The 546,585-nt window shown below is 53.8% G+C and overlaps 29 protein-coding genes and 1 non-coding gene across 71 annotated transcripts in view; 15 read left to right on the forward strand and 15 right to left on the reverse strand.

Annotated features, from left to right (window-relative positions):
• The window catches only part of AP1B1 (adaptor related protein complex 1 subunit beta 1), a 23,730-nt gene extending 21,995 nt beyond the window's left edge, over positions 1-1,735 (reverse strand). For 5 of the 7 annotated variants that reach the window (XR_008841714.1, XM_056504729.1, XM_056504731.1 and 2 more), the window contains exon 1: positions 1,690-1,734. The gene's annotated coding sequence lies outside the window, so the exon portion shown is untranslated. Of the gene's footprint in view, positions 1-1,689 lie in introns of all 7 variants that reach the window. The other 2 variants (XM_056504732.1, XM_056504728.1) reach the window with 1 other exon arrangement.
• A 3,077-nt stretch (positions 1,736-4,812) lies between these two features.
• Positions 4,813-10,245, forward strand: NEFH (neurofilament heavy chain). The gene is made up of 4 exons (XM_056504733.1): positions 4,813-5,605; positions 6,774-6,973; positions 7,654-7,778; positions 8,073-10,245. The coding sequence occupies exons 1-4, from the start codon at positions 4,813-4,815 to the stop codon at positions 9,748-9,750; spliced, it is 2,796 nt and encodes a 931-aa protein (XP_056360708.1). The 3' UTR covers positions 9,751-10,245.
• Positions 10,246-11,091: 846 nt separating this feature from the next.
• On the reverse strand, positions 11,092-24,303 carry THOC5 (THO complex subunit 5). 2 transcript variants are annotated; one of them, XM_056504734.1, is made up of 21 exons: positions 24,161-24,303; positions 23,339-23,446; positions 22,973-23,053; positions 22,455-22,598; positions 21,552-21,665; positions 20,911-21,008; positions 20,187-20,333; positions 17,823-17,937; positions 17,273-17,405; positions 16,338-16,415; positions 16,128-16,168; positions 14,845-14,944; positions 14,628-14,736; positions 13,508-13,609; positions 13,315-13,411; positions 12,945-13,059; positions 12,168-12,271; positions 12,001-12,088; positions 11,767-11,882; positions 11,429-11,619; positions 11,092-11,293 (listed from the first exon to the last, which is right to left on the reverse strand). In XM_056504734.1, exons 2-21 carry the CDS (start codon positions 23,432-23,434, stop codon positions 11,230-11,232), a joined length of 2,133 nt encoding a protein of 710 aa, XP_056360709.1. In that variant the 5' UTR covers positions 23,435-23,446; positions 24,161-24,303; the 3' UTR covers positions 11,092-11,229. The 2 variants fall into 2 exon arrangements, with proteins under 2 accessions (XP_056360709.1, XP_056360710.1); XM_056504735.1 differs by lacking the exon at positions 22,973-23,053 and having other exon boundaries at positions 24,161-24,302.
• Positions 24,304-24,573: 270 nt separating this feature from the next.
• NIPSNAP1 (nipsnap homolog 1) lies at positions 24,574-31,993 on the reverse strand. 4 transcript variants are annotated; one of them, XM_056504736.1, is made up of 18 exons: positions 31,875-31,993; positions 31,205-31,272; positions 30,792-30,896; positions 30,283-30,355; positions 29,776-29,878; positions 29,595-29,698; positions 29,278-29,410; positions 28,863-28,959; positions 28,362-28,780; positions 27,024-27,151; positions 26,854-26,899; positions 26,505-26,599; positions 26,340-26,410; positions 26,112-26,252; positions 25,940-25,971; positions 25,739-25,833; positions 25,584-25,667; positions 24,574-25,497 (listed from the first exon to the last, which is right to left on the reverse strand). In XM_056504736.1, exons 2-18 carry the CDS (start codon positions 31,262-31,264, stop codon positions 25,433-25,435), a joined length of 1,851 nt encoding a protein of 616 aa, XP_056360711.1. In that variant the 5' UTR covers positions 31,265-31,272; positions 31,875-31,993; the 3' UTR covers positions 24,574-25,432. The 4 variants fall into 4 exon arrangements, with proteins under 4 accessions (XP_056360711.1, XP_056360714.1, XP_056360712.1 ...); XM_056504739.1 differs by having other exon boundaries at positions 29,278-29,385; positions 29,776-29,882; XM_056504737.1 differs by having other exon boundaries at positions 29,278-29,388; positions 29,776-29,882.
• Positions 31,994-33,243: 1,250 nt separating this feature from the next.
• On the forward strand, positions 33,244-78,797 carry NF2 (NF2, moesin-ezrin-radixin like (MERLIN) tumor suppressor). Of its 5 annotated transcripts, none has more exons than XM_056504387.1 (17): positions 33,255-33,423; positions 44,772-44,897; positions 45,909-46,031; positions 48,143-48,226; positions 52,528-52,596; positions 52,725-52,807; positions 53,424-53,499; positions 53,724-53,858; positions 56,341-56,415; positions 57,888-58,001; positions 60,789-60,911; positions 61,247-61,464; positions 62,475-62,580; positions 67,552-67,682; positions 69,833-69,992; positions 71,603-71,662; positions 78,634-78,797. In XM_056504387.1, exons 1-16 carry the CDS (start codon positions 33,310-33,312, stop codon positions 71,636-71,638), a joined length of 1,773 nt encoding a protein of 590 aa, XP_056360362.1. In that variant the 5' UTR covers positions 33,255-33,309; the 3' UTR covers positions 71,639-71,662; positions 78,634-78,797. The 5 variants fall into 5 exon arrangements, with proteins under 5 accessions (XP_056360360.1, XP_056360362.1, XP_056360361.1 ...); XM_056504386.1 differs by having other exon boundaries at positions 71,603-71,647; positions 78,634-78,796; XM_056504388.1 differs by having other exon boundaries at positions 67,555-67,682; positions 71,603-71,647; positions 78,634-78,796.
• Positions 78,798-86,833: 8,036 nt separating this feature from the next.
• On the forward strand, positions 86,834-95,578 carry CABP7 (calcium binding protein 7). The gene is made up of 5 exons (XM_056504419.1): positions 86,834-87,020; positions 91,554-91,697; positions 92,968-93,080; positions 93,780-93,933; positions 94,067-95,578. The coding sequence occupies exons 1-5, from the start codon at positions 86,912-86,914 to the stop codon at positions 94,192-94,194; spliced, it is 648 nt and encodes a 215-aa protein (XP_056360394.1). The 5' UTR covers positions 86,834-86,911; the 3' UTR covers positions 94,195-95,578.
• A 3,708-nt stretch (positions 95,579-99,286) lies between these two features.
• Positions 99,287-113,797, reverse strand: ZMAT5 (zinc finger matrin-type 5). Of its 2 annotated transcripts, none has more exons than XM_056504324.1 (6): positions 113,724-113,797; positions 108,783-109,005; positions 108,356-108,418; positions 107,841-107,921; positions 101,905-102,016; positions 99,287-99,495 (listed from the first exon to the last, which is right to left on the reverse strand). In XM_056504324.1, exons 2-6 carry the CDS (start codon positions 108,907-108,909, stop codon positions 99,366-99,368), a joined length of 513 nt encoding a protein of 170 aa, XP_056360299.1. In that variant the 5' UTR covers positions 108,910-109,005; positions 113,724-113,797; the 3' UTR covers positions 99,287-99,365. The 2 variants fall into 2 exon arrangements, with proteins under 2 accessions (XP_056360299.1, XP_056360298.1); XM_056504323.1 differs by having other exon boundaries at positions 108,783-109,008; positions 113,724-113,768.
• On the forward strand, positions 113,731-115,309 carry LOC130259713 (cytochrome b-c1 complex subunit 9). Its single transcript, XM_056504326.1, has 2 exons — positions 113,731-114,048; positions 115,059-115,309. Exons 1-2 carry the CDS (start codon positions 113,764-113,766, stop codon positions 115,095-115,097), a joined length of 324 nt encoding a protein of 107 aa, XP_056360301.1. The 5' UTR covers positions 113,731-113,763; the 3' UTR covers positions 115,098-115,309.
• A 1,741-nt stretch (positions 115,310-117,050) lies between these two features.
• Positions 117,051-141,737, reverse strand: ASCC2 (activating signal cointegrator 1 complex subunit 2). Of its 2 annotated transcripts, none has more exons than XM_056504321.1 (19): positions 141,662-141,737; positions 139,252-139,347; positions 137,611-137,769; positions 137,039-137,209; positions 135,109-135,238; positions 133,278-133,345; positions 132,747-132,857; positions 131,775-131,887; positions 130,793-130,867; positions 130,151-130,258; positions 129,045-129,113; positions 128,358-128,432; positions 127,772-127,949; positions 127,008-127,222; positions 125,398-125,517; positions 120,928-121,131; positions 119,206-119,314; positions 118,644-118,720; positions 117,051-117,935 (listed from the first exon to the last, which is right to left on the reverse strand). In XM_056504321.1, exons 2-19 carry the CDS (start codon positions 139,330-139,332, stop codon positions 117,767-117,769), a joined length of 2,232 nt encoding a protein of 743 aa, XP_056360296.1. In that variant the 5' UTR covers positions 139,333-139,347; positions 141,662-141,737; the 3' UTR covers positions 117,051-117,766. The 2 variants fall into 2 exon arrangements, with proteins under 2 accessions (XP_056360296.1, XP_056360297.1); XM_056504322.1 differs by lacking the exon at positions 141,662-141,737 and adding an exon at positions 141,454-141,484.
• A 10,659-nt stretch (positions 141,738-152,396) lies between these two features.
• On the forward strand, positions 152,397-224,646 carry MTMR3 (myotubularin related protein 3). 7 transcript variants are annotated; one of them, XM_056504743.1, is made up of 22 exons: positions 152,397-152,530; positions 153,128-153,171; positions 182,944-183,021; positions 186,483-186,556; positions 186,931-187,020; positions 188,512-188,628; positions 194,112-194,194; positions 196,623-196,789; positions 199,585-199,681; positions 200,444-200,557; positions 206,196-206,401; positions 206,596-206,727; positions 208,538-208,649; positions 209,396-209,591; positions 211,101-211,286; positions 212,650-212,820; positions 215,023-215,168; positions 215,791-217,186; positions 218,807-218,917; positions 219,160-219,248; positions 220,428-220,454; positions 222,561-224,646. In XM_056504743.1, exons 4-22 carry the CDS (start codon positions 186,554-186,556, stop codon positions 222,730-222,732), a joined length of 3,615 nt encoding a protein of 1,204 aa, XP_056360718.1. In that variant the 5' UTR covers positions 152,397-152,530; positions 153,128-153,171; positions 182,944-183,021; positions 186,483-186,553; the 3' UTR covers positions 222,733-224,646. The 7 variants fall into 7 exon arrangements, with proteins under 7 accessions (XP_056360718.1, XP_056360717.1, XP_056360722.1 ...); XM_056504742.1 differs by lacking the exon at positions 153,128-153,171; XM_056504747.1 differs by lacking the exons at positions 220,428-220,454; positions 222,561-224,646 and adding an exon at positions 219,650-220,421.
• Positions 224,647-226,980: 2,334 nt separating this feature from the next.
• On the reverse strand, positions 226,981-245,212 carry LOC130259927 (acyl-CoA dehydrogenase family member 11-like). 2 transcript variants are annotated; one of them, XM_056504750.1, is made up of 15 exons: positions 244,754-245,212; positions 241,226-241,458; positions 240,521-240,620; positions 239,439-239,556; positions 238,918-239,051; positions 238,660-238,818; positions 237,981-238,075; positions 237,617-237,716; positions 236,539-236,679; positions 236,131-236,223; positions 235,640-235,747; positions 230,180-230,351; positions 229,447-229,513; positions 229,073-229,206; positions 226,981-228,698 (listed from the first exon to the last, which is right to left on the reverse strand). In XM_056504750.1, exons 1-14 carry the CDS (start codon positions 245,045-245,047, stop codon positions 229,095-229,097), a joined length of 1,926 nt encoding a protein of 641 aa, XP_056360725.1. In that variant the 5' UTR covers positions 245,048-245,212; the 3' UTR covers positions 226,981-228,698; positions 229,073-229,094. The 2 variants fall into 2 exon arrangements, with proteins under 2 accessions (XP_056360725.1, XP_056360724.1); XM_056504749.1 differs by having other exon boundaries at positions 226,981-228,656; positions 244,754-245,155.
• A 738-nt stretch (positions 245,213-245,950) lies between these two features.
• Positions 245,951-270,196, forward strand: HORMAD2 (HORMA domain containing 2). Of its 3 annotated transcripts, XM_056504751.1 has the most exons (14): positions 246,012-246,079; positions 247,233-247,291; positions 248,663-248,747; positions 249,521-249,665; positions 251,183-251,246; positions 252,196-252,232; positions 253,493-253,513; positions 254,195-254,212; positions 255,496-255,563; positions 258,472-258,623; positions 259,175-259,431; positions 259,571-259,679; positions 260,884-260,951; positions 269,868-270,196. In XM_056504751.1, exons 3-14 carry the CDS (start codon positions 248,703-248,705, stop codon positions 269,982-269,984), a joined length of 1,101 nt encoding a protein of 366 aa, XP_056360726.1. In that variant the 5' UTR covers positions 246,012-246,079; positions 247,233-247,291; positions 248,663-248,702; the 3' UTR covers positions 269,985-270,196. The 3 variants fall into 3 exon arrangements, with proteins under 3 accessions (XP_056360727.1, XP_056360728.1, XP_056360726.1); XM_056504752.1 differs by lacking the exon at positions 247,233-247,291 and having other exon boundaries at positions 245,951-246,079; XM_056504753.1 differs by lacking the exon at positions 253,493-253,513 and having other exon boundaries at positions 246,011-246,079.
• Positions 270,197-289,300: 19,104 nt separating this feature from the next.
• Positions 289,301-290,322, reverse strand: LIF (LIF interleukin 6 family cytokine; the record flags this gene model as incomplete). Its single annotated transcript, XM_056504653.1, has 2 exons — positions 289,301-289,983; positions 290,125-290,322. Coding segments are annotated over 2 exons (636 nt in total), but the record flags the coding sequence as incomplete, so codon positions are not given.
• A 5,828-nt stretch (positions 290,323-296,150) lies between these two features.
• On the reverse strand, positions 296,151-298,296 carry LOC130259769 (uncharacterized). Of its 2 annotated transcripts, XM_056504427.1 has the most exons (4): positions 298,136-298,296; positions 297,336-297,472; positions 297,008-297,223; positions 296,151-296,899 (listed from the first exon to the last, which is right to left on the reverse strand). In XM_056504427.1, exons 1-4 carry the CDS (start codon positions 298,167-298,169, stop codon positions 296,759-296,761), a joined length of 528 nt encoding a protein of 175 aa, XP_056360402.1. In that variant the 5' UTR covers positions 298,170-298,296; the 3' UTR covers positions 296,151-296,758. The 2 variants fall into 2 exon arrangements, with proteins under 2 accessions (XP_056360402.1, XP_056360401.1); XM_056504426.1 differs by having other exon boundaries at positions 296,151-297,223.
• Positions 298,297-300,488: 2,192 nt separating this feature from the next.
• On the reverse strand, positions 300,489-305,821 carry CASTOR1 (cytosolic arginine sensor for mTORC1 subunit 1). 2 transcript variants are annotated; one of them, XM_056504448.1, is made up of 9 exons: positions 305,576-305,821; positions 305,399-305,469; positions 302,993-303,186; positions 302,768-302,900; positions 302,145-302,268; positions 301,556-301,672; positions 301,375-301,457; positions 301,185-301,279; positions 300,489-301,114 (listed from the first exon to the last, which is right to left on the reverse strand). In XM_056504448.1, exons 1-9 carry the CDS (start codon positions 305,797-305,799, stop codon positions 301,049-301,051), a joined length of 1,107 nt encoding a protein of 368 aa, XP_056360423.1. In that variant the 5' UTR covers positions 305,800-305,821; the 3' UTR covers positions 300,489-301,048. The 2 variants fall into 2 exon arrangements, with proteins under 2 accessions (XP_056360423.1, XP_056360424.1); XM_056504449.1 differs by having other exon boundaries at positions 301,556-301,669; positions 305,576-305,765.
• A 1,356-nt stretch (positions 305,822-307,177) lies between these two features.
• On the reverse strand, positions 307,178-317,959 carry TBC1D10A (TBC1 domain family member 10A). Its single transcript, XM_056504476.1, has 9 exons — positions 317,700-317,959; positions 314,474-314,573; positions 311,289-311,396; positions 311,038-311,144; positions 310,434-310,548; positions 310,170-310,235; positions 309,040-309,229; positions 308,628-308,782; positions 307,178-308,471 (listed from the first exon to the last, which is right to left on the reverse strand). The coding sequence occupies exons 1-9, from the start codon at positions 317,897-317,899 to the stop codon at positions 308,079-308,081; spliced, it is 1,434 nt and encodes a 477-aa protein (XP_056360451.1). The 5' UTR covers positions 317,900-317,959; the 3' UTR covers positions 307,178-308,078.
• A 2,407-nt stretch (positions 317,960-320,366) lies between these two features.
• SF3A1 (splicing factor 3a subunit 1) lies at positions 320,367-333,114 on the reverse strand. Its single transcript, XM_056504245.1, has 16 exons — positions 332,884-333,114; positions 330,722-330,834; positions 329,454-329,658; positions 328,502-328,759; positions 328,042-328,116; positions 327,393-327,543; positions 326,767-326,960; positions 326,052-326,169; positions 325,771-325,956; positions 325,348-325,469; positions 324,925-325,167; positions 324,122-324,332; positions 323,319-323,473; positions 322,276-322,377; positions 322,049-322,120; positions 320,367-321,047 (listed from the first exon to the last, which is right to left on the reverse strand). Exons 1-16 carry the CDS (start codon positions 332,947-332,949, stop codon positions 320,946-320,948), a joined length of 2,373 nt encoding a protein of 790 aa, XP_056360220.1. The 5' UTR covers positions 332,950-333,114; the 3' UTR covers positions 320,367-320,945.
• Positions 333,115-333,166: 52 nt separating this feature from the next.
• On the forward strand, positions 333,167-339,898 carry CCDC157 (coiled-coil domain containing 157). 3 transcript variants are annotated; one of them, XM_056504246.1, is made up of 10 exons: positions 333,167-333,690; positions 334,778-334,949; positions 335,550-336,264; positions 336,565-336,642; positions 337,367-337,557; positions 337,638-337,805; positions 338,248-338,416; positions 338,784-338,923; positions 339,186-339,250; positions 339,320-339,898. In XM_056504246.1, the coding sequence occupies exons 1-10, from the start codon at positions 333,443-333,445 to the stop codon at positions 339,519-339,521; spliced, it is 2,148 nt and encodes a 715-aa protein (XP_056360221.1). In that variant the 5' UTR covers positions 333,167-333,442; the 3' UTR covers positions 339,522-339,898. The 3 variants fall into 3 exon arrangements, with proteins under 3 accessions (XP_056360221.1, XP_056360224.1, XP_056360223.1); XM_056504249.1 differs by having other exon boundaries at positions 339,186-339,412; XM_056504248.1 differs by lacking the exon at positions 339,320-339,898 and having other exon boundaries at positions 338,784-339,263.
• Positions 339,899-339,998: 100 nt separating this feature from the next.
• On the reverse strand, positions 339,999-344,276 carry RNF215 (ring finger protein 215). Its single transcript, XM_056504250.1, has 10 exons — positions 343,986-344,276; positions 343,248-343,379; positions 342,934-343,005; positions 342,778-342,863; positions 342,075-342,129; positions 341,618-341,722; positions 341,437-341,553; positions 340,958-341,095; positions 340,738-340,840; positions 339,999-340,647 (listed from the first exon to the last, which is right to left on the reverse strand). The coding sequence occupies exons 1-10, from the start codon at positions 344,259-344,261 to the stop codon at positions 340,625-340,627; spliced, it is 1,107 nt and encodes a 368-aa protein (XP_056360225.1). The 5' UTR covers positions 344,262-344,276; the 3' UTR covers positions 339,999-340,624.
• Positions 344,277-347,347: 3,071 nt separating this feature from the next.
• SEC14L2 (SEC14 like lipid binding 2) lies at positions 347,348-351,977 on the forward strand. Its single transcript, XM_056504477.1, has 12 exons — positions 347,348-347,473; positions 349,072-349,147; positions 349,231-349,274; positions 349,418-349,477; positions 349,558-349,746; positions 350,458-350,553; positions 350,691-350,751; positions 350,825-350,908; positions 351,014-351,123; positions 351,198-351,337; positions 351,419-351,588; positions 351,666-351,977. Exons 1-12 carry the CDS (start codon positions 347,420-347,422, stop codon positions 351,794-351,796), a joined length of 1,215 nt encoding a protein of 404 aa, XP_056360452.1. The 5' UTR covers positions 347,348-347,419; the 3' UTR covers positions 351,797-351,977.
• Positions 351,978-352,670: 693 nt separating this feature from the next.
• MTFP1 (mitochondrial fission process 1) lies at positions 352,671-355,337 on the forward strand. Of its 2 annotated transcripts, XM_056504479.1 has the most exons (4): positions 352,671-352,819; positions 354,345-354,472; positions 354,545-354,768; positions 355,134-355,337. In XM_056504479.1, the coding sequence occupies exons 1-4, from the start codon at positions 352,768-352,770 to the stop codon at positions 355,207-355,209; spliced, it is 480 nt and encodes a 159-aa protein (XP_056360454.1). In that variant the 5' UTR covers positions 352,671-352,767; the 3' UTR covers positions 355,210-355,337. The 2 variants fall into 2 exon arrangements, with proteins under 2 accessions (XP_056360454.1, XP_056360453.1); XM_056504478.1 differs by having other exon boundaries at positions 352,715-354,472.
• A 431-nt stretch (positions 355,338-355,768) lies between these two features.
• On the reverse strand, positions 355,769-358,220 carry LOC130259877 (uncharacterized). Its single transcript, XM_056504654.1, has 7 exons — positions 357,760-358,220; positions 357,145-357,328; positions 356,896-357,010; positions 356,655-356,734; positions 356,295-356,389; positions 356,119-356,199; positions 355,769-356,022 (listed from the first exon to the last, which is right to left on the reverse strand). Exons 1-7 carry the CDS (start codon positions 357,890-357,892, stop codon positions 355,769-355,771), a joined length of 942 nt encoding a protein of 313 aa, XP_056360629.1. The 5' UTR covers positions 357,893-358,220.
• A 1,177-nt stretch (positions 358,221-359,397) lies between these two features.
• GAL3ST1 (galactose-3-O-sulfotransferase 1) lies at positions 359,398-366,149 on the reverse strand. Of its 2 annotated transcripts, none has more exons than XM_056503973.1 (4): positions 366,078-366,149; positions 365,503-365,712; positions 362,741-362,874; positions 359,398-361,596 (listed from the first exon to the last, which is right to left on the reverse strand). In XM_056503973.1, the coding sequence occupies exons 3-4, from the start codon at positions 362,863-362,865 to the stop codon at positions 360,447-360,449; spliced, it is 1,275 nt and encodes a 424-aa protein (XP_056359948.1). In that variant the 5' UTR covers positions 362,866-362,874; positions 365,503-365,712; positions 366,078-366,149; the 3' UTR covers positions 359,398-360,446. The 2 variants fall into 2 exon arrangements, with proteins under 2 accessions (XP_056359948.1, XP_056359947.1); XM_056503972.1 differs by having other exon boundaries at positions 366,037-366,137.
• Positions 366,150-368,559: 2,410 nt separating this feature from the next.
• Positions 368,560-375,866, reverse strand: PES1 (pescadillo ribosomal biogenesis factor 1). Its single transcript, XM_056503970.1, has 15 exons — positions 375,560-375,866; positions 375,102-375,181; positions 374,393-374,546; positions 374,207-374,316; positions 373,102-373,273; positions 372,781-372,870; positions 371,499-371,615; positions 371,308-371,385; positions 370,883-370,972; positions 370,599-370,729; positions 370,336-370,461; positions 370,066-370,250; positions 369,820-369,980; positions 369,311-369,478; positions 368,560-369,025 (listed from the first exon to the last, which is right to left on the reverse strand). The coding sequence occupies exons 1-15, from the start codon at positions 375,581-375,583 to the stop codon at positions 368,939-368,941; spliced, it is 1,773 nt and encodes a 590-aa protein (XP_056359945.1). The 5' UTR covers positions 375,584-375,866; the 3' UTR covers positions 368,560-368,938.
• An 853-nt stretch (positions 375,867-376,719) lies between these two features.
• TCN2 (transcobalamin 2) lies at positions 376,720-379,499 on the forward strand. The gene is made up of 10 exons (XM_056503971.1): positions 376,720-376,984; positions 377,386-377,575; positions 377,650-377,697; positions 377,778-377,911; positions 377,996-378,154; positions 378,231-378,406; positions 378,587-378,758; positions 378,844-379,036; positions 379,185-379,306; positions 379,393-379,499. The coding sequence occupies exons 1-10, from the start codon at positions 376,924-376,926 to the stop codon at positions 379,452-379,454; spliced, it is 1,317 nt and encodes a 438-aa protein (XP_056359946.1). The 5' UTR covers positions 376,720-376,923; the 3' UTR covers positions 379,455-379,499.
• Positions 379,500-379,860: 361 nt separating this feature from the next.
• On the forward strand, positions 379,861-385,055 carry SLC35E4 (solute carrier family 35 member E4). 6 transcript variants are annotated; one of them, XM_056503977.1, is made up of 5 exons: positions 379,861-380,918; positions 382,102-383,325; positions 383,385-383,579; positions 383,686-383,741; positions 383,793-385,055. In XM_056503977.1, exons 1-2 carry the CDS (start codon positions 380,315-380,317, stop codon positions 382,518-382,520), a joined length of 1,023 nt encoding a protein of 340 aa, XP_056359952.1. In that variant the 5' UTR covers positions 379,861-380,314; the 3' UTR covers positions 382,521-383,325; positions 383,385-383,579; positions 383,686-383,741; positions 383,793-385,055. The 6 variants fall into 6 exon arrangements, with proteins under 6 accessions (XP_056359952.1, XP_056359951.1, XP_056359950.1 ...); XM_056503976.1 differs by having other exon boundaries at positions 382,102-382,786; positions 382,836-383,325; positions 383,686-385,055; XM_056503975.1 differs by having other exon boundaries at positions 383,686-385,055.
• A 4,351-nt stretch (positions 385,056-389,406) lies between these two features.
• On the forward strand, positions 389,407-392,025 carry LOC130259751 (uncharacterized). 2 transcript variants are annotated; one of them, XM_056504396.1, is made up of 3 exons: positions 389,407-389,725; positions 390,687-390,782; positions 391,662-392,023. In XM_056504396.1, the coding sequence occupies exons 1-3, from the start codon at positions 389,486-389,488 to the stop codon at positions 391,959-391,961; spliced, it is 636 nt and encodes a 211-aa protein (XP_056360371.1). In that variant the 5' UTR covers positions 389,407-389,485; the 3' UTR covers positions 391,962-392,023. The 2 variants fall into 2 exon arrangements, with proteins under 2 accessions (XP_056360371.1, XP_056360372.1); XM_056504397.1 differs by having other exon boundaries at positions 389,601-389,725; positions 390,692-390,782; positions 391,662-392,025.
• A 4,837-nt stretch (positions 392,026-396,862) lies between these two features.
• On the forward strand, positions 396,863-403,226 carry IQCD (IQ motif containing D). Of its 2 annotated transcripts, none has more exons than XM_056504379.1 (6): positions 396,863-396,938; positions 397,574-397,650; positions 397,726-398,370; positions 399,581-399,814; positions 401,960-402,031; positions 402,921-403,226. In XM_056504379.1, exons 3-6 carry the CDS (start codon positions 397,783-397,785, stop codon positions 403,197-403,199), a joined length of 1,173 nt encoding a protein of 390 aa, XP_056360354.1. In that variant the 5' UTR covers positions 396,863-396,938; positions 397,574-397,650; positions 397,726-397,782; the 3' UTR covers positions 403,200-403,226. The 2 variants fall into 2 exon arrangements, with proteins under 2 accessions (XP_056360354.1, XP_056360353.1); XM_056504378.1 differs by having other exon boundaries at positions 396,883-396,927.
• A 1,603-nt stretch (positions 403,227-404,829) lies between these two features.
• On the forward strand, positions 404,830-491,893 carry OSBP2 (oxysterol binding protein 2). 4 transcript variants are annotated; one of them, XM_056504373.1, is made up of 16 exons: positions 404,830-405,165; positions 412,144-412,221; positions 414,561-414,590; positions 428,271-428,479; positions 458,964-459,214; positions 473,878-474,073; positions 476,945-477,065; positions 477,555-477,621; positions 477,892-478,059; positions 480,992-481,237; positions 483,461-483,581; positions 484,339-484,442; positions 484,675-484,770; positions 485,019-485,203; positions 487,765-487,985; positions 489,121-491,893. In XM_056504373.1, exons 1-16 carry the CDS (start codon positions 404,900-404,902, stop codon positions 489,261-489,263), a joined length of 2,502 nt encoding a protein of 833 aa, XP_056360348.1. In that variant the 5' UTR covers positions 404,830-404,899; the 3' UTR covers positions 489,264-491,893. The 4 variants fall into 4 exon arrangements, with proteins under 4 accessions (XP_056360348.1, XP_056360350.1, XP_056360351.1 ...); XM_056504375.1 differs by having other exon boundaries at positions 476,948-477,065; XM_056504376.1 differs by lacking the exon at positions 414,561-414,590.
• A 27,271-nt stretch (positions 491,894-519,164) lies between these two features.
• TRNAK-CUU (transfer RNA lysine (anticodon CUU)) lies at positions 519,165-519,237 on the forward strand. The gene has a single exon. It is a non-coding gene; the product is annotated as a tRNA-Lys (tRNA).
• The last annotated feature ends 27,348 nt before the right edge of the window (positions 519,238-546,585 follow it).

Raw genomic sequence — 546,585 nt, forward strand, 5'->3', positions numbered from 1 at the left:
AGCACATCCCTGCCCTAGGGACAAACCCCAGGAGCTGCCACGAGCACCAGCAAAGGGACAGGAACAGCCAGGGTGGGAGAAGAGAACCAGAGGCTGAGGATACACAACCCAAGACCTGAAGAACCTCTGCTGGCCCCAGCTCTGTCCCTCCTTACTCACAGCCATGGGCACAGCTCCCATCCTTGTGCTCACCCCACCTCTGCCAGGCCAAACAAACCCCCAGGGGCTCACACCAGCCCCACACACGTTCCCAGTAAGATATTCTTCCTCCATCTGGCCTAACTGGAGCCAGTCCTTGCTCCAACTCGGCCCTGCAGCAGCCCAGGGCTGTGATTCCACTGCATCCCAACAAGCACCATCCACATCCTCTCAAAAATCTGTTACTGACCAATCCATGGGCATCCCAAAAGGCTCCATCTCCATCAAACAAAGGGATAACTCAGGAGACACACTTACAACAGCAAGGTGCTCAAAATCATGGCAGATCCAAAGCACTGGCACCAGCAAATGAGCTGCAACCAATACATCCCATCAAACAAGAACTGGGGAATAAACTCAAGGAAAAAGGACAATCCTGAGGTATTTCCTGCAGCACACACTGCCAGGATCCCACTGCCACAGAGTCACTGAGAGCTGGGGGGGTTTAATCACCCTAAACAGGGATGGAACCCACAGGGGCTCCCCCCAAACTCCAGCTGAGCATCCTCAGGGACACCAAGGACCTTGTTCTGGACACAGCTCCACATTCCCATGGCAGAAGGGATGTTCTCCTGGCAGAGCCAGGTTCTACACGGTGGTCACCTCCTGCCATGGAATTCCCAGCCTGGCTGATCCAAGCAAGGCCCAACACCTCTGGAAAGCCCCTTGGAGTCCCAAAGCCTGTTCAGCCTGGCAGTCTGACCCCACAGACGGGCGTGGGAGGCACAAACCACACAATTCCAACTGCTCAGCCAAGGCTTATCTCATTTTCTGTCACCCCAGGAGAGAGCAGACACAAAACCCCACTGAACCCCACTGCTGCTGGGGATGGGACCCCAAGAGGTGTCAAATTCTGGGAAACTCCAACAAAACACCTGCAAGAACAACAGCAACACCTCCAACACGGCTCCTTCGGCCTGGAGCTGTCTCACAGCTCCTTTTTATCCACTTTGGGGCTAAAATCTCCAAGGAGGAGGCAGCGAGCACAGGACCTCACCCCAGCTGCCTTCCTGCCAGCTCCATGCCCAGTTCCCAGCTTATTCCATGCAGAGCCAGCACCTTTCCCCAGGGGTGTGCCATGGCCTGGGGGGGGCGAAGGGGCCACCCCGTGTCCCCCTGCCCCCCAGAGGACACGGGACACGGTGCTGGGGAGGGGAGGGATGGATCCGGGAGGGGACACGGGGGAGGCTGCGGGGATCCCCGTGAGCCCCGGGCGGGCGTGGGAAGGGGACACAGCCCCGAGCACGGGGTCAGAACGGGGACACAGCCCGGGGACACAGCCCCGCCCGGTCACGGTGGGGACACAGCCGGGCCCAGAGGGGCACAGAGGAGACCCAGCTCCGGGAGGGGCCCCGGCCCAGAAGGACGCGGCGCGGCCCGAGCCCCGGAGGCGGAGCTCGGGGAAGGCGCCCGGGGCAGGAGCAGCTGCGGGTCCCGGCTCAGCCCCCGGTCTGGCCCGGTCTGGTTATCCCGGCCCGGCCCGGTCCGTACCTGCCGCCGCCGCCGCCGCCACCGGAACTGAGGAGCGGGGAGCGCTTCCGGGGCGGGGCGGGGCCAGCGCGGGGCGGGGCAAGGGGCGGGGCCACGGCGGGAGGGGCGGGGCTGGAACGGGAGCGGGGCGGGAGAGGGACGGGGACAGGGAATGGGGACACGGGATGGGGACAGGGAATGGGGACAGGGAATGGGGACAAGGAATGGGGACACGGGATGGGGACACGGGATGGGGACACGGGATGGGGACACGGGATGGGGACAGGGAATGGGGACAGGGAATGGGGACACGGGATGGGGACACGGGATGGGGACAGGGAATGGGGACAGGGAATGGGGATAGGGAATGGGGACACGGGATGGGGACGGGGAATGGGGACAGGGAATGGGGACAGGGAATGGGGACACGGGATGGGGATAGGGAATGGGGACACGGGATGGGGACAGGGAATGGGGACACGGGATGGGGACACGGGATGGGGACACGGGATGGGGACAGGGAATGGGGACACGGGATGGGGACAGGGAATGGGGACACGGGATGGGGACAGGGAATGGGGACACGGGATGGGGATAGGGAATGGGGATAGGGAATGGGGACAGGGAATGGGGACACGGGATGGGGACAGGGAATGAGGACACGGGATGGGGACAGGGAATGAGGACACGGGATGGGGATAGGGACAGGGAATGGGGAGGGGGGCAGGGAATGGGGACACGGGATGGGGATAGGGACAGGGAATGGGGATAGGGACAGGGAATGGAGACTGGGATGAGAATAAAGACAAAGAGAAATACGGGATCGGGACATGGGATAGGGATAGGGATGGGGATGGGGATGGGGATGGGGATGGGGATGGGGATAGGGATAGGGATAGGGATAGGGATAGGGATAGGGATAGGGATAGGGATAGGGATGGGGATAGGGATAGGGATGGGGATAGGGATAAGGATAGGGATGGGGATAGGGATAGGGATAAGGACAAAGGACAGAGACAGGGGATGGAGACATGGGATGGAGCAGAGAGATACGAGGATGGGACACTCCAGAGATTGGGATGGAAACAGGGGGAAAAGGGCTTGGAGCCATGGGAGAGGACAGGATTTGGAACAGGGGTCACGCAGGATGTGAGGGACAGGGCCAACACCTTCCATAGGCTGTGTCCCCTTCCTCAGCTGGGTGTCCCCACTCGTGTAGGATGGGAAGGACCCTCTGGAGCATCATCTGTCCCCACCCACGGGCCCCCCATGGCCCCGGGCTGGTGACAAATGGCCAGGAGAGGGTGACCGGCGGTGGCCAGCGGGAGCAGGGGGGGCACAGCGCTGCTCAGGAGTGGCCAGTGCTGTCCCCATGTCCCCAGCCCTTCCCGGGAATGGGTCAGCAGCGGCCGGGCCGAGGCTGGGGGTGCTCAGCCTCCTTCCATGGCTTCTGTGGGATGAGGGATGGGTGGGACCTGTTCCCACACGGGAGAGCTGTGGGGGACAGCAGGGACACCAGGGCTGCTCGGGGATCTACGGACCTGTGTGCTGATTGGCTGGGATCTGTGCTCCTGCCTTCTGATTGGCTGGGATCTACGGACCTGTGTGCTGATTGGCTGGGATCTGTGATCCTGCCTTCTGATTGGCTGGGATCTACGGACCTGTGTGCTGATTGGCTGGGATCTGTGCTCCTGCCTTCTGATTATCTGGGATTTAGGGATCTGGATGATGATTGGTTGGGATCTGTGTTCCTGCCTTCTGATTGGCTGGGATTTAGGGATCTGGGTGTTGATTGGTTAGGATCTCCGGGCCTGGCTGGTGATTGGATGAGCTGTCAGTACCTGCCCACATGTTGAGCTCTGTGAGTGCTGATTGGCTGGGCGGTCTGTGACTGCTGATTGGCCACTGGTCCCTATGGGCTGACTGGCCGGGCTGTGAGTGCTGATTGGTCGGATGGATTGGCTGGCTGGTACCCGAGTGCTGGTTGGTCGGATGGATTGGCTGGATGGTACCTGAGTGCTGATTGGTCGGATGGATTGGCTGGCTGGTACCCGAGTGCTGGTTGGTCGGATGGAGTGGCTGGATGGTACCTGAGTGCTGGTTGGCTGGGTGCCTATGCATACCCATGTCCCAAGGTCAGGTTTGGGGGGTTACATCCCCCCACCCCACCCCTGTCTCCATCCACATCCCCATCCCAGCTGGGATGGCAGACCCGGCCCTCCCATCCCCTCCCTGCCTGCAGTCCCCCGGCAGGGGTGTCCCCTGTCCCGCAGGGGTGTCCCCTGTCCTCCAGGAGACCTTCCTGGCACCCACCCCCCCAGCTCCAGCCAGTGCCTGGCTCCGGGGGGACATGAAGTGAGGGCCCCACCCCGGGGTCGCTGTCCTGGCACCCTTGGAGGGGTGTCTGTGCACCCCAGGGTCTCCCCTTTCTCCTTCACACCGGGCTGGGGACCTGCTCTGTACCGGGTGGTCCCAGCTCCCTTCCCAGGGTCCCGCTCTCTATTCCCGGGGTTCTACTCTATTCCCGGGTGTTCCTCGCTCTGCCCAGGGGATCCATGGTCACATCAGGGGGCTCCCCACTCCCTTTCCTCGCCCTGTCCTCGGGGGTCCCACCTCGCTTTCTGAAGGTCCCACCCTCTGTTCCTGTCGTCCCCCTCGCTGCCCGGAGGGTCCACACTGGCTTCAGGGGCTCTGCACATCCCACGGGTCCTCCCTCTGTCCTGGGGTGTCCCTGCTCCCTTCCCGGGGCTCCCATTCTCTATTCCCGGAGATCCTGCTCCCTGCCCGGGGGATGTGTTCTCCCTTGAGGACCACTCTTACTCTCTTCACTCTATTCCCGGGGGTCCCGCTATCTGTCCGTGCTCCCCTCGGGAGCTCTCCTCTCCCTTCCCGGTGGTCCTGTTGTCTCCTCCCGGGATCCCGCTGTGCCCCGGAGCCCCCGTTCTCCTGCCGGGGGGGATCCGCTCCTTTCTGGTGCGGCTCCCGCTCCCCGCCCGGGCGTGGCACCGGGGCTGCGGCGGCGCGGGGCGGTGCCGGTGCCGGTGCCGGTGCCCAGCCCCGCTGCCGGTGGCGGGGCGGAGCGGCCGCCCCGAGCGCTATAAAGCGAGCGGCCGCGCCGGTGCCGCAGCGAGGGCGGGGGTCGCCATGAGCCTGATGCTGGAGACGCTGCTGGGCCCCCCGGGGGGGCTCCGCAAGGAGCCGGGCCGCGCTCCCCCGCGCTCCGCCGCCTCCAGCGGCTTCTACTCGTGGCCAGCCCCGGTGGTCGGGCGGGCGCGGGGCGCGGGGGGCGGCGGCGGCAGCGCGGCCGCGTCCTCCACCGAGAGCCTGGACTCGGTGAACGGCGAACCGCGGGCGCGCAACGAGAAGGAGCTGCTGCAGGTGCTGAACGACCGCTTCGCCGGCTACATCGAGCGGGTGCGGGCGCTGGAGCAGCAGAACCGGGCGCTGGCGGCCGAGGCGGCGGCGCTGCGGCAGCAGCAGGCGGGGCGCTCGGCCATGGGCGAGCTGTACGCGCGGGAGCTGCGGGACATGCGGGGCACCGTGCTGCGCCTGGGCAACGAGAAGGGGCAGCTGCGGCTGGAGCGGGCGCGCCTGGCCGAGGACGTGGCGGCGCTGCGGGGGAGGCTGGAGGACGAGGCTCGGCAGCGCTCGGAGCTGGAGGCGGCGGCCCGCGGGCTGGCGCAGCGCTCGGCGCAGGAGGAGCGGGCGCGGGCGCCGCTGGAGGAGCGAGCCCGGGCGCTGCGGGAGGAGGCGGAGCAGCTGCGGAGGCAGCACCGCGCCGAGGTGGGAGCGCTGCTGCGCGGGGCGCGCCCCGAGCTGCCCGCGGAGCCGCCCGCGTCCCTGCGCCCCGGCGTCACCGCCGCGCTCCGCGACCTGCGCGCACAGCTGGAGGGCACGGCGGCCCGCAGCACCCTGCAGGCCGAGGAGTGGTTCCGCGGTGAGTGGCAGGGTGTGGCCGCCAAACCAGCCGGCAGCATCCCCGGGATGCAGGATCCCCCGGAGCTCGCCGGGGACGCCCTGGGCTGCCGCGCTCCGGGAGGCGCTGGAGCAGAGGGAGCGAGGGAGTCCCGAGGGACGCGGGGACCCCCCGCTCTCTGTGTCGTGTTAGGGTGACCCCACCCCGGGAGGTGCAGAGACCCCTCTAGTGTACTTCTGGAGGGTGTTGGGATACTGTCGCCCTAGGAGTGTGCAGGGACCTCCCCATATATATAGAAATATATATATAGGTGTCACCCCACCCTAGCAGCCTGCAGGGACCTCCCGTAGATCCAGCGCCCTGGGAAGGCTGCAGGGTGACCCCATCCCTGCCACCAGACCTCCAGGGCCTGCGGGTGCGCTGCCCGACCCCCTCTCTGCCCCGCAGGGAGTTTCGAGGAGGGTTCCAGGATAACTGTCGTGTCACCCCGCAAGTTTTTGGGGTACCGGACTCCCCTTTTTGCTGCAGGGCGTTGAGCTGGTCCCTCTCAGCCGGGGCGAAGCCAGGGGTGTTTGCAGTGCTGGGGGGAGGGGGCGGGACCGCATCCCTGACACGGAGGGGAGGACAGGGAGTGTCCCTTCTTGGGGATGAGGGGGGACATTACGGTCCGGGAGGGGCTCCCCAGCCTGAGCCGGGCGGGTCCAGCACCGCGGACAGCGGCGGGTCAGCACCGCGGGCAGCGGCAGCGCCGGCCCGGGGGCGCCCGTCCCGCGGCCCCGGAGCCGCAGCATCGCTGTTCTCCATCCTTGTCCCCTCATTCTGTGCCCCCCCTCGTCCCCTGGGGTGTCCGCAGGGCGCTGCGGCAAAGCTCCCCCGCCTTGGGACAGGGGTGGCGTGTCTGGGATGCGGCGGGAGGGGCAGCGCCACAGCTGGAGGGGAGGCGGGGGCTGCAGCGGGGATCGGCACCGGGCGAAGTCCAGAACGGCAGAAACACCCCTGAGCTCGTCTTGCCCGTCCTCCTTCACTTCCCGGCAGAGATGGAGCCCATGGGGAAGGCGGAGTGCCCAGGGAGGCTGGGATGGCTCTGCAGAGGACAGGGATGAGTGGCACGGACAGGTTTGAGCTTCCCCAAGGAGGGGAGGCTGCAGCCTCCTTCCCCCCGCCCTGCAGCTTCCCCGTTCCGTTGCAGTGAGGCTGGACAAGCTCTCGGAGGTGGCCAAGGTGAACACGGACGCCATGCGCCTGGCCCAGGAGGAGATCTCCGAGTACCGCCGGCAGCTCCAGGCCAAGACCACCGAGCTGGAAGCCCTGAAAGGGACCCAGGAGTCGCTGGAGAGGCAGAGGCAGGACTCAGAGGAGCGCCATCATGCAGATGTGCTGTCCTACCAGGTGCAGTGGTGCAGTGGGCAGCGGCCCAGGCTGGGGAGGGACCATCCAGCTGCTGGGGAGGAGCAGCGCTGGCATTTTGGCTTCAGGGATGTGAAGGGATGTGGCAAATGCTCAGGGCTGTGTCAGGACTGGCCTTCCCCAGCCCGCAGGGATCAGGAGCCCAGAGCCTGAGGTGGTGTCTGGGCTGTTGTGTCCCTCAGCACCCCTGGAGCTGCCCCACGGCTCTGCTTGCCACTGAGCTGCCTGTGAGGATGGTCACAAACACCATGGACATGTGTCCCCCAGATCTGGGAAGTGAGGGCTGCCTTGGTGGCCTTGGAAAGAAGTGCTGTCCCCAGGGTGGTGCCTCATCAGCCTCTAGCTGCAGCTCAGTCGCCACTGGACTCACCCAAGTCCTAGAAGCACTCCCACAGCTTATCCCTGTGCTGGGAGCTGGCCAGGGGCTCAGCTGGAGCAGCTCCTTGCTCAGGGCATGCAGGGCTCCTGCCAGGGCCCCCAAGGCAACTGGACACCCTGGGACCAGCCCTGGCCATGTCCCCTTCCCTGTGTGGCTGCAGACTCCTCTGTGAGGACACCCTGGTGCTGGAGAACAGGGGACAGTTTAGGGGTGCTTTTGTGTCCCCCTGCTCCTGAGGACTGTGCCATGTGTCCCTCCCCATTATTGCTCTGTCTGCCAACAGGAAACCATCCAGCAGCTTGACAACGAGCTGAGGAACACCAAGTGGGAGATGGCAGCTCAGCTCCGGGAGTACCAGGATCTGCTCAATGTCAAAATGGCCCTGGACATCGAAATTGCTGCCTACAGGTACAGGGGGAGCAGGGGAAGGTGTGGGAGGGTCTCAGCCAGGTCTGCTCAAGGTCCCTTGTTAACACCTGGGCTCTTTTGGGTGAGAAATCATCCATCCTCCAAAGCCATGGTGGGCAATGTCTAACTGGTGATCTGGTGGTGTATGGAGGCAAGGGCAAGGAAACCTGCTCATCCCAGGCCACAGGATGGGGCAGGGAGAGAGATGGAGCTGCAGGACATTGCTGGCAGCTCCTGGTCGTGGGATGAGATGAGAAACCATCACTGAGTGATGCTCTGGTCTCTCCCTGGCAGAAAGCTCCTGGAAGGGGAGGAATATCGACTCGAGACTGGCATTGGGATGCTCTCCTACCCCGAGGTGGTCCCCAAGCCTCCCAGCATCCCCACCAGCATCAAGGTGAAGAGTGAGGAGAAGATCAAGGTGGTGGAAAAATCAGAAAAGGAGACAGTGATTGTGGAGGAGCAGACAGAGGAAATCCAGGTGACCGAGGAGGTCACAGAGGAGGAGGAGGCTGAGAAAGAGACTGAAGAGGAAAAGGCTGAAGAGAAGGAGGAGGAGGGGGAGGAAGAAGAAGAGGAGAAAGCTGAAGAAGAGGGTGAAGAAAAGGCCAAGTCTCCTGCAAAGGAGGAGGCCAAGTCTCCAGAGAAACCTGAGTCCCCCTCCAAGGAGGAGGCCAAGTCTCCAGAGAAACCTGAGTCCCCCTCCAAGGAGGAGGCCAAGACCCCAGCAGTCAAGTCCCCTGAAAAGCCCCCGACCCCCTCAAAGGAGGGGGCCAAGACCCCAGTTGTGAAATCCCCAGAAAAACCTGCAACCCCCTCGAAGGAGGAGGCCAAGAGCCCGGCTGTGAAGTCCCCAGAGAAAGCCCCGACGCCCTCAAAGGAGGAAGCCAAGACTCCAGCTGCCAAATCCCCTGAAAAGCCACCAACACCCTCAAAAGAGGAGGCCAAGACCCCGACAGTGAAATCCCCAGAGAAAACCACACCTCCCTCAAAGGATGAGGCCAAGACCCCAACAGTGAAATCCCCAGAGAAACCCACACCTCCCCCAAAAGAGGAGGCCAAGAGCCCAACAGTGAAATCCCCAGAGAAACCCACACCCCCCCCAAAAGAGGAGGCCAAGAGCCCAACAGTGAAATCCCCAGAGAAACCCCCAGCCCCCTCCAAAGAGGCCAAGAGCCCAGCTGTGAAGTCCCCAGAGCCACCTGCAACTCCCTCAAAAGAGGAAGCCAAACCCCCAACAGTCAAATCCCCAGAGAAGCCCCCAAGCCCCTCAAAGGAGGAGGCCAAGCCCCTGGCTGTGAAGTCCCCAGAGAAAGTGAAATCTCCTGTGAAGGAGGAGGCCAAGTCTCCACAGAAGGAAGTGGCCCCAGCCAAGGAGCCAAGCCCTGCTCCCAAGGAGCCAAAGGCCAAGGAGGTGAAGGCTCCCTCCAAGCCTGAGGAGGGTAAGAAGGAGGAAGCTCCCAAGAAGGACATCCCGGCCAAGACAGAGGAGAAACCCAAAGAGAAGGTGGCTGCTGTGCCAGAGCCTCCAGCTCCACAGGCCAAAGAGACCAAGCCCAGCCCCAAACCTGCCAAAGAGGGAAAAGCTGAGGAAGCTCCAGCAAAACCTCAGGAGGTCAGCAAAGTGACCACCAAAGAGGCTGAGAAGCCAAAGGCTGAGGAGAAGGTGGAGGAGCCCAGGAAGGAGAAGGTGGAGGAGCCCAAGAAGGAGAAGGTGGAGGAGCCCAAGAAGGAGAAGGTGGAGGAGCCCAAGAAGGAGAAGGTGGAGGAGCCCAAGAAGGAAAAGGTGGAGGAGCCCAAGAAGGAAAAGGCGGAGGAACCCAAGAAGGAGAAGGCAGAGGAGCCCAAGAAAGTGGAGGAACCCAAAGCTAAAGCAGAACCCAAAGATGAGCCCAAAGCCAGTAAGGAGCCCCCCAAAGCTGAGGCTCCCTCCAGCAAGGAGGGCACAGCCCCAGAGGCAGGGAAGAAGTGATGGAAGAGTCCCGGGCGCCGAAGGCACCTCCGGGCACGGGGGCTGCTCTGCTCCCCCGATGGCTGGGCCTGGGGTGGGACCCCAGGGACCCCCTGGGCCCCCCAGGCCAGGCTTTCCCTTAGCAATAGGCTGTGAGAGCCCCTCGGGTGGGCAACTGCTTCCCTCGCAGAACGTGATATTCGCCGAGCGCCACATTTAAACACTTGAATAACCCAGGAGAAGAGGGGGGACCCCCAGGGAACCCCCCCACCCTTCTCCTCTAAGTGCATTTATTTAATGTATGTGCAATGGATGGATGAGTGCAATGCAGAGCTGTAGCTGCTTGGGGGGGCTGGCGGGGTCCTGCCCTGCCCTGGGGGTGACAGTCCCTCTGGGCAGAGCTGGGAGAGGCTGGGAGCTGCTGGAATGCTCACAGACACACACGGTGCACCAGGAACCTCAGCCCACTGATCTTTGCTTTCTGTGCAATAACCAAATAAAAGTGCTTACAGAGACACCCTGCCTCTGCTGGCTTGTCTGGGGAGAAGACAGGGAAGGAAGGTGGGAATGTGGGGCTGTGATCTGTCAGCCAGGGCTGGGGTGGGTGACATGGGGCTCTCCAGAGGGAAACACACTCCACAGCAGGCATGGAGGACCCTGTGTCCTGAGGATGGAAACAGGGCCTGCCCTGCTATGCTTTCCAAAGGTCTCCAGTGTTTTTTCCCTTCTTTTTTTTAAGTGTGGCTCCCAAGGGACTAGGAGAGCCTGGTTTAACCCAAGGGCTGCGGCACAGCCGGGCACTGCAGCACTGCACCGAGGGCAGGGGCTGGGGGAGCAGGACAGGGGCTCTCAGCCCTCCTGGGGGAGAAATCACTGCCAGGGGAGACAGAGAGCCTGGGATGGAGGAGGGACAGTGACCTTGGGAGGGGGGATGGAGCCCCAGCTCTGCCAGTCGAGGACCCCCACACAGAGCGCTGCCAGGGACACATCCCAACTCTCTGATGCCAAGCTGGGATGCTGAGATGTCCCAACCTTCATCCTGCCTCTCCCAGGACCCTGCTCTGCTTCCCTCCAAGCCCAGGGAGCAGAGCAGCCCCCCAGGATGCAGGGATTGTGCCAAGTGGGATGGCAGCCAGCCGGCAAGGACGGGCTGGGGCTGCAGTGCGGGCTCTGGAAAGGGCTATTTTTAGCCACCTCAGTTTTTAGCCATCTCAGCTCCCCAGACCCTGCGGTGGGGAGGGAAGTCAGCAGCAGGGAGCATCCCTGGAAGAGCTGTCAGAGCCCAGGGATGAGACACAGAGCTTGCTGCAGCCCTCACTGATCCCTAATCCCAGCCCTCTGCACAGACAAAGCATCCACATATTTTTTTTTTTTTAGCTCAGTTTAATCCCTTGGACTACAAAACCCAAAATATTGTAAAAAGGAGCAGAAACGTCAGGATGGGGACACTCCTTCCCCCACAGTGAACGAGCCCCATCCCAGAATGATGCCCAGGGCTGCTCAGCGATGGCTGAAGAACCCCTGGGGGTAGTTGAACTTGAAGGGTTTCAGGCGCAGGGGACCCCTGGAAGAGGAGAAGAGGGAGAGGCTGTGACCCACAGGGATCAGGAACACCCAGAGACAAGGCCCAACTCCTGGCTACTGCCCAGCTGTGGCTCCATGGAACAGCAATGCCACCCAGCCCCCAGCCAGCTCCCACCTGACCAGGCGCAGACACATCTTCTCCTGGGGGAACTCCTTGGGCCCCTCCACGCTGGGGTCATGGGGCTCTGTCTCCAGGTACACGTCCAGCACCATGCACAGGCGCTGCAGCTGGTTGGTGAGCAGCTGGTAGCCAGGTTTGGGGCCCCACAGCTCCTTGTAGTGCACATTGACCTCGCTCTCCATGGCCTGGAAAACAGGGATGAGGCTGGAACAGGCTTGGATCTCTACTCTGCATTCCAGCCACCAGCTCGCCCCAACATTCCCTTGTTATGGACAAAGAACTGCTGGGGACAGCCCCACAAATCCAGTTCCCTCTGCCCCACCCCACAGTACCCGAATGTTGTCGTCGTTGCTGCTGTTCCTCTCTCCCTTCCAGTTCAGGCACAGGCTGAAGACAGGAGGCAGTGTGGAATAACCAGGGTTCAGCACCACAGCTGCCTGCAGCTTGGCTGAGCAGGGAAAAGGTGTCACTCACAGGGCATCCAGCCAGGTGGATTATCCATGAAGACTCCCAGAAGTTGCCCTGGGATGGGGATTGGGAATTCCCAAGGGAAAAAAGGTGCCTACCTGTTCCCCTCTCTATCAGGGCCATGTAGTAGAGGTGAGTGTCTTCAGCCAAGCCAGCCTCTATCACATCCTTAGTGTAGGGCAGCTCCTGAGAGGAGAAGGAATGATGGCTCCAGTGCCATGTGGGAGCTGGAAGGGAGGGATCCAGCCTCGTGCTCAGCACTCACAGCATAATCCTCAAAGGGGATGGCAGTCCACTTCACCAGGCGTGAGACGATTTTGGTGGGGAAGAGCTGCTGGCACTCGCTGGACACGGGCACAACACCGTGCTCTGAAAGCAAGGGCAGGGCCTGAGCAGGGCAGGGCAGGGCTGGGGCACAGCTCTGTCACCCTCCTGCTCCCAAAGGGGCACCTGGGGATGATGAGCTCCCTCCAGCAGCTCCATCAGGTGCCCAGCAGAGGCCTGGGGTGTGTCCCATGGGATCCCTGGGCTGTGATCCCACAGGATCCTTGGCCTGCAGCCCACTGGATCCCTGGGCTGCTTGACAGGCACTCAACATGCATGGGGTGTAGTTCACCTCCCACCACGTCCCAAATTACTTCCCAGCCATTCCCAAAGAGGTGCTGGGCACTGGAAGGGACAGAGCCTTTCTGTGCCACCCAAAATAGGGTAGTCCCTTCCTACAACTCCCAAGGGCAGAGAGAACAACTGAGAGTGCTGAGGGTGGCACTGCCAGCCATCAAAGGTGACATCAGCCAGCTGACATGTCCTCTCCTGTGATTGCTGCTGTTCCCCAGTTCAGGAACTGGCTGAAGATGGGCAGCAGCTTGGAATAACCAGGATTCAGGACCACAGCCCCCTGGAACTTGGCTGAGCAGGGAGATGCTTCCCTGCATGAGGACCCTGGCAGTGCCCCTCTGTCCCCAGGGAAGGGTGGGGAGATTGGCAGGACCCTGGCAGTGCCCCCCTGTCCCCAGGGAAGGGTGGGGAGCCCAGCACTCACCGAGGGAAGCAAACTGCTTGTGCAGGGCCAGGCGGGACTGCAGGCGGCTCCGGAGCAGCTTCACCGTCAGCTCCATGTGGCTGGCACTCAGGGAATTGTCAGCAGCCACCGTGTGCTGTGGGCAGGAGGGATGTCAGGCCAGCAGCCACATGCCCACAGGACAGGCACCCATCATTCAGTGTCACTAAAAGGGCCCAGACTATCATGGGTGTGACATGAAATATGTCAGCGTGACCCCACACACAGATCCAGCCCAGCTCAGACTGTCCCAGCCATGGTTTGGGAACAGCTGGTGCCAGCAGGGGAACAGGACAGGACCTCAAACCTCAGCCCAATGTTGTGGGGGACAGGGGAGGGGGTTGTGCCATGCCTGAGGCTGATCCTTGGGGAAATGCAGGCCACCCAGCTTCTGCACCCACACGTAGGGGTGACCCAGATCTGTCACGTAGTCACTCAGGGTCAGGATGCTGTGGGGACAATGAGGAAGGGTCACAACAAGCCAGGGAGGATTTGCTGTGCCTTTGGAGAAAGGAACTAATGGCAATGGACTGGGTGACACTCACCCCACTTTATCAAACTGGAACTGGTTGGCTGGGTTGGGCGTTTTCCTGCCGTGGTCCCCTGGATAGAGGCAGTTGAGGAGGGAGTCTGGGGAGAGCAGGTCCCTGGCAGAAAGAGGGGAGAGGTCAGTCAGCAGCAGTCTGGGCTCTTCATTCCTCCATGAACAGGCTTCAAACCCAGAGAAGGGGATTATGAGCTTCATGAGTTCAAGACCAGAATTACTTTCCCCTAATTGCACTCCAAAAGGAGAGCTGTCTCCTCCCTGCCTGGAAGAAGATGGAAATCACAGGGCACAGCTCCTGCTCTTCCAGGAAGCTGCTCCCTCCAGTGCCAGAAAATTCCTCATGTCTGACTGCACTCACAGGACTGACCAAGCACAATGGGCTGTAGGATTTGGGGCCTGGCACAAGGCACAGCCTCCCTGGTTTGGGGTGACACAGCCAAGGGCACCAGGAGGGAGGGAACACCCTGCACAGGATCTCCAGCTCCTGTCACAGAGGGTTTGGGGTGTCTGCAGCAAGAAGAGAACCCCAACAGGATGAGGAGGCTGAAGATAAGACAGCACTTGCTCCCAGGCAAGCCCAGAGCAGCCTCTCCCATCTCCCTCTTCCTCAGGCACCTCCTGTCTCCAGGGAGAGCCACCAGAGAGCTGGCAGCTGCTGGGAGCTCCCTGGGCAGGCTCCCAAAGCTGCCACTTCAGCTTTTCCTCACACCAATCAGGCTCCAGCAGGCTCTGGGGAGCACAGGGAGAGGCAGCTGCATCTCTGGAGCTCAGAACAAGGTGACCCCAGGAGCAGTCAGGTGAGGGAGCTGCCAGGCTCTGCCTGTGGGAGACAGGCTGAATGTGTCAGCAGGAGAGGCTTTCCCCCAGCTCCTGAGAGCTCTGGCACTGCTGAGAGGTTCCCAAACTCCCTGACTCTGGTTTGTCATGGCAGAGGAGAGGGGGAGGAAGCTGTTTGGGCTGTGGAGGGCTCCCACACCCACAGGAGCAAAGAGCCTGATGAGCTCTGGGCTGTATAGAGCTCCTGGATCTGATGAGCTCCAGGCTCTGCAGGGCTCCCAAACCCCAGGGAGTCACTGCCCTGTGATCTCCAGGCTTGCTGCCCACGGGGCTCTCCTTACCCAGCACTGATGGCCGTGGTCATCTCCACAGCAGTGGTCACCTTGGCTTTCACTGTCATGACGTTGAGGTTCATCAGGTAGTGGAAGGTCAGGTGAAGCATGTTCTCATCTGCCCACACAGAAGGGGTGACATTGGTGCCTGCTCCAGCTCAGAGATATGCTTCCACACCCCCAGCTCCCCCAGGGTGCTGCTGTCACAGCCCAGAGCCCCCCTCACCTTTGCACTTGAGGTCCAGGGTGACAGACAGGGGGTGTCGCTTCAGCATCTCCTTGCGTTTGTCGTCCAGCTGCACGCCCAGGGTGGGTCTGCGCCGCTTCTGGGGGGTAAAAACACCTCTCAGAGCCTTCTCCTGCTCCTCACCAGCCCATGCACCTCCCCAGCACACTGCTCTCCCCCTCCAGTCCTGTTCCACAATTCCCCAGCACCACAGCTGTCCTGGGGAGGGAGAGGAACGGGAAACCCTCACTCAGCTCCAGCTCCTGTCATTCCTTCAGCTCCAAGGAATGTTTCCACTCCTGGGAAACAAAGCCAAGGACCTGCTGGCCCAAAAGCTTTCCCACTGCAAGAGGCAGAACCTAGAATCACTGAATCCTTCAGGCTGGAAAAGCCCTCTGAGAGCATCAAGTGCAGTGCTGCCAAGGCCACTATTGACCCATGTCCCCATGTGCAACAACCACACAGTTGTTAAATTCCTTCAGGGATGGGGACTCCCCCAATGCCATGGGTAGCTGTACCAGGCTGGACAGCCCTTTCTGTGAAAGAATTTTCCCAATATCCTCCTCTGGCCAACTCTTATTTTTTCTCCTCCTGTCCCTGTTCCCTGTTCCCACAGCCCGACCCCCCCGGCTGTCCCCTCCTGGCAGGGAGTTGTGCAGAGCCACAAGGGCCCCTGAGCCTCCTTTTCTCCAGGCTGAGCCCCTTCCCAGCTCCCTCAGACTCTCCTGGGGCTGCAGCCCCTTCCCCAGCTCTGTTCCCTTCTCTGGACACCTGAGGTTATTCCCTTTACCCCTCCCCAGAGAACAGCCCCATACACCTGGCTCTGCTGCTGGGTGGTGGGAGTGGAGACCCAGAGCCCCTTTGCTCTGGGAGCAACCAGCCCCTCCAGCCTTTCCCCAGCATCCAGCAGGAATTATCTGTAGGACAAACACTTCCTCCAAGGAGTGCTGAACCAGCCCTGGTGCAGAGAATGCTTTTGGCACAGGATGGACACAGTCCCTGTTGGACACCAGTTCCCTGCCCTCAGGCTATTTATACAAAGTGGAGCAGCTCCAGCTGGAGAGCTGCAGGGCAGGACGGGACACCAGAGGAGCAGCTTTGTACCCTGCCTGCTCCTGCATTTGGGACACCAACTGGAAATGGCAGCTCCCTCCTCCCAAGAAAGGCTGGGATTTGACATCACTGCACTTCCACACATACTCACAGCATGCACAGGCAGTTCCCAGCTCTCCCAGTACCTCCCCCAGGGCAGTGCTGGGAGAGGACCCAGTGCTGTTCCTTACCGTGGTTTGCTCCTCCTCTGCGTCAGAATCGCTCTCATCATCTGTGCAGAGAGAGGGGTGTCAGCAGGGACCACCCAGGGCTCAGCTCTGCCACCACCAGGGCTTTTTCCAGCCCCATGGCTCCCCCTGACACCCCTCTCCCAACAAAAGGAGGGTCCCAGGAGCTGCAGACACACAGGAGCGAGTCCCCAGGGCAGCATCACAACTCACCCTGCGAGTCCTCAGGTGGCTTATAAAGGGCCTTGGCTTCCTCCACACTCCCTTCAATGGCCACCACCAGCTTTTTATCTGCAGAGGAGACAGGAAAACTGAGTTAGGAATCCCACTCCTGCTGCAAAGGCAGTAGGCAGAGCAGCCTTGCCCCAAAAGCTCCTGGTTCATGGTGAAGGAAGCTCCAGCAAAGGCCAGTGGGAAAAGCAGCTGTCTGGAAGGTTCTGGGAGGCCACCACTGGGCTGGATCTCCTGGGCAGGATGGGGTCAGAGGATAGAAAACACTGGGTTTTGAGGGATTCTCCCTGGAAACCATAAGGGCCAAATCTTTATTAAGAGCCAAGAGAAGTTGGGGTCTGGCTGGGACAAGCAGGGACCGAGGAGTGGCTGCAGATGCAGCTGGGACCTGGTGTGGCCAAGCACCAGTGTGTCCTTCCACAGGTGATACCACAGCCCTCACCACACAGGAGGTGTGCACAGGCCAGTGGGACTCCTGACCTATTCCAGGAAATCCCTCCCAACTCAGGGAGGCTCCAGAAATCCCCTCAAAATACAAAGCTTCCAGAGGGGATGAAGGTTTCTGGGTGAGCTGTGGGAATGGCCTCTACAAGGCCAGGGGTCTGCACCACAAGGCAGGGGGTGACAGCTCTGGGGAAGCTGTGGCAGCACTGAGCCAGCTCACAGGCTGCAAGGACATCCCTGCTGACCTTGGGAAGGGGGGAAGGGGTGGGAAGGGAGCTTCCCAAGCACTTCTTCCAGCGAGGCAGCTGAGCAAACAAGGTTTCAAATGCTGCTGCCTCACTGTGCCCTGGGGCTGCCCTGCTGCTCTGTGCTCAGCAGAACCTGACAGCAGAGCAGGCAGCAGGGAGAGACCCCCAAAGAGGGGTGATTCCTGCAGGCAGGAGTGCAATCTGGCCCTGCCCCTCAGTGCTCACCACAGGCCTGCCCATAGGCACTGGCTTGGACGAAGAGGACGTAGAGAGGCGGCGGGAGGTGCCGGGCGGTCTCGTACTGCTTGTGAGCCTGGTCAAAGGGCATGAACAGGTACTCCTGGACAGGCAGGGAGGCCTGGGGATGACAGAGAGCCTTCATCACTGGGGAGGGAACAGCCCGTCCTCCTCACGCACAGAGAGCAGCAGATGAAGCTGGCACAGCAGGGTTAAACATGGAGAGCCCCAGGGAAGGGCTGGCAGCTGCCTCTGCTGGGAAAGTTTTGGATCTGGAAATAACCCAGTTCCTTCTCCTGTTCTTCCCTCCCAAGGCAGTCACAGGGGGCTGGAACTGTGTGGGGCTCTCCAGGGAAAGGCCCATTTAGCAGCTCCTGCAGCTGCAGTTCTGCAGGAACTGCGGCATAAATAAAAAAGGAGACTCTGGAGGGGTCTCGGATCTGCCCCTCACCCTCCCTGAGTGGGAATGAAAATCTCCAAAGCCAAACCAGCCCAGGAGCTGCCCCTGGGAGTGGGACCTCCTGCAGGGCTCAGGTACCTGCATGATGCTGTTGAGTCGAGGCTGGAGGCTGCTCAGATATTCCTTCTTCACCTCAATCTCCTTCAGGATCTTCTCCTTGCTGGTCAGACACTCCTTGTACTTCTCTGCCAGCCTAGGGGTGGGAATTCTGTCACTGCCACACACCACAGCTCTCAGCCTGCTGGGGTCCACCTGGATGATGAGCCCCAGCATTCCTGCCCTGACAGAAGGAACCAGGAGAGCTCAGACATGGGGCAAACACAGAGCTCCTAACACCAAGGGCAAGTGGAGGCAGGAAGGAACTGATTGGAGATGGAAAACAAACAAGGAAAAGGGGAAGCTCAGCCTTGTGCTGTGCTCCATGGAGGGGCAGCAACTCCTCAGGAGATCTGCTCCCACACCAGGCTCTGCTGCCAGCAGGCCCCTCCAAGCTCCCTAAGAGGATTGGAACTTCATACCCCCAGAGTCACTTCATGTCACACTGCCAAGGGTTAATAGAGAAAGCCCAGGAAAATGCAAGCCCACCACGATGCTCTGAGTCCTGCATCCACTTGTGTTTAGGCAGAACACACCAAATCTCCTTATGCTGCAAGCCCTTTCCCAGTAGGAGCAGGGAAGATGGGGACAGAAGTGACTTGCCCAGGACAAGGGTTCTCCAAGGGGCAAGAGATATGACATTGCAGAATTTGGATTGTTGCCAAGCAAAACTGCATTTGTGGGGGTCAATGCACTTCCCAACAGGCTCCTACACAAGTTTTGGCCTCCACTGTTTACACACCTTCCCAAAACAGAGCTACTGAAATCCCTGCACACCACTCCAGAGGCATCTCACACAAGGTGGAGAAGAATCCAAAGCCAATCCAATGGGGCTGCACAGCTAAAAACACCAACATAAATTATGGATGGCTGTCGACAACCCCAACAGCATCAGAAAATGCCCAAAGCACCACTGGCATCTGCTTTTGAGCAGCTGAACAGGCCATATCCCACCTCAGCAGTGCTGGGAGATGGACAGGAACATTTCTTAGACACCACAGAATGAAGACTGGGAATTCCAAGGCTTCTCAGCAATTTAATGTGCAGCTGAGGGTCTCCCTGAGGTTTGCAATCATCATTTTTAAGCACAACCCTCAGAGTTCTGCTGAACACTGCTCTTCTTGTGCCACAGGCAGAACCAGTTGGAGGATGCTGGCTGTGCCTTCCAGCAGGTAAAAGCAGCCAGGTTTTAGAGGAAGGATCTGGGAAAAGGGAAGAATGAAGGGCTGGAGACACCCAGCACCTCTCACTGTCTGCTCTGCTGAGCTGCCCTCAGGCAGCACCAACCAGCATGTTCCAGCTGATCTTTCCAGAAGTTGTTCTTGGACACTGCCTGCCTGTTATCCAAACACAGGAATGCTGTGCCATGTTTGTTTTTTCCAGGGGGCAAGAGTCAGGGAGCAGCTGACCCCTGGGACAGTGGTGACATCAGCAGCAGGACAGGGGGCTGTCCCAGCTCCACACCACAGCTCCTGCCAGGATGAGCTCCCTTTGCTCCTTGGATCATCAGGCAGGGACACACAACTCCCTGACCTATGGAACAAGGATCCCAACTCTGCACAGAGGGACTCTCCCAACCACACAATAAATGCCTGCTCCACACTGATCCAAGAGGGTGTGAAAAACTTCACCCCTACATCTGCTCTCCAAGCAGCTGTGGGTGTCAGCCCAGATTCCTGGAGCTGGAAGATGGAGTGGGGACAGCCAGAACTGCAGGTGTCAGCCCAGATTCCTGGAGCTGGAAGATGGAGGGGGAACACCCAGAACTGCAGGTGTCTGCCCAGATTCCTGGAGCTGGAAGATGGAGTGGGGACAGCCAGAACTGCAGGTGTCAGCCCAGATTCCTGGAGCTGGAAGATGGAGTGAGGACACCCAGAACTGCAGGTGTCAGCCCAGATTCCTGGAGGTGGAAGATGAAATGAGGACACCCAGAACTGCAGGTGTCTGCCCAGATTCCTGGAGGTGGAAGATGAAATGGGGACACCCAGAACTGCAGGTGTCTGCCTAGATTCCAATGGAGTGGGGGACACCCAGAACTGCAGGTGTCTGCCCAGATTCCTGGAGCTGGAAGATGGAGTGGGGACAGCCAGAGCTGCAGGTGTCAGCCCAGATTCCAATGGAGAGGGGGACACCCAGAACTGCAGGTTTCTGCCCAGATTCCTGGAGCTGGAAGATGGAATGGGGACAGCCAGAGCTGCAGGTGTCTGCCCAGATTCCTGGAGCTGGAAGATGGAATGGGGACAGCCAGAGCTGCAGGTGTCTGCCCAGATTCCTGGAGCTGGAAGATGGAATGGGGACAGCCAGAGCTGCAGGTGTCAGCCCAGGGGATGGAACACCAGGACCCACCTCTTGCGCTGCTCCAGCTCCCAGTCCAGGCGGGCCAGGGTCTGCTGGTGGGGCTCTGTCAGGGTGATGGCAGGGCGGCTGATTTCAGGGGGAGCCTCTTTGTAGAACTCCTCCAGGCTCACCAGCTCAATCTCCTCGTGTTTGGATCTGCCAGGACACATGGATCAGACAAGGGAAAAGTGTGAAGTGCTCATTGTGTCCCACTGGTGCTTCCTGCTTCTGCTACTGAGCCACCACAATCAGTCAGTTGAACTTGTTTGTTCCTCCACTGTCTGTGTCTAAAGGGGCTCCAGGAGAGCTGGAAAGGAACTTTGGACAAAAACCTGGAGTGACAGGACAAGAAGAAGTGGCTTCCAATGGACAGATGGCAGGATTAGATGGGATATTGGGATGGAATTGTTCCCTGGGAGGGTGGGGAGGCCCTGGCACAGGGTGCCCAGAGAAGCTGTGGCTGCCCCTGGATCCCTGAATGTATCCCAGGTCAGGCTGGACAGGGCTTGGAGCAGCCTGGGACAGTGGAAGGTGTCCCTGCCCATGGCAGGGAGTGGCACAGGATGATGTTTAAGGTTCTTTCTCACCTGAACCATTCTATGATTACACAGCACCTGGAGCACCCACTCCACTCCCCTAGTGGACTCAGGGAATGTGGGAAGAGCTCCCAAACACAGGAATCATCACCCATCCCAGACACACCACTGACCCTCTGCTCCCTGGCCACACTCACTTGAACTCCAGGCACTTGGTGATCTCTTTCTGCAGGTGCATCACCTCGTAGAGCAGGTTCTGGAGCTGCAGGTGATAAGCATCGACCTTCTGCTTTGCCTGAAACATGGCCAGAGCAGGGATGGAGCAGGAAAGACACCCTGAGCCACCAACACCCTGTCACTGCAGCAGTCTGGGACAGCAGGTTTTAGGGTATGCAACAATCTTTTGGGGCAAGAATGACATTTTTAAGGACTGGAAAAGCAAAAGATTGTGACATGAGACTGATCCTGCACATTTCAAAGCCAAGACTCAGGACAGGGCTCATTTGTTGGGGCACACAGAATTCCCTCTCTGAGAACTCTGGATATGGAGCTTCCAGGCCAAGTGTCCATCCATTTATACACCTGCACAACACTATACCCTTGAAACAGAGTTTCTGACCTCCCATTAGACTTGAGACAAAAGCAGAGACTGCTCCTCCTCCTTCACACCCAGCAGGTGTTTATCAGAATCAGAGCTCCCCAACAAACCCCCAGCTCTAACCCCACAGCCTGGCTGAGGTGAAACCCCTCACACACTCACAGACCAGGCAGGACCTGCCCCATCTCTGAGCCCCCTAAACCCCAAGCTGCATTCCTCACTCCCAGCCCCTCCTGGCACCTCGTGGGTCTGGTCCCTGCCCTTCTTCAGCCGGATGTGAGCCAGGCGGTTCAGCTTCTTCAGGGTCATGAAGTGCACACAGCTCTGCACGCGCCGCTCGTCGATCTCCGAGGCCTGAGGGGCACAAGGCAGGGCTTGCAAGCAGGAGGGGTGGCTGCCACCACCTCTGCAGGGAATTCCTGCCACAAAAGGGGCTCCACACTTTGCTCCAGAGCCATATTTATGTCACTGGGGCTTCTGAGGGAGCCTCCCACTGCCAGGTCACAGGGCACTGCTGGGAATAACTAACTGGGAGAGGGTCCAGGCTCCTCAAAGAAGCACTCCAGTCATTTTCCTCAGCAGCAGGAACAGAGATGGCTCAGCCTGAGGCACCTGATGGGTCTCAGCAGCCTGGGACAAAGGAAGGCTATTCTATTTCCAGAGCTAAATCCCTGCCCCAGGAGGCCAAGACAAGGAAAGCTGCTCCATTTCCAGGGAGTCAATTCCTGCCCCAGCAGCCTGCGACAAGGAAAGCTGCTCCATTTCCAGGGAGTCAATTCCTGCCCCAGCAGCCTGCGACAAGGAAAGCCGTTTGATTTCCAGAGCTCAATTCCTTGCCTCAGCAGCCCAGGACAAGGAAAGCTGTTCCATTTCCAAGGGCTCAATTCCTGCCCCAACAGCCCAGGACAAGGATAGCTGTTCAATTTCCAATGGCTCAATTCCTGCCCCAGCAGCCCAGGACAAGGAAAGCTGTTCAATTTCCAAGGGCGAAATTCCTGCCCCAACAGCCTGGCAAAAGGAGGCTGCTCCATTTCCCTGGCTGTGCCCAGGAGACATCACAGCTCCTGCTGCCTTTCCTCTGGGATTAATAGGGAAACACCAAATAACAGACACATTACAGCACTCATGGAGACCCCTCCTCACATTTTCCTTGATGCCCCGGCTCTTCAGCTCCTGGATCTCTGCCATGAGCCTCTGCAGCTCCTGGCAGGTCTCCCTGTAGAGCTCGTAGTCCTTGATGGGGTCGCGCAGATCCACCTCGCTCTCCTCGCTGTAGTACCTGGCATCCTGCCAAGGCAAAAACACCTCCCGTGGCTCATCCCTCCCCCTGGAAAGGGCTCTGGGGGACAAGCTGCCATTTCTGCCCCTGCCCATGAATCCCTTTACACAGGGAGAAGACTCAGCTCCAACGATCCCAAACCCACCTAAACACCTGGCAAATTCAGGCTGTCTTTAATTATTATAAATTTGAATTGACACCGTTGGGGTGTCCTGTGCAGGGCCAGGAGTTGGATTGGAGGATCCTTGTGGATCTCTTCCAACTCAGGATATTCCATGATCTACATGATCACAGAGGATAAACCAGAAAGGTGATTGTGATTCCTCCACCTCCTCCACCCCACTCCCCACTCTGGCTGATCCTACACTATCCTGCTGCTCACGGGAGGGTTTGAAGGCACCATGCAAATCCCTGAGGGATCTTCCAGCTTTGTGCTCACTCTCCAGAGGAGCGTTTGTGTCTCCTGAAAGAGATGGAAGCAGGTTTAGGAATCCACAGCAGGAGTTTAAGAGGCATTGGAAGCTGGGGGAACTGAGTCTCACAATTCATGGAATTCCAGAATGGTTTGGGTGGGAAGGGACTTTAAAGCCCATCCAGTCCCATGGGCAGGGACATCTTCCCCTATCCCAGTTTTCTCCAAGCCTCATCCAACCTGGCCTTGGACACTGCCAGGATGGGGCAGCCACAGCTCCTCTGGGCATTGTTTTCCAGCACAGAGGGTGTGGAGGGTCCGTGGGCAGGGCTGTACCTGGTCCGTGTCGCCCTTGCCCCGCTTGCCCTCGGCTGGGCCCCCGTCCGTGCGGATCACCTTGGGCTTCCTCTTCTTGCTGGACTCGGAGGACATGGCTCTGCAGGGCTGGGGAGGGAGCACAGGGGGAGTCCTGTGGGGGCCAAGCCTGCCTGCACTGGGGCTCTCCCAGGCAGTGCCCCCTGTGCCTCCCTCCATCCCGCACCTCCCATCCCTTCCAGCCCCACCAGCCCGGGATCTCTGCTCCACCAGAGCCTCCCCGGACCCCCCACTGCCACTGAGCTCCCTTGGGACCCGACCCCGAGCGCTCAATCCCTCGGGGGCTCCACTGCCCCTGAGCCCCCAGAGTCCAGCACACCGGATTGTGGCTTCTGCCTCACCAGAGCCCCCCAGACCCACAGATCCGGGATTCTCTCTCCTCCAGAGCCCCCCAGATCCCCGCACATCGATCCCGGAGCGCCCGCAGACCCGGGACCCCCCATCCCTCCAGAGCCCTCAGAACCCAGCACATCGGGCCCAGAACCCTGCATTCCTTCAGAACCCTGCGCTCCTCCGAGACCCCCAGACCCGGGACCCTCCACCTCTCCAGAGCCCTCAGAACCCAGCACATCGGGCCCAGAACCCTGCACTCCTTCAGAGCCCTCGGACCCCAGCACGGGGCCTTCGCCCCTCCAGACCAGCACCCTCCACTTCCACTGAGCCCCTAGCACACCGGGCCACGGACCTCCCGCCCCTCCGGAACGCTCCCAGCCCAGGGGGCCCAGAGCCGCCCCCTCCATCCCCCTCCCGGGGGTCCCGGTTCGCCCCCCGCTCTCACTGTACCCTCGCCTCCGCGCCTCCCGGAAGTGACGTCACGGAACGTAGAGCGCGGCGCGGAGCGACCGCAAGAGGCTGAGAGTGCTACAGGCGCCCCCTAGCGGATCAGGCAGCCTGGAGGACCCGCAATGCGGGGGGCGTGGCCTCTGTGAGTGGGCGTGGCTTAACCAAGGGGCGTGGCCACAGCCCCATTCACAAACCCGGGGGCGAGGGGGCAGCCCTGAGGCTGAGACCCCCACATTGGGGCACTGGGGGGATTCTTGGTGCAGAAGGGCACCTACAGGAAAAGGGGGAACTTGGATAGGGGTCCCAGAAGCACTGATGGGTGCCATGGGCTTGGGGAGGGGTCCCCAGAGGCACGGGGGGTATCCACTGGTTGGGGGAGCCATGAGATGGGGTCCCTGAACCCATGGGCTGAGAATGGGATCCACAATGGGGTGGGGGGCACACAGGGGCTTGGGAAGGGCACAGGATGGAGTCCATGGGCTTGGGGAGGCCTTGGGATGGGGTCCCCAATAGCACTGGGATCTGTGGGCTCAAAAAGGCACGGGAAGAGATCCCCAGTGGCACTGGGAGCATCCATAGCCTTGGAGGGTCATGGGATGGTGTCTACTTTAGCACTGGGGGGTTTCAGGGGCTTGGGATGAGGTCCCCCAATGGCCCTGGGGGGTATCCATGGGCTGGGTTGGGCCTTGGCTTGGGGTGCCCAGGGGTACTGGGTGTATTTGTGAGCTTGAGGGGGGCATGGGATGGGGTTCCTGATGGCACTTGGGGGTATCCATGGGTTTGGGAAGGGGTTCCCAGTGGCACTGGGAGTACACTGGGGTTTTTTGGGACTTCCTCAGTATATCATAGCACCCATGGGTGGGGGTCTTTTGGTGCAGGAAGCACCCACGACGTGGGGCAGGGCAGCCCCTTGGATGACACCAGCTCAGGGGGTCACACCAGCACCCTCCCCACCCTGAGAGGGGCCCAGGTTTTAGCACATTAAATATTTAATTGGCAGCAAAGGCACCTGCTGGGCTCATCAGGAGCAATTAAGCCCCCCCCACCTCCACAGCCTGCTCAGCCACCCCAGCAGCACCATCCTGGGGACCCACCACAGGATGGGGGGCTCCCACCTTCCCCTCCCTGCTCTCAGCCCCCCCAAAATGGGGTGGGGGAGAGAGCTGGGAGCCGGGGAGAGCAGAATCCCCCCTCCAGCCTTTCCCCAGCAGGGCCAGGGCACAGGCAGGGAGCCCCTGGGGGTGCAGGGAGACCCCCTGGCACGGCCCCCCATCACTGCAGGGGGGAGATCTTCAGGGGAATCATTATCCGAGATTCCATGGTCCGGATCAGCGGGACTGGGGAAGGAAAGCAGAGACAGGTGAGGGCAGGGGGCTCCCAGCACGGGCAGGGGGTTGCTAAAGCAGGTGGGGGGTCCCCTCACCAGTGTAATAAACATTCTCATCCCAGCCCCTCTTCCTCCAGGCTGCATTCCTCGTCTCCTCCCGGGACTGCAGATCCCTGTAGGCTGTGGGAGAGGATGGGGCTGGCACCCTGAGCCCCCCAGGCCTGGGGGACGCCGGGGGTGACACCCCTTACCCCAGAGGTGATGCACCACGTAGAGCTCCCCGATCTGGGAGAAGAACCCCCCGACTGCCTCCTGGTTCTCCTGGCGGTACTTGATGGCCCGAGCCCTGCAGGCAGCAGGGGACAGTGGGGGGCCTGCCTCGGGGTCTCCCCTTCTCCAGAGGCAGCTTTTCCCACCTTGGATCCCTCCACGCTGGGAAACCAGTGGCTTACCAGTTGTTGCCCCACTCAATCATGGTCCCTGGCTGGAAACAGGGGAGGGAAAATCACTCAGAACCCCCTGCTCACTCAGCTTGGAGTCTCCTCATCCAGGAAGGAGGAATTTGGGGGCTGCCCCCCAAAACCTGGCCTGAAGACCTTCCCTGAGGCACAGGCTGATCCCCACCTTCAGCTTGTAGGTCCTCAGCTCGTAGATGTTTGGTCCCTGGCGGGGCTGGGGCTCGTTCCAGAAGCTGAATTCCAGGAGCAGCTGGTTCCTGCGGGACAGCAGCATCCGGCTCCTCTCCTTGCGGAAATCCAGGTACTCCTGGGGACAGCCCAGCGGGGGGTTCGAGGTGGGGGCCACGGGGACCAGGGTGTGGGGTACAGGGGTCTCACCCCCACCCTGGTGTACCTTGTTCTGCCTGAGCTTGCTCATGCAGTCCATGAGCGCCGGGTACCCGCCCGAGAAGCGCCACAGGTGCACTGCAAAGAGAGTTTTGGGGTGGGAAGAGGAGCAGCACCCCAAAATCCCACCAAAATCTCCACCTTTGGCAGCGCAGCCACTGCCTGCTCTCACCTGCCTGGTCCTGCTCGCCGTACCACGTGTTCCAGTTGCCCACCAGGTCACAGGGGTAGTCAGGGTCCGAGTGGAGCTTGGGCAGCACCTCCTCTCTGTGGAGGCACACAGGGGGGCAGTGGGGTGGGGGGCAGCACCCCAAAACCCTCCCAGTGCCCCTCTTTGCCCTCCCAGGGTTTGCACAAACAGCATCTGGTGCAGTCTGGGAGATGCAGGGAGGGAAACTGAGGCACAGAACAGGGACACAGACCCACCCAGGAGCTCTGCACGAGCCCTCCCACCCCTCTCGCTCCAGACCAGCACCCCAACATCCCGCTGGGACGCTGGGAAGCCTCCTCAGTGTGCTCACGTCAGCTTGTTGTAGGCTTCCAGGCATTCCGGCTTCACATTGTGAACTGCAGGGACAGGAGAGAGGGGCTGGGAAGGGGGAAGGAAGGGGAAGGATCCGAGAGTGGGGGTCCCAGTGAGTGAGGGGTGCACCCCATCCGTGCCTGCCTTCTTCCCGGCAGGAGCACTCACACTGGATCTTGTAGAGGTTGCTGGTCTCCTTCTTGGAGAGGAGGTTGGAATGTGCATCCTTGCGTGGATCCACCTTGTGCACGAAGAGGGAGCGGAACCAGCTGCCCTCGGCATCCCTGGAGTACCCCCTGCAGGACAGCAGGGCAGGGACACACCGGGAATGACCGGCTGGAGGGCGGATCGGGATCCAGAGGCCTCATGGTCCGGCTTCCAGGGAGCCCCAGGGCTTCCCTGGCTTCTGCTCAGTTCACACTGGGAGCCCTGTCCCGGTTCTGGGGTGGGTCTGTGCCCAGTTCCAGTCTGTCCCCCTGAACCAGAGGGGTTTTGGCCATGCTGCCCAACAGAGCAGGGACACTGGTGCAAGGGTGTGGGACAAGGGGGACAACCCCATGAGAGCCCACTCAGCCCCAATGGTCACTCCAGCCACAGTGACCCCTCCACGGGAGGGGAAAGGGACATGGAGCAATGGGGGCATCCCCCCATAGGATCCCTTTACCCAGGGGCTGCTGCAGTGCTGGTGACCCTTCCACGGGCAAGGGGACATGGGGACATGGGTGTAGCCCCACATCTGTCCGCCGGGTTCCCCATCACCCCCGGGGTGGCTCCGGTGCCCCGCAGAAGGTCGGATTGTCCCCAGGGCAGTGGCGGGGGCGGAACGGGGCCGCTCGGCCGCGGGTCCGAGCTGCGGCCAGACCTTTGTCCCCAGCGAGGCAACGACCGTGGGGCCACCGCGGGGGCCGCCCCCGGGTCCGGGGGAGGCTCGGGGGCGAGGGGTGCGGGGTCCCCGCCCGGGGGGATGTGGGGTCCGGGAGGGATGAGGGGTCCCAGGGGAGAATTAGGATAGCGGGGTGCGGGTGTCCTGACACGGAGAGGTGCAGGGTCCGGAGTCCGGGGAGGATGCGGGGTCCAGGAGGGAGCGGGGAGCGGGGGTGCCCTCCCGGGGCGATGCGGGGAGCGGGGGATGCGGGGTCAAGGGTGCGGATCAGGGGTCTCAGAAGAGGGGGGGATACGAGTGTCTCGACCCGGGGGGATGTGGGGTCCGGGGGGAATGGAAGGGCTCAGCGGAGCGGGGTGCGGGTGATGGGAAGAGCGGGGAATCTGGGCTTCAAGGGTTCAGAGGCGGCGTCTCCACCCGGGGGATGCGGGAGCAGGAGGGATGCGGGGCCCAGGGGAGCTGCAGGGTGCAGGGGGGAGGATGCGGGGTGTACCCGCGGGGGAGATGCAGGGAGGACGCAGAGCCCGGGGGAGGATGAGGGGTGCGGGGATGCCGCGGGGGCTCTCAGGAGGGGATGAGACCCCCCCTCGTCCAGGGGTCCCCGCCCGCGCGTCCCCACTCACCGCGCGCCCCGCGGGGCCGCGCCCGCGCCCCCGCCCCGCAGCCGCCGCAGCGCCGCGCTCCCGCCGCGCGCTCCCGCCGCCATCTTCCGCACCGGGGCGGGGCCGCGCGCGGCGCGTGCCCACCGGGCCCCGCCCCCCCGGCGCGGCCCCGCCCCCTCAGAAGCTGGCTTGCAGCAGCGTGATTCTGATTGGCCGCCCGGCCGCGCCTTCGCGCGCCCAGCCACGCCCACCCTCCCCCGCCCGCCGCCGCGACGCCTCATTGGATGGCGGCTCGGGGGCGGTGCCCGCGGGTCCGGCGGCGCTCGGCAGCCAATCAGAAGAGGCGGATGGAGAGGCCGGTGGCTGATTGGTCCCGATGTCTCGCTCCGGCGGGGGCTGCGGCGCAGCGCCAGGGAGGCGGGGCTTCCTCGGGCTCCGCCCTGTAGGGGCGGGGTCAGAACGGGCGTGTCCGCTCAGCCCGGGGCGTGGCCGGGGCGTGGCCGGGGCGTGGCCGGGTCTCACCTGCAGGCGGGGGCTCGGGGGATCCCCGCGGTCCCCCCGGCGTGTCCCCGGCCCTGGGGGAACATCCGGCCGGGGGCTCCTCCTGCGCTTCGGGAACCTGAGGGAGGGCACAGGCAGCGCTGCTCCGGCCGGACCCGCGATGTCCCCAGACCCCCCCTCTGCCCATAGCCCCTTCTGCCCACAGCCCCTCTCTGCCCCATTGCCCCTTCTCTCTGCATCAGAGCCCCCACACTAGGCCGATAGCCCCCCTCTGTCCCACAGCTCCTCCTGCCCCATAGCCCCCCCGCTCTGCCCCATAACCCTCCTCACCGCACAGATCTGCACCACAATCACCCCAGCACTTGCCCCCCCCAGATTTCCCCCATCCAGCAGGGTTCCAGTTCCTCCCCCCGCGCCCCCTCCCAGCAGATCTCACCTCGCTGTGGGGCAGTGGAGGGACTGGGGGGCCCCCGAGCCCCTCATCTGGGGAGTGGGTGGGCAATGGGAGAGTGGGAAGATCCGCATCCCGGGGTTCCCGGAGTGTCTGCTGGGAGAGGGAACGGGGGGAGCTGAGAAGCGGGAAGAAAACAGGAGTTAAAGGGTTAACTGCCCTCAGCACCCCGCCAAACGCTCTACGACTCCCTCCCCAAAATCTCCAACCCCCTCCTGCCGCCTGGGATCCCCCAAACCCCTCGAAAGCCAGGCCTTCTCCGCGCCCCCCACGGACCCCCGGTGCCCCCGTACCGCACTCACCCGGGAAGGGGCGATGCCCCCCGGCGCAGGGCACAGACCCAGGCGTGCAGCTCCTCGGGGGTCTCAGCTCCCAGGCAGTACGTCCGCATCCCGGGATGTTCAGCCTGGGAACGGGAGATCCGTGGTAGGCAGGGCTCAGCTGTCCGGGTCCCGTTCCCCCCACCCCGGAGCCAGGGCTGACCGTGAAGAGGAACTGGGGGGCTCGGGGGGCGCGGGGGGCGGCGGGCAGGATGCGGATCTCGTAGCCGGGCAGGGGGAGGCCGCCCCGCACTTGCTGCTCGCTGCTGTCTGGGGGGCAGAGGAAGGTCACAATGGGGCACCCCGACATCTCCAGTGCCATCAGAGGGATGCCAGACACCTCCCCCGAGTCCCATCGATGCCCCCAAACCTCCCGGGCGCCCCACACCTTAGAACTTCACCAAGGAACTCTTCAAGCCCCCAGGGAGCTTCAGTGCCCCACAGACCCCCCCAATCCTGCCGGAACCCCTGATCCATCCAGATACCCCAGGAACCCCCAGTTCTCCAGAAATCCCCGATCCCGGGGGATCCCTGAATACCCCAGACACACCCAAATTCCTCAAGGATCCTTGATCCCACTTGGACCCCTGTCCGCCCCAGGGACCTCCAAAACCCCAGAGACCCCCCAATCCACCAGGACTCTTGGTCTCCAGACCCCTGCCCCCCTCACCCCGGTAGTAGTAGAGGCAGAGATCCACCAGCACAAACCAGCGGCGCTTCCAGAGCCGCAGCCCCGAGCTGTCCTGAGAGACAGAGTGGGGGGAAGGGGGCTGAGCCCCTCTGCCCATCCCCATACGGGACCTTCTGCTGCCCCAGACCCCTCAATCCCTCCCGATCCCCCAAACTCCTCACCCGCAAGGACTCCCTGCCATGCCGGACCCCAAACCCCATAACGCCCCGGCACTCTCTTCCATCCCAGACCCCATAACCACCCCACACTGCCCGGTCCGACCAAGCGTCTCTGATCTCCCCAAACCCCATAACCCTCCCTCACCCAATTCCCTCTGATTTCCTCCCCACCCCAGCACCGTATCCACACCCATTACACCCCCTGACACTCCAGACCCTCCCCACTGCCCTAGGTCCCCCCAAACCCCACAAACCCCCAGAATCCCGCACCTCAAACCCCATACAGCCCCCGAACCCCCTCTGCAGCCCTCCCCGCGCCCCCCGCCTCACCTGCTTGTGCAACCAGCCCTGCATGGCGGGGGGGGTGCGGGTGTCCCTCCGCAGCGCCTGCTTCCCCTTCCCAAAGGCGTGGACCCTCGGCACGGGCCGGCAGGGCTGGCCAGGGGGGTCACCCATGGCGAGGGGCCAAGGAAGAGCCCCCCCAGCACCCCTACAGCCCCCCAGGGTGTCTATCAGCCCTCCTACCCCAATTTATCTTTGTACTCCACAACGCCCCCACAGCTGCCCAGAGCTTCCCTCTTGTGCCCCATAAATCCCTGTGGAGTCTTGGGGTCCCAGTGCTCCATACGTCCCGCTCGAGCTCCCTCGGGTGCACCGGGGTCCCCAAAACCCCCACAACCCCCCATACCTCCCCGCCGTGGTTCCCCAGGTTCCCCCTCATGTCCCCCACCCCCTTCGCCCACCTGGGTGCCGGGGCCAGCGGGGGCGGGGTCCCGGCGGGCGGGGTCGTCGCTTTCTGCCATGGGGGGTCCTGCGGGGGCAGCGGGGGGCCGGGGGGACCCCGTCAATGTCCCCATTGTCCCCGCCAGGACAGAGGCCCCGTTCTTCCCGCTGCGGGGGCGGGGGCCGCTCCCGGACGCCTGGGTCCCCCCGGGGGTGTCGGGGGGGTTTCTCGGCTCCCGCTGGTCCCTTCCCCCTCCTGCTCCTGCCGGACTAAGGTCTGCCCCGTCGCCTTGTGCTGGTCCCAGTTTCTGTCCCAGTAACCCCGGACTGGTCCCGGTTCCTGTCCCGTTACTCCGTGCTGATCCCAGTTCTCGTCTCGTTATCCCCATGAAGATCCCAGTTTCCATCCCAGTATCCCTCAACCCCTCCGTCCTAATTCCCACCCCGTAATCCCCGTGCTGGTCCCAGCTCCCGTCGCAGTGACCCTGAACTGGTCCCAGTCCCTCCATTAACCCCGTGCTGGACTCAGTTTCCGTCCCAGTCACTCTGAGCGGTCCCAGTTTCTGTTTCGTTCACCCGCGCTCGTTCCAGTTCCCACACACGTTATCCCACACCGATCGAGGTCGCGGTTCCGTCCCCTTGCCCTGGTGACGGGTCCCATTATCCCAGTGACGATCCCAGTTCCATTACCGCCGCTGGTTCTGCTCCCAGCCCGGTCCCGTGTCCCGGTATCGGTGCCAGTCCCGTCCCGCTGCTCCGCGCTGCTCCCAGCCGCACTCTCAGTCCTGGTCCCAGTCCTGGTCCCAGTCCCGGTCTCGGTCCCAGTCCCAGTCCCAGTCCAAGCCACACTCCCGGTCCCAGCCGCACTCCGTCCCGATCCCGGTCCCAGCCGAACTCCCAGTCCCAGTCCCGGTCCCAGTCTCAGTCCCAGTCCCAGCCGCACTCTCAGTCCTGGTCCCAGCCGCACTCCCGGTCCCAGTCCTGGTCCCAGTCCCGGTCTCGGTCCCAGTCCCAGTCCAAGACACACTCCCGGTCCCAGCCGAACTCTCAGTCCCAGTCCCGGTCCCAGTCTCAGTCCCAGTCCCAGCAGCACTCCCAGTCCCGGTCCCGGTCCCAGTCCCAGTCCCAGTTCCAGCCGCACTCCCGGTCCCAGTCCTGGTCCCAGTCCCAGTCCCAGCCGCACTCCCGGTCCCAGTCCCAGTCCCAGCCGCACTCCCGGTCCCGGTCCCGGTCCCAGTCCCAGTCCCAGTTCCAGCCGCACTCCCAGTCCCAGTCCCGGTCCCAGTCTCAGTCCCAGTCCCGCCGCACTCCCGGTCCCGGTACTGGTCCCAGTCCCAGTCCTGCCCCGTGTCTCCGCCCGCCCCGGGCGCTGGTCCCAGTATCTGCCCCCACCCACGAGCCCGGACACCGGGTTCCCCCGGGCCCGAGTGGGTCCCCTCGCCCCGGCAGCCACCGAGGGGGCAGCGCCCCGTGTCCCGCGTCACCCAGGGAACCGCGTCCTGCGGGGACACCCACGGCACTGGGGCCACGCGTGACACGGGGGCAGCCCACGGCAGCGGGCACACCGCACGGACCTCACGGACTCACAAACGCCGCACATCTCAGGGATCGCTGACACCCCCAGATCCCTGACACCCCACGGACTCTGCACACCCCCAGATCCCTGACACCCCACGGACTCCTGACACTTCATGGACCCCAGACATCCCGGGGAGTCCGGACTCCCCACGGACCGCCCGGAGACGCTGGACACCCCGCGGACCCTGGCGCCTCACGGACCCCGGACACGCCAGGAACCCCACACCCTCCCGTGTCCCCGTGTCCCCGTGTCCCCACACCGGCGCCCGCCCCCTCTCGCCCTCACCCCTGCAGCGCGCTCCGCCCGCCGCCAGGGGGCGACACCACCACGCCCCATCGCTTCCTCACACTTCTCCTAATAGCCCCGCCCCACCCCGCCCCTTCCTATGATTGGCGTCCCGTTTACCCAATCACAGCCCCTTCTCCTCCCGCCTCTCCAGCACGGCCATTTCTATTGGCCGCGGGGCGCGGCGCGGCCAATGGCGCGGCGGGGGGGCGGGGCCAGGCCGCCATGGCGCCGCCGCCGCGCTGACCGCGCCGCGCCGCCATGGCCGGGGCCATCGCGTCCCGCATGAGCTTCAGCTCCCTCAAGCGCAAGCAGCCCAAGACCTTCACCGTGCGCATCGCCACCATGGACGCCGAGATGGAGTTCAGCTGCGAGGTGACGGCCCGCGCGGGCGCGGGGGTCCCGCTGAGGGGGACGGGCCCCCCCAAACACGCCCAGAGCCCCTGAGGGGCCCGGACCCCCCCAGCCCCTTCCCGGGGCTGCCCCGGGCCAGCAGCGGCACAGCCGTGTTTTGGTTATAAATCAGCGTTATCCCGGTGTGATTTTGGTTATAATTCGGCATTTCTTTGGTTGTAATTCACTCTTACTTTGGTTATGAATCGGTGTCATTTGGCTTTACTTTGGTCAGAACTTGGCTTTGCTTTGGTTGTAATTCAGTGTTATTGTGTATGTAATTCAGTTGTATCCTGGTTATAGTTTGGCTTTATTTTGGTTATAGTTAATCTTTATTATGTGTGTAATTCAGCATTGTTTTGGTCATAAATTAGCTTTTTTTCTGGGTATAATTTGGCTTTATCCTGGATACAATTTGGCATTATTCTGGTTTTAATTCAGCTTATACTTTAGTTGTAATTCAGCTTTATTCTGGCAATAGTTCATCTTCGCTCCAGGTGTGATTTAGCTTTATTTGGGTTATAATTTGTCTTCATTCCTGTTATAATTCGGTCTCATTCTGGGTACAATTTGGCATTATTGTGGTTATAATTCATCCTATACTTTGGCTACAATTCAGCTTCATTCTGGGTATAATTCAGTTTTATCCTGGTTATAATTCAGCTTTATTCTCATTCCAATCCAGCTTCATTTGGGCTCTGATCCAGTGCTATCCTGCCATCCCAGCCCAAGCCACCACTGCCCTGTGGCTGTCACAGGGCTTGAGGAATCTCAGTGTCAAGGCTTGAATCCATTAGGAATCCAAGTCCCAAGTGCTCCACAAACATCCAAGGACAGAGTTTTGGCACTTTCCTGAGCTCTTAGCTCACCATGAGGATGAGGGATGCTCCAGGGGGTTGGGCCTGGATTTTCTGTGATAATTTCCCTTTTTGGGGCCCTTGGAACTTGTAAAACATTCTCCCAGGGCGTTGCTGCCAAACCCAGGGATCTGCTCTGCTTGTTCAGCTGAGCCAGAGGGGTTGGCCACACAAACATTAAAATCCCACTCCAAACTCCTCATTTAATAGTTTTTATTTCATTAGCCTGACCCAAACCCTGACAGAATGCCCAGTGCCCATCAGCCAAGTGCTGTTTGCCAGCACCAATTTCCTTGCTCTGGAAATCTCCTCTCAGCTCTGAAAAACTTCCTGCTTTTCCTAGGAATTAAGGATTTGCTCTGGGCAGCCGTGTGAGCTTCCCACTTCCAGCAGAGTGTGAATGTCCTGGCTCTTCTTTTCCTGGTTTCCCTGCAGCAATGGGTGATGATGGAAAGTAAATAATTGTTAATTCCCGTGGTGTGGTCGGGTGTCATTTCCCTCTGGGATCGGGGTGGGGAGGGATGTTTGTGCACTGGTGCTCCTGTGGGATTTGACTGTGGAACTGATACATCTCCAGCTGACTTTTCTGGGAGGTTCCTGCCAAAAAGAACTTGTTGCTGCAGAGAGACTTTTGCAGCTGGAAGGAGCCCAGGAGCTGCGAGTGTGGCCCTGCCGAGGCTCCTGGGTCGTGTTGGAGCTGGTGCTGGGGGATGCAGAGGGAATTCAGGTCTCCTCCTTCAGCATGGATGGATGGATGGATGGATGGATGGATGGATGGATGGATGGATGGATGGATGGGGCTGTTTAACACCTTGCAGTTGAGGAGTGAGTTTTCATGGAGTCATGGAATGGTTTGTGTGGGATTGGACATTAAAGCTCATCCTGTGTCACCTTCTGCCATGGGCAGGGACACCTTCCACCATCCCAGGCTGCTCCAAGCCCTGTCCAGCCTGGCCTTGGGCACTGCCAGGGATCCAGGGGCAGCCACAGCTGCTCTGGGCCTGCCCACCCTCCCAGGGAACAATTCCTTCCCAATATCCCATCCAGCCCTGCCCTCTGGCAGTGGGAGCCATTCCCTGTGTCCTGTCCCACCATCCCTTGTCCCCAGTCCCTCTCCAGCTCTCCTGGAGCCCCTTTAGGCCCTGAGCTCTCCCTGGATCCTTTTCTTTCCCAAATGAGCACCCCCAGCTGTCCCAGCCTGGCTCCAGAGCAGAGGGGCTCCAGCCCTTGGAGCATCTCCGTGACCTCCTGGGCTTGCTCCAAGCCCAGGGCAGCCCAGCTTGGGGTGTGAGTTTTATCCAGGCTCCATCTGAGCAGTCCAGGTCCCTGGCTGGATCTCTGTTTTTGTGCTGTTTTTGTGTTGCACTTGGGAGTCTCTGGGAAAAGCTTGTTTTGCTGACTGTGCAGGAACATCTGTGGACAGAGGGATCAGACACGCCTCGAGTTGCTGGGGTTGGGATGTGGCCCAGGGAAGGGCTTGGCTTACTCTACACCCACAGCAAGACCTGGAGTCAGGATTGGACATTGTGCCCTCCTGAGAGTCGATTTTTGGGAAAGACCATGCTCCTCCCTGGAGGAATCTGGGCCCTATCCCAAGGTTTGCCAGGAGAAGAGCAAGCAGCACTGTTTACCCAGCTGTTTGTGTGCTTTGAGGTGTCTTTGGCCAGCAAGGAGAGCTGGAGGCTGGGAGAGGGAAATCTGCCTCACAAACACTTGAGAGGGTCAGTGGAAGGAGGTGCAGTGGGAATCCTGTGGTTTTTGTGGTTTTGTGGCCTGTGAGTGGCACCTCATGCTGACAGGGTCAGAGAGCTGCTGATCTGTTGGATGTCTGGAGTTGATCTTCCATGATCCCTGGTGGTTCCTCCCAGCTCAGGATATTCCATGATTCCATGACCCAGCCACTTCTTTCTCAGTGCTAATTTTTCAGTCTGCTCCCTAGAAATCCCCAGCTGTGCATTTTAAGGGATTAAACCTGCTTTACATCTGTTTATTCTGCAGTTGATGTCTCTAAATTGAGCCTAAATCTAAAATAATTCCTAGAAATGAAATCTTAATCTTTCTAACACGGTGATGGAAATTAATAACCACAGCTGGGGTTTCACTTTAAAGACTTAATTTTTTTGGGGGGGAAATCTTGGAGGCACGAAGCGAGTGTCTTCCTTTTGTTACTTCCATCTCAGGTTTGAGCTGTACCTAATTAATTGATAACATCTGGAGGAAGGGTAGACATTTGCATAGCTCTTGAATCCCTGTGCTAAAGCAACCCCAGCTGCCTTACCTTCCTGAGAGCCTTGGATAGCCATGTGGGAGCCTCTTCCCTGGGAGGGTGGGGAGGCCCCTGAATCCCTGGAGTATCCAAGGCCAGGCTGGATGGGGCTTGGAGCAGCCTGGGATAGTGGAAGATATCCCTGTCCTTGGCAGGGAGGTGGAACAAGATAGACTTTAAGGTCCCTTCCAACCCAAACCATTCCATGAGTTATTCAGGAATGGAAACCCCAAGGTATTTTTGAGTGCACATCCAAAGCACTGTTTATCCCACTTCTCTGGTGGGATGGCAGAGGTGTGGTGCAGCTGGTGTCAGGTTGGTCTGTCCCTCTCTCTTGTGTGTTCCCTGGCTGATGGGAGAGCCCCTCCATCTGTCCTTTGGCCTCGTGGGTGTCTCTGCCAGTTTCTCCCCCTTGCAGGGATGATCACTCCATCAAGGTGCAGCTCACTGCCCAGCTGCTTCCCAAACTTAGTCCCTTGGCATCTTACAAAGGGATGGGAAAGCTTTACAGGCAGCCTGGAGAAACAGCTCAAGTGTTCAAGCAGCAAGAAGAGGCAGGTTCATTCTGCTGTATTTGCTGCTCTGAACATGCATCCTGTTATTGCTTCAGTGCTTAAGCTGCTCCTCTCTGTCCAGAGGATAATCCTGGTTGGAAGGGATCTTTATTTTAGCCCAGTGCCCCACTCAGTGCAGAGCCAGTTGGATGAGGTTGGATGTAAAGCCCTTGTAAGTGGGAGAGTCCTGATTTTGGCCACGTGCATCCGAGTGCTGTCCCTTTGTCACCAGACACAGGGACTTGTGTAGCTGAGCTGCAAAGCTCATCCTCTGGAACAGGAGCAACTGAGGATTTGGTGGTGGAAATCTGGGTGGAAATGAGTTTTTGAGGAAGAGCTGGTGCAGTAAATCCGAGCTGAGTTTTGAGCTGTGTCCAGTCAGTGCACCAAAATAAAAAGGCAGGAGGAGGAAATCAGGGAGTGGAATGTGCTTGGCTTCTTTCTGCATTGCAGGATACTTGGAATGGGATTTATAAAGATCCACACATTCCCAATTTCAGGCAGCAGGGTGCTGGTAGGGACAGTGACCTCTTGATGCTGCAAAGCTTCTGTGAGTGGACACAAGCTTAACAGGAAAAGACCAGTCTGTGTACAGGAGCAGCTGTTTAAAAAAGCTGAGAGAAATAATCCCCCTCAGTTACAACATGATCCCCAATAAATTGTTGGGATACCAGCTGTCAAGTCAATGTTTGGTTCCTCCCTGTGCCCATGTGTCTTGGTCTTGTGCCAGCACTCAGGAGCTTGTGCTGCTCTCTGAATCTGAGACACAGCAGGTAAGGGCTGTTTCCTCTTTCATGTCTTGGAGGGGTTTATGCCCCAAAAGCTCAGAATTTCTGATTCACACATTGGGACATTTGGGAGTTGGTATTTTAGAGGTGTCTTGCTTGATGCAGTTCATTCCCCTAAGTTGTGCTTGTGACTTATGGACATGGATCCTCTTTGGCCTTGGTGCCTCACCCTGCACCTGGAAAGTTCTCTGGATCCCCTGCTCCCATCCCAGCCTCTTCCAAGCCAGCTGGAAACTCCTGTTACTTCTCTCCAAAGACTGTTCAAAACTGCTGTCAATCCCCAGACTCTGTTAATTAATCCAGAGATGTGTTGATGCAGAGGGGAAGGAGGGAGGGCATTTGGGACAGTAAATCTTTTCTCTTTTGGTGTGTAGACTCCAGTTTTGATGCTCTTTAATACCTCTTTCTTTTTTTCTTTGTACAGGCAGTGTCTTTCAAGTAGGTGGTTTTTGAAATTAAAGGTACTTGAACAGGGAAGCAGCCCTGGGAATAATCTCCTTGAAGCTGGGAGGCAACACTGATAGGGAATTGTTGGAATCCTGAGGCCAGGGAGTTTTAAACTTTCTGTGCTTTCTGACACTGACCCTCAAAAGAACACTGCTTTTGATTTCAGGCCTTCAAGAAGGCTTCCAGATTTGAGTGGAGTTAGAATCACTGGTATGCAATTACAATAGAAGTGTGTAATTTCACATGGTGAAGGGTTTTGAATTTGGAGTTTTAGAATATAGTAGTAGGTATGGGACAAGATGGAGGTTCTTGGGCATTGTCTCTTTCTTCCTTCTTGTTCCTTCTTCATGATTTCAGGCAGCAGTTTTTGGATTGGATAGTTGGTGCTGCACTGTAGGTCACAGGTGTTTGGTTATTGGGTCAAAAGTATAAATAATATAGATGTTAGCTTTTAATTGGATAGTTAGGCTTTAAAATACCTTGTAACTAGCTAAATTCACCTCAGTTTTCTCACTTTTGGCTTGATAGCTAGAAGTGCTGAAGAACTCTCTGTACTTCAGCTAAGTTTTAATAAACAACCTAGTCCCAAACAAGAAATCTGTCTCTTGAGCATTCAATCCTGACTCTGAGTGAAGGCAGAAGGAAAAAGCAAAGCACTAAGAGGGAATCACACAGCCCTGGGATTGGGAAGAGAGGCATTTAAGCTGGCATCACCCCGAGGTGAGCTGCTGCTGCCCCTCCAGCCTGGCTGAGCTGTCTGGAGCAGGTCAGGCCAGCTGAAACACCCCGTGCCCATCAGCAATCAGCTCCTGCAGGGAGGGAGGGCTGGGGCTGTCCCTGCCTGGGGCTGTCCCTGCCTGGGGCTGTCCCTCCTGGGGCTGTCCCTCCTGGGGCTGTCCCTCCTGGGGCAGTGTTGTGCTGCACGTGTGTAAGTGCAGCACAGAGACAACTCTGGTCAATGTTACAGCTCTGTGCATCCTCAGCAGAGTTCCCTGCAGGATCCAAATTCTCCTTTCATCCTCTTGGAGCTTCTTGCTCTGCACTGAGCTGCTGCTTTACCCTGTAACTCTTCTGTTTGAGCCCAGCTTACAGGGTGAGGTGAGGCTTTGGGCCATGGAATCATGGAATGATTTGGGTTGAAAGGGACCTTAAAGTTCATCAGTTCCATCTTCTGCCATGGGCAGGGACAACTTCCACTCTCCCAGGCTGCTGCAAGCCCCTTCCAGCCTGGCCTTGGGCACTGCCAGGAATCCAGGGGCAGCCACAGCTTCAATCTGTGCTTACAGGGAACAATTCCTGCCCAGTATCCCACCCAGCCCTGCCCTCCGGCAGTGGGAGCCATTCCCTGTGTCCTGTCCCTCCATCCCTTGTCCCCAGTCCCTCTCCAGCTCTCCTGGAGCCCCTTCAGGCCCTGGCAGGGGCTCTGAGCTCTCCCTGGAGCCTTCTCTTCTCCAGGTGAGCACCCCCAGCTCTCCCAGCCTGGCTCCAGAGCAGAGGGACTCCAGCCCCTGGAGCATCTCCGTGGCCTCCTCTGGACCCTCTCCAGCAGTTCCAGATCCTCCCTATGCCTGGCCCCAGATCTGGAGGCAGCTCTGCAGGGGTGTCACCTGGGCAGGGCAGAGGGCACATTGTCCCCAGCTGTTGTCCCTGCCTGTCCCCAAGCTGTGTCTGCTCCCAGGCTCCTGTTCTCAGCGTTCCCACTGCAGCCCTGTCTGGGGCAGACACCACGGAACGTGCTTGGCTGCACCATCTGCATCCTCACGCCTGGGCGCCTCCTTGGCCTCCTCGGTGGTTAACAGAAATAGGTTTTAATTAAAAGCTCATTATCGAGTTGTCATGTAGCATTAGTAAATAAAAATAACTTTTACGGCCCTGTCTTGTGACTCAGTAAGTGGCAATTGAAAATATTTGACATCAAGTTATTTAAAACAAAATTGACGAATATTACATTTTTGATTCCCTGTTTGCTCCAAATGGGCTTTAAATCTAAATAAATTGTTGGCTGTGGCACTGTGGTTATCATTCAAGTCCAGAAGGAGAAATAAGTGTGGTCTGCAGTCTCAAAATCATCTCCATTTCAGTTGTAAACTGTTGTGCCTGGGTGATTTGGGCATCTCCTGTGGGACGGGGGTTTGCAATAGCTACAGGCTACATCCAATTTCTCATTCCCAGCTGGTTAGTGGAAGGATGCTCTGCTCAGGCCCCGCTCTCCCTTCTGCCCTCTCCATCCCTGTTTCAGTGGTGTTGTTAAAATTTGATTCTAAACAAGAATAACTTCACTCAGAGCACTTTTTCCTGGTGCTTGTTCCCTTTTTCCCAGCAGTCCTTTGGCTGTTGTGTCACAGTAGGGGCTCTTGCCTCTCTTTGCATCCTTAGCACAGATCTAACACCTAATAAAATTATCTGCAAAGCAAAAAACCATTTTCTGTGTTATTTACGGGTAAATTGGTGCAGTAAAGTACTCTGTAAATGTGAGTCATTTCTGCAAGGTCGTGCGTTAACCTCCTGCCGTGGGTGGGGTGTGCAGGGACTGCTGCTCTGGGTTTCCCTGGGAAGCAGCCGAGCCTTGGTGACTCTGCCCTTATTACCCACCCTGATCCCAGCAAGAGCTGAAGCTCCAGGGGTTTGTGTTTGTGATGAGCAGAAAGTGAGATCTTCATCTGTACCCCCTGAGCAGAGTCAGGCTGTGTCCCCTGGAGTTTGGGCACCTCCCTGTTGTCCCAGCAAGCCTTTTGTGTAAGGAACCTAAATATTAAACTGAACCCATCCCTCTTGCCTCCCTTTTACCACATTTGACATTGTTGGAAGAAAAGCATCAGCCTGACAATGTTTTGGGAATCTTTTTTCTGTGCAGACTCCTCGCTCAACCCTCTCCATGCAGAATTGTTGTATCCCCTTGTCCCTTGCTGCCCATTTTTTATAATTGTGGACTGTCCTGAGTTGGAAGGGACCCACAAAGATCGAGTCCCACTCCTGTCCCTGCACAGACACCCCAACACTCCCAGCCTGTCCATCCCTGGCAGCTCCTGGAGCTCTGGCAGCCTCGGGGCTGTGCCCATTCCCTGGGGAGCCTGGGCAGTGCCAGCACCTCTGGGGGAGGGAAGAACCTTTCCCTGAGCTCCAGCCTGAGCCTGGGCAGTGCCAGCACCTCTGGGGAGGGAAGAACCTTTCCCTGAGCTCCCACCTAAACATCCTGACAGCACCATTCCTTGGCTTGCCCCCCTCCTTGTCATCCCCTGATGAGGGGACCAGACAACCCTTCTGCTCATTTTTGGAGCTGCTTTATCGAGTCGGGAGCTTTGGAGCAGTTGTGAAACCTGACAGAGAGGTTATGCTCCGAAATAAATCGTGCAGTTGACTGCGAGTTGGAAATGACTCCCGGTGCAGGTTAATAAATAATGCAAACCCTGTTAATAGATGCCAAATGTGCCGTCTCAGCCAGAGAAAAAGATGATGCCAATAATCTGGACTGGAAATACTCCGTTCTAGCCACTGGCTGCAGAGTTTTAAGTGTTTAGTGCTGTTAATTTAAAATGCTTTGCTGATAGATTGTAACTGCTCTGTACTTAGTAAAGAACAACAAACAGCTCGGTGGAGTAAAAGCCTGTTTACAAAGCACCTCATTCCCGTGTCCCTTCCACGACTCCTGAACTCCTGCAGCCACTCGTGCTGTGCTCCTGCTAATGGGAAAGGAGCTGCAAATGTCAGAGGTGATGCCTGCAGCACAGGGAGGGTGCTGGAGTGACGCATCCCGCTCGCTCCTGACGGTCACATTGAGGTTATCATGATGGAGCTTTGTTACAGCATCATGCCAGCCACCCCAGCATACGGCTCAGAAGGTATTTTTCTGCTCTGAGCTTCTTAGCTTTGTTTTCAGGAGCTCAGAATGGCTTTTAAAATCATCTTTGTGCTTCAGGTGTCACTTGAGTGCCGTGCAGGGGATGGTGTGATGGACACAGGGTGGATGGGAACAGCCAGCCTGTCCTGGCTCTGCTCCAGGCTCTGTAGACAGCAGCTCTGTCCATCCCCTCATGCCCACGAAGGGCTTTTATTTTAGTAGTTTACAACCACAGAATGTGGCAGTTAATGATACAAGTGAAGTGTAAAGTATGGGTGAGGAGGGCTGAGGTCCTGGATGTCTGTAAAGTGGTTGGAGTTCAGCTGTCAAAAGATGCCACTTGAATGCAGATCGTTATTTTAAGTACCGAGGTGTGGAGGGAAATCATGTCTGTTGGAATAAAGGTGGCTGCTGATCATTGATAAATTTAATGAAGGTAATTCAGCGCAGTTGGGGAGGATCTGTGCTCTGTTATGGCTGGAGCCTTGAGCATTGTGCAGGAATGTTAAATGTCTATTCCTGCCACCACAGAAACTCGTGGTGACAAAGCGCTGGTGTAAAATGCAGCAGCAGAAGCCTCCATTAAAACACAGTCCCTTAAAGGGGGGCTTGTAAAAAAAGGAGAGAGAGTTTTTAATGCAGGAGGAATGGTTTTAAACTAAGAGGGGAGAGATTTAGGTTAGGTGTCAGGGAGAAGCCCAGCTGTGAGGCCCTGGCACAGGCTGCCCCTGGATCCCTGGAAGTGTCCAAGGCCAGGCTGGACAGCTTGAGATAGTGTGATAGCTTGATAGATAGGTGTCCAGGTCCATGGCAGGGGGTGGACCTGGATAATCTTTAAGGTCTCTTACCACCTAAACCATTCCAAATTCCCATCACCAAGTTAAAAATGCAGTGGTAAAAACTGCAGAAAGCTCCTGCTTTAATCCTCAGTGCTGCTCTTCCAAACAAACTGGTGGTTTGTGTTTTGAGAGGAAACCTTTGGGTCCTGTCAGTTGTTGAGCACGGTTTGGGTATAGCTGAGGTGGTTCTGTGAGGAGTCACAGCCGGTGGAAATTCCAGGTTTAACACACTCATCCCATGGGATGTGGAGCAATGTCCCGGCGCTGCCAGAAGCAGGAGCCTGTCCTGGGAGGGTTTGGTGCAGGCACCTTCTCTGTGGTTTTAGGGAAGGAAAAACAGCCCATAATGCTTTATACAAAGCAGTTTAGTGAAGAAATAGCCTTTTGCTGGCAGCCTGCTTTTATGTGCCTGCAAAAACGGTACCAAATAGCTCTTTTAATGGGCCTCACTCTGTTTTGTCTGAGCCCTTGAATTAACCTCCCACTTAAAATCATAGTCAGGAAAAGATCTTCTGCAGTCTGAGCCATCCTGTGCCGAGCTGGAGCCCATCCCGGGGGCTGGAGGATAGTGAAATGTGTGAAATTAGGGGGGGTTATAATTACAGCACTGCCAAACTTGCTGCTCCTGGCGTTTTGACCCCGAGGTGTTGACAGCGCCCGATCCGAATGGCGGCGGGCGCTCCGGGGGTGGTGTTTTTGGGGAAGGTGCTGTCGGCTTTGTCCTATTCCGGGACTGTGAGCGGGTGTGTCTGAGCTCTCTGGGAAGGGGGAGAGCAGAGCCGGAGTCATGGCTGGAAGGCAGAGCCTGGCTGTGCCCACAAGGCGGCAGTGGGGGACAGCGGAGCGCTCATTCCGTGTGTCCAGGTGGCACCAGGGTGGTGACAAGAGAGCGCAAGGGCTTTGGAGTAATGGCCGTATGTCTCGGTCCAGCAATTGTTTTCAGCTTGCAGATGGAAAGCCAAAGTGGCTTTGGCAGATTAGATTCGTGTGGTTTATGTCCCTCTTCACCTCTCTGCCTCCCAACACCTCCCGGTTTTATGAGCAAACTTCAGTAGCATCATGGATGCAGGACACAGTCCTTGAGCAACCAATTTTCTCTGCTCCTTGGCTGCTTTTGCCAACATTTTTAGAAAAAAATGCAGTTTGACTCTATCAAAATGTGCTCCCAGAGAACTGCTGACTTCAGTGGTAATGATGGGGATTTTGGAGCTCTTTTTCCCTTCTCTCCGTGCAGGGTCAATGGCTCTGGATGCACATGCCCCGTGCAGGGGTTGTGTCACTGCTGATTTTGTGGCTCCTGTCTCTGAGCTGTGCTCATGGTGGTGCTTGTGCAGGGCTTCCTGCACCTGTAGGGAGACACATTAAAACCACCAAGGGGCAGTTCAAAGGGATTTTTATTCCCTGCTGGCAACAGACAGGAGCCTAAACCTGAGCTCAACAAGAGCCTAAATGAGCCTTTAGTTTCCCAGGGCAAGAAACAGGAGCTTTACAGTGTCATTTTTTGGAAGAGGGGGGAAATCACATCTCAGTTTCCTACTGAGGGAGGAGCTGGTGATCTGCAGATGAGATCAGATGGAAGGAGATAACGTGTGCCTTCTTGGGGTGTTTTCATGTCTGTGCCAGATGCATTCACAGAATGGTTAAAGCTGACCTTGGGAGGTGAAAACGGTGCATTTGGTTGAACAGAGAGAAGTTCTGAAATCCATCTTTATAACTCTGCCTCCTGTTTGCTGTCTGGCAGGTGAAGTGGAAAGGGAAGGACCTGTTTGATCTGGTGTGCAGGACACTGGGACTGCGGGAAACCTGGTTCTTCGGGCTGCAGTACACCATCAAGGACACCGTGGCTTGGCTCAAAATGGACAAGAAGGTTGGAACCAAAGTTCACCAAATCCCAGAATGGTTTGGGTTGGAAGGGACCCTGAAGCTCACCTTGTCCCAAGCCCTTGCCATGGACAGGGATATTTCCCTTGAGAGGTTGTGTGGGATGACAAAGGAGAATGTCCTTTCTTCTTTCTTTGAATGCCTGAGGTTGTGTGATGGGTGAACTGGGATGGATGAACTTAAATCCCATCTCTGTGGCATCTGGGGGTGTCAGACTGGTAAAAGCTGGCAGAGATGTCCCATCCCAGCATCTGTGCCCACTGAATCCCCTGGAGACATTTTGGGACACGGCCATGCTGGGGTGCTGCACTTCAGGGTGGCTGCAAAGCAAATGAAACCTAAAACTCTCTCCTCTGTGCCCCTGGACACAAAACCATCAGCTGAAAAGTGGAGTTGCCTCTTGTTTTGTTGTTGAGAAATACAGAGAGCTTGGGAGGAAGAAAACCAGAGTGAAAAGGAGATGGCGGTAAGGGAGGAAATGCTTCTCAAATCTGTGAGGAGTGAGTTTTGGAGGTGTCAGATGTGGCTCTGTTCACATCTAAAGGTTGTGACACTGCAGCCAGATGGTCATGGACACTGAGGGAGGTCTCACCTCTCAGGCTGAGGTTTTAAACCAGCATTTAACTGGGCAGTACCAGGGCAAGGTGGTAAGAAACACCACTGAAATAAATTCAGTGCAGGGAAACAAGGAGAAAGTCGGGTGGTGGCGCAGCAGGATCCAACATCACTCCTCAATATCAGGAGAGGCAACGAGCATGTGGCAGATCAGGATCAGCCTTCACTGTCTCATTTCTCATGCTGTTTGTTTCAGCCTTTTTTTGTTCCTTTGCATCATTAGGAGTGTCAGAAATGTTTGTTTTCTTTTTTTAACTACGGTGTCTGAACTATTTAGGTCTGTTCTAGATGTCTAAAAGTGTCTGACAGAAGATGTGCTGATCTGAACAGAAGGGAGCTGGGTCTTATCTTGAAGAAACCAAATGGCTTTTGTATCCCACAGGTCCTGGATCATGATGTCCCCACAGAGGAGCCCAAAACCTTTCACTTCCTGGCCAAATTTTATCCTGAGAATGCAGAGGAGGAATTGGTCCAGGAAATCACCCAGCACTTGTTCTTCCTGCAGGTAAGAGTCAATATTCTGCTATCCAGGGTCAGAGAGCTGGTCAGCAGAGTGTGCTCCACATCCTTATGTTCACACCTCTCCAAAGGGACTTGTCTTCAGCAACAAAAACTTCCTGAAATAGGTGAAGGATGGTTTTTGTGGAGGAAGCAGTCTGCCCAGACTGGCAGACCTCTGAACTGGCAGTCAGGAATGATGAAGTCATCCATAATATCCATGGGTGGTGGCTCAGGGACATGGCTCTGTCAGCCAAGGGCTCATGTCCCTCTGCAGGGTGTGGGATGAGCTGTGCTGAGGGGTGGCAGCTGCCTTTGGACATGATGGCATCATGTGTGGAGCAGAGAGCAGCCAGCCTGTTCCCAGGCTGCACAGCAGAGCTCCCCTCCTCACTAACCAGCCTTCAGGTGACTGGAGCAGAAGAACATCCCAGCAGCTCAGCTCTCTGATGGAAAAACAGGGGAGAAGGGGAAACCTCAGAGTCTCACCTGCCCCAGGAACTCCTGCCCTTCATTGAAGCATTTGGAAACTGTGGTGGACACGTTCTGGTTGGGTTTTCTAATTTAAATTACTCTACAAAACTTTGTGTCCTGAAAAATCAGTTCAGTGATGATGTGGCAATGCTGCATGGCTAGTAACAGGGAGCTGCTATCACAGGAGCTCTCTTTCAGGGGCATGATCAATTTTCTGCCACAGAATCCATTTTCTGACACTTTTTCCTCAGAAGAGTTGTGTCAAGCATGGTTACATGGAATAGAGCCCTCCTAGTGAGACCTCTGGGTACACACTGGGATGTTTCAGCTGCTCTCTGGCTCTTCATTTGAAGGTAAATTACAAAAATTTTAAAAAGTTACTCATTCTACATTACTTACCCCACAGTCAGGACAGCCTGGATTTGGGAATATCTGTAGCCTGCAGGGTGTCCTGCCCTTCCCAAGTGAGCTCACCAGCCTCTTGAGGCTCCTCACTTTTCCAAAGTCCATCTTTTTCCTCCAAAGCCAAAGTGTTCGAAATGCAAAGTATTCCTGTTAATTTCCAAGCTCTGTCTCGTGCACTGGTGTCTCTGTAGGGTTATTTTTGAATGCCTCATTTGCCAGGAGCTTTATCCACCGTGAGGAAAAATGCTGTTGGCATCTTTCAGAAGGAAAATCAGAGAGGAAAAGCCATTCAAGCTGTGTTTTCTAAATGCAGACCATGACTTTGCTGCTGGGATTTCTGTGCTGAGAGGAGCCTGGGCTCCTGAATGCATTTGGGAAACAGGAGCAAGCTTGTAAACTCTCCTGTTTTTTATCTTGATGCAGCAGAATATCTGCTGTGATTATGTTGTACCCAACTTGGAGGACTCAAAGCACGTTATAAATTCAAATTGATGTTCCTGCATCTCTCACAATCCATTTAAGCCTCCCAGGAAATCGTAGGCTTTTAAATTCTTTTTCCCCCCCTATCTTTAATCAGGAAAATTAAGTGTGCCAACCCAAAAAATATCGAACATGACAGGTTTAATTTTTGAATGCACATAAAGCAAGGAAGTAAAGCTGTGCCTTGGGGGAGCTGCACTTGGCTCTCCTGGGAGCACACACGGGGCTCTGCCTGCTGCTGAAAGCTCTGCCACAGGGTGACCCACAGCTCTCCCTGCTGGGATCCAAGGAATTGGCCTCCAGCACAGGTGAGCACTGACTCACAATGAGGCCTGAATGGCCCAGAGCAAAGCTTGCAGTGCTCAGAGACTCAGCTGCAAGCTGCTCTTTTGTTCAGCAGCGTGGCTGGATGTCCTATCAGTCAGTAGCTCCTGCCTTAACAGGTTTTATCACTGTGTTTACATGCAAGGTTTCCTCCCACCTTGCCTTTAGCAACAGGATAGGGGTGCTGTCATTTTCCACATATAAATTTAGCTCTTCTCACCAACCTGTTTGAGAAAGGTGGTCTGTGAAAGCCTGAGCCATTCCAAACTACCAGAGGCTTCCTGGGCCTGGACTGTGATTAGTGTTAAGAAAATTGTTAACTCTGTGTGGTTGACAGCTCCAGTTAAAACAAACTGCAGCCATCTGCTGTGACAGTCATGCTCTGCTGTGCTCCACTAAACCTGTGTTATCTGTCCTTTGCTGCTCTGTGTGCAGGTGAAGAAGCAGATTTTGGATGAGAAGATCTTCTGTCCTCCTGAAGCCTCTGTCCTGCTGGCCTCCTATGCTGTCCAAGCCAAGGTAGGCACCAAAGGCTGCTCCAGGGACCTGCTGGGGTAGTGCTGGTCCAGGTGCTTTGTGGTGGAGCCACTTCCTGGGGCAAGGGAAGGCAGGGAAAGCTGTGAGAGCTTGGCAAGTGAGGGGCCTGCCCCAGCACTGCTGCTTCTCCACATGGCTGGTTCCTGGCTACCTCCAGGCATTGGATGGGTTTCTGCTTTCTCTTTCCAGGACTCTTTAGCAAATGCTCAGCTCATGAGCTGCAGAGCCTGCTTGAGTACTGCTGGAGCAGGTGAATTCCCTGAGCCTGAGGATTTTTGGATCTCTCCTTCCTGCTTTTGCCAGTGTAGCCAGAGGCAAGCCAGCCATGGGACTCCCAGCTCCACTGCTCCCCCAGAATACTTGTCTTGATAATGACTTTTTTTTCACTGCTAGAGCTGCCACATTCATTTTATTGCACTGTGAAAGGGCTTTTTGGCTTTTCCCTTTATCTTGGGTTTGATCTTGGGTGTTTGGCCTCACCAGACAGAGGGAAGAGTCAGTGTTCATTGAGTTCCCCTTGTTCCTCTGCTGCATTCTGCTCTGGGCCCAGAATGGGTGTGTTTTGCTGAGGATTTATTCCAGAGGACACTGTTTTCTAGTTTGGGGTGTGCAGCCTTGGATAGCTTGCCCAGGGCAGAGACTCCTGGGATGGAGGGAGCAGCCCAGGGTTCAGTGGCAGGAACATTCTTGCTGTCAGGGATGTAATTTCTCCCTGTGTATGCACAACATGTGCTGCTGCTCAATTACCAGCTCCTGGAGCTCAGCTCCAGTTTGTGTGTGCAAAGATCCTGCTTTGGGAGGGAGAGGAGCAGCTGCAGTCTGAGCACAGCCCAGTTGTCTCTGCAGCTCCTGTTGGTTCTGATTCTGGGTGTGATTTTGGGAGGGTTTGGCACACAGGACTGCAGGCAGTGCCCTGGCTCTGGCAAGTCCAGCTGTCCTTGAGGAGCATGGCTGTGGAGAGGTTTAGGAGGAGCAGCTCTGTGGCACCATCTTTGCTGTCAGTGCAGGAGAGGAGGTTTGGCCCTGTTGCCAGAGGAGAGGGTCTGATCCAGGTTGTTTTTTTCTCTATGGCCATTTAATTTTCCTCATAACCCTTCAGTCCACACTCTGAGTAAAGCCCTGGGTGCCATGTTCTTTGATGGTTCTTTGAATTTACAAGAAATTGGTGTTTTCTCCTCATAATCAGAGTATTGATGAAACCATGTTTTGTTCTCATCAGAGACTCATCAGCTGAGCAGAGAAAAGTTGCTTTTAGAAATGTTTCTGTTTGTGTGAAACATTCATCACTCTTATTAGAGTGCATGAGTAAACACTTCCTTGGCTTTCTTTCCATTGACCTGAGCTGAGGATACACAGGGAATGACTTTTCTGGCTGCCAGAATGAACAAACGTTGGGTAAATATTGAGCTCTGTTACCTCGTGGCTGGGACAGCTCCTGCTGACGTGCTCAGGAACAGGCTGTGACTTGGTGCAGCTTGGTTGTGCTGTCCCCTTTGTCCCCTTGGCACCTTGAATGTCCTGGGGTGTTGGGAGGAGGAAACATGGAGTCAGAGCAGTGCTGAGATCAGGAGAAGATGGAGCAGGGGTGACTTTTCTGCTCTTCACTTCAGAGCTTTTCTTCAGACATTCCTTTCCTTGCTGCCCCTCCAGCCTGGGATTCCCCTTCTGCTTTCACTCCAAGCAGAGGCACAAGCTGAAAGCACATCTTTGATAGAGAACTGGGAAGAAAGATGTTGCAGGTCATCTCCTTGCAGTTAAATAGGATAATGCTGTCCTTCCTGGACAAGAAAGCAGGCAGAGAGTGCAGTAATTTCACTAATAACGTGCTGATTTGCATGATTAGGGACATAATAGCCTGACACAGCAGTATGTGTGCATCCAGCAGCCACTTACTGACAGCCAGGTGCTGCTGGTCCATCCACACCAACCTGAGACAGCAAAGGAAACAGGGGGATCATAAAAATAACAGCTTATTTATTTCTCTCTCATTGTGTTCATTTGGGGAATTACTATGTGCTTTCCCCTCCAGCCCTGTTCAAACCACCCACAAGGCTTTCAGAGGTTGGAGGTGGTTCAGGTTTTAAATAGCTGGGAAAGACGTGGGATCAACTGAAAAAAAAAAAAAAAATGGGAACATCCAGGTTTTTCTATTTTTTGCCCCTTAAATGCAGGTCAGTGCCGTGCTGCAACTCTCTCAGCACTTCAGATCTTGTAGCACAGCAAACAGCTCTTTAATTATTATTGTTTTTCCCCCAAACTAGCAATACTTGGTGTTAATTTGTAGCTGAGCTTGCCTGTGTTTATCCAACAATCTAATGTGGTAAAGGCAATTCCATGTCCAATCATGAATATTAATCATACAGTTCAATTAACAAGAGCTGAAATTCCATGACAGTTTGAAAGTAATGATTTAATTGAAAAGGCCTTTAGAAAGTATGTTTGCAAAATCATTTGAGCCAACAAATTCTGCAATACTTAAGCCATTTGTTGATTTTTGGCTTGTGAATAATTAATGTTCTCATCCAGACTCCCCTCTCAGTACAAATACTCCTCTGGGACATGACAGTATTTTTTAGCACATGAAAAGTCACATAATCCATACTTAGTCTCAGACCTCCACAGAAGATGACAACAGAAAAAAAATCACGTTAATCCTATTTGCTATTATTTTCATCACCTAAAAATGATTTACTTGCTGCCTTTCCAAAGTTACTGGAAAAGTTGCTTCCTTCACCAGTGCCACATTTTTAGTGCTGCTTCCTTTTGAGGGGAGCCCAGGGGCTGTGTGCCTGCAAAGTGCTGCATCCTGAGGAGCTCCAAGACCTTGGGAGACAGAGAGTTGCCGCCGCTCTTGGATGAAGTCTGGGCCAGTTTTGTTCTATTAATTGCAGTCTGAGTCAGTGTTGGTTGTTGCTACATGCTCCCTTTGCATCTGCATTGGCTCCAAATCAATATTTGTGTCTTTAATCCCCACGTGTTGTCTCCCAAGCACAGAGGTGGGATGTGTGTAGACTTTTGATGCTGAGCTCTGGTTTCGGTGCACGGTGTGACTGTCCTGGTACAAAAAGGAGGCCGAGAGGAAAAGCCTCCTGACTTGTTGTATGACCACCAGGTGCCTCTTGTGTTTAAAAGTTGTCATCATTTTGCACTTCCTGAGCTAAGGTTGCTCAGAAAAGTGGGGAGGGAAGAGCTTGCAGAATGAGTGGCTTGAGCAAGCAGCGTCTCGTGCAGCTGGGGACTGTCACCTCTGTCACTGCAGAAGTCCTGGCTGCTGGGTCAGTGGAGTCACAGCCCTCCTTGTACATGCCTCACATGCTTTGTTCCTCCCCCCTGAGCTTGCTGGGTTGTTGAGGAGCCGTTTTCAGCGTTTTCCTGCCCTCTGAGGCCGGGCAGGAGGTAAATTCATTTTCACATGCACCGCAGGGACACGCGGCTCTTCAATCTGTTAATAAGCAGTTTTCTTTCTCAGTCACTTTATATGCTGCTCAAAGAGATGTAAATCTAAACAAATACCAGTAATTAGTGGATGTGCTTAACAAATCTGAATTGGATTCCATGACCCAGTTGAGCAACAGACCTTCTGACAGAAGAGCCACCACCTGCCTGAGAGGAATCTGTCAAACTCCTCTCATTTTTTTTGATACTTATTCCTTAGGGTGATGAGCAGTAACAGAGGAACTGCCATCTGCCTAACCTGGATCACTCCTATCCATCAATTTTTGGGGACAGGTCTTTCTCCATGTCTTATTTCCTTATTCCACTAGCTAGGGAACTGCAAGGACTTCTCAGCTATAGAGTCTTGCCCTACATTGGGGGAAATGTTAATTAGGGCATGATAATGAGAATAGAATAGACAACCATCATCTAGACCAGCTGGACGGATGGAGGAGATCAGCTGGTGATGGTCATCAAGTGAAGTCATGGGAAGTGGTGGAGTCATCATCCCTGGAAGTGTTCAAAAACTGAGTAGATGTGGCTCTTTGGGACCTTGGGGGTGTTCAGTCACAGGCTGGACTTGATCTTGGAGACTTTTTCCAACCTTAATGATTCTGTGATGGTGGGAAGTTCTGTTCTGCTCCCAGCTCTGCTGCATGGGTAGAAGCAATGAAATGACAAAGAAACACAGGTTATTCACCTTAGAGGGCAGCAGGCTCTCTGCTGATGAGCTGAAGGGGTGAGCAGCCCAGCCTTACTGTCTCTCAGGGCTGGGTGTGAGGGGGTGAAGAGTTTGACTTGCTCTGTTGTTAATGGGGGATGGCTACTGTGTCTGTGCTTCTCCCCAGTACGGTGACTACGATCCCAATGTCCACAAGAGAGGCTTCCTGGCACAGGAGGAATTGCTTCCCAAGCGGGTAAGGAGCTCAGCAGAGTCAGGGAGCTGGTGTCCAAGCTGTCCTGAGGCTGGACCTGCTGCTGGGACCTGTCTTGGTGTTTCTGGCTCTCTTGCTGAGACCTGGTCTCTGTCTGCCACCTATCCCAGGTAATAAACCTGTACCAGATGACTCCAGAGATGTGGGAGGAGAGGATAACAGCCTGGTACGCAGAGCACCGGGGCAGAGCGAGGTGAGCCAGTGCTGCTGGGCTGGGCCAGGGCCAGTCCCCTGCCCTGGAGAGTCACCAGGCTTTGGGGGGCTTGGGCAGGCACTGGATGAGCTCTGCCAGCTGGTTAATCCCAGCACATCTCTGCAGCAGCCTCAGGAAGAGCTCAAAGCTTTTATTGATGGCTCTGCTTGTGCCCTGCTGTCCCCTGGTCACTGTCAGGGCCCTCAAGAGAATTTAGGAATGATGCAAAGGAAGGACTCACCTGCATCAGGGATCTGGGAAAAGGAATAGGGATTCAAACTGTATGGCTGCCTCAGGTGGCAAAACTTTCCTTTTGGGGCTAAACCTAAAGCCTAAAGGATCTGAAACAATGGCATTCCAGCCAGGGATTTCCTACTTGTGCTGAAGGGGTTGGGAGGTGAACAAAGCCAGGCCTGGAGTGCTGCATCTCAGCAGCCACTCAGATGCTGGCAACTGCAGAGTGGGATTTGCTCTTGGACTTTATTGATCTGCCAGCAAAGACAGGATTGACCTGTGTGATAGAGACAGTCCAGGCTTTAAAGCCTGGTGAGTGCTTAGGATCAGCAGGAGCAGCCGTGTCCCTCTCTGATCCTCCAAACACTCTTCTGCCTGACAGAGATGAAGCTGAAATGGAATATCTGAAGATAGCCCAGGACCTGGAGATGTATGGCGTGAACTACTTTGCCATCAGGGTGAGTTGGGTGGGTTGGGGTTTGGAAAACAAACAGGTTGTTTTCCTGCCAGGGTAATCAGCATGTCCTAGAGAGCCAGCAGAGCTGGGAGGTGGCATTTGGGGACCCCACCTGTGCTGAGGGGAGGCAGCAGCTCCTGGTACCCAGTGCTGGGTCACTGCTCGGGAACAGTGGTCCATGTCTGACCCTCCCAGTGATTTCTGCCCTTTCCTTTCCTCCTGCAGAATAAAAAGGGTACAGAGCTGCTCCTTGGAGTTGATGCCTTGGGTCTTCACATTTATGACCCAGACAACAGGTTGACCCCTAAAATCTCCTTCCCATGGAACGAGATCCGGAATATCTCCTACAGTGATAAAGAGGTATGGATGTGTCTCACCTCCTCCCTGAGAGCAGTGAGAACACAACTGGGATTTAAAATGATTTCTCTTGGCTTCTCTGTCTGCTGTGCTTGCTCTCACCAGCTTAGCTGAGGGCAGCTCAACTCCTCCAGTTGAAACCTTAATCCAAGCCTTCCTGAAACTGTGCAGGAGTGGGCGTGCAAGGGTCACTGGGGAGCTGGTTCTCCTCTTTGGTTTCAAACCTTCTATGTAATAATCTTTTCAAAAACCCAAAATTGCTGTTGATGTGCTTAGCCCAAATACCAGAGTTCAGAAGTTAAAATCTCTTCTTTACTGCATATATTATGGTATTTATTACTGCGGATATATCCTGTATTATGGAATAGAGGGTGATGTATTCCTGGGGAGAAGAGCTCTTGCCATCTCATTACATCATCTTGGGTTTCAGGCTGCTGGGCTTGGCATAGCAGCTGGAATCTTTTTAGGAAGTTAAGCAATTTAAGCCCTCTGTCAGATAATTATTTATTAAATCCAGAGTATAAATATGAGTCTTTGGGATTGTTGTCCCCCAAAACCTAGTTGAGAACAGAAGTGCAAGTGGCTGAGGAGGAGGGACTGAGTAGCTCCGTTGTAAGTCTGAGAGAGCTGCTCAAAGAAACCAGCTGCTTTCATGGTAAGGAAGAGAATTAACTTCTTAATTAAAAATGGTTTTCTAATCTAAACATGATATTGATCAGGGGAGCAGCTAAAGGTTTCTCATCAGCTGCGTTTATTGCATGTCTTGTGAAGTTTTATAAGCAGTAAATCTGTGCTGGAATTGTCTCCACTTGCTTTACTCCTTAAAGAGCTTCACAGCTCTGCAGATAAGCCCAGCACAGAGTGACTTGCAAAGCTTCCCTGCCTGTGCCAGTGCAGTGGGAGTCCCCAGAATCCAGGGACTGACCCCTCCATAAGCAGGCCTTGTCACAGAACTGCAGCAGAGCTCTCTGCAGGGGAAAGATGAATCCCTTCCACCAGCTCAATCATCTGTGTAATCAGGTACCCACGAGCAGGCCTGCCCTGATACAAACAGGGCCAGTAGCTGGGAACAGCAGCTCTGCTGACACCACACTGGGGGTTATCCCTCCTAACAAAGATTGACTGTTCACAGGGAGCTGAAACTCCTCTCCCAGCACATTCCTGCTGCTGCTCTCAGAGACTGCTGGGGGCTCTGCTGGAGCCCGAATCCAGGGACGTTCATGCACGTCTGCTTTTGTGAAAGTCTTAAAAGATTGGCTCTTAAACTGCCAGAGCCAGGCAGTGCCAGAGCAGGGCCCTTTGCAGGCAGGGCCATGTATTGACAGATCTCCCACTCTAATGGACACACTCTGTCTGCTCCAGCTCCTCAGCCCGTTATTTCTGTAGCGTGTGGGGGAGTGATGGAATATGTGCATGTCTCCTAAAAAATGCCATCTTGCAGAGCACTCCATCTCTTCAAGTACCCTTTATGACAGTGCACAGGCCTCTCTCCATCCAAGGGCTGCATTACCAAAGCCCTTGAGGGATTTGTGCCACCACTGGCCTGTCAAGAGAGCCGCTGTGGGAGAGCTTTGGAGAGGGTGAAGCCAGGCCATGGGCAGAGCTGGATGGCTGGCACATGGAGTGTAAATACAAGTTAGAGCCAGGGAATAACAGTTTGAATTGTGGGGAAGTCCTAGGACAAGGCTGAATTCTGGAGAAGAAAATGTATGGAAAATTCTTCAGGGGAGCTCTTATGAGTGGAGGTGTCAGTGGGAAGGGCAGCAGCTCCTTGCTGTGGTCCTGATGCAGCTCTCCTGCACTTTTAACTCCCTGACAGGAGAGTGCAGCCAGGTGGGAGTCAGGCTCTTCTCCCAGGTGACAAGTGACAGGATGAGATGAGACAGCCTCAAGTTGTGCCAGGGAAGGTTTGAGTTGGATATTAGGGAAAATTTCTTCATTAAAGGGCTGTCAAACCCTGGCCCAGACTGCCAAGGAAAGTGTTCAAAACACTTGTGGATGTGGCACCTGGGGACATGGTTTGAGGGTGAGCATGGTCGGGTTGATGTTTGAATTTTATGATCTTGGAGGGCTTTTCCAACCTTAATGATTCTGTGGTTGCATCAGGCAGCTGAGCTAGTTCTTCCTCCCTTTGGAATCATCCTGAGTTCCTGCTGTGGTTTCTGTGTTCCCTGCAGCTCCCAGGAGAGCAGCACCTTGCCTGGGGAGGTGCTGATCTGACCCCCACCTGTGCAGGGCTCTGTGCAGAGGACAGCAGCTCCTGTGGCCCCCATGTTTTCCTGACTGGAGGAGCAGTTGTCTCCTTGGCTGCTTTTGATGCTAGTCCTCTTGCTTGGCTCAGAGCCACAGGGACAGCTCTGAGCCGTGTGTCTGACCCTGCTGCCCTGCTCTGAGCCAGAGCTTTCAGGAAGAATTTTATAGCTGCCTTTTTATTAAATGCACCACTCTCTGATAACTCTCTCCCTCTTTATTTTTTCCTTTTCAGTTTACGATTAAGCCATTGGACAAAAAGATTGATGTTTTTAAATTCAATTCATCAAAGCTGCGTGTGAATAAGCTGGTGAGTGCACAGACAGCCTTTTTTTACTGCCTGCAGCAGTGGGTTCTGCAGAGAGTGTGAGACAACGAGCTTTTGGGGCTTTTCCTTTGAGAGGGAGCTGCTGCTGTGTGCTTCTGATGGGGTGTAGCAGTTGCTGCTCACTGGAGGAGGGAAGAGGAGACTCAAGACAAGCTGCTCCACAGAACCTCCCCCCCACCCCTGTTTTTGTGCTCCCTTTTGGAGCTCTTGGCTTTCAGCTGATCTAAAGAATGGAAGCACTTGGTAAATCCAACTCCCAGCTTTGCTCAGTTCCTTTCTTCCCACGTGGATCTTTCCCATTCTGCCCTGTGTTGTAGCTTTCCCTGTTTTGGGAGGCACCTTTACCAGAGTCCAGCTTTTATTCCCCTGAGGACACTCTCCTTGGACAAGGATGGGCTGCACTGATCTGTCCATGTTGGAGACCAGCTTTAGCTGATGTTCTGGGTTTGGATCCTATGTTAGGTCACACAGGGACCTTTGCAGTCCTGGTTGTTGGCTGTGCTTCGTGTTCCATATGAAATGGGGCTTCCTCATTCCCTGCATCATCAGGTTCATAGTGCTGAAATCTTCAGAGAAGTCATTTGTGACCTGGGTTGTGGCTGCCCCATCCCTGGAAGTGTCCCAGGCCGGGTTGGACAGGGTTTGGAGCAACCTGGGGTAGTGGAAGGTGTCCCTGCCCATGGCAGCAGGTGGCACTGGATGATCTTTCAGGTGTCTTCCAACCCAAACCATTCCACAATTCTGTGATTTTATGAAATGGAAGAAGAGCATGTAAATCAGTCCTTTAGAAAAGAATCCAATTTTAGAATCTTGTTTTTATTGCCAAAAAAAAAATTTTTTCACTCCTCTGTGTGCCCACCTTGTGCTAACCCTCCTCTATCACTGCCACCTCCCTGGTCCTTACCAGAGAGAGAACCACAGTGGGCTCAAATCCCTTCAGCAGAGGTATCTGGAGATGCAAGATGGAGATGGAAATTTTTGAAAACCCTTCTGTTTGTCCAAGTGGAAAGTGGTTTTCCTTTTTTTTTTTTTTTAATTTATTTTTTAATCTCAGTGCCTTAAACGTACACTGAGGAGAAGGTGCAAGTTCATCTTGAGCCTAAAGAAGGGGGGTAGTGAGAACTGGGGAACCAGGCAGAAATTTTTATTTCATTATTTGGCCTCTTGCCTTTTTAGAGTGGGTGTAAAACAACACCCATGCTGTGCTGGAGGCACAGAAAACTGGTCTCTGTGAAGAGCTGCTATACCCAGGAGCTGGTGTTTGGTGTGGGACCTGGCTCCCTGCCCCTCCTACAGCTGTGAGAGCTTGCAGGGCTGGAGCTCAGTGGGTGGAAACACTAACAAGCACCAAATCAAAGCAATTCTAGTGGTTTTGTGTGTCAAGAATACAAACCACCTCATTGCCATCGTGTGTACAGCTGTTTCTCTCCACTCTTCACCCCTGACTGGAACAGATCCTTCAGCTGTGCATTGGGAACCACGACCTCTTCATGAGGAGGAGGAAGGCAGACTCGTTGGAGGTGCAGCAGATGAAAGCACAGGCCAGGGAGGAGAAGGCCAGGAAGCAGGTGAGCCACATGTCCCATAAGCAGTGAGCCAAAATCAGAAATGCAGATGGGCTTGGGAAGGACAGGTCTCTGGAATGACATCAGAGCAGCTTTGAGGGAAGGTCCAGCTGAACATTTTTTAGTAGGCTGCTCCCAGCTCTCCAGTCATCTCAGCTTGGCTCTGCAGTTTGGTGGCAGCCTGAGTTCAGCTCCCAGTTTGGGAATTAAACTGAGAGGACAGGAGGGAAGAGCTGCCCTGGGTGTCCACAGGTGCATGGCAAGACCTGTGTGTCGGGACAGTTGATAAATCAGGGGCTGTGAGGGGGAGCTGTGCTCTGCCATAGCTCTTTGCCTCATTTCTAATTGCAGGGTGATGGAATGCACTCTGCCATTCTGGGCTGTGCAGCCTGGAATGCAAATTCCAGCTGATTCCATGCTGGCCTCTCTCTGTGCCACGGATCAGCCCGGGCAGCGTGGAGCCCACGAGCACAGATCAGCAAATTGAATTGTATGAATCATTGTTTTCTGCTTGTAGACCTTTTCTACTCACTGAAACCCACACAGCTAATCTGAGCACTGGTGCTTGGAATATAAATGGCCCTTTGGCAGGGAAGCCACTAGAGAGGAGCAGGAGGAGCCAGAGGAGTTGCTGCACCCAGCAGGGGCTTGTGCTCACAGGTCTGGGTGTTACTGGGTTTGAGAGTGGCCACAGAGGTGCTTGTGTGGGGTGGAGGTGCTCAGCTGGCCTGGAAATGAAGGCTTGTCCTTCAGGGACCTCTCTCAATCCTTGTGTGGTGCTGAGGTGCTCAGCTGGGCTGAAGGTAGGACATGACTTGTTCTTCAGCACTTCTCGGTTGTTGTGTGATGCTGAGGTGTTCAGCTGGCCTGGAAATGGGACAAGGTTTGTCCTTCATGCACCTCCCAAGGTGCTTGTGTGGTGCTGAGGTGTTCAGCTGGGCTGGAGGTGGATGTGACTTGTCCTTCAGGCACCTCCTGAGGCAGTTTTCCCTGGTGTAGCTCATGGAGTGGCAGGAGAGGTCTGGACTTGAGTCACTACAAGCTCCTCTGGGCAAGAGGGACTTTGTGTTTCCCACAAGGATTCCTCTGGTCAGTAAGGAGTTGGCACTAAAGAACCATTGAGGTTGGAAGAGCACTCTGAAGCCTCCAGCCATCAGCCCTCCACCACTGTGTTCACTAAGCCGTGTCCTTAGTGGAGCACAAGGTCCTTGGAAGGAGCAGCTCAGGGTCCTGACAGCCTCAGGGATGGGTGGTCAGGCACTGGAATGAGCTGCCCAGGGAAGTGGTGAAGTCACCATCCCTGGAGGAGTTCAAAAGTGGATGTGGCACTTCAGGGTATGGTTTTGTGGTGTACACAGTGGTGCTGGGATAATGCTTGGGCTTGGGCTTAGAGGACTTTTCCAACTTTAACAATCCCAAGAATCTTGAGGTCTGTGAGTTTTTGATGTGTTTGGATAACACCACACCCAAGATCCTGTGCTTATTTGGGCTGCTGGAAGAGGTGAGGGCTCTGGGAGGGAGCAGCAGCTCACCTGAGCTCCCAAATCCAGAGCACTTGGGCTCCATGGGAGAGGTCAGGCTCCTGTGTGAGCTGGCTGCCCTGTCCTGAGCGAGCCACTGTGCTGCCTGCCCTGCTCCCTGCTCCTCCCAGCATCCACAATCATTAACTGCTTTCAGATAGTCCTATTAGATCAGGAATTCTTGTTAATGGAAGTCCTGAGCGGGATGCAGATCATAATGATAATTAATGAGGGGAACCTTTAATAGAAGGAAGCAGAACGGTTGGAACAGTGGGCGTCCCGCTTTCAGAGCACAGCTGGTGTCCAAGGAGCAGAGAAATGTGCCTTGTCTCACTTCCTTCCCTTATTAAACCCAGCAGGTCTCCTGTCCTGGCTGCAGCATGGATATTTATAATGCCCCATTCCCTGTGGGGCTGGAGGGATTAAACTCAGTGTGTTAATTAGCCCAATGGCTCCCTTAGGCTCTTGGCTAGTGAAGAGGCAGTCCCTGGGCACAACAACCCTCCCAGCATCTTCTGGGAAGAGCTGGCAGATCCTGGTGGCTTGGAACTTCCCCTCCTGGAGAAGCATTGCTGTTCCCTGCCTATGGAGAGGGTTTGTTGTATCCAGGAATTGCCAGAGGTGGTTGCACTCTGTGTGACCTCCCTGTGAACGAATGGAAATGAAAGTTCCAGGGTGCTGGATTGGGTATCTGATCAAAAGGAGCAGCTAAACTTGTCCTTCAGCCTCCTGCCACGTGCTGTGGTTTGGGAGATGCCCTCAGACTGTCCTTAAGCCCAGTCCTACTGTAAGAAACTCCAGAGACCCACTTGTCCTGGTCTGCCCTGTGTCTCAGCCTAGGAGGGCAGTGTCTGGGGACATTGTCACCTGCAGGCAGCTGCTGTGGCCATGCTGTGAGTGACAGCCTGAGCAGAGGATGGGAATTGTCTCAGGACTGGCACTTTTCATGGGATCATCAAACAGGCTGCCCAGGGCAGTGGTGGAATCACCATCCCTGGAAGGGTTAAAAAACAATGTGGATGTGGCACCTTAGGAGATGGGTTAGGGGTGGCCTTGGCTGTGCTAGGGGAACAGTTGGACTTGATGACCTTGAAGCTCTTTTCCAACCTGAGTGATCCCATGATTCTGATCTTTGATCAGGTCACCCCAGTCCTGTCTCTAAGCAGAGGAGGCAGCAGTGCTCTGACCTCACCTGTGGCTCTTTCTCATCCATGGAAAACTTTCCTCAAGTGTGTTTTTCCCCTCGCTTTCCCCAATCCCTTTTTCCCAGATGGAACGACAGTGCCTGGCACGAGAGAAGCAAATGAGAGAAGAGGCTGAGAGGACCAGGGATGAGCTGGAGAGGAGGCTGATGCAGCTGAAGGAGGAGGCAACGATGGCCAATGAGGCTCTGGTAGGTCCCTGGAGGCCGTTTCCCCAGCACTGCAGCTGCTCCTCACTCTTTCCCCTGCAGAAGCGATTTGGAAGTGCTCTCTGACTGCCCAAAGACTGCTCCCAAACTGCTGCCAGTGGCTGCATGGAGCTATTTCATCCTGCTGGGCTGCTGGGGAGGAGCACAGAGGGGATGACTTGGGACAGAGCCTGGGCACATCCCAGCCTTGGCGGCAGACGGAAGGGAGGGATTCTATGGAGCGTGTCGGAGCGAGCGGCTCGGGGCCTGCTCCGGGGCTGCAGCACATTTGGGGAGACATGGGCTGTGCTCAGTGGCCTCGTGTGCTCAATTGGCAGATGAGGTCGGAGGAGACAGCGGATCTGCTGGCGGAGAAGGCGCAGATCACGGAGGAGGAGGCCAAGCTGCTGGCTCAGAAGGCGGCCGAGGCCGAGCAGGAGATGCAGCGCATCAAGGCCACGGCCATCCGCACCGAGGAGGAGAAGAGGCTGATGGAGCAGAAGGTGCTGGAGGCAGAGATGTTGGCACTGAAAATGGCCGAGGAGTCAGAGAGGAGGTCAGAGGGTACAGCCTTGCAGCTGCTTCTGCTTTGCTTCCCACCCCCTTCAAGTTACCCCTTTGAGTTGTCCCCCCTCAGCTTCCCACATGTCCAACAGCAAACGGCCCTTTGGCCCAGCTGGTTTCCTTCTCCAAAAGGCAGCTCTGCTTTTGGGTGCTTTCTGCAGCCCTCCCCTGCATTCCCCAAAGTATTCAACTGTTGCATCTGGGGTTGCTTGTGGGGTGATAGCAAGCAAGAAAGCAGGAAGGGCCTTTGCAGGGGTTTTACAGAGATGTTTATTTCAGCCACACGTGTCCATCGTCCATGGTTTAGAGAACAAAGGCTGGGTGATTTGTAAGGGTCCAGGTTAAATACATGGGATGAGCAGGGCAGGGAGAACACCAGGAACCAATTACCAGAGGACATGGGGGTGTTACAAGGGTAGGGTTAGGGCAGAGGGCCAACAGGGAAACAGGGTGGGAGTGACCAGAGACTGAGGGACAGGGGCTGACCAAGGGAACAGGAGTATCAAGGGAAAGCAGTGAGAGAGGTCTCTCATTTTCCCTAATTGGGAATGCCTGTTGGTCTCCACATTTAACAATGTTAATAATACCACTTGGGGGTTGTTCTTCCTCTGAACAGTAGATCTACATTCCCTATTCTCTCCTTACTCATCTACTTACCTCTCAGTTGTTTAGGTCTCCTTTCCAGCCATGAGTTCTGAGTTCATGAGTTCAAAGCCTTGAACAGAGACTTTGCTTCTTGTTGAAACTGGTGTTTCCACCCTCCTGATAGCCGAGCCCAGGTCCCACGGTGAATGTGGCAGTGAGCAAGTAAAAGATCAGCCTTGTTTCCTTCCAGCTGATTGCTCCTCTCTGTGTGAGAGCCTGCTGGGTGCCAGCCCTTCTGCTCCGGTGAACTCAGCCCTTCTCCATCTCTTCTGCCTATGTGACTGTGATCCTGTTCTCCATCCTCTCGTTCCTGCTGGCTGCAGTCTGATATTTGCTGTTTGCTGTTGGTCCTTGCAGGGCAAAGGAGGCTGATCAGCTCAAGCAGGACCTGCAGGAGGCTCGTGAGTCGGAGCGCAGAGCAAAGCAGAAACTCTTGGAGATCACCAGCAAATCTTCCTACACAGTAAGAGAGATTTGTGCTGTAATTCCCATTCCCTGCCTTCCTGTGTAGCCTGGAGGAGCCTCCTTCTTCATCCCAGCCGTGGAGGGGGCTGAGCTGTCTCATTGCTGCTCAGAAATCCTGAGCAGTGCTTGCCCTTTTCATCCCTGCATCTCATCCAGCAGAACTTTACTATGCTCTTTTTTTTTTTTTCCACCCACCTCTTGCTATGAGAGCAAAGGAGCTAGTGGTAAAATTAAAGCAGCAAATTTTAAACCAATTTAGCAGCTGTGTCAGAGCCACTTTGCCAGCACGTGTAGGGTGCACCAGCTTAGCAATAACCTTTAAAATAGGGTTAAATATGTCCTTATTCTTGTTAGGTGGGATAAACACTGCTCAGAACCTGGAAATTCATTCTTTGGGCATAAACTGGACCTTTATGTGCTGGACAAAATCTTACTTGAAGGAAGATTATTCCATAATTGTCCATTAAGAGGATTTCACACCTTCCTCTGCAGCATCTGGTCCTGGTTCCTGCCAGGCACTGAGAAGCCAGACTAGATGACCATTGATTGCTCTGATTTGTCTGGCAGTTCTTCTGCTCTGCTTCCTAATTGTGCCTGCAAACCCCATCAGGTGCCCCCATCCCTGCAGCTCACACCTGTTCCTTCCTGGCCTGGGGGAAGGGGAAGAGCATCAGGAATAGGCTTGACATGGGAGTTATGGACATGCCAGCACCAAGGTTTGAATTTGTACCTGCAGGCTCCTTCCCCCTTTCACTGGAAACTTTATAGGAGCAGATTGGAGATGGGTTGAGATGAAGCAACTTTTCATCCTAATTCCCTGGAGTTTACAGCAAGAATATTTGGAAGCTGTTAAAAATAACAGTGATGGAAAATAATCAGGTGCTCTCAGCTCTGGGACACTCAGTCAAGTGAGTGCTGGATAAAGCCCAGCTTTGGAGTGCTCCTCCTTTTACAAGTCACTAGAATTCTGGGATGCATCAGCTCCTTAATTCTGGCTTTAACTTGAGCACAGGGAGACACTTGTCCTCAGTGGAACTATGCTGTGTGGCTACACCAGCCAGGGTGAAATTTGGGCAGCTCTTCCACATCCATGTTCCCTCATGCTGCCATGTCCATCCTCAGTGAAACCAGCAGAGCCCCAGCTCGAAACCCTTGTGCCAAAATCCCAGTGCAGGGGAGCAGCTGGGTGGCTGTGCTCTGTGTTCCCGAGGAATTAGAGCCTCATTAGGGGAATGTTGTGGGATTGCATGGAGCTCAGCTCCACCCCTCCAGCTGCATCTGCCTGGAGGCAGAGCTGCCACTTCCAGACACATGGGGCTGTGTCCTCTGCTTTCCCTAAAGAGCCCTTGCCTTCCAGACACGGCTGCCAGTGCCTGGTGGGAAGGAAAATGCTCTTTTTCCTCCCCATTTTGGTGGCTGAGTCCCCTCATGCAGCTGCTGCTCCTCCTGCCCCTCTCCCTGCCCTGGAATGAGGGCTGTGCTGCACACTCCATGGCTGTTGTTTCCTGACCAGCATGTCCATATCCAGGTGAAAACACCTTGCTGGGCTCTTCCACCTTCTGTCACACTTCCCTGGATTGCCAGCACATGGAGGGACCCTGTTTTGAAAGCTGGTTTTGGGAGACTTGAGTTCCTCAGCTCTGATGAATGGTGCAGGATTCCAACTTTTCTCTTCCTGAAGGAGGGTGTAACATTGGGCTTGTTCTGTTCCACAGTCCCAGACTTGTGCTGTGTAGTCCCCTGACACTGAGAGCTCAGCAGGACTTCACAAGAGCAAGAGAGGAAGGAGGGAGTGGATGGATGTAGAATGATTTAGGTTGGAAAAAACCCTTAAGAGATCGAGTCCAATCCCTGACCTAACTCTGTGCTGCAGTAAAGGCAAAGGAAACAGTTAAATATATCTCTTTTTCAACTTTCCAGTCTCCAGTCCTTATTCTTTAAAGCTTGTTTCAGTGTCTTTTTAGTCCTTGAAGCCCAGGCTGCTTTTATAATGTCACTGGTAGGTGATGCATGAGAAGTGAGATGTGCATCTGAGTCTCAGGCCGTCAGGGCTTGGAGAACAGCTCATTCCTTATGGACTTGGCTGCAGCTCTTTGCCTCCCTCAGTGCCCTTCAGGTGCCAGATAAAGGCAATCACCTTCTCTCTGATCCTGTGGGAGCTGTAAGTGGCTAGTTTGGGCTTGCCCAAATTTCCTGAGCAGCAAAATAAAGGCAGTGGCAGCACCAGGAGGAGCTTTCCCTGCAGGGGAAACCTCCTGACCTGCTGTGTGCTCCCTCTAGATCCTCCTCCTTGCTCTGTATTCCAGAGGGATCCAAGGCATGACCACTGCCAGCTTGGTGCTTGCTCTGCTAACAGCAGGAAATTGCTGTAATGCAGGAACAGGGCTGTGCAGTTTGTTCCAGGTGAGGAAACACATATGGAAAAAGTTCCTTGTCCCTTTTATCACCCCATGGCCCCAGATTAGCAATAACAGCACCTGCTGCAAGGGCTGCTCAGGATTACAAATGGCTGGGAATCTGCAACAGGAATTCTGTCCCATTGAGGTGAGACCTCACCTGCAGAGCTGCCTCCAGATCTGGGGTTCCAGCACAGGAGGGACCTGGAGCTGCTGGAGAGAGTCCAGAGGAGGCCACAGAGACACTCCAAGGGCTGGAGCCAGGCTGGGAGAGCTGGGGGTGCTCACCTGGAGAGGAGAAGGATCCAGGGAGAGCTCAGAGCCCCTGCCAGGGCCTGAAGGGGCTCCAGGAGAGCTGGAGAGGGACTGGGGACAAGGGATGGAGGGACAGGACACAGGGAATGGCTCCCACTGCCAGAGGGCAGGGCTGGATGGGATATTGGGAAGGAATTGTTCCCTTGGGAATATCTGGAGGGTGCCCAGAGCAGCTGTGGCTGCCCCTGGATCCCTGGCAGTGCCCAAGGCCAGGCTGGACACTGGGGCTTGGACAGTGGAAGGTGTCCCTGCCATGGCAGGGGTGGAACAAGATGGGCTTTAAGGTCTCTTCACACCCAGACCATTCCCTGATTCTGTTAAATGCTCTGCTCTAGATACCAACCCTGTGCCTTTGAGAGCCCTGAACCACTCTGCTTTTCCCATACTCTTCCTCACTCCTGCTGCTCTCTGGCTTCACCATTTTTTTCCTTGCTCCATGGTAGAGCAGTGCCAAGGGAAGAGAAGGAAGTAGTGGCTGTAGCAGCTCTGATAAATTGGCTCAGGCCTTAATGGCTGCAGCAAGTGAAATTCCTGCTCAACTGTTACTGCTGCTGTTGGGAGTTTTTAAAAACAAAACCCAACAAAGCTTGTACTGAAAAAAAAAAACAAGCTAAAGGTTGTTTGAAGGCCAGTGGGCTGGCTGGGATGCTCCTGACTCCTCCTGACTCCCTGTGCTGCAGGGACAGGAGAAGCTCAGTGGGAAGGGCTTTGGGAACACCCGTGTTCCTTACAGGGAAGGGACTTGAATGTCAATGGGATGCAAGTATTTAAATCAGTTAAGTGCTTTGGCAGACCTGTCCCCTTTCCTTCGAGACTGGAATTTAGGTACTGAGCTGTCCCTTCCAGTGCCTGCTCCAGAATTAATGTGCCTTTGTTCTGTGCTGGCAGCAAAGGGGGAGGAAGGAGTTGGGTTTCCTTGTCATGTGGGTCTTAACTCACCTGGCAGGCTCCAGCCAGACCAGGTGCAGTTGGAGGCACCCCCTTGTTTATGCTTGTAGGAGGTGTTTGTGTTCAGCCTCGCCAGTCAGTGAAATGTTGTCCCTCTCAGATTTGTCCGGGCTGGGAACGAGCCCTGGCTGTTTGTGCATTCCAGGCTGGTGCTGAGGGAAGAGGCAGGTTATTGTGCAGAGTAAATCTGTCACCCCAGGTCTTGCTGAAGAGGAGCTAACTGAAAACAGTGCCTGGAGTATCCCAAACAGGAGAAATGAGGGAAAGAAAGAGCCAATGGAAGTTCAAACTCTCATTTGTTAGAGCAGTGCCATTTCAGGTTTGGGCATGTTGTTTTCCTTGCAGGAATCCCTTAAAGCAAGAAGGAGCATCCAGGAGGGGGGTGGGGGATCTTTGTGATGCTGGGCTGGATTTCTCAAATCCCAGAGCAGGGCTGAACAGGCTGGCAGCAGTTGTGACTCAGCCCCATCTGATGCTGCTGTGCCACCCTTGACGTGTGCCCTGTTTGCCACCTCATCCAGCAGGAGCAGAGCCATGACTCCAGCAGGCTTTTCCTCTCCTCCTAATGAGCCCATTTGTTAGAGGTGTGACAGAATTTTTGACTGAGAGGAAGAAGGGTCATTTTTCAGGAGAAGATAAAATCTGAGGGCCTGGCAGTGTGTGTCACTGGGGGATAGCAAAGCTTTTTGCAGGAGGAAGAAAGTCCCAAATCCTTGCTCAGGTGTTCCAGGAGTAATTTGCTGTGTTATCTCCATTTCCAGCTGAATCTAGAAGTGGTTTCTAAACCTTTGGAGCTGTAAATTACTGAGGAGATAAAAATGGGTTGGTGCCTCTCCATGGACCTTGCTGGAATGGCATCCTTGGGGTCACATTAGTCTTTGCTCAGGCTTTGGGGAGCTGTGGAGTGCAGGACTCTGCTGTCACACGGGGTCTTACATTGTCCCTGCTCACAGCTTGAACTTTAGAAACCTGATTGAATGTTAAATAGCAGACAGATGACTCCCAAGAGACAGCTTCTGTCCAACTTAAAGTGACACAGCAGTGATAAAGCCTGGATTTTACCAAGTATTGTCAATAGATTTTGAAGGCAGGTGGTATTTTGTCTCCTCTTTAGGGCTGCAAAGGGTCCTGGAGGAGCAATGGCTTTGAATTGATGAGCAAATTGGGAATGGGGCAAGGGGATTTCCAGGCTGATCTTGTGCTCAGGACTCTGGGCTCAAGTGTTGCTCTGATTTCACATCAGCGTTGCAGAACATCTCTGCAGTGACACTTGTGTGGCCCAGAGTGATTAACTTGTGCTCTCTCTTCAGCAGTCCATGAACTCGAGTACCACAGCACTGCCCACTGACCTGCCAAGCTTCAACCTCATCAGTGAGAGCCTCTCTTTCGACTTCAAGGATACAGACATGAAGAGGCTGTCCATGGAAATCGAGAAGGAGAAGTACGTGGCATGCATCCAGTCTGGGCTGGGCTGGGATTTGTGCTGGCCATGAGCCAGGTGTGGCCAGGAAGGCCAAGGGCAGCTGGGCTGTGCCAGCCCTGGGGTGGCAGCAGGAGCAGGGCAGGGCCCCTCCCCTGTGCTGGGGCAGCTCTGGAACCCTCCTGACAGCAGAGCCTGGAGGGGCTGCAGCGTGTCCAGGGCAGGGACAGAGCTGGGGAAGGGGCTGAGCCCCAGCAGAGGCTGAGGGAGCTGGGAAGGGGCTCAGCCTGGAGAAAAGGAGGCTCAGGGGCCCTTGTGGCTCTGCACAACTCCCTGCCAGGAGGGGACAGCCGGGGGGGTCGGGCTGTGGGAACAGGGAACAGGGACAGGAGGAGAGGGAACGGCCTCAGGCTGGGACAGGGGAGGCTCAGGGTTGGTTTTAGGGAACATTTCTTCATGGGAAGAGCTGTCCAGCCCTGGCACAGCTGCCCAGGGCAGTGCTGGAGTTCTCATCCCTGAAGGGATGTAAAGGCCATGGGGATGTGGCACTTGAGGACATGGGGCAGTGGTGGCCTTGGCAGTGCTGAGAAATGGTTGGACTTGGTACCTCAGAGAGCTTTTCCAGCCTGAACAATTCTGTGCTTGTCCTGGCTGAGCCTTTCCCTGTGGGGACCTGGTGTCACAGACCTGTCCCTGCCACCTGCTCACAGGTGAGCTCAGGGCCCTGCTCCAGGCACTTCCTCTCTGTGTAGGAACCCTGGCTCCTGCTCAGGCTGGAATTGCCCACGGTGGTGGAAAGGGTTAACAGCAGGCTGAGTGCTGGAGGCCTGAGCTTGAGGCTTTGCAGGTGTCCAGGGAATGTGGAGGTAGCTGGGGTGTGTTAAGGTCCTGCACTAGGGCTTTAACCCCTTTTCCTTGGAATTTGTGTCACGTTCCTGGATAAAAAAGTGTTCGCCAGCAAGTTTGGATGTGATTATGAGCTTTGATCTTGTGTTTTCCTGAGGGTGTAAGTGTAGCCTTCGAAATTACCAATTGAGCAGAAATCAAAGCAGATCAGATTTTAATCTCTGTAGTAATGATGTGCTTTGTTCATCGATTCTGTGGGAGATCAAAGCCACAATGGCTCTGGCATCCTGCTCTGGCCAAAACTTCCTGAGGCTGGAATGCCACGCCCCTGGATCCCACAGGCTGCCTTGCTTTGCCTCTGCTCACTGCCCTCACCATCCTAGAGACAGGAGATTAAGAACTTTTTAAAACTTTTCCCAAAGCCAGAAGGAAAAAGATAGAAGCTGAAAATAACAGGATAATTCCTGGTTCTGTACCCAGGTTGCTATCTAGGTCATGCTGCTCTCCTGAGCAGGGAGAGCTGCCTCTGCCAAATGCTGAAAGCAATAGGATGCTTTTTCTGTCTTCTCTGGGGCTGTTCTCTTTCCTTGGGTGCTGGAATAAACCTCTCTACAAATTTTGGCACTGGAAAGGGTTCCTATTACCCTGCTGGCCCTCTGACCTGGCTCAGGGGGTTAATCACAGGTACAAAACTCATGGGGTGATTTTTCCAGTATATTTTTCATTGTGGAAGGCAGTTCAGGATGAGTCCTGGGAATGGCTGGCTTTGGGGGTGGTTTATTCCCTTTCTTTCTTTTTTTGGAGATTTTCTCTCTGCCAGGGATGCTCTGTTCTACAACATACCTGATATTTTGGGGACAGCACTTGCTCTCACACAGTTTACAAGCTATATCCCTCTAAAACACAACAAGTCAGTACATCAGGATCCTTCCTCATGGAAAGATTTGTGGATTTGGGTTATAGAACAAGTTTGGGGAGGGATACAGGGATGTAGAGCTCCCCTGAGTAGCTGCTTAAAAGTGGTGTAAACCTCTGTCAGCTTCACTTGCAAATTGGGAGACTTAAAATACCACCCAGCTTGGCTTTAATTGTGTATAATAATGTAACTTACACTTTTATTGCTGGGTTGGCTGTCTGAGTCCCCTTTAATAAGGAACAAATAATTGCTCTGTGTAGCTCACTGTGTGCTATAAACTGATATTATCAGTTCCACACACTAAAAATAATGAAGAAAAGCTGTTTCTGTTATAATTCTATTATCAGGTGTCACGTCAGCACGTGCAGTTGGTCAGTGCTAACCCAGGGCTGTTCTGTGTGTGTGTTAGGGTGGAGTACATGGAGAAGAGCAAGCACCTGCAGGAGCAGCTCAACGAGCTGAAGACAGAAATTGAGGCACTGAAGCTCAAGGAGAGAGAGACAGCTCTGGATATTTTGCACAACGAGAACTCCAGCCGGGGCAACAGCAAGCACAACACTATTAAAAAGGTATCAGAGGGCTTGTATCTCCCCTGATGAAACCCTTTCAAAAGAACCCTAAATTCACCCTGCTTTTGATAATAAAATTGTTGGATCTAGGCTTTCTCCCCCAGCTGCTTAGCTTTGATCAGAGAATTCCAGCTTCTGGTGGTCCTGGTGTCCTGACCCAGCCTGGTCTCTCCAGTGCTGTGGGAAGGGATGTGAAGGTCCTGCTGTACCTTACAAGCTGTGCAAGGATGTTGTTGGAAGGGCTCTGCATCCCTAGTGAACAGGAAAAGCCCTCCCTGCCTACTGCAGCCATTCCCTACGAGCACTGAGCTTGTCTGGTGAATAATGAGGGCAGAAATACTCCTGGCTTAGGAGCTCTCCGTGGAAAAAGCCAAAAGCTCTTCTTCTCTTTTAATCTCTCTAGAGAAGCCTCTAGTGCAGCTTCAGTCACTAACAGCAAAGCCTTTGCTGGCAGAGGGTGTGAGACCTCTGCTCCTTGGAGCCACCTGCCTCCCAAAATGGGGCTGCCATGAGGAACTTCAGCCAAAAATTGTGGCTGCCTGGGGGTCACCTGAAAGCTCACAACAAAACCCCTTCTTTATTTCTACATCCCATCTTTTTCCTTTGCCTCGGTGCTGGGCTCTGTAATGAGGGGCTGGGGGCACATCCACAATGGATTTGGATGGTGGTGGTCAGCCCCACTCACCTGCAAAGGCTTTTTTTTCCCTGCAAAGGCTTTTTCCTGGCTGGCTTTCCACTAGCAGCTGTCCTCGGGAAGGAGTCAGAAATCCGTACGGCACGGGATTCAGGCTGTGGCAACAACTGCAGCCTTGAAAAACAAATCCTGCTCTCTTTACTACTCCCAGCCAAGAGTAATGTCTGAAAGGATTTGGAAATATCAGTTCTTGCCAGCTTTCATGGCTGGGAGTTTGTGATCACTGAATTGGGGCAGGACAATGAATCTAGCGGGGCTCACTCGCCACTTTCCCCGTGCTGGCCTGGAGCTATTCAGGTTCCTGTCACACAGACAGGAAAATAAAAATCATCACAACCCCTTTTGTCATTGTAGAATCTGGAGGCGTTTCTGCTCCCAGTAGGTTTTGGTAGGATTTGTCTCTGTGTTCCAAGTCCTTGGTTTAAACAGAAACTGCTAAATTTTCACTTCTGACAGAGAGGAGTTCATAGAGAGCTGATGGTCCCATTTGTCTCCCTTAAAGAGAGTGGCTGGGCCATCATTTCCATGTCTGTCAGGGCTTGTCACTCTTTGAAGATGGAGCCTTGTCCTGTCCCCTCCCTTCTGGAGAGAGCAGGGGATGCCTGGCTGCTGCATCTCAGCAAGGAGCAAAGGTTCCCAAATAACAGACTATTAGTGGAGACATCAGAGGGAAATTACAGCCTGCTCTGCTCAGGGAGGTCAGCAGAGCTTTTGTCTTCACCATGGTGAAGGCAAGGAAACACAGGGCACTGGGAATGGGATATCAGTCCAGCAATACTTCAGTGGCACCAACCCTCTACCTGGAAGCTGCTGATTGCTCCAGGCAAGCCCTAAGATCCCACAGATCACCTGCCCTTGCATCACACACAGGGGATTATTATTATTGTTTGTTGTTAATTTTATTTTGCTGGTTTAGCCTCAAGCCCAGGGCAGAAGACCTATCTGCATTTGAGAATTCCAAGTAGGTTATTCCAAGGTACTCTGTGTGGGGGTGCTGGGATCTGGCTGTGGCACTAACCCGTGCATGAGCTTGCCTGCGCTCCAGCGGGACCCGTGCCCGCAGTCACCCCTCCAGCCTGGCTCTCCCTCCCTCAGGAGCACTCCCAGCCTCTCTGCATTTGTTCCTACACCTGATCCTCCATGCTGGGGAGCTTCTTTCTTGGCAGGAGTTGAGTTGGGAACCTCAGAGGGGGAGTGCAGGTAGAGGCACTTAAATAATTCAGCCTGTTTTTGCACCGGTGGTTGGGAGTCTATGGGAGGTGCAGGGCAGCCTTTGAAGATTCCTTTAATGAAGTAAACCAGCACCTTCCCCCCTTGTTTGTTGCAGAAAGAAATTCAGGATGTAAAAAAAAAATTATCCCAAACAAACAGCCAAACCCCATCAACTCTGCTGCCAGCACTGTCAAAACAGGCTAAAAATGCACATCTCTGTCTTGGAGTGGAGCAGCACAAGGGTGCTCTGCCTGTTTGAAAAGCATCCCAGGGAGGTAAAGCAGAGGACTGAGGACAACTGGTGTCTGTCTGCAGGTGGCTCTTGTGCCAGAGAAAGGTCACCAGCACACCTGGGGACAGGAGTTGTTCCTTCTCCCTGCACTGCCTCTGCCTGTCCCTCAGCTCCTCCCATGTGGGGGTCCTGCTCTGTTAATGCCACATCTCTTATTCCTGGAGCCTGCTTTCCTCCAAGGATTTGCCCTCAATCCACAGGCTGTATGTGCTGAGCATCCACTCCCTCCTTTGGGAGGGTGATGTGTTGAAGCTTAGCTGCTCTGCCCTGGGGTGAGGTTCTTGCACAGCCACAGGGTTTTGGGAGCTTGGAGTTGGTGGCACTCAGGGAAGTGCTGGGATACCACACTCACAGGTGCCAGAGCTGGTGGGAGAATGCTTTTGGAAAAGAGAGATCAATTCCCAGCACCTCTGGAGCTTGGGAGCACAGGCAGGAGGTTGTTTTACCCAGGAGAAGAACTCAGCACAAGGCTGTGCTGTTCTTCACTGCACCAGCCATTCCAGGGGCTGTAAATCCCTGGATTTGGGGTTTGTGGCAGCTCTGGGAAGCTGCAGGTGTTCCCCAAAACAGGCTGCTCTCATTGTTAAGCACTTCCATGGGGAAGAGACTAAAAGGGGTGATCCTGCAGGTCTGGGCTAGCTTGGGGGAGGTGTTGGATATCTCCAGACTGGCTGTGGATAAAACTCATTATCCCATCCCACCTGGAAGAGCCCCATGGCAGGTAAATTTGGGGTGAAATCCACAGCAGAAGGAGGTGAAATGAAGCCCTGGCAGTTGGTGGGAAGACTCTTCCAGCAGCTGGGAGCACTCCAGTGCCCAGGAGGAGCCCCCATAATTAAAGCAGCTGCACAGCAAGTGCTGCAGTGTGACCTCTGGGGTTTGGTGCCTGCCTTTGAAGGCGCCTGCTAAGTTTTTCATGTTTAATTACGTGGTTAACATGCTAATCCCTTTTTATGAGCTCTGTGGGCACAGCACAGACACCTCATCTGGAAGTTGCTCTCCCTTCTCTGTAGCTCCCTGCCGTGGGCTGGTGCTGTGGCTCCAGCTGGCTCCGATTCAGGAGGGTTTGTCACTTCTGCTGTGGCAGAGAGTGAAAAACCCACTTCTTCCTCATCTCCTCCACTGCAGGAAAGCTCCCAGGACAGGCTGCTAAAACACAATCAGGTCTTTGATTCCAGTTGCTTTCTTCTTGCACAGTCATGCTTATTTACTGGGATTTAAGCCCTTTGAAGTATCCAGGCAAGGAGCAAATCTCCACGCCTGTTCCCAGACAAGCAGCTTTGTCGTTGAGCCTCTGGTCCTTACACAGGCAGCCTTGGCCTCTCCTGCCAGGCTCTCACGTGGCTGAGAGCAGCTTCTCCAGGCCTTGAGCTCAATCCCAGGGGATCACTTTTGGGGCCCTTGGAGATCATGCAGATCCTGCTGGCTCCTCTCCTGGCTCTGATCCTGCACGTGGTGCAGTTTTGCCCTTGGCTTGGATAATGATCCTTGTGGAGGTGCTTTGAGGTCTGAGCTGGGGGTGTTCAGGCTGGAGAAGAGAAGGCTCCAGGGAGACCTTAGAGCCCCTCCCAGTGCCTAAAGGAGAGCTGGAGAGGGACTTGGGGCAGAGGATGAAGGGACAGGACACAGGGAATGGCTCCCACTGCCAGAGGGCAGGATAGATGGGATTCTGGGGAGGAATTCCTCCTTGGGAGGATGGTGAGGCCCTGGCACAGGGTGCCCAGAGAAGCTGTGGCTGCCCCTGGATCCCTGAAAGTATCCAAGGCCAGGCTGGACTTTGGGGCTTGGAGCAGCCTGGGACAGTGGCAGGTGTCCCTGACTGTGGCATGGAGTGGGACTGGATGAGTTTTAAGTCCCCTTTGGCTTTAACCAATGTACAGTTCCCAGCTGGAAGCACAGAAGGGTGAGTGGGGCAGAGCCAAGGGGACTTCTGCAGCCTTTGGGATAAGCTGTGGTCTGTCCTTGTGAGGGCACTGGTGCCTGGTGATGGCACTGCTGCCTGAGTGTCTCATAATGCAGACAGGATATGCCACCCCCAGATGTCACAAGGCTCCTTCATCATCTGGACAGGTGGAAGGATTTTGGGAGGTTGCCACTGGGGCAGGCACTTTCTGTTTTCCACCTGCACTGGGCAAGCAGCATGCCAGGGATCACTGGAACATTGAGGATTTCACAATTCTTGTGGGAACACAGTCCAGGGGACTCCCTTCCTCGTCTCTCCCCTTCTGGAACTGCAGATTCCCTGGAATAGGTCTGTGTTGCTCTAGTGGTTTGCTGGGAGAAGGGGCCAGCAAAAGGAATTCTCTGGGAGGGGCAAAAGGAGGGAGCCTGGGTGGGACAGAGCAGGCAGAGCTGCCATCCTTCCCTGTGGATCTTGGACAGGGGTGAGGTGCTCTTCAGTGTCCTGCAGGGCTGTACAACCCAATCCCAGCTGGAAAGGGAAGGCAGAGCAGGCACACCACTAGCAAGGGACTTCCCCAGGAGCAGCAGCACCGGAGTTTCCCGTTTCCTTGGGAGCTCTGAGCTTGGAAAAGATGAGCGAGGCTGCCAGCTTCTCACTCAGCCTGGCACCTGGCTGGGGTGCAGGTGGGAGCCAGGAGATACCCAGTGGGCACAGCAGCTCTGGGAACACATTTCCCAAGTGCAGGAGGAGCGGGAGGCTCATCCCACGTGGATCTTACCCACACCCCCCACGTGTGAGAGACCACATCCCTTCCAGATTCATTTTCTCCCCGTTTCTCAGAGCTGGGAAGTGAAACTCCCAGGCAGTTAAACTGGGACGCAGCAGCCTCTTTTCCTTGTTTACAGGGAACAAGAGGAAAGTAGGAAACGTCAGGCCTATCAGCTATTTCTGTGGCAGCCTTTGAAAAGCGTTTCCTTCACATGGAGCGTCATCTTCTCCTTTCAAATGGGCTCATCAAAGCGTCGGGGGCTGGGGGACAGTTGTGCTCTGGAGAGAATAAACGGCAGCGTGGGAGTGAGAGAGGAGCAGGGAGGGAAATGGGAAGAATCACAGGAAAAGAGGGTTTGGGTTCAGAAGGAACAGTGGGAATTGAAAGGTCCACCTGAGCACTGGGACTGGGGAGTGAGCAGGGATGTAGGATAGCACCAGGGCAGCGAGTGGGGAGTAAAGAGGATTTAGTGTGTGGAGTGATGATTAGCAAGGATTGCAGATCTTCCCAGCAGCAGGAAAACATCTTGGCACGGGGTGAGGGTGGCACAGGTCCCCCTCTCCTCCAGCCCAGCAAGGAAATGAGGCATCCTAAACCTCTCCCTGCAGGGGGAGGCTTGGGGGCAGGTTGGTGTGAGTTGCAGCCCTTCCCCCAGGAGCCTTGGGGGGTTTCCCTGGGCTGAGTTTGCCCAGCCCCAGCCGTGCTGTGCCTGCAGTTATTGGGTTACCTGCTCCAAACCTCCTGTGCCTGCCACGCACTTACTGCCTTGCTTTGGTTTGTTTGTGTTTCCTAAATCAGATCAGCCTGGCAGCCCTGGGTGGCAGCAGGCTCAGAGCAGCCCCGTGCAGGAATGCAGGCACAGGACTCTTCCCTCTCCTCCCTTCCTCAGATCTTGATTCATCTGAGCTCCGGCCGCTTAATTGCGCTGCCTCTCTCTCCCTCTAAATTTTCCTTGATGGCTCTGGTAGAGCATGGGAGCCCACCCTCCCTCCTGCAGGAAGGAGATTATCATAATACTGCTTGTAAATCAATTTTTTTTCCTTTTCTCTGCACTGACGAAGATATAAGTCCCTCTTAATCACCCTGCACAGCGTTACACTACGGCGAGGGATATTTATTTCTCCTTGCCTGGCCAGGAAAAGGGGATGTGGAGACTGCAGAGAGTTTTTGGAGGTGTTGGAGGCTTTCCCTCCAAGAGATGATGGAGAGGCCAGCACAGGGTGGTGCCCTCCTCCTGCTTTCACATCCCAGAGCAGAAAGGAAAGGAGACCCAGTTAAGGGAGTGGGATTTCCCTGCAGAGAGCTCCCTGTGCCCACCAGGGCACCTACTGGGATGAGTCAGGATGGCCCCAGAAAGAAGGAAAAAGAGCAGGGGAGAGTTCCCCCACCTGGCACAGGCAGTGAGTGGAGATCAGGGTGCAGTGAAGAGCAGCCCTGATTTCCTCCTGGGTGATTCCAGCTGCAGTCAGATGTCAGGAGGCAGCTGCCAGGAGCTGCTGGGCAGAAGGGACCTTAAAACTCATCCAGTGCCACCCCCTGCCATGGCCAGGGACACCTTCCACTGTCCCAGGCTGCTCCAAGCCCCATCCAGCCTGGCCTGGGACACTGCCAGGGATCCAGGGGCAGCCACAGCTTCTCTGGGCACCTGTGCCAGGGCCTGCCAGGGAGGAATCCTGGTGGTGTTTGCCTTTCAGGTGGCAAAATGTGGCCACTGCTGGTAGCCAGTGACCCACAGGGCACTGCCTCTTGGGAAGTCTGTGCTCACTCCTCTCCATGGGATCCCATCTCCTCAAGACCTGCCTTTGCTCTTCCTGTGTAAAAAATGTACCTCTGAGCCTCTCTAGGAGCCTTTGGATGTTGTGGATGAAGGCATCCAGGAAAGGACAGGGCTGCATCTCTCCTTTCTGCCTGTGCCTGTGCTGGATGCTCTGTGGCTCTGCCTCTGCCTGCTTCCCAAATCTCTGGCCTGAGGCAGGCACAGCTTTGGGCTCAGGCTGCCCTCGGGGTACCCCAGGACCCCCAAAACACACCAGGGGTTAATGGAGAGCTGTGTGTAGCTACAGGCAGAGAGCCAGGCTTGAAACAGTCGGATTCCTTGATAAGCCTGAGGGGAACATCTTCCCTGTGCTCTGTCAGCAGCTGCAGCCAGCTCTGCTCCTGCCAGCAGAGCGCTGCCTCTGCCAGGGGGATCCTGCAGTGCCTCCCCTCGCTGTGCTGGAAGGAGTGAGCTCCTGAGGGCTGGGGAGGGGGGGCTCTGGTTCCCAGCCACGCTGCAGAAGGGATGGATTTGGAGGCACAGCCTTGGGAAGGAGATCATGGAATCACGGAATGGTTTGCCTTGGGAAGGTCCTGGAAGCTCATCTCATTCCACCCCTGCAATGGGCAGGGACACCTTCCACTATCCCAGCTGCTCCAAGCCCCATCCCACCTGGGATCCAGGGGCAGCCACAGCTTCTCTGGGCACCCTGTGCCAGTGAACAGTTCCATCCCAATATCCCATCCAGCCCTGCCCTCTGGCAGTGGGAGCCATTCCCCCTTACCCTGTGGCTCCAGGCCTTGTCCCAAGTCCTTCTCCAGCTGTTTTGGACCCCTTTAGGCACTGGAACCCTCCCAGGAATGAGGCTTCCTGTCAGATGGCCCCAGCAGTGGGTCTGGCAGCAGCCCAAGCCTCTCTGCCCCTTTCTTTTCTCCCTCACCAACCTTAGAGAGGAAAATCCCTGTCCCACCTCACCCACCTTCAGGCAGCTCTGGAGGGGACACTGGAGCAGCCAGGGGGATACTGAGGAGGAGGAGAGCCAGCCCTGGCCTGGGAGCTGCTGCCAAGAAAGATTATTAAGCCCTTGCAGAAATTTCCTCTGCAATACAGATTTTTTTTCTGACTGGCATTAGGGCTGTGGAGGAATTACTGGGGAGAAGCAGGGAGGGGGGAAAGCGCCTGACAGCTCTGTGGAGGGGTTTAACTCACGGTAAGGTGATCCCAGGATTCCTGTTTCAGCAAAAGCGGCACTCCCGGCGGGAGGCACCAGCTGAAACCTGGCAATTGGCCACTTGCTTTGGCAAACTCCTGGTGATCCAGCAGCTGCTGGAGGGTGGCACTTCTCCCACTGCACTCTTGTCTGTAAATCCTGGCATTTCTTCCTGCCCCTGAGGATTTCTTTTATCTTCTTTGGCCCGTTAGCAGTGGGCCCACGGCTGCTCCGTGGGGTATTATTTTTGGGATGGCTGTGGAAAGCTTTCCAAGGGTTTCTGAGTCCTGCAGAGCCTGCAAGGACAGTCCTGGGAGTGAGGGCTCTCCAGCTCTGTCCTCCGCGGGATGAGATGAGATCCCAGGGTGGCTGCACGGATCACACGTGGTGGGATGGGGTTGGGTGTGAGCATGGGGAGGATGGGCCCCGTCTGGTGACAGATGGGACACGTGTCCAGTGCCTGTTGGAGTTGGGGGCTCTCCCTCAGCTCATTGTTTCTCCTCCAGCTTCCCAAGACCCCCTGTGTCTCCTCCTTGTCAGGGGCCCCAGGACTGGCTCCTGGGATCCAGTCCCCCACGTATTCCACATCCTGGAAGGCTCAGCCATGCCAATGACCTCGCTGGAGTCTCTGCCCCCCTTTCCCCCGGGCTGTGCTTGCTGTGGTGAGGGCTGCATGACCCCGGCTTCTGCACCCCGGGCTCCGACATTCCCTGCTGTTTTCAGAGGGATACAGGCAGCAGCTCCCTCCTGGGGGAGCCCTGGGGGAGCCTGGGGTGCGTCCTGATCCCGCTCTTCTCTCTTCCAGCTCACCCTACAGAGCACCAAGTCCCGTGTGGCTTTCTTCGAGGAGCTCTAGGGAACAACTGCTCCGCGCCGCTGCTGCTTCCCCCGGCTCCGCCCGGCCGGAGCCTGCCCGGAGCCGGGGGATCACCCGGAGGGATCACCCGGACCCGCCGGAGCCTGCCCGGAGCCGGGAGATCACCCGGAGGGATCACCCGGACCCACCGGAGCCTGCCCGGAGCCGGGGGATCGCCCGGAGGGATCACCCGGAGCCGGGGGATCGCCCGGAGGGATCACCCGGACCCACCGGAGCCTGCCCGGAGCCGGGGGATCGCCCGGAGGGATCACCCGGAGCCGGGGGATCGCCCGGAGGGATCACCCGGACCCGCCGGAGCCTGCCCGGAGCCGGGAGCTCCCGAGGGATCACCCGGACCCACCGGAGCCTGCCCGGAGCCGGGGGATCGCCCGGAGGGATCGCCCGGAGCCTGCCCGGAGCCGGGAGCTCCCGAGGGATCGCCCGGACCCCGCTGGCTGCTCCAGCCTCTGCACACCCACAGACTCGGGCCGGCTGCCCACGGACTGTGATGTTCTCTAGCTTAGCAGCCTGTCATCCTCCTCCTGACACTTTTTTTCCCTGGGTTTTCCAGCTTTTTTTTTTTTTTTCCTCCTTATTTTTCTAGCATTGCTTCCAGGCTCGGCCCTCCAGGCTTTTCCCTGGAGCCGGGGTCGGGGCAGTGGCCGTGCAGCCGGCAGAGCAGCGCGCCCGAGGGGTTGTCACCCCTCTGGGGTTTCTCCTGCCGGCTCTGGAGTCCCTTGTGCCGCTCTGGAATTCCACGTGCTGACCCTGGAGCCCTGCTCCGCTCCAGCCCCGGTGCCGGGAGCTCCATTAGGATCCCGAGCATGTTCCAGTGGAGTGCTGTAAATCAGGAACGCCGCGCTGCCTCTCCCTGCGCCCGCCGGGGTGGGAGGGGAGCAGGGAGCGGGAGGACAGGGGCCCGGGCCGGGGGGATCCTGGGCTGCTTCCCTGCGGAGAGGTGGGAGGAAGGGCTCCTCCTCCTCCTCCTCCCTGCTGGGAACAGGGAGCGGGAGAACAGCTAGTGCCAACCAAATGAAACCTTATTGTTCCTGCAAACTGTGACAAACCTGGGCAGCTTCAGGCTGGGGGGTCCGGGGCTCTGGGCTGGGCTTTCCCTGGGAGCCCCGGGAATGCCGCTGTCCCGGGGCTGCCTGCTCCTGCCTGTCCCATCGCGGGTGCCTTTGCTCTGAACCCCCCCGGGGGGAACAGGGATGTCCTGACCTTCCCTTCCTGCCTCCGTCCCAAATCCTGTGCCCCTCTCGGGTGGAATCCTCTTCCAGCTGCGTTTACCCTCCAGCAGAGCCGGTGCTGCCCCGGGATCCCTCACACCGCCTCAGGATCCCCAGTTCCTCCTCCCCACAGCCTGACCCGACCCACAGCCCCACGGAGGCTCAGCCCGGGGCTTGGCTGCGTGGAGTAAATCCCATCCCAATCCTGTTTATTTAAACGCTGGGATCGATTCCCCGCACGTGGCTGCCGTTCGGATGGCTGTGGCCTGGCACAGCCGCTTTCCCATTCCCTGGACTGTTGTACTCCGAAGGAATAACTGTTTTCTCCTGTTTTAATAAAAATTCACAGCACTAGGAGGGGAGCTGAGGCTTTTTTGCTTTTTTTTTTCTTTGGGAAAAGCTGCTCGGAGCGCGGCTGCCGCAGTTAGCGGTGCCGGGATTAATGGGAAGCGCAGCTGCAGTGCCGGGATCCCTCCGGCAGCTCCTGCGGGATCGGGAGCGCTCCAGGCTCCTGCTGTCCCCGCTCCTCGGGGCTCTTTCCATCCCTCCTTGAGGGAACAGGGGTTTGGGGTGCCCAGAGGGGCTGAGCCGCTTGTTTGCCATCCCTGGTGCTTCCTGATCCCATCCTGCGTGGAATAAATAAAGGGTGTGCTGCATTGACCTCAATTTTATAATTAATCACGGATGAAACCGGCCCAGCCCAGCGAGCCCCGACCCCCGGGGCTGCTCCCGGCCCCCGGGCCCCGCCGGGACCGGCGATGGATGCGCTTTTCATCCTCCCTCCGGCAGCAAATCCCGGGAGATTCACCGCAGCTTCTCACCAGAGCTCGTCCCCGCGGGTGGGCTGGGGAATTTTTTCCGTTTTTGTTGTTTTAAGCAGAGCTGAGCGGGGTGGGAGGGGGTTTCTTTTAGCAGGGGAATGCCAGTGGGATGCCCACGGGAATTTTGGGGAGGCTGAAGGCAGCTGGTGAGGGATGTGGAGGGTGACCTGATTTCCCACGTGGCCTCCAGTGACAGGAATTCAACTGGTGTGTTACCTGCACCGCCTGTATCCTGAAATCAATGCAGAAGAGGATTTTTTCAGCACAGGCAGAGGGAGGGGGGATAAACTGGGAATGGACAGAGGATGGATGGGCTGGGATGGAAGTGCTGGGATGGATGTGCAGGGATGGATGTGCAGGGATGGGATGGATGTGCTGGGATGGATGTGCAGGGATGGGATGGATGTGCAGGGATGGGATGGATGTGCAGGGATGGATGTGCTGGGATGGATGTGCAGGGATGGATGTGCAGGGATGGATGTGCTGGGATGGGATGGATGTGCAGGGATGGATGTGCTGGGATGGATGTGCAGGGATGGATGTGCAGGGATGGATGTGCTGGGATGGGATGGATGTGCTGGGATGGATGTGCAGGGATGGGATGGATGTGCTGGGATGGATGTGCTGGGATGGATGTGCAGGGATGGGATGGATGTGCAGGGATGGATGTGCAGGGATGGGATGGATGTGCAGGGATGGATGTGCTGGGATGGATGTGCTGGGATGGATGGGCAGGGATGGAAGTGCTGGGATGGATGGGCAGGGATGGGATGGATGTGCTGGAATGGATGAGCTGGGATGGGATGGATGTGCAGGGATGGGATGGATGTGCAGGGATGGGATGGATGTGCAGGGATGGGATGGATGTGCAGGGATGGGATGGATGTGCAGGGATGGGATGGATGTGCAGGGATGGATGTGCAGGGATGGATGTGCAGGGATGGGATGGATGTGCTGGAATGGATGAGCTGGGATGGATGTGCTGGGATGGATGTGCTGGGATGGGATGGATGTGCAGGGATGGGATGGATGTGCAGGGATGGGATGGATGTGCAGGGATGGGATGGATGTGCAGGGATGGGATGGATGTGCAGGGATGGATGTGCAGGGATGGGATGGATGTGCTGGGATGGATGTGCAGGGATGGGATGGATGTGCTGGGATGGATGTGCTGGGATGGGATGGATGTGCAGGGATGGATGTGCAGGGATGGATGTGCTGGGATGGGATGGATGTGCTGGGATGGATGTGCAGGGCTGCACCAGATGAAGGCAGGGATGGATCCAGCATGGATCCACCTCTGGCACAGAGGTCCCTGTTGCTGCCAGGGCTCTGCACAAAGCCCTGCACACTCCCAGCCTTCCACACTCCCACCCAGCCTTGCTCTCTGAGTTTTGCACACCCCCATTGCTGCCTCTCACAATCCCAGCCCGGTGCCAGCTCCCTGCCCGCCCTTCCTGGCACATCCCAGACTGTTTCTCTCCTGTCAAAAGAAGTTTTGCCCTTATTTTTCCCCCTTTTTATCAAACTGAACTCTACAAGAGCTGCAGGAGGAAAATAAACCATAACAAAGCCTTTGCCAGGTACCTCTCCCATCCCCTTCCCCAGCCATAGGATCCTGAGGAAGGAAATTGGGGATTTGACCAATCCCAGGCAGGAGCTGAGTGCTTTGGCAGCAATTCTTCGCTTTGGGGTTCCCAAAGTCTCCTCAACTCACATTATTTTACTTCCAAACCATTAAATACTCTCAAAAATAGAATAAAATGCTGAGAGCTGGGGATGAAAGGGAGAGAGAGGACACAGGGTGATCTGTGGGTGGCAAGTCTGGGGCAGCAGCCCTGGAGAGGGGTCAGGGTGCTGGTTTAGAGCCAGGGGCTCCTGACCCCTCCCAGGGCTCCTGACCCCTCCCAGGGACTCCTGACCCATCCCAGGGACTCCTGACCCATCCCAGGGGCTCCTGACCCATCCCAGGGACTCCTGACCCATCCCAGGGGCTCCTGACCCATCCCAGGGCTCCTGACCCCTCCCGGGTCTCTCTCCGCTGCCCTTCCCGGTTTCCAGCGGGCACCGGGAGCTGGCAGCCGGCGGCCGGGATAACCTTGTGGCTCGGAACATTGCAGCCATCCCTCTTCTCCCATCAAGCGTTCATTTAGGAAACATTTCACTAAATACCCACCTGACAGCACGGCCCCGGGAGATTGATGCCTCCAGCGCCTCTGAGGGCTCCATGCCAGCGACTTTAAAATGTCACAACGACACCCCCGGGGCGCTCCCGGCCCCTCCCGGTGCCCGGGGGAGCGATGGGAGTGTCCGAGGATGCTGCGGTGCCAATCCCAGCCCCCTCAGGCTGCCAGGAGGTCCCTGCGGCTGTCCTGAGGGATTTGAGAGCACCCAGCACAGGTGTTTGTGCCCTAAGGCTTCCTCAGCTCTGTCAGCTTTCCCATGGCTTTGGGACATCCCCATTCCATCCCCATCCTGTCTCCATCCACATCCCTCCCCATTCCTGTGAAGGATCCCTATCCCATTCTCATCCTCATTTCATCCCATCCCATTTCCAACCCTGTCCCCATCCTCATCCCATCTCTATCCCTGTCCCTGTGTCATCCCCATCCCAATCCTCATCCTCATTCCCATTCTCATCCCCATCTCACTCCATTCCATTCCCATCCCAATACTCATCCTCCTCCCATTCTCATCTTCATCTTCATCCCACCCCCTTCCCCATCCCATCCCATCCCATCCCATCCCATCCCATCCCATCCCATCCCATCCCATCCCATCCCATCCCATCCCATCCCATCCCATCCCATCCCATCCCATCCCTCAGGACAGGAGGGAGCCAGAAGGGCCCCTCAGCTCTGCCATGGGAGGGATAAACAAGAAGCAGATTAATCAAAGCTCAATCAGTCCCATCCCTGTGCCAGAGCCACTTCAGTCCTTTCCTTTTCCATTTCCTCAAATTCCTGAAAGAAATAAGGATGTTGATGTTGGGATGTGAACCCAGAGCGAGGCCCTTGGGACAAAGGGACAGAAGGGAGAGGTGGCACTGACCTGCTGGCAAGGCTGGCCCGAGCCCCGGGCGAGAGAAAGGGGGAATTGGGGAGAGGAACATTCCCAACATCCCAGCGGGATTTCGGCTGAAATCCCTGGGACGCCGCTGCCTCCACCCCATCGTTTTAGGACTGAGCTCTGAGGAAACCCCAGAGCTTCTCCCCAAAAACCAGCAGGGAATTCAGCCCCGGGACGGCGGGGCAGAGCGGAGGGAGCGGCTCGTCCCAGCCCTCATCCCGTGAGGAAGAGCGCGGCGCGGCTGGGCTGGGCTCCGGGAGAGCAGGGGGGCGCTCCAGCGGGTCCCCGATGGGCAAAAACCCACCCAGGGCTTCAAATGGAATTAAACCACTTAATTTCGCTCCCCGCTGCCCTGTGCCGCCTGCCCACCCCATCCCTGGGGCAGGAGCCGGGACCGCCCGCGGCCCCATCCCTGGGGAGGGAGGGTCCAGCCGCTGCACACGGGGGAGGGAAAAAACCCAGAAATTGGCCCTGTTATTCCTGCTGGGATTTGGGTGGTGACAAATTAATGAGTTTCCACGCCAGGGCCTCTGGAGAATTAATTGGGAGGGAACTTCGTTAACATCGAGGAGTAAATTGATCTGTTAAAAAAAATAAATAAATAAAGGGAGGAAATTTTCAATCAGGCTTTGCTTTTTTAGGGGCTGTTTCTCCCAAAAAGCAACTTGTTATTATCAGTCGCAGTATCAGACACTGGAGACTCCCTGTGGGGCGCAGATCCATGTGCCCCAACCCCATGCCCAGCTCCAGAAGAGGAGGGAATTTCAGCAGAGTTGGGAAAATCCATTCCCAAGCCACGACTGCCCGGGAGGAACGACCCTGCCCTGGGAGCTGAGACCCCACAGCACCGGGAATTGCTCATCCCTGAAATCCCCTCTCCGGAGTGCGGTTTTCTGCTGCCGGAGAGGGAATTTTCTCCCAGCTGAAAAATAGCTTACAGGGGACCCCAGCTGGTTACAGCCCAGGGCGCTGCAGCGGCAGCGCTCGGGAGGCAGCGCCGGGCTCGGGGCTCAGCGGGTCCTGATGCTCCGGGGGGAGATGGAGACTCCAGCACGCGGGAGGCTGGAGCAGCCCCAAAATTCCCGGCAGCGGTGAATCGGATGAGGCTGAGCACGTGTGTCCGCGGCGACTGCGGGCGGCGAGGGTGGGCTCGGTGAAGCGGTTGGTTGGAGCAGCAGGAATCCTGCTCCAAGATTTCGGGGGTTCTTGTGACAGTGTCAAGATGAGAGGCACATCTGGAGCCTGTCCAGCTGTGCCTCAGTTCCCCCATCGCTCTGACGCACCCTTGGTGTCCGGTGGGAATACCGAGGTGGTGCCAACCGTTCCCCTTTTCCCACCTTGTTCCAGCTCCGGGAACCGCGTCCCTCCAGCCCCCAGGTCCTTCCCTCTCACCACGGCACCTCCAAATGTGCGGAGCGGGAGCCTTGGCAGCCCCCCTGTGCCGCTGTCCCCAACTCGGGGGACACTGTGATCCCTCATCCCCAGCGGCTCTGCTGGGACAGCCCGGCCCGGGGAAGGCGGACAGAAGAATTTGGGAGGGAAGATGTGCCCGGCTGGCCGTGTGCCTGAGTGCAGGGATGTCACAGGGATGTCGCAGGGACACGGATGCCGTGGGGACATGACACGGTGGGGACCTGCCCTTTTGTGATTTGATCAACGCCCAAGTGAGAAATAAAGTGAAAAATGTGACCAAGGTTGGGGGCAAACAGGAGACGGCTGGAAAAGGTGACAGGGATGGAGGGCTTCGCTCCTGGCCCCGCTTCCTGCCTCTTCCACGGCTCATTTTTTCCCCGGTGTGGGAGCAGGAGGTCTGTCCGTGGGGTCCCTGTCACCCCGCAGCACGCCGGGGACTGTTTTTGGGTGCTGGCAGCCGAGTGTGGGGACACAGGGGTGACAACTGCCCGGTTGGGATGCCGTGTGCAGGGACCTCGGGGCGGTGACAGCCCGGGGTGCCAAGCGCAGGGACCTGGGGGGTGGCGACTGTCTGGGTTTGGGGTGCCACATGCAGGTGGCGGCGCCTTGGGATGGTGCCAGTCCCAGAAACCTGCAGGGACCGTGGGACGGTGGCTGCCCCACGAGCAGGGTGCCATGTGCAGGGACCGGGAGGCGGAGGCAGCCTGGGATGCCGTGTGCAGGAACCCGGGGGCGACACCATGACGGGCGTGGGGTGCTGCCTGTGGGGACCCCGGGGTGCCACAGGGACCCCCAGCCCCGCCTGCCCATCCCCGCTCCCCCCCGAGCATCCCCGCGGCAGCAGCATCGCCCACTCCCCCTCCCTGCGGCCCGGGACGCTCCCCCCTCGCTGCCGCACTGCCCCCCCTCCAGCCCCCCGGGGCAGGCCCCACCTCCCCCCGCCCCCAGCCCCATTTCCCGGGCGGGACCGTTCAAAACCCGCCCGGCGCCGCCGCTGCCCGGATTCCGCCGCCGCTTCCCGGGGCCGGGGCCGAGGATGCTCGGGCTGCCGGCGGCGGCGGGGGGGCGGCGGGAGCGCGGCGGGGGCTGAGCCGCGGCGGCAGCGAGCCCGGCCTGCCCGGGACACTTGGCGGGGAGGGAGAGGAGGAGGAGGAGGAGGGACGAGGAAGAAGGAGAGGCCGCTTTCAGCCTCGGCCCCGCCATGCCGGGCCCCACCTGGGAGCGTGGCCCGGTGGCAGCGGCTCCCCGGGGGCTGTGAGCGGCCGGAGCCGGCGGAAGGGGGGCCCCGAGCGGAGCTGGGGGGGGGCTCCGGGCGGAGGGGGGGCCCCGAGCGGCATGGCCAGCCCCGTCCCCCCCGCCGCCGCCGCTCGCACCGGGATTTAGCCGGGGTTTGCATGCTTTCACCTCCCGTTTCTACTTCGGGAGGGCATGTGCGCGGGGGAAGCGGGCCGCCCCCAGCGGAGCCCCCCCGCGCCCTGACTCCGCGCTGAGGGGCTCGGCCGCCAGCCCCGTCCCGCCGCCGGCCCCGGAGGACGGGGAGCGCCCGGCCCGGCCCCCCCTGGCCGGTGGGTACCGGGCGGGGGGCGGCGGGCACCGGCAACTTGTGTTCAGCGTCCGGCGGCACCGAGCGGGGGGAGCCCCCCGTCTACCCGACGAGATTTGGGTTTAAACTTTGGGTTTTGGGGAGCCCCGAAGATGCCTTTCCACCCGGTGACGGCGGCGTTGATGTACCGGGGGATCTACACCGTCCCCAACATCCTCGCCGAGCAGCGCCCCGTGGAGATCCCCGAGGATGAGCTGGAGGGTGAGCGGGCTCGGGGGGCTGGCCGGGGATCGGGGGGGATGAGGGGACATCCCACGGCACTGTGGGGTGAGGAGGTTTGGGGTCTGGGCAGTCCATCCCGCGGGATGCGGCTGCGGGGGAGCCGGGGTGCGCGTTCCTCCGGCGCCGTGGGGAAGCTGAGGGCGAGCGGGATGCGGATGGATGGAGAAGGAGGAGGAGGAGGAGAAGGAGGAGGGGAAGAAGGAAAGCCGAAGCGGGGAGGCGTGCGGGGGTCCCGGGCCCCCGGTTGTGGCGATATGACACAGCAGGGACCGGCGGTGGTGGCGGGGGGCCGCTTCCCCTCCGCGGCGCGGCGGGGTCACCCCCTCCCCGCTGTCATAATATGACATTGGCTGGCGGCGCGGGGGACCCGGGGGGTGGCTGTCACCCGTGTCACCCCCCGGCTCACGGCAGCTCCACGCAGTCCCGGTGTCACCGGACTCCGGCCGGGAGGAGCGGCCGGCGGGGCTCAGCCCACCCGTGCGATGAGAGGGGCCGAGCTCAGCTCTGCCACCAGAATGGCTTTTTCCACCCCAAAAGTTTGCCGGGGCAGCGGGACGGGCACTGGCGGTGCCGGGCTTTGGGGTGTCCCTGGGGACCCTGGGGGAAAGGGAGGCAGCGGCCCCGGCTCCAGACCCGGCACCGGGGGGGACACTGAGCCACGGCGGGGTGACCCCACACGTGTCCCCACGCTGTCTGGGCCCAGCACCAAACCTGGAGCCCTCGGCATCCCCGTGGGGAAACTGAGGCAGGGAGCCACGGGGCTGGGGGTGAGGGGAGCCCCAAAATCCGTTTGGGAGCCCCGAGCAGGCGCTCACACCAGTGTGCAAGGGCTGTGTGTGTGTGTGTGTGTGTGTGTGCAGCGCTGCAGGGTGTGCGTGTGCGCTGACGTGCCTGTCACAGCCTCACTGCAGGGGCCGTGTGCGTGTGCACAGGCATGGCACACACCCCTTCACACCGTGCTGCAGGTGTGCTCACACATCTGCATGGCCGCACATCTGCATGGCCGCACATCTGTGTGCACACGCACGGCCTTGCTGCAGGGTGGCTCCGTGTGTGTGGCTGTGCCAGTGTCACTGTGTGTGTGTGTGTGGCTGTGCCAGTGTCACTGTCACTGTGTGTGTGTGTGTGCCAGTGCCAGTGTCACTGTGTGTGTGTGTGTGGCTGTGCCAGTGTCACTGTGTGTGTGTGTGTGTGGCTGTGCCAGTGTCACTGTGTGTGTGTGGCTGTGCCAGTGTCACTGTCACTGTGTGTGTGTGTGTGTGTGTGTGTGGCTGTGCCAGTGTCACTGTGTGTGTGTGCCAGTGCCAGTGTCACTGTGTGTGTGTGTGTGGCTGTGCCAGTGTCACTGTCACTGTGTGTGTGGCTGTGCCAGTCCCTGTGGCTGTGCCAGTGTTTGTGTCACTGCAGCACGTGTGTGTGCCCATGCACACAGCCTGGCTGCAGGAGGTGTTTCTGTGTGTGCCCATGCACGGTGTCACAGTACGCACAGCCCCGCTGCAGAGGGTGTTTGTGTGCTGTGCACAAGTGCAGCACCGCTGCAATGGTGGTGTGTGTGTGTGTGTGTGTGTGTGTGTGTGTGTGGCTGTGCCAGTGTCACTGTGTGTGTGTGCCAGTGCCAGTGTCACTGTGTGTGTGTGTGTGGCTGTGCCAGTGTCACTGTCACTGTGTGTGTGGCTGTGCCAGTCCCTGTGGCTGTGCCAGTGTTTGTGTCACTGCAGCACGTGTGTGTGCCCATGCACAGCCTGGCTGCAGGAGGTGTCTGTGTGTGCCCATGCACAGCCTGGCTGCAGGAGGTCTGTGTGTGCCCATGCACGGTGTCACAGTACGCACAGCCCCGCTGCAGAGGGTGTTTGTGTGCTGTGCACAAGTGCAGCACCGCTGCAATGGTGGTGTTTGTGTGTGTGTGTGTGTGTGTGTGTGTGTGCAGACACAAGCAGAGTGCTGCAGTGGGGCTGTCTGTGTGCACAAGTGCAGCTGTGCAGTGTTTGTGTCTGTGAGCATTGCCGTGACGGGGTTGTGCGTGTCCGTGCGTGTGCACACACAAGTGCAGCACTGCTGTGAGTGGGTGTGGGTGTGCAGGCACAGGGGTGTCCCTGCAGGGGGTTGTGTGTGTGTGTGTGTGTGTGTGCATGCACAAATGCAGCTGTGCCAGTTTTGGTGTGCACACACAGGCACAGCATCGCTGAGGTGTTGCTGTGCGCTGCATCCATCACATGCATCACTGCAAGGGGCTGTGGGAGCACCTGTGTGTGTGCAGGACAGGTGGCTCCAGGCTGCTGGGTGTGTTTGCACACTCACACGCACCACTGCCCACACAGGTGCAGCGTCACTGTGCCGTGGTGCTGCCTGTGGCCTGTGTGTGCAGTGTCAGTGCAAGGGGGGTGTGTGTGCTCATGTGTGTGTGTGTGTGTGTGTCTGTGTGTGTATATGTCTGTGTGTCCGTGTGTGTGTGTGTGTGTCTGTGTGTGTATATGTCTGTGTGTCTCTGTGTGTGTGTGTATGTCCGTGTGTTTATGTGTGTGTGTGTGTGTGTGTGTGTGTGTGTGTGTGTATGTCTGTGTGTGTGTGTTTATATGTGAGTGTGTTTATGTGCGTGTTCATGTCTGTGTTTATGTGTGCATCTCTGTGTCTGTGTGTGTTTGTATATTGGTCTGTGTCTCTGTGTGTCTCTGTGTGTGTGTGTTTATGTCTGTGTTTATGTGTGTGTGTATATGTGTGTATCTGTGTGTGTCTGTCTGTGTTTGTATGTGCGTTCGTGTGTCTGTGTGTTTATATGTGAGTGTGTTTTTGTGTGTCTGTGTGTTTATATGTGTGCTCATATGTGTGTGATTATGTCTGTGTTTATATCTGTGTGTATATGTGTGCATCTCTGTGTCTGTGTGTCTCTGTTTATGTGTGTGTTTGCACACCTGGGCACAGCCCCACAAGCTCTGTGTGTGTGCACAGCTCCAGTGTCACTGCCAGGGGTGTCTGTGTGTGTCTGTCTGTCTGTGCATCTGTGCGTGTGTGCATTTGTGTGTCCATGTGTCTGTGTGAGCCTCTCTGTGTGTCTGTGTGTCTGTCCGTGTGTCTGTGTGTGTGTGTGTCTGTATCTGCATGTGTCTGTCTCTACGTGTGTCTGTGACTGTGTCTGTGTGTGTGTCTGTGTGTGTCTGAGTGTGTCAATGTGTGTCCGGGTGTCCATGTGTGTCTGTGTGTGTCTGTGTGTCTGTGTGTGTGTGTCTGTCTGTGTGTCTGTCTGTTTGTGTCTCTATGTGTCTGTGCCTGTCTGTGTGTGCGTGTGTCTGTGTCTGTCCCTGTCTGTGTGTCTGTGTGTCCGTGTGTCTGTCTCAGCGTCTGTGTCTGTCTGTCTGTCTCTGTCTGTTTGTCTGTGTGTCTCAGTGTCTGTGTCTGTGTGTGTCTGTCTCTGTCTGTGTGTCTGTGTGTTCGTGTGTCTGTCTCAGTGTCTCTGTGTCTGTGTGTCTGTCTCTGTCTGTGTGTCTGTCTGTGTGTCCGTGTGTCTGTGTGTGTCTGTGTGTGTTTGTGTGTCCGTGTGTCTGTCTCCGTGTCTGTGTGTCTGTCTCTGTGTCTGTGTGTCTGTCTCAGTGTCTCTGTCTGTCTGTCTGTCTCTGTGTGTGTCTGTCAAAATCCCACAAAGTCCCCCAAAACACCTTGAAGATGCCACTGTGTGACACCATCCAGGCAGGGATGTTCCCAAGTACTCAGGGTCAGTACTGTGACCCAATATGGAATTTTCCCCCCAAACCCAAAGTTCACAGCCCATTTCTCCTGCTGGGATCCTCCAGCACGAATCCCCCTGGCAGCCACACGGAGAAGGAAGAGGCACCAACATCCTGGCCTGGCTTCCCGCTGTCCCTCAGTACAGACTCCCTGCTCCTTCTTTTCCATCAGCCTGGTTCCAGCTTTGCACATCAGGTGGCATCAAAAAGCCAGAAACTGCCCCAAAAAGGAGCAGAGCCCTGAGTGCAGCAGGAGGTGGGATGGAGTCAATGGGCTCAGGCTGTGCCTCAGTTTCCCCACAGCCTCTCCCTGCCACCCTGCAGGGATCTTCCCCCACATCCCAGGGGTTAATTTTGAGCCAGGAACCCCCAGACCTCCCACTTCCATCCTCCTCTGAACCAGACAGGACTGAACACTGCAGCAATTTCATCAAGATTTAGGATTTTTTTTTTTGGGTGAAGTGTGGCACAGCTCCAGCACCCACCCCTAAGACCCTGGGATGGGGTCACAGTCCCCAGCAGCCCGGGGACCTCAGGAGTGGATGCTGGATGCTGCAGCGGGGATGCCCCCAGCTGGTGGCACCCCAAGCTCAGGCACATCCCAGGGATGTGTTTTTGGGGCAGAACGCCGCGTTTTCGGCGCGGTGCGGCAGGGGTGATGGAAATTGGAGAAATATTCGGGGTGTGTTGGGGAGGTCGGAGCCTTCTGGGCAGGCTGGGGGGGAGGTGGGATCCCCACGGGGGTTCGGTGGGGGCTGAAGCTCAGCCGGGCTCATCCCTGCTCCCCCCCCAGAGATCCGGGAAGCCTTCAAGGTGTTCGACCGCGATGGGAACGGCTTCATCTCCAAGCAGGAGCTGGGCACGGCCATGCGCTCCCTGGGGTACATGCCCAACGAGGTGGAGCTGGAGGTCATCATCCAGCGCCTCGACATGGACGGTAGGACCCGGCAGCCCGGGATGAGGGCGGGACGGGACCCCCGGCTGGGAGAAACACACAATTCTCCCGTATTTCACACACCTTCCCGTATTTCCATCCCACGGGATGCGGGATGAGCCTGACCCAGGCTCTGCCTCCCGCTCGTTCATCATCATCATCGTTGCCACTGCAGCTTTGTTTGGGAAGATTTAAGGGTCCTGGATGCTGGTGGGATGGCTAAACCTGCTGGGACCACGCTGGGGAGGCTGGACCCCGCACTCGGGGTGGATCCTGCACCCCGGGTCGTGTCCTCAGCACCCAGCACCCTCCAGCGCTCGCTGCCACCGTGACCCTGCCCCCGCTCCTCCCTCGCCCATCGGGACCTGAAAGAGCTCCTTAATTTATTGCTTTTCCTTTTCTCCCCATTTAAAAGCCTTTCCGGCAGCGCTGCCAAGGCGCTGCTCCCTTCATTACTCATTGTTAGTGCTGCCCTGACAGCCCCACGCCGGCGTCCCCCTCTGCCAGGGGACACGGCCAGAACGGCCACCAAGCACCCCCGGGGCCACAGGCACCACTGGGGCCACAGCCACCTCCAGGGTCACAGCCACCTCCAGGGTCACAGCTGGAATTGGGGTCCCAGCTGGAATTCAGGGTCCAGAATCCTGGACAGTGTTTGGCTTCCCCAACCAGTTCCGGGGGCTCCAGGTGACACTGAGTGTCCCCAAGTCCCATTGGAAAGGGGCTCAAATGGCATTGGGGTTCCCCAGATGTCACTGGGGGTCCCTGCATGGCAGTGAGAGCTGGGGACCCCAGCCAGTGTTGCCATCCCAACTTCGTTGGAGGTTTCCACCCAGTGTTGGTGCCCCTGGTTGGTTTTGTGGGTCCTCAGCCAATATTTGAGGTCCTGAGAGGTCTCCAGTTGGCACTGAGGTCCCAGCTGGAATTTGGGTCAGCTCATGGTCATGTCCTGGATGATGTTTGGTTTCCCCAGCCAGCACTGGGGATCACATTCTGGGGGGACTAGGTGGTGTTAGGGTGTCCCCAGCCCACACTGGGTGCCCCCAGTTGGCACTGGTGTCCTGCCTGGCACTGGGGACCCCATCCAGTGCTGGGCATCCCGGCCAAAGCTGGAAGTTCCCTAAATTCACTGGAGGTTCCCAACTGATCTTAGAGTCCCCAGCTGGTTTTGGGGATTTGTGACCACTCATGGGGTCCCTTCTGGGACACTCCCCCTGTGTCCCATGTGCCCCACGCTCAGGCAGGGGGTGACAGCCACCCCTGTGTCCCACAGGTGACGGGCAGGTGGACTTTGAGGAGTTTGTGACATTGCTGGGGCCCAAGCTCTCCACCTCGGGCATCCCAGAGAAGTTCCATGGCACCGACTTCGACACTGTCTTCTGGAAGGTAGGGACACCCTCAGTTCCCACGGGAATGCAGGGACACCCCCAGCTCCCACGGGAATGTAGGGACACCCCCAGTCCCCCAGAACCTGCACTGAGAGCACCAGGGAAGGCTCAGAGTTGGCCAAGGTTGGAATTGAGATCAGGGATAGGATTAGAGCCAAGGATGGAACTGGGTGAAAGTCAGGCTCTGGGTCAAGCATGAGGTTAGGGTTGGTTTAAGAGTCAGGATTACATTTAAGATTAGGGTGAAGTTTAGGGTAAAGCTCAGGCTCCAGTTTAGTCAGGGTCAGGGTGTGGGATGTCAGGGTGTCACTGGTTCAAGGGTTGGGGTTAGGGCTAGGTTTAGGATCAGGGTTTGGGTTGGAGTCAGGTTTACAGTGAGGGTTGGGATCAGGTTTAATGGTGAGGCCAGGGTCAGGATTGGGGTCAGGAGCAGGTTCAGGGTCAGGGTTGGGGTCAAGGTCAGGATCAGGATGAGATTCAGGATCAGAGTCAGGGTGCACCCCCTGAGCTCCTGTGCCCATGTCACGAACAGGGACTTGGTGCCCCTCACTCTGCTGGGCTCACCAGGCCACCAGGCCTTTCCCAGACAATTCCAGGGTGATCCAAACCCAAACCACCACATCCAAAGGTTCTGGGGGACCCCGGAGCCCCCTGTGCTGCCGGCCATGGGGTCACCCCAAGCCCCCTGTCCCGGCAGTGTGACATGCAGAAGCTGACGGTGGACGAGCTGAAGCGGCTGCTGTACGACACCTTCTGCGAGCACCTGTCCATGAAGGACATCGAGAACATCATCATGACGGAGGAGGAGAGCCACATGGGCACGGCCGAGGAGTGCCCCGTCGACGTGGAGAGTGAGTGCGGGGCACGGGCAGTGCCAAAAGCCGCGGGGCCGCCGAGCCACGGCGCCGGCACTGCTTCCCTCTCTGCTCAGTACCAGGAGGGTGCGTTTGGCATTGGGGTAACGCGGTGTTTGTCCCACCCCAGCCTGCTCCAGCCAGCAGATCCGCCAGACCTGCGTGCGGAAGAGCCTCATCTGCGCCTTCGCCATCGCCTTCATCATCAGCGTGATGCTCATCGCCGCCAACCAGGTGCTGCGCAGCGGGATGAAGTAACGGGGAGCCCCCGCCGCCGGGGGCCCGCAGCGACAGCGAGCAGGAGACACCTATAAATATCTATAAATATCTCGATGTACATCCATCTGTGGCCCAGAGACGTGCCCCCCCCCCGGCTGGGGGGCAGCCGAGGGGACGGAGCCGCGCCGGGGCTCCGCCGCGCCGGAGATTTCGGTACCGACACCGACACACCGACCCCCCCTCGCCAGACCAAAACCGACCCGTGAGTGCATGTGACGTGCATGGAGCCCCGTGAACCCCCGGCGGATCCCGTCGGATTCTCCGATCTAGCGTTAGAGCTCATATTTAGGATAAACCAAATCATCCCCTAAGCAATACACGCGCCTGAGATGGTTCCTAGAGCCGGGAGCGTTTGCATGGACTTGGCTGCCAAGGGCTGGATTTCCACCCCCCGAAGCCCCTCCCTGTCCCCGTGCCGTGCCTCGGTTTCCCCAGCTGCCCGGGGCGGGGACATTCCTGACCTGCTTGATGCACTTTGAGCCGACCCCCCTCGGGAAGAGCCGGAGCGACCCCGAGCCGGGGAGCGCCGCGCCCCCGGAACCCCCAGCCTGTATGTAGCACCCACCTGGGCACGGACTGGTTCGGATTCGGGGCCGTTTCTCATTCTTTGGAGTTTCTGGGGGTTTGGGGGTGGCGTTTTTTGTTTTGTTTTTGGTTGGGTTTTTTTGTTTGTTTGTTTTTGGTTCTTTTGGTTTTTTTTTTTTTTTGTTCTTCCTGGTTGGTTGTTTCCGATCTGAAATAAAACTGGGATTTCTGAAGTGCTCTGGGCTGCAGAGGCTCCTGGAGATGCTGGGGTGGAGGGTGATGGGGTGGGGCCCTGGGAGCACCCGTGGGTGCTGCTGAGTCCTCCTGGCACAGGAGATGGGCACTCATCCGGGGGGGCTGTGACCCCCAGGATTCCGGGGGCTGGAGCATCCCAAAACCTTGGGGCAGCAGGACCTGGCTCCTTCCCAGCAGCTCCCACAGCCCCATCCCACTCCAGCTGTGGGTCCTGCTAGAGGTCCTGCCTTTTCCCATGGATCCCAGTGGTTTTATCCCACTCTCCACATCTCGTGTCCTGGTATTTTATGTTGGGTTTGATGAAGCCTCGATGGGGAGGACGCTCAGCCCAAGTCCCTTCCCAGAATTGCTTTCACCTGGATTAACAATAATTCCATCAGGAAGCAGGATCTGCCTGGGATGCTCAGAGAGGCTCCACAGGGTCACAATTCCTGGCCCAAGCTGGGATCCTGCCCCAAGGCTCGTGGCAGGGAGCACCCTGTTAGCCCTGATTTACACCACTGGGGCCTGGCCCCGGCGTGAGCCCCCCAGGCTGAGGGACATTGAGAATCTCACCCCTCACTCTGTGTGTGCTGTGGGAGCCCATTCCCACCCAATGGATCGCCCTCCCCGAGCCCCCACAGTGCATTTTTAATGGCAAAGACATTAAAAGAATAAATAAAAACAGGGCTGGGACAGAATCAGGCAAAGCTGCTGCTCCCCCATTATGGGGCACTTCCCACCGGGAAGGGGCTGGAGGAGCCCTGGGGACACTGGGGCTGGGACATCCCCACCTTCACCTCCCAGGCTGCTCCCATGGGAAAACACATTTCCTTGCACGGGCATGGGAATTCCCACCCTGCAGCACCACGGAGGGGACACCCCATTTTTGGGATGCCAGGAGGAATTGGTGGTGTTTTATTGATTCAGGGTTTGGGTGGGGCATTTTTCTGATCTTCTCTAATTTATCAAACAAATTGAAGTGAACGTCCAGATGAGAAATGGAAATGGGAAGTGCTCCACGGCAATGAAATAATTCCAGCTGCCTGGCAAAGTGCAGGAGGCTCTGCATCCATAATGAAATTTCATCCATCTCCCTGCAGAAAGTTTGGATTTTTTTATGGACTGGTATTTCCAAAGGAGCCACGTGGCCTCAGAGACATGTGTGTGTGTATATATATATATATATATATATATATATATATATATATGTATATAGATAGATATTTAACCAGGTCTATTATAGGCACTGTGAATAAACGTAAGAGAAGAAAAAAAAAAGAAAGGACAATTTAATTTGCCAGAAAATACAATAACATAAAAGAAAAAAATTAGATAAAAGGAATAACGCCATCCCCCAAGCTCAGCGTTTCAAAGCTGCTCAATTAATTTTAATGGGAATCGGCAGAAGGGATTTCTTGGGGCAGGTTTGGAATGGCAGCTCCCGATCCCGGAGCAGGCGGGATGCAGGAGCGGGGTCCCCGCTCTGCCGCAGCGGCGACGGATCACTGCGGCTGCTGCAACAGAGATGCTCCGGGATAATTCAATTAAGGGACCGCCAGGAAAGGGAAAAACAAAAGGAATGTGCCGGGAGGTGGGGACCGCCGCGGGCGAGGGGAGGTGGGAGGGGGCAGGACCCTGCACGGCTTCCCTGGACATGGGGACAACGGAGCAGAAGTGGCAGCAAACCCAGTGGGGGTTGCAGGGCTGTAATTCCATAGCTGTGGGAAGTGTTTGGGACAGGAAGGGAAGAAGTTGGTAATGGTTGTTTCTCTCTCTTGTGCTGCAGGAAGTGTGGGATGGGCTCAGCTCCATCCCTGGCCTTGTCCCATCCTCAGTGCCATTCCCATCCTTACTTATGTCCATTCCTCTCTCTGTCCCTTTGCCCTCTCCCTTTCCCCACTGCTGTCCCATCCTCATCCCATCATCCCCATCCCATCCCCATCCCCCATGCTTACTTCCAACCCTGCCCCTCTTCCCTCCCTCAATCCCCATTCTTGTCCCTATCCCTACCCCCATTTCAATCCTTGTTTTTATCCCTCTGTCCTGTCCTCACCCCAGTCCACATCCTGTCCCCTTTCCCACTCCTGTTCCCATCCCTCTCTCCCAGCAAGAGCTGCCAGAGGACACGGGCAGAGCCCAGCAGGGCTGTGCTTGGCAGGGGCCCAGCAGCCGCTCATTTCCCTAAAAGCTTCCCGATAAATTACTCTGGTTCTTGCTCCAGCAAAGGCACTTTGGCTCAGGCTTCACTATTGGGCAGCAGCTCCTCACCCCCACCACGGGGATGGTGAGTCCATCCCTGCAGCATCCCTTGGGATCAGGTACAGCCATCCCTGTGGGAAGCAGCCAGAGCCCCATCCTGCTTTGGTGCCCTCCTCCTGCAGCCTTTTCCCACGGCTGTGTCCCACCCCAGTGATCCATGGCACTGTCACACCCCCTGCCACCCACTGTGACACACCCCCCACAATCCCTGCACTTCCCAGCCTCCTCCACCCCCGGGACTTACACAGCTCCACGACATCCTGTGGGGGATGCTGGGCTCGGCCTGTTGGCCACACACCCTGCAGGTTTTGTGGGAAAATCCTAATTTTCATGAACCCCCTTGCCAGCTCCTCTCACTTCCCTCTGAACAGGCTTGAGCTTGAGGGAATGCTCCTGCTCTTGCCTTTCACCCTTTATTGGGAATTTTTTCTTCCAGAGCATCTGAACTCCTTAGGAGCAAGGAAGAGCATGGAAAGGCTGTTTTACACCAGAATTTTCATTTACAGTTGGGTTCCAGAGCTTGCCCAGAGAACTCTATCTAATTTAAGCTGGATCTGGGGAGCCCTGAAGTTTGGGAGTGGTGGGTAAAACAACCCATCCTGGATCAGCTGGAAAACCCACCAGAACTGGAGCACACAGAGGAGGAACAGGCCTGGGGGCTGATCAAAGCACAGCTCCAATCAACATGTGGAGCAGGGAGGGATTTTGATGTTGACTGGGAAAAAAAAAGCCATGGAAGGCACTGGAGTGAGAGTTCCTTGATCTGTTGGTGCTGGCTTAGAAGGTGTCCAGGAGTGTGTCACCAGCAGAGCAGCCACTGTCCCCTGTCACTGGAGCCCCTCAACATTCCCCAGGACTCTTCCCCTGTGCCAGGCTGGGGCACAGGGATGCACATCCAGGCTTGGAGAGAGCAGCCCCAGCTCCCACTCTGGAGCATCCCACAGCCCTTGGGGGGGTCCCCACTTCCCATTTCCTTGGGGGTAAGGTTCCCTTGCTCCAGGAACTTCCATCCATTCCAAAGAGGAGCCACCTGTGTGCTCTTATTAATCCACCTGCCCTGCACATGGAAGTGAGGATAGGACAGAGGGCTGATCCTGCATCCTCCGAGCTCAAGACCTGAGCTCCTGCTCTCCAGCAGCCCAGGGCTCCCGTCTAGAAGGATAAAAACATTCTCTAGCTGCATCTAAAGCTCATCCAGGCTCCAGCCAGGGCTGTTTCCAGGCTGCTGTCACATCCAGCCCCTGCTGCTGTCAGAGCCCATCTCAGGATGAGGGTGATGCTCCTGTGACAATCTGCCATCACATCCCGAGGTGGGAGCCCTTCCCTGCTGGAGCTATCCAGGCAGGATTTTGGCCATTTGGCTCCTGCCTGTGCTCTTCATGAATCTGGACCCACCACCTCCCTGCCCAGCCAAACCTGGAATGCTCTGGCAGCAGGCACAGCCCTCCTGGACAAACCTGCTGCCTGAGCTGCCTCCCAGGATGCTGCTGGACAGGATCCCCCTGCCCCTGGAGCTGCAGCACTCCACTCCCTCCCTGAGACAGCCAAGGGCCTCCCTCACCCCACACTTTACCAACAGGAGAGATGGCTCAAACTCTCACTGTGGAGAAAGCTTGGGATATTTTCCCTCTTTGCCCCTCACCTCCAGCACAGCAGGAGCAGGGCTGAGGGAAGCTCCCCAGGCTCCCCACTGGGGGCTCCAGCAGCCAGACCCAGGCAGGGTCACACCCTGAATTAATCAGGAACAAACACGGCACAAACACCCGAGGAAATTAAACATCAGCTCTAAAAGCCTGGGTCGTTGTCCAGCCTGGGTGACAGAGCCCAGCATGGAGCTGGACTGAGAGGAGGCAGAGCAGGCAGCAGGGATCTGAGGGGATGGATCCCACCTGGGAAATGGGGAATGTCAGCTCCAGGTGACAAACAGCCCCTGTGCAGGGCTGGAGCTCTCCTGAGCTCAGATCCCCCTTCCAGAGGCAGGGACAGAGCCAGGGGAACAGCTCAGCCCACGGGAGGCTGCTGGGCAAGCAGGAACATGACACACAGAGGCTGCAACAGGCAAGAGGAGGGTTTATTGCAATAAAAGTGTGTATAAATAATGCTGTCCCTTTCCTGGAGCAGAGACAGCCTCAGCCCCACTGCAGGTTGGGGGGCACCAGCCACCCCCCAGGTGGGGGGGCCTGCAGGGATGGGGGCAGCTCCTGCACTGGTGGCCAGCCTGGAGGGTACTGAAATGGTGCTGGTTTCTCAGGAAGAGCACTGTGAGGGGAGATGGGAAGGGATGAGGTGAGAAGCAGTGTGTCAGTCTGACACCAAGGCCATGCTGAGGGCTGGGCTTCCCTGTGCCCCCTCCAGTAGCCCCCAAAGAGAAGGGGTCAGCAGAGGAGGGTTTTGATTATCACCAAATGGGTTCATTCACTGCCCCCATCCCAAATCCAGCACCAGAACAGCTGTGTGACCATTCCCAGTATATCCAAGCAGCCCAACACAGCATGTGCCAGTGAAAACTCAGGTGGGAACACTGGGGTCAGGGGGTCTGGGATGGGCCCAGACCCCAAGAGGGGCTCAGCAGGCACAGCTGCCAGGTGCTGGGAGCAGGGCTGGTCCCAGCCCCTCCATCCCCACTCCTCACACAGCTGAGTTGGAAAAACAAATAAAACCAGCAGATGTTTCTTTCTGAGCAGCCCAAATCCCAGGGCAGCTGTGCACTTCCCAAAGGACAAGGACCCCTCGGAAACGGAGGAGCTGCCAAACCAGCAGGGTGTGTGCACCAGAGGACCCTTCAGCAGAGGGAGGAGGCTTCTCCCCCACCCCATGCCCTGGGAATCACTCTGTCCCTGCTGCAACCTCCACACTGGGATGAAGAAGTGCAGGAGCAAGAATCACCTCTACGTGCCTCCAGCTTGACCAGGGCACGTTTAAATTCATGGGAAATGCACCTTTCCCATTAATTCCCAAGTGCAGGAAGCTCATTTGTTCTCTCACACAAGCCCTGACAGCAGCCTTGCAGCTTCTCAGGCCTCTACCTCCGATCAGGATGAATCTTTTTAATTGTCATGCCAGAAGAAATCTAATCAAACTCCTTTACATAACCCCGGGGAGAAGCAGCACCCTCCCCTCCCTGCGGGGCCATGGCCAAGAGCCAACTACAGGAGTAGTTTTCCAGCAGTGTTTTCCAGGCAACTGACACAGAGCAAAGTCACTTGGTTCAAGGTTTATCCCCTCAGCAGGGATTCTCAGAGTCCAGGATGAGGCAGGAGCATGAGGACACACACCAGCCCCTCTGGGCAGGGATATTTGGTGCCATTCCCCAGCACTGTGGTTCAGGAACACGGTGGATATGGAGCAGAGGGAATGCTGCAGGGTGGAGCCATCACCTAATGAGCTGTTTCCTGAGCAGCAGGACTGATCAATAGGCAGGATGCTGCCTGGGTACTCAATTCCCTGGGGCCTCATGAGCTACAAGTGCTCTATCAAAGGTTTACCTACAGCTGGAGCATTCCCAATGGCTGTCCCACAGGGATTCTCCAGTGGCCAGCAATGTCAAGAGTATTTCCTTTCTGAAGGTGTTAATGGGATCCCTCTTCTCTACCCACTTCCACACTCATGAAACTTGTGGCATTGCAGAAGCTTTGAGGCCTTGGACCCTTTTCTGATAGAAATCCACACTCTGTGTTTACTTTGAAAACTGGCAAAAATCACTCCCATGAAATGTGGAGCTGGAGGGCACAAGGGGAGCACAGAGATAGTCAGGAGAGGAGTTGGCAAGGCTGGAGAGAGAAACTAAAGTTCCAATACTTGGTGTTTAACTCCTGTAGCAGATGGTTCTTGAGCTTGCAGGGACAGGGAGGCTGGAAAAAGAGCAACAATCCTGGAAATTTGTTTTGTGCATCTATGGAGGCAGCAGGGACCAAGTTCAAAAGGTCTCAACATTGCTCTGGGTATGACCAAGTAGTTCTGAAGGTCTGGAAATTCCTCTGGGAACAGAGGAATATCTTCTGTAAGAGCTGGTCTACCCCAGGTTCCAGGGATTCACAGGCAGGACAAACAAAATGGGGCAAGTGAGGTGTGGGGGACAGGAATGTGGGCACCTCTGCAAGGCCAAGGGCAGCCGAGCTGAGGGACAGAACAACCCCAGAGCAACAAGCTCAGCCAAGCAGCAGAAGGAAGATCCTGCCCAGTCCAAACACAGAGAGGACGTGAACAAACAGCGAAAGAACAGAAGAGAGATTTGGCACCTGCCCAAATGTCATCCCATTAAGCCTGCGGCACAGTCAGGTGAGCGAGGCAACAGCCGGCCCCGAATCTGAATGGAGACTGCGAGGAGGAGCCAACCCCACCCTCCGCGGCAGGCAGGGGGTGGGGGAGCTGTCAACAGATGAAAGCAGGCTCCAGACAGGAACCCTGGGTGTTAATGACCCAGCACAGCACCGCCTCTGTCCTTCCAGGAGTGTCTGTGCGCTCTGCAGAGAGCAGGGGGCACCCTCTGCTGTGGCTTGTTCCCAGTGTGTCCCTGGCACGTGGGGACACCTGTGCACACCCACACATGTGCCCTCAGGAGTGCTGCTGGGGCTGTGGGGACCTCAGATCCCCTGCAGCCTCCCCTGTCCCAGCCCTCCTGTGGGATCCCCTCTGCATCCACACCGGATGATCCCCAGTTCCCAGTACCTGTTACTCTGAGCTGCACTCAGCCTCTGGGCTCTCTTGTCCAGCCAGTCCTCAATAGTGCCAGGTGGGATATCTGCTCCCTCCCTCTGCAGCTCCTTCAGCCTCTTCTCCCCTGCTTGAGAGAAAGATTTGAGATCAGAAAGGGCTGGATCAGAGGGAGAGCCATGATGAAAAGGGCCACCAGGTCCTTGTCCTTTCACTCCATTAAACCTGCTGCTCATTACCCTGCACAGTTTCACAGGGTGGAGAGTGTGCACCATGCCTGTGGCAGCCCCTCCTCCTCTGCCCTCCTGCCATCTGATGCTTGGAGTCATCCCTGGTGACAGCTGCAGCCAGGCAGAGCAGGGGACAAGTGCTAAAGCAGCACGGTGGCAGTTTGGGCACGGAGGGGAGCCCGACATCTCCCCCCGAGGCAGATCACTGTCAGCCCCGCCTGGAGCAGCCTGGGCTGGCCCCGAGCTGTTCCTAGAGCCGTGTCCCTCCAACTGGCAGCAGCAACTGTGCCACCCTGTCCTGTTAGGTGGGAATGACAGGGACAGTGTCCAGATCAATGCAGCCTTGGCAGCCTGGGAGAGTCTGAACGGTTGTGGTGCGTGCTCCAGCCAGCAGACAGATCCCAGAGCTGCTGTCAGGGCTGGTTAAGGAGCTCCCCAACCCCTGCACAGCCCAGGCAGAGCTGTCACCTGCCCAGGGCAGAACCAGGGCACAGAGAACCAGGGGACAAGTTCTTGTACTTAGAACCATGGAATGGTTTGGTTGGAAGTCACCCCAAAGCCCATCCAGTCCCACCCCTGCCATGGCAGGGACACCTTCCACTATCCCAGGCTGCTCCAAGCCCTGTCCCAGCTGGCCTTGGACACTTCCAGGGATCCAGGGACAGCCACAGCTTCTCTGGGCACCCTGTGCCAGGGCCTCACACCATCAGGGGGAAGGATTTCCTCCATACATCACAGAATTGCAGAATAAATCAGGTTCAAGATAAGTCATTGAGTCCAACCTATACCTAACCTAAATGTCCCCTCTTTCAATTTGAACCCATTACTCCTTGTTCTGTTTCTCATGGTGGTTAGGAATGGGGAAGGAAACTGGTAGGAAACCTCTGCTGAATACTGAATCAAGATTTCAACCCCTCCAATCACTCTGGAAGGGTGGTGTGGGGCAGATGCCCACAGGCAGCCCCTGGGGAAAAGGGCAGGGAGCCAGCATGGCACAAACCCACAGCTGTGGGTAGGCAAAGCTCCCCAGTGCCCCCCAGCTGCAGGGAGGGAGCTGGTGCTGAACAGTCCAGCAGGAGTCCTGACATGGCCACACTCAGGGACGAGGACACGCTCTCAGCAATCCCACTTCCAGCCTAGTGGAAACTTCCCAGCTAACAGAACAGGAAACTCAGAAAACCAAATACTGGTGACAGTAAAAAGGAAGCAGAGGCAGCTGTGTGTCATTCCCTTAGCCCTGCTCATCCATCCTTCTGGGGGATCCCTGATCCCATTTAGGGATCAAGGCACCTGCAGCCGTGCCCCTCAGGAGCCTGCTCCACACCCACCCACCATATGTCTCACGTTTTAAGGAAAATATTATACCTTTGCAGACAGGGTGTGAAATTAATAGTGCTTGGGCAGAGTGAAGGATCACTTTATCCTACTGGTGGCAACCAATTATTCATCTGCCTGTTGAATACTAAATCAGGATGGCAGGGATGTGCTACACAATGAGCAGCCAGATGGATAATTTGTCATCCAGCCTTTTCAGCTGCTGCTGCAGGGCGGGGTGAGGATGTGCCCAGTGGCACCACAGAAAGCTTGCTGTGCTCCTGGTGTCCGGCTGCTGCTCTGAGCCCACAAGGCTGGAGAATGTTCCAGCTCAGCCTGGAGAGCTGCACACTCAGGGTTAGACTCACCTGGCAACCCTGAGCACCTTATTTCCCTTTGTTCCATGTTTTTCCACCTCCTGAGCTCCACCTCAGCAAGGGGACAGACAAGCAGTGTCTGTGGGAAGCTTCGATGAGGCAGGGAAGAAAACAATGGATAGAATCTCTCCCTCACTCTGTACCACTGCAATTTCCTCTTCATCCAAGTCCCAGCCTCAACAGAGAGCAGACCATGAACAGCCCAAGCTTCTCTGCTCAGAGCAGGGAGCCCCAAAGCACCACACCAGGGATGGAGCAGCTACAACTCATGCTCCCAGCCAGAAAAGTCCACTGGATGCCGTGGAACCACTCTGGATTTGCACTGCCCCACATGAGGCCCCAGGCATCCACATCAGAAAGATACCCAGCTGTCTCCTGTTCTCACAGCTCCAGAGCATTCCAGACCTCAGGCTCAGAAATACAGCAGCAGGGACATGCAACTCTCCAGCTCTGCCCACCTTGATGATGTCCATGTCCAAAAGGCCTCCACCAGCCCTTGCTCCCCACACGAGGCTGTGCAGCCAGGCAGGTGTGAAGGTGCTTCCCCCTCCTCCTCCTCACTGTGGTGTTTGCCTCAAAGTCTAATTAAAGCCAATTAAAAGAGCATCTGTAGTCCTGAAGTGCTTCTAATGATGCCAGAGTGGGGTCCACATTGATCTTCTCTCCCCATGGGTTTTCTTGAAAAGGGCATTGCTATGTAAGAGATGGAACCCCCAGTGTGGGCAGGTCACCCAGCAAGGAGATGCACATGAAATCCCTCAGCTGGCTCCCTGGTGGATGATGTGGAACCCCAGCTCCTGCAGAGCACAGGAACAGCACCAGAGCGTGGCTGAGATGAGGCTGAGGAGCCCCTGCAATGGGAGCAGCCAAACAAGGGACTGCCCTGCAGCCCAGTGTGAGGGCTCCTCCCACCCAGTTAAACCAGTGCACTCCAGCCACCTCAGCAGGGACCCTCAGATCCTTTCAACCTCATGGACACCCTGCAAACACTCACCAGCTGTGCCCTCCTCTGGCAGCCCTGGCTGGAGCCACCAGAGCCCAGCCAGGTCGATCCTGCCTGCACCAGGGACACGGATTAGCAGGGAGCCAATAACTCTGAGCAAGGAGATGGCAATTTGACAGTGACTTTTCCTGACATGACTGTACTTAAAATGACAGCCTGGAAGTGTCTGGCTGATGAATGATGCAGCAGATGCAGAAGGCTAATGCTTTGATGGGAGAACAGCTGGGAATATGAGCTCCCTCCCTTCTGAAGGTGTAAACTGTTGCTTCTTGATGAGGATATTTTACAGGGTGCAGAGATGCTGATACTAAAGTAGGCCAGGCTCCAAGCTGTTCTAGAAAATGGAATCATCTAGAAATTTTCCTTACTTACAAAACTTACACAAACTACATGGTGAACTCCCAGCAATAAAAAAGCCAAATGTTAAGGATAACGTCACATTTCCATTGGGTGTGATGAAAATGTTTCGTTATCCAGGTGAGTTCACAGACACAGAGCTACCAACACCAAACACTCACAGGGACTCAGAGACAGGTTCAATATTTACATGATAAAAAAAAGTGCCATCATGGTTTAGCTGGGTTAAAAAGTCTGACAAGGCTTTGCCTGCACCAGAGCTGAAGAAAGGGGGGTTAAGCAGCACTGTGGGCCCACCAGGAGAGTTTCCCCCACCAGACTGGCACCCCCAGAATGGTCCCCTCAGCCTTGGGAAGGCTCTGGAGCTTCCAGCCTCTCAGCTCATCTCAAATCCCTGAGGACCCCTGGCTCCAAACCTGCCAGAATCTCCCAGCTGGGTCAGTGAGAGGCAGACTGGTCCAGATTGCTCCAACCCCTGTGTCTGTAGCTTGGGATGGCTCAGAGATCCTGAGACTGAGTGGGAATGCAAGTGAGGCATTACTGATGAAGGATCCTGTGTGAATTACACACCTGCCACAGGAGCTTGCCCTCAACTCTGCCCTCAGCCCCAGCACCTGAGACACGGCTGCTTTGGCAGCTGAAGGAGTGCTGGAATGTCCCATGGCTCATCAGACGGTGTCTGATCCTTCCACCCTGTCTGTTACAGGCTGTGCCTCTCTTCCACCAAACCCTGCTGAGCCTTTCCCTGCACCAAATCCCTCCAAACTCTCTGATCAGAGCTGGAGTCTGTGTGATGCACAAAGCCACACCACGAGAGAGGTGAGCAGGACTGGACTCTCCAACCAAGCACCCCCTGTCCCCTGGCCATCACTCCTTCAGGTTAATTGGTAAATGAAATGTTTGACTCCAGAACACAAATGCAAGGTTTCCCAGTAATCTCCCTGGAATTGGCTCTCACCAGCCAATGCTGCACTTACACCGACCCATTTGACACAAGTCAATACTCAATAACAAGTGTAATTGGCAAGGAAAGCTGCCTGAGCACAGAGGAGCTGCCAGCCTTCCCTGCTCCGCTCCAGAGAGCTTTCCTTCTCCTGCAGGAACAGCCAGGGACTGGAAATGCTAGAGGCTCCTGTGCCTGGCACTCTGTGCCACCCTTGGGAGCCCAGCAGAGAGGGCTCAGGGAGAGGGTCTGGCTGGAAGGTGACTCTGGGAAGGGCTGGAGTGCTCCAGCCCCACCGTGGCTTTATGGACTGAGCAGGGCTCAGAGATTGATTCAGAATCACCTCGGGGCTCTCACTGACTCAGCACAGCCTGGAACAGCTCCCTGCTGCCTGCCTGCCTCCCCCTGGCTCCCCTGAGCTCTTCCTCCCCACATGGGATCCCTCTGAGGGCCAGGAGAGGCTCTACCCCTGCACATCCCCCATCTCACATCCCACACTTCCAACACTTCAGCCTGGCTTTGCCAGACTCTTGGCAAAACAGCAGCTGGCTCCAGTGAGGATGTGGGCATGGGAGCTGCTCCAAGCTGGGCTACACTGTGACACCAGGCTGGGGAAGGAGTCCTTCTCTGCTTCACACTGCGAGGCCACATCTGGGTGCTGTAACCAGGGCTGGGCTCCCCAGTACAGAGACAATGGGCACAACCCAAAATACAGGAATTTCCATCAGGAATTTTTATTTAAATATTTTTTAAATTACACATTTTTATTATGAACCTAGTCAAATAGTGGATCAGGTCACCCATAGAGTCTCCAGCCTTGAGATATTCAAAACACAATTGGCCCTGAGCACCCTGTTTGAGTTCACACTGTTTTCAGCATGGTTAGGATTAGATTATCTCCAGTGGAGATTTCAACCATTCCACAAGCTCTCACCAACAACTCACTCACACTCCCTGAAAGTGTCCAAGGCCAGGCTGGATGGGGCTTGGAGTAACCAAGTGGAAGGTGTCCCTACCCAGAGGGTGGAATGAGATGAGCTTTAAGATCCCTTCCCACCCAGCCCTGTCTGTGGTTCTGTGATTTTCTTTAACCACTAAAATAATAACTCCTATGAAGAAAACAGAACTGCCACCTCTTTTCCCTAAAAGAAAAGTAGTTCCAAGAATGAGAAAGTTCAAAAGTGCTCTGCAGACTCCCAGCAGGGAGCAGCTGCCATCCACCCTCTGCCCACACTTCACTTCCATCCAAAGCCACCCAAGCAGAGGCTGTTTCTGGATGCAGGACCCCTTTCACAGCCCGACAGCAGGACAGCTCTTCCCACCAGCTCTTCCCACGGGTGGGAGCAGCAGCTCCCTGGTAATAGCAGCAAGGTGGGGGGAAATCAAATCCATAAATTTAAGGGGACGTGATGTACCAGTGCCCTCTGCTGCTGACAGTTTTTATTCCCTGACTGAAAACCCTGAGGGCTCACAAAGGCCACTCCAAACTCCTGCTGCCAAGTGGTAACAGCACTGCTCAGCTCCAGGTTTGTGTCTGTGCCAGCACAGAGCAGGGAGCAGATGACAAACTGCAGCACTTCCAGGCTCACTGGGAAGCAGGAGGGAGGGATCCATGCTTGGCTCAGTGCAGGCAGCAGGGGATCACAGCCTGCACAACCCCTCACACCCCTCTGCAGCAACTCTCCCTCCAAAGAGATCCTCCCACATTGCCTTGTTGGAGGACTCACCTTGAACCTGGGCACTCAGCTTCTCCAGGTCCTGCTCTGTCATGTGAGAAAATCTGCAGTTGGACCCAAAATCACACTGTCCTAGAATGAAATAGTGAGATTTGAAAATTCACTTTCAAAATTCTCTAGATTAAATATTAGGAAATATTTCTTCACAGAAAGGGTTGTAAAGCACTGGAATGGGCTGCCCAGAGATGTGGTGCAGTCACCACCCCTGGATGTGCTCAATGAAGTGTGGGGATGTGGCACCTGGGGACATGGTTTAATGATGAACACGGTGGTGCTGTACTGACATTTGGACCTGGTGATCTTAAAGGTCTTTTCCAACTTTAGTAATTCTGGGAAAAGCCAGAGTTTCATGAGAACCACCCACAGGAGGTCCTTGTGCAAGCAAACCCAGGCTCCATCACACCTGGATGCCAGACATAGGCTCAAACCCTTCCCTCCAGCCTTGGGCTGGCCCTGGAAGGAGCTGCTGGAGCCCAGGCACTTCTTTCCACCTCAGAACTCCTCACCTGTTTGCAGAAACTTCCGACAAGGCTTCTTGGTTTGCTCTTCCTGCAGGATAGCAGCAGCATCTGGGGAGACAAGGAATGAGCCCAGGTAAATATCCTGGGCACAGTAAAATCCCATCGTGTCCAGTCCCAAACTGGTCAGGGACCAGCAGGAAGCAGAGGAACACCCAGACAATGATTTCACAGCCAGTTTAACTCACTCCCACTGCACTCTTCAGGCTGGCATGAACACACCTGGAGCTGTGTGCTGAGACAGGTCAGAGGGTTTCACTCTTAGACTGCCTGATTCAGCAGCATCACGTGCTCAATTCCCAGGCACAGAGAGTATAAAGCATCAGTGCTGATTTATTTTCTCTTCCTCCTCTCCCCCTCACCCATCACCTCCCCAGTCCCAGGCAGGGAGTGGCAGAGAGCTGGGAGCACCCACCTCGGAATAAGTCGTACCAGAGTCTCTTAGCCCGGAGATGCTGCACTCCATTGAGGTGTTTCTTCCTGTTGTGCAGGTTGTCCTGGAAGGACCTGTCACAGTAGTCACAGAAGTACCTTTTCCCCATCTCTCTCCTGGCAGAGCAGCATCAGCATGCCCTGGAATCAGCAGGCAGCTCCTCGGCGCCCAGCCATGGGAATGGAGGATCCAGGATTTACAGCGCCTGCTTCCAAAGGAGAAGAACTCAAATCACTCAGGGTTGGCAAACAGAGAAAGAGGTGAGACCCAACAGTTTATATCCTTGTCCATCACAGGCTGCTGGGGCAGGATCTGCTGTCTGTATGTGGGAGAAAAGGCCTGATCTGCATTTATCTCTGTCACCCAAAGCAACAACAGCTCTGCTGGAAGGATTCTCCCTCCCCGAGTCCAGACCACAGAAAACAGAGCCACAGGCTCCAGGGAAGGTGCAGCACAAACCATCCAAGGTAAAAACAGGGCAGCTGGAGGTCCTGGGGACCTTTGACCACAACCTCTGCAAGCTGATACAAAAGAGGAAGGAAACTCTCCTGTGTCCATCTCTGCAAGGTAAGGCAGAAACTCAGCAAAGCTCATTTTATCCTCAAAGATAAAACAGAAGCTGATCTCACCTGTCCTGCAGATGGGAAGCTGCATTACAAACATTACAGGACATATTTCCAACAATCCACTGAGCCACCTCATCATGGAGTGCTCTCCTCATCCTCCCCAGCCTATGGCACCAAGGTATGTCTGCTCTGAGTACAGCACTAAGATCACAAGAGAATTTGGGAGCTCCCACCTGTGCTGGGCCTGGAGCCACTGTCAGTGCAGGTGAGATCAACTTGTGTTTTATCCTTCAGGCACCTGTCTCTGCTGGAGGTGCAACAAACACCCTGAAAGAGCTGCAAGCTCTCTCCTGAGGGATATAAAGGTACCTGATGAATGGCAAAGATGGATGGACTGGGAGATAAACTCCACAAGCAATTCTCCAGGTTTTGACACTTTGACAGCTGAATGCATTTAAAAACTGGCACAGAAACCAGCACAATAAATAAAGATTTTTTAAATAAACCAGCCCAGAATCAATGGCAGCCCCCCAGCTGATCCCTCCAGCTCAGCATGGGGAGCAGAGCTCCAGGCAAACCCTCAGAGCCCGGCGTGCCCAGCTCAGGCAGGGCTGCCAAGCTCTGCCACACATCCATCCCAGCAGAAGCACCAGCACCAAATTCCCTTCCCTACCCTGCTCCCAGCAACTGCTGCTTCAAAATCAAGCCCCTGGAAATCTCCAAGGTCTCACACCACAAGTTAAAGCAAAGCTGCATTTGATGGGAAGACCTGAGATTTTTTAAATTGGATTGAAAACCTCCACACTGAAGGTAAAATGTTCAGATATTCCATGTGAATGGGAAATCTCCTGTTGAGGTTCTTTCCTGGGGGGCTGAGGGCTGGCCATGTGTGCTGGGACCCCAAATCCCCCGTGCCCCGGGCTGATCCCAACTCAGCTCTGCAGGGTTTGAGGTTTGAAATCCTCCTCCTCCAGCCCAAGAATCCAAACCCAAGCGCTGCTTAATGAGCATGGAGCCATAAATTCCCTCATCCTTTACATCCCTGAGTTTTGCAGCCACATTTGCAGCACTGTGGTGGGGCTGCTGGAAATCAGAGGGAACAAGTCAGGCAGGGTCTGCTTTTAAATACTGAAAAATCCCTGTTCCATGTGTTATTCCATAGCCTCCCAAAGTTCCTGGTGACACAAAATGCTCCCTGTCTCAGCTGCTGGCTCCTGCACTCCATCTCTGCAGAAAAGAATGCTGCAAACAGGGAAAACAAATGAGATTCTGCAGTGGTCCCACACAAGTTTCCAGAGATCTCCCAGGGAATTCTGCCTGCAGAAGCCCAGCAGCAGCCAGCCTTTGAAATTGTATTTCAAACTTTCTCTTTCATCACCACGACAGCAATAATTGCAGAAGCTCCTTCCCCCTCCTCCCCCAACAACCAGGGCAGAAAGCTCCTACAGATTCCAGACAGACAGATCCCACATCCCACAGCTGCCTGCTCCCAAATTGTCCAAGCAATTCCCATTGCAGGGGATGGACAGATTATAAAAAGCAATTAGAGGAATATCAGATTCTCCCTGAGACTTCTCCCTTCAGTGATTATACCCAGCACTTATTCCCATCTTTTCAAGGATTCCACAGCATGGATACCTTGCTGGGTTCTGCCAACTCTCTGCAACACCAGCACTTCCCAGTGCTCTGTGAGTCCAGAGGAGTAAAAAGCTGCTTCTGAGCAGCACCAACCTATTTCCATCTCCCCAAACAGCTCCAGCAGTAAACAAAGAGCATTATTCAGCTGAAAACAGAGATGGTTCCTAATTAAATCCATCTTAGTCATTATGAAATAAAGTAAATGTAGCTGTTCCATAAAGAACTGCCTCAGCCTGGCTGTTTCCTCTCAGTATCTCCAGTCCCTGATTTGCAGCTGAATCGGGGTGCTCAGACCTGGACCCACTGCAGCCATAAATGCTTCCAGCCAGGCTTGGTGCCAGCTTAAAAGTCTTCCTGAATAAATGCATATTTAAAAAAACAAAACAAAACAACAACAACAACCCAGGGCTTTGTGCTGTATGGAAATATAATAGCAATGCTGTGCTGTGTCTCCTGGAGGAGCAATACCCTGTTGTGAGGCACCTGGAAGGTGACAGAGAGGGGCTTGGGACAACTCCAGCCCACATATCCTGGGCACCATCCCACATTTTCCTTTCTCCTGCTCTGTATCAGCTGCAGATGTTATCTGGGACTCTCAGGGGTGTTTCAGTGGGCACAGGGAGGAAGGTGACCCAGGAAGGGGCACAGACTGCTCTGTGCCTGGGGGGAGCTGCTGCTCTGCACACCCAGCCCCGGGAGGTGCTGCTGGGCCCTGACCTCAATTTCCTGCTTTCTCACAGCCCAGGCTCGGGGCCATTGCAGCCACTTTGGATACCCAGGCAGATGTGAATTAATTAAATCCAAGTGTCAGGCTTATGATACTCAGCTGCCAATTTAAACGGGCTCAGATCTGCTGGGAGACTTGGAATGGCAGCAGAGTCTGCCAGCACCTTCCCAATGACAGAGGCACAGATCCTGCTTTCCATTACACCCAGGGGAAATCATGGAATGACTTGAGCTGGAAGGGACACCTGCCACCGTCCCAGGCTGCTCCAAGCCCTGTCCAGCCTGGCCTTGGACTCTGCCAGGGATCCAGGGGCAGCCACAGCTTCATCCCACCCTCCCAGGGAACAATTCCTCCCCAATATCCCATCCATCCCTGCCCTCTGGCAGTGGGAGCCATTCCCTGTGTCCTGTCATACAATCATGGAATGGTTGGGTTAGAAGGGACCTCAAAGCTCCTCTCATTCCAACCCCTGCCACAGGTAGGGACACTTTCTAGTGGAAATCCAGAGCTTGATTCAGGATCAACACCAACCTGAGCACACAAACCATCCTGGTGGCAGCTATTAATGGGAAGTTGGGGGAATTTGTCTTAGATAATCCAGAGCAGTTACATTTGAAAAATAAAAATTGAGTTTTTCTGAACTCTGCTCTGTGGTGACGAGGGACAGCACCCAGGGAATGGCTGGAGCTGGGCCAGGGCAGGATGTTTAGGTGGAGCTCAGGGAAAGGTTCTTCCCTCCCCCAGAGGTGCTGGCACTGCCCAGGCTCCCCAGGGAATGGGCACAGCCCCGAGGCTGCCAGAGCTCCAGGAGCTGCCAGGGATGGACAGGGAGTGTTGGGGTGTATGTGCTGGATGATCCCTGTGTGTCCCTTCCAATTCAGAATATTCTGGGGTTCCAAAAGGATAACACTGCACAGGAATGAACCTTCCAGGCCTCCAGAACAAGCAGAGGTCTTGTCCTAACCCAGAAAAATCTCATGGATCCCTAAAGCCACTGCATGAGGGAATAAATATAAATAAATCAGGAGAAATTACTCTGCAGCCAGACCATGTACTACTTCTGAGTGAGACAAACAAAACAACAGAGCAGCATCACTTGAGGGTCTGCTCTGGAATTTCATGTAGGTACTTGTTAAACAACAGCCTTATGGATAAACAGCTTCAGTGTTAGGATTCCTCTGCCCAGTCCCTGTCTGTTCTGCCCTCCTAAATTCACATTTACCCCTCTCCCATCTGTGCTAGAGTCACCCCGGGGCTGATCTGCCCTCACTGAGGTTAAAAAGAGAGAAACACAAACAGAGGGAAGAAAATGGGAACGTTCCCACTCTTGTTCTGCCACATGGGGCAGGTCCCACTCCTGCCGAGGCCTCTGGAGCTGTCAGAGCATCCTCCGGCCCTGGCACAGGGTGCCCAGAGCAGCTGTGGCTGCCCCTGGATCCCTGAAATGCCCAAGGCCAGGCTGGACACGGGCTTGGAGCAGCCTGGGACGGTGGAAGGTGTCCCTGCCCATGGCAGGGGGTTAACCTGGATGGGCTTCAAGGTCCTTTCCAAGCAAACCATTCCATGATTCACGAGTCCCACACCACTCTCCCACTCCCGCGACACTGACACCAACCACGTTTTGCGACCCGAAACTGCAGGAAAGACGCCAAACCCCTCCCACCCACCTTCGGGGTGAGCTGAGGGCAGTGACCGCAGCCTCTTTCCTGTCCCTGTACCCCCTGGCAGGGCTGGCCCGGGGTGTCTCTGCCCCCTCAGCCCGCCCACCCCGCTGTCCCCCGGCCCCAGCCCAGCCTGGATTCCGCCCCAGCTACGGCCGGGCTGGTTCCAGTGCACAAAGCCCGGCAGAGACCCGGGGCTGCCCAGCGGAGCGGCTGAGGACAAGGCGGGACGAGCGGAGCCTCACGGGAACCCCTCACGGGAACCCCTCATGAGAACCCGTCATGAAAACCCCTCACAGGGACCCGGGGCACCCCCGTCACGATCACCCACCTCTGGCCAGGCCCGCACCGCACCGCCTACAACTCCCACAATGCCCCACGGCAACAACGCATGCGCAGATCACAAAAGACACAGCGCTGCCTACAACTCCCAGCGTGCCCCGCGGCGGCTCGGCACGCCGTACAGCTCACAGGGCACCGCCTACATCCCCCAGCAGCCCCTGCGCGCGGCCAAGATGGCGCTGCTGCGGCAGATGTACAAGTCGCTGTTCCGCCGCACCTCCACCTTCGCGCTGTCGGTCGTGCTGGGCGCGGTGCTCTTCGAGCGCGCCTTCGACCAGGGCGCGGACGCGCTCTTCGAGCATCTCAACGAAGGGGTAAGGGCTGCGTGAGGCCCCGCCGGGGCCGTCCGGGCGCGGGCCCAGCGCTGAAGGTCAGGCCGGCCCCGCGCGGGCCGCGGCTCAGCCCCAGCGCTCTGAGGGGCTCCGCCGCTGTCGGGGCGTCCTTGAGCTTCTCTGGCCGCTTGGAAGGGGTGTGTAAGGCAGGGGAGAGTGGGAGGGGTAAAAGGAGCTTTTTCTGTGCTCTGTAGTCCCCTGGCTTGGCCGATCTGCCCTTGCAGAGGAAGGGGATAAGGGTGGCCTTGGGTGTCCCCAGCGTGAACCTTGGCTGAAAGCGGCCAGGTCGTTCTTAGGTTCCTGAGTGCAGCAGTGACTGCGGGATACCGAGGCAAGCCTGGGGGAGACCTTAGAGCCCCATCCAGGGCCTACAGAGGCTCCAGGAGATGAGAGAAGGACTTTGGATAAGGGTCTGAAGTGACAGGTCACAGGGAATGGCTCCCACTGCTAGAGGACTGGGTTAGATGGGATTTTGGGAAGGAATTGTTCCCTGGGAGGGTGGGCAGGCCTGGCAGAGGGTGCCCAGAGCAGCTGTGGCTGCCCCTGGATCCCTGGCAGTGCCCAAGGCCACACTGGACACTGGGGCTGGAGCAGCCTGGGATAGTGGAAGGTGAACCTGGCCATGGCAGGGGTGGCACTGGATGAGCTTTAAGATCCCTTCCAACTGAAACCATTCCATGATTCCATGAGTAGGATTATCCTGTACATCCCTTATGTGCAGGAGCAGAACTGCCCTCTCCAGTCTGGGTGGGAATTCAAGGCAGTGTCTTAGTGGGCCACTAATCCAGGGGAATCTCTGCAGCTTCCTCCCTGTCCAGATTAGAAGCCAGGAGCCCCCATGTGCATCCCTGTGTCCCCCAGATCCAGTACAGGACTCCATCACCACCTCTCTATGCAGGATAATTTGCATTTTGGAGTCTATTATCCCAGCCTCACTGAGAAACTGCCTGAAACATCTTGATTTTCTTTTCCCCTGCTTGTTTTGCATGCAGAAACTGTGGAAACACATCAAGCACAAGTATGAGAACTGAGCAGCTCAGCAGCAGAAGCCAGCCTGGGGTGGCAACAGGCACTGCAGGGATGGATTCAGCCTCCTGAAACTGGGAATGGATTCCTGGTGGAACAACTCCGAGCCAGATACTGTCAGCCACCAACTGATGATGTGAAGCCAGATGGACTCAGGGAGTTCTGCTGCTGTACTCAACTTACTGTGTTCACATTAAACTCCTGGTCCTGTCCTGTGTCTGTGTTCACCTCACTCATCCTTTGGCCTCTCTGTGCCTCCTCCATCTCTGGGAGGTGGAGAATCTTTAAGAACAGCCCTGTTCCTTAGTTCCAGGGCACCATCAGGAATCACAATGTGTTAAAGTGGGTTTGAAAGCACTCAATTGTAGTTCAGTAACAGCCCTTGGCTGCCTGGGAAGGGTGAGAAGCTGTCTGCTGCTTCTGGTCTGCCCACAGAAAAGGGGCTTAAAATCATTCACAGCACCTTTTGTAGCTGAGATGTGATGGAAGTTCTGGGCCTGGCCCCTTTCAGAGCTGCAGGTGCTGCTGCAGCCCTGCCCTGACAGAGGATCTGCACTGCAGGGCTGAGAATGGGGAGCAGCTGTAACTTTCAGAGGGGATGTGGATCCCTTTCCTAATTATTCCTGTACCTTCTGGCTCTTCCCACAGCTCGAGGAGCAGAAGTGATGCCAGGTTTGTGTGTCACACACCTGGCTCCATCCCAGCTGACCCAAGGGAGGGGAGAGGGATCACTCAGTTCCCCCCAGCAGCTGGCCCAGAGGACACATGGAATGGTTTGGATGGGAAGGAACTTTAAGAAGGTCCAGTTCCCCCTGAACCTTGCTCTGAGCAGAGTCATTCTCTTCTCCCTGAAGAGCCCAACCCTGCCTGGCCCTGTCAAATATCCCTTCTTTCTACATGGGAAGGATATTTGGGCACTTCCTGGGGTAATGACTCAGTTAATTCCTCAGCTCTCAGGTGGCTGTAGGGAGATCTGGCTGAGTGACTCCTTCCCACCTTCCCAGCCCAGCAGCCCCATCTCTCCCTCCTCAGCCCATTCTCACTGATCAGGAGGAGCTGCAGCACAGGCTGAGGCAGAGCCCATCAGAGCCAGTGCTCACAGCAGCTTTGCTGGGTTTGCAAACGAGTGCCAGGGGGGTAAAACATTTACTCTGAGAACACAACAGCACTAAAACACTTGTGCTTGGAGCCAAACCCAACTGCAGCTGCCCCAGTCTGTGCTTTACAGAGATGAGTTAGAGAAAGGTTTAAGCTTTCCTGGGACAATCCCACCTGAGTGAGTGGCAGCTCCCTGTGCTCTGCTGCTGTTTCACATCAGGCTGAGCAGCTCAGACAGAGCTGCCTGCTCTGAGCAGCAAGAACCAGTGCTGAATACAGGATGAGGGGACAGCACTGCAGTGGGCAGCAGGGAGGAGCTGAAGCCATCGATGCAGAGAGTGGGAGCTGCAGGAGAGCAGCATTATCCCAGCAGGGGATTTCCCTGGATACAGCATTTGGGGATGTTGCTAAACCTAATTCCTTTTTCCATGCCTGTCATTGGGAGGTTTGCACAGCACTGATAGGCAAAGAAAAATCTTGGAGCACTTAGGGCTTCCCCTCATTTCACAGCAGTGGCTGTTCTGCTGCATTTCTGCTTCTCTGCAAACAGCCCCAGAGCAGCTCCAGTCACATTCCTGCCCTCTGCACAACACCAGCCACCACGGTGTGGACTTTACTACCACCTTACTAACACTACCACCCCACTGCTCCTGCAGCAGTGGCATTGCCCTGGAGCACAACCCACTGCTGATTTTTTTCTCTTTGGGGGCTGACAGCCACAGGCACTGCTGCAGTGCATGAAAATACAGTGTGGTGGGGAGATGGCACTCAGGGCATAAACTCAGTATATAAACCAAGTAAAGCCTCATTGGATACCAGGAAGTTCAACAATACTGTCTGTGCGGGCCTAAAAAAGCAACTAAGACATCTGCATCTTTTATTTGTACCATCTGTTTTCACAGGCCTCACTCAAGGGACAGAAATCCATAAGGTCTTACTCACCTCAACCCCTGGGGGTCTGCTGGCAGTGGGAATAGCCTGAGCCTTTCTCTGCCAGCACACAGCTGTGGCAGGAGGTTAGGGAAAGGTTCTTCCCTCCCCCAGAGGTGCTGGCACTGCCCAGGCTCAGGCTGGAGCTCAGGGAAAGGTTCTTCCCTCCCCCAGAGGTGCTGGCACTGCCCAGGCTCCCCAGGGAATGGGCACAGCCCCGAGGCTGCCAGAGCTCCAGGAGCTCCCAAGGATGGACAGGGTGGGAGTGTTGGGATGTCTGAGCAGGGACAGGAGAGGGACTGGATGATCCTGGGAGTCCCTTCCAGCTTGGGACAATCTATAAGTCAAGTTCAGGATAAGGCATTTCCATGGAAGCTGTGCTCTTGGAGCTGCCCACTGCAGAGCAAGGAGCCAGTATGAAAATAAAACTTTGCCAATTATAAATAGTAGAAAAGGGTAGGAATGGCTGCAGCAGCCTGTGCCATGTATTGGGTGCAGCCACTGGCACACACAGTCAGGGCAGCACTCCCACAGGGAATGCGAACCCGGGTGCCAGTGGTGCCCACACCATCCATCCCCCGAGCTAAGGGAATGCTGAGGGAACAGAGCCTCCTGCTGGGCTGTGCAGGGCTGTGCTGGCAGCCCCTCAGGAGGGGATCATGCCCTTGCTGCGCTTCCTGTCGGCCATGGCCCGGCGGCTGTGGTTGGCTCTCGTGCTCTTGCTGGCCTCCTTCCTCCTGCGCTCCTGCGCCGTCTCCCGGCTCTGCCCCTGGCCCCTGGCGCTCCCAACAACGGCAGAGCTGTCGTGCTTGTGCCTGGGACACACAGAAAGGCCATCACAGCAGGCACTCTGCACTCCTGGGGACAAAATCCCACATCCCCACAAACACCAGGGTGGGAGGGGTTCAGCTAGGGCTCATCCCAGGGCTCCCCCTGCAGCATCAGCCACACCACCACTGTGTCCTTCCATCAGCTGAAAACAGCCATGAAACTGTCCCAAAATCCCAATGGGAGCTGTTGGAGCTCAAGAAGTTGTGCTCCCCAAGATCCTGTCTTGAACAAGGTTCTGCTGTTTGGAGTGACAGAACAAGGGGGAATGCCTTTATGCTGAAAAGGGGGAGATTGAGATTGGCTCTTAGGAAGGAATTCCCTTGGATGGTGGCAGACCCTGACACAGGGTGCCTAGAGAAGCTGTGGCTGCCCCTGGGTCCCTGGAAATGTCCAAGGCCAGGCTGGACAGGGCCTGGAGCCACCTGGGCTAGTGGCAGGTGTCCCTGCCCATGGCAGGGGGTGGAACAAGACGATATTAAGGTCCCTTCCCACCCAAACCACTCCATGATTCCATGCCATGCCAACCCCTATTCAATGGGATAAAACAACCAGCAGTGAAGTAAAGGGTGAGTGAGTAACTTCACCCCACTGCAGTAGCACCTGACACACAGGAATGTCAAGGAGCAGGAACTCCCTCAACAATTGCAGCAGCAGCAGCAGAGCTGCAGAGGCAGAGGGGGGTCCTTGCTTACCCCTTCCTGGCAAGGAAGGCCTGGCGCCTGGCCTCAGCCCTCTCCCGCAGCACGGCTGGGTCCTGCACAAAGTGGTCCTACAAGGAGGCAATGAACAGGTCAGGAAACTCATCAGCACCATGCAGGAGCCTGGAGAGGAGAGGATTCTGTTGGGAGCAGAGCCAATTCCTGGTTCATTACCTCTGGACCAGTGGGATTGGTGTCAGGGACTCTAAACACAGCACAAAAGCTGCCTGAAAACCTCCCCACACCATGGCTGCTCCCAGCACATCCACAGAAATGGAGTGTCAGTGACCCTCAGAGTGCTGCTGGCACTGTCTGGGATAAAGCAGATTAAAGCTCCCCACGGAAGAAGTGTCACAGCTGCAGCACACTTAGGCCAGGAAGCAGCAGAGAGCTGTCCTTGGGGACACATCACAGCCCAGCAGCACTGAACAGCAGCTCAGTCCCTGCTGCTGCTCAAAGATCCCCTCTCTGAAACAGAAAATCTGCTCCACATCACCTGCAGGTGAAGCAGGGAAGAAATATGGTAAATCTTAATGTAACTCCAGCTAAATGTCACCTTTGTTCTTTCCTTTTCAGCTTCCTCCTCCTCCTCTTCATCCTCTTCCTCTGTCTCCTGTCCTTCATCCTGGCCTTTAGGTCTCAAGACCTGAGGAATTGTGAATGGCCTGGGAATTAAGACACAAATAGTTAGAAAAGAAAACAGCACAGCCACAAACATTCCTCTGAACAGCACATCCTTTTTGGTTTGCATTGTGTCTTTAAAAAGATGAGAATTTACAGATTTCATGGACTTCATTTTCCTGAACAAGAAAACCCCAGCAGACCCAGGAGTTAATGCCACATTCCTATGGGCAATTAACAAACACACACTCTTCACTGGGGAATGTTCACTATGAAATTGTCACTGAAAATAATAATAATAGTTTAAAAAAAACAACCCTGAAACCTCACAAGGAATTTCTCCACAGAAACAACTGCTTCCTTTGTGAAATGGGCATCCAGACACAGCCACAAGCAATATTAAGGAGTATTTTGCCAGGCTTTAGCTCAGCAGACAGGGAGCATCTGTTGTACAAGACAAATTTGGACAGAACCATTAATGCTCAGCCAGTGCTGTGCTCCAAACCCTCTGACAGGGCTATGCAGGGAGCCCCAGTTCCATTGCTGTACCCCAGTTTCCTAGAGGGGGAAATCCCTGGAGAAATTAATCAGGCTTTATGAGTCACTCTGGACATGCAGAGCAAAGGGCCTGGGGGTGGAGGAAGAATCTACCACATGCCTGTAACTCTTCTTTAACATAAATATGTGTCTGTGTTTAAAATCCTTTGGAATTCAGACCCACCATTCCACTGCCAAAGAAATAAATGTAAAACCAACAGATCCAGTTTTCAGCAGTGACATCTACTAATTGTTTCTAGGGGCAGTGAGACCTGAAAGGGGAAAACACCTGAGTGCCACATTCTTACAGGCAAAACACAAAAAGGATTTAAATTGAAGCTTCTCAACACTTTAGGGGAGGGAAAAAGGGACAAAAGAGCCTCAAAGCTTCGATTTGGTTTGAGGTTAGGAATGGTAATACATCACAATTCAAAAGGCTACTTTCAGAAATGTTAAAGCAGCTTTTAGACCACAAGTTTTCTAAAACAGATATTCTCTAGCCTCCATCCCCACTAACCCTTTGCTTCCCAAATGCTAATTGTGTGTAGCTGTCAGTCATGGTGCAGAGTGCTGTGCAGCCCATCAGGCTCTCAACACTCAGAGGGGACTGGCAGACAAAAGTTTGGTTGCCAAATTTCCCCCATCTTGAAGTTTTTCTTTGCTAACCAGCCATTTTAGGTTGCCCAGCTGCACTGATTTTCCAAGCCATTTTTCCCTGCTCCAGGGTAGTTTCTCCAAGGGGAAGCACTGCTGAGTACAAGTTTCCAGACATGGCAAATTCCCCTCTTGCATTTGCTGATTAACTGAGGCAATGGATGAGTGGCAGCTGGAGAACATCCTGGGCACACTCTGTTTTCCTTTGCAACACATTCTTGAAATTTAGGAATTTAGTTTGTATTTGTGTGTCATTATGTTTCATTGAGGTTCTTTGCCTCTTTGTGCTCAAGGAATTGTCTGCCATGGGAACACTCCTTAGGAGAAGGGAGACCCAAACCTTCCTCCTTGCACATCACAGTGAAAACAGAGAAAGGGCTGGTTGGCAGCTCTGGTGGAGGAATAGTTTGTGGGAGGAATAGAACTGTGTGGTGGTTCTGTGGCTCCTCCCTCCCCCTGCATTCACCTCCTGGAGATGAGCTCATCATCCGAGTCAGCGTCGTTAGCGCCCACTTGGTTCCCGTCGTAGGTGTCGTCGTACTCGTCCTCGTAGTGCTCGTCGTGCTGGGGCAGCTCCTCCAGCACCTCGCTGTACTGCAGGTAGCGCTGCCTCTGCTCCCTCACCAGCTGCTTGTCGTTCACCAGGCTCCGCGTCGTGTCCTTCTCCCTCCTGCCCGCAGAGACAAAGGCAGGGCTCAGAACCTGCCCCCCGAGCTGCCTTTTCCCCTGCTAGGCAGTGGAATGAGAAGCAGGGCAGGTCTCATCCCCAAAGTCACACCCCTCCCTCCCACACCTGTTGGCCTGCTGGGTTATAGTGAGAAAAATGTCGGATTTGTCTTTACAAACGAGCTGTGGGTCTGCTGGTAGATAAAGTTAGCACTGAAAGATAAAAGAAACAATGGGATGGATTCCACTGATTGATGAATAGAAGATATTTGCCTTTACAAACAAACTGTAGATTTGCTGGTAAATGAAACTGGATATTGGAAGATGAAAGAAGCAATGAGGAAAACCCATGAATTTCATAAGAATTAAAAATTAAAAGGGAGTGTTGTGCATTAGAGGGGAATCTCAGGTATCAGGTGTTTGGGAAGTCTGGACCTCTCAAGTACCTTCAGTCAATGGGGAAAGAGAGAGGGAAATTGGGATAAAAAGGAGGCTGTGTCCTCCAAAAATTTGAGAGATCCCAGGGGAATGCCCCATGGCCTCCTCCTTTATTTGAATAAAGCAAAGAGAACTCCTCTGTCTCCTTTTTGGACATAAACCTCTGGTGTTTGTGGATTAATTTTCCTGACAATTTGATCATGGAATGGTTTGGGCAGGAAGGGATCTTAAAACTCATCTTATTCCACCTGCCCAGCCTGGCCTTGGACACCTCCAGGGACCCAGGTGCAGCCACAGCTTCTCTGCCCACCCTCCCAGGGAACAATTCCTTCCCAATATCCCACCCAGCCCTGCCCTCCGGCAGTGGGAGCCATTCCCTGTGTCCTGTCCCTCCATCCCTTGTAAACAGTCTCTCTTCCATCCTTCTTGTCAGCCCCTTCAGGTCCTGGAAGGCCCCAATTAGGTCAGCTCAGAGCTTTCTCTTCAGGCTGGACAATCCTAATTCTCTCAGCTTTTCCACACAGCAGAGCTGCTCCATCTCTCTGATCATCCTGGTGCCTCCTGGTCTCACTCCAGGAGCTCCAGGTCCTTCCTGTGCTGGATGGAGTGACCCAGGGGGGTCATTTCCACCAGGGTTGTCTGGCCACTAAAAAAGAGCAGGAATTGGAGACCACCACTTTCACTTCAGGCAGAGAAGAAGCTTTCACAGGCTTTCAAAGAGGCTTTCAAAGGCAATTCTATTCCAGATGAAACCTGGCCAAGGTGCATGGAGCACAAATGTGAGGGCAAAAGGACAAATGTAGATGGGCAGACCCAAAAAATAACCAGTGCAGGTGAGGATGAGAATAAACACATTTCCCAAGGCAAAGAACAAAACCGTAGGGAGTGATTGTGATTCAACCTCTCAGAGCACACAAGGACTTGTTTTTTATATTTAGAAGACAGGTAAATTGTCATCATTTTAAAGAAGGGAAGACCAAGACACAGAGGTGTTAAAAAGCAGCTGCTGAGTGTCTCAAGCTGCACAAGCTCTCAAGTCCTGATTTTCAGAGCAGCCAAGTACATATTTTCAGCAGAGCATTCCCAGGACAACCTGCAGCCCCCAGAGTCCAGGAGGACCCAGCACCAGTGGATTCTATCAGAGAAAGGACCTGTCCAAGCAGTGGCAGTGACTCAGGAAGGGACAGGCTGAGGGGATGTGATCCAGCAGTGCAGGTTCTCATTGGGAATCTCAAAACAAGGGAAGTTGGAGGCTGGAGGTGGTTCCCTCTCTGCCATGACTCACTGCCTGCACTGGGCTGGATAATGCCCTCCCAAGCCTGGGATCCCTGGGATAACAACAGCTCCTGTGGGAATTCAGCTGAGCCTGAGCCCAGCACCTGGGAATTGCTTCCTGTCGAGCTGGTCTGATGACTGCAGGGGAGCTGCATCAAATGGTCTGGGCACCAACCCCAGCAAAAACAGAGGGAGAGCTCCTCTAGTGCCATGGAGCTCAGGACAAGCTCTGGCTTCAGGAGACAGATTCAGCTGACAGCCAGGACTGGACAGGCACAGACAAGTGCCATCACTTTCCAGGATCAGCACAGTCATTTCCTTGTGTTTGACTCCCTCCTCATCCTGACTGGATTTCTCTTCTCAAGGACAGTCCCTGCCCCAAACTGCTGATGCTGAGAGTGGCCAGAACATCCTGCTCTGGCTTTTTAGGCACTATGGTGACACCAGGCTTAACAGCAGCTAAGAACACAAGAGAATTTGGTGAGCAAAAGGTATTTAGAAGGAGAAAAAATGAAATTTAAATATTTGATGCAATTCAAATCCAAAGCAGATCTCAGACTAAGCTTGGAGAGCCCTACTACCCCAACACTGGGGTGAACCACCAGTGCTGAATATTAAGTCCTGGAGACAAGATACTGCAGCTTTTCCTTGGATTCAGTTGGGTATGGTCATCTTTGGGCATTGCTGATCTGCAGGTTTTTAAACTACTCAAACCACTACTAATATGTCAGGAGTCCTGCAGAGTTTTCCCAGATGTTCTGAAATCAAGGAAGAAAACAACACCAGGAAGAGCAGCAACAAGAGGATAATGCCAAGAGGTCACATAACCACATCAGGAGAGAGGAGAACTTCTCCAGGAGTGATGGTACCCCTGGAGGGCAGTGCCATAGGAGCAGATCCCAGGGATGATTTACAGCTCCCAAAGCTCTGCAAGTGATCTGCAGAGGGAGCTCTGAGAGGGATATTCCAGCCACTGGATGCTCTGTGCTGAACTCAGTGCTCTCTGGCCTTGACCAGCTGCTGCAGCAAGGCTTTGGGAATCAGGGATAACCCACCAAGGCTCTGGGAATCAGGGATAACCCACCAAGGCTCTGGGAATCAGGGATAACCCAGCACACCTGTGCAAGGTTCTGGGAATCAGGGATAACCCAGCAAGGCTTTGGGAATCAGGGATAACCCAGCACACCTGTGCAAGGTTCTGGGAATCAGGGATAACCCAGCAAGGCTCTGGGAAACAGGGATAACCCAGCAAGGCTCTGGGAATCAGGGATAACCCAGCAAGGCTCTGGGAAACAGGGATAACCCAGCAAGGCTCTGGGAATCAGGGATAACCCAGCACACCTGTGCAAGGCTCTGGGAATCAGGGATAACCCAGCACACCTGTGCAAGGCTCTGGGAATCAGGGATAACCCAGCACACCTGTGCAATGCACCTGTCTCACAGAGCAAGGCACCACCACGAGGAGAAAGGTTCTGTCTGAATTCTCAGCTATGGACACAACAAAAGTCATGGTCTTGGCCAGAGAGAAAAGAAATTCCTTTCTTGCTCAGCCTAGATAGGATCAGTACTGTGGCACTGCTCTGAGGAGCTGGGCCACTGGACCTGGGGACAAAAGTGGTTTTCCCCTAGAGTTTGATTCAACCAAAACCTTAATTGGAAGCTCTCAGCTCACATGGCTCCAGCTCCAGCCAGACTTTTAGTTATCTGCTGTGTAAATCCATCCCAACATTAAGAGCACACTTGGCTGGTTAGAGGAGGTGTTTACAGTCTAGTGGAAGGTGTCCCTGCCCATGGCAGGGGGTGGAACAAGATGAGCTCTAAGGTCCCCTCCAACCCAAAGCATTCCATGATTCTGTGATATGTTTTAAAAGAATCTGGAACAAGGGAACCACACTATAGAGTTGACATCAATGTGAGCCAGCACCACACACCCAGCTGAGGAGAAAACAAAGTGAAAACTGCTGGGTTTTGTAGTAATCTCTGCTCAAGGCAGGGGATCCTGCTCATTGCAGGCACATTGACTAAATGACCTTTAAAGGTCCCTCCCAACCCAAACTGCTCCACAAGTCCAAGTGCCCTTCTGCAGGAAGCTTTACAGCAGCAGCAACAACAGAAGTAGTCTAAGGCACTGAATGTTATCAGATGTTGAAGTAGATGGATATTGAATCTTCCCTTGGCTCTAAATCAAATCATTAGTTATTCTCTGCTCTGAGTCACAATCCCAGGCTCAGGGATGGTGCTTTTCAAGGTCTGTTGTTCAGTGCAAGTTTAACATTAAGCCCAAGGAGCAAAAGCCTGACATTACAAATGAGCTTGGCAGAGCAATCTCCAGCAGCAGACACAGGAAAACCAATTAGGAAAAACACTAAGTGAAACCAGTCCCCTCCTAATATTTCATTTTACTTTCCCAGACAAACAGGTGGGAAACATTTTTGATAAGCCTTCCTTCCCTGCCAAAACATTCCTTCAGGAGGTTTTTAGGAGAGATAAATGTGCAGGTTCCCAGGTGTTTGTTCCTCCTGACAGGCAGAGTTAATGACTGGGTGCCAACACTCACCTCTTGCCTTTCTGGATCCGAGACACATCCACTGCATCCCTACTGAAAACATCAAACTCATCATTCTGGAAAACATTACAGCGAGAGCTGACCAGAGGGGTAGGGTCAGGCTTCAGCTGTCTGTTAAAAAACAAGGAGAGAGAATAAAAAAAAAAGTGAAGTAAGGAAGAGAAATCCTCTTCCTTCCCCAAGCCCTTGGTTTATTCTTTTTCAGCCCCAGAACAATCCTGAGCACACCAAGAGGTGCTGCCTGAGTCACAGGGCACAGCCCCTTCCCTTCCCAGCCACACTCTGCCACAAGCACAGCACTTCCCAAAGCTTGGATTTGAGGGGAAAACTAAAGTAACTCACAAAAAGCCAAGAGAAAATTCTTCTGTTCATTTTAGAGTCTATCAAACCATGCAGGACAACAGAATATTCAACAGACTGCCTGGTCTCAGAACAGTGACTCAGTGAAGACAAACACTAAGTGTGATGAATTACAGGCTGGAAAAAAAATCCAATAATTTTTTGCTGCTGATTTCAAGATATTTATCTCCCTTGTTAAATCTTTCTCAGGGTTCCAGGTTTATGTTTGTTCAACTTGTAAGTCAAAAGACTGTACTTTTGACATTCATTTTGCTGGTGCAGACAGCTCAGCTGGGCAGCTGCAAATGCTGCTGTGCTCCCCTATAAATCAGCAGGGGTCAGAATTCGACATTTCCTATCGAACCAGCAGCTTTGTTTCAAGATGCAAAAGGCAGGAAGAAAAAAAATCCAGCTCTATCTTGTGGAACTGCTGGCTCTGCAGAAAAACCAATCCTTCCTAAAGCCTGTCCTGCACCAGTAGTGCCAAAGTCAGCAGATCTGACTGCAGGAACACAAAGATTGTTGCAAAACTAGGATTTTTTTACGTCATTTTTCTGATAAAGATGCTTTCCTCTAATGCAACAGTGAGACAGTCTGCCCATAACTCCATGAAATGTGAACAAACAGCACATTCACATCCTGATGCTCTGTCAGGAACTGCTGGTGCAGCACAAACACACACTCACAGCTGCAGACAAACTCCAACAACTCAATCCTGCCACCAGCTATGAACCCTCCATCCCTTGTCCAATCCAGGAAAGCAAGACAAGCCTGGCAAGTTTGTCAGAGAGAACATAAAAATGGATCTGAATTGTCATATCTTCACTGACAAAACAGCAGCCTGTTAAATAACCATATTTGACCCTGTGGGTTGAATTCCAGATGAATTGGCTCCTCTGAAGATGCCCTTTCCTGCAGGACAGCTGGGATTTTCACACCTCCAGCAACAAACACTGCACTAAAATACCTTTTGAAGGCAACATTATCCTATCCTATCTCATCCCATCCCATCATTTCATGTATATATGGTTTTGTCCCATCACAAAACACAACCCAGCACCTGCTCTACTCCAACACTGAGCAGCCAAGGTCCCACTCCTCTGCAGGGACACAAGGAAGGCAGAAAACTGGTGACAGGTGACAATGAGAAGCTCTCACTGCAGATCTCTACCCCAAATATGCAAATTCTTAGAGCTCTACAAATGTTGAGCCTTCAGGAGAACAATTAAGTGAGACACAAACAACCAGAGGTTGTCCCACACCTTTGCATCCTTCGGTCCAGCTTATCCAGGTATGGCACCAGCTTATCTTCCAGGATGTTGTTGATCACCTGCTCTGTGTCATATCCATACTCCTCCAGGCAGGCCAGGATGAATCCCTCTCCAAGGTCTGGCAGTAGATCCTTCACTTGGGAGATCAGGGAGTCCAGCTCCACACCAGACACACGGGCGACGGGCGCGGCCGCAGCGCCAGCACACTGCAGACACCAAACACAGCTGGTGGGCACTGGGCAGGGACAGAGCTGAGGGCAGCCAGTGTGCACAGAAATACACAGAAAGCAGCACTCTGGCCTGTCAGGGTTTAAACACACAAGTACAAGACTGGAGCCAAAAGAGAAATCAGCTGTTGAAACTACACAAGGTTTCCGACACAGATTTGGGCACGCAGCTACTTTTGCCAGTCCCTGAGTCAGCAAGGACACCCTGGAGAATCCCTTCCTCAAGTAAAAAAATATGCACATGAACTGCAAGGATGAAGCAGAGTATTTGAATAATCCCCAGCACGGGGAAGCCCAAGCCATGAGAGCTGGAAGCAATTTGCTCAGAGATAACTCAGGATTCAGGTGCAGCTTCAGTTCTCATTTCCCAAGGCTGTGTGGAGATCCAGCAAAGGCCAGAAATGACACCAAATCTCATGTTATCCCCAGAGCTGAGCAAATCAAGCCTGTCCTCACAGATGGAGGAAGGTCAGGAAGAGCAGAGCCCCCAGGAAGAGCAGGGCCCAGTCCCAGCAGAGCTGTACCCACCTCATCCTCCAGGGCACACGCAGCTCCCAGATCCTCCCCGTCCTCAGGGCTGCTCTCCACTATTGCTGAAGCTCCTTTGGATGCTGCTGGATCTTTTACAGCTTGTCCTTTTTTCCTGTCTACCCCTTCCCAGGCACTTTCCACTGCTTGGAGGATATAGGCTGTCCTGGTCTCATCTCTAAGAGCACAGCATTAAGGACATTCCTGGATGCACGTGTTCAGGGGTCACCTTGAAGTAACTACGGGATTGTCAGTGATGTCCAAACTGTGTCTGCATCAACACTCACAAAATCATGGAATGGTTTGGGTGGGAAGGGACCTTAAAGCTCATCTTGTCCCACACCATGTCATGGGCAAGAACAGCTTCCATTAGACCAGGTTGCTCCAAGCCCTGTCCAGCCTGGCCTTGGACACTTCCAGGGATGGGGCAGCCTCAGCTTCTCTGGGAAACAACTTCCCCCTCTATCTTTTTTTTCCTGTTAAGGGAAAACTTTCCAGTACTCCCTGCCAGTCATGCAGCTAAACCAGAGGCAGAAATGGTGTGAAGGAATCCAAGAGCAGGCAGGTGTGCAAAGCCCAAGGATACAGTGCAGAGGATGCCTGCTGGAGCAGACTCACATCATCCTCAACGGGGAACAGCTCATCGTAGTCACGCAGAAATCTGAAAACACAGCAGCAAGTTCAATCAGTGGAGCCCAATTAATTACCACTGCTGTGCCTCTCTGACTGCCTTGGTGCTCAGGTAGGAACAGAAAACCTCTCACTCAATGCTGGACTCCAGACATCCCTGGTTTTGGTCCCACTACACCACAGCAATTTCCTCAGGTGTGAGAACTCAGTGCTGCATCACAGGGAAAAGCTGCTTTTCCATGTGAAAGTGCTCAGAATGCCAGCATGGGCAGGAGGACAAGATGGAATACCCAATTCTGCCAATTCCTTTGTATCTCCACCATTAGTGTCTAATATTTTGCTGGTCTGGTCAGCCCAGCTGGAAAGCACAGATCAGAAATAACAGCCTAACCTGTCAAGGCAGTTAATGGCTAAATTGCTCTTCTCCTCTTTGAGAGGCTGGATTAAAGGGAGTGAAGAATTGCATTTCTCAGTGCCAGGGTCTGTGCTGCAGGCTGAAATCCTCTCACTGCACTTCTCCCAGCTACTTACAACAATTTTTGACTCCCAAATGCCTCATAATGCTGCCTCAGGCAATTCTGCTGTAAAGAATGGCAGAGGAAGGAGCTGAGCCCCCCTTGGGCCTCTTGCCAGCCAGACTCACCTCCTTTCCTGAAGCACTGATGTGAAGATCTGCAGAAATTCCTCAATAAATGGCTGAATGTTCTCACAGCTGCAGGAAACACAGCACAGTGAACACTCAGAGACATGGTCTGGCCCCACCAACCAAACCACTCCCATTTACACACCAAGGGAAAGCCCCATTTGAAAAGAGATTTCAGGCCACACTTGGCTTTCACAGGAGCAAAGAGTCAAATGGAAGCAAGTGGTTTTTAAGGCTTCTGCAAACATTTCAGCACTTAGATCTAAAGCTGTATCACACCTAGAATTACAAGTTTTCAGACAGATTTTATAAATAGTTTGATGCCTCAGACTTGCAGTGAGCAGAAAAGGATGCGTACAGCATTTGTAATTGTGCCTTTATGATGCCTCTGGATTACACCAGTGAACCTTCCAGAAAGTTTGTGCTCACCTGAGCAAGAACACCTGCCAAGCAAACTCCCACTGCAGCCTCAGTGCCCAAAGCTCTGGGTGCTGCTGAGGATCCAAGCCTTGTTCCAAGGCACCTTTGGGTGAGAAGGGACCTCAAAGCCCATCCAGTTCCACCCCCTGCCATGGGCAGGGACACCTTTCACTATCCCAGGCTGCTCCAAGTCCTGCCCAACCTGGCCTGGGACACTTGCAGGGATGCCCAGCTTCTCTGGGCACCCTGTGCCAGGGCCTCCCCACCCTCCCAGGGAATAATTCCATCCCAATATCCCTGCCCTCTGTCTGTGGGAAGTTATTCCCCCTTGTCCTGTCACTCCAAGCCTCTGTAAACAGTCTCTCTCCATCTGTATTTTTGGGCCCTCCAGGTCCTGGAAGGTCACAATTGGGTCTCAAGGTGTTACACATGATCAAAGTTTGCACACTGGGGTCAGAAACTCATTGGACCCAGCTTAGCACAGAGATTCTGGACCAAACAGCTCCATCTGGAACATTCCTGATACACAGGACAACAGAATTTGACCTTAGCCAAGTCTTTGGCTACATTCCCAACACAAATAGCAGTTTCTATTCGTTTTCTCCATAAATTTGTAAATGAGAAAAAAACTTCTCCCACACAGCAATCAAGTAATTGGCGAGTAGCACAGAGCCAAGTGCCAATACCTGCTCTCTAGGATGGGCTGCAGACAGACTTGGTTTATTAGGATGTGAAAAACTTCTATCATCTTCTTTCTGGAGTGCGAAACCCTCCTCCACAAATCAGCAAAAACACTTCAGAGAGAGCAAAAGACACTGTTGGTGTCAGCACAAGAATCTGTAACCCACCTTTATGGCAGAGCTAATCCGCTAGAAGAAGAATTTCATTAGGAGAATCATTTTCTTGCTGCAAAGACCAAATATTAGACACATTCCATGGTCATTACAGAAAGTCCATGCTCCAAATAAAGCTGGTTTCAATCCCAATTGTCCTGGCAGCTCCCCACAGGAGACTCCCACTGTACCAGCACAGCCTGTGCCTGACAGTGAGACAGAGCTGCACAGAGATACCATTCATGTTCTCACATTTTGTTACCATTTTAATGCACCTCCCATCAAATTCCTTCTTACACAGCACTAAAAACGATTCGTCATCCCACTGCCCAGGAAAATTTGGAATTACAGAAGTCATCTCTCCAGAGCTCTTTGAAGCAGCATAAAAAAAGCCAGGCTCCTCAGGGATGGGTAAAGCAGCATGAAGAGAATTTTTAACTAAGCCCTAGGAAGTCTCACTGAAGACCCAAAGGAAGCCTCTGAAAGAATTCTCACCTGTTATCTTCATAATGCCTCTTCTTGATTGCAGATTCCAGCTCAGGAATTGCCAGTTCATAAAATGAAGCTAATCTGTACAAATGGGGAACAAACCTGTATCTGTCAGCTGAGGTTCCAAAAATCATTTGCTAAAAGGCAGAACAAATGGCTGATTTCATTAAACCCTCCTCACCAGCAGTACCCATGAGCATTACCTCAATTTGGTGTTTTTCCCCCAAAATATAAGCAAGCAAACAAACACAGCACAGACAAAGAGCAGCACTCTAAGGGAATCACAGAGAGGTCTTTGAAGAGATAGGAAAGAAAAACATTTGAGAAGCATCCTGGTGCTGATCAGAACCATCTGCTCAACCCAGAAAAACCCCCAACACAGATCTGCAGACTGCAGAGACCCAACACTCACAGAACCACAGAAACCTTCATGCTGGAAAAGCCCCTGAGAGCATCGAGTCCAGCACTGCCAAGGCCACCACTGACCATGTCCCCAAGTGCCACATCCACATAAACCCCTCCAGGGATGGGGACTCCACTGCCCTGGGCAGCTGTGCCAGGGCTGGACAGTCCTTTCCATGAAAAAATCTTCCCTAATACCCAACCTGAACCTCCCTGGCACAGCTTGAGCCATTCCCTCTCCCAGCCACTCAGCTTTTGCCAAACCTCACTGATATTCTCTAGCATAAAAAACTTGGGCATAACATCAAAGACATTTGTTTTCAGACCTTGAAGAACTATTTCTCCAAAACACTTTCTGCTTCCCTTGCTTTGGGTCCTACAGCAGGAAGCTCATTTTGTCCATAACTGTTCAGCTGACTTTGGAAATTGTCATGGATGCCTGGCTCTAGGATCACTCCTAGATAATGACACACATAGAACAGAAAATCCACACATCCCTGTACATCCCTATCCCTGTATTTATTATGCTGCATTCCAGTCAGAGAGAACCCAGCAGCCCCTGCTCTGTCTGCACCCCAAGACATACCTGTAACAAAACTCGTGGTTTTGGAAGGTCTGGCAAGCCAAGGGAAAGACATCAAGAAAGGCCCAGAGAGTTGTGCAGGTGTCACACAAATACAGCACAATGTCCTTCAGCTCCTGAGAGGAAAGAGCAGTGACTGAGGGAAGAGCCAGGCAAGTTTTCCCAGCAGGGACACAGAATATTGGGGCCAGGCCTCTCCTGAGTGCAGAGTTATTAACCACAAACCAGTTACAGGGTCTAGAGGCAGAGATATTTCTAAAATTCCTGTCCTTTAAAGAGCTATAATGCAATCCCAACTGTCTGCTTTCATTAAATATCCTGTGAGATTATAAAAATCCTCATCAGACCCTGTTCTGGACAGTGGCTTTGCCCTCCATACACCCTCCACATACAGAATTCTTCCCCATGCAGCACTGTTCAGGAAGCACTGCACAGCAGAAACATGGGAATCAAAGGGATGTTTTCAGCAGCCTGGTCCAGTGCAAGCTGCATTTCACTGAATGATAGTTTCAAAATATCATTTCTCAATAAATCAGAGTTCAACTAATAGTTTGTTCCCACATACAAACTGAAAGACTAGGGTTTTGTAGAGGACCACATTCACAGTCTTTGTACAGCCCCAGCACACAAATCCCTCTTAATTAACTACAGTTAAATCACACTGCTGTTAAAACACACATTTCTGGAAAAAAAAAAAAAATCAGCTCTTATCACTGCAAGGGTTAGGTGGAGTTCTGTCAGATATTCTGTTATATTATTTATAAGCTGGTTAAGCAAAAAAGTTGCCATGATAAAACTGTCCACATTCCAAAGGATATGGCTGAAATGAATCAGCTCATGGTGGAAAGGTTTTATCATCATGTCCCAGGACAAAGAGTGCAACAACAGCACAGAACCACGAGCTGCAGGAGCTTTTGGGAACAGAATGATCCTCTGTGCTCTGCTCAGCATGCAGGACAGACAGCTCAGCCCTACCTGGAGGGGCATGTTCCCTGCAGTCACACTGACTTTCTCTTCCAGTTTCTGGGGCTCAGCAGAAGCCCCTTCACACTGCAAACCACACTTGTGCAAAATGTTGTTGAACACCTAAATCAGGAGAACAAGGCAGTGTTAACAGACAGGAGAAAAGGCCAGAAGCTGAAGGAAGGTGGGAAGGAAGAGGCATCAAGTAATAATATTAGATAAAGGTTCAAAATCTCCCTGACACACACTAACAAACTAGAGAAAGGGAGAAACAGCAAAGTCAGGGGAGGTTTAGGCTGGAAATCAGGGAAAGTTCTTCCCCCAGAGGGTGGTGAGAGCTCAAGGAGTGTTTGGACTGAGTGGGATTGTTGGGGTGTCTGTGCAGGGCCAGGGACTGGGCTGGATGATCCTTGTGGATCCCTTCCAACTCAGGATATTTTTTTTATGACTTCATGAAACACATTCTACCTGCCTACAATACTCCCTTTCCACTCTCCAAGCTGTGCCACATTTCCAGATGAAACCCCAGCAGGAAAGCAGTACCTGGATGACAGTGGGCAGAGTTTCATCAAGGTCACTGAAGTAACTGGGCTGCTGAGTGAAGATATTTCCTGAAAAGGGAAAGGAAAGCATTTCCTTCAGTTCAGACATTGATGCCAATGAGCAAATCTGTACCAGAAGATGGTACTTGTGTTATTGCTGACACCCCCAGACACACCTACTGACCATGTGGGACACTGCCCACCCTCACTCCTGCACAGGCCCTGCACCCAAAAAGCTGATCCATCAGCTCTCCAGTGCCACTGGAGATCCAGCAATGGGAATATGTTCATCAGAGCAGAGCAAATGAGATGTCAGATGATTCATGCTCCAGGGGCTGAATCAATGAATAATGCAAATACTATCATTGAACAACCCCAGTTCCTTTATTTGACAACTGGAGTTGACTTTTAATTACTGATAACAGTTCAGCACACACCAGGAGATGTGCTGCTGAATATTTCCTAAAGGTAATGAGGCTTTAGTAACACCTGCTATTATATTACTAGGACTCCATTATCTTTACAAAATACTCTACTGAGTAATGCCATCCCATAAATCCTCACCAAGTAAGCATCAAGGTTCCTATTTCCTTGGGAATTAACTGTTCAGACTATGGAAGTTAAGAGCTCTCCAGCAAGGACAGAGCTATGAGATAAGTTTCAGATAAATTTATACCCTGAGTAGAACCTCCAGTTTATGAAGTTATGAATTACACACAGAACTGCTCACACCATTATTGTCATGACATAATGAAATAATCAGGTGAGCAAATCCTTGGTCACCTGCATGCAGCATGATTGTGTGGCACTCCAGAGTGTAATTCATCACTTAGGTCTTTTCTGGAATATTTTAAGACCCAGATAATCTAAGCTTCCCATGTGAAAGGGAAGTATCTGCCTTGCCATGCCTGCTTTCTGTCTCTGAGGCTCAATAGAGAAATTTAGAGTAGAAGCTACTGAAAAAGGATAAAAAGATTAAAAATGCAAAAGTTTATCTAAGGTTTTCTGCCTGGAAATCTGTCTGCACCACATGATCTCTAACACTTCTCATGTTAGTGAACTTGGAAATGAGACAAAAATAACCACCAAAGAAATGGAAATCCTTCATCCCATGAGCTACAGACAAAGTGGGTTAGAATTTAGGAAGAGCTCACTTAATCCAAGGGTAGATATTCTTCCACTCAGGTGATGTTAAAGGCCACAGGATGGAGAAGGGAGCACAGGATAAACAGAGAAGCTAAATCAATGTGCTCCATCTTCACTGCTCAGCATCCATGGCTGGATGCTCCTCCCTGTGCTCTCACCACTAAGGCTGTGTGTGAGACAGAAACCCAGGGATAAGCACAGCTTGAGCAAGGCTCTGAAGTGTTTGTGGTTTGGAAGCTCTGGACACAGCATTGAAGTTTCAGGTTCTGCCACTTCCCATAGCAGTGATTACCTCACACTGAATGTTTCACTTGGCTCCCAGCTCAGGGAACAACAGCACTGAGAGCTGGACTGTGCTCATCTCCCAGCCCTCCTCACCCTTTCCCATCTCCACCAGGGTTTTACAGAGCCCCACATTCCTCTTACAAGGCTGAGGACACATTCAGTTGGCACAGGAAATAGCTGAGCCTGGGTTTATGGGCAGCAAAGCTGGACATGAAGCTTTCCTTGGAACAAGCAAAGTGCACATGGAAAAACAAAAGCACAATCTAATCCAGAAATGACAGATCTTAGTTGCTACTGAACAATTAATTTTCAGAGCAGTTCCACTGGTATAAACCCCAGTAAGTCACTTGTCATACAAGCAAAAGCCTAAATGGAGCAAGTTGTTCCTTGGATTTACTGACCAATCATCTTCTGGAGCAGGAGGCCATTTCCTTTCCCAAAAAGGACACAGAGATCCAGAATCTTGGGGATATCGAACAGGAAGTTATTGTAAATAATTTTTCCAAAGACAGAGGGAGTGATAAAATGATCCTACAAAGACAGAAAAGAAAAAAAAAAGAGGAATTTAAAGGGTAATCCATATTTTGCTCTGCAGTAACTCCAGCATTATAATGACACCCATAAAAACATCTCTCAAAGGTGTATTAAGGAATTTATTCCATAGAAGGCAGCAAGTCTGCTAGAAACAGCTTCTGCAGAGCCATCTATTCCCACATTCCTGTCCCTGCCACACCAGGCACCCCACTGATCCCTTCACCAGCAGGGGAATTAATCTACCTCAAAGTTTTACAAAAAAATCTCCCTACAAGTCCCCAGTTCCCACAGAACACCAGAACAGCTCAGCTCAGGAGCAGGAATGAGTAACCAGGCACAGGGACAGGCAGGGAGAAACCCCAGAGCTGCAGCTCTACATGCTGACTGTTGAACACTCATCACACTGAAGGCATTTCTTACAAAATTCTAGATGAGAAAAATTCCATTGTCTGACACTGAGAAGCAGGCAGCTGAAATGTGATTTTGGATTTTCAGAAGCTGGTTTGCCTGTGACAGCAGATGTTTTCAATCCCAGTGAAAGGCAGGGTACATTGTCCCTGCTGAAGCAGAGGGATGGGGCTCAGTGCTGGCCAGGTTCCCTTTCCAGAACTCCTGCTGACTCCTGCATGACAACAGACTATTCATTCCCTGCAGATCACTCAGCTAGAAAATGGTTTCAAATGCTTGCCTGCCTCTCAGAGTGGTGAGGTTTAATCAGATCCTGCAATGAAAGACACCACAGAGGTGTCAGGTATTTCTGCTGAAGTGGTGCCAGCTGCAGGCTCCAGCATTCCTTCATCCTGCTCCTGTCCCAGCCCTCCACTCCCAGGCCTTTCCCTCAAAACATCCTGAACTGTGATAAGGAAGAGAATCAGCACAGCCCTAACACATCATGAACCAACGAGGGAGTGATTGCTGAAACACAAGGTGCCTCACTCATCCTACCCAAAATCCCACAGCTCCAGATGGGAGCTGCACTCACACAATTAGTGCTGAGGATGACTTTTAATTATAGAATCTCAGAATGGTTTGGGTGGAAGGGACCTTAAAGCCCATCCAGTGCCACTCCCTGCCATGGGCAGGGAAACCTTCCACTGTCCCAGGCTGCTCCAACCCCAGTGTCCAGCCTGGCCTTGGGCACTGCCAGGGATCCAGGGGCAGCCACAGCTGCTCTGGGCACCCTGTGCCAGGGAACAAATCCTTCCCAGGAAACAATTCCTTCCCAATATCCCATCTATCCCAGATGAAGCCATTCCCTGTGTCCTGTCCCTCCATCCCTTGTCCCCAGCCCCAATTCTCCTGGAGCTGCTTTATGCACTGGAAGAGACTCTGAGCTCTCCCTGGAGCCTTCTCTTCTCCAGGCTGAATGTCTGATGGTGCCAAGGTAACAGCAATTTAGAGAGATTTCACTGCATGTCCAGAACTTGGGGCAGGTTCAAGGAGAGACAAGTATTAGCAGGAGTTTTTTGGCACCACGTGGCCCTGAGGGAGTGGTGGCCTGAAGAGCCTGTTCCATGTGGCCACACAAAGGCCAATGTGCTCTCTCTCCTCTTAGCACTACACATGGATAACCTGCTCTTACTCAGGAAGGAGATCCAGGCAATCAACCAAGGAATCACTGCATAGTTCAGATACTTCAGCTCTGAGTGTTATCACCTCCACAGAGAGGATCCAACTGATAAAACCATCAGGGAGAGAGAGGAATGCCGTACGAGAAGGAAAATGATTCATTTCTCTAATTCCCTTTTTTCCTAAGTCACACAGCCTGGAGCACTCACAAGGCACTGCAATATTGACCTTGGACTCCTTGTGGGTGGACATCCTGAGGAATGTGAGGAAGACACTCCTGTGGAGGCATTTCTGCAGCTGGTTCACCTCCGGGTGGCAATCCCAGAGCGCGTCGAACTTGCGAGGGGCGGAGCGCAGGTAGGAATCCAAACACTTCTGCAGGGTCTCATCAAATATCACCTGGCACGAGCAAAGGCAGGAAAATGGCAAGGAGGGAATGTCACACCTTCATAGCTTGTGCTCCTGAGCAGCTCAGCTAAATTTAAAGCAATCTAAACCACACAGAAAGGGACTCTCATATGTTGGGGTTGGTTGTTGGACGGTCGCTGGCTAGGCACTTATAAAATTTCTCTATTTCCTCCCCAACACCCATATCCATCAAATCCAAGCCAGCTCTTAAAATTCACAGTGGAAAATCCTTAGGGAAATAGTTTCTTTGCATTCTAAGGTGCAGTAATGGAAATGTTTCCTGCATGATATAATAAGCATAAACAAATCTTTATGAAAATGATGGAAGGCTCATGGCTTTTACAAGCACCTAGGTGTTTATGTTGTATCTTCAGATAAAAAGCAATGATTACCTGGCACCAGAATTTGTCATGAGGCAAAGCCAGAAGCCAGTTCAGGTCATCTGCAATGAATTTTGCTCGCTCCAGGAATTCCTCCACCAGAGCAGGGTCTCTGATGGCAGGAGGGGGTTTGTACAGCACGAATGATCGATCTGCTTTAATTTCTGGGTGCTGCAGAAAGCAAAAAAACCCAGTGTATTAAACTCCAGACCAAGTGACAGGAATGCCCAGTTACCATCTGCTCACTGAATTCCAGGAAACACGAAGTTACCTTTTAAAACAACTTGACATTATGGAATCACAGAATGGTTTGGGGGGGAAATCACCTTACAGCTCATCCAGTTCCACCCCTGCCATGGGCAGGGACACCTTCCACTATCCCCAACCTCCATCCAGCCTGGCCTTGGGCACTGCCAGGGATCCAGGGGCAGCCACAGCTACTCTGGGCACCCTGGACCAGGGCCTCTGACCCTCACAGGGAACAATTTCTCCCCAATATCTAACCTAAATTTCAGTCTGAACCAATTATTCCTTGTCCTGTCATTATAGTCCTAATGACAGGAACATTCAGTTCCCTGGTAATGTCCCATTTTCTACCCTTTCAAGACAGTGGTTTTGTATCTTTCTTTAAGAGTGACTTTTTCAGACCTTGATAACTTGGCAGATATTGCTCCTTGCTTTCTCTGAACCAAAGCCTGACAAAGCAATCCTCCCACACCTTCAAAACAAAGAGCAGGAGCTTCCTGGCATGCCTTTGAACTCTCTCTTTTTCCTCTGAACTGGTTCTTGCACAACACTGCATGAACTCAAACTGACACAACCATCAAAGACAGAAAGAAACACTTCACTACCCTTCCCAAGGGTTACTGAACAGGCTTTGCCCAAATACACCCACCCTAAAAGGAGAATTCCAATGAGCAGCAGGTTTGGGCTCTGCCTCATCCCACATGTGTGCTCAGGGTAAAGCTCCTGAGGAGTGAGCAGCATGGACAGTCCCACTCCTGCATCAAACCCAAAAGGTTCTTTCCAGTCCTTATTTCTGGGAGAAAGGTTTCTGTGGGTTGAATTTTCTGGTTTCATCAAGCTGAAGGCACAAGCTCAGAGCTAAATTTGAGGGGCAGAGCTTACAAAAACTCCCTGAGCATGTTTTCACTGCAGCAGAGGTTGCAGACTCAAGAAAGGGAGTTGTGCTGAGAAAACACAGTTTATTCCACATGTTGAACACAGTAAGTTTGGTTCTTGCATTTTGGGGTTTTTTTTATGGTTGGTAAATGAAATCTCAACTATCTGAACACATAAAAAAAATAACATTAACAAGCAGGCAGAACAAATTTTACAGAATTATTACAGAATCATTACAAATACAGAATGTCCTGAGCTGGAAGGGACCCACAATAAAGGATCCAGCCCCTGTCCCTGCACAGACACCCCAAAATCCCACCCTGTCCATTCCTGGCAGCTCCTGGAGCTCTGGCAGCCTCGGGGCTGTGCCCATTCCCTGGGGAGCCTGGGCTGTGCCAGCACCTCTGGGGGAGGGAAGAACCTTTCCCTGAGCTCCATCTAAACCTCCTGTCACATATCCCACACCAAGCTCCAATATAAGACAATTATTTATTGAAGGTCTCTTTGGCTTTCAGGAAGAACAGAGCTCACCAGTGCTGGTAAAGTTCTCAGCTTCCCTGTCTTGGGATCCCTTTCTGTCAGCTGGAGCTCATCCAGAGGCAGTGCTGGCATCCTGGTGGCTTCTTCCTGTTCTCAGCAAACAAAAGCAGCACAGGATGCACTTTACAAGGTTGGCCAGGCAAAAGCTGAACAAAAGAGGCTGCAGCCCTGCTGTAACACACACACACTGGCTGGGAATACATTTATGCCAAGCAACTCATGCCCCACCAAAATGCCAAATCCTGGATGTGTCTCAGAGGAAATCTATAATGTGGTGCTGAATTTTCATCCCTGTTCCTTACTGAAAGGCCACAGATACCTTCCAGGACAAAAAAATGTATTTGGGGACACTGTTTAATATGGAAATTAGATATTTAAATAGGGTTGCTGAAGAGCTGTGCTGAACTCTGGCCTTTGCAGCCTCTTTCAACACTTGAGGTCTCTCCTGACAGCACAAACTGCAGGGACAACCCAAACACAGCCTTGCCTGTGATTTAAAAGAGAATTTTTGGTGCCTGTGTGTAGAATCTCACAGCACTCAGCCAGACAAGGGACACAGGCTGAGCCTGCAAAAACCTTCCCCTCTTCTGCCAATTCCCACGTGCTCACAGAACCACTGCTTCAACTTCAGCAGCATTTGTGGGCTCAGAAATGCTTCAATTAACTTTCTGAAATTAACTATAAATCAAATATTAGAGTAACTCCATAGAAAGAATGTTATGGGTGCTGTTTAAAAAGTTCAGACCGACAAAAATTGAAAGTTGCAGTTAAAAAGAGCTTTTAAATTCTTTAGGGGGTTATGAGTTCTGCAAAATGGTACTAAAAAGTTATGTTCTTATTAAGAAGGTCACACATCTCCTCAGATACACTTTTAATTGCAGTCACATTGCCTGGGCTGAATAACAATTAAAACAAGAGCAGTGTCTCTAAAGATGAACAACTCTGACTTGGGAGTGGGGTCATGGTTTAGACAGCAAGTGAAAAAATATCATTTTTCATACCATAAGTTAGTCATCTATGGATTTAAGTAAAAATTCTGTAATTAACATTTTAGAGCCCAACTAAAATAATACAGCAGGGCAACAGCAATACCCACAGCTTAGAAAATTAAATATAATTCTGTCTTTCATGGGGAGTTTAAAAATTAGAATGTTGACAGAGGCAACTATTACTTGATTATAAATTTCCCAATTTCTTTGGGAAAAAAAGAAGAAACCACCAAAACTTTTCAGCAGAATAAGCCAAGCTGGCTTTCAGTTCAGTTTCATCATACATTTAATTTGGCTCTTAAGATTTTTAGAGTCATTCTGAAAGCTGCACACAGAAATGTTTGTTTGTAACACAGAAAAACATGCCAAGTGTCTCATTTCAAGCCTGGAAGGCATCAAAATCTCCAGTCCAAGTCAAAAACATCCTGGAAGAGGCAGAAGCCCTGCCCAAAAGCTGGGAAGGGAAGGGAAGGGAAGGGAAGGGAAGGGAAGGGAAGGGAAGGGAAGGGAAGGGAAGGGAAGGGAAGGGAAGGGAAGGGAAGGGAAGGGAAGGGAAGGGAAGGGAAGGGACCTGAGTACAGGATAATCTCAACAGAAAATTATTCCTGATCACTCTCAGAAGATTTTCCCCCCACAAAGAACTTTGGTCTAATCCACAATCCCACAATCAATCTGCTGTGCCCTGTGATTTCAGGTAGAGTGGAACACAATGAACCAGGGAAACTGATTTTCCCAGCTCCAGAAACGATCCCTGCTGTTCCTGTGATGTGCACATCCACGGGGACATCCAGGGTGAGGTGACATTGCTGAGGATGAGCAGCACCACAGCACAGCTGGCACAGGGAATGCTGCAGCATGGACTCATGGAATGGTTTATGTTGGAAGCTCATCCCATTCCAACCCTCACCATGGACAGGGAATTCCCAGGCTGCTCCAAGTCCTGTCCAGCCTGGCCTTGGGCACTGCCAGGGATCCAGGGACAGCCACAGCTGCTCTGGGCACCCTGTGCCAGGGAACAATTCCTTCCCAATATCCCACCCATCCCTGCCCTCTGGCAGTGGGAGCCATTCCCTGTGTCCTGTCCCTCCATCCCTTGTCCCCAGTCCCTCTCCAGCTCTCCTGGAGCCCCTTCAGGCCCTGCCAGGGGCTCTGAGCTCTCCCTGGATCCTTCTCCTCTCCAGGTGAGCAGCCCCAGCTCTGTCACCTCGGCCCTGCCCCATGGCCAGACACCCTCAGCCACCCCAGCCCCGCCGGTTAACCGGGGCCTGCCGCCGCCCGCGCGGCCACGTCCCCTGCCCGCTGCCTGTCCCGGTCGCACCGGGCCCTGCTCAGCCCAACCCGGCTGACGTTCAACCCAGCCCAGCCCAGCCCAGCCCAGCCCAACGCCTCCACAGCCGCCCGAGCCCCGGTACCGGCAAACGGGTCCCGCCGGCCCCGCGCCGCTTCCGTGGCCAAGCGCTGCTTCCGGCCCCGAGCGGAACTACCGGGGTGGGCGGGGCTCGGTGCAGCTCCGCCCCGGCGGCGGGACCGGCCCGGCCCGGCTGTGGATCCGAGGGGCAGGACCGGGGCTGTCCGGTCCTGTTGTGGATCCGAGCGGCAGGACCGGGGCTGGATCCGGCTGTGGATCCGAGCGGCAGGACCGGGGCTGTCCGGTCCGGCCGTGGATCCGAGCGGCAGGACCGGGGCTGGATCCGGCCGTGGATCCGAGCGGCAGGACCGGGGCTGGGTCTGGCCGTGGATCCGAGCGGCAGGACCGGGGCTGTCCGGTCCGGCTGTGGATCCGAGCGGCAGGACCGGGGCTGTCCGGTCCCGCTGTGGATCCGAGCGGCAGGATCGGGGCTGTCCGGTCCGGCCGTGGATCCGAGCGGCAGGACCGGGACTGGGTCCGGCTGTGGATCCGAGCGGCAGGACCGGGACTGGGTCTGGCTGTGGATCCGAGGGGCAGGACCGGGGCTGTCCGGTCCCGCTGTGGATCCGAGCAGCAGGACCGGGGCTGTCCGGTCCTGTTGTGGATCCGAGCGGCAGGACCGGGGCTGTCCGGTCCGGCTGTGGATCCGAGGGGCAGGACCGGGACTGGGTCCGGCTGTGGATCCGAGCGGCAGGACCGGGGCTGTCCGGTCCGGCTGTGGATCCGAACGGCAGGACCGGGGCTGGATCCGGCCGTGGATCCGAGCGGCAGGACCGGGGCTGTCCGGTCCGGCTGTGGATCCGAGGGGCAGGACCGGGACTGGGTCCGGCTGTGGATCCGAGCGGCAGGACCGGGGCTGTCCGGTCCGGCTGTGGATCCGAACGGCAGGACCGGGGCTGGATCCGGCCGTGGATCCGAGCGGCAGGACCGGGGCTGTCCGGTCCGGCTGTGGATCCGAGCGGCAGGACCGGGGCTGTCCGGTCCGGCCATGGATGCAGTGCCCAAACGGGCGGGTTTAACCCCAAACCCCCGCCCGCCCTCCGGGTCGGTGCAGCCGCGGCGCTGGGGCAGTTCCAGTCCGTGGGTTGTCTTGGGAAGGGAAGGAGCCTCCCGCTGTTCTTCCTTGGAAGGAAAACCAGCTGGTTCAATAAATCACCTTTTTGAAGGAGACGTTTTTAACTTAGCTACGCTGCCCCGTCCAGTGTCACCGGCGGGGAGACGCCGGGCAGGGAAGGGGTGTTGCGGGGACAGGGCGACCCTCGGAGCCCCGCACTGCTTCCCTCGGCTGGGACTGCTCCCTGCTCCCCGGGGATGTGTCAGTGCATTACGGTCGGACAGTGCACGGAAAAGGCAATTCCTGTCAATTCACCCAGCACATATAGTGGGAACAGGTTACATCAGTCACATTTACACCGCACCGAAACTGCGGGAGCCGGGCGCTTCCCAGCCTGCAGGGTGGCACAGGCACGTCCAGCCGTCACCAATCCCTGCTCCGAAGGGTCTCGGTTCTCTTGTTTAACCACGGGGAGCTCCTCCTGAACTTAGCCCAGGGTCCAGCTTTAGATGGTAAAGTGGCCTAAAATAGAAACCACGCCATGCGCTGTGTCGTGCGGCTCGTTATAACGGGACGGGCTGGAGCGAGTCCCGCACAGTGCCCTCTGTGCCCCGCACAGTGCCCTCCATGCCCCCCAGGTGCCCTCCATGCCCGCACAGTGCCCTCCGTGCCCCCCAGGTGCCCTCCGTGCCCCGCACTCCGCACAGCGCTCGCTGCCCAGCTGGCCGTGCTGGCACCGGGGGGTGCCCGTCTCCCCGCGGTGGGAGTCAGACCCGCACACCCCAGGGGCTCCCCCCGGGCCAGCAGCACACCCGGGCTCTGTTCCCGTCACACAGAGCTGCGTGTTAGGGATTCACACTCTGCAAATGTCACGACGGGCTGTCTGGAACCTGCTATCTCCCCCATTCTGTTGAATTAGTAATTTTTAAATGAAATATTCATTGTTTCTATTTCTCAAACATCACTGCACCAGTCAGACCTTGGGACTGGAGCCCCAGCACCGGCACGCTGTGCAGAACAGCCTACCAGAACCAAACCCCAGTGATGTCGATCCAAGGTTTGCTCCAACTCTCTTTCCTGGAGGAGAACACTTGGCAACTGAAATATGATTCCCTAGCAAAGGCATCTGTTTATCTCCCCTCCTGTGCCAACTCTCCTCAGAGCACTGCTGGTGAGATGCCAGGTGACTCAGTGGGCTTTGAATATGTCATCGAGCTGTTTTGAGTCACTATTCCTCTTTTTGGGGTGTTTTTAGTAACCTTGCCAACTGCGTATTCCCTATTTAATTTCCTAAAGCACTGTGAGCTGTTGAAGCCTCTGCCCAAAACTGGGGATATTAACTCTACATGTATAACCTAGTTAGATAATTATATGTAGACACACTATTCATACAAATTTAGCTGGCAAAAAACTCCCCCTACATCTGTTCACCTGTGACAACGTGCCAGAGACCTTCAAGACTTCACGATGGTGGAAGTTAAATCTGAAATCTTGATGGAAATCACAGCTTTCCGATCTCAGTGTGCAGGCAAACTGCCGACCTGTCTTGCACAGATAAGGCAAAGCATTAAAATCAGCTTGCTGGCTGCTGGTTCTGCTGAAAATCCATTTCTCAAGGTTCAAACCAGAGCCATCTAAAGGTACAGGGCAAACAGGCTCCAGATCAGATGTGGGAGAGGAGAATTTCTCCGCTAAAAAAGCTTTGGAAAATGAGCTTTTATTGAAAGGATCATTCCCTGGTGTGATTCATGGCCAGGAGGAAGTTGTTCAGCACTGAATGTATCAGAGAGGATGATCAGGTGTCACAAGCCAAGGCCTGGGACGAGTGCCCTGTTCTGGCAGAGCTGTCCCAGTGCTGGGACAGATACTCAGGGATCACTCCTGACTCCAGTGTATGGGGAGGCTGCTCCTCTCTCGCACAGTGACAAGACACAAAAGCAGCTTTTTCATTTTGGGCTGCACAAGAAACACCAAGAGGAGCACTGAAAGGCTGGAGTGACCCCAGGAATGTGCTGCTGGAGGTCAGTGTGCTTTCCCTGCTGGTCTGTCATGGACACTGCAGTCCAGCATCCTGCTTCCCGAACAGCACCAAGGCTTCCACAGCTTCTGGCTTTGCTCAAACTCCTCCTCAAAGTCCCAAATGACAGCCTGGGGCTGGGTAGAGGATGTGCTTTGCTGTTGTGCAGCCCCAAAGAAATCTGTTCTCCTCCTCACAGCAGTTTCTGGGCCCCATGCCCAAGCCAGGTGAGGCCCCTGTTGCCCCTCTGCTTCTCCAAGGGACATCAAACTGGGTTTAATGCTGCTCAGGCACAGGTCAGAGGGGCCAGGGAACCCTGAAGGACAGCACTCTTAAACATACTTTAAAAACAGAATAAAATGAAAGAGTAAAAAAATGGCTGAGGAAAATGTCAATGTAATCTAAAAAAAAAGAGACCTGCAGTACTAAATTGCAAAGTTGTAGAAATTGGCCATTAAATGTTCAAAGCAGCTGAAATGCAATTACAGTAATAGGCATGAATCAGGATAACCATGGGCTTTGCAATATTTCAATCCAGCTTTACTTTTCCCTTTTTTTCCACTTTATCTTAATGATATATACATTAGCTTACCAAGGACTAATGGAAGTTTCAAACCTTGAAATCACAGAATCACAGAATCATGTCGATTGGAAAAGCCCTCCAAGTCTGTCCAATTACCACCTTGGCAACTACAGCAGCCACATCCTGCACATCCATGCATTTTTTGAACATTTCCAGAGATGAGAACCCCACCATTGCCCTGGTCAGCCTGGTCCAGGACTTTACAACCTTTAATGAAGAAATTTTCTCAATATCCACCCTGATCCTCCCCTGTCCCAGCCTGAGGCCGTTCCCTCTCCTCCTGTCCCTGTCCCTGTTCCCACAGCCCGACCCCCCCGGCTGTCCCCTCCTGGCAGGGAGTTGTGCAGAGCCACAAGGGCCCCTGAGCCTCCTTTTCTCCAGGCTGAGCCCCTTCCCAGCTCCCTCAGCCTCTGCTGGGGCTCCAGCTCTGTTCCCTTCCCTGGACACACTCCAGCCCCTCCATGACAGTGACACCTTTCACAGCACGTCCTTGACAGCCACAGAGCCAAAGGTATCAGTGTGAAATACTGACCTGATGGATCTAACAATAATTTATTAACTATGCTTTCAATTTTCCATCATTCTCCAAATAACCTCCTCTACATTTATTCTTAGTCTAAAGCCTTATTGTAGGATATTTTTATTCTGATCACTAAAGAAAGTCTCAGGTGACCCAAGATGTTTCTTAATTGCCCCCTGCCTGGCATTGCAGAGGTACAGGGACAGGAACATTATTCCCATTGCTCCAGGAGGCTGCAGGTACAGTGTCCACCTGGCCAGGGGAACCAAGAACTGCTCAACTTTGGAGTTTTAATGGTGCAAGTGCCTGTGGGTGGGAATTTCCAGCAGGCACAGCCCTGAGCAGGTTACTAGACTGTGTATACAGGAAAGAATTATCACTGAAGATATTCAGCTAAAATATAATCTTTTAATGGTACTTCAAGCAGCTCCTTCGATCAACAGCTTCTTGCCCTCTCTTTGCCTGCTGTTTCTCTAATTATCCAGCATCAGGAGGAAGGTGATTAAGTGCTTATTAAGGAAAATAGATATGGTTTATTATGAAAAGTGTTTTTTTCAGGCAGCTTTGTTGTAGCAACATGCCACATGACACAGGTTAGAGTTGTGGCAGTTTGTTTTTCCAGAGAAAAGACAGTTTCAGCAGAATATGCTTTCAACCTTTTACTTTTTAGCTCACAAGGCAAACAATGCCATGGGATAATTTGAGTGGGGAGGGATCTTAAAATTCACCCCATTCCCACCCCCTGCCATGGGCAGGGACACCTCCCACCATCCCAGGCTGCTCCAGCCCCAATGTCCAGCCTGGCCTTGGGCACTGCCAGGGATCCAGGGGCAGCCACAGCTGCTCTGGGAATCCTGTGCCAGGGCTCCCCACCCTCCCAGGGAACAATTCCTTCCCAATACCCCACCCAGCCCTGCCCTCTGGCAGTGGGAGCCATTCCCTGTGTCCTGTCCCTCCATCCCTTGTCCCCAGTCCCTCTCCAGCTCTCCTGGAGCCCCTTCAGGCCCTGCCAGGGGCTCTGAGCTCTCCCTGGATCCTTCTCCTCTCCCAGCTGAACACACCCAACTCTTCCAGCCTGGATCCATAGGTTAAAATGATGAGTCTAACATGAAGCCATATTAATCTAATAATAATCTCATACAAATTATTAGTCTATTAAAGAAAATAATATAAGCATCCATAAACCAAGATTTCTGGACATTCTCCCCACTCTGAGCTCCTGGCACATCCTCACTACTGATGGCTTCAGCTTTGACTTCCAGGTGCCATCCTTGCAGAGCCAGGCTCAGCCAGCTGTGCTCCTACCTGGAAACATGGTCCCCAAAACCATTTCCAGAGTTTGTTCAAAAATGTTGTCCCTGTTCCACTGAGTTTGAAGTTTGGAGTTCTCCAAGTCTTCCTATTTGAGTAGTCCTGTGATAATCATCTTGATGGGCAGCCAAGGCAGTGTCCTCGTGCTGCTTCCCTGCAGCAAAGCATCACTAATGGCACATCTTGTTGTAATATGAGGTTATTACAAGAGAAAAAAAAATCCTAAAATGAAGCACTTGCAAAATGTTCTGACCAAAATGATATGTATGTAATAAAAATCTCATTATTTTCAAATTATTCATCTACTTTGCAAGGGAATGAGTCAGAGCATCTGTTTTGGGGCTCCATCAGGATGACTGGCAGTGCCTCTCTCCTGGCACATTTGCATCAAGGGTGGCCCTCAAGCTGTGCTGACCCCAATGTCACCTGCTGCCACTTGGATTGAAAGAACAATGAAATAGCACTTGTTGGATGGGAGCAGGAAGAATGGAAACACCTACACATTGAGAAACACAGTGTAAATACTGTGGTCAGGGTCAGCATTCTTTTCAGGCATTCATCAAAAACCCAGGAGAGTAAAATGAGCAAAACATTTAAATAGGATAAAAGATGAAAACCCAAACAAAATAAGAGAGATGAGGAGAGCAGGTTTTGGGTAAAAAAACTGGCCAAGGGAGCCAGTTTGGAGCCCTGAGAAAGCAAACTGCCCTGTGTTCTGACTGTTCTGACTGAACCAGGACTTGGTGTGCTGGTTTTTTTAAGACATATCTAACCCTGCCATCAGTTTTTCCTCATAACAGAAACAGCCAACGCCACGGTGGCTGCTGGGGCCACAGGAGGGAAGTGTTTGAAAGGGCACAGGGTGGTACCAGGGCCAGGAAAGGACCTGGCACACCTTTGGCTTTGCTGTTTCTCCCTGTTCCAGGTGGGCATGGCTCCTGTGCAGGATGGGCACTGCAGAGGCCTCTGCAAAGGTGATCTGAAGGGACCAAGGTGGGGTGACCCAGGACAGGATGCTCTCACCTCACCACACCATGTGCAGATTCTAACACAGCTAATAACTCAGGTGACAAGTCTTTCCACACCAGGCACCTCTTTTCTTTCCATAAGGAGCCAATTGGTAACTCAGTGGCTGTACCTGAAATGGGAAGAGCAGACTGGAAAGGACTCTTTGGGCTTTTAGGGTCAGCTGTTGGCATCAATGGCATCAGGGGGCAGCAGCTCTGGGAAGGATGACTTGAGCTGTTGGAAGCTCTGGTGTTCTCATGTTTCAGCCCAGACTTCTCATGGCCATCGGATACTTGTTTTCTTGTACAGGAACATCACCCTTGCTCTTAAGGGAGATGTGTTTACTGCTGTGTTTACTCCCTAAGTTTCACAAAGAACAACTGTATCTTTTCTCAGCATTCAGGTTTTCTGGCTAAACAAATAATCTCAAGATCCTTGTACAAGAAAAAAAATCAGGATTAGCCTATAATTACTTTCCAGTCACATTTTAAGTTTGTGTCCCCTGATTAAAAGTGACCAGAGCTGCATGTATAATTCCAGAGAAGGTTGCAGCAGAGGCTTCTATAATGGCATCAGCATTCCCCTTCTCCTGGAAATACCTCCATGGATATGTGCTTTTTGTCAGATCTGCTTCAGATTGGGAGTTTGTTGTCATCTTGAGATCAACAAATACACCCAGATTTTTCCTTTCTTCTGTCATTTCCAACGGATGAGCTCCCAGCTTGCAGCAGAGATTCTTGTTAGCAATTCCCAAGGGCATGACCTTGTACTTTCCACTATTAAATTTCATCCTATTTCCAGTGTGCCAGCACTCCATGTTATCCAGTGCTTCCAGCAATACAGCTATTCCTGCTGCACTCCCAGCTTTGTGCCATCAGCAAATGCCATCAGCTCCCTCCTACCTTTTGTTCCAAGGCCTGTCTGAAAAATATTGTGCAAGAGCAAAAGCACACACAGGCCAGGCTGTGGTCCTGGGATCCAGGGAGGAACATGGGAATCCAGGCACTTTCTGCTCACTCTTCCCATTGTAACCCCACAAATTCCCTTGGTGCATCCAGCTGGTGTATGTTTGAGGAGCCTTCATTACCTTTTCCACTTTGCTATTTTTTTTTTATGGACCTGCTTTCCATTAATTTACAGAATAAGTTAATACATCTATTATATATCCATGCCTAGAAAACAATTAGCAAGGGTATTATCTTAGTTAATCTTAGTTAAATGTAATCAATCTTCATGTATGTGTAAAGGCACATCACATTTTTATTTTACATTTTTAAACTTACTTGTCTGTCCTCAACTTTTTCCTTTTTATTTTATATTTTAAGCTTTTAATGCTCTTGAGGTCACACTAAGAGGTGTCAAAATCGGATTGCTTTACTTTTTCCTGCTTCAAACCAGCCAGTGCTTCAGGAGTTCCTCCATAATTCATTACCACCCTCCACCTCCCAAATTAAAACCCCTGTACTGAATGAGTGAGGATACACTCCAGGTCCTTCAGGACTCTGGGTTTGGGAACACCTTGTTCTCTAAGCTGTGCATCAGGTTCTCACAGGCCTTGCTCTCCCTTTGGGTCCAGTAATTTCCATTTCCATAAAGTAATTCTCATCCTTTGCCCTGATCATCATGGAAAATAGAAGCAAAAGTCATTTAACACAGGGCCATGTATTAAAAAATAGATTGGAACACAAGATACAGAGAGGTTTGGGACACAAGACATGGAATGTCTCCATGCACTGTCTGTGATCAGTTTGGTAAAGATAAAATGTATAAAGATAACAAGCAGCTGGAAGTGCCAGCTTTTCTTGTCACAGGGATGGCACTGCAGGGTTTCCCCCTCTTTAAGGACCAGAAGGAGCACCCAGCAGGTTCTGCTGTACAGGAGCCCCAGGTCTCCAGGATCCAGCTTCCCAAAGTAGGTCACATTTGATCTCCCTCCAGGCACACTGCAAAAGGCAACATTTAACAGGGACTTCTCAAAATTCATATTTTGCTTGCTGATGCTGTCAACACATATCCCTTTCAGCTACAGCTCTACTGGCTCTACATATTTTCATTCCTTTTGGGTATAAACAGGCCAGGAATCCTGTTTTTCCCTTCAGTTACCTGTATTTCTTCCAGAGTTCCTCTGAAAGTACATATTGACATTCAGATCACATTTGCATTCAGATGATGGCTTGTTGTTGGAAAAAATCCCTTCAGAGGGGCTGATTAACTTCCTTTCAAATGTTTGCTGTCCCTGACCAAGGGAGCCAAACCAGAACACAACTCACTGCGTGGCTCATATCTGAGTGTGAAGACACAGGCTTCTGTATTTTGCATTGTTCCCTCTGAACACTTATGCTCCTTGCAGCTTAGACATGACCTAATGACAGACTGAAGTCCATCTGTTACAATGACTAGGCTTGGACTCAGAGGGAGAGTCCTGTGGATAATTTAGGAGTGCATTTTATAGCTACTTGCAAGCATTTCATTTCAGATCAAGGCGAACACGAGGAGCAGGTGGAAATCTCCTGCAAAAGTACAACCTGACCTACATACAGTATTGTAAATTAAAGATATGTATAAAAATAAAACATTAACGATCCATCACAGTTGCAACAAAACCCAGATATAAATCTCACTGCTGGAAAGGAGCTCATTGCACAAGGATTAGCTAGAGCTTCATTTTGGAACCAGCAATGTTCCTGCCATCTCCAACACTGCTGCCACTCTCCAGCTTGCCTGTGTTTTCTGTAGCTTAAAACTCACAGGCCTTTTGCTTTATCACTTGTCTCTCAGTTTCCATGTGTTTTTTGGCAGTCCTGCCTCATGCTGGCTCCCAGCTCCCCATTACCTCATGCTTTAGGAGCCATGGACTTCACGGGGTGGCTTGGACAGCGTGTGGCCTGGTGGCGTGGGGCCACACATGTTCCCACTGCTGAGCTGAATGTCACCAAAGCAAGGCAGGGAACATCAGCCAGGAGAGCTTGTGCACCAGAATGGCTTGTGTAGATCACAGAATATTCTGAGTTCAAAGGGACCCACAAGGATCATCAACTCCAAACCTTAAATGAATGGCCCTTACAGGGATTGAACCCACAGCTTGGGTGTTATCAGCACTGGGCTCTGACCAACCGAGCTAATCTCAGGTCATAGTGCAACAGGGTGTTTCTCCAGGGGTTTTTGGAGGAGGATGGCTGGCAGTGGATGCTGTGAGGAGTGGGAACACACACCTCAGCCCCCCTCAGCACACACTTCCACTGAGTTACCTGACTCACAGATCGGCCACGGTGGCTGCCTCTGCTGAGATCCTGCCTGTTCCACAGCCTCCTTCAGCCACTGCCAGGCTTATGGACCTTACAGTGGGATCATGGGGAAGGGGTGAGGTGGCTTCACAGAACCACGGAATAGCTGGGACTGTGAGGAGCCTCTGCAGCTCACCCAGTCTCTCCCCCCAGAGATAGTTTCCTGGGGCAGGTGACACAGGAACATGCCCAGCATTTGGATTATTCCAGAGTGGGAGTCTCCATGCCCTCCCTGGGCAGCTGGTCCAGTGCTCTGCTCAATGAATAGCTCTTCCTCATGTTGAGGCAGAACTTCTTGTATTTTAGTTTATGGCCATTCTGTCTCTGGGAACCACTGAAAAGAGTCTGGTACTGTCCTCTGACACTCCTTGGAGATACTTGCATGGATTGATGAGATTGAGGAGATCTATGAGTTTTCCCTTCTCCAGACTAGCCAGGCCCGGCTCCTGCTCGGGGAGATGCTCAGTCCCTTACTCATCCCTGCCGGCCCTGCCTTTCACCCTCTGCGGGGCCGAGGGACGGCAGCCGCCTCCTGAGGGCAGGGCGAGCGCCGGGACCGCCACCTTACAGATTAGAAAAAACTTGTCACCGTCCAGGCCGTCAGACCCTGGAAGGGGCTGCCCGGGTGGATGGTGGAGTCCCCCTCCCTCGGGGCGTTCAGCAGGCGTCTGCATCTGTCGCCGGGAGATGTGGTGTGGTGGTTTAAGGGTTACGCTGGCGGTGCGAGGCTGACGGTTGGAAGAAACGATCTTAAACCGGCGGATGATCTTAAACCAGTAGATGATCTTAAACCAGCAGATGAACTTCCAACCGCGAGGACCAGCCGCGGCCCCGTGATTCCCTGATTCTGATCCCACCGTCCCCTCAGCGCCGGCCGGGGGCCGCCCCCCCCCTTCTTCCCCTCCCCTCAGGGGGAGGCGGGAGCGGCGCGCGCCCGGCCCCGCCCCGCGGGGGGAGGAGGGAGGAGGCCGCGCGGCCGCCATGTTGTTGTGTCCGTGAGGCGGCGACGGCGGCCCCGAGCCCGCAGCGACCCCGGCCCCGGCAGGACGCCGCGCCCCGGCACGGGCGGGGGCTCCGCGCCATGCCCTGCCCAGCGGTAAGGACTTGCCGGGGTGTCTCTTGTCGCGCTGGCGGGGAGGGCCGGCCCGCCGCGCCGGGGCCTGGCGGAGCGCGGCCGCGCTGTCACTGAGGGCCGCACACGCCCCCTCGGCTGCGGTGAGGGGCGGCGGCGGGGCCGGCACGGCGCCCTCGGCCCCGCTGCGCTCCGCTCGGCGCGGCCGGCAGCGGGAGGAGAAGGCGGCCCGGCTGCGCGGCCGCGGTGCGGCGGCCTCTCGTCCCCGGGCGGGCGGCGATGCCGGGCGGCCCCGGGCCGGGCCCTGCACTGAGAGTTCGGGTGGGCTCCCCGGGGCAGGGGGGCTCCTGCTGCCCGTGGCCTGTGCGCCTCTCCCGGCGCTGCCGCCCCCCTGGCCGGCCCCGAGCCCGGTCGGGGATCGTCCCGTGGCGCTGGCAGCCGCCGGCCCCTGCTCGGCCGCTCCGGCCGCTCGGGCTGTGGTGTCAGCACAGTTCAGCTGCCCTTGCGCGTGCGGTGCGTGCGGCCGAAATTCCCGTTTTTATAAGCAGGACTTGTTAAGGCTTTTTATTTATATGGTTTGGAGGCTTTAATTGAGCCCCTTCCCCGTGTTCCTTTTAACAGTCCCGTTCTTTCGCTGGGATATGAGCAGATGTTGCCCTTCCCTGGTAAGTACTTTGCCCCCCAACATGGAGTTGAAGTTTGTGCATTGAAGTCGTTCCTGCTCTTGCTCTTTTAGAGATCACCAGATGAGACCTGGTGTTTCTTCACAAGTTTATACAGGAAACTGATTTCTTTCCTTTCTGTGCACACTTCCCTTACTGTGGGAAGGTTGGGTGTGAGCTTGTAACTCTTGCAGACTTCAGGTCTTACAGGCACTTTTCTGTGTGCTTCACGTGTTTGTTTTCTTGAGTGAGGTAGCCATGTGCAATAAGGCTTTCTTTTAGAAGAAAAGAACTTGGCTAGTGAATCATGTCAGGTAGTGCTGAGTGGAAGTGCAGCTTGGCTTTATGGTGAATATAAAGGCATATTTATATTATTTATATTATGAAGCTGAGTCTACTGGGAAGGGGTGGCAGTGTGACGGAAGGAGCTGTGACAGGTTTGTTGTAGTACCTGTCATGCTTTAAGCTTCAGATAAGGAACTGAGATGCCTTTTGTCTGCTACTAAAGCATGTGGTATCTGGAAATGAACTTTTTTGGTGGAGATGAAGGAGGTTTTATGAAGGAGTACTTGTAAACTGGAGGGGAGGAGGCTGACATCTGATACCTGCTTTGCTTCAGCTGTTACTGATTACAGTGGGTTTGGGAGATAGAAGTGGTGCTTTCTTTCCTAGCACAGGAAATGCTAGGCTGTAAGGGTTGAAACTTTGTGCAGGTAAGTGGAGGTGGGGCATGAGATTCTAAAATGCTTCAGTGACAAGTGGTTCTGTGCCTGCTTTGAACCTTGGGGAGGGGCAAAGGTGCATCAGCAGTGATTTTTTTTTTTCTGGGTATTTGCACTGAAAGGTGCTCTTGTCCCATTTCAGGTTATAGGAATGATAAATTGAGAGCCGAGCTGAGTTCTCCCATTGGCAGTGCTGTAGGTGCCTGTCTGGGATACTGTTAATATCCCTTGCATGAACTGTCTACACTAGCAAGTATTAAAATATCAATGCTAACCTGCTCAAGGAACAAGCCATGCAACCCACAAATGATGCCACAAAAGTGGAATAGGTCAGCTTGATAAGCTCTCGTTTTATTTTATTTATTTATTTTCCATAAAAACGGCCATCTACAGCTGGAGGAGACAGAAATGGAGCCTGCCTAGGCTTCTGAAATAGAGGATACAATAATTTATCTCAGATCTCATTCCACCTACGTGCAAGCCAGGATGATGGAGAGAAGTATGTTGTCAGCTTGCAGGAGTAGGAGGAACGTGGCTGTGCAGTGCTTTGCTGGCATGTAACCTGGAAAAAAGGAGTAACTTAAGGAGAAGGGGATCTTTGGGCTGCTGGAGTAACGGGCAGAGCCTGACAAGTCTGATGGGAAGAGGAATTGTCTCTGTGGAGGAACTGGGTTGGCATCCAGCATGGAGTTTGAGATCTTTTCACCTGCACAGCTCAAAGGGCTGGGAAGGCTGTTCCTGCTCTGGTGGCTTCCTACTGGGAATTGTAACTGGATACAACAGGATAGGACTCTTCCAGTTGGTATCAGTGGTGTCTTCAGAGCACCTGACTCCAAAGAGCCAATTTAGTGCTTATCAAATCCTGTGAACCAGAATGAAACATCCAGACGCTTAAACATGCTTGTGTTTCATAGTAGCTTTCACTGGCTGAATCAAAGTAATGGCATGTTTCTCTCAGAACAACCTGTTAGATACTGAATTGTCCCAGAAATAATGTGCAACTGTTCTGCTTTTGTCTCCAGCCTGTGTAGTTGGTGGTGTGAAGATCTGTCCTGAGATCCCATGTGGGTTTTAAACTGAGAAATGAGCATCACGTCTTGTAACTTCAGCCCTCTTCTAGATATTGGTGCCATAACTTTCCCAGTTTAGGAAAACTTTAGGGATATGCTTAGAACTCAGTTTGTGCTGCAATTCTTGTGAATAACTGGATTGTTAAAAGGCAAGTATTTCTTCGTGAAGCTTCAAAATTTCAGGGTGACTGAGTGGTTTGCATGAAAGACCTCAAAGTGAAGTCAGTGGCAATTTAGGAATTTGAAATCCTGACATTTTACTGGGACTGTTTACTGTGCCCAGCAAAGAGCTGGAGCCCTCAGCTGCTTTCCAGCTTTTACCTTGACCGTGGTAGCCCCAAACGGTGCAGGATTGCTTTGTGCATTGACTTGGAAATGTGTCAGCTGCTTGTGGGATGGGCAGAGGTCACAAACCACAGCCTCCTTTGCTGTCAACTGGCCTTATTTGGAGGGCAGCTTTAGCAAAACAGCCCAAACTTTGTCCTTTTGCTTTGAGCAGTTGAGAAGGGCTGACAGAATGGACCTGATACCCCAGAAATCTAAGGGTAAATTGGAGCATGAGTAGCCCTGGCCTGTTCTTCCCCTCACCTGCTTAATAGTTTCTGTTAGTGGTGTCAAGGAGGTGACCCCCAGCTGGCTGTAGGTTTTCCAGGGGTAATGTGTCATCCCTTAAGGAAGGCCTCAAGTCCATCCCTGCTGCTCAGAGCTACAGGGAGGTACCAGATTCTAGTAGAAGGGAAGAAAAGCAGCATGATCTTGTTGCAAGCAGGGCTCTCTCTGACGTTCAGTCTGTTATGAGGTGTCAGGTTGTGCTGCTCTGAGCCACAGGTGCTCTGCTCTCCTTCAGGAAGTACCAATGTGCACCTGGAAATGAAGCCTGGGCCTGCAGAGCCATGCAAAGTGAGCTAGGGAGGGCAAACAGGAGGTTTTCTGGGATTTTGATTGAAATGGGAAAGCTGTTTCTGGAGTTATGGGTGTCCAGCAGGAAGCACTGTTTGTGAAGGCTTCACTTAATACACAGTTGCTGATTCCTGGCTTTGGTTTGTCTTCTGAAACTCCTCAGATTTGGAATCTTCATGTCTGAAGTCTGAAGAGCAGCAGTTGTTTCCACTGGTGAGTGTGGCTGCAGGTAAAGCTGGTAACTGGATGTTGTGCTCTGTAGGGCTTCCTGGGGGCAGCTGGAAACTTCAGAGGGGCTGTTCTTCCTCATGGCTATTAATGCTGAAAATAGTTGCAACAAGGTAACAAGATCCATCTGGAAGTTTTTTTGGAATTTGTGTGTGTATATGCATGAGTGAGAAAGCTAATAACATTGTAATAGCTATCGTGGTGGTGGTGGAGGAACTCTTCCAGGCCATGATAAGAAGGGGGAGGAAAACCCAGGCTCTGCAAAAGACTTCCTAAATACGATGTTCTTGGCCTTCTTGGAGGAGCTGGATTTCAGAAGACTTGAAGCTGGATGTTCCTTGTTCAGTGATATTGTAACTAGACTTATCCAAGCTGCTGTATTGAATTATTGCCATTCCTGAAAAATGAATACCTTGAGCAAGACTCCAGTGGAAGTTGATTTTGGAGTAATAAATCCATTATTTTTCATCCTGAGTAGGAATGCAATGAAGAGCTGTAAAGCAGCATTGGTGAGCTGGCTTGGGGGCAGGCAGTTGTACATAACCACTCATGCCAGTAATGAAATGTGTCCTCAGTCACACAAGCAGATAGATCCTAAGTAGTATTAACCCCCTAAAGAGAAATTGAACCAAAGTACTGAATTGTAAATACTTCAAAATGCAGCTTTGCAGTTGGGTGTTAGTTGGAGGAGGGCAGAACATCAAAGAGACTGAGGCTTGGAGGAGCCCTGGGAGGTGACAAGCAAAGCAAGTTGTCCTTTGCCTTGCTCAGCACATCTCACTGTTTTTTGCAGTGTTCATTGTGATGGACTGACACATCCCCATGGAAATGAGGCTGGGGTTGCTGTAGGGAGCTTCATCTGAGGTGCTGATGGAGCTGATGCTGTCCCTGACTTGTGTGGCATTGGTTGTTCACCAAATGATTCTGCAGCGTGATGGGGGTCAGCTCCAGAGCTGATTCTGGATCCGGTGAAGCATTAGGACTAGAGCTGGATGAGCTTAGCTTGGACAATTATCCTGTCACCTGTGGAATTAGCTTGAAGCTGGAATGAAGTCAGAAAGTTGGTGTTAGTCCCTGGCTACTTGGGAGGAGCTGGGCTTTCCAAAGGACAGCCAGAACAGACCACCCCCTGACTGGGGTGTGTTCTTCAGGGGAAGAGCCATAACAGGGAATGTTCAAATGTTTGGGCTTCTGGGACTGGGCAGCAGGAAAGGCTGCCATGGGGCTCAGAGCTTCCAGAACGTGGCCTAGAAGGCAGTGAACATCCACGTGGGAAAGACTTGTGTTCTATTCCTTTGAAATTTAACTGTCTTCTTCCATCCTGTGCATGTGATGATTTCAAGCTGTGTGGTTTGTGCTCCCCTCTATTCAATTTTATTCCAGAAACTCCTGCGTCATCTGCAGAGTGACCTGTCTTGGGTTAATTTCAGAACTGAAGTTGTTCTTTACTGGGCTGATCTCTAGCAGATATACCAGATTGAACCTCTGAGGTTCTGCTTGGTTTAGGCCTTACTGGGATAAGAATTGGAAAAGACTTTTTCCACTGTAATCTCTGCTTCCTACTTTTCAAGAGAACATCATTGTCCGAGTAACTTTGCTTCCTGAATGTGTTTCTCCCTTGCTGTGAGCACACCAGGCCCATGGCTAAGCCTTTGCTTTCTACCAAAGGCTCTTGTACTCTATTTTAAGAAAAAAACCAGTGAAAATGGTATAAATCTTTCTTTAACTGAGATTTCTGAAAAGAAAGTAGCATGAAATAAATCTCTAGGGTGCCTGTCTGTATGATGAAGTCTTTTGTATATACAAGTCTAATAGTCTCTAAGTATTTTGGATTGTTCTGGTACTCTGAGGTTTAGTTTCTGGAACATGTAATCAGTATGGAGGGAATAATACACTTCAGGTTGAATTTGTGGAGGAAGGCTGCTGTATTGCCATAATTAAGTCTTTGTAGTTTTTCTTTCGAATACCAGAGATTTGTGCACTGGTACGGACATTATTTATAGAAACACTGGTAGAACAGTTTTGTGTTGCCCTTTTGTGGGCCTCATTTGCTTCTCCAAGTTTGGGACTGCAAACTAGGGCTGTAATCAAAGCATTAATTCTGTGGTGTTACCTGAAAGGACAGAGAAATAAAAATAGTTTCTTTTTCCTTGTACCTTTAAAGGAGGGTTTTGACTTCTCTATCAATCAGGAAAGGGCAGACTCCTGACAAAATGAGACTTGTTTTCTCCAATGCTGCTTTTTCTGCTTGTGGAAGTGCCTGGGGGAAGCTGCTGCCAGGCACCTGAGGGAGGAGAGGACAGAAATCCTGTCTGTGTAGGTTGACATGGAGCCTGTGAAGACAAGATGCACTTGGTTGGCTTCCTGAGTGCCCTTGGAGAAAAGAGCAAAGGCAGGACTCGCTGCAGGGCATCTCCCCAGCTCACCCTGAGAGCAGCCTTTCATGTAGGGCTCATGTGCATCATGAGACTCCCAGGCCCTGGGAGTCTGACTCCTCAGTTTCCTCTGAGGTTTGACTGTTCTGGGCAAGTAGGATTCTTATTTTTTGGGGATTCTGTACAGCTGGTGGCAGGATTCCAGAAAACAGATGGACCATCAGATCTTCCCTTGAGTATCTTCCCTGTCAGGTAGAGTTTAGCACTGTCTAGGTTTAGGGTAGACTACCAGAATACTGATTTTGGTTTTTCAGTTGTTAGGAGTAGTAGTTGAAAGTATTGAAGAGTTGGGTGAAACTGAAGCGTGGATTAAAGGAACTGTAACAAAAAGACTGAAGACAGAGAGATCAAGAACAATTTATTTGAACTGTACTGGTGGAACTATGGCTGTGGAATCTTAATACCTTCCACATCCTACACAAGATTCTACCTGAGTAAAGTAACTTGAGATACTTCTGAAGTGAGGCATCGGTTTTGTACAGGAGATGTCAGAAGGATCCAGTCTAGCAGCTGATCTGCCATTAAGCTCTGTCCTGTCACTCTTATGATATCACTGTGGCCATTCAAAATGAGTTTAAATCCAAAGATGCTCATGGAAGTGGCTGCCATTAGGTGTGGAATTGGTGGAAAGTTCCCTTGGTATTACTAGGATTGGAATTGGTGGAAAGCATTTCCCTGGAATATCCTATCCAGGAGTTAGGAGGGCCCCAGCAGCCTGACTGTCCCTGTTCTCCTTGGACAGGGAGGAATCCAGTGGCTCTGGCTGTCTGATCTCATCTCTTGGAGCTGTAATTGACCTAAATGTGTACCTGGGAAAGCTTTGCTGGTTCCATTGCTATCTGCAAGGGTGTAATTGCTATCATGGAAGCTTAAAGCAGAGACATGAGCTGCTGGGAAGCTGTGCTGCCTGCTGCAGCCGTGTAGGGCTGGAGACCTTTGCTTGGACCTTTCCAGACCTAGTGCTGGATGTGCTCCAGCTGGAATTTGTCCTCAGTTTTACTTGCATCCAGCCTTTGGTGTCTTCTCCAACTAAAATTAGTGCTGTCAAAGCTAACTTCTGCTGTTCTGTGGATCTCTAAGTTCAGGTTTTTCGAATACCTGACAATGCACAGATGAGTCAAAATTAGAAGCAGTGAGAAGAAAACTCACCTGCCATAGCACAGAGCGGCTTGGCTTGAAATTTTAATGTGAGGACATTCTTCTGAACTCTCTGCAGCCAGGTTGCTGTGGTCTGACCAGAGTAGAAACACCTTTCTTTTAAGTGTTTTGACCTGATAGCTTTGATTTTTTTTTTTTTAAATTGTTGTATTTGAATTTTCTTTATTTCCTTTTTATTCGCCTCTGAGAACAAATACTTAGTGTAGTGCAGGCATGGTTGAACTTTTGATCCAAAAAACCTGACCAAAATGTCTAAGCAGATTGCATTTCTAAATTGTTTTGATTATTTTCCTTTAATAAATGGAAGCTTGAAAGCAAGTGAAGTGTACTTAATGTAAACTTGCAAATTTTCTGCCATTGCCTGCAGAACTTTTCTTTCCATCTAAACACTGTGCATAGTCTTTTAAGAGTGGATAAGCTTTTTATCAAATTAATGACTAATCCTTATCAAACAAGTGTTCATCTTTACAATTAGAGAACAGGAATGCTTAATTGTGTGCTGATTGGTGAACATACTAGTCATGAGTACATTTGAGAATTCAGATTCTTAATTTTCTCTCACTGCTGGTAGCAGGAATTTGCTGTGAACAGGGCATTATATTCTGGTTGGATACCCATTATAATTAAATTATCATCTTTGTCTATGTTCAGTGAACCTTTCTTTGAGTAACTTCCAAAAGAATGCACCTTTTTGCACTTTGGGAAAATCTGAAGTCTCTGAGGAAAAAGGAGGAAGATGAAACAAGGTAAATATTTTGAGGTCTGCTCAGCTTTCCATGTAGGTTTGGCTGGTGGATTATGGTCAAGGCACAGTTGTGTTCTAATGCAGAATACAATAGCTTGCTTGTTTTCTTTTACTTTGGGCTGGAATCTCTTAATCCCTTCAGACTCAAGCATGAGAATCACATGATTTGGAGGTGTTTGGTTAGTGTACTTGACTGCTGCAGAGCATCCCTGGACGTAACAGATGAGTAAATTGGGGCTGCACAGAGAAGCCACATGGAAATTTTCAGTTTTGGAGATCCATGGCCAAGTGTTTAGTTTTGTGCTGGGTTGTGTTCTGGCAAAGCCATCTGGTCAGTTAGACTTGTCAGTAGGGAAGGATCAGATACCTGCTGTAAAATTCCAAATTCATTGTAAAAAGGATTCCAACTTCAGGGTACTGACACTGTACCTGTGTGTTCAAATCATTACTAGGGGATTTGGAAAACTGCTGGTACAGCTAATTGTAGGTCCTTCTTTTAGAGTCTGTGACCACATGGGACATCAGTGGATATAGAGCTGTAAAAGTAACGCACATAAACCCTTTTTAAAGTAAACAAATAATAAATATTCATTAACAGTGAGTTTCAAAAAGCAGTAGCTCCCTATATAGCTGTCTAATGGTACCAATGTGCCTGGTCACTGTCATGTTGCTTTTCCCCACTTCAGTTCTTCAGGCTTTAGAAGCTGGAAGCAAAATGCATTGCACTTGTCAAACTGGAATTTTGGCTTTTAAATGGCAGGCTGAATGCTGACACTTGATGAGGGTGACTGCTAAACACTGACCTGGGGAGAGGACTGGGCAAGGGGTTTTCTAAAATAGAATAGGATTCCCTAAAGTGCTGAAATAGAGGAATGAACTGAGGGAGGCAGAAAGGCTCCAGTGAGTTAGAAAATGTTGGGCTTGACTCTTGGTGCTGCTTTTGCAGAATTTGATTTGTTAAGCACAAGATCAGGGCAGCAGCTTCAGTCAGTCCCTGGTTCTACCTGCAGCTGGGGGTGGCTGCTTCCCAAGGTGTTCACTCGCATCTGGAGAATTGCAGAGGTAATTGGGCCACTGGAATCATGGTGCCTCTATACTTAGCTCATTACTCCAGGCAAATTATCCTTTCCTTCTCCAGTGTTGACTGGCAGGCTGGAGAGCTGTCTAGCTTTCCATTGCTGGGGCATTCCAGCTCCTCTGCAGTGTTTTCATTGCACAGGAGCTTCTTCCTGTGAACTCTTGAAGGGCTGGTGATAACTGAGCAGCACAAAGGTCTAAGGGTGGGAGTTCTAGAGTAATTCACTGAGACAGCAGTGCCAAACCTGCTGTTGTAATCAGCCTGGAGTAGGAGGCAATCTGGAGACCTGCTGGGTGCTCTGCTCACCTGTGCAGGGTAGTTGGATTCATCACTGCTGATGCCTGAGCTGGGTGGGTCTGGTGGAGGAGTCAGCCTGGGCAGTTGTGGACAAAGGGTTTTGCTTTTGACAATGTAAGACTGGCATAGCAAAGACAATAAGAGCTATTTCTTGCTTTCTTTGTGAAGCCTGGTTTTTTACTAAGCTGTTTGTGTAGGTCCCAGTTGTGCTCACACCCAGAGAGCAGCCCCATTAACACTAATGGTGCTGTTGCATCATGCCCCAGCCCGCAGTGGTCCCATTCAGCACTCAGGTATGAAGACTTTTCCTCTTGCATAAGGCACCTTGATTTGCTCAGGTCAGGGAGGAAGCACTTGGCAGCTCCCTAAAGAGTAAGTTACAAGCTGCTGTACCCTGTAGCTTATTTTTCTAAACATTAGTATTTCAGGTTATTGTCCAGCTTTCTAAACTGTGTGAGTGCCTGAGGCTGGACCACTACTCATAGAGGCAGGGATTGCCTGAGCAGCTCTAGCTGGATGCAGATCCTTTCCTGCTTCTAGCATGCTTCTCTCTCTGCTTTGAATGCCAAATTATTTGGTATTCAAAGCAGAGACCTAGAAGAGCTAAGCTTCATGTATTTGAACATATTTCAAGATCCCCAGGACTGAAATACGGTTTAATCTACTTTGTCTCCTTTCAGTTTTGAAGTATTTCTAACTACTGTTAGGGGTTTTTTTTCTGGTTCTTCCAGCAAAATTCAGCTTTTAGTCTCATCATCAACCTTTACTGCCATGCAGTAATCCCAGCAGACCAAGTTGTAGTTGTTAAGAAATGCTTTTTCTGTAAATATGCTGTGAGTCTAGTAATGTGTGTTGAGATAAAGTGACTTCACAAAGGCAAGGATGGTCAATTAAAGCATGCCTTGGCCTAAGAAATTGGTCTGAAGTGACTTGGAAAATGAAAAGGACAAGAAAGGACTGGAGGTTTTTGTGCAAGAAGTGAGCAGGTGGGCTAGGGAGTATCTAGTTTAATTTGCAGCTTAAGGAAAGGCCTAATGCCAAAACACCCTCAAAACCTAATTTATATGCTTCAGTTCCACAATTTTTATGCTGCCTCTTGCCAAGACAATGAAGGAATTCCTAGTCTGAATTTCCAGGCTGAGTTTGGAAGGTGACAGCCACTTCTGCAGATGCAGTGAACACTCCAGTCTCTTCAGGTAGGCCAGTGACTCCTGATGGTTTCATTGCAGATACATTTCATTTTCAGGAGGCTGGAGATGTGGCTGTGGAGCACATTTGTGGTGCCCTTGCATGTGTACCCAGCTGGGGTTTTGCTGGCTGTGAAAGGTCAACTTTTAAGCTTCCATGGATTGATTAACAGTAAACTTAAACTGATGTTGCAGCACCTGTTTTCTAGAGCTTCCAACTTCCTGTTTGACTCTGGAAAACTTAGGAGGAAGAACTTAGATCCCTGTCTAGGGTTGCTGTTTTTAAGATCTGCTTAGCTATTTGTAAATAATTAAAATGTGGAAGGTGAAGGAAAACCCTGGGGTCAGATCAGAGAGAGCTTGTGCAGCTGTGTGAAGATAATTTTGGTAGGACAATCCATCATGCCTGCAAAAGAAAACACAACCAGCACATTGAGTGAATAGCTATTAGTCAGGTTGTGCCATTGTATTCTCCCCTGGGTCACCCTTTGGTGAGTGCTGTTGAAAGACTTGACTTAGCTGAGTTTGTACATGTTGAAACAAATTTGCTGGCTTGAAACTTGTCTGAAGAACCTGCTGCTTGTTAGGTGACACCTAAAAATCACGACTTGGTAACTTTGATTATTTTTTTAAATAACATTTTAACCAGATCTCAGAGGTTAAACAACAAACTGAGAGTTTCTTGCATATAAGAATGTGAAAGAGAAAGTGTGAACCTTCCTGTGGAGCTGGGACTCCATAGATCATGCTGGGTGAGTGACAGCTCAGCCTCTATATGGAATTCAGAGCATCTTTGCCATGTTATAAAAAGCTTGTTGCCTGGTGCTGATCTGTTCCTCCAACACTGAGCTTTTTGTAACCTTTAAACTCCAAGTGTAGGGTAAGAATTTATCCTGTTAAAACCTGCATTTGTTTGAAGAGTTAACTCCTGCTTGTTCACCTCTGCCCTACATCTCTAGATCTCAGTTATTTAAATACCAAGGTGTGTGTCACTCAAAACCTACCTACCTACCCAGTGAGTTCTTCCTTAGCAGAAAAGTAAATGTAACCTGGAGTGAGCAAGCAGCTGAGCCTGTCTTGCTGCACCTTTCTCATTCTTCAGTTTTGCTTATGGAACTGCTAAATCAGGATTTAGGAGTTGGTCTGCTGGTGAGTTTTTGTGAAATCCTGGAAATCCCTTGAAATATTTGAGATGTGTCTATCACTTACCTTAAAGTGATATATTTTACATTGTGTCTGATTTTGCAGGTGGAGGAATGGGGAGAAGTCCCTAAGTTTTTGGGGAGGAATGGAGAAAAGTCCCTACTAATGTCTCATCTACACAAAATAGGCTGGGTGAATGCTCTGCCATATGCTGGGTATATGGAATATCTTAAAAATGAAGTAGGTTGGATGGAAGGGTCTGAACATTTCAACTCTGAAGTAAGGAATTAGTCTTCTAGTTTGTCTGGTTAGGTGTGTCCTGCTTTGAAGCCTCAGTGAATTTCCAAGAGAAGTAGCAGGTTTGTTTGGTGTTACACAGTAGGCTTGAATTATATCCATTTTTAGTACTTTGAGATAACTTGGTGCAAACCTTTCACAGAACTGGTGCTCTGACTGGAGGGGAGTTAAGTTCATCACAATTCCAGTTTTGTTCTTTCTCTTCCTTGCAGTGCTTTAACTCCTTGTCACAAGTGACAGTGACAGTGCTCCTTGCAGACCCATTTGAGGTGGAAATGTGCAGCTCCACCCGTGCTGTGTCAGCCCATTGCCTGTTCAGAGTTTAACACAAAGTCTTAGTGCTGTGCTCAGCGTGGCTACACTGATACTGTGAAGGGGATTTTAACCCTTCTAGAGGAGCTTGCTGCAAGTGAAGCATTTAACAAGTGTTTTTGCAGGGCTTTGCTGTGGTGCCTGTGCTGATGGTGCAGCCTGCACTGGGCACAGAGCTGTGCCCTGGAGAGGAGCAGGGTAACAGGGCTGCTCCATGCAGCCTGTGACTCTGGGGGCTTGGGCTCACCTTCTGGCATAGAAAGGCCTCAATACTGAAAGGATATCCACTACTGATGATTTCAAATTATCCTTCAAAAATGCAGCTCCTGAAACTGTTTTGTGTTGGAGGTTTGCTTCAGATGTACTTGAGATTTATGTAGGAAGTGGTAGCAGATGCATTTCTTTTCCTCAGGGCTTTTATTTATTTTATTAACTGAAGCAGTTGAATTTCTGGGTTTTGTTTAGTATTTGTGATAAGATTTGATATGTTGCTTGCTAAACGTTCATGTGTTTTGCACAGATAAAATGTGCTTAGTCCTTCTGGGTTCTGGAGTAGTGGGCTGTTGGATTTGTGGATGTTAAGATGCTTATGTGTTTAATTCAGCGGCGAGAGCAAATGCACTGAAACTTCATCCTGGAGAGTTACTTAGTAACGCTGTTTGTCCTTGAGCTGCAAAAAATAATGCTGAGGAAATGAGCAAGGTTAAATTGAAATTGTACTAAACAAAACGTATTTGTTTCAGAATCTCTTCTAGAGATAATAAAGCCTTCAGTGGTTACTGTGCTCAAGCACAGACTTCTCTTTACCTATAGAATCAGGACTTGCCGTTCTTATCTCTCTGAGTTACGTCTGATCTTGGCTGGAAGCAGAGTGATTCCTCTGAGCTTCCCATCGAGCTCCAAGGTGTGATTCCCTGCCCGGCTCTCCCAGGGAGGGCAGAGCATGGCTGGGTGTGCTGGGTGTGAGTTTCTGCAGAGCTCTGGCTGCCCTCTGCCACGGGATCACGTATCGGCTGGGAGGTGAGGCCGCTCTGCCAGCACACTTAATCTAGTTCTGATTTGTCGGGATCTCAAAGACAGAAACAAAAAGCACTTTGTCTCGGCCGGGCCGGAAGGCTGACACTTGAATGGCTCTTTGCATTGTCTATTCAGTGGTGTTGGAGCACTGCTCTGCAGAGAGCACATTGTTGTGTGGCACTCACTCCTCTGGGCAGCTCACAGCTTTCCTGAGCATCTCAGAGCAGCAGCTTCACACGAGCCGCTTGTTTGAGCAGCTCCAAGGTCAGCGGAACTCGGGGAGACTTCCATGGCAACTGGTGGCTCTTCAGCACCATCAGTGTGTGCCAGGGCTGCCTCTGCTGCCTTCATCACCCCCTGGCTGCTGCAGCTCCTGCCCCTCAGTGCAGGGAGAGCACAGTACCACTGCAGGGACTTCTTCATAGTGCTGGAGAAGCTCCATAGGATCTCTGGAGGTGTGGTGGTCTCTCCAGAGAATCATTTATGTTTATTTATGCTTTACTGCTGGCATAATCTGACAGAATATTCTGGAAATATTGCAGTCTTTGGTGTAGTTCTTTTGAAAAATATATTATAATAAATCTTTCTTCTGGGCTTATTCCAAGTGTCAAGATACAGGAAAAAAGCCTGAGTCTTTACCTCACCGTATAGTTTTCCTGTGGCCATTTTCTGAAGCTGTGATTGTCAGGGCTTTTAATTTCTCATACATATGAGAGCTGTGTGAGAATTTCCCTAATACTTGCAGGTGATCATGAAGTATTTGGTTTATCTTTACATAGCTGAGTTTGGTTTCCTGCTGTTTATTCCATGCTGTTTAGGTTTCTGTTTGCATTTACCTCAGTTTAACAATAATAATTAACTCAAAGCACTGAACTGATGCAGTTATCATATTGGGAGAACAAACCAATAACCCTAATGCAATAAGCATTATTGCAACTTCCTGGTAATGAAAATTCCAGTAGCAGAGTACTTGATTTAATTTTTAAGCTTTGAGAAAATAGTGGTCGTGTTAAAATGACTTTATGACTGACTTTCACTTAGAGGCAGCTGCTTAATGCTAGGAAAAAGCTTGGGGTGTGAGGAAGAGCTGTAGTGGCTTCATTGTTAATAGAGGGAATGTCTGAGCTCTTGTTCACATTTGAAGCCCCAAGCTGCAGTGTGCAGCTATATTTTTAAATGACTGATGCTTCCCCAGACAGTCTGCATGACACTGTTTACTCCCTTCTAGTGAGTCTTAAGTGTTTTTAAGCTGGAAACTGCAGAGTTAATGACTCTTGGATATTGCTGCCCTGTTCTCCCACCAGACCACACAGCTGAATCAAGTGTATGTCTGTCTCCTGAAGTGTGTGGCCAAAATAGGTAAGAACTGCTCACTGAGAGATAGGATGTGGGACCTCTGAAAAGAGATATCTGACACAAAATCTGGCTGTTGGTGAGGAGAATCTGCCTTAGGGTCCCAGGGGCAGTTTTGGTTGCAGTTGCTGTGGACATGGCACTGAGGATGCTTCCAGGAGAGACCAGTCTCCCTTGGCTGTGCATGGCTTTGGCAGTTTCCTTGGCAGGAGAGCCTGGCTAACCAGCACAGCTGCAGCCTCTGAAGGGCCTGCTGAGCAGCCCTGAGCAACTTGGCTGTGTTGTGTAAGGACAGCTCTGACTCAGTGGGGAATGTAAGCGTGTGGTTCAGCTTCAGCTGTATCAGTGTACAGGGCAGAATGAGAGCTCCCAGGCTCAGCAGTGAGGGCATCACTTCCATCCCATTGCCCTCTTAGATGGCATCACACCTCACTCTGTGGTTGTGCATTGCTTGTTGGGTATTGAGGCACCTTAGCAGCTGTGTGCTCTGCTGCTAGCTGAGGGGTGGGTGGGCACTCACTGCTGGCTGAGCACCTCAGGGTGACTCAAAGGTTCAGCATTCCTGCACACAGATGCTCCTCATGGAGTAATACTGTTCCATACCAGTTCAGAAGCTTCTCACATGACAGAAAGTTGCTCCAAAGTCAGCTTTTCATAGTTTCTTGCTGAATTTTCTATCAGTTTTGCCAATACTGCCATGAGATTTGTATCTTAAGTATTGGTATTTTGAGCAGATATTGAAGAATTGAAGTTGAATGCTTGTGGAACAGTAGTGGGTTTGCAGGCTGGGATATATGGAATATATCATGTATGGAATGTATCATGGAATTGAACCATAGTATTAACAGAGCCATTCTAAATATACTGCAGCATTGCAATCCCAACAGTGATAATGATGCCAGGGCTGGACTATGAATACATCCTCCACGTGCACACTCATGTGATAATGGTGAGAATGACAGGAGAGCACGTGCTAGGCTTGAAGATAATGTTTCCTTCTGTTTGATAAGGAGTGCAGCATGATTGTCCTTTGCTTCTGACCTGTCACACTCCGTGCTCTGGGGCTGTCCAGGGGTGAGTGCAAGCAGCAGGGTATGGGCAGATCTTTCCCTTGAATGAGAATTTCTGCAGTCCATGCAGAGAAATCTGCTTCTGTTGGGTCTTTCATTGGCTGTGACATGTCAGGGAGATAGTCCTGGTTTTCCATCTGCATGAGAAATCCATCTTCTAGCTTTGGTCTCCCAGGCTTTCCAATTTTTCTTCTTGCTTAGGTTTTTAGCTTGCTTGTGTAGTAGTTTATTCCTCATCAGGCAGGTTGTTAGAGGGGAACACCTGGTAAATAATACTTGTAGGCTCTGTAGTAGATTGGTGTGAGCTGTTCAAATATCTGCTGCTTTGTTACTCCTGACTGCTCCTCCTAATGTGAAGGAAGTATGGGGGTTCTCTGGACAGGAAGGAACATGTGTCCTGAGAGCCAAACTATCAGAAGGGCACTGCCAGGCATAGCTGTCCTGATAGCAGTGAGGATGGATTCACAGTGAGGAAATCAGTAAAATACCAGCTCTGAAGCTGCCTGGTCTTTAAACATACAAACCCTTCAGGCAGTCTAGAACTGGTTTGTTATTGCAGGCAAATGATGACCTGAAGGACACTTTGATCTTCCTTGGAGCTGTCCTCCTCACTACCTGCACTAGCAGGAGATGTTTGTTTTTTGCAGAGGAATGAAGATTTACTTGTAGCCACAATGCATCAAGTTCTGTAGTGAAAAGCCTTAGTTGAACTAAAAGTGAAAGTGAGGCAGCCTGGAATGGGATGGGATTGCTAGTGACTGCTGAAGGATCTATGCCTTGCTCCAGACTTCCCTTTCAGTAGGTGTCCTGGGGTTCTGATGGAGTTTAATAGACAGGTTGACTTAGTAGCAGAGACAGATGTTGACTTGCAGTGGGATTGACACTGTAAAAGGGGAAAATGTGAAGAGCTGACATGCTCTTATGCCCTGATTCCCATACCTGTGCAAGGCCTGTACAGTAAATGTGGGCTGCTGGAAATCTCTCCTTTCTGTTGGAGCAGGGTGACAGCTCCAGTTCCTCAGTCCTGCTGCTTGAATTCCTGGTTTCCCCTGGAGCAGCTTTGCTCCTGAGCTGTCAGAGCAGCCTGCAGCCTTGCTCTGGGAACAGCACTGCTGTAGCAGTTGAGTGAGCAGTGGAAGCCTGAGTAAGTACCACTGGCTGTTTCTCAAGTCTGACATCATATCCAAGAATTAGATGTCTCTCTCTCACCATGGGGATAATGAAATAATTCCTACTGTGTTATTCATTAACTCACATTTCATTCAGTGGCTCCTAAGAGGATAACGAGTACATTAGAGGTGAACTTGCTTAAGACTTCTGACATCCTTTTGGTAAGTTAAGTAAGAGTTAAAGCTTGGCAGACAAAGCATGGCAGTGGGGCCTGTGCTGTGTTACACAAACTGACTTGTGAGCTAATTTAGTGGCTTTTTTTGTCAATGGTTTCAAGAAGATAGCCTGCTCTGAAGTTGCTGCAGAAATAGCTGGTGCCCAGAGCTTCCTGGTACCAATGGTGTGGCTGCTGGTGAAGCTCCCATGCCAGCTGGGAGTGCTGGTCTGTTCTGAAGCCTTGCCAGGGGTTTGCCTCCCTCCCAAAGAGCTTTGTCTGTGCTGTGCAATTGAGGCAATAAGCTAATATAAATAAAGATTAGGCTGTCTGTGGGAGGAATGATGATTGGATATTCAGGAGTCCTGACAATCTGTCTGATCTTTTGAGTATTGCTGTGAGTGTGCTGACATCAGTAATTCATCCCCACAGATAGTAATTGAGGTAGTTCTAAACAGAGGCTGCAGTAGGATGGGACACTTGAAGAAATCCAGAATTTCCAGGTGGCCCAATAAGATTTTAAATTATCTGGTATTTGTAGAAGCACTGGGTGAGGTGGCTTTATCTGGGAAGAAGTTGTAGGTGGTGGTCTGGTGAGTCAGGCCAGTGCCATCCTGGAGAGGCAGGAGTGTCCCTGCCTGGTTGTGGGCTGTGGTCCTGGCTAGGAAGTTGCTGGGAACCTTTCCAGATGTGTGTAGAATTATGGTTTGGGTGCTGAGTACACAACTCCAGGCCTGAGTGCCTGACTGCTGCTCAGACCCCTTGTGGTGGAGCTGTATTTCCCAAATGCAGAGCAGAAATACTATAAAAATTGGGAGTATTCACAAAACTGAACTCTGTTCTGGGCACAGCTCTTGTGAATGCTGTGGATCCTTAGCAGAAGAGGTGCCATGAAAGGAGCAGTGCAAGAAGGACTGACCTGCTTCAGGACTCCACACTGACTGCAGGGTTTAAGGAAAAGGACTGTATGAAAAATTCTGGGAGTTTTGTCCCCCCCAGCTCACTGGGTGAGGGTTTATGGGAAGAAGAGGATGGAGAAGGGATTTAAGGATCATACATATTGCAAGAGAGAGCAGAAGCTTCACAGGTGATCACAGTGCTTGCATTTCCTAATGTGTAACCCTTCACTCCATGGTTTTTATGTGGGGCTGCTTTAGGCTGCAATTACAAGTTGATTTCCATGGTGTGTATGAGCAGTGAAAATACCTGCTGGGTCATTAATGCAGGGCTTGGGCTGTCAGCTTGGCTCCCTTGTTTACTCCTTGTGCAATTCCATATAACAGCTTAAGCCAGAAATCCAGCACTTAGCTGTGCCAGCCTGTCAAGGATCCCTTCCCTTACAGCAGCACTTCCACACCAGTGCTCTGACTTCCAGAAATATGTGAAATAGTAAAATACCAGAACAGACCATTCTGTCCTACCTGTTCCTACAAGATCTGTTTTTCAGCACCCAACCCACTGGCAACTGGAAAAGAGAAATCTTTAGTTCAGGCTTCAAGTTGTTCAGGCTAAATATGAAAGTATGGCTGTAAGTGCTGGTTCATGGTGGCATTTTTATTTTGGAGGCCTCTCCCATCAGGGGAATTCTCATGGAACAGTTCTGTCAGCTGGACCTGATGCAGAGATGTGGAGATCACAGCTCCCAGCTAATGACACTGAAGTGGTACTTCTAATAAACATACCTACCTTGGATCCTTGTCCTTCCTTGACAGACTCATCTAAACTTCCACCTAAGCTTTCCTGCATAAAGATGTAATCTTCCATCCAGGAGAGGAGTTTTGGGCTTTTTTTTTTGGTGTTTGAATCTAAATGAGCAGAACTGTGCAGGCTCTGAAATACAAGACCTGAATGCTGAGGTTGTTCCTGCAGTGAGCTGTTATTTATCTAAATTACAGATGCTTTTTCATCTCAGCTCTGAGAATTTGCTTCTAGATTTGTCTTCACATGTAGATTTGTGTTACACCAGCTGCATAACCTTCTGAAATAAAGGCTTACAGTAAAAGCAAGGCACACTTAAGTATTCTGAGAATTGTTCTTACCCTTGTTCTGTTTTTGCTCAGAGCATGAAGGTTTCCTTTGCCTTCAAGTATTTCTCTGAAGTTGGTTTCAGATTCCAATTTTAAAATTGGAATTGATTGTTGAGAAAGGATATGCCTGGTGATCCTCAAACCTCGGCTGGATGAGTCCAAAGAACAACTTGATGGGATGGAACTGTGCCAGTGGGGGCTTGTACTCCCTGGTGTGTTGTTCTCCACTCATTCCAAATTGCTCTGGATTTTTTTTGCATATTTATTGATCTTGGTTCTTTGTACGTTCCCATTTGCACTTAAAGGAGCAGAAGTAACTTCTGTTTGTTTTGTAATTGGATATTCAGCCTTGGTTCTGTGACAGAAATCTGGTGGGGAATTGAAGGAAAGCTTTCTGGGAAGTTGGGTCCCCCTGGATCTGATGGCAAGTGTTACTGCAGGCAGCCTGGAGAGTTACAGGAAGGGGAGAGATTCCTGCCCTCTCTTGGTTTGGATCTTGACCAGAGATTGCACCTCATAAGATGTTTAAGGAGGTCCTTGAGTACCTGAGCAAATGGAGGCTCAGAATTGTGTTTGCACATTGCCAGCAGCTCCATCCTGTGCAGCACAACCCAGGGTGTCAGCTGAGGTCAGGGGCTTTGCCATTTCATTTCAGCAGAGGAAAGGCAGTAAGGCAGGACCCAAACCCCAACGTTTATTCCTCCTTATCTATATTGTAGCTATTTTTTCTAAACCTAAATTTGCCAGATTTACTTTTTCACTCCAAACAAATGCACCTTGAGTATTTTGTCCTTATGGGTGTAGTGGCAGATTTCTCAGAGTTCATGTTCAGTTAGTACAGGCTTGGTTTTGCTGCTCAGGTGGTTACTAGAGGGTGCTTCAAATGGAATGACAGAGACCAAAAATAGATTGATTTAGTTGATCTTAATTTTTACTGTGAAGTGCCACTTCTGTGTCTTTAATTGAAGCTTGAGATCTGCGAGTCACAGGTAAGAGCTGCAGTGTTACAAATGTGACTTGTGCTATTTTCACATCTTTAGGAAAGCTCGTGGATTAATACAAACATGCTCTTGTATGTTTTTCTAACTTGCAATTTAAAGGGGCATGGTAAATTTACTGTAAGGATGGTTATAAATCTTTCTGTTCTTTAAAGGAAGGTTAAGTCCTGCTGGCTGATAATGATTTAAATGCAAAAATTTAAATGGATAACTGCAGTCTCCTGGCATACATATTTTTTAAGATCTGGAATTAAATGAAAATTACCTTCCCTCATGCATTGATAACAGAGTGAGCTGTGAACTGCTCTGACTTCTGCAATGCCTGTGGGAGAGATCTGGACGTGTTCTGTTTGGGTAATGTGCTGAGAGCCCAAACCTTTGTTTCTTTAAAATGATGATTTATCTCTTAATTGCAACCAAGTCTTTCTTAGTAAATTAGGTTTGTTTTGAGTCACATAGGGAAGGAGTGAATGTTCTCTAAAGGAGAATTTTTTATTACTTATATTCTTTGCACTATTATTCTTCCTTCTCAGGGTTTGTTGTATCTACCAAAAGGAATGAGTTTCTTTAGGGAAAAATAGTGAGAGAAGTTTTAAGTAAGTGTTTGTATATACTAATTAGTTGTGCTTTTGCAAAGGTCATTTAGTATGAAATAGGATGCTGGAGGAATATCTCTTTTAGGTAAAAACTGATCTGTAGAGAAAAACTGCTGTAGAGAACTTGGTGTGATCTGATTTAAGTGAGCAGGTAGGAAGGGAAATCTTCCTGTTCCCCAGAGAAACTCGTTCCTGTTGGAATCGCTGTTTGGATGGCAGGATTGACCAAAGGAGATGCAGGTACCTTATAGAATGAATTCCCTTTTCCACATCAGCCAAGTATCTGCTGGTATCCTTCTCTGGAAGCTTGGACTTCAGTGGATTTTAACTTTAAATAAGACTCTGGCAGTTAACAGGAGCTCTGTCAAACCTTGTTTCACTAGCAGAGCTGCAGTCTGTTGCAGAACTCAGTTTCAATTCTAGCTGAAACTCTGTTTTGATATACATCCATGCCTCAAGCAACCACAAACCTTTCTTTGGTGTCTCTGAAATGCCTAAATATATTTAACTTTGGCTTTGTGCTGTTTAGTTTTTTAGAATAAACATATTCTGTTAATCCAAGTAAATTCCTTCCTGGCACTGAAGGGCTGTGCAGCTTCAGTGTAAGGGAGCAAACCTGTGTACTTTCAATATTAAGGAAGTTGTTGTGGAGAAAGTATTTTGGGGACTTGTCCTGACTGAACTCAGCCTCCCTGGGCAGTCTGGAGACATGGCTTTAGAAATTGTAGTCATTCTTGCTTTTGACACATTCAAGATTTGAACATTGCAGAGCATCTACCTTGATTTAGTTGATAGCTGGAGGACTAGTGGGCTTAAAGATACATAAAAGTAGAAAAATATGCCTTAGAGTCAACTGGTTCTGAAGCAGCACTGTTGTGTCTCTGGAGGAATGCATAGTGCAGTGTGACAAAATTAACTGCTCTATTAAAGACCTCTGTACTTCACACCAGATACTGCTAATGTGTGTAATTGATCTTCCAAACCAGCTACGGGAATTGAAGCCCATTAAAACATTTCTTGAGGCGATCACTAGAGCTGCAAGACTCCTCCACGGGCCTTCTGCCTCCCACATCAAAGGGCTGTGCTGCTTCAGTCCCTGGTGGCTGCTCTGCTGAGGCTCTTGGTGAGGTGCAGTTTCACTGCTCCTCACTAAAGCTGGATACTCAGGCAGCTCCCAATCCCTTCCCCATGTGCCTTCATGGGCAGGACCCTCTTTAAGATTCTTTTTCTTTGCCTGGTGTTTGTTTGAGTTGAGGTCCATCTCCAGCTCTTATTTAAGTGCAGTTTGTGAATGGAAAATAGGATTTTGCTGTTACATTTCCTGCTTCTGAAATTAACTGTGACTTTCCACAAGTGGAAAAAGATAGGAATAAACAACTGTCTTAATACTTGGAAGATACTGAGATGATTTAACTACAGGAGGGAAAGTATTTGCTTTTCCTGTTATTTCTTTTTGCTTTAGTGAACTGAGGAGCTGTAAGGCCAGGTTGAATGGGGCTTGGAGCACTGTGGGATAGTGATCATAGCAGAGGGTGGAACTGGATGAGCTTAAAGGACCCTTCTAACCCAAACCATTCCATGGTTCTGTGAATCAGCTGAGCAGGGAAAGGCCAGGGAGCAGCAGGTTTGCTGGAGGCAGTGTGCTGGTACATTATCCAAACCAGTTTGTCCCTGGTGATCTCAATGCAGGAATTAACAGGAGAAGGCATCAGAGTTCTGAGTGTGTCTTGCTCTTACCTACTGTGCCTGGCTGAGGGCAGTCACTGGGAATCTTCTCCCTCTGTAGGTAACTTGACTGGAAACTGCTGAAAGTTTGGAGAAGCTGGAACTGATGGCAATGCCTTGTTGTCCTCCCTGGGAGGAGTTGCTGCTCAAGTGCAGGGTGGGCAGGACCCTGTTGTGGTAAATCCTGGGTGTGCCTGGAACTTGCTGGGTAAATAGGCCCAGCAGAAAGTGCTGTGCAGTCCCTTGAGCTGCTGGGGTTTCCTGACACAGCTCTTGCTGGTCCCCTTATCATGGACAAGCACACTTGGCTTTATCTCCTGCAAATTTAACTCTTGCAGTATTTGCTCACACGGAGCCCCTGGGTGAATGGTGAGTGCTCTTGGTGTCTTGGCAGCCTCGTGGGTCATGCCCACAGAAGTGTGTGGGCCCCTCTCTAGGGAGCAGCTTTTTGTGAGCCTAGAAAAGCTACTCTGATCCTTGATTAGCTCCTGAAACGTTCAATTTAGGGGGTCACTTCATCAAAAGGGGTGTCTTGTAGCTGAATAAAGCTGTCTCTCAGCTTAGGAGAGCTCTTTCAATATGGTTATTTTGTTCCATTCAGAATTGTTTTGCATGGACTAATAAGGGAATACCTGAGCTCAAGGCTTTCCTTGGATTGAATCAATTACTATTTTGTACTGTAAATAATGCTGTGATCAAACATACTTGTCCCCTGCCATGGTAATTGAAAAGACTTTGAAGGGAAGGGCTCTTAATCCTCAGGTTCACAGATTCTGGCAGAAATACATGAATTACTCCTAAAAGCCCCTTCAATTCCCTTCAGCACAGAATGTGTGCCTGACAGCTCTAAAGTGGATCAGGGCTTTGGGAGGGTGCTCGGTGTCTGAACTGTAAACTCTGCCATTCAAACTGAAACTACTTGAATATTTTGCAAGGAAGTGAGCAGGCTAAGAGATGAACAAGCTAATTGATTAGTTCTGTAAAGAAATGCCATTTCTGCAGGAGCTGAAGTGATTATTAAGCTGCCTCCAATTCTCTAAATCTGAAATATTGGAGTTTTTCAGGCTGTGCTGCTCTGGAAGCAAACAACATCTACAGCACTGTAGAGTGGTAGTTCCATGATCTGCTCTGTGGGTTAGTTTTGTCCTGTGTTGAGGAGTTGGAATATGCCATGATGGGTCTGAAATGCCAGAGTTGTGTAAAATAAGGAAGGGGGTGTTTTGTTTGGGAGGACTATGGGAGCAGTACCCTTTCTGCTGGCTCACCATACTTCAGGGAATAGCAGCAGAGTCTGTTTTAAAGCAAAACCACCTTAATACCACATCAAAAAAGGCACTTTTGGAGTGTGCCAAAATTTTGCAAAGTGCTGGGTTAGTTTGAAATATGAACTTTCCCAGTTGTGTGAGGTGATGCAGTGGGAGTCCTGGAACACGGAGCCTCCCAATGGCCTCTGTTCCTCGATGAAGGCAGGGAGGGTGTTTGTGTGCATCTTCCATGGCCTCCTTGACAGGACTGCTCTTTTCAGTGCAACTAAAGAATTAATGGATTAAAGCTTTACCCATAATTACATTGTGCAAGGTGTGCAAGCAGAGAAAGGGATGCCTTGATAACAGCAAACAGATTTTGTGTCCTGCTGTCCCAGGCTGTGCAGCACAGCAGTGCTGGAGAAAGGCTTTGGTCAGAGTGTGGGGGACAGGACACAGGGAATGGCTCCCACTGCCAGAGGGCAGGGCTGGGTGGGATATTGGGAAGGAATTGTTCCTGGCACAGGATGCCCAGAGAAGCTGTGGCTGCCCCTGGATCCCTGGCAGTGCCCAAGGCCAGGCTGGACATTGGGGCTTGGAGCAGCCTGGGATGGTGGAAGGTGTCCCTGCTGTGGCAGGGGTGGCACTGGATGAGCTTTAAGGTCCCTTCCCACCCAATCCATTCCATGATTGACAGGCCCCTGTGGGGACCAAGGTCCCCATTAGGAGCACCTTGTAATAACTTAGGCATTTATTTCTCAGAGCATTAATAGATCATTAATAACAGGTATTTGCTGTTTCAAAAAAGTTGTCTTATGACAAAAGCATCCGGTGGCATTTTGTTAAAGAGATTTTCAAAGCTTTATGCCAGAAAAAGTGTGGTGAAAATGAGGTCAGCTGAGGAGCTGAGAGCTGTGACTGTGTTGTCCTGAGGAAGTTAAGGGTGGGAAAAAAGTCTCATGGGAATCTATCTTGAAACTTCAGAGGAATCTTCAAATCACATTTGCTTCTTGATTCTTCCTATTTTCAAACAATTCTTTCTCTTTTTCATTCCTTGTCAGTGTCTGTAGTGTCGCTGTCAGGAAATCCCAGCAGGTGAGGAGCTGTCCTGGCAGTGTGGATGCTCCTCTGGGAATGGCTGCTGCCCCTCCCTGCTGCTGAAGCATTTACAGGAAGGTCTGAGCTACAGCAAGATGTGACTGGAGGAGGGAAGGGGGATGAAGAAGTGTTTTGGGAGGATGAGTAAAACCATGGAGACTTTGATTAACAGCCACTTCTCCTTGTTTGCTGCCTTCCTTCTAGAGAGGCAGAAAGAGGGGAGGGAGTGTGACTCATGGCAAATGGGCTCTGAGGACCTTCATGGAAAAAAGGGAACTGTGAGGGGCAAATTATTCCCTTCTTTCTCCATCATGCCTTTTCAAATGGAAGTTTCTGCTGCCTAGTCCTACCTTGCTGTTTGTTTCATAGCTCCAGTCTGGTACTGCCCTGTGTTTCATGGCTTTTTGGTTACCTGTTGCATAAATCCCCTTCCCAGCACACCTGGTCACCTTTCCAGCTTACAACCTCCTCAAATCCACTGGCTCTGTCCTGTCAGCTTCCATGCTAAAACCCAGATTCAGTTCCTTTCTTTCCAGGTTTCTCCACAGTTCAGACTGATCTGTGTAGCTGTTGTAGCTGTTCCTCCTCTGTCATGCACGTAAATAAAACAGAGGAATATGGAGTAATTGAAATAAAAGGAAAATTATAGACATGGTACAGAAGATTATTATATCCTGGCTTATGGAGGAATAATTGCAGCCTTTAGATCTCAGGGTTTAATCCAAATGAAAAATGAATTAAAAGAGAGCCTGACATTTTGTAAAAAAAGTGAAATTTTGTTGTGGATTTTGGTTTCAGGCTTGCTGTGGTCTTTTGACCTGGGTTGTTTTGAGATCAGTGAAGGAAAATACTGATGTAGAGTCTGTTATTCAGGAAGACTTTCCTAAAAAGCCTCTTTTTTTGGAATAACTAATGCTGTTATCCCAGCTAAATACTGATTTTTATTCTTTACATGAATTATGGAAACACTGGACCTTTGTTAATGCAAAATCAAATTTTTCAGTAGTATCCATTGCTATCAGACTCCTAGAAGTGCTTCTCTTGCCTTCCTCTGCCATTCTAAGCTCTTCTTTCCTTTCAAGATGTTGGTGGTTTTTTTGTTTTTGTTTTTTTTTTTTTTTTTTTCTTTTACTTTGTACTGTTGCTTCTGCATTTAATTTCTGAAGAGTGCAAGAAGTGATCTTTAACAAATATGCAAAGATAATCAGCTTAATCAAACTGCTTTAAAAGCAAATTAATGCCACTTCTGAGTGGGAAGATGAAGGAAGCCCAAATGCTGACCTGCCATTAGTGTATGAGTCAGTGCAGTGACAGATGTTGACAAAACTTTTTTGATGCTTTGGATTCTTATAATTAATTTTATTCTTCACTCATAAAAGCAGAGAGAACAAAAAGTGGAATGAGATCTTTTCCAAATGCTCTGATGCAGGACAGTTCCATCTGTGCTGTGGGAACATGGAATGTTCTATGTAGCTGTTCTGCTCTCCCTGTCAGGTATTGGGGTGTTGCTGTGTGCACACCTTCATATCCAGCTGGAGTGATTTCATCCAGGGAATTGGAGAGAGCTGGGGTTGTTCAGCCTGGAGCAAAGGAGGCTCAGGGGGGCCCTTGTGGCTCTGCACAGCTCCCTGACAGGAGGGGAACAGCTTCAGGCTGGGCCAGGGGAGGCTCAGGGTTGATATTGGGGCAGATTTCCTCATGGAAATGATTGTCCAGCCCTGGCACAGCTGCCCAAGGCAGTGCTGGTCCCCATCCCTGGAGGGATTTAACAGCTCTGTGAATGTGGCCCTTGGGGACATGGGGCAGTGGTGCCAGATCAGTGCCTTAAAGGTCATTTTCAACCTTAAAGGTTCTGTGACACGTGGCACTGAAACCAGAAGATGCCCCCCTGAGGATCAGCATTCCTCCTTGTCCGTGTGCATGGCTCAGAAGCTTCTGTTCAGGAGCAGCCTTGCCCCATCCTGCCTCAGGAGCAGCTGCATTCCCAGTGCTCCCATCCCTCTGTAGTTTCCAGTCAGCCACCAGCTGACCACATCCCCAGCTGGTGGGCAGCTGATAGCAGCACTGTGTTCCTGCTCCTGAGCACGCTAAGAATTGTGTATAAATAGCAGGGAAAGGAAGCTCAAATCCACCAGGAAGAGCAGAAAAAGGAGAGAGGAGGACAACCTGTGAGCTAAAGTGAGCAGCCAAACCCAGAGGTGATGAAATAAATGGGGGCTGTGTGGTAATCCATGCAAGAGAAGGTTCCCCTCGTGGCAGAGCTTGGGTGTGTGGGGACAGTGACATTGGGAAGTTCAAAATGTAAACAGGAATGCAGAACTTCTCATCAAAAACCACACTTGCATAATGTTGGGTTGGGACATGGTGTGGCACAAGTGCTGTGGAAATGTCGTATTTCAGCAAAAGGAGGGGAAAATACATCTTCAAAAGAGTCAATTAGCAAGAAAAATGCTTCATTTGGTTGTGTTTGTTTACATCTTTATGAGGGTAACTGGCAGCTAGAGAAAATCTGGTTTTGTTTTTCTCCCCAGTTATTTTTCCCTTGTGCCATTTCCATGCTTATCAAATCATGGCTCTCCTGCTTTGGCTGATAGAGCCTTTCAGCAAAGAAACTGTAGAGACAACTTTCCAATCACCTAATTAAACAAACATGTTGATTGAAACTTCTCCAGAGTGCTTTCCCTAGCTATTTGCCAATGTTTTATTAAAATAAATGTCAAGAAAAACACTGTCACAGACTCAAGTAATTTAGATTCTGGAGTTCCTGTAGTCCTTCACTACTCAGAGTAGGGCTGACTTTGATGGGGTAGTCCTTGGAATTCCAGGGGTTGGGGTATGGCCAGGAATGAAAGTTTTACAATTTGGAAACCATTATTTGGAATTTCCCCCCCCTCAGCTGTGCCATTACTTGTGTTTCACTGTATGATTGATATACAATGATTTACTCTACTTCTCCATAACATCTTCCAAGGAAAAAATCCCATCAGGAACTGGTGTTTTGGAGACAGCCAGCAGAACTCATAGCAACGTTTCTTCTTCCAGGCAGCTTTCCCCCCTTATTTTGGCAGAAGTTGTTGACTTAGGAAGTGATAACAGTGGAGGTTCTTATCAGGGCCCAGCAGCCTTGCAGCAGGAATGCTGATGAGCGTGTCAGGGGGCTTGGCTGAGCTCCGGCAGCAAGAAAGCGGAATTATTAATGCTTATATTGGAACATTTTTCTCCTGTTTTTGAACTTCTTGACAAAACTCTTGAGATTTGGTGGCTTCTTCCAAGCCTCATTAAAATCAATAAAAAGCTTGTTGCAGATTTTGTGAAGGGGTTTTTTTTTTTTTAACCTCATTTGGACTGAAACCACACTAAATCAGTCTAGCTCCTGCACCCGAAATGTGTATCTTGCCTTTTGAAAAGCAAATCCATGGCCAGAACAGTCTCTGAGGAGTCATTCTAGAATTGTAGAGTCTGCCTTCAGAGCTTTTTTTGGTGTGTTTAATGAACTTGCTCCCTATTCCCCTCAAAGGTGACTTTGTATCAACAGGCAGCTGTGAAGTTGAACTTGTTGCATGCACAAGCTGGTGCCTCACAGTCACACTGTGCCCATCCCCATCTGGGTGCTGGGGTTGATTATCGACCCAGAAAGTTATTGGGGTTGCTGTTTGACTTGTTGGCTGAGAGAGATTTTTTTAAAAAATAAAAACAGAGTTGACCTCTGTTGCAGGTAATGAAATGTTGCTTTTAGAAACTCTTTTATGAAATGGTAAATGGAAGTTTAGCTGAGGTTTTGGACAGCTGGCATTGACACAGGGGTTTTCTGTTAGAGCACATCCTCAGCTCCCTGTTTGTGTAAATGCTGAGATTCCATGAGAATTCCCTAAAGTGTCAGTGAATTCCTTCTGGTGCATCTCAGTTTGTGTTAGAATCTCAGAATCATGAAAACCCTTCATGGGAAGGGACCCACAGGGATGAAGGATCCATCCCTGTCCCTGCCCAGACACCCCAAAATCCCACCCTGTCCATCCCTGGCAGCTCCTGGAGCTCTGGCAGCCTCGGGGCTGTGCCCATTCCCTGGGGAGCCTGGGCAGTGCCAGCACCTCTGGGGGAGGGAAGAACCTTTCCCTGAGCTCCAGCCTGAGCCTGGGCAGTGCCAGCACCTCTGGGGAGGGAAGAACCTTTCCCTGAGCTCCAGCCTGAGCTGGGCAGTGCCAGCACCTCTGGGGAGGGAAGAACCTTTCCCTGAGCTCCAGCCTGAGCTGGGCAGTGCCAGCACCTCTGGGGAGGGAAGAACCTTTCCCTGAGCTCCAGCCTGAGCCTGCCCTGGCCCAGCTCCAGCCATTCCCTGTCCCAGGAGCAGAGATGGGAGCTGCCCTCAGGAGGAGCTGCAGCCCCTGAGGAGTCTCCCCTCAGGCTCCTCTGCTCCAGCTGAATATTCCAAGTGCCTTCAGCCCCTCCAGGCCCTTCCCCATCCTCGTGCCCCTTCTTTGGTCCATCTCCAGCAGCTTTAGATCCTCCTGACATTGTGGTTCCCTAAACTTCCCCCAGCACTTGAGGAGAGGCCACCCCAGAGCAGAGCTGGACACCCCTCCCTCACCCAGCTGGTGATGCTGGCCTGGGGCACAGATCTGTGAATGCACTATTTTTGATTCTCATCTTCTTAAACTTTTTCTTTCTACTCCATCAGTCCTAAAACTGTATCTCCTTTTTCTGTCTATTACTTACTTTCCCTGTCATAATTCAGAAACTAAAGGATACAATGGACACAAAATACAAAAATATTTTATTTCACTGACCAGAATGTGAAAATTATCAGTAGTTGTGGCACATCAAAGTACAGGCAAACTATTTCCAGCAGCAGGATTATATGATGGAGAAACTGAGACTTTCCAGGCACATCCACATGCAGTGTGCTACTGGGAGAGTATCCAAGTTTCTGTGAAGAGCAAATCTTTGGATACAGGGGAGTGGTGTCCCATCAGTTTGGCTGCTTCTGTGCTTTAGGAACAGTTGGGTCAGTCTGGAAATTTTAATTTTAGGGTTTGGGTATTTTGACATTAAAGTTTGTCCTTCTGATGCCACAGGAGACATCTGTTGGCGTGACTGTAGAAATGAAGCAGATCAGATATTTTTCTCCGTGTAATTTTTGACAAATGTATCTTTCTGGCTCAATATCTCATTTTTGATGCGATAAGTGTTTGTACAGCACAGAAAATCCAGAGAAAAGAGCTTGGCAGGAGTGGCCTTGTGAGCATTGGGGGGTCTTCATTGGCTTTCTTGGGGCCAGAAATGTCAGTTGCAGTGGAAAATTAAACCCACTCTGAAGATCAGTATAAATCCAGTTGGATCTTCTAGAAAACTTTCTCCTGTAGCTTGTATTGTGAAGTAATTTAGTAAATGGATTTTATTGTCAGAGCAGAGCTGGAGCTGAACAAAATGAGAATTCTCCTTCCATTCTGCAGTCCTAGAAGAGGTGTGGATCACCCTGAGGATGGGTTTGTTCACTCATTTATGAAATTCTGAATTGCTTTGTGGCCAGACAAGAGGCTTTATCCACATGTATCCATGGGAATCCAGTCCTGGAATTCCCTCTCTGGGCATGTTAATCTCTTGTTACAACTACAAGGCACTCAGACTTTCTCTTTTTCCTCTTGAATTAATCCAAACTCCCCTCACAGTGGAGTGTCCTGCCCAGGCTGCTGGTTCAGAAGTGGCTTTTTCAAGGGAAGTTGATGTTTTAAAGTATTGTCTTTGTATTTGCAGCTGCCAATGTGAAGTATCAGAAGCGAACAGTTGGAACTTTCTGGGACAAGAGAGGACTGTTTATTCTCTCATACTTAGGTAAGTGTTGCATGTTTGTAGATTCTGTGCTCATCATTGATTATTCTCTTAATTAAATGAAGTGTTTTCCAAGGTCCTAGACAAAAATGAGTATTTCACTGAGTTGGAGTTTGCAACCTTTAATTATTGAAAAAGTTTTTGACTCTTAGTTGTGCCCAAGCTTCAAACATGATTGTTTGTCCTGCTCCTATTCCTGAATAATGTGCAAATATCCATGTTGTCAGCTGCTCTCCCAGTAAATCTGCTGAAAGTTACTGAGTCCCTTCAGCCTGTGGTGTCAGGGAAGAGGAGAAACCTTCCTGTCAGGGGCTGAAATGGGGGAAGCTGAGTGTTTGTCCTTATCTCAGAAATTTCCTTCCACCTGCCAAAGGGGGAGAAGTGGTTTCAGTTTGCAACAGAAGCATCTTTTGCTCAAGGTACAGTGCATTCCTGAATGTTCAATTCTCCAATTTTCTAATGTTCCTTTGCCAAAAAATTGGAATTCCAAACTCAGAGAGCAACTGTGCTGCAGTATGTAAATTGCTCAGGGATCAACTCAGTCTGATTTTGATATTAAAATAAATAGAATTCAGTCTGGATGGGGAAGGTAAGGGAACAAAGTGAAATGCTTGGATTCTTCCTTCTTCCTTTTTTCCCCTCCAGTTTTTCCTTTTCCTTTCTGAAAGTCCAAGTGCATTTAAATATATGTGAATTTAAATGATCCTTTATTTAGCTAATCTTTTTTGTTTAGAATCACTAGCAAACAGATGGTTATTGCTACTCTTAATTATGTACATAATTCAAACCAGAAGGCACATCTGAAACAAAAGGTAATTAAGATGTTCCCATTGAGGCTGAACAGAGTCTGAGGTTACAACCTTTGCTCATCATTTATCCTTTTAAGCAGAACATAAGGATGGAGAATTGACAAGACAATTCTCTTTTTTGACATAATTTAAGACACATGGAATTGCAGGTAAAAGGGCAGACAGTGAATTGATAACATCACCTTTTGGCCTCAGTCCTGACCAAACCCAATATTTGTACCAATAAAACCAAGCTTCATTGCAGTGTGTATAAGCTGGCTGCTATTTTTATGTGATCCTATTGATAAGGAGAGTGAATTTAAGGCTGCTTTCCTGGCCAGGTTTTTTATCTGAGCTGTTTGTACCTTTCCATTTCATTTCTGGAAGATGGATTTTATTGTCAGAGCAGAGCTGCAGCTGAACAAAATGAGAATTCTCCCTCCATTCTGCAGTCCTGGAAGAGGTGTGGATCACCCTGAGGATGGGTTTGTGCAGCCACTTGGTGCTGGGAAAGGAATGATTTCTATCATAGTACTCACTGTCCATCAGCTCAGGGAGCCTCACTGTAACAATTCAGCCTTTTTGTTATTTCTGTAGCAGTTTCCAGCACTCCATTGGTGGCAGGGAAGTGGCTGAAGCATTTCACTGATGCCCAGCAGCAGCCAGAGGAAAGTGTTTGCTTTAGAACCAGTCCTATAACTTCTTGTACCATTTATCTTGGCAGCATCACCCTTTGGATCTGATAATCCTGACCCAAACTGAAACAGATTTTTTTTCCACACAGCTTTCCCAAAATTCACCTCAAAAAGGAAGATTCTCACATGGAAAAAGCCACACTGTCACAGTAGAAACTGTTCTGCAGTGAATGCAGGAGTTAAACTGAAATTTGGTACTTTGGGTAGTCTCTGCTGGAGGTTTATGCTGGGTTTTAGGAGCACAGTTGTAAGATATTTTAAAAGACCCAATTTTCTAAGCTAATACTGGTTTTGTTAATATGTAGGTAGTTATATAATAAAGTTATAAATTACATATGTCTAATCAAACTGAAGTATGAAAGATTTTTTTCCAGCATAGTGCCTATTAAATTAAAACTTTTCCTCAGAGATACTAAGCAAGCTTCAAATTTGTAATAAAGCAGATTTTAAAAATTAAATTGGTATTTCTTTGATAATTGCCTGTGAAGCTGAAGGAGTTCTTTGAAATAACAAGGTGTTTTTTTATATCATACAATCCTGGAATGGGTTGGGTTTGAAGGGCCCTTGAAGCCCATCCAGTGCCACTCCTGCCATGGGCAGGGACACCTCCCACTGTCCCAGGCTGCTCCAACCCCAATGTCCAGCCTGGCCTTGGGCACCCCCAGGGATCCAGGGGCAGCCACAGCTGCTCTGGGCACCTGTGCCAGGGAACAATTCCTTCCCAATATCCCACCCAGCCCTGCCCTCTGGCAGTGGGAGCCATTCCCTGTGTCCTGTCCCTCCATCCCTTGTCCCCAGTCCCTCTCTAGGTGTCCCAGGATTTTATATCTACTTTTTGCATTAATTTTAGTGAATCTATGGCAGTTTGAGCTCGATTCTGCTCATCATTTCCCCCCTTTATGTAAATATATTTACAAACACATGTACTGAAGGTACTTGATGTGCAGCTGCTGCTCCTTTGCCCTCTGTCAATATTCCATACCAAGTACTGGATGTGTTTAAGGCTCCCTGCAGTGCTGGGAGCTGATGGATTGAAGTGGTTTTCTCTGTCAGCCTCAATACTGATAATTTGAAATACATTTAGAAGTAAACTGAGATACAAACTTTGGGTGTGAACTGAGAACTGACTGCACTCCTGTGATGTATTTTCATTTGTAAGTTTTGTGTGCCACAGTCTGCAAGCCCCATAAATACCTGAGTGAATCCCTGATGAGTAGAAAAGGGAAGAACCTACCTGGATTTAAAAAGCTGAGTGTAAAATCAATCTCAAACCCAAATTGTAGTTCCTGTATTCACTTCAGTCATTCAGTTTCTAGTTAGGTGATTTGCATAAACCTCAGGACTGTGTTAATTTGCACAGGATCAAAGTTTGTGGGGTTCTTGGATAGTGGAGAGAGCAAGTCCCCAGTGTAGTGGTCTGGATCTCCTGGAAAGGTCAGTGCAGGAAAATGGATATTTTGGTCTACCCATGGATATCCAAAATGAGCCATAAGTGTCAAATGAGGATTTTTATCCCAATTCCAGTTCATAGGCCATAGTTGAAACAATCTTGTTCAGAGGGATCCAAACCCTGTATTTCACACCAGATCAGCCTAAAGGATCCCAACAATCCCTTTGGATTTGTAACCCACAGATTTCTGATTCACCATCTGCAAACAACTTGGGAGAAAATTCCAGGGGATCCAGAAAGATGAATGTGTTTTAATTTAAATTATATCAACACTGGTCTAATTGCTGCCTTCACACAGGTGTTCTCCCAGCAGCACATCCAAAGGTAATTTTTCAGGATGAACAGAAGGAACCAGACACATTTTGAAACAATTTTGGCTCTCAGGAGAGGGAGCTTCTATGGATTTCGTCTTTGCATAATTACTGTTTGCTCTCAGTTTTCTAACAGCTACATTCACAGTCTTTAAAAGTTAATTTATTTGCCAAAACAAAATGGATCTTATTTCATAATTATACTTTCCTGGTTTTCTAGATTTTAGTAAGTGAAGAGCTCAAAGTATTGCAAGTAAAGACGAGGATTCCTCCTCCTGCCCAGGGCCTGTCATGGTAAGCAAAGGGGCTTTGTGGGGTCTGTGACAGAGCAGAAGAGTTCCAAATGGGAAAAACACTGGGGAATTCATGTTTACATGTGGGGTTGTTGAGTTTTAGGCATTTGTGCTAATGCTTTTTGCCTAATGCTGCTATAAATCTTCCAGCTTTTAATGACTTTATTAATCAGGCTGTAGGAAGGAAACCTATTGCTAATACCAAATTTGTTGTCTGAGGGCCTGTGTTGAAGAGCTTAGAAACTTCAGGGAGTTACTGCTCCTGGAATTCTCTGGACACTTCATCCTCTGGGAGCTTTTTCTTGGCTGTGGATGGTTGGGGAAGGTGGCAGCAGGTGCCAGTGCTGCAGGTGACTGTCCCACTTTGTTCCTCAGGATGAGGAGACTCAGCACAGCCTTGAATGCATCCAGGCTAATCAGATTTTTCCCAGGAAGCAGCTGATCCGAGAGGATGAGAACCTTCAGGTAATCACCACACTGCTCCTCTTCAAATCACACTGCCTCCAGCTGGTTATGGATTCTCTGGGATCTCTTCTAGAACTTTAATTCACACTTAGCACAGAAACACCTTTTCCTCTTAAATACTTCTCTACTATTGGTAGGACAAAGAACTTGGGGCATTTTATTACAATAAATTCCTTCAAGTGTCTGAAAAATATCACTGCTATCTGTGCACTTAATTCCAAGGGTCAGGTTTTATTCCATAGTTTAGAACTCTGTTGTTTTGAAAAAGCAGCACTAAGCTGGTTAAACACTGCCTTTACATCTGGTTATTGTGAAGCCAAAAGTCTTCAGTTGCACAAAAAGAGGTATTTAAATTTTTTTATTTTCCAAAACTCCTTTTGAAATCAGTTTAGTTCAAATGATTTACCATAGAATCATGGAATAGTTTGGGTTAGAAAGGACTTTAAAGCCCTGGCCAGGGACACCTCTCACTGTCCCAGGCTGCTCCAACCCCAATGTCCAGCCTGGCCTTGGGCACTGCCAGGGATCCAGGGGCAGCCACAGCTGCTCTGGGCACCTGTGCCAGGGAACAATTCCTTGCCAATATCCCACCCAGCCCTGCCCTCTGGCAGTGGGAGCCATTCCCTGTGTCCTGTCCCTCCATCCCTTGTCCCCAGTCCCTCTCCAGCTCTCCTGGAGCCCCTTCAGGCCCTGCCAGTGGCTCTGAGCTCTCCCTGGATCCTTCTCCTCTCCAGGTGAGCACCCCCAGCTCTCCCAGCCTTGCTCTCCATGCAGACACTTACACCAACTGATATATTTTTATTTGATTCAAGCTACTTTGGTGTAAAACCAGATCACTTTCAAGTTGAGCATTTACACTTTTTATCCAGCTCAGCTAAACTGGGCTTAAGTCACATTTTTAATTAACCAGTGACAATTTCCATGTGTGGTGTAATGAACTGCAGGTTTTTGACTTTATGAAGCAGCAGCTTGTTGTGCATTTTCATATTTACTGTGAGAAATAGGGAGCAAAAAGCTTGATTTGTTCAAGCTCAGCTTTGTAGCATTTAGGGATCCAGCCTGGGCTGGTTACCTGGGCTTGCTGGGTGACTAGTGGGGAAGGAGCAGGGAACATTACTCATCCTGGATGTTGTGCCTACTTTACGATAAATTTAATAACATTATGGAAATGCCACTCTCCATTAAGTAAGGAGTGAGAGCATAAATCAAGGGCTTTGTCAGCCTGCTTGCCAAAATGTGAGGATATTTTTCATAAAAATTCATTGCTTTCCCTGATCAGGCACTTACCACTGAGGAAAAGTAACATAAAATAAAGGGATCATTTCAGAAAAAGGCTGCAATTAACCTCAGAGCCAATGTACCTGATGTTCCTCCTTAGCAGCAGTAACAGGGCTGAATTCTCAGCAGGCTTTGTTTGATTTCTTGTGCTGCAGGAGGGGCAGATTTTTGGGAAGTGGTGTCTGTAATCAGATTTTTGCTGCCTTCCTGCAGGTGCCGTTCATTGAGCTGCACGGGGAGAGCACAGAGTACGTGGGACGAGCAGAGGATGCCATCATTGCCCTTTCCAACTACAGGCTCCACATCAAATTCAAGGAATCTGTTGTGAATGTAAGTGCTTCCAGCTGTTCTGATCTCAATGGAAATGACAGAATTTGGGATAAGATTACAGTGATCTCCCCACTTGTAAGAATGAAAAATCTTTTTCTGATGTTCAGATCGATTTCTTAGGGACACTAAATACATATTTAGGCACCAAAGCGTGACTCAGCAGCTCTGAAAATAAGATATCATAAGGAAATGTCACATCCTTCAACCTTCACAGCTGGCTGTGTCAGCCACCTGTTGTCCCCAAGCTCAGTGGTGAGGAACAGTCCAAGTTCCAAGGGGCTTTTGGAGCACTTGAACCTGATTTGTGCCTTGCTTGGAGCTTCAGAAGCAAGGCATAAAAAATCCAGCTGCTGCAATTCTGTGCCAGATGTTGGGTGCAGTCTTTGATGTAACAGGTCAGGAGTGAGACCTCACCTTCAATATATTTCTTTAGGGAGTTTTATTCCAAGTTCTATTCCTTAAAATGGTTCCATGCTCACCTGCTCTGCTTCCAGACACAGAGAAATGGTGTTGGACCCTCCTGGGCAGTGCTGGGATGCTCACACAGCCCAGTCTCACCAGGTGGGGACACTTCCAGTGTGGAAATCAAGAGTGTCCTGAGGAATGCCAGGAAATGATGGAGTTCCTTTATTAGAGAAGCCATTAGAGCATGAGCTGCACTTCCTGTCCTTAGGATAATTAGGGATATTGCTTTATAGGGATTTTCAATTCAGTATTTTTGAGCATAGCAAGAATTGATGTTTTCTCAAATCATGTTCCTTGCTTATGTTCAGGGAAGAGTCCACAGAAGCTTGTCCATATTCCCATGTTAATTTTAAATCCCTGACTTTCACATGCCTTCTCATTCTGTGTGGTATCTCATTATCATCAGCATCATTAAGTAGAAATGATCAGTGTAGAGGTAGAGCAGTATGTAAATCATTCTTTGTAACCATATATATCACTAATATATATATATATATATATATAACTAATAACACAATGAACTCCACTGAAACCCAGGGCAGGGAGGGCTTGGGATGTCTTTAAAGATAAAACATTCTTCAGTAATGAGAAACCATATTTAAATTGTTAATTTTGGCACCAGTAATCCTTTTGGTTATTGTTGACCAAAATTCTTGATCAGATGGTGATTTTCTAACTCAAATCTTCACTGAGTACTTTTTGATGGAGTTCATTGTGATTCTTTCCTGCTGTTTTTATGCCACCACAGCTGTTCAGCAAATACCTATAAGAAATTCTTCATTCCTGGGGTGTGGCTTTTCCCTCTTGTTTGGTTACAATTCCCTGGCTGTGAGAATGCTGCTGTGACACCTCAGTGAGCAGCACAGAGCTCCAGATCACCTGGGCTGGGAAATAAATCCATTCAAAGTTGTTAATGTTCCCATTGCAACAGTGCAGAAAAGGGCTGTGTGTGGAGATCTTTCCCATGGATAATTTCCTAGATCTCAGTGCTAATAGGAACATGGTGTTTCAAATGCAAAAACAAAAGGTCCCACAGACCATGCATAAATTGGGGGGATTATGACATTCAGGGGTGTTGACTTACATTTATCCACGGGATAAAAGTGCAGACTCAACAGGGATCTCTCAGTGCACAGGGGAGGGTTGGTTCCCAGGCCCAACTCTATTGATTCCTTAAGAAAATGTCAGACTTTGCAGCTGCTGAGTGTTCCTGTCTAATCACTTTCCTCCCTGTAAGCTAATTGCATTGATGGGAGAATTAACATTTTAGTGGAGTTTGTAGAAGCATGGATTGCATGTAATGCAATCTTTCCAATGGTTGGTTTTGGACACAGTACCAAAGAAAAGTCATGACTGGGGGACTTTGATGAGGAGGGGAGTTTTAGTGTGAGCTCTCCCTTGCTTGGAAAATGGTTGGATTGCAATATTCCTCATGTCTATGGCTGTTGTGGTTCATCCCTGCTGGAGAGTGGCATAATCCTTGTCTTGTCCTCAGGCCATCCTGCCCAAATTCTTCACACTCAGAGCACAACAATTGTGAGACAAGAGGGGGCTCAGAGGTGGCCTTCAAGACAAAGCCAGAGTGTCATCATGTTCAAAAGCAAAATTTGCTTTGGACACTCCTTGTGGGTTCAGTGAGCCCAGGAGGGATTCAGCTGCCTCCACCCTGGAGCCCTTCAGAGCTGTCCTTGCACCCTCAGTGCCTCCATGTTCCACCTCATCCCACGCCCCAGGACAGCCAGTCTTGGCCTTGTGCTTGCTAAAGCCACCAGCCTGCACCATAACCCTGCCTTTATTCCAGCTCTGAACCGGGAAAACAGGGAGGAAATCCCAATTCCAGCTCCCAGGGCCTGGGTGCCACAGGAGGTCCTGGAGAGGTTTGGGCCAAATGGGGCACAGGGAGGGTCTGTAACAGAGTCACTGGTGCTTGCAGCAGCCTGGCCATGATCACTGCATCCCACTGGGAGCTGTGGGCATGCCCTGGGCTGTGGGGGGGTTGGTTCAGCACTGAAAATGTAACTTGTGCTTTTTCTAACTACAGAGCTGTAATTCTCTAAATATATCTTGTACTGCTCTTAGATAACAGACAGCTCCAGTCGTCAAAATCATTTTTAAAAAACCCTCAAAAATAAGAAGCTGGAGTTGTAGAAGGTTGCTGTTATTTAAAATGAGATAATTTCAAATAAGAGACAGTCGGGAGGTACTGCAAGAGCAGGATGCTCCTGTACTCCCTATAATGGGATGTAATTTGCCTCAGATAACAATGCATGTTTATTCTTATAAAAGCCAAAATGATTGCTTCTCCTGCCTGGTTTCCATGCCATTATTAGAGGGAAGTGCCTGCAGATAGAATTGATGGCTCTTCCAGGAACAGGCTCTGGGTGTTGGACTGGCAGCAGCCTGAAGGGAAGGTTATCAGGGAAGGAGTGATGGGAGATAATTCCACAGAGCTTTGCTGGGGGAAGAATAATGGCCAGGAAAGAGATTGAAAACACCAGAGGACCAAAGGACAGATTTTTATGACTGGGAAGGAAAATTAAAAAGATTAATGGGAAGGTTGTCCTGAAGAAAATGCTGCAGATTGTGAGGGAATCTACTGGTGGGCTGTTGGAGGGGAATGGATGGCTGGGGAGCAGAGGGCACAGGGAAAGGGCAGGAAGCAAGGAGTGACTTTGGAAGGAAATTAAAAATAATGCAGGAGGAGAGGAATTAGTTTGCCATTAGAGTGCAGACAGAAGGAGGAAGAGCCTCAAGCAGAATGCCAGGAGGAGGGAAAAGGTAGAGAACTGCTTAAATGAAGATGAACATGGGGAAAAACAGAATAAAACAGGGATTGGGGAATAAAAAGATAACAGACAAAGCAGCACTGGAGTTAAAGAGCAAGTCTGAAATCTTGACTCAGCTGGGAAAGATGCCTTACTTTCCATGTTGGTGCCATTTAATTCAGGTAGATTTAAATAAGTTATTCCAGAATCATCTAAGTTGGGAAAGCCCACCCAGTCCATCCTCTGCCCAATCCCCTCCTTGTCCTCAGCTGGAGCACTGAGTGTCACATCCACTCCTTCCTTGGACACCTCCAGGGGTGGGGGCTCCAAACCTCCCTGGGCAGCCCCTTCCCATGCCAGACCACCCTTGCCATGGAGAAATTCCCCCTGGGAATTATTAGGAGGTTTGTGTGGGGCTGTGCAGTCGTGAAGACAGTCTGGAAGATTCTCCAGTCTGAGCTCCATTCCTGTCCATTGATCAGACACAAAGCTCTGACAATTTACCTGCCTGGCAGGTGGGATCAAGCAGGAGAAGGCTTGGCAGGAATGAGCAGGTGAAGTGCAGGGATCAGCTGTGGAACAGAGCACTTGGTGTGGTCTGTGCTGCCCTGGAGTCACCCCAGTCAGGCTGAGTTTAGGGAGGGCACAGAGGGGCTCTCACAGAAGGGATTCCTCATTTCCTGCCCCCTTCATGTCACTGGTTCTGTCACAGATCTCAACCAGTGACAGTGCTGGAAACATGGACAGAAATTCAAGTTCCAGCTTCATTTGAAAACCAAAACACTACTGGGCTGTGGGGTCAGGCACCCTCTAGCCAAGTCCTGTCCATGGATTTTCTGTCATTTAATGTGCAGTGGCAGCAGAAGAGCAGAGTAACTCCCCTGTCCCAGCCTTGCTGGGCACAGCAGGGGGAGGTTGGTGGCTGCAGAGCTGCCTCTGGTTGTGATCTGACATGGGCAAGGGAGAGGCTGAGCATTCAAAACTCCCTGTTTGTTGCATCTGGGGGCTGTGAGCTCTGGGCAGTGATGTGAGAACACTCTGGGCTCAGTCTGAGGTGCTGCCCTGGCTGTGCCTCCCTTCCCCAGAGCCAGCAGGGTTCTCATCCCTCTCCTGGGCACAGCATTTCCCCTGAGCTTGCTCCAGGCATCTCCCTGCTCAGAGGAGGTTTTCCCTTGGTTTGTGTTTTTGAGACATCTCTTTTCCTTACCTGCTGGTTTTAGTTCATTTCCTTTTTTTCATTTCACCAAAATGAGGTACTTTTTAAGTTTTGTGGTGTTTGAGAAGATGCTGTCTTGATTCCTTATCCTGGAGCTTTGATTGGAGGTGACCTTCAAGCATGTGGAGAAGCCCTGGCTCTTCCAGCCACATCTTGTAAGCCCCAAGCCAGACCTTAAACTGCTGGGTCTTAGTCCTGTGATGGCAAAAATCAGAATATTGGAATGTTACTAAAGGGTAGCAGAGGCTTTATTGCCTTGTGGAATGTCCATATAATCTACTGAACAATTCAAACAGATTTGTGCTTTTAATGTCAATTACAGGTATTAGCTACATTTAGACAGTTATTTATGACTTCTGTTCATTTAGAGCAACAGTGTACATTTGCCCATCTCAGGTAAAGTTCCAAAAATAATGTTGAAAATTAATATTTTCATCTTGTGGGTTTTCTCATCCTTAAAGGTACTTGCATGTGCTCTCATGTGTTGCCTGACCAACATGCCAGGAAACAGAAGTGTCTCTAAACTGCACTTTCACTGGGAAGGATTCAGCATTATCACTCTAAATTCAGCTGTTTCCATTGCAAGTGTTGATGTAAACAGGCCAAAGGGTTTTTCCCTGAGGAGGAAATATTGGATATTGCCATAGAAAGGCATCCAGACAGCAGCAATCTGTTAAGGGGATCTTTGCAGCTCTTTTTCAATACCATCAGCTAAAAATATATTAAAATTCCTAAATTTGGACCTATGAGAGAGAAAGCTTCTTCCATGAGAGAGGAGCTGGGGTGTCTGCTGCCTTTCCTGCAGCCTTCTCAGCTGCTCCCATGGGATCCCTTAAGGCTTCTGGACTACACATGTCAGGAGCTGGAATATGAATATCTGGTACCAAACTCCAGAGCTGCTGAAATAATTCCAGGTGGATTCCATTTTTTTCCCTCTCTTCAGATTTCATGTAGCCTACAATAAATGCTTGGGAGATATGCAAAGAAATTGCTGTTACTGCTGCTTAAATGAAATAATGGGATGTGTTTAATTGCAGGTTCCATTGCAGCTCATTGAGAGTGTGGAGTGCAGGGATATATTCCAGCTTCACTTGACTTGCAAGGACTGCAAGGTTATAAGGTAGGAGAGGCTCAGTGTTAAAGGGGGGAAATTTACTTTCTGGTGCCATGGGCAGCTGGGATGGTTCAAGAAATTGGAGTTTCTTACCTGATTTTCCTCAAAAGCTTTTTATTTTGTCTGATTTTTATACAGGGTGGGCTGTGTGTCTCACTGCTGTGGTTCAGGACAGCAGCAAAGCTTGCTCTGAGCCCATGTGGCTGATCTTGTTTTATTCTGAAACTGATTTTTGTCTCACTGTGTCCCTGCTTTGCAAGCAGTTATAATACACTGCTTCAATATATTACAGATATATCAATATTTCCATGTCAGTACAGTAGTAGATAAAGTCACTGATACACACATTGCAAATGTGTTTAATCAAGATTTGGGGTTTGGGGGCTTCATCCACCCTGCATTTTCAACACCCTTGAGGGTACAGTCACTATCCTTGAGGCATGGCAACCTCCTGGAACAGAAAATGAGGGAATAAATGAAGAGAAAGGGGAGGAAGTGGTAAATGCAGGTGTGCAGGCAGCAGTAACTCCTGGCTGTCCTCCCCCAGACTCCAGACCTGAGGCAGGGCTCTCTGAGCTGCACCTCACTGGGTTCTTTCTTTTTTTTTTTTTTTCATTTTTCTCCTGCAGAAATTAATTTTGATCTATGAACTTTAATTAAGAAGGGAACATTTATTTTTGATTAAATGTTTGCTGGCTGTACCTTTTGTGTAATGAAAGTAGCCCCAGCCATCTCTGAGCACTCAGAATGTTTAACAGGTCAGCTGCTTCCTGAAAGACTGTTTTTTCACCAGGACTGCTTTTACTTTAAAAGTAATATTTAGTTTAATTTGAATTCAATGTTTAACTTCCTCTTCACTTCTAGCTCTTGACATTTAAGAAAGTCACCCTTCTTCCCTACATTAATTTGTTTTTTTCCTTCAGTTGTAGAATGAATACAAATTATTTGTATTTTTGCCATCCTTATCAATTTTTCTCAAAATTGCATCTCCAAGACTGAGGACTTGGTGATGGTTGAGAGATGGTGAAGTTTTGGGACTGAGACAGAAGAGCTAGAATATGTTCTTGTTCATTTTCATGAGCAAACTTTGTATTTTGAGAAATAGAATCCAAGTGGAAATAATACTTGTTATTTACACCACTAACTTCAAAATAATTTAGAAAGAATTTAGGGTGAGATGTATCTTGTCTGAGTGTTTAATAGAGAATTATCCTGTCTCAGTGAGTAGTCTGGGCTTGCTTTACAGTCAGTGATGGGAAATAAACACCTCAGGCTGCAGTTCCTCACAACTCCTGGGAGATGTTGGACATGACTTTTCCTTTCCACTTTGTGGCTCTGAGCTATTTGCAGGTAGGGGAGATAAATCTGCCCCCAGGGAATGCAGATGCCATCATTAACCAGGATTGAGCCAAATAAAAATACCTGGGCAATATTTAATAACTATAAAATCTTAAAGAAAAATGTCAGACCAAAATAAATCACTGGTTTATTTCCACCCTTTTACTCTAAAGAGTGCAGGAATCCTCTTTGAAAGAAAAAGTAATGTAATTTTAATGCACTGCTTTGAAGATTGGTTTCTCCTGTGCAGGGAATATTCTCTGTAGTTGTTGTTAGTGTGTAAAGTTGGACAAAGCTCAGTCTGTGCTTCCCAACAAAGCCAGAAAGAGAAGGGTTTAAAAAGGGACTTAAAACTCATCTCATTCCACCCCCTGCCATGGGCAGGGACACCAGGTTGTTCCAAGCCCTGTCCAGCCTGGCCTTGGGCACTGCCAGGGATCCAGGGGACCCACAGCTGCTCTGGGCACCCTGTGCCAGGGAACAATTCCTTTCCAGTATCCCACCCAGCCCTGCCCTCTGGCAGTGGGAGCCATTCCCTGTGTCCTGTCCCTCCATCCCTTGTCCCCAGTCCCTCTCCAGCTCTCCTGGAGCCCCTTCAGGCCCTGGCAGGGGCTCTGAGCTCTCCCTGGATCCTTCTCCTCTCCAGGTGAGCATCCCCAGCTCTCCCAGCCTGTTCTTGTTTACAGGACTGTGGTTATAGTTAGATTAGATTAGATTAGATTATAATTATAATATGTGGGATAGTTTTCTGAGTTTCCCCCTGATTCCAGCAAAAGGGACTATAACACATTCCTGTCTTTGACTTGAATGATCTTTCCTTGGTTTCATAGGTAACACATGGAGAAATGTTCCCCTCATTTCTGGCACAGCACACCCTGGTTATTCCCAGTCCCAGTCAGTCCTGACTCCCTAAGTGTTTCCTTACTCATTCCACAACTTTCATTTTGCTTCCCATTAAAGTGCTCATGGAAGGAAGTTGTCAATACAGTGTGTATCCTCACTTTGTGCTCTCACAGAGCTTTTCATGCTCAGCCTGTCACCTTCTGGAGTGGCCTCTCTTACGGAAGGTCACCACGGAATGTTTGTGTCTGGCCAGGTGTCAGTTTCCCACGTTTGAGCAGTGCCAGGAGTGGCTGAAGAGGCTGAACAATGCCATCCGCCCCCCGTCCAAGATCGAGGACCTGTTCTCCTTCGCCTACCACGCCTGGTGCATGGAGGTGTACGCCAGTGAGAAGGAGCAGCACGGGGACTTGTGCCGCCCAGGTAGGTGGGAGCAGCCTGCCATCACCCAGCAGCAGCTGCAGAGCCCAGAAACACTGCCATGCCTTGCCTGCAGTCAGCCAGGTGTAGGACCAGCAGCATTTCATCACCGTGGCAGCAGCTTTCAGTCTAAACCACTGTGGGTTGATTGGCACGTTTTTGTCTGGAGCAGTGATCTCCAAGAGGGATGTTGGGGAGGAGAAGGGAGACCCTGAGCTGCTCCTGAGGTTCATTCCCAGCCACAGGCAGTGAACTTTTTTAATGGAATACCATCCTTGCTGCAGAGCTGTAGAAGCCCACAAGTAAATAAAAGCTCAATGCTGGTGGTTGTGGCACTTGGTTGAGTGTGAGAAATCTGATTTCCAGGCCCTCTGCAATCTCCTGTCAGTCATGACTTACTGCCTGAGGGAAGTGTCCCAGTTATACCAGGCTGAGATGTTCCTGGGATTCTGCCCTTGCTGCTGAAGCTGCTCTGGAGCTGGGCACAGGCTCTCATGTCTGTGCTGTCTGGGAGGAGCAAGGATCACACAGGGGGAGGAGGAGCTCCCTGGCCCTGTTCCTTTTCACACAATTCATTAGCAGCTTCTGGAAAATGCCAAAAAACCCCTCAGAGCAGATTTCACACCCAGGGCTTTTCCCTCCTGACTACATTTGGGCAATGGGAACTGGCAGACCTGTGGAGGGCTTGCTGGGTCTTGTCTTCCTCACTGAAACAGAGCCTGATGCTAGGTTAGGATAATCCTGGAATCATGGATTGGATTGGAAGGGACCTTAAAGCCCATCTCACTCCACCCTTTGCCATGGGCAGGGACATCTTCCACTGCACCAGGTTTTTCCAAGTCCAACATGGCCTTGGACACTTTCAGAATAAGAAGCAACATTTACATTTTTATTAACTTTTATCAATCAAATTTTTTTTCTTGCAGCTTTGTCTATCAAATAATTTTCTTTAATATAACTTTATCTCCCTGTAGCTGCCTGTGGCTGGGGGCAGATGTTCTCCTTCAAAGAGCTGAATTATAGCTGAAATAAATCAGTGTGAATGTGGTTGAAGAAGTCAGTCCCAAACACATTGTCATTTCTCTTCTATGTCCAAGGAGCCCATTATTTGGTAGATACAGACAAAGGTACTAAAGTGCTTCAAAATCCATCCAAGTGTCAACAGAACATATTTTCTGGGAAAAATATGTTAGCAGTGTCTGTAGTAGAGATCCAGGGTCAGCTTTAATAGGAAGCACAAGCCCACAAAATATCTAGCTGGCTTTCCCTGGCATTCTGAGAGTGGGTTGGGATGCTTCTAAACATTATCAATGTTGGCTCTAAGTGCTTCTTAAAATACCAGCAGTTCAGGAGAAATGGACAAAATATTAGGGTTGGGGTTTTGTTTCCAAGAGAAAAACTTGTGGCTTCACAGTAGCTAAAAATTAAGAGGGAAAAATCAAGCAGAATATTTGATTTTCATGTAGCTTTATGTGTTTCTCTTAAATCCCACCAGGCTGGGCAGCATTGATTTGGGATATTTCCAGTATTCTTACTTGCTATCCAAAAAAATCCTTAAGGATCTAGCACAAGTTTTGAGGTGCAGCTGATGGGGAGACCCATCCTTGTGATGCTCTCCAGTAAAAGAATTCATGGGATTTTTAAATTTTAAAAGTCACTGCTAAGGACAAAGCTAGCAGAGGTTGTTGTCTGGAATGTGTTGTCTAATTCCACCTCTGCTCTTGATAAAGGACCTTTATAACACTAATTAAGTGCTGTAATTAGCTTGCTGTCTATATTCTTAATTTACCTGTTTATATTCATTTCTAATTATTCTGTAACATGGCATTTAAAATCACTTCAGACATGTGCATTTCATCTTGGAATTAAACATGTATCTACAGATATCTGGGGGAATTGAAAGACTTAGAGGGTTTTCTAAAATATTTAATGGAAAGATGTAATACTTAAAGCATTAATTTTTCAGCAGATTTTTCCCCCCTTGGGTGCTGCTCTGCCTCAGGATTTAATGATACAGTAATTTAAAGAGACAAGCAATGGATGGACTTTCAGAATCACTTATCTAGTGCTGCTCACATACTCATTAAATTTAGCACTTTTCTTGGCCCTGGAAACCTGGAATTTTTGTTTCATTTTTCCAGACTTTGTCTTCTTATTTTTTTTTTTGCCATTGTATATTTTTCAATTATATTTTGAGACTTTAAAACAAAAGTGTCTAGGAAATAAATGGGACTCATTTCTCTTCCTTTAATGTATTAATCTAGGAGTTTGTGAGGCTCTTGTGACTGGTATTTGTGTCAAACAATCATTTATGCATTTTACCTCTCTATCTCCACATGACTCATGGAAGAATAATGCCCAATTTACTCAGTTGGAAAAGTGAGATGCAAGATACTTGACAGGACTTGCCTGCAGCCATACAGGAAACCTGGGGCTGCAAATGAATATTCAGTGGATTGCCCAGGTTCCAGGGCACATTCCAGGTCTTACCCTTTCACCAGTGCTTCACATTCTTCCCATTGATAGGAAATTGTTCTGGACTTCCCACCATCCCACTTGGATTGCTGATGGATCTCAGTTCCTTTGCTCATGTCCTTGGTTTTTTGTTTGAATTTCCTGAAGTTGGTAATTGCTGGAGAGTTGGCCAGAGAGAGGCATCAGTGCAAATGTCAGAATGAGGCTGTGAAATGCAGCTGGTGGGTTTGGACTGAGATATGTGCTGGTTTTCTCTGTTTTGCAAAGTAGGACTCTTAATTCCTGATTTCCCATTCATTTTCCCCCCTGCTCTTGGTCCCCAGGAGAACATGTAACTTCCAGGTTTAAGAACGAAGTGGAGCGGATGGGGTTTGATATGAACAATGCCTGGAGGATTTCCAACATCAATGAGAAGTACAAGTGAGTGCTGGGGCTGCTCTTCCACAGCCAAACTGCATCTCAGAACACTCCATTACTGAAACTTTTTTTAACTTCTACAGGTCCCAAGAAGAGACAGTCAGAATAATGAATTTTTTGTTGGTTTATAGAAAAAATGTGTTTTAAATGATTTAAAGTTTTATTAGCTGCTACAGTTTTTTAGGCTTGGAAATACCAGGTTTTGATGTGGCTTATTAGAGAATAAGCATTGCAAGGGAGATCTTAAGTGAGTGGAGTTTGAACTTTCTAAGATATTTTTTATTGTTTCTTATTCTCTAACATATTACAAAGACATGTATTTAAAAAGAAAGCCACACAGGTTTGGAAGAGTTAAATTTGTAGATGATTAAGTAAGAGAAAACACTTTCTGAGTTACTCAAAGTGCAGACAAAAGCTCTCTTCAGGCTCTGGAGCAGAGGAAGGTGCTCTGTGATCCCCAGCTAGGGACAGGGTGTTCTGGCTGCTCCCTGCTGCAGCTCAGAGCAAACCCAGCTGGAGCTCTGAGATGGAGCAGTGTGAGTGCTCTGCCTGTGCAGGATAATGATGATAATGACTCCCAGCCAGGGCTGGGTGTCCCTGCAGGAGGAATCTCTGCAGGTGGAGGGATGGAGAAAGCCACGCTGGAGAAGTGAATTTATTAACACCCAGGGAAGCAGCAGTTAGCAAAAGGGCTGTCAGTGCTGCTGTGTGCTCTGTGGGATTGTGGGGCTGCTGCCCAGGGCTGACTGTGCTCCCTTTCCCCAGGCTGTGTGGCAGTTACCCCCAGGAGATCATCGTTCCCGCCTGGATCACCGACAAGGAGCTGGAGAGCGTGGCCAGCTTCCGCTCCTGGAAGCGCATCCCTGCCGTGGTGTACAGGTGAGGGCAGCCCCAGCAGGCTGCAGCAGCCTGGGAGCAGCCTGGGAGCAGCCTGGGGAGGGGCAGTCCTGCAAAGAACAGCTGGGACAGTCAGAACTGGGAGTCTGGGGAGCTGCTCTGGGTAAGGCAAACCTTCCTCGTGTGCTCCAAGTGGGAATAGTGGGTTGTATTTAGAATTCCAAACACACACTGGAGGAGCACTCAGCATTTGCATCTCCTGCAAATCATTGCTGGGGCAGTCACCCCAGTTAAGATTGATTTTTAACTTTTCTTAATATGAAAATGAAAAAACGGAAGATGAAGACATCAGAGGAGAGCTGATAAATGGCCTCCCTGGCTGGGTGCTCCTTTGGCTTTTCCCTGACTCATCTGGCTGACTCTCAGACTGCAGTATAAACAAGGACAAATACTAAAATTACTTGAAGGAGATCTAAAACTCAGATTAAAAATTAACACACAGTTTAGCTCTATCTCCATATTTCTGATAGTTTTAATTACACATGCCATTCCTTAGATTGAGTCCAACAACTCTTCATAATGAAACCCAGTCTGAGAGACTGGGTTTTAGCAGCTTCTTTAGTAAGAATACATTTCAGCATCTGTTTTTATGAATATTTTTAATTTTGTGGATATTTGATGGCTGCCCCATCCCTGGAAGTGTCCAAGGCCAGGCTGGACAGGGCTTGGAGCAACCTCATGTAGTGAAAGGTGTCCCTGCTCATGGCAGGGGATGAGATGAGCTTTAAGGTCTGTTCCCACCCAAAGCATTCCATGGTCCTATAAATCTGTCATTTAATACCATAGCCCCTTCCCTAGGGTGGTTATCATCCCATAAATCTTTAAAATCTCTTTAAAACATCAGATGACAAAGGTATTGAAAAGCTAATGAATGCTGATATTCCCTAAGCCTCAGCACCCATTCCTTGTGTACATGGAGAGCAGGAAAGCTGCCAGGTCCTTGGAGCTTGCAAGGGAGAAGCCAAGGGCAGGAGAGCTGTAGGCTACAAAACTCTATTTACTGAGCTTAAGGGTTCTTGTTCTGTGAAGGCAGAACAAATTGGCTCATGGCAGCAAACCATTATCTTTAAATCCTCCTGTCCTTCCTCCCAACAGCAAGGGGGTTTGTTGTGGAATGGTGAAGAGATTGTTCCCTCCTCTGCCCAGCTCTGGGAAGGGGAAAATGCTTTCCACCTTATGCTGACTTTTAAAAACCTGATTACAGTACTCAGTGTGGGTGTGTGTGTATATAATATATATGTATAAAGGAGAATAATATGATTTGTGTGTGGGTTTGGGTTCAGCTTTTGGGCCTTTTCTGCAGTTGTCACATACTTAGGGGACACCTCACCTGCAAACACACTTTTCCAAGGCAGCATTCCCCCTCCTGTCATCACTGCACAGAAGGAAAGCACTTTGTTCTCATTCCTGGGAACACCTTGCATTCCAGGGATTTATAGAAGAGCAATTGAAAAGTCAAAAGACCACAGAGACTGAAATTGCTCTGTCCCCATGTTCAATTTTCTGCAGTTCTGCTGAGGCTCTGGGTGGTAAAATGCAAATGGCGTTTCATTGCTGAGCTTCAAATCAGGGAGAGAAAAATGTTTCTCTTTTTTGATTTCTTTTTCTTCCTTATCTTGACATTTAGTAATAGATTTTTCCAGACATCCAGTTCATCACTCTGAGCTCTAATAGAGCTCCCAGCAGTGAGGGGAAAAGGATTTCTAGGTTGGACTGGGCTTGGAGCATCCTGGTCTAGGGGAAGATGTCCCTGACCATGGCAGGGGGTGGAACAGGATGAGTTCTGGGGTCCTTTCCCACCCAAATTGTTCCATGATTTTATGACTGGAAATCCATATATAGTTTTATATATATCTATATACATAAACCCAGCTTTTTTTATTACTTTGATGGAATAAGGGGCAGGAGCTTATTCACCATTTTTTATCCATTGAAATTGTTTTGGGACTTAATAATTTTAGTTTCAGTATTGATCACATTACTAAACCTATTTTTGCTTTACTTCAGGGGAAAAGGAAGTAATCAGGATTTTTTAAAAATAAGTCCAATCACTTGTCTCAGATACAGAACATTGTGACAGAGACCAGAGACAGATGCTGGCAGCAGGAAATTCATTGTCCCTGTGAAGCAGTCAAGGCTGAAAAGCCCAGCAGGCTGATTTGGAGACAAGCTCTAGGAATGCTCCATGGGGATTGGACTGTCAGAAGTGTTGCTTCCATTCTATGATCAGATTGCTAAAGAAATCTCACACCAGACCCTGCAGTTTTTCTTTCTGTTTCCTATTTTTTAAACTTTGCACATATTTCATAGAGTCACAGAAACCCAGATTGGGTTGGAAGGGCTTGTCTGATTCCACCCTCTGCCATGGGCAGGGACACCTCCCACTATCCCAGGTTGCTCCAAGCCCCATCCAGCCTTGGGCACATCCAGGGGCAGCCACAGCCTCAACCTCTCTGGCAACAATAATTTATGCAGATAAATCTGGCCCCAGAAAATCAGTGTTATGGGGAAGGCTCTTAGGATTTTTTGGGTAGACAGTAGAGAGGGCTTCTCTACCTAGTAGAAACAGCATCATGAAAGCATCTGTGGAGCTTCTCTGTGTGGAAGTGTTCTTTAACCTTGCACTGCTGAGGGTGAGCCCCCACACAGGCCCAGGGATCCTGTGGCAATTCTGTTCCTGCCTGGAATTACATCCCTGACCTGCAGCAAAGGAATTTCCATTATGGTGCTGATGGTTCAGAAATGCAGCACAGGGAGCAGTTCACCCTTCCCTGCTCCTCCCTGCTCTGTGGTTACAAGGACTTGAGGGATTTATTGCTGCACTCCAGGGTGGTTTGAACAAGGGGAGGATGAAGCCTGTGCAGAGGTGTACGTGCATCCTGCAGCTGTACCACAGCTTGTAAAGGCCTTTAGAGTTACCTAACACTGATTTACTCTTGGTTTCTGCAGGGAGCTGCAGGTTTTTTTGTCTCTAGGGAATTTTCCGTGGAGGTTTTGCTTTAAGTTTTTTGAATCATTTTGTTCCACATCTCTGAGTGATGCCCTCTTATCCCAGCTCTATCCCTGGGGATCTCAGCATCACACTGGCTGTTCTTTATCCCTGTGGCCAGTCCAGCTGGAATGAGTGGAATTCCTCAGCCCTCCAGCATGCCCCTAGCTAGAATTGTGTGTGATTTCTGGTACCTCTGAACGTGGCAGATTTGTGCAGGGCACTGGTGGGGCTGCACAGCCACCAACAAGCTCATCTTCTGGCCTAATGATTCTTCATTATTTGTATAATGCAAGGCAGGGACCTGGAGATGAAAATATAACTCTTTATGAACCTATGAAAATTATTCTGCAGCAGGTAGTAATGAAATCTGGAGAACATATGGAAAAATAAATGAGCTGCTCTGTTCAAAATAGATTTCTTAGATGTATAATGATGTTTTATTTTCTTTTATTTGTGCAAGCGTAGCGGGGAGCTAGGTGGCCTTTCAGTGATTGGCACGTATTTTTTCCTGAACTAATTTGCTATGGGTAATGCTGTTGGTGGAAGGCTATTAATTCCAGCATAAATCCATTTCCCTGTGCCTGCAGTGGGCTGGCACCTGGTGCAAGAGCCGTGGCTTCACATCGCTTTTCCTTTGCCTCGCTTAACGCAGCGTGTCACTGCTTCCTCTCACTGAAGGGATTTTATATGAAACAATTACAGAAGAGCTATGAAAACCACTTCAAGCCCATATCCCAGGCTGTTTGATCACTTGGAGGCTCTGCAGCACGGAGCCTGTCCCTGTGTTGCTGTTGGATGAGGAGCAGGAGGCGGCGGCGCCCACGCGGTGCCCGCCGAGACACTGCGGAGGAGGTGGCACTCAGCACCCGGGGTGACAGCTCTGACAGCACAGCACAAACCAGCCTGTCACACCTCCAGAAACATCCATCACACTGCTCACAGCCAAAAAGTCAGCTCTGCCTGCTCTGGGTGGGCTGGCTTCCTGTTCAGGCCTGGGACTGTTCACATTTGTTTAAAGGTTAAGCTGACCCTCAGCACTCTGGCTTCCCTGGTTAGAGGGAAGTGAACAGCTCCTGGTTGCCCTGAAGTTGAGCTGGGCAGTTTGTTTGCAGGAAGGCTCTAAAATCTTTCCCTGCATCATAACATACAGGAATTTTGATTGACATTTGGAAATCCAGGGTTCAGGGGGGACTCCTGGGGGAGGAAAGCATTGCCCAGAGGCACCTCTGCTTAAGAAGCTGTTCTTCCCAGAAATGCACCTGTGCCCTGGGCTGATACAACAGCATGGGCATAGGGGATCAGGGGAGACCCCACCTGCAGAGCTGTCTCCAGCCCTGGTCCCAGCACAGGAGGGACCTGGAGCTGCTGGAGCAAATCTAGAGGAGGCCACAGAGACACTCCAAGGGCTGGAGCCAGGCTGGGAGAGCTGGGGGTGCTCACCTGGAGAGGAGAAGGATCCAGGGAGAGCTCAGAGCCCCTGCCAGGGCCTAAAGGGGCTCCAGGAGAGCTGGAGAGGGACTGGGGACAAGGGATGGAGGGACAGGACACAGGGAATGGCTCCCACTGCCAGAGGGCAGGGCTGGGTGGGGTATTGGGAAGGAATTGTTCCCTGGGAGGGTGGGCAGGCCCTGGCACAGGGATCCCAGAGCAGCTGTGGCTGCCCCTGGATCCCTGGCAGTGCCCAAGGCCAGGCTGGACATTGGGGCTGGAGCAGCCTGGGACAGGGGAAGGTGTCCCTGCCCATGGCAGGGGTAGCACTGGATACTTAACCGGAGAAGAGCTGTGTGGATGAGTGCTGGGGTATTTGAGCTGGGACATGAAGCAGGGATTAAACATTTTAAGGTGCTGCAGAAGTTGTGTCTGTGCTGCTCTGGCCCCTCCACCTGCAGTTCTCTGCACCCACAGCTGGGCCTCCTTTCTCCAGGGCTGAGCTCCCTGAATTCTAGGTAGGTAGGTCAGGGAGAAGGTTGCTCCTGCCAGCTCCAAACACTTCAGTGAGGAGTCACAGAGCTGGTGGCAGCAGGGGGATGTACCAGTATAAAGTCAGTGAGTGGAATAACTGTGATAATACATTTCCGTCCTCTTTTTATAATAGATTATTGCAGAGAGTCTTCAAATCTTTCTCAGAGCGTATTTGCAATGGTTCAGTAAGTTTTAATTATTCCAGATCTGTTCTTTATGTGTAGTACAAGAAGCCAGGTCAGATTTAAGGAAATAACTAATAACTCTTCAGACATGTGAAACGAAATTTTTTTTTTTTAAATGTCACCTCCCAGGAGACGAGAGCTGTGTCCAGGTTAGGGTGTTCTCAGTTATCCCCCATCCATCTTGAATTCCTCTCTCATGCCTCACCTGCACTTCCAGAAGACTCCCCTGCTTTCATTGGCCAACAGGCCACAATACTGAGTAAAAAGATGCTTTGTTTTCTTTTCCTGACCTTGCTTTGACTTTCACCTGTCAGTGACTGCGGTCACAGCCATCATTCTGCAGGGAAGCTGAATCCCAGCTTGGGGATAACTGAATGACTGTCCCCAGTGGGAATGAAGCTCCTGGAGCACTCCACTGACTTTTTTGTGCCCTCTGTGCTCTTCATCCCGGTTGTTGACTCTGTATTCCCTCTGTGTTCAGGCACCAGAGCAATGGGGCTGTGATCTCCCGCTGTGGCCAGCCCGAGGTGAGCTGGTGGGGCTGGAGGAACGCCGACGATGAGCACCTGGTGCAGTCCGTAGCCAAAGCCTGTGCCTCAGACTCCAGGTCCAACAGTAACAAGTTAATGAATGGGAATTGTTCCAGAGATTTGCCCAATGGAGGGGACCTTTCTGATGTGGAATTTGGTAAGGCTGTCACTGTTGCTTTTCTGTCAAGGGCAGAGCTTTATGTCAAAGTTTAGTCTCCGCTGCTGGAACAGTCACTCTGTTGTATTTAGTCCCTGTTCTCCAGTGCATGTGCATTGTGGGACTGAGAGAATTGTGCTGTACCCAATGTCAGAAGGATCCTCTGAGCTCCTCACCCGTTTCCTCCTCTCCAGACTCCTCCATCTCCAATGCCTCAGGAGCAGAGAGCTTGGCAATCCAGCCTCAGAAGCTTTTGATCCTGGACGCGAGATCCTACGCAGCAGCCGTGGCCAACAGAGCCAAGGGGGGTGGCTGTGAGTGCCCAGGTGAGAACATCCCTCCTCTGCTTTCCCTTTCAAGGGGATTTGCTGCAGTGTGATTACCCTGACACCCTTCAGCCCTGCCTGGACACTGCTCATCTGTCTGAATGTTCTGGATCATGGCAGCCCCACCCAGCCCTTCAAAGGGCAGGTTGAGCTGTTAATTAGTCTGTTCTCAGGCCATTAACCCAGCTGGCAACAGTGCTCAGTAAATGCTGAACCCTGTGGAATCTGCTGAAGAGCTTTCCCTTGCTGAGTCAGATGTATGAACTAGAGAGAGACAAAGGTGTCCAGTGTGCTCATGTCTAAAACCCCTGAACTTGTAAAACCCACTGGCTGCAGAGGAGAAAAATATTCTAGAATGGTTGTGCAAAATACAACTTCTCAGCAATTTCCCTAAAGCTGAAGCATTTTTCAGTATTTATATCACAGCAACTGCAATCCTGCCTCACCTTGCATGTGTAATACGGTTGCAACACCACTTTCTGTATTCTTTGGCACTTGTGAATTGGTGGTTTTATAAACAAGATTTTATTTATGGCCACTATTGGGTATGAATGTAGCCTGTTAAAATTCCATGGGTGGAGAGGCTGGGAAGAAATCCCAGACAGAAAAACTGAGATAAGATAAGGAAAGCTCTTTTGACCATTTATTTTTATTTTGGTCTTTGCTGCAATAGCTGCATTTTGATTTGTAGCCACCAGTTTAAAAAAATGAAGTTTCTATTTAACACCTCAAAACCACTAAATAATGCTTCACCAGAGAGTAAAATTTCATAACAGAAAAGCAGAGTATACAGGAAGTTTGATTTTCTTCCTGTATATTGTTTTTTTAATTCTGTGGAGAAAGTTTTCAAACAGCTTGTCACCTTCAATAAAACCTGTATTGCTTTTTGCTGCTAAATTTTCTGCAGATACTGCCAGGTCTGCTTCGTTCTCTGTATAAAAATAGCTCATTTATATTGTGTTTTATTTTCAATATAATTCAGTAAAAATACAAAAAAAAAAACTCTGAAGTTGTCTGATGCTGTCTGAAGCTGCACCTGGAGTTGCAGTTCCTCATTGTGTTTGGCCCAGCATTTGCTGGGCTGATAGAGCTGGGAAATCAAATTAAACAAAACATGACAGACTCCTGAATTTTCTTGTGCAAGCACTTAGTGTCCCAGATCCTGAGTCCTGATTCTTTTTCTCCCATAGAAATGGTCATTTTAGTTAATGTGTGATCATTCTTGTGCAGAGGGAAGACTAAATCTGGGGGAAACTACTGAACTGGTGTTTTCTGGCTCTCTGTCTGTCCAGGCCTCCAGTGTTGCCTGAGCACATCCAAAGTAATTCCATGTATCTTCTGTTTTCCTGAGCTTCCAGTGTTTCTCACATGTGAGATGCTTCCACAAACAATTCTCCTCAGAAGAAAGCAGTGGATGAAGTACTGAACCTTTCAGCCTTTTTGAGAGCTTTGGAAAAGGAATCTGAAATCTTTCTAACTTAAATCCATAAATTACCAATTAAATATTATTTATGTTTCATATCTTTTGATGTTTCTCAGTCTTTTTACAAACATTCTGGGACCTGGAGCACAGAAATATCCCTATTCCCAGAGGTTTGCACTCTGCTTTTTGTAACCTGAAGTGAAACATTTGAAATAAATACAGCAGGACTTTGCTAAATGCTTCCTGTTGAGCTCCAAGGAATTACAGAATCTTCATAAACAGATTATTTCATCTGTCCACAGCAACAGAGGGGTTTTTTAAGGAAAAAATCTTCTTTTACAAAGGTAGTTGTTACTTTCTTCTCTCTGTCTTGCTGTTTCCCTTCAGAATATTACCCCAACTGTGAGGTGGTGTTCATGGGGATGGCAAACATCCACTCCATCCGCAAGAGCTTCCAGTCGCTGCGCCTGCTCTGCACACAGATGCCAGATCCAGGAAAGTAAGTGGAGGTTTGGGGCTTTGGGCCTTTGCTTCCATGGTTCTGCACCCACATTCTTCTGCTGATGATTTTTAAATTGAAATTCCGTTCATTTCCCCTTGGTAATAGTGCTAAGCTATGTTTTTCCATTTTCATGGAAGTCACTGGTTAATTCTGATTGAAGTGAACATAGAAAATTAGTTCTGAAATTAGAGTGTAACCTTGAATATTGATACCAGAAAGTTGTTTCTTCTGGTGGGGTTCTGAGCACTCACACTTAGGCTGATCTGCTATTCCCAGCTCTTTAATCCTCACTACTGACTCTCCTTTGGGAAATTGTGGTGGTGTTCCATGTACTCCATTTATAATGTAATTTCAGGAGAATATTTATAACCCTCCAGTGCTGTGGGGTAACTACCCTGTGATGGCCCCTCACCTTGAGAGCTTCTGAGCTTGAGTCCTCACTGTAGTTACCCCAGCCCTGTTTTCCCTCCCACTCCCCAGTTTGGAATTTGCTGCTGAAGCCTTCCATGATTTAAAAGTAGATCCAAAGCTTCAGCTCATCCCAGGGTCTGGCAGTTCCTTGGGTTGCCTGGGTGGCTTTGCTGCTCCCACCTCTGGGAAGGCTTTAACAAGACACAAGTGAAAAATCTCCAGAGTGACACTCACAGCTTATTAAAACAGGAGCTTTGCCGTGATAAACTCAGACATCTAAACCTGCAAGCATTTTAAAAGAGCAAAAACTGTCTTGCCTGGTTTCCCTCTAGTTGGCTGTCAGCTCTGGAGAGCACCAAGTGGCTGCAGCACCTGTCAGTGCTCCTGAAGTCGGCGCTGCTGGTGGTGCACGCCGTGGACCGGGACCAGCGGCCGGTGCTGGTTCACTGCTCCGACGGCTGGGACCGCACTCCCCAGATCGTGGCCCTGGCCAAACTCCTGCTGGACCCCTACTACAGGACCACAGAGGTGGGTGAAGCAGCTGGGAGTCACTGGGGTCTTGGGAGGGAGGCTGGCTGTGAATTGTTTCAGGTTTCTCCCCTGGCAAAGGCACTGAAGCTGGCAGGAGTTTGTCACCCATAGTCTGCAGTTGCTCCCGGGTGTAGGTACATCTGTAACTCAGGAGTAGCTCACATTCCCTCTGCTGCAGCTGCACAGTCATGGTCTGTGCTTCCCCATGTTTAGTTTAGGAATATGGAGTACAAAGTGCTGCAGTTGCAGCTTCTGCTGCACCCCTGCAGGTTCTCAGCCAAGCACTGATAGAGAGCCCAGCTTTGCTGCATTTCCCCACTGCATGGTTTTCCAGTTTCACGTTTTCATTGCCCTCTGCCAGTTATATTTCTCCTGATTTTCCCCCATTCCATCACTTTTCAGCACTGTGGGATGTGTGCTGGCTGGCTTCCATCTGCCAGCCCACGAGCAAGATGCCTTTGTTGTCCAGAACAGAAGTCTGTTTCTGAACACTGCTGTGAGCTGCTGCTTAAAGCCTCACACACACTAGGACCAGGAGCTGGAACTGCCTTTTGGATGAAAGTGTGAAAACTTCCTGGACCCTTTTCCACATGGATTCTAAAAGCTGGCATGCATAAGGCAAAACATGCTGCTCTGGGCACAGGATCTGTTCCTGGTCCTCCAAAGGGTCCTGTCCTTCCTGCTTGGGGAGCAGAATTGGGCTGTGCACACTCTGAGCCTTCCCTGTCACCCAGAGCAAGCCATAAACTGTAGCTGTCTGTACCAGGATCAGAAACATTGGGGAAAATGAGTTTTCAGTACTGTCAGATTTAAAGCTTTTCAGCTGCCAGCCATTATTTTCACTCTAATCACAGCCTTTGACTCAATAAACATTCCCTTCAATTTTTCTTTCCACTAAGAACCAAAATCTTTCTGCCCTGTGGTGGATTTGAGTTCCTGTGAGACAAGGTATGACATTCAGCTGCTCACCCAGGCACTGTTTGGGAATGTTCTTTGCCCTTTTCATGAAAAATCACTCAAGTGAACCTTTAATCAACCTTGTGACTGCTGTATGCACAGACAAGCACCTGCTCTCCCTGAGCTTGGATGTCCTGTTGTGGATGGATGGTTTTCTTTCTGACAAGTGGATCTGACCATCATTTTCAAGAGAAGCTTTTATATAAATTGTCCAAATACAGGATATCATGATCCAGAAGCTTTGGCAAGGTGAAGTTACTACTTTTCACTGCCTGAATGAGAGAGCTAATATCAGGATCCTCCCTGCCATTCACTGAGGACTTAACCTGCCTTATTCCCTTTCCTGTTCATGTAGTTTGGGAATCCTTATCTGTCCTAATTCCATTTCAGAGCACAGAGGCATTAGGGAAAGCAGTAAAGAGAAGTAATGAGCCCAGTGCTGAGGGGAAATAGGAGAGAGGACACAGCAATTCCCACAAGTCTCAGACCATCTCGGAAAACTGAACCAAGGAAGAATAGGAATTTTCATCTCTCCTCTCCTCCCTGCAGGGTTTCCAGGTGCTAGTGGAGACAGAGTGGCTGGATTTTGGCCACAAGTTTGCAGACCGCTGTGGCCACGGGGAGAACTCGGACGACCTCAATGAGCGCTGCCCGGTGTTCCTGCAGTGGCTGGACTGTGTCCATCAGCTCCAGAGGCAGTTCCCCTGCTCCTTCGAGTTTAACGAAGCATTCCTTGTGAGTTGGGACCCTGCTGGCTTCAAACACTGCTGCAGAGCCTGGGGCATGGTTCTCCCACCTTTCTGTGACATTCTGTGTCCAAGGCCAGGTTGGAGCAGCCTGGGGTAGTGGAAGGTGACCCTGCCCAAGGCAGGGGGTGGAACTGGATGGACTTTAAGGTTCCTTCCCACCCAAACCATTCCATTATTTTATATACATTTATATATATATGTTCTATGTATGCTCTCACCTCATAAAGGAAACAGGAAAGCTGCCCAGATACAGGGGACAAAAGCACTTGTGTAACCCACAGGGTCTGTTCACTCTTAAAGGCAGGAGCCTTAAGGACTTCTCTTAGTTTTTAAAGAAATAAATTACATTAATTGAATAGTCTCACTTAAGAGGTGTAAAACATCCACACAGCCTGAAAAAAAAATCTGCTTACTGCCAATGCAGACTCCCTCCTGCTTGGATCCTGTTTTGACTTGAATACTACTCCTCTAAAAACAACCTGCTCAATTAATATTTTTTTCAGTTTCTTCACTGCAAATGTGTAGGATATAGGAGCTGTGCTTACCTTCTTTGGAAGCAGACAGCATTCCTATTAGGAATTCACCCAGGATGCTCCAAGTCAGTTCTCAGATCTCTGGGGAAGTGGCAGTCATGGACTGCAGGACCAGTAGTCTGAAGAGTAGAAGTTTTTATGAAGTGTCTGATCCACTGGGAGATTTAAGGCACATTCCTTTGATTGTGGCTGACTGGAATTACCACTTGCCAACTCAGCCATGTAACTGAGCCCATGTACAGTCCCTGAGTAGCTCAGTTGTGAAATGAGATAGAACAGGTAGTAACTGGCTTCACAGCACACTGCTAATCTCCACAGGCTGGGAGAGAGCATACCCGTGGTGTGCTGGCCTTTGTAGAGTGAACCCCTAATTTATTACAGTATTGAACCACTTGTCTTCATTTAAACATCTGAATAATCCCAAGGAAGTCATTGATATGCCTGAAGTTAAGCTGGTATTCGTTAGGCTGGGCCCAGCATGGAGTGATTAATGATCAGCATTTCTGTGCTGCACGAATGTTTTGTAGCAGAGGAATCCTGATTCTGCTTTGCCTGGCCTGCAGGGCAATGAGTTTGTAACAACATGACTTGATGAGGAGTAAATATTTTGTCTTTCCATGTTCCAATTTTTCCCGAATTTGTTCAGTTATGATTTTAGAAGATTCCGCTCCCCTTGCATTCCTTTGCAATTGGTTTGTAAGGAAGTATGTGAGAAATGCTGTGGGTTGGTGTGGGGCCCTGGGGAGGGGGTTGGTCCAGGGAGGGAGGTGAGGCCCATCCCTTGTGCCAGCTGAGCTGTGTGTGTGCTCTGTGCAGGTGAAGTTGGTGCAGCACACCTACTCCTGCCTCTTTGGAACATTCCTGTGCAACAATGCGAAGGAGAGAGGAGAGAAGCACACTCAGGAACGGACCTGCTCCGTCTGGTCTTTGCTGCGGGCAGCAAACAAAGCCTTCAAAAACCTGCTCTACTCCTCCCAGTCAGAATCTGTATGTACCCCAATCCCCTCCTGGGGGAGAGCCCTGGGGGCTCCCCCAAACAGCATCCCACAAATGGCAGTGCCCTGAGAATCACCCAGCAGTGGGACACGGTGACCTGGGCTTCAGCCACAGCTGAGGTGTGGCTGCTCCATCCCTGGAGTGTCCCAGGTTGGATGGGGCTGGGAGCAACCCAGGCCAGTGGAAGGTGTCTCTGCCCATGGCAGGGGTGGCACTGCATGAGCTGTAAGGTCCCTTCCAGCCCAAACTCTGGTGGGGTTCTCTGAGCTGTCACCATGGACAGAGAGGTGATTCCAGACCAGCTCAGCTCTCCCTGACGTTCACCTTGGAACACCCAGCTCAGGCTGATGTTTGAAGTCTTGGGTTAATTTTGCTGATATTTGGGGAATGTCAAATGCCACCTCAGAAATTTCTCTGTGCTGAAAATGTGCTTTCTGTGACTAAATATTTTATTTTTTCTAACAGAAAACATTTCAGTGTTTGATAAATAGACCTCTCAGGAGAACTGAGCTATGTCAGAGGAGTGACACAAAATTGCCTGCAAACCTAGACACTGTGTCTAAATTCATTTTAAATCTAAACAGAAAAGGTGCCTTTAGTGCCTAAAAGATTATTTAGTGTATCTTTGTTTCTCTTGATACCTTCAGGTTTTCAGTTTGGCTCCTCCATGGTAGGAGCTCACTGGAGGTTCTGGGAAGAGGCTCAGTTGTGTGTTTGGTACGAGGTCACGTGAGGAATTCAGGGGTGCAGAGCATGGGCAAGAGAGAAAACACCAAATGACATCATGGTTAGGACTGCAAGGACTTTCATAAATATTTAAACCCTTTTATTTATCAAAGTATCAGATGTCATAAACTGAGCTGTGAGGACTGTGCAGTGGGTTTGTATATGACGGATGTGGCTTTCAGTTTTTCTTAGAGCAAAGCTAAACCCTGGCAAAGCAGGAAGGAGTTTTGTGTCTACAGTGGTTATAAAATGATGCATTTTCTACTCCCCTGAGCCCTCCTTAGCTGAGTGTGCCCTGACTCTGGGTTGTCACTGCAATGAGCCCTTGGAGCCTTCCCACCTGACACTCCTGGGGAGAGTTCATGAGGCAGAGCAGACACAGCCTGGGGGGATCTTAAAGCTGTGGATGCCTCTGGATTTCCATGAAAATGCCAGGAGGAGCATAGGGAGGGTTCTTTCAGTGACTTGTATGGACAGGTCTGTACTTGGGCTGCCCTTCTGTGCTCTATCCCCCTTGGCCCCTGTTCTCAGGAAATACAAGGATGCTTTTTCTGCACGTGACATTTTGGGTAATTTCCTGTTTTGGGTTCATTTTCTTGTGGTTTTACTTCAGGCTTTAAAATGTGCCTAGGATGCCAGCTGCATCTCTTATAGAGTCAGAGTTGTTTAAGAGCAGCAGCCAACCCCAGAGTCCCTTCACCTGCTCAGTGCCAGGGAAGCAGAGCATTCAGAGAATCACAGAATATCCTCATTTAGGAAGGGACCCACCAGGATCAGCCAGTTCAGTCCCTGGCCCTTCATGGGGCATCCCAAAGTCCCACCCTGTCCCTGAGAGTGTTGTACAAATGCTCCTGGAGCTCTGGTAGCCTTGGGGCTGTGCCTGTTCCCTGGGCAGCCTGGGCAGTGCCTGTCTGTGGAGCCAGCTGTTCCTCTGCCACTGCCTGCTTTTCCATGGGGAAGTTGCTTGGAAAAGAATGGAATTGCTAAAATGAGCCCAGGTGTTTTTAAAGTGAAGCAGAAAGCATATTCCACAATCAAGGAATCTCTTTAAAGAGCAAGCTGCCTCTTCAAAGAACTTCTGCATGCACTGAATATGTACCCATGAGTGGCTCCTGGGGAGCCAGGCTGGACTGTGGTGGTTTGGGGTGCATGGAATGAGTTCAGCTCCCTCTGGCCCCATGTAACAGAACACAGCAGGGAACCTCAGCACTTAAACGAGCCACTGAATTCCATCAGCTGTGAAGGTGTAGGTTCACAGAGAGCTCATTGCAGGGTTCATTCAGGAGGAGCTGAAGGCCAGCATTGTTCTGCCTCTGACAGAAAAGGTCATTCTAGCCCCAAGTGTGGCTGGTGAAAACCTGTCACCAGCCCTTGGCGTGGGCTGAGAGCTGCCCAGTGGAGTGACCCCTGAGAGCTGAGCTGCCCCTGCTGGGAGGCAGCAGCTGACTTGCTGTGCTGTCCCTGCAGGTGCTGTACCCCGTGTGCCATGTGCGGAACCTGATGCTCTGGAGCGCCGTTTACCTGCCCTGCTCCTCCCCCTCCACGCCTGCCGACGACACCTGTGCCCCCTACCCTGTGCCAGGCTCCAGCCCCGAAGAGCAGCCTCTGGGCAGGTGAGCCTAGAGCCCAGAAATCCCGTCCTGTGAAGTAAGATCAACAGGGAATATTGGGGGATGTGAAGGACAATGTTTGGGTGGGAGAGCAGGATTTCTCCTGGGTGTATTGGCAGGACTGGGGTGGGTTTGGAAGCTGTCACATTTTGGGGATGACAGCATGGCAGAGAGAAGCTGGGCAAATAGAGTTAAACTCTGGGTGTCACACAGCCACAGAAAATTCCTTTTATCCTTGTGGGATATAAGCTTTCATTGATTATCTTGAATTTGAGTTCTTTTCCAGTGTTGCATAACCATTTCTTGCTTGTTGTACAGTGACTCTGAGCACATGTTAATTAGGAGGTGTGACCAGGCTGTAAGCACTGGGGCTTGCTGGTAAAGGGATTAATGTGGGAATGTTTGAAGTCTGGTTGAACATATTTTCCTGATGGCAAACAAAGGAAGTACTGAAGCAGCTCTGCAGTACAGATGGTTGGAATGTGCTCCTGGATAATACTTCCCACAAGTCCATTAGCTGGCAGATTGTTACTGTCCTAATTGGGGGGCTGGTTTTAAACCACAGTAACTCAGTGTTGTAAAAACACCCTCTGACATGGGAGTGGGATTGTTTGTCCCTTTGCAGGCTACCAAAGACAAGGTCCTTTGACAATCTGACGACAGCCTGTGACAGCAGCGTGCCTACAGCCAACCGCCGGAGCAGCGACCCCAGCCTCAACGAGAAGTGGCAGGAGCACCGCCGCTCGCTGGAGCTCAGCAGCCTGGGCCCCCCTGGGGACGACCCCTTCGAGGGGGACGGGCTGGGCAGGCAGGGCAGGGCCCCCCTGGGGGCAGAGCTCTCTGTGGCAGCCGGGGTGGCAGAGGGACAAATGGAGAACATCCTGCAGGAGGCCACTAAAGATGATGTTGGGCTGGAGGAGCACTTGAGGGGTGGCCTGGAGGCAGCAGGGAAAGGGGATGAGGTTGGCCTGGATAAGGAGAAGAGAGCTGACAATCTGTGTGGGGAAAAGGCCGAGGTGGATACAGGTACCGTAACGAACAGTCCCACAGCCAGCCCCCACCCGGCCTCACGCGGTGCTGCCGAGCTCAGAGCGCAGCAGGACGAGCACAGCCAGCCCAGCAGCGCTCTCCAGAAGGCACCTCAGGGCAGAGGGCTGCAGGCTGCTCCTCCCGAGGGCTCTGCAAACAGAGATGCTCCAGACAACGCGGAGGAGGAAGGTGTTGGGAAGGGTGAAGGAGAAGCAGAGAGCCCGTACGGCACGGCCCAGGCCAGCCTTGCCTTCCCTTTGACAGCCCTGATGGAGGAAAGGACATCCAACATCGAAAGCTCCACAGAGACTTTAACGGAGGGCGAAGCAAAGCCCGAGCTGACGGGCAGGGCTGCGTGCCACAGAGCTCACCCCTTCGACAACAGCGCTGACGAGCTGTCCCGAACGCTGCAGAGCAGGCCGGAGGGGGAGTGCATGATAGAGCTCCAAAAACTGGGATCAAGAGTGCATAGGACTTCTGGTAGCAGCACCACACACCTCCCGATGCCTTCCCCTTGTGCCTTGCCTCTAGCAGACCGCAAAGATGAGCTGGTGTATAACGGGGAGCTGGAGCTGGAGAACAAACTGGTGGAGAAACCCGCGGGACTGGCGGCCCCAAAGTTCCCCGCCACCAACGGACACTGCGTCAACGGCGAGGACGGGCGCATCAAGGCCTCGCTGAGCAGGCAGGTGTCCACGGCCAGCTGCAGCTCTGCCCAGCTCCACCTGAGGAACTTGCACCAGAAATGGATGCTGAGCCAGCTCGGCAAGCAGCCGGCCAGCAGCCCGGACCAGCCGGCCCGCAGCCACCTGGACGACGACGGGATGCCCGTCTACAGCGACGTCATCCAGCAGCGCCTGCGGCAGATCGAGACGGGCCATCAGCAGGAGGTGGAGACCCTCAAGAAGCAGGTGCAGGAGCTGAAGAGCCGCCTGGAGAGCCAGCTCCTCAACAGCTCCCTGCGGCTCAACGGCGACTACGGCGACGACGTGGTGAGTGAGCGTCAGCGCGCCCGCGGCTGCTGCGGCTCTGACTGACCTCTGCACGTCTGAGAGCTCAGTGTTTGCAGGGGGCAAGCACTGCCTGAGTGCTTGGTAGTGGCAGATCCTGGTAACTGATACTGTCACTGCACTTCAGATTGAACAGAAAGGGTTATTTCCAGATGAGTGTTGCACAGCAGCTCACACACCCCTGGCCATACCTGAACACCTTCCCTGGCCTCCCCTTAAACCAAACCCCTGGTTTGCCAAACCTCAGGAAAACCAACCAAACCCTTGGTTTAGCAAACCTCAATAAAACCAACCAAACCCCAAGCTTACTGCTATGTTCATGTAGGGCAAAGACTTTTTCCTGTGCCATTTTGGCACAGCAGCATAGGGTGATCCCTTGGTTCTCTGCAGGTTCCAGCTGCACTGGCAGCTCTGTGAGTTCAAACTCATCAGGGTCACACCATCCCTTTCAGATGCTCCAGGTTCAATGACTGGAATAAATTTCTAGAAATCTAAATTAACTGAAATCAATTACCTGAGTTTTTGTGGCAGCTGTATTTCAACAAGGGATTTTTCTCTCAACAAATTAAGAATTTTAAGGGAGCTTTAAAACCACTTGTGCTTTTATCTGGAAGTGTTTAAAGTTGTAGAGAATTGTGCTTTCCTGTGGATTTGAGTACTTGCCTGCAATTCCTGAGGCTGTTGCAACACCCATCAGAAATATCCTTTTTCTGCATCATATATGCCTGCAAAACTGAAAAAAAAAAATATTTGTAGGGGGTTCCCAGGTTCTGTTTGTTGAATTCACTGTTTAGAGGTGGCAGAGGTGCTGGATAGTCCCAGGTACGTCTGTTGTGAAAAATCCTTGGAGCCTTCTTGGCTCTTTCCATTGGAGATGCAGCACAAGGTGCTTATTTGGCTCAGTGTCACTGCTAAAAGCTTGAATTCCTTGGAGAAATTGGGTGCTTTGGCTTAATGGATTCTGCTCCCCTTTTTTAAGGGCCTTCAGAAGCTGCAGTGTAGGGCTGGCAGTGCCTCCAGAAAATTCCCCATTTGTAAGGACCTGATCTCTACCTTCTGTTTGTGCCTCAGCTTGGGAGTTGCAGGTTTTCCTCTGGAACTCCAGGATTGCCCATTCCTCAGGCATAAAAATACTTGAACTCAAGATTTCTTGCTATTTTGATATATTTTAAGGGCTGGCTGAGTTTTAAGCGAGTTAAAATCCACCTCTACCTGGGTAGACTATATTAAGAAAGCATTATTCCCAAAACCTATACATAGAATATACATGGCTCAAATTCTTAGTTTCCCATATGCAATTTGGCTTGTATTTTCCAGAATCTTTGCCAACAAAAGGATATCTGTATTACTAATTATAGTTTTGGAAGTGAAACACTCTTGGAAAGGAATCAGGACCCTGGAGTTGGAGCCACAGGGAGCAGGTTTTGGTTAATCACCCAAAGCCTTCCCAGAAATCTGCAGCAGAAACTGGATTCTAAATCCACTCTGCCTCACATCATCCCGTTTCTAGAGGGTCCAGGCCTGCCCTATTGTGGTTTCTGGGTGTTGTTTGTGTGGAACAGGATCTGGGGGGTTCGTTCAGCTGTGTTTGTTTGCCAACAGACGTCTATTCCTGACTCGGAAAGCAATCTGGATCAGAACTGCTTGTCTCGCTGCAGCACAGAGATTTTCTCTGAAGCCAGCTGGGAACAGGTGGATAAACAGGATACAGAGGTACAGACTAAATCCCTGTAAATTGCTCACTCTGGGATAATCCTAATTCAAATTATCCTCTAGCCTTTGGTCACGTGCCGCTTCTTGGGAGCTCTTTTCCTTGTATTCTGCTGGTCTCACAGCTGACATACCAGTACCTGTGCCTATGAGCCCTCTGCTGCACAAGCTGTGGGAGCTGGGGAGGGCTGAGCTGGGGGTGCTGCAGTGCCTGTCCCTGATGGCGTGGCTGTCCCTGCCCGCAGGTGACGCGGTGGCTCCCGGATCACCTGGCCGCGCACTGCTACGGCTGCGACAGCGCCTTCTGGCTGGCCAGCAGGAAGCACCACTGCAGGTAACTGGGGCTGGGGCTGGGCACTGCTCCATCCCTGCACACACACACACACAGCTCCTGCCTCAGGGCTGCAGCCTGCAGCAGGGATGTGCTGCCCAGGAGCACAGCAGCTCCTGCTGCTCACTTCAGTCCGTGCAGGGAGTATTTAAAAGCCACATTCGGTGTCTGCTCCACTCCAGCCAAAACAGATCCCACCTTTCTTTCCTCAAACTGCATTTGGAGGCAGTTTAGATTTCTACAAAACAGGGCTTTGTCATCTTAGCATTCAGTACTAAATTCAGCACTATCAATATATGAGTTCAATGAAATACAGGAATAGCATCTTCTTCCCACTGCTGGATGGAAACCTGCTCCTTTCCTTCTCTAACCTTTCTCCCCTTCTCATTAACTTGCTTCTACAGAATCTGAACTGAACACCTCTGTGAGAGCAAGGTTTTTTGGATTATTCTTTGCCAGACCTGTTGCCACAGAGGCTGCAGCAGCTCAGGCAGCAGCAGGGGCTGGATGAAGAGCAGGACCACATGGCTCAGTATGCTGGAGTTAAAGCCAGAGAATCTCCAGTTTCCAGTTCTGTTTCAAATAAATTCCTATTCCTGGTTTCTGAACATGCAAAAACTATTACAGGAACCATCATTTAAATAAATCTCAGTTGCCACATTTTGAAGCTCTTCTGCTTTTTGAAGTTGCAAAGAGTTATGAACATCATTTTGGGTTTCTGTCTGGTTTATATTTTGCTCCATTTAGTCTTGTAAAGTTAACCAAACCCAGGGAAGAAGGAAAATAATCAAATTAATTTTTTTTTACCATGCCCACTGTGTTTGTGCACATTTGTATCCCCAGGGCTCAGTTCCCTAAACCTGAGCTCTGGGACAGCTCCCAGAGCCTGGATATACACAGGTCACCCACAGCCCCACAAGGAGTTAAAATGGACTCAGGGTTTCAGGTCTGGCTCAGATCTCCCTGTAGGATCTTTGCTCCTTCAGCTTCCACATGACCCAGCTGTTGGTGAGCCCAACACCATGAGTATCTCTGTAGTAAACATTTACACCCCTCCCCAGGAGTGGAAATGAGTTGAAGCCCACAGTGTGAGGCCTTGAGCAGGGTAAAACCTTCCAGCTTCCTTGGTTGCCAATGTTTGCTCCCTGTGCCTGTTGCCCTGAGCTCTCTCTCCTCCTGCAGGGACACTGACCGAGTTGATCAGCTCTGGTGAGCATTTCCAGCAGCCTCTGCCCGTTGTCTGTCTGCCTTTCCTGGGTGACTTCTCCCAACTAACTCAGCTCTTCTCCCTCTTTGTTTCTCACTTGCCTGGAAATCACCAGAACTAAGCTGGGGGTGGCCAGCACGAGCTGCTGGGGATTGGATCCATGTGAACAGCCCTCTATTCTCACAGAAAGGCTTTTAGGCTTTTGGGTGCTTGACTGGGATGTGGCTCAGACTAACACTCACTGTCAGTCCATGTGTGTACTGCTCACTGACAGGAGGCTGTCCTGCAGGTTCTATGCTTTTATTTTTCATAATTTCCCTTTTTTCCCCACATATTTTTGGGACAGGGCCACGTGTTACCAAACAATTCCAGTGTTGCTGTGCAGTGTGCTGACAAAAACCTGCCACTTGTTTTAGAAGGACTGAAAATCCCATGGCTGGAACAGGTGCCACAGAACTGGTGGAGGGTCAGGATAACCAAAACTGGATGAATATCTGAGATTTGGGATGAGGAGGAGTGTGACTTTCAGCCCCATTTCCTCAAACAAGCAACATCCCTTTTCCGGCCTGTTTTTTACGTCTCTTAACCTGTGAAGCGAAGCAGGGACCACCGAGATAGAAGCATGAGCTGTCCAGAGCTTTCCAAAGTAGTGTCAGAGCATCATTGTCTAGGATAAAACAACAAAAACCCCAGCATATGTTAGGAATGGTGAGCTCCAACAAAGAAATCCTTGTTCTAATCCCTCTGGTTGGTTTTCGTCTCACCCATCAGCGAGCTGCTCTGGGATAATCATTCCTGGAGAAAGAGATGGGGCTGTGGAGCTGTGTGGCACCTCCCAGGGCTGTTCCCACTCCTGCAGATGCTTCTGACAGGGATTTCCAGCAGGGCCCTCCAGTCTCCAGAGCCTCTGCAGAGAGGCTGGTCCCTGTCAGCCTTCATGTGCTGGGAGGGTGAGGGGCATGTGGAACTGAGGAAATGAGCCCACTGAAGTGGGAAATGGGATTTCTCTGCTGCCTCTCTCCCCATCAGTGACCAGCAGCTGGAAATCTCCATTCTTGGCAAGGAAGGATTAATCAGAGCTGCTGGGTGTCAGCAGAATTCCCCAGCAGTCTCTTGGCAGCAGCAAATCTCCAGTGCAGAGCAACAGCACCGAATCCTGATGCAAAGAGTTAATGGCAAGGGCAAAAGTGCTGGAGTGCTCCCAGCTCCTTGTAGGAATTGAGGAGGGCAGGGCTCACAGGTTCTGGGGGCTGCAGCAGGTGGTGAATGACTCTGACTGTAACGAGGTGCATGTGCCGGTGCAGCTCCGCCCGTGCCGGGAGTGCTGCGCCTGCCCACTGTGCATGGAGCACCTGCCTGCCCACCCCGGGCTTTGCATGTTCCTCCTTGGCTCACATTCCTGGATCCAGGAGTGTGGCACTGCTGCAGTGGTGTGGGGGCAGTGGGAGGGTGGCAGTGACTGAGGGCTTTGATATTTCCATGTTTAAACCTTTCCAGCTCTGAGCAGAGCCTGGGAGCAGAGTCCTGCTCCAGGGCTGGATGAGCTGTGTGAGCAGGGCCAGAGCCCCATTCCCAACATTCCCCATATTCCCCAGGGCCTGGCTCAGCAGGGTGTGTGGTGGCTCTGCTTCAGCCCCTCAGCCCTGTGCCCCAGCGTGGCGTTGGCACAGTGCTGGAGGCCAGGCTGAACGGGGCTTGGAGCAGCCTGGGACAGTGGAAGGTGTCCCTGGTCATGGCAGGGCTGGCACTGGATGAGCTTTGAGGTCCCTTCCCACTTAAACCATCCCATGGTGAATGGCAGAGAGCTCTCTGTGTGACAAGGGAGCACATCTGTCCAGCCTGGCTCAGGGCAGTGCTGAATAGAGGCATTTAATGACCTGCAATTCCACACTGGCCCTGGCTCCGTGCTCCTTCCTGTGCCCCCTCCCTGGATCTCTACTCCATCCATAGGAGGGCAGAGCACAGACGTGAGCAGTCCCTGCCCATGCCCTGACCTGTAGGGAGGAACCTCCCCAATCCCAGCACTGGGAATATCTCAGTTCAGGTAACTTTGTCAAACTCCTTCTGATCTTTTCTTTTCCATTTCTCCTCTGTTTTCCTGATGCAAGGAATTGTGGCAACGTGTTCTGCTCCAGTTGCTGTAACCAGAAGGTGCCCGTTCCCAGCCAGCAGCTCTTCGAGCCCAGCAGAGTCTGCAAATCCTGCTACAGCAGCCTCCACCCCGGCAGCTCCAGCCTGGACCTCGAACTGGACAAGCCCATCACTGCCACGTCCAACTGAGCTCCCGAGGGGGAGCAGCCGAGCCGCCCCTCCCCGGGACACGCGGCTCCGGGGGCCGGGCTGCGCGTGGGGGCGGGACAGACCCGAGCTGTGCCGCTGGATTGTGGGATTCTCCTTGTGCAGCTCCTCCCCTTCCCTGCCTGTCCTGTCGGTGTGTCCGTGTCCCCGCGCGTGCTGCGTGTACATACAATAATCTCTGTTTGTTTGCGGGAGGGAGCTGCTGCAGGGCCGGGGTCCCTGTGGGTATTTATCTGTCCCACTGTGGAACTGCTGCAGGCCGAGGAGTTTGGGGAGCAGGGAGCAGAGGGAGCCGGGCCAGAGTGCAGAGCCTGAATAGCTGCAGCCTCCAGTGCTTTCAATCACTCCTGTTATTCCAAACCTGAAACTGCTGTTTGGGAACCTGTTGCTGCTAGAAGAGGTGGGGATCTCCTTCCCCAGAGACCTTTTCCCTCTCTGTTCTCACAGTGGGTTGCCCGAGGGGGTCTCAGTCAGGTTCCTGTGCTGGTGGCTCTGTGCCTGCACGCACAGTCCGTGAGGTCTGAGCCCCCAGAGCAGGAGCAGCTGGAATGCTGGCTCAGGAATGCACGTGCTGTCAGTGAGAGCCGAGCCAGGCATCACCCCGGGCCTTGCCAGGGGTCTGACCGTGCAACTCCTGGTTCAATCCAGCTAGGACAGGAGCAGAGCTCTGCCTTGTCCTTGCCCAATCCATGTGAGATTCCCTCTGGGAGCAGAGCATTGCCATGGTCAGGTCCTGGCTGGTCACTCGCACTTTACTGGACGATCCAAACTGATGGAAGGTGGCCGGGACCCGCCAGCCCGGCGGATTGTGCTGGTGCTGGGTGCCCTCCTGGGATGCTCCTCCTTTCCCAGGCTGTGTTCAGTGTACTCCAGATAGGAAAAAGCTGCCTGAGGAGCTTAAAACAATCCAAAATGCATTATGGATTCCCCTTCCTCCTTCTGTCCCAATCAGACTCACCTCACTGAAGGGTAAAACTCCCAAATACCTGTTTGTAACCAACTGGTAGGTGCTCATCCCATTCCCTTCCCATAGATCCTGCTTAGTGCAATCCGGCAAGGAGGAAGAATAGATCCTGCTCACAGTGCATTCCCTAGGCAAAATCCCAAATTCTCTATGGGATTCCCAAGAATCCTGGAGTATTTGAGAGTTCTAGATACAACAGCTCAAAATCCAAGAAACCTTGGGAAAGGAGCATTTTCTTTCCCTGGAATGTCACAATCACATCATCCAAAGGGAGGCTCGCAGGGAGGAACCATCTGGCAGAGCTCAGTGGGTGTGAGGGGAGGTGCTGAGGTGGTTGGACTGTGCCCTTCCCGCCCTGCCAGGATCTGTGTGCTGGTGCTGAATGTCCAGGAAGGAGGAGGCTGCGTCCGTGTGGGAAACGGGTCAGGGAGCGGACGGAGCGTCTTGGGATCTCTCTGGCACAGGTCTAGAGAAAGGACACTGAGGGAAAAGCAAAGTGGAGGACGGGGGTTTCCAGCCAAGGGTGTTTAGGGTCTGTTCCTGACCCGGTAGTGGGGGCTGGAAGGGAGGCACAGGTGTGGCTGTTCCATTGGAGCGGGCTGGGGGACACCCCAACCTCGTGTGGTTTTGGTGCAGAGTCAGCCCGAGCCCCCGCACGTGCCAAGAGGGTCCGCTCCGGGCTGGGGCTGGGATGTACAGTGTGAATAAAGCTTGCAGCTCTTTAGGCTTTTTTGGATCGATGAAGCACTTTTTTTATTAATATTATTTTTCTTTGTATGTAAAGGAGGAAGCTGTCTCTCCGTAGCTGTGTACAGAAATAACCCTTCTCTCCGCCAGAGAGTAAAGTGCTCCTATATTTTTCATTTTTGTCAAAAGCGAGAAGTAAATACTTTAGAATTGTTAAATATATAAATAAAAGTGAATAAAGTTTAGACTTTTGCATGGGAGCATTTGCTAACACACTTCCTAATTTTTTTTTCTTCCCTGTCCCTCAGAGGGGACGTATTGGAGGCTCAGTAGGAACACCAAGGCCTTGGAAAAGGAGGCTGCAGCTGCTGCCCTTGGCTCTCTGTTCCACTCTGTGTCTTTCCAAGAAACACCAAACTGTCACTCCTAAGCTTAAGAGGAAAAATTGAATCTTAGGCTTGGTTTTCCTGGTGAAGGAGTCCCAGGAAGGGGGAAGCACACAACACACACACACCCTGCCAGGTTCTGTTGGCACAATCAGCATGGTTTTCCCAGGATGGAGAAAGGTGCCAGTCTCAGCTCCCTCCATACCATGTTTGTCTTTTTCCCCTTGACCAACCGTCACATTTCAGTCTGATGATGTTACCCAAATGTAGGAGCAGCCCAGATGTCCAGGGAATTCCCCCTGCTCCACTGGGGTTTGGCAATGGAAGCTCCATTCCCACTTGCACCTGCCTTCTCCTGATGCTGGATGGTGGAGCTGTAGCTCTTTGGGAATAAATCAAACTCACTCAGCTTTAAAATCTTTTTTTCCCACAAGGTGGAAAACTCAACTGATCTTTGCCCTGCACAGGGATTATTCCCATTTTCCAAGCACTGCCTTCTCATTCCATCTGCACAGTCCTGCCCCCTCAGGCCCCCACTGTCATTCATTTCTTCTCTTACATATTTGAGGATTTGCCCTGAATTCTTGGGGATCTGAGCAGCTGTGAGGGATGTAGGGCCAGATGTGTCATCACAAGACCCTGAGCACAATCCCTCTGTGATATGATGGTGTTCATTAAATCAAATTAAACCAGGTTGTGGTAGAGCCACTGGTGGGATCTGGAGTGGAGAAGAAGCAGGATTCATGTTTGGTGGTGCAAGAAGCGTTTGAGTTGCACTCACAATGGCATTTCCTAGAGCTCCTCTCGTACCTGAGTTTCTCCTGGGTGCTCGCTCAGGACTCCTTGTCCTGCCGCCGTTGTGAGCCCCGGGCACGGCGCTGATGGCAGGTTTTGATCCGGGAAACGCCGGCTGAGGGTCCCTGCCCCGGCAGAGGGATCAGAGAAGTTCTGAGCTTCCCAAGGTGCAAAAGGGCTCCAGCCAGGGGCAGCAGCTCTGCCAGAGGAGAACACGGCTGAAGGTGTCTGTAAGAGAAACGAGGGATGCAGGGCTCCAGACTGGCTCTTTAAAATGCTGTTTATTGTATCCAGAGGATACAGCAATTCACGGGTGACAGGAGCCCAGCCCAAACCTGTCAGCCTCAGCTGTAGGCTCGTCTAGTTCTGGTTACAATGCATTAAAAACTTTGCTGAACATTCTGATACATGACAACCAATCAATACATTTACTATTACCTATAGCCTGTCATAACTACTGACATTACCATATTCATGTTACTATTCTCCAATCACAAAAAGTGAGTATGTTGCAGTTTAAGCTAGATGTTGTTTTTTCTTGCAGTGGAAAATTCTGAGACCTTTTGCTACTTGCAACATTGGCTTTCTTGTTTGCCTGTGAAAATCTTTTTGCTTGGTAAAAACATCTTTTGTTTGAGGTGGACTTATCCTTTGCTCTGAGCTATAAAAACCCCTTCCAACTCACCCTTTGCTTTCCAGTTATCCACTAAGACTGGCTCAGCAATTCTTTTCTTCTATGTCAAAATTTGCTTTCATTTCTATTCCTTCTTCAGATTGGACATTCAAAGACCTTTCTGTTAAACATACACATCTGTGAGACTTTCCTGTCGAACTTTCATTTCCCAAAGGTGTCAAAGCTCATTTCCCCGTGATCAGTTCTTCCTAAGGAGCCTCCTTCCCCCTTTCCTCTGTCCCAGCTCTCGGACAGCCATGAGCCTGTCAGGACACCGCGCTGTGTCGCGATAGCGGATCGGTGCTGCCCCCGGGCTGTGGAACCACCCGAGTCGGGATCTCCGACAGCGTTTGGAGTCTCTGAGGGTCCCTCCGCAGGGCAGAGGGGTCTCACCTGGGGGCTCGGGGTGCTGCAGACGGCTGCGGGGCTCAGTTCAGGAGGTTTGGGAACGGCTCCGTGCCCGGGAAAGGCTGCAGGGCTGGGCTGAGCTGCCTGGGAGGGTTTCGAGGTGCTGGGAGCTGCAGAGGGCAATGACCACGTGCAGGCAGCTGGGCAGGTTCAGGGCCTGAGCAGAGCGGCCCGGAATTACCCAGGACGAGGTTTGGAGTCAGCCCTGGGTGCTCCCAGGTGCTTGGAGCTGTCCATCCCTTCCCACAGTGCAGCTGCCAGAGCTCCCATTGCTGCATTTTGGGATTTCAGCTCACTGTTCTTTGACATTTTAGAAATGCTGCTAAAGTTTGATTTTATTATTTAACAAATCTGGGTTTTAAACTGATTTCCCACAGCTCTGTCACAAAATGATTTTTAGGCCTTGCTGTGGCAGCAGGAAATGGGTTTGATTATCCTCCTTTTGGACGGGATTTATATTAAAATGACATCTGAAGTTTCAATTACTTACTTGAAGCACATGAAATATTTGAAACCATGCCAAGCTCTGAGGGCAGAGCTGTTCAGCAGCACTGGAAGTGCCAGACCCTCATGTGTGTAACAGCCTTTATTCCACTGTAGCCTCAGAGTGAATATTTAGATCTTAATAAATTTGTCATTTTCCTACACAGTGATGAGTTCATAGTCCCTTGTTCTCCTTGTTGGTAAATCTGCAGAGCTCCCAGTTTGAGGGGCTTATTTGTAGGCAAATTATAACTCATAAATGAGGAAAAAATTAATCTTGGTTTTCAGAAATATAAAACAGGCTGGGAAGAGGGGAAGCCTGGATTGGCAGCAGGTGGAGAGGAGCCCTTAGGGACAGCAGGGGATTCCAGGTGTTGATCAGCTCTGCAGACACTTCCAGCACGTGGACTTTCCCTCCTGGGTCACATCCTTCTCCTGCTGTGGGACCCAGGGGCACATCTGGGGGTGGATGTTCTGCCATGGTCACTCAGAGCCCTGCACTGCTCCCTGAACCCTTTCCTGTTCTCCTGAGCTTTACAGGGCTCAGCAGCTCCTGTGCATTGGGCCTGTGAGATCTCTGACACCAAACTGCAGGGACAGAGGTGCCAGGACACGGAATGGCTCCCACTGCCAGAGGGCAGGGCTGGGTGGGATATTGGGAAGGAATTGTTCCCTGGCACAGGGTGCCCAGAGCAGCTGTGGCTGCCCCTGGATCCCTGGCAGTGCCCAAGGCCAGGCTGGACATTGGGATTGGAGCAGCCTGGGACAGTGGAACGTGTCCCTGCCATGGCAGGGGTGACACTGGATGAGCTTTAAGGTCCCTTCCATCCCAACCCATTCCATGACTCTGTGATTCTGTGATGTAAGAGATTTTCCAGAGCCAAGTGCTCTTTATTCCCTGCAATGCACAGACAGCAGAAGCCCTTTGCTGCTGGGGCTGGTTTGGGTGACTTCAGGGAAGCTTTGCTTGGCTCAGCCTGGGATCCCATGGAGCCTCCCTTGCAATGTCCTGTTGGGATTGCTCCACTCTGCTCCTCCCCAGAGCCACCTTTGTGTCCTCCTGGCTCTGCCATCTTTGAAACTCTGAACAACTCCATGCTCAGCAAACAGCTCCTTCCCCCTCTTCCCACTCAGTGTCTGGCTGCTGTAGCATTTCCCAGCTATAAATTCCAGCTGTCTTTGGTCTATTACTGCTTTTCTTCTTCTATTAGCAACTTCTTAATTAAAAACTTGTAGCCAGCAGGGCAATACCAAGCAGATCAACTGATGGGCTGAGGGAAAGAAGCCCACAGCCAATGCTTAGGTGCAGAATTACTGGATTTCAGTCCAAAACTTCTGTAGAATTTATGTCAGGATGGATTGCAGCATCATTAGACATCATGGACACATGCATAGGGAATTAATCACCATTTTGGAGGCCAGAAAGAATAAAAATCCCTTTTTTCTTCAGAAAGTCTCAGTTCCTGAGGAAGTCAATGCTCACAGCCACGGTGGGTGGAAAGGGCTGGCCCTGGAGAAAACCCCATCCAAGGGTGGAGGTCCATGGTCAGCACTGGAAAGCAGGAAGGTGAACAGGGAAAAATGATGGGTTTCTGTATTTAATCAGCTTCAGATAACAGTTCGATTTTGGTTGGGTTTCTTAAAAAAGAATATTGTTGGCACTTGAAGAGCTGCTGCTCCCAGCTCTTGTCTGGATTTTATCACTGGGGCTTTGCCTAAAGCACAGTGAGAACATTCCAGCACCTTGGGATGACTTTCAGGGCTGTTTCTACATCAGGAAACTTCAGACCCGTGGATTTCAGCCCGGGCCAGGTGGGGGGTCACTCCTAAAGGATTTGGTCTGGCCCTTTGTGGAATGAGACATTCCACCACACCTGAAATTTGCATGCACCCGAGGATCTGGGGGATGTTTTGGATTCAGCCCACCTGGTGTCCGGGCTGGGGGCGCTCAGAGGCGGCTGCTCCCGAGCACCAGCGCGCTGTCCTGCAGCGCTGCCCCGCGCCCGTAGCTGCCCCTCGCGGACTCCACGGCCACCGGACACAGCTCCTGGTTGCACCACCTGCATGGAGAGAGGGACGGGCTGTGCCAGTCCTGCCACACGCACGGGGCTGGGGCCACCCCGAGCCGCGCCCAGGTGGGATCCCGCCCATCGGTGCGGGAATGGAGATGGCCCGAGCAGGAAAAGCAGCTGCTGCTTCTTCCCAGCGGTGCTCGTGGGCCTGCCCAGGGGCTGGAGCAAAGCCTCTGGCACTGCCCATGGAATCATCCGAGCACTCAGGGTGGGCAGGGCTGTGCCTACCTGAGGGCAGCGCACACGTCTGTAGAGCAAGCGTCAGGACGAGCAGCGTGTTCCATTAAAAGAGCTCCTGTGGGGGAGTAGGAGGTGTCAGCATTCCCGGGCTCAGGAAAAAAGGGTGGTGGTTACTTCTCAGCAGTGCTTGGAGGCTGAGCTGCTTCAGCATGAAAGGTGGGGATTGAGCTTTAGAGCTCCACCCTTGACCCAGGTGTGAATCAGGTGTCTATGGCTGATTCCCAGCCCTTTCCTGGTCTGAAATCCATCAGCACAGGAGGCACCTGGAGCTGCTGCAGTGAGTCTACAAGAGGCCAGAGAGACGCTCCAAGGGCTGGAGCCAGGCTGGGAGAGCTGGGGGTGCTCACCTGGGGAGGAGAAGGATCCAGGGAGAGCTCAGAGCCCCTGGCGGGGCCTGAAGGGGCTCCAGGAGAGCTGGAGAGGGACTGGGGACAAGGGATGGAGGGACAGGACCTAGGGAATGCCTCCCACTGCCAGAGGGCAGGGCTGGGTGGGATATTGGGAAGGAATTGTTCCCTGGGAGGGTGGGGATGGAATTCCCAGAGCAGCTGTGGCTGTCCCTGGATCCCTGGCAGTGTCCAAGGCCAGGTTGGACAGGGCTTGGAGCAGCCTGGGACAGTGGAAGGTGTCCCTGCCCAGGGCAGGGGTGCAGCAGGATGAGTTTTGAGGTCCCTTCCCACCCCGCCCATTCCCTGGTTCTGTGTTCCTGCCGTTGCCCTGCCTGTGTAGATCCGTGCCAGGCTGTAGGAGAAGTCCCTGGCCGCCAGCTCCATGGTCAGTGCCTGCTCCGAGCCCGCCCCCGCCAGGAACTGCTGGAGCCTCCCGATGGCTTCCCGTGTCTGCTGCACAGCTGGGGACAGCTCCTCGGTGCCTGAAGCCAGCTCCAGCTTTTTCTGCAGAGAGAACAACCACAGGAAAAATTCCAGTGCATCTGCCTTGTGCCAGGGAAGGGGCTGCTGGGACCCTGGGCACAGCAAGCTCAGATCCAGGTGGCTGCCACTGGCACAGGTTGAGCAGCCAGGGAAGGGGATGTGCCCAAAAGGAAGCTCCCAGCCTTGCCTTGGGGATGGAGAATTCCTGTCACCAGAGCCAGCATGTTGCTGTTTCCATTCTGGCTTCCCAGCTGCATGTGGAGTCCAGCTCTCATCCCCAGTTCTCTCTAACTCTGTACCTGCATCAGGGTCCAATTCTCCCAGAGCTGTATTTTTACTTGCACAAATATGCTCAAGCTGGGTCCAGGCAGGAAAATTCACATTTAAAGGAGCTTTCCTCTGCAAATTATGTCAGTGGGAAAGGACTCAGGATAAGAGGAAATTGCTACAAGCTCCACTGGGAGAGGTTCAAGTTGGATATTAGAGAAAATGTCTTCACTGAAAGGGTGGTCAGGCACTGGCACAGCTGCCCAGGCAGTGCTGGAGTTCCCATCCCTGGAGGGGTTTAACAGCCATGGGGATGTGGCACTTGGGGACATGGGGCAGTGGTGGCCTTGGCAGTGCTGGGGAATAGCTGGACTATCCCAGAGGGCATTTCCAACCTTAAAGATTCTGTGATTCTGATTTAGATTAACCATTTAACTGTGCCAACAGCACTGCCTGATAGCTCCCCTCATTGAGCCAAGCTTCTGTTGTGCCATTCCCAAATCCCTTGTGGAAGCACCAGGGATACTTTGCTGAGAGAGTCTGGAATTGTTGTTCTTTGGGCACAGCATTCCCACACTGTTCATCTGTGTCTCCTGTGTTATTCCCTGTTGGGAGGGATGGGACACTGCCTGTGTCTGGGGCTGGCCCTGCCTCGTGGGCTGTGGTTCCATCTTTCCTCACTCAAGCCTCTCTCTGCACAGGACTGAGGGACCAGCTTGGAGAACATCCCCAAAGGCTGGATGTGAGCTCCACAGCGTGGTGGGAGATGCTGTTCATTAATTAGCCCCACCAATAACCTGCAGACAGGACTGAAGCCTGAGCTACACAGAAGGAATTTTTTATGTTTCTGAGACTTTCAGTGCTGAGGTGCTCCTGCAGCTCCTCTTACTGGACCAGAAAATCCATCTGGGCTGGGCTGAGCCCAGGTTTGCTCTGTGCTCTCCAACTGCTCAGACCCCAAACTTCCACACTTCCACACTTCCCAGTGCTGCTGTTCAGGCTCCAGGGGCAGAAACACCCCCGGCATGTGCTGGTCAAACACAAGAACAACCTTAATGCCAGCACAAAGCCCATAAACCTCCAATCCATGGAATACTAACCAGGTGTTCTAAAGTAGCTCAGAGGTTGTTGCTCATGAGGATCACAGATCCCAAAGGCATCAAATCCCACAGTTTGGGTGGAGCCAGCACAGCACTGGCTGAGCACAGGGACAATGTGTGCTGCTTGTGGCTGGGACATGGACATGCTGCCACAGCTGGAAGGTTTGAACACCTGGAAATATGGATCAGGAATATAAAAGCATTTTTTATCCTTAAGGGATAAAAAAGACCTTGTATTTTCTTTGCTCACCAATAAATTTTTTTTTTTTTTTAATTTTTTTTTTTTTATTGTTCCAATTGCATTTATTCCTTTCCTAACCTGGATCTCCTAGAAGGTTTTTCCATGCTCTCTCTGCACTTGGGATGGAGAGGCTGGGAGCTGCTCCAGGGCAATGCTCAGGGCAGGAGCAGCTCCTGTTCTCTCCTGGTTGCTCTGCTCCAGCTCTGGGAGGAGGCACCCACAGCATCCCTGCCCCACCACCCCTTACCACCTGAAATGATCAGCAAAGGAGCTTCAGAACTCCAATAGTTCTGATTCCCTCTGTTTTCATGGAGAAATTTTAAGATGCTGCTCGTTTGTTTGCTCTCACTGACTCCCAAGCAATGTGGTTAGAGTGGTTTTTGCTTTCAAGATTAATCATGAGTATCTAAAAATACAGTGACAGGAGGAACATCCCAAACAGGGCTAAAAGCACAATTTTGTGTCAATGCTTGGAGCAAACACACGGCCTCACATCAATAACCTCGATTTGTTTCCTGCTGCCTGAAAATTGGGGTTGTGGTCTGAAAAAGACCTGAAAACACAGTCACATGTCTTGAGATTGCAGGGCTGATTTACAGCCTGAGTTACTACCTGAATTGCAGCCCTACACAGAAATTCTTGAGGCAAGAGTTGATTCTGAGCCTTGCACAACATGTGCAGGGCTGGTGCTGAGACCCTGTCCTGGGATGTGCCCAAATTTCACCTGAAGTGACTCAAATGCAATAATCAATGAACTGCTGGGGGCTATTTTAGAGGCACTTTTCAGACTGTAATTGAATTTGAAAGTACAGCCAGGGCTCTGGCTCAAAATTCCAGCTAATAAAATTTTAGTACAACATGAACTGACTGGCCCTGTGCAGTTTCCACCTGAAATTCTCAACCAGCAGAGCTGGAAGTCAGATTGTGTCCTGGACTGATCCCAAACAATGGGCAGCAGGAAATGGGGGATTCTGCCCCACTCAGGTGAGACCCCACCTGCAGAGCTGCCCCAGCCCCGGGGCCCAGCACAGGAAGGACCTGGAGCTGCTGCAGTGAGTCTACAAGAGGCCAGGGAGATGCTCAAGGGCTGGAGCCCCTCTGCTCTGGAGCCAGGCTGGGAGAGCTGGGGGTGCTCACCTGGAGAGGAGAAGGATCCAGGGAGAGCTCAGAGCCCCTGCCAGGGCCTGAAGGGGCTCCAGGAGAGCTGGAGAGGGACTGGGGACAAGGGATGGAGGGACAGGACCCAGGGAATGGCTCCCACTGCCAGAGAGCAGGGCTGGGTGGGATACTGGGCAGGAATTGTTACCTGGCACAGGTGCCCAGAGCAGCTGTGGCTGCCCCTGGATCCCTGGCAGTGTCCAAGACCAGGTTGGACATTGGGGTTGGAGCAGCCTGGGACAGTGGAAGGTGGCAGGGGTGGGATGAGATGAGTTTTTAGGCCACTGCCAACCCAAACCATTCCATGATTCCATCCCTGTCTCTCACACTCACTCTTCTCCCCAGGACTTCCTGACTCAAAACCTCCAGGCAAAGTGGTTTGTCACAAACTCACCTGTGTACTAAAAACTCTAAAAATTCAGCTTCTCATAGTCACGTTGTGCAAGGATGGGGAAGTTTTCTATATTTCCCTTTTCCTGAGGATAATTACAACCCTTGGTTCCTGCTCCTGATCACAGCCCCAGCAGCACTGGGCATTTCACCATCAGTAGACACAACTGATAGAGGATAAAAGCAAAACCTGGAGTTATCCTTGAAATGACCTTCAGAGAACCAAGTGCTGTACAGGTACCAATGCTGCTTTCTGCAAAGCCTCTGACAATGGGCACAAGTCCTGCACACTGAGAACCTTGATGGACAAACATAAACTAAATTGTACTCAGTTTGTGTGCATCAATAAAAAGGAAATGGATTGGAGCAGTAAAAACCCCTTTATGATGGGTTAAATTATTTCCTCAGCAGACAAGATTGGGAGGGATGTTTCAAAATGAGCCAGACTCACAGACTGAAAGAATTTGGACACCTGGAGCTCAGAAAGATGTTGTTTATTACCTGTGAGTGAAAACCTGATTGTGGGCTAGAAACTCAAGCACGTTCCTGCAGAACTGTGCAGACAGAGTTCCCTCCCAGGCTGTCTTTCCAGCACCTGGCTGCCCGAGGCATAAAGGAAAAGCTTAAATTGGCCAGCTTAAATCTGATGTGTTCTATCCAGAACTGGAGCATCCACACTGCCCCTGTCCCTGGACATGCAGCAGCCTTGGTGTGACATGGGCAGTAAAGGCATTACTGGAATTTGGAGACCTTGAAGGCAGCACTCAGCCCCCTCCAGCCACAGGCACAGCATGATTGATGGGAGCACTGAGGAGCTCGTTAATTAATGAATCAGTTCCTGCTCTGCAGCTCCCTGCTCTGCATCACAGCACTGTGCTCCCTAATGCTTCCCTGATTATCCAGTTGTTGAGCAGCTGGAGGGGCCCTCCCAGCTGCACCAGGGAGGTGCTCCAGAGTGCAGCACAGCACCTTTGTGGGGTGTTTGTTTAAATTAGTTCAGTGTAAGACTGTGGAGGCTGCTCCAAATTATTTTAGAGCCTACCCACAGCTCCTTTACTTCCCCATCCATTGCCTGCAGTGTCAGCCTAAGCAGCTGTTTGCCAACAGCTGGATTTGCCCCCAGCAGATGTGCTCAGTCCTGCTCCTGAGCAGATCTGGCTTCTTGTTTGGTGGCCAAATTGTTTGAGGTATTTTCCCTTCTCAAAAGTTATCTGAGAGGATGGCAAGGGGCCCCTCACCCCTGGAGGTCAGAGAGGTGCTGTGTACAGAGCACAGCTGAACAGGAGAGGTGAGGTGGGACACAAATTCCAACTGCAGCCACTGTGAGAACTACTCAGGCTCTGGAAAACTCTGTCCAGTCCCCAGTGCTGCAGGAGAGCAGTGTCCCAAACCCTTCCCTTCTCACAGGGTCTGGGTGGGAAGGTCAAGGCTGCACACAACCAAATCCAGCACTCCAGATGCCCAGGATTGCCTTGCTGTGCCTGGGCTAATGAGATCTGGATGGCTGTGTCTGATTAATAATGTCACCTCTGAGACAACACCCTCTGATCCTGCCTCCTGTCTTGCTTTTTGGGATGCACTAAGCCAGATGATGCTCCTTCACCTTCATGAAACTCTGAGCTGCTTTGAATCCTGTCACCTGAGCAGCTTTAAAAGTAGAGCCAGAGAACAGCAAATCCAAAGAGGCAGAAATGGAATTCCTTTGTCTCTTTCCATCTTTTCAGGGAATAAAAATAGAAAGTCATAATGCAGTAGATAGCACTAGTGAGGTTCAATATTCAGCAGTCCTGTGGTGATTTTCCAGTTAAGAAACAAAACCACAAAATTATTTTGGATTCAGGAAGGTGAGTCATGTTAAAAATACACTTATTTTGGTACCTGTCTTGAGGAACTCTGACAGTGCCAAGCTCCCCACTGCTGAGTTGAAAGTATCTACACACAAAGACCCTGGGATGAGCACTGCCTGCATCCTGCTTTTGGAAGAGCTATTTAAGGAGTAGAATTGTAAGACACAATTCCAACTGTTGGAATACTTGTCTAAAGCTTTCAGTTTGGGCCTGTTCCCTGCCAGCCTGAGCCAGGAGCACAAAGCCCAAAGAAGGCTCTGCCAAGGTGAGGGAAGCAGGCTGAGCAGGCTGCAGCTGGGGGCTCACCTGCACTGTGGACAGGAACACAGCCATCACCTGCCCTTGGCTCTTGATAAGGGATCGCAGCACATCCAGGGACAGGATGTTGGTTGTTCCCTCCCATATGGACAGCACCTGTGGGGAAGAGGAGACTGTGGAAGAGCATGAGGGAGCCCTTGCAGTGACTGCAGCAAAGAAGGGGAGTGTGAGGGAACAAAGACACGGGGCAGAAATAAGGGATTGCAAGGGTATCTCCAGAGATGCCCCAAAACAAGTGGAAGGGAGCAGTGCAGCTCAGCTCCACAGCCATGCCAGGGAACAGCCTCAGCACTGGGAACACATCCTGTCCTTTCCTGGGGGGGACTGGGCTCAGCAGGAAGGCAGCGAGGGAAGAGCTGCCACACCTGGAGTGAGCCTGGGAGGGCTGTGCTCTCCCCTGAGTGTGTCTTTAGCAGGGAACCAGAGTGCTGTGCAGGGGACTTGGTGACACACAGCACCTTCTCCTGCCACCCTCTTACCAGAGTATCCCGGACTATGACTGGCAAGCCTGTGTCCTCCATGTAACCTTGGCCCCCAAAACTCTCCATTGCCTCAACAGCCACGGCAGAAGCCTGCAAAATGCAGAGAGCTGGCATGATCCACAGTGCCTGAGGGGAAAATCCAACCTCCCACACCACACAGCAGCTCCTGCTGGGATAGGCTGACTGGGTCCTGCTCATCTCCTGAGGCAGCTTGGACAGCTCCCACCTGCAGGAGGAGCAGATGGGAATGAAGCCTGAGTGACACTGAGAGAGGATCTGCAGCAGCAGCAGCAGCCTCCAGAGCAGGAACTGCTGCAGGTCCTGCAGGTATCCCCTGCTCTCACTGCTGTCACTCACTCCTCTTCCCAACATTCCACACTCTGGGCCAACCAATCTGTTCCATACCTGCTTTCCTGTGTACAGTTTGGCCACTGGGACCAGCAGCCTCAGCAGCAGCTGCTCCTGCTCACTCGCCAGGTTGGTTTCAGCCAGGCCCAGCAGGTGAACAATCTCCATAAGCAGCAGAAATGCCCCTCTCACCTGCACCTGGGAGCAGAGGACAGGGGGATTCACTGGCAGGGACCTTGGACTCTGCTGACTCCAGGACTCTCCACATCAGATTCCCACCCCTCCCTGCTCAGACCCACAGATTCAGAGACCTCTGAGGAGCCAAGCTCAAGTATGGAATATTAAAGGTTCTGTGCCACTCTTGGACACTGTGATGCAGTAAAGGGGCAATGTGTTTCACCAGGCCTACTTGAGCCTTAACAAAGCTCCTAGAAGGCATCCAGGCCCCAAATCCACATCCTTTCAAAAGCTAAGGGATATGAGATGATGGTCTGAGCAGCAGGAGCTGCAAGGTCTGTGACAGATTTCTTCCTGAGCAGCTTACTTCCCTGGCAAGTTTTGATATGGGAAGCATCAGGGTATGGAGCTCTGTGTTGTGGGACCATGTAGGATCCACCCTTCCTTTCAGAGGGGGAGTTCTGGCCACAGGCAATGAGATGCTGCAGCCTGAAGTCATGTTTGACAGATGTTGATCACCCTCCCCCACCCTGCAAGAGAATTTTTAAGTACTGTTTACAGCCCATCTCCTGCTGCAGGAGCTCCTAGGGAAGTTGGATGAGTCCATACCAGTCTTGGACAAGAGTTAAGTGATATGGTGTCAGGCCTGGATTCTGAGGCAAGTACCCAACTTCAGAGGTCATGGCTTATCATAGTAAGGGCACACCTTTCTCTCAGGGAAACTGGGATATTGTTTAGGTAATTGTTTAGGATAATCTGAAGTCCAGCAGAGGAGTTAGGTCTGTAATCAGATCAAATCCCACTAGAGAACAACAATTCCCTTGCTGCATCCACCTTGCTGTAGCAGAAATGGCCTCCTAAATCTGAGTGCAGGCAGGCTGGCTGTGCTCACTCACAGCACAGGATCTCTGCCCACTTTCCTTCCCAGCAGGTTCAGCTTGGCTCCCAGAAGCCTCACCTCCATTCTGGCTATTGTCTGCATGTGCAGGGGATGGTCCTTGAGCAGCTTCCCGAAGGCCACGCGCTTGCGGGCGTAGTCCCTGCTCAGACTCATCATCCTGGAGGGAACACACACAGGGAACAGTTACACCAGCACCTTTCCACTTCTGAGCATTCCCTTCCAGTCCCCTCCACCATAAGAACCCTGCTCAGCTGTACCACACCAGTACAGGTCACCCACCCACAGGCCACCCTCCTCCAGCACTGCTGGCTCCAGGCCTGTCCCACAGAGGGGACATTCAGCTGCAATGCTGAGCCCTGCAAAGTTCCCTTGTCCTGACCAGCTGCTCCTTCAGCCCTGGGGGGATCCATGCTGCCCTCACCTTCTCATGGAAGCCACTGCACCAATGACATTGTGGATCCGAGTGATGTTCAGCATGTTGGAGATGGCAGCCACTCCACGGCCCTCTGCAGAGATCTGCAAGGAACAGGGGCTGATGTGAGCCTTGCATTTGTCTCATTTCAGCCAAGTCTGTGGTGTGATGTGGCTGTCCCATCCCTGGAAGTATCCCAGGCCAGGTTGGATGGGACTTGGAACAGCCTGGTCTGTGGAATGTGTCTCTGCCCATGGCAAGGGGTGGAATGACTAGAGCTTTAAGGTCCCTTCCAACCCAGCCTATCCTGGGATTCTGTTTCTATGACCAGAGAAGTGGCTTTTGGAGACTGTGTCAGCATGATCAGTTCTGATCCCTGCTGCTTGTTCCTAGCTGCACACTACACAAACTGCCCCTCAGCTAGCTCGGGAACCAGGACTAGAGAAATGACCAGCCTAAAATAACTTTTTGTTTGTTGTTGTTGTTGTCTTCTCTCACATCTTTTAGTGAACTCTTCTCAGCTTTGCCCCACACAGAGCTACACCAGTGAATTGTTCTGTGATGTGGACAGCCAAGCCACAGAGATGGAAGAGAGGGACTTTTTCAGTTGGGATCTGTGCTGAAAGCCCCAGGAGTGAGTGCCATGCCAGAGCAGACCAGTCCCCAGGGCAGGGGAACTCTTACATACCAGCTCTGCTCTGGCTCCTTGCAGCCACAGCTCTGCTGTTGCCATCTGCCTCGTGCCCAGCTTGTCCTTCAGCCTTTGCACCTGGATGTTGTTCAGCTTCCCCTCCTCATCCCGAACCCTCAGGAAGAACAGGGACAGGCCTCTGGAGCCCTGGGTACACTGCAAGGCACACAGAGAGGATTCCATTGCAATGCCACAAGGAAGAAAAAGAATGTCCCTGCTTCTTCCCCTGGTTCCTATCCAACAGAATTGGTTTACCTGTCCTTCAGCATTTACTATTCTAGCCAGGGTTAATGTCATATCAGAATCAGCTGCTGAAGTGAACCATTTAAATCCATACAGGCGATAGGAGCCATCCGGCTGCTTCCTGGCCAGGGTCTCAGTGCCATTTGCTGAAAAAGAGGGGAAGATTTCCTGGTCTTATGGGAACTTCTGTGTCAATCAATGCTGATTTTACAGTGTAAGCATTAGCTCCTTTAAGGCACTTCTTGCTACAAAGATGGAGTGTGGGTTAGCTGTTAATCTCTTTCATTGACCCATGATAAATGTAGTGGGTATAATCCAGTGCCTCCAGCTCTTTAGGGGTTACCAAGAACACAAAGGGCTCTGTGTGCACAAGAGGACAGAGATTGGGTCTTGTGTTGGTGAAAAAGCAGAGCTGTGCACAGGAGTTGGATGATTTCTCCTGAAGTCCTAAACCAGCTCTCTGGCTTTTTAGGTTCCTCACGTGCTTTGTGTTCAGTTCACTGCCACATCTGTTCCCACCCCAGAGCACGTACCAACATCTGAGCCACCCCTTCGCTCAGTCATCCACTGGCCAGAGGTCCAGAACTGCTGGGGGTCACGGGTTGTCAGACGGTCAAAAGCGTTTTTCAGAGATCCAGGAATACCCAGTGACTGTTTGAGGGGAGGGAAAATAAACTGAGATGATCATAACACAATAGCTGACATTATACAGTTGCCTTGACTGGTGTGTTCAGGACTCAGACAAGCCAAGTGGGTGTCCTGCATTGCAGAGGATCTGCAGGTGCTGCTGAGAGCCAGCCCAGCTCCTGCAGCACTGTGCAGACTGTGTTACAACACAGAGTGCTGAGCATCCCTCTCCCTTTGGATTTCTGGAAAGTGGTCTCAAACAGCCCATGTGCCAGGTTCATGTACTCTGAATGTCACCAGAGAGCTGCAGGGAAGAGGAAACTGCCCTGTGCTGCTTTAAGTTTTGGTGAACTACAAGTCCCAGGGTTGGCTACCTAAGGGATATTTTCCTCTAAATCCTACATAGCCACTGAGGCAATGCAGAGGGGGTCACTAAGATGCAGAGCCAAAAGTTACAATTGGTAACGTCTTGGTGGTTTGGTGAATTTACATCAGGTATGGATCTGGCCTATTATGTCTAACTGCCACTCCACACAAAAATTGGAAAACAAATTATCTTGGAGTAAAAACATATGATAGGATCATAGAAATACAGAATGGTTTGGGTTGCAAGGGCTCTTAAAGCTCACCCAATCCCACCCTCTGCCATGGGCAGAGATACCTTTTACTACACCAGGTTGCTTCGAGCCCTGGCCTTGCACACTTTCCCCAGGACACCTTTCCAGCTACCTGCAGTGCCACAGGTGCCATGTGCAGCAAAGGCCTTATTGAACACAGTGCTGTCAGTGAATATAAAAGCTGGCATGGGCACAAAGGCTTTGTCCCTAATGGAGGAAGGCAGTGGGAGACAGAGCTGAGTCACTGAACAAGGAAGGGCCGTGCCCAGAACCAGATGGATCAGTGCATCCTCCATCCTCCTGGGGCTCCTGCCTCTAACCAGCAGTGTCAGGACATGGGCTCTGTCCTCAGGAACCAGCCAAGCTCATACCTCAATGACTTTGGCTGCCCCATCAGTCATGGCCAGTGGACAGTTGAAACCTCCAGAGGAGCTTGAGAACAAGTACAGTTTGACAGCCTGGTACAGGCGGCTGGGAGAGGGAGAGACAGAGGGAAAACAGACAGGTTACACAGCAGTGCAACAGCAGGAGGATAAAATATCTTGACTGGGAAGAGAGGAAAAATTACAGCCAGAACGGGTGAGGATCAGACCACTAATTTCTGAGAGGGCAAAAGCTGTTTCAGCTAGGAAAAGGGAAGAGCAGAAGTAGAGTGTCTCAGTCCTCATGGGACAGACAGCCCCAGGCCAGCATGAGCAGTTTTTAACAATAAGAAATGTGGATCTCTCCATGGTCTGGAATATATAAAACCTGCAAGTGAAATCCCATATCTTTAGCTACATTACAACGAACACACACAAAGCTGGAGTGGTGCAGGGAACTGCCAGGCCCCACAATCAGGAAGGTGACATCAAAGAATATTATGATCAAGTGTGGGCCATTAGTTATGGCTTATCATTGGTGAGGTGGAACATTGCAGTGGACAGACAGAGCTGCTGGGGACAGCAGGAGGAGTGCTGGTGTCCATGCAGCATCTGCTACCGGTTACACAACCAGCTCAGTCCTGCAAAATGCTGAATAAAGCTTGCTAAGAATAATCAGGAAGGCTCTGAGTCATTCCCCATTTCCCCCATTACCTCCAGTTGGAGTATCTTCTCTCATAGGCCTCAGCAATCAGCCCTTCTTCTGCTGAGATCTCCTTCATCCTCCTCCACGCCGAGCAGGTGTGGATGTGATCCACGCGCTGCCCCCAGGCATCGTACTGCCGGAACACGGGGGGGTTCAGCTCACACTCCCGGCTCAGGGGCTGGATCTTGCTATGCAGGCGGCTTCCAAACCTCTCCAGGTCCTGATGCACCTCCTCCAGGACCTGTGGAGCAGCACATCCCAGCCTCAGCTCCAGCTGGAAGGGCAGAGGACTGACCATGCTGTCCTGCAGTGCCAGTGGTCTCTTGCCTCTTGGCCCTTCCATGCATTCCACAGCCTCTGCTGCCACAGCTGTGCTCTGCTGCCACTTTTTCTCTTTTTTTCCCTCAAAATCATTTTTTCAAGTTACTTTTGGCAGTGTGTCTGGATTTCACAAAAGACACAAGCACTTTAGTGTCAAGGCTGAGAATGACACAGATGCACACGAGCAGGGGGGTTGGACAAGATGGTCTCCAGAGGTCCCTCAGCCACTCCGTGATTTACTGCTGGAGAGGAATGCCAGGGGAAGGGCTGCCAAAACCAGAATGCCTTCATCTGTCCAGGAAAACTTCCAGTGGGCTCAGCAGCTACCTGCCTGTCAGATTAGAAAAGGAGGGATGGAGCAGTCTTTTCAGCTTCAGCCTGGCACACAACATGTCTAGATTCAAACTCCCACCCTGCACCCAGCTTCCTGAAGGATTTGTGCACCCTCGTTTCTGCTGGGCTTGGGTTGACCTGGATGGAGTCATATGTCTGTAGTTAATGGAGGGAAACCAGCACTCACAGAGGAGTGATTCATTCCAACCCCCTCAGATCCCTATTTCAGGGTGACAGGAATTGCCTTTTGCAAGTTCTCTTCCATGTCTACGAGCAAAGCCAAATGAAGTTACCCAGATTTCAATAACCTGAATATTAGATGATTAAAATCAGGCAAAGAGGACTCAATCTCCAGCCCTGTTGGACCTCACTGGCCTAAACACATCCAAGACTGTGTCGGGGTCAAAGAGGCAACTGATTTTCTTCCATGAGAGGAATATTTTTTTGCTGTTCTCTGCCTCTCCAGAGATACTTGTTCTCTCCTCAATAAAATAATGAAGAAGCTGAATGACATAATTGCTGCACCCAAAAATTGTGCAGTTATAAACTCCATTAATTTCCTGTTGATGAAATACAAACATGGCTTTTTCCTTTCCCTGCCTATCTCTGTATTGACCTTCCATTAATTACATCCTATGTGATTGATTCCTTCCTCCCTCTGCCATTCCATGTGTGTGATGAAGATCAAACACACATTGTTCAGGTGCCACTCTGGAAGTCTCCATCCTCAGACCAGCCAGTTTTCCTGAACAGTGAAAGAGCTGTAATAATCACAAAACAAGCCAAAACCACACATGAGAGCCTGGCAGCTGCTCTGGCTCATGCCACACCCATATTTGCCATGGATGTGCACCTCCAGTCTTTACCACAGCCTGACAACAAATCAAAGGCTGCTTTCAAGGCATAACCCAGGAATTCAAAGTTCATGGAAGCACAAGAATCTTTGAACTGTTGACCTGGTGGGTTTTTTTATGGGCAGAAGAATATGAGCCTACCAAGTAGATCTCTTGGTCTGAATTCATTCAAGGAACTCATGCAACAATCCCCTCACCATCATCCATATTTCCTAAAACCCCCAACTGCCTCACTGGGAGCTCATGCCCTGACCACACACAGCCTGACAAACCAATGAATTATCCAAAAAATGTGTTTCTTTCCAAGGTGAAAGAACAAAATCAAAACTCCTACACGTGTGACTGCTGAATGTCATACACAGCAGCCTCAGTGTTCCAAAGAATGGACACTGGGATGTGGAAAGGACAAAATCATTTGGGTCAGGGCTGAGGCTGCTGGGTGGTCTCATTCACCCTAATCTGTCCTTGGATGTCCTAAGCAGGAATATATGTGAAATGTGCAAATTAATGCACCTTAGGAGTGCATAGATATCCTTTATATTAAAGGATGTATTTTCAGGGCAGGAAAGCCTGACAGATCCCTCTTCACAACAACACCCCGAAGAAGCAGCTGCTTAATTCTGTCTTCTCCTTAAATCATCTTAAAACAGAGAAAGAAAATTTTTATGCCATTTCAAGAAAATTTCTATGTTTGACATAGCATAGCACAGCTGGAATCAGCATCCAGCTTGGGTGGGACACCCAAAGCTCCAGGGGTTGCTGCTGCCTGGAGAGGAAGGTGTTCCATGGAGAGCAGGCTCTCAGTGCTGCAGCCAGGGCTCTCCTCTCCAGCAGTGAGGCAACACTGCCCCGCTGGGACCGAGCGCAGAAACGAAAGGGAGATGCTGCTCCAGGTTCTCTGGGAGATTTTGGAGCCGCTCTTCTCAGTTTGGGAAAGCCTTATTGTACTGATCCTTTTACTGTCTGGGACATCTGACTCATGCTTCTTCTGAAGGTGCAGACCTGGCATGAAGGCCACAGTGGGGCTTAGGGAGGCCTCATTCCTCTCTTTTGGGATGGCTGTGACAAGCTCCCAGCACGGCCACCACACTTCCCACGCTGTGTCTGCCAGGCCTCACTGATTTGGAGAGCAAGCAGGGGAAGGGGGAGTCTCACTGAAAGCCAGGTCCCCTCCCCTCTGCTCACCTGGTGGCTTTAGAAGTCATGACATTGCTTCTGCTGAATCACACAGAGAGGTCACATGAAAACTGCTCCCCGAAAAGTGAGGAGCACTTGTGATGGGAGTGATGGCAGAGGCCCACCAGAGAGGTGAGCACCTCCTCCCAGGGAGGGAGGGCTGGAGGGAAAAGGGAACTAGGCAAAACGTCTTGGAAAGAGACCAGAAAATGGCCTGGAAAAACAGAGGTACTCAAAAAACACTGTGCTCCTCCCTATCAGCTGGGCAAACCATCACAACTGGACGGACCTGGCATTTTCTGTAGGACTTGAGCTCAGAGCACAGACATCCAGAGCCTGGGGCCTCACCCCCCCATCTGCACCCCTGAAATCCATACAGAGCCTTTCCTGGCTGAAAAATGAGCCCAGAAAAGCCACCAGCCTGCGCTGAGAACAAGCAAGCCCCAAGGGGCCTTTCCACCCTCTTGAGTACTCAGCTGAGAACAGCCCCAGTCCTTGGGAATTTCCCTTAAAACCCTTCTTTCCCCAGAAAGAGAGGTGGAAGAACAAAGCAGAGTTTGGAAGCATCTTACTTTGACTCCTCTCTCAGAAATTCCTTTCTCTACATGACCAGACAACAAATGCCCACATGGACAATCCCAAAACAGCATTGCAAAACCCAGCCCAGCCCCAGGAGCCCACTGAGCCACTTGCTGTGCAATGTTTGTCACCCCTGCCCTCAAACACACGTTTTAAGGAATGCTGATAAATTCCCTCCAGTTAAACACTCAAAGGCACAAAAAGGCTCAGACAATATTCAGTTCAGAGTCTGAAGCAGAGTTGTGGTGGGTACACACAGAAACACAAACAGACCTTGGGAGGAAGGTGTGTTTTCAAGTAACTCCGAAGAAAAGTGTCTTCCAAGTACGGGTTCCCAGTCTCAGGCTGCTCATGGAAGAGGGCCTCTGTTTCACTCCTTGCCAGGTGCATTTCCAGATCTTCTAACACTTGTTTTCCCTTCAGGCCGGCCTGTTGCTCCTGCCCCACCGTGGTGTTGATTCCTTTAATAGTCAGCATTTGGCAGCTGTCCCAAGGCACAAAGTGTCCTGACTGCCGCAACTTGCAGGTGGCACTGAACCTCCACAAGGGCAAGCGACAGGAAAACATGATCCAGCAAAGCCCTGGGGGCCACGCCTACATCTCTCACGGGCAGACCCTTCCTACAGCAGCACCAGTCCCGCTTTGGTTGGGTGTTGTGAAGTTATTCTTAAAAAATCAATGAGGTCTTCTCTCCTCCCTCAAGGAGGAGCTTTCCAGCAGCTGCTGTTAACTGAACTAGGGAAAAGGTCTTTGGAAAGAGATCAGAAAATGGCCTGGAAAAACACAAATAGTCAAGAAACACTGCGTCCTCCCCTATTCATAACTGGACAGACTGGCATTTCCAGAGCTGGGAAGGGAGGGGCGTGCTCTCACCAGCACCCCCCTGAATTGCTTGGAGTACACATGAAAAGGAAAACATGTTTCCTTATCTGAAGGATAACAAATTGCCTGGAGATGGGAAGAATTTGTTTAGGCAGATTATTCTGTGAATAAGATACTAGTGAAATAGAGAACCCATCCTCCTTGCCTAGGTTATGACACTGGCTCCTTGTGAAGTCCCTGATGCCTTTTAATTGGGATGATACCAAGTCTCCCCCTCCACAGAGAAGTACCAGAACATTCTAACAGCATACATTTGATTAACTTAAAACTGTACCTCCTTTAGGGTTGTATGCTAATAAACCCAGTAGTTTACTATAAAGTGATTTTAAACAGGTATGATACCACACTACCGCCCCTGCCATGCCCGTGCTTTAGCAGGACCTTGTCCTGCCGGAAATCCTGGGATAGAGCAACAGGAATAGGGACAGGAACAGATACAGAAGCGAGGACAGAGACACGGGTCAGGGACAGCAACAGGGATGGGCATAGGGACAGATAGAGGGGCAGAGCAAGGGCTGGGATAGCCGCGGGAACAGGCAGAGGACACGCCAGGAGCAGGGTCAGGAGCAGAGTCAGGCGCAGGGCAGGGTCAAGTCTCCGCCTCAAAGGTCGGGCTGCCCCCGTCTCCTCCTCCGCCCGCCCTCAGCACCGCCCAGCCCCGGGAGTCGAGAGGTGCCTCGGCCAAAGGAGCCCGCGGAGCCGGGGCTGGCGGTGCAGGTACGGGAACCGCCCGGCTGGACTGGGGCGGGCCGGGACCACGCTTCAGGGGAGCCCTCAGCGTCCTGGAGGAGCCCCCGGCGCCTCAAGGGAGCCCTCAGTACCTTAGGGGAGCCCTCAGCGCCCTGGAGGAGCCCCGGCACCTCAAGGGAGCCCCCAGCGCCCTTGGAGGAGCCCTCAGTGCCTCAGGGGAGCCCTCAGAGCGCTAGTGAAGCCTTCAGTACCTTAGGGGAGCCCTCAGCGCACTAGTGAAGCCTCAGTACCTTAGGGGAGCCCTCAGCGCGCTAGTGAAGCCCTCAGTACCTTAGGGGAGCCCTCAGCGCACTAGTGAAGCCTCAGTACCTTAGGGGAGCCCTCAGCGCACTAGTGAAGCCCTCAGTACCTTAGGGGAGCCCTCAGCGCGCTAGTGAAGCCTTCAGTATCTTAGGGAAGCCCTCAGCGCCCTGGAGGAGCCTTCAGCACCTCAAGGGAGCTCCCAGAGCCCTAGTGAAGCACTCAGTGCCTCAGGGGAGCCCTCAGCGCCCAAGGGTCTTCCGCGCCTCAGGGTGTCTCCCGCACTTTCCTTCAGGGGCTCCTCGGTGCCTCAGGGGGCCCAGAGCTCCTGAGGGAGCCCTCAGTGTCTCAGGAGCACCGCCCGTACCCTCACAGCGCTTCCCAGCGCCTCAGGGGACCCCGAGTACCTCAGGGGCCGCCTCCCGCTCCCCACGGGAACCCTTCTCTGCCTCTGCGGCTTCCCCCGCGCCTCAGGGGACCCCGAGTACCTCAGGGGACCCCAAATACCTCAGGGGCCGCCTCCCGCTCCCCACGGGAGCCCCTCTCTGCCTCGGGGGTCCCGCAGCGCCTCGGGGGTCCCGCGCCTCAGCCCCGCCGGGTCTCAGGGGCTCCTCCCGGTGCTGCTGTGTGTGTGTGAGGGGCAGGACCCGCCCGTGCCTGCGCTTCCACTCATAAAACTCCCCAGGAACCTCTCCCAAAAAGTAAACCCGTCTTTGGTGCCACGGCTGTTTTTTTAAGAGCTCAGTTTTCCAACATCAGGCACAAAAGGCAGAGGAAGGGGTGCAGGGCTGAGGGTGTTGGAGAGTAGCAGGTTCCTGAAGATGACTTTTTTTTTTTTTTTTCCCCTTTTAATACTAATTTGCTGATATTCTTTGATAAGGTGGTTGCAGAGTGGGGGAGCATTGGAGTTCCAGGGCAACTTCTGTCCTTCCAGCTCTGGTGAGACACTGATGCCAGTCTTGTACCTGAACAGCTGGCCCATAATGGGTCAGCTTGGTCCGGGTGATGTTTGCTCCTCAGTAAATTAATATAAATGTGGTATGGTTTATAAAACATATTTTCTTATATCTTTGTTTCACCTAAATCAGCTTGATGTAGTTAATAACCTCACGTTGTAATTACAACACCTTTGTCTGCTTTGATTGCATTCCAGTCCTGTTCACAGTGCCTGGGTAAAGGAAAAAAAAAAAAAGCTACTTTGCTAAAATATTTAACACGTTAAAAATTTTGCAGGTGTGTATTTGTTTAAATATACTTTTATAGCTGTAATCTGTCCTCATTACTAAATGAAGCGCTAAATTTAGCATAAAAGCTGTCACCATGTTCCAATCAACACGTCTTAATGACTGCCAACAAATGGAAATGAGGCTTCCACAGGAAAAAAAAAAAAAAGCACAAAAGGTGAAAATGCAGAACAAGGTTGGATCAGCTGAGTTGATAAAAGGCTGCATTAGGTCAGGAGTTAAATCAGCCCGAAGTGTTTGTGCTATTACTTTAATTGTTACTGGGGAAGTCGACTGGCTGTGGACACGGCAGTGTCCCTCTGGGACCCGGTGGTGTTTCCTTTCATTAACATCCCCCGTTTACAATGAGATGTGAAGATCTCCCAGCAAGTCATTTTTCAAACCAGTTAACACAGGCCTTGTTAATTCCAGCTAATGGAAGTTTTTAATCAGGATTGTCAGATGGTGCTAAATCAAGCACCTCACTCAAGTGAGAAACATGGAATATCCAGTGTTATTACCTGTATCAATCAGCTCTCCATTCTGGTAAAATTAGTATTTTCCTCTTCAATCCGGGCTTGTCTAACTGAAACAATTTGGACACTCCCTTTTTTTTCTTTTTTTTTTTTTTTCTTTTTTTTTTACCTTTCAAGGTGTCCCAGAAGAATCATTCACTTATTCTGGCCAAGAGCAATGCTAGTGTATTTCCTGCTTACCCTTGCTAAAATATTAACTGCTATTGGCAGACCTCCAGTTCTTTCACATTCCCCCTTCACACTTGCTAATGGTTGCAGGAATTAACGTTTGTGGTTTGGAATATGAGAAATGCATTCTGAAGTGGCACCGACTGACACCAGGTGCAGTTGTGGCCCTGAATTTCAAACACTATTGATCCTTTACCAGTGAGCAGGAGTTTTTGTGCTCTGCAGGCTCAGTGCCATGGAGTAACCTTGGTTTGGCTTTGTTTTACCTGTCCTGCCTGGCAATTGGCTTTCAAACTCCAAGGAATCTCATTCTTACTTTAATATGGATGAGAAATAGTAATAACTGTGTTTTCTACATGTCTCATACCTTCTTTATTTTTCAGGATTTAGTTACAAGTGGAAGGCAGGTCTTTGAAACAGAGGATGGCTGCTCAGCAGCTACTCAAGCAAAAGAAAAAGCCCTCTAAGGTAACAAATTAAGATATGGTGGTGCAGACAATCTTAGCTCTCAGTCTGGGACCTGGCACGACTGTGCCTGCAGAGGTGGGAACACTTTCTGTGGTCTGCACTGTTCTTAGTTGGATTAATTCCAATTCAGTGAGAGGCACTGTGGGGCTCTGACATGATTTGACTCAATAAATGTAGGCTCATTAGGTGTGCACAGAGCTTTATTAGCAGCAATAGAAGAACAGCAATAATGTAATAGAGGAACTAAATTTAGTGCAGTGTCCACTGCATTGTTCATGTTGGCATCACACAGTGTGTATTTACTGTAGCTCCAGGTGCTCTTTTACAGCTTGGAGTTAAAATCACTCTGTTGGCAACTCAGGCTGCTGTCAGAGCTCAAAACAGCAGCCTTTGGTACAGCAGTGGTTGCCACACCAGCCCTGGCACTTGTGTGACTCCACAATTAAATCTGCACACCTTTTTTTGAGGGGTGGCTGTCTGTTAAGTGCCAGCATTGGTGCAGTGGAGGGGGTGGGAATGTGATAAAGGGGAGGGCACATCCAACCAGTGCTATCTGCATCTGAGTAATGATGTCAGATCTATTGATCTCTACCCTTAAATCATTTAATCCACCCACCTCAAACATGAGCCTTCCCTGCCTAGCTGAAACACCAGAAAAACCTTAAAATTACATTTCTGAGTTACCCTCTTCCCACCTGCTGAGACTTGTTTCTAAATATAATCTGTGTTACCCTCAAGAAGGTGCTATTTCTGGTGTTGCCATGCTTTTGCAGGAAGCAGTGCTGTTCCCTGAGAGCATCACCACAGAGCAGCAGTCCCTGGTGCTGGTGAAAAGGCTCCTGGCCATCTCTGTGTCCTGCATAACCTACATGAGGGGGCTGTTCCCAGAGAGCTCCTATGGCACTCGCTATCTGGATGGTAACACCTGCACTTTGTGCTCACTGCTTCTTTCTACTCACTGTATTTTACCTATCATCTGCTTCTGTGTCATCTTCTGGCTCTGCATGTGTGGGAGTTGGCTACAAATTCTCAAATCTTCTCAAGTCTGGGTGCAGACAGAATTTCTGATAGAGAGCGTGGAAGGCAGCCTTGCACTCCTGGCTTCTCTGTTGGTGTTCCTCTTAGTCACTCCTTGGCACTGCCAGCCCCATGAATTAGGTCTCAGAGCCAGGAGAGTGACTTAAAACTCAGAAAGTTTTAAAAATTTACTCTTATTGGAATATTTTATTTTCTTTTGGATCTTTGAACCCATGAGGTTAACATTTTTAGTTTTCATTCAGAGTTTGTCAGTTTTCATAGAATTGTAGAATAGTTTGGGTTGGATGGGACCTTTTAAAGACCATCAGGTCCAATTCCCTGCCATGGGTAGGGACACCTTCCAGTGGATCAGATTGCTCCAAGCCCCATCCAACCTGCTCTTGAATATTTTCAGGAATGGATCATCCACTTTCTCTCTGGGCAGACAACCTGTGCCCTTGTTTTACCACTCTCATTGTAAAAACCTTACTTAGGTCTAATCTAAATCAGCCCTCCTTCAGTTTAAAACAGTTTCATTGCTGGGATTTGGGTTTTTTCCCCATGAGAACTATCTCATATGTGCTTTGGGAATCAGAACTTTTTAAGGAAAAAAAAAAAAAAAGAACTTTCAGGACCAAACTCTTCATACACAACCCCAAGCATTAGTGATGCTTTGTTTCATGAATGTCTTTATGATCATTTGAAGTGTGAAATGTCTCCATGCATTCCAGTCCATTTCTGTGTTGCCCCTTATGGCATTAGTTGCCCTGAAACTTTGTAGATTTGCTTGAGGGCACAGAAATCCCAAATTTGTTCTTGATCCCCTAACCCTGAAAAGCCACTGGTCAAATGTCATGCCTGTCTAGTGTCTTTTTGATGAGGGGTGTTAACATCTGGCCTGCTCATGTCTTCAAGGGCCCCTTGGTTGAATCTTAAGGTGTTATTAATCCCCCTTTTCACCTGTAGGATAGGTGTGCCTTTTGCCACTCTGAATGCCTGGAAGCACAGGTAGAAGGAGCTGTGTGGAAAAGCTTCACAGAAAGTTTACTGTGAGCACAGTCTTTGGGACATCACTTCACATGGATGTTGGTGGAGTCTGAATGCAGAAGGGAAGGTGTTGGGGAATGGTTGAGGTTGGAGTGGAGAAGAGGATGAAGCTGCTGGTGCTTTGTTATAAAGCTGTAACTCTCCCTTCTGGGAGAGCCCAGGGCTTCTGAGGAAAGCTCTGACATTTGCAAACCCAGCAATAAGCTTGTGTCAGCCCACCTGGGACTCGGTGGAAACCCAGCATTTCCGCACAGGAAGGACCTTCAGATAAAGCTTTTATCCAAAAAAGGGAGGATGGTCTGGCTTAGTTTCAGTGTTTGCCCAAGAGCTGTGATAAGGATTGTAACTATGTGCTAAATCTGGTTTTGCAGACCTCTGTCTAAAAATTCTCCGAGAAGATAAAAGCTGTCTGGGATCATTGCAGATAGTCAAGTGGTAAGTGAGTAACAGTGAAACCAAGACAAAATTGTGCTGAGTAGGAAACATCTGCCCTGCATTCTTCTTCTTCCTGAACTGGAAAACATCATGCCCTGATGCCAGGGGAGTTCCCACTGCAGCTGGGGGTGCTTGGCCCCTATGTAAGCAGGACAGAATTAGTGCCTGAGATCATGTGAGTTCAAGGTCTATGGAAGTATGGGCTGCAGTGAGGTCATGGTCAGGCCCCAGAGCACACGCAGCAGCAGAGGTGCAGAGAGTGTAAAGACTGTCATGAGATCCTCTGCTGTGTTTAATCTTTTCTAGTTTCACTTTGATAAGGATTCTTGCACTTGTTTTTCAGTATGTCCAGTATTTTATCTCCCTATCTGAGAACCCCACAGTTTTCTTCAGGATGTATTTCACAGTTAGCATGTTCCCAACAAGCAGAAAAATTGTCCCTGATGTGCTAAGGAGATGCTTTGCTGCACATCCTTTGACTCCAAGAGTAAATATCTGGCCATTGCTGCTTCAAATAATATTTACTACTTTGAGAAAATCCATTGCTGTAAACTCTGCATCAGATAACAAAGATTTACAAGACCAGACATGTTCAGATTGAGCTGAGCTCTGTACAAGGCTGATGGGAAAAGAGCCATCAGAGCTCTGGCTGGGGAACTGGAACAGAGCACTGAGCAGGGACACACTCAGAGCCAGCCTTTTTTCCTCCAATCCTTGTCTATGCCAGGAGTCAAGCAGGCTCTGGGCTGACAGGATAATGCCCCAGAAGTATAAACAAAGCACAGATGCAGGACTGACCTGAAAAGGACTTCACTAGCCCCAAATTGTTGTTGGTTGTGTTGACCTAGTTCCAGAAAAAAATGCCCTTTAACCCGCATCTAATGAGTGTGTTTACAGATCAGGAGATAAATGTTGCTGGTTAGTATTAACATGTTTTTATCCCTGGCAGGATTCAAGGTTGTTTTGATGCTTTGGAGAAGCAGTATGTAAGTGGGTTTTTTTCACTTTTAATGGAGTGTCCTATTTCTTTGTAAAGTAAGGACAAAACTACCCCTCCATTCCAGCTGTATTTCTGTTGTGATCTTTGATGCACACAGCAGCCTTTACAGCTGTGGGACAGGAGAAAGACCCTGCTTTGAGTATGAAATTTGGGATTTTATGCTTGAGCTCAAATGCTGTCCAGTTTCTCTGGGCTCTCCTGTCCATGGTGTGGGAACAATTTGCAGCCTGCAATGGATATCCCTTAATTTTGTGCTCTACATCTGTGTTCTCTTATGTCCAATAGAGACCCTGCCAGGCAGAGCTGAGATCTGGATCTCCTGCCTGGTTTTGTTTTCTTGAGAGAGGTTCTGTGCCTCTGCTGTCTTTCATCTCCTTTTCCCTGATCTTTCCCCTTCATCTCATCTTCTCTAACCCTCCTGGCTTTTCTCTCAGGCTCAGAATTCATCCCCTTTTTTCCCCTTAATTCACTGAATAAGGTATGTAACTGTTTCCAGGATAAAACCAGCTAGCAAGTGCTCATATTCCTTGCTGATTATCTTATAAAAACTGTCCTGCACAGTAAAAAGCACAAGTTTCTGTCCTCTGTGTCAGCACAGTTCACCAGCCCAGCTCCTCCAGAGCAGGTGGAGCACTGGTTGTTCTGGCACTGATGATCTGAGTGTTTCTCAGACATTAGTACAACTAATGCACAAAATAATTAACAGTGGTGTGAACACAGTTTAGTGCTTGCTGACAGCTGTAGGAGCTATTTAAGCCTTTGTTATTTATGAGAGACATAAATTAATTGTTTGACAAGGATTAAGGAAGAACTGAGGGATTTAATGCACGTTTTAAGATTGTTTTTAAGGGCAGTCCCATGTGCAATTCCTTGATAGAGCATAAATTGAATTACCTTTGGGGAATTTCCTAGCAGAAAGCAATTATTAACCTTCAGTAGGGATGGGTGCTCTTGTAAAGAGTTTTAAATCAATATTTGGGGATTTGTTTGAAAGGAGTCCCTAGGAAGATTACTGCACATGGAGTTGTTTTTTGGGAAACTGTGAGTGAAGCCAGGCAAACTGGCCACTAGGTGTTGCTGATGCTGTGCTGGGAAGAATCTGCAAAAAGGGTTTTAACTCCTGGTTTGTTGAGTGTATCTATTCCTTCTCCCTGTGTAGGCAGTGGGGGGTTGATAGGACTTGCTTTTCCTTGCTTGCTAAAGTTAGATGTTGATTTTGTGTTTTGTTTTGATTTTCCCTCCTTAGCTACACGTGGCTGTCCTTGCAGTAAGTAAATGAATACAAAGTGGTTTTCTATCCCCTCCCCTGCTTGAAAGAGATACAGAGTCAAGGTTGTGTCAACCCATTTGTGTCTTTTTTAAGGAGAGGCCAAGATGTGTGTGACTTTTAATAGAGCTGTGACCTTTCTTAGATACAGTAAATGTGGAGTTCAAGGCTGCATGAGAATGTTTTTCTCATCATGTCAGACTTCTGGCTGAGGCCTTATTTGTGTCCTTAAACTCTGAGAGGCCCTTGCATGTGATTCCTATCATGGAAGCTGCCATGTCCTCTCCATTTGCCCCTGCAGAAGAGTCCTCTTTATTAATCTGATCCTGAAGAAACCACCTACTGGTGGTTCCAAAGGCAGCTGTTGGCCCCAGCCCCCTGCAAAGCACCAGGAGCTTTGCTCACCATCTGCTCTGTGCATCACCTGAGCAGTTAAATGGCAGGCATCAGTGGCTGCCTGTGAGGGTTGGAATGGGAATTAACCTCAATATTGCACATAATGAGTGTCTTCTACCTGTCTTTGAAGTGGTAAGTGTTGACTGCTGATGGAGGAAGGCTCTTTCCCAGTCATTCCTTTCTCTGATCCCACACTAAAGTTAGCACAGTCTCTGCTGTAAACTTGTTAGTCACTGGTTCGAGTTGTCCCAGGGAGAATGCCCTCACTGTGCTTTCTTGTTACAGATTTACACCAATCCCGAGGTAAGAAAGAGTCTTAATTAATCTTTGAGGCACTGAAGGCATGGGTGAGTACATTTTGTATTCAGAGTGGAGTGGAGGCTTAAGTCCTACCCTGACACAGCTCCTCGGTGACCCCATTTCTGTTCCTGTGCCTTCACTCCGCAGTGCCAGCTCAGTGAGCTGCACTGTGATCAAACACCGGCTGAGGGCCCACCAGGGCCTCAGGCAGGGCTGTTAGAGACAACTAATGGGCATGTTCACCCTTCTGTTTGAGTTTCCCAAAGAGAAAAAATGGGAAGTTCAACATTACTCATTTGCAAACCACCTTTTTAACAGCCCTGATGAAAAGAGCTGGTTTGTCATGCAGAGAGGTGTAGGACAGAAGTCAGGAATCCCTTCAGACCTGGATGGATGTGTTGTGTAGTGCCTGTCCTTGGCCTCTCTGCGTTCCCTCTTGTGTTTCTGGTTTCACCTGGGGGGTGTGATCCAGGAGTGAGAGAGATCCATCCATGCTGGAGATCTGAGAACAGCTTCAGACCCTCTACATCTGAACCTGGCTCCAGTTCTGCTGTGTGGCACCTCAGAGCCTGGGGACAGAGCAGGAGCTGAGCTGTGCCATGGCTGGGGTTTGCAAGGAAGGCTCAGAGTTAAAAGCTCAGCCCAGCTCCCACTAATCAACCTCATTGTCTCTGGAAAAAGTGCTTTATAGGCATGGAATTGGTGTACAATAGACCCTTCCTCTTGGGGGGAAGCTGTCTGTTCTTCCTAATTGTTTTATTCTCTAATTCTTTTAAATGGAAAATCATCCACTATTTTTGTCTGCCTCAAAAATACTCCGAGACCAATGAAATTCAGCAAGTTTTCCCTGTGCAATATTGTTTGGATTTCCCTGTGGGAAGAGTCCTCCAGGCCTCATATAAAGCACAGGGCCAGCCTTCCTTGTGACACTGGTCACCTGTGCAGCTTCCCAGTTTTCCTTTAGCAAGGGACACTGGGAGGATTGGCCAGCTCTGGAGCCTTGCTAGAGACTGAAGTTTGGAGAGCCAGCCCCACTGAGAAAGTGGAAGGAGGAGGCAGGAAGTTTGTAATTTTGTTGTGATTCTTTCAGTGCCAGGTAAGATGTGGCTGCTAAGAGAATTTGCCAAAGCCTGTGTAAGCAATAATAGGGTTAAAATTGTCAGCATGTCACTAAATTAATGCTGTGCTCTAGCAGAGAGTTGTGATAGGACTCTCCAAGCTCAGGACACATATTACTTCTCAAAATGATCCTTTTGTGCTTCTCCTCTCTCTTGTTACATCTCTAGACAGTCACTGAAATGTATCAATTCAAATTCAAGTACAAAAAGAAGGTGCCCCAGATGGACATCAGCAGGTAAGCATGTGGGCTGATTTCTGTGTTACACTAAAAACTCTGTTCTTGAAGCATTAAGAAGCTGCACTTTATGACTGCCCAGAGAGGTTGTGGGCTCCCCATCCCTGGAAGTGTCCAAAGTCAGGTTGGATGGAGAACCTGATTTGGTGGAAGGTGTTTGTGCTTATGGCAGTGGGTGGAGCAAGATGAGCTTTAAGGTCATGCCAGCCCAAACCACCCTGTGGTTCTGTGATTTGAGCAGGTCCAAGTCACTAAGCAGCTGCAAATACCATCAGAGTTGAGTATATTCACCTTACAGGGTATGAACTGCTGGGAGGATGAGCTGAAATGCTCTTACATAGCACCACAAGGCCTCAAAGCACACCTGAGGCAAGGACAGTTGACAGAAATGCTGCCTCATCAGGGAGGTGATGCAGAAACCAGCCTTGCTGTTGACCTTGCTGCTGTCTCAGCTAACAAGTGTTCTTGCACTTCCACCACACAGCCTTGTGCTTTCCAATGAAGCTTGCTCAGGTTTGAGCCCTTCCACCATGATCCTGTGCCCAGGATTTTTTTCCCTTGAGCATTTGCATACGTGTGTTCTGCTTGAGCAGCCCTGCGTGGGTGACCTGAGACAACTTTCACTTAGGATGCCTGAGCTGATGGTGCAAAACACCTGCCTCCATGGCAGGAAGTGGCAGCTTTTTGCCTCTTTTTGGCACTCTCTGTTAGATATTTAAAGCTGTGTTTAGTAGGCTGTAATCCTGTGAAGCTTCAAATAGATACTATGAAAGGCCACTGGCTATAACCAAAGCAAAGAAAAATAATTAACAAGTTTTTACTTTGTTCTGCAGTTGCCACTGGTGAAAGATGGATCTTGGAACCTGCCTGAACAGCAAGAGAGCTCTGCTGTCTTGTGTGCTCCTCAGGAAGCTCCTCCCCAGCACTCCTGGAGAGTGCTCTTAGCTGCTCTTTCTCTAAACACATCCAAATAATTTGTACCACAAGGCAAAATTGTTTTCCTCTGGGCAAATCTGAATTTTCTATGTAATTACCTTTTGGCTGTGCCCTCCATTTCTTCTTTAAAGCTGTTGTCCATTGTCCTCACACTGAAGGGAAGAGGAGATCTGGGATTGAAAGATGGCAGATAGTCCTTGAGTATTTGGGGTTTTAATCAGCCTCACTCATTAATTCCTAGAAATAAGGACAGTCCCATCATGGAGCTTGGCTGTCCATTGTGTCATCCAGGGAGAGGCCAAGCCATCTTCCTGTCATGTTTGGGTGTGTTCTGAGGCTCCAGAGCCCATGGCACTGGATTCCTGGGCTCTGTTTCCTGGGGATTGGCAGTGCTGTGACAGGCACATGCATGTCCTGGCAGTCTTTAACAATCCAGAGTTCTGGCACAGATCAGGGAATTGTGTCATCCTTGCTATCAGCCCCTCCAGCTGATAACACTGCCTTTTGCACCTGCAGCAGTTGTTCTCTGTGCAAACTTTGAGCTGTTTTGTGGGGCTGCAGCATCACATCCAAGGGGTAAGGGGAAACTTTCTCCTAAATGGTCCTTGCCTTATTTTGGATGCATTTTGGGGGAATTCCTTGCCACAGATCCCACTCCTTCCAAGGTTCATTTCCTCATCTGTTTTTTGACTCCCTCCTGCATCAAATTCTCAGTGTTATTCCTATACTGAAGCAGTGCTTGACCTGTTAATTCCTATGGACATCTCATTTCTTTTTTTTCTTATGAACTTTACTTTTGCCATTTCTGATCTGCTAATCCCACAGTTTGTAAAGCTGATGGATATTCCACTTTAGGCACTGCCAGCATTTCCCTCTCTACATTTCTGAACATGCAGGATTTAATTGAGGACAACAGTGTACATTTAATACCACAGAGTTTGGACTTGATGATCTTAGAGGTCCTTTCCAACCTAAATGATGCTCTGATTCCATACCTTGGGAAGTTGAGCTGTTCCACAGCCACCCCATTTTAATGACCCAAAGAAGTTCAACTGGAAGGGAGAATCAGTCTTAATTTGTTCCTTTCTGAGGTTCAATCAGTCAGGTTTGCTCTGGAATATTTTTTTTACTACTTTTGATGCAATTTGGGTGACTGTGTTGGGCACCCTCCAGCCTATGTGTAGTGTCAGGGGTCTTCCAAAGATGTAATGAAGGAGCTACACATCCTATGACCCCTGCTCATTGAAAGTTGGGGAAGTTCATGTCCCTTAGTCACACAGTGATTCATCTGCTCTGTCTGAAGTTAGCTGGCTAGCTGCTCTGAATTGCTCATCTCATTTACCTCAGTTTTAATCAAAGAGGAACAAACTCCTCTGGAGTGCCATTCATCCCACTCGTGTCACCCATGGGCCTCTGTCTGCACTGCTGGCTTGGAGCTGCCAGCTGACATTTGGATGGGTGAAGGAGGTGAGAGGAATGCCCCTTTGTCACTGCTGAAGAATGTGCCCCTGAGCTGCTTTTTCTTACATGGAATTGAGTGAGAACATGCAATTCACTTCTCTTCAAAAACTGCAAAATAGCCCATGTGATGAATCAGCTTTAGATGGGATCCTCAACTCATTCCTCTCGTTCCTGAAATTGCTTAGGTGAAAGGCACTTGTTTTATGGTCCTTTGATCCAATTTAATCATGTTCAAATGAGTGAGTCATGACATTTGTGTAATGGTTGCCCCAGCTCCGAGGTCTGTTCAAATGTAAATGCCAGGCCTCTGAGTTTGGAGCAGGTGTTCTGTGGATGCCACCCCATCCCTGGAGCCTGTTTCACTTCCCTATTTATCTGGAAATCACATAAAGACATTGTAGCTTTGTCACTGGTGGTTTCAGACAAGTCAGTGGGTGCCCTGTGTGTGTAATTGGATGGTGAATATTCATGACTCAGGATAACAAATCCATTATTCTTCTTCTGATTGTAGCAACCATGGGGAGTTTGTGGCTGGGCTGTGCAGCAAGGATGTCAAACAGGCCAGCAGGCTCCTGCTCAGAGCCCTGTACCTGCTCATGCAGGACCTGGGGCCACTGCCCAACGACATCACCCTGAGCATGAAACTCCTCTACTACAACGATGGTAGGTGGGGAGCAGTGTGTGCCTTGTCTGTAATAAACATGAGTCCTGGGAATAAAATAAAGCATAGAAAAGGTGAGATGGGAGAATCTGTTGGCTGATAGCACTGAGAAATGGTGTAGCACAGTAAACCTTTCTGATGCACAGGGGTGGCAGATGTTTTTAAGAAAGGTTTGAAATCCATATAAGAAGTACAGCTAAGTGGTGTGAGGGAGAAATCCTTCTTCCCTGGGGTTTGGTTTTGGCTTTTTTTTTTTTTTTTTTTACTTTGTTTCCTTAAGGAACAAGCAATATCAGGTTTTGCTCCAGCACTTTAATGGTATATCAACATCCTACAGTAATTTTTTCTTTGAGTTCCCTGATAACATTTGCTCAGCTCATTTTACCCTTTGCATTCTGTCCCTTCCTCCTAAAAAAAAAAAAGCAAAACAACCTGGAATATTTTTAGTAGTCGATGTTACTCGAAGCTGGTTCATAATTTTCTTTCTAAATCAGACTAAGGAGAGCTGGGACTTGGTTTCCCTGACCTCATGGGGTTCCCTTTCCTTGTGCAGTCACTCCCAAGGATTACCAGCCCCCTGGCTTCAAGGAGGATGGCAGCCCTGGTGACCTGTTGTTTGCTGGGGATCCCATCAGCCTGAAAGTGGGTTCAGTCTCCACTGACTTCCACTTCATGAAAGTCAGAGTGACAACTGAGAAGAAGAGGGTGAGGAAGGCTGACAGCAACCTGATCCAGAAGAATGGCCCTACTGAGATCTCCCACCAAGGGCTGGACTGTGATGAAGAGGAGGAGGAGGAAGAGACCACAAAGGTATAGAAATAACTCTGCTAGATTCTCGCTGGAAGAATAGAATTTATCTTGCAAAAACCTCCTTAAAAGAAGCATTTTCTTCATGGATTTACCATTTGGGTGTATTTTATATTAAGACAAAACATCATTTGCTTTACAGAATCACCTTTGCCCTATCAGAGCAGATTCAAATGAGCATGAGTGGGACAGAAGTGACACCAATCCAGGCAGGAAAACAGAACCATCTTCTTTTTGCATTGAAGATACAGGTAAATGCCCAGTTTCCAAACTGAAGGAGCTGTGGCTGCCTCTGGATCTCTATCAGTGCCCAAGGCCAGGCTGGACAGGACTTGGAGGAGCCTGGGATAGTGGAAGGTATCTCTGCCCATGGCAGGGGGTGGAACTGGATTTATTTTAAGGTCTCTTGCCATCCAACCTGTTCCATGATTCTGTGATTCTCTAATATTTAGGTTTTGGATGAGAAGAGTTTGTCAGGCTGTTTCAGTTTTGTGTCAGATCAGACTGAACTGTAACAAAAGGCTGGTTGATTATGCTTGGTTTGTTAACAGAAACATTTAATTTTGTATCAGTGTCATTGCACCTCTTTATCTCAGCAGCTTTTTTGAGATATGGAGGAAATGCCCAGCTCATCAAAACTGGGTTACATTATCTCCCTGTTCAACAAAGCTCTTTTCCTTTAGCTGTTACAATTTGACTTTTGCTAATAAATACATGAAAATACATGAGAAAAAAAAAAAAAAAGCTTTTTCTGTGCCTTTAGTCAAGCCAGCCTCTGCTATACCATGCTGTGTTTGACCTTTGAGGCTCTGGGATATTGCCTGTGGAACAATACCATCTAGTGACAAAATGGTAAATAGCATTCCTGGGATTGCTGTTTTTCCTACTGCAGTAGGGTAAAGCAGCTTGCCTGCCTGTGAAATCACCTTTGCAGGTCGTTCTCCTACACATTCCCTGATGACTAATAAGGAATTAACTCATCTTGCCACTTTAGTTGCTCTGGGGATTTTTAACAGGATCCTTCCTGCTCCAGACAGTTGCCTGATCTTATGAAACTGGGGTACTTTGGACACCCCCTCAAATTTTATTGAAATTGTCTGAAAGGTTAATAAATATTAATCAGGGGAGATCTCCCCTCCTTTCCCCCACCCCTCACACTTAGGGCATGTCTAGACATAAGCTTTGTTTTCTTAGAACCAGGTTAAAAGGGAGATTATAATTGATATAACTGCTGCAAGCTGATGTTCAGAAGACACTTCATGGTGAAATCTCTCTTTCTAGGAATAAACTGCCACTGCTGGCAGTGTCTGAGAGCAAAGCTTTCACAATTGCATGGGATTTTTGCCTCAGTGGTTTAGTCAGGCTTCCAGATTGGTTTTTTGTTTGTTTGTTTTTGGTTCTTTTTTTTTAATTAAGCACTTTGCAGCTCATTTTTCTTTGCTGTTTGGGTTGCAGGTAGCAAGAACATGAAGAGGGGAATAAAGGAGATGGATGGGATGCCTTGCTCAAGGGCGTGTCAGGAGGTGAGGAAGCTTTAGTGGTTCTGAGATACTCCAGGCACGGGGGAATTCACTGCCATGGATCATTGCATCATCAAAGATGACACAAAATTCACTAACATTAGTGGATTTATTGTTCAGTGTCATGACACTTCGAGGCTACAGAGTAGCAGAGGGATGTAAACATAAACTGGAGGCATTTAGGAAGAAGCTTTCCAGGATCAGTTTATTTCCTCCACCCAGTTTGAGAACTTGATTCTGTTCTCTGGAGTTGGTACCTGTGAGTAACACACACAGACTAAGTTTATCTCTGTCCCAGCCAGGCTCGTTTACCTGTGGGTGGTTTTGGATTAAGGGTCTGAAATCACCACCCTATTTTAGGTTTGAAGGGTGTATTTTTTGCCTAATATGGTCTTCACCTCTCCCCTCTTGTTTCCAGACTTTCTTTACATGTGAGTCACAGATACCTAATGAATCCTATCCCTTTTTGGTTACCCCTCTGGGGTAGGAATAATTATCCCCTGGAGGTACTGATCTCTTTTTTGATGGTTGATGGGGCAGTCCAAAGAATTAGCATAGACCAGGTAGGTTGTTTTAAATAAGTAAAAAATTAATCCCACCCTGAAGGCTGCCCAGCCAAACCCTGAGTCACCATCAGAGCCCAAACTCGTGGGCATTTGCAGAGGTTTGTTCAGTGACATGGCAAATCTCTGAATACCACCAGGCTTGCCACTTGATCCTCCTCCCATTCAAATTAGCTGAGAATCATGTGAGCTTGAATGGTCAGAAACTGCATCTTTACAGGATAAGTTAACGAGAGTAGGAAATTGCTACTAAAATTTTCCCCGCCTCTGTTGAAAAGAATCCCGGGGTGTCTAACCCAGACAGCAACTGCAGACTGCAACTCACCCTGTCATTCTAAAGGCATCTGCGAGGTATTTGCCTTGACTCTGGATCTTAGAAGTGAACTTCTGTGCCTAGGCTGGTATTTTTCAAACTTTAACCACATTTTTTTTTTTCCGTGTCACATCCTCCGCTTTCCCTCTGATCATTGTTTATTCTGTCGTCTGTGAAAACAGGAGCCTTTTTTGTTTGCAGCTCATGGTTGCCCCACTGATTCATGCTCTGACCTTCTTTTGGGGCTGTCACCATGGCCAGCAGAGCACCAGACACCTCTCTCAGCATGTGCATTTCATTAGAATTCAGTAGCAGGAGTGAGAGTGTCTGAAGGTGGTGGAAACAACATTAGTTGCTGAAAAATGGAAGAATCACTTTATCCATCATGTGCTTCCAAAGACTTTAAAAAAAAAATCCCAAGCCCTGGGAGATTCTTTTCTTAATGTATTCTTTGATGCTATTTTTAAACCTCTTAGCTTAGAAGCTGGCTAATATTTCACCCAGTTTAGGGAAAAACAAAGTCAAGCCAGTAGTTAGAATCATCACTGTAAAGCCTGCACTAATAAAAATTTGACACTCTTTTCCGTATGAGACGGACTTTCCCTCCTTTTCAGAAGGAAGTGGTTAAAACAAATGACCATTGTGTATTCCATGTGAATCAGGAAGCCAAGCTGGTGGGTGAAGTTTGTCCTGAAAAATGAGGAGAAGCTGGGGTGGATGGGAAGTCTGAGTTAGGTGTTGTCTGACAGGGTCAGGTGTAGGTGAGATGGGGAGGAGCAGACCTGGTGGGGTGTGAATGTGAACACCTTGTTGCCATCCAGACACTATTAATAGTGTTTTCCAGCTCTTGGGTTGGGCTGGGAATGCCAAAATTTTCTGAACTAACTGGAACAATTTGGAGTCTCACAGAAAATTGCTGTCTGCACAAGGATTTTGTATTCAAGAAGTTCTGAGTTCAAAACTGTTACCCACAGTTGCTTTTGGAAATGTGGGTGAGCACATTTCTGCTCTTCAGCTGGAGTGGATCCTTCTGATTGCTTGGTTACCAAAAATAAAAACTGGGATTGAGTTTATTGGTCATTATCTTGCTGACCTAGAGCTCTTCAGGAAAACCAGGAATGAAAGTATTAAAGGCTTATTTTTGTCTAATCGACATGGGAGCGGCAAAGGATGTGGGTCTGCCAAAAGAGAAGCAGCTCTTCCTGCCCAGTGAGAGCTGGAATTGACCTTTAGGAGTGGTCACAGAGTCTCTGACAAAGGGCTTTGCAGGTTAGGGAAAAATTTCCATGTACTCCACTGGCTTCTTATCTGCTATCTCATGATTGATGATTCTCAGGATCAAATGAGAGATTGCCCTTTCCCAGCAGAGCATCTCTGCACTTAATCATCCAGAGTTAGGCACCAGCATGCAAAGCAGCTCACCTCTGCTGGCTTCAGGAGTCTTCTGATTGCATCAGCCAAGGGTTTGTCCTCCTGTACTATCTTTGTGCATCTCCCTTCTTTCCACTGACATTTTAGGAGCTGTGAAGAGTTGGGGGAAATAGAGAATTGCTGCCCATTAGTTTAACTTATAGAAACCTGCTGGTGAGAATGACATCCTGCACTGAACTTGGGATAACTTCTGAGTTCTTCAACAAACTCTTCTATCCTCTTGTAAAGAACATCCTTTAATGTCCTTGTCCTGAAAATTGATTTTGGTCAGCTTTGTCTTTGTGTAAGCAAACATGTTGCAGTGGAATGAGTTTGGAAGGAAACAACTCAAAGATGAGTAAAATCTGACCATGTGAACGCCTCTGCAGGCATTTATCTCCCATCAGGAAGCTGTGGGCTGAAGTTCTGGGGTGGTCCTTGGAGCACAGTCTCAGTGTGCAGTGAGGCAACCTTGCAGGGAGCCCTGGCTCACCCTGAGCTGGGAATGGTGTGGCTGTATCAACACAGCACCAGGCAGCTCTGCCTCCCAAGCTTCTGGCTTCATCAGCTGCTGTTAGACACTGCTGCTGGGCTGGCTGTGCTTGTAGGCTGCTGTGGGACATGAGGGAATGTGTTGACACTTGGCATTGTATGGGCATCCCAGTGGGATCAGTGATGGCTCAGGGATTCTGCTCTGGGATTCGCTGGCTGCTGTGGGAGGGCTCCTGCCATGTGGATCAGCTCTCCTGATGGGAGCTGTCTGCAACTGAGATGTCTGGGGAAGGTTCATACCTAAGTGTTGTGAATAAGGGCTGCTTCAGACCTCAGAGGACAGTCTGTCTGGCCTCCAGCTGCTGCTCCTTGTGCAGAAGACTTGGCTACCTGGCCATGTGCTCTTTCTCCAAGGGACTGTGTGGACACAGACTTCCATGGATGGTGCAGTAATGCCTCTGGTGTGCCAGGGATCATTGTCAGTTACCCTGATAGAGACCTCAGGACCCCTGCCAGTGCCCAAAGGAGCACCAAGAGAGCTGGAGAGGCTCTTGGAATAAGGGCCTGAAGGCACAGGACAAGGGGCTTCCCACAGCCAGAGGACTGGGTTAGATGGGATATTGGGAAGGAATTGTTCCCTTGGATGGTGGCAGGCCCTGGCACAAGTGCCCAGAGCAGCTGTGGCTGCCCCTGGATCCCTGGCAGTGCCCAAGGCCAGGCTGGAAGGGGCTTGGAGCCCCCTGGGCTAGTGGAAGGTGTCCCTGCCCATGGCAGGGGGTGGAGTGAGATGAGATTTAAGATCCCTTCCAGCCCAAACCACTCCACAGCTCCTGTGCCCTGCTGAGCTGCAGTGTTGTGCACAGCTTCTTGCTGGCAGTGAAGGTCAGCACAAGTGTGTTCAGCTGCAGAATAACAGCTTGGAGATCAAGACCTTTGTTGTCTGATTTTTCCCAGGCAAACCACGTTCACAAGTGCCATGACAGAAGGCAGTTGAAGGATGAAACCTGCCATGTGCAGAGCAATAGGAAAGCATTTTTCTGTGGCAATGTCATTATCTTGAACTTTTGCAGAAGAGAAAAAAAGCAGCAAGGTTTATCTCTGTCTGTCTATCAAGAGAGCTGTATCTGATGAGAAGTTCCCAGAACATTTTCTCCTCCAAACCAGCTGAAGCTACACAGACCCAGAATGAAGAGAGAAAGATTCAGAAATGAGCTTGCCTCTCCTTCCTTTGAGCTCAGGCCATGCTGGGAGGAGTGAGACAGGGAGGTCAGGAAATTCCTGGCTTCTCTCAGTTCACGTCAGATCCTTAGCTGTGTCTTGGGGCCATTCATCCCTTCCATGAGTTATCCCTATCTAGCATGCAGGAAACAGTGATCTCTGCATGCAGAGGTGAGGCCTGTCACCTCACAGATCCAGGGAGATTTAACCCTTGCACCCTCAGATTCCCTGGCTGCTCCCACAGGGACATCTGTGGGAAGACGTGGCGCTTCCGTGCTGGCTGCCATTCCATGTGTTCATGCCATGCATTCTAGCAGCCAGACCCTCTGGAGAGCTCCACATAAATTAAGGTTGGACACATCTAATATCCCATGAGAGGCTGCTGAGTAGCAGCCTAGTAGGCAGAAGGAGTGTGCATTGTCTTTTTCCCCACAGTTAGAGTTGGAATGAGGATTCTGGGAAGTGATTGTGATCCAGCAATGAGAATGTTCATCACAGAAGTAGACAGTATGATTGAGAGCCCTGGAGGAGATTAGCAGGAGAGGTATTGATAATTTTGTCTTCTAACAGGAATTTTTGAAGCTTTTTTTTTTTTTTTTTTTTAATACTCTGGAAAGATCTGTTCACTAGTCTTTTAAAAGCTACAAGACACACAAGGTGCAGAACGGGATGTGAGACAAAAGAGTGGCACTGAATGACAAAGGTTTTATCAGGAGCTGAGGAAAAGGAAGAGGACTGGTGATTGTCAGTGATGTGGTGGCATGGTTTCCTGGGCACAAAAACGTGGCAGCTTTCCACAGCAGCACCACACTGAGGGTGTTCCATTGTTCCACCTGCCTAAGTTGGCTTCCACAGTAACCAGCGTGATCCTCCTGCACGGATGGAAATCAGGATGGGTTCCACTGATGTCAGTGTGACCATGGCACTGGAAACTGATGGGAGCCCAGTGCTGGGGTTTAACCACAGAGGTCAGCAGGACCAGCTGGGCATCAGCAGGGCCAACCAACCTGCTCAGAGCACAGGGAAAGGAGGAGCTTTCTCCTCAGGACCTTGTCCTCTCAGGTTGTGCATGTCTCCAAGGAAGGAGGCTCCACAACTTTCCTGGATGACTTTTACCACTCCTTGGTTGCCCTCACAATAAAAGAATTAAAAGTTTGTCCTTATGCTTAAATGGAATTTCTTGTATTTCCCTGGAAGTGCTTGAGGCCAGGTTAGATGGGGCATGGAGCAGCCTGGGCTAGTGGAAAGTGTCCCTGCTGACAGGGGAGTGGAATGAGGTGAGCTTTAAGATCCCTTCTAACCTAAACCATTCTGGGAATCTGTGATTCTGTCGTTTCAGTTCATGTCCATCTCCTCTCATCCTTTCACTGACACCGTGCTGTGACCCTGGCTTTTTGCTGTGCTTTGGAGCACGGAGCAGCCAGCTGTCAGTGAGCAGGCAGGAATTAGGTCTTAGGGGACCAATCTGAGGAGTCACTGGCCTGATGTTGGAAGTGACAAGAGTTTGCTGTGCTGTTGAGTCAGTGGTAGCTGCAGCTGAAATCACAGGATGCCTCAGGTCACTCTGATTAACATCCCTGATGATGAGAGTCCCCTGCACAAACTGTGTTGTCCTGACACCTGGGGGTTGCTCTGCCTTATTTCAGCAGCTCAGTCTTGTATCTCAGCCCTTATTCTTCCAGCTTGCTCGATGGAACCGCGCTTCTTTTGACATTCATGTGCTTGTGAATTTGTGGGGATAGTTACAAGGTACCAAACAAAACCCTCCGTGTCCTGGACAAAGGGAACTCTTCTGAGGGCATAAAATTTGCCAAGTGCCAAAGCCCAGCATGGGGCAGGCCAGGGACAAAAAGGGACACAGCTGAATGCTCTTGTGCAATTTTAGCTGCTCTGCATAGGATGCCTTGGGAAGCAAAGGACATGTCAGGAGAGCTGTAAATTTTCTTCAATTTATGCTGGGAATTTTTGGCCAGAATATGTGGGGACACTGGGGATTGCAAATTGCAGAGCACAAAACTGGGTCCTGATTGTGTCTATCTAAGAATAGCAGTGTGGCTGTGGTCTGCTCACTCTGTTTCGTCCACCAGTCTGCCTTGGGAAGGCTTTAATCTAAGTCTAATCTATTTTTAGCCTGATATCTTCTCCAGACAACGCACAGCTGTCCTGTGAGTTTTATGCCAGAAATTAGTAACACTTGTATGATTCACAAGTTAGCTGTAGTTCTACAGGAAAACTCCTGCAGCAGAATATTGCTTTTCTACACGTAGTAAAACAGGAGATTCAAACTCACTCTGTGTTCATGGTATGACCCAGACCCTGAACTCTGCCTTGGACTCACAGTCAGGAGGTCGTGGAGCTGCTGCTGCCTTTGCTGCTTGCTCTGGGCTGGTCCCACCTGTCAGCATGGTCCCTTTTTAGGGTGAGGGTGCAAGGGGCTGCACCTTGTCCTACCTGCTTGTACAGCACCTGGTCATCCATGGGGCTGAGGTTGTGCAAGAGGAAAAGCAGCATTCTTACAGCCCAAGCTCTGACATCAGTTATTCAAGTGAAGCATCTCAGTACATGGGAAAAATTAGAATTAATGAACTTCTGGAGGCTTTGATTGTATGTTTAATCAATGGGAGGGATTTCCTGCTTCTCACCACACTGTTGAAGAGGTTTACTTTCTGCTTCAAGTCAAATAAGCACATGTTGGATCTGACTTAATCCCCTTTAGAGCAGTTTTTCTGGGGAAGAAGCTGGAGTGTTTGGTTAAGGATGGGAGCTGAAGTTGGACTTGGGGTCTGTTCCTGGCTGCGAGCTCCTACGTGATCTTGGGCAGGGACAGGCCAGGACATGCTGGCTTCAGTGGAATACCTCTCACTGTTGACATCTGATTCGTTGCATGGGTGAATAGTGCTTCTCTAGAGCCCTCCATGGCTTCCTTGGATGTTTTCACTCCTCATCTCAGGTTCCTGTGAGGTGCTCATGCTGACTGTGGTAAAGGGCAGGACTGTGGGGAGCTGGAGTGCAAGCAGCTGCTCATCGTGGCTATTTCTCCACCTCACAAGTATCCCATCCATGCAGGAAATTCTGGAGGAATAGCAAAGGGACAAAACCTTCACTGAGTAGCTTTCTGGGCTGTGGAAGATCCATTCCTCAGCAGAGCAAATGAAAGCACCAGCTCTAGCTAGGTTTAGGCTAAAACAGAAGGAGGTGATGGATCTGGGAGGCTGGGAATGGTGCCCCTGCTTTGTGGTGTGGCCAGCAGGACAGGGTACAAACCCAGCAGTGTTTGCACTTCAGAGGTTTCAAATGCAGCATTTCTTCCTCTGAGCCCTTCACTTAAAAAAAAAATTAGGAATCAAATGGGTTAAAACAATGCCAGGGAGAGGAAGGTAAATAGCTACCAAAAATGAGAATTGGAGCAGCTGAGTGTCAGGTGAGGAGCTGTAACACAAAGCCATTCATGGCTCTGAACTCAAGCAAACACCTTGGGCAGCCTTGGAAAGCTCTGTCAGCCTGACTGTGCAGGATGAGGGAGAACCTGCCCAGCCCACTTTGGCACATTCTTGTTTTCTCCGTTTTTAGGGAAAGGAAATTGTACTTTTGCATTAAGCAACATTGTATTGCTCATAATGAAGAGGAGGGAAGAAAAACAATTTGAAACACGATAGAGAGGCGAAGTGAGGCTGCTTCAAAGTATTTTGCTGTTAATCCCTAATCAGAGCTATTTCACACATTAGAAAGCCCATTGCTATGCAGAGATTGCCGAAGCCTCATTCCAAGGTCAGATGGAAAGCAAGCCTTGGTGACGTGAGCGGGGAATTCTATAATGACCACATCTTGTAATCTGGAGACCTTGTGCTCATCCCCGGGATGTGTTCTGGAACAGCTCTTCATTAACTCCTTGTGCTTCCCCTGCTGCAGTTCCGGGGTTCCTCTGCCTTGCCGTGACACTAGAGGGAGGTACTCCTGTTCGGGAGCAGGAATTCTCTTAGCACTCCGTTCACCTCACTGCCATCCAAGTGAAGTTTGTTTTGGAGGAGAAGCTCTGTGCCGTGGTGTGTCCCCTCAGCTCAGCTCCAGTGAGAGGGGCCACATTGCCAGACTGTGCTTTGTCCCTTCTGGGTGGGCGACAGCACACGTTGCTCTCAGCAGCTCCGGGTTATTATTGTAGAAATGCAAATATGTGACATGATAAGGAGGATAAGTGAGTTTGTCCCCTGGCACAGCCAACACTTCAGCTGTTGTCCTGCCTGTCCATCTCCCTGTGGTCTGTCTGAAGTGTCTGTTCCATTGACTCACTTATATTCTCACACATATTTATCTGTGTTTTTTAACCTCTTGGTTTGCAGGCTTGCAGAGAATTTCTGGGAGAGGTTTGTGTCATTCTGAGGGAAGTTAAGCCTTTTGGGAAAAAGCTTGCTTGGTTTAGTTATTTTTCAGAGACTCACAGGTAGTTTTGAAGACTGAGATTGACCAGCTCACACTGAATTCCCTGATGTACAAACAGAGGGACTGTCTGTCTTCTCTTCAAAGGCTGTGACCACAAATTTGACCTAAGTACCCCCTTCTTTTCCATATGTTATGATTATCTGAGGTTGGTGGAGAAACAAATGCCATATCAGCTATTATATTCCTCAAAGATCTCCTTGCTCCTGCTATTCTCTGTCAGTGATGGGGAGACAGGTCCTGTCCCCTTGCCACCAAACCCAGTCCCTGTCCCTGAAGCTGAACCTGTTGCTTGCACAACTCTTACATTCCCATCCAGTACTCCAGTTTTGATTCCTTGCCTAATTGCGTTTCTGGAGAACAGGATCACACCAAGCAGAGCCAAGAGGATCCAGGCACACACATGACACTTTTGGAAGCTGTGCTTTTTAACTCATGTTGCAGGAGCGTGCCAGTGAGAATGATCCCTGTTTCTGATGGTTCTTACAGATAAACCTCCTGAACCTTGCCTTCAGCCAGGAAGAGGTAATAGGACCCGAGAAGAAAAGGAAGGTCAGTGAACCAAAGAAGCTCCCTCTGAACAGCAGGAAATTATGTTCATTCTGACACACAATACATCTGGAAGGTGTGAGTTTCCATTGTCATCTGACTGGTGCAGACCAGTGTTTAACTCTTCCCCATCCCATGTGTATTTCTGCATGTTTATTTGTTTCATGAAAACTCTGGGTTGCCAGAGACAGCAACACCAGAACTGTCACAGCATTGTCAACCAGCTGCACTTGTTTGGTGTTCTTAAGTTGAGGATTTATCATTCCACATGAATGGTGTCTGTGTGCTTCTTTCTGCCTCTCTCCTTCACACCCCCTGCCCCTCAATGGATAAAATCCTCTCTTCTGGGGGGCTGCACTGTCCTATGCCACTCTGTCACCCTATTTAGTGGCATCATTTACAGATGAACTCATCTGTAGGCAGCATGTCTCATGATCCACCACATTGTGCTTAACTTCATCCTTTCTGCTGTTTCCGGAACGTAAGATTTCTTTTTCAAAGCAAGGGTCTTATCTCTACTGAGTGCAGAGATAAACTAATCTGTACACATTTTCTGCTGGTGCTGGATGTTTAGGTTTTTCTTCTGACTCTGCAAAGTAGTGTTGCCATGACCGTATTATCAGCTTGTTTCTAAACCAGCACCCCACTGTGTGCCGAGGGGCTCTGCAGTTGTGTGATATAAATTGTGTTGCAATACCCCCAGTTTAGAACCAGCTGGAAAAAAGATACCTGGTGGCTGCAAATGCAGGTAAGAAGAACAACACATGACAAGTATCTGATCCATAGAGTCTGGAGCTGTCATCTGCTGTGGCAGTGTCCAAGATTGGCTGCAGACATCAGGGCCCTTCCTTGCTGCTGGAACAGTGATCTTTCCTTGCCTAAAGCTGCCAGGAGATGGGATTGATGCATCTCCCTTCTGCTTTGACTTTGCTTGGCCAGAAAACTGAAAATCCTGAGTTGAAAGCCAGGCTGGACCTGCCTGACTGAGCAGAGGTAATGCCCAGACTGAGCCCCCTGAGATGTTCTGCCACCCTCCTTCTCCAGGTAGTGGAGTGTTGGATTGCAATCCTAAAGCCAATCCTGCAGCTGTCCTCCCTTGGCCCATGGCAAACAGACCCCTGCCTGTCCCTGAGCCCCCCACAGTGTCTGGCAGGTTCCATGGCCTGATACCTATTTCACAAAACCTGCAGAACACAGGAATTCTCCGTTTTATCCTCACTTTCACTCCATGTTCTCATTTTTGCACCTGTGGCCTAATAAGCCAGTTTGTTCACATGCCAGAGCGAGCTAGAAACAGTCCTTCTGCCCGGGGTTTTGTAACAATGTTTGCTCTCAGGGCTGCACATCCAGGAGTGAGCCAGGCTATGCACGTGGGCCTGCTGTCACCTCACAGCTCTGCCCTGGCACTGCTGGGCTCTGAGAGCCACATTCCTGCAGCCCTGACTGCACCCAGAGCCGTGTCATGCTGTTGGGTCACACACAGAGGTGAGAGTGAAGCATGGCTGTGATTATGGCTGCTCCAGCAAGGTGATCTCCCTCCTCTCCACGTGTTTCCCAAGGGTGAGGGGCACATCACCCTGCCTGGTGCAGACTGGGGGATGCCAAGTGTCCTGTCCCCCAGTGAAAGTGCACACACAGCCACTGCCAAGTCAACACTTCGCTGCCCCCACGATGCCCCCCTGGTCTTGCAGCCAGGGCCAGGACTCACTGTCTCAGTTCACATTGGGTTCTAATCAGCTATTTTACGGTAATGACTTCTAGTAATTTTCATTTCAGGCTTGGTTAGAAGTAAAGCAAGTGGTGATGAAGTGCCACAGTAAGCGTCTGATTTTTTTTTTTTTTTTTTCCACTAAGTTGTGGTTACGATCAGATTCTAAGAAAAGTCTTTCCACTGCAGATTGGAATCATCTAAGCTACTTACACATATCCTTTAATTTATTGGTGATTCTGCTTGGCTAGTTAAAGGTGAAAAACCCTTTTTCTTGTGTTTCAGTCGCATTTCTAGTTAATACTCATTAACTGACTTAATGTATGTTACACATCATCAACCTGATTCACTACTGACATAAAACAGAAGCGATTCGTTAGTAACGGTCCCTTGCCAATTAGTGAACCAAATTACGTTTGAACAATTTTCTTCAAAGATTCTCCTCCTCCCCTCATGCATCATTTGGTAAGTCCCCTGCATGCTTACAGTAATTGTGTGCGTGCAGTGAAAGGAGACTGTTACCTCCTCAACCAAAATAAATGAATATGTGATCCCAGTGCTAATGCAGCAGTGAGTAATACAAAGAATCACAGCCATCGTCCCTTTGATCGCCCAAAGATCCCAACAGCAATTAAGATTAAAAGCTGCTTTAAAAAAATCAGAATATTAGGAACATTCTGTAAGGGGAAAGTGAATGCTCCCCAGGGTTTTTCAGAAAACCAGCAAGGAAGGGGAACCTGTTCTCGTTTATCGTGACCACAGGCTCTTCAGTTGCTGTGATGTGGATATCCTCAACCTGCTGAGCCACAGCCAGGTGAGCAAGGCTTCTGGAAATCCTTCCTTCTTTCTGGGACAGCAAGAAGTTTAACAAGAAGAGCAGTCTCTCAGTTTCGAGCTGAAAGTCAAACTGAAGTCAAACAGAAAACACGTCTCAACCACATCCTTTAAATACTCTGTCCTCAAGAGGAAAATAACCCCAGCCCCTGGTGCTGTCCGGGAAGCTGGTGGACAGGTGTCAACATTTGGTTTTCACCTGAAAACAGAGGATTCTTTTGGGATTTCCATGGCTGTGTGTGATCTAGAAAGCCATCTGATCTGATCACTGCTGCTGCTGCTCTTTCAGTTTCAGAGAGATGGCAGAGAGAAGAAACGAAACATGACCCAGAAGCAGGAGAAACAAAGATGAGTTCATGCTAAAAACAGGGGAGTTCTGCCATTGATTTTAATGGAGCATGGAGGGGCCTCTATCCATGGTGGTGAAACAAAAATCACTGTCCCTGTGAACTGAGTGCTCATGTTTTCCCTCCAGTGGATTTAGGAAGTGACCCCAGTGGAATGTCTTGGCTATACCTTGCTCTGAAGGTGTTTAGAAATCAGGCAGTGTTTTCCTGAGTGTAATTCTAATCATCAATCTTTTACCCCAGGGGCTGTTCTGTGAGATTACCATCTCGAGATTTTGGCTGGAAGTTCAATTTTTGTAGGTTCTGCATTCTTCCCCTTGAGTCAGCAGGTAAAGTATGTGGCTGTGGCCTGCATTTGTCATGCCACAGGGCTGCCATTCTTGGGGGCCAAGGCCCTCGTGCCAAAAGCATAATGTCACCCTGCTGGAATCCCACCCACGTGTGTCACCGGGCAAGGTCTCTTCTGTTAACGGTTGAGTAAAATTTCACCAGGCTTTTGTTGTCATCACGAGGTAAGTAAGAGGGATTTGCATCTGAGCTGGCACATTTTCCAGAATCAGTTTCCAAGGCTAATTTGAGTCTGGTTGGCGTGCAGATCTTTCCTTTAAGCGGAGGCTGAGATTCCGAAGGCTCACAGTTTTCCATAGGAAACGCCGCCCCGGTGTCCGTGTGCCAGACGGGCATTTCCCGCAGCATCAATGACCCACTGTTCTAATGCAGAACCCATTGGCTGATGCTGTGAATACCTGGCTGTGGAGCTGGCTCTACACTAGAAAAATAGGAATGCAAGTACTCTGGCTGTGATCACTGGATTCCACACTCACATCCCTGCAAGCGTCCAAGGCCAGGTTGCATGGGGCCTGGAGCAACCTGGGATAGTGGAAGGTGTCCTGCCCATGGCCAGGGGTGGAATGAGATGGGCTTTAAGGTCCCTTCTCATCCAAACTGTTCCACAGTTCTGTGATTTAAGGTCCTTCAGGAAGGTTCATGTTTATAAGAAAAGCACCCAGCCCCTCCCTGGAGGGATTTGGGCAAACACCAGGGGGAGAAGGGGGATGTGGGAGGCAAATACAAGGTACTGGTTTCTTTTCCAAGCATGTCATGCTATATTCTGTTCATGCCACTTGTGTTTCCCTACAGGACGTGCAGTAAGGGGATGTTTACTGTGATGAAAGTCTGGGCTTGATAACAGGAAACCAATCCTAACAAAATCCTTTGTGCGGTAGATTGACCTTGAATCACACACAGACCTTTTTTCAGTAACAGAGGGTAAGACTGTGTAAAACACAGGGAAATGGTGTCTCCAGAAAACAAAACTGGCATTTGGAGTTGGCTAGAGTGTGCCCAAGCCTCTGCCAGCCTCAGCTCCGTGAATGTCAGCCCGAGCAGGTGGTCGAGGCGCAGCCACGGCTCGGGGCCTTGTAGGGGAATCAGGAGGACAGTTGCTTTTTGTCCTTGAATACTTTTCCTTAAAAGTTCACTCTAGACAGAAAAACGAAGCTGCATGTGCCTGTGGTGAGGAGCAGTGCTGGGATACAGGAAACCTTGCAGTGTGGGGCATTCAATGGTTTAGGGAAGGACTCCTTCCCTCCCACTCTTCCCCCACGTAGGGAGTGCTGCCCTTTGGGGCTGGAACCATCTCAGGAGCCCTTGCAGGAGCTTTGGGACAGGGCTTTGATCTGTTGGATGTTTCCAAGTGCTTCCTTGGTGTTACTAAAACAGCATTGCAGGATGCAGCTCCGTTAATAATCAATAATTCCAGAGTGAAGGAGTTTGCTTACATGCAAAAACCTACGTGCAAAAACCTACATGCAAAAACATGCTAAACTCTGCTCACACATCTCCAGCTGTTCCCTGCTGCAGCTCTCCAGGCACAGAATCACAGAATGGTTTTCATGGAAAGGGACCTTAAACTCACCTCATTCCTCCCTCTGCCATGGGCAGGGACACCTTCCACTAACTCAGCTTGCTCCAAACCCCTCCCAGCCTGGCCTTGGACACTGCCAGGGATCCAGGGACACCCACAGCTTCTCTGGGCACCCTGTGCCAGGGCCTCTCCATCCTCCCAGGGAACAATTCCTGCCCAGTATCCCACCCAGCCCTGCCCTCTGGCAGTGGGAGCCATTCCCTGTGTCCTGTCCCTCCATCCCTTGTCCCCAGTCCCTCTCCAGCTCTCCTGGAGCCCCTTCAGGCCCTGGCAGGGGCTCTGAGCTCTCCCTGGATCCTTCTCTTCCCCAGTGAATTCCCCCAGCTCTCCCAGCCTGGCTCCAGAGCAGAGGGGCTCCAGCCCTTGGAGAATCTCTATGGTTTCCTCTGAACTGGCTCCAGCAGCTCCATATTCTCCTTGTGCTGGGGCCCCTGTCTGGAGGCAGCTCTGCAGGTGGGATGTCACTGTGGAAGTTAATCTTCCCCCATCTTCCAGTCCCTGTATCTTCCCTGCCATCAGCTGAAGACTGGATCTTACCCATTGAAGGGAATCACTGTTGTTCATTCCTCCTGGAGCACACAGTCCCACATCAGCAGGGCTCTGGTGACTCCCAGCTGTGTCCCTGAAGCAGTGGGACAGCACAGGTAGTTACAGCCTGTGTGTTCTCCTGAAAGCTTGGATCAGCTTCCTGTGGCTTGGGTTAGTTTTCATCCAGAACCTTTCCCTGACCTGGCTCCCCCCATTGCCATCAGGTGATGAGGGTGGGAGGGGAATTATCTGTGGGGCAGGGACCCCAAGGACCTTTTGTTTTGGCACAAACCTCCACATTGACCAGGCTCAAGAGGAGCCAGAACCTGTAGCACAGCACAAAAATCCCCTGGAAACAATTTGGTGTTATTCCACGGCAAATCAGTGCATGCTTCAGCACCTGGGAGATGCTGGCAAGCAGGACATTCAGGCACAGCTGAGTTGCCTGTACAATCAAATATTTCCCATTCCTGATGGTTGTTACCTGGTTTCTCTGCAGAAGCACTGGAATTACACTGAAATAAAAAAGAAATCAGGCCAGTTGCCTGACACCGTGTTCTTTCTATTTTCAAAGATCTGCACAGAGAGTTTAACTGGAAACCTTGGAGCAGGAATATTAAAAAAAAACCCAACTCCCAGTTTTTCTGTACATTTTAGCTAAGGCCAGATGGGCTCATCCAAATATACTTTGCTGCATGCGTGAATTTTGGGGAAGCTTTTTGTGCTTTAAAGCTTTTGGTGACTTGGAATTCTGACCCACAGTCAACTCACAGAGTTTCTGTAAAGGAGATCCAAGGATTTGACATGGATGTGTCAATTTTCTGCTTTTAAAAAAGACGTCAGCTTGCAAGTAAACTTGCCATGGCAGTGGTGTGTTGGAGGGCCATTACCTACTTATTTCCAAAAATTATTTAGCCGACTGGCTGGCCGCCTTTCCTTTTTCCCAGGCTCTTGGAGAGAAAGTAAGAGCTGAGCTACTTGGCTACAAGAGATTTTCTCCTCTGGAATTGGCAGCTGCTCATTCCGGAAGAGCAGCAGCATATTTGGCCACTGATTGCAAAAGAAAAGGGAAAACCATTATTTTTTCATTTTGCTTTTTTAACTCTCCGGTGGGAGACATTGACTGTATTTGGGTGACCCTCGTTGCTACAGCATTGCTAAGGCTTCCCTATTCCTTAAAAGCTAAAAAATTAGGATATTCAGTTCTTAAAAATGCATATATTCCCCTTGGCTGGGCTCAGAGCGAGCGGGTGCCAAGTGTCTCATTGTGTCAGGCCTTACACAGCAGCACATTCAACGTCACGGCTTCATGAGTCAGGGTTTTCTGCCTGAAAAGGATCACGTCAAGAAAAACCAGGACAAAAATTCCCTGAAGCCCAGCAACAGAGCGTGCTGTGTAAGAATCTGTGTTGGGAAGATGTGAGAGTCAGATCTGTGCATCCTTCCACGGCGGACGAAGGCGGGGTGGCGCTCAGCGAGGCTCCGTGACCCGAGTGCTGTGCTAATGGCTCCAGGAGGAGCTCAGCCCGGCCAGACCTGTGCCTGTGCTGATGTCAGGGCGCCTCTGAAGCCGCCCCGTGCTCCTGCTCAGACCTGCCGAGCCGCGGAGCTCCGGGCGCTGGGTGTGTTACATCACAGGGGCTCTGCTGCTGTCACCGTGTGCATCACCGGGGCAGGAAATGCTGCCCCGTGGGCAGGCTGGGGTTTTTCTGCTATTTCCTCTGCTTTCCGTTAGAAATTCCATTAATCCATCAGCGCCTATTGCATCCACGGGTCACAAGGTGCTTTGTAAAGGAGGTTAAACGTCTCATGTAGGGAGGGACAGGACACAGGGAATGGTTTCCCACTGCCACAGGGCAGGGTTAGGCGGGATAATGGGCAGAAAATCCTCACTGTAAGGGTGGGGAGGCCCTGGCACAGGGTGCCCAGAGCAGCTGTGGGTGTCCCTGGATCCCTGGCAGTGCCCAAGGCCAGGCTGGATAGGGTTTGGAGCAATCTGAGCTAGTGGAAGGTGTCCCTGCCCATAGAAGGAGCTGAAAGAGGATCAGTTTAAGGTCCCTTCCAACCCTAATTATTCTACAATTCTATGATCTTTATGCCCATTATAAAGAGGGAGAAGCTGAGATTCAAAGGGGCAGTGACTCTGCTGAGGTCACAACTCTGCCAGCCAGAAGTGATTTGACAGAGCTCAGTTCTTCAAGGTGCTCTCAGCAGATGCTTCTCTGCAGTTTCTGGTGTTGTGTAGGTTTCTGGGAGGAATCTGTTAGTCTGGAATATCACTGGACAGCCTTGTGAAGCAGGACTTAGGGAAATTAATTTTCCCTAAACTCAGCGCTCTGCTGGGGGCCATCGCTTTCTCCTGTGATCTGCACCTTAGTGGTGACATTTGGCAGTTGAGGGAGGCATCAAAGAGAGGTGCCTGTGGAGGGATGCTGCTGAAGCTGAAACCCTTTCTGTTGGTGCACCCACTCCAACGTGAGGTGTTTGACAGCTCTGACTGAAGGCCAACGGCCTTAAACTCCGTATTTGGTTGATGAGGGGAGATCAGCTCTTTCCCAGGGTGATTCAGAGTAGAGACATACTCTCCTTTTGAATCACTGAAGGAAGCCTTTCATGTCTCTCTGTTATCTGCAGAGGGACATCTTCCCGCTAACACTGGACTTTGAATGAGCTGCTGTGGATCCCCCCTGCATCCCACTGGTCTTGACCAGCAAAGCCACTGGACTTGCTCCTGTGCCCTTGTGGGGGATGATCAGAAGTCCTGCTCTGGCACTTTATTTTATGTCTCACTGATGAGGCTTTGCACCTTCCTCTGGAGCATCTGTTGGGAGTTAGTGCTGGAGGCAGAGATGGGCTGGATGGGCTTTGGGTCTGATCTGGCCATTCCTGCCTTCCTTTGATCTAGAATAATGTTTAGCCATTGCTTACTGCTGCAGGAAGGATTTTGCTGGTTTCAGTATTTCTGCAGATTTTTTGAGAAACAAAGAGTCACTTTCTTTGGTTTTAGTGAGTCTGGAGATTAGCACTGATCCCCATGAATCCTGCAGTGTGTGCAGCATTCCTGGGAGTTGTGTATGGAGGGACCCCCTGGGTAAGCACAGCCTGCCTTGGGTGGACATGAGAGAAGGTGGTTTGGTGTATGACAGTGGAGCAAAGATGGAATGAGATGGGAATCACTGAGGGGCTGAGATTTGGGTTATTATGTTCAGGTGGTTTTACTGTCTATTTCCAGTTCCTCTGAAGCTTGGTTTTCTGCTGAAAAATCTAAACCAGGAAGATTTGTGTGAGGACACACTGAATTGGGGGACTGTGGTATTTTCTGAAGAAGAGAACAGGTGAAGGAGGGTGATAAAATTCCCCTGGCTCCAGGCTCTGCTTCCAGGACATGGCGAGGGCAGCACTGGCCTCCTCAAGCCAAGGCAGGAGGGAAAAACTTCATTCCTGGGAGCCCACCTGCTCTCCTGCTGCTGCTCCCTCAGCCAAGGAACATTCCTTTGCTCAGGAAAGCAGGAGCTCTGTGCCAGGCACTCTCCCCACCTGCGTGGGCCGGGAGGAAGAGGAGGCCAGACACAGCAGCTGCCCCTCGCCAGGCAGGAGCTTACGGGGAAAGCTGGATCCCTTCTGAGTAACAGCAAATTCCTAAGCCAAGCAAGGGTGCAGATTCCCTTTGCTAGGAGCAAGGCAAGTCTGTTCTTGGTGGGAAGTTCCTTCTCAGAGGCTCACCTGGGGAAGGAGGGGGATATGGGAACAGCCAGGCTGCGTGGGACTGCTCTGTGATGGGACAGGGAGCAGTGGAGTGATTTCCCTGCAATGTCGGCATGTCTCGCCCGTGAACATGAATGAACAAAGGTGGGGGAGGACCTTGGGTTTCCCCTTGCCCAAGGTGCTCTGATTCCTGGTGCTTTCCCACTGAGACTCAAAGAGAAGCTGCCTTGCCCCTCTCCATCCTCTTCCCAGTGTGGCACACAGCTGGGAAGATCCTCACGGATCCAGGGACTCGGCTGTCTCCTGCATCAAGGGTGGGCAGCATCAAACAGCCTCCTCTGCTCTTTAATAGTTTGGGTTGAAGGTGACATTAAAGCCCATCCCATTCCACCCCCTGCCACAGACAGGGACACTTCCCACTGTCCCAGGCTGCTCCAAGCCCCAGTGTCCAACCTGGCCTTGGACACTTCCAGGGATCCAGGGGCAGCCACAGCTTCTCTGGGCACCCTGTGCCAGGGCCTGCCCACCCTTACAGTGAGGATTTTCTTCCCAATATCCCACCTAACCTTGTCCTCTGGCAGTAGGAAGCCATTCTCTATTCTCCTGTCAGCCCTGTAAAAGTTGTTCTTGTAAGTTCCATTTAATGACTGCGAGGCTAGATTAGGGTGACAATTAGGTCACTCCAAAGGTTTCTCTTTTCCACGATGAACAATCCTTTCCTCACAGCAGAGGGGCCTCCTCTGGACTTGCTCCAGCAGCTCCAGGTCCTTCCTGTGCTGGGCCTCAGGGCTGGGGCAGCTCTGCAGCTGGGGTCTCACCTGAGTGGGGCAAGAGGGGCAGAATCCCCCAGCCCCCCTCACTGCCCATGCTGAGGGATCAGCCCAGAGCATGGGGGGTTTCTGGATCCCAGTGGCCAGCTCTCACCCACCAGCACCCCAAAGTCCTTCTCCTCAGAGCTGCTCTTGATCCCTTCATCCCCAGCCTGAACTGATCCCGGGGGTTGCCCCAACCCAAGTGCAGCACTTGTTCCTGTTACACCAGGTGAGATCCCCACGGACCCACTGCCTGAGCTTGCCCAGGTCCCTCTGGATGGCCCTGTCCTTTGGGTGTGTCACTGCACCCTCAGCTCGGTGTCATCTGCACAGCTGCTGAGCCCTCCATCCCCTCCCCTACATTATCAATGCAGATACTAATAACTCTGGTCCCAGTGTGGTCCCCAAAAGCAGCTGCAGTTGGGACTGAGAGATGCTCCAGCGAACTGCAGGATTCCACACAGTGCCTCCCTCCTGCCCTTCACCTCAGGGCTGCCCCATGATGGGCCAAATTCCTGGGCTGCAGACCAGGCTGAGCACCTGAAGGCTCCGTGTGCCAGCCCCAGCTGGTGGGCAGGTCTGGCTCTCTCCCAGCACACGGCACCGGGAGCTGCGGGCTGACCCCGCGGGGTGCGCCAGCCTCTGGCACCCAGCTCGTCCCGGCGGGAATGGCCACCGGCCAGGATTTCAGGCTGGGATGGAGCCTGTCCCTCCCTGCCAGCTGCCTGCAGTGCCCCGAGGCAGCGGCTTCGCAATTCCGAGCAGAGGAAGTGGCAGCCGCACGTCGGGCCGCTGCTGGCAGCGCCGCGGGTCACTGCCAGCCCGGCCGGCCGCGCTTCCTTCCCCTGCGGCTCCCGGGAAGGGAAGCTGCCCAGCAAAGCGCCCATCAGCAAAAAGGCTGCGGGTGCCGCAGGGACACCCAGCTGCCTTTTGGTTCCGCGCCCAAGGAACTTGGCAGGAATTGCGCCAGAAGAGTGGAATAGCAGAGCTGGGAGAGCCGGGGGGTTTGGGAGATATAAACAGGATGAATCCAGCCGCGGGGCTGGGGACAGTTGCTACCTCAGGTTATTTTTTGGAGGTGTTTGGATATTTCTAGGGAACTGCCCTGCCTGTGTTTTCTGCCCAGCTGGCTCTCTCCTCCCCTGTGGTTATGGAAAGATGTTTTTCAGCCAGAAGTGCTTCGGCTCCGCAGCGCTCCCCCGAGCCGTGTGACACTGCCTCCAGCGCTGGGATCGGCGCTCAGCGCTTTCCCACAATAGGCCGGACACCGCTGTGAGGACGCCAAAAACCTCCTGGCTCCAGAAGGGATTTAGCCCAGCAAAGCCTTTCTGCTGCCTGAATTCAACCCCTCATCCTGCAGTGTCCCAGCCACTCTTGCTTCCATCTCCTCTCAGCTGAGCTGCTCGCACATCCCAGCTGGGAAGTTGAGGTTGGGAGAAAGTCTGTGGAATTGGGGAGTGAAGCTTGGAGATGCTGTGGTGAGCAGCTCCCGCACGGCAGCGAGGTGCCCGCCCTGCATCCCTGTCCTGTCTCTTCCTGGGGCTCTTCCACGGGCAGCGATCCTGGAAAATCAGGAAAATCTCTCCTGAATGTTTCTTGCTGTGGTCAAAGCCCGGACTGTCTTGTCCCATCCTCCAGTGACAGACAGCAGATCGCTCTGCCCTGCTCCACCACGTCCCCTGCACCTCCCACTCCACCTTTTCAGGCTCAGCAGGCGCTGGGCTTCCCAGCCCGTCTGCCAGGCTGTTTCCCGTGCTGGGTCAGGGCTTTCTCAAAGTGATCACCTCATCCCAGGAGTTGGCGGCCAGTAGAAGAGTGGTTCCCATGCTCTGCCAGGCGCTGCCAAAGTTTCTACCAGATCTTGCTCATCCCTGCCCGCCTGCACCAGCTCTGCTTCCCAGTGCTCTCCCTTGAGCACCATTTTGGTGGTCCCCATCCAGATCAGCCCCTAAACTGGTGCTGACACCGTTGCAGGCAAACAGATCTGTGCCCAGCAGTCCCCTCCAGCTGGATGCCACCAGCCATGTGCCCACTGGCAGAGGGTGGCATCTCTCCTCTCTCCAGGCATTTGCTGCAGGGCTTGCGTGCAGGCAGCTGGAGGGAATCAGAGGAGCAAATCTGGGCAAAGACAAGGGAAAAAAAAAAATCGTGGGACCTGGCAAGATCCTACGCAAGTTTCCATGAGAAATCCAACGTGGCCATCCAGCCCGTCTGTGCTGGAGCGTTCCCAGGCCTCTCCCGGGGTCAGCAGCGTTGCCAATACCCACCCAACTTTCGGCAGAGCCCTGACCAAGCCTGGTCTCCTGCCCACGGCTCCAGCGGCTCCCGATCTCCTTCTCCCTCCCTGCTGCCAGTTCCCAGCCGCCCAGGGAGCTGCCTGCCTCCCGTTGCCCCCGTGACATATTTATTGCTATCAGTTTAGTCTTTAATTTCCTTTGTTTCAGAATATCTGACGGCGCAATTAAGAAGGCCCGAAGGGAAGCGTGTGTGTGCTCGGTCATCAGACCTGCGGTTACCGTCTGTCTGGAAGCGGCGCTGGAGCGGGGCTCGGGAACAGCTGCCAGGCTTCCAGGCTTGTTTTCATTTTCTAAGAGGTTAACTGAGAGCCCGACGCGAAGAGACACCCGTACACACCCAGAAACCCCGCCACACACACGGAGCCACACGCACCCGTACGGAAACACACACATAAACACAGATGTGGGCCGGCACGGGGACATGTAAACACAGCCCTGTGCGGAACCAGCCCCGGGATCGCGGGACGGGACCTGTCCCATCCCGGCTTTTCACAGCTCGGCAGGACGGGGAGCGAGGAGCCGGTCGCGCCCTGCGCCGCCGGTCCGTGAAGCGCAGCTTGTCCTGCCCCGGCTCCGGCACGGACGGGCAGGTCCCTCCCGCTGCTCGGCCCAGACCTTGCAGGGGAAGAGCCCGGTCACAGTAGCTGCGAGGAGGCACAGCTGGGGCTTGTTTCCTCCCGGGCTTGGCTGCAAGGCGAGCATGCGAGGATGTGCATGAGAGCGGGGTCGGGGTGTGGAGCTCTCCCTGCCAGCACTGGGAGCCGGGCTGGGCCCCTCTGCCCAGGTGTGCTGGAGGGGGCAAAGGAAGCTTTGATATTAATTACAGCAGGGTTGGGAAAGGAGTGAGCCTTTCCCTTTGTCCCTAAGGTTTGGTAAATCCTGAGGGGCTGCAGCTCCTGGTGCCCTGGAGACTGGTGATGGGGACCCATGGTACTGGGGTGATGGGAACTGATGGTACTGGGGTGGTGGGGACTGATGGTACTGGGGTGGTGGGGACTGGTCCTGTTAGGGTGATGGGAACTGATGGTACTGGTGCTGGAGGATGCTGGGATGATTTGGACCAGTAGTGTCAGGATAATGGTGATGAAGTGATGGGACCAAAAGTGTCAGGATGACCTATGAGCCCAGGGTGATGAACACCTCAGAGAGCCAGTGCTGCCCCACAACAGGCTGACACACAGCAGTACCAAGGTGAGGTGTTTGCCAGCACAATTTGGCAACACCAAGGTGGGGTGTCCACAGCTTCTGAGTGGAAAATCCCATCCCAGAGCCTGGCAGGTATCTCACCAGGGCTGCCAGGAAAAAACAGTCTTTGCCCACCCACCACTGTCCTTCCTGCCCCAACAGCAGAGCCCATGTGGGAAATGCCAGGCTGGGAAAAAATCAAGGAGAAATCTTTCTAGGAGCAGGTTTGTGCCTCACAGTGCCCAGCTGCAGAGGAGGAAAATCTCTGGTGGCTTTTAAGGGCTGGGTTCATGCTGCTGCCATGGGGCCTCGCTTGGAACTTGCTCCTCTCCTGCTCCTGTCTTCACAAGACGTGTAGGAACTTCCTATCTCTGGAGCCTCGGGCCCTTAGTCAAATTTGGTTGGCAGCCACAGGCGCGCACACGCTCGCCCGGCGGGATTGCACGCACACCTTGTTTTCTCAGGAAACGAGGGGAGCGTGACCCAGGCCGGGTAGTGCTTCATTCTGCTGTAATAAATTAACATGTCAGCTCTTCTGGCCATAAAACCTGTCCCAGATGCAGTGAAAGCCAGGGGGAGAAGCTTGGCATCCTCGTGGTGAGCTCAGCCAGGCGAGGGAGGTGCAGCCGAGTTCAGTGGGACACCCAAGGTGCCCCTCGAGGCTCAATCCCAATCATGGGCTGGGGTTCCTCAGCAGAGGGGTCCTGCTGGTGTTGGGTGAAGCCCTGAGCTGGGAAATAAAGGGTGGGAGTGTCCCCCTACTCCCCTTGGTGCCACTGGGCTGGAGGTGCTGCTGTTCCGTGAGGTCAGAGAGTGTGGGGAGAACAAAGAGCAGGGACAGAGCCATCAGTCTCAGTCAGGGCTGTTGTCCATCTCCCCTTAATATCAAGAGTAACTTCTGCTTTCCTTATCTCTGTTTCTCCAGGAATCTCCACTCCTTTTGCTGACTCTGAATTAGTCTTAGTGGGAGCTGCACTGATATGCAACCAAAAGTGGCACAACCCCCTTGTGCCCCTCGATGCTGGAGGCCACCAAGTGGAGCAGCAGGAGGGGCACAGGGGGCTTCAGTGGCGTGTGCCCTCTCTGCAGCCCTGGCTCCAGGGACCCTGGGGACCTGTCACAGCTCCTGCTTAGTCCCAGGGCTGGTCCTTCCCCACCATCCCCACCATCCTGGCGAGACTCTGCCAGTGTCACCTGCTCTTCTGTGAGCCTGCTTGGGATTTGCTTCCAAACACTTTTTTTCCCATCTCTTCACCTTTGCCAGCCCTCTGCCTCATCCCAAAGCCATCTTTCTTTCCTTAGGTGAGATCTTTCCCTTGAGCCCCGATTTTCCCCTCAGGGCCAGGAATTATGTAGGTTCAGGCCGCCTGAAATGCCTTGTTAAGCAGATATGTCTCAAACAGCTTCAGCCTCACAGGTCCTGCTGAATTTTGGGATTTGGGCTCAGTCTTCGAGGCAGATTCCACATCCCTTGAGACCCGAGCAGAGCAGGGGTGGAAGAGCAAGGATGTTCACTCCCTTTTGGGCACAGATGACCGGGTGCTCTGCATGCTGAGGCTCTGGCAAAGACTCTGAGCGCTCTGTCGAGGCTCCTCCATCAGTGCCAAGCGCAGCCGGGGCTGCGGAAGCGCCCCGGTCTCTGGTGGAGGGCGATAGCCGTGCCGAGATAACCCCGCTATCAGATCCCCGGGCTGGCCCCGCCCGTCGCTCCAAGGCAGCCCAAAGCGTTCCCTTCTCGAGGGACAAGGGTCCCTAAGCCCCGTGGGGGGGTTCCACAGCTGGGGTGCAGCAAGGAGGGGCCTCTCCTGCAGCTCCCCGGGGCTGGAGCTGACCCCGCTCCAAAGCTCCTCACTCATGAGACTAAACACTTGCTGACCAAAGCTGCCGACAGGGGTCTCGGGGGACCGCTGGGGATGTGTCATCCTGCTCCCGAGCCAGCCCCGAGCTCCAGCGGTGTCACACAGAGTGGCTGTGCCGGGGGGTCCGGATCCCGGCCCCTGCCCTCCCCTGGCTCTGGCGGCCAGTGCCAAGTCCCCCGCTGGGCACGGGGGCGGCTCTCGGAGCCGGGTCCTGCGGCTGGGGTTGCGTTCGTCTCGCCTCCAGCCCATTGTCTTGTTTATTTGTCACGGTTGGTCCCCAATTAGGAGTTTGAGGCGTTTGGGACAAGGAACTGTTTCTTCCCATGTGAACGTGCGGTTCCCGCTCCGCCGGGCTGTGATGTGGCCGGCGACCCGCAGGAGCATCTGCTATTGCAGCAACAGTGCCCGAATGCGTTTCAGATGGGCTCGGCTCTGCTTTCCGTGCTCGGGCCGGCGGCCAGCGGGGGATGGAGCCTCCAGCCGGCCCTCGGGATGCGATGTTCCTGTCCTCGGGGACCCGGCTTGGGGACCTGCTGGGGAGATCGGCACCAGCCAAACGCGTCTGGCCAGTGCCGAGCCTTGCGGGGGGGGAACCCTTGTGTGGGGAAGGGGCTCTGCCGTGGGCACCCATGGGTCCGACCCCAGCCTGGGTGCACACAGGGGAAGGCGGGATGCTCCACCTGGCATCTCCCAGGAAACGACCCGACCGAGCTCTGCCGGTGAGCTCAGCCCCGCCGGGGATGCTCCCGCCGGCTCAGCCCGGGGATGCAGCGCGGCTCACCCCGCGGAGGGGGCGCGCAGCCGGCGGTGCCCCGGCCCCGCACCTGCCCCCGCGGACGGCAAGTCCCGTCCGGCCGGTGGCCCCGGGGCAGCGCAGGGCCCGTCCGGCCGGGTTCGCGCGGCGTCAGGCAGCACATGATCCGCGCCGCGGGGCCAAGGGCTGAGGTCAGGCAGTCACACCCAGGCAGCGGCACTGACTTCACCGCGGGCAGGAGCGGCTCCTCACGTATCCCGCTCCCCGAAGGCAGCGCTGACCCTCCGCTCGGGGCCCGTGGTCAGGCCGCTCCGTTATCGGGGCGCGGGCATCGCTCCCATCGCAACGGGTGGATCCCCGGAGCCCTTCCTGGCTCTCGTCCCGGCCAACATAGTTTCTCTGGTCCTGGGGCCGAAGGGGAGTCACTGACAGGGTCCTGCCGGTGCCGCTGGGGAAGCCGCAGAGCCGATTCCTTCGCGGGGCTCCCGGTCCGGCCCGAGGGCTGGCCCGCTTCCCCGGGGCGCCGGCTGGGTGGGATCAGCCCCTGGCTGAGGTAATTGAGAGCCCTTTCCATCTCTCCCGAGTCCGGGATGAACAGAGCAGCGCGTCCTGCCTCGCTGGGGCTATGGCACGAGCCGGGGGCCCCGATTCCAAAACCTCAGGGGAGAGTAGAGGAAGGGATTTGGGGGATTTTAGGGGCTTGTCCACGTGTTTCCAGGGGAGGAAGAGTTAAACCCTCGCCTGCTGCTAATGAGCCTTAACTGGGAATGACCCGACACAGGGGAGAAGTGAACCCATTGTCCTCGCCTGTGTTTGACTGTCTTCCAGGGAGACTCATGAAACGCAGAGCCGGGGCGTGAGTTCCCGATTTATGTCAGGAGGCTGTGATTTATTCTATTTATTTATTTTTGCCATCTGGTTGAGGAGGGATGTTGAACGCAAGCGTGAGAAATCCAGATGTGCACAGCTCCTCGCTCCCGAGCATCCATCGTCCCCAGCCCCGCTCCCGGCCCCGCCGAGCCCGAACCTGCCCCCCTGGAGGGGCCCTGACACCCCTCCAGCCCCGGGCGGGTCGGTGGCACCCCGCGGCACCTGCCACATCCCTGCGGGGATGAACTGCGGGTGTTGACTCAAGGAAGGGCTAAGTTCGGATGTCCAGCACTGGACTTGCCAGCATAGGGAATGTTGGCCATAAAATGCCATGGTAACAACAGCCATGGGGACACCTGCGTGTCCCCAGCTGCAGGGTCAGGGTGACCCCGCTGACAAGGACACATCAGGGTGCCGTGGTGACAAGTGCTGCAGGACCTGGCCCTGGGGCGTAATGCCCATCCTGATGTGATGATGCCCTGCCCCATGCCTGTGTTTTTTGGGGGTTGTATTGCTTTGAGTGCATTGTATACCACAGTGCAGGCAGGAAATGGGCCCCACACATGGGTTACATGGGCTGCAACCCCAAAATCGGCATCCTCCAGGGCAGGGACCCAGGAGACACCCAGGGTCCCTTCCCTGGTGGCAGGCTGGATGATGGAAGAAAGCTGCACCATGCATGGGGACACATCACGGCACATGACACATCCAGGGATGTCCCTGGGTGCCTCGGCTGTGGGATGGAGGAGCCTGTTCTGTTTTGGCATTCACCCCTTCCATAGAGGGACAGCAGGGCCAGGCTGGACACGGGCACCAGTGGCCCTGCTGTGACCACTGGTGCAGCACGAGGCTGCCACTGGCACAGGGCAGTGCCAGTCTGGGGTCAAACCCACACCATGAAACCTCCCGGAGGAGCTGGGGAAGCACTGGGCAGCACGAGCCTGCAGGGCAGAGGAAGATGGGCTTAGGGGGCAACTTCTGAATTTCTGCGATGATCTTTAGGTCGGGGCTCCTCTGAGACACGAGAGATGATCACACAGGATCTTAGCTCATCCGCTTGCTGTCTCATGCCTGGGAGGTTTGGCCAGTGGCCCAAGGGCTCTGGAGGAGGAGGAAAATTTCATCATCCTGCTCCAACGTCTGCTGTATAATCGGCCTCTTGTTAACCGCTCCAGCCCCATGCGAGGCGCTCGCTGAGGAGCGGGGCGCTGATACAGCCTTAGGTGGTCTTGGCCGTGGCAGAGCTCTGCTGAGCCTCTCCCAGCACAGCCTGGGAAGCGGCTGTGATTTTATCTGCTCTGTCCCCTCCACCTCGCACATGCTCACTCAGCTCCCTCAGCCTCTTCCCAGCCTTTCTCCGTTTCCCCAGGAACTTCCAGTGCTGCCAGAGCGGGGCTCTCCACACCGCGGTGCTCCACACGCTGGGATGGTCCCCTCACCCTGCTGGTGCCCACACCACACCCACACCCGCTCCCCATGCCAGGACAATCCCTGCACCACTGTAGTGTCCCCACATCGTCCCAGCACTTTTGAGCAGCTGGTGAGTGTCAATTTAAAAATTCCCCCCCAGAAAAATATACTTCCAATCATCCATCCAACAGCAGGTGGGAAGGGAGGAAGGAACAAGGTGACCGGGGATTGTGATCCACACAAATGCCCCAAGGGGTTTTGGGGCAGCCCCGGGGGTGCTCTGGGGGAGCAGAGGTGTCTGAGGGTGAGCACAAAAGGGACCCAATGAAGAGCAGCCAAATGCAGTCTGTTTCTATGGGTTTATTTTAAAAAAAGTAGGGCAAGAAGTATAAAAAAATAAATATTTAAATAGAATTAAACTTATATATTACCACAAATCTTATTAATAATTATTAATTATTATTAACAATAAAATTATTAAAAGTTAGAATTCAGTGCACGCTGGGCTTTCCACGGAGGCAATAAATAACCCTCACAGCCCGCTCTGGTGCCAGGAGCGAGCCAGCGCCACCTGCCACCGGCCTGGGGCCCGTCCCTGTGTCCCCACGTCCCCATGTCCCACACCTGTATGTCCCCGTGTCCCATGTCCCCGTGTCCCATCCCCCCAAGGCAGGGCTGCATTCAGCCGTGCAAAACCCAGCTCGTGGCTGTTAGTACATTCAGAGCTCTTCCAACGGGAAAAGCACTTTTCCAGAGCAGAGGGCATTCCGTGCCCCGCCGTGCCCGCGCGGGGGGATGCTGCTCCACAGTGAGGTGACTGTCCCACACAGACGGTGGGACCCAGCCCCAGCCAGCACAGCCACCAGTACCCTCAGTTCGGCTCCTTGCAGGGCAGCTCAGCCTTAAAATGTGCAGGGGGAGCGTGTCCCCGTGTCCCCGTGTCCCTGCCAGCCGCTGCATCCCAGCGTCCTTCCTCACAATCCTTTTTCCTGGGAAGTGGCAGCTTTCAGACGGTGCTCGAGGGCATCTGTCCGCTTGCTCCTCGTGGTGACACCGTCCTCGGGGGACAGAGTCCGGCCCTGCCGCCAGCCCCCACAGCTCCCCGCACCCCGCGGGAGCGCGGGGACGGCTGAGGCACATCCTGGGACCAGCCCGCGCCCCGGCATCTCCTCGGGGATGCGCTGCCTCGTCCTGCTGGATGCTGGCTCTGCCCCGCCCGGGACACTCCGGGCTGCAGCGTTCACCCCCTCAAGGGGCAATAAATTACCGGAGGGCGGATGAGGCCAGCGCAGGGACCGTGTAATAAATAGGGAGGCGGAATTTCGGGAGGCAGCGGCGGGGGCCGGCCAGCAGCAGAGAGGCAGCGCGGCCGGGGCGGGCGCTCATGAGGGGCTGAGATGAGGTAGGAGGACACGTGCTGCCTGCCCGATGACCTGCACGTACTTCCTGAGCACCTGGCAGCCCTGCTGCTTCTTCTTGAAGGCGCTCTTGCCCTTGGAGCTGTCCCCGTACCTGACGTCCACCTGGAAGATGTTGTAGTTCTTGCAGAGGAGGCAAGTGAGGTTGGAGATGAGGCCTCGGGTGGTCTTGGTGGTGTTGTGGAGGCGCTCGAGGAGCTCTTTGGCCAGGGGGTTGAGCTCCTCCTGGTCGCGCGTGATGTTGCCCAGCGAGGCGTTGAGGAAGGCGAAGAGCTTGTACATGGCCACCATCACCTCCTTCCTCTCGCTCGTCCGGTTGACGCGGAAAGCGGGGAAGAAGATGCCGGCGGGGTTGCAGAGCTTGTCACTCTCGCTGCTGAACGGCTCTCCCTGGCACTTCAGCTGGGAGGAGAGGCCGGCGTCACCCCGCGTCCCCCGTGTCCCCCCTGCCGCCGTCCCCGCCGTGTCCCCAGCCCTCCCCCTCCACGCGCTGGCGGCCCAAGCCCCCCACGAGCCCCCGGGCCGTCCCCAAGCGCCACTTACGTAGAGGCTGAAGAGTTCCTGGGCGGTGGCGTTGAGCACGGCCACCTGCCTGCGGGTCTGCTCCTGCACGTTGGAGCGGCACAGGCCGTGGCTGGAGCAGCTGTTGCCGGTCACCAGCAGCGCCCGGCCGGCCACGGGCCGCCGCTGCAGCAGGAGCAGCGCCACGAAGGGCACGACGCCTGTGTGGGGAGAGAGGCCGCGTCACGGCGCTGGGCAGTCACCGCTGGTGCAGAGCATCCGCCCAGGATGACCCCGGCCCCGGGCACCCGAAGGGAGGGTGTGCAGCTGGAGCGGACATCCCGCTCGGGTGAGCGCGCAGCTCAGCTGGAGTCCCCTGAGCCCCCGCTCTGCGGTCCCGGCCCTCTGCCGTCCCCCTCACCTGCCCCCCGGCTCGGGCTCCCCCGCCTCCCTTCCCGGCGGGAGCATTCCCACATTTCGCAACCGGCCCGGTGGCGACCTGGCGGGTTTAATCAAACGTGCGAGACGCTTTTTCCTCCGTTACCCTGGTCCGGGCGCTTCGGGAGCAAGGCCCCACCCCGGCCCGGCTGACTCAGCGGGGCTCCCGCAAGGAAACCTGCTCTCGGCGTGCCCTCCCTCCTCCCTCCCGCCCCCGGCCCCACCGCCTGCCTCAGTTTCCCCGTCTGAGAAGTGGGCGCAGCGCCGAGGAGCCCTGGGGAGAGACGATGCAGCTGCCAGAGACTCCAGCCAGGAAATCCCTGGACGCGGAACAAGGGGACCCTTGAGCCTCCGGCAGCTGGGTCGCCCCGGCGTCCCCTCCTGAGAGCGGGGGAGCTGCAGCCCCCAACCCACGGGGACTCCCCCAAACCGGGATCCATCCCTGCTCGGGGAGGCCAAACCCCTCCTGGGCATCCTCGGGGCGGGTGGCCCGGGTGTCCCCGCTGCTGGGTGACCTGGATGCCACCCGCAGGGCCCGTCAGGGCGGGGGTCCCGTGCCCCGCAGCCGCGGGGGTGCTGCCGGGGGAAGCCCCCGGCCCGCGTCGAGCGCCGAAGCCGCCTGCACTTGTCAGCGCCTCGGACGTGCCGCCGGTGCCGGGTAATCCAAGCCTCGATTTATTTACCCTGCCCAGGTGGGAGAGGACTTACCTGGGCGTGCTCCGACCCCTGCCCCGCCGCTCCCCTCCCGCACGGGACCCTCCTCCCCGCGCCCCCGGGGGATGCAGATTCCCTGACCCCTCACCAGCCCCTCTCGCTGTGTCCCCCCCGGCCGCTGCTTCTGCCCATTTCACAGCTGGGCAGAGCGAGGCTCGGCACCCACGTGTGCCAGGGGCTGGGTGGGTGGGGGGTCCTGGGTGGGTGCTGCCCCGTGGGACCCCCCAGAACGGCTTCTGGGGTGGGGGCCGCTCCCTCCAAACCCCCTCCTGCGCTTGCACTCCTCCCCATCCTTCCAGCGCTCCCGGCAGCGGCTCGCGGCATCGGAAGCCCCAGAAGGAGGAAAAGCAGGAGGAGGGGGGGGGGGAAAAAAGTATTTAAAAGTACAAAAAAGAAAAAAAAAAAAAAAAATCCCCCCCTCCTTGAGATTTTTTTTTCTTTCCTTGGAATCATTTCCAGTTATATAAGTGTCCAGATGTTGGCTGCACCGCGCCAGCGCCGCGCTCCGCTCCCGCTGCCAATTCCCAGAGATGCTCATCCCGGGGGGGACGCGGCGCGGCGGGAGCCCTCGCTCCGTCTCCAGCGGCGGCTTCCAGCCGGGAACCGCTCGCACCCGAGCATCACCGGCAAAAGGAGGGGAGGGGGAGGAAAAAAGGGGGAGGGGGAGAACGGGACATAGTATCCCCAAAGTCGATTTTTTTTATTTTTTTTACCTGCCGGCACGAACTTCATTGTGAGCCGCGTCCCGGGAGCGACTTAATAGGGATTGGTGTTGGCAGAGGAAGTTTTCAGAAATTCATGTTCATACTGGGGGACTTCTCGGGGTTTATATACCGGTCCAGCCTGTGTTGTAAGAAGAGGGGAGGAGGAGAGGGGGGTGGGGGGGGGAGATCACCCGCTATCGTTACTTCTATTGAAACGGGAAATCAGGAAGTCGGAGGGTTTGGAAATCATGAATGATTCTTAGAAATAAACTTATGAAAAAAATTGATGTCACACGGAATTTGTGCCGTCCTTTGTCTCTCGCGGGCTCGGTGAAGCGGGTGGGCAGGGAGGGATGAACTGAAGCCCCTGGAGGGGGGCGCACGTGGGGTTCGGGGGTGTCGAGGCGCGGCGGCGAGCGCGGCCGCTGACTCAGGAGCCGCAAGAACTTTCACCCCCAGGTCCCCCTCCCCGGGCCGGGGCTTCCCCGCCGGCTGCCGGAGCAGGCAATAAAATGAAGGAGGTAAAAAAAGTCTGGTTTGGGGTTTTTTGGGGGTTTTGGAGGGATGGAAGGGGCGGGGAAGCGGTGGCGGGGTGCCACGCTCCTCGGTCACGGTGGGATGGCAGCGGTGTCCCCCAGCCCGCCGCTGGCTCAGCCCTTTGGGCAAAAGTATTATCAGCAAAGGGTGGGTTTTCTGCAGGAAAAAGGACAAACCCACCCAGGGGGAGAGGCCGGACCGGCCCCCCCAGGGTTAACCCTTCCCTCGGCGGGGCTGTCCCCTGCCCGGAGCGGGCAGGAGGGCGCAGGGTCACCGCCCCGTGGGCATCCCACGGAACCAGGACACTGCGGGGCTGTTCGCTGTCCGATTTGGGTGAAAAACAGGTTAAAGGGATTTTTTTTTTTTTGTCCTTCTCTGTATTTTTTTTTTTCTTACCGGGGCCGAACTGAAACTTTAATCAGGTTTAGCAAGTTTGTGCCCCGGAGGGTGAACTGGCGGTGACAGTCCAGGAACGATGGTGCAAGAGCCACCACGACCCCGAGTGTCCTCCCTTGGCGTGGGGGACACGGCCAGGGGGGACACGAAGACCCACCTGTGCTGGCGGGGTTGGGCCATAGCTGCTGCCTGCCTCAGTTTCCCCGTGCAAGGACCAGCCTGGTTTGCCCGCGGCATTGATGCCCCAGCCCAGTTTAGCCCAGTCCGGTCTTAGCGGGACATCAGGGATGAGCTGGGGACTGTGGAGGGCGGGGACCATGAGCTCCATCTCCCCCCCTGCAGCCCCATCCCAGTCTTTTTGGGATACGGGGAGCAGCACATCACATGGTGATGGACATCTGATGGCCTGAGGCACTTAATTAGCTGAGGAATTAATTATTAGCATAGGGAACGCCCTGGGGGGGGGTTGTGTGCAGGGGTTGACATGGATTTGCCCTTTTCCTGGATTTCCCAGGGACGACTGAGTCCAGGCTGGAGCTGAGCTGGGCTTTGGGACCCCTGGTCATGGTGGGATCATCGAGGTGACACCGGTGGCCCCACCTGCAGCTCTGCCCTTCGGGCAAAAGCGCTAGGATTAAAGGATGGGTTTTCTCCAGGAAAAAAGACAAACCCGCAGGGAGACGCTGGACCTCTGCGGGAAAACTCGAATTCCTGGTCCAGACAGGCTGGATAGGGAGATGGCAGAATGGGAGATGGGTGGGAGGCACCAGGATGGGAGATGATGCCCAGGAATATCCCCTTTCCCAATTCCTTTGGTCACAGGAATATCCCCGCACGGACCCTGTGCCGATGCCTCAGGGCAGCAGGGACGGGGATGCAGGAGGGTGAAGAGGCGCTGACAGGGGCGGGGGTCCCAAGGAGGCAGCGGGAAGCAGGGAGGGGAGAGCCAGCCCTCCCTGTCAGGAGAGACTGAGGGCCGGGGACCTGTGGGGTTTGGGGACCTCAGGAGGAGCTGGGGCGGGTTGGTCAGGGCACAGCTGTCCCCGCTGTCCCCACTGTCCCCGCTGTCCCCGCTGTCCCCACCGCCCCCTCTATCCCCACCACCCACCTGCCCAGGGACAAGAGGACAAGCCCGGGGTGTTTGTTCCAGGGCCACCGCTGCCATGCTGCTGCTCTGTGCCCTCCGAACAATCCCCTCCGAGCATCCCTGCCCGTCCCTGTCCTCAGCTCCATCGCAGACACCCCACCCGCCCCTGTCCCCTTCCCTGTCCCCATGCTGCCCCTGTGCCGCATCCCCGTCCCCCTGCTGCTCCCTCTTCCCTGTCCCTTTGCTGCCCCCATCCTCATCCCTTTTCCACGCTCATCCCTGTCCCATCCCTGTCCCCTCCCGGTCCCATGGCTGTCCCCATCCCTGTCCCCGTGCTGCCCCCTGCTGCCCCAGCCCAGAACTGGCCTCTCCCCATCCCATAATTGCCCCCGCCGCCCCATCCCAACTCAGAACTGACCCATCCCCATCCCTGCTGCGGAGCTGCCTCCTGCCCCTTCCCCACCCCAGACCTCTCCCCAGCCAGAGCTGTCCCCTCCTGCCCTTCCCCGTCCCATCATTGTCCCCCCGCCCCAGAACTGCCCCGTCTTCCCCCCGTTATTGCCCCATCCCATAATTGCCCCCACGCCCCATCCTTACCCCCTTGGCTCCCCTCCAGGTCTCCATCCCACGGTGTCCCGTGCAGGGGGGACGCTCAGATTCCAGAGCCACCAAGAGCTCTGGGTGTCCCCCAGGAGTGGGGACGAGGCTGTGATGGGCTCAGGGGTGTCTGGGAGAGGGAGGTGCTGCTGGGCCTGGGAAATTCCGGGCTGAATAACGGAGGGCACCGAATTCCCCTTTGACTCACGGTGGGTCCCTGCCGGGGCTGCCCCACCCCTGTCCCTGTGCCCCACCGGTGTCACCCCCCTGGTGCCACCTCAGCGGTGCCACCCCAGCAGTGTCACCCACAGGCTTTTCCTACGAGTGGCACTGGGGTCCCCTTGGGGACACCACCCCATCAGTGACACTCAGCTGGTGTCACCCCGTTTTTGGGGTCCCCAGTCCCCCCCAGTCCCAGGAGGTCACCTACCTGCACCTCCCCTCCGCAGCCCTCCCCAGAGCTGGCTGGGTGGTGGCACTGTCACGGTCACTGTCACGGTCACCCCCAGCACGCCAGGCTGGCCCGGGCTGCCTCATGGTGCCATTGTCCCACACGACTGTCCCAGGTGGCCGTGGTGGCCTGGTGGCCGTGCTGGTGGCCCGGTGGCCGTGCTGGTGGCCGTGCTCCTGGCGCTGAGTCAGGCAGTGCCGGCCGCAGAGCCGGGCCGGGCCCCGCGGGGAACGAGTGACTCCCTGGGGACACATGACCAGGTCTCAGGATTTTTGACTCAGAGGGGCTGGTGGCAGCGGGTGGCCTGGCAGGACACTGCACTCAGCGTGGCTGTGACAGGTGGCACAAGGTGTCCTGGCAGTGCCAGGCCCTGTGGTGTCACGTGTCCTGTGCCACATCCCATCGTGTGCCACATTCTGTGCCGTGCCATGGGCCACGTCCCACCATGGGCCACGCCATGTGTCACACCATGTTGTCCCACCATGTGCCACACCAGCCCATGTCACATCCCACGTGTCCTGGCACAACCTGGCCACCAGAAAACAGCCTCTCCCTGCCCACAGCCACCAGGACAGACACAGGGACAAAGGGACACAACGTCTCAGTGGTCCATAGGCCAAGGTCAGCACTTTATTTCCTTCTGCCATTGTACAAAAATAAAGAAGTGCCACATGGGCGGGGGCACTGCCCTCCTATGTGTACCAAAAATATCAATATACATAAATAAATCCTTGTGATACTCATAGTTTAACACCGTACAAAAGATATCATAAAAATAGATATTTATATATTAGAAATGTCCTTAAATATTTCTGCAAGCTGCAGGAGTTAACCCCAACAATCAATAAATACAATGAACACACAAATATTAATGTATAAATTAGGGGGAGGCAGTGGGGGCTGTCACCCACTGTCACAGTGCAGTGGCCAGAGCCAAGTCCCTGCTGGGCACGGTCAGGGCTGTGGTGGCACGGCCTGAGGGGCTCAGGGGGGACACAGAGGAAACAGGGATGCATGGGAACACCCAGTGTGCAGGAGTGAGCCTGGGGACACTGAGAGCACGGGGACATTGAGCACGGGGACACCGAGCATGGGGACACCGAGCCCGGGGACACCGAGCACAGGGGACATTGAGCACGGGGACACCCAGCACAGGGATGAGGACAGGGATGTGCAAAGGGACACAGAGGAGCACAGACTGTGCAGGGACACAGGATTCCACTCCCAGCTGCTCTCCGGGAGCAGAGCTCGAGCGGGGCAAGGCAGGGGTGACAACACCGGTGACAGTCGCCGGTGGCAGCAGCGCCCTCCGTGGGCCCCTGTGCCGGGTGCCGGGCGAGCAGCTCTTAGTCAGGCTGTGTCACCCGACCCATTGAATCACTGGAAAATCCGGCAGGGCTCGGGGACAGGGAACAGCCGGGCACCCACCCGGGGGACACCCGGCTCCACTGGGGCCACCCGGGTCCGCGGGGAAGCGGGGCAGGATGTGGGAGAGCCAGCCAGGGCTGTCCTGCAGCCGAGGGGTGGCACGGGGACAGCAGGGTCCCCACGAGGGGCCGGAGCGGCTGGAGATGCTGTCAGCGCATCCGAGCCCTCGCTCCGGTGAGGTGAGAGCGGCTCCGAGGTGCCATCGGTGCATCTCCATCCTGGGCACGGCGTCACATGGGATGGAGATGGAGATGATGGAGATGACGGAGATGATGGAGATGATGACGGAGATGCAGAGGGATCTCCGCTGCCCTAGGGGCTGCCCTAGGGGCGCGCAGGCAGCCGCGGGCCCCGCTGCCATCTCCCGTTCTCCCGGCGCGTCCGGCGGCTCCCGGCGCTCAGCTCGGCGCTGCGCTCGGCCATGAAGCGGGCGTAGCTCCAGAGGATCTGGCACCCCTGCAGCTTCTGTCGGAAGATGCCGAGGGATGCCGCGGGGCTGGGGAGGGGCCGGCGGCCGGGGCGGGGGTTGGGGGCCGGGAACAGCCCCGCCAGGTTGTTGAGGAGCGCTCGCACCTTACGGTGGGTCCTGCTCAAGCGGCGAAGGATCTCGGCCTCGGGGTGGTGGAGGTTGCGCTGGAACGCGATGATGTCCTGCAGCGCCTGGTCCATGTGGCTCATGGGCCTCCGCAGCCTCCGCAGCCCCCAGGGCCCCTTCGCCGGCCTCTGCAGCCACTCGGGGCTATTGTTGGTGCGGCAGATGTTGTCGATGGCCAGGTGCTGCTCCCTCTCCTGCCCAGAGATTGGAGGGGAAGATCAGGTACGTGGGAGCAGCTCGGGGACCGCCCCCAGCTGCCCTGAGGAGGGGACAGGCGTGACTCTCGTCCTGGGGAAGGGGACTCACGTAGAAGGTGAAGAGCTCCTGCGCGTCCTCGGCCATGAGCCTCACCAGCGCCTGGGTCTGCTGAACGGTGGGGGCCAGCGGGGACCTGCCCCCCTGGCCCGGCACTGCCCAGAGGATGAGGAGCCCTTTGGCGACAGCTAGGGAGGAAGAGGAGGGGCCGTTGGGGCATCGCTGGGGGCAGGGACACAGCCCTCTCCCACAGGGTCACTACCCCCGGCCCCACGGCCCCTGTCCCCGCTCCAGGGGTGACCCAGCCCCTGCGCCAAAAAACCTGCTGGGCACCCGGCGGGGAGGAGGATGAGGTGCTGGAGGTGCCGTGGGGCAGTCGGGATGCTCAGACCAACCACAGCAGCTCCCCCTGCCCTGCCAGGGCGGGCCAGCGCAAAGGAGGGGACAGCAGCGACACTCCCGGATCCAGTCCCGCTATCCAGCTCTGCCCGGTCACCGTCTCAGCGCCGCTGTCACGTACAGGACCTTGGATATGGCACTGGGGTGACACGCAGCCTCTGTCCCTTTGGACAAGCTGACCCCTGACCTTCTGCATTGGTCCCCAAACTGTCCCCTCCCGCGCACCCCTCCCAGCATCCCCTCTCCCCCAGGCTGCCCATCCCAGTGCTCCCCACGTGCCCGAGGGAGGCGACACTGCCGTGGGACACCCTCGGTGCCACCTGCGCCGGCACCGCCACTCCAGCGCCCTGGGGCCCCTCGGCCGCGCTCCCCCCGCCTCGCTCCGCTCCGGGGCGAGCGACAGGGACACGGGGCCACGGGCCACGGGCCACGGGCCACGGGCACACACGTACCTGCCAGCACGCCCCAGGGCCCGTCGCACCGCATGGCCGGGGCAGGGTGTCCGCCCGGGGCTGCCGGGCGCGCAAGCCACTTCCTTAAGTGCTCGGCGATGGGGAAGCTCCGCTTTTAAAGCGCACCCGGGTCACCCCCACCTCCGAAGGAGGCACCCGGACCCAGCGGAAGGCAACGAGAAGTGAAGCCATGCCCCGGGGGCCAATGAGCAGGGTGAGAGCAGCGCCGGGAGGAAACGGGCGGACGGATGATGGGGATGTTCTTCGAGTCAGTTCCTCGAGGGAGTCCCGGTGGGTCCGGCCTGGGAGGCTGCGGTCCCACTGCTCCCCCCGGATCCGGCGGCACCCCCCAGTCCTGGCTTCTTGGGAAAGAGACTTTTTGAATCACGCTGATGTCACCGCTCAGCATCCAACGCTGAACTGAAACCGGCGCCGGCTGCCCCGAAACCCCAATGCAAAAGAGGGCAGAGGCGGCTGGCAGCGGCGACAGGGATGTCACCCATGGGCCACCACGGGGTGTTTCGCATCCCAAATCCAGCTGTGGGACGCAAAAATCCACCCAGGCAAGGAGGGCGGTGGCAGTGCGGGAAGCGCAGGGCACCCCAGCACTGCCTGATGCTCCGGGGGTTCTTCTGTCCCCTGCTCACACCCACCCACACCTCTGGGGACAAGTGTGGGTGCTGAACCAAGTGGGGGACACCAGGCTTAGCCTCTCTGAGCAGCAGCACCCACGGGAGACCGAGGGCGTGTGTTGCCCAAGGCAGCGCCGCCCCTTGTGCAACACTGGGACAGCCCTGGGGCTCGGCACCGCCAGCAGCACCCGGGGCAGTGCCCCTTGTCCCCCTTGTCCCCCTGGGCTCCCCTGCCTGGCAGGCACAGCCCGGGTTTTTCCCGTCCCTTAGACATTAAAGTCTCCGATCAGCGTTTCGAGGTGTGGCGCAATCCCGTTGATTTTGGTGACCCTCGCCTAATTCACGCATTCGGAGAGTTCGGTGGTGGCGCTGGGAGACGACCCAGAAATTAACAGCTCCTTCCAGGAGGAAGGATGCAGCGGTGACTCACAAAGTGCTTTCTTTTCCCAAAATTTCCCTGCCCCGGCCGCGCCACGACCTGCACGGTCTGCTTCCTCCACCAGCTGCTGCTGGCGACTCCTCCTCTTCCTCCTCCCGGGGCCTCCCCGGCAGAGGGGGCGGCTGGGGTGGGATCCAGGGGGCCAGGGCTGTGCCCAGGGCAGGCCTGGAGAGGTGGAGGAACCACGACAACATCTCACTTGCTCCACAGAAGTTTATCCATCCCTCAGCCTAGGAAGGCTGTGCATCCATCCATCCATCCATCCATCCATCCATCCATCCATGTACCCATCCAAAAATTCCTCCACATGTTCAGCTGTGCATTAACCTGTCCATCCATATGATGAACCATATGATGATCCATCCATCCATCCATCCATCCATCCATCCATCCATCCATCCATCCATCCCTTCCTCCTCTTCCATTCTTACCCATCCATCCATGCCCTGCCCTGAGGGTGATCAGGGTCCCACCCTCAGCTCTCCCCCAGCCACAGGTGGCCCTGGCCCCTCCACATGGCACTGCCACCCCCTGGGCTGGGCCAGCAGGACCCACAGTGGTGGCCAGGACTGTGCAACACCCAGCAGGGACAGAAATAGCTCTGGTGACCGCATGGGCCAGTGGCAATTTCTTCACCGCCGGGAGCGTCACTGCTGTCCCATGACACAGGGAAGAGAGCCCAGAGAGTGGCAGGAAGCTGGTGGCTGCAAGTGTGTGGGGCTGACGTGGGCAAGACGTGCCAGGACCAGGGCACAGTCCTGCCCGGAATGCAGGAGAGCAGGGGACAGATTTTGGGGACAGGATGGGAGCAGAGGTTCCCTCCACGCTCCTGCTGGGTCTGGCCTAGGACCAGGAATGCCCTGGGGGCACCCACTGGCTGCAGCAGCCCCAGGAGGGCACAGCCCCCACCCCAAAGTGCACCCCACTTTGCCACAGGATGCCATGCTGCCAGCAAGGGAACAGGATGTGGGGACACGTGGGGACACGGTGGCAGTGTGACAGGGACAGCCCCAGGTCTGGGGTCAAGCTCATGCCTCAGTTCTCCCCCAGTCTGGCCCACTGTGGGGCAGGGGGAGGGCATGAATGTGGGCCTGGCCTTCCCCAGGGCCAGTGATTTGCTGGGGGCTGCAGCTTTAACCCATTTTTTCACCCAAAGTACAGAGCAGAGAAAGTGGCCGTGTCCTGGTCATCTCACAGAGAGACTCTGCCCCCCTGTCCCATCCCAGACCCTGCCACCAACACAGGGACCAGCTCTGACCAACCTCCCTGGGCTACACAGAAATAAAAATAATAAGAATTTTATTGACTTATCAAAAACTATGCGAAAATACAACTTGTGAGGGGCTGGGTGTCACTGTCACCCCTCCACGACAGGTGACAGCCAGGGCTGGTGGTGAACCAGAGCCCCCCCCTTGGAGATTTTTGGGGTGCCAGGGGTAACCCCAGCTCCAGGAATGCTCTCCCCTCCATGGGCTTGTCCCCGAGCATGGTGGCCACCCCTCCCTTCCCAAGGGGACACATCCCATAGTTCCCAGGCTGTCCCCCACAGCACCACGGGGGCACTTCACTGCTCTTTGGCATGTCCCCTCCCCGCCCCCCTGTGTCCCCTCCACCCGGACACACCCACTCTGCCCTGGGCCACCCACCAGCACAGGCAGGGCTAGAGGGAGAGGATGGCACACAGGGACTGACCCCCTCCTGTGGCACAAGGCCACCAACGTCCCCAAAGCCACCACCTCCCCAGCACAGAGGGAGCCATGCTGTGCCCGGATCATCAAAACCAGGAATTAATGCCTGTGGGTGGGGAGGAGGGGACACACCAGCTGGACAGTGGGACGGCCGCTATCTGCCGCTCTCCTGCCGCTGCTGCAGCAGCTGGATCACCTCAGCACTGCCCTCCTCGGGGACCTGCGGGGCACAGGGGGGTGTCAGCCCCAGGGGACACCCCGGGGATGCCAGGGGGAGGGGCAGGGCTCACCAAGGCGTGGTCGAAGTTGAAGGTGCTGATGTAATAGGCCGAGATGTCGGCGGCCGCCAGCGGCTCCGCGATCTGCGCCACGATGCCACACTCGTCTGGGGGGGCACGGGGGGGCTGGGGTCACTGCCAGGGGGACACACGAGGACAGCAGAGCTCCCCCTGGGCGGCAGTGGCACAAGGGGACACTCACCGAAGCCGAGGGGCTGCCCCCCGATCCGCACCATCCGCCACAGCTCGCCCGTGGAGCTGGTCAGCAGGAGGTCACTGGGGAAGCTGAGGGGACAAAGCCAAGTGTCACCTGGAGCTCAGTGTCACCTCTGGGCGCCCAGACCCAGGGACAGAGGGACAGACAGCCCCAGGATGGCACCTACCGCTTCTGGGTCTCGGCATCCATCACGATGGAGATGTAGCCCTCGATGAGCGAGAAGGAGAAGAAGGTGATGGAGTCGAGGTCCTGGCTGCTGGTGGCTGCATCCCACGGGGGGCTGCTGAGGGGGAAGGGGACACAGGGAGGGGTTACAACCCCCAAAAGGGTGGGGAGAAGGGCTTGGTGCTGGCACTGGGTGTCTGAGTATCATGCTGGGGTGCTGCAGGGTGGGGAGAGAGGGGACAGGAGCAGGTGGTCCCCGCAGGGTCTGCAGCTCACAGGTGACAGACACCAGGGTTTGGGGAATTCTCAAAAGACCAGAGTCATTCAGGAGGACCCAATCAGGAGCATTTCTTCCCCACTGCCTTTTCCAAACCCACACCTCCTGGGATTTGGTACAATGGTGGCTTTGTCCCTTGTGCAACCTCAGGATTCCCACCCTCACAGTGTAGCTCCCGGGAAGGCAAAACCAGTTTGGAAAACACACCCAGAGTCTGAAAATCCACCGGGACCAACGGCTGGGACCAATGTCACTGCAGTTGAGGTGGCACCAGGCAAGAAGCCACCTCCATGTCCCCAGCCCCGGGACTCACCCGTGGGAGTAGAAGAGGACGTCGATGAGCATGGTGGCGATGGCGGGCAGCGTGTCGGGGGCCACCGTCAGGACACAGAAGCGGGTCTGGGGGCTCTGCACCGGGTGCAGCGTGGGGCTGGTGGCTGCCAGGGGAACGGCCGCGCGTCAGGCCTGGGGACAGCTCGGGGACAGTCCCGCAGTGCCACCCCGTGGCCACCGGGCTGCCTCTCAGGGAGCAGAGGGGCGGCCCGGGGTCCCAAAGGATGTGGCAGCTGCCACATCTCTGTGGGGACTGGGTGGCCCCCCCAGATGGGCATCTCTGCATATTGGTGGGTCCCCCAAATATGTAAGTACCGCTGATGGGAGCAGGAGCACCTTGGCAGGGACTGGGGTGGTCCTGGGGACAGGGTGACCATGGGGGTTCCCCAGGATGTGGGAACCATCCATGGGAACAGCACCTGGCTCAAGGACAGAGTGGCCTTGGGGGGTCCCCCAAAGATGTGGGTTCCACTGGTGGGAACTGGATCATCATGGTGGGGACTGGGTGGCCCTGGAGGTCCCTCAAGGACATGGCTACCACCAGCTGTAGCATCTGGGTGGGACTGGGCGGCCTGAGGGGACACAGAGCCCAGTGTCACTCACGTGGCTTGGGCTTGAGGAAGCCGTTGCTGACATCATCACAGGTGACAGGGACGCACTCGCCGCTCTCCTCCCTGTAGATGTCGAACTCCCCGGCCAGCGTGTGGATCACCACGGGCAGGTCCCGCTCCCGCACCTGCCCCAGGGCGCAGGGTCAGTGCCACCCCTCCTGCAGGGCACAGAGCGGCCCCGGGCCAGCCAGCAGGCGCCACCGCGGCCGTCACTCACCAGGATGAAGTCGGTCTGGTACGTGGAGAGCATCAGCACCGAGACGTGGTGCTCGGCCAGCGGCGCGATGACCGAGCGCGCGATCTTGGTGACGCCGGTGGCCTGGCAGCCCGGGGCCTCCCGCCCGTTGGAGACCACGCTGAGCACCAGCCAGGTGGAGTCTGCCACCTGCATGAACTCGGAGGGCGGCAGCTCTGCGGGGGACAAGGGACACTGAGGCAGGTGGCCTGGCAGGGCTCGCCACAGCCGGACACAGCGCCAGCTCAGGCACAGCGTCACAGTGTCACACTGTCCCCTGGGGGAGGAGTGACCCGACACAGTTTAAGCCCCGTGGGTGGGGACACTGCTCAATCCACAGGTGGAATGAGCTCAGCTCTTCTACATGGGGATTTGGCCATGGGGATGAGGGGGGCCAAGGCTGCAGCTCCCCCAAACATCCAGATGTGTCTCTCGTCCCTGTGCCAGCACCCCAGGCTGGGTGCATTGGGGTGTTGGCATTGCACCCCAAAAACAGCACCACCAGGGCCCTGGGGCTGCCCAGCTCATCCTCTGCCCCAGAGGAGCGCCCAACCCAGCGCCCACCCTCAGGGATGCTCAGGGAGCATCCCTCCAAACTGGAGGGAACAAGGGGAGGGTCATCCCGCTGTCCTGAGGGTCCCAGCACCTGGTGCCAGCCTGGTGGGGAGAGCCCAGGCTGGCAGAGGGCCACAGGTGTTTCCCAAAAATCTGCTGGTGTTGGCAGAGTGGGCACATGGCAGCTGTTCCTGCCTGCCCCCCTCCTGCCCAGCAGAGGGGCTGGCACTGCTGGGACACCCCAGGACTCAGCCAGGCTGCCCCCTCCTCTCTGGGCTCTCCTTCCCAGCAAGGGACGGGTCGGGGGCTCAGGAGGTCTCCCATCCACTCCTCCCATCCAGGAAAGGTGGGAGCAGCTCCCATGGGAGCCCTTTGGGGGGCACCCAGTGCCCAAGCCCAGCTGGGACCCCAGACTCACCACAGCAGCGGTGGAGGGGAGGTGGCACGGGGGGAGGGTCCAGCACCCAGAGGGGACCCCACCACGGGCCAGGCTCTGTATGTGCCCGGCTCCCGAGCTCGGCCGGGGCAGGGCGGGAGCGGGGCCGGATCCAGGGCCGAGGCGGGTGTTCCCAGCGCCTGTTCCTGTGCAGGAAGCGCCAGAACAGCCTCGGCTCCAGCCCAGGGCCCAGCGCTGGGAACAGCGGGGCGGGACAGGGACTCGGGGACATGGGGATCTGTCCCAGACCTCAGTGTTTAATTGCTTTTCAACACCACCCTGGGCGAGGCTGAACGCAAGGGGACCCCGCTGTCCCCGTGTCACCCAGCCCAGGGCTCAGTCCTGATCCCCACGGGAAGAGGGGGTGCAGCTCTCCTGGGCTGGGGGTCCCCTTCCATCCCGGCAGCGGGGGGACACTGGCAGCCCCCCAGCCGAGGGGGGTTCACAGAGCACTGCAGGCTCACAGCACTATTGTTCAGCACTTCCCGCCCTCCCCTCGGGATCGAGGAATATTTGTCCGCAGGCCCCGAAATAAAACAATACATGGGGAAGAGCTCTGGCTCTGGGAGCGGGCCCGTTCCACAGCAAAGGGCGGCGAGCCTGGACCTGGCCGTGAGTGGCCGTGGCAGGAGCGCTGACCCTTGTTCCTTGGGTCACGGCCAAGGATCCTGCGGCCTCGGCAGGAAGGTTTGGGCGTGGGCAGCCGGGCCGGGACCCGGAGCCTCCGGCTCGGCCCGTTGGGCCGGTACCGCTGGCGGAGCGCGGCACGAGCCGTGTCACCAGCGGCGGGGACGTCACCGAACGGCACATCCCTGGAAGGCGGACCGGCTTGGAAGGGATCCAACCTCCCCAGGACACCCCAAAACCTGGACCCTGCTGCCAGACAGGGCTCACCCCTGCCAGCCGGGCTGCGCCTGTGCTTTGCCCTCCGCTGCCAAAACTCCAGCTGGCCCTCGCAGGGCGTAGGGACGGGATGAAACTGGACACGGGAATGATGACAGGAGGGCTGCGAGAGCCTGGAGCGCTGCCCGCGGGCATCTCGGGAGGTGCCTGCACCCTGCCGGGAGCACCCGGGCTCCGGGCTGGCACCGGGCGGGCACCGGGCTGGCACCGGGCTGGCACCGGGCGGGCACCGGGCTGGCACCGGGCGGGCACCGGGCGGGCACCGGGCGGGCACAGGGCTGGCTCCGGGCTCTCCGCAGCTCTGCCGGGAGGAGCGGTGGGAGCGAGGGCAGCCCCGCCGGGAGAGCCCGGTACAAGCCGGTACATCCCCGGCGCAGGCGCCCAGGAGCGGGATGGGCACGTTCCGAGGGAGCCGAGCACAAGCCGGGACTCGCTCCCTGCGGCCCAGGCGTGCACAGCCCGTGCCCGCCCTGCCCAGGGACACAGCCCCGTACCTTTGAAGCCCTCCTCGTCCAGCATGACTGTGTAGTCCTCGGGGGTCTCCGTCAGGCTGAAGAACTTGCACCTGAAGAAGAAGAAATCGGTGGTGCTGATCGCAAAACCGCCGCCGTCTCCCGGGGCCGGGAGTCGGGGAAAGAAGAGGAGGAGGGTGGGGGGAGAAAGGCGGGTACCGGCAGCGCTGGGGCAGGAAGAGCAGCTTGAGCAGCGGGTGGGTGTAGAGCCAGAGCCCGCGGCGGGCCAGGCTCAGCACCCGCACCCGGTGCTCCAGGATGTGCAGGTCCATGGCGGCCGCGCCGCCCCGGGAGCCGCCGCCGCCGCCGCTATAAGGGAGGACACGGGACCGCCCCGGAACCGCCCCGCATCGCCCCGGGACCGGCCCAGGACCGCCCCGCATCGCCCCGGGACCGCCCTGGTACCGCCCCGCATCGCTCCGGGACCGCCCTGGTACCGCCCCGCATCGCTCCGGGACCGCCCTGGTACCGCCCCGCATCGCCCCGGGACCGCCCTGGTACCGCCCCGCATCGCTCCGGGACCGCCCTGGTACCGCCCCGCATCGCCCCGGGACCGGCCCAGGACCGCCCCGCACCGCCCCGGGACCGGCCCAGGACCGCCCCGCATCGCTCCGTCACCGCGCTGTGACCGCCCCGCATCGCCCAGGGGCCGAGCCGGGAACGCCCGGCATCTCCTTGGGACCGCCCTGTGACCGCCTGCCTGGCCCCGGGACCGCCCCGCATCGCTTCGGGACCTGACCCGGCACCGATCCGCGCCGCTCCGGGACAGCCCCGAGCGCAGCGAGCCGGGCCCGGCAACCTCAGTTCAGAGCCCCGGGATGCCCGCGCTGGAAGCCCGGGATATCCGCACCGCAGCCTCGGAACCAGCCCCAGTACAGAATTCCACGCCCAAAACCAGCCCGAATTCAGCGCCCCGGCGTGCCTGGAGCAGCTCCAGCTCAGAGTCTCGGGGTACCCCCGAACTGCAGCCCTGGGTGCCCAAATCAGCCTTAGTTCAGCAGCCCGGGGTGCCCAACCAAAGGGAGATCCTCTGGGAGCCACTGCCAAGCCCACCCTACCCTCTACCCCAGCACCCAAACAGGTCCCACATGCTCAGCCCCAACACCCCTGTCCCCTTGGAGAGGGGATTCACCATACCAGGGAAAAGGGGGTTTCTGGAGGGAGAAATGGAGGTTTGGGCAGAAGTCCTGCTTGCAGGAAGGAGAAGAGATACGGCCTGGGCACCATTTTGAGATGGGAAGCCGAGTTCTGGGGTGTCATGGGATTAATTAGGGGTCCCCTGGCTTTGTTCAGCCACAGGAGCTGTGACAGTGGGAGAGGGGGAAAGGCCCGGGTGCTGGGATGGGAGTGCACCCCATGGCACCCGCCAGGGCCTGGCAGCCACCACTATCACAAACTGGGGCGGGTCTCAGCCTCCTCCCATTCCACTTCAAACGAGCAGCCCCAGGGCTGGGTGAGACAGCGGGGCTGGGCCACCCTCTGCGGTGACAGAGCGGTGACAGCAGTGTGGCCCTTCCCAGGACACTGCCCCCCGGACAAGGGCAGCCGAGGGAGATGGGATCCAGGGAAGGGTGAATGCCAGGGTCAGTGTCCAGTGCAAATGAGATGCAGGAGGGGTGCTCCCCAGGGATAGAGAACCATGGGCAGGCTCCAGGTCAGGGTGCCCCCGAAGCTGGTACTGGTGCAAGTGGGAGGTGACACCCTTGCCTCGTGCCACCCTCCACCCCCATATCCCAGACCAAGAGAGATGGGAGCCAGGGCTGCGCCTTTACACACTCGCTTTATTGACCCCTTTGTACAAAACTGCTTTTCCCACTTTATTTATTTTACAAACCCACCACCCGCCCTCGGGAAGGGCAGGGGGGGCAGAGGGGACCCCACAACCAGGGAGCACCTGGCTGCTGCTCACCCACCCCATCTCACCTGCACTGGGGCCGGGGGGGTGGCAGCAGTGGTGGAGTGAGCCCTGGCAGGGTAAACACTTCCCCTGAGCTGTGGGGAGCTTGGGGATGGGAGGGGATGGGATGGGGGGGCTTGGGCCCCAAAACTCAGCATCAAATCCCGCTGCCTCTAACGCATCCTGCCTCGGTCCCTGTCCTGCCTTGGAGGAATAATAAATAGGCTCAGTGAGTAGGTAAGTTGGGTACTACATATAGGGCTACAGTTTGATATATCCTCACTAGATAAGGGGGGCGAGGGGTGCCCGGCTCCTCGCGTGCCCCCAGTGCCCTGCGCCAGGTCTAAGTGCTCGGGAACCAGGGCTGGGGCTGCCCAGCTGGCGCAGGGTGGGGGCTACAGGAGGGACCCGGGGGGTGATGGGTCGAGGGGCTCTGGGACAGGGAGAAGGGCCCGAGGGGCAGCCCAGCCCCCCAGTGTGGGGAGGGAGCTCGGGTGGCTCAGCCACCCCCTGCCCGGGCTCCCACCGCTCGTGGTGCCAGCACCCAGCGCAGACCCACGGTGTCCCCTTTGGTCACCACACCTGGCCAAGCTCCACGGATGCCCCGAGAGGGCCACGCTGTTCTCACGGGGCCGCAGAGTCCCCCTGTCCCATCCCTCCAGCTCAGAGCCCCCAGCGCCGGGTGCCGGGGTCCCCTGGGTGTCCTGGCGCCCGGGTCCGAGCGCAGCCCTGCTGAGCCCGGCTGCCCGGGCTGCTGGCCGGGCCCTACAAGTACGTGTCCTCGCTCTCCCGGGAGCTCAGGCTCTCCTTGGACTGGTGGTGGGGGGAGGCCTGGGGCTGCAGCAGCTCCCGGGTGGTGCCGGGCGCCCCGTTGCCCTCGGCCCCGGGCCCGTTGGCAGGACTGGCCGGGCCCTTCTCCCGGCTCTTCTCCTTGCTCTTGCGGGCCTTGGGCACGGGGGCGGGCCCGGGGGAGACGAAGATGGAGGGGACGGACTCGAGCGCCTTGCGCGGCGCAGGCTCCGCCTCGCTGATGGCCTTGGCGCCGTGCAGGCGCGGGGGCGATTTGCACTGCAGCTCCCCGTGCGTCTCCCGCCACTTCTTCAGCTGGATCAGGTGCTCCCGCTCGATCTGACGCTCCGTCACCGGCAGCTCGATGACCTGCGGGGACACTTGTGCCATCAGCGACAGGGTGTGGGGTCCCCCTCAGGGCAGAGGCAAACGCTAACAAGCTTTTTGGGAGCGGCTCCCCTTGCTCCGCCCACCCTGGGACAGCCCAGTCTGGCAGCACCGGCCGGACCGTCCCCAGCACCTCACCTCCTGCACCAGGAAGGCTTCTTGCATGATTTTGGGGCTGAGGGCCCTCAGCCTCTCCATGGTCTCATACTGGCCCTGGCAGGATTTGAGCTTGTCCGAGGAGCCCAGGGTGTGTTTGAGTAGCACCAGGCCCACCCGGAAGATGATCTTCACCCCTGCAAGAGATGTGAGGCAGTGAGTAGCAGGCAGGACAGGGTGATGCTGCCATCCAATCCCTCAAATGCTGTGGGGCAGCAGATCCCAGGCCCACCAGCAGTCAGGACATGCAAGAGGGTGAATTTGGGATATACATGCCTCCCAACGCCCAGAAAAACAGCCTATCTCCACCCCAGGCATGTGGCTGCCCCAAACCTGCCCTGCTACAGGTCCCATGGCCGTGGGGAGGAGGAGGAGGATGGTGGGGAGCTCCTACCTTCACAGAAGAACATGTCCCAGACACGCAGGACGGAGCTCCAGGGCAGCGTGCGGGAGAAGGCGCACATGAACCACTCCGTCATGTACAGGATGGGGTCGATCTTCTGCTTGCTCAGGTGCTTGTAGGCCACAGGTGAGACCTTGTGCAGCAGTGAGAAGAGGATCTGTCCATCCAGCTGGATGGCTTCCTGCAGGGACAGGGATCAGCATCCCAGTGAATACCACAGCTCTGTAATCACCCCCAGTGCCTGGCCCTGGCAGGGGCAGCCAACCCTCAACACCTGGTATGAGAGCAGAGCTGTGTCCCATGGAGGCTACACTGAGACCCCCATCCCAGACTGTGGAATGTTTCTGGGAGCCACAGCACAACACGGAGACTGTGGGAATACCCAGCACCTCCCCAGATAACTTCTCTTCCCGGGATGAGGGGCTGGACAAGTTTTTGACCTGGAGATGCAGAATCACAGAACGGTTTGGGTTGGAAAACTCATCTCATTCCACCCCATTGCCATGTGGCACATTCCACTATCCCAGCTTGCTCCAAACCCTGTCCAACCTGGCCTGGAACAGTTCCAGGGATCCAGGGTGCCACAGCTTCTCTGAGCAACCTGTGCCAGGGCCTCCCCACCCTCCCAGGGAACAATTCCTTCCCAATATCCCATCCAGCCCTGACCTCTGGCAGTGGGAAGCCATTCCCTGTGTCCTGTCCCTCCATCCCTTATCCCCATTCCCTCTCCAGCTGTCCTGGAGCACCTTTAGGCCCTGAAAGGGGCTCCCTGAGCCTTCTCCAAGTGAGCATCCCCAGCTCTCCCAGCCCGGCTCCAGAGCAGAGGGGCTTCAGCCCTCAGAGCAGCTCCATGGTTTCCTCTGGACTTGCTCCAGAAGCTCCAGGGCCTTCCTGTGCTGGAAGCAGCTCTGCAGTGAGGTCTCAGCTGAGCAGGGCTGCCCACATTGGGAAATCAGCCCAGGATACACAGCCAGGGCATGGCCAACCCTCATTAACCAGCATCCCTGAGTCCTCCTCCCCAGGGCTGATCTTGATCCCCTCACCCCAGCCTCCACTGATCCTGGGTGCAGCACCTTGCAGGTCCCTGCCACTGCTGAAAGCACCACCAGCCCTTTACTCACCAGTTTCTCGCTGTAGTAGCCAGGGAGGTACTTCTCACAGATCTGCACCAGGCACCAGAATGCTTGCTGCAAGCCAAGGGACAGCAGGTGAGCACCCACAGGACATCCCTGCGATCCCCTCCCTGCTCCCAGGGACCACGGGAGAGGGTGGGAGCAGCAGAGCACCCCTGGGGCACTCTGGGCTGCCCTGAGCCGGGCATCTCCCACACCAGCACCCCGCAGTCTCCAGGAGGTGGCAGCTCTGTCCCGGGGCGTGTGCCGTACCTCGGCCGGCATGTGCATGAGCAGGACGGCGGCGATGGGCGCCTGGGCCTGGCAGTAGCCCTCCTCAGGGCGGTACAGCGTGTAGGCCTTCAGCACCCGGAACAGGTCCTGCTGCCTGCAGAGACACGGCCACGCGCAGCTGGGACACGGCACCCACCTGGCCCAGCAGCCACACCAGGCACCAGCCTGCCTCAGTCCCCCGCTGGGATCCCCTTTCCACACAAACCCACAACAGCTCTGGGAAGCTCTGCCCACAGAGGGCAGACCCTGCCTGGATCTGGGAGTTGAGGCATGGAGACAACCCTCTGGCCCAGATGCTCCCCAACACCTTGGGAGCAGGATTTTTCTGGTGAAATGGAGGCTGCAGGCTGCCACCTCCTCTGTCTGCCCTCCTGTCATGGCAACTCCCACCCCACTGGGTGTCAGAGCTGGTCTGAGCAATCCTGTTTTCAGTCAGTGGATGCTCTGTGGCTGTGGGAGTATAGGGAATGTTGGAGGAATGGGGAGGACGCTGGTGACATGAGTGTGGCTCCATGAGCTGGGATAGACAGTGCCCACCCCACCCATGGCAGCTGAGGGCTGGACACACAGTAGCTCCACATACCCATGGCCTCCACGTGAGACAAACATCTCATGGAAAGGGAACTGCCGATGGAGATCCCGCTCGATCACATCCAGCCACTTTGGGTCTCCTGTCAGGAGGTCCAGTTCCTGGGGAGGGGAACACTGTGCTGAGCAACACCCTCGACATCCCCCCAGGGCGTCTGAGATCCCAGAATACATCCAATCCCGAGCAGGAGCCACCCCAGCACTGCCCCTCCCTGGTGGTGCAGGAGGGTCCCCAGCAGGACTCACATCGAACTTGCCCATGTTCTGCTCCAGCTTGACCTTGCTCCCAGAGAGGTACTGCCAGGCCCGGCCCCGCAGCGAGGGCGGGATCCCCTTCTGGCACCGCAGCCGGATCTGCGGGAGAGACAGCTGTCACGGGAAACCACAGAGCACTGCGAAACAGACACTGCTGGGCCAAGGCGGGAGCCAGGCCAGCACCACGGCCACAGGCTGCTCCCCTGCTGCTTCCCAAAGTGTCCCTGAGCCCCTGGGATGCAGGGATGCCAGCAGGAATGGCAGCCAAGGCTGCACCAGCAGCACAGGGGAGCTGCCAGAGGCCCAGCAGAGGCTTGGTGGCTTGCAAACAGCTCCAAACCAGCCTGGCACTGCCTCAAAGCCAGATCCTGCTGGGAGCTGGAAAAGCAAACACTGGAGCCAAGGTGAGGAGTGGGTGGCTCTGTCCACATGGGAAGCACTGAGGACACAGGGGAGGCTCCCCAGCTCCCAGTCCAGCCCCCTACTCCCCCGTGGGGCTATGGAAAGCAGGGATGGGCACCCTGACGAGTGTCTCAGCCCTCCCACCTGCTTATCACAGGCAGAAGGGCAGGTCTGCTCCTATCTCCATGCATGGCCAGATCCTGAGGCCCCTGGGGCCTGCTCCGTGCCCAGAGTTTCTTGTGCTCCTGGTTTCCTTGGCACTGGGCACCAGCCAGGACAAAGTCCAGGCGAGGCAGTTGGTGCCTGCTCTGTGTGGGGAGCTGAGGTAGCTTAGCCCTGGTGCTGCCTGCACCAGCAGGGACCAAAACAGAGCCCCAGCATCCCACTCCAACTCCTCACACAGCAGCAGCGAGCTGTCACAGAATGACAGAATGGTTTGGGTGGGCAGGGACATTAAAGACCATCTCATTCCATGGGCAGGGTCATCTCCCACTGTCCCAGGCTGCTCCAAGCCCTGTCCAACGTGGCCTTGGTCACTCCCAGGGAACAATTCCTTCCCAATATCCCACCCAGCCCTGCCCTCTGGCAGTGGGAGCCATTCCCTGTGTCCTGTCCCTCCATCCCTTGTCCCCAGTCCCTCTCCAGCTCTCCTGGAGCCCCTTCAGGCACTGGCAGTGGCTCTGAGCTCTCCCTGGATGCTTCTCCTCTCCAGGTGAGCACCCCCAGCTCTCCCAGTCTGGCTCCAGAGCAGAGGGGCTCCAGCCCTCAGAACATCTCCTCCGGACTTGCTCCAGCAGCTCCACATCCTTATGTGTCCTTCTCCCCACAGTCTTTAGCCAGGGCACACAGTGAGGTGGGCCCCACAAGTCTGGTGTTTTCAGCACAGTCACTCCCCACAACACCCTGCAAAACCCCAGCACAGCCTACACTCCTCATGTTCCTGCTCGGGTGGCACATATCAGCTGTGCCAGGACTCTTGAGAGCAAAAAAAATCTCCCAAATTGTCCCCAGGCCTGTCCTGCCTGTCCAGGGCTGTGTTTCCCTCTTTGCTGGAGCAACTGCAGAGCAGATGGTTGTTTCCAAGCACAGTACCATCACTCCCCAGGGGGTTTGCTGCTCCCTTACTGGCTGTTTACACGGGCAGGTCCCTTTGTGCTGGCAGGAAACACAGCGAACGATGCCCAGGGCTGCTGTGGGCAGCTCCATGGCTGCTGACAGCTCCCATTTCCAGGCAGCTCCCCTTCCTGCCGACTGAGCTGCCAGGAAGGAAACCACCTCACTGGGTTTTGGTTCAGCAGCCCCTCCAGCTGACTGGGCCAGTGCTGCCAGGGCGAGCAGCTCATCATCTTGGTTCCACATGGGGTCCTGCCATCAGCCCCACGATCCCACTGCGATCTCCCAGGGGCTGGGAGCGTGTCTGGGCTGAGGGATGCTGAAAGCAAGGTGGAGTCAGAGTGCTGCCCACGCCAGGAGAGCAGTGGGAGTGCCCACCCACACCTCTGCCCTCCCTCCAGCACGCAGTGTTGGCAGGGCTGAGCACCATGAAGGATGTGGGGTCAGGCTCTGCTGGGATCGGGGCCAGGCAGGGAGCGTTTTGGGAGCGGTGCAGGTGTGAGCAAGCCCGGCAGGAGCTGGCCCAGGGATCCCTGGGCTGCCTGCCAACCCTGGTGAGGCAGCCAGAAAAGTACTGGGGTTTTTCAGAGGCTCAGGGAGCTCCCCCAGAGCAGCAGGGACCCGCACCAAGCAGGCTCCTGCCAGACCAAGGATAGTTGACAGCATCCAAGGCCAGGCCTGGCAGCCTTCCCTGAGCAGCCCAGGGATCCAGGCACAGAGCAGCATTCGGGAGGAGCCTCTCCAAAGCTCCCAGGCATGGATTTTTGCTGCAGGACAGACTATACAGCACATCAGCCCCACTGACACTCTCAAGGCTCGACCCAAGCACAAGGGAGCTGCAGTGCCAGGCACAGGGCTGCTGGGGCACTCACCCCATCCCAGAGGGCACCTGTGGCACACGGCCGGAGAGTGGCGGAAACTGTCTGTGGAACAAAGCGCCCGCCTGCTGCGGCCCAGAAAACTCTCCCAAATCCTTTAAGAGCAGCCAAGAAACAGATGAGGGATTCTGGTGTCATTCACCAGGCAATGAGTAGGGACAGCACTCTGGGCACACTGAGGGGTGCCAGGAGACTCTGCCAGCATGAAGAGAAGGAGAAGAAGGCCCTTTGGCCATTCTCTGGCACTGCTGTCCCATGCCAGCAGCCTCACTGCTCCGAGCAGACACACAGCAGCAACGCTGGACTTGCTGCATCCCAGTTCCCACTTCATCTGCAGACTCAGGGGATCAGGGAGCACTGCAAACCAAGCCATGGAGCCAGCACACCAAGAGTCTCCCAGGGACCCCAGTTCGCAGACCAGTGTCACGCGCATCAGGCTCAAACATTTCCTACATGGAGCTTTTTTTGGTCTGCAAGATGCTCAGAACAGAAGTTTCCATGAGCAAACAATTCCCATGGCTGCCTGCAGGCAGCCAAAGAAGCCCTAGGAAGGCTCCAGCCTGGCAGGGAAGAGTTGAAGGCAGAAGTGAGCTGGCTTGGGACCACTCAGCCCCCCCCAGCTCCAGTTTCCAAAGGGAATGACCAGCCCATTCAAGCATCATCCAAAGGCACACAGATGCCTGTCTGCAGGGAACCAGTGACACCAGGCTGCCCCAAAGGGACACCGCTATGCCTGGCTGTCCCTCGCTGCCACCTCCCAGAGGGGACACAGCTGTCACTCACCTTCTTGTGTTTCTTGGCCATCCACTTGTCCCAGTTGTTGAGCATATCCAGCCACTTGGACTCCCGCTGCCGGAGCACCTCCAAGGGCACCTCCTCCAGCCTGCAGGACCAGGAGGGAGAGGCCGGTCAGTGGGTGCCTGGCCCTCCATAAGGTGCTGAGCCCGTGGCCTCCTGAGCACGCTGGGTGCCCCATGCCCAGGTGGCTGCACGGCTCAGGGCTCAGGACACGCTCGGCAGCGCCGCTGTTTCGGCAGCTGCCGGAAGCGCTCGCACCCGTGAGTGAAGTCACTGCACCAGCAGAGCAGCTCAGAGCTCTCGGGAGCAGCCTGCACTGCACACACCACGTGCCACAGCATCCCCAGGGACTGCCAGGAAGGTGAGGGATGAACAAGAGCTGATCCCTGTGGCAGGGGCCGGCTGCACACGGAGAGAGCTGGGGCCATAAGCATCGTGTCATCCACACAGCTCCAGCCACGCTGCGCTCCCAGTGCCTGGCGCTGCTCCAGGCCCGGCGCAGAGCCCGGACCAGGGTCCCTCAGGAGGGAGGGGAGTGTTTTCCAGAAACGGCTCAGCCTAGGCAGGGAATCCGATTTAACCCTGCTGAAGCAGGGGGGATGCTGCTGCAACGCTGAGGCACCACAGCCTCCAACCCCCCATGGCAGCGCATCTGCGCAAAGATGGGTGACAGGCAGCTGAGGCAGGCCCAGACAGGGACACCCAAGGAGAGCAGACACTCCTTCCAGCCATCAGTGAAGACTCTGCCTCCCCAGGCTCTGCTCCACACTGCCCTGTGGCCACGCCAGTCTCAGAAAGAGTCAGATCCTTCCTGAGGACCCGAGGACAGTGGCCTGGTGCTGAGCATCCTGCAGCACCCAGCCCCACTACAGGACATGCAGGCCCTGCCTCCTCTCTCCACATTCCGAGCCGGAAAGCGAGCGGCACGCCGAGTCCAGGGCCGCATCCAGCTGGCAGCGCTGCCCTGCGCCCTGCCCAGCCCTTCCCCGCCGAGTCCCACCCACCGCAGCGGGTCGGACGGGGCGAGCGCGATTGTTCCGAGAGCAAACCCGCTCCCAGAGGATCTGCTTTGCTTGGCTCCCCACCCTCCCCAGCACGGCCAGGCATGGCCCGCAGCTCCCCAGCCCAGCATGGCCGGCAGCCCCCCAGCCCGGCACGGGGATGGAGGCAGCGCTGGCCTCCAGCCGCGGCTCCGAGAGGCGTGGGAAGCTCGGGACTCTGGATACAGGAGCTGGCTGCGGGCCTGCTGGAGCCCTGCCAGCACAGACTGGAAGCTGTTCCCAGCTGATGGCTGCTTGGCAGCGGGCAGGGAGCGAGGACCGGCTGCATTTCATATGGCCCAGGCGGGAGGGTGGGGGCACTCCGGGCGGGGAAGTGATGGGATGCCCTGTGCCAGGAATGCGCTCCTCTGCATCCACATGTGGCTGACATCCCCACAGCTCGGCCCTTTGCGGTGCCCGCAGACCCTCCATGGATTCTGGGACACCCTGTTTGCCCTTCCTGTGCTTCCCCTCCCAGCAGGGCAATCCCAACTCTGCCAGCCACAGCAGGAGGTCATGTATTCCCCTTCATCCCCTCCTGGACAGACAGTGAGCCAACAAAGCCCTGGAGCAGGGCAGGATTGGGCCCCAGCACATCTGTGGGGTGCTGCAGGAGGCTCAGTCCCCAGTGACTGCAGCCACCACACTGTCAGCACCCTTGGGAGCAGCCACTGCCTCCAGCACCATGACCTTCATCCAGAGCTGCTGCTGCCTGCTGCAAGGACAGGGACATCCACCCCAGGGACAGCCACAGCAATGACAGCCAGGGCAAGTGTCCCCTGAATGTGGTGTGCGGCCAGGACAGGGTGCAGCACCACTCCCACAGTGCTGAGGGACAAGGTTTATCACACGGAGTGATGCACCTTGCCCAGCAACAACATTCCAACCTAAAGCACCTTTTCACCCCACAGACTCACCCAGTAACACCCTCAGGCTATGGGGGGTGAGCACTCTGCTCCTCACAGGGAAACTGAGGCACAGCTAGCACCAGAGCACTCAGGTGGACAAAAGCCAGGGAGCCTGCTCCAGGCGATGTCCCAGCAGGAGAGGAGTTGGCTGCCACACACTGTCCCCACTGTCATCCCGACTTTCTCTGGGCGTTGCTGTGAAAGCAGGGCCAGGAAGGCAAACACCAAACACGCTGCCGAACCAGCTCGACGGCAACAGCACATTCCTGGGTGTCAGCACCGCCCTGGGGCCCAGCGCCTCGGGCTAGCCTCACTTCCTCCGAGGGTTTCCTCCGCCGAGCCGAGCGGGGTGACCACCGCGCCTCTGCCAGCACTACCAACACGGGATCCTTGGAGGGACACCACGGCCTGGCCTCCTTGGCTTGAGAGAGGCCAAAAGTCCACTGGAATCAGTACCTGGAGCTGACCAGACACTGACCTGGGTGTGCTGGCAGCTCCCGGATCCCAAAAGGGGTGGAAACCCTTCTCAGCCATTCCCCCTCTTCAGAGAGAGATCTAACAGCTGGAACAGCTTTTGGGGCTCTGTAAGAGCCATCACAACATCATGGAATGGTTTGGGGTGGAAGAGACCTTAAAGCCCATCCAGTGCCACCCATTGCCATGGGCAGGGACACATTCCACTATCCCAGACTGCTCCCAGCCCTGTCCAGCCTGGCCTTGGGCACTGCCAGGGATCCAGGGGCAGCCACAGCTGCTCTGGGCACCTGTGCCACGGCCCCAGCACCCTCATGGGGAACGATTTCTCCCCAGTATCCCATGTAACCCTGTGCTCTGACAGAAGGAAACCAATCCTCCTTATCCTGTTCCTCCATTCCCTGTCCAAAGTCAGGAGCCCAGCTTCCCTTGCAGCGCCTTTAGGCAATGGAAGGGGCTCTAAGCTCTGCTCGGAGCGTTCTCCTCTCCAGGCTGAACAGCCGCAGGTCTCCCAGCCTTACTCCTTGTTCACATCCCGGCTGCTGCGGCCTCCGCCACGGGCACGAACGATGCCTGACAGCGGCGCCGGGCGGGGGCGGCGGGGACAAACCCCCCCGGGCGGGGAGAGCCGCGGCCGGCCCGGCCCAGCCCCAGGCCCGGCCCTGCGGGGGCCGAGGGCCGGAGCGGACTGCGCCGGGCCTGGGGCGGCTCCTCTGCGCCTCGATGCCCCACGGCACCCCCGGCCCCTCACGGCTACAGCCCCGGATCCCCCTCACGGCCCCAACTCACGTCCCCTCAGCGCCGCGGCTGCCCACGATGAAGCCGAACTTGTCGACGCGCCGCTCCTCGGGGCCGCCGCCGTTGATTTCGGAGTCGGAGCCGAGCGAACTAAGCTCATCGCCGCCAGGGTCGGCGAGGCTCTCGCGGGTGCCCGCCAGGCTGCGCCCGCCGGGCGAGCTGGGCCCGCCGCCCCCGCGGCTCTTGGCCATGGCGGCGCCTCAGCGGCGGCGCGGCCGCTCCGCCATGCCGGGACACGGCGGCGGCCACGCCCCGCGCCGGACACGCCCCCTCTCTGCACCGCCATTGGGCGGGAGCAGGGACTCGGCCAATCAGCAGCAAGGGTTGCGGAAAGGCGAGCCCGCCCCCAAGACTGATTGGTCGAGAGCACGGGGTGAGCTGTCAATCAAGTGCCGGAGGACGGCGGTGAGGGGCGGGGCTCCGTGCGCCGGCAGTGGGGCAGCGCTGGGCTGGGAGGTACTGGGACCAGTACGAGACATAATGGGATGGACTGGGACCAGAACGAGACATAATGGGAAGGACTGGGACCAGTACGAGACATAATGGGATGGACTGGGACCAGTACGAGACATAACGGGGCTGTATTGGGACCAGTACGAGACATAATGGGATGGACTGGGACCAGTACGAGACATAACGGGGCTGGACTGGGACCAGTACGAGACATAATGGGATGGACTGGGACCAGAACGAGACATAACGGGGCTGTATTTGGACCGTTCGGGACATAATGGGATGGACCAGTATGAGATATAAAGGGTCTGCATGATATAACACGCTCTGTTGGGGCCAGTATGAGCCATAATGAGCTGTACTGGGACCAGTATGGGCCACAGCATGCTGTACTGGGATCTGTATGAGATACAACACAGCTGTACTGGGATGTGGATGAGATACAATAGGGCTATGGTGGGACCAGTGTGAGATAAAATGGGCTATACTGGGACCAGTATGGGCCATAGCAGAGCTGTACTGTGTAAGGGGGCTGTAGTGGGACCAGACTGAGCCACAGTGGGGCTGTGCTGGGCTGTACTGGTATTCCAGGAAGGCTGGATACTGGGACTGCAAGAGGCTCGTGCTGGGAAGCACTGGGGCATACACTGGGGCAGTGGTGGGATCTGTTTCCCTCTCAGAAGGGAAAGTCTCCCTGCCCTGCAGGTCCCACAGCCAGACCACCACTGTGTCACCACACAGTCCCACAGCACTCCAGACAGGTAAAACCAGCCCAGCTCTCCCAAAAATAACACACCAAAGGCTCTGTAGGAGACTGGGATGTGCTGGGACCTGTCCCAGGTAAAGCCTTCCAGGGGCAGGTCCACCCCACCTCCAGACACTTCTCCAGAGCCCAGAGCTCCATTTCCTCCCTCTTACAGCAGAGAATAGGGGGAATTGGAAGGATCCCTTTCAAGGTGGTACCATGCCAAAGGAAGAGGGAATGAGGCTCCTTAAAATCAGCAACTCAACCTACTTCCAGATTTTTCTGGCAGCTGGGTGCCACCAGTCCTTGCCACTGAAGTGGAAGGCTCCCCTGGCACTTGTTTTGTACCAGACCTCCACACACACAGTCTGTTGCAGCATTCATCCCTTGGATGTAGATGGAAACAGGCTGGCAAGGCTCCATGCAAGTGATTTCCAGGGGGAAGTTTTCTTGCTGGAGTGCTGGTAAAGGGGGCTTGGCTGAAAATGTTACTGAGGGAAGAGAGGGAACAGCTCCCACCGGGAAGCTCCCAGCGGGAGGTGGAACACAGGGTGACCTTCAGCACAGCTGGGCCCGGCCCCGGATACAAACACAACTTCTCCATTTCAGTTTGTTTCTATCCGCTCTGGAAAACCCCCTCACTGCCTGTTTTCTCCAGGACTGTGCCTATTGTCTGCTTTTGGAGAGCAAAGGGAAGTGACTATCCCGCCTTCCTGCGGGGCAGGAGCACCCTGCAGCCATTCCTGCAGCAGGGAGGGACAGGCACACGTGGGGACCTGTCAGAGACAGCAGCTGGACACTGTGGCCAGGGAACACGGGCCACCTGGGCTGGGCCAGTGCCAGCCACCCTCCCCACAGCTACAGGGCTTCCTCCAGATCCCAGGGGAGCACACCAGAGGCAGGAGGATGCTGGCTCTTCCCTCCTGCTTCATCCCTCTCTCCTCTCCTAAGCACAGAATAAGGTAAACAGGATGTTCCTGCCCATGAGTATATATATATATATATATATAATAATAAATCTATGGCTTTGGGTTACCCAAAAAAACAGGTAGCCAAATCCCAGACACCTGCCTCTTCCTGGGCACATAATTCCATGGATTAACTTTGCTGTGTTGTGTTTCTGTCAAACCTGACTTGAAGGCCCAGGAATCATCTGTTTTCCAGACCCAGATGCTCTCTAGGACCAAGACATTCCAGCTACAGGATATAATTAATAAATCACATTTTTCAATAAAATTATTGCTAAGTTCAGAGTATTTTCATCCCACTCACACACAGACATAAGCATTCCTTCAGGAATGACTGAGGAACACCAGGGAAACTTCAACAAGCCCCTTTTCTTGCAGCTTTTCCCAGAAAATAAGAGGATTTCCTATTGTAAACTGCTTAATTACAAATCCTGATGTATTTCCCCATCTGAGTGCTCCAAAACCAGGCACATTTCCATTTAAAACCCCAAATCCAAGGAAGGAGAGCTGCATGTTTATTAGAACAAATCATTAAAACAAACCATAGGCTGTCCAGAGCAGACCCAGACCTCCTTTATCACAAGAACAGCAACACAAGCTCATGCTAAGGGAGGAAAAACCTCCAAGTCAGGGTCAGTACTAGAACCAAGACAGGGAAAGAACAAGAACAAGGGGGTTAATAAGTGTGTGGAAAAGAAGTTTTCAATTAGCAGGAGGTTAAATGAAGCAGTGAGTGCTGAGAGCAGACAGATGATGCTCCTGGCCACCATAAATCCCTCAAAGATGGATCTAAACTAAGCTGGGCATGACCTTGATGATGTCTTTTCCAGAGGGGATTCAAGGGAGAGCCTGCACTCAAGCAAAGCATTGATCACTACAGACTACTCACTACACTGACACATTTCAGGGCTACATCAGCTTCTCCCCTCTCATCAGTGGGGGTCAGAGTCCTTCTGTTCAAACTGCTGCTGGGGGGCAGTGGATGCAGCCCCAAAAAGGCCAGAATGGAAACAGGACTGGGAGGGTTGGGGGCACAACAGGGACACTTTACATCTCAGGGCTCCACAGCTCCTATTTCTTCCTGCCTCCTCTCTCTTTGAGTGCCAGGTGAATCAGAGAGCCACTCGTCATGTTGTAATAAGCCAGGGAGTTGGAATCCTTGATGAAGATGCCCTGAGGGGAGGAAAGAGCAGAGAGCACAAACCTCAGTGTTGTCTTCCCACAGAATCCCACCCAGATCCCAACCCTCCTGGCTGTACACTCAGAGCAGGGGGATGACAGAATACTGCAGGCTTTGAAGACCTCAGAGAGATTCCAGTGTCCAAGATGGACACTGAGGGTGGGTACAGAATCCTAGAATGGTTTGGGTTCAAGGGACCCTAAAGATTCCCCCATTCCACTCCTCTTGCCATGGGCAGGGACACTTTACACTAAACCAGCCAACATAGACAACATGGCTCCTACAACAGAGTCACCACAAGGGGAGTTATTCAGGCTCCACTCTCCCCCCACCTTTTCTTTTTCCCCTTAAAAATTATCAGCTCAGCTCCTTTTCTTGTTAAGGGTTAACAGAGTATCTGCCCACAGATGAACTCTGAGGAGTTAAGTGCACAAAGTTCACTGCTTAGGCAGCAGGTTGTGCCTGCCTGGGCACATGCATGACTAGGAATAAGTCATTAAAAAGGAACGGGGCCTTTCTCACAGCTCTAGCTTCAAGAGGAAGAGAGAGAAGAGAGAGTGAGCTCTTCCCTTCCCTTCCCTGTTTTGGAGAGTCCTCCCCGAGCTGCCAGGGCTCCAAAGCATGCTCGCCCACCTCCACAGCAGAGCTGTGGGAGCAGGCTGCTGCAGTTAAATGTCAAAAAAAAAAAAAAAAACCAAACAACTCTAATAAAACAAGAGGCTGATTTCAGAGAAAGCCACCTCAAGTTTGGAGGACTCATCTGCAGCAGCAACAATGTGAAAATCCACTGATTTAATCACCTACTAAAAGCCTCTCCTGCTGTAACAGAGGGTAGTTCTGTCACAGCTGTGCTATGCAGGCAGGAAAAACATTCCCTCTGCTCTTCCAGTATCTCATTGTGCATTAAATTACACACTATAGCTTTTCATTGTAAAAAAGTCATGTGAGAGAATGCACTGAAGAAACCACCAGCATTTGAAGAGCTTATACCCACCTCATACTGCAGCTTCTGCTTCCCAGCTGGCATCCCTGTGGCCTCATGGATCTTAACCTTTATAACAGACACCTGGGGAGGATCAAAGGGCTCCTTCAGTGCTTTTGTCCCAGTCCTGCTCCCCAGCCCCGTGGAGATGCAGGGTGGGGAGCAGGCTGAGCTCCCAGCTGCACTCACAGGCAGCACACAGAGCAGAGCAGGGCAGGGCAGGAGGATGAGCTACATGCCTGGTCTGACAGGGGCAGGGTGAACACCAGCACTTGGCCATTCAGCTTCCATTCTGTCTTGTCCTGCATGTTGGGAACCTGGACTTTGACCGTGACCGGGCCCTATGGGAAAACACAGATAAAGTCTCTCAGGGCTGTGATAACACACCACCAGACTAAGTATTTATTGCCATATCTTGGCTCCTCAGTAAACACAGTAAAATGTGTTTACAGGTTACTCCACTGCTCCCACAATAAAACACTTAGTTGGATTTCTCTTCCCTTCGTGTGCCATCTATCGAGCACCACACGCACTGAGGGTGTCACAGGGTGAAAGTGTGAAGCACTGAACAGGAGACAGCTGCTCTGTGCATGTGAAATCACAGAATCACAGACTGATTTGGGTTGGAAAGGACCTTAAAGTCCATCCAGTGCCACCCCCTGCCATGGGCAGGGACTTTCCACTGTCCCAGGGTGCTCCAAGCCCTGTCCAGCCTGGCCTTGGGCACTGCCAGGGATCCAGGGGCAGCCACAGCTGCTCTGGGCACCCTGTGCCAGGGCCTACCACTCTCCCAGGGAACAATTCCTTCCCAATATCCCATCTAAATCTCCTCTTTTACTTTCAATATTCCCAGAAAAACCATACAGCCCTTCCTAAGGATTTAAAACTCCTGTGATGCTGGCACTCCTCAGGAAGGAACTGAGGCTCACATTTAGCTCACCTTGTTATGGAATACACCACATTACCCTACTATCATGCTGGCATTGATACTCTAATCTCTTTGCATCTCCAGCTTAGCCCTCCTCTCCTTAAAAGCTCATTAGCAACTTTAGTTCTTCTCTGCATTATAACCTACCTCTCACTGCCCTTAATTACAGAAGAGCACAATCCCACTCTGTGTAGCTCCCCCCAGTAAGAGACAAAGGAGCTCGGTTTGCTCAGGAATGACAAAAGAAAGAAGATACCTCAGGCAGGTATTTTTGCCCCTCTGTGCAGGGAATTGGCTTTACAGCCCCTCTGGAGCTGGAGTGGAGCAGCCCAAGACTCTGACCCACACATGTACCTTGTTCCTGCGCAGGAATTCCTCCTCTGGAATCAGGCTGTCCTCACTCTTCAGTTTCTTGGAGACGGGCTCATCCTCCATGGGCGGCGGGGGGTGAACCGGAGGCATCGGCGCCGGGGACGGGACCGGAGCCACGGGAGGAGCAGGGACAAAGGCTGGAATGGATGGGGGACACACAGCACAACCCACAGTCACCCTCAGTGCACAGCAAACACCCCCTCACCACAAAAACGCTCAGAGAAGAGCAGCACAGGCTGAAAATAAATGCCACAATACATGGAGGAAGTTACAACCAACAGCAACATGCAAACTTCAAACATTCAGAGAGCTCTTATATTGGGAAGCATTCCAGGAAGAGATAACAAGGCATGAGAGCTTCCTGCAGATCTTGCAAAAAAAGAACACGCTCTCAGTTTGGCAGGCAGCGGTGCCAGCTCCTCCAGTTAGGGAAGAAAAGATGAAAAAAAGGAAGAATTGCTTCTTACATCATGCTTTTTAACTTCAAAGCACCTAATGAGGAAAAGGACCAGCAAACAGCTTTTTCTCCAGCAGCAGCAGCTTCTGTAAGGAGCTGTAACCCCCACCGAGGTGCTGGCATCCTTAATTTTCACCCCAGGTTACTGGGGCCACATGATTCCCTGCATTTCATGGTGCAGGAAGAGCCTTGAGCCCAAAAGCAGGACCAGATAAGCCAAACTCTTAACACCACATAAGGCCTGCAGTCCCCGTTACACACCAGTACCAGGTGAAGCCCACTGTAAAGAACTGTGTGAGAATCCCCCAGGAAAGCTGCAGTGACTGACCTGTGGGGACGATCATGGGGGGCGGGCGGGGGCTCATGATGGGGGGCGCCGAGGGGGGCATGGGCACCACGTTGATGCGCGGGGTGTGGATGATGGGAGGCATGGGGGTGGCGATGACGGAGCCCGGCGGCAGCCGCACCACGGACGTCATGGGGGGACGGGGCATGACGGGCACGGCGGAAACCACGGCGGCACGGACGGGAGGGGGCATCTGGGGAGAGAAGGTGGATTTCCTCAGCAGGAATGCCCAGGGCTGGCCACAACCCCAGTTAAAATAACAGGGAAAAACAGAACCACGGGCTCTGCTGCCCAGAGATTTGCAGGGAGCCTTAGTGGCCCCACCAGATGGGCAACCCAAGCTGCTCTGAACAGACACAGAAGCCTCATTAACAGATTAAAGGGGTCCTCCTTCCCTCCCCACTTTGCCACCTCCAGGCACTTAATTCCTTTGCTAAACTGCTGTTTGGGACTCACAGCAAATCCCTTCTTATCTTGGGCTGCTTTTGTCCACCATCACTCTACCCCTACATAGGCCCCCAGCCATCCCTTTCTTAGCCATATTCTCTGCCTCCAAGATCCCACTGCCCAGCTGATCCCAGTCTTTTTGGTACCTCTAGGGTAAAAACCCCACCTAAGTATTATACTCCATTTTTAACAGCAAGTTCTTCTAATGTTTCCAAATTGCTCTTAAACAACAAACTTTCCCAAAATCCTCTTCTGTGCCAGCACCCTTGCCCTCCATCAGGACCCCTCCTAATTAACTACAGCCCCAGTAATTGGCTTCTGAGAGCCCAAACACTCACAGTGGGTGGCCGAGGTACAGATGTGATGGGCTGGGCGCTGGCAGGGGGGTTGGAGGCTGAGGAAGGAGGGGGTGGCTGGGGTATCTCATTGGGTTTGCTGGGCCCGATCTTCTCCTTGCTGTCATCCTCTGGCACCAGTCCTTTGGCCTTGTGGATGGCTTCAATTTGCTCTTGCAGAGTGATATTGGCCTGAGCAGCCTGCTGTGTGCGGGCCATGCTGCCCGAGTGGCCATCCCAGGTCACCTGAGAGAGTAAAATAAATCAGATTAATCCAACCTGGCCAGACTGCAAAGAAATCCAGAGAGCAGCTTGATAGAAAGAAAAAAATTCAACACTTTTGTGTCTCTGAGCATTCACAATGCTTCAGGGACCTATTATTAAAAAAAACCCCAATTAAACAAAAATTCCCAATTTCTACTCTACCTTTTCCTCTGGTTTCTGGATCTCTTCTTCACCAATCTTTTTACCAATGGCAGTCTCTTCTACACCAAAGATATCAGTACGACGCTCAGCCAGCTGCTTCAGGCTGCTCTCAATATCCAAACCTGAGGGGAAAAGAGCAATTCTTATCTCAAGGAATATAACCAAGCCCCTCTTCCTGATCTCTGTATTATTTGATACCCAGTGGCCAAGTGATGCTCTTTTTACACGGAATATTCTGAGTTAGAAGGGACCACAAGGACCATCAAAATCCAACTTCTGTCCCCTTCCTTTTTTTTTTTTTTTTTTTTTTGAAAGATACTGGCCAGCAACAGCTGACAAACATACCCATGTCATAATCACAGAGAGCTACATTTCAGCCAGCCCTGATCAGTGAGGGACTGTGCAATCAATGCTCAGGCTGACCTGGGGCATAGACCTCGTCATCACTCTGCTTCTCCCGGATGGATCGATCCCGCTGCTCCAGCCACCGTGGATCCAGGAGCCCAATCCTCATGTGCTCCTGCATTTTACTGGCAGGAATCTTTTCTCCAGTGATGGGAGACACCAGGTACTCATCCGGAGCCGGGGCGGGCGGTAACGGTTTTGAGGCTAGAAGAACAAAACCACAGTGTTGGCTCAGTCTGGAAACAAACAGTTTGGGATTCTTCAGGAAGAAATAAAGGTGGCTTTTTAGTTTGGTTCACCTTTGGGATCGTAATCTTTCCGCACAATGACCTGATCTGGTGTGGGAGGGAGTGGGGGAGGCATCGGAGTTTCTGGAGGAGGAGGAACCTTCTGACCTTCATCTTCATCATCTGATCCCTTATTGAAAAGGAAATAAAAATCATAACCAACTTCCAGTGGTCAAATTCCTTTGAGAGACATTAAACACTACACAGTGCTGGAAGAATGGATTATGCAGCTTCAAAGCAATGGAGCTGCTTTGGACATCTATGGCATAGTGGTTCCTCTGGACCATGATTCAGAAATTCAGCAGCCCCAGAAGAGGAAGCAAATATTCCTCAGCTTCCACATTACAGCAGCCTTGCAGGCAGGGGCTTACAGTTAACCACACTCTTGTTCCCTGTTACCAGAAAAGAGCTTACAGTGGGCAGAGCTAAGATGAGTCATCTTTCAGTGATCCAGACTCTGGGCACAAAAAAGCCTGAAAGATTTAAAACCACAGAAATATAAAATCCACACCACTGGGCGCCAAAATTATTGGATTTCTCTCTTTGAACTTGTATTGCCGTGGCAAATTTTTAAAAACAGCAATACTACAGCAGTAACAGGTTGTTTGGAGATTTCATCAGAGGGAAATTTCATTTCCTCAAGAAATTGAAGAACTATTTACAGTGAAAGTGGGGATCATCACAAACCACAGGAACTTTAGGGAACAAAATCCTATTGTCCAGTTACCTCATCCATATCCTGCACTTGTGTGTCCTGATCCAGCTGGGCTGGAGGCTCATCTGCTTTCTCTTGCTTTTCATCTTCCTCATCTGATTCCACCTCCATCTCCACCTCCTCACTTTCCCCAAACTTCTCATAACGCTCCTGGATCAGGATTCGAGCTCCCAGCTCTTCTGGAGTGGTGGGAGGAGGGAAATTCCCTACAATGCAGAAAACAAAGCTTCTGTTTCTCTATCCCATGTCATTACTCATCACACACTGACAGAAATACCAATTCTTGAACAAAAAGCAGTGGCAGCAAAATCCTTGGCAGCCAGTGGATGTGGAAGGGAATGGATGGAATCTATACAAACACCAGCATGACACATGGAGATAAACTGACTTATAATTGGAAGCACTACTAGAAAGTGGCACAAGCTACACGGAGACTACTGCAGTCCTGGACTTCCTTCAAGGAGAACATCAGTGACTCCAGAAAAAAAGAACAGCCCTGCAAAATGTCAGTGTAAGGCTTTTCCCCTCAAGGATAAAAGGCTGTAAACCCCAATGTTTGCCTAAAAATGGCACTTCAAGACACATTTCCTGCACAAAGGGGGCAGTTTCATAGAGGTGACAGCATTTAATATCAGTACCTTGCTCGTTGGGCTGGAAGTCAACTGTTTCCACAACCACAAAGTCGTGCCAGTCAATCTGGGCATAAGCAACACGCTCCTTCTCCTTCTCCTCCTCTTCCTTCTTTCTCTCTCGCTCCTGGAACTTGGCCCACTCCACTCTGTAATAGACCTGCAGGAGCAGACAGAGCACAAATGAAAGGAAGAACAGCTGGAGCAGTGTCAGGCTGGAGATCAGGGAAAGGTTCTTCCCCCAGAGAATGCTGGGCACAACCCAGGCTCCCCAGGGAATGGGCACAGCCCCGAGGAGTCCCAGGAGCATTTGGACAGCGCTGCCAGGGATGGACAGGGTGGGATTGTTGGGGTGTCTGTGCAGGGACAGGGGTTGGACTTGATGGTGGGATCCTTCCCACTCAGGAAATTCCAGGATTCCACCTTGTAAGCACTTGCAAAAGGGGTTGTGCAGTATCTCTGTGCTGCCTCAAACTACCCCCAATACAAACACCACCTGCAGTTTAAAGCAACTTTGAGCCCCTGTACTTGAGTGACAGCAAATGACACATCCGTTTCATTTTCTATTTGTTGCCAACAAGCCAAAAACATAAAAAGAGAAACAATTTAAAATATAACTAAAACGCTTCAGCTTTTTTGCAAAATTTTTCTGCAATACCTGATCCAGGACTTCCTTGGGATTTTCTGCCTCCTTCTTGAGCTTGAGGAGCAAACCCTTCGGTGGGATCAAGATCTGAAACACATTTTGCATGACAGTTGGTGACAATTCTTTGTGCCAAAGCCTCTTTCTGAGCAATTATTCTCTTTCCACACTGCTAAAAATACCAGCAGACCCCTAGGGCTATATCCCATTTATTCTACTGCAGCACTCTCATTACTTACTGCTCATCCCTGCACTTCAAAACACTCACTTGTGGCCTTCCAATTATTCTCCAGATTAAAAAAACCCGACCTTTACTGAGATTACCGTAGTGTGTGGTACATTTAGGTGACAGCCCACTGTGTTCAGCACAAAATCCACTCTGAAGGGCAGGATTTAAAGGATGGATTCCTGGATCTGTATTTCCAGCCCTCCAAGCTCATTCCTGCTGTGGAAGGAATCACCCTGCCCGGAGTACCTTTGTGTACTGCTCCACCAGCTTGGTGAAGTAGTTGAACAGGCTGTGCTGGGGGCGAAGGAAATCAAACTGGTAATTCCTCTGCTCCTTCTGCATGAGCTGGGTGAGGAACTGCCTCCCGTTGCGGGCCACGAACTGCGCCGTGAGCTTCACCACGTCCAGGTCGAAGGCCGAGATGGACGGAGGGTCCGCGATGAACTCGAACTCGGGCGGGGGCTCCTTGGGAACCACGGTCTCCTGGATCACCTGCGCCTGCACCTGCAGGGACAAGGACACAGGCTCAGGGACTTCCTCACCAAACGCTCAGTCTGCCATCCTGGCAGGTGCAAGGATGAGAAACCATCAGGTATAATTTAATAGTGTTAAAATACTGCTCCAATAGCAAACAAATCTGGGAAATATCAGGACTTTGCTATAGCCCTCCCAGGGCCACCAACACCACAGTGTGGCTGCTGGCCATGCCAAGCATTGAAAAGCCCTGGATTCACTCCATGCCCTTTTCCCACCCAGTATGTTTAAAGGCTGAACAAGGTGAGCAGCATTTTGCACCCCATGTTTTAAGTGGAGTTCATCCTTCTGGCAGGAAAAGTTTCTACAGAATAGAACTCCAGGGGATTCCCAAGGCTTGCCTCTGCCACACCCAGTCCAAGTGATCCTTAGTGTAAGTATTTTGTCAGTCAATAGAGAGCTAAACTTAATTCAAATGGACCAATTAAACTGTATACTGGCAGTTTCTAACAACTTTGAGTTACCAGCACCTGGGAGATGCACACCTGCATCAAAACAAAGCCCCAGACACTCAACTCCAAGCCTTTTACTGCTGGCATTTTGACAAGTGTATAACCAACTGCTCTCTCTTGGCTTTTGAGCTTCCTTCCCTCTCTACCCAAGGCTGTAACACCCCTCCAAAGTGGCCAAATTCTTCCCCAAAGTGATGAAAAGGAACACTCACCTTCTGTGGGAGCTGCTGCTGGGCACTCTGCTGCTGCTGCATGACCTTGGGGATGGCAGCTGAGGGCTCCTGGGCTTTGCCCTCCTTGAACTCGCTGACCTTGTGCCGGTAGTAGGCATGGTAAGGGTCGTTGGGGTTCAAGAAGTTGAACTTGGGGTTATTTATTTCATTCTGACGAATTCGGGCTTCAAATTCTGGACCATTTCTGGGGAGCAACAGGAAAAATTGTTTAGGTCACCAACAAAGTGTAAATGTCTCTTTCAGATGTGTTGAGGCATCAGCCTCTTGGAAGATCATTTTCTCTCACAGGAAGGAGTTTTTCTCAGTAGCTCACACCCAGCTGGACACACACAAGTTAGAGGCAACTGTCACCCTAATTTTGTCTTTAATGTCAATATTAAGAATTCACACTCACAAGTCTTTGACAGTCACATCTGTCTGCACTCAAAGGTCATTTCCACCACTCTTTATGAAACATGAAATTCACATGTTACTTACCACATCAATTTTACCTGGTCTATTAACAATTTTCAAGACTAATTTCAGTTCCAGAATGATCATATAAGGAAAAAAAGCAGGTAACCATCAGCCTGTGCAGGGACTGATCACCCCAGCCAGAGTGCTGCACTTAGGGGCCCCAAGCCAGGTAACATCCCCTCCCTCCACCCAAAAGCATGAGCCAGCTATTCCAAGGCAGTTTGAGAAAATTCCCAGCTGCCACAGGGTGTTCCTGTTCATATTCTCTGGATATCTCCCAGTCTCATTTAAACATTCCACCTCCTCCAAAAGAGGAGGTTTCTATAATCCCAAAGGATAAACACAGTCCCTTCCTTATGCTCAGAAGCAGCCAACACTCCTTGGCAGCACTTTAGAGATGAGTTACACAATAAGGGTTTGACTGGAGCAGCATTTAGTAATTCTCTAAAACCCACCACATTTTAGCACTAAAATACAGCCATGACTCCTGTACCAAGGCTCCCTTTGCACCTGGAATTTGGTTTCCCTTCAGATCATTCACAACAGGCCCTGTTACTCCATTACTGCAGCACCCGTTGCACATCTGAACAATGATTTTATTTATTTACTACCAGTTTCTCTAGGAAAGAGAATATTGTTGCTTCTTTTCCAGTCTCACTGGTACATCCTCAATCCTTAAAAATCCTTCATGCAAAACCACAAAACCAGGACCTGCTTCAGCCTCTGGAGCTGCACTGAACAGCAGAAGCATGAAAATCCCAGGAAAGAGAAACACCAACAGTGTCAATTACCTGGCTACAAAGCTGGCAGTCTTGTCCACAATATTCCTGACCTCTGGAGGAGGGTAAATAATTCCCACCACAGGCTTGGCTGGTGCTGCTTCCTCTTTTGGCTCCTCTTCTGGCTGTAATAAAGATGGTTTCATTTTAAAAAGTGAAGGGGTGTCAGGATTGGGCATTCCAAACACAATGCCAATGGCCCACAGGAACATTTAGCCATCCTCCTCCTCAGCCCATCCATCACTGAACTGGTTGAACAATCTGGATCATCCATCCCACCAATTCCTTGGTTTTTTAGGGTGAAAGACATCCTCCTTCTGCCTCTCAGGGGCAGGGACAGCAGGACAAGGAAACCTCAATGGGAACCAAAACAACTCCCACTATATCAGCTTTGACCCCCAGTATGTCTTTAAATGCTGAGCCTAGACTCTAGTCACATTTTCAGGAATAATCCATCATTCCTCACCAGGTGTGAAAGTTCTGAATGTTTCTAGGGGCCTATAGGATCTGAACTATTAACTCCACATTAAATAAAACACAGCTTTTAATGCCAAGCTGTTTTGAAGAGAAATCTCCAACAGAGTGTTTTTCTAGCTGATGTTACAGGAGGATCCAAACTGAAATTCAGAAACCTCCCTGTGGAAGGCTCTGTGTGTCAGTAAAACCAAAAAATGCTTTTGCAGGATACTAACGATGCTGTTTCTCCTTCCTCACCAAGCAGTTTCCAAGAAAAGGTGTTATAAACCAGGACATATCTGCTAGAAATGTTTATAATCCTAACAGGGACAGTCAGGGGCAACTTAAAATCCAGGTAAAGCTTCCAGCTCTGCCAAATCCATGGAGAATCCAAGCCAGAAAATGTTCTCAAGTCAAACTGATGCCTGGAAGTGTCCAAGGCCAGGCTGGACAAGGCTTGGAGCACACTAGGACAGTGGAAAGTGTCACTGCCAATGGCAGGGGGTGGGATGAAATGGGATTTAAGGTCCCTTCTAATGCAAACCATTCCAGAAAATAGAACCTTAATAAAGTGTGTTAGCAGAAAGGCACCATGAACATTTTTAGTTTTTATTCCCACTCCCTCAGAACATCATCTTGAGGAGCTGAAAGATGAGGCAACACCACACTTGAGATATTTTATTTAACAGTGATGCCGAGTTGCCTTGGTAACATTGGTGCACAAAAGTCACTGGGTTTTTGGGGGAGGAATCACAATTTTCCAAGGTTCTCAGTGAGATCAGCTCCCTGTCAGCTCCAAGAGTGTTGATGTTGCTGTGTCAGAGTCAAGACAGCAGCTCCAGCTCCGTGGGAGCTGCACTCCCATTAGCAGGAAGGCTGTGAAGAACATGAATGTGGCCAAGAGAGAAGGGATTTGGGAGAGTACTGGGATACACAGTATTGCCACACTCCCTCAGACTTTTAATGCTTGCACACATCACTCCTGGAGCCAGGGCAGCTCCCACAGCTCCTGGCAACCTGCCATACTCATTGGAATCACAGCCCTGGGGCACTGCCAGGGAAGGGCTCTGCTCCTGGCCAGCCCCAGCAGGATGCTGCTGTCTCAAAGGAATCCTGCAATGGTTTGGGTGGGAAAGAACCTACAACTCATCTCATCCCACTTCAATGCCATGGGCAGGGACACCTTCCAGGCTCCTAGATTTGAACACTGCCAGGGATCCAGGGCTAGCCACAGTTTCTCCGGGAATTCCATCCCCACCCTCCCACGGAACAATTCCTGCCCAATATCCCACCCAGCCCTGCCCTGGGCAGTGGGAGCCATTCCCTGTGTCCTGTCCCTCCATCCCTTGTCCCCAGTCCCTCTCCAGCTCTCCTGGAGCCCCTTCAGGCCCTGGCAGAGGCTCTGAGCTCTCCCTGGATCCTTCTCCTCTCCAGGTGAGCACCCCCAGCTCTCCCAGCCTGGCTCCAGCCCTTGGAGTGTCTCTGTGGCCTCCTCTGGACTCTCTGCAGCAGCTCCAGGTCCCTCCTGTGCTGGGCACACAGCTCTGCAGGTGGGGTCTCACCTGAGCGGGCACAGGGGTCAATGCCGCACACCTGACAAAACCGCAGCTCCCCCAAGCCCAGCGCAGCCCGGTCCGTGAGGGCCACACTCCCACACCCCGCGGTTCGCGCCATTCCCCGCTCCGCTCCCTCCCTCACCGCCCCCTCCCGGCCCGCACCGGTTTGCTCTCGGCGGGGGGCGCGGGCTGCGCCGGAGGCACAGCCTGCACGGGTCCGGCGGGCATGGCGCCGCTGCGGCCAGGGGCTCCGCGCCGGGCGGGGCCGATCGCAAGGCGGGCGAGGCTCGGTCCGGAACAGACGCGGCGCCGGCACCGACTGGGGCGAAATGGCGGCGGCGGGCGCGGTGCCGCGCGTGCGCGCCGGAAGTGACGCAAGGCTGACGGGAGCGCAGGCGCAGATTGGTGGGAACGGGGTGGGCACTGGGAGCGCTGCGGGATGAACCATTATCGCCCCGCGCGGGGGGGTCCCGAGGCAGGAATGCACCACTGCGGCGCGAGAGGGGCGTGGTTGCCACGGCGACAGGGCCGGGACGCCGAGGCCTAGCACAGGCTCCGGGCCCGCGGCTTCTCCGCGGTTCCCTCGTTCCCCAGCACTCCTGCAGAGCGCCGGGCCCGGGAGTACCGTGCTGGTCCCTTTCCAGCAGCCGGTCCCGGTAGCGCCTTCCCTCCACCCCAGGCTTGGTGGCCGCGTTGTCCCCAGGCCGCGTCCCCCCGCAGCATGGCGCACCTCCTGGGCCACCGCGGCTGCATGGAGAGCCTGCGGGCCGACCTGCGCGACCTGCAGGCCGCCATCGCCGACGTGTGCTCCCGGGCCGGCGCCGTGCGCTTCCCCTCATGGAAGTTCCCCGACAAGGTGTCCTGCGAGCTGGACATCCCGCTGCTGCTGCAGCGCTACAGGCACAGCGACAGCGACCCCGAGTTCAGCCAGCACGCACACGTGGTGCTGCTGGAGCTGCTCATAGACAGGTGAGAGCCCCAGGCACCCGCAGCGGGAAAGGGGAGTTGTGTGTCTGACCTGCTGAGCTTATCCCGGTTTTGGGCACCTCAGCACAGAAAGAACTTAAAGCTGTTAAACACTGTCCAAGTGAAGGCTGAGAGGTGGTGAAGGGCTGAGGGTGAGAGCTCACTGGGGCTGCAGCTCCTGCCCGGGACAGCTCTGATCTCTGTGACCAGGGATGGGATTCAAAGGCATGGCTGGAGCTCTGCCAGGGAGGTTTAGGCTGGATATCAGGACAAGGTTCTGCCCCCAGAAGGTGCTGAGCACTGAAAAGGTTCCCAATGATCGCAGAATCAGCTAGGTTGGAAATGACCTTGGAGATATCAGGTCCAACCTGTGACATAACACCACCTTATCAATTAAACCCTGGCACCAAGTGCCACATCACGGCCCCAAGGCTGCCAGAGCTCCAGGAGCCTTTGGACAATGCTCTGAGGCACAGGGTGGGATTGTTGGGGTGTCTGTGTAGGGCCAGGAGTTGGACTGGATAATCCCTGGATCCCTTCCTGCTCAGGATATCCCATGATTTTTTTAAAGTAGTTTGGATGCTTTGTTGCCCATGTATTTCCATGGTCAACACCCTGGCCTCATGCCCTGCTGAGCTTTAAAACCCAACTCCTTTCCCTGCTTAGAGCTCCCAGCACAAACTGGCCATGAAGAAGCAGAGCCAGACATGCTCCACCCAGGAGCTGTGCTGGAGCAGATGGGACAGGCTTGTTAAACTGCCTCCCAAAATCTTGGAAACACTTGGACACAGCTGTATCCACCGCCCTGGAAGGTCAAAGCCCCTTTTGCAGTCTGGGTGAAATAAATACAGCTCTGGTTGGAAACATGAGCCATTCCCACTGAGCTCTTGGCCCTTAAAGTCAGGATTTGCAGTAGCATGGGTGCCCCAAATCTTAATCACAGCCTCTTGGAAGTGGCAGCTGCATGAAGTGATCCATGCCTGGGGAGCAGCAGTCCCACCTTCCTGCATCACACCGGCTGTGTCCGGGTGATGGGAGGGGCTGCATTCCGGGCTGCCTTGCTCCAAGGCGTGTTTTCCCACCGGGACAGGCTGCTGCTGCTGCTGCAGGGCTTCACGGGGTTCGCAGAGACGCTGCTGAGCGGGCGCAGGGTGCCGCCGGCCCGGCCCCTGGGGCCCTGCATGTCTGCGGGGCTCACGGCCAGGACCTTCTGGAGCACCATGCTGAGACTCGGCGCCTTCTGCCAGCAGCTCCGGGACGAGGTGGGACATCTGGGGACGTCCCCATGAGCTGAGTCACTCCCCTCCCCCCAGGATTTGGATCGTGGTCCTTCTCAGCGCCCTGTGGCCGCACCAGATGTGTGTGCAGCCTTTGAGTGTCACACATCTGTCCCCTCCCAGCCTGAGTCCCTGCCCTCCACCCCACCCCTCCCAGCTGTGCCACTGCATCCATCCTGCTCCAGGATCTTGGGATGAGTGAGCTGGGCTGCCTCTAGAACTTGGAAAATATTCTCCTGCTGCCAAAAGGCTGCAGCTCTGCTGATCCCGCTGTGGATCTGAGCTGCCTCAAAACAGTGAAATAACTGGTGGTAAAAACAACCTCTCCTGCATTTTATTTTCCCCAATATAATCTTTCTCATGGAAAAGTCTCACAACAATCTATGTGGCAAAACCAGGAGGCAGTGCAGGGGGTGGGAAAGAAGGGATGGTGGGGAGTTGGGGTGTAGGTTTTGCTGCTGAGGCTTGCCCTTGGTCACTGTCCCTTGGCTGCATTGCTGTCCTATCTCCACACCTGATTTAGGCTTTTATGGTCATTTCCACTTTGATCTGGGCTCTGGTTTTGTTCTGTGCTCTCTCCCTCAGGAGAAGGATTGCAGGTGGGAGATCCCCACACAGCAATCCATTCCACCCTCTGCTCCCCAAGCTGGGAAATACCAGAAGGATCACCCAAAAAGCTTCTTGCCAGATGTTTTGGAGTCAGGAACTGCCCCAGAGGGTGCCCAGCCCACCTCTGTGTGCCTGTGTCCCAGTGTCCATGTGCTGGGCAGCTCAGGCAGCTCCCAGCCCAGCGCTGGCTCCAGCCGGGCTCGGAGCACCCGCAGTGTCCCCACACAGACCCTGGGGTCACCCCTGGGCTCCTGTGACACCTGCTCCAGCGCCCAGGCCAGCCTCCACGAGGTGGGCAGAGCCATCACCAGCATCTGCCAGAGCCAGAACATCCCTTCAGCTCTCAGCAAATTCCAGGAGGCGCTGGAGGACAGCGCAGTGAGAAGGAACCTCTCTGCAGCAGACATGAGCTACTGGGCCACAGAGCAGAGCAAGGACCTCTCCCGGATCAACAAACACCTCCAGGGGCTGCTGCAGCAGCTGAACCCCGTGAAGGCTGAGCTGGAAAAGATGGGCAAACAGAAGGAGAAGCTGCAGAAACAGGTGGAGGACTTTTCCAGGAAGCTGCAGGCAGAGAAGCACACCCAAGCAGAGCAGCAGAGCAAGGCTGAGCAGAGCCTGAAAGCCAAGGAAAAGGAGCATTCCGAGGCTGTGGCCAGGCTGGAGCAGGACAAGGACGACCTCCGGAGAGGTACAGAGCTGTTCCAGCACCCCCTCCCATGCCCGGGGGCATTTTCAGGAGAAGAACAGAGTCCCTGGGCAAATTCTGGCCCCACCACAACCAGCAGGGTGTTTTGTAGGTGCTGGGGGATTTTCCCTGCTGTGAGGCTAATCCTGGGCAGTGAGAGCTGGTTGTCTGTGTGCTATCACTCATCCCTGGCAGCACAACACGATCACTGGATGAAAACACTTTGGTGTGGCTGTTTGCTGCCCCTTGGTTTAGTTTTTTTTCGAGGAACTGATTAATGAGGGGGTTTTTGTGCTGGTTTAGGAGCTGCTCTGCTGGAGGAGCGACTCTCAGCCCTGAAGGAGGAGCTGGCAGCGAAGCAGGTTGCTGTGCAGGAGCTGGGTAAGGGGCTTACCCAGGGGCTCACCCAGCTCACACATCTCCCCCCTCACCCCAGTGTTTCACACCCATGTAGGCCCTAGCACCCCCACATTGGGCTGTAGAGCTCATGTAGATCTCAGAGGATGGGCCTCTTTCACAGCAGCAACCTAACATCATCCAGTGCCAGAGTGGGCTGATGCTGGTGGAGGTCTGGGGGGTTCACAGGCCTCCTGTCAGACCTGCCTCCCTTTGCCAGGGCCTGTGGAGGGCATGGGGTGCCCCTGAACCACAGAATCATGGACTGGTTTGGATCTGCAGGGATATTAAAGCCCATCCCATTCCACCCTGCCGTGGGCAGGGACACCTTCCACTGTCCCAGGCTGCTCCAAGCCCTGTCCAACCTGGCCTTGGACACTTCAGGGATTCAGGGGCAGCCACAGCTTCTCAGGGCACCCTGTGCCAGGGCCTCAGCACCCTCACAGGGAATAATCTCTTCCCCCTATCCCATCTAACCCTGCCCTCTGGTAGTGGAAAGCCATTCCCCATTGTTTTGTCACTCCAGGCCCTTGTCCCAAGTCCCTCTCCAGCTCTTTTGGAGTGCCTCTAGGCACTGGAAAAGGTTCTTAACTTCTCTCTGGAGCCTTCTCTTCTTCAGGCTGAACACCCCCATCCCTCTCATCACCTCCATGGTGCTCCAGCTTCTCGCCCCTGCCCAGCCTGGGCCATGGTGGCTGTGTCTTCCCAGAGCTCTCCAAGACCACCTTGCTGGAGGAGATGAGGACCACAATGGTGGCCAGGAGCCAGGTGCTGGAGCTGGAGGAGAAGGTGCAGGTGCTCACAGGCCAGAGGGACAGCCTGGAGCAGAAGCTGAGTGCCAGCAGCGTGCAGCTGGAGAAGGAGAAGGTCCGCGTGGAGAGCATGTTCCGGCAGCAGGAGGTACGGCTGAGCTGCTGCCCGGTGCCAGGGCTGTGGGGAGCGGCTGCCACAGCCCCACACGGGCTCACCCCCCACCACAGTCCCTGCAGGCTAAGCAGAGGGCCCTGCTGCAGCAGCTGGACTGCCTGGACCAGGAGAGGGAGGAGCTGCAGGCCAGCCTGGGAGAGGCCGAGGAGGACAAGGCCCGGCTGGCGGAGCAGCTGGAGCAGAGCCAGGAGCAGAGTGGGAAACAGCTCCAGGCACAGCAGGTGAGTGCTGCTACACAGGGCTGTCAGGAGCCACATACTGCCTTGTCCCACACCCACAGCCAGAATTTTCCCAAGAGGGATGCTCTGGGGCCTAGGGTGACATTGCCACATGGCCACGTCCTCATGGGACTCCTGGGGAAGAGCCTTATCCCTCCACCCTGTGCCAGACAAGTCTCTGCTGAGTCAGGGCAGAGGGGAGCAGAAGGAAGGGACATCTTGAGGTGTTTCCACATCTCCAGTGTTCTGTTCTTGGACACCTGGGCACACTCCACACTTCATGGCTGGTGCTCCTGCTTCCAGTACACACAGGGATCTCACAGCTAAAACCCTACACATTGTCACTGTCCATTTCCCAGTCATAGGACATCTTTATCATCAGCTTTCCATGAGGGGCTGAGTCCTCACTCTGCAAACTTCACCTCCTCCCTGCTGTGCCATGCAGGAGCTGCTGGACACGCTGCAGCAGGAGAAGCTGGCACTGGAGCAATCCATCCTGGAGCTGCAGGCAAACACATCCCGGCTGGAGGAACAGGCACAGGAGCTGAGGGAGCGGGAAAGGCTCCTGGTGTTCTTCCCTGATCTCCACGTCCCCACTGAGATGCAGTTTGAGAGTAAGGGAGCAGATGGCAGCACAGTGGGTTTGTGCCTTGGGGTCTCGAGCTCCCAGGGCATCCTATTTGCCCCAGACACTCCCACTGATAATCCAGGAAGGGCTCAGACCCCATGCAAAGCTGTGACCACCCCAACATGCTTCCCTGCATGGGTGCTGTGCATCCCACATTTGGGCCAGGATACACAGCAGGACCAGGGCATGGCAGAGCTTCCTTTGCCTACAGGGTCCCAGCTGCCACTTCCTGGGCTGTGCTGGTGCTCCCTGCCCAGGGCAGGCTCCTGTCCTTGGGAGGCAGGAGGGATGCCCACACCTCTGAGCAGCCAGGCAGCAGCAGCAGGCTGGGCTCTCTTGGATTTTGTTTGCAGGCAGTGGGAACTTGACAGAGGACATGGAGAATCAGCTTCAGGCCAACAGCATCCGGATCCAGGTGCTGCAGCAGGAGAACGTGCAGCTTGAGGCTCTGCTCGCCAAGGTGAAGGCAGCAGCTGAGCAGGGCGTGCTCAAGGTGAGCTGGGTGCCACTGGCTGGGTGCTGTGTACCCCAAAACCACCCCATGGCCCCCAGACATCCTCTGGGCACCCCGGGAGGGCCAAGCCCAGGCTCCTCATGCTGCTGAGAGGTTGCTGTGGTTTAAATGGTGTTGCCTGAGTTACCCGAGGCTGGTTCCAGCTCCTTTCCACCTCTGTGCCACCAGCTGTGGTGGCCATGGGATGTGACTGGAGCTGAAGCTCATGGGGGGAAATTTCACCTCTTCTTCCCTTCCCCAGCTTGTCCCACAGGCCCAGCTGGGGTCTGAGCTCCACGGGGAGGCCAGCAGGCAGAACACTCCTGGGTGAGTAGGAACCCAAAGGGGCTGGGGGTTCCCTGTTCTTCCTCCCCTTTAACTGCTCCCACCCCGCAGGAAGCTCAGCAGTGGAAGCAGCAGGGCCAGCCCAGGGATGCTGGGATGCATTGACAAGGCCTGGCACAGAGCTCCCAGCAGCCAGCACTCCAAGCAGCTCGGGGCAGAGCCCACATTCCAGGCCAAAGCCTGCCTGACGCTCCCAGTGCGACACCTGGGGCTCGGCCTCCCCTCACAGCACACCAGGGCTCACCACAAATAAACACACATCACTCTCAATTTCCTAACTGAGAAGCTGTGTTCCACCAGCTGCCACCTGCCCTGCCCAGGGGACCTCGTTACTGGTTCTTTGTGCATCAGGAAGGCAAATTCCCTCAGGAAACCTGGGCTTTGCTTTGTCCCTTGGGGAGCTGCTCCAGGGACGTTCCTGGGCTCTGGAGCTCAGTTACCCATGGCTACGCTGCTGCTGGAGTCCCCAGAAGAGCCCTGGGGCTGATGCCAGGGCACAGCATGTGCTAGCTCCTGCTAGGAACCATTCCCAAGAGGAGACTGGGATGTGGCCACACTTGAAGAGGAAAGCAGAGCTGCCCTTAGCACAGCCACAACCTGGAAAAGTCGCCCCTCCATGAGCACCCAGAGGGGCTGGGAACCACCAAGTCACTGCCACAGGCTGGCCCTGAACTCTGAGCTGCCTCCCCAGCACTGTGAGCACCATGCAAGACCCACACAAACCACACAGTCAGTCCTTGCTCCATGTTTAATAGGGATGGACATGTGCCACATTGCAGCCTGTGGGGCAGGATCTGGGCAGGGCCCATGGCCTGTCCCCAGACACTATGCTGGCTCTGCAGCCACCTTGTGCCATCCTTTCTAATAACTTATTATAAATAAAGCATCCGACCCCAGCCCTCCCACAGTGAGGGAGTCTCCCCACTGCCCTGCCAGCCCTAGCCCTGGCAGGTCTGTCACCCACCTCCCAGAGGGGCTGGCACGGCAGCCAGGCTCTGCCTACCCTGCCACAGCCACCAGCAAATAGACAAAAAACCCAAGAGTTAGAAAAACTGCCGTGAGCAGGGCAAGAGCGCAGCAGGACCAGGGCTCTCCCTGCCCCAGCCCCCCACCCCGTTACACCCACAGGTGCCCCAAATCTTCCCTCCCCAACACTGCCCATCTGGACCCCCACCCCTCTACTCACACCCGGCAGGAGAGCCCCGAGTCCTTCCCTCTCCAAAGTCTGGGCACTGTGAGGGCACAGCCACACCAACTCTGCTCCTACAGCAAGCACCGCTTGCTGGGCACCCCCTGCCCCCCTCCATGTCCCTGGAGCAGCCGTGGGTCTGTGCCTGCAGCGTGTCCTCAGGCCAGCTAGCTGTCTGTGCAGCAGTTCCCTGCAAGGGAGGACAGACAGCCTTGGCACTCCTGCCCAGCCGGCGCCCCAGGGTCAGCGGGGCTCGGCTGGGTGTCAGGGCGGTTCTCACCCAGGATGTTGCGTTTGCAGAGAGGGCAGGTCTGCTGCAGCAGGAGCCAGGGATCCACGCAGTCCCGGTGGAACTCATGGGAGCAGGGCAGCACCCGCAGCCACTGCCAGCAGGGAAGTGAGGGCACACGTGAGCACAGCTGGGTGCCAGCAGGGACACCCTGGCCCTGGCCAGCGACTGGAGGCTCAGCCTAGGGGGGCTCCAGTCTGCCCAGTCCCACCTGGCTCTTGTGGAACTGGTCCAGGCAGACAGCACAGCTGTCGATCTCGCAGGCCTGGGCCCGGGGCGGCTTCCCGGGATGGTACCGCCGGGTCTTCAGCGCCAGCAGCCGCCGCCGGATGTGCTGCTTCAGGTCCAGCTGCGGGGCAGAGCCGAGGCTCAGAGCCACCCCACTGCCCCAGCACAGCACAGCACAGAGCTGAGACATTCCCACATTCCCACCTCGGGTCAGAGCCACCCCACTGCCCCAGCACAGCACACAGAGCAGACATTCCCACATTGGGTCAGAGCCACCCCACAGCCCCCAGCACAGCACAGAGCTGAGACATTCCCACATTCCCACCTCAGGTCAGAGCCCACCCCACAGCCCACCCCACTGCCCCCAGCATGGCACACACTGCAGACATTCCCACCTGGGGTCAGAGCCCACCCCACTGCCCCCCAGCACGGCACACAGCTGAGACATTCCCACGTTCCCACCTCAGCATCCCGCTCCGACAGGTCCTGCCGGGACTGGCGCTGGGCCTGCACCATGACGCCGGTGCAGAGCAGCAGGGCGATCAGCAGGATGGTGTTCCACAGCTGCTGCAGGTACTTCTGTGGGGACAGTGCAGTGGGGACCCAGCCCCACTCCCAGCCCCACCCAAACCCAGCACCGTACCTGGACCTGCGAGCTGCTCTCCCCAGGGCAGATGACCCCCTGCCACTCCCCGTAGAGGCCCCCTCGGGACAGGCCGCAGGTGGACCACAGTGTGAGGGTCACTCCCTGCAAGGCAGGGCACGGCATTGCTGATGGCCACAGGCAATGCCAGCACACGTGTCCCAGGAGGAGGGACACTGCTGCTGCCAGCTGCCCTGTTCCCATGGGTTCCCTTCCCTTCCCTTCCCTTCCCTTCCCTTCCCTTCCCTTCCCTTCCCTTCCCTTCCCTTCCCTTCCCTTCCCTTCCCTTCCCTTCCCTTCCCTTCCCTTCCCTTCCCTTCCCTTCCCTTCCCTTCCCTTCCCTTCCCTTCCCTTCCCTCTCCAGCTGCTTCCCATGGATCAGGGAAGTTTGGCTGGGCACAGTCATGCCCTGCTCTCCCACTGGCAGGATGAGGAACAGGAGGACAGACAGACATACCAGGTTCTCCAGCAGCACTGCCTGGTATGTGATCTTTGCTGTAGCCCGGAGCCCACTGTGAGCAAAGAGAAAAGTGTCCATTCCATGGACACAGCAGGATCCAGGCACAGCTCCCCAGTGCCAGGGAGCACCCCCTCCCCACAGGGATGGGCAGGGACCCAGGGGGGCCAGAGGAACACACAGGGGAGGTGACAGCAAGACACTTCCTTCCCAGCTGTGCCCAGCCCTCAGTGACCTGCACAGGGCTCCTCCCAACCTCATGCTTCAGTTTCCCCATGTGTTACACCATGGCAGCAGTCCCAATGCCCCACATCAGGAGAATCAACAAGGTCCCACTGCTGCTGGAAGTGAGAACAAGCACCCACAGAGGTTGTGGAAATGCCAGTGCCATGATGAGAACTAACTGGTCTGGATAATTTCTAAAGAGTCATAAAGCTCTTGGCTGAGGCCACCTGCCACCACATGGGGACCTGTGGAAGAGCTCCAGCCTGGGGTGGGGGGGGCTGGATCTAACCCAGATCTCCCCTAGAAATACATCTCAGCCCCAGCTGGCCTTGGCATGATGCAACACCACCCCAACAAACATGATGGGCTGAGTGAGAGACCCCCAGGATGGTCCCTGGGTGTCACAGCCTGCTGGGGGACAAGGCAAGGACAAGGTAGTGACAAGGCGGGTCCAGCCCCTCCCACAGCCCGCCCATACCGCAGCAGTGCTCCCAGCAGCCGGGTGACATTGTCGGAGGACTGGATGACGATGACGGGCTTGGCCAGCAGCTGGGACACGTCCAGCTGCACCGGGAGGGAAAGGAGCCGTCAGGGGGGCACAATCCCCCCCGCCCCACCGCCGGCACTGTCCTACCTCACGGATGGCGTTCTGGTTCAGCGCCAGGATGAGCAGGGCAGAGGCCCCCAGCACCAGGGCTCGCTTCATCTGCAGGGCAGTGGGGACACGGTCAGGGGACAGCAGGGCTGTGTCCCCAACAAGCTCCTGTCCTGCTGCAGGAGGCACTCAGCAAAGGGACCCAAGAGGGGTCAGAACTCCCTGGCTACAGACCAGGAAATCCCCAGATCTAGCCAGGAGACACCCCAGGTGACACCCCTGTGGGTTTGGGACCTGCAAACACCACGGCAGCCCTCAGGCCAGGCAGGGGACAGGCTCAGACAGAGGTTCACCTTGGTGACAACAGCGGTGGTGAAGGACTCCTCCTTGGCGCCCCGGGGACCCTCTGCCGGCTCTTCAATGCCCACGGGCACCACCCCAATCCAGCTGTCAGCAGCGCTCAGGTCCGGCTCCACGTCACCCACCTGGGGACACGGCAAGGAGAGGGAGCTGGGATGGACCCCAAGGTTCAGGGCCCCCCCAAAGCACCCCCATGCCCCCAGGGGAGCTGGGCACTGTGAGGGGAGGGACAGCAGCTGCGCTAACACAGGCACACAGCCCGGCCCTCACTGCGCCCCCGGCTGCATCCCCTCTGTGCTGCTGGCCACACCGAGCAGCGCCTACCTGCCCTGCTCAGGCCCCTAGTGTCTCTGGCCTCCCCACCAAGCCCCCGTGCCTCCCAGTGCCCTTCAGTTCCCACTCCTCCCCTGCCCCATTCCTTTCCCAATGCCCACGGACTCACCCCACAGCCCCCGGCCCACAGTGCCCACTGACCTCCCCTCCGTCCCACACCGACCACTGCCCTGCCAAAGCCCCCTGGCCTCTCAGTACCTCCCAGTCCCCACCGCTTCCCCCAGCACCCAGCCAGGAGCCCCCAATGCCTCCCACTGCCCCCAGTCCCCACTGTTCCCCTCCCTCCCTTACTGCCCCCCAACACCTCCCAGTGCCTTCCCGTTCCCACGTCTCCCCTCCCAGTCCCCCGCCAGTGCCAAGAGCACCCCCAGCCCCACTCTCGGTTTCCCCGCGCTCACCAGCACCAGGCGGCCTTGGATCTCCGTCTGCTCCCGCTCCCCCCGCGGGCCGCCCCGGCCCGGCCCGGCCCGGCCGCCCCCCGCTCCCAGCACGGCCCCGCGCAGCGTGTACGAGCCGCCGCGCTCCGCGCCCGCGCTGCCGGCCCCATCCCCGTCCGGCCCCGCCGCCCCGGGCCCCGACACGGCCACCTCGACCCGCGCGGGGGTGGCGGGCCCCGAGCCGGCCCGGCCGAGCGCCAGCAGCGGGGCGAGCAGCGCCGCCCGCACCGCCGCCATGGCTGCGCGCCCCGCGCCCCGCAGCGCCCCCTGCCGGCCGGGAGGACCCGCCGCGCCACCACCGCCCGCAGGGGGCGCCCGAGAGCCCCGACCGGGACAGGGATCGGGATGGGGACCGGGACAGGGACAAGGGTCGGGATGGGCATGGGGATCGGGATGGGGACCGGGACAGGGACAAGGGTCGGGATAAAGATAGGGGTAGGGATCGGGACAAGGGTCGGGATAAAGTCAGGAACAGCTATCGGCATGGGGACGGGGACAGGGATCGGGATGGGGACCGGGACAGGGACAAGGGTCCTGATAAAGACAGGGACAGGTATCGGGATGGAGACTGGGACAGGGATCGGGATGGGGACCGGGACAGGGACAAGGGTCGGGATAAAGATAGACACAGGGATCGGGACAAGGGTCGAGATAAAGACAGGAACAGGTATCGGGATGGAGACTGGGACAGGTATCGAGACAAGAGTCGGGATAAAGACAGGGACAGGGAAAGGGACAAGGGTCGGGATGAAGATAGGGACAGGGATCGGGATGGGGACCGGGACAGGGACAAGGGTCGGGATAAAGATAGGGACAGGGATCGGGATGGGGACTAGAATAAAGACAAGGATGGGGATGGGGATGGGGATGGGGATGGGGACGGGGACGGGGATGGGGATGGGGATGGGGACGGGGATGCAGACCAGGATGAGGACAGAGAGGAGGAGAGGTACAGTGACAGGGAGCGGGGACCAAGGCTGAGACAGGGACAAGGATCATGACCAAGCTGGACACTGGAGCAGAGCAGAGATGCAAAATAAGGTGATGGGGACAGGGACCAGGATGGGGACCAGGAGAGGGACAGGGACAGCAAATGGGAACCAGGATAAAGATTGAGACAGGGACAAGGGCTGAGACTGGGATGGAAACCACCACTGGGACAAGATGGGGCAGGGAAAAGGACAAGGATGAGACCAGGGTGGGAACGGAAGCAGGAACCAGGTGGAAGACAGGAACAAGGAGAAGCACTGGAAAAACAACAGGGAGTGGGACCAACACAGGGACAAAAGCCAGGACCAGGACCAGGAGGAGGATGGGAATCAGGAGAGAAATGGAAGCAGGGACTGGGAGCAGGAGCAAGACAGGGACAAGGGCTGGAACCAGAATGGGTACTGCCAGCGGCAGCAGGACAGGGACAGGGATGGATGCAGCGACCAGGAAACCAACTGTGACCAAAAGAGTGTCAGGGACAGGAGCAGGCACGGGGACACAGATACCATGTCCACCACATCCCCATGTGGGGATACAGGGACACAAGGGGACATGGGCACCCAGAGCCACGGCACAGGCAGGGACATGGGCACACCTGACTGACATGGGCACACACCAACACCTGAGTACCACAAAACCCAACTGCCCCCTGCACTGGACACCCCTCAACACCCCCAGCCTGGTGGGTGCCAGGCAGCCCCCAGTGCCACATCCTGGCCCCTGGGTGCCCCATCCTGGCCCCACTCTGGCCACGTGTGGCCAGCACATGTGCCTCCAGGGGATTTGCTGGCTGGATTAGCTGCGGCATGGGCCCAGGCTGACCTGCTTTTGGCAGGGGCCATGCCAGGGACGGGACTTGTGGCTGTGGGACCCAGTTCCCATGGCTGCAGGGTGCTGTGGGATGGGTCTGGGTGTGTCCCTGTGTCCCTCATGTCCCCATCAATGTTGTAAGTGTGGGGGTGTAATCACAGGGTGGGCATGGTCCCTCCTCCCACGGCTGCAGCCAGAGCCGGTTTAACCACATGGTGAAACATCCCAATTGCAACGGGTCTGGATGTGCCATAAACAACAGCCAGGAGCATGGCTGGCTCGGCAGCCAGCCTGGAATGGCGAGGACACAGGTGCTGGACTGTGTGGATTTGGGGGGGGACACCAAAATGGGGCCTGGGGGTGGCTGCTGCCAGAGCTGCCCCATGGAGGGGACACGTAAGGGGTGTGAATGGCTCCGTGGAACATCCATAGGTATGTGGGATATGGATGGCTTCCTGGACATCTGCAGCTCCAGGGGACCACAGAACATGGATGGCTCCATGAGACATCTATGGGTCCCAGTTCCAAGGGACACAGACAACTCCATGGCACATAAATGGCTCCTTGGGACATGCACAGATGGGACACAGATGGCTCTGTGGGACATCCACAGCCCCCAGGGACGTGTATGGTTTCATGGGATGTTTCCATGGGCTATCCATGGACATGTATAGCTTCACAGGACACCCATGGGACATCCACAGCTCCATGGGACAAATATGGTTCCATAGCACATGTGGAGCTCTCAGGGACAACCATGTGTCCATGGGGGACATGGGCTCTGTGGGACATCCATGGCTCCATTGCACACACACAGCCCCATGGGCACCCTGCTCCTGATCCAACCACAGCACCTGAGCCCTCAATCTGTCCCTGTCACCATCTCCCATCCATGCCCTGTCCCTTCCATCTGGCACCCTGCCCCAGTCCCTGCCCCACTTTCCATCTCTGTCCCCACCTCCCATCCCTGTCACTGTCCTCATCACTGTCCCCTCCCCCTGACACCTGCCCCATATCACCATCTCTCTTCATACCCCAATGTCCTACCACACCCCCAAACCCCACTGTGCCCCCCAAACACTCATAGGGCTCCCCACCCTCCTGTACACCCCATAACCCCCGCAGCCCCCTACACTCATCTCTCCCTTGCCTCCACAAATCCCTATGCTCCCCACGCCCCCCAAGGCCCCGTGACCCCATACCCCCTGTTCCCCATATTCCCCATGCACCCCTACCCCACATGTCCCCTATAGACCCCAAGTCCCCCTTGCCCCCATATCTCCTACACCCCCACCCAAGTCCCTCATACCCCATATCTTCAGTACCCACATACTCCCCACACCCCCTAAGCCTCCTCATGCCCCCATGCCCCCCATACCCCCCATGCCCCCCATAGCCCCCATGCCCGCTGTGCCCCCGCACCCTCCACCCCGCGGCCGGGGCGCTGACCGGGCGGGCAGGGGTCGGGCAGGGTCCAAGGCCGCGGGGGTGGGCAGGGGGCCGGGCCGGGCGGGGCCGGGGGCGGTCCCGGTCCCGGGGAGGTGCTCGGAGCCATCCCGGCCGCCGGGGCCGTGCAGAGCCGCCCGCAGCGCACCATGAGCGGCCGCGTCGGGGACCTGAGCCCGCGGCAGGCGGAGGTGCTGGCCCAGGTGAGCCGCGGGGACCGGGGGGCTGCGGGGGGACCCGTCCGACGTGCGCCCGCATCCGCCGCGGGACCGGCATCGCCCCCACCCGCACCCCAAACCCACCGGCATCGCCCCCACCCGCACCCCAAACCCACCGGCCGCACTTCTGCTTCCGGCCCCGGGGGACTCCGCGGCCCCCTCCGCACCCCAAACACACCGGCATCACCCCCGCTCCCGGGGCTCCCGCCGCTCCCTCCGGCCCCCCCATCCCTGGCTCCGATCCCACCGGCATCACCCCCGCTCCGGGCTCCGGAGGGCTCCGCACCCCAAACATAGCGCCTTCACCCCGATTCCTGGCCCCGGGGACGTCCCATCGCCTTCAGCCTCCACTCTGCCCCCGAGATCCGGCCCCAGGATGCCTCCATCCCTCATCCCGGACCCCGAACGCACGGGCCGAGCCCCACTGTGGTGCTGCCCACAGGGCAGGGCTGTCCTGGGTGGGTGCTGGGGGTCCCACTGGCTGCACCATCCTCCCCGGGACTCGGGAACCTCCTGCCTCACTGCAGGGCCCTCCATCCCAGCCTGGACCCCACGCCCACGGGCTGAGCCCCCCGTGGTGCTGCCCACCAGGGAAGGACCGTCCCTCATGTCCCAGCAGACTGGCACCGCCGAGCCCCAGATTCTTCTTCCGCCCTTCCCTTGGGACTGGCAAACTTCCTCCCGTCACCGCCGGGATTGCGGGCTCGGGGACACGCAGAGCCCGTGATTGTCACCCCCCACGGCCCCCCTGGTGCTTGGGTGCCAGCCTTTATCGGGGTTCAGCGCACCCCAACCACGAGGGCACCCTCGTGCGTTTATCTTATCGCTGCCTTTCAGACCCAGCCAAATTCCACGGGCGGGCGATGACCCCGCGGGTGCTAGCACGGGGGGCAGGGGCAGGCGTGGGGCACCGAGCCCAAACCGTGCCCGGTGCCAGCCGTGCCCTGGGCGGGCGAGGAGGGCGAGCGGCCGAACCCGTTTGTCCACCACCACCACGGCTTTGTCCCAGGGTGAAGGAGCTAATCCCGGGTTTAATTACCCCTAAATTCAGCGGGAGATAAGCTAATCAGGCTCATTAAGGGGAGGGCCTCGGCTGGTACGGAGATTTGAGCCGTAGCCTGGTTGGGGTGAGCAGGGCCACATGGAGAGGGGACCCTGGGTCCCCCTAACCTCCCAGTCCTGCACCCCAACACCCTCCTGCCTGTGCCAGGGGTGTACTGTGACAGTGACCGCCTTCATCCATCCCAAAGGACCCCCCTGGAGGGGACTGGTTCACCCTGTCCCTGTGGGACACCCCGGGAGGAGTGGGGTGGTGACAGCCCACACTCACACCTTACACAAGGACTTGGGGACACCCAGAGCATGGCAGCTGCCCTGGGGACATTCCCCTGACAGGTGACTGCTGATCCTGGCTGCACGTGGGGCAGGGAGGGGGCACAGGATGACCCTTCTCCCCTGGCAGTGTCCCAGTCCTGGCTGGCATGTTTTTGTGGGGACAAGGAAGGGACAAAGCTCCAGCCTTGAGGTTTTTGGGGAGGATCAGGGACCCCTTCACCAACTGTCCCTCTTGTTTGTCCCTGCAGTTCCGGGAGAAGCTGCAGGACGTGCTGCCCTCCCTACCCTCCCAGGACGACTATTTCCTCCTGAAATGGCTCCGAGGTAAGCCCAAGTGGGGGACAGCCCTGGTGGGGTGGGACCCCCCGGGGGGCTGGCAGGGGGCTGAGCTCTCTGCTCTCTTGCAGCGCGCTCCTTCGACCTGCCCAAGGCAGAGGCGATGCTCCGCAAGGTGAGAGGGGCACCCTGCTTTTGGGGGCACCCTGCTGTGCTGGGACATAGCTGGCCCTGGGACACCAACCCCAGCAAGGGGGACCCACCCCTGGGGTTCACCTTGTCCCAAACCTCACCCTGGCCTGCTCTGCCCCTCTGCAGCACATCGAGGTCCGCAAGCACATGGACGCCGACAACATCCTCGCCTGGGAGCCACCTGAGGTGAGTGTCCCTGGAGGGGACAGACCCCCCGAGTGCCCTGGGCTGTGTGTGAGGTGCCTGAGCCCCCCGTGCTCCCGCAGGTGATCCGGAAGTACATGTCCGGCGGCATGTGCGGCTACGACCGCGAGGGCAGCCCGGTGTGGTACGAGATCATCGGGCCCATGGACGCCAAGGGGCTGCTGTTCTCTGCCTCCAAGCAGGACCTGATCAAGAACAAATTCCGGGACTGTGAGGTGCTCCGGCACGAGTGTGAGCAGCAGACTGAAAAGGTGGGAACCTGCCTGCACTCTGCTGGCCCCAGCAGGCTGTGGGACCGTGTCCCTGCCAGCTCCATGTCCACAGCTGGTCTGCCCTTACCCTTCCCCAGCCCTATAGGTCCCTGTCCCGTCCATTCCTCTCTGTCCATGTCCCTGCCAGCCCCATAAGTCCATGTCCATTCCCACAACTCAAAGTCCTCCCCAGCCCCATATGTCCATCTCTGTTCCATCTCTACCAGACAATGTCCTTGACAGCCCTGTATATTTACAGGTCCATGTCCTGTCCACCCCCCTCAGCCTGTCCTTGCCAGCCCATGTCCTGTCCATCGCCACCACTCAGTGTCCTCCCCAGCCCCATATGTCCATCCTGGTCCATCTCTCCCAGCCAATGTCCTCACTCACCAGCCCTACAGGTCCATGCCCAGTTCCTCTCTGTCAGCCCCACAAGTCCATGTCCTGTCCACCCCACCATGATCCATGGCCCTGCCAACCTCATATGTCCATCTCTGGTTCATCCTCCCACCCCATAACTCTGCATCCTGCCCATCCCCACCACTCCACGTTCCCACTGTCCCTGTATCCCTGTCCCAGCTCCCATGATACCCCTTCTCCCCACATCAACACTAAGAGGAGGCTCTGGCTGGGGGGACCAGCCTCCTGGGGCCACCCCATCCCTGGACCCCCCCGTGGGTTCTGTCTGATTCCCCCGTCCTCCCATCCCAGCTGGGCAAGAAGGTTGAGATGGTGATGATGGTGTACGACTGTGAGGGCCTGGGCCTGAAGCACCTCTGGAAGCCAGCTGTGGACACGTATGGGGAGGTGAGGGCTCCTGCCCACCCCCCTTCCTGCTGGGCTACAGGGCTGATCCCTGGGATGATGCAGGAGCAGGTCCCTGCAGTGCCCTGCATCCCCCAGGGGTCATGGCATGGGTGACCTGAACTCCCCCCATCCTGCAGATCCTGTCCATGTTCGAGGAGAATTACCCTGAGTCCCTCAAGCGCCTCTTTATTGTGAAGGGTGAGTTCAGCCCCAGGCCCTGCTCCCCTTACCCATGTGCTGACACCCCCCTAATGCCCCCCTCTGCCCCCAGCTCCCAAGCTCTTCCCCGTGGCCTACAACCTGGTCAAGCACTTTCTGAGCGAGGACACGCGCAAGAAGGTCGTGGTGCTGGGATGTGAGTCCTGACCCTCTCCGGGGTGTCCCAAATGGGGGTGATACATGCCCCCAGGCTGGATATTCCAACTCACAGCCCCCCCAAACCCACTGTTCTCCCCCCCAGCCAACTGGAAGGAGGTCCTGCAGAAGTACATCGACCCCTCGCAGATCCCGGTGGAGTACGGGGGGGGGACGCTGACAGACCCTGACGGGGACCCCAAGTGCTCCAGCAAGGTAGGAGGAGCCCCTGCTGGCTTCTCTAGGGCTGCTGGGCAGTGCCCCCACCCCACATCCTCCATCTTTCCCAGATAAACTACGGGGGGGACGTGCCCCAGCATTACTACGTGCGGGACCAGCTGGCGCAGAAGTACGAGCACTCGGTGGTGGTGAACCGGGGCTCGTCCCACCAGGTCGAGTACGAGATCCTCTTCCCCGGCTGCGTGCTCAGGTGAGCGCAGGCTCCGTGCCGGCGGGGGGGCGGCGGCAGCAGCGTCCCCACCCGCCACAGCGCCGGCCCTGTGCCCCGCAGGTGGCAGTTCCGCTCCGAGGGCGCCGACATCGGCTTCGGGGTGTACCTGAAAACCAAGGTGGGGGAGCGGCAGCGGGCGGGCGACATGACCGAGGTGCTGCCCAACCAGCGCTACAACGCACACATGGTGCCCGAGGACGGCTCCCTCACCTGCTCCACGCCCGGCATCTGTGAGTGCCCAGCCGTCCCCGGGCCGTCCCCCGTGTCCCCGACCCGCCGTGTCCCTCACACCCCTGTCCCCCCGCAGACGTCCTGCGCTTCGACAACACCTACAGCTTCCTCCACTCCAAGAAGGTGAGCTACAGCGTGGAGGTGCTGCTGCCCGACACCGCCTCAGCCCAGCAGATCCAGGGGGAGTCCCCCAACCACAGCCCCTGAGCCCCCCGGGCTGCACCGCGCCCCCAGGACGGCCCCGCGGGAGGATGGAGCCGGGGCTGAGCCCCGGGGCTGCCGGACTGAGGCGGGGGCCGGACGGGGCCGAGCACCCGCGGCGCCCCCAAACTCTGTGCCTTATGTGGGTCCCGCCCCACCGCTGCTGCTGCCTGGGCTGGGGAGTAAAGGGATGGACTGAGCAGGGTCTGCTCCGCTTTGTGGCTCCCTGCACTCACAACTGCCCCTGCTGCCGCCCCAGCCCCTCACTGCCCCCTCAGACTCATAACTGCCCCCTCAGCCCCACAATTACCCACCCAGTCCCAGAACTGCCCCTGCTGCCGCCCCAGCCCCTCACTGCCCCCTCAGCCCCACAACTGTGCCTCCAGCCCCACAATTACCCACCCAGTCCCAGAACTGCCCCTGCTGCCCCCCCAGTCCCACAATTACCCACCCAGTCCCACAATTTCCCACCCAGTCTCAGAACTGCCCCTACTGCTCCCCCCAGCCCCTAACTGCACCCTCAGACTCATAACTGCTCCCCCAGCCCCACAACTGTGCCCCAGTCCCACAACTGCCCCCTCAGCCCCACGGCTGCCCCCTAGTGCCATAACCACCCCAGCTGCCCCCAGCCACATAACTGTCTCCTCAGTATCACCCTCCCAGTCTCACAGTTGCCCAGCCAGCCTTCTAACTGTTCCTCCGGACCGTGACTGCCCCCAGCCCCATAATTTGTCCCCCCGCCCCACAATTTCTCCCCCAGCCCCACAGCTGCCCCCGTGACCGCGGGTGACGCAAGGCCGCGGGGTCACGTGCTCGAGCAGGCCCCGCCCCCGCCGCCATCGCGCGGCCCCCGGGGGGGGGGGAGGGGCGGGACAGAGACGGACGGAGGGGGCGGGGTTATGCAAATCAACCGTCGAGTGGGCGTGGTTTGGTGACGTACGGGGGCGGGGCATGCGGCGGGAGCGCTGGCGCGCGCCATGGGGCCGGAGGAGCCCGACCTGTACCGGGACACGTGGGTCCGATACCTGGGTGAGCACCGGAACCGGGCACCGGGCACTGACACCGAGCCTGACCCCGGGAACCGGGCGCTGGCATTGCGCACTGACACGGGGAAGCGGTTACCGGCACTGGGCGCTGACATTGAGCGCTGACACCGGGAAACGGGTCACGCGGGACACCGGGCACAGGCACGGGGTCCTGGGCGTTGACATTGGGCACTAAAATCAAATACCACCACCGGGACCTGGCCCTGATATGGGGCACTGCACAAACGGGGCAGTGATACCGGGCACCGGCCCCTGTTACCGGGTACCGGCACCGTGAACTGTCAGTGGCGCTGGGTACTGACCTCGGGAGCTGGGCAGCGGTGTTGGGCACCGAGCACAGCCCTGGCCACTGCTACCGGGTACCGACATCAGGCACCAGGCACTGACACCCCGCAGTGCTTTAGGAACGTGACACCGGACACTGATGCTGAGCGCCGGCACCACGCACCAGGCACTGCACTGCCCCGGGTACTGGGTACCACACGTGGTGCCGGGCACTGACACCCAGCACTGGTTCTACAGAGTGCTCTGGGTCCATAGTACCGGGCACAGGGCACTGACACCCAGCACTGGTTCTACAGAGTGCTCTGGGTCCGTGGTACCGGGCACAGGGCACTGACACCCAGCACTGGTTCTACAGAGTGCTCTGGGTCCGTGGTACCGGGCACAGGGCACTGACACCCAGCACTGGTTCTACAGAGTGCTCTGGGTCCGTGGTACCGGGCACAGGGCACTGACACCCAGCACTGGTTCTACAGAGTGCTCTGGGTCCGTGGTACTGGGCACAGGGCACTGACACCCAGCACTGGTACCACAGAGTGCTCTGGGTCCGTGGTACCGGGCACAGGGCACTGACACCCAGCACTGGTTCTACAGAGTGCTCTGGGTCCGTGGTACCGGGCACAGGGCACTGACACCCAGCACTGGTTCTACAGAGTGCTTTGGGTCCGTGGTACTGGGTACAGGGCACTGACACCCAGCACTGGTTCTACAGAGTGCTCTGGGTCCGTGGTACTGGGCACAGGGCACTGACACCCAGCACTGGTACCACAGAGTGCTCTGGGTCCGTAGTACCGAGCACAGGGCACTGACACCACAGAGTACACCAAGTCCATGGTGCTGGGCACAGGGCACTGATACCCAGCAGCAGGTACTGTGCACTGCACCAGGCACTGATAGGGGGTTCTGGTACTAGATACCAGCAGCACACAGGGCAACAATGCTGCACACCAACACCGGGCACCTGTCACTGTCACCAGCACCGACCCCAGCTAGTGGCATCGTCCACCAGCACCAGGCACGGGCACTGAGCAGAGACCAGAGAGCAGAAGTGGGCACTGTCACTAGCACTGGGCAGCCACAGACACTGGCAGTGGTCACCCCAGCCCTGCTGTGCTGGTGGCACAGGCACCCCAAACCCCCCCTGTGCAAGATCCATCCCATGACATTGGGACACCCTGGAGAGGTGACATGGGGACAGTCGGTCCCTGAGCCTACCATCCCCTCAGGTTATGCCAACGAGGTGGGCGAGTCCTTCCGCCCTCTGGTGCCAGTGCCGGTGGTGTGGGCCAGCTACGGCGTGGCCACCGCCTACGTGACCGCCGACGCCATCGACAAGGGTCGGAAGGCTGCCGCCGTGAGTGCCACCCCCTCCTCACCCCCCAGCCTCTCTGTCCCCGCCCTTCCACTGACCCCTGTGTCCCCCCAGGCCCACCCGCAGGACCCCACGCGCGTGGGGGTGGCCGTGGTGGACACCTTCGTGTGGCAGAGCCTGGCCTCGGTGGCCATCCCCGGCTTCACCATCAACCGGCTCTGCGCTGCCTCGCTGGCGCTGCTGGGCTCCCTCACCCGCTGGCCCCTGCCCGTGCGCCGCTGGACCACCACTGCCCTGGGGCTGGCCGCCATCCCCCTCATCATCACCCCCATCGACAGGTAACGGGGACACCGGGACACCCCTGGGGACGGCGACAGTGGGTGGCACCGCCCCGTCCCCACGGCCGCAGGGATGGAGCGCGTTTGTCTCCTCGGAGACCGGTCCCGGTGTGGGCTGGGAGCAGAGGTGGTGACGGGCTGTCTCCACTCTAAAGGGGCTTTGCTGGGGTCCAGCCAGGGCATGTCCCTGCCAGGACAGGGATTATGTGGAGCTGAGCCGGGATTAGCACAGTGAGGCTGTGCTAAGCCTGGTTGTGGTGGCACTGCTGTCTCAGGGAATATTAAGGGCAGCCCCACCCATCCCACGTCACATGCAGTGCCCCAGAGACCCCCCCGGAGCCCGCTGACCCCCTCTCCTGCCGCAGGACTGTGGATTTCCTGATGGATTCCAGCCTCCGGAAGCTGTACAGGACCCCGGGAGAGCCCCCCACGTCCCACTGAGCACCGCCCCGCGCCCTGGGAAACTGGGGCATGCTGCTGTGACCCACCTACTGTGACCTCTCACTCTGCTGACCCCCAGAGTGGCCACCCTGTCCCACACTGGTCCTAATAAACCATTTCAAACATGACAGCTGATGGGTGATTCTGAGATGCCACCAGGGCCAGGCCATGTCCTCCCCTGGGGGACACATGGGTCTGGGGGGGTTCCCAATCCCTCAGGGGCCTCCAGCTGGGAGAGGGGGTCTCTGCCTGCCCAGAGCAGCCCTGCTGTCACCACCTGGAACCTCTCCACCTCCACAGCCTCATGTACCATCTTGGGGAATGTCCCTGAGGAGCTGCCACCATGTCCATGGTCTTTAGGGACACAAAATTCACCTAGTGAGGAGCCACCATCTCCAGCACCACAGGCTGGGACAGTACCACAACACCTGAAGCCACATCTGCAGGTACCTGGAGGAACTTGGAGATGTGGCTCGCCAGTGTATGGGCTCATCTCCATCCCTTGGTGGCATCCACACGCTACCAACCAGGAGAAGTTTTAGAGAAAGCAAAACCACATTTATTGGTGAGAAAGAGGCTCTGGTCCCATCTGGCCCTGTTTCTCTGTCTCCCTGAGGAGCAGGGCCCCCACCACGCTCTGCAGCTCAGCCTGGAAGGGACACCTGTGCCTCGGTGGCCGCTGTCCCTGCCGGGGTCTGCCCAAGTGCCGGGTGGTCAGGGCCAGCAGCCCCCCCAGCACGGCCACCACCAGCAAGGCACTGCCCACCAGGGCCAGCCCAGCCAGCAGGAGCCTCTTCACTGTCTGGCACAGTGCTGGGAATGGAAAAAACACACCTGGGAGTCAGAGGGGGGCTCAGCACACGGGGTGGGGGTTTTGGGGACCTGGGAGAGGGTTGGGGTGCTCCTCACCTTTGTACCATGGCACCTTCTCCTTCTGCACCAGCACTGGTCCAACTGTCTCCCAGTGGAGTGTCCCCTCTCCTGGGAATGCTATGGGAGGATATATCCAGTGCAGTCCAGCCCAGGTCTAGGAGCCCTCCCAAGAGCCCAGAATAACATGGGGCCACCCTGTCCCACCCCAGTACCTGGCTCATCTCCACGGAGGGTGTCAGCAGCGGGACAGCCACTGTCACAGCAGTGGCATGGGGTGCTCTGGCCAGGCTCCTCTGCATTGTGCCAGCTGGGAGAGAGCAGGGGACAGAATGGGAAGGGGTGGGGCACGACTCTGGGGGTCCCCAGACTCCACCACAGGGCTCACATGGTGCCACCCCAGAGGAGATGTCTCCAAGCACCTCCCCAACACATCTGCAGCATGAGGGAGCTGGGCCTGTGGCAATGCCACCAGCTGCCATCGGATAAGAGGGGACATCCAGACCACAGTCTGGTCATCCCAGAGTGGGTTCTGCCCCCAGCACACCCACGGGGTGCTCATGGTCCCAGCGTACCTGGCTGTGGTGTGGCTGTAGAAGCAGGACCTGGTGGCACGTCCTTGTCCCCATGCCATCAGCAGGCAGTGCACGTAGACCTGCTGAGACACCACCTCCTTCCTCAGGGGCCCTGCTCTCCTTCCACATCACCTCGTGGGGCTGAGCCCACCCCAGCAGGAGCACTGCCTCAGGATGGACAGTGTTTGGGGACACCCAGGCCACCCCCCTCCCACCACCAAGGGCATCGTCCCCACCTCACCTGCTCTTCCTGGGGCTCACCCTCCAGTGTGGGGGCCAGGATGGAGAGCTGGAGGACAGACCCCCCTCTCTGGTGCTGGACAGACACATTCCCCAGCTTCCCCCCGTGCAGGCATCTGTGGCAGGAGAGTGACACAGGACATTCCAGGGCTGTCTCCAGGCTCTGCACATCCCTTTCCATCACGAGGTCCTGCAGGACCCCAGGGTGGCTGGAGAAGGAGCCCCAGCTTCCTGCCCCACCAGCACTGACCCACGGCTGTTCACCACCATGAAGATCCTCCTGGGGTGTCCTGGCTGCTCCATGGTGGTCCCATAGCACTGATCCACGTGGATCCTCATGGAGATGCTGGGGCTGAAGTGGACACTGGCTTCCAGGTGCATCATAGAGCCAGGGCTGAGCACTGGCAGCTTCTCTGGAGTGGCACTGGAGTTCTCTGAGATGTGTGGGTTCAGTGTGACACCCCCAAACCTGTCCCACCAGAGATGGGGGCACCAGACACATCCCAGACCACCCTCCACCACGGTCTTGCTGCCCATCCTTACAGCTTCCCCCTTTCAGGGCCCACCCCCCGTCCTGGCTCTGCCCCCCAGAGTCCAGCACCTTCCTGGACACCTCATGAAGCAGGGACAGAGCTGACCCCAAACCCCAATGTGGTATCAGGCATAGGACTGGGAACATCTCAAAGCCCTACACCCTCCACAAGGACAGGGGGAGTTCCTGCAGGGACAGTTCCTGGTGGTCCTAGTGCTGGGTACAGCCAGGAGAAGGCTCTGACTGCTGCTGGTTGAGCTCGAGGATCTTGGCTGGCCCCATCCCATGGTCTCACCCCCCAGCATTTTCCTGCAGCACCCCCAGAGCACTCACCATGCAGGAGCCTCAAGGTGAAGGTCAGGATGGGCTCCTCAGAGTGGGGGTGAGCAGGAGCCCTCCCTGTCCCTGAGGACATCGCTGGAGCTGTCACCCTGTGACCAGGGGGCTCTGAGGCAACTGGAGCCATGGTGGTCCCTGCAAGGGGAGGGCTGAGCCAGCACTAGCATGTCCCTGACACAGCAGGGACATCCAGGTCCCCAGGACTTGTTGGGGACAGGTGGCAGCAGCACAAAGGCAGGGAGAGCACCCAGGAGCACATCAGGGGCTCCTCTGCCCCCAACCCCACCCCAGCAGGAGCTCACCTGCACTAGAGGAATAAATACAGACCAGGAGCTGCTCATGACCAGTCAGCAGCCACAGACCCCACCAGTGCCTCTGATTCCCCACCCTCAAAAGGTCCCACCAGCCCTGCTGGGACTTTGGAGGAGCCCCTGGCAGCCTCTTGCCCCGACCCTCAGAGCTTTGAATTATTTTAGGAAGGTTCTTCTACCCCAGGACAGCCCCCAGATGACCATCAGGAACCAGCACTGGGCAAAGTAAGGGGCACCCACCACCCACCTCCCCCAGTACAACAGACTGAAGGTGGCCCCCAGCCCCACTCACCTGCCACCCCCAGCGCAGCCCCACACACCAGCACCAACAAGCACAGCTCCATCCTCAGTGAGCAGCATCCCCACCCCACCAGCTGGGGGTCTTTAAGGACTTGGGGCTGGGTGTCAGGGGGTCCCAGCTGGCACTGATGGGGTTGGGGGTTCTGCTTGGTCTCTGCAGCCATTGGCAGACCACACCTGGGGCTGGTCCCACCTCTCACACATTCCCATTCCCACCACAAGGGCCTGTGCCCATCTTGCAGTCCCCATCCCATCCCACAGTCCCAGTGCCACCACTGAGACCGCTCCTGCAGGTGGTCCTGAGCCCACACCCACCAGTCAGTCCTGGTCCCATACTCACCAACCAGTGCTGTTCCTAGGTGTGATGTTGGGCCTCCCATGTCACTGTTGTGGTCCTGGCCCTCAGCAAGTTGCAGATCCCACCACAAGGTCCCATTCCCACCAGTTAGTCCTGGTCCTGTGCATGGTGCTGCTCCCACTATGTCCTTTTACTCCTGCACATGGTCCTGACCCAACCAGTTTGCCTTGATCCCAGTTCACCACATGGCCTGGTCCCATCACTCAGCCTTGGTCCCTTGGATGTCCCTAGTCCCACCTCATGGTTCCTAAGCCCACAACAGTTTTGATCCCACCCTTGCCATGATCCCGTGGCTGATCCTGCTCCCACCAGAGTCCCAGTACCCCTCCTTGTCCCATCATAGCTCTGCTTCCAGCTCTGCTGGAGAGGAAAAGCACCTGGGAGCAGCAGCCTGGTCACAGCCAGGGACCTGGTGAAGTGCCTGTGTTCCTGGGTCCTTCCTGTCTCAGGTGTCCCCATCACAGTCCCAACACCTCACCCAGTCCTCTGAGTGGGGACAGTGGTGGCAGGACCCTGGGGAGCTCCCAGAAGGAGCAGGGACTGCCTGAGGATCCTGCTGTGGCTGTAAGGACATCCTCACCCCATCCATCCCATGCTGGAGAAGAAGGAGATGTCTGCAGACCAGCTGGACCATCCTTATATCAAAAACTACCAAATATACAATTATATTACAAAAGTAAATAGCTTTTTTATTTCTGGTTTTTACAGAAGGAGCTGAACACAGGTGGGGGGACAAGGGGGTCCCTTTGCTGGGGGGGGTGGCTCAGCCACAGGTGCCACCTCTGTGCCCAGCCAGGGCTACTGTCAGTGGGACGCAGTGTCACCAGTGTCATCCAGCCCAGCTGGGACGCACGAGGTTTGTCCCCAGGGCAGGGTGGGCACTGGGGATGGCCCTGCCCTCAGCATCCCCACCGTGCCTGGGATGGCATCACTGGGACACTCCCACTGCACCCACTCCCATCTCCTGCCCACGCCAGTTGTCACCAGACCCTGCTGGCCTTTTGGGATGTCCCCTGTGGGGACCAGAGCCATGGGTCCCTCTAACTGGGATGATGGGGGGCAGGGAGGGGGTGTCCTTTGCCACGGGGACCTGTTCATAAAGGCCGGGGCTTTTGGGGCGGGTTTTCCAATCTCCAAATAGCTCCGGGTGGCTCCGGGTCACAGCCCGGCATGGAGTGATGGCTGTGGATGGGCTGAGAACATACTGCACTCATCCCACCCATGGGCTGAGCCAGTGCAGCAGGTTCTGACATTCCCACACCCCAAAACAGGGCTCAGCAGGGTGATTTGAGGAGCCCTTGGAGTGTTGGGTTCGCTGTGGGCATCTCTGCCCACCCCGGGCAAGGGAGACCCTCTACCACTGCTGTCCCAGCACATCCCTGCCTGCACCCAGCAACCTGGGGATCACTCAGCAACCCGCTGGGACAAGGCCACATCCTTCACAAACCCCTCCTCCAGCTTTTCCATGCGGAAGGAAGAAGTGGATCCTGCAGGAAAACTCCACCCCTGAGCCCCCAGTCCATGACCCCGCTGACAGAGGCAGAGTCTCCGCTCTCCTGCCCAAGCTGGGGCTCTGCAGGAAGGTGATGGAGGAACCCCCCAAAAGTTCCCGGGCTCCAGAGCCTCCAGCCAGTTCCAAACCAAGAGAACCATGAGTAACAAAAACGAAAGCACCTGGTTCTTCCCCAGGGGAGCGGGGCACCTGCCAGCCCCTACCACTTGAGGAAGTCCCGCACGTAGCTCCACAGCTTGGTGATCCAGAGGTTGGCCCCCAGGTCAGTCAGGTACTGGATTTCGGGCGTCAGCATCTTGCGGCACAGCTTCTGGTGCTTCTTGCTGATCTTCTTCTTCAAGTTGTACCCCAGGATGGTCTTCTCCCCCAGGGGCTGCCAGGGCTGCATGGAGGACTCCTGGATGGCGCTGGCGTCCACGGCGTGTCCCCCATCGATGCAGATGCTGGTCATCTTCTCATTCTCCCTCTGCAGCTCGGCCACGTCCCGGGCCATCCTCTCCCTCCCGTAGGCCTCCACCTTGCGCCAGAAGGTGGCATTGAAGTAGCGGTAGAGCTTGGCGTCGATGAGGTTCCAGGCAGTGGCCTGCTCGTACAGCTCAGGGGTCAGCCGGGACACCGTGGAGCCCTTGCGGGCGTTGAGCTTGAAGTAGAGGACGTCCTCCAGCTGCCAGCACAGCAGGTCCTTGAGCAGCACCAGCGACTCATCGAAGTACTCGAGCAACATGACGAGGTGGAAGCGGCGGTCGATCTCCTGGATGTGCTCCTGCACCAGCGGGCTGTTGGCGTCCATGCTGCTGTCGTAGCCGAAGTCAAAGAACAGCAGGTTTTGGAGGTAGTGAGCGTTGAACCCGTTGGGGTCGTAGTAGTGCTGGGGGTCCCGGAGGAACTGGTCCAGCTTATCCTCCCCCGTGATCTTCCACGTGAGGGGGATGACGGGCCCGAAGTAGTGGAAGGAGGACTCGAAGAGGTAGGCGGGGTCCCGCAGCACGGTGACGAAGGTGGTGTCGGGCGGCAGGAGCTTGCGCACCTCCTCGTAGTGGAAGCGCATGTGGTTGCAGATGATGTTGAAGCACACCCCGGGCCGGTAGTGCTGCACCTGGCTGCGCTCGAAGAAGGACGGGTAGTAGAAGTCGTTGCGGCCGTTGGGGAAGGCGAATTTCAGGCCGTGCTTCTCCCCGAAGCGGAAGAGGATGTTGAGGATGGTGCTGCTGGCGGTCTTGTGGGTCTTCATGAACATGACGTTGAGCTTGGGCCGGCAGCCCCACCCCGAGGCGCTGCCCGTGCCGTTGGATGGCGACGGAGCCTGGACAGGGGACAGGTGGGAGGAGCAGGAGACAGGGATGGGGATCCTGGGCAGAGAAGAGGTGGAGCACCATGGTGAGAGTGGTATTGGCACTTTGAAGGCTTAGGGATATTCTGTGCTGGACAAGCTGGTTCTGGGCATGAGTTGTGGAACTGGGAATAGGAGCTGGGCCTTGGGAATATATGCTGAACCTGGGAACGGGTGTTGGACCTGGGGACAGATGCTAGACCTGGGAATAGGAGCTGGAAATGGAAATAGAGCAGGGGGTCTTCATGGGCATGGCCATGGTGGTCCTGGTGGAGGTGATGCCATAGAGTGCATTAAGGGGAGCTCTCCATGGCCACAACTCCCTGGAGAGGAGCTGATAACATTTTTATGGGATATGAGACCTCTCAACTCCTTGTAGGATCCATGGGGGGGGGCCAGGGAGCTCTCCTCCCTTTGTAGGATCCATGGGAGGAGGCCAAGGACCTCTCAACCCCTTATAGGATTAATGAACTCCTCATGGGATCCATGGAAGAGGTCTAGGAGCTCTCAACCCTTTGTAGGAGTCACAAACGCCTCACGGGATCTGTGGAGGTCTGGGACCTCTCAACACCTTGTGGGATCCATGAAGGATCCTACCCCCAGCAAAGAGGGAGATAATTCCAGAGCCTGGCCCCACAGATGAGTTCATGGGTCCTGGAGGAGCACATGTTGACACATGGGACATTACTGCCTGGGGCAGCAAGCAAAGCCCACAGTCGAGTGACTTTGGACACCTGTAACGAATCTGCCAAACTGATCCTTGATAAGGATCCCATCCAACAGCACCAGGTTGTTGTAAGGCACGTGGACTTTGTTTGCAAGCTTGGAGGTTAATTTGATAATAGGTGGCACAGCTGGGAGCTGAGTGCTGCTGAGCACCACAAGTGAAAGTGGCCGGGACTCGAGTCCTCTCCTCTCCTCTCCCACCCAGGAGCAGTGAATGCCCCAGGGTGTGTCCCCAGCCCTGCAGGGAGTTGGGGGCCACTTCCCCCCGGCTGTGGGAAGGGTGCAGCCTCCAGCAGGAAGGGCACATCTTGCGGTGAGCCCTCCAGGGTCTGGAAAGCCCCAGGGCCATCTCCATGTCCCCACCTCCAGCTGGGGGCTCCTGGTGTGGAGCAGGGAGGCTGAGCTGTGGGAGGGACACGCGGGGGACCCAGACTCACTCAGTGACGCTGACTTGCAGCGGGGGCACGGCGTAGGAGTAGAGCAGCAACATGAAGCTGGTCAGGAGGGTCCCCAGCACCAGCCCCTTGCACATGGACCTCCAGGGCTTCCCATGCCGCAGCATCCTGGTCACCTGCAGCAGAGAAGAGAGATGTTGGTGCCAGGGACACAGGGACTAGGGGGTGTGTGGCTCACAGCAGGCACGAGGCACGTGTACATTTCACGGGCACGGCAATTCCCAGGCAAGCATCCCGCTGGCGCCTGGCGTGACCCAGCCACGGGCACAGCCGTGCTCAGCCCCAGCAGCGCTGCCTGCCCAGCCAACCTTTGCCCGCCCTGGGAAAACGGGTGACTCCCAGGGCGGGAGAGGCTGCAGGGCTGCGATTAGGGGAAGGGGGAGCTGGGCCACGGACAGCCCAGGACCAGAGTGGGCAACTGAGGGACACAGTGGCCATTCTCCACTGGGACACCACCAGCACCGGCAGGAGGGCACCGGGATCCGTTTTGCCAGGAAAGTCTGCAGGCTGGAGCAGGAGCTGCAGCAGCTCGGGATGGTTTGGGTGCTGCAGTACCCTCTCAGTGCAGCCTCTCCAGGCCTTGGGGGGCCCCTCTGGCAGCTCGGGCTGGCCCAGGGTGGGGGCCAGGGACACACAACACACAAAACACACACACACGCACAGTGCACACACAGACACCCCTGTCCCCTCGTGTGCTGGTGTGTGCACCACATCAATGCATGTTCATATATACATACGTGCACGCATAAAATGTGCACGCACAAAATATGAACATCAGTCGTGTTGATACACACGCAGAAATAGACACACACAGACACACACAGACACACACAGAAATAGACACACACACTCACAGAGCCCCAGTTCCTGCTGCCCCCTCCCCAGCGCTCCCCCCGTGGCCCCCATCCCTGTGCCCTTCCTCCTCCCGGGACACAGCGGGCACCCTCACTGTGGCACCGCATTGCAGCAGGCGTGTCCCCTGCGGCAGGATACGGGGACACGGGGACACGGGACGCGCCACCCGTGACCACAGCCCTCCACAGCAGAGCTCCCCGCCCGGGAGCCCCCCCGATCTGGGGGCTGAGCCCCCCCGGCCCCGCACCCCCATTCAGCGGTTGGAGCAGCATCACCTGCCTGCCCCAGCTCCCCCTGCTCCACATCCTCCGGAGCCCTTCGGCCGAGGATGGCGGCACTCCCACTGAGCAACACCCCCAAAAATAACCCCCGGTCCCTCCTGGCATCACCCCCTCAGCGCCGCAGACCCCCCGCGGATATTGCGGCGGGATGACATCCCGCTGGGCCGTGGGTCCCAGCCCGGCACATCCACCCCGAGCCCCGAGCAGAGCCGCCCCGGTTCCCCGTTCCCCGCTCACCCCCCGCGCCGCCGTTCCTCCGAGCCCGGGGTGCCGCTGCTGCCGCCGCTCCCCAGCTCCGGCCCCCCCGGCTCGGATCGCCTCGTGCTGCCGAGATTTGCAGCTCGATGAATAATGAATGGAAAATGCAACCGGAGCCCCGGGCTGCGGCCGGGTGCTGGGCACAGCGCCGCGGACAGCGGGGGAGCTGGCAGAGGGGCACCTGCGGCACCCGAAAAGCTCATCCAAGTGCCCCCCGCTTCCCCTGGAGCCGGGACCACTGGATCAGGCAGGGCTGGTGCATCCAGCCTCTTCCCGAGGGGTTTTCTTGTGCATGGGGGGGGTACACGGTGTCACCGCGGAGGGACTGTATCCCAAAACCACCGTATGGGTGGGAATGCCAAAGGGTTCCATGTGCCCAGGGGCAGCTGCAGTTCGGTTTTACACAGTGGCTGTGATTCCATCACAGTCACACCTGGAAAAGCCACTGGAGAGGGCTGGGGAGCCACCCACTTTTGTGGGTGCTGCCAGGCAGGAGCGGAGCTGGCACCAACTCAGGAGTGGGTGAAATGGTACCATGAACCCCTCTGATGTGTCCCAATGGATCCCAGTGAGCCCAGATGGGTCCCAACGGATCTGTGGGATCCCACTAGGCCCCCAGGACCACTCAACACCCCATTCTGGAGCTCTGGGATGCCAAGGGGATGCTTCGCTGCACCCTTTCTGCCTCCCTGGGGTGGTTCTGGCAAACACGTCCCAGCCAAATACTCTATTGACTTTGCCTTGAGTGAGCAGCTTAATTATTAATCGTTCGTTAGGAGAAGCCTGGAGCGCTGCGTTCTCCTGGGGCTCCCACGGGTGGGGGCTGGCTGCGGCGCCAGCCGGCTGAGATGCCCAGCTGGAGAACACGGCTGCACCCCCCATTTCCTCAGGAGTTACCCCCAGGCCACGCAGCTCCGTGTCCCAGCAGCTCCCCGTCTCCCTGGGGACATCCCAGATGCTGCTTCTGGGTTTTCCCCACGGGATCAATTTTTTAGGGCCGAGTCCCTGCCATGCACCTGCTTGCTCTTGATCCCACAAATCCATGGACACACTGTTTTCCACAGGCCCCATCCCACACAGGCACGGTGCTTCCTACCCCCCTGTCCCCTCTGTGCCCCATGGGTGTGAAACTCCCCCATCATCCTGCCCCACAGAGCTGCTTCCTGAACATCCCACTGCCACCCCAGCATCCCAACACCCTTCAAGCATCCCACTACCTCCTTATCATCCTGCTGCCCCCCTCGCATCCCACTGCGTCCCAAGCAATCCAACAAGCATCCTGCCGCCCTCCAAGCACCCCACCATCTCCCCCAAGCATCTCGACCCCCCCACTCGCCCAGCACCCATCACCTTTTCCTCTGCCTGCACCGCTGGCGCTGGGCCGTGCCTCTGCTCTCCTGTGCTGACCGGGCTGCCAGGGGAGCGGGCGGCACGGGGCGGGGGTGCCGATGCTGCTCCGACATGGAATAAGCTCTTCCCGGGCAGCTCCCCGCAAATGCCGGCTTTTCCAAAGCCTCCCCACTGCACCGCGGTGTTTATGGCATCACCGGGACCGCCGGCCTGGCAAGGGGGAACGGGACAGGAGTGGGAGCGGCTGGCGGGGGGACGCGGGGCTGCGGCCGGGCACTGCCCGGCTCCCCGGGGCCGGCCCCGGGTGCCTGCGGCCACCCCGAGCCGCCCGGCCCCCACCCACAGCCGGGCACAGAGGAGCCATTCAGCCCGCGCCGGGAACAACGGCGACGTTTGTCTCCATCTGTGACCGCGGCCTCAACGGGGACATTGTCCCCGCGGGCCCCGCTGGCCGGCCCCTCGGCTCCCCGCCACCAGCCCGGCTTGGCCCCGCAGCCCTGGGTACCATGGCTGTCCCTGGGCCGTGGCACCCACCTTTGGCCAGCCGCCGCCCTCCTCCCGCAGCCGGAGCTCACCTGGCTTTGGGGAGCTCGCTCCGTCCACGCACGGTCAGCTCTTCATTCTCCCGAAGCTTCCCCGCCCTCCTTGCTCCCTCCCTCCCACTATGTTTCCATGGATTTATGGCCTTTATGACAGCAATATTCTGGCATCTCTAACCTTGGTGTGACAACTGTGTCACAGTACCACCAGCCTTTCCACTCTCCCCTAATCACAGCAGCCAACTGCTCTGTCCACACCAGAAGGGCTCAGCTGGTCCATCACCCTGAACGTGGCAGGGTGAAAAAGGGGTTCTTGTGCTCCTGGATCCAGCCCTGGCTCTTCCTGCTGCCCTCAGATGCGGGGCTCTGTCACTAAGGGGGTGCTGTCAGCGTTGGGTCCCCAAGCAAGGTCCCCGAGTTTGGCCGTGCCTGGGACTTACCGCCCCTCTCGGAGGTGTTTGGGGTTCAGAGCTTGTCCCTACAGGATGTATGGGCTTCACCTTGCAGTGAGCTGGCAGATCTTGCCTTACCCCTGACAGCTGCCCCTCCTGCCTGACCTCATCAGGACACACAGGGTAACCTGCACAACCCTCCGGGATCAGGAAAAGCCAGAACATCTCAGTTTTCATCATCATCATCATCATCACCATCATCATTGCAACAGAGGGGTGAAGACAGGTGATTACAGTCACAGTATTTCCTGTGAATTTGGTGGTGTGGGAGCAAGGAGCTGCCCCACTCCTTCTCCTGACTCCAGGTTTCTCCCTCTTTTTTGGAATGGGGGACAAAAGGATTCCAGGTTTCCCCTTTTATGGGGGTGAGTTATGAAGAGATTCCAGGCTTCCCCCTTGTTTTTTGTGGGGGGGATGGATTGTGAATGGTTTCCAGATTTCCCCTTGTGTTTTTTGGAATGGGTCACAAAGCGTTTCCAGGTTTCCTGTATTTTGGGGAATGGGTTGTAAAGGGTTCCAGGCAGAAGCAAGCTGCAGTGGCCGGTATGTGGCAGCTCAGCCATGGAACGCTGACAGCCTGGGGACAGCTGTGACAGAACCAGGAAGCCACAACACCACATTTCTCACATTTCCCACATCCACTATGTCCCAATCCCACGGGGGGTGACCAGGAGGGCTCCACCACCTCACCCCCCCCCCAAGATTTGGGTGTACAAAGCAGCACTCACTGATAGCTGTGATGGCCGGAACGGTGGATCCTGAGGGAGCTGTGGATCCTGAGGGGCTGTGTGAGGAGGTGGCAGCACTGAGGGGTCACACTTGGCTGGACACACACCTTGATCGGCCCCAGGGGCTCTGGGTGGCCAGACCGGTCTGTGGCCACCAGCAGCGGCCTGCGGCCACCACAGCGGCCCTGCCCGGCCGGGCCAGGCCTGCGCCCCGCGCTGTGAGGGAGGCCTGGGCCGGGCTTTGTTTGGAACTGGGGTTTGATGAACCAGGATTTGCTGGTTGGGAGCCGGGGTTTTTGGGAGCTGGGGTTTGTTTGGAGCTGGAGTTGGTTTGTTTGGAGCCAGGGTTTGTTGTTGGCTCCCAGGGGTTGAGGCCCTGCTCGGGGCCTCCTGCTCTGAGGGGAGCCCCGGCCCTGGGGCTGCACCAGGGGGCACCTGCTCTGAGGGGGAGAGGAGAAATGAAAAAAAAAAAGAGGAAAAAAACAAAAAAAAGGGAGGGAAAAATGGGGGGAATGAGTGAAGGGGAAAAATAAAATGAAAAAAAAAAGGAAACAAGAAATAAAAATGGAGAAGGGAAAAAAAGGAAAAGGGGAAAAAAAAAAAAAAGGAAAAGGGGAAAAAAAAAAAGGAAAAGGGGAAAAAAAAAAAGGAAAATGGGGAAAAAAAAAAAGGAAAAGGGAAAAAAAAAAGGAAAAGGGAAAAAAAAAGGAAAAGGGGAAAAAAAAAAGGAAAAGGGGAAAAAAAAAAGGAAAAGGGGAAAAAAAAAGCAGAAAAGGGGAAAAAAAGCAGAAAAGGGGAAAAAAAGCAGAAAAGGGGAAAAAAAGCAGAAAAGGGGAAAAAAAGCAGAAAAGGGGAAAAAAAAGCAGAAAAGGGGAAAAATCTAGGAAAAAAATGGAAAAGGGGGAAAATGGAAACAGTAACAAGAAAAAAAGCAAAAAAAGGAAAAAAAAAAAAAGATCTAGGAAAAGAAAGTAAATCTGCAAGGCCTTTGAGCTGTGTGCTCCCAGCTGTTCCCTGTCTGAGCTCACTCCCTTCCAGGGGCTGTCACACCCCAGATTCTCTCTGTGTCCCCACAGCAGTGCCAGGGCTATCCTCCAAAAATTCCTCAACGTGAGACAGAGCCTTCACCACATTTGGGGGCAAAGGTGTGTCCATAAACCCCATGAGACACCTTGTCTCAGCTGTGGTGTCTCCGAGGTGTTTTTGGGGGAAAACCCAGCACTGACAGATAACTGCTGATGCCAGGAACACATCCAGCAGGATCAGCAGCCCTGGATCTCCACATCACCTCCTGAGGAGCCTCCCCCAGTCCAGGCAGATGGAGCAGAAACAACCACCAGCAGGAAAACATCACCTTTAATTAAAAAAAAAAAAAAAATACAAGGAAATATGGTTTTCTTGTGGATACTGGGAAGCAGCTCCAGGCTCTGCACTCCTCTGCCCCAGGGAGCTCCTGGGAGCCAGGCTCCAGCAGCCAGGGCTGTGCAAATCCACACGGACTGATCCCAGAGCTCTCCTCAGCCTCTCCTTCCTCACACAGAGGTGGCAGCAGCACTGAGGACCGTCCTTGTAACACCAATTCCGCAGAGGGGACCAGGGGAAAGCAGAGCAGCAGGTGTATTTACAGATGGGAGATGTTTCAAATACAGCATTTCTGTCCCAAAGGTTTTCCACCCAAAAGCAACAGTGGAAATCCATCCAGGAGCCACCGGGCCCGTCACGCCTGTTTTGCCTTCTTGCTCTTCTTCTTCTGCTCCTTGAGGGCTGCATCATGGGCTTTCCTCTTCTCAGCCAGTTTGTTGGCCTGAGGAGAGACCCTCAGTCAGAGCAGGACAGGGGCTGCAACCCCTCAGTGCCAGCCAAGCTCCAGGTGCACGTGGAGGTGGGACCCAGGGCACCAGGATCAGGGGTAGGATAGAGAGAGCCACAGCCCTGAGGGGGCACTGGGAGCTCTGCCCCGCCATGGGGCAGACTGGGGACACTGCGAGGGACCTCAACACCCTCCCCAGGGACAGGGAGGAGTGGAAGGAGAGAGTGGGTTTGGGAAGAGCCCGTCCCAGGATGCAGGTGAGGGCCTCAGTCTCCTTACCTCACGGATTTTACGCTTCTTCCCAAACATGATCTTCTTGTAGAGGTACTTCTCCCTCTTCTTCATCATCATGATGGCCAAGCGCTTCTCCTCACTCTGCTGCTCCTGCTCCAGGCGCTGCTTGTCCTCCACCCGCACCTTGCCCGCTGTCACCTTCACAGGAAGGGCCTGTGGGGAGCCAGGGAGCTCAGGATCCTGGGAAACCACCCTCCTTCCACAGGGACAGAGGCACTTCCAGCCCTTTCACTGCAGGCCAGGGGGAGCCACAGCTCCAGGCCCTGACAGGGATGGGAGCTGCAGCTCCTCATGTGGGGCCAGGAGCACCCCTGGAAGTGCCCAAGGCCAGGCTGGACAGGGCTTGGAGCAGCCTGGGACATGGGAGGTGTCCCTGCCTTAAGGCCCCTCCCAACCCAAACCACTCCATGACTGTTTTAATTTTCCACTGGTCCAAGGACATGAGCACCCCTCACAGGGACAGTGACACTGGAGCTGCCTTCATGGGCTCCCACCTTGTTGCTTTGAGTGCTCTGAGTCTTCTGCTCTTCCATCTTCTGTAATTTCATCTCCTCTTCTTTTTCAGACTCGTCTTCCTCTTCCTCCTCTTCTTTGTCATTGTCACCTTCCTCATCTTCCTCCTCCTCTTCCTCCTCCTCCTCTTCACTCTCTTCATCTACAAGGAGACACCACGGTTACCCTTGGGATGCTCTGGAGCAGGCACAGCCCAGCTCCCAAGCCCCTCCAAGGGCTCCCAGCACCTGGATTCTCTCCCCTCTGCAGGGCCAGCAGCTTCAGCTTCTCGGGAGGAACGTAGTCACCCTCCTTCTCCGTCACGAAGGGCGAAAGGTGCGGGGGCAGCAGGACCCCAGGGAAATAATCGGCCACGGGCAGGCACAGCTTGGCGTTGACCGAGTCAAAAACCCACTGGGGCTGCAGGTAGTACCTGGGCGAGGCACAGGGGTCCCAGCTCAGGCTCTGGGACAGCTCTGGGATGGCTGCTCTGGGGAGGGCCCCCCTGCCTCACCCACCTGCCAACCACCTGCTTGTCCAGGCGGGGCCGGTCGATGATGTGGTGGGTGATGGACGGGTCGGCCGCGTCGTAGGTGGCACCGATGCACAGGGACTTGTCCCAGGACACCTGGCCACCAAAGCACCTGTGGGCAATGCCACCGAGGGGTCAGGCGGGCAGGGGGGACCCTCAGGGTCACCTCACCCACAGGATATTGGGTGGGGTGACCCCAAAAGTGCTGCCAGAGGGGGAGGCCAGGGCGGCCGAGGCGCTCCTGCCCACCGGATGACGAAGGCCAGCGGCTCCCGGGGCACCTCCCTGTTGAGGAAGAAGCGCAACCCCTCGAAGAGCTTCTTGTGCTTCTCCAGATCCTCCTGCTCCTTCTTCTTGGCATCCATCAGCTCTGCTGTCTCCTGCTCAGAGCAAAGCCCTCAGCCTCCTCCCCACACACAGCTCTTGCCAAGCCCCCCGTGGCAAAGGAGGGTCTCAGGAGCTGTCCCCAAACCTGGGCACAGGACAGGATCCCCTAAGGATCCTGAGGATGAGCCCCACAACCAGGGTCTTACCCCCTCCACAGGGAATTCATCCATCTCCACCTCATCCTCATGGTTTGGAGCCACAGCCCGGGCCAGGCTGGCGCTCAGACCTGAGAGCTTCTGCAGGCAGAGAGCACAGAGTCACATCCAGGGGTGGGAAAAGGGGCAGCCCCCATGGGGAAGGGGATTTCTCAGAGCAAGAGGCCAGAAGAAACAAGGGCCTGGACAGAATTCAGCCTCCTCCAGGCACTCCTCCCTCAGCATGGGACTCTGGCCACGCAGGGGGAGGTTAGTGGTGCACAAGGCCAAGCCTTACAGGAACAGGAGTTTGGGATCAGCCCCCTCCACCCTGCAGGGATCTGGTTCTGTCCTTTGGTGCCACACCACGAGGGCTGTGGGCAGGACACGAAGGCCACAGTGTCCCCATGGGTCACAATGCCAGCAGTGCCCCTCACCTCCAGGTAGCTCTCTGAATCCATGGCGTACTCCTTGCCCTCTGCAGGCTTCAGCTCATCCTCAGCCTGGCTGTCGATCTGGGAAGGAAAAGGGGGGTGGAGGCAGCTCCCATAAACAGCCATCCCAAAAATCCCTCATTCCCACCCTCCCTCCCAGCAGTCTGGGCTGTCAGCACCCCGGGTGGCCTCACCTTGGGGGGGTACACCAGGTTGAGGGACTGGTAGAGGCGGAAGTTGACGAAGCCCAGCAGAGTGGTGTAGAACTCGGTGAAGGTGGCCATGACCCGGTAATCCACATCTGTGGGGTGCTGCCAGCACACAGGATGGGGGGACAGAGATAAATAAACCCCTCCACAGGGGCCCATCCCACCCCCAGGGAGGAGGATCACATCATATCCCCATTTAGGAAAGGACCCACAGGATCACCCAATACAAGCCCTGGCCCTGCACAGACAACACTCCCACCCTGTCCATCCCTGTCCAAATGCTCCTGGAGCTCTGGCAGCCTCGGGGCCATGAAGAACCTTTTCCTAAAATCCAACCTAAACATGCCCCAATCACAGAGATGTCACAGCCACCACCAGTGCCTGAGCAGGGAGGACTCTGCAGGTTTCCCCCAGGGCCCTGCTGCCACCCCTCCATGCCTGGGTACATGGAACACTTCACCCCATCATAGATGGGGACCTTAGAGTTTGGTCCAGGGATTCCAACTCTTCAAGGTGAAGAGTGCAGGATATGGCAGAGATGGGCAAAAGCAGGACAAGGACAAGGAGCAATGGCTTCCCCCTGACAGATGGCAGGGTTGGGTGAGATACTGGGAAGGAATTCCTCCCTGTGAGGGTGGGGAGGCCCTGGCACAAGGAAGCTGTGGCTGCCCCATCCCTGAAGTGTCCAAGGCCAGGCTGGATGGGGCTTGGAGCCACCTGGTACAGTGAAGGTGTCCTTGCCCATGGCAGGGGTGGAATGGGATGGGCTTTAAGGTCTTTTCCAACTTGAAACATTCTGATGCAGAACCATAAAACCATAAAGCCTCAATCCGACTGTGCCCAGCCCTGGAAATCCCAGGAGTGAATGGAGAGGGCCCTGTTGTGCCTGTGACCTCCTGCAAAGGCTCAGGGGAAGCTGTCCCAGCACAGTGGGGATCTACCCTTGCCCTGCTGTCTGAGGTACACAGCAGAATCCTCTTGGGGAGGCAGCAGACTCTGACTCATCCCTTCCCTTCACCAGCCTCACTCCCACAGGTTAATCTTTAATGGCTGATAAAGGAGCACATTAATGATTGAGGATATGAGGGACTGGGGAGACTGGTACAGGCAGCCCCAGGGGATTCTGAGGTGACAGACAGCAGTGTCCCCACGTGCCTCTGCAGCCAGGCCCTGCTGTCTCTCCACAGGCTGGGCACAGCCTCATCTGCCCTAGGATGGCTCCTCAGCCCTTCCCTGGTGATTGCCCAGGCTCTTCCCAGGTACTCACATCGTGGGCGAAGGCGTAGGGGGTGATCCAGGTGATGGGCTGGCCCTGCACCTCTGCCTGGTAGTAGATGCCTTTGATGGAGAGGAACACCTGGCAGGACAGAGCAAAGGCTCAGTGGGAGGAAGGCTGCTGTGTCCCTGTCACTGTCACCCTCCTCCTGGCAGGAGGCTCCTCAGGGAGTGCCAGACCCCAGTGGGATCCATGATGTGTCATCCCAGTGTCTCCAACAGCCCCAGGCAGGGTGCTGGCCCTGCCCTGCCCCACCATCCCAGTGGCTCCCAGTGCCCAAGCCCCCCATCCCAGAGCCCCAGGCAGCCCCACCTTGCGCAGGGAGCGGGAGGCAATGACGTAGTTCTGGAACTCCACGGCCAGGCGCCGGCACAGCTGGATGGTCTGCACGTGGCACTTGCCCGTGCGGGGGAAGGTGGAGAACAGGAAGCACATGGACAGGGCATCGTCCAGGTCCCGCAGGGCGTCGATGAACGTGGGGTACCTGGCACAGGTGGGGGACAAGGGGGGTCACAGCCAGCCACACAGTCCTGCAAAAGCTGCTGGAGCTGGGGGAGACCCCAGGTGAGAATCCATCTCCACATTCCAGCGGAGCTGGTCAGGGAATGATGGAATATCCTGGTTTAGGAAGGGACCCACAAAGATTATGGGGTTTGCTCTCTCTTGTGTCCTCCTCCTTGCTCACTGTCACCAAACCCACCAAAGCCTTGGCAGCATTAATCCCTCACCAGCTCTCTGAGGAAAACACCCCACAGGAGAGCAGGAGAGTTCCCTGTGCTCTCCTGGTGCTACCCAGGATGGCCAGGCATTCCCTGCTCCCATTCCTTCTTCTCCAGCCCAGAAACAGAAAATTCCACCAATATCTCCAGAAATGATACACGAAGTGGACTCCCAGAGAGGAACAGATGTGGTGAAAGATCAGAGAATCCCAGGATGGTTTGGGTTGGCAGGGACCTTAAAGCTCATCCAGTGCAATCCCCTGTCATGGGCAGGGACACCTCCCACTATCCCCGGCTGCTCCAAGCCCCAATGTCCAGCCTGGTCTGGGACACTGGCAGGGATCCAGGGGCAGCCACAGCTTCTCTGGGCACCGTGTGCCAGGGAACAATTCCTGCCCAATATCCCACCCAGCCCTGCCCTCTGGCAGTGGGAGCCATTCCCTGTGTCCTGTCCCTCCATCCCTTATCCCCAGTCCCTCCCCAGCTCTCCTGGAGCCCCTTCAGGCCCTGGCAGGGGCTCTGAGCTCTCCCTGGATCCTTCTCCTCTCCAGGTGAGCACCCCCAGCTCTCCCAGCCTGGCTCCAGCCCTGGGAGTGTCTCTGTGGCCTCCTCTGGACTCTCTCCAGCAGCTCCAGGTCATTCCTGTGCTGGAACCCCAGAGATGGATGCTCCAGGAAGCTGAGCCAGGGCTGCCTCACCTCTCCTTGACGATGTGGTCGAGTTTGTAGGTGGGTTTGTTGTCCTTCAGCCTCTCCACGGTGCCCCACTCGCTCTTCCCGTACGCCTTCCGCAGCTTCCGCACGAACACCTGGGCGGGACGGGAGCAGGGAGTGGGGGCTCTGCGGCACAGCACGACCCCAGGGGCCCCCGGAGGGCACAGTCACCTTGTACTCCCGGAATTTGTTGACAATGGGCTCATGGAGCAGGAATTTGATGTCCTTGAGCAGGTAGAAGGTCCTGGGGGCGGTGGAGCCCTTGTTCACCTTCTTCTTGTGCTTGGGCTCGTGGGGGTAAATCCCCTTGAGGATGCAGAGGCGCCTGGGGATGGGGACAGGGCTGGGACGGGGGGGCCACAGCACCTCTGTGTCCCCTGGCACACCCCAGGCCCTTCCCTTGCAGGGAGAACCCCAAACTTGGCAGTGAAATCCAGGACACACATGGCAGTGCTCCATGACCCCGAGGGTAACTCCAGCCTTGGAGAGGAGCTCAGGGTGCCCCACGCATCCCCCAGCACTGAGCTCAGTCCCTCGGCTCCCCCAAGGGGGTTCTGGGGTCCCAGGGGGCTGAGGGGGTGATCAGTGAATGGACAGAGTTCAGGGGTTTTGGGGCGCCTCGGGAGAGGCAGGAGGGCTGTGGGGTCCGAGGGTAGTTCACGGGTCCCATGGGGGGTCCATGGGGATGGGGAGCAGGGATGGGGTGTTTAGGCTGTCCCGGGGGATCGGTTTAGGGAGGCGCAGGGCCACCCCACAGACCAACCACGGGATCCATCTCCACTGCTCCCCTGGGTGGGTCCCGGGGAGTTCAAGGGGAGCGGAGTTCACGGTGTAGGGACACCTGAAGGGGGAGGGGGTTTCGGGGGGGTCCCGGGCGCACCTGAAGTCGGGCAGGCTCAGCTGCAGCTTTTTCCGCGCCCGGTTCCGGGTGATGTAGTTGGTGGCGGCTCCGCGCTCGTACTGGGGAGAGAGGGGAGCGTTGGGGGGAGCTCGGGGGTGCTGAGGGGACCCCACACCCGCCCCGGAGCCACCGGGACTCCTGGAAGTGAAGGAGAAGGAGAAACGGGAGCCGGGGGATGGAAGGGGACACCAGGCACGGCCAGCGCGGGGGGCAGGAGCGGGTTCAGGCACCGGGAGAGAGGGCGAGCACCACTACCGGAGAGGGCTGCAGGGGCACGACACGGCCAGAGGGCAGTCACCGGAACGGGGGAACAGGCACGGACCGACACCGGGAGAGGGCAGGGAGGGGGGGGGAACGGGGGGAGGACACCGGGCGGCAGGCACAGTGCTCAGGAAGGTGACCCCGGCCGAAAGGAGCGGCCGGGAAGGGCCCGGTACCTTCTTCTTCTCCAGCCCACCCATGGCTGCTCCGCCGCCGCCGCCACGTGCCCCGCTCAACGCAGGACCCCGCGCTGCCCGCGCTCCGCCTGCGCCCGCGGCCGGGCCTGCGCACACCGCAGCGGCCCCGCACTGGGCAGGAGGGCAGCGCGGACACCGAGAACAACGCGGGCAGAACGAGCGGTGCGGGCAGAGCGAGGGACGCGGACCGGCTAGGGCAGGCGGCAGGAGGAGACTCAGTCAGGCGCGCCGCAGGCAGCCCAGAGCCCTGGCAGGAGGGGTCCTGAGACGCAGAGCACACTGGGATTTTGCGGTGCCCCGTAGGGCATACCGGGATATAGCGAGGCGGGATTGGCGCGAAGCACGCTGGGATATACCGAGGCCATTAGCATGGAATATACCGGGGCGGGGCTCGCAGGGCATGCCGGGCCATAATGAAGCAGTGGTGGCGCGGAGCACGCCGGGATATAGCGAGGCAGAGATGGCGCGGAGCGCGCAGCGGTCACCCTGGCGGGGTTGCGCGGGGCATGCCGGGATATAGCGAGGCAGGAGGGGCGGGCCGGGGCCGGTCACAGTCACGGTCGCAGTCACAGTCACGGTCACAGTCACATAGCGGAGTCGCTGTCGCGGCTCCTGCTGCCCTCCTGTGATCCCTGGCGCCGCAGCACCGACCGCAGGCACCGGCCTGGGGGTGCCCACAGCCGGCGGGTGTTTGGGGAACGCCCGGGCACGGGGGGGTCTCGGCGGGCGGGGATGCCCCAGGCCCGCCCCCGTGCTCGGGCGTCCCCAGCTGAGAGGAGCTGAGCCCCAGCGCTGCCCCGGGATCCCCTCCTGCGCTCGGGGGATCCGCGTCTGTGGTTCCTCGTCCCTCCCGGCACGGGGGGATTTACCCCTTGGGGCGCAGGACCCCCACGCCCCCCGGCTTTAGGGATATTTTTGGAGGGGTCCGTGCCCCCTCTCCGCGTGTTCCTCGGCTCCCGGGTGGGGCTGATCGATCTTCATTTTCTCAATTAAACTATAGTCGAGGCGAGCGAGGGAATTCTCGTTTGCAAAGGGGCGGGTTTGGCCGGGTTTCACCTGTGTCACTTTCGGGCAGTGACCCAGCAGGGCAGCTCGGGCCGGGCTGTCCCGGGCGGGTGTCCCGGGCTGGCCGCGGGTGCAAAGCCCTCGGCCGAAGTTCTGCCCCGTTTGTGCTGACTCGGCCCGGCCTGCGGAAGCGGCCTCTCGCCACACCTTCCTTCCCGTGCTGTCCCCGCTCCCCGGCTCATCCTGCCGCTCCCGGCTGTCGGGCGGGGCTGTGCCGAGCCGTGTCCCCGCCGTGTCCCCCCCGTGTCCCCGCCGTGTCCCCCCCGTCCCGCTCCAGCATGCGGCTGCCGCTCGTCCTGCTGCTGTTGCTGCCCGCGGTCCTGCCCGCCCGGTGCTGCGGTGAGTGCGGCCCCGGCCCCCAAACCTGCCCGGGGGGTCCCCGAGGAGCGGGGCTGGGAGTGATGAGCCCCATCTCCAGACCCTCGGACGGTGACTCGGTGACAAATTCTCCGGGGCTCAGATCCCCCCACCCCAACCCCTGCCCGGAGCCATTCCGTGCCCCCCTCCCCTCCATGCCTCCCTAGGGACAGGGGTGACACCCCAGCCCCCTGCCACCCCCTGGGGTTCTCTGTGCTCCTGCTCCGTGTCACGTCTCTTTGTTTGTTCCTCATTGTTTCGATGGAGGTTATGGGATTCGGGCGGGACGGAGGGGTGGGCTCTGGGGGGCTGTGGGGCCGTGCCTGGGGGTGTCCCGGCCCTCTGGTGCCCCTGACCTGCGCTGCCTGTCCCGGCCGGGGCAGGGGTCCCGGAGGGCTCGGCGGGCGCCGTGCGGGCGCTGGGTGCGCGGCTGCTGGGGCTGGCGGGGGACCCCACGCGGGATCCCGACCCCGCCGTGTACCTGGCCCTGCGCCTGGCCCGCGAGCACGACCCGCGGCTGGAGCAGCGCTACCTGGAGCGGCTGCAGGACGCCTTCCGGCACCCCTACGGCAGGTGGGTCCCCCGAGGTTCCCCCACGGGCCTTTGGGGCCGCCCCTGTCCCCCGTGCTGACGCCCTGTCCCCGCAGGAGCCTGCAGGCCCACGGCCACTCCCGGTGGGACGCTGAGCACAGCACGTACGTGTGGGTGTCGCGGGGTGCCCCGAGGGCGGGTGGCAGCTCGGGCAGTGTCCTGGGAGGTGACCGGTGCCTTGCAGGAGCGCGGCAGAGCCCCCGCAGACGGGGAGGCTGGCACTGTACCTGCTGGGGCTGCGGGCCGCCTGTCGCCCGCCCCGTTCCCATCGCACGCTGGTGACGTGGCTCAAGCACTACCTGGAGGAGGACTGGATAGGTGAGCTGTCCCTGCGGGGTGAGTGCCCCCCTGGACCTGCACGTCCAGCTGTGAGGCAGCGGTGACACCACGCGTTGTCCCCAGGCTCCTGGCAGGACGGCCACCCCCTCACCAGTTACTACCAGTACGGGCTGGGCGTGCTGGCGCTGTGTGTGCACCACAAGCGGCTGCGGGAGGGGGTGATCCGCCGGCTGCTCACGGCCCAGAACTACGGAAGGCTGGGGCACCATGGCAGTCTTGTGGGTAAGCGCCCGTGGGCACAGGCGGTGGCACCCTGGCGCGTGTGTGACTCCAGGGTGACACCGGGGCGTCCCTGCAGACACCGGGGCCGTGGTGGCGCTGGCCTTCACCTGCCTGGAGCAGAGGAAGTTGGTGGGGACCGACCTGGCGGCCGAGCTCCGGGCGGCTGCACACGGTGTCAGCAGGGGCATGGCCGAGCTCCAGGGCTCCGACGGCATCGTCGGCAACATCTACAGCACCCCGTGGGCCCTGCAGGTGGGTGCCACCTGAGGGGACATCTGGACTGGGCTGGGAGTGGGCATGGCAGAAAGTGGGTGCAGATGTGGGTGCCCAGGCAGGGGCGGCTGCCTCGGGGCAAGTGGTGCTCAGCAGTGCAGTGCCCAGGTGCCCAACCCTCCTCCCTCTTCCCACCGCCTCCATCCCTCTCTGTCCCAGGTGTTCCTGGCCACAGGTACATGCCAGGAGTCGGAGTTCAGCCGGGGCATGGCTGCACTGCTGGAGAACCTGGAAGCCTTCGGCACTGCCGCCACCATGGCCCAGGTGCTGCCGGTGCTGCACGGCCGCTCCTACCTGGACATCGCGTCCATGCAGTGCCGGGAGGAGCCAGGTAGGAGCGGGGTAACAGCACTGGGGTCAGCGCTGGTGTCACCGCAGCGGCTGCGTGCCACCAGCGCCGTGGTGGCCTCTCGTAGACACGCTGACACCCCTGGACACGGAGCCCCCGGCTGAGGTGCCGGGGAACAAGACGGTGCAGCTGGTGGTGGAGTGTCCCCTGCCCTGGTGCTACGAGCTCCGGCTCTACGACCGCCCCGTGCCCGTGCCCGCCTCCGCCTCCGTGCTGGGCGTGCTGCAGGCGGCTGCTGCGCTGGAGCCACACGTCTTCAAGTACGTGGGGGTCACCCTGTGGTGGCCTGTGCCCTGTGCCGGGCTCACTCCAGTTCCCAGCGCACAGCTCCCTTGGGAGCAGCTCTGTACCGGTGCGGCAGTGTGGAGGCCAGACGCTCACCCCCTGACCCCGCTGTCCCACCCGCAGGTTCCACGCCCAGGACACGCCCCACGGCCCCTTCCTGACCCAGGTGCTGGGGCTGGAGGCCCGGCGGGAGAAGCGGAACTACTGGCGGCTCCTGCGTGCGCCCGACACCCCCCTGCAGATGGGTGAGCGGGGGTGGGGGTCCCTGGGCAGCTGGCAGGGGTCCCCATGGCTGCTGTCTCACCCCAAACCGTTGTCCCTCTCTCTACAGGTATTGCTGACTACAGACCCGAAGATGGGGAGACCCTCATTCTGCGCCTCAGCGAGTGGTAGAGGGTGGGGGGTGATGGCAATGAAACCCCGACTGCGGGCACAGGACCTGCCGGCTCTCTGCCTCCTGCTTTCCGTGGGCCAGCACTCCAAATCTGCCAGGGGCAGGAGGAGAGGACATACACCACGCCCTTTGTCCTGCAGGTGCAGTGGGGCGGGAGAGCCAAATCCAGCAGCTCCTCCAGTCCTGGTCTCACTCGGGAATGGGGCAGATGGCCGCTGGGAACAGCCGTTTTTGGGGATGTCCAAAGCATTTTTGTGACGGCCAAAGATTTGGGGAGTCCGAGTCAGTGCTGTTCATCCTCAGCAAGGGGTCAGCTGGAATCCTTCTCCCCTGTAACCCCCTGGGGTACTGAGCCCCATTGTCCTGGGGCTGGGGGACCGCGGTGCGTGCCCAAATCCCGGTTCCCCCGGGAGTTTAATCCAGCCCCCAAAATCACTGGGGCAGCGCGGTTTGGGCTCGGGGGCGGTGGCAGCGGGGCCCGGGCGGGGTCTTGGAGGCGGCTCCGCGGTCAGCACGGACCCCGCCCGGCGACAGGGCCGGGTGCCCGCGGCACCGCGGGTGTGTCCCGGTGTCCCGGTGTCCCCGCCCGCCCGGCAGTGACGCGCTGCCTTGGCAGGGAGGAGCCTCCGCCCTCCCTCCCGCCATCGCCAAACTTTCCCGGGGCTCCGCCGCCGCCGCCTCCCCGGCGCTGAGCCCCGGAGCACCCGCGGCCGAGCCAGGGAGCGGGGACAGCGCGGCCGCACCGCCCAGCGCCGCTGTCACCGCCGTGCCGCCGCCGTGTCGCCGCGGCCATCGCGGGGCTCTCGGGAGGACGGGGCAGAGCGGCGAGGGGCGGCCGCAGGCGGCGGAGCCGGCGCCCATGTGCCCGCGGTCGCGGCGGGGCGATGAAGCCGCGATGAGCGCGGCGGGCGGGGGCGGCCTGCGGCCCTGGAAGCCGGACCCGGGGCAGGCGGGCGGGGGGCGGCCCGGGCCGGGCCCGCGGCTGCCGCTGACCCTCAGCGTGCTGGCCTGGCTGGGCACCGGCACCACCATGGCCGGCCTCAACAAGTGGATCTTCGCGGCGCACGGGTTCCGCTACCCGCTGCTGCTCTCGGCGCTGCACATGCTGTCCGGCGCGGCCGTGGGGTACCCGCTGGGCTGGGCGCGGCCGCCGGGCCCGCGGCCCCGCGCCAGGATCTACCTGCTCAGCCTCACCTTCTGCACCAGCGTGGCCCTGGGCAACCTGGGCCTGAGCTACGTGCAGCTGGACGTGGCCCAGGCCGTGGCCACCACCACGCCGCTGGTGACGCTGGTGCTGGGGCTGCTGTGGGGCCGGCGGCCGCGCCCGCTGCAGTTCTGGGCCATGGGGCCGGTGTGTGCCGGGGCCGCCTGCAGCATCGCCGGCGGCCTCTGCTTCTCCCAGCCCGGCTGCGGCTTCCTGCTGGCCGCCACCGTGCTCCGCGCCCTCAAGTCCATCCAGCAGAGTAAGTGCCACCTGTCCCTGTCCCTGTCCTGCATGTCCGCCTGCCCCTGGTGTCACCTCGGTGCCGCCGCCGGTGCTGGGGGTTCTCCCTGCTCGCCCTGCCACCCACTGTGCACCCTGGTGTCACCCCTGTCCGATCACTGGTGTCACCCCAGTGCCACCTTTGTGCCGGTGACACTCCCTGGCCATGGTTCACCCCAGCCATGGTGGCACTTGGGCTCCCAGTTTCACCCCAGCCCTGGTGCCACCCCTTACCCACTCTGTTCCTTTTGCCACCCTTGCCCTTCTCAGGGCTGTGTCGTGCTTGTGGCCCTGAGGTGACGTGACTTTAGTTTGTCAGTGATGACACCGTTAGTGTCCCTGTGGTGTACTTGGTCCATGGGGGGTAGAAGTGCCCTGGCTTGGCACAGGGTCACCCAGCCTGTCCCATCCTTGTGGCTGCTGGATCCCTGTGGGTCCCCCATTGCTGGGGACTTGAGTGGCCCTGGTACCACCTGGGCCGTGGTGTCCTTGGCAAGTGGCAGCGAGGAGCCAGCTGGAATGGTTCTGGAAGGAAGCATTTCCTCTGGAGCCTGTGGGGCACCCTGGGGATGGGCTCTGGCATGGGGCCCTGTGCCCACCCCAAGGTCTCCAGGCTGTACTGGGGTGCTGTGACCCCTCAAGGGACACCACTGGTTATCGTGCCACTGCCCTGTCACCTTTCCAGCCCCAGTGGGACATGGACCCTGGCCCTGAGGAGGGTAGAGGCTTGTCTGTGTGTGGCAGCTGTGCCTGCCATCCCCACTGTCCTCAGATGACCTGGAGGGGGGGACAGCTGGGAGGAATGCCCTGTCCAACTCTCCCTGTGGCACTCTGACCCCAAACACAGGCACCCTTGAAAGCGGACACCCTCTGAATCAGGGCATCCCCAGAGTGGGATAATACCCCGTGAGCCAGGGCACCCTTAAACCAAGGAATCCCAGTAATGAACTCCTGAATTCCTTCAATTCCTATCCAAACCAGGGAGCCTCTCAGCTGGGACTCCCCCAGACCAGGGCACCCCAGCCCATGGAAGGAGCTGCCCCCTCATTTTCCCCTTCCCAGTGACGCTTGCTGTGGTGTTGGTGGGTGTCTCCTGTGGGTGCTGGGTGTGGCAGGCGGGTGTTCCCGTGGGATGTCCCACTGACTGTCCCCTGTCCCCCCAGGTGTGCTGCTGCAGGAGGACGGTCTGGACGCGCTGTCCCTGCTGGGCCTGACGTCGCTGCCCAGCTTCGTGCTGCTGTTCGGGGCGGCCGTGGCGCTGGAGCTGGGCCCGGCGTGGCAGGGCGTGCTGCGCCCCGACGCCGCGCTCTGGGGCTGCGTCCTGCTCAGCTGCCTGGGCTCCGTGCTCTACAACCTGGCCACCTCCTGCCTGCTGTCCCTCACCTCGGCGCTCACGCTGCACCTGCTGGGCAGCCTCACCGTGGTGGGCAACCTGCTGCTGTCGCGGCTGCTGTTCGGCACGCGGCTGGGCGCGCTGGGCTACGCGGGCGTGGCGCTGACGCTGGCCGGGATGGTGCTGTACCACCAGCCCCGGCTCCTGGCCGCCTGCCGGGGGCTGCGGGGGCTGCGGCGGCACCAGTAGGGACTGGGGAGGGAGTCAGGGCCAGGAGGGTCTGGGGGAGCCAGGTGTGTCTGTACATGCACTGTCTGTGTGTGTGAGTCTGCACATGCAGTGCCAGGTGTGTGTGAGTCTGCACATGCAGTGCCAGGTGTGTCTGCACATGCAGTGCCAGGTGTGTCTGCACATGCACTGTCTGTGTGTGTGAGTCTGCACATGCAGTGCCTGTGTGTGTGAGTCTGCACATGCAGTGTCTGTGTGTGTGAGTCTGCACATGCAGTGCCAGGTGTGTCTGCACATGCACTGTCTGTGTGTGTGAGTCTGCACATGCAGTGCCAGGTGTGTCTGCACATGCTGTGCCAGGTGTGTCTGCACATGCAGTGCCTGTGTGTGTGAGTCTGCACATGCAGTGCCTGTGTGTGTGAGTCTGCACATGCTGTGCCAGGTGTGTGTGTGTCTGCACATGCTGTGCCTGTGTGTGAGAGTCTGCACATGCTGTGCCAGGTGTGTGTGAGTCTGCACATGCTGTGCCTGTGTGTGTGAGTCTGCACATGCTGTGCCAGGTGTGTCTGCACATGCAGTGTCTGTGTGTGTGAGTCTGCACATGCAGTGTCTGTGTGTGTGAGTCTGCACATGCAGTGCCAGGTGTGTCTGCACATGCTGTGCCTGTGTGTGTCTGCACATGCTGTGCCTGTGTGTGAGAGTCTGCACATGCACTGTCTGTGTGTGTGAGTCTGCACATGCAGTGCCAGGTGTGTCTGCACATGCAGTGTCTGTGTGTGTGAGTCTGCACATGCTGTGCCAGGTGTGTCTGCACATGCAGTGCCAGGTGTGTGTGAGTCTGCACATGCAGTGCCTGTGTGTGTGAGTCTGCACATGCAGTGCCAGGTGTGTCTGCACATGCAGTGTCTGTGTGTGTGAGTCTGCACATGCTGTGCCAGGTGTGTCTGTACATGCAGTGTCTGTGTGTGTGAGTCTGCACATGCAGTGCCAGGTGTGTGTGAGTCTGCACATGCTGTGCCAGGTGTGTCTGCACATGCAGTGTCTGTGTGTGTGAGTCTGCACATGCAGTGCCAGGTGTGTGTGAGTCTGCACATGCACTGTCTGTGTGTGTGAGTCTGCACATGCAGTGCCAGGTGTGTCTGCACATGCAGTGTCTGTGTGTGTGAGTCTGCACATGCAGTGCCAGGTGTGTCTGCACATGCAGTGCCAGGTGTGTGTGAGTCTGCACATGCTGTGCCAGGTGTGTCTGCACATGCAGTGTCTGTGTGTGTGAGTCTGCACATGCTGTGCCAGGTGTGTCTGCACATGCTGTGTCAGGTGTGAGTCTGCACATGCTGTGCCTGTGGCTGTGACTCTGTGTGTGTGTGTGTCAGTGTGCATGGCTCTGTGTGCACACAGGAGCACACACGTGTCAGTGTGCATGGCTGTGTGCACACAGGTGCTGAGGAGCACACACGTGTCAGTGTGCACAGCTCTGTGTGCACGTGTGGTTTCTGGTGTGCCCAGATGTGAGTGTACACGTCCTGCTTTGCACAGTGTACGTGTGCTGGTGTGCACAGCCCTGTGCACGTGGATGTGCTGATGTGCACACGTGCTGTGTGCACAGCTGTGTGCATGTGTGTTGGATTGCACATGGTGTGAGTGGGTCTGTGGGTATGCAGAGGCTCTGCCAGTGTGGGCCTGGCTCTGTGTGGACATACATGCGTGTGTTGATGTGTATGACGCTGCACACATTGGTGTGCACAGCTCTGTATGCACCTTGGTGTGCACAGGTTCTAGCTGCAGGCAGGTCAGTGCTCGTGGGCACGTGTGCATCGGTACAGACTGTCCATAGGTGAGTGTCTGTGTGGCACAGGTGTGCGCAGCTCTGTGTGTGTGCTGCTGACAGGTACTGTAACCAGGGCTCTGTGCAGGTGAGCAGTACCTGTGTGTGTGCACTGGCTCTGCACGTGGCACACCCAGGGACGTGGCTCTGGATACACAGCTCTGTGCATCCAGCTGCTGTCCCACCTGGGAAAACAGCTGTCTGTCTGTCTGTCTGTGTGTCACTATGAGCTCTGCTGGCTGGAGTGGCCCCTGGCTCTCTGTGTACACTCTGTTCTCGTGGATGACCTGAACGCCCAGGACAGGGCGGGCACATGTCCCCTCTCCTGTCCCCGTCCCCACCGTGTCATGACAATCCCAGGGGCTGCTGGTGGTGCTGCCAGTGTTGTCTTTGTCCCCACATGCCCCTCAGCCCCCACAGCTGTCCCCACCCCTCCCAGCTCTGCAGACTGGCATCCGTGGCAGAGATGGTGCGAGCCCAGCCGAGGGGACGGGAGCAGCCCGGAGCAGCTGCCGTCGCTCCAGGGCAGGGCTGGGCCGTGACACGGGACAGTGCTGGGCTGTGACACAGCACATGCTCACCACGGCAAAGGGACAGCCGGTGTGTGTGCCTGGCACCTCTGCTGGGGTCCGGGGTGGCCGTTGCCACACTTGTATCTCCACGCCAGGGCCGAAGGACCCAGCTCTGATTGCACTTGTCCCAAAATAAAGCTCTATTTTTGTTGTACTCCACCCTCGGCTCCCAGTGATCTCCTGGCCAAGAAGGAAGGAAGGGAGGAGCAGCCAGCGCAGGGATAGGAAACTGAGGCACAGAAATGCCTCAGGATGTTCCAGCTCCTGGGAGGCTGTGTCCAGCATGTCCAGCTGCGGTTTGGGACACCCCACACACACGGGAGGGATGCAGTGACACGGAGAGCAGTCACTGACCACAATTGTCTGGAGAAGGGCTGGGAGCTTTGCCCTGCCCTGGGGTGGCATGTCGCTGGAGCTTCCTGTGCCTTGACTCATGGAATCATGGAATATCCTGGGTTGGAATGGACCCACAAGGATCATCGAGTCCAGCTCCTTGCCCTGCCCCAAAATTCACACCGTGTGTTGCTTGTTCCATCCCTCTCCAGCCTGGTGACTCACTTGAACACACTTCCCCTGGAAAATCCCCGCTGGTTCCCGCCCTCTTTCCCAAACAGCGATTTTTCCCCACTGCCAGGGCAGTGATTGGAGGCTGCTTCCAGCAGCACCTGAGGAGCAGCTCCCTCCCAGCCCAGGTGAGGGGCGGGCAGCTCCCGGGCTGTGCCAGGTGCGGCTGGAGCCGTGCCCGTCGCAGAAAGGACACAAAGGACCCGCAGTTACCAGCCCACAGCCCCTGCTCCGGCCGGGAGCCTGTTTGCTTTCTGGGCTCACATTCCAGAGGCTTTTTCATAGCGGGGAATGTTGGAAGGGAGGAGTGAGACCTGCAAACTGCCACCTGCAGCAGAGCTGGCCCGGGAGCCCTGCCCGGGGCTCCCAGCCTGTCCCAGCCCCTGACTGGTTTGCTGGCTCCAGGCTCTGTCCGTGGCTTTGCCTTTTCCTTGGATTCAGAGCCCTGCAGCTCCCGTGTCCTGTGCAGTGGGGACAGCAGCTGGGCTGGCCGTGGGCTCCCGAGGGCAGCACTCCTGTGGGATTTGGGCTTGTGCTGCCCGTGGGAGGGGGGGCTGGGTGTGGCGACCCTCTCTCCGGGTATTCCAGGCCATGATCTCAGCCGGGTGTTATCCCTCTGCCCTGGCCCCAGCAAGGATTTGGTTTCCCACCCCACTGACAGCTGCCCATGTGCTGAGTCCAGTGCTGCTCCAGCCAAGCTGGAGGAGGGAAAGGCATCCCAGCCCTGGGGGTGTTTGGAAGGGGAGAAGATGGGACACCCTCCTGGAGAGCAGCCCCTGGCACAGGGCAGGACAGCCCAGCTGGAGCAGGGATGAACAGGCACAGCCCTCCTGTGGGCATGGCCCCTTGTGAGGGATGGGCAGCATATCCACGTGCTTGGAGGTGCTGGCTGACAAAGAATCATGGAATCACAAGATGGTTTGGGTGAGAAGGGAACCTTAGGGTCATCTCATCCCACCCCCTGCCATGGGCAGGGACACCTTCCACCATCCCAGGCTGCTCCCAGCCCTGTCCAGCCTGGCCTTGGGCACTGCCAGGGATCCAGGGGCAGCCACAGCTGCTCTGGGCACCCTGTGCCAGGGAACAATTCCTTCCCAACATCCCATCCAGCCCTGCCCTCTGGCAGTGGGAGCCATTCCCTGTCCTTGCTCCAAGTCCCTCTCCATCAGGGAGCTCCAGGTGAAGTGTGGAAGTCCAAGGTGGGGGAAATGAGCCCGTGTCCAGTGGGACAGTGCAGTTATGACATCAGGCCAGGCAGTTTTCCTGGATCTGCAGCTGAAGAGGTGATGGAACGTGCTGGGATGGAGCTGCAGCAGGAGCAGCAGGGGAGAGGAAATCCAGGCTGGATTTACTGTGTGCCTGGGAGCACAGGGTGGAAATGATCTCTGTTTCAGGACAGGGATTAAGTGCTGCCCTGGGGCCTGTCAGGAGCTCACTGCACTGGCACAGTGGCATTTGGGATCTGCCACAGGGACAAATACTTGCTAGGCTGGGGAGCCTGAGCCAGGAAATTAGATCCTTCCAGGATATGCTGGGCTGTGCTAGCAAACCTACCACATCCCAGTCCTCAAGCAGTGTCAGGGACTGTCCTGGGCAAGGAGCTGGAATTATGGCAAAGCTGTTTTTAGGGTAGATGTAGGAAGACTGCATATTTCCTTGTAGGACAGCCTAGCCCAGAGAGCTGAGGGCATTTGAAGGGGCCAGGAGATGGACAGGATAACCCCTTCTAGCCCCACAACCTCTGCTCCAGCACCCAAAAATCCCCCCAGGCTTTGTCCTTAACCATTTGGTGGCTTCACTGCTGGTTCCACTGCTGCTCTCTGTGTCACAGGCTCCTGCCCTGTGCTGTGCAGGCTCTTGGCTGAGTAGCTGAGTTTCTAAAAGATGAAATCACAGGAGCTTAAAGACATATTAAAAGTCTTAGAATCAGAAAAAGATGGAGTGGTTAAGGTTGGATATGCTCTTTAAGTTCACCAAGTCCAACTGTTCCCCCAGCACTGTCAAGGTCAGCACTATGTCCCCAAGTGCCACATACTTACATTTTTTTAGCATTTACAGGGATGGAGACTTCACCACAGCCTTGGGCAGCCTGTTCCAATGCCTTACCATCCTTTCTGTGAAGAATGTTTCCCTAATATCCAACCTAAACCTCCCTTGGTGCAATTTGAGACTATCTCCCTTGTCCTGTCTCTCATTCCCTGGAAAAAGAGCCTGATCCCCACCTGGCTCCAACCCCTCACATCTCCTGGGGCTCTGGAACCCACCAAGGAATGAGGTTCTTCATGATCAAGGAGCAGCTTGCTCAAATCATAAGATATGGAATGATTTGGGTTGGAAGGGACCTTAAAGTTCATCTCATTCCAGCACCCTGCCATGGGCAGGGACAATAACCACAGATCTCCCAGGAAAACTCCTGGGAAAGAGTTGTGGCAACCAGGTGGGGGAAGAAAAAGGGTTGTGACATCTCTGGGTCTCTCCCAGCCAGAGATGCTGGAGCCTGTGCTCTTCCTTCCCTCTCTGGAAGGCAGCAGATGAGTTGCTGTCTCAAAACCCAAAGCAGTATCCCAGTCAGGAAAAACAAGTGTCAGTGACATTCCAAGTCTTGTGACTCACAGCAAGTTGCTGTCCTGCCTCAGCAGCACATTTTGTGCTGGGATAAAACAACACTCTCTGAGCACGTGGTGGTTTGGAGTCCCTGTCAAAGGCTGGTACAAATGAGATGTGAGAACTGTGCTGATTTTATTAACAGTAAAATTCACTACTAGCTGGGGTATCTCAAACCCTCTGTACTTTCAGCAGCACAGACTTCATACTCCAGCTCCTCAGATGTGAGGTTATTTTCAGTGCTCCAGCATGGATCTGGAAGATCTGCTGCTGGCTTTCCCTGGATTTCTTGCCAAGAGGTCACAACAGCTGGTTTGTACTGGAGGCAGCAATGTTTCTCCTGCTTGTTTCCATAAACATGGGGCATCACCCTGCCTGGAGAGCTGAGCATCTGCATCTGTTGGTGCTGGGCTCTCCACTGGCCTGACCCTGCTGCCAGGAGCTGTGGGTGGGTTCTGTGCTGGGACTGCAGGATCTGACCATGGAAAAAGCCACTGTGTGCTGGGCTGATCCCAGCATGGGCAGCAGGGGAGGGGGGATCTGCACCTCTGCCAACACAGGGGAGACCCCACCAGCCCTGGGGCCCAGCACAGGCAGGACCTGGAGCTGCTGGAGCAAGCCCAGAGGAGGCACCAAGATGATCAGAGGGATGGAGCAGGAGGAAAGGCTGAGAGAATTGGGATAGCTTGGCCTGAAGAATAAAAGGCTTTAGGGTCACCTAATTACAGCCTTCCAGTACCTGAAGGGAGCCAACAAGGAAGATGGAGAGAGACTGAGGATAAGGGTGTGAAGGGACAAGATGAAGAAGAATGGCTTCAAACTGAAGGAGAGTAGGTTTAGACTATGTATTTTGAAGAAATGTTCCCTGTGAGTGTGTGGCACAAGCTGCCCAGAGAAGCTGTGGCTGCCCCATGCCTGGAAGTGTCCAAGGCCAGGTTGGGGCTTGGAGCACCCTGGGATAGTGGAAGGTGTCCCTGCCCATGGCAGAGGGTGGAATAAGATGAGCTTTAAGGCTGCTTTCAATCCAAACCATTCCATGATTCCATGATTCCATGATTCCATGATTCCATGGTTCCCTTATTCCATGATTCCATCATTCCATGACTCCATGATTCCTCGATTCCATGACTCCATGATTCCATGACTCCATCATTCCATGATTCCATCATTCCATCATTCCATCATTCCATGATTCCATGATTCCATGATTCCATGGTTCCCTTATTCCATGATTCCATGACTCCATGACTCCATGACTCCATGACTCCATGACTCCATGACTCCATGAGTCCATCATTCTATTCCCATAGGAGACATGGAATGGTGCCCCACCAGGCCAGGTGGCCAGTGGGGACTGACCCATCCCAGTGTGTCCCTGGCTGTCCCTGAGCAGCAGGAGGTGCAGGCAGGGGGTGTCCATCATGGGGACACCCAGTGCTCCATGCCAGGACACAGCCCGGCCACACTCCGGGCAGAATGGTAGGGGAAGGGCAGGAGAAGCTGTTGGGAGCCCTGTGTCACTGAGCAGCGTTTGGAGGTGTCACGGTCACCGTGACAACCGGCCAGCACAGCAGAGGCGGGGCCATGGAGGAGCACGGCCAAGCACGGCCCGGTGTCACCATCTTCCCACCACCCCAGAGCCGGCAGAGCGGCACGCCCCGGTGCAGGGCTGGGACATCAGCTGGGCTGGGACATCAGCTGGGCTGGGCTGGGGACATCAACTGGGCTGGGACATCAGCTGGGCTGGGGAACATCAACTGGGCTGGGGAACATCAACTGGGCTGGGGACATCAACTGGGCTGGCCTGGGGACATCACACTGGGCTGGGGACATCACACTGGGCTGGGGACACCACACTGCCCTGGGCTGGGGACATCACACTGGGCTGGGGACATCAGCTGGGCTGGGGACATCAACTGGGCTGGGGAACATCACACTGGGCTGGGGAACATCACACTGCCCTGGGCAGGGGACATCACACTGGGCTGAGCTGGAGATATCACACTGGGACTGGGGACATCACACTGGGCTGGGGACATCAGCTGGGCTGGGGACATCAACTGGGCTGGGGAACATCACACTGCCCTGGGCAGGGGACATCACACTGGGCTGGGCTGGGGATATCACACTAGGACTGGGGACATCACATTGAGCTGGGGATATCACACTGGGCTGGGGAACATCACACTGGGCTGGGTACATCAACTGGGCTGGGGACATCACACTGGGCTAGGCTGGGGCTGGGGATATCACACTGGGCTGGGGAACATCACACTGGGCTGGGGACATCAGCTGGGCTGGGGACATCAACTGGGCTGGGGACATCACACTGGGCTGGGGACATCAACTGGGCTGGGGATATCACACTGCCCTGGGCTGGGGACAGCACTCTGGGCTGGGGAACATCACACTGGGCTGGGGACATCACACTAGGCTGGGGAACATCACACTGCCCTGGGCTGGGGACATCAACTGGGCTGGGGAACATCACACTGGGACTGGGAACATCACACTGCCCTGGGGAACCCTCACACTGCCCTGGAGAACCCTCACACTGCCCTGGAGGCCCCTCACTCTCCAGGAGCAGCTCCTTGGGCTCTGACACGAAGCCCTTTCTCCCAGAGCAGCCCTGCAGATTGGGACCGTGACTTGGACTATCCCCTGCCCACCTCCAGCGGCCTCAGCAGTGCCCAGGAGCTGCAGCTCCTGGAGGAGAAGGTGAGGGCTCCTCTTCCCTGGCACAGAGCTCATGGCTCCCTCCTTTAGGCCTGCCAAGGCTCTCCCCAGTGATGGGAGAGGCCGCTGTTGGATCTGGGCCACCCTTGACACGAGTGGCTGTGCCTCCATCCTAACCTCAGGACACAGCTGTCACAGCCTGTCTCCAGCCTGTGCCCTGGAATGAGATTCAGGCACCATGGCCATGGGCTTCACCTGGGCTCAGACGTTGTTCCAATGATACCCTGGAAGAGAATACATTTACATTGGGTATTGGGAAGAGATTCTTCCCTGTGAGGGTGGGGAGGCCCTGGCACAGAGTGCCCAGAGCTGTGGCTGCCCCTGGATTCCTGGAAGTGTTCCAGGCCAGGCTGGATGGGACTTGGAGCCATTTGGTCTGGTGGATTGAAGCAAGATGAGCTTCCAGCCCTGCCAGCCCAAACCATTCTGAGATTCTGTGATTCTGTGATTCTGTGATTCTGTCATTCTGTCATTCTGTGATTGATTCTGTGATTCTGTGATTCTGTCGTTCTGTGATTCTGTCAGTCTGTCAGTCTGTCATTCTGTGATTGTGATTCTGTGATTCTGTCATTCTGTGGTTCCATGATTCCGTGATTCTGTGATTTTATGATTCTGTGATTCTGTCGTTCTGTGATTTTGTGATTCTGTGATTCCGTGATTCTGTGATTCTGTCATTCTATGATTCTGTCATTCTGTGATTGATTCTGTGATTCTGCATACTGGAGCTTTGCTCAGAGATCACCTTGGCCATAGTGAGGGATGTGGTGGGATCTGTCTCTTCCTGAAGACAAGCACCACTCTGGGGTTCTTTATTTCATGCTAGGAGACTGGCAATAAGATCTTATGTTTGCTCTCCCGAAGATAAAAAGCTTTGATGCGGCCAAAAAGAAAATCCGTCGTGTGCACAAACAATTACAGCAGCAGTTTTTGAAAGAGCAGGAGAGAAAGACGATGTTGAGAAAGAAGAAGGCCGAACAGTTTGAAAAGACCCTGGAAGCGTTCGATCGCAGGAATGCCAAGGTGCTCGGTCCCAGCGCTCCCCTGCCCGCGGACCAGGCGGAGCCCGAGGAACCGGCAGCAGATGCTGACAGAAAAAACAACCAAGAGGCGCGTCCAGAGAGCTCCTCCTGCTGTCCGAGCCCGGCTCCGGCCACGGCTTAACACACACTGAGACTGCAGGAGTCAGCGCTGCTTTTCCAGCAATAAACCAGGGCAAGAAACCCTCTGGTGGCGCTGCCTTGAAATAGATGGGAATGGGCTCGTTGGAGAGCCTGGGCTGAAGGGAGCAGTGAGGGAGTGAGGGAGTGAAACACCCGCCAGGAAAATTAATCCATAAACACCAGAGGTTTGTGTCCACAAAGGAGACAGAGGAGTCCTTTTTGCTTAATTCAAATAAAGGGAGGGGCCATGGGGCATTCCCCTGGGATCTCTCAAATTTTTGGAGGATGCAGCCTCCTTTTCATCCCAATTTCCCTGACACATTTCCCTTTCTCTTTCCCCATTGACTGAGGTACTTGAGAGGTCCAGACTTCCCAGAACACCTGATACCTGAGATTCCCCTCTAATGCACAACACTCCCTTTTAATTTTTAATTCTTATGGAATTCATGGGTTTTCCTCGTTGCTTCTTTCATCTTCCAATATCCAGTTTCATTTAGCAGCAAACCTGCAGTTTGTTTGTAAAGGCAAATCTCTTTTCCATCCATCAATCAGTGGAATCAATCCCATTGTTTCTTTATCTCTTAGTGCTGGTTTTATCTACCAGCAGATCTACAGCTCGTTTGTAAAGACAAATCTGTCATTCCTCTCCCATCTCTTCAAGGGACTGCTTTCCTGTAAGGGAGTGGGAGAGTGATGTGAAAGTGGAGCTTTTTCCTTGGCTTGTGTCTTGGGGGTGGCTGGGCACTGCCCAGCTCAGGCTGGAGCTCAGGGAAAGGTTCTTCCCTCCCCCAGAGGTGCTGGCACTGCCCAGCTCAGGCTGGAGCTCAGGGAAAGGTTCTTCCCTCCCCCAGAGGTGCTGGCACTGCCCAGGCTCAGGCTGGAGCTCAGGGAAAGGTTCTTCCCTCCCCCAGAGGTGCTGGCACTGCCCAGGCTCCCCAGGGAATGGGCACAGCCCCGAGGCTGCCAGAGCTCCAGGAGCTTGAAAATGAAGCTGCTTATTTTTTATGCTTCCCAGTGACCTTGAGGGAATAATTGGACCTTGGAAGAGATCTTCCATGTCCTCAATCATGTCATGTCCTCAGTCAAGTGTTTCCTTCCACTGGATTAAAAAATGCTCAGCACCTTCAAGCTGTGGCCCTCAGCTGGGATTTCTGTTGGGAATTCTCAAAACTGATGGGACAGTCATAGCTCAGGCAGCAGGACAGCACAGGCAAGTCACACCTCAGTGCTCAAAAATCAGGAGCCATCAGGCCTTGGCAATAAATTCTCTATTTACTGTTAAAACTGTTATTTAAAGAAGCACAAAACTTTCCCCTAACCTCTCCATAGATATAACTCAGGTGCTGCAAGGCTGTAGAGACACTGCCTGGAAAATCAGGGTTTGGCATCTGAATTGGCTTCAAAGCATTTCTATCAGTTCTTGCTTTTCCAAAGTATTTAAGGGAGGTTCCTGTCTTTTCTCCTCCCACTTGTGATAAATCTGCTTTCAATCCTTTCCTCTCCATGGACAGGCCCTCTGAGAACATCAAGTCCAACCATTCCCCAGCAGTGCCAAGGCCACCACTGCCCCATGTCCCCAAGTGCCACATCCCCATGGCTGTTAAACCCCTCCAGGGATGGGAACTCCAGCACTGCCCTGGGCAGCTGTGCCAATGCCTGACCACTCTTTCCATGAAGAAATTTTCCCAATACTCACCCTGAGCCACCCTGGCCCACCCTCTCCTCCTGTCCCTGTTCCTGTTCCCACAGCCCGATCCCCCCGGCTGTCCCCTCCTGGCAGGGAGTTGTGCAGAGCCACAAGGGCCCCTGAGCCTCCTTTTCTCCAGGCTGAGCCCCTTCCCAGCTCCCTCAGCCTCTGCTGGGGCTCAGCCCCTTCCCCAGCTCTGTCCCTGCCCTGGACACGCTGCAGCCCCTCCAGGGCTCTGCTGTCAGGAGGGGCCCAGAGCTGGACACAGGATTTGAGGTTTGGTCTCAGCAGACAGTTGGGACCAAACTCACCCACTCTGGTCTCAGTGCCCTGACAGCTCCAGGAACATTTTCCTGTGCCACAGCTGGCTGTGTCCCTCTGCCTTCCTGCTCCTGCCACCCAGCTCCAGCCTGGTGCTGTCAGAGCCAACCCAGCACCTCCAGCCCTCCCATTTTCCCTGCTGGGTCCTTTACCTCAGAGCTTACACCATCCTCACTACATTCATTCCTTTAGCAAACTCTGCAGGGACTCCCTGGTTTCTCTGTGCCCAGCCTGGGCCTTCCTGACAGGCTCTGGGGACCAGGGAAGTACAAACCCCTTCCCACCTGTTCAGGATATGGATGCTGTCATCCCACTGACAGCATGACATGGGAATGAGGGAACAGCAGCCAAAGCTGCAGGAGGGATGTGGTCAGGGATCAGTTGGCCCTGTGGAGCCCTCCAGGGCTTGGTGTGGTGCCAGAGCTCCATGTTCCCAGCAGGGCACAATGTAAGGCTACAGCCAAAGGGCTGTGGCAGGAGCAGACTGTCCCTGCAGTGACAAGGTGGGTGCTGCTGCCTGCAGCAAGGCTTCATTGTGTGCTTCAGCTCTTTCACACCATTTCATAACCAGTTCCAATCATCCCCCTCCTTGATGTCCCTTCCTAGGTCCCACACAGGGTGGGTGGTAGCAGGAACAGGGCAATTATTTGGGCAAGCCAGGCTGGGGTGAGTGATGGTTTTCCAAGCAGATCAGTCAGCCAGCTCCCATGCACTGAGCTGTGCTTCCCCTGGCTGCAGAGGAGCAGGATTCAGCACCTGGAGAGGGGTTTGGTGGTGGGTGAAGCCAGCTGGGGCCAGGGAAATCTGTGGCCTTCAGGTACCTGTCACAGAGTCCTGCTGCTGGAGCACAGCTGGGCTCACACTGTGGGGGACGGTGTGCCCAGGCTGTACCAGGGGCTCCTGGCTCTCCTTCCCTGCTTGGACATGCCCCACATACTTTGGATTCTTGGGCACCTCTGGCTCAGGCAGTGATGCAGTCTGGTGGGTTTGGGTGCAGAGAATTGTTTGAGGATAGATCTGAGGCTTTTCTACATCCTGGATGAGGTGGGATTGACGCAGGTTCGGGGATGTTTCATCCAGCTCTCAAAGTGACTTTTGCTCCTGGCTGAAGAGCTGCTGGCCTGGAGCAGTGTGTGGAGCTGCAGGACGAGTCAGGGCTGCTCTGGACATGTGTCATCACCCCCATCTCCTCCTGCAAGATGGGAATGTCTGTAATTACCCAGATCCAGGAGGGAGCAGCAGTGATCCACAGTCTTCCCTGCTCTAGAGGAGGTGTGGATGTGACCCACCCCTTTCCTTCCTCTTTCCCTGGGTGTTACAAGGACTTGCTGTCCCTTCACGCAGGCTGTGCACACCAGGACACAGGGGACTCTGTGACAGTCACTGGCCCGTTGATGCCATCTCCAGGTCATGGCTGTCAGGAAGTCCAAGTCTGCACTTCTTGGAGAGCAGTGACACATTCCAAACAAAGCAATCAGGACACTCCTCAATTTTTGGAAAGACATTCTTTTCCTGATGGATTTAATTCCAAAATATCTGCAGGGCATGTGGCAGCCTTTCAGAGGGGTCAGGGATCCCTTCTGGAGTCCTTGTCAAGAAAAGCAGTTCTCCACGTCTCAGGGCTGTTCTCTGTTATGTGATGAGCTCCATGAGGACACATCCAACTGGCAGCACACCTCTCTGGAGCCTCAAATCACAGTCTGCTGTGCTCTCAGCCATAGTGCAGCCAGGAAATCCAGAAGATTTAGATGCAGTGTGATCCCATTTGCCAAATCAAAGCCTGAGAAAGTGTTCCTGGGCAGGTCAGTGCTTTCCTGGAGGTTACAGGGCAGCCTGGCCCAGACTGGCAGTTCCAGCTGCCACTTCTGTGGCTGGGCATGTGCAAACCCAGACTCACTGTCACACTCAATCCCATTCTTGATTTGAACCAGTCCTTTGGCTGAGCCACATGGAGGGCACTGCTCCAGGTGAGGAGCCTGGAGGAAAATGCCTTGGGGTGTTAGGGAAGGTATCAGAATTGCCCAGGCGGGCAGGAAGGCCAAGTGTCCCCTCATCCATCCTCACCAGTGCCACAGCAGAGCCCAGCACTGCTGATCCCACTACATCTCCCACCAGCAGCTTTGTGTAGGAAGCAGTTGGGACTGCAGATTTATTCACAGCCTTGGACAATCCCTGCACAGCAATAAAGCAGCTGCTCAGGCCAGCTAAGGCTGGGATCCAGGACAAGGCTGCCCGTGAGGGCACAGCCACTCCATCACTGTGTGTGCAGCTCTGTGAGGGACGGAGCTTCACTGTGAGCACGGCCTGGAATTCAGCATTTTCCATGTTTCCTGCTGGAAACCAAATCCTGCTTTCCTGAGGGCATCCATGGCACTGCCTGGGCAGAGGGTGATGGCACTGCTGCTGTGCAGCATTCAAGGGCCTGCATGTTCTTTGTCATCAGCTCACAAGTAATCAATTAACTCAGCCTGCACAACAGCAGCATCTTCATCAGCTGAGGTTCACTATCGCTTTTATGGCCCCGTAAAACCAGTCACGCTAACAGCGCGGCTTAGGAGAACTGCCTCGTGTTCTGATGTTTCTAAACAGCCCCCTCGGGGCTCCGGACACCCACTGGGCTGAGCCGCGCCTGGCAGATGTGAGCTTGGGGGAATAAAGTTTATTCTTCAGGTGACTTGTCGTGCTTTCAGGAATACAGCCCAGAAGAGACCCCATCTCCCTCACCCCATCTCCCTCACCCCTCACAGTCCCCGCGGGCGCCATGAGGGACCCCGGCCCAGGGACTCCTCATTGGACAGCAGCGCTGCCAATCAAGCCATGGGGCGGGGCCAGCACTCTTGCTATAAATTACCGAGAAGGCCCCGCCCCCTCTGGTTGCCTGGCAACAGGAGGCGCTACCGGCCGGATCGGGATCGGGACCGGGACCGGGATCAGGACCGGGATCAGGACCGGGACAAGGGTTGGAACTGAGTGCGCTGCACGGGGTGGAGGCCGCCTGGGGCCGGCATCCCCCAGTTACGACTCCCGAGACACCCCCGCAGAGCCCCTGGACCCGCCCGCACCGGCCCGGGCCGCCCGCCCCTCACACGGGCTCCTCCCCACCCGCAATCACCTCGGCCCCTGGGGTCCCCCTGCTGTCCCAGACCCGCAGCCGAGGGGACCCTGTCGGCCCAGCCGCCTCTCCTTTCCCCGGTCCCTGCCAGACCCCTCTCCCACCTCCTCCCTGACAGGGACAGGCACAGGTTTTTCCATAGAGGTTTCCCACTGGGAACCTTGCCCTCCCTCCAGGGTGGCCCCCGGGCTCTCCAAACCCCTCTCCAACACCTCCCTGGGGACTGCAGAACTGCAGCTTGTGCTGCTCTACCTCAGCTCCTACTCAGAAGCTGTTGGGAGCTTTCTCCCCACCACCCCTCAAAGCCAGGAATCCATCATCCCCTTCCCATGGGTGTTTGGCAGCTCCTCTGGGACAGAGATCAGCTCTAATCCACAGCCCCATGTCCTGACCCCCTGCCCAGACTGAGAGGGAACTGCGGGGTAATCTCGGACTCTAGTGTTTTCCCAAATTATATTGTTTCTCCAATCCTGTCACCATGTTTTCCTCTTAGAGAGAAAATCCAGGAAGGGAGATTACGTGACAGCAGCAGCACAGGGACGTCGATTTTCTTCCAGAGTCTCATCTTGTGTAAGAGCTGCCGTGTCCTCTCTAGAACCTCAAACCCCCCAGGCCACTGGTGTTTAACTGAATCCATGGCAACAGGGGATCCATCTGCATCCCAAGCATCCTCATGAAGAAAAGAACCTTGGTGAACAGGGCATGGCAACTCCAAGGAAAGAAGAGATCCCATTAGGTGCCATGAAGGCGTTAGATCCACGCCAGTTAAAGCCTGACAGCACAGAGACAGAAAGAATCCTGACTGTCTTGGATGAGACCATTGTTAAGCTGGAGATCACCAGGCTGATCCTACGGATTATTGGCTCCCTGGAGAGGTATGCTAAGATGCTGGGACCTGAGATCACAGGCAGCCTTCTGGAGCATCAGAAGCTTTCAATGGAAGTACAGCAGCTGCTGTCCAGCCCTGGAGATGAGAAGAGCAGGATAGCTGTGGAGCAACGCCTGAAACGTTCCCTGAGAAACATCCTGAGGCTCTTCCTGGCCAACCCCTTGCTTTACCATGGACTGAAATACCAAGTTCTGCTGAGAGAGTCCCCAGCTGATGTGTTTATCAAAGCCTTTGTGCAGTTCCGGGATTTCACGCTCGAGAGGCTCCTGACCAGTCCTGAGGAAGAGAAGGAAAAGATTCGATTCATGGAGGACATTTCCCTCCAGGTGGAGAAAAACACAGAAATGATCTCAGCTCTACAGGAAGAGCTCGCAGCAGCCATCCAGACTCGAGATGAGGAGGTATGATCCTGTGGGAATGTGTTTTCCAAACAAGTGTTACTGGAGCAAAACCTTGGGAGCTACAAACTGATCCCTTTATTGCAGTTCCTAAAGAGCAAGTTCCAGAAATCCTTTCTAAACCAGATCTAAAACTTAAAAATATTTTTATTGTAAAATATAATGAAAAATGCTTATTGCATGCTTGATTTTATTTTTTTTTTTAACTTGAATTTGGCTTGTTTTGAACCTGTCATCACCAGCCAACTTAAACAATGTAAGTCCCTGAGTTCCAGAGGAGTGGCAGGACAGGCACAAACTGCTGTGGTGGTATCCTGGCAGTGACAGTGCCAGCTGCATCATTCCCTGCTGCTGAAAGAATGAAAAATCATTACAGGGAGAGATTGCTCTGATTAAAATCCATTTTTAATATCTGCTCTGTCTTCACTCTTGTTAAAATGAACATTTCAGTGAATCCCAACAGCTGCCTTGGAGCATTTGTGATTAATCAGTGATTATACAAATTACATGAATCTTTAATTTTTTCTGCAGCTGAGGTGCAGATAATTGACTGGGCACTTCCCAGGCACTTTCCCAGCCTGTGTGCCAATCCCAGAGCTCCTGACAACAATCCTTTGTTTTCTACCTGTGCTTCTCTTTCTCCTCCCTACAACAAGGGCTGGCTGAGAAGGTTTTGCCCTGTGCTTACTGCTGGCAGAGCCAAGGGTGTGCTTTCCCCTTTCCCTCTGCTTTGTGGAGTTCTGGGAATGGAGATTTTTATGTGCAATTTGGCAGCTTGTCTGAGACATGGTATATAAATAAATAAATCAATCTGTTTCACTGATCCCTGCTGGGGATTCCCCTCTCTGAGCTGTGTCCCCCAGACAGTCACTCAGAGCCTCATCCAGCCCTTGAGGAGCCACAGAGCTACTCCAGGGAATCTGTTTTTACTGCTCCTCAGGTGGCAGTGCCAGTGGGGCTTGGGATGGTTTGTTCACTCTGTGCCTTTACTGACAGGTTCCCAGAGGAGCCAGGGGAAGGCTTCCAAAGCTCCTGTGTAAGTGTAACTCCTCCCTCAGCCGGCAGTGGCAGGTCCTTGGTGCTCCCTGAGCCAGCCCCTGAGACTCTCTTCTTGGATCTCCTCCATCTTTGCAGTGTTTTTTCTTCTCCTGCCCACCATCCTTATGCCTCAGGGGCATTTCCCAAAGGTATTCCTCTTGTTTTTTTGCTCTAGGTTAAGAGGAAGGACGAAACAATCGAAAACCTCAAAACCACCATAGAAAATCTGGCCAAGGGCTGCAAGGCTGACATCCAGCAGATCATGATGGAAACGGAAAATCAGCAAAAAGAGGATGAGAAAGCCTCCCGGGGCAGGTGTGCCAGGCTGCAGCGGGACATCCAGCGGCTGAGAGCGCACTACAATGCACTGGTGCTGAAGCATCGGGCCTCAGAGCTGGTTCTCAGGAAGGTAAAGGGCTCTGGGACAGGAGGTTTAACCTGTTTGCAGAGCTGTCAGCTCTGCCTGCTGCAGGGAGCTCCTTTTCCCTGCTGGATCCTGGCAGGATGCACACGGTGTTTGTCAGGGCACACCCACCCTGTCCTCATGCTCTGCTGATTGCAGTGAAAGCAGCCCTGCAGTGACAGCCACAGGTCCTGCTCCTCAGCTCTGGGAACACCCTCACACTGTGCTGTGACACTGGGCAGAGCTCAGGCAGCAAGGCTGGAGCAGGACAGCTGTGGGATAGTGAGAAACCAGGGATCTGCAGCAGGGGGAGCAGAACAAACAATACTGGTTTGGTAGAAGGCATCTTTTAGAACTGATTTAGTGTTCAAGGTGGAAGGGGGCTGGTGCTGAGGGCTCAGCAGGTCCTGCTCTGCCCAGCTTGGCAGAACAGAAAAGCCAAGGAGTCAGGCTGGGCTGCATCAGGGGGAAATGTGATTTCATAGAATCATCCCAAGAGTTTGGGTGGGAAGGAACCTTAAAGCTCATCCAGTCCAAACCTCCTGCTATGGGCAGGGACACCTTCCACTGTCCCAGGCTGCTCCAAGCCCAATGTCCAGCCTGGCCTTGGGCACTGCCAGGGATCCAGGGGCAGCCACAGCTGCTCTGGGCACCCTGTGCCAGGGCCTGCCCACCCTCCCAGGGAACAATTCCTTCCCAATATCCCATCCAGCCCTGCCCTCTGGCAGTGGGAGCCATTCCCTGTGTCCTGTCCCTCCATCCCTTGTCCCCAGTCCCTCTCCAGCTCTCCTGGAGCCCCTTCAGGCCCTGCCAGGGGCTCTGAGCTCTCCCTGGATCCTTCTCCTCTCCAGGTGAGCACCCCCAGCTCTCCCAGCCTGGCTCCAGCCCTTGGAGTGTCTCTGTGGCCTCCTCTGGACTCTCTGCAGCAGCTCCAGGTCCCTCCTGTGCTGGGCTCAGGGCTGGGGCAGCTCTGCAGGTGGGGCAGAGGGGCAGAATCCCCCCCTCCCCTGCTGCTCACACTGGGGGCTCAGCCCAGGGCAGGGGGGGTTTCAGGGTGAGGCAGGTGCAGCCCTCACCCACCTGCACCCCAAATCCTTCTCCCAGGGCTGAGCAGGTACAGGAGGAGGAACAGAAGCAGCAGGCAGGCTCAGGCCCCTGCAGCAACAGCCCTGCCCTGAGCAGAATACACTGGTGACACAGAGAATGGAGAACTGGAAAAAGGGCATTTTCCTTCTCATTTTGCTCACTGTGGATATCCTCTCCAAACCAGCACAGCTCCCCATGGCAGGAAGGCCACATGGGGATGGGGCATGTCACTCTTGCATTGGGATGTGCAGCATGAAGGGCTGGGCACTGCCAAAACATCAAACCCAAGTCAGAGCTGCAGTACAACCCCCACAACCTTTGGCAGAGTGGCTGTGTCAGGCAGCTCCTGCTGCAGTTCCTGCCACAGCAGGGCTGCTTGTGGAGAGCTCAGCTCATTCCAGCTCCCCAGCAGATGCATTTACTGACCACAGAGGCCTCCTTTCCTCAGCAAGTACAAGTTGTACTTGTGGTCTAAATGACTCAGGTGGGACCTCGTGATGGCCTGGGAGCCCTTGGGACATCCTGGGGCAGTGCCACACAGGAAATGGAGCAGCAGTGATTGCACAGAGCACACATCCAGGTAAACTGCCCCAGGCTGTACAGCAGTACACTGCTAAAATGTTTTACAGCCAGAAATACCTCCTTATTTGAAAAGGCACCATCTTCTGAGTACTTTCTGCCCCACATTCATGTTTTGCAGTTCTCTCTTGCTACAGTTTTAGGCTGGTTGCCTCAGTTTGTGGATGACTTGCCACATTCCATCAGACACGTTCATTTCCTCCTGCAGAAAGCAACTTCCAGGTGCTGTTCAGCCTCCCAGCTCCATGCTGTAAAGCAAATAAAGCCCTTTGGGAATGTCTCAGGAGAATCTTCAAACCAGGGCAAACCACATATGTGTCAGCTGAAAGAAGCTTGTCACAGGGAGGAGGTGAAATACTCCTCCCTGATATAATACAAAGACATAATAATGATGTTGTGGCTCAAAGTTTCCCTGTTTTCTTACTCAGGATACTTCTTACCAGGCCTCAGATGTCTGCAAGGATCTGATCATGTTTTGTGTTTCAGGAAAAGTGCAAAACAGAGAAGGAAATTCAGAAATGGGTCCAGAAATACGACACAGACATGTCAGAAAAACAGGTATTGGTTTTATGTGCTTTGCTCTGCCATGAGGTGGTTTGCTCAGGTAGATTCCTGTCCAAAGGGACACATGGCTCTTACCCAGGAGGTTATGGAAGTGAGAGGCAGTTCTGCATTCAGGTGAACTACAGGAAAGGGATCTTTGTCCTGCCTTGTGTCCAGGAGTCCTCTGCTGCTTTGGCTTTAGAAAAGTTACATCCACTGCTAAATCCCACAGTATCTGGAGGCAAATGGGTCACCATGTTCTGTCTGGGATGCCCACCTGATGCCAGGAAACAGGTTTTTCAGTTTTGCTCCAATCCTCAATTCTCATGGCCCTACTTGGTGTCCAAATCCTGCTCCTGTTCCTGCTGAATCCTTGGGGGTTGTGGTGGGTGTTAGGAAACCCAACAGCCTGCACCCAGCTGAACCACAACAGGCTGAGGGTCACATCAGCATCCCCAAAACTTGCCTCTGGAAAGGCTTTCCTGTTCTTGCAGTATTTATGGGGGTTGGATAAAAGCTACTGGATTCCTTACAGAGCAAAATGCAGGGAGGGGCCTGAAAGCTGCTATTAACTGTAAGGAATGATCACCCTGTCAGATATTTAATAATGGGATTATTTTGGTTTCCTGTCCATGGAGAGGCAGGAGCCCCATGTTTGGGGCAGAATTTGTCAAGGCAGACCCACCTCCACACTGCTGGTTCTCCAAATCTTCCATTGTGGGAGCATTTTCCAGGGGAGTATCAAAGGACCCACATCTCATGAAATTCCCTGAGTACTGGGCACATGCCTTCCTTTTGACTCCCTTTGGAAAGGCTCCAAGCAGCTGAGGCTCTGTGAGTTTGTGATGGGTTTCAGGAGCCTCAGGAGGGGCTGTGAGGAGCTGCTGACCCTGCTGTCCTGCAGGCTGCCCTCGAGGAGCTGCAGGCTGCCTACAAGCAGGAGAAGGAGCAGCTGGCGGTGCTGATGGAGAAGCACGCGCTGCTGCTGCCGGAGTACACCGAGATCGAGGAGGAGCGCCGGCTGCTGAAGGAGAAGGAGGAGGAGGCTGCCCGGCTGGAGGCCAGGAGGAACGAGGCTGCCACCTGCATCCAGGCCTACTGGAAAGGCTACTTGGTGCGCTCCATCTACAGGTCAAAACTGAAAAAGGCCAAGGGCAAGGGCAAAGGCAAGGGCAAGAAATAAAGCCCCAGATCTCTCCTCTCTCCTTGGAAAGATGCTGTGTCTGAGCTCTTCCAGGTAAAGGCATTGAATTGTTAAGGTTCAAAAAGGCTTATAAGATCATCAAGTCAAGCCAGTACTACCATGTTCACCACTAACCCACGTGCCACATCCACATGTTTTATGAGTACTTCCCCAAGACTTTAAGACCCTCTCAATGAAAAAAAGTTTTGTTAATATTTAATATAAACATCCTCTGGCACAACTTAAGGCCATTTCCCCTCATCCTGTCATGTCCTGCTTGTGTGGATTTGACTTTAGGGCCCTTCCTTGCAGCCTCCCTTCCCAGGAGGGCACTGGTGAGGCCCCTCTCCTCAGACATGGCCAAGGAAGGTGTGTTCCCTTCTTGGCAACCATAAGAGATACTAGGATCCATGAGAACTTGAGAAGTTGGTACCCATGTGGATAGTTTACATCAAGGACATTCCCTGTCCAGATAGGCTTCAGTTCCCAAACACCAACAAGCTCCAGGGAGACCTAAGCCCTTTCCAATGCCTAAAGGGGCTCCAGGAGAGTGGGAGAGGGACTGGGGACAGGGGGAATGGCTTCCCCACTGCCAGAGGGCAGGGCTGGATGGGATATTGGGAAGGAATTGTTCCCTGGGAGGGTGGGCAGGCCCTGGCACAGGGTGCCCAGAGCAGCTGTGGCTACCCCTGGATCCCTGGCAGTGCCCAAGGCCAGGCTGGACATTGGGGTTGGAGCAGCCTGAGAGAGTGGAAGGTGTCCCTGCCCAGGGCAGTGAGTAGAACTGGGATGGGCTTTAAGGTCCCTTCCACCCCAAGCCATTCCATGGCTCTCTGAAAAGCAGCCTTTGGAGTCCAAAGCACTTTCAGGCTGTTGTGGGCCCAGGAGTGGCCCCACAGAGTGCCAGGTCCGTGGTGCTGCTGGCTGAAGCACTCCCCAGGGAGGGATCACTCACCCAGCTGCAGAGGGCAGCTCAGCCTGGGGCAGCGCATGGAGCATCCCGTGGGACTGCCCAGCCCAGATCCCGAGGCTCTGAGCCCAGGGCCCTCTCAGAGAATTCCCAGGGCTGGGGGAGCCCCCTGAGCCCCTGGCAAGGCTGGGACGGTGTGTGAAGGTGATGGGTGAGGATAATGGGATCAGGGGGATCAGAGTGGATCAGGCGGATGAGTGAGATGTGATCTATGATGGGGAGGGAGGGGAATAAAGGGGGAAGAAGGAAGGGGAAAGGGAACAAGGAAGGGGGAAAAAAGGCTGGGAGGAGAAAGTGGGATGGGGAAAGGGAAGACCCCTCAGCAGACATGGGGACACCTGGCCAGGCAGGAGCTGCCACGCTGCCCTGCGGGCAGGCACCTCCTCAGGCACAGAACCCAGCCCAGGAGGGAGCGGCTCAGCGGGACAGCAGGATGGGGCTTCTCCTCCAAGCAAAGCAGGCGGCACGCAGGAGGATTTTCTATTTTCCGACCTCCCCCCGGCACGAAATGGCGGCAGGGGGCCAAAATGGCGGGGGAGGGGAGGGGGTGAGGGCGGGGGCGGCGCGCGCTGTTCCCGCCCCGCCGCCGCCCCGCCGCCGGGGGGCGCGCGCCGCCCCCGCCCTCACCCCCCCGGGGCGGTCACGTGGCGGCGGCGCCGCCCCCGGTCGGTGCGGACGGGCCGGGGCCGCCCCGGGAGCGGCGGAGCCTCGGCCGGGCCCCGCGGGGTCTATGGGGAAGGCAGCCGCGCTCTGCGCCGGCGGCACCCGCGGGCTGGTCTCGCTCCTCAGCGCCGTCCCCTGCCTGGCTTGCCACGAGCTGCCGGCCATGAACGCCGATCCGGGTGGCCGCGGCGGCGGGGGCCCGGCGGGGGGGCCGCCCGCCGCTCCCCCGGGCTCCGACACCTACAAGGGGTGGCTCTTCAAGTGGACCAACTACCTGAAGGGCTACCAGCGCCGCTGGTTCGTGCTCAGCAATGGGCTGCTCAGCTACTACAGGTACCGGGGCTGGGGGGCCGGGCAGGGCCGCCGGGAGGGGGGACACGCAGTGCAGATCGCCTCGTGTTGCTTAGTTCGGGCTTGTTTTCCTCGTTTAAAGCCAGACTGGGATTTTGATCCTGCAGAGCCGCTGCGGGGCCCCGGGATGATGGAGCGCCCTGCATCTCCCGTCCTTGTTTCTCTCCATCCCTCCGCTCCTGCTGCAGCGGCTGCTACAGCTGCCCAAATCGCAGCCAGACAGCCCAAACCCTCCTCCTCCCTCAGCTGGCTCACCTGCCCTGCCAGAGCCGGGAATCCTTCCCCCGGCAGCGGCCTGGGATGCTGAATGCCGGGCCGGGCTGGGGCTGTGCTGCTGGGGCTCCCTGCGCACTGCAGACCGGCTGTGGGCTCGGACACGGGGCTGCGTCCGAAGCGGTGTCACCCTCTGTAGCTCCTCTCGTGCTGCTGGTGAGAATACAAACATGGGTGTTGGTGTCCCTCTGTATGGCAGGGGTCTGGAACCTGAGGAGCTTTAATGTCCCTTCCCACCCAGACCTGTGATTTGGATCGTGTTTATTCTTGTCACTTGGAGCACAAGTGTTCTGTCACCCTCAGATGTTGGCCGTACTTCAGGACACAGAAACAATCCTGGTTATTAGAGGTGATTGGGCTTTATAAAATAATAAGTCTTTAAAGTGCCAAATCCCTTGAGACAGGAATTCTCTGTAAAGGTTATATGCCAAAGCTGTTTTTCCTCCCGACATAAAGTTCATCAGCTGATTTCCTCTCAGCTCCAGCTGCTGACATGTAGCCTGAAGCAGATCGCAGAACTCTAGCTCCCTGTCAGGTGGGAATATAAACTCTTCCAGCTCTAGGAGAGACCTGGAACCTGGGTCCTGGGGTAGGACCACAGCAGGTAGCAGTGCAGAAAGTAAATGATGCGTTTATCTACTTGGTGGTGTTGAAAACCCTCAAAGAACTTAAGCCAAACAACCTCCCCCCAAAAAATGTAATTACCTCTCAGTAATTCACCTAATTTACTGTAATCCTGTCTGGAATGCCTTAACTCTGCTCAAAAATGCTGTTGGAGTTTAACACCCCGCTTGTAACCATGTCAGAATATAATTTTTGTGTGTTGATGCAGAGTCTGTCGTGATCGAATGAGCTGTTTTCTTCAGCAATTATTTTGGATGGGAACAACCAGCTTTATTTTAAGACCATTTGATCTGTTTTAGGCTGAAACAACAAACAGAAACACCCAAGGAAATTATTCTGAGCGGCATGTGAAGGAGTTGAAAGTTTTTGAAGCTTTCAGGCGGGGCAGACCTTCAGCAGCTGCTTGGGGAAAGGGATGCTGGAGGGTTTTGTGCTTCTTTTCATCACTGGGCTTGATGACAACTGAATTAATTTGGTTGTGAGTCAGGAGTACAAAAATACAGTGCAGAACACGTGGTGAAATGTTTCTTAAATGGAGAAAAGCCTCCATGATACTCTGCAAAACCAGCACTCTGAAATAGTGGCTGTGTCAGCTTGAGTTGCTCATCTGGGAGCACTCCTTGGAGACAGTCTGGGGTAAAAACTGGCAGTTCTGTTTTGGAATGAGTTCTAGCTCCATGACAGGAGCCAGGCAGGTGTCAGGCTGCTGCCTGTTCACTGATAAAGAGCAGGTATCTATATTTGTCTCTATTCTGTAGAGGTCTGTGGCATTCTGAGAGTCACGGGTCTTGCTTTCTGCTGTCTCTGTGCTCATCCCAGCTCAGCAGCTCCACATCTGAGGTCTCCTTTCCTGCCCTTGCAGGTGAGCTGCTGTGCTCTCCTTGTGTTGTCACAGCACCCTTGATTTAGCTGTGGCTGCTCAGGAGTAGGAACTTCTTTGTAGAAACTTCATTTTGCTTGTGTGCTGAAATCACCTAAACTGGGAAAGCTGTCCCCTGGTGCCCAAGCTGCCTCCATGTGTGGATTGATTTCGTTCCAGGTTGAGGCTTTTTGTTGCATTTGGATTTCCTGCTGCTGGCTCTTTAGCTTTAAACCCCAGGCTGTCACGTTGCCTGGGAGGATTTTGGTTTGCAGAGTTGAGCTGCTGAAATCACGGGTGTCCCCTTGGTGTCCCTGGTGGTGCTGGTGTGTGGGTGGGTGCTGTGCCATCTTTTGGAGCTGTTCTGAGGGGTTTGCTCCAGCAGCCAAATCCAGTGCCTGTTTGCTGCCCAGTTGGTTTCACAGGGACAGTTTGCTGAATGAAAGCTTCTAATTACAGCATTTTCCCCAAATGGAACATTTAAAGCCTCCTGTGTCTTGGCTACGTCGATGAAGACATCAAGTGTTGCTGCCAGGGAAACTTCATGTGCCTTTGCTTTGTATTCCCTGCTCTGAACCTGTGAAAAATAACAACTGCTGAGGAATTCTTGAGGAGTTCCTGTGTAGTACTCTCCTCTGGAGTGAGGTGTGTGGGTTTGGGAAGTTCCTAAATCCACAGCAATATGGTTGGACCATTTTACTTGCCCTTGATTGTTATTCCTAGGTTGTTTTTTGACCAAGTTTTTTGGCTGATTCAGTGATGCTGGCGTGGGAAGGCAGTTTGGGGATGCAGGACTAGTCTGCTTGACTTGCTAATGATCCAAACTCTCTGAACTCCTCTTGCAGGCTGCCACTCAGATTAATCATTATCTATAATTAGCAGCTCTGTATGGGAGAATCTAATCACCTTGAACAGATAAGTGTTTTCAAGGAGATTAGAGAGGATCTTCAGGTGAGTATTAATTCATGGAAGATTGGCCTTGGCTCATGTGACCATGGATGCTCCAAGAGTGTTGTGTTCTCCCAGCAGCTTGCTGACCTTTCTTAAGGGCTCTGGGCTGTTGGCTCCTCTGTGGGATGGGTACCTGTGGGTTGGATGTCTGGAGAGCCTTCAGCAGTGCTTTGTGTGGCACAGGGTCTAAGAGTGAAAGCAATGACAAGTGGAGAGGGGAAAACCATGTCATTGTTGGGCAGGGAAAGGCTTTTCCATCAGGCAGCATTAACTCCTCTCTTAGAGCAGTGATGGGTGCCTGGGGCACTTTAGCTGTCTTGTCTGGGTCATCCTGCAGCTCATTTCCCTGGAAAAGCTTCCTTTCACAGAGCAGCATTCTTCACCAGCTCTGTTTATCCAGCATTAACTCTTGGTTGGCATCATAAGGGCTTGACCACAACCCAGAGTTTTTTTCCTGTTTCTTGTGCTGAGACTCCATTGAAAGCTGAGGAGGGGACTTCAGGAAGGAACTTGAAAACATCTACTGATGGTAGAGATGTGGGGGGATTGAGGGGGCCCAGGGGAGACCTCTGGGAGCTTCTGATCCAGCAATTCCCCCAGCACTGCCAAGGCCACCACTGCCCCATGTCCCCAGGTGCCACATCCACGTGGCTGTTAAATCCCTCTGGGGATGGGGACTCCATCACAGCCCTGGGCAGTTGTGCCACCCTCACCACTCTTTCCATGAAGAAATTTTCCCAATATCCAACCTGAGCCTCCCCTGTCCCTGTTCCCTGGGAGCAGAGGTTGACCCCCCCCTCCTGGCTGTCCCCTCCTGTCAGGGAGTTGTGCAGAGCCACAAGGTCTCCTCCAGATCCCTCAGCTGCTCCTCATCTCACTTGTGCTCCAGCCCCTGAAATCTCCAAGGTATGAGCTTGCAGAGCCTCTCCAGGCCCCTCTTCCAGTGTTGGACCACCCTTGGAGGGGAAAACTTTCCCTTCCATTTAGTTTGTACATGACAGAATGTGACACCCTGTCCCTCTGCTGACAAGTCTGGAGTGTTTGGGTTCTGAAGCACACAGGTTTCCAGGAGAGCTCTGCAGCTCTCCTGACTTTCAGCTACTTGTTTTTAAACAGTGATGAGTAATTGGTGTTCCCAGTCAGCTTGTTTGCCCATGGCACTCTCTGCATCCATATGGTGCTTTGCTGTTGTTCCTTGTAATTTGCCCATTCTGGAGGCAGCTCCTCGCTGTGCTTTGTTGCTGGGGACACGGTGCTGCCACAGCTCTGTGAGGACACTTCATGTCCACATGGCACTTGAGGGGTGCTGTGGGGGTGGGTGTGATGCTCTTTGGGCTGCTGGTTCCAGGCTGGGTTGCTCTGTTCCCAGCTGAGTGCTGTGGAGGAGGTCGGGCTCACTTGAGTCCAAGCAGCAACTGCTGCTGACTCTGCAGGGGGGTGTGAGACACTGATCTTATCCTTGAGGATGTTTCCCTCGTGGCTTGGGTGAGGGGATTTACAGCTGTGTCTGATTCTGCTTGATGGTTGCAAACTGTGACAAGAGCCATGGCCCATCTTTCTGCTTTATTTCTATCCATATCATCTTCATTTGGCTAGATGGGATTGGTGCCATCCCTCATCCCATCCCTGCAAGTTCCAGGCTGAGTTGGACTGGGCTTGGAGCAGCCTGGTCTTGTGGAAGATGTCCCTGCCCTGCTCAAAAGGGGAGCTTTTGAGATCCCTTCCCACCCAAACCATTCCATGATTCTATACTGGCCAAATACTCAATTTGATGTAATTGTCAAAGAAATAACTGGTTTGTCTTGTGCAGAGCTAAACTTTGAGGGGGCAGAGCACTCTGGATTTGTGTGGGAGCACAGCAGCCTGTGCTGCTGTCTCGATGCTGGTCACAGTTTTCACTCCTGGAGCTGTTTGCAGGGTGTTTATGGGCTCAGCTGCCTGGGTCCTTACCTGTTACCCCTTTCTGGTGTGCCCTGGTCCAGCTTCCATTGCTGGAGCACACACTGGTGTAGTTCTGCTTTGCTGTCCCAGGCAAGGGCAGGGGGTCACTGTCCAGCCCTGCATCTCTCCCACATGGTGCTGGAGCTCCCTCAGCTCACGGGCTGTGCTGACCTTTAGGAGCAGAGGTGGTTGTGGACTGGCTCCTGCTCCAGGACATCATCCATTTATCCATGGAAAACCCTTACCAGCCCTTGATCTTTCTGCTGTCATGTTGCTGCAGGAGCAGGATGGCTGTCCTTTGCCTACAGAGGTGACTGGCATCACCTGCCTCTTCCTGCAGCTCCCCTGCCTGTCTTTTTCCAGGGAAATACGTATTCAGCTCTGACTTGGCTTGCTCCAATTACAGGTTTAAGTTGGTGCTTGTGTGGCCTGTCATCCTCTGTACCCACAGTGAGTCACGGGGAAGGAGCTGATCCTTCTTGTCAGGAGTATTGTGAGGAACCTGCTGTGCTTTTCCATGCAGTATCCCTTGTGTCCTGCCTCATTTTCCCCTGAAAAGGGGTTTCCAGTCAGTGCAGTGTGCTCTGAACGATGGTGACATTCATTATCTGTAGGTTGAGTTATGCTGTAGCAGGTCAGACTACTGAGTTTGTTTGTATTTTGTGCTTGCATATCAATAGTTGTAGCTGGGTAACTCAGCCTGGTAATTTTAGGTGCCTGAACTGTTATCAGTGATATCAGAGCCCTCTGCTCCCTGTAGGTCTGTTCAGCTGATGACCAGCAGCTCAGGTTGTCTCCCTGAAATGTGAGTTGTCTTAGCGTGCTGTCAGGAGGGCAGGCAGCATCCTAAATAAAGATGGTGCTTCCAAACCTGAGCTAACTGGAGGTGTTAAATATCCCTCCTGGTCCTCATTATACTGTTTAATTATTGTAGTAGTTCCTGCAGCACCGTGGCAGGGATCTTTCTGCAGTTTGGTTTCGATCAAAAAGCTTGTTTAATAATGAATGACATAATATTCCCGTGTCTGCTGGCTGGGCAGGCAGAGCTGAAGCTGGAGGGAAGCAGAGCTGGGTGTGTGTGTGGTGCTGGGGCAGTGGTGCTGACTCACAGCCGTGTGTGCAGAGCCTGGGGCTGCCAGCGGATCAGCGCTGGAACAGAGATGCAGATGGGAGCGTGGGACTGCAGCAGCACAGCTCTGCCACGGAGCAGAGCAAATGGCAGCACATCTCCTCTCTGGGCCCCTTCCAGGCCTTTGGGATTGGCTTTCCCTCTGCAGGCAGGGCTGTACCTGGCCTGGGATGCTGCTCCCTGCTGTGACATGGCTGTGGGGCAGGAGCTGCTCACAGGTCACTTTGTGACAGGAGCACTGGTAGAGCTGCTGCTGTGTCAGCACTGTTGACTGTGGCCAAACCCGTTGTCACCTCTGTTTTCCCTGCCCTTCCTTTCACACCAAGCTGTGTTAGTATCGGCTTTCCTGACTTTTTTTTTTTCAGTTTTATTTTTATCTAACTCTTCAAGGCTATTTCTGCTTTGAATCACGACCGGATAGATATATGTGCCTGCAGTGACTCGGGGGGAGGTGCTTCATTCCCTAAAAATAGTCTTAATTCTCCAAATCTTTCTGGATGAGAGCACTGTCTGGGCACGTGTGGCTGTTTAAAGCATCTTCTGCAATGCATGTGGGGGTAAATATGGTGAAGTGGGAGTCAGAGCCTTTCTCTTTTCCTTCTTTAACACAAAGCAGTGACACTCATATCTGTTATTAATAGCTAGAGCAGATTTCTTCTAGGAACTTTTTAAGAAACATAGAGCAGGAAAGTGTTGTCCTTGGGGCTTGCTGGTTGTGCATTGCTGTTGTGAGTAAGTTGCTCTCACTTCAGGATGGTTGGCTGGCACAGACATCTAAACACTGTGCCTGGGTGGGCTCTCAAAGAACAGTGAATTCTCCTTCCCATGGCACAGCCATGGGTGTGACCGCAGGGCTGGGTAGCCTGGATGGGAGCAAAGCTCCTTTGGGGACTCACTTGGCCTCCTGGTGCTGGTGATGTTCAGGTGCAGGGCTTGGTTTCCTCAGGGATGCTCCCAGAGACGTGGGGCTGTGTGTGCTGTGTTCCAGCCCTGCTGTGTTGCTGTTCCCAGCTGACTTGGTGCTTTGTGCCTGTCACTCACCCCAGCATGGAATTAGAGTATTTGTCACAGCAGCAAATATCCATGGCAACTAATTCCCCAGCTCTGGAAATCTTCATGATTTTTGAAGTTTCTCTTTTCCTGTGAAATGCACAGGGGTGGTTCCACAAACTTTTTTTTTCAGGTCTTCTGCAACTGTCAGGAGTGGTGGCTCTTCTTGGAAGCGCTTGAAAAATACACCGGTCCCAGTTTGGAAGATGGGGTGAGTTTGGGTGGACTTGGCTGGAGCATGGACATGGGTGACTGGGATGTGCTCATGGCAGTAGGACACAGATATACCCCTCCTCTCCAGGACTAGCAGGAGTGCAGACCACAAGATTAAAGAAGCAGATTTTTGTCTCTGAGGTGTGGAGGTGCTGCGCAGCAGGTGAGGGTGGCAGCTGTGCCCACAGCTCGTGAGGAGTCAATCAAGTTGTGTCAGAGGAGGTTTAGGTTGGATTTTAGGAAAAATAAAGCACCAGGGTGTGCTGGGCACTGCCCAGGCTCCCCAGGGAATGGGCACAGCCTCAAGGCTGCCAGAGCTCCAGGATGGACAGGCTGGGATTTTGGGGTGTCTGGGCAGGGCCAGGAGTGGGACTGGATGATCCTGTGAGTCCCTCCCTACTCAGGAGATTCCATGATCCTGTGATTCTGTGCTCAGTTTCAGCCTTTGGTTTGAAGCCCTTTTTGGCAGGCTCTGTCCAGGAGTACTTGGGTGGTGCCTGGTGTCAGGGCTGTGCTCCAGCAGCCCCATGCCTTGTTCTTGGAAGGCTGAGACCTTCCATCCTTCCTGTGACTGATGCTGCATGCTGTTCATCTGCTGTTTATTATTCCCAAGTTGCCACTGTGGTGTTTCCCAGCAGGGCTTGTGGAGCAGAAGGTGCTGCAGGTTTATAGTGTGTGGTCAGGTGGAACTACTCCATGGCTTCATTTCACCCCAGCAGTGTTTTCCATTCCTTGTCAGTTGTGTCTCTGTGGTCTGTGCTGGGGAGAATCTGCTTAAGTCTCCCTGGCTTTCCATCACTGATGGAATTTTTATATAAGCAGGAGGAAGGGAGTGTTCAAACTAATTGTGCTGGTACAATGGTGACAGTCATCTTAATACCTCATGATTTACATTTGGCTCACATGACACACTATCAGCTCCCACTTGGAATTGTACACAGTGTACAATCTCCCTTTGGGAGCTGTGGTGGTGGTGGTGCTCCAGTTAGCTGTATCCTCTCAGGCATTGATTAGAGCACATATCATTTGATTGGTTTTTGGTAGCTGTGATAAGATCACAGTTCATTAGTTGCAGTATTTGCTGTGTAATGTTGTTATTAATGGGTGAGTGCCACTGCAGCTCAGCTGTGGGTGATGCCAAGTGAGCAGAGAGGTCACAGCTCTGGGTTTCAGATGGACCTGACAGGCTGGAGCAGCAGGGTGATGGCAGCCCTGGGATGTTCAGCCCTGCCCTGGGGCTGCTGCTTGAAGCAGCTTTGCAGAGGAGCCCCTGGGGACAAACAGGTGGCCAGGAGAGACCAGAGGTCACTGGTGGCTTTGGCTGTGTTGGCAGAAGTGTTGAGAGAAGGGACTGTCCCCTCTGCTCAGCAGAGGAGGGCCCTGCCTGGGCCATCAGTCTGCTTTGGGGCCTGCCAGGATGAGGCTGGAGCAGGGATGAGAGAGGGGACACAGCCTGGCAGGGTGAGGCACAGGGCTGGGAGAACCCCTGGGAAATCCTGCATGGACACATGGAAGCATGCTGACTTGGGAGTGAGCACTGACTACTGGGATAGGGGTCTGCAGAGGAAATTCATGGCTGTTGCAGCTGTGGATAGGCAAGGTCATGGGCAGCCTTGTCTGGATGCAGATGCTCAGAGCAGGGGGCTGGACCTGAGGTGTCTTCCAGACACATTTCATGGACCATTCTAGGGTTATTTCTGATACTTTTTGTGAATTTGCCTTCAACTCTCTGGGTGCTGATGGGGGATGAGGAAAAGCCTTGTCCTGTCAGTGCTGGGGGAGTCCTGGTGTTTCACAGACCATCCCCCACGTCCATGGCACTCTGAGTTGATGGGGGACCTGCCTGGCACTGGGACAGCCTGAGGATTGGCAAGCCAAATTTATGGGATTTACTTCTCTATCAGGCTTTTATCTGTAAAAGCTTATTTTAAGTACAGTGTTTTGCTGGAACACTTGGGAGGCAAAGACCAGTGGTATTTCTGATCCTTTTAGGAGTGGGATTGGCTTAGGAGCTGATGGTCAGGAATTTTCCTATTTTTTTACCTGTGCAGTCTCTGGGATGTCCCAGCTGAGTGCTGCCCTGGAACTGTTTTCCCAGGAACCTGCAATTTTTGTGGATAAACACTGACTATGTGCTGGGTGAGGCATCTGCCTCTCCCTCTCTGTCCTCTTCATTTTCACCTCAAGGAAGGAAGTAAAAATTTCTGCTTCAAAGTGTAAAAACCTATGGATGCAAGCTCCTTAAAAATTTAATTTTACATTTGAAAGTTGACTTGTAAAGGTCTGGAAATTTGTGCTTTGTTGCTCTGTAACAAGCCCATTTTTTCCTCCTTACAGTTGCAGACATCCAGGCTGGAATTGTTCCTTGTAAGTACCTTGAGAGGCTGCAGCTCTGTATCCCAGCACTGATAAGGTCTGTAATTGCTGGATTGGATTGAGTTCTGCTGCACAATTGCAGCCTTAAGGTGCCTTTGCAGTGCAGGAATGAAACCTCTGGCTGCCCATAGCTGGTATTCCCTATTTTTGGAATGTTGTAGGTTAACTGAAGCACAAAGCACAGGCAGTGAGAGCAGGATTGATCCCATCAAGATTTGTACAATTGATTTCCAAGTGCACAATACCTGAGCAGGTTTAATGGTTGTGAGAGTCAGGTTCTGCAGGCAGTGGAGGCTGAGAGCTGCAGGAAGGAATCTGTGGATGCTGCAGGGAGGCAGTGATGTGTTTGTGGGAAGCATTGGGGTTGTGGATGGAGCTGGAGCCTCTCTCTGTCACAGGGCTGTGGTGTCAGGCCTGGTGTGTCACAGGGTCAGACTTGGGGGGGAACAAAATCTTTAATCATGGAATCATGGAATGGCCTGGGTGGGAAACCCATCCAGTCCCACCCTGGGCAGGGACACTCTCCAGCATCCCAGGCTGCTCCAAGCCCCATCCAGCCTGGCCTTGGGCACTGCCAGGGATCCAGGGGCAGCCACAGCTGCTCTGGGCACCCTGTGCCAGGGAACAATTCCTTCCCAATATCCCACCCAGCCCTGCCCTCTGGCAGTGGGAGCCATTCCCTGTGTCCTGTCCCTCCATCCCTTGTCCCCAGTCCCTCTCCAGCTCTCCTGGAGCCCCTTCAGGCCCTGGCAGGGGCTCTGAGCTCTCCCTGGATCCTTCTCTCCTCCAGGCTGAACAATCCTAATTCTTGCAGCTTTAATATAGTGAGGGTAATGTTGGCAATTTAGTCCAAAGTGTTTCCATGAAGATTTACAATTTCTAGGGTTTTAGGAAGGATGAATTCGTAAAGTAACTAAACATCAATATGAAGAAGTCAGGCATTACCCTGAAGTGAGGCATCCTCATGTGGGTACAGAGAGAATTAGAGTTTTGTTTGACATTCAAGATACCATCCTCCAAATATTTCTGCTGTTTCCATTTGCCTTGTAAAGGAAGTAAGTGAGCCCTTTGTCCCAGGGGACAGATACATGAACTCCACTATTAGCATTAGGTGTGGCTTTGATTTCCAAATTCAAAATGTATCATTGCCATTCTGCCATATAATAGACCATTATACCATTAGGTGTAGTTTTAATTTACAAATTGGTTTATTTCTTATCCCAGTGAGGGATTAGTGCAGTCCTGTGCTGGCAGTTTGTGGGGACACATCCTGCTGCTTCACCTTTATCCCTTCACACAACCCCATGAGAAGTGTTTGTGCCATGCCAGTCTCTATAAAAAGAATCTGCTCCCATGTGGAAGTGTTGGAGTCAGGACAGCTTAGCTTAAGTGAGCCTGGATGTGATGTGATCCTGCTCCCACACTTGGGAAAAGGGCACTGTGCTGCTTTTCACTGCTCTGTGCTCCTTAATACCAGAGAGTCATGGAATATCCTGAGTTGGAAGGGACCCACAAGGATCATTGAAGGCTAACTCCTGCAATATGTTCCTGTGGGAGAATTCCCTGCAGTGGCCTGGCTTCTGTCCCCTCTTACACCATTTTTAAAAATCTCTGGTAACATAAAAAGAGATACAAAATTGAATGTTTAAACCTGCTTTTCTTCCTGCAGAAGAGTAAAGAAATAAAAATGGGTAGAGAAGGTTAAAAAAAAAAGTTTTCAAGCAGTTTGGTGGATCCTGGGAAGAAAGGAGGAGGATGGTCACAGGTTTATTTGTCCTCTGCTTGCAGTCCTGCTTGGAAGAACCAGCTGAGCACAGGGCTCTGTTCCTCTGCAGCTCAGCTGGCCTCTTCCTTCTCTCCTTCCTATGTCCTCCCTTGTGTGCTTTGGGCTCATTTGGTGGAATCCTTCCAGCTGCTGAACCTGCCAGGGTGAGACCCCCAGGGCCATGAGCCACTTCTTGCAGTCATTCAGGGAGCACATGGATGCAGAGAGTGGCTTCCAGGCCAAGCTTGGCCTTTTGTCTGTTTAAAAATTTTTATAAATAGGTGCTCTTTACCACGTGGGAGTTTAAAACTGGGAGATTCATCTCCCTGCTGTTGGCTGGAGAAGATGAACAGCTCTGGAGAGCTGGATTGCCTGTGGTGCTGGCTGCACTTGTGGTGTGTGTTTGCTGTCTCACACCTCACTGGGAGCGTGGATCACTGCTCAGATCCTGCTGGGACACATGGCAAGTGTCTCTCTGCTTCTCCCATTTCCTGTTTTCCTGCACTGGCAAAGCACCCAGGCTGTGTGTGGGATCTCTCTGCTTCCTTCCTCAGGTGGGGTTTGTCCTCAAGAGCAGCCAGAGCCCTGCATTCTCTCTGGTTTTGCAGTTGTTGCTGAGGCAGGGAGGTGTCTGTGGAAGGGAGCATTGCCTTCTGCCCCTGTGGAAATGAAAGGTGCTGTGGGATAAAAATAAGTCATTCCCAGCCCTGTCCCTGTGACAGGAACTGCTCCAGGGGATGGAGGCTTTCAGTGTCCTCCGTGAAGCACCAGGGCCTGGGCTGCAGTGGGATTTTGGGACAATCCTGCTGCTTCCCAGCAGTCTGAGCAGCTGAGGGGGCTGTGGTGTTGTCTGGCCAAGCAATGTGTCAAATTGGGGTTTTTCTCATGAAGAAACAACAGCTAAAGGGGCTCCAAAAGAGCTGGAGAGGGGGTTCAGACAAGGCTCTGGAGGGACAGGACAAGGTTTAAAGCTGAAAGAGGATTGATTTAGATTGGCTATTAAAAGGAAGTTGTTCCCTGTGAAGATGGGGAAACCCTGGCACAGGGTGCCCAGAGAAGCTGTGGCTGCCCCTGGATCCCTGGCAGTGCCCAAGGCCAGGTTGGATGGAGCTTGGAGCAAGCTGGGATAGTGAAGATGACCCTGTCCATGGCAGGGGGTGGAACTGGATGAGCTTTCAGGTCCCTTCTGACCCATTCCATGATTCTGTGGATTCCTTGGTTGCCTTTGTGTGTACAGCAGGGCTGTGGAAGCCCCTTGTCTAGAATGGGAAGGAGTGCCTTTGGGTGAAGTGCTGGTGCTGTTTTGTGGATGTGGAGCAGAGGGGTGGGTTGGTAGCTGATGCTGTGGGAGGTGTGAAGGAGCCCTGTGCAGGGAGATGATGGCCAGGCCTGGCTGCAGCCAGGGGAGCACAGAGGGGTGAGAGTGAAGGGCAGGACTCAGATCGTGCTGAAACCTCTGAAACGTTTCTGCATTAAACCCTCTGAGCATTTATTGCACCACACAAGTTGTCTTGCAACACAAAGCACTGAAATGACACAGGGAGTCTGGTCTGAGCAGTTGGGAAATTCACTCTTGTCTGTGTGTGAGAGCCATCCCTCCTGAAGGTCAATGACTTTGCCTTCCCTCTTGGCTGTTCCTGGTAACCCTCAGTCAATATCTGTAGGGTGTTTGCAGAAAATGTGCAGCCCTGAACACTGATCCCAGAGCATCTTGGATTACAGATTCATGGAATGATTTGGATTGGAAGGGAATTGAAATAGCATTTTGTCCAGCCCTGCCATGGGCAGGGACACCTTCCACTGTCCCAGGCTGCTCCAACCCCAGTGTCCAGCCTTCCTTGGGCACTGCCAGGGATCCAGGGGCAGCCACAGCTGCTCTGGGAATTCCATCCCCACCCTCCCAGGGAACAATTCCTGCCCAATATCCCATCCAGCCCTGCCCTCTGGCAGTGGGAGCCATTCCCCCTTGTGCTGTCACTGAGACTCAATGCAGAAGGATGTTGGATCTCACAGTGAAGCAGCTGGGGTGTGCCAGGCCTGTCCCCAAGTTGTGGCCAAAATCACTTGGGGCACCTGCAGGATTTGATTCAAAAGCACCCTCAGTCCCAGTCATGGCCCAGAAAATGGTTAACTCTTGATTTCTGTTGGAAATGAAACTCTTGGCATTTCCAGCATCTGGAATAGCAGCTGCCAACATTTTTTGTTTTATGGGTGGTGTTGTAAGGGCTGGGAAAGGTCTTGCACTGTGCCACACTGCCCCTTGCTCACACTCACACTGCTCCATGGTTTGCTGTGCTGCTTGCATTTCCCTCTGTTTCCTCAGTTCTCGTGGGAAACCTGCTCTGCCCAGGGCTGCTGACCTCCACACTCCTCAGGAGTGTCCTGCAAGGTCAGCTGATTGTTTCCTGGGTACTGGAGGTCACAAAGGCACCTTGCATGCAATACTCAAGTTCGTGCTCCCCCCTTCTACTCAAGTAGTGATTTCCTGCCCACTGGAGTCTGTTCTGTTCATGCTGCTGCTGCACTGACCACTTCCCCAGGGGTGACTGCTCCAGAAGGAGGATGTGCTGATTGTGGAGCTGAGCGTGGATTTGTCACAGAATAAAGTTCTGGGTGGTCACAGGAGGCTGCAGAAATTGCTGCTGTTGGCTGATGCTGGGTGTCTGCTTTGAGCAGGGGCAGCTGTGTGTGCTGTTCAGGGAGAAGATGGAACTGGAGGAACCTCTCCATGTCTGTCCTGGACACATACCTGAAACCTGCTCTACACAAACATGTAGGAAAGTGCTTTTGAACTGAGGAGTTCATAGTCAAGGGCTCAGAAGCAACAGTTCAGCTTTCAAAGATGAAGTTTCATCTTTCTTCCCATGCCTTAAAATAGAGGAAAAAATATATTTATGCACCCATGTGGGCTTTGCATCCGGATATCTGTCCTTAAGGAATATTTCATCCAGAAGGAAATTCTGCATCTAGATATCTATCCCTAAGAAATATCTCATCCACTCAGAGATCCTGAGCTATAATTGAGCATTGTTTGAAAGCTGGCAAGAAGTCAGGAGTGTGATGACTTTAGAGTGATGTTTGAGGTCACAGACTGTAATTCATGTGCTGTCTCTGAGGGAAATTTATTGGGTACTGAAAACATTAACATTGACAGTAACTTGCAGAAAAGAGAGATGCTTGCAGCATGGAAAAATTTTTGGAAGTGAGCTCTTCTACTCACCCTCATTCTGGGAAAGAAGAGATGTCTTGTGCTTGAAGCAAACACATTCCTAAAGTCTGTAGTCTGGAGAACCAGGATTTTTTTAACCAGTCTGAATATTGTAAATGAAATAGGAATAAAAATTGAGTTTTAATGTTGACTCTGTGTGCCCTGTGTCCTCTTATGTCCTTGGCTGGGGTGGTGAGAAAAGACAAACATGAGTTGACTGTGGCTGGTCTTTATGCTGATCATTTAACACAATTCCCAAGGGCTGAAGCACCAGTAAAAACTTGAAAGCAGAGGCTGGACTGAGAAAAATGACTGCTTGAGGCTCTCATCTGCTGCAGTGTGTTTGTTTCTGGTGTAGAAAAGAGCATTTGTCAGATGAACCTTGTGTGTGGTCACTCCTTGTTCCTTCTTGATTACAAATGAGCCACCAAGCTCGTGAGTCAGGCCTGGCTCTGGCCTTGGATTGTCCTGCTGGCTTTGGAGGTGACAGGATCTGAACCAGAACATCCATGATTGAAGTGATATCATGTAATAAACTCAGGGCAAATGAAAATATTGGTGGGCATTTGTGTGGAAGTTGTGGTGAGAATTTCCATCTCTGGATCCTTGGGATTTTTGGAACATCTGTGTGCCCAGCCTGGCTCCGCACAGCAATTCCCAGCTCCATGCTCAGGATCTGGCTCCTCACAGCCATTCCCAGCTCCATGCTCAGGATCTGGCTCCTCACAGCCATTCCCAGCTCCATGCTCAGGATCTCCCCACAGCCATTCCCAGTTCCATGCTCAGGATCTCCCCACAGCCATTCCCAGCTCCATGCTCAGGATCTCCCCACAGCCATTCCCAGTTCCATGCTCAGGATCTCCCCACAGCCATTCCCAGGTCCATGCTCAGGATCTGGCTCCCCACAGCCATTCCCAGCTCCATGCTCAGGATCTGGCTCCCCACAGCCATTCCCAGCTCCATGCTCAGATCTGGCTCCTCACAACCATTCCCAGCTCCATGAGCCCAGCCTGGCTTCCATGAGCCCAGCCTGGCTCCCCACAGCCATTCCCAGCTCCATGCTCAGGATCTGGCTCCCCACAGCCATTCCCAGCTCCATGCTCAGGATCTGGCTCCTCACAGCCATTCCCAGCTCCATGTTCAGGATCTGGCTCCTCACAGCCATTCCCATCTCCATGCTCAGGATCTGGATCCCCACAGCAATTCCCAGCTCCATGTTCAGTATCTGGCTCCCCACAGCCATTCCCAGCTCCATGCTCAGGATCTCCCCACAGCCATTCCCAGCTCCATGCTCAGGATCTGGCTCCCCACAGCCATTCCCAGCTCCATGCTCAGGATCTCCCCACAGCCATTCCCAGTGGCTTTGCTGAAGCCCCTCAGCTGGTGTTCTGGTTTCTGGGCTTTGAGGGACAGCAGTGTCTCTGTGCTGGGATGTACTGGGATGCTCTCCTGAGCTCCCAGTTCTTTAATTCTGCTCTTGTGGGGAGGGAAGCAGTGAAAGCCCTTTTTGGGTGGGAGTGGGGCCAGACCAGCTCAGGGAGCTGCATTGCCCTGCAGAGCTGGGGGTGGTGGAGCAGGTGAGGCCCCAAACCTGTGCCTCCAGGAGCTCCTTGGGTGCCCATGTTTGCAGAGCTGATATCCTTATCAGCCAGGGCCACACAGTCTCTGCAGAGGTGCAGAGCAGATAGCACAATGTGCTGGGAGGAGTGGGAGTGCTTGCTAGTAAGTTTTTTAAGATTAAGTTTTTTTCTTTTTTTTTTCCATAAAATCTCCAACACAAAGTCTCTGTGCTAACCATATCTGCTGATATCTGCACTATGGCTTAGTTTATCTCCTGGCAATTCTGAGGTGTCCTGGTGGAAAACCTGCACCATGCATGAGAGAGGCAGAAATGTGGTATAGAAGGCAATCCCAGAGGTGTGCAGCAGGATGGACTTCAGAGTATCTTTGTGTTTGGTGTGGGAGTCTTCTCAGTGAGAGCACTGCAGAAACAACAGTGAGGAACAAGAGGAAGGGAACTGTGCCTTTTGCTGTGATTCTCATTTTGGCAGGGAAAGCATTTTGGGGTCTGAGTGCATATTTGCAGGTTTTACACAGCTTTTCAGGTAATGAGCCCCTGTACTTGGCACCCAGCTTGGATATGTTGTATATTGAGAGGAGCTTCTCTGTCTTCCTCAGCCACCCAGCAGCTCAACTCGATGGTATTTAGGAGCAGAGGTGAGGGGTAGGTGGCTGGCTGTTGTGTTCAGAGCCCTTTCAGCTTGGCAGTGTTGGTGTTCCTGCCCTGAGCACGTCTTACACTCTTGCACTTCCCCAGCAGATGTTCTGATGGAACTCTCTCACACTGAAGATGCTTCTGAGCAGGAGGTGCTGGTGTTGGCAGAACATCCCATCCTCCTGGGGTGTTGCATGGAACCTTCCTGGCAGTGCCAGCTCCTGCACTGTGGCTCTGAGGGAATTGGTCTGACAAATTGCCTGTCCTGAGCTCCTCTGGAGGCTTTTCCCCTCTCTGAAGCACAGAGAGACAAGGGCTGTTTGTGAATGATCTGGAGCAGAAGGTTCTTCCTTGTCCCTCTGCTGGGGTGGGTATTGCAGCCAAATGAAAGTGGAAAAGCACTGGAGAAAGGAGTGTGAGTTCCAGATTGCTGTGCTTGTTGCCTGCTTACAGAAGAGCTGTATGGCCAAATCTTCCTTAAATCCATGCTTGGGTGCTGTTGCTGAGGCTCTTTGGTGTTGGGTCCTAGTGTGGGCAGGAGTTTGTCCTGGAAACCAGCTTGGGAAGCTGCTGGACAGGTTGTTGGGGACTATTCCCATGATCTGTGGAGGTGGTGAGTACCTGAGGTGCAGACATCCCTCAGGCTGGTGAGGATTGCAGCCAGGATTGCATCCCTGAGGTAGGTGAGGATTGCAGCCAGGATTGCATCCCTGAGGTAGGTGAGGATTGCAGCCAGGATTGCATCCCTCAGGCTGAGGATTGCAGCCAGGATTGCATCCCTCAGGCTGGTGAGGATTGCAGCCTGGATTGCAGCCAGGATTGCAGGCTTTCCTTTAACCCTGATTATTCCCAATCTGTGCCCATCCTGACTGGAGCCAGTTGCAGATCAGATGGCCTTTAAGTAGATCTAAATCCTATGTTTTTGCAGGAATCTCAGCCCAACACTTGCCATGTGCTTGTTTGGGGTTGGTTTGTGCTTCCTTGGTTTTGAGGAAGAGGAAAAGAGGAAGCAAAGGGGAAATCTGAGCTGGTTGTCACATGGAGCTTGTGGTTTGTGAGAGCCCTGCTAACCAGCTGTGGTGTGTTGAACTCACTGGGAAAATACCTCTGGAGCCCCATGCCTGCATCCCCTTGGGTATTTGAGTTCTGGGATTGAGTTGTCATGAACTCCCTTTTTCCTTGAACCCAGGGACAGCAAAAACCCCAAGAGGGTTGGTTTCAGTGTTCCATGCCCTGACTTCAGGCCTGTGAGCTCAAATTCAAGTGTTTTTTGGGATTCTCATGCCTAAAAGGGAAGCAGAGATTTCACTGGCTTTACACCCCTAAAAATGGAACAAAGGACATGGGAAATCTCAGTTTATTGGGAAGTGTGCTTTGGAGCACTTGTGCAGATGGGTCTGATATTTCAAGGATGGAGTGTGGGGTGGGGGTAACAGGGAATTCAAGCTCCAGATGTGGCCATGGGTGCTCTGAAGTGGGAGCTGAGCCATGAGGAGCTGTTGTCCCTCATGGTGTGGGTGACACTGGGAGGGGGTGGTGGCACAAGAGCCTTTTGTTGGCAGTGAGCAGTGGGGAGTGCAGCTCCTGCCCTGCCCCCTGTGGGAATGCTGTGAGCTCTCCCCAAGCCAGGGAGCCCTGTAGACTCCAAATTCCACATGGAAATCCTTGTGCTGCATCCTGTGGGAAGAGCAAGCTCTGCTGCTCAGGCACAGCAGGGACTCAGGGCTGTGGCATCTCTTGTGCTGCCTCCCACTCTTGGGAAGGAAATAAAATACTGTCCCCAGCTATTCATTGTCCAGTTCTGCCTGGTTTGTTCCCTGTCCTTGATTTATCTCCTTCCCTCTGCTGCAGCAGTCCTTGCACCTGATTCCAAAGGATATTTCCCAGTTGGTCATGGGTGTAAATATTTCTTTATGGCTGCAAAGCCCTTAATTCTGCAATATTTTCCAGTATGATGAGAAATGAATTTTGTAAACTGGTTTCTACTTAATCCATAAAAGAAACAGTAGAAAAAGCAGGTCTTGATCATTGAGTCTGGAGAGGTCAGTGGTGTAAGAAGCAGTGAGAGTGTCACAGAATGATGGAATAGTTTGGGGTGGATGAGACTTTAAATATCATCTTGTTCCACATCCTGTCATGAGCAGGGACACCTGCCACTGTCCCAGGCTGCTCCAACCCCAATGTCCAGCCTGGCCTTGGGCACTGCCAGGGATCCAGGGGCAGCCACAGCTTCTCCATGGGGGGGATTCTGCCCCTCTGCCCCACCTGCAGAGCTGCCCCAGCCCTGGGCCCAGCACAGGAGGGACCTGGAGCTGCTGGAGAGAGTCCAGAGGAGGCCACAGAGACACTCCAAGGGCTGGAGCCAGGCTGGGAGAGCTGGGGGTGCTCACCTGGAGAGGAGAAGGATCCAGGGAGAGCTCAGAGCCCCTGGCAGGGCCTGAAGGGGCTCCAGGAGAGCTGGAGAGGGACTGGGGACAAGGGATGGAGGGACAGGACACAGGGAATGGCTCCCACTGCCAGAGGGCAGGGCTGGGTGGGATATTGGGAAGGAATTGTTCCCTGGCACAGGTGCCCAGAGCAGCTGTGGCTGCCCCTGGATCCCTGCCAGTGTCCCAGACCAGGCTGGACATTGGGGTTTGGAGCAGCCTGGGACAGTGGGAGGTGTCCCTGCCCATGGAATGAGATGGTCTTTAATGTCCCTGCCAACCCAAACCATTCCATGATTCTATGATGTAGAATCAGGTGTGCTGAGTTCTGAGGCTGATAGCAAAGCAATGGGTTTGAGATAATCAGGGAAACCTGCAGGACAGGAGTGTGAATGTATTTCAGGATATAACTGAAACTGTGTTTGGATTTCCCTCTGGAGGTGCTTTAGAACATGGGTGATATTGGAGACTGGCCTTGCCAGCTTTGAAGGGGACCCTCAGCTCAGGGTTTGTGTGGCTCCCTGCTGGGTTTCAGGTGGATAATCCAATTTGGAGACCTGAGTGTTTCTGGCCCCTCATGATACCAGATGCTCCCAGCCAGGACAGAATGTCACAAGGTCCCTGCAGGTGTCACTCCCTCCCTGCTTGGCTGAGCTGGGGCAGCTGGAGCTGCCAGGATTGCAGCTCTGGTCCTAGGCTTGGGCTGCTGGGAGCTCCCTGAGCTCCTGTGGATGCTCAGGCTGGAATTCTGCTGTGCCTGGGACACTAGGACAGTCTCAGCTCCCTGCTGGGTTCCTCTGCCTGATGCTGTCAGAGCTGTCAGACAAGAAGTCAAGTTTTAGGAGGGACAAGGCTACCCAGACTGGATCAAAAATGGTAAGAGAAATTCCATGGGCATCCCTTGTGCTTGATAAGTGTTGGGAGCAGAGTGAGCTGGGTTTGTTCATTCCTTGCTATGTCCTGTTAATTTCCAGCAGAGCCACACAGTTATAATTACATATTCTGTGTAAAAGCATCTTCCCAGCATCCAGAACTCAGTCTTTGGCTGTTGGGATAGCACCAAAGCCACAGGTGTGGAGCTGGCAGGCAAAAACTATTTTATTATCTCCTTTTTCACCTTCTTCTCTTTGCTCTGTAGATAAACCTGTCCTGTGAGCCCTTACAGGGAGATTTGTTGTTTCTATCCAGGGAGATTTGGTAGAGTTGTTAAAAACTGGGAGCATCTTTCTCTTGCTGAGAAGCTCCTGGAGCTCAAGTGTCCCTTCAGAAGTATGAAGCAGGTCTTTAAATTATAATTTGCTGCTCTTTTATGGCACTGCAGTGTGTCAGGCTGTAGAATCCAAGTCACTGAAAATCAGACTCCAGGAGTTTTAGACTGAATCCCTTTTAAGGAACTGATGCTGTAAATTGTCTTGTCAAGCTCTCTGTGTTTAGATTTGTGGTGTTAAGGAGCTGAAGCAGCTTTTCAGTCAAAAAAAGGGTGAAATGCTATAAATAATACTTTTAAAAGAAAATCTTTCAAGATTTTTGCAAAACCTGTCATTATGAGTGGCTGGGATACAAGAGCTGTGTTGAGCTGGTAGGTAGGGTGGGTGATGGATATGCCAGAATTTTCACCAGTCTGAAATTTCTGTGATTCTGTTGAAATAAAAAAGGAAAACATATATTCAGAGCAACAGCATCTTCTGGCTTGGACAAAATCCATGTGGGAATTGGGACCTGTGTGTCCAGAAGAGGTTGGACAGGAGGTTGAAACAGGGTCTTGCTGGCATTGTGGTAAAAGATATCCATGGTTTTAGAGCAAGGAATCTCCTCTCTGGTGGTCTTTGCACATCCATAACAGCACTGCCCTTGCCACAAGCCTGATTTTGGGAATAAGCCATGACATCTGGGTGTGATCCTGTCCTGCCCTGTCTGGAGCTGGGTGCCTGGGCTGGGCAGTGCTGCCCTGTGCTGATCACTCAAGGTTTCCTTGGAGTGTCCTGGTGCTTTGGGATCTTGCTGCTGGCAGAAGGGACATTCTGATGTTGATGTGATGGTGGGTGCTGTAGTCCTCCCTGTGGTATTTTGGGATATTTTTTCTCTCTGGTGTGTCCTGGCCAGGACTCTCTCCAAGGCTGTTGTTCCCCCCAGCCTCCCATGCACAGCTCTAATTCTGGCTCTCCGAGGGCGAATCCCGGCAGCTTTTGCTCCCTCACAGAGCTAAAAAATCCTGGAGGCTCAGCTGCCTCCACCTCTGTGTGCTCCATGTCCATGTTTAACCTCCCTCAGCCAGGTGTTTTCCACATGCAGCACTCCAGTTGCTGTGGGAAGAACTGGGAGACGTGCTGGGATCAGGTTATGTAAGAACCAAGCAGTGGATGAGCAGATCCAGCTGACCAGGAGGGCTCTGAAGGGCACCTCTGCTGCTTTCCCCATGTGTGGATACAGGAGATTGCTCTTGGCTCCAGGCTGGGTCAAGTTCTTGCCTGTGTGTGGGTGCTGATGGATAGGAATTGATTTCCTGTGCAGATTGGCAGGGAAGGGAGTGGAGGAGTTGGAAAGTCTGCAGTTGGTTTAGTGCAGTCACCTCGGGGATCTTTGCTTTGTGGAGAAGAGAAAATGATTTTAGCAGCTCTCTCAAGGTGGGAAGGGATCCCTCCTGGGAACACAGCATGTGCTGCAATGTGAAGGGACGACTTGGGAATGAAAATTGAGGCTTTATTCCTTTGGGGCCAGCTCATCCCCTGCAAAAAGTGCAACCACAGAGTGCACTGGGTCTGAACTTACCCTGTGGTGCTGAGAGACACGAGCTGTAAGTCTTTATGAGGCATCTGGAAGAATTCATGTCCTCATGTGAAGCTTGGATACAGCCCTGGGATAAATCTGTCCCACAGAGCAGCATCAGTCAGGGCTGAGCAGGTGTACTTGAGATGTTTGGGGGGTTTGGGGACTTGAGTTGCTGGCCAGGCAGAGTGGCTTCCTCCAGTGTAACAAGCAGCCTCAGGAATCAGGTTGGCAGTGGGTATCCCTGGATTGCTGCCCATTCTTCCTGGGAGGGACCATATCTCCATCCCATAGTGAACTTGATCACCAGCACTTTCTGAGAGCAGCTCTAGGCTGTGCCTGTGAAACCTCCCTGCTCCCGTGTTCTTGTGGATTTACAGAGTCTTTGAGGTTGGGAAAACCCTCTGAGAGCATTGAGGTCAAAACTTAACCTGCCACTGGCAAGGCTGCCACTAGTCCATGTCCCCCAGTGCCACACAGCTGTGAAATCCTTCCAAGGATGGGGACTCCAGCACTGCCCTGGGCAGCTGTGCCAGGGCTGGACAGATCTTTCCATGAAGAAATGTTCCCAAAATCCCCCCTGAGCTCCCCTGTCCCAGCCTGAGGCCGTTCCCTCTCCTCCTGTCCCTGTTCCCTGTTCCCACAGCCCGACCCCCCCGGCTGTCCCCTCCTGGCAGGGAGTTGTGCAGAGCCACAAGGGCCCCTGAGCCTCCTTTTCTCCAGGCTGAGCCCCTTCCCAGCTCCCTCAGCCTCTGCTGGGGCTCAGCCCCTTCCCCAGCTCTGTCCCTGCCCTGGACACGCTGCAGCCCCTCCAGGCTCTGCTGTCAGGAGGGTTCCAGAGCTGCCCCAGCACAGGGGAGGGGCCCTGCCCTGCTCCTGCTGCCACCCCAGGGCTGGCACATACCAGGTCTAAGCACATTTGGACAAAAACAACGATGGAAGGGAGAGGGTAAAAAGAGCCACAAAATGCTGGAATTCTGGTGGAGGTGGTACAGCTGGGAGAAGGGAGAGAAGCAGCAGTGGGAATGAGATGAGAAGGACAGTTCTGTGAATTTGGTAACTTTGCTTTTAGAGCAGCCAGAAGCAGTGGACACAGTGGGATGTGAGTGTGTAAGGAATGATGCAGTGTTGCTCCTCCAAGGGAACAAGCTCCATCTAAACACCTCAGCCCGTCCTTACTTCTGTGTTTGAGGACCTGTTCCAGCTTTAGTGGATTGCAGGAGGATGCCTGGGAGGTGATTTGGCCCAGCTGCAGGGGCACTGACACTTCCTTGTCCCTGTTTCTCCGCAGGACACAGGCAGAGATGGCCCACACGTGCCGGGGCACCATCAACCTGTCCACAGCCCACATCGACACCGAGGACTCGTGCAACATCGTGCTGTCCAACGGGGGCAGGACCTACCACCTGAAGGCCAACTCGGAGGTGGAGAGGCAGCGCTGGGTCACGGCCCTGGAGCTGGCCAAGGCCAAGGCCATCCGCATGCGCAACAACCAGTCAGGTACAGCCCTGCTGGGCAGGAGGGGCAGCAGAGCCCGGGGAGAGCCTGGCAGGGACTGAGAGTGTGGAGATCATCGGCGAGATTGGGATAAAGCAGTGTTTGAGTGGCTGGCAGCAGCAGTGTGATGGCTGAAGGTCTCCTCCCTTTGTTAATTTAACTCCAGTTGTTGCTAATACCACCAGTGTGGATGGCTGAAGGTCTCCTCCCTTTGTTAATTTAACTCCAGTTGTTGCTAATACCAGCAGTGTGATGGCTGAAGGTCTCCTCCCTTTGTTAACTCCAGTTGTTGCTAATACCACCAGTGTGGATGGCTGAAGGTCTCCTCCCTTTGTTAAGATAACTCCAGTTGTTGCTAATACCAAAAAGCAGCAGAGACCCTCTCCAGGCATGACAGGAGGGGTCTGAGATAAAGTTTAGAGATAAGAAAGCAGTAAAACATGGTAATGTAGTGATTCCTATAGGTTGTATGTAAATGCTAGAGAATTTGTATCTTGTATTAGATTGGTTAGTGGAAATTAGAATATTCAACACAGAAGAAGATTTATTGTGTTGTAAATGGGAAAATACCTCTCTTACTTTGCTCCCTTACTTTTTCTCTCACTCCCCTCTCTTACCTCTTAGAACTGCTGCCCCCCACTCTCTTTCTTCCCTGCTCAGAGCTGTAGCTGGCAGCTCCCAGCAGGGCTCTTTATTCCCACACCCTGTCCAATAATCTGCAAACTTCAAATCCCAGCTCTGGAATATGCAAATACTGACAGAGAGCCCAGGTGATGCAGGAGAAGGGGGAAGTTTCTGGGCACACTAGTTTAGCTGGGCAGGGTGGGACACTCTGCTGGTCCTGGCTGCACTGAGGTGGCTGTGGGGGCTGGAGAGTCCTGCAGCTGGGTGGGTGAGTGGGAAAGGATCTCCTGGAGAGGTGAGTGTGGGAAAGGATCTCCTGGAGAGGTGAATGTGGGTTTACCCTCCCTTGGGGCCATGGGGCTGTGGCAGTGCTGGGTCAGGGTGCAGCAGTCACAGGGGCTGTCAGCCATGCTGCCTCCTGAGTCAGGCACAGCTATTTTGGTTTGTATCTGCCTGTAAAAATAGCAAATGCAGAGCCTGGCTGTGCTGAGCTCCTGGCTCTTGCTCCAGGGTTTCCAGGCTGAAGCAGTGCTGTGGATGTGGCTGCAGCTCTGCTGACTCAGCTCTCATCCAGCTATGGAGCTGATGGGAGAGAAAATCCACACTAGATTTCTGCTTTTCCTGAGACATCTGTAAATGGGTGATGAATCCTTGTGCTGTGGAGGTAGAGCTGAGCACATCAGTGAATTACTTTATGCCTTAGTGTTCACCTGCCTGATGGTTTGTCCCAATTCTTTTTAATCTTTTTAATTACAGTAAAGAGTGACTGTGTGTTTGGCTTGAATCAAAATAGAATTCCTGATGTTGTGCCCCTATGGGCACTGGGTGGATGTTTACAAGTAAAGGGAAGAGGTTCTGGATTTGCTGTAAGTCCCCAGTCCTTCAAGTCTGCTCATGTGCAGGATTGTCTGAGTTGCTGCCTCTTACCCTGAGGGATCCTCAGAACCTGTGTGTTCCCCAGGGACTGCTCTGCACAGCCCAGGTGGGCTCCAGGGAGCACAAAGGGTGGAGGAGCATCCATGGCTCTGGGAGAGGGTGGCAGAGGGGGCTGGTAACGTGGGCAGAGGAGCAGGTTTGTGTCTGATGTTGTCTGTCCTGGGAAAGGACACACAGAGCATCCTTGTGGCCATCTGTGCTCCTGGGCACTGCCTGCTTCAGAGGCCAGGGCCTGCCCACCCTGCCAGGGAACAATTCCTTCCCAATATCCCACCCAGCCCTGCCCTCTGGCAGTGGGAGCCATTCCCTGTGTCCTGTCCCTCCATCCCTTGTCCCCAGTCCCTCTCCAGCTCTCCTGGAGCCCCTTCAGGCCCTGCCAGGGGCTCTGAGCTCTCCCTGGATCCTTCTCCTCTCCAGGTGAGCACCCCCAGCTCTCCCAGCCTGGCTCCAGCCCTTGGAGTGTCTCTGTGGCCTCCTCTGGACTCTCTGCAGCAGCTCCAGGTCCCTCCTGTGCTGGGCCCAGGGCTGGGGCAGCTCTGCAGGTGGGGCAGAGGGGCAGAATCCCCCCCTCCCCTGCTGCTCACACTGGGGGCTCAGCCCAGGGCAGGGAGGGTTTCAGGGCTGGGGCAGGTGCAGCCCTCACCCACCTGCACCCCAAATCCTTCTCCCAGGGCTGCTTTCAAGGAGTTCCTATCCCAGTGTGTGCTCATGGCTGGGATTGCCCTGACCTGGATGCAGGACCTGCACTTGGAGCTGTTGAACCTTGTGAGGTTCTCCTGGGCCCTCTCCAGTCTCCACCCCCTGGATGTTCCCCATCCTTCTGTTGTGTCCACATGCTCAGCCTTGAATCCCCCACAAACCTCTGGAGCCTGAGCTGGGATTCCATTCACTGTTTCTGCAGGAACCACTGAGCCCTCAGGGCTGTCAGGGTGTTTGAGATTTGATGGGAAATTGGATGGGTAGAAGGACTGGAAAATTGCTGCCCATCCCTTCACTGCTGGGTCACCATTTTGGGGTGGCTGAAAAGGGTCTTTGCCCCAGGAGTTCTTCTGAACTGAGCAGCTGTGGAAGTGTTTTTAGCTGGGCAGCTGGCTGGAGCTGTGCACCCATGAGCCATTTCACAGAAGTGCTTTTCATGTCTGTTTTTAACAGCAAAACCTGTCCCCAAAGCGAGTATGGGACAGAGACTTTGCTGTTCTGTGCATGGGGAGCTCTGGTTTCCCCTCTGCCCCTGTGCAGCCAGGAGTGTTTCAGCAGTGAGCTGTGACCTGGACATTGGTCTGGGAGGCGTGAGCTGAGCTCCCTGTCCTCATCCTGCTTTGCAGGAGAAACCTGCCCGGGGATTGCAGGGGATTAGCAGCAGAAAGTGAGAGCAGGGCTGAGCTGCTGCCTTAGCTCTCCTCACTTCCACATGGCCCTAGTGCCTCTCAGACTCATCTGAGTGTCACAGCAGGGCAGGACATCCCAGACCTAGCTCTGCTCAGCCAAACCTGCCATTCCTGTGGGATTGCAAAGTGTGGGTGAAGTTGTGGTTCATCCTCACCCAGCTCCATCACCTGCTGTTATCAGTACTGGCTGTGGCCCTCTGCTCTTCCCTGGCCTGAAAAATCAGATTTCTGTATTGACCCTCTGTGGTTGGTGACTGTGGGTGGTGGGTTTGCTTTAAACAAAGACAAAAATAGATACAAAACTATCTTTTTAGAGTAGTATCATGACACCCAGGAGTTGTGTGAGTGCTGAATATATCAGGATTGTTTTCTTGGCTTTGTAATAAGGGGGTCTTTGCAAAAGTGTGGAAATATGTTGCTGGTATTTTATACACTAGGAAAACTCCCCAAAATGGACTTGGGAGGGAGTTAGTGACTCCTTTTGGTTCCCTGCTCAGGGATCCCCAGCAGGAGAGGGGGTGAAAGCTGTGTTGTGATTCCAGTGCTCACCTGATCCAGAGCAGATTCCAGGCTGGCAGAAAGTGATTTTGGTGTTCCTGGGGCTGAAATCCAGTTCACTGGGCAGGTCAGTGCTGGTGTCTGTGCCAAGAACAGCTCACCTGCCAACCACTCTGAGAGGCATCTGGTTCCTTTGGCTGAGGCTGGAGTCAGTGCAGCAGAAATCTGGGAGTTGATAATCAGGGTGGGAAAGAAGGAAAGCAGCTTTGCTCTGTGATCTGCTGGGATCTCCTCCCAGGAGATGCCCTCTCTCTCCCCACAATGACTCACAGGGTTTTCAGAACTTGAAAAGAGAACCCAAACAACCAAACAGGCAAAAGATTAACCAGAGAAATAAAAACTGGCTGGGCCAGGGGAGGCTCAGGGTGGATTTTGAGAACATTTCTTCTTGGAAAGGGTTTTCCAGCCCTGGCACAGCTGCCCAGGCAGTGCTGGAGTTCCCATCCCTGGAGGGGTTTAACAGCCATGGGGATGTGGCACTTGGGGACATGGGGCAGTGGTGGCCTTGGCAGTGCTGGTTTAATGGTTAGACTTGATCTTAAATGTCTTTTCCAGCCTCAACAGTTCTATGACTGTCTGAGTGTAGGAAAAGTTGGGGACAAGTGCTTGTAACAAGAAAAAGGAGGGGATTATCAGGTCATAGGTTTAAATGGAGCAGGAATAATTAATATTTTGTACAACCTCCAATTAAATGGTGGCACTTGCTGCCAGGAGCCAGAAAATCCAGGGAGACTCAAGAGATTTGGGCACAGTTTTATCCCTTGGGGTACAAGCTGTAACTGTCTGGGTGTGGAATGTGACCTGGGGGCTCCTTGTGCAGCACAGCTCTGGCAGTGAGGGATCAGAGGAACCACTGCCTGTGCCCTGGCCCAGTATCCTGTTTTCAAAATACCAATTGCAGTGTGCTTGCTGGGGAGGAGATGGAATTTCCTGGGGGTTTAGACTGACCTGGTGTGACCATCCTGGGGGGAATTCACTTTGAAACCAACACCCTGTGGTGTGGGTCAGTGATCTGGGGGTTGATTACTTGGGTTACCTGATTATTCTTCCTGCCTCAATCCATTGTTTTCCTCTTGAAAAACGGGGAGGGATTTCTTTTGGGGGCTTTCTGTGCACTGGGCAGAGGGAGGAAGATCCTTGGTTGTGCTGGTGATGCCCTCTACTCTGGTTTTAGGGTGAATTCCTGTTGCAGTAAAGTGGAAAGGGAAAATCCAGCTCTGGAGAGGAGCTGCAGCCATAGAGATCCCACTGCAGGGTTGGGGTGAGCTGGGTGGGTGGAAGCCAAGGGGCAGCTCAAGCCAGCAAGGAGTTCCCCTCTGACATCCCAGATCCAGCCTTTATGGCAGCATTAAAAAATAGCCATAATTAATTATTCCTCAGCTTTGCCTTTAATCACTCCACTGATTATGTCACTTTTGTTGCTCAGCTCATTTTTTGTCTTTTTTCCAAGGCAGGTGTTTGTTTGAAAAAGCCATTTTGATTTGAGCCTGTGGCACTGCAAAGCATCTGGCACCTTCCCTGTCCCATCCCATGAATTATCCCCTTGTTGCTCCCCCCAGCCTCACAGAAGCCCCTGGCCAGGTGGCCTTGGCTTGTGGCTGTGCTGGGGCTGTGGCAGGACAGGACAATCCCTGTCATTGTTGTCCCAGCTCGTGCTGGCTGTGACAGTGCAGCCATTCCCTCTCCCCCCTCCCTGTGAGTTCCCAGCACTGTGAGCTGTTCTCCCTGTGCTGGAGGCTCTGGCTGCCAGTGCTGTCACCTTGCTCTTCTAATTCTCTTTTTATCCTTGGAGTTCTGATTTTCCCAGGCTAGCCAGCTGTTGTTAACTATGCCAGGAGCTGCTGCCTTTGAGAACTAGAATTGGCAGTGCTGCTGATGGAGTTGTTTGCTTGGATTTCCCACTCCTGGTGGTTCCTGTCTCCTCTCAGTGCCTTCTGCTCTCACTCGTGCTCCCTCCTGCAGCTGGCAGGATGCTCTGGCTCCCCAGATTCCTGATGGATTGGGGTGGGCTGGTCCATCTCAGCCACCCCCAGTGAGCTGCAGCTCCTCCTGCCACAGCCACAGGGATGCTGGAGGGCAGGAAGGGTTTGCAGAGGGATCTGGACAGGCTGGATCCATGGGAACCTGTGCCAGGGAGAGGGACTTTGAACAAAGGCCTTGAGTGACAGACTAGATGGGATACTGGGAAGAAATTTTTCCCTGTAAGTGTGCTGGGGGCTTGGCACAGGGTGCCCAGAGCAGCTGTGGCTGCCCCTGGATCCCTGGCAGTGCCCAAGGCCAGGCTGGACAGAGCTTGGAGCCACCTGGGCTAGTGGAAGGTGTCCCTGCCCGTGGCAGGGGCTGGGACTGATGAGCTTTAAGATCCCTTTCCACCCCAAACCAGTGTAGGGTTCTCTTATGTACACAGCCTCCAACTTCTCCCTTCTCCTGGCTGCTGCCTGCTGGTGCAAACATGAGGAGGATGGGAGGAATCTTTGGATTTTTCTATTTCACAAGCCAGGAACCACTTCCCTCCCCCGCCTTGTTATTTTTCTAATCTGTTTTTAATTCCCTTGCTGCTGTTTCCCACTCCACTTGCATGTGGGGATGGAGTAGCCCAGAGCTGAGCTCCCTCCTGGCTGTGGTGCTGCTCTTCCCTGGATTCCCAGGTAGCACTGCACGGTCACTCTTGTTGTTTTGCAGATGTAATCCGTGATAATCACTCCCAGCAAAGGAACCCAGCAAACACCACTTACATAACAGCAGGAATTAAACATTCCAGCAGGAGCTCAGAGCAGCCAGCAGTATTTAGGCCATTCCTGCTGCTCCTGCCTCCTCTGGTGCCAGCAAAGGAGCTGTGGCTGCTCCTCAGCACTGGATGGTGTCCATGGACCAGTGCAAGGTGTCCCTGCCCATAGCAGGGGCTGGAACAAGAGGAGCTTTAAGGTCCTTTCCAACCTAAACTATTCCATGATTCTGTGACAGGACACAGGGAATGGCTCCCACTGCCAGAGGGCAGGGCTGGATGGGATATTGGACAGGATTTGTTCCCTGGCACAGGTGCCCAGAGCAGCTGTGGCTGCCCCTGGATCCCTGGCAGTGCCCAAGGCCAGGCTGGACATTGGGTTGGAGCAGCCTGGGATGGTGGAACATGTCCCTGCCATGGCAGAGGAACTGGGTGGGATTTAAGTTCCCTTCCCACCCAACCCATTCTGGGATTCTGGGATGCAGAAGTGGGATGGGAATTGATGTCACAGCTCCTGCTGCTGCCCAGTGCTGCCCAAGGGCAGAGGCACATCCCCCTGCCTCCCCTGCCCTGTGCCAGTGCCCAGGGAATCCTGCTGCTCCATTCTCTGGGCAGTCACCCTGTCCTGTCACCTCTTGGAATGTTTTAGGGCTCCTGAAGTCCCTCAGCTGGGTTGGTGTGTGGTGAGCCAGGCCCTGTGGCAGTTTCTCCGTGGAGCTTTTTGGGCTCCTGTGTTTTCAGCATTCCAGGTGAGGCTGCAGCAACACCCCCCTGGAAGCCAACACAGGAATGTGACAGAGCAGAGCAGGGGGGGTGAGGCTCTGGGAAGGGCTGGCCCAGCAGGGGTGGGCAGGAGGCTCTGTGCCCACACCAGAGCTTGGGAAAACTCTCCTGCCAGAGCAGGGGGTGGGATGTGCAGCACGAGGATCTGGGGGAGGTTCAGATTGCGTGTTGGGGAATGTTCCTGCATGAAAAGGGGGGTCAGGATTAGGAACCAGCTGCCCAGGTGGTGGAGTTGCCATTCCTGGGGGATTTAACAGCTGTGTGGATGTGGCCTTGGCAGTGCTGGGGAACAGCTGGACTCAGTGATCTCAGGAGGGCTGTTCCAGCCTGAGTGATTCCACAATTCTCTGAGCTCTGCTGGCACACCAGGCCCCTTCCTTCCTCACCAGGGTGACCTGGGACAGCTGTGGTGAAGGAAAAACTCTTTTTTTGGCTGAGCTGATGCAGAAGAATCCTTCTGGGTCCTAGCTCAGTCCTGCCTGGTGCCTGTGGGAGCTGGGAGGGTGGGCAGAACCCAGGGGCTAAAATATCCTGTTGTACACACAGGGCTCAGTTCACTGTGCGGCAAGCTGGAGAGCAGATTCTTTTCCAGCAAAAATGGGAGGGAGAGAATAAATTCCTGTGGTGAGGATTGTGCTATTCCTGGAGTTGATAAAGAGCAGGGAAAAGCTGGTTATAAATTGGTAAAGTGATAAATACCAGGGCAGAATGGTCTCTGCTGTACCACAAATCCATTCTTATTTCCAAAAATGCTGTGGATTGTGTTTCTGGTTTATATTTCTCTCATGTCCATCTCCTCTGTTTCTTTCAGTCTGTATTTTTCCCTCATTTAATTATTTATGGCCCTTTTTTCCTGTGCCCTGGACAACACTGTGAGTGTGTGGCCTGAGTAAGGAGATTTCCATATTTTCCAGCTGTGAGTGAGTGTAAGTGAGTGTTTCCTTTCTCATTCTCAGTACCTTCTTTGTTGTTGTTTCCACAGGATCTCCTCCCTTCCACACATCTTTTTGACAAAAGAATTTCCCAAGGTCATTTGGCAAAGCCCAGTGACCCCTGGGCAGCTGTGCCCACATTTCACCTTAACTCAAAGCTAATTATTTCCCTTGGGGAATTGCAAGTGGTGCTTTGTGACCTCCATCCAAAGGGGTTTTAGAACAACCTTTGCAGGGTCATGGAATTGTGGAATGGTTTGGAAGGGACCTTAAATCTCATCTTGTCTTGGGCAGGGACACCTTTATCCCCAGCAGGCAGAGCTTCCCCATTCCCAGTGCCCAGCAGGGAGGGACTCAGAGAAAAGTTCCCAAAATGACAAACCCAATATTAGCAAGTGCAGCAGGGAAGGAACAACAAGGATCATCCTTCCCACTTCTGCACCCACACAGGAAAGTGGGTTTTTAAAATCTCAGGGAATACACAGTGCTTGCCTGGCAGGGAACCAGGAGAGACTCACCCTTGGTGACAAGGCTTTGGTGTTTGAGCAAAAAAAGCACTTTTATATACTACAAACTTGTTATTTTTCACAACAGGCAAAAAAATGTGGTTTCCCTAAGTACCAGTGACACACCAGGTTTAGCTCAGGAAGACTTTCAAAAATATTTGTGCTAAAAATAATATCAAAACTTTCAAGCACTTCTAGTGCTGTCTAAAATAGGAGCATGCATCATATTTATATGCTGGAAAACCTTATCCCCCAAACTAAGAATCACAGGTTTCTGGAAAAATGGCACAGGGAAAGGGGCTGGAATCACAGATAAGGCAAAACTTTATCCACTAGGAGAAGCAAAGGATGAGAATACCTGAAGGTAGGCTGCAAAAAAGATGGAGAGGGACTTGGGACAAGGGATGGAGGGACAGGACCAAAGCCAAGTCCTTGCTCAGCCTGGCACTTGTGCACTGAACTCTCTCAGTGCTGGGAACAGTTACTGATTTTTAAGGCTGGTTTCACCTGTAAGTAGCTTTTAATGCCACCTTTAGCAGCACAAAGAAGATTTTCATACAATTGGGAGCACCAAGGGGGAGATTCCCAGCTCAGGGAACCAGTTCAGTATCTCACTGTTATTGTCAGTCATTCAGAATTCCCACGGGCTTTTTTCTTTACCTGGCACAGAAAAAGGCTGTTGGAGGTAAATCAGGTTCAGCTCTGGAAACAATAGCAGTCCTTGCTAATTAGAAATGAGTCACTGAGTGAAAATTGATCCTTCAGTGGGTCTGAAGGCATCTCTGGAAGGTTGGGCTGGGGCAGAGGGAAGGTGCAGAGTTGTTGGACTGAGGAATGAGGGACTGGCAGGAAACCTTGTGATGTTTGTGTCTAGTGAAGCCCAACAGCTCCTGCTCCTGGCCACAGAAGGGAAAATAGGATTTGGGTTGGTGGTGGGATACAGCAGCTCTGGCTGGGCACAGGGAGCCCATCAGGGTTCTCCCTGCACCTGAAGGAATTTGGGATGGATGCTCATTTGTCACTCAGGTGTCAGGGAATTGCTGGGACTCAGCTGGAGGGTCAGAGCACCTGCAGAGCCAGGTGTGGCTTCCACCCCCTGGGATTTCTGACATCCCTCTGGACAAGCTACATGGCATATCTGAGCATCCTGCAGTTACAGAATCACAGAATTGTTTAGGAGGGGAAAGCCCTCAGAGATCACCCAAATCCCTCCCTTAGCCTTGCCAATGCCACCACTGCCCCACGTCCCCAAGTGCCACATCCCCATGGCTGTTAAACCCCTCCAGGGATGGGAACTCCAGCACTGCCTGGGCAGCTGTGCCAGGCTGGAAAACCCTTTCCATGAAGGAATGTTCCCAAAATCCCCCCTGAGCTCCCCTGGCCCAGCGTGAGGCCGTTCCCTCTCCTCCTGTCCCTGTTCCTGTTCCCACAGCCCGACCCCCCCGGCTGTCCCCTCCTGGCAGGGAGTTGTGCAGAGCCACAAGGGCCCCTGAGCCTCCTTTTCTCCAGGCTGAGCCCCTTCCCAGCTCCCTCAGCCTCTGCTGGGGCTCAGCCCCTTGCCCAGCTCTGTCCCTGCCCTGGACACGCTGCAGCCCCTCCAGGCTCTGCTGTCAGGAGGGTTCCAGAGCTGCCCCAGCACAGGGGAGGGGCCCTGCCCTGCTCCTGCTGCCACCCCAGGGCTGGCACAGCCACCTGGGCACACCTGGGCTCCTGTCCTGCCCCTGCCACCAGCACCCCCAGGGCCCTTTCCTGCTGGGCACTCCCCTGCTCCCAGCCCAGGCCATGCAGCAGCAGCAGGTTGCCCTCTCCTGGTGGGCAGCTTCCATCAATTCCTGGCTGCCTGTGCAGCTTTCCCAGCTCTTACATCAGCCCTGGCCAAGCCTGGCCTGGGAGACACTGAGATTATTTGCTGCCTGTGCTTGACTTTGCAGCCTCTAATGGATGTCTTGGGAAACAGGGGTTTGCCAGCCAGACCTTGCTTGGACACTCCAGTAGGGCAGGAGAGTCACCTTTCCTCCTCTCCCAGCATTCCAGCCCCTGTCCCTGCCCCAGACAGAGCCCTCAGGCTGCTCCCAGCAGGTGGGGACCCCCAAATTCCCCCTGCAGCGACACTGGGCTGGCAGGGGCTCATCCACTGGGCTGTGCTGGCACCTGCTGGTGCCTGGGAGTGTCTCTTCACTTCAGCTTTGTCAGCTCCTCTGCTCCTCCCACTGCTGCAATCTGAGGCTCCTTTGGGCTGTTTCCCCCAATCCACCTGGGAAATTTAGAATTCTTGTGGAGTTTTAGGAGTCTTTAAGCTAAAGTTGTCACTCTAGGGAGTGAGGATCAACTGGCAGAGGATATAATGCCATTTTTATACTGCTCAGCTTTTTATTTTTTTTTATCCATTGGTGAGTGGTGGGATGGGATTAATGGAATTCTGCTTCTGCTGGGAGGTCTGCTGGGGCTCCTGGCCCTGCTGGGCTGAGGACAGCCTGTCCTGCAGGAGCCCTGTCCTGGGACAGGTGTGAGCAGGAATCCAGCTCCAGCTTCCCCCAGAGGCTGTGCTGGGGGTGGAACAGTGGCAGAGCCACTGCTGCAGGGATGGGCATTTTCTCCCATGGAAAATGACTCCTTGTGTGCTGTAATAGCATCATATTGGCAGGGATGCTGCTCCTGAAGATGGATAACCAGGCAGTTTTGACCTCAGTTATTAGATTTGTAGCTTCAACTAAAAATTTAGCTCTAAGGAGTGTTTTCAATTTAAAATGAATCTCCTCAGGGAGCAGCTCTCCCTCTGGCAGTAACTCATTCATGAGGAACTCAAGTATTCATTTACAGTTAAAGCTCAGCAAGGGAAGGGGAAACAAAGAGAGCTGAAAGCCTGACAAGATGATAAACACCCAGTTTGGATTCTCCCTGAAATGTGCTGGTAGGAGCTTAAACTGCTGCCAGAGCCTCACTGAGGGTGTGGTGGGTGTTGGATTTGGGAGCACAGTGGTGGCAGTGGCACACTGGGTTATCCCTCAGCTCCTGACAGGATGGAGGGAGGAAGGGCTGAACCCTTGGATGCAGAGAGCAGCAGCAGGAAGGATCTGGGGGTGTCAGGGGGTTACACTGACATGGGAGAGGATGGAGGGGTACAAGAGCTGTTAATCCTTTATAAACAGGGTCCTGGGTGCTGCAGGGGGAGGTTTTCCAGCCATGGAGGTTGGTTTATGAAGAGGAAGTTCAGGCTGGACATCAGGGAGAATTTCCTTCATGGAAAGTGTTGTGAAACACTGTGAATGTCTGGCTTTAAACAAGGACAGGAGTGAAAAAATTCCCTCCAGGTTGTGGCTCTGCTCTCCAGCCCCTGGCTGCAGGATGGAGCTCCTGGATGAACCAAGTTTCTCCAACAGTCTGGGAGCAGAATGTGTGATGGAAAACTCATGTAGGAGCTCTTCCAACTGCCTGTTAAAACAAGGATATTTGATTATTCCACTGATTTCCTTCTCAAGGATGAACTGTGTAACTGAAGAATCCAAGATTTCCATAGCACACAAACCCAGTGGGATTCAGTGTCACCAGGGTGGGGCAGGTGGGAGTTTCTTGCACTCCAGCAGCATTTTTGAGAGGGATAAAATAAATGAAGCCAGGAGCAAACTGTTAAAACATCCATTTGAGCCGTTGGAGAGCCTTCAGGGGGCTGTTCCTCTGGAGACCCTTGTGGTTGACCTTGGACCATGCTGGATTTTGGGCATTCCTGGGCTGAGATCTGCAGCCTGGCTTAAACTGCCCAGGACCTGCAGGGTGTTCCCTGGTGATACCCAGGGCTGGAATTCTTCTCAGGCAGGGAAGAAAATCCCCAGTATAACTGGTAGGTTTTTTCTTTACTTTCTACTATGTAAATAATGTGTTGAATGTTTTCCAGTGCAATGAAGGTTTTTGCAGAAGGAAGTGCCACTTCTCCTTTGTGTCTGCAGGGGGCAGGAGCAGGAAAATAATTTGAGTGTTAAGAATAATTCTGCCTGCAAAATACAACAATCCCAAAGCAGGAACACCTGGAATCAGCCCAGCTGTTCTATTTTGGGATATTTGGGCATTTCTGAAAAGGATATTTCAAGGCAATATTGGGAAGAGTATTTCAAGGCAATATTGGATTATAAACAATAAATTACTTTATTTAATATCTCATATTTAGTGTATTATGAGGTACCTCAGTACAGCCACAAGTCCCCAGAATATTTTTAGGTGGTTTTATCACCATAAGATTTGAAGCAAGGACTTGAAATTGGGCAAGGAATGTCCCTGTCCCTGTCCCTGCCCCTTGCTCAGGCTGGATGGGGCTTGGAGCAGCTTGGAGATGGGATTTAGGGTCCCTTCCCACCCAAGCCATTCCATGATTCTGCCTGGTGCAGGGAACCTCAGAACCAGGGAGAAGTTATTGTAACTGCTCCAAATAAAGCATTTCCAATCTGGAAACTGGAGTTTGAGGTGGTTTGGTCCCTCTAGTCCTTGCAGGGCTTTGTGACAATGACCTGATGTTTTTGTCAGGTGGTTTGGGAGGTGGATGTGGCACAGCTGTAAAGATAAAAGAAAATGAGGGATTATGGAGCTTTCAAGATAAAGTAGATAATGACAAAGGAGATGTCAGGTGAGGAGTGCAGTGACTGCAGCTGGGAGTGTTGTAGGGAACACTTGGGAATGGGAAAACAGAATTAAAGTCCTCCAGTTTGTTTTGGAATTTCATCAAACTTGAAGTCAGATCAAACTCAAACTGCAGCCGTCCTCTGACCTACCTGCCTTGTTTTCTTCCAGGCAAAATATTTGGAAGGTAGAAGTTGCATTTTTAAATGGCTTTTAACATTTGATAGAGTTTCTGGAATATAAATGTGTGTGTGTCTGTGTATGCATTGCCCTGTATAGGTATTTATCAACTCTGTCTCAGTGTCAAAACCCAGCTCCTGCCTCCAGCAGGGCCTTGGATCTGGTATCAAAGCAGGAAATGTTTCTTTTGAGCTAAATCCCATCAAGACCTACCTCTCCTCTCCAATTAAAAATCCAATCCCTTGTGGTGGTAATTTTCCCTTAAGAACTGATTCTTTCCCAAGTGCCAGTAATTTAATAAATCTTTGTGTGTATGTGCACTGCCAGCATTAGTTCCTCTGGCTTGAATGCACTGAGTAAGGATAGTGTGATCTGGCTGAATTTCTCCTTTTTTCACACAGAATTCTTGCACAGTCCCTGCCTTTTTATTTAAAGGTGTCCACAGAAAGTATTTCCAACTTAAAAGCTGGAATACAAACATTTCCTTCTTGCTGTAAAATCCTCATAATCCAGCTGGAGTGGGAAAAAAAGATCAAATGCAAGCTATTAATCCATGTGGGAGATTCCCAGTCCCTGCTCCATGCTCTGCATCCCACTGGCTGCAGCTGTGGGCTCTGAATTGGGATTTATGCTGCATTTTTCCTCCAGAATTCATCATTCCCTTGAGACTGGGAAAATTAAAGCTGGGAAAATCCAATGATTTTAGAGTGGAGGGGTGAGAAAATGGATCTGAGGGAGCCTCTGGAGCTTTGGGATGTAAAATGTGGCTGAGTGACTAAGATGGATAATGGACTTTCTGATGAAAAAAAAAAAAAAAGGAATTCTGATCTTTATTTTAAGCCAATGTCCTAAAAATAACCTCCAGCAGCATTTAAAGGGACAAGCTTCCATATCTCCCCCTCCCTCCCCAAAAAGCAGCATCCCTCTGGGTTTGGGGCTGGGTGTCCCAGAGCAGCACTCCAGAGCTGGCCCCAGCAAAACCTCCCCGGGCTGGGGCTGCAGGTGCTGCTCCCCATCCCCTGATTTTGGCAGGATGAGGTGTCTCCCGGCAAGGATGGGGTTAAACTGATCTGTGGTGCATGCTGGGATGAGGCTGGAGTGCTGATGGAGCCGAGGAGCCGGGGATGGAGGATGGCAGGGAGGCCCTGGAATAAGGAATCTGCCCTGGCAGGGTGGCACTGGAATAAGGACATTGCCCTGGCTGGGGTAGAGCTGGAATAAGGAATCTGCCCTGGCAGGGTGACACTGGAATAAGGACATTGCCCTGGCAGGGGTGACACTGGAATAAGGACATTGCCCTGGCAGGGGTGACACTGGAATAAGGACATTGCCCTGGCAGGGTGGCACTGGAATAAGGAATCTGCCCTGGCAGGGGTGGCACTGGAATAAGGACATTGCCCTGGCTGGGTGACACTGGAATAAGGACATTGCCCTGGCTGGGTGACACTGGAATAAGGACATTGCCCTGGCTGGGTGACACTGGAATAAGGACATTGCCCTGGCAGGGTGGCACTGGAATAAGGACATTGCCCTGGCTGGGTGACACTGGAATAAGGAATCTGCCCTGGCTGGGTGACACTGGAATAAGGACATTGCCCTGGCTGGGTGACACTGGAATAAGGACATTGCCCTGGCTGGGTGGCTCTGGAATAAGGAATCTGCCCTGGCTGGGGTGGCACTGGAATAAGGACATTGCCCTGGCAGGGTGACACTGGAATAAGGACATTGCCCTGGCTGGGTGGCTCTGGAATAAGGACATTGCCCTGGCTGGGTGGCTCTGGAATAAGGACATTGCCCTGGCTGGGTGGCACTGGAATAAGGAATCTGCCCTGGCAGGGGTGGCACTGGAATAAGGACATTGCCCTGGCTGGGGTGACACTGGAATAAGGAATCTGCCCTGGCAGGGTGACACTGGAATAAGGAATCTGCCCTGGCTGGGTGACACTGGAATAAGGAATCTGCCCTGGCAGGGGTGGCACTGGAATAAGGACATTGCCCTGGCTGGGTGGCACTGGAATAAGGACATTGCCCTGGCAGGGTGGCACTGGAATAAGGAATCTGCCCTGGCTGGGTGACACTGGAATAAGGACATTGCCCTGGCAGGGGTAGAGCTGGAATAAGGACATTGCCCTGGCAGGGTGACACTGGAATAAGGACATTGCCCTGGCTGGGGTGGCACTGGAATAAGGACATTGCCCTGGCTGGGGTGACACTGGAATAAGGAATCTGCCCTGGCAAGGGTGACACTGGAATAAGGAATCTGCCCTGGCAGGGGTGGCACTGGAATAAGGACATTGCCCTGGCAGGGGTAGAGCTGGAATAAGGACATTGCCCTGGCAGGGTGACACTGGAATAAGGACATTGCCCTGGCTGGGTGACACTGGAATAAGGAATCTGCCCTGGCAGGGGTGGCACTGGAATAAGGACATTGCCCTGGCTGGGTGGCTCTGGAATAAGGACATTGCCCTGGCAGGGTGGCACTGGAATAAGGAATCTGCCCTGGCTGGGTGGCACTGGAATAAGGAATCTGCCCTGGCAAGGGTGACACTGGAATAAGGACATTGCCCTGGCTGGGTGGCTCTGGAATAAGGAATCTGCCCTGGCTGGGTGGCACTGGAATAAGGAATCTGCCCTGGCTGGGTGGCTCTGGAATAAGTACATTGCCCTGGCAGGGTGACACTGGAATAAGTACATTGCCCTGGCAGGGTGACACTGGAATAAGGACATTGCCCTGGTAGGGTGACACTGGAATAAGGACATTGTTGCCCTGGGCTGTTGTCACTTTCTTGCCGCGGGCTCTGCTCCTTCCCAAAGCCATGTAGGAGGCAGCTCGGCTGAACCACCCTCGCTGGGATGAAGGGATGAAAGGAAGAAGGGATGAAGGGATGACGGGATGAAGGGATGAAGGGTAGGGGCTGCTGGGAGACAGGATCCCTCCGCTCCTTCTGCAACGCCGGCTGCCTGAATAAATTCCACACGGGTCAGTGGATGGATCTGGGGATTCCCTGGGGCTGCTCTGGGGTGTCTGCCCGGGCTGGGAGGAGTGTTTGACCCCACCAGGAGTATTAGGAATCTGCCCTGCAGGCATCACTGTGCTGCATCCCTGCTGGGTTTGCTTGGAGATGGATAAAGTGTGGCCTTCCTGCTTTATCAGCTGTTTAAAAATCCAGGTTGACTCAGTTTTAATGTAAAGAACCCTTAAGTTTGCTGATAATTGGTTCTTTTCAATTGCACAGGTCATTGGTCTGTTTGTCATGGGTAAATCAGTCCCTGTGTTGGTGGCAGGGTGTATTTTTTTAGTTGTAAGCCTAATTTCTTTGGAGTTGAGATGGAATGAGAGCATTGCTGTGATCCTGTGCTGCTGCTGCCCACGCTGTGGTGAGAGGCAGAGATGTTCTCCAGGAACACTGAGCTGTGATTTAAGGTCTGCACTAAAATGTCCTGTCTGTGTTATTCCAGGTGTTTCCCAGTAGAGCTCAGTGCTGGGTGTGCAGGAGCACTGTCCTTTATGGGATAAGGGATGTTCTGCCCAAATCTGCACTGGTTTGGGGCTGAAATCCCCATTTTGGTGGTTTTTTTTCTGAGTGGGATGAAGCAGGAAAAGGCTGGGGATGGGTCCTGGCTTTCAGTTCAGCTTCATGGAAGTGCTCCAGGCCAGGCTGGACAGGGCTTGGAACAACCTGGTGTCCTGCCCATGGCAGGGGGATTGGACTGGGTGGGATTTAAGGTTCCTTCCCACCCAGGCCATTCCAGGACCCCATGTCCTGTGTCATTCTGCTCCCTGCTCTGGTCCCATCCTGCTCTCAAGCTTCACTTCACAAGAAATTATTTTATCTAAATGCAATTTCTTTCCCCCAGAAAAGGGTGAAAAGAGGAGGAATGTAAATAGGTCAAATCAAAATTCAAGCAATTGAGGATTTACAGCTGGCTTCAGATGACCAAAAAAAAAAAAAAAAAACAAACTTTTTTATCAAATCCAGATTGCCCCCTTTCCTTTGCTTTCCTTCTGGAGCTGTTTTTCCAGCTGGGTGATGTAAGGACATGTGTGTTCCAGGAGCTCTGCACACAGCTTTACATAACGAGGCTTCAGTGCAGAATAAAATGCCCCAAACCAGAATTATTCTCATCAAAAGCTGAAACCAGCCTTGTGTGAAAATTCAGGGGAAGGTGAGTGGTGAGCACTGGAGAAACAGAGAGTGAGTTTGGGAACTGCAGGAAAGAGCCTGGGGAGATGTTTCCAGGGGTCTGAGGTGGCACTGGGGTATTTAAATTATCTTTCTCCCATTTTTTGGTGGTATTTTTGGAAAGCTTTGCAGTGACATGGAACACCCTGTCTGGTGGGGAAACATCCATTTCACACATGTGGAACAAATTTTACAAACCCAGAGGCTTTAGCCCTAGGACATGACAAGCAAATATTTATCATGTTTTAACAGCAAACTGACCCCCAAAGCTGGGAAAATGTTGGCTTTAAAAACCAGTTTACTGTAAAAACTGTGATGTGCAAAGTGTGTTGCTCTGGTAAGCACATTCCCTGTTGGAAATGCAATATTTTGGATGGGAAAATACATCCCAAGGAGGCTTTGCTTTTCATTTGGAAATCCTCATGCTGTGATTGTTTTGTTTTTTTCCCAACCAAAATTTTGTCCTTAAATCCACTTATCTCCTCAAAAGGAGCTGTCTGAAGGATGTTTAAAATGCTGATGACTTTTAATGAGCAGCCCAGGGAAAAGCTGGGCCTGGCTCTGCTCAGCAGGAGATTCCTTGGGAACAGAAGAGCTCAGCCTGGAGGCTTTGGGTGGCTTTAGGAGTTCCTTTTGTGCTTGTAAGATAAAACCAATTATTGAAGGGAGGTGAGGATGGAGTTAAGGAGAGGTTTTGTTCTTTGTTTGTTGAGGGGCTGATTTGGGCTCATGGCCAAAGTAAGAAAGAAGGAAATTAAGGAGAAAATAAAGAGAAGAGCAATGCAGACACTTCACTTGCTGTCACAGAAAGGTCTGTGGGCAGCTTACAGATAAAGATAATTAGCTTATCATCAGTTAATTTGGAGGATCTCAGAGCTCTTGCCAGTGGAAGCAGTGCTGTTCCTGCTTTCTGAGGGTGCTTCCATCAGGAATTTCCCTCTCCAGCTCCATGCTGTGTGTTGGTGTTTGCTTTCTTAGCCTGCCTGAATGCAGCCTGTCATTAATATCTGATGGTAACATGGGTGATTATCCTCAAAGGAGTGTCACATCCTGGGCTGCTTCAGCACACAGAGGGGACCATAAAATAGATGGAAAAATGCATTTCTCTCCCTACAGACATGCAGAGTGTATTTATTTCATGGCCCAGCTAGGAGCCATTTCAATGAGTGTTTAAAGTCTGCTGGAATGAGCTGGATTAAATTTCCAGGAGGACCAGGCACAGGTGGCTGCTGGAGCCTTGATGATGGACAGGCTGTATCCTGCTCCCAAAGCAGGTATGTTGGTTCAACCTTTCTCCAGATTTATTTAGAAATTTCTTGGAGTGAGGAGCTCTTTCCTGAGAGTTTTGGCACAGGGAGGTGCTGAATCCATTGATGGCATCCTGGTTGTTCAGCTCCTGGGTTGAGTCTGGAGTTTGGGCTGGGGCTGTGCCTGGCTGGAGCTGCTGGGGAATTAGAAGAGTTTTATTGCAGCTTTAGCAGTTGATTTATTTGTGAGAAGCACTTAAAATGTGTGATCAGGGCTGGTGGATTCACCTCACTTAGAATAAAGCCCTGGCTGAGTCATGGGTCACACAGGGTGCACTGAGTGGGGCCCTGCCTGCTTTCCTGTGCTGTGGATGCTTCTTCCAGTGAAATAACCATGGAGGAATGTCCATGGAGATGTTTGGAGATGTTTCATGTTGTGGAATCCTCTCACTTCAAGAAGTGGGAGCCCAGGGAGCTCAGTGTAAGGTGGGCTGGATGATCCTGGGGGTCAGCTCAGGGTATTCCATGATTCTGTTCCATGATTCTGTTCCATGATTCTGTTCCATGATTCTCTTCCATGATTCAGTTCCATGATTCCACTCCATGATTCTCCCTGGGGTGAGCTCCTAGGGCAGTGAGGTCCCTGGGGCCAGCAGGGAATGTCCCAGTGCCCATCCCTGGCAGCAGGAGCCCTCAGAGCCCAGCCAGCAGCAGCTCATATGAGAGGGCAGGGCATGTTCATTTTCTCTCCAAATGTGCCCTCTCTGCCCTGTTCTCTCAATTTTAGCAGCTGGGAGGTGGATCCCTGCCCAGGAGCACACGTGGCTTGGCTGTCAGAGGATGCAGCCCAGGGATGTGCAGGTGCCATGGAAAGGGTCAGGGACAAGATTTGGGGTTGGACCTGCAGGTGTTGGGGGTTGATGGTTGGTCTCAATGACCTTAAAGGGCTTTTCCAACCCAAATAATCTGGGATTCCATGACATGGATGCACTGCCTAGGAGCTCCTGCTGCAGGCACAAGGAGCTGATCAGCAGCAATCACTAATAACAGGAGTTTATTAGCTGGGTCTTAATTACAAAGCACAGTAATTAGGGAGGAAGTGGCCATCCTGACAGCCTGATGGTGTTAATTAGAGAGCAGGAACACTCTTATAGGATTGGAAGGGAGATGAACTGCCAGCTCCATCAAAGGGCTCTGCAAAGAGAGACCCTGGCTGCAGCAGGAGTGGATTTCTTTATTTCTTTTCCTTTTTTTCCTGATGTGTCTGCACTGACAGCCAGCACAGCTCTTCCTGGGGGGACTGTGCAGCATGGAGAGCCCTTCTCCCTCTCAGTGCCGACCTCCTGAGACACTCCAGGGATGGACTGGTTGTTCTGAGGAGCTTTTGGCAGTAAATCTGTGGCAGGACCTGCTGTGCAGGGAGCAGAGCACGGCCCAGCCTCAGCCCTGCTGCTGGAGCAGCTGGCAGTGCTGCTGTGCTGCTGCCTGCAGGATCAGACCTGGGCTTGCAAGGGCTCCCACAGCACTGGAGGGGTTTGGGGTTGTCCTGGCTGCAGAGGGGGTGGGTGCCAGGCATGGGGCCCATGTGGGATGGTCCATGGCTCACCACAGGCAGTGGAACTGTGATTTTGTGCTCTAAACTGGGACATGTGACAGTGCCCTGGCCTTGGGGACAGGTCTGATATCCTGTGGCACCCTGGAAATCACCTGTCCTTGCTGGGGAGGTGACCTTGGGGACAGAGGGGCTGGAAAGCTGCTGGTGGGGAAAGCCCTGGGGGTGCTGGTGGCAGGGGCAGGACAGGAGCCCAGGTGTGCCCAGGTGGCTGTGCCAGCCCTGGGGTGGCAGCAGGAGCAGGGCAGGGCCCCTCCCCTGTGCTGGGGCAGCTCTGGAACCCTCCTGACAGCAGAGCCTGGAGGGGCTGCAGCGTGTCCAGGGCAGGGACAGAGCTGGGGAAGGGGCTGAGCCCCAGCAGAGGCTGAGGGAGCTGGGAAGGGGCTCAGCCTGGAGAAAAGGAGGCTCAGGGGCCCTTGTGGCTCTGCACAACTCCCTGCCAGGAGGGGACAGCCGGGGGGGTCGGGCTGTGGGAACAGGAACAGGGACAGGAGGAGAGGGAACGGCCTCAGGCTGGGACAGGGGAGCTCAGGGTGGATTTTGGGAACATTTCTTCATGGAAAGGGTGGTCAGGCACTGGCACAGCTGCCCAGGGCAGTGCTGGAGTTCCCATCCCTGGAGGGGTTTAACAGCCATGGGGATGTGGCACTTGGGGACATGGGGCAGTGGTGGCCTTGGCACTGCTGGGGAATGGTTGGACTCGATGACCTCAGAGAACTTGGATTTTGGGAACATTTCTTCATGGAAAGGGCAGTCAGGCATTGAAAGGGGCTGCCCAGGGGGGTTTGGAGTGCCCATCCCTGGAGGTGTCCAGGGGGAGCCTGGATGTGGCACTCAGTGCTCTGGGCTGTGACAGGGTGGGGATCAGGCACAGTTTGGGCTTTATGGGCTTGGAGGGTTTCCCTGCCTGTGGGTTCTGAGGGAGCAGGATTGAAATCCAGAGCTAAAAGGGATGTAAGCTGGCTGCCCTTTTTGGGGTGCTGCTGCCATCCTCCCCCAGGCTGGGGCTGTGAGCAGAGCAGGGGCTGGGAGAGCCCCCAGTCCTGCACATCTCTGCTGTGCCTTTGGCACGTCCTGACCCTTGGCAGTGGGAGCAGGGGGGTCACTGAGCCCCTGGATCCTCCTACCCGGGTGGGCTGAGCCCTGGCAGCTCAGGAGGGTTCCAGTGCCCACCAGGATGTGTCTCCATCTCTGGCTCAGCCTGGCTGCTTCTCCAGGAAAGCAGGACATGTGTTCCCTGCTGCTGGGAGACTTCCAGAAAAAAAAAAAAAAAAGAAGCTCCTGGTAAAAAATATAAAATAAAGAAATGCTGGGCCAGATTCAGTGTGGTGCTGGGTGCACCAAGGTTGGTGTTATCCTCAGGGATGGGAGCTCCTGGAGCTCTCCAAGGCTTCCACATCTCCTTCCCTGGTGGGTGTCAGGGGAGAGCCAGCCCATCTGTGAGCTCCCCTCCTCACCCTGCTGGCACTGGAGATGCACCTAGGGCTGGAAAATGTTTAAAAGTTTAAAAATGCATGTTCAGTGATGCAAGAGGGGACATCCAAGATCTGTGATGGGCAAGCCAGGGCTTGCTGTTATCTGGGGAAGAACAGGATATCCAGGCTGACTGCTCCTGGAGTTCAGCACTTGGTGTGTTGCTGCTGTTCTGAGCTGCAGAATGAAGAATTTTCTATTTTTATCAAGCCATTATTTAAATTTTTTTTTTTTTAATTTTCTTTCCTGTCAATGAGCCCCCAATTATCTGCTAATGAGCTGTTATTTCCCTGTAATCACTCCTTCCCCACCCATTGCTATTCACAAGTGCCCACAGGGGACAGGGGGGACATTTGGCCATGTCAGGACTGACTATGACTCCCAGTGCTCCCACAAAAGCATCAGCTGGTTCATTTTATCTCCTCTCCTGTTCCCTGCCAGCTCTGCTCCTCAGTCTCTGAGATCCCTCTTCAGGAGGTTCCAGGGCTGGATCCATATTTTCCATAGGGCTTCCCAGCTTCTTACCCTGTTGGAAATAGAGAACAGAGTATTGTAGTGAAAAGGCAGAGCAAAAAACCAACCACCAGCCTTCCACCTCCTCCAAAAACCAGCAAAGTGGCATTGGAATTTGTATGGATTTAGAAGTAGCCATGGCAGTGGCTCCCAGGGCTGCCTGTTGGGTTGGGTCTCTCCACTTATGGAGTCTTGGATTGATCACATCCTGCAATTCATCTCCATTTCTTCAGTGTGTCCATCATATTTTAGTTTAAACTCAGCCTTTTGGTGTGTTTTAAACTCAATCTGTCTGACTCTGTAGCCTGAATTTCAACTCACAGGGGTTGTTCAGGTGTTTGGGTGTTGGGAAAATCCCATTTGTGCTGGGAACTGCATGACTGCAGTCCAGACAAAGTGCAGCCTGTGCTGCTCAGGATTATTGACCAGGAACATCATCATTGTGTAATTGCAGCAATAAAATGTTCAATAGCCAGGCTGGGAGTGCTGCAGTGCTGGGAATGGAGGTGCTTTGTGCTTTCCCACTGCCCATTTTTGTATCCTGCTTATTTTCATAGAATCATGGAAAGGTTTGGGCTGGATGGGCTTCAAGCCATGGCAGGGACACCTCCCACTGTCCCAGGCTGCTCCAACCCCAGTGTCCAGCCTGGCCTTGGGCATTCCAGGGATCCAGGGGCAGCCACAGCTGCTCTGGGCACCCTGTGCCAGGGAACAATTCCTCCCCAATATCCCACCCAGCCCTGCCCTCTGGCAGTGGGAGCCATTCCCTGTGTCCTGTCCCTCCATCCCTTGTCCCCAGTCCCTCTCCAGCTCTCCTGGAGCCCCTTCAGGCCCTGCCAGGGGCTCTGAGCTCTCCCTGGATCCTTCTCCTCTCCAGGTGAACCCCCCTAGGAGCAGTGGCCTTTGATCTCTGGGTTTGCTCTGTGGATTTTCCCCACCTGCTCCCACTGAATGTGACTTCAGGATATGTCACAGCTTGTTACTAGCAGCCAAGTTTCCCTATTTTTAGGCTCCACTTTGCCTGTGCAGCTTTCCCTTTGCATTAGCAGGAAGAAGCAACAGCCCTGCCAGGTTGGTGGTAATTGCTGAGGATTTGGAATGATTTATGAATGATTATTTTCCCTACTATTTTGATGATTAATTCTCAGTGTAATTCTTTCTAACCACCAAAATTCTGCCTGTTCCTGCATCTGCAGCTGCTATAAACCTCATCCATCTCCCTGGCAGCCTGGCCAGGCTATTAAATATAGATCCCTGCTCCATTTAATATTCACAGCGATTAAAAGTGATGAAAGCAGCTGTGTCTGCCAGAGCCAGGCTGGAAACTGCTCTGCTTCAGGAACATCCCAGAGATCTGGATAATTCCACACAGGAAGGGCTGGTGATTCTGAATCATAGCCTTGCTTGGTGTTGGTGAATCTGGAAGGGAGGTGGGATTGGTTTCTGTGGATTTACTGTGAGGAGGAAGAGTTTGGGGTTTTGGCTGGGATGGCTGCAGGATTTGCTGCTGGCTGTGGGGTACTTTTCATACTTTTAGATCCAAAATTCCCAGACAAGTGTGGGAAAAGGCAGTTCCACAAGAGGTGGAATGGGGAATGGAGGCATAACCTGTGCTGTGCTGGTGGTTGGACCATCTGGGCTCCTGAAGGCTGCTTGTTGGGAACAGCCAGGGTTGGGGCTCCCATGCTTCCAAACTCAGCTCCCCTGCTGCTGAGATTCCTCATTGTCACTGCTGTGATCTCTGGTGGCTTTGGGGCAGCCCAGGAGTGCTGGGTTTGAATTAAATCATCAGCATTCCTTCTGTCCCATCAGAGCTTTCCTCAGGGAGCTGTGCTCTGGCTCAGCTTCACTCCTGCACTATTGATCCCACACTTCCAGCTCCCCCATCAGCTCATCCCAGCTGCCTCCAGGTTTAGTTTCCAGCACAGGGCCGCTCCTGCCTTTGGGAGGCTCCAGTGGAGTGGGAGGGAAGCAGCTCAGGCTTGCAGGAGGACTGGGCAGAGACTGGAGGTGGTGTAGGAAGGACAAGGACTGTTGCTGAAAATGAGGAAGGGAAAGTTTTCCACTCACAGGGAGAGGGAAGGTGAGGGGAGCTGTGCTGGACTTGGAGAGGAAGATGAGCAGGGTGAGCTCCCTGCTCCCCTGGTGTGGTGCTTTGGGCTGGAGACAGCACAGCCAGACTGGATGCAGTTTGGGAATTTTGGAATAAAAGGTGTAATGCCCAACCCTTCAATCCCTCCTCCTCCTCCTGAAAAGGCTCTTCCCAGCTCTGCTCACCCACAGACAGCCCTGGAACAGCCCAGCCATGAGCAGCAGCTCGCTGGGATTGCTCCCTGATGGTTTTGGGTGGGAGCTGAGTGTGGCAGTGCCTCCTGAGGGATCCCTGTCCCTGGGGTCCCCCTGCAGAGCCCAGCATGTCCCCAGGGCATGGGGAAGCTCTGGTGCTGTGCCTCCAGCCAGCAGCTCTCCCACCAGCTCAGGCAGTGGCAAACATTTGTCTGAGGGAAGATTTCAAGGTGGACAGAGGGTGGAAAGGGGCTCTGCCTCGGTGGCTCTGGCAGGATGCTGCTGCAGGCACTGAGTTTGTGTTCTCTGGGCTGAGAAACAAGCCCCAGGAGGCTTATGGACAGTGGCTGCCAATCCATTTTCCATAGATTAAATTGCATCACAGCTCCAAAAATAATCTGCCCAGCTTACAGGGAGGCTGCCTGTTCCTATAGCAACACTGGCAGCCCCTGCCCTACTAACCAAAGCCAGGGCTGCTCCCAGTCCAGGCACAGCACAGGGGCTCAGCCTGGGGAGCACTTGGGTTTGGGGGTGCTGGGGGGTGATCCTGGAGGGGGGATTTGTGAGAAACTGCTGGGATGTGTGAGGAGAGGAGAGGAGAGGAGAGGAGAGGAGAGGAGAGGAGAGGAGAGGAGAGGAGAGGAGAGGAGAGGAGAGGAGAGGAGAGGAGAGGAGAGGAGAGGAGAGGAGGAAGCAGCAGCTGTATTTCTGGAGCCTTCCCTGAGTGAGGGGAGGAGGAAAAGGAGGAGGAGGAGGGGGCTGTTATGTGGGTTACTGCAGTCCCTGAGGCCAGCCCTGCTGTGCCACACTTGTGTTGTGGCATGGGAAGAGGGCTGGGGTTGGATTTGGGTGGTGATGGCTGCTCACACTCTGCTCAGCCCAAATGCTCCAGCCCAGGGTCCTGGAGGGGTTGGCACCAAGCCCTGCACAAGGCCAGCACAAGGCTTGGCTGCAGGATGGAGAGGAGGATGAATTGAAATCCTGGACAGTCCCTCTGAGCACAGGTGAGCACAGGGAGAGCTCCAGAGCACACTGGGAGTGCAGGAATCCTGAGGAGCAGCAGGGTGAGATGGTCCCAGACACAGTCCTGGTCCACTTTGGCCCTGCCCAGCTGGGGGATGTTGGTTTGAGGTTTCTTGGGATTTAGGAGCTGCTGGGAGCTGAGGAGCCAAAAGGACCAAACTGGGGGAAAGGGGAGCGGGGAGGGCAGTGTCCAGAGACAAGCAGCACAGAGATTGGAATGGAATCCCAGAGTCGTTAAGGTTGGGAAAGTTCTCTGAGGTCATCAAGTCCAACCATTCCCCAGCAGTGCCAAGGCCACCACTGCCCCATGTCCCCAAGTGCCACATCCCCATGGCTGATAGATCCCTCCAGGGATGGGGACTCCAGCACTGCCCTGGGCTGGACAGCTCTTTCCATGAAGAAATGTTCCCAAAATCCCCCCTGAGCTCCCCTGTCCCAGCCTGAGGCCGTTCCCTCTCCTCCTGTCCCTGTTCCCTGTTCCCACAGCCCGACCCCCCCGGCTGTCCCCTCCTGGCAGGGAGTTGTGCAGAGCCACAAGGGCCCCTGAGCCTCCTTTTCTCCAGGCTGAGCCCCTTCCCAGCTCCCTCAGCCTCTGCTGGGGCTCAGCCCCTTCCCCAGCTCTGTCCCTGCCCTGGATGTGCTCCATCCCCTGAGCATCCTCCACCTCAGCCAGTCTTCACTTCCCTGTTTGCTTCCTTCTCACTCCCTGCCTGTTTGGAATTCCCATCCCTAAAGCTCCTTCTGGGCTGTGCTGGAAAATGTTTCAGTCAGATTCTGCTGGGAGTCCCTCACCATCACCCTGTGGGAGTCATGTTTCCCCTCTCCCAAACCCTCCCAGGTGTTGAGCAATCTGTGTTTTTGCAGCTTCCAGGAGGGTCTGTGCCTTCAGGAATGCCCCACTCAGGCTGAAGTCCCAGTGCTGTGATCTTGCTGGGCCTGCTGCACTTTGGCTTCTTCACATCTCCTGTGGTCCATCCTCGAATGAGCAGCCCTGGATAGACCCTCTCTGGGTATTTCCTGACATTCAGGGGGTTTTCCCAGCCTTAGCAAAGCCAAATCATTTATTTCCCTGTCTGAGCTGATACAAAAGCTGGAGTAAGGCAGGATCCTCAAAGCTGTGGTGTTTGGCTGGGCTCCAAGCAGAGACCTCCAGGCAGAGGCTTGCTGCTTTTCCACCTTTCTGGATGAATGAATCCTTCATCCTCAGAAATAGGATAAATATTTCTGCAGCCCTTCATGGTAATATTCAGCTGTGACTACAGGAGTTGTGTCATGTAAAGGTTGGTCAGAGGTGGGACATGATGGTCCTGGAGGTGTTTTTTTTAAATGATCCTGAGATTCAGAGCAGCTGAGGGATCAGGAGGGATGGCAGAGCCCAGAGCCCCTGTCCTGGGCTGTGCCACAGCATCCCTGGGGCAGTGTGTCCTGCTGGGGCTGCTGCAGCTCTCAGTGCCTGCTGCTTGCTGCAGGAAACAGGATTCCTGTTTCTGTGGGCTGGGGATTTGGTCAGCTTGCCCAGGAGAAAGGTGGCAGCACCTTGAGCCAGAGCTCCACCTTGGGAATGGCAGGGAGGAGGTTTGGCTGCTCTGTGTCATCATTTGTACTTTCAGCTGCTCTGATTTATTTGGCTGTAGCTGTGACATTGGATTTTCTTCTTCCCATGCTTTGATTTGAGATAATTGCAACCAATTATGTTGCTTGAGATATTTATATTTAAAAAATATTATGTAATTGGTTCCTGCTCTAGTGGAAGGTGTCCCTGCCCATCTCAAGAAGATGGAAGGAGGTGAGCTTTAAGGTCCCAACCCAAACCATTCCATGATTCTTTGATTGCAGTTGCCCAGGCAGGAGTTGCCCACCCTGGAGCATTCCAGCATCCCACAGCAGCAGCTTTGGGACAGCAGGAGCTGGTGAGGGATGCTCAGCTGGAATGAGCAGCACCACTGGCTCACCCAGGTTCCTTCCCCCTTTTCCTGGGCTGGGAGGCATTTATATAATTCTGCACAGTGATAAAAAATTAGGCCATGCTTTGTTCCTGCCTCAAGCTGAGCACTTGGGCAGGGATTGTTCCTACAGCCTCAATCAATGGGCAGGAAATAATGTCCTGGCAAAGTGCAGAGCCCATCCCTCTCTGTGCTCTGCCATCCCAGGCACTGCCCAGCTCAGGCTGGAGCTCAGGGAAAGGTTCTTCCCTCCCCCAGAGGTGCTGGCACTGCCCAGGCTCCCCAGGAATGGCCAGGGTGGGATTTTGGGGTGTCTGGGTGATCCTTGTGGGTCCTTCCCAACTCAGGAAGAATCACCCAGCTGTGGTTCTATGTAAAATCACCTGGCTGTGGTCTGGGATTGCACCTGAGCTGTTGGCAATGGCAGCTGAGCCAGCAGGGTTGGCTTGTGCTCCTGGGAGCTTTATAAAACATGAGACTTTGTTATGAATTGGCTGTTAAAGTCCATCCTGTTAGTGATCAGATCCCAGAGCTGTGGGGGAGAGGTTCTGCCTCTGCACAGCCTGCAGGCTGCTGGGCTGTGGTGGGAGAGCACAGCTTCTCACCTGGAGGGAGAGATGTGAGCCCCAGGGGCTCAGAGCAGCAGGAGCAGCCTCTGCCCCTCTGCCAGTGGGTGAGGAATGCTCTGTCCTGGCTCAGGACAGGGCCAGAGACAATATCCAAGGCCAGGGAATGTGCCCACACTGCTGGAGACCCTCTGTGTGCCCCAGCACAGGTGGAATACTTGAGACTTCTGTATCCAAAAATGGACTTTGAGGAGGTTTGGTTATTTTCTGTATTAGTAGAAAAGTGGCTTTGATTTTTTCACCAGGTCTTTTGGAGTTGTCCTGTGTTGTGAGCCTGTGGTGCCTCTGTGCACCTTCCTGGGATGGAGTCCTTGGAATCCTGCCTGTTCCTATTCCCCTTCCCCTACCAGCTGTTCTGGACACTTCCCTGATCCTGGCTGTGTTTTCTCTGCCCCTGTCCAGGCTCAGCAGCTCCCCAGCCTGTCTCAGACTCCTCAGCTGGCAGCTCCCCTTCCTTGGGTGCTCCCAGCTGGTTTCCTGAGCTCTGCTTGTCCTTGGTGGGCTCTTCCTCCCCTGGCTCCAGCAGCTGCTGCTCGTGTTTGTCACAAGGGACCAAGTGGTGACATTGGGGATGCTGTCCTGGTGCTTCATGAGCCACTTGGGCTTTGCTCTGTGCCCTGTTTCCCTTGGATTTTCTCCCATTTTTCTGTCCTTGGGCAGTGAGGCTGGTCCTGCTGTGGAGGGTCAGTGCTGTCCCTGAGCTGTGCCTCCTGTCCCATCACATCCATTCTGGGGGGGTCACCCTGAGTCCTGTGCTCTGCTCTGCTCCTGTTCCCACTCCAGCTTAATGATCCTGTCACATTTATCCAGATCCTTGCCTTTGTGTCACAGTAATCAAAGGGTGCTCTTGCTCTGCTTTCCTTGCTGTGGATTCAGTCTGAGCAGTGCCTGAACACCTCTCCCAGTACCCACAGCATTTCCAGGGCTTCTCTCAAGGAGCCAGGAATAGCAGCCAAACACCCACCTGCTGGGAACCACGGGTTTCCTTTTCCTCACAGCCCTGAGAGGGGATGTGCTGCTCCCCCATTACACCAGAGCCAGCCCTGAGCTCCGTGCCTGGATTGTTTGGAGGATGTTCTCACTCCCCCAGACCTGGCAGAGAAGCTGCAGCCAGGTTTGGCTGGTGCCCATCTGACATCCAGAAACAGAAGACTGAGGGAAGGGAGATACAGGAGCAGCTCCCTGCTCTGCTGCCTCAGTGGGTTTTGGGAGCACCTGGAAAGCTCTCAGCTAAACTTTGGAGCATAAGGATGGGCACAGCCCCTGCCCAGGACCTGCTTCTCTCTGTTTGTATTTGCTTTGGGTGCTGCTGCATCCTGGGGCTGATCACCTCCTTCCTGGGGGAGCAGTGGGGTGATCAGAAATGCTGTTCCCCCCACTGAGTGCCTTTGGGTTAGTTTCCTGGTTTTGAGTGTTCTGGAGTTGCAGGAACTTTGGCTGTAGCTGAGGTGCTGATCATGGAGTGTTCTGCCCTCTGAAGATGTGGTGGTTTTGGGTAAAGTGTCACAGTGATTTTGGTGTCTGTGACCCCTCCCTCAGGTGACACAGTTCACCCTGCCCCGAGCAGAGCTGGCAGAGCCCCCAGTGCAGGGTGGGTCCACCCCAGAGTGTGGGAAGGGCAGGTTTGCTGTGTGGCACCCCCTGTGCCACCCAACCCTGACCCAGATCTTGGTGACAGCCACAGGAGTGGCTGCTCAGGGCTCTGGTGCCACCCCCACCACACTGTGCTCCGGGGGGCTGTGGTGGCAGGAGGGGAGGTCCCTGATCCCTGATCCCTGATCCTGGTCCCTGGTCTGCTCCCTGGTTCCTGGTCCCTAGTCTCTGCTTCGTGATCCCTGGTCTCTTGTCCCTGATCTGGTTTCTGCTCCCTTCTCCCTTCTCTCTTCTCCCTTCCCCTGCTCCCTTGTCCCTTGTCCCTGCTCCCTTTTCCCTTTTCCCTGTCCCTGCTCCCTAGTCTCTGCTCCCTGCTCCCTTGTCCCTGTTTCCTGTCCCTGCTCCCTTGTCCCTGCTCCCTTGTCCCTGCTCCCTTGTCCCTCGTCCCTGCTCCCTTGCTCCCTTGTCCCTGTCCCTTGTCCCTGTCCCTGCTCCCTTGTCCCTGTTTCCTGTCCCTGCTCCCTTGTCCCTTGTCCCTGCTCCCTTGTCCCTGCTCCCTAGTCCCTGTCCCTGCTCCCTTGTCCCTTGTCCCTGCTCCCTTGTCCCTGTCCCTCGTCCCTGTCCCTTGTCCCTGTTTCCTGTCCCTGCTCCCTTGTTCCTGGTCCCTGTCCCCTGTCCCTGTCCCTGCTCCCTGCCCGTGGCGCTGTAGCCATGGAAACGCTGTTCTCTCCATCCCTCCCGGTGCAGATGACTCGGGTGACGAGGAGCCCGCCTCGCAGTCAGACAAGAGCGAGCTGCACGGCCCCCTGAAGACGCTGTCGAGTAAGCTGGAGGACCTGAGCACCTGCAACGAGCTGATCGCCAAGCACGGCGCGGCCCTGCAGCGCTCGCTCAGCGAGCTGGAGAACCTGCGCCTGCCGGCCGACAGCGGCGAGAAGATCAAGGCGGTGAACGAGCGCGCCACGCTCTTCCGGATCACCTCCAATGCTATGATCAACGTGAGTGCTCGTCCCCTCCTCCTCCTGTTCCTCCGTCCTTTCAATGCAATGATCAACGGGAGTGCTGCTTCCCCTGCCCCTCCCGTTCCTCTGTCCTCCTGCAATGCAATGATCAACGGGAGTGCTGCTTCCCCTGCCCCTCCTGTTCCTCTGTCCTCCTGCAATGCAATGATCAACGGGAGTGCTGCTTCCCCTGCCCCTGCTCCTGTTCCTCCGTCCTTTCAATGCAATGATCAACGGGAGTGCTGCTTCCCCTGCCCCTCCTGTTCCTCTGTCCTCCTGCAATGCAATGATCAACGGGAGTGCTGCTTCCCCTGCCCCTCCCGTTCCTCTGTCCTCCTGCAATGCAATGATCAACGGGAGTGCTGCTTCCCCTGCCCCTGCTCCTCCCCTTCCTCTGTCCTCCGGCCCTGCTGGCTCGGATCGTGTTACCGCGGGGATCGGCTCGGCACCCGGGGAGGGCGTGGGGAGCTGGGAAGGTGCACTGGACATGGCTATGGATGCACTGACACAGATCTGCTGCATCCCTGCAGAATGGCAGAGGTCGTTTTTGTAAAGCTGGGAAATGTGAGTGCTGGGGATGCTGAGGGGCTTTCTCCTGCTCTGTGGGGGGAATTCTGCCAGGCACAGCACTTCAGAGCCTGCTGCAGGTTGAGTCCCACATCCCACATCCCTCACATCCCCATTGCTTCTGTGAAGCTGCTGGTGTTCCACAGGGCTGTGGGATTTAACCCCCTCAGGGTCTCATGCTGGCTCTGCTCTCCCAGCTGGGCTCTTGGAGGTCAGGAAGTGGTGCCAGCACTGCTGCTGCTCCTGCCTGTACAGCTCCCAGTGCTGCTCCTGTTCTGTACAGCTCCCAGTGCTGCTCCTGCCTGTACAGCTCCCAGTGCTGCTCCTGCCCTGTACAGCTCCCAGTGCTGCTCCTGCCCTGTGCAGCTCCCAGTGCTGCTCCTGTCCTGTGCAGCTCCCAGTGCTGCTCCTGCCCTGTGCAGCTCCCAGTGCTGCTCCTGCCCTGTGCAGCTCCCAGTGCTGCTCCTGCCCTGTGCAGCTCCCAGTGCTGCTCCTTCTGTACAGCTCCCAGTGCTGCTCCTGTTCTGTACAGCTCCCAGTGCTACTCCTGCCTGTATAGATCACAGTGCTGCTCCTGTTCTGTACAGCTCCCAGTGCTGCTCCTGTCCTGTGCAGCTCCCAGTGCTGCTCCTGCCTGTACAGCTCCCAGTGCTGCTCCTGTCCTGTACAGCTCCCAGTGCTGCTCCTGTTCTGTACAGCTCCCAGTGCTGCTCCTGCCTGTACAGCTCCCAGTGCTGCTCCTGTCCTGTACAGCTCCCAGTGCTGCTCCTGCCCTGTACAGCTCCCAGTGCTGCTCCTGTCCTGTACAGCTCCCAGTGCTGCTCCTGCCCTGTGCAGCTCCCAGAGCTGCTCCTGTCCTGTACAGCTCCCAGTGCTGCTCCTGTCCTGTACAGCTCCCAGTGCTGCTCCTGCCCTGTGCAGCTCCCAGAGCTGCTCCTGTCCTGTACAGCTCCCAGTGCTGCTCCTGTCCTGTGCAGCTCCCAGTGCTGCTCCTGCCTGTACAGCTCCCAGTGCTGCTCCTGTCCTGTACAGCTCCCAGTGCTGCTCCTGTCCTGTGCAGCTCCCAGAGCTGCTCCTGTCCTGTACAGCTCCCAGTGCTGCTCCTGCCTGTACAGCTCCCAGTGCTACTCCTGCCTGTATAGATCACAGTGCTGCTCCTGTTCTGTACAGCTCCCAGTGCTGCTCCTGCCCTGTGCAGCTCCCAGTGCTGTTCCTGTCCTGTATAGATCACAGTGCTGCTCCTGTTCTGTACAGCTCCCAGTGCTGCTCCTGTTCTGTACAGCTCCCAGTGCTGCTCCTGTCCTGTACAGCTCCCAGTGCTGTTCCTGCCCTGTACAGCTCCCAGTTCTTTCCAGTTGTTTTTTGGAGACAGCTCATGTTTGGAGTGTGGCTGTGCCTCCATGGAAGTGAGACAGCCCTTCCTGAGAAGCCTGGTTTACTCCAGGGTGCTCTGAGAGAGAGCAAAACTGAATAAAATATTTAAAGGAAATTTAAAAAAAGCAAATCCCAGAGCTTCACTCTGCTGGAATAATGTATGAAGGCAGAGCTCAGGGAATTGTGAATGGAGCAGTGCTGTCACTGTGTTGTCCCAGCCCTGAGCAGAAGGAGGTTGGGTGGTGTTTGATTTGGGCTTTAAGAAATAACAATAATTCCCAGCAGGAGCTGCAGGGTCAGAGCCCCATGGTCGCAGCATCCTCCCCATTCCCACTCTGGGGATTCTGTTGCCATGGGGGAAGGGGCTCCCTGAGTCTCTCCTTTGTGTTTCAGAGCAGTTTGGGGATGCTTGTGCAGTGCTCTCCCCACTAAGGGTTGGTCTGAGTTTTGGGAACGGGGTTGGCAGAGTGGTGGGAGGTGCCAGCAGACCCTTGGTGCTGCCCAGGTTTGCTGTCAGGAGCCAGAACAGCAATGGGAGAGAATTGCCAGGGGAGGATTCTCCAGCAGCATTTTCCCTCTTTGGGAAAGGATGAGCAGAGCAGTATTTGCTGTGTCCAGCCCAGGGAGGAGGAGGAGGAGCAGGAGGAAGAGGAGGAGGTTGTGGTGATTGCCACGTGATAAAAGCTTGAGCAGGACTGGAGGGTGGGAAATTCCACAAAAACCATTGTGCTGGATAGAACAGCAGGAAACATGTCCTGTCCAAAATCCCAAGCAGGTAAGAGGGGCTGGGGGGTGACAGGGCAGTTCTCACGTGGATGCTGTGGGTCTGTGTCCAGCACAGATGGGTGGGCATCCTGAGGAGATGCCCCAGGGAAAGGCTGTGCCCTGGGGGCAGGACTGGGAGGAGCAGGGTGGGAGATGCCCCAGGGAAAGGCTGGAAGGAGCAGGGTGGGAGATGCCCCAGGGCAGGGCTGGAAGGAGCAGGGTGGGAGATGCCCCAGGGAAAGGCTGGAAGGAGCAGGGTGGAGATGCCCCAGGGCAGGGCTGGGAGGAGCAGGGTGGGAGATGTCCCAGGGAAAGGCTGGAAGGAGCAGGGTGGGAGATGCCCCAGGGAAAGGCTGGAAGGAGCAGGGTGGGAGATGCCCCAGGGAAAGGCTGGAAGGAGCAGGGTGGGAGATGCCCCAGGGCAGGGCTGGAAGGAGCAGGGTGGGAGATGCCCCAGGGAAAGGCTGGAAGGAGCAGGGTGGAGATGCCCCAGGGCAGGGCTGGGAGGAGCAGGGTGGGAGATGTCCCAGGGAAAGGCTGGAAGGAGCAGGGTGGGAGATGCCCCAGGGAAAGGCTGGAAGGAGCAGGGTGGGAGATGCCCCAGGGAAAGGCTGGAAGGAGCAGGGTGGGAGATGCACCAGGGAAAGGCTGGAAGGAGCAGGGTGGGGCAGCCTGGCAGCTCTGGAGGAGGTGATGGAGCTGTGGGCAGGGGGACAGTTTGAGGGGCTGGGTTAGAAAAGCAGGAGAGGGACAAGCAGTGTCCCAGGGACTGGTGGCTCCCAGCCACACTGTCACCTTTTCCAGCACGGATCCCTTTCTGTGCCTTGATTTCTCCTGTCAGATGGGCTGATGCCTTCTGGAGCCTCTTGTGGGGGGATGGGGAGAGCTCTGTGCAGTGCAAAGGTCCCAAAATCTTCAGTGTAGAACATGAAACGTTGCTCCAGGGAAGCACGTGGAGCTTCCTGCTAAAAACACACCGTGCTCCTGCCCACCTCCATCCCTGAGCACGTCTCCCATGGGAACACAGGGTGCTTTTGCCAGGCCAGGGGTTCCTTGCAGGAGAAATTAAAGTGTCCTTGCTCATTAAGTTTTTCCTGGAGAGATCCCAGCAGGCAGCACTGAGCTGGTGCTGGCACGTGGATGCTCCGTGTCCAGCTCTGCCCTGGCTGCAGCACCAAAAATCATGGATCTGCTGCAGGGGGCTGGATGTGGAGCTGTGAGGTTTGGTGCTGTGGCTGTGAGCAGAAGGGGTGGGTGCTCTGGGGAAGGATCAGGGAAGAAGGGATGAGTGCTTCAGGGAAGGGAGGAGTGCACGGGGAAGAAAGGATGGGTGCTCCACAGTGAAGGAATGGGTGCTGTAGGGAAGAGGGGATGGGTGTTCCAGTGAAGGAATGGGTGCTCTGGGGAAGGAATGGGTGCTCCAGGGAAGAAAGGATGGGTGCTCTAAGGAAGGAATGGGTCCTCCAGTAAAGGAATGGGTACTCCTGGGAAAAGGGAGTGGGTGCTCTGGGCAAGGTATGGATCCTCCAGTGCAGGAATGGGTGCTCCAGTGAAGGAATGGGTGCTCCGGTGCAGGAATGGGTGCTCTGGTGCAGGAATGGGTGCTCCAGGGCAGGAATGGGTGCTCCAGGAATGGGAAGGAATGGGTGCTCTAGTGCAGGAATGGGGGTTCCAGTGCAGGAAGGGGTGCTCCAGGGCAGGAGGGCTGGCAGCTCCGGCTGCAGTTCCTGTGCTGCCGCCTCTGATCCGATTATGTAAATGGCCCCGGAGCCGCAGGGAGCGCAGCGAGCGCAGGAAATAAATAAACAGAGATGGAAATGCGAGAGCTTTGCTGCCAAGGTGACCTTCCCCCTGTCGTCTGGCTGCTGCCACCCTGGCCCCGGTGCTCCTGTCCAGAGGCTGGGGGCATCCCCTGGGTGGGTGGTGCTGAGTGATGGGAGGGGTTGGGTGGGGCAGGGCAGGGTGTGCTGGGCTGGTGTGCCTCAGGTGAGGATTTCAGACCTGCTGGTGTGCCTCAGGTGAGGATTTCAGACCTGCTGGTGTCAGACTGGCTGGTTCAGTGCTTAAACTGGAGCCCAGAGCTCTCTGAGCCTGCTCCCTGCTGGGATCTCAGCAGGCAGAGTCCAGGAGCCTGGTGTCAGCAGGGCTGGGCAGCAGGCAGGAAAGTCAATCTGCCAGGGGGGAGGAGTGGGAGATGTGTAAAAATAAAAAGCAGCAAATGACCAGGATGAGAGGCCCCGAGGATCCAGAGCAGTGCAGACTCAGCCAGGAGTGGGGAAAGCTGTGTCTCATCATTGAGCAGGAGACAGCAGGCAGGAGGGATGTGTGGGTGCTCTGAGGAAGCCAGTTTGGGCGTTGGGAAGAGCTCACAGGGCTGTGGGTGCTGATGGAAATAGGTTTTTAATGGGAATGGGGATGCTGTGGCAGGGCTTTGTGCTTCCTCAAGGAAAGGGAGTGTGGAGAGCAGCAGGGCTTGGGCTTGCCTGTGCCATTCCTGGGCTGGTTTGTGTTCTCCCTGAGGTTTTGGAGGAGCAGGGGTGCAGGAAGGCTCTGCCAGGCCAGTGCAGCCCAGACAGGGGTGTGGTGTTGGGTGGGAGATGCTGCTCCATCAGGATTTGGTGAGAAGGGACCCCCTGGAGCAGGCAGTCCCAGGAGCAAAGGACTCACCTGTCCTTGAGAGGCACTGCTGGCCACCCCAGCCTGTGCTTTGAGGCAGGCTGATTTCCCACCCAGCTTCTCCTTTCCCATGGGAACGAGCCTGTCTGGAGCAGCAGCACTGGGACATCAGCACAGAGCACCCTCCCTCCTTCAGGCCTGCCAGGAGGGATTCTGAGAGTGGGAAACACGGAGCTGGAGCCAGAGTGGGGTGGACAACAGCATGTGCTGCCTCTCCTCCAGGAAAGGGCCCCCAGGCTGCCAGTTTAAGCCCCTCCAGGACACCCAGCAGCATCCCAGAGGCTGCATCCTCCAGTCCTGGCAGGATTTCTGTGCATCCCTCCAGGCTGTGCTCTGGCTCAGCTGCACTTTTGGGGTGGCCCTGTGCCATCTGCCCGTGGCTCAAGGAACCTCTGGCCTCTCCCTGCAGCCACTCTGGGCTCCTTGGGGACTGTAGTGGTGTCTGCCTGGTGGAGTTGGTTTGTCTGGAGCCCTTTGGGCTGTGCTGCAATGAGTGCCTGGGCACAGGGTGTGCTTCCCCAGAGCTGCTCCTCTGCCTGCAGCTTCCCTGTGGAGCACTGAGCCCCCCTGCCCCGTGGGGATGCTGCTGTGATTGATCCATACTCCCCAAGCTGTTTCCAGGTTACCTCAGTGATGCTGAGCACCTGCTCTGAGCAGCCTTTAGCCTGGTGTGTGTGCTCTGGGTTTATCCAGTGGTGGATGATGGATACACCCTGGGAGTGTCTGTGTCTGCTTGGGGAGCTGCTCAGAGCTGGGGGCACAGAGTGCCTGGGATCCCGTGCCTGGGGTGGTGCTGGTGGTCCCTGCTGAGCTGCTTCCCCTGAGGATGGACATGTGGTCTGTCCCTTGGGGTCCCCAAACCCATCGTGGCACTGGCAGAATGGAACTGACATCCTCCATCTGGGCAGCAGGGAGGGACCAGCTCACCCCAGCTCAGCCCTGTGCTCTCAGGGGTTAATTCCAGCCTGCAGTGACAAAACTCCCTCTTTAACCCCTGGATTTGCTCCTTCAGGGCAGGGGTTCCCTGTGGGAGCCCAGCAGACCCCCGGGGGCCAGGGCTGTGGGAGGGAGCTCTGTGTTAATTATCCCTGCTGTGCTAACGACTGCACTAATCAGCAAAGCATGTCACCGACCCAGAAAAGCCCGGAGTGGGATTAAATCCCTAACCCAGCCCTAATCCCCCGGAGCAGAGGGCTGCAGGGCTCGGGGTGTGCTGCTGCTCCTGCTGCAGAGGTGCCGTGCTGAGCAGAAATCACTGGTGGGTGCTTTGTTCTTACCGCGGGGGTGGGAGGGTGACAGTGACACCCTGGGGTCTGTCCCTGCCTCTGTGGGGCTGGGGGAGGGAACTGGGGAGATGGGGAGATGATGGGGAGATGATGGGGAGATGTGCAGCCTGGCCCCTGCTCTCGGAGCTGCTGTGCCTCTCCCAGAGCATCCTGTGCTGTTTTTAGATGTAGAGGTGTGAGGGTATCTCTGATCAGATCTGTTCAGACAGGCAGTGCCTTCCTCCCACTCCCTCCTCATCATCACTGCTCCCTGAGTGCTTCCAGCTGGATTTTATCAGGTGTGTGGGGTCTCAGCCCTCATGTGTGCCCGTGGGGCCTCTGTGCTGCTTGGGCTTTCAGGGGGTGCTCCTGCTCACCCTGCTGCAGGGGTTTGCACCTTTCTTCCCCCTCTTCTGTCTCCTCATCCTCCTCCTGTCCATGTGACCCCCAGGAGGTTTCAGACTGTCCCGGGCTCCCCTCAGAACCTCATGCAGGAATGGGGAGGATGAATCTGTCCCCAGCATCTGAGGGTGCCTCTTGCAGCTCTTCTGCTGGATGTTTCTGGCTGGGAGGGATGAGTTTTCCACTGAGGAGAGCTGGGAGTGTTTGTGCCGTGCTGCTGGGTCAGCAGGGCTGTGACAGTGGGCCCAGCACAGCCCTGCAGTGTCAGCAGGGCCTGGGGCTGAGCAGCTGCTCTGCTGAGCCCAGAGCCAGCCCAGCCCATCACCTGTGCCCAGGGATGCTCCTGGCAGCCCTCACCCTGCCTGGAGGCTGGGGCAGGCTGGGGCTGTGGGGAGGCACTCTCAGAGCATTGCTGGCTGGTCCCTGTGGGCCGTGGTTGCTCTTCCCTGGGCTGCTGCCCCGAGATGCTTCACTCCTGCTGAAGGAAAAGCAGTGGAATGGCAGCTCTGCTGTCCTGTGGATTTACCCTGGAAGAAGTTGTGGCACTGGGAGATGAGGGGGATGCTCCTCTCAGCATGGGGAGGTTTGCACAAGGCTGAGTGCCAGGGACAATCCAGGCAGCTCCTGCAGATCCCACGGGCAGTGCCAGCTGCTCCTGCTGCCGAGTGCTTGGACAGATGCTCCTCCAGCCTGGGAGCTGCTCCATCAGGGGATAGAGCCCCAGGAAATCTGTCATCCTGGGAGCCATCAGCAGGACAGAGCTCTCTGGGCACACCAGCACCAGGGCTCCCGGGGCCTGGAGTGCAGATTGGAGCTGCTCTCCTCCTGTGCACACCCTGGGAGGGTCCCCCACTGCTGGGCTGGGTTGGGGGCTTGGGCAAGCAACCAGAATGAAGGATGTGCAGCAGCCACCTGGAGGTACCTCCCTGCAGGGAAGGAGCCAGTGCTGGGAGCTTCCCTGGGAGGGGATTCTTGGCACAGGTGGCTGTGCAGGCAGGTGAGAGACTTTTCCTGGCTGGAGGAGAGCAGGGATGCCCTGCAGGGACACAGTTCTGGGCTGGCCACTCTGCAGCAGGAGTCCCAGCACAGTCTCAGCTCCCAGGATGTTTTCTATACTGGTTCCAGCATGTCCTTGGCACCCTCTGGCATGGCCAGTGGAGGCTGCTGGGTGTTGCTCACTGAGGTTTGGGGTGGAAGTGTCAGCACCCCCGAGTACCCAGCAAATTCCTTTGTGTTTTCCCACCAGAAACCAGACCCAGATCCTTGCTGTGGCACACTCCAGGCTGGCATTGCCTTGGTGTGTAACCCCTGGGCAGTGTTGGCTGGTTCCCCTTCCCAGAGCCACGCTGACCAGGTGCTGCTGGTTCTGTGATTCCTCCTCCTGGAGCCGTGTGGGGCTGGGATTAGAGCTCTTAGCACAGCCAGCCTGCTGGATTTGCCACTGTTTCCCACTAATCCCCTCTTTGCTGCACGGGGGGAATTCCAGGCACTGCCAGGGGTGCTGCAGGTGGGTCTGGGTGCTGTGCCAGCCCCAGTGCTTCAGGGTGAGCTCAGCCCTGAGAGGGTGGGTCTGCTTGGAACACTGGTGTGTCCGTGCCCTTTAGGCAGGTGGCCCAAAATAACATGGTAAGGTGGAAAAATTCCCAGATTCACAACCAGGAGGCAGGATCTGGCCCCACCACAGTGTGGGTGTCTCCATTGTGGACATCCCTATCCCAGATTTCTCAGTCTTGGGCATCTCCATCATGGCCATCTCTGACTCCCAGGGAATCCATGAACCCCAGAGAGAAGCAGGCACTGTTGGGGCACAAGGTCTGGGACTGTCAGGGATTTTGGGAGCACCTTGTTCAAGCACTGGGGGTCTGGCTGAGCTGCTGTCAGTGGCACTGAGGGTGGGCTGGAGCCTGCTCTGGTGTCTTCTCCTTTCCTGTTGGGTCACTAAGGATCTTCTCCATGTCTGTGCTTCTTTGTAGCACCCATGGATGCAGAGGGAATGGGATGATTTTTTTGTGTTGAACCATGTCACCTGGGTTTCTCAGGGTGTCAGAACCTGCTGAAGCTCAGCCCAGCTCTCCCCACCTGGGATGCTGGCTGAGGGTCACTCCAAGGATCTGGGACAGCCATTTTACAGGTTGTGTTGATGTGGCTTGGCCCTGGCCCCATCACTGTCGAGCAATGATCACACTCAGACCATGTCTTGCTGCCCATCTGACTGTGTGGGGGATGATTTGAGATTCAGGTTGGCTCTACCCTTATAATTCCCCTTTCCTTGCTGCTCAGAGTTTTTTTTTGGGGGGGAGGAAGGACAAGTTAACCCTTCCAGGGTGCAGTGGCAGGTTGTGACTGTGTCTCACTGCTCTGAACCCAAATGGCTTCAGCCCCATCCCTGGCAGTGTTGAAGGGCTCAGAGCACTGAGTGGGTCTCATTCCCATGGAGGGGGTGGAACGAGGCAGCTCCAGGGTCCCTCCCCAGCCAGCCCACGATGCTGTGACTGGTTTTGTGCTGTGCTCAGAGCCCTTCCCTCGGGGGCTGTTGTGCAGCAGCAGCCAGCTGTGTCCCAGGCTTTTGATGGCTCCAGGAAGGAAGGGAGCACTTATCTCCCAGGCAGGCACTCAAAGCAGAGCTCTGCCCCTGCTGAGTGCAGTGACAGCTCCTGCTCTGTGATTCAGGAAAAGGAGATGAGTGAACACATCTGCCTCATCTCCTCTCGTGTCACTCCTGAGCCATGAAGTGGTCCTTGTCCCGTCCTTGAGGAGCAGGAGGTGTTGGTCCCACGGCAGCAGGCACTTCCTGCTGGTTTTTTCCTGCCCAAAGGTTGGATTTGTGTGGCTGATCCCCTGGGACTGCAGGTGTGAGCATGTTCCCTCGGCATCCATCAGCGTTGTGCTGCAGACTGGGAATGCTCAGCTGTGCTGGGGCTGCCCCACAGGTGCTCACCCTGTGGCAGAAACTGTTCCCTGGGAGGTGCCCAGAGCAGCTGTGGCTGCCCCTGGATCCCTGGCAGTGCCCGAGGCCAGGCTGGACAGGGCTTGGAGCAGCCTGGGATGGTGGGAGGTGTCCCTGCCCATGGCTGGGAGATGAGGCAAAATGAGCTTTAAGGTCCCTTCCAGCCAAGGCATTCCATGATTAAGTCTGGCAGGCCTTGCTGTGATCATTTACCCTTTCAAGCTAATTAACCTCATCTCTTTGCTCCTTCCATCCGGTTTTGACTGCTCCACTGGGGCAGCAGAGATCCCGCGGGTGTGTGTCACCAGCACCTTGCAAGGACACGGGTGACCTCGGGTGATTGTTCCCGTTGCCTGAACAACCTGGGGGCTGTTAAGGACGTTCCCATTAGCCAGCAACAAGCTGTGAAATTGGGATATTTGCCGTGACAAACGTGTGAAAGGTGTTAAATACGCCCTTGGCAGCGGCAGCTGCTGGGCTCAGGGAGGGACCACAGAGATGATGGCACCAAGTTTTGCCTCCTGCTGCTGGGCAGGATCTCGATGGCACTTTGCCTCTTCTCCACGGCAATTTGCAGGAACCTCGGTGGTGTTTTTCCATCTCTTTTGGCCACCTTGGCCGTGCCTCCCTGTCGTGGCTGGGATTTACATCGGCCAGTGCTGGATTAGGACTGACCACAAGTTTTTCCAGCCATGGAGAGGAAGAGAACCCACCTCTGTCCCTCCTCCACATGGCTGCAGGTAACACTGGGCTTCCCTGAGGTCAGGGGCTGCACATGGAGGGAGCTTGCTTTGCTCTCTGGTCACTGGTGACCTGTGAGCCTGGCTGCTGCTCTCCAGCCCTGTCTGAACTGCAGAACTTCAGGATTTGATCCAGCTCTGGCCTTGGGGCAAAATCCAGCTCATGTTCTGTCTCTCCTGGCCCTCTGTGAGCAGGAGGCAGCAGTTTGGATGCTGTGAAGGATACACCCAGTCTCCTGATGGGATGAGAGGCACGTGGGCATGGGCACAGCATCCTCTGCCCTTCCCTCTTCTCCCCTCTCCAGAGGAGGGATCCTGGGACAGCCTTGAGCAGGGAGGTGCCTCCCAAGGCCTCCTCAGCCCTGCAGCTCACTGGGGGATCACTTCTCCTCTACTTCCAAGCTTCAGCCTGGGCTCTGTGCTCTCCTTTGGGTGTGTTTTACAATCCCACTGTCCTGTCCCTGTGCCAGCCTCCTGTGGATCTGTCTGAGTCCTGCTTACATCCCTGAGCAAGTTCAGCTGGAGCTAAATTTAGCCACCTCTCCATGAGGATTTTATAAGCTGGATTTCGAGGTATTGCTCCTGCTCAGTGGCTGGGATGGTTTGTACCTTGGGAGCACTAAAGTAAGGGATTAATGCTTGGAATGAGTGGTGAGCTGGGATATTCCTGTCTGAGCTCCTTGCCCCAGTGCCCTGCAGCCCTTGTTCCACACAGGGAAGAGTTTTGGCTCATTTGACAGAGATTGTGAGAAAACATCCCCTGATCCCTGTTTGGTGCTGCTCCCACCTCCAGTGAGCATCCCTGTGGAACCTGGCACTGTCTGGCTGTAGGGGGTGTAAACCCAAATTAATCAGTTTTATTTTCTTGGCTGCTGGTGGCAGCCATGGGGGCTGAGTTTGGCAGATCCCTCTTGCAGGATATCCTCCCCTCTCCACCCTTGACATCACAAGGAGCAAACATGATTGTTGTTTGGGTTGTCCTGGATCCTTTGATCTGGTTTGGATCAAGGTATTGTCTGAATTACAGAGGAAGAGGCTGCTGAGAGGAGCCCCTACAGCCTTTCAAAAACCAGGGAATAATCCCTGTACATACCCCAGCTCCTAAATCCACATGGACACCATTGTGGGATGCATTGCCCTGACCCCTGAGCTCTGTGGGCTCATGAGGATTATCCTGCTCCTCTGCCCAAAACCCCTCGTGCTCTGCAATGCTGACAACCATTCTTCATCACTTGGATTTTTTGATATGGCTGTAAATGAAGCCCAGTGGCGCAGATTTCCCTTTGGGATACAGCATGGAATCCTCCTTGAAGCTTTGGGATGGGACATTCCCAGGTGTTACCTGCTGTTTTACTTGCTGGAGCAAGTTCTCCTCCCAGCTCTCAGTCCTGCCTCTCTGTGGCTCCTCTGTAATTACTTCCTTTCCCCCTGATTCTCTGTTACACTTCCAGCCTTCCTTCCAGTGGTTAATTGCAGTGGGATAATTACAGGTGATCTTGTTTAAAGTGCTCAGACCCTGAGCTGGGAGCAGCCAGCAATTCCCACCCTAGGTACCAAACTGGGCATTTCTGTGCCTGCTGCCTGTGGAGCTGGACCTTTGGAGCAGATCATGAGCTGTGCTGGGATGGGGAGGTCATGGCCATATCCCATGGCTTGCCCTGGTTCCATCCTCTTAGCCCAGTGCATCCCTGGGACACACAGAGCCAGTGGCTGGCCCAGGATGGTGGCACTGGGAAGGGCCAGGGCAGGGTCCCCAGAAGGATTTTGGGGTGGGGAAGAGCTGAGTTGCTTCCAGAGGAGGAGGTAAAAGCATGGCCTGAGAATGTGGGATGTGGTGTGGCCCTCTGAGAGCATCGAGTGCAACCATTCCCCAGCACTGTGCCTGTCTCCAGGTGCCACACGGCTGGGAAATCCCTCCAGGGATGGGCAGCTACCCTGCCCTGGGCTGTGTGCCAGTGCCTGGTCACCCTTTCTGTGAAGAAACTTCCCCAAAATCCCCCCTGAGCCTCCCCTGGCCCAGCCTGAGGCCGTTCCCTCTCCTCCTGTCCCTGTTCCTGTTCCCACAGCCCGACCCCCCCGGCTGTCCCCTCCTGGCAGGGAGCTGTGCAGAGCCACAAGGGCCCCTGAGCCTCCTTTTCTCCAGGCTGAGCCCCTTCCCAGCTCCCTCAGCCTCTGCTGGGGCTCAGCCCCTTCCCCAGCTCTGTCCCTGCCCTCCAGGGCTCTGCTGTCAGGAGGGTTCCAGAGCTGATCCCAGTTTTGAACACGTGTAAGATGGAAGTACAGCCAGGATTTTGGGGGGACAGGATCCTGAGCCCTCCCTACCTTCAGAGGGAAAAGCATCCAAGGGGTGATGGAGGGGACACATGTAGGGTCTGGTCCCTCCATGTTCCAGGTGGTTGTGAAGCAAAACCTCAAAGGAAAAGCTTCTTTCCCTGGATGAGTCTCAAATCCTGCTCCTGTCCAAAGGAAAGGTTTGATGAAGAAGTGATGAATTGGAGCTTTTCTTGGACAAATCCTGGTAAAGTCAGAGCAAGTCATGGAAGCTGAAACCCTGAATCTTCTGCTTGACCAGGAGTTACCTCGATCCTCAGGTGCCACCTGCAGCCCAAATGCTGAGTAACCAAGCCAAGAGCTGGATGACTCATCTGTGGAGTCCAAATAGCTGCAGACAGAAAATAAGCAAGTCCTGGGAATGCTGGAAGTCTGTCAGACATCCAAAACTCTCTGCTTTGAATAGGTTTGAGTTTTTCAGTTAGCACTTATCCCTTGGACTTCCTTGGTACGACAGGGAGTTACACAAGCACAGTTGATTTCCCTTCACGTTGCCAGCTCCTGGAGAGTATCCATAAAAATCCTGTTTTCCTACTTTGAAACACAAGAAGAAGTCCAGTGTGCTGCATCTGGCAGAGATTTGGGGTGGGAGGAGCAGCCCTGCCTCCGTGCTCAGCTGCACGTGGGGCTGATGGCAGCGGAAGCAGCGAGGCCACGGGAACTCAGGATGGAAAAGAACCCAAAAATAGAGCTGTGAGGGCAGGGCTGTGCTGTGAGAGCATTGTCTGGGGTGAGCAGTGTGGGACAGCCAGCAGTGTCCTGCTCCTGGAAATCTCCTGCTGGGACTCTGGCACAGCTGGGGCTGGGTGCTGCCCGTCCTGGGGGGCTTTGGGAGGGGGCTGGCACCAAGGGGTGCTCCTGCCAGCCTGGGCTGTGTGTCCCAGCTGTGCCCTGCCTGGTGGCACAGGGTGGGGATGCTGTGTGTACTGCAAGGCTTCACTTGGAGCACTCCCTGTGCCCGGTGGGTGGGTGGGTCCTGTGGCTGGGGGTGTCCTGGGCGGGAATGGGGGGTTCTGGCCATCGTGGGTGTGTTGCAGGGGCCAGGCCAGGTCCTGTGCTGGGCTGTGTGCCCTGTGCTGTGCCCTGTGCTGTGCCCTGTGCTGTGCCCTGAGCTGTGCCCTAGACTGTGCCCTGTGCTGTGCAGCTCTGGGAGGAGCTGGGCATCCTTCCTCTCTGCCTCTCTGGAGCACAGGGATTGAGTAGCCCAGAGCAGCTGTGGCTGCCCCTGGATCCCTGGCACTGCCCAAGGCCAGGTTGGACAGGGCTTGGAGCAGTCTGGGACAGTGGGAGGTGTCCCTGCCCATGGAACTGGACGATCTTTATTTCTCTTCCCGCCCAAACCATTCCATGATTCTGTGATCCTCTCCTGCCTGTGGCTGTCACCCCAGGCACCGCTTTTCCTTATTTGCTGAATTTGGGGACTCAGGGGCTGTGAGAGCCCAGCCTGGGCTCCTGAGGACACAGTGGGCTGGAGGACAGGCTGTGTCGGTGCTGCAGCCACCTCCTGGGTGGCCGATGGGGCCGGAGCAGGGCTCTGGAGCTGGTGCAGCACTCCCGGGGAGGAGCAGGGCGCTGAGCCGGCCCTTCCCGCAGGCCTGCCGCGATTTCCTGGAGCTGGCCGAGAGCCACAGCCGGCGATGGCAGCGGCTGCTGCAGCATGAGCGGGAGCAGCGCTCCCGGCTGGAGGAGACCATCGAGCAGCTGGCCAAGCAGCACAACAGCCTGGAGAGAGCCTGCCGCGGGGCGCCGGGGCTGGGCACGGGCAGCGCCGGCAGCGGCGCCGGCAAGGGTGAGCGCGGCGGGGCGGGGATGGGGGGATACTGGGATAATGGGATAATGGGATCATGGGATGGGATCATGGGATGGGATCATGGGATGGGATCATGGGATACTGGGATACTGGGATCCTGGGATAATGGGATCCCGGGATGGGATCATGGGATGGGATCCCGGGATGGGATCATGGGATGGGATCCCGGGATGGGATCATGGGATGGGATCCTGGGGGGGTATGGCATGGGATGGGATAGGATCCTGGGGGGAATTGGATGGGATGGGATCCTGGGGGGAATTGGATGGGATGGGATCCTGGGATGGGATCCTGGGATGGGATCATGGGATGGGATCCTGGGGGGGTATGGCATGGGATGGGATGGGATACTGGGATGGGATCCTAGGGGGCATGGGATGGGATGGGATGGGATCCTGGGATAGGATGGGATCCTGGGATAGGATAGGATCCTGGGATGGGATGGGATGGGATCCTGGGATGGGATCCTGGGATGGGATCCTGGGGGGGAATTGGATGGGATGGGATCCTGGGGGGAATGGGATGGGATCCTGGGGGGGAATTGGATGGGATGGGATCCTGGGATGGGACGGGATGGGATCCTGGGGGGAATGGGATGGGATCCTGGGATGGGACAGGATGGGATCCTGGGAGGAATGGGATGGGATCCTGGGATGGGATCCTTGGGATGGGATGGGATGGAGTGGGATGGGATACAGGGATGGGATCCTGGGATGGGATGGGATGGGATCCTGGGTGGGGAATGGGGCTGCTGGGGGTGTCTGGGGTGGGACGGGGCTGCTGGGGGTGCCTGGGAGGGGATAGGATCCTGGGATGGGATCCTGGGATGGGATACAGGGATGGGATCCTGGGGGGGGAATGATATGGGAGCCTGGGTGGGAATGGGATGGGATGGGATTCTGGGGTGGGATGGGGCTGTTCTGAGATCCTGGTGTGAGATGGGGCTGCTGGGGGTGCCTGGGAGGGGATGGGATGGGATCCTGAGGTGGGATGGGGTTGCTGGGGGTCACTGGGGTGGGGTGGGGCTGTTCTGGGATCCTGGGATAGGATGGGGCTGCTCAGGGATCCTGGGATGGGACAGGGCTGTTTGGGCATCCCTGGGATGGAACAGGGCTGCTCAGGGGTCCCTGGGATGGAACAGGGCTGCTCAGGGGTCCCCAGGATGGGACAGGACTGCTCAGGGATCCCCCGGATGTGACCACAGCTTGGGGGCTCCTGGGATCGGCCAGGGCTGCTCAGGGCCCTCCCAGATGGATCAGGGTGTTCCACTCAGGGACCCCTGGGATGGGACACAGCTCCTTGGGGAGCCCTGGGATGGGAGGGGGCTGCTCAGGAATCCCCCCTCTGGGGTGGATCAGGGCATTCTGTCTGGCTGCTGCCAGCAGTGGGAAGGATGCCCAAGGCATCCCCATGGTATTTTTTTAATGGATCCCATCACACCATAATTATTCCTAATTGTCCTTGCTTGGGGACTGGGATGTCCCCAAATTCAGATTCAGAGAGGGCTGTGTCCCCAGGTGATGCTATTCCAGGCTGTTTTGGGAGCTTTAACCATTATGGGTGGGCACATTTCCAGGTGCTGGAGGGCAGCATGGCACGGGGAGAAGGCTCAGGGTCCCCTGGCACTACTGAGCTGGCAGCCTGGGGTGACAGTGGAACAGCCAGGGCTCCTTTGCAATAAGATCCAACAGCTTTGCAGATTCTTGCCAAATGTCCTTCCCCCAGGGAAGCATTAGTTACAGCCACAAAAACTGCTAATGGTGCTGGGTTTTATTTTTAAAGAAAGTCAGACTGGAGGGAGGGAGCAGTGGCTCTGGAGGGGGGTGATGTTGATGCCCTCGTTCCTCTCTGGCCTCAGCAGAGGTTTAGTTTGGATGCTGGGGAATATTTCTTCATGGAAAGGGTTGTCCTGCTGTGTCCCCATCCCTGGAGGGGTTTAGCAGCTCTATGGATGTGACACCTGGGGACACAGGTGTGCTGGGAGAATGGCTGGGCTTGATGTAATCCCAGGGATTTCACAGCCACAACAACCCTGAGGTGCAGCTGGCACAGGCACAAACCTGCCTGAGGTGTGACCCTGCTGCTCTGCAGAGGGGGAGAGAGGCAGGGAATGGGAAAGGGATTGGGATTGGGATTGGGATTGGGATTGGCAGGGAATGGAAATGGGAGTGGGATTGGGATTGGCAGGGAGTGGGATTGGGATTGGCAGGGAATGGAAATGGGAGTGGGATTGGGATTGGCAGGGAATGGAAATGGGAGTGGGATTGGGATTGGGAATGGGATTGGGATTGGCAGGGAATGGAAATGGGAATGGGATTGGGATTGGCAGGGAATGGAAATGGGAATGGGATTGGGATTGGGAATGGGATTGGGAGGGAATGGGATTGGGATTGGCAGGGAAGCAGCCCCGGGGCTCAGCCATCCCTCCCTCCCTCCCACCGCAGCCACGGAATGTTTGGGAATGCGGGGCTGGGAATCCTCTCCCGGCATCACCTGAAACACGTGGCTTTGTTTTCCTGCTTTGATACAAAGCAGATTTCCCGGAGCAGGGGCGGTGCTGGATCAGCCAGCACGGGAGGGCACGCCCGTGTCACCCTGGGGACATTCTCTTGGGTGTGGCAGGGTCACCCTGGGGACATTTTGGGGCTGCTCTGGCTTTGGCAGGTTTTGGAGCAGGGCACATCCCTGTTTCCAGCAGCTGGAAATCAGTACAGCATCCTCGGGTGTGCAGTGGGATGCAGAGGAGGGTCAGGCTGTGAAGGAGCCAGCAGGAGGGGACACAGGGGGGCTCTGGGGACAGGTCCTGCTCTGCAGGGGACAGCAGCACAGATCTCACAGTCTCTGTGGTAGCAGGGAGTGTGCAGTCTGCCAAAGGAGAGGCCAGTGATGAAGATGAGGAGACAGAGTACTTTGATGCCATGGAGGATGCCCCAGCTTTTATCACTGTAACTGCAGACCCCAAGCACCACAGGTACCCCTGCCTGCCTGGGAGTGGGGAGGGCTGGGAGCAGCTGCTTCTCCTGCAGCAGCCCCTCCCATGGGCCCCCTCTGTGGCTGTGGCCCCTGTCCAGCCTGGCCTTGGGCACTGCAGCCACAGCTGCTTGGGCACCCTGTGCCAGGGCCTCCCCACCCTCCCAGGGAAGAATTCCTTCCCAATACCCCATCAAACCCTGCCCTCTGTCTGCTGTCACCTGCTCTTATTCCTCCATGGACATCTGGGCTGGAGGAACCTGTGGTCTGACCCACGGTCACATCACCAGGCTTGGTGACACAGCAGAATATCCCTGTGCCCCCAGGGCTGCAGCTGAGAATCCCTTCTGGAGCATCCTTAGAACCCCCTCCTGACACCATGCACAGCCCCTTTTCTTTCCTGGCAGCCATCTGGGGGGGTGCAGGGAGGTGCTGTGGGGTGGTGTGCCCTGCCCTGCCCTGTGCCAGCAGCTGCTGTTCCCTCCCCCAGGCGGTCAGGCAGCAACCTGAGCGGGGCCAGCGAGGGCCACCCCGAGGACTGGAACCTGGAGGACAGTGTGAGTTGGCTGGGCAGAGTGGGAGGGCTGCTCCTGCTGGGCTGGAGCCAGGATGGTTGTGAAGGGACCCTCCAGCTGGGTCCAGGGGCTCTGTGGTGGGGGCAGATGTCAGCAGGCATCAGCATCCTCAGCATTCCACGAGGGAAGCAGGAAGGTTCGGGGACAGTTGTTCCAGCAGCGCTCCCCAGGTGTCTCCTGAGCTGTGGTTGCTGTTCCTGCTGGGTCTGGTTGAGTCCAGCCTAAAGCTGGTTCCTCCTGTTGCTTGCACAGGTCTTTGAGAGCTCCAACCAGAGCAGCTACAGTGAGACCCCGGGCAGGGACCTGCTGCCCAGGAGGAGGAGGAGGAGTCGCATTCCCGACAAACCCAACTACAGCCTTAACCTCTGGAGCATCATGAAGAACTGCATTGGCAAGGAGCTCTCCAAGATCCCCATGCCTGTGAGTCTGGGTGTCCCTGGCAGCCAGGGCTGGCACTGGGCTGTGGCTGGGCACTCCTGGCTCTGGGTCACAGCTCTGGGTGCTGTGGTGGCACTGCAGCCCCAGGCAGGGACAGGAGATTGTCACCAGGGGCTGGGTTTTGTGCTGGAAGAGCCCTCTGCAGCTGCTGCATGCTTATCATGGAATTCTGGATGGCTTGGGTGGGAAAGGACCTTAAAGCTCATCCAGTCCCACCCCCATGGGCAGGGACACCTTCCACTGTCCCAGGCTGCTGGCCTTGGACATTCCAGGGATCCAGGGGCAGCCACAGCTGCTCTGGGAATTCCATCCCCACCCTCCCAGGGAACAATTCCTGCCCAATATCCCACCCAGCCCTGCCCTCTGGCAGTGGGAGCCATTCCCTGTGTCCTGTCCCTCCATCCCTTGTCCCCAGTCCCTCTCCAGCTCTCCTGGGGCCCCTTCAGGCCCTGGCAGGGGCTCTGAGCTCTCCCTGGATCCTTCTCCTCTCCAGGTGAGCACCCCCAGCTCTCCCAGCCTGGCTCCATGGCCTCTCTGGACTGGCTCCAGGGCAAGCTGGAGCAGAGGGGCCATTGCCCAAGTGTCCTGTGCACATCCAGCCATTGCAGAGGCAGGGAGGGAGGCAGGGCTCTGTGAATCCCTGAGGATTCATGAAGAAGGGACCCTGTTGCTGGTGATGTTTTCCCCAGTGTGGTCCAGGACAGGACCAGGGCAGGGCTGGGTTCCACCCCAGGGGCTCATTTTCCTTACAGAGCAGCTTCTTGGTGAAGGAGGTGCTGGGGTGGGTTTTGGGTGCTGATGGTTCAGCCCTGGGGGCAGAGCTCTGTCTGGCCAGAAAGGGTTTGCTGGGGCTCTGTGTGGAGCAGCCCCTCACATGGAGCCATATTCCTGCTCCATCCTCTGCTGGGTAAAGAACAAGAGGCTGGGATGCTGAATTGGTTGTGTTTTGTCTCTTCAAAGGGAGCCTGAGTGAGGGCTCAGAGCTCTGGCTGAGAGTGATGAGCTGTCTCTTCCTTGTGCTGTTTCCAGCTGGGATGGACAGCCCAGCACCATCCAGTTCTGCAGCAGATCATGGTGTGATGGGCACAGGAATAAGCTCAGGATGTGAAATCCTAGAAGCTGCTGGTGCCTAGAGAGAGAAATTTGTACTTCTCCTATCAATCAAATCATCCTGGGAGCTGCTTGAGTCCAAACCTGAGGGCAGGGTGGAGCAGAGGAGGTTTAGATTAAATATTTAAAGAAAAAATTGTTCCTCATGAGGGTCTGAGGCCCTGGCACAGAGAAGCTGTGGCTGCCCCTGGATCCCTGGAGTTGTCCAAGGCTTGGAGCAGCCTGGGACAGTGGGAGGTGTCCCTGCCTGTGGGACTGGATGGGCTTGAATGGGATTCTGTGAAATCCTGAAGCATCCCACAGTCACTGTGAAATGAGAAGGAAGGTCCTGTCAGAGATGCACCAGGATCCACCCCACCAGCACGTGGACATTCTCTGGGGAGATTCCTGATGAACTGAGAGCATTTCTGAGATACTCTGAGGTCTTCTGAGATCCCCTCCTGGGGATGTGATGGGCTGACAGAGCTCTTGTGCAAGCAGCTCCTTGATTTTCCCTCTGGAGGAACAAACCTGCAGCACTGAAAAGGAGGAAAACAGCTGCAGGAATTTGGAATTTGGGTGGATTCATCTTCTTCCCCCATGGAAGGGTTTTGCTCCCTGTTGCCTGAGTAGTGCTGAGGGTGCAGCTGCTGGCTTTGTTCTCTGCACCTCTCCTGAGATTTATCCCAGGTCATTTGCTCTTTATGTGCATTTGATGCTGCTTTTTCTCCCCAGCTCTCTGTTTCTCTGATGCTGTAAGATCCCTGCCACTTACAGGTTAAATCCCTGAGTGGAGAATCTCTAAAAAGCTAAATCCTGGAATCTGGAGTTTGTTTTTTTCTACTATGAAATATTTAACTTGACTTACAGAAGCTGTTCTTCAACCATCTGCTCCTCTTAAAATACATTTCTTTGTTTTGAGCTGAAGTTAAAAAGACACGGCTCTGTCTTGTTTTCAGTTATTTTTTAATTTCAGTATTTTCAGAGTGAAAGCTAAGGTGTTGTGATGGGGCTGGAGACCCCAGAATGGATCTTTTCCAGGTTTTCTGGGCACAGGGATGGCTTTCCCTGGAGGTGATGAGGGCAGCACGTCCCTGTCCTGTGGCTGGAGGGGGCTGGTCTCATTGCTGAGGCTCATTTTGGGGTGATCCCTGATTATCCCACACCTTGGTGCTGCCAAGCAGAGCACACACTCCCTTTCCTTTGGCCTTGCTGGTGCCTCTTGGGGATCCTGCAGGATCTTTGTGTCGGGGGTAGATGTGTGGGACAAAACTTAAAACTAAAGGCTACAGTGGCAGTTTATTATAAAAGAGCCTGTTAGGGGCTGCCCAGCACAGCCCCAGAGCAGGATAAAGAGATAAAAGGGAGGAGGGAGAGAGAGAGAGAGTAAAGAGAGTAAAAAGAGACCGACTTCCCTTTTGTAATACAGTAAATCTCTTTCCATCATGAATATTCTGATTTCTGCTAACCAATCTAACACAAGATACAAATTCTACAGCATTTACATGCAGCCTATAGGAATCCTTATATTAGCATGGTGCGTTACATTCTAAACTCTAAGATCTAATCTTTGGACCCTGACAAATCTTTTGTGCCCTGTGGAGTTGTTCTCTGGCCAAGGGCATTGTTCAATCAAGAGGGGATTTCCTTCAGGGCCCATCCCATTGTTTCATGGCTATTCAGTAACTAAGGCTTGGCATCTCAAACGTGGCTGTCATTTCCATTTCATTCACGGTTTCTACATTCCCAGAATCTGAGCGTTCATATTTGCAGGATCCCTCTGTTCCATCTCCTGCAGCAGATCCCTCCTGCTCTCTCCCTGCAGGTGAATTTCAACGAGCCCCTGTCCATGCTGCAGCGGCTGACCGAGGACCTGGAGTACCACGAGCTGCTGGACAAGGCAGTCAAGTGCGAGAGCTCCACGGAGCAGATGTGCTTTGTGGCCGCCTTCTCCGTGTCCTCCTACTCCACCACGGTGCACAGAACTGCCAAGCCCTTCAACCCCCTGCTGGGGGAAACCTACGAGCTGGACCGGCTGGAGGAGCTGGGCTTCCGATCGCTGTGTGAGCAGGTGGGGCGGGGCTGCTGGGGGTGCGGCTAGCCTGGGGTGTGCACCCATTCTGGGGTGTGAATTCTGGGGGTGCACCCAGTCTGGGGTGTGAATTCTGGGGTGCACCCAGTCTGGGGTGTGCACCTAGCCTAGGGTGTGAATTCTGGGGCTGCTGGGGGTGGGCACCTAATCTGGGGTGTGAATTCTGGGGGGGTGCACCTAGCCTGGGGTGTGAATTCTGGGGGGGTGCACCTAGCCTGGGGTGTGAATTCTGGGGTGGGCACCTAGTCTGGGGTGTGAATTCTGGGGTGGGCACCTAGCCTGGGGTGTGAATTCTGGGGTGGGCACCTAGTCTGGGGTGTGAATTCTGGGGATGTGCACCTAATCTGGGGTGTGAATTCTGGGGTGGCACCTAGCCTGGGGTGTGAATTCTGGGGATGTGCACCTAATCTGGGGTGTGAATTCTGGGGTGGCACCTAGCCTGGGGTGTGAATTCTGGGGATGTGCACCTAATCTGGGGTGTGAATTCTGGGGTGGCACCTAGCCTGGGGTGTGAATTCTGGGGATGTGCACCTAATCTGGGGTGTGAATTCTGGGGGGCAACCCAGTCTGGGGTGTGAATTCTGGGGTGCTGGGGGTGTGCACCTAATCTGGGGTGTGACTGCTGGGGGTGTGCAGCACTGACTGCATCAGGGGTTTGGCTGCTGGGGGTGTGCAGCATTTCATCAGGGGTGTAACTGCTGGGATGCTGGGGGTGTGTTCAGCATTTCATCAGGGGTTTGAATTCTGGGGCTGCTGGGGCTGTGCAGCATTTCATCAGGGGTGTAACTTCTGGGGCTGCTGGGGGGTGTGTGCATAATTTCATCAGGGATTTGAATTCTGGGGCTGCTGGGGGTGTGTGCAGCACTGACTGCATCAGGGATGTGAATTCTGGGGCTGCTGGGGGTGTGTGCAGCACCTAATCAGGGGTGTAACTTCTGGGGCTGCCTGGGCTCATCCTGCTGTGTGACAGGGCTGGTGTTGGCACCACTGCATCAGTGGTTTAACTTGTCTGGAGTCTCTTCTGTCTTCACTCAGAGCCAGGATTAAACAACACACAGAGGAAATGGATTGTCTCATATTCAGGCTTGGTTGTTTATTAAATTTTATCAAAAGTTCACAAAGTTCAGCAGCACCTCTAGCCACCAGCTAGAAGTGAGCAAAGTGGAGACAGATCCAGCTGCTGCAGGGTCTCTTAAAGCTAAACAGTCCAATAGAGAATTAACACCTGTATTGTTTATACTGTTAACCCAGTAATCAAATTCCCCTGTCCCTCAGTGCAGCACTGACTGTCCAACCAAAAACTACCAGAAACCCCTGGAGAAGGAGGAGGAAGGACACCAAAAGAGACAGCACCCAAAATCCTCCCTCTTGTCCCATACCTATTGCTATGCCATAAAAACCTCCAATTCCAAACCCTTCACCATGTGACTTCTTTCCCAGTGCTCTGAATTTTCCTTGGGTGCTGCCTGTGCTGCTCAGCCCACCAGCACACCCAGCCAAGCAGTGATAATCCAGTGCCTGAAATCCAGTTACCCAAATAGGATTTCCTGCTGCTGGTGACTGGGATTTGATGGTGAGGCCTTGGCCCTGCCTGGTGTGTAATCCAGAGCTCGGGGTGCTCAGCCTGTAATTACAGCAGGAAATCATCCTGGAGCTCTGGATGGTGGCCAGGCTGTGCCACCAGCTGAGAGCCTGCCTGAGGACAGGTATCCCTGGGATATTCCTGCTCCCACCTTGGTTTTGGGCAATAAGTCACTCTCAGGATTTAGGATGCTGTGTCCACTTTTCCAGCCTGGTGTGTGTGGGAGGGAAAAACCAAAGTCCTGCTGTGTGTTTTGGACAGCTCTGTGTCCTCTGGGATTTCCCAGTTGCTGTTCCACTGGAGTGCCAGCACATCCAGGTTTCTCAGGCAGGGTCCAAGGGAAGCAGGGCTGTGATCCTGGGATCACAAAACAGCAGGGTCTCTCAGCAGTGGTTGCTCATTACGCTTTGAAATGAGCCTTAGCAAATCCTGGCAGGCTCCTGGTGTGTCTCCCTGTGCTGCCAGGGCACCATGGGGGGTCCCAGGGGGAGGCTGGGGTGTCCAGAGCCTGCAGTATCCCTAGTGCTGGGCTCTGGGGGCTGTGTCCTGTGTGTCCTGTGTGTCCTGATGTGTCCTGATGTGTCCTGTGTGTCCTGATGTCCTGTGTGTCCTGTCCCCAGGTGAGCCACCACCCCCCTGCAGCTGCCCACCACGTGTACTCCAGGAGAGGGTGGACACTGTGGCAGGAGATCACCATTGCCAGCAAGTTCAGGGGCAAATACCTCTCCATCATGCCACTGGGTAGGTGGTGGCTTCTGGGGTTGTCTGGGGTTGATGGCCTTGCACTGCTCCTGCAAAACCCAGCATGAAAGAAACTGCTTCCTTAGCCCTTGGGGACTCCTGGGGTTCACCTGGGGCACAGGGAATCCCCTGGGACTCTGGGAATCCCTGGGGTTCACCTGGGGCACAGGGAATCCCCTGGGGCTCTGGGAATTCCTGGGGTTCACCTGGGACACACAGAATCCCCTGGGGCTCTGGGAATTCCTGGGGCTCACCTGGGACACACAGAATCCCCTGGGGCTCTGGGAATTCCACCCCAGGCAATTAAGGAGCCCAGCTTTGTGTCCTGATCCAATGATCCAACAATAACCTGTCTGCCCTGGAAGTGGGAATGATGCCAGCTGCAAAGACTCCTTTCCTTTGGAAATACCCTGCTTGCCCAGGAGCTGATTTCTCTTTAACTTTTATTCAAAGTTAACTTGCTGCCTGTTTTAACCCTCTCCCTGCCAGTCAAGTGCAATAAGCTGCCTCCTTCCAGCATTTTATTTTCCTTTTGCCTGTCCCTGGGCTGGGCAGAGTGGTGCCAGTGCCTGAATCCACCAGGCAGCACATTTCTGAGCTGCTTTTAGCATGAGTGCTCTGGCAGAGGGCCTGGCAGGAGCTGTACCTCCCTCCCTGGAGCACACTGAGGGGGGATGAATCCAGGCTGGGGGATGCAGGGGAGGGATGAGCACAGTGCTGGGCTCTGGGGAGCATCAGATCATCCCTGTCTCTGCAGGAGCCATCCACCTGGAGTTCCACTCCAGTGGGAATCACTATGTCTGGAGGAAAGTCACCTCCACTGTGCACAACATCATCGTGGGCAAGCTCTGGATCGACCAGGTGGGTGGGGGACAGGTGTGCCTGGCCCTGGGGCTGGAGGGGCACTGCCCTCCTGGGCTGCATGCTGCTGCTTCCCTGCAGGGCTGGGAAAGGCTTCTGGAACCTTCCCTGGCTCTTCCCCAGCCAGCAGGTGGGGGTGGCTGGTGAGGGGAGCAGCCCCTGGGGTTACTGGTACCTGCACTAACACACACCTGCTCTGTCTCTCCCTGCTGTGGTTCTGTCTTCTATCCAGTCTGGTGAAATAGAGATTGTTAACCATAAGTCCAAAGATAAATGCCAGCTGAAATTTACCCCCTACAGCTACTTCTCCAGGGATGTTCCCCGCAAGGTGAGTGTCCAGCAGGGGCTCTGCTCCCTCAGGGGTCCCACCTGGCTCCTGCAGTGCCCCTGGGTGAGCCCAGCATGGGGCTGAGGGTCACCAGGGAGGGCTGGCTGGCACTGTGCTTTGGATGTGCTGGAGCTGCAGCACTCACACCTGGCTGGGCTTTGGTGGGTTGGACACCCACCTGGCACCTGGGGGCTGTGCTGTCCTCCTGGGCATTCCCAGAGCCCAGCAGAGCCGTGTCCCCCTGGCAGGTGACAGGGGTGGTGAGTGATGCCGAGGGCAAAGCCCACTATGTCATGTCTGGCACGTGGGATGAGAAGATGGAGTGCTCCAAGATCATCCACAGCAGCCATGGCAGCACCAGCAGCGAGGGCAAGCAGAAAACTGTGTACCAGACACTGTCCCCAAAGGTCCTGTGGAGGAAATACCCCCTGCCGTGAGTCCCTGGGGTGGGATCGTGGGATCATGGGGTGGGATGGGATGGGATAATGGGATGGGAAGGGGAGGGGATGGGACAGCAGAGTGGGGTGGGGTGGGAATGGAATGGGGGTAGGATGGGATGGGATGGGATGGGATGGGATAAGATAATGGGATGGGGATGGGGAGGGGATGGGATAATGGGATAATGGAATGGGGATGGGATCACTGGGATGGGATGGGGATGGGATCATGAGGATGGGGATGGGATGGGGAGGGAATAATGGGATGGGGAGGGGATGGGGTGGGATAATGGGATGGGATCACTGGGATGGGGATGGGATGGGATTGGATGGGATCAGGATCACTGGGATGGGATCACTGGAGCCACATGAGGATGGGGATGGGATCATGGGGATGGGGAGGGGATAATGAGATGGGGAGGGGATGGGGTGGGATAATGGGATGGGATCACTGGGATGGGGATGGGATGGGGATGAGGATGGAATGGGATGGGATTGGATGGGATCAGGATCACTGGGATGGGATGAGGATGGGGATGGGATTTCCCAGAGCCTTGTGGAATGGGAGCCTCAATTCCCAGGCCTGAGGACTTGTGGGGCTGAGTGGCTTTTTCTGAGGTGGGACAGTAGGTCCCTGGAAGGGCAGGGTGGCTTTGGGGACTCTTGTGGGTGGGTTTGGGGCACTTGTGGGGTCCTGGTTGGGCAGGGAGGGCTGTTGAGGTCATTGTGTCCCTGGTCATCATGTCCCAGTGATTTGTCCCCATGGAGACCAGTCCTCCCTTGGCACTCATGAGCACAGCAGGGCTGGGCTCAAATCAGTCCCTGAGCCCTGGGAGCACCAAAGCAATCTCTGCTTTGGGGATATTCTGTTGGGATGGGGACTCCACCAGTGGTCTGGGCAGCCTGTTCCAACGCCTGACCACCCTTTCCAGGAAGGAATTTTCCTTAATATCCAATTTAAAACACCTGTGGTGCAACATGAGGCCATTTCCTCTTTGTTCCCTGGGAGCACAGCCCGACCCCCCGGCTGTCCCCTCCTGGCACGGAGTTGTGCAGAGCCACAAGGGCCCCTGAGCCTCCTTTTCTCCAGGCTGAGCCCCTTCCCAGCTCCCTCAGCCTCTGCTGGGGCTCAGCCCCTTCCCCAGCTCTGTTCCCTTCCCTGGACACGCTGCAGCCCCTCCAGGCTCTGCTGTCAGGAGGGTTCCAGAGCTGATCCCAGCAGGGCCGGCACAGCAACAGTGGGTCAGTGGGGTGGCACAGCACACACAGGGGGGCAGTGGGGCAGTGGGGCAGTGCCCTGGCAGAGCCCAGCAGCAGTGGGTCAGTGCCCTGGCAGTGTGTGCAGCAGCAGTGGGGCAGTGGGGGCAGTGGGTCAGTGCCCTGGCAGTCTGTGCAGCAGCAGTGGGGCAGTGGGTCAGTAGGGCAGTGCCCTGGCAGTGTGTGCAGCGGCAGTGGGGCAGTGGTGGCACAGCACACACAGCAGCAGTGGGTCAGTGGGGCAGTGGGTCAGTGCCCTGGCAGAGCCCAGTAGCAGTGGGTCAGTGCCCTGGCAGTCTGTGCAGCAGCAGTGGGGCAGTGGGGCAGTGCCCTGGCAGCGTGTGCAGCAGCAGTGGGTCAGTGGGGCAGTGGGTCAGTGGGGCAGTGCCCTGGCAGAGCCCAGCAGCAGTGGGTCAGTGGGTCAGTGGGGCAGTGCCCTGGCAGTGTGTGCAGCAGCAGTGGGTCAGTGGGGCAGTGGGTCAGTGGGGCAGTGCCCTGGCAGTGTGTGCAGCAGCAGTGGGTCAGTGGGGCAGTGCCCTGGCAGAGCAGCAGTGGGTCAGTGGGGCAGTGCCCTGGCAGAGCCCAGCAGCAGTGGGGCAGTGGGGCAGTGGGGCAGTGCCCTGGCAGAGCCCAGCAGCAGTGGGTCAGTGCCCTGGCAGCGTGTGCAGCAGCAGTGGGGCAGTGGGTCAGTGGGTCAGTGCCCTGGCAGTCTGTGCAGCAGCAGTGGGGCAGTGGGTCAGTGCCCTGGCAGAGCAGCAGTGGGTCAGTGGGGCAGTGCCCTGGCAGAGCCCAGCAGCAGTGGGGCAGTGGGGCAGTGCCCTGGCAGTCTGTGCAGCAGCAGTGGGGCAGTGGGGCAGTGCCCTGGCAGTGTGTGCAGCAGCAGTGGGGCAGTGGGGCAGTGCCCTGGCAGTGTGTGCAGCAGCAGTGGGTCAGTGGGGCAGTGCCCTGGCAGTCTGTGCAGCAGCAGTGGGTCAGTGGGTCAGTGGGTCAGTGGGGCAGTGCCCTGGCAGTCTGTGCAGCAGCAGTGGGTCAGTGGGTCAGTGCCCTGGCAGAGCAGCAGTGGGTCAGTGGGTCAGTGCCCTGGCAGAGCCCAGCAGCAGTGGGTCAGTGGGGCAGTGCCCTGGCAGAGCAGCAGTGGGTCAGTGGGTCAGTGGGGCAGTGCCCTGGCAGTGTGTGCAGCAGCAGTGGGGCAGTGGGGCAGTGCCCTGGCAGTCTGTGCAGCAGCAGTGGGTCAGTGGGTCAGTGGGGCAGTGCCCTGGCAGCGTGCTGCCCCACCCGTGCTGAGCAGCCTCTCTCCCAGGGACAACGCAGAGAACATGTATTTCTTCTCGGCGCTGGCGCTGACGCTGAACGAGCCCGAGGAGCGCGTGGCTCCCACCGACAGCCGCCTGCGGCCCGACCAGCGGCTCATGGAGAGCGGCCGCTGGGACGAGGCCAACGCCGAGAAGCAGCGGCTGGAGGAGAAGCAGAGAGCCGTGCGCCGGCGCAGGGAGGCCGAGGCTGCCGAGGCCCTGGAGGAGGGTGAGCGCTCCGGGGTGCTCCAGGGTGGGCCAGGGTGGTTCAGGGTGGTTCAGGATGGTTCAGGGTGGCCCAGGGTGGTTCAGGGAGCTCCAGGGTGGTTCAGGGTGGCCCAGGGTGGTTTGGGGTGGTTCAGGGTGGTCCAGGATGCTCCAGGGTGGTTCAGGATGGTCCAGGGTGCTCCAGGGTGGTCCAGGATGGTTCAGGGTGGTTTGGGATGGCCCAGGGTGGTTCGGGATGGTTCAGGGTGGTTTGGGATGGTTCAGGGTGCTCCAGGATGATTCAGGGTGCTCCAGGGTGGTTCAGGGTGGTTCAGGGTGGTTCGGGATGATTCAGGGTGCTCCAGGGTGGTTCAGGGTGCTCCAGGGTGGTTCAGGGTGGTTCGAGATGGCCCAGGGTGGTTCAGGGTGGTTTGGGATGGTTTAGGGTGGTTCAGGATGATTTAGGGTGGCCCAGGGTGGTTCAGGGTGGTTTGGGATGGTCCAGGGTGCTCCAGGATGATTCAGGGTGCTCCAGGGTGGTTCACGATGGTTCAGGATGTTTTGGGATGGTTCAGGATGGTTCAGGATGCAGGGACTGTGCTCTGGGATGGTTCAGGATGATTTGGGATGGTTTGGGATGGCTCAGGATGGTTCAGGATGCAGGGAATGTGCTGTGGGATGGTTCAGGATGGTTTGGGATGGTTCAGGATGGTTTGGGATGGTTCAGGATGGTTCAGGATGCAGGGACTGTGCTCTGGGATGGTTCAGGATGATTTGGGATGGTTCGGGATGGCTCAGGATGGTTCAGGATGCAGGGAGTGTGCTGCCCTTGCTGTGAGATGGTTTTGCAAGACCCTGCAAGGGGAGGTGGCTCTGGGGGATTCTTGTGGGTGGGTTTGGGTCACTTGTGGGGGTTGGTTGGATTTTTGGGGCAGTGGGCTCTGGCAGGGAGGGCTGTTGGCCACTTCACCTTGCTGGTCATCGTGTCCTGGCCATCACTGTCCCCCTGGAGACCAGCCCTGTTGGCACTCATGACCACAGCAGGGCTGGGCTCAGATCAGTCCCTGAGCCCTGGGGACAGACATCCCAGCTGCTGGGGCAGCTGAGGGGCTGCAGGGCTGTGTGTGGGGAGCCCCCTGAGCCTGCTGTGCCCCCAGGGAAGGACTACGAGGGGTACACCCCGCTGTGGTTCGAGCGCAAGGCGGACGCGCTCACCGGGGAGCTGCTCTGCGTCTACAAGGGCGGCTACTGGGAGGCCAAGGACAGGCAGGACTGGAGCCTGTGCCCTGACATCTTCTGAGCCCCTGCTCCAGGGACACCTGGGACACCTGGGACACCTCTGGGACACCTGGGACACGGCACAGCCCGAGGGACAGGAGGACACGCTGCCAGCGTCCTGCGGGCCGACAGCACAGGGATTCCAAACCTATTTTTTTATGCACTAATAAATAGCACCCTTTTTTTTTTTTTTTTTTTTTTTTTTTTTGGGGTTTGGTTTTGTTTTTAATGATGGCTTTTGCAGAGCCTGCTTAGGAGTGAGGACACGTGGAGCTGGGTTGGGTTTAGGATGCTCATCTCTGTCTCAGCTCTGCCGGCCGAGACGTCGACTTCCAAAGATGTCCAGGATGTGGGAATGCTGTGCTTGTGTGAGCTCTTCTCTTTGCCATTTTTATTTTTTTTTTGGTTTTTTTTGGGACCCCATTTCTGTGTGGACTTGATGGAATTATTTTTTTAAAAAAACAAATCCTGCTCCTGGTTCAGGTTTCCTTCAAGGACGGACACAAACAACTCTGCTTGGAAAGCTGTGCCCAGGAGCGTGGTGGCACTTGATCCTGGAGGTTCCACAGTGCCCAGTCATCCCAGTAACACCAAGTGGGATGGTGACTTTGGGGGTTTTGACCTGGTTTTTGTTCTTTTCAAGAGCGTTGGAGGTGCTTCCCCACAGTCTGATGTGTTCAGGCAAAGCTTGGGCCTGTCTGTGTCGTGTGGGAGTGTTTGAGTGAGGTTTGCTTTGGTTTTCCTGCAACCACGTCCAAAGGGGGAAATGGCCCCAGCAAGGCTGGAATGCCAGGCTGATGCAGGGAAGAGTTTTCATCCCAGTGATGCTCCTGGCTCCATGTCCCTGTACACAGGGGCTGGGTCTCAATCCCAGCTTCTCCTTCGGTGTCTCCCTGCTGAGCTGTGCCTGGTGCCACAGGGAGAGGAGGGGAGAGGTGCCACAGGGAGAGGAGGGCAGAGGTGCCACAGGGAGAGGAGGGCAGAGGTGCCACAGGGAGAGGAGGGCAGAGGTGCCATGGTGCTGCTGGGATGGAGCCTTGGTCCCGTTCAGCCACACAAGCCTGGCCACAGGCTGAGGCTGGAGGGTCCCTGCATCCCAGCAGCTGCTCCCAGCTGCCAGCCCTCTCCTCCCTCATCCTGGGCTCTCCCTGGAGCAGCTGCAGTTTTTCAGGCCCCCTCAACCCTCCTGGGTGCCATCACCCTGCCTGGCCCTGGGTGCACTGGGAGAAGTGGGCACTGCTGGAGACAGGTGAGGACTGGGAGCACTGAGGGGAAGCAGGAGGTGGCAGCATCCCAGAGATGGGATCTGCTGGGCCAGGGAACACCTGGAGACGTGCGCTGGCCCTGCTGGATCTCGTTTTTGCTGTCTCCTCCTCTGGCTCTCCATCATATCACACTGACCCTGCCTCCGAGCTGGGCCTGTCACACCCAGTGGGAATTAATTAGCAATAACGAATCTTGAGGCAATGGTAACTGGAATTTCCAGGCTGCACACGGGACACTTATGCAATCAGGTTCCTCATCCATCACTCCTGCTCAGCTTCCAGCACTTCCATTCCTGTGATCCCACAGTGACAGTCCCGGCCGGCGTCACCAGGGCAGCCCCCACTGCTCTCACTGCACCCTTGCATCTTATTTATTTGCTTCTAATTTATACATATATATATATATAAATATATATAAAATTATTTTGCTTAAATTTCTATGGTACACAATAGATGTAAAATGATGAAGACAGAAGTGTCTGTCTGAGTTTTTACAGCACGAGTACGATTCCCCTCGGCTCGTCCCCGAGCTGATAGTGATGGAATGATTGCCACTGCAGGGAAGTCACTTTGCTCCAAAGCTGGATTCTGTAGCGTGGAAAAGGTGTTCCAGAGGCATTCCCACCTGGAAACCGTGTGTTAGGGGCTGGAGGAGCAGCACTAGGCATTCCTGGGAGTGGGATGCTCCCACTGCTTCCCAGTGTCCCAGGAGTTGCAGCAGCTGCTCCCGAGTGTTCACTCCTTCCTGGAGCTTTGCCCTGGCTCGGGAAGCTGATGTGAAATGATGCAGGCTGGGATGTGGCCTGTGCAGAGCTGGCCCCAGGTGTGCTGCCCTCTGGTCCCTGCTGCTGCTGCCTCGGGCTGTGGCAGCTCCGGAGTGTCCCGGGGGATTCGTCCCCGAGGGCTGAACTGGAGCTCTCAGAATGCCTTATTCTCCTTTTTGCTGTGTCAATGCAAGGGTCACTGGGAGCCTGGAGCAGGGGGAGGCTCCAGCACAGGCTGTTCCCGGCTGGATTGGAGTGTTCCCAGCTGGGGCAGGGCAGGGAGGGGATGCTGCTCCCCAGGCGCTGGCACCGAGGGTCCTGCTGGGCTCTGCTGTGTGGGAGCCCCTATCACAGACCCTGCACAGCTCCACAAGGAGCACCCCAACCCAGGAATCCCCTGGATTTTAGGCTAATGGAAAAAAATGCTCCATCTTCCAGAGATCATCTTATCAGCAGCACTTAACCAGAGCACCATCTCCTGGTCCTTCTGTTCCTCCTCGAGGATTTTAATGTCATTCCACTATAAATGCTGTTGAATGTATTTTCTTTTTGAACAATAATATATTGTGAGTGATCCCTCTTCTCCTACACGGAAATAAAACTTGGATTCGGGAGTTTTAGAAGCTGTGGTGCCGAGATGGTCACTGGCTCCGGGGCTGCAGGTCCTGGAGGAGCTCGGGGAGGGATCCTGGAAGGAGGAGATCCAGGGCGTGCTGCTCAGAGCAGGAGGCTGCCCGAAGGGAAATGCTGGCTCAGGGAGGGACAAACACCCGGGGGAGAAGTTGCCAAGGGGAGGAGATGGTGCGGGGAGGGTGGTTTGAGGGGCAGGAGGGGAGGTGTCCAAGGGCAGGGGGTGTCCAAGGCAGGGGCACGGAAGGAGATTATCTGGGAGCAACAGCTTGAAGGAGGAGAACCAGGGACGGAGAGGGGCCGGGAGGGGAGATGATTGGAGTGGAGATGTGCAGGCCCAGAGACAGGGAATGAGGAACAGCCGGTGGGGCACGGAGACTGCCGGGGATGGCGGGGAGGAGCCGGGGCAGCCGGAGCGGGGTCCGGGCGGAGCGGGCAGGCTGAGACCCGTCCTGCGGGGGTTGCCGGGAGACAGGGACACCAGGGACACCAGGGACACCAGGGACACACGGACACACAGCCCTGCCCGCCCGGCTCTGCCTGCTCACAAACCACCCTCGTCCGCCGGCCCCAGGTGAGTCGGGGCTGCTCTGGGGGGACCCGGCACTGGGACCCCTCTGTGTGCTGGGCACAGCTCCCGGGGACAGCTCCGGGGCCCATGTCCCGGTTTTAAGGACAAACAACCCCCGGGCAGGACAAACAACCCCCGGGCTCCATCACCCGCTGGCACCGCGGCTCCGGAGTTGGCAGGGCCGGGCTGGGCTGGGCTGGGCTGGGCTGGGCTGGGCTGGGCTGGGCTGTGTCGGTCTCACTGCCTTCACTGAGCCCTGACCCGGCACACCTGGCCCGGCACACCTGGCCCAGCTCACCTTTGCCCCGGCACGGACTTGCCCCATTCCTCCATCCCAGCGTGCAGCTCTTTGGGTGGTTCCTGCCCTGCCCGGCCCCGCTGGAGAACCCCCTGGGGATTTCTGGCTCACCCCCAAGGGCTTTGAGACCCTCGGCGTTTCTTCCCTCCTCCCTGCAGCCCTGGACCGCGGCGTTCTCAGGATCCCGGGTCTGGACCCTGCTGATGCCCGGCAGATCCAGGTGTGGGTGTGGGAAGGGGGGGGTTCCTTGCGGGGCTCAGACCTGGGGTGCTCCTGCCTTGTTCCCCTGGTGAACAATCTGGCAGTGCCCCATCCCCTGTTCTGTTCCCTGTTCCGTTCCCTGTTCCATTCGCTGTTCCATTCCCTGTTCTATTCCCTGTCCCATCCCCTGTCCCAGTCCCTGTCCCATCCCTGTTCCATCCCCTGTCCCACCCCCTGTCCCATCCCCTGTTCCATCCCCTGTCCCATTCCCTGTCCCATCCCTGTCCCACCCCCCTGTCCCACCCCCTGTTCCATCCCCTGTCCCATCCCTGTCCCACCCCCTGTCCCACCCCCTGTTCCATCCCCTGTTCCATCCCCTGTCCCATTCCCTGTCCCATTCCCTGTCCCACCCCCTGTCCCACCCCCTGTCCCATTCCCTGTCCCACCCCCTGTCCCACCCCCTGTCCCATTCCCTGTCCCATTCCCTGTCCCACCCCCTGTCCCACCCCCTGTCCCATTCCCTGTCCCACCCCCTGTCCCACCCCCTGTCCCATTCCCTGTCCCATCCCCTGTCCCATTCCCTGTCCCATCCCCTGTTCCATCCCCTGTCCCATCCCTGTCCCATCCCCTGTCCCATCCCTGTCCCATCCCTGTCCCATCCCCTGCAGCTCCCGGCTGTGGCTGTGTGAGCGCTGTGGGGACAGCGGCGGTGCCGTCCCTCCCAGCAGTGTCCCGGGATGGCCGGTGAGTGGGGTCAGGGCACTTCGGGGCTGTCTCAGCTCTGCTTGGCCCCCCCAGCCCCCTCTGCCCGTTCTGCAGAGCAATTCCTGGCTGGGAGTGATGGGGGGAGCTGGGGAAGGGGCTGAGCCCCAGCAGAGGCTGAGGGAGCTGGGAAGGGGCTCAGCCTGGAGAAAAGGAGGCTCAGGGGCCCTTGTGGCTCTGCACAACTCCCTGCCAGGAGGGGACAGCCGGGGGGGTCGGGCTGTGGGAACAGGAACAGGGACAGGAGGAGAGGGAACGGCCTCAGGCTGGGACAGGGGAGGCTCAGGGTGGATTTTGGAGAACATTTTTTGCTGGGGAGAGCTGACAGCATCCCTGCCCCACCCTGGATACTCCCAGCCCTCCCTGGCACTGCCCCTCCACCCTGGGAGCATCAAGGTCAAAACCAACCCTGGTTTTAAATGGAAACAAGGATGATATCGTGGCTTTTCCTGCTGGAAGCAGCTGAGGATCTTGCAGGAGAGGGTGGGGTGTGTTCAGTGCTGGTGCTTTGGTGCACCCCAAGCGCTCCCTGGGGCGGCTCCTGGGTGGGCTCACGGCTCCGCTGTGCCCCACAGAGCTGTCGGGACGTGCCCGGGGTGACAGCCCTGCTCCGGGGGAAGAGCAGCGCTGCCGGGCTCAGCTCCTGCCCTCCCAGCCCCAGCAGCTCCAGCTCCATCCGCACCGAGGGTTTTGCTGCCCGGTTCTGGGAGGGAACGGTGGAGCCGCCGCTGTGCCAGCAGGAGCCCGCTGGGGATGTCCCCACGGACGGAGCCCGTCCTGGGCAGGAGGAGTCCTGGCTCCCCACAGGGAGAAGCCTGGACGCGCAGCCACAGCTGGACAGACGCCCCCGGCAGGACAGATCTCCATCCTGGAGCAGGAGGAAGAGCCTGGAGTCCCTGGGAGCGAGGATCTCCCGCCTGAGCCTGAGCCAGAGCCGTGAGGGGGTGGCCTGGGGGGTGTCCCGGGCAGCCCCCTCTGCCCAGCCAGCCCTGGGCTGCCGGGACCCTCCCCGTGGGCACCTGGTGGCCGCAGCCTGGCCCGGGCATTCCTGGAGAGCTGCGGGGATCTGTGCCGGCAGCAGCAGGGCTGGCACCAGGCGACAGGAGCCACCAGCTCCCCGGGGACGCGGGGGGAATGTCACCGTGGCTGGGCAGGGCACGGGCAGGGAAGGAGCAGACGGCAGCAGGAGTGAGTGTGAGCGGCGCCGGGACGGGCTGGAGGGCTGCACGAGCAGGGAGGGATGTGGCAGGGAGCAGGGGAGCAGCCCCAGCTGCCTGTGGGGTTTCTGTGGGTTTGTGGGGCCCCTCCCTCAAGTGCCATTTTCCCCCGCAGGAGCTGGAACAGCCGTGGGAGCCCCCGGGCAGAGGGGGACACCTGTGTCCCCAGGGCTGCGTGGGGACCAGAAAAGGGGGCTGCCCTGCAAGGTACAGCCAGTCTGGGGTGTGGGGGCTGCCCTGCAGGGTACAGCCAGTCTGGGGTGTGGGGGCTGCCCTGCAGGGTACAGCCAGTCTGGGGTTTGGGGGCTGCCCTGCAGGGTACAGCCAGTCTGGGGTTTGGGGCTGCCCTGCAGGGTACAGCCAGTCTGGGGTGTGGGGGCTGCCCTGCAAGGTACAGCCAGTCTGGGGTGTGGGGGCTGCCCTGCAGGGTACAGCCAGTCTGGGGTTTGGGGCTGCCCTGCAGGGTACAGCCAGTCTGGGGTTTGGGGGCTGCCCTGCAGGGTACAGCCAGTCTGGGGTTTGGGGCTGCCCTGCAGGGTACAGCCAGTCTGGGGTTTGGGGCTGCCCTGCAGGGTACAGCCAGTCTGGGGTGTGGGGGCTGCCCTGCAGGGTACAGCCAGTCTGGGGTTTGGGGCTGCCCTGCAGGGTACAGCCAGTCTGGGGTGTGGGGGCTGCCCTGCAGGGTACAGCCAGTCTGGGGTGTGGGGGCTGCCACGGGCACTGCCCCAGCTGGGACTGGGCGCTTTGGTGGGGCAGGGATGGATGCAGAGATGCTCCTGGCTCTGCTCCCTGCTGGGACCTGCAAAGCAGCAGGACGGGGCCAGGACACCAAGCTTGGTGTCCCGTGGACATGCACGAGGATTGCAGTGGAAAAGGGAATGGGTTTGTAACCCCAGTGCTGGGTGCCAGGGGCTGGCAGGGCAGGCGGTGCCACCACGCTGCAGGAGCCAGGAGGGGACAGGAGAGCTGGCAGCTGGTGCCAGGCCCTGGAGCCAAGGGGACAGAGGCAGGTAGGGGGCTCGGGGTGGCTCCTGCACTGGGCCTGGGGGGAAGGTGGCACTGGGATGGTGCCCTGTGGTGTGGCTGGGGATGTGGGTGATGCTGTCCCTGGCACAGGACTGGGCTGGCACTGCTGGGACACACCTGGGACAGCCACCGCTGGTGCCACACAGACCTGCAGAGCTCGGTGAGGTGACCCTGAGGTGGCCCAAGCAGGGGGGGCTGGCACTGCTGTGGGTGGCAGGGACAGGCTGGGGCTCTGCTTGGCTGCTCCTGGCTGTGGTGGGAGGGCCAGAGGGCTCCTGGAAGAGGCAAAGATGTGGGAATGGGAAAAGAGGGAGTTCTGCAGCCTTGGCAGGGCCAGACAAGGCTGGACAAGGAGAGGAGGAGAAGAGGATGTTCACTGGAAGAGAAGCTGGAGCTGCTGGAGGTCAGTGCACTCCTGGTGCTCCAGAGGGGCCGTGGGGATGAGCAGGTCACACACACCCCACTGCCCATGGAAACATTCCCTGCCGCCCAAATTCCTAAAGAGCCAGACTGGGTTTATCCACAGGGACGTTTTATCGAGGGACTGAGGCTTTCAGGAGAAGAATTTTTTGGGAAAACCACCTTTGTAGCTGTGGGCAGACTGGGGCAGGTCCCTGGGAGAGCTGGATTTGGGAAGGGCAGAGGAGCAGGCAGGGCTGGAGGCTGGGATGAGAATTCTCCGGGCATCCTGCCCCTCGGGAAGAGCCCCGGGAGCCGCGGTGACCGCGGATCTCCGCAGGGGCTGGAGCGGGGCAGCCGCTCCCTGCTGCGGGCGGTGCGGCACTGCCGGGACCCTGCGGCGGCTCCGGGACACCCGGCAGCAGGTCAGGGAAGGGAGAGGGACCGGGGGATGTGCGGGGGGCGCTGCCAGCCCCGGGGAGCCCGGGGGAGGGGGCACAGCAGCCCAGATGTGCCGCTCCCCCAAGGTTTTGTCACAGCGGTGCGGGGACCGGGACTGCGCTGGGGGTCACAGCATTGTCCCCCCCGCGTCTTTCTGTGCTCGTTCCGCTCCTGCCAAGCCTCTGCTCAGCCCTCCAGATGTTCCAGATGTTCCCTGGCGGCTCTGACCCTTCTCTCCCTGCTCCCGCAGGATGGGCCCGGCAGCGCCCGGCGGGAGCATCCCGAGCATCTCCCGGCCCTGGGGACCCCCCCGTGGGGACGCGGCCCCCGCCCCAGCCGTGCCCTGGCCCCCGGCCCCTCGCCGGCAGCTCCCGGGGGGGTCCCAGGAGGGGGCCGGGGGGACACGGGGGTCCGGCTGGTGCCGCCCCTGCTCCGCGCTCTGCTCGTCCTGCGGCGGCTCCGGCAGCAGCTCCAGCGGCGCCTCGGGCAGTGGCAGCGGCTGCAGGGAGCGCTGGGAGCCGCGGGGCTGGGGCAGGAGGTGATCTGGGGCCGGGAGGGGGGACACGGGGTCCTGGGCAGCACCATTCCTCATCCCTGGAGCCCCCGCTTCGGGGGGTGCCCGCCCCTGCCAGCCCAGGATGGCTCCGTGTGTCTGTCTGTCTGTCCCTGCAGGAGGGCGAGCAGAGGCAGCAGCCGGGGCAGGACCCGGCCCCAGCAGCCCCGAGCGAGCCCCCGGCCCGGGTGAGTGCCCCGGTCCTGCCCCGGGCCTGGTGGGTCCGGGTGGGTTTGGGGGCTCAGAGAGCCGGGGGGAGCCCGGAGATCGGCTCCGTGTCCATCGGGGAATGGTGTGTCCTGCTCCAGGTGCCCGTGGCTGATCAGAGCAGCCAGGAATGCTGGGCAGGATCGTCCTGCAGCCCCCAAACCGGGGCTGACCTTTCCCTCTCTCGTGCAGGGACAAGGGCCCATCCCCATCCCTCCCATCCCTCCCATCCCTCCCCATCCCTCCCATCCATCCCCATCCCTCCCCATCCCTCCCATCCCTCCCCATCCCTCCCATCCCTCCCATCCCTCCCCATCCCTCCCCATCCCTCCCATCCCTCCCCATCCCTCCCATCCCTCCCCATCCCTCCCATCCCTCCCATCCCTCCCCATCCATCCCCATCCATCCCCATCCCTCCCATCCCTCCCCATCCCTCCCATCCATCCCATCCCTCCCATCCCTCCCTTTTCCACCGGTTGGATATTTGGGAAAAATTCCAAGCTGAAAAGGAGGTGAAACACTGGCCCAGCTTACCCAGGGCAGTGGTGGAATCACCATCCCTGAACTGCCCAAAAAATGGGTCTGTGTGGAACTTTGGGATGGGTTCAGTGGGATTTGGTCAAAGGTTGGACTTGGTGATCTTGGAGGGCTTTTCCAGCCTTAATGATCCCAATATTCTGATTTTTCTCCCTGGTATGAACAGAGCAAAGCTCCTGCAAACTCATCCTTAAAAAGCACCAGGAGGTTGTGACAGATCTTGAAGCTGCCAAGTGCCCCTGGACAAGTGGGATCTGCACAGAGCCCTGGGATGGAAACGTTTAATGGGAAAAAAACCCAGGGAATTGTTCTGTTTGGGTGCTTTAATTTAATTTGGAGAAGGAGAAACCCATTCCTCCATCTCTGCAGGTCTTGGGAAATGCTGGTTTTAATTTGTAGCAGAATATCCAAGGGAAGTTTCTCCATGTGAAAAGGAGAAAATGGGAGTTTGCAGGATTTTATTGCTGTGCCTCATTCCAGGGGGAGGGAGGGGATGAGGATTGAAATCTCTCTTCTTTCCAATGGAAATAAAAGTGGTTTTCATTGTGTTTCTCTGCAGTGTGGGATCAGGGAAAATCTGGAATCCCTCAGGATGCTTGGCCAGTCCTTGGCTGAAGTTCAGGATTTATTATTTTCCTTTTAAGTCTCACAACCAGAAGAGAGCCACAAACACATTTTTGCACAGAGCTTTTCATTAAACCCCAAATGTTTGCAAGGCTCCAGGAGTGTCCCAGACAGGGTTGGGTGCTCAGATTTTGGGTGCTGGGTCCAGGTTCCCAGATCCTTTGGAGTCTTCCCAACCTGAGATGAATCCCCAGGGAGAAGAAAAAAATAAAATAATAAAAAGGATGTGATTTAATGGAGGATTTGGTTGGGTTTGGTGCTGGAGTGGGATGTGTCTGGGATGGATCTTTACAGCCCTGAGCTGCCTTTGGGATTTGGAACCAACACTTTCCTGGGAGGAAAGAGGCAGGAGATGGAGCCAGATTTTAAAAATATCCATTAATTCACCTTTCCCCATCCCTATTTTGGACCTTTTTTTTTCCATCCTGGGCTCAGGATGGGCACCCACAGCCACTCTGGAGCCATCCAGAGCATCCCAGGGATTGCTTTGCTCCCAGGGAAGAGCTGCTGCTGCTGTTAAAGGATCTGAAAACACTGGGAATTTTTATTCCCCTGGTTAATTATTGCCCACAGTAATGAGGGGCAGCAGTGCTGAACTGAAGGTGAATTTGCTCTCTCCTCCCCAATTCCAGGATTTCCTGTAGGATGCTGCTCCAGCAGGGCATTCATTCCCATTTTCAGATATTTTGAACCCTCTGAAAGGCACAAGTGTGTGTTACTCCAGAGGGTAACTCTGCTTGGAGGGGATTTTGGAGGAAGAATCCTCTTAATTTTGGTGTAATTAAATTTATTAGGAGCATTTTCTACTCCCACTGAACAAGCCATCATTTATGATGATCAATTTTTGGGGTTTTCTCCTCATTCCCATCCTCTGGATGCTCCCAGCTGATGGTGAGAATTCCCTCCTTGGGCTGATGAGGGTGGAAAAGGAGGAATTTGCCTTTGGCTGATCCTGGAATCCCTGGAATGTCCCAGGCCAGGCTGGATTTGGTTTGGAGCAGCCTGGGACTGTGGAAAGTGTCCCTGTTTAGGTCCTCCCATCAGGAATGTTCTTTAATCCCTTGTGAAAAGAGAATAAAAGGAAAAAAAAACAAAAAAAAACCAACCCCAAAGCAAACCCACCCACCCAAGCAGGAGCAAAGAAAATCTTTTTCCACTTGGGTGATGTGAGAAACTGGATGGAAAATTGAATGGGAAAAGGAAATGAAAAGAAAAGGAAACCACAGAAATCAACACAAAAAGATGGGAAAGAAATGAGAAAAACAAAAAGCAATATGTGGCACCATTTTGTCGGGGGATAAATGATAAGAAAGGAGATGAAAGTTCTGCTGCCCTGCTGGGATTGAGGATTTTGACAGCCAGGGAGCAGCAGAGCAGGGAAATTGCCCCATTTCCCAATTCCAGAGGGGAAAAATTCCTTCACTTCCTCTCCTCCTGGAAAAAGTAAAAAAAAAATAATAAAAAAGTAAAATCTGGTGAAAAAACTTTACAAAAAAAAAAAAAAAAAAAAAAAAAGGGAGAAAGATGAGGGAACAAATGGGAGAATCAATTAGAAAAACTGTGGGAATAAAAAAAAATTCATTTCATGGAAATTGGAGAGGTCCCTTCCCACCCAAACCATTCCATTCTCTGAAATCCCAGAGAGTTCCTGATGCTTACTGGACAAAGGTCAGTAAATTGTAACACCTGCCAAATATTTTGAAAATGTGGGATGCTCATAGAAGGCAGAGCTGTGGGATTCCCAGCAGGAATTGCAGCCTGAGCATCTCTGGGGGCTCAGGGGAGCACCCCTTGTGTGCTGCCATTAGTAGGAAAAAATGGTTTATTACTTTTTTTCCCGTTTTTTTAAATCCAATTCCCTGCAGGAGCTGAATCCAATGGATGCTGGAATCACACAGAGCTCCTGTTTTAATTAGAAGCCTGGAAAATCTGGCAATTAGGGAAGGAGCCAGAGCAGCTCAGAGCCCAAACCGAGTTCAGACAGACACAAAATTCCCAGAACAGAATCCTGGGGCTTTTTCCTTCCCGTGGCCACACACAGGATCCATCCTGCCGAAATTTAGTGGGATAAAAGCAAGTTGGGGCTAAGAGCGAGGTGGGGGTTAAAGCTGTTTAATCTCTGCACAATTTACAGGTGGAGAGCGCTGGGGGCTCTGTGCTCGTCCCAAAGAGAGAAAAGTTGGATTTGTCTTTATAAACGAGCTGTGGATCTGCTGGTAGATAAAACTGGCATTGAAAAATAAAAGAAACAATGGGATGGATTCCACTGATTGATGAATAGAAGATATTTCCCTTTACAAACAAACTGCAGGTTTGCTGATAAATTAAATTGGAAGATGAAAGAAGCAATGAGGAAAATCCATGAATTCCATAAGAATTAAAAATTAAAAGGGAGGGTTGTGCATTAGAGGGGAATCTCAGGTATCAGGTGTTTGGGAAGTCTGGACCTCTCAAGTACCTTCAGTCAATGGGGAAAGAGAGAAGGAAATTGGGATAAAAAGGAGGCTGAGTCCTCCAAAAATCTGAGAGATCCCAGGGGAATGCCCCATGGCCCCTCCCTTTATTTGAATAGAGCAAAGAGAACTCCTCTGTCTCCTTTTGGACACAACCCCCGGTGTTTGTGGGTGAATGTTCCTGGCACAGGTGCCCCGGGCGCTTTTCCCTCCGGCAGTTCCCGCTGGGCTCTGCAGGGATGCTCCGTCCCGCTAGATGGCAACTGAGACCTGCGCTCCGGGAACCGCAAATGAGACAAAAACCAGCGGCTGCTGCTTCCCTGGGATCCGGGAGGGGCTTTCTGCCCAAAGCAGAGGGACAGGGACAGGGGACAGGGACAGGGACAGGGATGGGACAGGGATGGGACAGGGACAGGGACAGGGATGGAGCAGGGACAGGGATGGGGACAGGGACAGGGATGGGACAGGGACAGGGACAGGGATGGGACAGGGCAGAGACAGGGACAGGGATGGGACAGGGACAGGACGGGACAGGGATGGGACAGGGACAGGGACTGGGACAGGGACAGGGACAGGGGCAGCTCTGGGAGCTCCGCGGGCAGGGATGGGGCGGGATCCCCGCGCATCCCGAACATCCCAAAAACAAATCCCGCCCTGTCCTCGGGAAAACCGCTCTTCCCAAACGCTGCCTTTGGGATTGATTTCTGTCAGCCCGAGCCAGGGGGGTCTCTGCGAGAGAGTGGAGAAATGGCCCTGGCAGGGTTCAGATCCACGGGATCATGGATCCATCCCTGTCCCTGCACAGACACCCCAAAATCCCACCCTGGGCATCCCTGGGGAGCCTGGGCAGTGCCAGCACCTCTGGGGGAGGGAAGAACCTTTCCCTGAGCTCCAGCCTGAGCTGGGCAGGGCCAGCACTGGACATCTGGAATTCCCAAAGGAGGGATAAGGAGGAGTTTTTCCATGTTCCAGGTGTCTCCCCATTCTCCACTCCCAGCACAGCAGCTGTGCCCAGCTCTCAGGCAGATCTTATCCTCCATCCCAGGAAAGCTCCACATGGATTTTCCCCACACAGCCACTGCAATGTGAGGAAAAATCTCCCCCACAAGCCCGGAGGTTTCCATGCCCAGCCTCACTGGGGGTTTCAGAGCAGGACACGTTCCTGTCCTGCCTGTTCATCCTTGTTGGCACCTCCTGCTCCTCTCCTGCTGGGCTGAGGCTGCTCTGACCTGGCCCAGCCCTGCTTGGAGCCAAAGCCAGCAGCAGGAGCAGGGAATTGTGCCCCACCCTCCGTGATCCTCATCCCTGCAACCCATGGAGGGAGTTCCCTCTCCAGAGGGCATTCCTGGCTCCTGTGCACCTGGAGAAAGGGGCTGGAAAGGTGTTAAACGCTGCAGGTTCATCCTGATCCTCCCTGGCTGCTCACACAGAGCCCAAGGAGAAACCTGAGGCTGCTCATCCTCCAGAGCAGGGGGAGGGAGGCACCAGAGGAGCAGCGGTGGTGGCACAGAATGTCAATGCTGGCACAGCTCCCTCCCCCAGGCAGGCAGTGCTTCCAACAGCACAGCAAATCCAATTCCTGCGGGCTGCAAGTGCCACCAAACAGCCACAGGCTCGGTGAGGGGATCCGGGGGCTGGGATTGAACTGGGGCTGTGGGAGCAGCTCAGGGCTGGGACAGGGAAGGAAGAATTTGGGAGCTCAGCTGGGGCTGAAGGAGAACAGGATGGAGGAGAATCTGGGGCAGAGCAAGGGGGTGTGGGGGAGGTTGGAGCTGGGTCTGACCCATCCCTGGTGAGCAGCACATGGAATCATGGAATGCTGGGGGTTGGAAGGGACCCCAAACCTCATCCTGCCCCGTTCCTGCCCTGGCAGGGACACCTCCCACTGCCCCAGGATGATCCAAGCCCAGTGTCCAGCCTGGCCTTGGGATCCAGGGCAGCCACAGCTGCTCTGGGAATTCCATCCCCACCCTCCCAGGGAACAATTCCTTCCCAATATCCCATCTAAATCTCTCACCTTTTGGTTTAAAACTTGATCTTATCCTCTCTGCCCATGTAAAAATTCCTCCTCCATGAAGATTTGGCTGCAGGATCTGGGTTTATCCTGGGGAAAAGGAGGCAGCAGAGGAAGCAGGATTGGGTTAACACAATTCCAAGTTTCCATGAGGCTCATCCCCCACACCAGGACCCTGGAGCATCCCTGCAGAGCCCACTGGAAGGTCAGGCATTGCCTCCCAGGGGTGTTTTCTTTCCCAAACACACTGAGAAGGAAGCTGGAATAATCCAAAGCATGGAACAAAGAGGATCAAACTGCAGATTTCCAGGAAAAAAAAAAGGAGTTTTCCAGGAATCCTCAGCCTGGAAATCTTGACAGGAGTCAGAAAACATGGCTCAAAGTGATGTGGATGAAGTTATAAAAGAACCTGACAAAATAAATGGTAAGACTGGGAGAGTGCCAGCAGGGTCTCATTGCAGAGCTCCAAAGGAACTCAAGGATGAAACAGCTGAGCTATTAACAGCATTAACTCTGCTCTGAAAGCTCTCACTTAACATTTCCTCACCATCAGAGGGAAAGAAAGCAGCCAGACCTTGATTGGAAAAAATGCTCCTGAGCTGCTCCAGAAGCAGCAGATTATTAAAAGTGATGTTCAAGTGAGGTAGAACTGCACTAAGGAGGGAATTCAGGAGCATGGGAAGTTCCTGGGAAATTCAGCTTTGGTCCTGGAGTTTCTGAGGGAAGCAGCAAGGGAGGAGATCAAGTGGTCAGAGACCCAATGGGCAAAATCTACTTGACTTTCCTAAATAAATTTTTTTCCTAAATTTCCTGTAATGACTTCAATGACACATTGTCACAGGGGCATGGAGTGACCAGGACAAGGGGATGGATTAAAGGAGCTCCACAAGGCTTGACCTTGATAATGTCTAAAGTCTAAGCTCAGACTGAGCCCACAGCTGAATGCAAGAGAAGAAGAAAGCAGAGCCTGACTGTCCCACCTTTGGAGAGAAGACACAGTTAATCCTGAGTAAGACAATTAATCCTGAGTAAAACAATTAATCCTGAGTAAAACAATTAATCCTGAGTAGGACACAATTAATCCTGAGTGAATTCTGCCTGTCAGATATCGAGCTCAGGCTCAGCCAGGCCAGGCCTGGAATGAGAGCTCCATGTTCTGGTTTTCCATGGTCTCTGCACTCCTCTGGCTCCAGGATCATCCTGGCCAGGATCTGATTCCAATAACCACCCTGTCAGTGCTCAGGGAGGCAGCATCAGCCTGCAGAGATGAGAATCCCCTGCCTGCAGCTGCCTGAGCCCTGGGGCTTCCCTTGGGCCTCTCTTTAATAGCTCTGCTCCAATAACGTCTGGTTTTCCCTCCTTGCTGCTCCTCCCAGTAAATCCTCTGCCCTGAGCTTTTTCCCTCTTTTCCCTCTTTTCCCTCTTTTCCCTCTTTTCCCTCTTTTTCCTCTTTTTCCTCTTTTCCCTCTTTTCCCTCTTTTCCCTCTTTTCCCTCTATTCCCTCTTTTCCCTCTTTTCTCTCTCTTCCCTCTTTTGTCTCTTTTCCCTCTTTTCTCTCTTTTCCCTCTTTCCCTCTTTCCCTCTTTCCATCTCTTCCCTCTTTTCCCTTTCCCTCTTTCCCTCTTTTCCCTCTTTCCCTCTTTCCCTCTTTCCCTCTTTCCCTCTTTCCATCTCTTCCCTCTTTCCCTCTTTTCCTCTTTTCCCTCTTTTCCCTCTTTTCCCTCTTTTTCCTCTTTTCCCTTCCCCTCTTTCCCTCTTTTCCCTTATTCCCTCTTTTCCCTCTTTTCTCCCTCTTCCCTCTTTTCCCTGTTTTTCCTCTTTTGTCTCTTTTCCCTTTTTTCCCTCTTTTCCCTCTTTTCCCTCTTTCCCTCTTTTCCCTCTTTCCCCTCTTTTCCTCTTTTCCTCTTTTCCCTCTTTTTCCTGTTTTTCCTCTTTCCCCTCTTCTCCCTCTTTCCTTCCTTTCCCTCTTTCCCCTCTTTCCCTCTTTTCTCAATTTCCCTCTTTTCCCTCTTTCCCCTCTTTCTTTCCCTCTTTTCTCAATTTCCCTCTTTTCCCTCTTTTCCCTCTTTCCCTCTTTTCCCTCTTTTCCTGCCAACACCATATGCCCAGGATTTAGCTCTATAATCATCCAGGCTTTAGCAGCAAAGCTGGAAAGTGAAGCATTTTTGTGTTTATTAGACATAAGAAGATCTCTGTGGTTAAGAATCCACGGGGCTGAAAATGGGAAAAAAAAAAAAAAAAAAAAAAAAAAAAAAAGCAACAAACTCTTTGATAAGCCTGAAAGATTTAAGAGCTGGAATCTGCATCTGTGTTGCCCAAAATATCCTGGATAAAGCTGCTGTGAGTCCTGCCCAGAGCCCCAGTCCCTCCATCCTGCCAGGATCTGTTTGTTTGCACCCAGTGTTTTCTTCCCTAAATGAATCCTGGTTTTCCTCAGGGACAATCCCCTGCAGGTGTTGAGAGCACACAGGAGTCTCTTCCTTCCCCCTGCTGAGGAAATTCATTTGGTTGGAATTTTTTGTTCCCTAGGAAGCAGCACAGAGTGGGTGCCCCTTTCCCCATCCCACCCCAAAACCAGGAACAGAACCATGGCATGGTTGGGGTTGGAAGGGAGGTTAAAAACCCAAATTTCCCTTTTTGTTGGCAGCAGAGCAGTGCCCTCAACCCATAAATAGAAATAAATGGCTGAAAATGGAAGATCATGAAATCACAGAATTACAGAGTGGTTTGGGTGGGAGGGACCTTAAAGCTCATCCAGTGCCACCCACTGGGTGGGATTTAAGGTCCCTTCCAATCCAAACCATTCTATAAACCATTCTATGCTCTGTGTGGAAAAAAGAGTTTCCCATTTGCACATCAAAAGGAGGCCACGTCTGCTTTCAGGGAAATTAATAAGAATTAAGACCCTTTCAAGAGCTGTGCAGCCCAGTTTTTGAAATGGAAGCAATTAAAAATATTCTGGGGATGGGGATGCTCCTGTGGGCTCGGCCCAGGCTGAATAGGGATTTCATTGATGAAAAGAGCTCTTCCCCCAGCTCAGACACCCAGGAAAACATCCAAGCACCGTTTTTTAGGGAAGAATAGGCATCAATTTCTGCCTGGGAGCTTCCCAGGAGCTGCAGAGAATCATCTGCTGTGAGAATAATGAGGAGGCAATTGTGGGCACCAGCGTGCCACAAATTAAGGAAACAATTTGTTTATAGGGTGAAAGAGCAGGAAGATGATCCTTTGTGACAGGGCTTGGAGTGGGGAAAAAAGGGAAAATCTGTCAGCCTGTGAGAACAGAGACTTGGCTTGAAACAGGAACACTCTGGAAAATGCTGCACTCTGGTTTATTGTTATTATTATTATTTATCTGTTAGAGAAACTCAGCTGGTTGCTGAAGCTGCATTGCAAGATTTTTTTCTGGGAGGGGCAGGAATGTGTGGAAGCAGCGGGATGGATGTGGAAAGAACTTTGGGAAGAAGGAAGACAGAGTCCTGGAACAGCCCTGACATTCCTGGGCTCTTGTTCTTCCCCCAGCTGGGCCCAGCTCAGTGGTTTGGTGCTGAATCCTTAATTTGGGACTTGGATCGGTGGCTTTTCCCTTTCCCTTTCCCTTTCCCTTTCCCTTTCCCTTTCCCTTTCCCTTTCCCTTTCCCTTTCCCTTTCCCTTTCCCTTTCCCTTTCCCATTTTCCCTTTCCCATTTTCCCTTTCCCTTTCCCATTTTCCCTTTCCCTTTCCCTTTCCCTTTCCCTTTCCCTTTCCCTTTCCCTTTCCCTTTCCCTTTCCCTTTCCCTTTCCCTTTCCCATTTTCCCTTTCCCTTTCCCTTTCCCTTTCCCTTTCCCTTTCCCTTTCCCTTTCCCATTTTCCCTTTCCCATTTTCCCTTTCCCTTTCCCTTTCCCTTTCCCTTTCCCTTTCCCTTTCCCTTTCCCTTTCCCTTTCCCTTTCCCTTTCCCTTTCCCATTTTCCCTTTCCCATTTTCCCTTTCCCTTTCCCATTTTCCCTTTCCCTTTCCCTTTCCCTTTCCCTTTCCCTTTCCCATTTTCCCTTTCCCTTTCCCTTTCCCTTTCCCTTTCCCTTTCCCTTTCCCTTTCCCTTTCCCTTTCCCATTTTCCCTTTCCCTTTCCCTTTCCCTTTCCCTTTCCCTTTCCCTTTCCCTTTCCCTTTCCCTTTCCCTTTCCCTTTCCCTTTCCCTTTCCCTTTCCCATTTTCCCTTTCCCTTTCCCTTTCCCTTTCCCTTTCCCTTTCCCTTTCCCTTTCCCTTTCCCTTTCCCTTTCCCTTTCCCTTTCCCATTGTCTGGATCTTCCCTGGGCACTCTGATTTGCCTGGAGCTGGAGCTGGATTGGAACCCACACCTGATTTCGGGTTTGCTGCCATCCCCATCTCCTGGAATTTCAGGATTCTGAACCTTCTGCACCCAGGGAAAACCTTCACAATTCCAACTCTCATATTTACATGTTATTTAAATCATTTACATTTTCTTTTTCCTGTTTGGAACACCAAATAGTGGGAAAATTCTTCTTTCCACCTGGGTAAAACCCAAAACTCACCCCAGGGAGAATGAATGTTGCATTTCAGTATTTCCCACAGATTATCCCATGATCTATTCCAGCTCAAATCACTCCATGCTGCCAATCCCAGTCCCCATCACACTGTACTGGCTGCACTATTGATCACCTACAGCACTAATTGCTTCCATTTACTGAAGAAACACTCCCAGGAAACAAGGGCAAGTTGTTAAAATGTAAATCTGGGACCCCACGGAGAGGAAGCAATGGATAAGGGCAGATCCAACCCCCAGTTCCACATTTTTTAATGTGTAAATTTGGTATCAAAGCAGCACAAAAATGGTGGGGCTGGGAAATAACTCCTTGCCAGGGAGTAGAGGACAGAGATTCTGTTGAAATTCAGCCCCAGAAAGATTGGGAGGCTGATCCTGAAAAACATCTCCCTTAAAACCACTTCCTGACATTTTTGGGATCATCTCTTCCTCGGTTCTGCTGGTCCTTGGGGGGGCCCTTGGTGTCTTCTGTACCATCCTGAGGCTCACTTCTATTCAAACAAGCAAACAAAGAGCTCTCAGAGGACAAATATTTACATTTAATTCATCTGCAACCTCCTCCATCCTCTTCCTGAGCACAGCAATTTGTGGGAGAGCTCCCTGCAGCCTGTGGGCTCACATCCATTGGAATGACTTCCTGATTTCCACAGCTTTGGCCCCAGGAATTTCAGCAGAAGGGGGATTTCATCACTCCTGGGGAAGGAGCATCCCTCCCTTCATCCCTTCCTCCATCCCTCCCTTTATTCCTTCCTCCATCCCTCCCTTTATTCCTTCCTCCATCCCTCCCTTCATCCCTTCCTCCATCCCTCCTTTTATTCCTTCCTCCATCCCTCCCTTTATTCCTTCCTCCATCCCTTCATCTCTTCCTCCATCCCTCCCTTTATTCCTTCCTCCATCCCTCCCTTCATCCCTTCCTCCATCCCTCCCTTCATCCTTTCCTCCATCCCTCCCTTTATTCCTTCCTCCATCCCTCCCTTCATCCTTTCCTCCATCCCTCCCTTTATTCCTTCCTCCATCCCTCCCTTTATTCCTTCCTCCATCCCTCCCTTTATTCTTTCCTCCATCCCTCCCTTTATTCCTTCCTCCATCCCTTCCTTCATCTCTTCCTCCATCCCTCCCTTCATCCTTTCCTCCATCCCTCCATCCCTTCCTCCCTTCCTCCATCCCTTCCTTTATTCCTTCCTCCATCCCTCCCTTCATCCCTCCCTCCATCCCTCCCTCCATCCTTTCCCCCATTCCTGCATCCATCCCTCCCCTCCATCCCTCCTGACCTGCTCAGACTTGATCAGGAAATGGAATCCTGCCTGAGCACAATTAAATAAATCACTCCCCCATCCTATGGGATGCAGTTCAGGGCAGGGTGGAATGAGATGATCTTTAACCATTTCACAGTTCTGGCAATGCAGAGGAGCTGCCACCCCCTGGTGTAACCAAAACCTGGTTGGTATTTATCTTTGGGATAAAATTTCCTGATGCAGGTGTGGCATCACTTCACTGGGAACTTAGTTCAGAATCCTTCTGGTAGCACTGGGGAGAGAACCAACCTCTGAGCCATGGGATGTGTTTTAATTGGGCTGAGAACATTATGGGATGTTCATCTCCTCCCTCCCTCCCTCCTTTGCAGACACCAGGGCGTTTGGAGCAGGTGAATTATTGCACACATCCCCTTTTCCTGCAAAACCTGCACCTGGGCATTGAATTGAATGTTCCAGGAATGCTCAGTGAGGCAGCTTTGTTTGTCCAAAGCCCACAGAGATGTCTGTGGAGGGATAAACCCCACAGAGCTGAGAGCAGCTGCAGCTGCTGGTGCTAACTGGACTTTGCTCTTCTTAGCAATTCTTGAGCAGGAGAAATCCTAAAGCTGCCTGTGAACTCCAGAGCTCTCCAGGCTCCAGGTGTGTGGGTCAAATCTCAACCAAAATTCTGCTGTTGCTGCCCCTGCAGTGGGATGTAAAAGCAGCCAGAGGGAGCCAGGAGCAGCAATCCATCATGGGACAGGTTAATCTGATTTATCAGATTGCAGCCTGGGGGAGGATTGCTTCTCCTGGGAGTTTGGGGACATCCAGGCAGGATCTCACTGGGCACTGAGGGAACAGCAGAGCAGCTGGGCTGGGTTCAGGATGAGGGAGAAAACCCAGCCCAGGGATGTTCAGAGGACAGATTTCCTCTCCCCTGTGCCTCCCCAGCTTCTCCAGAGCAGGGCTCAGATAAAATCCCAAGGGGGTCTCCCATGGCAAAGGGGAGCCTGGGCAAAAGGGAAAATCCCACTTTTGCAGGAGCTGAATTTCCCAAAGGCATCATCCCCTGCCAGGCTTTAATCTCGGCCTGAGAGCAGCAGGAAGTTCAATTTTGACACGAGGGGTGCCAGTTAATTTGGATTTTGCACGCCCAGCTCCAGTTTGCACCTTGGCCAGAGAGCTGATCCTGTGGGTGTGGAGGAGCAGCAGAATTCCAGAGATCCAGTTCTGCACACAACAGCCCAGGAGTTCATTCTTTTAAAGACAATCCATGCTCCACAAGTGGCACAATTTGAGCTGCAGGGTTCATTCCTGGAGCTCAGAGCTCCAGGGTTCCCCTCGTGACCAAGGGGAATTTTGGAGCTGTCGTGGCTCCAGCCCAGTCTGAGCATCTCCAGAGTGAAGGAATATTTTCCCTGCTTAGATCTACAAGGGAATGGATGGAAAGACCCCAAAAGTCAGCAAGGCACCCTCCAGGGATTTGGTTTCCCAGAAAATGCCATGGGCATGGACACCTTCCACTATCCCAGGCTGCTCAAAAACCTTGGAGAGAAACACTTGAGGACAATTCATCAGCACAACACCTTTCCAAAAGCTGGTTTTTGCTCACTGATATTGTCCATTTTTCAGTTTAGCCTTTGTTCTCCTAAAGGAACAAATTTTGCTTCAGACTGGAAGAGGGATAAACACAGATAACACTCTGGAAAATTGTTCACAGGTGATCACATCTTTCCACCTGTGAGGTTTCTCTTCCTTTGTGGAAAAGTGGGTGAGAAATGGAGGAATTAATTTTTTTCCTGTCAGTATTTTAAAGCCCAGCTGTGAAGCAGAAATCTGATCAGATCTGAAGGAGGTGAAAGTGTGAAATCCTTATTAGCAAATGTTATGCTGGGTGATTAATGGGGCTGCTGAGGGGACTTGGCCTTACAAGGGTTATGGGGTGGCTGAAGAGAAAGGGGAGCACATTTATCTGCAAATGGCTTGTCTGAGACAGCTGATAAGAGGAGCTGGGCTGAAAAGGTTTTTTTTTAAAAATACCTGTTTTTTTACATAAAAAAAGCTGTTTTTATGGATCTGTTGCCAGGACAAAGGGAAGAGGCAGCACAGGGAATCACTGAGCATCCCAGGACACTGGGCACACACAAATATTGTGTGTTTGGAACACTCACTGCGAGGTTCACACCTCTCCAAACAAAAAAATCTGGATTCCACCCCAGGGTGGCAACAAACCCACGCTGAGGAGCTGATCAGAGAATCCTGGAATGCCCTGAGTGGGAAGGGAGCCACAGGATGACCCAGTGCAGCTCCTGTCCCTGCACAGACACCACACCCTGGGGGCACCAGAAGCTCCTCCAGGCCCTGATGGTGCTGGAACACCAGCACTGCCTCTCCAGGAGCTTCTGAGCAGTTTAACTCCGTGTAAAGGTTGCCCAGAACTCCTGGAAAGAGTATTTTCCTTGGGCAGTTTGCTGAGAGCTTCCCAAGCAGGGGAAGAGATTTAAGAGAGCAAATTTACAGAGAGCAGCAGCTCAGGCTCAGGGGACACTGCCACATTCAGAGCAGCACCTTGTAGGCACAGGAAAGGCCAATTTTCCTCACTGCAGAGAAATTATTGGATGGTGGGAGGTGCAGAAGGTCCAGTTTGGATAAATGTCAAAGATGGGCCCGTGGGATTGCATGGAAGGGTTTTTAATATAGAAGTTCTTCCTGTGGGGACACACTGGGGACATTGAAGCCCCCCCACACTCCAGCTGGGACACCAGGAATTGCTCATGGAGTGGGAGAAAAAGCTCAGCTGGGTTCAGTCCAGCTACTCAGAGCTTGGCTCCTCATAGCCAATACTCTGCCACGTATTTTGAATTTGGCAAACAAAAAAATTTGGGCTTTTCCTTGGGAGCAATTTGAGCTCAGGCTGCTTTAAGGCCTGTAAGGAATGACCTGGGACAGGGCAGCACTCCTGGCTCCCCAAATCTCTTCTCTTCCCAAGCAGGGCAAGTGTCTGACACATTCTGGGTGTCACTGGAGCCAAGAAATGGGGATGTTGTGAGATGGGCACTCTGAGCTGCTCCAAACCTTCAGTGTTCTCATCTGAGAGAAGGAGGGCTGAGGAGAACTGCAGTGCTTGATCTGTGAGCTGGACTATCCCTGGAATTTTGGGGATCAGCTTCCCAGCAGCAGGGGAAAGGGATGTCCTGAGTTGATGTTCAGCCTCTGCAGCAGAAATATTCCTGGAAAACCTGGGGAGGGAGGGAGGGAGGAAAGGCCCAGCAGGAAAACAGGAGGTGGAGAGGGAAAGGTGGAGGAGAAAGAAGAGGAGAGTGCAGTGGGACTGGGGACACCTGGGATGGCACAAAGGGACATGGAGGGGTGGGAAGGTGTCACTGCCTGAGGTGTCCCCTTAGCCCTGAGTCACCTCAGGAGGACAGGCAGGGGTTCAAACCCTGGTTTTCCCCAAAGAGAGATTGCAGGAGATGGTTTCAGAGGCTCCAAGGATTGTTCATTGTTTCTTGTCTCAGCCAGGATGGATCTGCCTGCTGAAGGCAGGGCTGGTCTTATATAGTCTGAATTGTGTGCTAAATGTTTATAACAACTTTCCAGTACAATACAACTTTGTTAAACTGTCCAGCTCTGTCCCCATCCACTCTGAGAGTGCCAGCATGTCACCCAGCATGGATGGCACGGAGAAGGAGGAGGAAGAGGCATCCACACCCCAAATTCTCCATCCTGGCCACGTGTCCATTATCACAAACATCCCCAAAATCTATTTATCTACGTTCTAACAACCTAATTTACACTTTATTAATTGTGGTGGTTTGTTTCCATTCCCCCCAGGGGTTTGAATTCAGTGTCTGAGACACCAGGCTCTCACTCAGGGGTCTTTGGGACCCTCACCAGGGGGGTTTTGAGATTTTGAGACCCCCAAGGAGGCCAGAGGAGGTCAGCCTGGGTGGTGTGCAGGGTGACTGAGCCCCTGCCAGCTGAGCCAGCACTCCCTGGGTGTGTGAGGCACAGAAAAGCCAGTCCTGCCCCAGCAGCAGCGTTGTGTCCCTCAGGGCTGCTCCCCCAGCCTCCCCCAGCTTACTGGGAGGTTGTGGTGATGGAATGGGCTTTGCCAGCTGCCTAAAAACAGGGCAGGTAATGCATCACCCTGCCAGGCCACAGCAGAACTTCTCCCACAGTAATTACTTTCGATTTTCTCCCAATAAATACACTGCTCCTCTTCCCTGGGCAGTAATTGAGGGTATTTATTCCTCAGGAAGACTGGCTGTGCTTTGGAGCCCAGAATGGATGGGGGGGCCTGGGGAGATCAATGTGAGGGCTCCTCTCATTGTGTCTTCAGGACTTCCAGCTGCCCTCAGGGGATCCCTTCTGCTTCCCCCTGAGCATCCTGGCCCTGCCATTCCATGGTTCTTTTGGTGCTCCATCAGAATCCTGTGTTTATTCTGGGCCTGCTGGCTGTGTCCTGACTCACCCTGGGATGAAGCAGAGATTTATTTTCACCTCTCTTTCATTGCTCTGTTATTTCCCCTCTTTTTCTAGGTGGTTCTCTTATTTTTTTTTCTCCCTGAGTGCTGTGGTGTGTCCCAAGGAAGGGAAGGATTTTCCCTTCCGTGCTTTGGGTGTGCTCTCCCTGAGGAATGTGTGTGAAAATAGGCAGTGAGGAGATGGCATGAGACAAGGAATTCTGGAGAGCAGGGGGAGGACTCAGCCCTGGGGATGTCCTGCAACACAGCTGAGTGTTTGTCCTAAATCCTCACAGCTCTCTTGATCTTCACAGGAGAAAATGAGAGAATGCAGCGTGGGAAAGAGGCAAATCCCTGTCCTTGGTCCTGGGATTGCTCTGGTTCCCACAGGGATTTCAGCTGGTAAGATTTTGTCACATTAGAATTACTTGGAAATGGATAAAATAATGAAAATGAAAATAAAAATAAAAATAAAAAATAAATCCCTGCCTGCTCAGCCCTGGAGTGGCTCTGCAACCACCTCCTTATGGATGGGGAAGGGATGGTAGAACATGGACGTGAAAATCCCAAGGAAAACCAGCTTGAGCCCAGGCCCAAGGAGAAAATCTGGACTTAAAACAGTGGGACAAGGCCTGAGCTGTGCATCTTTCAGGATTTCCTCTCTTACTGGAATAACATCCACTGGGAAAGGGGATCCTTCCTTCCCTTTCCCAGGGCTCAGTTTTCCCTTTGGTAACGTGGAAGAGCTTAAGGAAGGCAGCAACCCTGTGGAATATTTACATGGGAATGTTTTTTTTTCATGGGATTTTTTTTTTTTTCCACGGGAATTGTTTTTTTTTTTTTTTTTTTAATGGGAATTTCATGGCCTTTTCGTGGGAATTGTTGGTGCCTCCAAGTTCTCAGAGTGATGCCTGTTCTTCCCACCTCCTTCTGCACAGGAAGGAGGATCTCACCCTGCTTGGCAAACTCAGGAACCATGAGGTGGAAGATCTTTTGATCCACAAAAAAAAATCAAATTCAAGACCTTGTAGAGTTGACTGAGCCAGCTCCACATCCAGGGAATACCCAGTAGGAGGGAGGCAGAGCTGAGAGAGTTTTCCAAGGTTGCAAAGACCAATTTTTGAACATTTTTTTGATCTATGCCAGGTGAATTTTTAATACAGCTTTAAAAAACCCACAAAATATAGAAAGAATTCCTGGCACACCAGCAAGGGGTGAGAGGGACCTGCACCCCTGAAAACTCAGAAAATAAAAAATATCTCCTTGGACTTTTGCCCAACAACCTCCCAGAGGCTCCAAAATTTCCACTGTGCTCAGGCAGGTATTTTTAGGACCAATATTAAATATTAATTGTAAAATCATCATATGAAGATTCCTTCCACTGTAGATATTCTTAACTGCCTCGTTTGGGCCTAATTACCTTAAGAAGTTTCCAGGTTTCTGGGTCTTCAGTAGAAACCCTCTTAAAGGAAAATTTGATTTCCTCATTTTATTTGTCCCCCTTTTCTGTCTGTTTCAGCCCAGGGGTTTTGCCCTATCCCTGGTTGGATGGAGCTTGGAGGAACCTGGAGGGGTGGAAATTCTCCATTTAAGGTGGGAGGAGATGTTCCTGTGCAGATCTTGGTGGGAGCAGAAGACAAATTCCACAGCCCCTGGTTCCCCTCCTTGTGGTGTTATAAAAGTGAAATGAAATAAGTGCATGTCTCATTTTCTTGTGGGGTTGGACTCCATGCCCTTAAAGGGCTTTTCCAGCTGTAGTGATTCCATAATTCCACAATTCCCTGTGCATTTCCCCAGAGCACTGCCAGGGTCAGCTGAGGAAATGCCTCAATTTAGAAATTTTCTGAGCTCCACCAGAGCAGAGGGGTCTCTGTGATGAGCCAGGAATTTTGGACATCCCATCCACCTCACCACCCAGGTCAGGACAGCCTTGGGATGATTCTCATCAGGATTCAGCCCCACAGCTCCCAAAAAACTTTGGTTTTCCTCTCACTTTCCTGACTCCTCCAAGGGAAAGCACAATGATCCTGTTCCCCCCATTAGCAGGCATTTGGTAATTACTGGCCAGCATAAATTTTAATAATTATTATTACAATTCCTAATGCAATCATTAATCAATTCCTTATTATTGAGATAGCAGTTACAGCAAGATTAATAACTCCAGCTAATACTTTTAAATTAATGTAATTTGGGGAGGTGAGGGAGTGAAATGGAAACACTGCACTGCAGGAACTTCTCAGGGGAACTTTTTCTTTTTGCACAATTTCTCCATTTCCCCCCACATTGCTGGACTTTTCCTACACTTATAAATGTCCCTAGATTTATTTTTTTGGGGTCATACAGCATGGTTATGGAGCTTTTAGTCTGCTGGTGAGGGGTTTTTTTCCTAAGTCTTTCCTAAACTTCCCTTAAGCTACACAGATGTTGTGATTCCCAAAACAGCAAGAGGGATGAGCTGGGTTTTCCAGGCCTTGACATGCCCAGCTTCCAGGTCACTTGGAATTTCCACCAACTTGTGGAATGTTCTGGAGTCCATCCATGGGGTGGATATCCAGCTTCAGGGCTGGGGAGCCCTTCCTTGAATCACTGAGACTGGAAAAGACCCTCCAAGGTCACCAAGTCCAACCTTTTATTTGTGGATTTACTTTGTTCTCCCTCCCTTTGTGCCTTCTCCTCGTTTTTTCTCGCTCCTCTGGAATCTCATGGGTATTTCTGGTGACTTTTCCTCTGTGGGAAGAGCTGCTCAGCCTGTCTCAGCTGGGTTCCAATCTAACATCCCATATTTCCTTTTGTCTCCTAATTTTGGGTCATGGAACGTTGGTGGGACTCCTGAGCTGTTTAAACCCCCTCTGTGCTGTGAACAGCCATCATTCCCTGGCTTTTTTTTTTTTTAAATTATTTTATTTTTAATTGACTTCCTCATTTAGTATTTGCACAGAGTAACTTGGGGGCTGAATTTCAAAGAAAATCTGTGAATTTTTACCTGTTTGTGCTCTCCCTGTGCTGTGATAATTGCACAGAGGCTGATTTTTAATTAGCTCCAGAGCTGTGTGATATCTTTGGGAATCAATACAGTCTTTTATTTGTGGAAAACACATGGAAAACATGCTGAATAAGCTGTAGAGTTTCCCTCCAGAAAGCAAGGAAAGAACCAACCCTTGTTTATGTAAGTTCGCTCCGAGTTTGTTTTAACAAGTTAAAAGAAAGATGGAAAAAGGGAAACAAAAAAAAAAAAAAAAAAAAAAAAGGAAAAAAAGAAGAATTTATTACACTTTAATGAGGGAAAACTGAGCCCACACAGCAATGGGGGAGCTGACAATAATATATGGCTTTAATTAGCAATCAAGATTTGAGGAGCAGCTTATTATGCTAATGGGTTCAAAGCTTCCCAGGAAAAAAAAAAGTGGAAAGAGTTGGTAATGACAAGGAGATCTCCAGTTTGTAACAGAATCCTGGAATGCTCCAGACAATAATTTCACATTTCCTTGCGTGTTTGTGATGAAACTCTGGATTTCAGATGTGCTGGGTAATCCCAGTGGACTGAGGCAGAACATAATGACCCCAAACTTTTATTCCTAAAGACAGGGACTGAGAGATTTTGCTGTCCAAAAGAAACTCTGCCAATGCCAAGGGTTTGAGGTGAAGGAGTCAGAATCTGAGCTGAATTAATTGGAAATGCAGGAATTTAAATAAATTTGTTTTAAACAAAGCAGTTAACCTGTCCAGATTGGAGTTTGTGGTCAGTCTGTGGTTCTAGGCTGAGCAGGGCACTAATGAGGTGCTGGGTAATGAAACTCCCAGCTGCAGGATTCCCAAGGGAATGGGTTTCACAGCAGGGGTTTGGGGATTCAGAATAGATGTTTTTTTTAGGATTTATCCAGGAAGGAGTGATGGGTGCTCATGTGAGAGGAGCACCGTGGTGCTGTCACACCCAGCTTCCCTTTGGATCTGTTCCTTCCCAAAGGAAAATCAGGAAAGATGTGCTGAGCCTTTCACATTCCTTTTTTTTTTTTGGAAGGCCTGAAAGCTGCTGGCAAACAGGAGGCTTGAGAGTTCCTCACTCAGCTCTCCATCCTCCTCAGGATCTTCTCCCACAGATTTTAAGATCCTCCCTGAGACAGCAAAAAAAATCTGAATTTCTGTCGTCTGCAGTTCACTGGATCTCCTCTTCTCATCCCTGCACAGGGATCCAGGGCAGGGGGAGCTTTGGGAGCATCATCTGCAGGTCAGAAGGTCCACCTAGGTCCCTTTGGATGAATCTTCACTTTGGTGTTTGAGATGGGTTTCCAGAGACACAAAAATGCGTGTGGTGCATAAGGGATGGAGAATGAACAGAGTGAAACCAGGGAGAGGGGAGGGGAGGAGAGAGAAGAGAAGAGAAGAGAAGAGAAGAGAAGAGAAGAGAAGAGAAGAGAAGAGAAGAGAAGAGAAGAGAAGAGAAGAGAAGAGAAGAGAAGAGAAGAGAAGAGAAGAGAAGAGAAGAGAAGAGAAGAGAAGAGAAGAGAAGAGAAGAGAAGAGAAGAGAAGAGAAGAGAAGAGAAGAGAAGAGAAAGAAGAGAAGAGAAGAGAAGAGGAAGAGAAGAGAAAGAAGAGAAGAGAAGAGAAGAGAAGAGAAGAGAAGAGAAGAGAAGAGAAGAGAAGAGAAGAGAAGAGAAGAGAAGAGAAGAGAAGAGAAGAGAAAGAAGAGAAGAGAAGAGAAGAGGAAGAGAAGAGAAAGAAGAGAAGAGAAGAGAAGAGAAGAGAAGAGAAGAGAAGAGAAGAGAAGAGAAGAGAAGAGAAGAGAAGAGAAGAGAAGAGAAGAGAAGAGAAGAGAAGAGATCTATTTTTTCCTGGAACATTTATCCCAATGAATTTAACATTTCCACTTCCCTGCATTTTCCAGGTCAGGTCCATTTGATAGGCAATCAGTGTATGCACTAATTCAGGAAGTGTGACACTTGATTTGATGGAATGAATTAGAATTATGTGGATCTGCACACTGAGATGTCTGGAGTGTGCAAGGAGCCTTTCATTTTCTATTGTAAAAATATATCTAAAATAAAATGCAAATAATAAATAGTGAATTTTTAAGTGCTTTCTCCACTTTGGAGGTTGTATTGCTGTATTAATCCACCCAATTCCTTTCAATTAAGCAATTAATTTTAATATTCCAGGTTATTATACAGCATATTTAAGTTGCTCAGTGTTATTGCCCTGCTTGTACTGGCAATTTCCTTACATTCCTCAACGTGACAAAAATTTAGGGAAAGCAGTAAAATGCAGGAGTTTCTTTAAATGTATTAGGTTCCATCCATCTATTCTTTTTTATATCCAATATTTTTCAGCCAATGCTCCTGATGATGGACACAGAACAGCAGTTAAAGTACAAGACAGATGAGCCACGTATAGAAAAATGCCTTCTTGAGTCATAAGATTAATAAATACACCAGGTTTGGGGCTTGGAGTCTGGGAGTTAATTAGGAAAATTGTTCTCCAGAACTTTTAATTTTCTGCTGTGGATTTTTTCCCCCTAGGATGAGTAAAGTCAGCCTCCTCTCCTTCCCTCAGTGCAGCTGGAAGGAGGAATCCAATCTGCTGAGCAAAACGGGCTCTTCCCACATCATTCCCACCTTGGAGGGGGAAATGGCAGCTGATGGCTCCTGGGGTGACGTTGCAGTGCTCTGTGTCCCCAAATCGTGTGTGCTGCTCATGCCTGGAGGGTTTGTTTTGTCTAGCCTGGCTGGCTCAGTCAGTAGAGCACGAGACTCTTAATCCCAGGGTCGTGGGTTCGAGCCCCACGTTGGGCGCCAATTGAAGAGCTGCTGCAGAGCTTGGGATGCTCCATGAGCCAGCCAGGGAATTCCAAGGAAATGCAACAATCGCCAAGCACAACCAAGCATTTCCCAAGGTGTGCCCTGGGGTGGCTGCTCCTGCTCAGGAGGAAATCCTGGAGCCACTCTGCACATCCAGGCTTGGTGATGCCACAGATTATTTAGGTGATGTCAGGATGAAGGGATGGAGAGCACACCAGGGGCTCCTGATCCTCCAGGGTGCACTCCTGATCCCTGGGCTGGAAAAGCAGGAACAGGCTGGAAAAGCTGGAAAAGAGAAAATTGAGCAGAGAAAGGCAACAGGAGGGATGGAGACCCGGAATGGCCCCCAGGATGGACAAGGGAGGCTCAGCTGGAGCAAATCCTAAATGCCAGAATGGAGTGGGAGTGGGAATTCCTGAGATCATCCAGTGAAAATAGGTGTAGTCAGATGATGTGAGAGCAGCTATAGACCAGACTCAATGGAATGGTTTGGGTTTTTTCATTCAGAATTTCATTTCTTTTGGTGTTTTTTTCCCCTCAAAAAAAGGTGAATTGCACAACTCTTGTCCTTGGTGTCTGGAAGGATCAGGAAACTCCATCTGTGCCTAAAGAAACACCTGGAGAAAGGACAAGAGGTGTTATTGAGCACAAAGATGCACCTGAAGCCCACAGAGGATCCTTTCTCTTTGTTTCCTTTTTTTTTTTTTTTTTTTTAACTTGTAAAAACAAGCCTGAAGTCCTCAGACTGAGTTCTGAGCTGTGGTCACCACAAGATGCTCCAAGGATAAGTTGTGTTTTCCTTCCCTCTGTTCTCATGGAGATCAGGGAATGGAAGATGGGCCTCAGTGCTGACAGAGCATTTTGGTTCCATCAGGTCCTGGTGGGATTGCTGTGCAGGGCTGGGAGCTGGATTTGATATTCCTGATTCCCTTCCCAGGGAACAATTCCTTCCCAATATCCCACCCAGCCCTCTGGCAGTGGGAGCCATTCCCTGTGTCCTGTCCCTCCATCCCTTGTCCCCAGTCCCACCCCAGCTCTTTTGGGTCCCTCCAGGCTCAGGATTTTCCATGATTCTGTGGTTCCAGGTCTCAGTGGCAGGAATGAGCTGAAATCCCAGGCAGAGGAGTGTGACCCAGGAGCTGCTCTGGGCCAGCAGCACTCTCACAGGGGTCTGCATCAGACCCAACAAATTCCACAGGACCGGAGCTCCTTCCACTCCAAAAGCCTCCAGGATCTTCCTTGGCCTCCTCCTCCCCAACTGGAGGATTTTTGATCCCTGCAGGATGTTGCAATGGAAGCTTTCCCCATTTTCTTTTCCAATTGTTGCCTGCCAGACTGCAGAGACCAATATGTTTATAATATAACATATTGTAATTGATTATCCAATTTCAGAATCAAAATCCCGCTGCATTGTGTGCAAATTAAATCCTTTCATTGGCTGTTTGAAATTTCCCCCTCAAGAATTACCCAGGAAGAAAATATCAATGTTTGGTTTCACGTTCCTTTTGGGACTATATTTGAAAATTTCTAAAATTCTTTGTGCTAAAACCCAATTCTTCTCTTCTGCTCTGGTTATCAGAGCCCTGATAAACCCACACGAAGCAGAGTTTTGTCCTTGGCAGGGAGAAGGATCAGATACTGCCTGGAGCTCACTGGGGATTTAATTCTTGTTATTTATTTTATAGAGAAGCTGTCCAGATACCACAAAGAAAGGGCAGGAGCATGTCCCCCTCAAATAGATCATCAACCTGAATTTATTAACAGGAGCATGTTGGAAAGGGAGAAATGGGGTTGGTTTTTTGGGTTTGGATTCTGCTCTGGGTTTATTTTAGCCTTTGACACAGGGAAAGGAAAAGACAAATAGCTCAGCTGTGGCTCAGCTGTGTGTTGCACCATTAGCAAGACATCAGGGTTGGGGTAGAAATAGGAGATTTGTTTTTCCAGGTATTTTTTTTTTCCTGGTGAAAGCAGGGTTTGTGGCCTGTGACAATGAGCTGTGCCAGCTCCAGTGAGGGAGATCCTGTGAGATTCAGCCCTGTGAGTCCTCACTCCTTGAGCTGCTCCAGGAGAGGCTCAGGGTGGACACCAGGAGGAATTTCTCCATGGAAAGGGTGGCCAGGGATTGGCAGGGGAGGTTTGGAGTCCCCATCCCTGGAGGTGCCCAAGGAAGGACTGGATGTGGCACTCAGAGCTCTGGGCTGGGAACCAGGTGGGGGTTTGGCACAGTCTGGACTGGTGATCCTGGAAGGTTTTTCCAGTCTCAGTGGTCCCATGATTCTGGAATGGATACAAGAAGTAGCTGTACTGAATTTAAAGCAAGAATTAAAAGCAAACAAAGACATTAAAATCTCCATGGGACCATTAAAGCCTTGCTCTTTTGTAGTGTTTTTAGGGTTTTCTGGGGGGAGAAGTTTGATGGTACCTGGGGCTCTCAGCAATGTTTTTGTTGTGGAGATGTGTGAAATGTAATTTCCATGGAGGAATGTCCATAGGCAACAGTGTCCAGGCCTTAAACCCAAATTGTTTCTTCTGGAAAACCTCTGGAATAGGATCTCTGTGCTGAGCCCTTCCTGAGCCTCATCTCTGTTACTGGTCCAGTGGGAGGCCTGTGGCAGGGGCTGGAAGTGGATGGGCTTTAAGGGCCCTCCCAACACAAACCATTCCATGATTCTGGGACAATTCTGGGATTCTCTGTCCAGGCTTTGCTTATTCTGTACGTGCAGTGGCAGGCCGGGAGGATAAAGTGGAGAAATATCCTAATATCTGGGTGTTTTTATTGAGTTCATGGGTTTATTTCTCCCTTTATTTTTATTTTCATTGTCACAGCAGCAACAGTTCAGAACAAGTTTCCATGAAGGATTCCTGCTTTTCAATAGAATTAAAATAAACATGGAATCCTGCAGGAGTATCTTAAAACAAATTAAACCCTGATTGCTCTTCCGATTCCCACCTAATGATTCATTAGAGATTATCCAAAGAAGTGTGGGGAGCTCAGGGATACACTCCCAAAGGCAATCAAGTTTGATGGCTTTAATTTGGATTTTCATGTGTAGGGAAGTTGGTCCATAGGGAGACTTGTCCAAAATGTTGTGCTGCTTTTCCAAAGTGGATGGGAAGTGTCCCCAGGTGATTTTGTGCCACACGAGTTTTTTGGCAAACAGAGAGTTTGGTCTTGAGTTTCTAAAAGCAAAAGGATGCAATAAATAATGAGCTGTTCAATCCTTCAAGGACTGGTGCAAATCTGTAGTTTGGGAATTGGAGCTTCTGCCAGGCCTGGATTGTCTGAGGAGGGCTGAGAGCTCCTGGGGGTGTCTGGGGATGGCACCTGCAGGCCTTAAATCAGGTCATGGAATCATGGAATGGTTTGGGTGGGAAGGGACCTTAGAGCCCATCCAGTGCCACCCCTGCCATGGGCAGGGACACCTCCCACCATCCCAGGCTGCTCCAACCCCAATGTCCAGCCTGGCCTTGGACACTGCCAGGGATCCAGGGGCAGCCACAGCTGCTCTGGGCACCCTGTGCCAGGGAACAATTCCTTCCCAATATCCCACCCAGCCCTGCCCTCTGGCAGTGGGAGCCATTCCCTGTGTCCTGTCCCTCCATCCCTTGCCCCAAGTCTCTCCTGGATCCCCTTTAGGCCCTGGTAGGGGCTCTGAGCTCTCCCTGCATCCTTCTCTTCTCCATCTCACTCAGCTGCTCCTCAGAAGAGTTCCAGCCCTCTTCTCCCCTGTTCTCCTCTGCACTCATTGGACTTTTCCCAAATTTAAAGGCAGGAGCCTTTTCCACAACATCCAACCACTGGTCCAGGGGCAGCAGCAATTTGGTCCCAGTTTCCTGCTCGGGGCTCTCCAGTCCCTGTGCTCACACTCCATAGTGGAGTAATGGAAGAATAAAGGAAATGTGAGCTGCAACACCTGCATGTGTGTCGCTGTGGGGCTGGGGAGGGGTGAAAGAACACAGCAACTCCTCTTCCAAGCAGCAAGAAGAGAGATTTATTGAAAAACCATGGCATTTATATAAGGGAGATCACGAAAAACAAAGTAGAAAAGAGTCATTGGTCAAAGAAGGCAACACCTTTTTGAAATCATGCTTTGTGCAAAATATCACCAGGCACTCACACGGCTCAGTGGTCAGCACCAGGTGTCCATCTGTGTTTTCTTTCTACCTTCCCTTGTTTTGTCTCTGGGAAAGATCCAGGCTGGAGCTGAGAAAAGTCAACAATCTGGGGAAAAAAAACAGATTAGTTTTCCCCACGAGCCTTCACACGTGTGCACACACAGGAGCTGCTGTTCCTGTGGGAATCACCTGCAGCTGCATGGAGGCAGCTGATAATCCCCCAGCAGGGTGATGCCCTCACACAGACACAAACAGACCCAGAGCCTTTTCCTGCCTTCCTCCACTTCGCATCTCCCCCATCCATCCCTGGTAATGTTTCTATGGTTACCTCCTGGCACACCAGTTTGCCAACATCGGGTTATTTCCATCTTGGAACCTAAATCCAAGCTGGTTTTTCATCTGGGCTCGACTCAAGTGCTGAATTTTAGCCTCCTGAAGAGCTGGAGGTGTAAAGCTTAGACAGGAACGTGTCACCAGTTTTGTGGTGACTGTCACAACTTTGAGAGCGATGCAGAACTGAGCCTGAGAAGAAAAAGATAAAATATCATGGATTTCATGGGGTGACGTGTGGCAGCTCTCAAAGATGCTGCAGACATGGCCACAGAAAGGTTCTCCCAGTCACATCAGGTTGTCTTTGACTCCAGCTTCTGGGATCACTCTCAGGAAGGACAGAATTAGAACTATTTTAGTGAATTTTAATGATTTTCAGCCAGACCCTGAGTGTGCCCCCACAGGGAATTTCCACTGGGAATGTGAGGAGGGTCAGTGTATCCCTGCTCACTGTATTTTGTTGATAAGGAGAAGTGGGAATTTTGCTGCCCAAAGCTGGGAGGGGGGGTGGGACTGTCCAGGCTGGAGAAAATTTGGGTTGACCCAACTTTGGCCTGGAATCCATCCCTCCAAGTGCAGTTTCCATCACTGAGTTTTCCATTCCAGGAAAATGCTGTGAATGTGAGAAAAGCTGTGAATCCTCATTGTCAGCTCTAAACAGCACAATCCCTTGTTTTTCCTTCCAAACCAGGGGGGGCATGTTGCTGATAGTCACAAAAATGAGGCTTCATTGTGTCAGCATCTTTGCCTGATCTGTCAAAAATGTCACCACTTGCTTGTAAATATTCTGAAAATCACAAGTCCCTGCTTCAAAGCCAATTATGGGTGGCTGACTGACAGTAAAGCCCCTGCTTAGCACACCTGGCCACTTAAAAGCAACAAAGAGAATGGTTTGGGACATCACAAGCCTCCAAATGCCCACAAAACAACCCAAATTATTCTGATTAGGCATAAAGTTTTATCCTTGCACAAGGCCCTTGATTGTGACCCAAATGGGATGTTATTGTTCCAGCAGCAAATTCAAAATGCAAACACAGCACAAAGGACTCCTGCAGCAGGGACATAAAAATTATAGTGATGCAGTTTTGTGACATTTCCACCTAGCAGTGACAGTGTTCCTGATTCCAGTGCAAAACAAAGCAAAAATCAAAGTTTTTTTGGCATAGAACAGATTTATGAGCGCAGTCAGAGACAGTTCTGTCGGAATTACATCTAAATCTGAGATGCAGGGTGTAAAACTCCTTCAGCAAAATAAAAGAGTAAAATTTTAGAGTAGAAAGAGGGAGGAAAGGGAGTAAATAAAGATTTAATTATCCCAGATTTTCCATGGGTGTAAGGCTGACTGATGCTCCCAGGCACAGGGTGGGATTTGTGCAGGGCCAGGAGTTGGAGTCCATGATCCCTGTGGATCCAGCTGAGGATATCCCATGATCATTGTGTTGCTAAAGCCATTAATTCTTGCTTTATTTTGATATTCCCAAGTGACTTGGGGCCTCCAGGAGCTGAAAGGATTAAGCAGGAGGATCTGCAGAGAAGATCCCAAAAGAGGAGCTCCAGGCTGGATCCCCTGTTCCCAAAGGAAAAGGGCTCAGGTGCTGGGCTGATGTTTTCAAGAGAGATGCAGAACTTGGCAAAATTTGGGATGTTTGGAAGGAATTGTCCCCAGGGAGGGTGGGCAGGGCTGGCACAGGGTGCCCAGAGCAGCTGTGGCTGCCCCTGGATCCCTGGCAGTGCCCAGGCTGGACATTGGGGTTGGAGCAGCCTGGGATGGTGGGAGGTGACCCTGCCATGGCTGGGGTGGGATGGGATGACCTTTGAGTTCCCTTTCACCCCAAACCATTCTGGGATTCCATGATTTACTAGCACTGCACTAAGTGTCTTTCCAGAACTGAGGAATGACTTGGATGTGGACAGAACTCCATGTCTGAGGAACATCTCAGTGGTGTCAGCAGAAGTTCTGAGCACAGAGACCTTGCAGGAGCAGGGGAAGGGGGGCAGCTCTTCCTGATGAAAACATGGAATTAAACAATAAGGAGAGGTGGGAATGCTGTGAAACCTCAGGGAGGAAGTTTCCTTGAGCCAGGGGCTGCCACAGCCCTGCCTGAAGAGGTGCTCTGGTGTCCCCCTGCTGCTCCCAGGTGGGAATGGTGGGAGGGGAAAAGGAGGGATCTGAAAGACTCTGGCTGCTGGGAAAGGCTCAATAGGGAGACTCATCCAAAATGTTGTGCCTGGTTTTGCAAAGTGGATGGAAAGTGTCCCCAGGTGTTTTTGTCACACCAGTGGCACAGCTCTTTGGCAAACAGAGAGTTTGGTCTTGAGTTTCTAAAAGCAAACCCCACAAATTTCACCTTGGCAGGAGTTCAGCAGGAGGGCAGTGAGGGAAAGGTGGATTTGGGGTGGTTTGTTCTGGAGAGGGGAGTTCAGAGCCCTTCAGAGGGGTGAAGGAGCTAGAAGAGAGGACATTCCTCACCTGTGCAGCAGAGGAGGGCAGTGGGGCCCCAGGAGCCCCATCCTGGGGTGGGGGTGTTGGGCTGGGTTTGGGGTGAGGTTTGGGGTGTGTGCATCCCTCAGGAGCTTCCTGGGGCTCCCAGGAGCGCTGGGATCCCTGGGCAGCCCCACCAAGTGCAGAGCAGGGCTGGCTGGGGCAGGGCTGGGAGCTCTCCCTGACCTGAGCAAAGCTCTGGTGCCGAGCATTTCCTTCAGGGGCTGATCCAAACCTCCCCCACACCCAGACATCCTCATCCCGTGGTCTGAGCACACTCAGAGCAGGGAATTTACACAGGCAAGGCTGTAATTGCCTTGTTATCCAATTAGCAAACCCCAAATGATTTCCCAGTGTCACTGACAAATCCTTGCAGGAGTCCTCCCCCTCCCGTCCCCACCACGGCTCTGGCAGAGCTGGGATGTTCTGCTGGAGCTGGCTCAGCTCTGGGCAGCTGTGCTGGTCACTCTGGGGTCACTCTGTGCTGGTCACTCTGGGGTCACTCTGGTGGGCAGGGTGGGCTGGTCACTCTGGGGGTCACTCTGTGCTGGTCACTCTGGGGTCACTCTGTGTGGGCTGGTCACTCTGGGGGTCACTCTGGAGTGGGCAGGGTGTGCTGGTCACTCTGAGGTAGTCACTGAGGTGGTCATTCTGAGATGGTCACTCTGGTGGGCAGGATGTGCTGGGCAGGGTGTTCTGGTCACTCTGTAGTGGGCAGGGTGTTCTGGTCACTGTGCTGGTCACTCTGGAGTGGGCAGGGTGTTCTGGTCACTGTGCTGGTCACTCTCTGGTGGGCAGGGTGTTCTGGTCACTCTGAGCTGGTCACTCTGTAGTGGGCAGGGTGTTCTGGTCACTGTGCTGGTCACTCTGTAGTGGGCAGGGTGTTCTGGTCGCTCTGTAGTGGTCACTCTGTAGTGGGCAGGGTGTTCTGGTCGCTCTGTGGTATTCATGCTGTTGTGGTCACTCACTGGTGGACATGCTGGGGTGGTCACTCTTGGGAGGGTGGGCAGGCCCTGGCACAGGGTTCCCAGAGAAGCTGTGGCTGCCCCTGGATCCCTGGCAGTGCCCAAGGCCAGGCTGGACACTGGGCTTGGAACACCCTGGGATGGTGGAATATGTCCCTGCATGACCTTTAACATCCCTTCCCACCAAAACCATTCCATGATTCCATGAAAGGAAGAAGAGTCCCATTTTCCTGCTGGTGAAGACAACACCTGTGGGTCTAAAACCAAAATAGCAAAAAAAAAAAAAAAAGAAATAAAGAGTTATGAACATCTCAAAAAGATACAATCCATGATCTGAGTGCTTTAACTTCTTCACTCCAGGTGCTGTGGGATGGGATGGGCATTCCAGAATCCCTGCATCCCTGAACACCTGCATCCCTGAATCCCTGCATCCCTGAATCCCTGCATCCCTGAATCCCTGCATTCCTGAACACCTGCATCCCTGAATCCCTGCATTCCTGAATCCCTGCATCCCTGAACACCTGCATCCCTGAATCCCTGCATTCCTGAATCCCTGCATTCCTGAATCCCTGCATCCCTGAATCCCTGCATCCCTGACTACCTGCATCCCTGAACACCTGCATCCCTGAACCCCTGCATCCCTGAATCCCTGCATTCCTGAACACCTGCATCCCTGAACATCTGCATTCCTGAATCCCTGCATCCCTGAACCCCTGCATCCCTGAATCCCTGCATCCCTGAATCCCTGCATTCCTGAATCCCTGCATCCCTGAACACCTGCCTGAACCCCTGCATCCCTGAACCCCTGCATCCCTGAATCCCTGCATTCCTGAACCCCTGCATTCCTGAACACCTGCATTCCTGAACACCTGCATCCCTGAACACCTGCATCCCTGAATCCCTGCATTCCTGAACACCTGCATTCCTGAATCCCTGCATTCCTGAATCCCTGCATCCCTGAACACCTGCATCCCTGAACACCTGCATTCCTGAAGCCCTGCATCCCTGAATTCCTGCATTCCTGAATCCCTGCATCCCTGAACACCTGCATCCCTGAATCCCTGCATCCCTGAATCCCTGCATCCCTGAACACCTGCATTCCTGAATCCCTGCATCCCTGCATCCCTGAATCCCTGCATCCCTGAATCCCTGCATCCCTGAATCCCTGAATCCCTGCATCCCTGAAGACCTGCATCCCTGAATCCCTGCATCCCTGAATCCCTGCATCCCTGAATCCCTGCATCCCTGAACCCCTGCATTCCTGAACACCTGCATCCCTGAATCCCTGCATCCCTGAATCCCTGCATCCCTGAATCCCTGCATTCCTGAACACCTGCATTCCAGAATCCCTGCACCTGCTCAGGGATAAGGTTTGGGATGCTGTGTTCCCCCAAGTGCTTTGGGAAGAAGAAAACTGGGAGGAGAGTGCTTGTGTTGTCACAGCAGCTCCATCATGCTCTGTCCCTGCTCTCATTCCTACAAAAATATCATCTTTCCCCAAGGCAAAGACTTGCAATCAACCCTAAAACTTCCAAAAATTCCATGTTTGTGCAGCACAGCTCCATGAACACTTTCTCTAAGAAATCTGGATGATCCATAAGGAGATTTTTCCTGCAGCTCATTATTCCATGCACAGTTAAAACTCAATTGGGATTGGATTTCTGGCCTTACTGTGTGTGTGTGTTCCCTCCCCATCCCTGGGAGGGAATTTGGGAGATTCCCTTCAGAGGAATCTGTCCCAGCTGAAGGGTGGGAAGCAGGATGGGGCTCACACACAGACCTCAGGAGCTGAGTGGGATTTAGGGCAATTCTCTGCTTTTAGTGCTGCCACCAACACTGGGAATTCTTTTTCCCGTTTTTCCCTGATCTGTGAGGCAGTGAAGGAGCCAGCAGGTGGTGCCCAAAAACAAGAGAGACAAAAACTCTGTGTGGCACTGAGGGGACACCACGAGGACATTTCTGTGGCAGCCAAAGGCTCATCCCAACGTTCCCAGCAGAAGGTGACTTGGTTCCCACAGGATTTCCCCTCTCATTAGAGCTTCATTTGCCATTTTATGGCGCTAACAAGTGTCTAAAACTGGGGGAAGGAAAAATCTCCAGATCCATTAAATAAGACAGAAATGGCACTACAAGATCATTCTTTAATATGTGATAATTAAATATGATTGAGAATTTATGCCATGGAATCACTTTTGTTTTTTTTTTTTTTTTTTTTTTTTAGATGTGTGAAATAAAAATTAAATCCACAAGCAGGGATGATCCCACAGGATCCAACCAATATTAATCTCTCCCCTCTCTCTGGAGCCAGGGTATCTGAAAGGTTTGTTCCTTTCTAGAGTTCTGCTTCCATTTGATCCCCATTTTGTGCAAGGCAAATGTTCTGGATTTCTATTAAATCCCTGCTATTAAACCCCAATCACTCAGCCTTCAGAACTGAACAATGGGAATTGGTTCCTCCTCTGGCTGTGGTGTAGCTGGGGAGGGAAATGCAAAGTTTTGAACCAGAAAGGTTTTTCCTTCCCTGGCATTCCAGCAGATCCTTGAAGGAGAAGAGCTCCAGCCTCTGTCTATACCAACACAGCCTTTTCCTTATTTCCCTTAAAATGGAATTAAAAGGCATTAATTCTATTTTTTTATTATTCTTCCTGCATTGCTGCCTCTTTATTATCCCAGCTAGGCAGGCAGGCAGCCCATTCCAGGGAATGAGGATGGGAAAGGCACAGCCAAGAAGGTTTAAATGCCACCTGTAGGCAAATTGAAATGTTCCCCTCCAAGTGCTAATCTTTCCTTTATTGCTGTGGTGGCACAGCCCTTGTCGTTCCCAGGGAATTCTGCCACGTTTATTTAAAAATCCAAGCTTAGAAAACCCTGAAATGCCTCTGCTAAAAACACCAACCCAAGAACCCAAATATTTTATTCCTTCTGAAGTGATTCCTTGCACTTGCTGGGAGCTGTAATTAAGACAGAGCTGCTCATGGCTGCAGGGTTTGCTGCCCCTGTGCCTGCATTGCTGAATCCCTAAAAAAAGGGGTGAAAAAGGCTGGAGAGGTTTGCTGGCAGCCAAACAGGAGTTATCCAAATGGAGAATTAATAGTTGTGCAGCACCAAGAGAGCCAATGTCCCATGAATGGCTGATGTGGTCACACAGGATTCAGCTTGGAGGCTCCTCAGGAGGGCTCTGGACCAATCTCCTGCTCAGATATGGAGGAGTTTGAGGTCAGACAAGGCAGCTCAGGGCTTTTATTCCATCAGATCTTGGAGTCTCCATAGTCAGGGGCTGCACAACCTCCCAGACTCCTCCCCTGCCCACTGCTGATGTCTTAATGTGGGGCTTTCCCCAGAGCTTTCCTCTCTCCTTGCTCTGGCTGGGTTTGTATTCCTTGGGGAGATTGGCTCTAGTCAGGTCCTGCTGGAAAGCTTTGCTCTCTTAAGGGCTCTACAAAGACCTGAAATAATCAGGGTCTGTACAAATGGCTCTTAATTCAATTACTTCTGATAATTGATTTAATTAAGAGCATGGCTGAGATGGGATTGCTGCTCCCACAAGTCAAAGCTAGGACTCACACTCTGGAAAATTTGGGTATCAGCAGTGCCAGCACTTCTGTTTGAGAGGGACTTTGGACAAGGGACTTTAAATCCCATCCAGTGCCACCCCAGCCATGGGCAGGGACACTTCCACCATCCCAGGCTGCTCCAGCCCCAGTGTCCAGCCTGGCCTTGGGCACTGCCAGGGATCCAGGGGCAGCCACAGCTGCTCTGGGCACCCCCACTTTGTTCACTCAGGACCTTTCTCACCCTCTGGCCTCTGCCATGAATCCAGGATCTCTAAGATCTTGAAGCTGGAGCCCATCTTCAGAGCTGGAGCTCTCCTGGCCATAATTTTCCAGGATGCTCAGGGAATTTGGATCCTGCCTTCCCAAATCCAAGCCTCCTGAGAAATTTTTCCACAAGAACAAAGTGACTTAGGGCTCAGAGGATCCCAAACTCCCACCACTGCTTACCCCTGGATGCTGGAGCCATGATAAACCCCAGCTCATCCTGAAGAAGCAGGGGTGGTTTGGGTTTAATTGCAGTTATTAATTAATTTTATCACTGTGGAATCTGCAGGCTGGTGGGAAAAGGGAAATTCCATTTAATGAATTGCTCCCTTCTCTCAGCACCTGCTAGAGTGTTTAGCACTCACTCCCCTGTCCTTGGCCAGAATCCCTGCCAGCTCCTCTTCTCCAAAATCCTCTCCAAGGTGGGCAAATGATCCCCCCTCACCCTCCTCTTCCTCCCCTCTGGGCCTCTGCAATGGCACCAGAGGGCAGGGAGTGCCCAGAGCTGGGGGTGAAGGTGTTTGGATCCTCTGGGCAGGAGGATTGTAATTGTTTTGAAAACAAAACCAGTAAGAGACTCCAAGTCAGAAGTTCAATAGGAAAATAAAAGAGAAAAAATAAAACACATGCAATAGTACAAAAGAAAAACCACTGACAGAGTCAGAACACAACCTGACACCCTGCTGGTCAGGGTGGTGTCAGCAGTCTGGATAAAATGTTCTTCTCAAAGCAGTGATCCTGTAGAAATCCTGGCAGTGATCCTGGTAGCTCTTGTCCTCTGGAAACCAGTGGGTAAGGGCTGCTCTGGTGTCCAAAATGTCAGTTTTTATCTGGGTAGGAAAGGCTTGGCTCCTCCCCTGGCTGGAGCATCTCCCAGTGGGATGATGGAATTTTATCAGTCATGCCCTGGGACTCAGTGGCCATGAACAGGAGATATCTCCTGGAGGGAGGATGGGCTGTGGGAAGATAAAGAACATTGCCCCATGTGGTTTAACAGCTGCCCATTAACAGGAGATATCTCCCACAGAGATAAGGATCCCTGCCCCACCTGGTTTCAGCAGATAGAATCCATCCCTTTGGGCACATCTTTACATTGTAACCGAGGACAAGGATTGAGGCTGAAACCTCCTGGAGAAGGAGCCTTGGACAGGGAAGAAGAGTTTGAGCTCTGCTTCTCCGTGGGCAATAAAATGGAGCAGCTGGTGGGAGGTTTCATCCTCTCCCTGAGGCTTCTCCCTTCCCAAGTTACCCCAGGAGCTGGTGTGAGGGGGTCGAGCTGCTGCAGGCCTGGCTGTCTCCATCACCCCCAGCCTCTGCTGTGTGAGGTGACACCAATTTGGTCACTTGTCACCACACTCCTGTTGTCCCCCTGTCCTCTGTCCCATCCTGAGCTCCTCTTTTCCACCTCTCTGTGATAATTTATGGTTTCCAGCATTTTTCTGTCTCCTCAGTGTCTTGTTAGTCCTGTCACCCTCTCCTGGCTCCAGCAGACCTCTCCTGGCAGCATCCCCCATCCCCATTAATCCTTGTTTACCAGCAATGTACATATTTATTGCTTTTTATCTTGTTTAATCTCTCAGGTCTCACAGCCCCTATTCATTGTCGCTGCTTCCCTTCTAACTCCCACCCATTTATCTTCCTCTGCTGCTGCATCTGCTCCAGCACATCCTGATGATCTCCTGCCATTCCCAGTGCCAGCCCCGTGCCCTGGCCTGGGATTCAGCTCCCTGGAACAGTTGGTCTTCCAAAATCATCATTATCTGAGTAATGGAGGAGACAGGAAGAGATTCTCTCCCTGGACCTGGTGTCCTGTCTTCCCTACTTAGCGAGCAAATGAGGTTAATATTTAATGGATGAGGAGGTCCAAACAAATCCTGGATACTTTGTTCCGTATTTTCATGCTTCCAAAAGGTAAATAACCACGAGAGGTCCATCTAACTTGGCATTTCTGACAATAACCTCTAGCAAATCCCGAGAGAAAAGTTTTAAGATGTCAGACACAGAAAGGAAATTCCCAAAATAGATTCCCTGGCTGCTGCAGTTCTGCCCATGCATCTTCCTGCTATGGAGCAGCAGGGGCTGCAGTGCAGCTCTTGGCTGGGATCAGTTCTTGGTGACATTTTGAGGTGACATCTCCCTGCCAGGAAAAAAATCCTCATTCCTGAGTGTCTGTGGGTGCTGCCAAGTCCTGCTCAGCCCAGACCTCCCCAAAACTGCTCCCTGTCCTGCCTGTCGTGGTGTTCCCTTTCCTGGGAGCACAACCTCTGGAGCAGCTCCTTGCCCTTTCCCAGGCTCAGAAATTAGGGCAGGTTCAGAGAAATCAAGGAGTTTCCTGCTGGTGGCTGTGCTCAGGAATATGTGGGAGAGGAAAACAAACTCCTTCTGCTTCTCCTCCAGGAGCAGGGCAGATGCAGTTAAGCTGGAGAAATACAACAGGACAATAATTGAGTTGTTTGTGTGGGGGTGCTGAGGTCACTGAGGACTTCAAGGGTGGGTTGAGGACTCCAGGCTGGGATATCTCCTGAAACAGATCTTTGGAGAACCTATTTTGCCCTGTTGGGTGGGGATATGGGAAAGGACATTTATTTACTCCACATTCCCCTGCCCCAGGCTGCTCCAAGCCCAATGTCCAGCCTGGCCTTGGACATTCCAGGGATCCAGGGGCAGCCACAGCTGCTCTGGGAATTCCATCCCCACCCTCCCAGGGAACAATTCCTGCCCAATATCCCACCCAGCCCTGCCCTCTGGCAGTGGGAGCCATTCCCTGTGTCCTGTCCCTCCATCCCTTGTAAACAGTCCCTCTCCAGCTCTTTTTCAGCCTCCTGTGGTAGTGGTGACAGCTTTGCCCAGGCTATTCCTGGCTCCATCCCAGTGACCCTGGAGCAGAAGGATGCTCTGTGCTGGGACACTCCTCTGGCTCCCTGCTGGAGTTTGCCCACCCCACCCTGCTCCTGCCGAGCTGGGCTCTGCTAGGACACAGGAAGGGATGATTAATGGCTCTAATAAATATGTTAATCTGCAGAAATGGAATTTTCCTAATTAAGAAACCTCTTCTGGGGTTTTTCCTGCTCCATCCACTCTGGAGTGAGGAACAGCAGGAGCCGGGGTGTCAATCACATCCCAGTGATCCCAGTTTAACAGAGGGGATTATTCCTGGCAGAAAGGGGAGTGTGCTGACTCCTTTCTCCTTGCTGGGCTGGAGAAGAGCAGGATTGAGGCTGAGGAAAGGATTAGGATGGTCCCTGTGTAACCCAGGGCTCTGAGGCTGCTCAGATCTGTCACATCCAGCAGCTCCAGCATGGCTGGGCTCCCTCCTGCAGCCCCAGTCCAGCTCCTTCTCCATGTGCCACAGCCCTGCTCAGGACAGGAGGTGGATCAAGGAGTCCCCTGTGCAGGGAAGGGATGTTCAGAGTTTCCTCCATCCCCAAGGCCAAGGCCACCCCTGGGTGTGGGTTCCATGCTCCTCCTCACATGGTGAGGAGTTATTCCTCCTGTCCATTGGGATTCCTGGATATTTGTTCAACACTTTCTGCTCATAAAAGCTGAGGGGAAATAGAAACATCCTGTGTCTGAAGGCAAGTGAGACAACAAGGGGAAGTTTTCCACTAAAAGAGGAGTTGTTCCTTGGCTCAGAGCATTTGTGGCTGCTCCTGGATCCCTGGAAGTCCCCAAGGCCAGGTTGGATATTGGGCTTGGAGCAGCCTGGGACAGTGGAAAGTGTCCCTGCCATGGCAGGGGTGGCACTGGATGAACTTCAAATCCCCTTCAATCCCAAACTATTCTACAACACAAATGTTGAGAGATTCCTTCAAGCAAAAGGAACAACTGTTTCCACCATTTGCCTTTTTTATTCCTTAAATTCCAATAAACACAGCCAAGTCCTCCCTTAGTGCATTTTTTAAGATATTTATGAAAATGCCTCCCCCAGAAAAAGCTGAACTAGAGAACCTCAAGAACAAAAGAAAAGAAAAAGCCTGGCAGGTAACTCTGGGAATATTGGGGGTTTCTTGTCTCTGAGGAGGCTTCAGGACACTCAGTGTTGGATGGGTCTCACCAGGCAGATCCCTGGGATGAAGAACATGGATCAGGAGCAGCAGGAATCTGCTCAGGGAGAGGTGCTGGAGCTCACAGCCAGCAGAAGCATCCCAGGAGGAATATTTTGCATGTCTACCTTGTTTTGATTGCTGTGCTCTTGTAAAAGCTGGGAGGTTCCTCCACCCATTGAAATCCTTGATGTGAAATTTATTTGGAATCTCCTGTCTGGCACCTGGAGTCTGATCTAGCAGGGCACAGAGAGCAGCCTGGGCAGGCAGGGTGACCTCCTTCCCCTCCTGCCTGCTCCCAGCCCTGTGGAGAAGGCTGGATCCAGGTTTTTCCATGTGTGAAGGGAAGATTAACAGGCAGCATAAGGAAAGGTGTCACCAGGCTCTGTTCCCAATGCTTTCAGTAACAAAGATCACTCCCTGAATTGACATTCAGGCCAAGAATGGGTTTGTTTTTCCGTGTGTGTGTTGAATGACAGCAGGGAAACCCCAAGGGGAGGATTGCTGATGCACAGCCCCTCATCCCCAGCATCCCTGGGGGAGTCACATCCCAGGACTGGCACCTCCCACTCTGCCCTTTCCCAGAGCCACTCAAGTGGATTTTGGGGTTCAGTCCCACAGTCCTGCTGGAATAACAGTTTTTTGTGGAAGCCAATGGAATTCTGCAGATCAGAGCTGCTATTTCCAGCCCGTCTCTCCAAATGGGGATAATTATTTTGAGCATCTACTGTGGGCTTTAATAAAACAATCAGCTGGAACAACATCATTACTTAAAGTTTGATGCTGCTCCCTGAGAGAACATTCCTGGGAATCCTTAATCACTCTGGATCAGCTTGGATCTGCTTGGCTGCTTCCAGCTGTCTTGAAGCCACTGGGAAAAGTGGAATGGATTGATGGAAATTATTGGAGATATTCCCAGCTGGACACAGCAGGGGGGTTGGGAATCTCCTTTTCCATCCTCAGATATTCCATGATTTTGTAAAATGAGCTTTCTTTTTATGTTCTTTAACCTGTGCCTGTGTGTAACTCCTAAGGATGTGGAAAGCCAGGCAGGCACGGGGCTCTTCCCATATCTGGCACACTGCTCCTGGTTTTAATGAATTATTAAGGGAACAACATTTTCTGCTGGATGTTCCTTGTGAGGAGTGAAAGAGGCACCACCCCTGCACGCCAGGGCTATCAGGACCTGTTCCATTCATTAACATGCTCCATTAATCACCATGTTTACATTATGCAACATTCCCAGGCTGTATTTTTAATTGCAATCCCTTTCCTGACTCCTCATTATTGGGAATCATTGCACAGACCAGGTTGCTCATCAGGATTTTAATCTCTTCTCCTCCCTTTCTGGCCCAGTTTTTTGTGTGTTTGTACCAAAGGCAGGATGGGGTGGGAGAGTTCCCTCCTGCCAGACCCTGAGCATCTGAAACTCCTGCACAATTCCTGCTACTCAAGGGGAAAAAATCCTGTGGAGATGGGCAGGTCATTGGCACCATGGAAAAGGCTTTTTAGTGGGGCAGGGAAATGTTTCTGGAAATGTCTGAGATATCCTGGCCACAAACTCTGCCCTGGCCACCAAACCCCATCCTGGGCCACCAAACTCCATCCTGGACACAAAACACCACCCTGGGCCACCAAACTCTGTCCTGGGCCACAAACCCACATCCTGGGCCACAAAACCCCATCCTGGCCACCAAACTCCATCCAGGGTGGTTATGGGGTCATCAGGTGATGCTGGATTAGGAGATTTGGAAGGTTTTTTTTCCAACCTGTGATCAGGATCTTTGTCCTTCATTTCTGAGATTCCAGCTGGGAAAACCTCACTGGAAAATCCAGCGCTGTCCCGTGGGAGCAGGAGGGAAGCACAGAGAGGATTTCCAGAGTGGGATCTGCCCAGGAAGCATTTCCTGTTTGTTGCTGTGGCCAGAAATGTGAATTCTGTCCCCACCTGTTAACCCAGCTGGGGCAGTGACCCTGATCTCCTGGCACACATTATCTGCTCATGGGCCATCTTTAAACCAGCTGGGCAATCATCTTTATCTTCCCACAGCCCATCCTCCCTCCAGGAGATATCTCCTGTTAATGGCCAGTGAGTCCCAGGGCATGACTGATAAAATTACTTTTCCCAGCACAGGGAAGCTCATCTGCATTCCCTGTTGTCTCGGTTACAATGTAAACTGTGCCCAAAGGGATGGATTCTATCTGCTGGAACCAGCTGGGGCAGGGATCCTTATCCCTGTGGGAGATATCCTCTGCTAATGGGCAGCTGTTAAACCACATGGGGCAGTGTTCTTTATCTTCCCACAGCCCATCCTCCCTCCAGGAGATATCTCCTGTTCATGGCCAGTGAGTCCCAGGGCATGACTGATAAAATTCCATCATCCCACTGGGAGATGCTCCAGCCAGGGGAGCAGCCAAGCCTTTCCTACCCAGATAAAAACTGACATTTTGGACACCAAGGCACCTTCTTTCCACTGGATTCCAGAGGAAAGTCAGATCTTTCCACATCATCCCTGGAGCTTCAGAGGAAACTGCACCTTCTCCAGGAGCACTGCTCCAGCTGAACCACATCTGCCCCTGCAGGAGGATGCAGCCACCATTGAATGGGACTGTGCCAACACCCTGACTGACTGACGGGTGTCAGCTTGGATTCTGACTCTGGCAGGGTTTGGGATTGTTCTGTGTAATACTGCATTTCTATTTTAATTTTCCTAGTAAAGAACTGTTATTCCTAATTCCCATATCTTTGCCTGAGAGCCCCTTCATTTCAAAATTATAATAATTTGGTGGGAGGGGATTTACATTCTCCATTTCAAAGAGAAGCTCCTGCCTTTATTGGCAGACACCTGTCCCTCAAACCAGGACAGCTGCAGAAGGAATCATCAGGATTCCCACATCAATCCCAGGTTGAGGAATTCCCAGAGCAGTCCCTGGATCCCTGGAATTGTTTCAGGGTCAGGTTGGACAGAGCTTGGGGCACCCTGGGACAGTGGGAGGTGTCCCTGCCCATGTCAGGGGTGAGATGGGATGAGATTTAAGGTTCCTTCCCACCTACATCATCCCAAGATTCCACAATTCTTATCTGACAGAGCCCTAAGTTTTTTTATTTCCCAAATAAACTATGTGAGGCCAGGAAGAGCTGGTGAATGCAGTGATGGAGGTGCTGCTGCCACAACATTTCACGCTCATGGATGTTTCCCTCTCCAAAGCACCACCACTGACATTCCCTGGAAAAGGTCAGAAAAGCCTCAGAACGCAGAAAAAATCAAAATGTGCCCCAAATTCCACACTGCAGTGGGCTGAAAACACCATTTTTCTCCCCAGACACCCGTTTTTAGGCTCTGCATGGACATTCCCATGATCTAAACACTCATTTTCATCATCCTCACTTTTAGAGCACAAATTGTTTCATTTTTCAGGTCTAAAGAATAACTTTTAGGATTCCATTTTAAGAAAGGGCCCACACCTCCAATTTTAGCCATAACCCCTCAATTCCAGCAGCCAAAAATCCCAATTTGAATGCCCCAAAGCATTTACAGAGCCCCAAATTATCTTTCTTCAGGGCTCAAAGCCACATTTTTAGGACCCAACCCTTATTTTATGCTCCAAATGCTCATTTTAAGACCCAAAGCTTCATTTTAAACATTGAAACCTTCCTTTTAGGAGCCAAACTCTATTTTTATGCCCCAAATATTCCTTTTTTTAGGGTCTAAAGGCTCCATTCCATTAAAAAGTCACCTTTTAAGAGTCCAAATCAGCATTTTATTTTTCAAAGCCTCCAGAGGGGCATTTTTAGGATCCTGCCCATCATTTTTAGGATCCAAGCAGCATCTCTTCAGTCTCCAAACCCTCAACTGCAGCTTACAAATTTTAGGGTTTAGATTCTCATTTTTATAGCTCAAAGTTTAGCTTGAAATCCTCCTTTTCAACGTCCAACACCTCATTTTAAACTGCACACTTTGGGCTCAAAGCTTCATTTTTGATGTTCAAATCCTCATTTTGAGCATCCAAACCCCAATTTTTAGGTGATAAACAATGAGAGAACAGAAAGTCAGGACTGTGAGATGCTGCAGGACTGGGAACCAGTTAAACCCAGCCCAAAACCAGCAGAGGAATCCCCCAAAATGCTGGTTGAATATTCAGAAGATTAAACCACAACCTGTCCATATTTATGGCTTTGGAGACCATTTTTTTCTGTTTTTCCTGATAATCCCAAGGATCAGAGTAAAAAAAAAACTCCCTTCAAATTTTGAAGTTTGTTGGTTTTTTTTAAGGGAAATTATTTTTTATTTTGCTGGAATGGCACAAATTGGTGATGTCCAAACTGAAGAAATTCCAAGGAAATTATGGAAGTGCTCAGTCCAGGGGGAAACCTGGAATTTCTGTGGTGGCCTGTGATGTGTCTGGTGTGGGGGGAATTTTTTTTTCCCTTAAATATTGAATTTAATTCCCCCATGAAGGAAAGATGTGACTGATCCTTCACTGACTCCACATCTCCCACTTCAGCCCTGCCAGGTATCCCTGTGGAAAGCACAGACTCCCTGTTGTGCTGTAAATTTAAAAATTACAGAGTTTTTTAAAAATTAAAGAGAGGTTTTATGCTGTCCTGGAAGTCTGGGAGGAGCCACTCTGCTGATCTGGAAATGGTTTTTAAGGAAGGGGATTGAGGGGACACACGGAATTGGTGACACCAAAAAATATTTACAAGCTGAGGAATGGCTCCAAACTGCAGATTGGAATTTGGGAAGTGGGTGGAAAAGCTGTCGTGGTGGATAAAAGGACAGGACTCTTTACAAGCTGGTTCCTTACTGGGAGCAACATTAAATCCAGTTCATTTCCTGGACTGGAATGAACTCATTCCCAAGCTGTTCATTCCCAAGAAATCTTTGGGAAAAGACCTCTCCTAGTGGTGAGGAAGCACTGCAGAGTGCTCCTGCCAATCACCTGCTCTCCTTTGGAACATTGAATATTTTTCCTAAAATCCTCCTGTCCTGAGGGAAGAAGGGGAGATGTTCCACCAAGGAACATCTCGTTAATCAGGAATGAAGGACTGAAATCAGGGATCCTGAATGTCAGATTAGCTCAGTAATTATTGAAAGGCTCAGGTCTTGAATGGAGACAGGAAAATTACTTTTCTTCCTTTTAATCAGAGCCTTGTGCTCCATGAGGATTTTTTTTTTGGGAGCAATGCCCTGGGAAGGGCTCATTCTCCCTCTGTGGAAGGAGGTGGGAGAGATTTTCCACCCAAGTCTGCCCTGAAGGGAGCAGCTCCCAACCCAGGCAACATTCTGAGCCCCAAATACTTGGAGAAGCAGAAAAAAAAGTCAGATGGGTCAAAAAAGTGGGAGAACCTGGCAGAGAATGCTCTGAGACAGGATCAGAGATCTTTCCAAGTGCCCACTGGGGAGGATTAATCCATTTGTTCTTCAGGAAGCAGCTCTGAGCTGGGGCTCTTCCTCCCTCCTCCACCAATGTCAGCACAATGATGGCATCAATGGGCTCTGAACAACTTTTATCAGAGCCTGACTGGGAAAAAAAGTTTGGCTTTTCAACCAAATTAGATCTTAAAAAAATCCTTCTGCAAGAACTTGAAGATGCTTCAGGGTTTGGTGTAAAAACGAAGGGCTGCAAGGTGCCTCACTGAATGTTGGGCTTTGGTCGCTCAAAAATGAGAAGTTCTTGTTTGGGAAGGAAGAAGTGAAACACCCTTGGGAAATGTTCCACTTTTCCAAGTGGATCAGAACCTCAGCTGAAGGATTCTGTGCAGTCAGGGCTGGTTTTACAAAAGGTTTCAGCAGGAAAACAAACCCCAGGCTTCTCTCAGCTCAGAGGGTTTGGTCCTGCCCCAAGGAAAACACATTCCTTCCAAAACTGCAGGACTGGTGCCCTCCAAAGGGATTTTAATGGACCTGGGCTGTCCCAGCCTTGGGAAGATCCATCAGCAGAGGTGTTCACTGTGGTGACTCTCCCAGTTGCACTTGATTCCAGCTGGAGAATCCAGGAAAACGAGAAAACCTCAACGGGGTTGCTGCCAGCACAGGGACTCCAAACCCAGGGAATTTATGAATTTATCCTGGACCTTGGACTCATCCAGCTGCACAGAGCTGCCCAGGGGTGTCTGGAGGTGACAGGGCCAGGTTGTCACTGTCCTGTGACACAGAACCACCCAGTGCTCAGAGCAGGGAAATGGTGACCAGGCTTCCAGTGGAATGACCTCCAAGGTTAGACCAGAATTCCCGGATGGGATCATCCCAGTGGATCCCAGCTCAGACAAATGGGTTTAAATTGAAATAAAAAGCATTTTTCTGTCCAAGGCACTGACCATGTCAGGTGTATTTCAACCAGGACAAATTCCTTATTCCCAGTGTAGGACACTGACCTCTCTGTGAACAAGTTTTCCCGTTGGATTCATGGGCAGATCCAAGCCAGGATTCGCTTTTCCCAGGGACCAGTGAAGCTCCTACAGCACCTCTCATCTCTCCACAGATGTCCAGATGCTGCTGTGACCTGTGCCAGTGGGTTCCCCCTCTGTGCCTGCAGAAATCGGGACCCTCAGGAATGTCCCCTTCAGCAAGGTGAATTTCCCTGGGTGCCACCACCAGCACGGGGCATCCAGAGGGCAAAGCCAAAGCCACAGCTGGCTGGGATCTGCCTGCAGCTGATCCAGCACCCTGAAAAGCAGCTCCACCAAAACATCCCCCCCTCTCCAAGCAACCAGCCAAGGAGGGAGAGCAGCTCTTTACCAGCCCGTGAATTCCCACCAAGCCCTGTTGAGACGCTGCCACCGAGTGTTTGTCATTAAGACAATTATCTGAGGCTGCCCTACTTTCGTCGGGCTCTTTAACAGTGTGGGCCCCTCATTAGCTAACGAAGACAGGGAGCTAATTGGCAGCAGCTCTGGAGCAGCCTCATCGTGTGCCTGCTCACGTTCTGCCGTTCCAGCGAGGAGCTGCAGAAGATGTTCCCTGATTAGGCTGTTGAATTATGAATTAGGCTCTGCTCCCACTGCAGCTGTTTTCTCCATGTCATTCCCAGCCCTTTATTTCCCCATCTGCTTATAAAACCAGGAGCTTGATCCTGCAATAAACACTTCAAATGGTTTCTTTTTTTTTTTTTTTTTTTTTTTTTCAGGCGCTAATTAATTGTGTTGCATTTCTTGAGGTGCCCTGGCTTGCAGCAAATTAACAATGCTAATTTTTCCTCTGCTCGGTGCCCAAACAATCCCTCCTAAAGAGGAGCTGGAGAGCAAAGAGGATTTTATCAAACCATTCCCGTGTTTCATCTTCTTCCCGTTTTGATCCAGAAGGGGTGTCCTCGTTCACAATCCATTCCCAGAGCTGCTGGGATGGATCCTTCCAGGAAGGAGCCAAAAAGGAGTGAGATTTGCAGCTGGGGCTCAGCCCTAATCTCCATTCCTGGCCACCGTGTCAGCTGGGGAGGCAGCTCCAGATGGGAAATTGGGAATGGGAAATGTCTGACTGGGGCTGCATAAAAATAACAGCTGAACAAGAGACTGGGTTAAATCAATGCCCCTCTGAAGGCACTCTGGTCCCAGGAGTGGGGTGACAGGTTCTCCCCATGGAGCTCAGCGTGGATCAGCTCCAGGCCGTGCCTGGGTGGTGCACAAGGATGTTGGATGTGGCACCTGGAGAGATCCAGACCCTTCCTGCAGCTGGGATTTGGTGCCAACACCATCCTGTGTGTGTCCAAGGGAAGGTGGGGCTCACAGGGGGGCTCTGCCTCTGGAGGGGGGATGAAGAAAAGCCAGCCTTAGCCCAGTGATGGGTTTTTGTCTGCTGTCCTCAGTCCCAGGGAGAGAAGTGCTGAGGGACATTGGCCTGAGGCATCAGCCATTCCTTCAGGAGAAATGGAATGTCCAGAGGTGCCAGCAGCTCTCAGGGGAAATGAGGAACTTGGAAAAGCCAGCTCAGAATGGAGACAGAAAATAGGAGGTGAAAGGAGCTCTGCTCCTTCTGCTTGACCACTACTCAACATGAGGTTATTGCATTTTTTCTTTATCCTCTTTTCCCTCTCTCCTCTTTTCCATAGGACCACCCAAAAATGGTGGAAGAGCCCAAATCCATGTTGGGGAGAGGTTTCCCAGGGAGGCTCCACACCTGCAGGTTTTTAAGGCAAACTTTGAAAAAGCTAAACCCATCTCTTCTCTCTTCTTCTCTCTTCTTCTCTCTTCTTCTCTCTTCTTCTCTCTTCTTCTCTCTTCTTCTCTCTTCTTCTCTCTTCTTCTCTCTTCTTCTCTCTTCTTCTCTCTTCTTCTCTTTTCTATTATCATTGACCATGCTTGGATTCTAAACCTCCTGAAGCCTCTTCCAAGCTGATTATTTGACAGTTTTTTTCAGCTTCTAGAAAGTTTCCTAATTTTTACATTATTTTAATAATAATTTTTTTTTAAGTTTGAAAAAAATTATTTTGTCAATGTACATTTAAAAAAATTAGTTATTATAATAGTTATGTCAAATTTCAGTGGTGTTTGTGACCTCCCCTGTGCCATCATTCATTTGAGAGGGACTTTGCTAATTAATGAACCTTAGTCTTGGTCTAGCTGGTCCCTGCTCTGGGGCTTTGCTGTGAGCCCCAAACCCAGCTAAGCTGGGATCAGCCCCCTCCAGGTAAGGCCAGCAAGGGCCACCCCAAAAAGTGCCCAGCAGGAGCCAGGCTGGGATTTTGGGCTCCTGACAGGACAATTTCTCCCTGCTTGGGGCTGCAGGTGATTTTCTGATTCTGCTGCTGGGTTCTGGTTGGTTTTTGCAGCACTGGAACGTTCAGGGCTGGTCTCCTCTGAGTTCAGGGGTGTTCCTTTTCATATCTATTTAATACATGTTTTTAAACGAGCTACATGGAACCCAATCAAGCAGTTAAGCTGCAGGATGAAGGCAAAGTCCTGCCTGCCATCAGCCTTAGCTCCATTAAAGCCTCAGCTTTATGGGTTTAGATTTGTAAATACTCCTCCTAAACCCAATAAATTAAAAGAGCCCCTGGTGTATCCTCGGCGTTCAGGACTGAAGGAGCCCAATTAGCCTGTGAAGAGCTGTTCCCTGCAGAATAATTCCAGGGTTTGGGCCAGTCCATTGTGAAAATTATTTGCTGCTCTCCCTGCTCATTGATGGTTTCTCATTGAGCACGAGGAGCTGCAAAGGTGACTTGGTTTCCTGCCAGAGCCTGCGTGTTGATTAACTCTCTTCTCTCTCTTTCATCATCCTTGCTGGGAAGGCAAGGAGCAAATGCAGCTGTGAAGGAGGGGGGATGTTTCTGCTGCTGTTTCCTCATCCCTGCTCTGTGTCCTTTGCTGTTCCAGGGCTGCTGTGACACCCAGCCCAGGGCAGGGGTGCTCTGCAGCAGCCCTGGGCTCAGGAATGACCCAGGATGGAATTTGTGCCCCATGCCCTCCTTCCCTCTGTCCTGTGTGACTGTGGGCTTGGGAATACTCAGCCAGAGGGAAAAATCATGAGATCATGGAATGGTTTGGGAAAGGACATTTATTTACTCCACATTCCCCTGTCCCAGGCTGCTCCAGCCCCAGTGTCCAGCCTGGCCTTGGACATTCCAGGGATCCAGGGGCAGCCACAGCTGCTCTGGGAATTCCATCCCCACCCTCCCAGGGAACAATTCCTGCCCAATATCCCACCCAGCCCTGCCCTCTGGCAGTGGGAGCCATTCCCTGTGTCCTGTCCCTCCATCCCTTGTCCCCAGTCCCTCTCCAGCTCTCCTGGAGCCCCTTCAGGCCCTGCCAGGGGCTCTGAGCTCTCCCTGGATCCTTCTCCTCTCCAGGTGAGCACCCCCAGCTCTCCCAGCCTGGCTCCAGCCCTTGGAGCATCTTTTTGGCCTCTGGATTCACTCCTCTTTTTGAGATCTGGCAGGATAATCTGAATTTCTGGTGACAGCCTCTCATTTTAAGCCAATAAAGCCACACCAAAGCAGAAATCTCCTGCACATGTTCCTGGCAATGTGTGGAGATCCTCCCATGAGCAGGGACACTCATTTCATGGGAATCCCCAGGATTTAAGTGAAGGAATCTGGATATCATCATCATTTCAGAGGTAAATCACATTCAACCCCTAATCAATAGCATTTCTCTTACTCTAACACAGGTACCTTGCTCTACTGCACTCTTTTATGTTATTCTATCATTTACCAGTAGTTCTTTTAATTTTATCCCGTGTAGTAATTAATTCTGATTAAGATCTCTCATCTGTTATCTCTTGCCCGTTCATTTGTCTTAATAAATAATTCATTTTTAAAAATAGATCTGATTTGCCAGCATTAAGAACAGGAGGGACAGAGTGATTCAATTATACCTCCATCACTCCCTTAAATTCAAACTGCTGCCAAAATCTGAGGCTAAGGAAGGATTTAGCTCCATTTAAACCCTTTCTGAAGGAGTTTAAATACACACTGACACTTCTCAGTGTTTCTTTGGGATAATTATCCTTTTCCTGGCATCTTAAACAGGAGAGTGGGCAGGAAAAACCTCAATTTACTCCTGGAAGGGGCTGAGATTGCTCTTGTGACTGGATTTTAAATTTCAAGCTGTAGGTAAATTCTGAATCAAGATTTACCAGTGGAGCTTCCTCTGGAACCCTGCCAGGACCTCTGGAACGGGTCAGGCTTAGAGGAGGAAAAACTGGGAATGTTTTCCAGGCCACTGGCACAACCATGGAATGATTGACGACCAAACACATCCAGTGACAGCAGAACTCACCCAAACAACTTTCAGCTTCCTAAAAAATTCCACAGGGAATCCATCCCACCTGGCTGAGCCGGTCCCACCCACTCTGAGCATCCCACAGCAAACCCCTTGGACGAGCTGCCCTCAGCTGGGAGCACTCAGCAATCACTGCAGCAGGCAGATGCTCATTACTCCCCTCGAAATCTCTGTTTTTCATAAATTTCATTTTCGCTGTTTGCAGCCTGGGCTCGTTCCCGAATAAAGCAGGCAGTGATTGAGCCTGGCTTTATTGCTCCCACAATCCAAATGACAGCCATTATCCCAATCTCCCCCCTGCAATTATCCTGCACATTCCAGCTCTTTATCCAGCTCTGTGCTGATGGAAGCAGCGAATTCTGTCTGAGAGCAGACCCAGAGCTGCTGCTCCAGCCCCTCTCTCCCTCCCCAGGGTGCTGCTCTCCAGCTCTCAGGGACACCAGACAATCAGCCTGATACGAGGTGGCCTCTGTGAGCCTCAGCTCTTCCCCCAAGGATCAGGATTCCTGAATTTCTTCAGCTTTATTCCACCCTCCTGCAGGCTGGGCTGCATTTCAAGACATGCTCCTGTCAGGTGGGTTTTTCTCCTCCAGAGAGCCCATCCTGAGCCTTCTGCAGGTGAATTTGCTCCATCACACGTGCTGAGAATATTTTTGCCTCAAGATTTGGAGACAGGTGTAAACCCCAAACCTGCAACCCCACTGATGGCAAAACTCCTGATGGGGTTCTGGTCCCTCTCAGAATCCCAGGATAGTTTGGGTTGGAAGAGACACTGAGCTCATCCTGCCATGGGCAGGGACTCCTTCCAAGCCCCAAACCTGGACTGTGCTGGATTTGTTGGTTTTCACCTTAAAATTCTCCTTGAACA

The sequence above is a fragment of the Oenanthe melanoleuca genome, chromosome 15 (genome assembly GCF_029582105.1).
Source record: "Oenanthe melanoleuca isolate GR-GAL-2019-014 chromosome 15, OMel1.0, whole genome shotgun sequence".
Classification (NCBI taxonomy): domain Eukaryota; kingdom Metazoa; phylum Chordata; class Aves; order Passeriformes; family Muscicapidae; genus Oenanthe; species Oenanthe melanoleuca.

Bases quoted from the DNA above. Each gene is read 5' to 3' on its own strand.
- MTMR3 (XM_056504743.1), top strand. The intron at 200,558-206,195 runs GTGAGGGCAGCC...CTCTGTGTTCAG, and splicing joins ATCCCTGCCGTGGTGTACAG to GCACCAGAGCAATGGGGCTG. The intron at 212,821-215,022 runs GTATGTACCCCA...CTGTCCCTGCAG, and splicing joins ACTCCTCCCAGTCAGAATCT to GTGCTGTACCCCGTGTGCCA.
- GAL3ST1 (XM_056503973.1), bottom strand. From the start codon at position 362,865: ATGCTGCGGCATGGGAAGCCCTGGAGGTCCATGTGCAAGGGGCTGGTG. The intron at 361,597-362,740 runs GTGAGTCTGGGT...TTCTCTGCCCAG, and splicing joins CTGCAAGTCAGCGTCACTGA to GATCCCCATCCCTGTCTCCT.
- CASTOR1 (XM_056504448.1), bottom strand. From the start codon at position 305,799: ATGCGGGGCGGTCCTGGGCCGGTCCCGGGGCGATGCGGGGCGGTTCCG. The intron at 301,673-302,144 runs GTGAGTCCCGGG...CTTCCCCCTCAG, and splicing joins GTCCTCTTCTACTCCCACGG to CAGCCCCCCGTGGGATGCAG. The intron at 301,280-301,374 runs GTGAGTGTCCCC...GTGCCCCCCCAG, and splicing joins GGGGCAGCCCCTCGGCTTCG to ACGAGTGTGGCATCGTGGCG.
- SLC35E4 (XM_056503978.1), top strand. From the start codon at position 380,315: ATGTGCCCGCGGTCGCGGCGGGGCGATGAAGCCGCGATGAGCGCGGCG. The intron at 380,919-382,101 runs GTAAGTGCCACC...CTGTCCCCCCAG, and splicing joins CCTCAAGTCCATCCAGCAGA to GTGTGCTGCTGCAGGAGGAC.
- TBC1D10A (XM_056504476.1), bottom strand. From the start codon at position 317,899: ATGGCCAAGAGCCGCGGGGGCGGCGGGCCCAGCTCGCCCGGCGGGCGC. The intron at 309,230-310,169 runs GTGAGTAAAGGG...CTGTCCCTGCAG, and splicing joins GCTACTACAGCGAGAAACTG to GAAGCCATCCAGCTGGATGG. The intron at 308,783-309,039 runs GTAGGAGCTCCC...CATCTCTTGCAG, and splicing joins GGACATGTTCTTCTGTGAAG to GGGTGAAGATCATCTTCCGG.
- LOC130259927 (XM_056504750.1), bottom strand. From the start codon at position 245,047: ATGTTTTCCTGTCGCTTGCCCTTGTGGAGGTTCAGTGCCACCTGCAAG. The intron at 240,621-241,225 runs GTAATGGGGGAA...TCCCTCTCCCAG, and splicing joins AGAAGATACTCCAACTGGAG to CCGCCTGTACCAGGCTGTCA. The intron at 238,819-238,917 runs GTAAACCAATTC...TGTGCCTTGCAG, and splicing joins TAGTAAATGCTGAAGGACAG to TGTACCCAGGGCTCCAGAGG.
- MTFP1 (XM_056504478.1), top strand. From the start codon at position 354,056: ATGCTGCACACCAACACCGGGCACCTGTCACTGTCACCAGCACCGACC. The intron at 354,473-354,544 runs GTGAGTGCCACC...GTGTCCCCCCAG, and splicing joins AGGGTCGGAAGGCTGCCGCC to GCCCACCCGCAGGACCCCAC. The intron at 354,769-355,133 runs GTAACGGGGACA...CTCCTGCCGCAG, and splicing joins ATCATCACCCCCATCGACAG to GACTGTGGATTTCCTGATGG.
- NIPSNAP1 (XM_056504736.1), bottom strand. From the start codon at position 31,264: ATGGCAGAAAGCGACGACCCCGCCCGCCGGGACCCCGCCCCCGCTGGC. The intron at 30,897-31,204 runs GTGGGCGAAGGG...CCCCCTGGCCAG, and splicing joins CCGCTGGCCCCGGCACCCAG to CCCTGCCGGCCCGTGCCGAG. The intron at 25,972-26,111 runs GTGGGGATCAGC...CCCTGTTTCCAG, and splicing joins TGAGGACCTACAAGCTGAAG to CCAGGGACCATGATTGAGTG.
- PES1 (XM_056503970.1), bottom strand. From the start codon at position 375,583: ATGGGTGGGCTGGAGAAGAAGAAG. The intron at 373,274-374,206 runs GTGAGGCAGCCC...CACCTGTGCCAG, and splicing joins GACCACATCGTCAAGGAGAG to GTACCCCACGTTCATCGACG. The intron at 369,026-369,310 runs GTAAGGAGACTG...GTCTCTCCTCAG, and splicing joins AGAAGCGTAAAATCCGTGAG to GCCAACAAACTGGCTGAGAA.
- LOC130259713 (XM_056504326.1), top strand. From the start codon at position 113,764: ATGCCCCACGGCAACAACGCATGCGCAGATCACAAAAGACACAGCGCT. The intron at 114,049-115,058 runs GTAAGGGCTGCG...TTTTGCATGCAG, and splicing joins TCGAGCATCTCAACGAAGGG to AAACTGTGGAAACACATCAA.
- SEC14L2 (XM_056504477.1), top strand. From the start codon at position 347,420: ATGAGCGGCCGCGTCGGGGACCTGAGCCCGCGGCAGGCGGAGGTGCTG. The intron at 349,275-349,417 runs GTGAGAGGGGCA...GCCCCTCTGCAG, and splicing joins CAGAGGCGATGCTCCGCAAG to CACATCGAGGTCCGCAAGCA. The intron at 350,909-351,013 runs GTGAGTCCTGAC...TCTCCCCCCCAG, and splicing joins GAAGGTCGTGGTGCTGGGAT to CCAACTGGAAGGAGGTCCTG.
- RNF215 (XM_056504250.1), bottom strand. From the start codon at position 344,261: ATGGCGGCGGTGCGGGCGGCGCTGCTCGCCCCGCTGCTGGCGCTCGGC. The intron at 343,006-343,247 runs GTGAACCTCTGT...ACTGCCCTGCAG, and splicing joins CCACCGCTGTTGTCACCAAG to ATGAAGCGAGCCCTGGTGCT. The intron at 342,864-342,933 runs GTAGGACAGTGC...CTCCCGGTGCAG, and splicing joins ACCAGAACGCCATCCGTGAG to CTGGACGTGTCCCAGCTGCT.
- HORMAD2 (XM_056504752.1), top strand. From the start codon at position 248,703: ATGGCTGCTCAGCAGCTACTCAAGCAAAAGAAAAAGCCCTCTAAG. The intron at 249,666-251,182 runs GTAACACCTGCA...CTGGTTTTGCAG, and splicing joins TGGCACTCGCTATCTGGATG to ACCTCTGTCTAAAAATTCTC. The intron at 255,564-258,471 runs GTAAGCATGTGG...TTCTGATTGTAG, and splicing joins CCCCAGATGGACATCAGCAG to CAACCATGGGGAGTTTGTGG.
- LOC130259769 (XM_056504426.1), bottom strand. From the start codon at position 298,169: ATGCGGTGCGACGGGCCCTGGGGCGTGCTGGCAG. The intron at 297,473-298,135 runs GTACGTGTGTGC...CTTCCTCCCTAG, and splicing joins GCCCTGGGGCGTGCTGGCAG to CTGTCGCCAAAGGGCTCCTC. The intron at 297,224-297,335 runs GTGAGTCCCCTT...ATCTCTGGGCAG, and splicing joins AGGAGCTCTTCACCTTCTAC to GAGAGGGAGCAGCACCTGGC.
- SF3A1 (XM_056504245.1), bottom strand. From the start codon at position 332,949: ATGCCCGCCGGACCCGTGCAGGCTGTGCCTCCGGCGCAGCCCGCGCCC. The intron at 328,117-328,501 runs GTACTCCGGGCA...AATGTGTTTCAG, and splicing joins TGGTGGAGCAGTACACAAAG to ATCTTGATCCCACCGAAGGG. The intron at 321,048-322,048 runs GTGGGTATAAGC...TCCTCCCCTCAG, and splicing joins AGCAGAAGCTGCAGTATGAG to GGCATCTTCATCAAGGATTC.
- CABP7 (XM_056504419.1), top strand. From the start codon at position 86,912: ATGCCTTTCCACCCGGTGACGGCGGCGTTGATGTACCGGGGGATCTAC. The intron at 87,021-91,553 runs GTGAGCGGGCTC...CTCCCCCCCCAG, and splicing joins CCCCGAGGATGAGCTGGAGG to AGATCCGGGAAGCCTTCAAG. The intron at 93,934-94,066 runs GTGAGTGCGGGG...GTCCCACCCCAG, and splicing joins GTGCCCCGTCGACGTGGAGA to CCTGCTCCAGCCAGCAGATC.
- OSBP2 (XM_056504373.1), top strand. From the start codon at position 404,900: ATGGGGAAGGCAGCCGCGCTCTGCGCCGGCGGCACCCGCGGGCTGGTC. The intron at 477,066-477,554 runs GTACCCCTGCCT...TCCCTCCCCCAG, and splicing joins GCAGACCCCAAGCACCACAG to GCGGTCAGGCAGCAACCTGA. The intron at 487,986-489,120 runs GTGAGCGCTCCG...CTGTGCCCCCAG, and splicing joins TGCCGAGGCCCTGGAGGAGG to GGAAGGACTACGAGGGGTAC.
- NF2 (XM_056504384.1), top strand. From the start codon at position 33,310: ATGGCCGGGGCCATCGCGTCCCGCATGAGCTTCAGCTCCCTCAAGCGC. The intron at 53,500-53,723 runs GTGAGTTGGGTG...TTCCTCCTGCAG, and splicing joins TGAACTACTTTGCCATCAGG to AATAAAAAGGGTACAGAGCT. The intron at 60,912-61,246 runs GTAGGTCCCTGG...CTCAATTGGCAG, and splicing joins CGATGGCCAATGAGGCTCTG to ATGAGGTCGGAGGAGACAGC.
- LOC130259751 (XM_056504396.1), top strand. From the start codon at position 389,486: ATGGGGACACCCAGTGCTCCATGCCAGGACACAGCCCGGCCACACTCC. The intron at 389,726-390,686 runs GTGCAGGGCTGG...CCTTTCTCCCAG, and splicing joins CGGCAGAGCGGCACGCCCCG to AGCAGCCCTGCAGATTGGGA. The intron at 390,783-391,661 runs GTGAGGGCTCCT...GCTCTCCCGAAG, and splicing joins TGCAGCTCCTGGAGGAGAAG to ATAAAAAGCTTTGATGCGGC.
- NEFH (XM_056504733.1), top strand. From the start codon at position 4,813: ATGAGCCTGATGCTGGAGACGCTGCTGGGCCCCCCGGGGGGGCTCCGC. The intron at 6,974-7,653 runs GTGCAGTGGTGC...GTCTGCCAACAG, and splicing joins CAGATGTGCTGTCCTACCAG to GAAACCATCCAGCAGCTTGA. The intron at 7,779-8,072 runs GTACAGGGGGAG...TCTCCCTGGCAG, and splicing joins ATCGAAATTGCTGCCTACAG to AAAGCTCCTGGAAGGGGAGG.
- CCDC157 (XM_056504246.1), top strand. From the start codon at position 333,443: ATGGCGCACCTCCTGGGCCACCGCGGCTGCATGGAGAGCCTGCGGGCC. The intron at 336,265-336,564 runs GTACAGAGCTGT...GTGCTGGTTTAG, and splicing joins CAAGGACGACCTCCGGAGAG to GAGCTGCTCTGCTGGAGGAG. The intron at 338,417-338,783 runs GTAAGGGAGCAG...TTTTGTTTGCAG, and splicing joins CACTGAGATGCAGTTTGAGA to GCAGTGGGAACTTGACAGAG.
- ASCC2 (XM_056504321.1), bottom strand. From the start codon at position 139,332: ATGCCAGCACTGCCTCTGGATGAGCTCCAGCTGACAGAAAGGGATCCC. The intron at 125,518-127,007 runs GTGTGGGACAAC...GTTTTTTAACAG, and splicing joins CTGGACCGAAGGATGCAAAG to ACAGCTGAAGCCTGACCCTA. The intron at 118,721-119,205 runs GTGACATTTAGC...GCCTCCTTGTAG, and splicing joins CTGAAAAGGAAAGAACAAAG to GACCACTTTGTGCAGGACCC.
- LOC130259877 (XM_056504654.1), bottom strand. From the start codon at position 357,892: ATGGCTCCAGTTGCCTCAGAGCCCCCTGGTCACAGGGTGACAGCTCCA. The intron at 357,329-357,759 runs GTGAGTGCTCTG...CACACATCTCAG, and splicing joins CACCTTGAGGCTCCTGCATG to AGAACTCCAGTGCCACTCCA. The intron at 357,011-357,144 runs GTCAGTGCTGGT...CTCCTGCCACAG, and splicing joins ATGGTGGTGAACAGCCGTGG to ATGCCTGCACGGGGGGAAGC.
- TCN2 (XM_056503971.1), top strand. From the start codon at position 376,924: ATGCGGCTGCCGCTCGTCCTGCTGCTGTTGCTGCCCGCGGTCCTGCCC. The intron at 379,037-379,184 runs GTACGTGGGGGT...TCCCACCCGCAG, and splicing joins CTGGAGCCACACGTCTTCAA to GTTCCACGCCCAGGACACGC. The intron at 379,307-379,392 runs GTGAGCGGGGGT...CTCTCTCTACAG, and splicing joins CGACACCCCCCTGCAGATGG to GTATTGCTGACTACAGACCC.
- IQCD (XM_056504379.1), top strand. From the start codon at position 397,783: ATGGCAACTCCAAGGAAAGAAGAGATCCCATTAGGTGCCATGAAGGCG. The intron at 398,371-399,580 runs GTATGATCCTGT...TTTTTGCTCTAG, and splicing joins TCCAGACTCGAGATGAGGAG to GTTAAGAGGAAGGACGAAAC. The intron at 399,815-401,959 runs GTAAAGGGCTCT...TTTGTGTTTCAG, and splicing joins CAGAGCTGGTTCTCAGGAAG to GAAAAGTGCAAAACAGAGAA.
- ZMAT5 (XM_056504324.1), bottom strand. From the start codon at position 108,909: ATGGGGAAAAGGTACTTCTGTGACTACTGTGACAGGTCCTTCCAGGAC. The intron at 108,419-108,782 runs GTGGGTGCTCCC...TTGTCTCCCCAG, and splicing joins CTGGTACGACTTATTCCGAG to ATGCTGCTGCTATCCTGCAG. The intron at 107,922-108,355 runs GTGAGGAGTTCT...ATTTCATTCTAG, and splicing joins TCGGAAGTTTCTGCAAACAG to GACAGTGTGATTTTGGGTCC.
- THOC5 (XM_056504734.1), bottom strand. From the start codon at position 23,434: ATGTCCTCCGAGTCCAGCAAGAAGAGGAAGCCCAAGGTGATCCGCACG. The intron at 13,060-13,314 runs GCATGGCACAAC...TCCTGCCCACAG, and splicing joins TCCCCAAGGATCAGCCTCAG to CACACGGTGGCTGCTGACAA. The intron at 12,089-12,167 runs GTGAGTGCTGAG...TTCTCCTCTCAG, and splicing joins TCCCCTTTGAGGATTATGCT to GAGCTGCCCTACACTAAGGA.